Raw genomic sequence first — 576716 nt, 5'->3', positions numbered from 1 at the left:
CAGTCCAGATGTATTCCACACATTAAGAAAGGTGGAAAGAAAGCAAAACGATTACCGGCATGGTTAAAAGGGGAGGTGAAAGAAGCTATTTTAGCCAAAAGATCTTCATTGAGAAATTGGAAGAAGGATCCAACAGAAGAAAATTGGATAATGCATAAGCGTTGGCAAATTAAATGTAAGACATTGATAAGACAGGCTAAGAGAGAATTTGAAAAGAAGTTGGCCATAGAGGCAAAAATTCATAGTAAAAACGTTTTTAAATATATCTGAAGCAGAAAGCCTGTGAGGGAGTCAGTTGGACCGTCAGATGATCAAGGGGTTAAAGGGGCACTTAGAGAAGATAAGGCCATCGTGGAAAGATTAAATGATTTCTTTGCTTCGGTGTTTACTGAAGAGGATTTTGGGGAGGTACCCGTAATGGAGAAGGTTTTCATGGGAAATGCCCTGTCTTGAACTTAGCCCCTTCGGACCCTGTGTCCCTGCTGTTTCCTGGCTCCCTGTTCTGAACACCTTCCTCGGGATGAACCATGCGGAGGCCCGCCTAAGACCAGCCGGCCCCTGTACCCAAGGGCTCAAGCTGCGGGGAACGAGGGCTGGTATTGATAAAGCTCCAGTCGGCCTCCGCTTCCCAGGCTACTCCGCCTCCCGACGGTGGGGCCAAGGGTCCACTTCCGCAACACAGGAAGTACACAGAGACTATTAAAAGGGAAAGGGAAAGCAGAAAAAAAAGAGAGCAGACACACAAAGCACACTGAAACAGTTTCTGAAATAAGCAGTACAGCAACAAGGCAGGCTCAACTCAGCTCTGGGAAAGGTTAGAGGCAGGTCAGGTGGCAAGATTCTCTGCCAGCTGATTAGGCCAGTGCCTTGAAACTTCCCTCTCATGGACTGTCCATGAATTATTTATTCAAGGTTTGTCAAACTCATTCTTAGGTACAAGACAAATGTTTGTGTGTGTTAATGATGGGGGAAGTATGTGATTTACACAGGCTGAGCTTAGCAAACTAAAAAAAAAAAAAGATAAGACGGGCGACCTTCCAGAATACATAAAGAGAGGAAAAACTGGTTCTGCCTGGGTGATCTGGGTCAGGCAAATCCTTACTAACCTTAGTTTTCATGTTATGTGCCTTTCCTCTCCATTCCACCCCCTACTTCAGGAGGAAGACAGGATCTTATTTCATCTGCATTTCTGTTTCTTAAGAAAAAAAACAAACAAGATGGTTCCACCCAGAACTAATGCAGCCTACTTTCCAGGACGCACGAATGTTCACAGTTTACGCATACGTGTGGATCCCAAAAGTGCCCACCTCCCACTAGTCAAATTCCCAATGCCCGTGACATGTCCTCAAAGTTTTATGCAGCTAGGACACCAAACAGAAAAGTTATTAGAGGAAAACACGGACACACATACACATATGACAGTGTCATAAGGCAGGGGGTGCATGAATGATCCTCAAGGGGGTCACACAGCTGGTAGTTCAAGGAATTAAAAATATGACTGTTCTGTCCGGGCCTAGCACCACAGAGACACTGCAAGCTCAGGAGGAAGAGAGTGTAGTGATGCCTTCATGAGCAGGCCACAGTTTAACCAAAGGGCCTTTCAGGAAGCCCTAGAGAAGAGCCACTTTCACTCTGACAGGATTGGGAAAGGACCTGCTTGGACTATGATGGGCCCAGACAGGGGAGGAGTTCCTATGGTATTCCACAACCCAGGAAGAGCTATCGCCCTCAGGACCCCCAGCTCTGAAGGAGCTCCTGCTGTCACTGGGCCTATACCCAGGGAGACAGAATACAGCTGCACCTTCCTGGGGGGAAAGGAAGTGGCGAGGCAGGGGAGGGGACTGGACAGAGAGGAAGGAGATGGAGGGGAAAGCATGATGAGATAGGCAAGGGAGTTAAGGTGGAAGAATAAAGGCAAAAAGTGTTAAAAAAAAAAAATCAATTGAAATTTAGTCGATAATCTGTTTGTTAAATGGGCAAAAACTTTCATTTTCATACGAGTGTGATTTTATAAGTTGTGAACCTCCCTGTCCCAGAGTGTGAGATCCTGGCATGGCGTGGTTGGCACCACCCAACTCGTGGCATGGGCAGACGGACACACTACTGAATAGAACTAACAGGATGACTTTGCCTATACCAGCCTCTTCTCCTGCAGGTTTTGCCCCTGGTGTCCGAGACTGGCAGGACTTAGACAATTGTCCACAGCAGAAAAGAGGTCCGAAAGTCAGAATAGGCAATGGTCGGGTGGCATCGGTATCCAGGCAAATTCGAGGAAGGCACAGCGAATAGGCATAGTTTGTATCGAGGCAAAGATCAGGTAATGACAAATCAATCAGAAGAGGCCAGGGATACAGAGGGCAAAGACGAGGAGGACAGGGACTCAGGACAAGGCAAGGGTTGGCAAAAGACATGCCCGGGGCCAGGGCGAGGAACAGGGACAATCTGAGAGAAGGCAGGAATAGGAGGGTACTAGGGCTGAATTTGAGACGCAAGGCAGGAACAAGCAGGCTGGAACAAAGCAGGAACGAGAAAGTTGCTGTCTTGTTCTAACTCCTAACACCACCACCAACGAAGCACAGGGGCCCTGTTGCTGAGGCGGCATCTAGCTGGACGGCTGGCCTAAACTATCCCGGTGCAGCTAACATCATCAGGGAGTGCTGAATGGAGGAGGTATAGGAATGGGGATGGGCAGGAAGGAATGGGGATGGGCAGGTATAGGAATGGGAATGTGACAATGGCTGCTTCCAGCCATGGGATCCTGTGGGTAAGTGAGGCTGGCCGCGGCACTGACCTTGGTTAGCTGAATGCTACACTTCCATTGTCAAAAAAAAAAAAATTGAAACATTAAAAAAGTTAAACAACACAACCAAAAACCATGACAATATAAAAAAGAAAAGCAAACTAAGAAAAAATAGAAAAATAAAGCAAAAAATTGGAACAATTAGTGAAAATGGTAAAAATACAAAAAAATAAATAAATAAATAAAATTGAGCAGGGCGAGATGGAGTTTTTCCCAGCTCCTAAAACTTTTGGCTGGCATCTGAATGTTTCTGAAAAATGTTCCACCACTGACCATTTGTCAATGGAGTATGGTATGGTTTGTCTATGCTGTGGTATGGTGCATCTGCCTGCCTCTCTCTGCCTGGGTGTGGTGTATCTGTGCCTTTTTCTGAGTCTATGGTATGCCTATGTCTATGTGTGTGAGGTGATGGTCTCTGTGTCTGTCTGGGTATGAGGTATTTCTTTTTGTCTGTGCATGCTTTGGTGTGCTTATACTTGTTCCTTTCAGTAACTTGAAGAGGAACAAAAGGAGAAATTACTAACTTCCTTTCCACTAAGGAAAACAGGCCAATCCCCACAAATGGGTTATGCATCCCTACCAGCAGATGGAGATGGACTAAAAGATGATGTCACAGATATATGGCCCTGCCTGGACATCAGCTTGCCAGTATTCTCTGAAAAAGTCAAATGGTGGACAAACTGATTATATTTGAACATAATTATTAACAATCAACCACTCATGCTTACAACCAATAGGGAAAACTGAGCTCAGATAAAACACACAACAGTTAAAGGGGCTGGTTAAGCCACTTACCTATCCTCCAACAAACAGCATGAAGAGCATTTTGCATCGTTCACACCTAAAGGGTGAACAAAAAGCAAAAATCGGCAGTCGAGGGTGGGTTGGGGATTGGCCTGCCTTCGTTACAGGACAGGAAATGATCAGGTAAGTAGCAATTTCTCCTTCCTCTGCGCTCCTCTGCGCTCAGGCAGTGGGATGTACCAAAGCTACTCCTGAACAGGGTGGGAGGCTGCCCACGGTTCAGTGAATCCCACCCGCGAGAACATGGCATCCTCCTGAGCCCGAACATCCAAGCAGTAATGCCTGAAAAAGGTGTGTAAGGATGACCACATCACCACTCGGCAAATCTCATCAGGAGGCAACAACCGTATCTCTGACCATGATACCGCCTCAGCACTTATGGAATGGGGGCTAATCTGCTTTTGCAAAGGCATGCCGACATCCACATAGGTGGCTGTCATGACTTCCTTAATCCAATGGGCTACAGATGCCCATGTCGCGGGTTCACCTTGTTTACCTCAACCATGGAGCACAAACAACTGATCAGACTTCTGGACAAATTTAGTAAACTCCAAGTACTGCAGCAAATAACACTTGACATTCCACTGCTACCCTCTTCTGAGGGGGAGTTGCACGGAGAGAACATAGATCCATCCAGAGGAATGCAAAGAAATTCTAGAGCACAGCCATCCTGAATCACTTCCAGGACCTACTGGTCTGATGTGATCTGGACCCAACTCTGATAATAGCATCAAGGTATGCGAAAGACGATATTCACTCTCATTTCTGACCCTGTTCAACATGGGCAGGGAAATGGATTCAAATGAAACCCCAAAACCACTTGTGGCAAAAATGATGGCACAGTTCAAAACTGTACCACTCCCGGAGTCATATGCAGAAAAGGCTCATGGCAAGAAAGATCCTGGAACTTGGAAACCCGACATGCTGAACAGATTGCCACATGAAAAAATATCTTCAAAGTACGGTAAGCAAATTTTTATTTATTTATTTATTTAATGTTTTTGTTATACCGAGTTTCATGACAGGCATCACATCAACCCGGTTTACAATTAACAAAGTGTGAAAGCATAACGTAGCGTAATAAACAATATTCTCAATAAGAACCTTGAACTTTTAAATATAGGGAATCAGAAAAAGGATGTAAGAAATACAAGAAATACAAGAAATACAAGAAAAGGCCATGTAGTGGCCGAAAAGTTGGACCCGCCAAGAAATTCAGGTCCAGATTAAGGTCCCACAGAGGGTACCGGCAGTCACAAGGGTAGACAAAGATGCTTAACTGCCTTCAAGAACCAGGACATATCGAGATGGGAAAACAAGGGCCAACCATTGACTCGCCCCCTATAACAAGACGAGGACTGCCACTTGAATCTTAAGCTGTTAATGGCCAAACCTTTACACAATCCTCCCTGTAAAAATTTCAAAATCAATGGAATATCCACTTAAGAGGCTGAGAACCTCATGCCGTACAGCAGGCCTTGAAAATTCGCCAAACACTCACATAGGTTCGAGATGTACAAAATTTCCTGATCCAAAGTAAAGAAGAAATCAATGCAGGTGAATAACCACGCTTCAACAACCTAGCTCTCTCAAGAACCAAACCCTAAGACAAATTCAGCTTGGATCTTCGTAAAGAATGGGCCCCTGCCACAACAGATTCTTCCGAGCAGGCAGCCTGACAGGAACGCCCACTAACAGTCTCTGCAGATCGGCATACCATGGCCTCGGGGCCAATCCAGAGCCACCAAAAGTATGGTGCCGGCCTGGCTTGCAATCTTCTGAATGATTCTGCCTTTCAGAGACCAGGGTGGAAAGGCATACAACAGGGGCCCCGTGGGGAACCACAGCGATAGGCTAGACTCAGAGAGCAGACATTGGAGATGGAAAGCTTTATTGTACTGCTGTAGATAGATGGTACTTGTGCAGGAAGAAATGGCACTGAAGTCCAGCAAAGTGTCAATACGCTCAGACAGTCTCAGATATAGAAGTCTCACTCAGATGTTCAAGGTTGGTAGTGTTCCGCAGAGCGGGATAAGCCAAACCTGGTGGGTGGAAATGGAGAGCTGGATCATAGAGGTACTCACTGAAGGGTAGTGCAGGAATCCTCCTGGTAGATGATGAAGGTGGGACCCGAGGTCCGTGGTGCAGGATACACTGAGCTGGATAGGCCCTCGAGGAGCGAGTACCTGGAAGCGCAGATAATCCTGAATTAAAAGAGAGAGACCCCCGAGGAGAGATTGTCTAAGTTAGTAGAAGAAACCCCAAAGGGTAGTTGGAAGCGAGAGACCCCCGAGGAGCGGGTGCCCAGAGCTTCTTCAGGAGCGAGATACCCCGGAGGGTAGTGAGGAGTCTAAGCGTGCAGCTTAGAAGCAGTCAGAGTAGCTAAACCGGAGTCCTTGTTAACTTGTTCATTAGGAGCTGAGCAGAGGCTTAAATACCGGGAGGTATTGACGTCATGTGGTGGGGACGCCTCCGAGGTTCCCGCCATGACGTGTAGATAAGCATAGGCAATGCTCGCGCGCCCTAGGAGGCCACAGGAAAGAGCATGGTGGACGGGGATGCCCATCCTGAGTTGGAGACGCTGAGGGTTTCAGCACTCGGCACCGGAGGCAGCCATCTTACCCATGGAGGAGGAGAAAAGTAAAAAAGAGGTGAGGCAGAGCAGTAGCAGCCGTCTGCAACTGATGGACGCAACAGTACCCCCTTCAAAGGGCCCCCTCCAGGACCTCTTCCTGGTCAACTGGGTTTTCGTGGGTGTGCAAGATGGAAATGACATACCATGTTCTTATCCATGATGTTGGCCAAAGGTTCCCATGAGTTCTCTTCTGGGCCATAGTACTCCCATGTCTTGCCTTTCTTACGGTCATCCAGGATGTCATCCACGGCATATTTGATATCGTCCTCAGTGTCCAGATTAGTTGGTTCTGGGGTCTTTTTGGAGAACTCGGAGAGCATCAAAGGTTTTAACAGAGAGACATGGAAGGCGTTGTGTATCTTCATTGTTGGAGGTAATTTCAAACTGTACGTCAGGTTTCCCAATCGCCGAAGGATAGCAAAGGGTCCAATGTAGCAAGGTGCAAAATGTGCTGAAGGTAGTTTTAGATGGAGAAACTTGGTACTCAGCCAGATTTTGTCACCAGGCTGAAACTGTGGTGCCTCTCGATGGTGAGCATTGTAGATCTTCTTTGCTGTCTGTCTTGCTCTGAGGAGTAGCTCCGTCATTTGCTTCCAAAGTTGAGATAACTCTGCTGCAGTAGCCTGTGCGGCAGGAGAAGCCAGGCAGGTAGTTGGAAGCGAGAGACCCCCGAGGAGCGGGTGCCCAGAGCTTCTTCAGGAGCGAGATACCCTGGAGGGTAGCAAGGAGTCTAAGCGTGCAGCTTAGAAGCAGTCAGAGTAGCTAAACCGAAGTCCTTGCTAACTCGTTCTTTAAGAGCTGAGCGGAGGCTTAAATATCCGGAGGTATTGACGTCATGCATTGGGGACGCCCCAGGGGTTCCCGCCATGACGTGTAGATAAGCGTAGGCAACGTGCATGCGCACGCCCTAGGAGGCCACGGGAGGGAGCATGGGGGACGGGGACGCCCATGCTGAGTTGGAGACACCGAGGGTTTCGGCACTCTGTACCAGAGGCAGCCATCTTACCCATGGAGGAGGAGAAAGGTAAAAAAGAGGTGAGGCAGAGCAGTCGCAGCCGTCTGCGACTGACGGGCACAACAGGTACGACTAATCCTTTGGAAATGTAAGCTTTTTATGTCTATGTAGCAATTATTATCTACCATTACTTCTTCTATACAATCTGATTTTATTTGTTCTATCCTCCTATTCCTCAAATAAACTTACTTTCTTACTTGGAACCGTGACGTATTGAATCCAAGTTTGTGTGTGGCTCTCTGTGTAGGGGATAAGCTCCTGGGTTCAAGCCCCCAGGTATAATCACAGTAATTGTGTGTGTTTATATGAGATTAGCCCCCCAGATCAAAGTCCCTGTGCATGGTCTGAACCCATAACAGGAGACCACCTTGCGAAAGGCCCAGTGACTTTCTTCCACACTCTTGGTATGAATCATCCAGTCGTCTAGATATGGGTGAACTAGGATGCAGTCCTTGTGCAAGGTTGCCACTACCAACACCATGACCTCGGAGAAGGTCCTAGGCGCAGTGGCCAACCCAAAAGGCAAGGCCTGAAACTGGTAATGATGTCCTAGAATGGCAAACCTTAGGAACCGTTGATGCTCCTGGCAAATGTGAATATGCAGATCCAGAGATGTGAGGTATTCCCCTGATTGTACTGCCATTATTACGGAGCATACAACCTCTATTCTGAAATGAGTGACCCACAAATAATGACTGAATCCTTTGAGAACCAGGATGGGTCGAAAGGACCTCTCTTTCTTGAATACAACAAAATAGATGGAATAGTGGCCCGTATTTTGTTGTGATTCGAGAACACAATGAAGTTTCCACTGCTACCCTCTGGTGAGGGAATTTGCATGGAGAGATCATAAAGGCATCCAGAAGAATGCAAAGAAATTCTAGAGCATAGCCATCTCAAATCACTTCCAGGACCCACCTCTGATAATAGTGAGATAGACAGCTGCCTATTTCCTGCACCAGCAGGTGTTTCCTCAAATCTTCATTGGGAAGATCGGAGGCTCCACTCCCAGAACCCGCATCCTTCCGAGGCCTTCTGGGATGAAAGGACTGACACCTACCGAAGGAAGCTCCCCTATAAGGACGAAAACTCCTGACATCTCAAGAGTGGCCACTTGCCCGAAAAGGCCGTGAAGTCGGCTTCTTTTCTTCCAGAAAACAAGGGACCTGAGCTTTTCCTCATCCGTTTATCATCTTTTCCAATTCATTGCCAAACAAAAGAGAACCCTTGAAGGACAGTTTGATAAGACTGGACTTAGAAATAGTGTCTGCCAGCCAATTATGCAGCCACAACTGATGTCTAGCCACTATTATGGAAGCAACACCTCTGATGGCAATACGAACAAGGTCACAGCCTGCATCAGCTATGAAAGCTGCCCCCAGCTCTGCCATCTGAAACTGTTCCCCCAGACCCCTGAGAGAAGCGCAGAGTAGCTCGAGCTACCAGGGAACAATAATTTGCAATTTGCAAATTAATTGCCATGGCCTCAAAGGCTTGCTTAAGGCTACCTTCAATCCTTCTATCCTGAGCATCCTTTAGAGCTGCCCCTCCTTCAACCGGTTTGGAGATTTGTTTATGGACAGAGCACACCAACGCATCCACCTTTGGGAAATGCAACTGCTCTTTTGCCTGCGGATCCAAGGGATATAAACCTGCCAAAGTGCGTCCTCCTTTAAAATTCGCCCCGACACACTCCATTCAAGGTCAGTCAACTCTTGAATCGCATCCAGGAGAGGAAAGAAACATGAAGTCTTGCATAAGGTAACCAATATGGGATCCATCTTCTGCACTCTCAAAGAATCACTCTCAGCCATTCCAAGGGTCTTCAGAGTCTGAGAAATCAGACCTGGTAACTCCTCTCTGTGAAAGAAATGGAGAAGAGATCTATGTGGCTCTAAATCCGGGGGAATTTCCCCTTCTTCAAGAGGGAAGCAACCCAAATCATAATCAGTGTCATCTTAATCCACATCCCCTCAAACATAGTCAGGCATTTTTGCACCACAGTGTTTGCATATGGTGGCGGGCATAGGACAGCCCCGAGCATGTGACCCTGATTTAGGAGGCAATGCCGTCTCTGCAGGACGCCCCTGCAAAAAGGTCTGTAGCCCCTGGAAAAATTCCACCCAGGAAAAAGAAGATGGATCCATACCAGATCCCACAGGTCCAAACCTTATGTCCTGTGAGTGAGACTCTGCTGAAGATGTCTCTGCCATTGGATCAACCGAAGGAGGAAACACCCTTCTTGTATCGCCTCCAGCACCTTGCCCCTCAGACTGAGAGGAAAGACTAGTGGTGGCAAAATTGGTAGAGGGCAAATCACATCTGGCATCCAGGCAGTGCTGATATAGGCTTACAGAAAGTGCCGGCTGTATCGTCCTTATATGTCATGAAGCACAAATAGCTAATCACTTAGACTTCTTTGACACTGGCACTAGAGCTAGATCTCTCTGGTTGATGTGCACTGCAGTAAGATATGCGCTCAAGACACCTCAGCAGACAGATACGCAGCCAGGTATGCAAATGACATACATACACAATATGCATTCAGCTACATGCTTAACTACATGCACTGTAGGGCGGATTTTCAGAGCCCTGCTCGCCTAAATCCGCCCGGTTTTGGGCGGATTTAGGCGAGCAGGGCCCTGCGCGCCGGTGAGCCTATTTTACATAGGCCTACCGGCGCGCGCAGAGCCCCGGGACTCGCGTAAGTCCCGGGGTTCTCCGAGGGGGGCGTGTTGGGGGCATGTCGGGGGCGGGCCCGGTCGTCGCGGCGTTTAGGGGGCGTGTCGGCAGCGTTTTGGGGGCGGGTACGGGGGCGTGGCTATGGCCCGGGGCGGTCCGGGGCGTGGCCGCGCCCTCCGTACCCGCCCCCAGGTCGCGTCCCGGCGCGCAACAGGCCCGCTGGCGCGCGGGGATTTACTTCTCCCTCCGGGAGGCGTAAATCCCCGGAGAAAGGTAAGGGGGGGGTGTAGACAGGGCCGGGCGGGTGGGTTAGGTAGAGGAAGGGAGGGGAAGGTGAGGGGAGGGCGTTAGAGGATTCCCTCCAAGGCCGCTCCGATTTCGGAGCGGCCTTGGAGGGAACGGGGATAGGCTGCGCGGCTCGGCGCGCGCCGGCTATACAGAATTCATAGCCTTGCGCGCGCCGATCCAGGATTTTAGTGGATACGCGCGGCTCCGCGCATATCTACTAAAATCCAGCATACTTTTGCTGGCGCCTGATGCGCCAGCAAAAGTACGCCTATTCGCGTTTTTTGAAAATCTACCCCAATGTGCGCAATACGCGGTCAGTGACGTGCATGCAATATGTGCTCAGCCAATCTTCAAGCACGCATATTAATAGGCCGCATAAGTACACACACAACAGGAGGAGCGAATCTGGGCACACAAGAAGATGCACAAGTGCCAGCGCCGTCACACACTCAAAAAGGCACAAAGGAACTGCTGAGGCCTACCACGCGACTCAGGAAAAGAAGCCTGGAAGTGAGGCCTAGTCCAAAAGGGCTGCTCAACCCGCCAAGCCTGTGCTGCTTCCACACCTCACTAACTCCTCATAGACGTGAGCAGGAGACGCCAAACACCAATGCTGCTAAGAAGGACAAGGTAATAAGGAAGGACAGCCTCACAAAAACTTCCTCACACTCTTTTTTTATGTTTTTTATCTGAGGTCAGCCCTCCCTGTCTGAAGACAGAAATGGGTCTCTGGCCATGGGCGGAGAGGGCAAAGGCCTTCACCACCAAGCCTCTCTCCTCTCTCTTATATATACATACATAAAATGATGTAATCCAACTGTGGCTCAAGAGATTTGCCCACCCTTGTCATAAGACTTCTCTCTTTTCAGAAAGAAGGCTAAAAAGATCAGCGAAGAAATACGTTTCTATTAGCAGATATTTGTAGAATACAAGAGAAAAAATGCTCCAGGTCAAAATGAAAAATAATGGAGAAGGTTAGTGCTATGCTCTTGGATGGTAAAACAAATGTAGAAAAAGAAGAGCCAGGTATTCCATATTACAATGAACAATAACAGAAAAAGTGTAACTGGCAGGGCATGATCCTTTTAAGTTTATTACGTTAATTCTCTGCCCCTGGCTATTTCAGTTCCCAAGTTCACACGACCTTGTTTTTATTGTAACTTTGCTTCTTCCTCAATGTTAATGTTATAACTCCCTTGTTCCATGTGAACCAATATGATATGATCTGTATCATGAATGTTGGTATAGAAAAGAGTTAAATAAAATAAATGATCTCAAATGAAAAAGGGCATGAGATGATGGAAAGTGAAGATTCTTAATAGATCTAGGCGTCATAGTGGATAACACATTGAAATCATCAGTTCAGTGTGCTGCGGCAGTAAAAAAGCAAACAGAATGTTGGGAATTATTAGAAAGGGAATGGTGAATAACGGAAAATGTCATAATGCCTCTGTATCGCTCCATGATGAGACCGCACCTTGAATACTGTGTACAATTCTGGTCGCCACATCTCAAAAAAGATATAATTGCGATGGAGAAGGTACAGAGAAGGGCTACCAAAATGATAAGGGGAATGGAACAGCTCCCCTATGAGGAAAGACTAAAGAGGTTAGGACTTTTCAGCTTGGAGAAGAGACGGCTGAGGGGGGATATGATAGAGATGTTTAAAATCATGAGAGGTCTAGAACGGGTAGATGTGAATCGGTTATTTACTCTCTTTCGGATAGTAGAAAGACTAGGGGGCACTCCATGAAGTTAGCATGGGGCACATTTAAAACTAATCGGAGAAAGTTCTTTTTTACTCAACGCACAATTAAACTCTGGAATTTGTTGCCAGAGGATGTGGTTATTGCAGTTAGTATAGCTGTGTTTAAAAAAGGATTGGATAAGTTCTTGGAGGAGAAGTCCATTACCTGCTATTAAGTTCACTTAGAGAATAGCCACTGCCATTAGCAATGGTTACATGGAATAGACTTAGTTTTTGGGTACTTGCCAGGCTTATGGCCTGGATTGGCCACTGTTGGAAACAGGATGCTGGGCTTGATGGACCCTTGGTCTGAACCAGTATGGCATTTTCTTATGTTCTTAAGATCTGGCAAAGGAAAATGAGATTTGCTGGTTATGTACTGTTATGTTTTGTAAGGTTTGGGTGGACCCTTGGACACTGTGGCAGCTGACCACGCCCACGGGGAAGGTCCCGTGAGGGGCCACAGGTCAGGTTCAGCTCTGGACACACAAACACAGATTATATCTTTATTTAGACAGTTGTGAAGCCACCAGAGGTGGCGGTAGTGAGTAGAAGATGGAGCCCGGCTGGGCTAGTATTCCTCAGGGCGCTGGAACAGCGGTTCCTCTGGTAGCAGTGCTGTAGTGAAAAGAACTGAGAGAATGAGTACAATAAAACATTCACAGAGTCCCCAGTATGGAGAAGCCCCGAAATAGGGAGAGCTGGCCCTCGAGGAGCGAGTACCAGATCCCTGGGAGCAGAGACTTGTTGGCAAGTACTCACACAGCTGTTCCCAGTAGGAGATGGCACTGGCGCTGGAACAGAGGCAGGCCCTCGAGGAGCGAGTACCTGGTTCCAGGGAAACAGCTCTGAGGAGTAGATGGTAGTTGTACTCACAGATGGTGTCTGTAGCGAATTCTTCCAAGTAGAAGAGGAGATGGACACAGGCAGTGAGTCAGGGAACATGGGCCCTCGAGGAGCGAGTACCGGTTCCTGATAGCACCTGAAAGAAGCAGAGAGGCCCCAGAGGAGCGGGTACCCCGTTAGCAGAGAAGAGTCCAATAGAAGTTGGAGGCAGAGTAGCTGGGTATGGAGAGCGAATCTCATCCTTAGGAAATCCCTTGCTAACTCAACGGCTAGCAATAAACAATAGGCTTAAATATCCAGGCAGCGTGACGTCATTACAGGGGGACGCCCCTGAGGTTCGCGCCATAGAGGAAATAAGAATAAAGGCCGCGTGGCGTGTGTGCCCTAAGGTACCTGAGGAGCATGGCGGGAGGCAGCGCCCAAGCCGGTCCAGGGATGCCAGAGAGGATGGCGGGCAGACGCTGCGGCAGCCAGACGTCCATAAGGAGCAGGAGGAGTCGCAGAAAAAGAAAGGTAGGTGGAGTGAAGCCGTCGGGCGGCGACGGTTGCAACATGTACTCAAAGGCTCTGGGGGGCAAATTAGCTAATCTAGTACTGGAGGACATGACAAGAGAGCAAAAAAGAGAGAGGAAAGCAGAAACCAGTCTCGGGCACCAAAGAGGAAAACCGAACACAGAGAGAACTGGAACAGCATAGGTTTTAGACAACAGTCCACTGGGAAGTGGACTAAGACCACACCAGCCCAGTTTCTACAGGCCACAGAAAAGCTTTCAGACGGTTATTTATTTATTTATTTATTTATTTATTTATTTATTTATATAACAGCTTTTTTTTATACCGTATTCGTGGGTACATCATATCAGTTTACATAGAACTAAATGAAATACAAAAAACAGGGGAGGGGGGAGGGGAGCAGAGGGTGAAAAAGAGGATATGCATAGGAAGAGAAGCATGGAATAAAAGGAAATAGTAATTAACAACTGAGGCGATCAGTAAACTCCATTATACAATGTAACAAGATAAATAACTTAATAAGAACATAAGAACATAAGAAATTGCCATGCTGGGTCAGACCAAGGGTCCATCAAGCCCAGCATCCTGTTTCCAACAAAGGCCAAAACCAGGTCACAAGAACCTGGCAATTACCCAAACACTAAGAAGATCCCATGCTACTGATGCAATTAATAGCAGTGGCTATTCCCTAAGTAAACTTGATTAATAGCCATTAATGGACTTCTCCTCCAAGAACTTATCCAAACCTTTTTTGAACCCAGCTACACTAACTGCACTAACCACATCCTCTGGCAACAAATTCCAGAGCTTTATTGTGCGTTGAGTGAAAAAGAATTTTCTCCGATTAGTCTTAAATGTGCTACTTGCTAACTTCATGGAATGCCCCCTAGTCCTTCTATTATTCGAAAGTGAAAATAACCGAGGGGGATAAAAAGGTACAGGGGAGTGTCTAATAAGTAAGTTCTGAAGGAAAGGATAAGAGTGAGAATTAAGAAGGTAAGAGAAAGATAGAAAAATAAGAAAATATAAGAAAGTAAAAGAAAGATATAATGGGGTTGAATATATCAAGTGAAGTGGTGATGACTTTAAATCGCTACTGATCTGAACTGGTAACTAAGAAGGTGAAAATCCCTGTTGCCTGTGAGAGATCCTAGTCCCCCCAAGGGGGAAAAAGGTGCCTAAGATCCTGTTTTCCAAACTGTGAGATACACGCTGAAACAAATCCCTAAAAGACACACTTTAAAAACAGGCACCATAAATAACTGCTTGACCACGTCAAATACATTTCTTGGACTCAGCTCACAAAGCCATTTTGCATTCTTCAACAATAGGTGCCAATGACAATATTATGTATCAGGCCACAATTAAGGTTTTGATTGCGATTATCACCTACAGTGTTAGAATTTAAATTTCACAATATTTCAGTGGTATAGCAGAAGAAAGCTACTCTGCTTTTTGACCATTTATATGTTTTTGTTCAGTTTATAATTTGTAGGAAATAAGGAGCGCTGGCTGAAGAATGATACAGCAGCCACGTCCCTGTTTGGATGTTGCTTCATTGAAATCCATGGCTTATGCACTGGTTTCTTCTCATATCGATTATTGTAATGCCCTGTGTTTGGGTCTTCCCATGAAAACGCACACGAAAGCTGCAGTTAATACAAAATACAACTTGCATGTACTGTGATGGGGTGTTCCAGAAGAACATCTGCTGATCCATTGTTACGGAGCTTACATTGGTTGCTGGTAATTTTCACGTTACCCATTAAAAAACCTGGAGCTGGCATTTAAGATGCTGAGGGGAGTATGTCCCCCCCATCTGAAGGGGAAGATTAAAGTGGCATAAAGCTGGTAGGAGCCTGTTGTTGTGGGAATGGACCCTTGGACAAAGGTGGAGTTGGCACAACCTACAGGGAGGAGCACTGAAGGTCCCCACCGTCAGCAGATAGAGCTGGCTGGAGCAGAGGCCCAATAGGAGCTTCACCAATACCAGCCCTCGTCCCCCTTAGGTTGAGCCCTCGGGTGCCAGGGTCAGCTGGACTTAGGAGCATGCCTCTGTGGAGATGTAGAACTGTTGCGTAGTGTGCTACAGGCCAGCGCGGAGAGAAGCGGAATCAGCAGGAGCAGAGGTTGTGGCAGGCGGTAGGCAGCAGAGACTGGTGCAAGCCGTGGCAGAGGCAGCGGAGTTCATTCAGTGTCCTGGTTCAGGCAAAAGTCTGGGCAGGCAGAATTCAAGCAAGTCGATGAGCAGGCAGAGGTCAAGCAGCATCAAGGAACAATCCAAATTCAAAGCCAGGAGTCCAGTCCGAAGAGGCAAGGAGAGGAGGAACAGCAGGACTGACAAGATGCTGAAGACAGACAAAGGCATGCAGGCCAAGAAGACAAAAACTCAGAAGAAGACCAGACTTGTGAGGGAACCAGGAAAAGGACACAGGAACTCAGAGATACAGTGGAACAGGAACCAGGAACGCAGAGGCAAACTGCTATTCCACAGAGTCGACCTTTTGCCGAGGCGTCTGAGGGGCACTGAAGGAAGTCTTAAATACAGAACGGCTCTTCACATCATCAGAGGGTGCAGTAGGGAATTTCTGGCCATGGGCCCTTTAAGAAGCAGCAAGTTCAGCGCGCGCGTGTCTAAATCAGCCCAGAGCAGCTGGCGGCGGCATTCCTCAAACCGGTATGTTGGACCTGTACTGACACAGCGGTCTGCCCCATCATCGGGGAATCCCTCCAGTGGCTCCGGGCTGGAGGTAAGAGTGGCTGGTCACGGGTCTGTCTCACGACCAGCAAAATGCAACAGTATCCACTCCTCCAACTGCCTCCTCCCAGAGGGTTTGGGTTTTTTGGGGTGCAAGGCATGAAAATGCTTCAGGAGGTTTTTGTCCAATATATTGGAGGTGCACTCCCAAGTATTCTCCTCCGGGCCATACCCCTCCCATGATATTAGGTATTCCCACATCTTGGCTTGACATCTGACATCCAGGATTTCTTCCACCCAATAGGTAGCACCTTCTTCAGCGGATACCTCTTGGGTCTCAGGCAGTTTCCTGGAGGGACATGTAATGACTAAAAGCTTGAGAAGGGCAACGTGGAATACATTATGGATTTCTAAGGAAGCTGGCAGGCGCAACTGGTAAGTTACTGGGCTCAACTGGTGGGTGATTGGGAAAGGCCAGATGTGATGGGGGGGTGAGGCTCATAGTGGACATCCAGAGTTGAATATGATATGTGCTAAGCCAGATCTTGTCCCCTGGCTTAACCTGTGGTGCAAGTCTATGGTGAGTGTCCGCGGCTTTTTTGGCTCTCTCTGCTGCCTTTTGGAGCATCTCCTCAGTGCGGATCCAGAGTTCCTGGAGCTCCTGAGTGGTCAATTGAGCCTCAGGTGAGGGGATGGTCAATGGAATCGGTAACAAGGGAGACAGCTGTCTTCCTTACACAATTTGAAAATGGATGAACCCAGAGTTGTGGGAAAACTCTGCCCAAGGTAGAAGAGTGACCCAGTTGTCTTGGTGATCATTCACATAGGCTCTAAGGAAGCCTTTGAGTGTCCAATTGGTCCACTCAGACTGGCCATTAGCTTCAGGGTGGTATGCCATCGTAAAATCCAGGGTGATGTTACATTACAGAGGGAGTAACAGTAGTTGGCAGTAAACTGGGTGCCCCGATCAGAAATTATATGTTTGGGAAGCCAGGCAGACGGAAGATGTGGTGAATGTGAAGATTGTGTGTTTGTGAATAGGTGCTATTCTTTGTTAATCAGCACAGCAGTGAGTCACACAGGAAATCTAACTGAAAGGTCACACAGGAAATCTAACTGAAAGGTCACTCAGGAAATCTAACTGAAGTGTACATCTCCTAAGGGATTGTTTTGCACTAATTTACTTTAGAAGCACATTATAAATTAGAAGGAAAGAGCTCAGTAACCCACATTCCAGAGGAAACACTGAGAGGAGAGGATCACCTTGCTGGTGGCTGAAAGGAATCAGTAAGTTTTTGCTTGGGACATTGACATTGACTTTTTTAAAAGTATTGGGGCAAAGTTAACTATTTGGGAATATTATTTAGTGGGTTTGTGTGTTTGTGCCTTTAATAGTCAGAAAGACAGTGAATAAACAAGTTAGACTGTTTGCATTTTTAAATAGTCAGTCAATAAGGTAGCAGTAGGTAGTGTGTTTATTTTTTAAAAGTCTGCAGAACTGAGTGTTCTCCAGACTTTTAAAGAGCTGAGTGTTTTATTTAATAATAACTGAGTGCATTGTATTGAAAAACAAAAAAACCCACAAAAAAAAAAAACCCACAAAAAAGTAGCCAGAAGCTAGAAATAAGCTAGGAGCAGTATATACCAAAGTAAAAAAGTTGAATAGTTCAGCTCAGTTACTCACCTTGGAAAGGTGTTGAGGTAGTGTGATTGGGTTTGAATAGGGACCAACATTTGTTAATCAAGGGAGCTTTGAGTCACTCAGGCTGACTAACTGAAGTTAGACTGAGAGGTATATAGATGAGACCTTCAGGGACATAGTAGTCAAGTCCCAACTTCAGACTGGCAGCCCTGGTGCTGCCTTGGAGGAAGAAGGTCTCATAATGGGAGAGCACCAACCAGGTGTAGCAGGAAAGGATCCTGTAGCAAGGACCTGCTCTCCAGGTGATGCATTGTCCTTTCGCACTGAGGATATCTCCCCAAGGCCTACTGCCCAGGAGGGAAGGGTTAGGTCGGCCGTCATAGTTGGTGATTCGATTATTAGGAATGTAGATAGCTGGGTGGTGGGTGGGCGTGAGGATCGCCTGGTAACATGCCTACCTGGTGCGAAGGTGGCGGACCTCACGCGTCACCTAGATAGGATTTTAGACAGTGCTGGGGAGGAGCCGGCTGTCGTGGTACACGTGGGCACCAACGACATAGGAAAATGTGGGAGGGAGGTTCTGGAAGCCAAATTTAGGCTCTTAGGTAGAAAGATTAGATCCAGAACCTCCAAGGTAGCATTCTCTGAAATGCTCCCTGTTCCACGCGCAGGTCACCAGAGGCAGGCAGAGCTCCGGAGTCTCAATGCGTGGATGAGACGATGGTGCAAGAGGGATTCAGTTTTGTTAGGAACTGGGGAACCTTTTGGGGAAGGGGGAGTCTCTTCCGAAGGGATGGGCTCCACCTTAACCAGGGTGGAACCAGACTGCTGGCGCTAACCTTTAAAAAGGAGATAGAGCAGCTTTTAAACTAGAACAAAGGGGAAAGCCGACAGTCGCTCAGCAACGCATGGTTCGGAGAGAGGTATCTTTAAAGGATACTAATGATGCATTAGAATTAGGGCATCCCGACAGTGAGGTTCCAATAATTAGAAAAGTAGTCCAAGTGCCTGTAACTAAAAACTCACCTGAGCTAAAAAATTCTAACATCCCTATCAATTAAAAAGCAGAATAAAAATACAAACAAAAAACAAACTTTGAAATGTTTGTATGCTAATGCCAGAAGTCTAAGAAGTAAGATGGGAGAATTAGAATGTATAGCAGTAAATGATGACATAGACTTAATTGGCATCTCAGAGACATGGTGGAAAGAGGATAACCAATGGGACAGTGCTATACCGGGGTACAAATTATATCGCAATGACAGAGAGGGGCACTTGGGAGGCGGTGTGGCGCTTTATGTCCGGGATGGCATAGAGTCCAACAGGATAAACATCCTGCATGAGACTAAATACAAAATTGAGTCTTTATGGGTAGAAATCCCTTGTGTGTCAGGGAAGACTACAGTGATAGGGGTATACTACCGTCCACCTGGTCAAGATGGTGAGATGGACAGTGAAATGCTAAGAGAAATTAGGGAAGCTAACCAAATTGGTAGAGCAGTAATAATGGGAGACTTCAATTATCCCAATATAGACTGGGTAAATGTATCATCGGGTCACGCTAGAGAGATAACGTTCCTGGATGGAATAAATGATAGCTTTATGGAGCAATTGGTTCAGGAACCGACGAGAGAGGGAGCAATTTTAGATCTAATTCTCAGTGGAGCACAGGACTTGGTGAGAGAGGTAACGGTGGTGGGGCCGCTTGGCAATAGTGATCATAATATGATCAAATTTGATTTAATGACTGGAAAAGGAACAGTGTGCAAATCCAAGGCTCTCGTGCTAAACTTTCAAAAGGGAAACTTTGATAAAATGAGAAAAATTGTTAGAAAAAAACTGAAAGGAGCAGCTACAAAAGTAAAAAAATGTCCAAGAGGCGTGGTCATTGTTAAAAAATACCATTCTAGAAGCACAGTCCAGATGTATTCCACACATTAAGAAAGGTGGAAAGAAGGCAAAACAATTACCGGCATGGTTAAAAGGGGAGGTGAAAGAAGCTATTTTGGCCAAAAGATCTTCATTCAAAAATTGGAAGAAGGATCCAACAGAAGAAAATAGGATAAAGCATAAACATTGGCAAGTTAAATGTAAGACATTGATAAGACAGGCTAAGAGAGAATTTGAAAAGAAGTTGGCTGTAGAGGCAAAAACTCACAGTAAAAACTTTTTTAAATATATCCGAAGCAGAAAGCCTGTGAGGGAGTCAGTTGGACCGTTAGATGATCGAGGGGTTAAAGGGGCACTTAGAGAAGATAAGGCCATCGTGGAAAGATTAAATGATTTCTTTGCTTCGGTGTTTACTGAAGAGGATGTTGGGGAGGTACCCGTAATGGAGAAGGTTTTCATGGGTAATGATTCAGTTGGACTGAATCAAATCACGGTGAACCTAGAAGATGTGGTAGGCCTGATTGACAAACTGAAGAGTAGTAAATCACCTGGACCAGATGGTATACACCCCAGAGTTCTGAAGGAACTAAAAAATATGAAATTTCAGACCTATTAGTAAAAATTTGCAACTTATCATTAAAATCATCCATTGTACCTGAAGACTGGAGGATAGCAAATGTAACCCCAATATTTAAAAAGGGCTCAAGGGGCGATCCGGGAAACTACAGACCGGTTAGCCTGACTTTAGTGCCAGGAAAAATAATGGAAAGTGTTCTAAACATCAAAATCACAGAACATATAGAAAGACATGGTTTAATGGAACAAAGTCAGCATGGCTTTACTCAGGGCAAGTCTTGCCTCACAAATCTGCTTCACTTTTTTGAAGGAGTTAATAAACATGTGGATAAGGGTGAACCGGTAGATATAGTATACTTGGATTTTCAGAAGGCGTTTGACAAAGTTCCTCATGAGAGGCTTCTAGGAAAAGTAAAAAGTCATGGGATAGGTGGCGATGTCCTTTCGTGGATTGCAAACTGGCTAAAAGACAGGAAACAGAGAGTAGGATTAAATGGGCAATTTTCTCAGTGGAAGGGAGTGGACAGTGGAGTGCCTCAGGGATCTGTATTGGGACCCTTACTGTTCAATATATTTATAAATGATTTGGAAAGAAATACGACGAGTGAGATAATCAAATTTGCAGATGACACAAAATTGTTCAGAGTAGTTAAATCACAAGCAGATTGTGATAAATTGCAAGAAGACCTTGTGAGACTGGAAAATTGGGCATCCAAATGGCAGATGAAATTTAATGTGGATAAGTGTAAGGTGATGCATATAGGGAAAAATAACCCGTGCTATAATTACACAATGTTGGGTTCCATATTAGGTGCTACAACCCAAGAAAGAGATCTAGGTGTCATAGTGGATAACACACTGAAATCGTCGGTGCAGTGTGCTGCGGCAGTCAAAAAAGCAAACAGAATGTTGGGAATTATTAGAAAAGGAATGGTGAATAAAACGGAAAATGTCATAATGCCTCTGTATCGCTCCATGGTGAGACCACACCTTGAATACTGTGTACAATTCTGGTCGCCGCATCTCAAAAAAGATATAATTGCGATGGAGAAGGTACAGAGAAGGGCTACCAAAATGATAAGGGGAATGGAACAACTCCCCTATGAAGAAAGACGAAAAAGGTTAGGACTTTTCAGCTTGGAGAAGAGACGACTGCGGGGGGATATGATAGAGGTGTTTAAAATCATGAGAGGTCTAGAACGGGTAGATGTGAATCGGTTATTTACTCTTCGGATAGTAGAAAGACTAGGGGGCACTCCATGAAGTTAGCATGGGGCACATTTAAAACTAATCGGAGAAAGTTCTTTTTTACTCAACGCACAATTAAACTCTGGAATTTGTTGCCAGCAAATGTGGTTAGTGCAGTTAGTATAGCTGTGTTTAAAAAAGGATTGGATAAGTTCTTGGAGAAGTCCATTACCTGCTATTAAGTTCACTTAGAGAATAGCCACTGCCATTAGCAATGGTTACATGGAATGGACTTAGTTTTTGGGTACTTGCCAGGTTCTTATGGCCTGGATTGGCCACTGTTGGAAACAGGATGCTGGGCTTGATGGACCCTTGGTCTGACCCAGTATGGCATTTTCTTATGTTCTTATGGGCTACCTCCGGCAACTTGGGAAGGCCGGGAAGAGGCGTAAAGTGAGCCATCTTTGACAACCGGTTGACTACGACCCAAATAATTGTGCAGCCATTAGAGAGGGGAAGGTCCAACACATAATTAGTGGACACATGGGTCCAGGATTTTCTGAGGGCTGGCAACGGCTATAACAACCCCCAGAATTGTCCCACTGAGGATTTCTTCTGTGTGCAGGTGGGACAGGAGTCCACTTATGCCCAGACATCCTCTGCATTTGGGGCCACCAGTAGTACTGCTGGAGTAGCATGAGAATTCAGGCCCATCCAGATAGACCTGCAACATGGTTATTGTGGGAGCACTTTAACTCTTTTCTAGGAGTTTGCGTGGAACGGTCATGGTAGAGGCCAGGAGGATCCGAGCTGGATCGATAATGTGCCTGGATGGATCCAGGGTGTCTTCTACCAGGAAGGACTGGAAGAGGGCATCTGCTCGGTCGTTCTTGGTAGCTGGCCGGTACTTCAGTTCAAAGTCAAAGTCAAAACGTGCGAAGAACAGCGACCACTGAGCTTGGAGGGCATTCAGTCGTTGAGCATGATAAAGATGTTCTAAGTTTTTGTAATGGGTGTAAGTAGTGTGGTGTTAAGTGCCTTCAAGCCAATGGCACCAATCCTTAAATTGATAGTTTGATGGCCAACAGTTCTCTGTCTCCAATTCCATAATTGTGTTTCACAGGGGAGAATTTTTGTGAGAAGAAGGAGCAAGGGTGAAGAACCCCTGTATCGGAGTGTTGACTCAGAACTGCTCCTACCCCCAGAGAGGAGGCATTGACTTCAAGAATAAAGGGATGTGCGGGGTCAGGATGATGGACACACAGTTCTTGTAGGAATGCGTTCTTCAACACTTGGAAGGCAGTAACTGCCTCCGAAGGCCAGGCTTTGGTGTTGGCTCCTTTTCAGGTGAACGCTGTGAGTGGGGCTGCAATTTAGGAGTAGTTGGGAAAGAAATGCCGGAAATACTTAGCAATGCCTAAGAATCTTTGCAGGGCACAAAGACCAGAGGGTTGCAGCTAATCTTGGATGCACTTGACCTTATCTGGATCCTTATGGAAGCCCTTGCTGGAGACGATGTACCCAAGGAAAGGAAGACTCTCCTTATCAAAAAGGCATTTCTCCAACTTTGCATATAGTTTATCTCATAGCCTCTGGAGGACTAGGCGAACATCCTGATGGTGGGAAATGAAGTCCTTAGAGAATATGAGAATATCATCGAGGTACATGATGACACAGACGTAAAGGGGGTCTCTAAAGATTTTGTTCATCATTTTCTGAAATACAGCAGGGGCGTTACAAAACCCGAAGGGCATCACCAGATACTCATAGTACCCATCCCGTGTATTGAATGCCGTCTTCCATTCACTCTGTTTGATCCGAATTAGGTTGTAGGCCCCACAAAGGTCCAGCTTTGTAAATGCTCTAGGCCCCTGAAGACGGTCAAAAAGCTGGGAGGTGAGCGGTAAAGGTTATCGGTCCTTTTTCGTTATTGCATTTAGCCCCCTGTAATCAATACATGGACATAAGAAGCCATCTTTCTTGGACAGGAAGAAGAACCCTGCTCTGGTAGAAGAAGTGTAGGGTCTACTGAAATACTGGTCAAGGTTTTCCTTGATGTACTCTGACATAGCTTTAGTCTCCAGGGCTGACAAAGGATATACTCTCTCTCAAGGCAGTTCGGTGTTAGGTAGCAGATCAATGGTGCAGTCATACACCCTGTAGGAAGGCAAGGTCTGAGCCTCCTTCTTGGAGAACATATCAGTATACTTGACATACTGGACAGGCAGCCCTAACAAGGTTGTTGCCAAAGGCAAAGTAGTGTTTCAATGTGTTGCAGGCACAAGTTGTGGCGATGGGAGCTCCAGCTCATCAGCTGTAGCGAACCCCAGTCAAAGTGAGGAGAATGAAGTTGCAGCCAGGGTGGCCCCAGCACAATGGAGTGTACCACCTTGTCAATGACATGGAAGACTATGCTCTCCACGTGTAGGTTACTGGTTGTTGCACTGATGGTGGACCCTTGGCCCGAGGTGGGGTTGACGCTACCTGCAGGGCAAGCCCTACGGGTCTCCACTGTCGGGAGGTGGAACAGGCTAGGAGACGGAGGCTGACTGGAGCTTCACCAATACCAGCCCACGTTCCCCTTAGGTTGAGCCCTTGGGTGCTGGGGCCAGATGGACTTAGGTGGGCCTCCGTGTGACAACTCCCAGTTGATGTAGACAAAGGTACGCCAGAAACCAGCAGAGGTGTAGGAGGGCCGAGGACGGTCTGGACGAGGCAGGGTTCCAGAGACCCGGACGTCAACAGGAACAATGGAAGACAGGGGGCGTCCAGGCAAAGATAGGCTGAAGCCTGAGAGGCCAGGTTCGTAGGATACAAGAGGAAGTCCAAGGCAAGCTGGAGTCAGGGCAGGCGGCAGGTTGCAAAATACCAGGAGCAGGGCTGAGGTCAGAGCCAGGAGATCAGTCCAAGCGTGGTCCAAGTGAAGCAAGGGTCAATACCAGAGAATCAGTCCAAGGGTAGTCCAGGCAAAGCAGGGGTCAGTACCAGAGAATCAGTCCAAGCGTAGTCCAGGTGAAGCAGGGCTCAGTACCAGAAAATCAGTCCAAGCGTAGTCCGGACGAAGCAGGGATCAGTACCAGAGAATCAGTCCAAGCGTAGTCCAAACGAAGCAGGGGTCAATACCAGAGAATCAGTCCAAGGGTATGAGGAGCAGACGAAGGAACAAGCAGAAACAGGAACCAGGAACGAGCAACAAGCACACGAACAAGCGTGGAGACCTGTTGCCAAGGCAGGGAACAAGTGGCTTGGCCCTGCCTTTTATACAGAGGCCCAATGATGTCATCATCCAGGGCCGCAGGCTACTTTCCCGCCATGGTCCCTTTAAGAGTGTGCGAGTTGCGTGCAAGCGCACTTAAGCCAGGGCCCAGAGGAAGCAGGATGGCGGCGTCACTCCGCGGCCCACGTGGGGAGACCCTCCGGGCGCCAGGAGGAACCGCACAGGAGTCGGAAGCGGCAGAGGTGGCTGCAAGTGCTCGGGGACGGAGGTAGCTGCCCACCACCACCAGCAAAGGTAAACTGGAGCTGACAGCTGGATTCCTGGGGTGAGTAGGCCCGGGCATGGGCCTACCACGGCCAGGACGCGTAACACTGGTGTGGAGGCACAAGGGCCCTGTAGCCAAGGTGAACCAGCAGGGGAGAGGATACCTATGAATGGAGGAGATGACAAGGGGCACCTTCCTGGCAATTATGAGAAGCTGCAAGTGGTCCCCCCAGCGCCCAAGTCAACTAGTACCAGGGTGGGAAACTCATAGTTATCATAGAAATAGCCACTGGAAGAGTCAGCTGAGGAGCTGGAGTTGTGAAGCCTAGGATCACCTCCCCAGAAGATCCTAGGCTTGTTAGTTTCCTGGCTTCAAAGGGCAGCGTGCAAGCTGGTGCCTGGTCCCGGAACAGTAAAAGCAGGGATCCAGCTGGGAGTGGCAGAGCCTTTCCCCAAGGGTGAGGCGACCCTGTCTGAATTGCATTGATTCTTCCGATCGTGCCCGGGCTGGGGTTGTGACCGGCGTGGGAGAGAGAGGGCGTGAAAGTGAAGGAGCCAGCACAAATTATCTGCATGGTGGATGAAGCTCCTGGGCCCACTGCTGTAGGCAGCAGTAGATTCTCCCACCAAATCAATAAGAGCATCCAGAGATTCAGGAAGCTCACTGGTGGCTAACTCGTCTTTCACCCGGGATGACAGCCCCTCCATAAAGATGCTACAAAGGCTGGCCTCTCTCCAGTTCAACTCTGTGGCCATGGTCCGAAATTCAATGGCATAGTCCATTAAGAGTCGATTGCCCTGACGAAGGTGTAGAAGGTCCAAACCCACCATGGTCAGCTGGCCAGATTTGTCAAAAACGAGTTTGAAGGCCTTGACAAATTGTTGCAGATCTTGCAGATGTGGATCCCCATGCTCCCATAAGGGAGAGACTCAAGACAAGACTTTCCCATCCAGAAGACAAAGCATGATGGTAGTCTAGATAGAATCATTGGAAAACAGTGCCCCCTGGAGAGAGACGTGCATGAAGCATTGGTTCAAGAACCCACAGCACTGTTTCAGATCTCCAGAGTACCAGGGAGGAACTGGTAGGCGTAACATGGGCAAAGCTGATATGGCTGTGTTATGTTCGCCGGCCGACCGCACTTACCCAGCCAGACCCTGGAGCCAAGCCATCCTCTCTTGCGGCGGCATGGAGATGCCACCTCAATCCTCCTGGACGGCTGGCACACCTCCAAATCCGCCCAGGCAAGATGCGACCTAGGCGCGTGCGCCCCACCTCGGCTCTTGAAGGAACCGCAGTGGGGAAAGTTCCCGCGGTTCCTCCCTGACGTCATCCATCAGGGACTATTTAAACCTAGTCCCTGCTCTTCAGCCTTGCCTTTGCAACAGGTCTCCTGAAGCTGCTGGCTGCGTGATTGCTTCTCGTCCTGGTTCCTGCTCTTCTCCATTCCTGCCCTGCTCCCTTCCTTCTGGATTGTCTCCTGGCCTCAGACCTTGGATTGCCACCGGATTCTGTTGTCTGCTGCTTGCCTCTTACCTTGAATTGTTACCGGACTCTACTGCTCTCTGCCTGCCTCGATCCTTGGATTGTTACTGGACTTGCTGTTCGCCTGCCTCGACCCTTGGATTGTTACTGGACTCTGCTGTTTGCTGCCTGCCTCAACTCTTGGACTGTGTACTGGATCCTGCTGCTGACCGTTGCCCGAACTGATACTGAGATCTGCCTCCCCAACGACAAAAGCCTGGGAAGTCTCCTCTCAGGTAGGCCTTGCTTGTCTCGGCTCAGGGGTCCACTATTGCAATAGCTTGCAGAGGCCATGGACTCTGCAGATCTCTCTGGTCTCCAGGTCATTCCAGAACTTGCACAAAAGATCCAACAGCAGCAACAATTCTTGGAGGCTCTTGCCAGCTCGGTGGAATGACTTAATGTCCATCTGGATGCCTCCATTGCTTCGGTCAGCAATGCGGCTACTGCCCCTCCACTGACCTCCCTGGCAGCCACCACAATTCATCTTCCATCACCTTCCAGATATGCAAGGGATCCTAAGTTGTGCCGGGGATTCTTGAATTTGTGCTTTATGCACTTTTCCTTGCAGCCCTCACAGAGAATCAGTCCAAGCGTAGTCCGGGCGAAGCAGGGGTCAGTACCAGAGAATCAGTCCAAGTGTAGTCTGGGCGAAGCAGGGGTTAGTACCAGAGAATCAGTCCAAGAGTAGTCCAAACGAAGCAGGGGTCAATACCAGAGAATCAGCCCAAGGGTACAAGGAGCAGACAAAGGAACAAGCAGAAACAGGAACCAGGAACAATGACAGGAACCAGGAATGAGCAACGAGCACACGAACAAGCATGGAGACCTGTTGCCAAGGCAGGGAACAAGTTGTATCGACCTTCTTGGGACCCGTAACTCTCGATTTCTTTGTTGGAGTCGTCTATCAATCTTCCCGGCCAGATCAATGAGAGCTTCGAGGGATTTAGGGAGTTCTCGGGCGACCAGCTCATCCTTGATTCGTGAGGATTGTCCTTCCACGGAAATACTTCAGAGACTATCCTTTCCCCACTCACCCCGTCCCCCGTCTGGATCGACAAGCCAGGAGGAGCCGATGCAGCTTGGTTAAAGCCGTCTCTCGTCAGAGGAGCAGCCTACATCACTATATCAGAGACTTGACTCTGTGCTTCCCCGCTCCTCGGGGCAGCCCCTACGTCATCACACCAGACACTCTTTTGCTATGCTATCCCACCCCTCGGAACAGTCCCTGCATCACTCCTTCAGAGATCCTGTCTCTGCACTCCCGGCTCCTCGGGGCCTGCCTAGCGCACCTCTGCCTTGGAGGATCCTTGTCTCGTACATCGTATCTTCAGTCCTGCCTAAGTACTGTGACCCCTCTGAACTGTGCCTCTTTGTCCCGTTCCTTGGGGCGGCTCACAGTATATCTCAGTGCAGGTACCTGCGATCACGTGGCAGTAACACAGAATGTTCTCACTCTACTGAACTACAGTTGTGTCCCCTGCTGCAGTTGACCTCGCTTCCCGACAGTGAGGACCTGTGGGGCCCTGCCTCTCAGGTAGCATCAACCTCCACCTCATGCCAAGGGTCCATGAAACTCACGAATCCTAACAGGCGGGTGCTGAATAGCTCCATGGAGCCCACCAGGAGCTCAAGAAACTGCTGCTGGATCTTCTGTGCCAGGCCAGGAATGGCCTGGAGGCCGACAAGGTCTGCTGGTCCATAGCTTCGGCAATCTGTTGCGGGAGTGGACCCTTGGACCAAGGTGGAATTGGCGCAGTTCACAGGGAGGAACCCTGTAGGTCTCCACCGTCAGCAGGCGGAACTGGCTGGATCGAAGGCCCAACAAGAGCTTCACCAATACCAGCCCTTATTCCCTTTAGGTTGGGCCCTTGGGTACCAGGGCCGGCTGGACTTAGGCGTGGGCCTCTGTGGAGATGTAGATCCATCGCATAGAGTGTTAAAGGCCAGCAAGAAGAGAAGTGAAGTCAGTACATGCAGAAGTCGGGGCAGGCGGAAGGCCGCAGAGACTGATGCAGGCTGTGGTCAAAGGCAGGCGGAGTTTGTTCAGTGTTATGGTTCGGGCAAAGGTCTGGGCAGGTAGAGTTCGTGCAAGTCAATGAGCAGGCAGTGGTCAAAGGCAGGCGGAAGTCAAGCAGCAACAAGGAACAATCTGAAGTCAAAGCCAGGAGTCCAATCCGAAGGGGGGAGAAGAGGAGGAACAGCAGGACTGACAAGATGCTGAAGATAGACAAGGGGAGGCAGACCAAGAAGACAAGAACTCAGAAGACCAGACTTGCAAGGGAACCAGGAACAGCACACAGGAACTCAAAGACACACAGTGGAACAGGAACCAGAAACGCAGAGGCAAATCACTACTCCAAGGGAGTCAATCCTATTGCCATAGCATCTAAGGGGCACCAGAGGGAGCCTTAAATCAGAGCAGCTCCTGACATCAGAGAGCGCTGTGGGGAATTTCCCACTGTAGGCCCTTTAAGAGGCAGCAAATTTGGTGCGTGTGTGCCTAGAAGAGCCCAGAGTAGCTGGCTGTGGTGTTCCTCAAACCAGTGCGTTGGACCTGTACTGACAAAGTGGCCTGCTGCAGTGCTGTGCTTCCGTCTGTGGGATATGCCTCGTCGTCGGGGAATCTTGCCAGTGGTTCAGGGCTGGAGATAAGAGCGGCTGGTCACGGATCCATCCAGCAACCAGCCAAATGCAACATCTGTGTTCAGCTAATAAACATCTTTTGCAGCTCCCAAGGAAGACAATCTTTCCTTCAAAACATCCGCAGAACAGGTCCTTTTCACCCACACTCCCAGTTCTGTGGAATATGTACTGCAGGAGTTGAAGGAAGAAAAGGACTCACTCTAAACAATTGAAAACACGGCTAATGTCATCAAGTGTTTAAAATCAATTTGATAGTAGATGGAGGAGTAGCTTGGAATGAATGAGTATAATAAGTGATTTATATTTTATTTTGAATCTCTCTGTATTTTTAATGTGGTACATCGCTTAGGGAGATTTCATCAATGAAGCGATTAATAAATAAATTTGAAAGAAAGAAAAGAAAGTCATGGGACAGCGTTCAGTTGTCCACGTTTTTACCACGCACGGGGCATGCTCTGTACTTAAATGTTCGAGAAGAACACCAAGGCAGTTTCTCTTTGAAGGTTAATGAGTGTAACGTAGGTGCGCCAAAATCCTTTGTCTGCTTTGCCCTTGCTTTTTTCTGTGGATGGCTGAGTGGGAGGAGGGGGAGGTAAAACGAGCACATATGCATTTTAAAATGGAATATATGCATGTGGTTTGCATCTTCCAACCGAAATTACTCCCTCCCCTTCCCTGGAGCACTTCCTCTTCACCTGGCTATGTACATAGGCCATGGAAACCCACGTGTACTTTTAGCCAGATAGGGAACAGCTGATCTATTTTGGCTTTTTTTTCAACATGCTTCCCAGGTTTCCCATACCACATGCTTGGTATGGGAAACCTGACTGATATCGCTTATCTGGCATGTGCTAAAGCTTTTGATTCCATTCTGCTGGTTTTCAGATTAAGACTTCTGAGGCTTAGGGAGAGGAGTTGCGAGCGGGAATGAAACAGGCTGCAGAGCGGGCACCATAGTGACTCCTTGTTCTAATTGGAATGAGGTGGCCCCGTGGAGTCCTCAGAGGTCTCTGCTTTGGTCACTGATATCTAAAGTTTTTATCAATGATCTGGAGGAAGAAATAAATTGCGGTTCCATTTGTCACACTGTAAATCTGCTGCTTTTGAACAGGGGAGGGGGAAGACCAGGTTGTCGCCTTCTTCTGGATTACAGCATAGAAGGTTAGACGCCACACACCCGCGGGTCTTCTTTCAGGCTGAAAGCTCTCTCACTCTTTTTCTCCTCCCCCCTCCATTCTTTTTCTCTCTCTCAACTTTGTCACCTCTTTTTGCTGTCTCTCAATTCAATTATATTTCTTAGTGTGAAAAGATCACAAGTATCACTAAAACAACCAAAATATTAATGTGCCAGATCCGTATACATCCATGAGGTACCCCACTTGAATTAACAACATTCATGGAAGCAGCTCCTTCTCCTGTCTCTGTGCCCTCGCCCAGCACAGCCCTTGCGTTTCCCTTATTGCTCAACGTCAAAAAATCCAGGCAGTTTTTCCTACAAAAGTTGTGTCATTCTGTTTCTGTACTTCTATCTTACTCTTCCTCTGTTTCATTCCTCTTGCTTGGGATTCTTTGCATTTTCACTTTTACGGCACGCTAACATGTCATGACATGTTGTGTGAGCCCAGCAGAGCCGCAGGGCGGTTATGCGTCCAGGGACCCACGCCTCTGTGTTATGCTTCATCCAGTCCAACACTTAACGTGCAATGCGTGCCTTGGGGGGAGGGGATAAGTTTAACGTGCAGATCCAATCTTCTCAAATGCCTTTCTAATTATTGTACTTCAAATGTTAGAATGTGCCGGGCTCAAGGGCGGGAGTAAAAGAGAAAAAAAAATGTGAGGAAGAAGTATAGAAATAAGGCTGACCAAATAGATCGGTGATCTTCACTATTTTTCAAGCTGTGGCTCAGGCGGGGGGAGGAGTCTTCTCTGGCATAAAAACTGCAATGTGAGAACCAGCACTGTTGCCGGACAAAGGAGGTGGGGATGGTCACCTCCAACTTCTCAGGCACACTTGGAGCAACTCATGTAACCAAATTAAATCTGCCCTCCCACACTTTCTCTCTCCCCATCAGCCCATCTCTGCCCCATTCTCATTCCCCCTCCTTCAGTTTCTCTCCCCCATACACTCTTCCACCAGTTCCTCTCTCCCACCCCATCCTAGCCACTAGCCAGTCTCGATTCTCACTTGCCTCTCCCACCAGTCAGCCTCCACCATTCTGTCCCCACGCCCACCCCTTCCAAGCTCACTCTCCCCCCCCCCCCCCCCCCCCCCAGTTTACTATTTGTTAATTCCTCCCCCCCAAGCTCCCCCTCAGCTTCTCTGGACATTTGCTGCCGACACCTCATCAGGAACAAGTTGGTCTGTTTTCTTCAGGCTTAGCGAGCCACAGGAGCTCCGGCATAATGGCACTATTGTAGGAGTTCAGGCACCATGCAGCTCTACCTCACTGGGAGTTGTGCAGGGCAGGTATGTAGAGAATCCCACTGGATCTCTATTAGTAGGAATATACCAACTATGTAAATGGAAATCTTCCTTGTAGTGTATAACTCCCCCTTGTGGGTTGTTGTAATGGTAGTGTCCTGGTGCTATAAAACTCAGACACCTCATTTTGTGTTGTGGATTTTTGAGATGACCTCTAAGTAGGCAGGTTAGACTTTTGCCTGCTCCTGATTTTGTTTTTCTGTTTGAAGGGGAGTTCCCTTGGGGCCTTCGGGAATAAAGTCTGGGCCAGATGGAAAAAAGGGTAACTCCCCTTCTCTTTTTGAGAAACTGTTTTACTCCTTTTTTTGGGTTTCACTTTGAAGGAAGTTCGGCGTGCAACTCGACTTAACTACTGCTTTCCATCCCCAGGCCAACGGGCAGGCCGAGTGCACTAAGAGGACCTTAAAGGCCTTCCTCCGGTCCTTTGTGGGGGACCTCCAAGATGATTGGGTTTCCTTGTTACCGTGGGCGGAGTTCTCCTATAACCGCCACAAGCACTCCGCGACCAACCTCTCCCCGTTCCAAGTGGTCTATGGGAAGACTCTAAGGCCTCCCCTGCCTTTGCCTTTGACAGTGTCATCCCCAGCAGTTCAACTTATGGCGCGACAGTTGTGCCACCTCTGGAGCACCACCCAAGAGAAACTTCGTTTGACGGCGGCCAAGACTAAGAGATACGCAGACAAGTCGCGGCGACCTGCCCGGCCTTCCTCATGGGGCAGAAAGTATGGTTGAGTACCAAGAATATCCGTCTCTGGACCCCCTCTATGCGTTTAGCCCCCAGGTACATTGGTCCATTTCCGATTGTGGAGCGAGTAGGGGCAGTCTCCTACCGGTTACGTCTGCCGTCCACCCTGAGAATCCACAATGTGTTCCATGTGTCACTGCTTAAGCCTGTGGTGCTCTCCACCTTTCATGGTAAATCTCCGGAACCTACCGCTCCTGAGGCCGAAACCGACTTCACCTATATGGTGAAGGATGTCCTGGACGTGCGGTTCCACCATCGCCGGTGGGAGTACCTCCTCTCGTGGGAGGGGTACGGCCTGGAAGAGAACTCCTAGGAGCTCTCTTCCCACATCCTGGACAAATCCCTCCTTCGTCAGTTCCACTTGGATCATCCAGGTAAACCCGGGGGTACTGTTACGGGACCAGGCTGTGCCCTGGTCCCTCCTCCTACCTCAGGGCCAGCCCGGCCCACGCAGACTCTTCATCAGCCATCCAGGCCCAACATGGCTGCCACCGCGGCTCTCCCTTTGCGAGGAAGACGCCGCCGACCCGACGCACTGGGCCCCGCCCCCCTAGGTGCACGCGGGGGCTTGGCTCTTAAAGGGGCCAGCGCGGGAAATCCTAGGGACGGCCTCCAGATGACATCACATGCTGCAGGGTATTTAAACCCTGCAGCTTGGGTAAGCCTTTGCCTTGCAACGAGGTTCCATAGTTCTTCTGTGTCTTGAGTTGCTGCGTAAGCCTCCGGCTCGCCTCTACTGGTTATTGACTCCTGGCTTCTGATCCTGCTTTGCCCCTGACTTGTCTTCAGCTTCCGCTCTTGGTTTTGGCATTGACATCTGACTCCTGGCTTCCAACCCGGTTCCGTCCCACGACTTAGTCTTCAGCTTCCGTTCCTGGCTTGGTATCGTCTTCTGACCTCTGGCTTCTGATCCGGCTCCGTTCCTCGACTCCGCCTTCTGCTTTCGTCCCTGGCTTTGGTTTGGATCTCCGACTTCTGGCTTCTGACCCAGCTTCGCTCTTGGACTCCGACTTTGGCTTCTTCCATCACCGCAGGTGCTCACTGGCCCAGAGAATTCTCCTAAGTCCCAGCGGCTTGGGCTCTCACGAGCTCCTCATGGGGGAGCCGCGGGATTCCGAGGGTGAAGACTCTTCTTCTACCTGGGCCCAGCCATCCTTCGTCCACCTCTTCGGCAACAGCCCGGATCCTTGGTCGCATAGGGTCCCACCTAAGTCCAAGAGGTCCGGGTCCCTACGGTTCCTCCTGGGGGGACCTCGGACTTCCAGTGGTGAAGCCTCTTCTGAGTCTCTTCCGTGCCACCTCCCGGCTGTGACACTCGCTGTGGGCCTCCACAGCAGACCATCCACTGTCTCAGCCGGCCCAAGGGTCCACGAATGTAACAGCAGATCTGTGGGGTTTTAAGAATTGGGGCTAACTGGGGGTAGTGAAGGCTATTAAATTAGGGGAGGTTGGAGGACCTCTCTAACTGGGCGAACTGGGGACGAACTGGTAAGACTAAGAATGGCATTGGCGCATGCCTCTTTTAAAATCCCCCAACTTACGTGGTAGAAGCAGGATTTGTGTGCACCCACATAAAATTTGGCACACACGTGTGCGCAGTCAGACTATTTTATAATGTGTGCATATGCGCACTTATGTTATAAAATGGCTACGTACCTGTGCGCGGGCCGATGTATGCGCACAAATGTGCATCTGCGTGCCAATTTGAAAGTTACTCTCTTCGTGTCGATGAGTGGTACCACTGCCTTCTGGGCTTTACAATGAAGGCTGAAGCTCTCCAATTCTGGTGAGCAAGAATAATCTTGCACCATGTCGGTATATAAAAATAATAAATAAATAAATCTTGGTTACTGGTTTCTACAGAGGTAAAGAGTTCTCGCCCCCTCCCCTCCCCCGCTGCCCCTTCCGCCTGAAAGACAGACAGAGGAGCCAGTCTTCACACAAGGAGAGACCTAAATCGAAACAAATGACTAAAATATCCATCTCGGCACTCTCTTTTTTTTAGTTTGTATTTTTTTCTTAATTCTAGTAAAGTTGATGCGCTTTAAACATACTACACATAAGGCTGAAAGCCACACTACGGTTACAGCAGCAGCGGTGGCGGGCAGGATTCAATAACAGGCCAGCTTCTTTTCCATGCCCAGTCAGGGCCGTGTTTGACATGCAGGGTGCCAAGTCAGGGCCGCTTCTGACAATGGTTTTAGTGAACACCTGACTACTGGAAGTTGGACTAAGACTACCAATTCATTCCACATAGACTACTAGAAAATAATCTCCAGAAAAGAATGAAGATTTCTTACTGACCAACTAAAATGTATGAGAGTCAGGGAATTTCCAGAACTGACAATGGGAAAAAAAAGTCTTATCACCTCTGACAGAAAAAGCAAGGTAACTCTGCTCTTGGTAACTCCCAGTCAGGTGGAATGAGTCATCCCCATGTGGAAATGTTTCTTAATATTGCCTTACCGCTCTCAAATTTCTCTTTGTTTAGTTCCTTTTTCAGGAGCAGGGTAAGGGTCATAAAACTGAGTTTATGAAGGAGCAGAGTTCTTTGGTTCTGCTCAAATCAGTGCCAGCTTGTGGGTGGAGGAGTAGCCTAGTGGTTAGAGGGGCAGGCTCAGGCTGTAAACAGGAGAATCCAGGGTTCAAGGCCTATTAAAACTCACTCTGATCTTGGCAGGGCCAGTGTAATCATGTTTACTGCCCTGTGTGAACAATTACCAACCAGACAAAAAGCCCAGCTCCTTCCAACAATACAAACTTTAAAAACTAACACCTCCCTCCACCCCCAGATCATTACCCCTTGACTAGTACAAGGGTAGTAGGTGCCCTAGGCAAATCTTTCAGCCCTGCACAATGCACCCTCCAGCCCTCTCCATACATAGTTAAGTTATGCACTTATAACAATATTTTACTATATCAAAGAACAGTATTCTGAGATAAAAATATCACTTACATTATATTATATTTACATGCACTGCTGTGATGCCAACCAGAAATCCCTGCAAAAAAAGACACTTGGAACCCAATGGTATTAGACCTTGTCACACAGCACGAGTTTTTCTATGGCTGGCTGGAGGACAGATTACAGTCTGGACTCCAGTCTTCTCTTGCACGCTTTTATTATATACAATCAAATGGTACATAGAAGCAGTTTACCTCAGCAATGCTTCTTACCAAAAACACATCAACCAAGCAGTATTTAAATGGAGCTGCATTCTCCTCATCTTCCTAGGGCCTCCCTTGCTCTCCGCTAAGCTTATGCTTATTCCTGCTCAGGGGAGACATCCTACACCCAGAATGCCCTGTATTAAGGTGAACTGGGCCCAAGCAGCTGGGACCGGTCTTTTAAGGTGTTCTCAGGGTTTCTACAGTGCACCATGCCACATACCCTTCCACTCAGCTCAATTTTAACCAATTGAGCATCTGCCCCTACCAAGGCTATGGTCCCGTAGGAGGAGTCCGCCATTCTTGCCCTTGGGTCCTGTCTCCACCTGGGACAACCTCTTTCCCATTCTGACCCCCACCTGCCTTAGATACGGAGTTCTAAACCAGGGAATGCCTTGCCCTTTACCTATTAGGGATTCTTTTTATCTAAGGTAGCTTCCTTTTCTACCAAGATACACTTCCCCCAACGTTTTGGGTTTTTATATGTTTGTCATCGATTGGAGAACAGAGGGGTCAGCCCACAGGCAGCAACCATGGAATGGAGAAGTCTGTACTGGACAAGGCGGAGTCCCGGAGACCCGGGCGCCAATAGGAGCAAAGTCAGACAGGGGGCACCCGAGCAAGAACTGGCCGAAGCCTGAGTAGGCCAAGTCCATAAGAACATAAGAACATGCCATACTGTGTCAGACCAAGGGTCCATCAAGCCCAGCATCCTGTTTCCAATAGTGGCCAATCCAGGCCATAAAAACCTGGCAAGTACCCAAAAACTAAGTCTATTCCATGTTACCACTGCTACGGTAGTAATAGCAGTGGCTATTTTCTAAGTCAACTTAATTAATAGCAGATAATGGACTTCTCCTCCATGAACTTATCCAATCCTTTTTTAAACACAGCTACACTGACTTACTAACCACATCCTCTGGCAACAAATTCCAGAGTTTAATTGTGCGTTGAGTGAAAAAGAACTTTCTCCGATTAGCTTTAAATGTGCCACATGCTAACTTCATGGAGTGCACCCTAGTCTTTCTATTATCCGAAAGAGTAAATAACCGATTCACATCTACCCGTTCTAGACCTCTCATGATTTTAAACACCTCTATCATATCCCCCCTCAGCTGTCTCTTCTCCAAGCTGAAAAGTCCTAACCTCTTTAGTCTTTCCTCATAGGGGAGCTGTTCCATTCCCCTTATCATTTTGGTAGCCCTTCTCTGACCCTTCTCCATCACAATTATATCTTTTTTGAGATGCGGCGACCAGAATTGTACACAGTATTCAAGGTGCGGTCTCACCATGGAGCGATACAGAGGCATTATGACTTTTTCTGTTTTATTCACCATTCCCTTTCTAATAATTCCCAATATTCTGTTTGCTTTTTTGACTGCCGCAGCACACTGAACCGATGATTTCAATGTGTTATCCACTATGACGCCTAGATCTCTTTCTTGGGTAGTAGCACCTAATATGGAACCTAACATTGTGTAACTATAGCATGGGTTATTTTTCCCTATATACATCACCTTGCACTTATCCACATTAAATTTCATCTGCCATTTTGATGCCCAATTTTCCAGTCTCACAAGGTCTTCCTGCAATTTATCTCAATCTGCTTGTGATTTATCTACTCTGAACAATTTTGTATCATCTGCAAATTTGATTACCTCACTCGTCGTAGCGAGACGTAGACCGGAGAGATGTTGAAGAACAAGCTGAAGTCAGGGCCTGTGGTAATCAAGAAATGATGGCAAGGCAAGGCTGAGGTCTGGAATAGGAGAGAGTCAATGACGTGGTCAGGCAAAGCAGAGGTCTGGGCTTGGAGAGGATCAGTAGTGTAGTCAGGCAATGCAGAAGCTGTGGCTCAGAGAGGATCAGTAGCGTAGTCAGGCGATGCAGAGGTCAGGTCCAGGAGTCAGTCAGAAGAAGGGCAAGGAATCAGGTACGCAGAAGGGAGAAGGTAATCAGGAACACGGAGAATCACCAGGAAGCAATGAGTAGCAAGAGGACCTGTTGCGAAGGCAACTAACGAAGGCTGAGCCCGGCTTTATATACCGGGCCCCGTGACATCACAGCGGGGAGGGCCGGCAGCCTTAGCATGCCATGGGCCCTTTAAATAATCTAGAAAAGCACATGCGCCTAGGGAACCAGGCCTGCAGAGAGAGTGGTGGCGGCGTCTCTGCTGCGCAGCAAAGCTGCCGGCAGCAGGCAGGGCTGCTGCAAGGAGTGCAGTGCTGGAGGCGCTCCCTGCACATCGTGACGGGACCAGAACCTGTTTCCGGGAAGGTGGCGAAGGGTAAGGAGGGCAGTCATGGGTGCTGTGGCCAGCCAATGTAACAGTCCTCTATACAACCTGTGCATTATGCATCTCTGTCTACTTACAGGCTGCTGTAAAACCTTGTCAGCAGATGTGTGAGAACTGAGGAGGTGTAAGGCAGTTGTGTAGGTTAGAGAAACCCAAAACCCAAGAGCAGAAAGCTAGGAGGCCTGCTGTTGCTTGGGAGCAGGTAGACCTCCCCAGACTGATATTATACAGATCCACATGCCAGGCCAGAACAGGAGAAGCAGCCAGTCTGTGGAGGTCTGCCTGCTCCCAAGCAACAGCAGGCCTCCTAGCTATCTGCTCTTGGGCTGTTGGGTTTCTCTAACCTACTCAACTGCCTTACACCTCCTCAGTTGTCACACATCTGCTGACATGGTGTTAGAGCTTCCTGCAAGTAGAAGACATTTTGTTTAGGGTGGAACCTAAAAAGGGTTTTGTCCAGATTGCCTTTTAGGTAGAGTGAGGACCCAAGTATGGGGCCCAAGTTAAGTCTTGTGATTAGTGTAACTTGCCCTTAATATGGACACCTGCAGCTGCACATTTATGCTCCCTAGTGATAAAACACACCTTGGGCTTTACGTCATTTTCAAATAGCCCTCTGACTTAAGACTTATGTCATGATTGTATTCATTGCCAGAGCCAGAGAGAAGGGCCATTGTTTGTTCAGAGGTGATATATCTTCAAAATGTTACAGGCTAATGGCTTGTAATAGGTGCACTATGATCTTCACATAGCTAGACAACTGATTGGTCCGCAACAGAGTGAAGACAGCTACTGTACCTCTAGGCAAACATTTCTACAGTTATTCCATCGGACTGCATATGGAAGTGAATGCTAGCTAGCTAGTGTCCATCTCACACAAATGCCCATGTACCCAACAGCTAGCTAAGAGTATTCTCTCTGGAGAAGGCAACTGGAGTCAATAGTGAAGCTCCATAATAAGGAGCTTCCTGTTTAGCTCTTGCTGTCTTCCTTGGGAGCATACAATCAGCTTTTGGTTGTATGCCATAGGCCATATGGTCTTGCCTGCCAGAAAAGTACCTACTTGTAATGGCTAATGGCACTCTAGCATGCAAGGTCATGTGGATCCCAAACCTTTGACTTAGTGAACCCTTACAAGAAAAAGTACACAATAAAAACAGACAAGAAGAGAAGAGACAGCTGAGGGGGGATATGATAGAGGTGTTTAAATCTTTCGGATAATAGAAAGACTAGGGGGCACTCCATGAAGTTAGCATGTGGCACATTTAAAACTAATCGGAGAAAGTTCTTTTTCACTCAACACACAATTAAACTCTGGAATTAGTTGCCAGAGGATGTGGTTAGTGCAGTTAGTGTAGCTGTGTTTAAAAAAGGATTGGATAAGTTCTTGGAGGAGAAGTCCATTACCTACTATTAATTAAGTTGACTTAGAGAATAGCCACTGCTATTATTCGCAACAGTAGCATGGGATAGACTTAGTTTTTGGGTACTTGCCAGGTTCTTATGGCCTGGATTGGCCACTGTTGGAAACAGGATGCTGGTCTTGATGGACCCTTGGTTTGACCCAGTATGGAATGTTCTTAAGCAGAAAGTGTTCTTTCAAACCTGTGACCACTTTATTACACATCAAATGTCAACAGACTGAAAGCAAGTCAACATCTTTTGTAATTACATTCTGCAAGGACAAGATATGTAATTGCACATTGTAACTGAAATGAACAGCACATTGAGTGCAGACCTCTACATAAATTGTTACAAATGGGAACATTACATATATAGTATTAACATCTTATCCTTTTGCACAAGCAAAGAACATAGAAAAAGGAACTGGCACCCCAATAGCTAGAGTACAGCTCTAATGTTAGAACTGATAATAGCACAACTATGTGATGTTAACCAAAAGGCATTCAAGTGAAGGCCCTGACAGTCCATTTTAAAGATTGCATGCAAGGGGACAGGTTAAGGGCCAAGACAGCAAAGGTTAAGCAGCAGGACCAGAACTGGAGAGCACAGCATGGAGGCCGAGGACCAGGAGTGAAGAGCGCAGCATGGAGGCAGGAACCCCAGGAGAAAATAACACTGCATGGAGACAGAAGCCCCAGGAGAAGACACAGCAGCATGGAGGAAGCAGCAGGATGAGATGAGTTGAGACACCAGTATGGAGGAAGCAGCAGGATGAGAGGAGATGAAACACTAGCATAAAGGCAGCAGTAGGATGAGACACCAGAATGGAGGCAGCAGTAGGATGAGAAGAGATGAGATGAGACACAAGCATGGAGGCAGCAGCAGGATGAGATGAGATGAGACATCAACATGGAGGCAGCAGCAGGATGGGATGAAATGAGATGAGACATGATGGGAAGAGATAGCAGTTGGACCATGACTGCAGACCATGACTGCAGACTGCATCAAGGAGGCTGGAGTACAAACAGAGCATTGAGGAGGGCATAATTAGTAGACATTTTCATTTCATTTCTTAAAATTATTAATCGCCTGTCACAAAATAGGTCTAGGTGATTTACAATAAAACATACATAAAATAATCTGAAAACATAAAATACAACAAACAGTCATACTGTTAACGACAAAAAAATAAATAACAAGCACAAAATAGAACACATTTACCAGAGGAAGTTCAAATTGTTTTCACCAATAATAATTATCCATCTTCAGTTTAAAGCATACCATAAGCATATTGAAGAAGAAAGCTTTTAAATTGATGCCTAAATTTTTTAACATTATCTTGTATGTGTAAGTCATATGGAAGAGAATTCCATGAGGCAGGAGCAGCTACAGAAAAAAAGTTTCACGAGTTGTGGAAAGATTCGCAAGATGAACAGCAGGGATATCAAGTTGACCAAGTTGTGAAGATCTCAACCCACGAGCAGGTTCACAGATTCTTAAAAAAGCGTTGGTCCAAGGAGGAGACTCAGGACTAAGTAATTTGAAAACTGTTATAGCAATCTTATACCAAATCCTCTCAGAGATAGATAACCACTTTAGATTAAAAAGAATTGGTGTGATATGCTCAAATCGCTTAATGTTAGAGACAAGTCTAGCAGCTGAGTTAATTAATAACTACAAAGGTTGTAGGGTAGATTTAGGTAAACCTAATAACAAGCTGTTACAATAGTCAACATGTAGAAAGATGATAGCTCGCACAACCGTATGAAAATCCGAATCAAAGAGCAAATGATGTAATCCTGATATTAAACGAAGTTTATAGAATCCAGTTTTTGATAATTGCCTTTGTGGTTTAAATTATAACATAGCATCAAGCAAAAGCCAAGACTCTTATATAGTGTCTTTTTGAGGATCAGAATGGGGTCGATGTATCAATAAGAACTCTGTTTTGTTTGTATTAACAGAAAGTTTATTCTGATGTAACCATTGTTTTATTGTAGATAAGCATAATTGAAGATGATCAATTGTACTTTGCCAGGGGGTTTGAATTTTAATGTAAAACTGTATATTGTCGGTGTAAATTTTGAACCCATCTGTAAAACTAGCCAACAATTTGGTGATAGGAGCAAGATATATATTGAATAGCATCGCAGAAAGCGTGGACCCTTGCAGGACACCGGATTTTAGCACTTGAGCAAAAGATAACTGATGATTAAACTTAAATGACTGCGAGCGACCATCCAAGTAATCAATGAACCATGAAAGAACAGCACCAGGAATACTGAATTCACAAAGACGAAAAAGTAAGATATCATGGTTGACCGTGTCAAAGGCTGAAGGTATGTCTAGGGAGACCAAAAGATATTGCTGACCACTATCAAGATCATGTTTAATGGTATCAATGAGAGAAATGAGATGAAGCTCAGTACTCATACAACGACGGAATCCAAACTGATGTGGATCGAGAATTTCATTATTTTCAAGAAAATCCGTAAGCTGTTTTAGCACAACACATTCAATAATTTTAGCTACAAATGGTAATGAAGAGATCGGTCTGTAATTTGCTACATCATTAGCATCCAAATGTGATTTATTTAATAATAGTTTAACCAATCCACAGCAGGACAACACTGGCAGATAGCAGACCATCATCTAGCTGGCACAGGAATTCTGTAGTCAGGATGGACTAAGCAGGCATCTTCCATCTAGTTGGCACAGGAACTCTGCAGTCAGGATGGGCCCAGCAGGCTTCTTCAATCTAACCAGCACAAGCACAGGAACTCTATCCAGAAGCCCGGCTAGGCTTGTTTGACAAGTCTTGTTCTTAAGCGTTACAGGAAACAGTTCTGATCCTTCATGGTCCTTGGCCATGGCATGGATTGCCACTTGGGGTGGCATGTCTTTGGGGTGCCTACCCTTGGATCATCTTTTGAGCTGGGTACTGCTAATGGTGTGGAGTCTTGGGATGCTGGGAAAGGCACAGGTGGAAGCTCTGGCATTTGTTGCAGAATCTGGGTCAGGATGCTGGTGAGGTTATTTATTGAGGTAGCTACTGTGGTGAGAGCTTGTGCGTGGTCTTCAGTCTGGTCCCGCAGGGCCTGGGTCTGCTTATTCACAGCCCTCCTCAGGTGCACTAGCTCTGCCCATATATGGTGGAGGTGGACACCATGGCTCCTTTCCAGCCGGTCCAGCTGTTCGTGCATTGAGGCCTCGGTTGTTGCCAGTGCTGGTGCTAGTGCTGTGCTCATCGTGGCCGGAGCGGAGGTTTGGGCCTCCAGAAGTGGCATGAGGGGGTTGGTGGGCTGCTCCGACTCAGTGCCTACTGCCTTGTGTTGGCTATGTGTTTGTGCTGGAACGAGGTTGCGCTGGTTCAACTGTGTCCCACTGAAGGCTAGGTTCCTCCATAAATGCTGAATTGTTTAAGCTCATATTCAGTGGACTTGCTCATCCAAGGGCTTTCAGGATCTGGTTGTGCTGAGAAGGCTGCTGCTGCTGCTGCTGCTGCTCCTCCTCCTCCTCCTCACTGAACTGTGTCTGTGCATCCATAAGCATGGGAGCACAGAAAAGTGCTGCTGCATGGCTGGTCCCTGGGGCTTCACTGCTGATCCCTGGGGCTTGACGGCTGGGACTGCCAGAGTCCTGCGTGAGGGCTGTGGAAACAAAGAAGAAGACATAAGTACCAAAGCCAAGAGGTTCACACATGCATCATTTGGCATGAAATGAGCACTTTGCATTTCAGTCAATGTGAGCATCTTATGCCAAATGATATGCACAACTGTAGCACCTTTGCCATATACAGGTGAGGTGAACTTACCGGCTCCAGCTTGTGTGGTGTCCAGCTGCTCAGCCTTGCCCTCGAACATATCTGGTCCCAGCCATTGGACCAGGCACTCCTCCATGGGCATGAGCAAAATTGGACAAGGGGCTCCTCCGCCATTGCAGTTAGCCACCTTTGTCTTCAACAGGGCCTTTATGTCCCGGTACCCGTGAACCACCTGCTCCCCACTGCGTTTCATGCTGCTATGCCTTGAGATAGCCTGGGCGATGGTGCACCAGATCTGGCCCTTAGGTGCCTCCGAGGTCTTGGCTGCACACTTGCCGAAGAGCATGGCATAATGTTCCAGAACCCCAGCAATGATCATTTTATTATCCAAAGGGCTGAAGTTCAATGCGCTCAGACAAACGCGCCCTGCTGCCTGACTGCTTGAATAGGGTGCCAATTCCGCTTCCGGAGAGATGTCCTCCCTTTCCTGACTCTCGCTCCCTCGCTCCCTCGCTCTTCTCCCCTCCCTTCCTTTCCCCCTCCTGAACCTGCTCTACCAACTCCCCTCCCTTCTGCCCTCTCAGTCTATCCCTAGCCTGTCATTTTCCCCCCACTGCACTCGCCTGCCTATCCCCTTCCTCCTCCTATCCCTTGCCCCCTCCCTATCTCTACTCCTATCTCTGTCCGCACTCCTACCCCTAGCACTCCTGCCCTTGTCCTCCCTCCTCCTCTCCTCCCCCTCCTTTCCTCTCTTCTTTCCCCCTGCCTCTTATGCTCCATCCTCTCCACTCCTCAACACTACCACACCTCACCACTCCTCCTCTGCCTCACCACCACCCCTCACCCAAACACAAAGAAAGACAGACAAACAGGACAAATTAACAAAAACTTTCACACACAAAGATCAAGACAACAGACAAAGGGAAAGGGAACCAGATGAGAAACGAGCCACAGGACACTTCACTCAGAACTCACTAAATACCTCCAACCAACTACCAACTCACCTACCCCCCTCTCCTCTCTCCAGGAAGCTGGTATATATAAACCAGAAAAACAACACGCCAAGTACAAATCAACATGCGACATGTAAAGCGGAGCTCTGATGTAACATGTGAAGTGCTGACGCAACGCGAAAATTGCCTATGCGATGCGGTGCACAAGCAATTATCCTAACCACCCTTTTTTTTTTTTTTTTTTTTTTATCGCGGGTACTATTTCTGCTACATTTATAGCCTTTTGTTGAATCTAGGCCTTTAGGTTGTAAAGGAGAAAAATTAGAATGTTGTTAATAAATATTTACATTGTTTTCTCTGAAGGCCAAAAAAACAAGGCAGGTTTTGGGAACCCTTATAAGGAGTTGGGATTATGAGGGCTTGGGTTTAGCAAATGTAAAAATGTATAATGTGTCCTGTGTGTTTTGATATTTGTCTGATTGGATATTCAATACTGTTCATTTTACTCTCTTGGATGAGGAAAAACAATTGACAATTCTTCAAGCCCTATAATTTGAATTATATTATTCTGCATCCAAGCTTCCTTGTGAAATTAAATATAGCCCTATAGGTCTTTCATTAAGGAGAATTTAGCAGTTTTTGTGCCAGGTATTTCACTTGAATTAAAGGGAATCTCCACTATGAGGAAATGCTGATTTTTCTCCTGCTATGGATTCTATTTTTCAGAGGTAGGAAGATCTGATTAAATCATTTACCAAGGACAGAAGGAAATATTAAACTGTTTCAAGATATCCAGGTTCAATTTGATCTCTCTAAAGGTAGAATGAAAGCACTAGGTATTCTCACTTGATAAGGAAAATCTGATGGATACCAAAGTGGAGATTATTGAAATTTCTCATCTGCAGAGGGTCTTCATGCACCTGTGATATCTGGATTCCAAAAGCCTTTGGAGCAGAATGAAAACTTTGTGGAACTTATAGATTCTATAAATAAATGGAAATCTGAGTTTTCTTTGCAATTGACACAGAGGTATTTATTAATAGTTATAGGCAGATCCATAAAATTACAGGAAATGTCTTATTCAGAGAAACGTTCTGTCAATTTTGGAAAAAGAAGCATTACTCATCAAGGAGGTCGTTCTTTTAGCACATATTCTACAACCAGATAAATGATCTAAACGTTATCATTTGCTGGGCACTTTGAGCCATTTATTTTGGCGTTCTAATGAGATTCATTCAGTACTTTTGGCAAAAAAATTGCCTGCTTTTTAGCAAATAATGTAGGCTCAGTGGGCAAATAATGTAGGCTCAGTGGATTTTCTTTCTCCAGAAATTGTTTTGTCTGATATTTGTCCTTCAACATTTAAGGGGAACAAATTTATGAAATTATTCTTGAGGAACGCTTTCTTTTCGTTGCCAAGAAATATATTCTTATCCAGGAGTGTGTTCCGTAAGCCTCTTCATTTGTCCTATGGAGGAGTGCTATGCATTCTATGATGGAGATGGAAAAGATGTCAACGAGGAGAAACAATTTCCTTATAAGTAAACTTTATTTGCATATCTGAGAATCTTGCTATCAGTCTTTACCTCCTAGAGCTCAAAGTCTTAATTGTGAACTAATTTAACTTATTTTATGGCATTTCTTGTTTTGCTTAGTGAAATCCTGCTTGCTGGATAAATTTATAATGAATATGATCAGGGAGATGGATGGGATTAGATGGGGTCATGCTGAAACTATTTGATATTGTTCTGTTGTCAGGTTAGGCTATATATTTTAATACTGGTGTGTAGAAGGAGCAACTGTGTGTCAGTGTATGGTTATATGGCTGTTAATAAAAAGATTTAAATATAATTGGAGCTATATCTTGTAGCAAAAAAAAAAAAAAAGATTCTTATGGTGATTTATTCCAAAGACTGCAATTCCCTTGACTAGTTGCATACAGATAATCCTCAGTGCTATAGACTGTTTCTACCATCCATGGTCCATTTCTAGGGAACTGTTAGTGAGGGAGAAAGGGGGAAAAGTGTGATACTTTGAGCCAATTAAGAGGGAGTTTCCCTCCTAAAGTGGCAAGGTTGGCAACTCTGAAATCTAGATCTGTGTGAGGCGTTGCCAGGTCATGGGTGTAACATTTACCAGAACTGATGGCTTTGGATTCCACAGTGCAACAGGCAAATAAAATAAGAACCTGGATTTAGAAAAGCTCCTTCTATCCACCTGGGATCCCAGTGCCTTTCACAGTCTGATACTTCAGAATCAGCCATCTCTGTTGACCAGCTGCCAATGTGTTGGTGGCTGGTATGTACAACTTCTTCTGAAAAAGAGAACATTATAATTATCCACTTAATACTGCAGAGTTCAACTGGTCATATTACCTGTGGAGAAAAATGAGACTGTACTGCAGGATGCAAGGCATCTTATTGGCCCAACATAAGAATTATCCAGACACAATGCTACAAATGAGCTTTCAAGGCTGCACAGAACTGGAGGAGGGGCCAAAGGGTTCAGTATTCCCCAAGTATAAGGCCTGTAAGTCACATGGAGCCCAATGGAGAAAAAAAGCAGAGCCTGTGACTGAAATAACTCGAGAAGGAACAAGAACAATAATCTTAGCTTTAAATGTAAATCAATATATCTATAGTTGCAAATCTATTTCAGGTTTTACAGAACCAGAAATGTAGCAAAGATACTTTTTTTTTTTTTTTTAATTTATACTTTATTTGATTTCTCATACATTTTACAATGAAAAGAAAACAAGCAAAATTGGCTTCTAATACATCAAATTCAAAACTAGGAAAACAATATCTATTCCTCATTTCCCATAACTAAGTCCACTTTATGAGGAGCTTACAGTAAAAAGAAAAAGAATATAAGAAAATAATCATACATTTATGAACATCTCAGGAGAATATACACTTTTCTAACCAGTATACAGTGGGGCGGATTTTCAGAGCCCTGCTCGCGTAAATCCGCCCAAAACCGGGCGGATTTACGCGAGCAGGGCCCTGCGCGCCGGGAAGCCTATTTTACATAGGCCTCCCGGCGCGCGCAGAGCCCCGGGACTCACGTAAGTCCCGGGGTTCTCCGAGGGGGGCGTGTCGGGGGCGTGTCGGGGGGCGGGCCCGGTCGTCGCGGCGTTTCGGGGGCGTGTCGGCAGCGTTTTGGGGGCAGGTCCGGGGGCGTGGCTGCGGTCCGGGGTGGTCCGGGGGCGTGGCCACGCCCTCCGTACCTGCCCCCAGGTCGCGGCCCGGCGCGCAGGAGGCCCGCTGGCGCGCGGGGATTTACGCCTCCCTCCGGGAGGCGTAAATCCCCTGACAAAGGTAAGAGGGGGGTTTAGACAGGGCCGGGCGGGTGGGTTAGGTAGGGGAAGGGAGGGGAAGGTGAGGGGAGGGCAAAGGAAAGTTCCCTCCGAGGCCGCTCCGATTTCGGAGCGGCCTTGGAGGGAACGGGGGTAGGCTGCACGGCTTGGCGCGCGCCGGCTATACAAAATCCATAGCCTTGCGCGCGCCGATCCAGGTTTTTAGCAGATACGCGCGGCTCCGCGCGTATCTACTAAAATCCAGCGTACTTTTGTTTGCGCCTGGAGCGCAAACAAAAGTAGGCTATTCGCGCGCCTTTTAAAATCCGCCCCAATATATCCATATTCACGATTACAACTCCTCAACTACTTTTATCCTTAAGAAAAAGTTCTAGATGGGAAGGATCAAGGAAAACAAACTTGTTTTTGTGTAGTGTTATAATACACTTACACGGGAATTTGAGAAAGAAGGTGGCTCCAATAGCCAACACTTGCTGTCTCATCAAAAGAAATTGTTTCCTTCTCATCTGAGTACTTCTTGATACATCAGGGAAAACCTGAACTATCTTACCACAGAACAAGAAACTTTTATTTTTAAAATATTTTTGCAAGACTAGATTTTTGTCCTGTTCAGCAACAAAGGCAACTATCAAGGTTGCCCTTGTTGGAATATTATCTTCAGAGGCCTCTAAGAATGATGTTAGATTAGGGCTATTATCAACTAACACTAACTATCCCACCTTCTGGGGCTAAACCTTCTCTCCTGGAATTGGGTAAATAATATATCTTAGAAATAAGAATTTCAGATGTAATACTCAATATCTCTTTGACATATTTTTTAAATAGTTCTTGCGGCGATAACAATCTGGTAACAGGAAAATTTAAAAAATGTAAATTTTTCCTCCGCATATCATTTTCTAACCCTTCCAGATTTTTATATATAACCAGAGTATCTTTGATGAAAGTAGTCCCAGTTGTCTGTAAAGCTGTTACCTGAGAGTTCATAGCAGTATTAACGATTTCAATCTGTTCTATTCTTTTCCTGTGGTCGTTCAGTTCCCCTTTTATCTCACTAGAGAAAACAGTAGCTTGGGCCATGGATTGGGATAGCCTCCTTTCCATGTTTGTAATCGCTTTCCAGATGTCTACTAGAGATATATTCTCTGGATCTGGTGCAGCCATTCCCTCCTCCTCACCTTCAATACTGTCTGCAACCTGTTCCAGGGGATCCTTATCTCTATCTTTAGTTGTTACCACCTCACCTGTGTTAGGGGTATCTAAAACATTTACCCCAACACTTCCTGAGGTGCTTATGGATATCTGGTGGTGGGCAGGACTAGCTGAAGCCCCAGACGATAAAGATACATTTTGAGGAGCCTCCACAGAGGTATGACTCACCCTTCGCACCAAGTGTAAGTCCATCGGTCCTCTTTGTTCTTTTGCCACCGGTGTAGATGTTAATACCTTCATTTTCCGCTTCTTCCCCATTTAAATGAAGGATTCTTCCTCCTCAAAATTTTTCTTCAGGGGCGCGCCCCTTTGGCGCGCGGCTTCGGCTGCGCGCCGGCGGCTGCGCGCCGCTGCTCTGCAGTTTAAATGCAGTCAGCTGGCGTCGGGTAGTGATGACGTCGGGTGTGGCGGGAGACAGCTCTCGTAGCTCACCGGCACAGTCCCATTTGCCCTCGCTCCCTTTCAGGTGCGGTTCTCCTCCTCTAAGGCTCCCAAATACTGCTGCTGCTCTGCAGTTTAAATGCAGTCAGCTGGCGTCGGGTAGTGATGACGTCGGGTGGGGCGGGAGACAGCTCTCGTAGCTCACCAGCACAGTCCCGTTTGCCCTCGCTCCCTTTCAGGTGCAGTTCTCCTCCTCTAAGGCTCCCAAATACTGCTGCTGCTCTGCAGTTTAAATGCAGTCAGCTGGCGTCGGGTAGTGATGACGTCGGGTGGGGCGGGAGACAGCTCTCGTAGCTCACCGGCACAGTCCCGTTTGCCCTCGCTCCCTTTCAGGTGCGGTTCTCCTCCTCTAAGGCTCCCAAATACTGCTGCTGCTCTGCAGTTTAAATGCAGTCAGCTGGCGTCGGGTAGTGATGACGTCGGGTGGGGCGGGAGACAGCTCTCGTAGCTCACCGGCACAGTCCCGTTTGCCCTCGCTCCCTTTCAGGTGCGGTTCTCCTCCTCTAAGGCTCCCTGCAAAGATACTTTTTAATCCAAAACTTGCTGTATTTATTTTCACCTTGCTATTATTCCTGTACCATCATTAAATCAAAATTTGTGGATGCCAGAAGAAACTCATTGTCATGGTCTGGCATGCTGGAATCAGGGAGCACCGCTACAGGAGCAATACCGGATTGCAGGACAAATCTGGAGCTGGTCTTCAGCCTAACCATCCCCCTCCCCCACAGGTTGAACCCCTGGGTTCTCGGGGCCAGTAGTACTTTCCTCCTGGCAAATAACATGAAACTTCAGATACTAGCTGGAAGTTGGAGACAAGGCACTGGCATGGAGCTGAATACAGGTACTGGCTGAGAGCTGGAACCAGGTATAGACTGGGCTAGAGACAAAGCTGGACTTGAGGGCAAAGCCTGGGAAAACATACAAGGGACTGAATAGGACAGGGCAGGACAAGGACTGGACTAAATAAGGCTGAGACTGGAGAAGGCCTGGACTAGACAAAACCAAGACTGGACAGGCAACAGAGAACAAGAAAGCCCAACAGCGCACAAGACTGGGCAAGGTAACTCTAGTAGGCCCAAGGCAAGACAGAAGCCCAGTAGGCCACAGAGCAAGGCAAGGAAGCCTGGAAGGCTACAAAGTACGATAGGGAGCCAAGGTTAGGCTACAAAGCAAGGCAAGAAGCCAAGAGACTAGGCTTCTTGCCTAGTCTCTTGACAGGAGAGACTGGGCAGGCCGTAAAGCAAGGTAGAATACTGAAAAAGAAGTGGCCAGGTCAAGGAGCCGAAGTGACTAATGAAGAGGCACTGAAAGAATGGACAGTTTGGGTTAAATAGGGCTGGGGCTGAGGCATCAGGTGATAAGGGAAATGGTAACTTGCGCAGCTGGGAACGAGGCTTGCAGAGGACCCTTGGTGGAGGGGAGGCTGCACAGCAGGCAAAACAATGACACTCATTTTGTAATAAGGGGAAAAAGAGAATCAAATGGATGTAATCAGTGTTTGTGATGTGATGATTTGATACCAGTGTAACAATTGGATCTAAAAATGGTTTCTTTCAGCAGAGTTGGTTAAAGAAGAATTAGTAATGAGCATCCAGCTGAGAATTGCAATTATAACTTTGTTGAAAGACTAGGGAAAATAAAATTTAATAGAAGTGCATTACAATTGGAAGAGAGAGATTTACAGAGCATAGGCAGAAGGTCTTAGCTTTCCTACAGGAAAGCAATTAACTCAGGTCAGAAGCCAAGTAAATAGTTATTGATTAGCATGTTGCTAAGCAACCTTCCCATCCCTCTTGCCTTCAGAGTCTGACGCTCAGGGTAAGGAAATACTTGCTGAGCGAGTGAAAACAATATTCTGCTGTTGCTTCTTCCATCACCCCTTTTTGATAGTAGAATGATTATGGGGACGCTGCTTCTGGAGGAGAGGAGCGAGTTGGGTGACCACAGCTGCTGAGATGCTGGTGAGAGAGATCCTTCCCCTTCCCCTTCTCCATTGGCCCGCTGGCGTCATCTGCCAGGGCCGCGGGAGACCCAAAAAGTGGCGTGCCCCTTAGAGAACTTTTTTCTCGTCATCTTATTATCACAGTGTATGGGGAAGAAGTGGAAAGGAAAGATCCAGCTTTTTATGTCATCAACAGCTGGACCTATGGATCAACATGTGATTCATTCATCTACCCCAACAATTCAGGGCACTTGCAGGGAGGGCGCTTCTTCATCTGGAGCCTCCTTTAGCCTGGGCTATAAGTCACCACCTACCCAGCCTCAAGTTTCAAAAGTGGAGTTGGCATCTGTTCAAGTTGAAGAAGGAAGCCCACTTAATGTCTACTCCTAAGTAGTCTTTTCCTGAGGTACCTAGAGAAATTATTGAGAATCCAATTATAAGACGGCAGGTAGCTGTTAATTTACCTCTGGAACTGATAAACGAGGTAAGAGGGTTAAATAATTCTGGGGGTGAGTTATCTGTGGAACCCATGGATATTAATGTTTCCTTGTTAGACATCTGGAAGGTGGTCTTGAGAACTGAGAAATCACTACTTCATTTAAATGAGTGAATGAATAAATTATCAGAGGATACACATCTGAAACATCAAGAACATGATTTAAGACTGGGTATAGTTGAGGACTTATCTGAGGTGAAATCTATTGTGACTTCAGAACAAGCATTGAAATCAGGTTTTATTAAGGATAGTTTAGATACTACTAATAGCTTGAAAAAGGTTGAAAATATCTATCGAGGGAAAAAATTACATTTTTTTAAGTTTTCTGATGTCATGCCTACTTTCACCTTATGAATTGTTTAAAAAATATTTGAATGAGATTCCCTTGGTTTCTAATATATATCTTCCAAGAAAAAAAATTTATTGTGACAGAAGGTACTTTAGATCAGTTAACTAGTAATGAAGCAGGGATATCTACTTTCTTAGAATCTTCCTTGGATGATACTGCTTTGAGAGCCACTTTACTAATATGTTTTGCCATGAAAGAGATAAGGGTAAGGTATTAGAACATAAGAAATTGCCATACTGAATCAGACCAAGGATCTATCAAGCCCAGCATCCTGTTTCCAACAGTAGCCAATCTAGGCTACAAATACCTGGCAAGTACCCAAACTCTATTTATATGCCATGCTACTTATGCCAGTAATAGCAGTGGCTATTCTTTAAGTCAGCTTGATTAATAGCAGTTAATGGACTTCTCCTCCAAGAATGTATCCAAAACTTTTTTAAACCCAGCTACACTAACTGCACTAACTACATCTTCTGGCAACAAATTCCAGAGTTTAATTGTGCGTTGAGTGAAAAAACATTTTCTCTAAGGGCCGGATTTTAAAAGGGTTACGCGCATAAGGTACGCGTGTAACCCTTTTAAAATCCCCCTGCGCACGCCGAGCCTATTTTGCATAGGCTCGGCGTGCGCAAGCCCCGGGACGCTCGTAAGTCCTGGGGCTTGCAAAAGGGGGCGGTCGGGGGCATGGCCAGGGGGCGTGGTGTTGGATCGGGGGCATGTGGGCGGTCCAGGGGCATGGCCAATTGCCCCGACACAGCAGCCTGTGTCGGGGCCTGCCGTGCCGGCGCACGTAAGTTACTACTGCCCGGAGGCAATAGTAACTTTTCGGATAAAGGTAGGGGGGGGCTAGATAGGGCCGGGGGGGGGGGGGGGGTTAGGTAGGGGAAGGGAGGGGAAGGTGCGGGGGGGTGGAAAGAAAGTTCCCTCCGAGACCGCTCTGATTTCGGAGCGGCCTTGGAGGGAACGGGCAGCACGTGCAGGGCTTGGCGCGCACAAGTTGCACAAATGTGCACCCCCTTGCGCGCGCCGACCCCGAATTTTATAAGATACGCACGGCTACGCGCATATCTTATAAAATCCAGCATACTTTTGTTTGCGCCTGATGTGCGAACAAAAGTACGCGAGCACGCTGTCTTTTAAAATATACCCCTAAATGTGCTACTTGCTAACTTCATAGTGCCCCCTAGTCATTCTAATATCCAAAATAGTAAATAAACAATTCACATTTACCCATCCTAGACCTCTCATGATTTTAAACATCTCTATCATATCCCCCCTCAGCCGTCTCTTCTCCAAGCTGAACAGTACTTTTCTGTTAAACAGTTTTTGTTTTGTGGTCAAGAAATTCTAATTTTTCCTGATATTTCTGCTACTACCCAAGAGAGAAGGAAACAGTTTCTGTTGTTAAATATTGATGGACCCTTGGTATTGTGATGTGGTTGTCACCACCTAGTAGGCGAACTCACTAGGCCCACACTGACAGCTGGCAGACATGCCCTGCTCTGAGACAGGCTGGAGCTTTGCCTATACTAGCCCCCTGCCCCATAGGTTGAGCCTTTGGGTTCTGGCAGCCGGCAGGTCTTAGGTAGGTCCCTAGTGTAGTTGAGAGAACAAGAGTCTAGGCAGATGGCAAATACAGATACCAGAAGGCGGTCTACTGGTCAGGGCAGACAGCAGACAAGGCTGAGTTGGGTCCAAAGAAGAAGGTCAGGCTCAAGCAGCAGTCAAGGAATGGTCAAGGTCCGAGCTGAGGTCAAAATCCAGGAAGGTAAGCCAAGGAAGATAGGACAAAGACAAGAACCAAATAAGGCAAGGAAGGACATGACAAGACTTTGGCAAGGCAGGAGAAACACAGGAACATGGCAGGGATTGGGAACAAGGCAGAACATGGAAACAGAGAAGAGGAACTCAGGAATGAAGCAACAAGCATTGAAGAGCAAAGGCAGATCAAGAGAACTGTTGCTGAGGTGTTGGATGCACCTCAGATTGAGCTTTTTATGTAGTGTCCTAGTTATGTCATCAGAGGGCGCCACGCTTGAGTTCCTGCCACGGGCCCTTTAAGAACCTGATCATCAGGTGAGTGCACGTGCCTACAGGAGGATTAGGGGCACGGCATCTAACAATGTTCCATGCCATGTTGGAGGGACCCTGAAGGATAAGGTCAGAAGCTGGAGGTAGCAGGGGTCCGGCGGTGCTCCTGAGTCAGTGGCGGTACAGGGGTAGGTGAAGCTGGTCATTTTGGCCTGCTGTGACCAGTCAATATAACACTAAGAGAGTTTTATCATTGGAAGCAACATTTTTCCTTAAATATACTTGTCAATATTCGTAATGTTATGCTCAGGGTGTGAATCCTTGGGCCGACGGGAGGATGGTATACCTTCGGAGGTGGATCCGTAGGTTTTCCCATCGGGTGGCGAGGCAGGACAGACCAGCTGACTCTAGTTCATTGAAAACAGCTGTAAGTAGTTCAAGGGGCCTGGCCCCTTTAAATCTAGAGAGGAGGCGTGGCCTCGCACCTAAAGATGGTGGTGGCCATCTTGGATTTCCTCCGCAGAGGAAAGACTGCCGGATGCCGCGAGGGAGGAACAGGGACGGCTCCCCACCCGGCGGCCATCCCGGGGACCCGCGCCGGAGCAACAGGCACAGGCTCAGGGGTTTCTTTAGAAGCTGCCGTGGCGGGTTGCCGCAGTGGGCAAGGTAGGGGGCTGTGGTCGTGGCCGTCCACAGCCGCGGAACACAACAGGTAAATCTTGGTTCTTTTTCAATATAATAAATTTTTCATCTTTCCTGACCCAGATCAACTTGTTAGGTTCTTGAGCAACAAAGTGACAGTTTAATGGTCACTTTGGTGGGCTCTGGCCAGCACCTTGGTTAGCATGTCTATGATTATCATTTCCGATGGGCAGTATTGAAAATGAATAGTGTCTTAGTGCTAAAAGTCTCTCAGCAGCTTATTGGTATGGGGATTCACCTTCTCCATCTGTACTACACGTTTCCATTTCTCATCCTCATATTTCAGCAGTACTTTGATGTGTTCCCAGGAGAAAGGTTCTGGTGTCTTGTAGACTTGTGCCAGATATTACAGCCTACTAGCTGGTATTGTAAAAATATGTTCCCTTTGCTGAAGTATGTTACTCAGCAGAAATAAGGCACATACAATAATATATCTATCTATCTATATATCTATATATATCTATATATATATTCTGGTAAAAGCAATGGTTATAATACTGATTATATACAGCCACCTATGAGAACAGTCCACAAGAGAAAAAGAGAGAAACAAAACAAATCAGAAAGAAAAGTATTTATAAGGGATATGTCTTCTGTGATTGCTCTGCAAGTGATCAAGTGAGCCCTAGTCCCCTGAATGGTCCCCTCCAATCAGGTATGGTGGCTCTAAGGATCCTGCAGAGAAGAGGAAGCAGCCTCTCTCTCTCTCAAGGTTCTTGAGGACTCAGCGCTAGAGAAACTGATCGGTTTAGAGTCTCGTTCATCTGTTCCGTCTTGTATCTCAGTTGGCTTCCTTTTATAATGTGTAAAAAGGATCTTACTGGCACAAGCACAGTTTTATTTTCTTTGTCTTTTGCAATTCAGCTACCACCTGACTCAAGAAATACAGGGGGCCCAGTGGCTACAAGTTAGAAGGCACATATACACATTTGCATCATTGATTACTATCAAGGCTTCCTTATCTTTCAATTATAATGTCTCTTCAGCTTATCTAAGTAAAACAGCTTCACATACTTCAACTAAAACTTCTGAGTACAGCCATATTCAGCACTTCAATGGCCATTATGCTTAAGCAATTGATTAAATGTCTCTCTGCTGTGTATCTAAGCAAAAGCAGTTTTTATATGAAACTGTAATTATTTATTTTACTGTGTGTCTAAGCAAGGCTACTTTATTATGGCTAATTACCATTTTCTTCACTATATGCAAAGCAATGTTATCTCATAAATGCAATTATATTGTTTTCTTTTCATTTAAGCACAACAAATTCATATATATCATTTGACAGCATTCATCTTACGTAGGAGCTAGCTATTCATATGTGTTACATCAAAATGCCTTCACTTCCTCTTTCCCTACATTCTAATACAGGAATGCCTTTCATTGTTCAGCTTGAGCTTCAAAGTTCAGGTTCCGCTTTGAGTTCTGCCTGTTTGATATCATCTAAACTATCTGAAATGTCTTCCGGCTTTGTCTTGTTTGACTGCTGTATAGCTCATCTTGATCCATATCTGTTGTGATACCTGATTGTTCTGCGGCTTTGGCTTGGCCCATGTCTGTTGCAATTGTCATGGGTTTGATCTCTTCAGGGTTTGTTGGTATCATGACGTTTGGTGAATATGTTTTGTCAAAATACATACTGCAGTTTACCATCACATTGTTTGTTCTGGGATTAAGGATCCTATATACCAAGGAGGAGGTGGCTGGTACAGGCAGAAGATCCTGGTGCTAGGCCAGTTCTGGTCCTGTTCAAGCTAATGCCAACTGAATCTAGCCCCACTCCTGCTCCAAGGGTTATAAACAATCAGCAATCCTACCATGACATTCCTACAGGCATACCCTCCATCCCCCAGTTTCAGGCACTTCTTGCTTGGGATATACATGTAGGACTTGCATCCAAATTCTTTCAGGTGACAAATAGAAGGCTTTATACCATGATAATCTCAGTTGCTCTTGTGGTAGCAGGTTCTGCAGATAGTTCACCGTCATCACTCTCTCCCCAGAATTTGTTGTGGTTTGTCATCTAGCAGCATGCTTTTTGCCATTTCCACCAAGGTGCAGTTCTTCCTTTCCATTACTCTGTTCTGTTCACCTGATGTAATGATGATGTAGTTTTATAAAGATTTGTACATTGTATTAGCTGCTCATGGAAAGGGAAAGGAAAGGATAAGCCAGATAGAAAATTTCAAAACATGGTTCAAAACAATTGGTATAAAGGAAATGGATTTGGATACATTAGAAGCTGGGGTCATGTATGGAGCAGTAAAAGATTATACAATAAGGATGACCTATATTTGACAGAGGCAGGGAAGAAGATCCTAAGAAAGATGTTCCAGTTATACATCATTAGGCATTTAAACAATAGGATGGGGGTAGCAGAAGGTGGTCAATGAAATTGGAATATCACCCCCAACCAATGCAGGAAGTGAGAGGAGATGATAAAATCAATCAGCTCAACATTCCACATTTAAGCAAAAGAGTAGAAAAAGTGACTATGAAGAGCAACAAACCATGGAAAGAAAGCTGGAAAGTTATGACCACAAATGCTGATAGCCTGAGCAACAAAATCCCAGATTTGTAGGCCCTAATGGTGGAGGCAAACTTGGATATTACTACTATTATGTAGACTTGGTTCACAGAGTCTTATGATTGGGATATGACCATCCCATGCTATAACTTATTAAGGAAGGACAGAGAGGACAGAAAAGGGAAAAGAGGAGCACTTTATGTCGAAACCAATATCAGCACAACTGAAATACAAGGGACGTGGGGTAGGGAAGAAGCATTATGAGCTATCCTAAAAATAGAAGATGGTTCTTCCATTTACACTGGTATGGTCTAAAGGCCTCCAACCCAAACTGAAGACCTATACTGAGATCTGGTCAAAAATATCCAAAAGGTGCCAGATGTGGACTGGGGTATCCCTATTGCTGAATCCTCAAGAAGTAGAGAGATAGTGGATGCCCTTCAAGGTGCTCTAACAGAAATGGTGATGGAATCCACGAGGGAATGAATGATACTCGACCTAGTACTCATAAATGGGGAAAATGTCTCTAATATCAGAGTAGGTGCTCACTTGAGCACTAGTGATCATTGGAAACTGTGGTTTGATATCTCACCCAGGATGCAGAAAAGTGACACAAAGATCCAAGTTTTGAATTTAAAATATACAGACTGATGAAATGGAGATGTTATGCCTGTCGGTCGCAGATGGCTGCGACCTCTCATGCTCACCTCTTTTTTCCCCGCTCCATCAAGTCTGGGAAGAATGGCGGTCTCTGCCAATCCCCACCGACCTCTCCGGCGTTCCCAGGACAGTGAGGGCGCTGCCGACCGCCATCTTGGACCCAGAATTACTTAGGCGCATGCACAAGGGCCTCCTTTGAACACGTCATGGCGGGAACCACAGGTTGTCCCCTCCCGATGATGTCAACCCGCTAGTGTATTTTTTTTTTATTATTATTTTTATTGAATTTTATGGTTAACAGAACATAGACAAGATACACTATCAAAATGCAAGCAAGCAAAACCAGATAAGCACACAAATTGCATAATTTGCTTAACTCAGGTTGAATTTTAGTATGTTTGAATTTTAGTTTGTTTGTCTCTCCCTCTCCCCCATCCCCTCAGATCTTTAATCCCTCGAGTCCCTGCGAAGTCCTCTGGCTCGTACTCAAGGAATAGTACAGTCCGTGACACACTCCTGCATGGAAACTGGAAGCGTGCCCCAATATTTACTCCAGATAGCATGACACCTGCTAGTGTATTTAATCTGACCAGCAAGGAGTTCCGTCTTGCTGAATCCTCCTCATTCAAGGACTTCCTGTTCCTGACTTGGTCTTGGCATCTAAACGCAATGCCACACGCATGTTATAAAATCCAATGCCTGTGTGCACATACGTGCCCGATTTTTTTTATCGGCATGCGCATGTGCACGCGGGGACCAGTCACGCACATGGAGGGGGAATTTTTTAAAAAGCACGGCGATGTGATCGGCCTGTTCCCAGTTCCCTATACCTCTTCCTACTCTGCCTCCCTTTTCCTCTCTCCACCCCAACCCCTAAAACCCCTTTCCCTTTCTTTTTTTTTAAATTTCGGAACTTACTTCATCTGAATAGATGAAGTAAGTTCCGTGCGACGGCTTCCCTGGGACAGCATCTAATGGTGCTGTCCCGGCCGGCCCTCCCCGCCCACACCCCACCACTGGCCCACCCCTTTTGGATGGTCCGGCACTTCTGCGCATAGCCGGGCTGTTTCTAAAATGCGCTTGGTGCATGCACGGCCTGGCCACAAGCATATCTCCCGGTACTTGCAGAACGGGCCTTTTAAAATTCACCTGAAAGTACTTTTGTGTGCCCTTCAAGAAAGAAGCCATTTCAAAGAAAAGGGTTACAAAGTGATTTGTCAAATAAATTTAGCAAAGAACCATCAAACCCCCCCCCCCCCCCCGAATGACTTACTGGGCTTCTTTGAGTAGGAAACCGCAGATGACCCGGGGAGCTTCAAGCAGGCCCAGAGGAAGGAGGAGTCCTTTAAGTGGGCCCAGGAACATATACAGGGGGAGGATGGAAAGTTAGTCCCTGGAGCACAGCTTACACACCCTGTTCCTCCTATTTTCCTGATGAAAGGCAATTTACTTTACAGAGTCATAAAGGGAAATGTGAAGGGGGGAAGTGATAGAAGAGCTTCTAGTTCCCAGACCATACCATCAGAGGATCATGCAACTGGCTGGCACTCAGCTTCCTTCTATGGAGGAAAAGACCCAGGAAAAGATACTAGCACAGTCCTATTGGCCGGGCATACATAAACAGGTCCCGTTGTATTGCTCCTGCCCTACCTGCCAACTCACAAAGCTTGGTGGCATATGGGCAGCACCTCTCATACCGATGCCCATAACTGAAACACCTTTTGAAAGACTGGGCATGGATCTTGTGGGGCCACTAGAGAGAGATCCTGGGAGAAGGGAGGAGCCCTTCACCAGAGCCTAAGAACTCAGGGCCTAGAAGGGTTAAGCAGGTCCTGGGAAGTAGGAAGGAGCCCAGAGTAAGCCACTTAAATGGGTTTGTTACCAGCATTGCCAGGTAAACAGTTTTGTTTTATGTTTTGCTTATCTTTGTAAATAAATTGTGTACCAGGAAATAGCCAGTGTCTGCCTCCTTTACCTTACTGATTGTTTTCCCCATTCACGGCCAGCCCAAGTTACCACACGTTGAATGAACCACCATATCCCTGATGTTCCTGACTCTTAAAAAATGCATACTGTGGAAGAAGTGCAAATATTTGATGGTATGACAGCACATGCCAATATTTCTTTATAATGTCAAAGACATCCTGTAATCATTGTGGAATATTGTAGGACACATGTCAGCCTGGACTCCTTGGCTGGCTATCAATATGCCAACAGCAAATCCCTATTGACATACAAGGATCATTTGTTTGCAGCCTTAACACAAAACTAAGAATATCCTAGTTCCAAAAACCTATAAGCGAGATGTGGCCTAGGACAAGGGTCCAGAACTATGTTAATTATTACCAAAGCGGATTGTTGGAGGATATTTGTATATAAGGACTCCACATCAAGAGTGACAAAAATTACATTAGTGTCCAGCGTCTGTATGCCTTGCAATGCATGAAACATATGAGAAGAGTCCTGCAAATAGGAGTGTATGGATGTAGCAAACTATTTATTTATTTATTTATTTATTTAAAGAATTTATATACCGGGGTTCCTGTATAGTATACATATCACCCCGGTTTACAAGGAACCAAAACTATCGCTAAGGAACCGTAACTATCGCTTCATTTAGCGGTTTACATTGAACATTTAGCGGTTTACATTGAACATAGTTAATTTGAGAAAACATAAATAAACATAAATAAACATAAAATAGTTAATTTGAGAAAAGGTATATAATATGGTTAACCAGTTAATAACTAAAAGGCAGGTTAATAAGTACATAAGTAAGTAAATAACATTGAACTTGATAGAATCTGGTAACAGGATAAAATATAGTGTTGCATATGCTTAAGTACAGTTTCGTGTTAATTTCTTCAGAGAGATATAAGCTGGGGAAGATACGGAGGATATGAAATGCCTTTTTTCTTGCTCATTAGTTCATTATTATTTCAAAAAGGTATCAACAAAATGGAGCTGTTAACTGAGTTAGCAGGTCTACTGGGAGGGGCATTTAGAGATTTATGAATTTTGGGAACCATACACGTTACTGGTACACTTCGATGATCAACTATCAAAAATTGATTCTTTAGCCATCACAAAGCCTTTTTTGCAACCCTCCATACCAGTCCCTGGATAGTATACTTTAATTAATCTTTAGGATCACAATAAAGCTCTTCACAATAATGAGTATCACTCAACTGTCTCAAAATCTCAAATATATTGTTGACAGTTCTGCATGACAACACCCCCACCCTTATCGGCAGGTTTAACTACAATCTCAACATTCCTAGATAGTTGAATTAGCACTGCTCTGTCTCAGCATCATAAATTACGAAATTCTTTTCATTGCCTCTGTACCAAATTAGACACTTCACACAAAACTAAGTCACGAAAAGCGAGTCCATTGGTTCAGGTGGAACCCAGTTTCCAACTTCTGAGGAGCCAATGTATAAAAATTGTTTTACTGGAGATCAACACCAATATACTATCTGCCACACCTTTTCCACCACTCATTCAGCTGTACAGTAGTTGCCTCAGGATCAGTCCCTAACGGGACTATGAACTGAATATTGTCAGCAACCAAATCAATTTACCCAATAAGTATAAAACAAAATACTAAAAAGGAGACGTGATAAAAATGACCCCTGAGAACCCCACACCACACCTTTTTAAGCCTCTGCAATATTCCATCAAAACCAATCGCTTGCCTTCTGCCAGTTAGATAAGATGATAACCAGTTTCTGAGCATCTGACAATCAACTAGAAGGAGAGAGTGATCCACCAAATCAAGTGCACTTGATAGAACCAAGAGGACAAGCAAAGTTGATTCCCACTTCTGATCTAACAAGGCTAATGTCTCATCCAGCATTAAAACCAAAACTGTCTTAGTACTTAAAGCAGCATAGAAACCTGCCTGGCCTTCATTCCAGTCCCTCCACATTAACAAGAAATTCAGTTAGCTGGATTGTGCATGTTATTTTTATCTATCAATTAGGGGATTGTGTTTTCCCACCACTGGTAGGTGATGGAGATTATTCTCTTCTGCCAACGGGCAACAACCCTATCCCTGTCTCATGCCAAATAGCAAGCCAGGGTTACATGTATTTGTTTGTTTGCTGTTTATTTAAAAAATGTATATACACTCACAATAAGTAAAAACTACAGAAGCAGTGTACAACTAAAACATACATAATACAAGCTACAGAGATATACAATAAAACAAACACCAGCACTGACAATACCTAAAACAACTAGATAAGCTGTCAAAAGGAAACATTAGCAGGCCTTTTATCTAAACAGCCAACTGTGAACCTTTGTGACTCTTCTGATAACAGCCAGATTTTCACTAGTTTTTAAAACTTTAGATAATTTAATTTGGATTGCAGAGCACACAGAAGACTGTTCCACAAACTAGGAGCCATATCCGAAAAGGCTTGATGATAACAGTGTTTCACATTTATTTTCCTGAGGAATTAGCCAGCAAAAAGCCCTAAAAAAAATCAAGACAGACCAGCAACGCCTGCTAATAATGGCATACCATTTATCAGTTAAAGATATCAAGAGGTATTCAGAGTTATGTCCAGACTGAGGAGCCTGTGCAATATGACGCGTGTTAAAATGGACACTTGAGCAACTGTTTTCCTAACGCACACAAGGCCACATCTCCAATGCAATTATTTTAATGAGCTGCTGCATTAAAAAGGATGCACCAGGAAGGAATTATGTGTCCCTAATGCTCAAATGCATCAGGTGCCCAGGAGACGTGGCTGCGTGCCCACAATTGCAATGGGTACTCAATAATAACGTCCGTTTATCTCGCTTCAGATCGTTTTTGCTCAATATACATGCACAATATACACACGCAATAGCAAGGAGCAAAATCGGCCTGGAGCATATATATTGTGCGTCCAGAATTTTTTTTTTTACATCAAAACCTTTATTCTTAAACACTGCAAGCAGTAGATTTAAGTCTTGCAATGATACTAAGAAGAAGGAATCACAGAGGACAGTATCTTTTAATTGCAATGAGCCCTTGACTCGCGGATTGATTTAACACCAGCTCCGGGGATAGAGTTAATTTTGTCATGTTAAAAAGTGTGTGTTGGGTGCCCAGTGATTTACTGCATCCAGGGGTAATAGCTAATAGCCTCCTTTACATAGAATATACACATATGCCTGGGAACTCTCTGGATCTGGCCCGGAGCCTCCGGTATTCTAAAAGAATTACCGGGTCTCCGGGCCAATACCAGAAAACTCCAGATGCTGCAGCAAAAGCAACCTGCCTGTTCCTGGCATGAAGCATCATTGGTCTTGCATGGCTGAAAATGGAGGAACTCGACAGTGATTTCTATCATCTCTGGCCCTTTTTAACTCAATTTCATTTCCTTTTGACACTCACCACCTCCTCCTGCACAGCCTTTACAGTCGTCCATACAATGTTTCCAGCCTCTTGCCTGCCCCATCCTGTTTCCCTTGGCCAATCGACATCGCGATGTCCAGCCCATGCACCAAATGAGGAGTGAGAAGTGAGAAACAGGCAGCATCCGCTTCCGCAGCATAGGAGGAGGAGGAGGAGGAGGAGGAAAGGAGTCAGCCTGAAGTTAGAGTCTGCTGTTGCTAGTGTGTTTTGAAAGGGGGGGGGGGGAGAGAGAATGACTGAGCATGTCTGTGAGAATGAGTGAGTGTGTATTTGTGTAGGAAGAAGAGATCTGAGAGTATGTAGGTGAGTAGGAGAGAGCTGAGTGCAAGTGAGCATGGGTGTGAAAGTGAGTGGGCATGTGTGTATGGAAGAGGGAGAGACGTGAGTGAGTGTGTGACAGTGTTGGTGGGAGAATAGCAGAAGTAAAGGTATAAATGGACATGTGAGAATGTGAGAGAATGAGCGGTGAAAGTAAGTGTGAACATGTAAGAGTGTTTATGAGAGCAAATTTGTGAGCATCCAGTCCCACTGTGCAGTTGCCCTCCTCCCCTCCCCCCTAATCCATAGTAATCTCGGGGTGATTGGAAGTCAAAAGTTCCCAGGTATGAATATACAAGAGATGAGCACTATCGGCCATGCTTTTGTTTGGGCGCGCTAATCTCCCTATTGCATCGGGTGCTAGTCTAGCGCGTCCAACCATGCATAAACCTGTGCGCTAGGCTGAGCACACTTTATTGCATTGGTCCCTGAATGTCTTATCACTGGATTCAAGAAAGGCTGATAACTGAGCTTCCACCACTTTCTCTCTAAATTTAGAAAGGTTAGAGATGACATAATAGTGGTTTCATGTTTTGAGAGTTCTGCGTGGCAAAGGATTCAGAGTTTGTAAGCAAGTTAAGAAAAATATATTCACAATGCCTATTAACATATCTAAAAAATGCCCCATGGTGAGGTAAACTCTTTTTTTTTTTTTTTTTGGCATAAATAATCAGCACTGAAAACTAATCCCACCAGCAGGAGGTCAGGTCTGCTCCTGCTCTCTTCCACCTCTGCCCAGGCATGCAGGCTCACAGCTAGCCAGAGGCGTCTGCCTCGGCCAGCAAAAGGCACAGAAAGCAGGCAGATTTTAGGGAAGAAGAAAGGAGAAAAAAAAACTTATGACGTTTTTCAGGCAAAACCAAAGGGTGTTTTCCTTCTGAAGGAGGAGCTGGCAGCTCAGGCAGTTCCAGCTACCATTTGCATCTCATCAGGCAGTGACCTCAGAAGCCTGCAGGCAGCTACTCACCAGGCACACCCAGCTGGGGCCTCTCAAAATTACAAAAGAGGAGATAAAAAAGAAAAAGGTCGGCAGCCGTGACTCTGTGTTTCCAGACCAGGCCTCAGATTAGCTGTTCAGACCCAAAAGCCTTCTACTGGGTTTCCTCCAGTAAGATGCCTGCTGGTCGGAAATGACTCATTCTTTGCTGCTTCTCATGTGTCTTTCATCAGACCAGCCATTAAGTACTGACACCTGTTTTATTCCCTAAAGTCCTCCCAAAACATCTGTACCTGAGCCATCCGGTCTTAGAGGTAAAAGGCCTGGTATGCCTCCGAGATCCACTCACCTCCTGCTCCAGTTCTTCATTGCAAGGCCTGGGGGCCAGTAGTGGCTCCCATAAACCCTAAGTGGGGCTCCCTGTCGCTCCTCTTAGTAAACACTCTCCCCCACTTTCCCCGAAGGCATGCTGGAGGCACTGCCTTCCAAATAGCTGTTCTGTTTTCTTCGGGCATCCAGCTGTGTGGGTTCTCAAACCCCCTGTGCTAGTCTCCTGAGACTGAGAGGACAGCCCAGGAGTTCAGGCTCTCTGCAGCTCTAACTCACGGAGAACCACATGGTGCGGAAAGATACAGAACAGCTGCTCCAGAGGCAGTGCCTACAGTAAGCCTCCAGAGAAGGAGAGAGGGAAAAAGCGAGCTTGGAGGGAAGAGCAATGAGGGTGGGATGGTAGAGGCTGATTGGTAGGAAAAGTTAGGCGGGTGGGGGGGGGGGGTAAAGACTGGCTGGGATAAGGTTGAGAGAGAGTGTGTGTGTGGGGGGGTGGGGTGGAGAGAGGAGCTTTGAGAAATGGGCTGTGAAGGGGAAGAGAGAGTGGGGGAGTATGGGGGGGGTGGGGAGGCAGAGAGGTGGAGAGGAAAAGTGTGGGAGGGAGATGTGCTGAAGGAGAGAGAGAGAGACTGGGATGGGGGCAGAGACAGGTTGAGGAAAAGAGTGTGGCGGAGCAGACATTTCTTTTAGTTACCCAAGTTGCTGTGAGTGTGCCCGACTAGCCAGGCTGGCCCCATCATTGAAGGGGGGGGGGGGGTCCCCTCTGGACTGGCCGTGTCACTGAAGGGAGAAATCCCTTTTCCCAAGGGCATAAGACAATTTGACCAGCGCCAGTCCTGGCTCTCAAACTGAAGTGTTTGGGGGTTTTTTTGCCAAACTGGCCCCCACTTGAAGAATAGTGAAGATCACTGCTCTAGTTTCTCCAGAAGCCTAGAGATTACTTTATTTCCATGGCCAAATAACAACGTTATTGCAGTGCATCTATCACTAGGACGGGCTGATTCAAACTATACCTGTGCAGTTTCATTTGATGAAAATGTTGATTGAGGAAATTATACTGACCGGCTTGGCTTTTTCTGGCAAATAAAGTTTGAAAAGTGTTATATTTTAAACTGGAAATATAAATGGAAAGATGCTCTAAGAGGCAGAGGAGAATGCAGACATGGGGAGTTGTATAACCGAAGGCTGAGGGCAATTGCACTGGCTGAGTCTATTTGCTGTCAATGTCCTTGATATGTTGATGCAAATGGAAATTTACAATTTGACTAGGTTAGTTTTGCATCACTGCCAAGGCTTGGACTCGCATGTTCTACTAGAAGGTTATTGATGCTTACTACCCCAGTTCTTCAAGGAGAGAAGGAAAAGTGGTTATGGCCAGGTGAAACCCATCTCGCTAGCAACTGCAAAGAGTCTGCTCCTCTTCCCCTCATCCCAGGGCAGAAAGATTGAAGGATGCAGAGTGGTAACACAGTGAAAGCACACACCTGATCCCCATGGCTGCTTGTCCCTCGCCCCTGTGTACTTCCTGCTGTAGCTCTCACGGAGAACCACGTGAAAGGTAGTGAAGAGATGTGGGAGATACATAAAAGAGAAAGGGGGAAGGAGTATAACCTGCAAGGGGGAGAGGGAGATGGGAGGACTCTGAAGGACGGAGGGAACAGGGAGGATCAAGGGAGAGAGAACATAAGAACAACGTAAGAAGTGCCATACTGGGTCCATCGAGCCCGGCATCCTGTCTCCAATAGTGGCCAGTCTGGATTACAAGTACCCTGCAGATCTCCAGTATTTGATCTATTTCTTGTGTATCCCAAGTCTTATGGACTTTTCCTTCAGGGACTTGTCCAATCCTCTTTTGAATCTCACTATCAGGCTGCTGCAATATCATGCGTTCAGACTGGCACACAGCTTAACCTGTGGTTAGATGTGCGTTTTGGAAACGCATCAGTAACCCCATAAGGGGATCAGTGAGTCCAAACTGCATGTAGCTAACAGTGCTCATCACATGTAAATGCCATGTTTATGAGGTTATTGGCTAGCACCCTCAATGTAAAAAAATAACTGTGCGCCTGTTGCACACATTTTAACCCTCATAAATTAATGCCAGCCCCAGAGCTAGCCATAAGTCTTGAGGAGTCCCAAAAGTTGAACAGAAAATTGTAAAAATATAAAAATATTGACAGTGGTTAGATTCAGAAAATGGATGCTCAACTTACAAGCGTCCAGTTTCCTATCCCATGGCTGGGCACAGGTTAGGAAAATGGACCCTTGTAAAATTGAGCATCCTTTTCCCTAACCTGCACACAGTGACTTCTGGATGCCCAATACCGAGGAGGCACTAGGGATGCACAATTTCCGTTAGCGCCTCCTTTTTAATGAAGCAGCTCGTTAGCATATTGCATCAAGCGTGCGGGAGAGGTGGATGGGTACATGTTAGGAAAGCGGGCACTCAGCTACGAGCCCCCATTTTTCGTGCACCCACATTGCATCGGCCTGTATATTAATTGTCTTGATCACGTCCTCCGGCGACAGATTTCATAGCTTGATTGCGTGCTGAGTGAAAAAATACTTCCTACAATTTGTTTTAAATCTGCTGATATTAGTTTCATGGAGTGTGCCCTAGTTCTAGTGTTGTTTGAAAGGGTAAATAACCATTCCCTATTCACCTGTTCCACCCCACTCATGCTTTATAAATCTCAATCATATTAGATCCCCTTTCATTCATCTCTTTTCCAAGATAAAGTGCCCTAATCTTCCTTCACAGGGGAGCTTTTACATCCCCTTTATCATTTTTGTCACCTTTTCTGTACCTTTTCACTGTCCACTGTATCTTCTTTGAGATGGGGGCAACGAGACGTGCACACAGCACTCAAGGTGTGGTCGGATCATGGATCTATTCAAAGCAATATGATATTCTCAGTTTTGTTCTCTGTTCTTTTCAAATAATTCCTTTCTATTTGCCTTTTTGACCACCGCCACACACCGAGGCGAAGGTTTCAAGGTGTTGTCAATAAGAACCTGATCTGGGAGGGGAGTGAGGAGAAATGGGAATAAGGAAAGGAATCTGAATAGGGGAGATATGGGAAGAGAGAAGAGGGAACACGGAGGAAAAAGAGGAAGGAAGAGAGGAAGAAGGAAAATGTTTGGAGCACTGCACAATTTCCCTGTAGTCTCTCTTATCCTGTGCTTGTCACAGGTCAGTGACGTGTAGCGAGTGGTGGGAAAGCCTGATGGCCAGATGGTCAGCCCCTTATATAACCAAGCAGGACACTGCAAGTGCAGATCACTCTTACTAGTTTCATAGTACACAAACCATTCCACTTATGGATGAGTTACTCCAGTTTCCAAGTATGTATATTAGCTAATATGACATCATTCCCCCCCCCCCCCCCCACACACACACACATTTTTTTTAAAGAATGTTTATTGAACCTCAGTTAAATAACAACGAAACAGTTCAGCACAGCAATTAACCAAAACATCAAAATGTGACATTTAACACCTCCCCACATCCCCAATAACATGCTGAAAGGAAAATTCACATTAACTAAATACAGTTAATTCAAAATAAAGTTAATTAAACTAAAATAAACATTCCTCAGAAAAATGTTATCCAGAGGAGCCCTACTCAATCATCCAGGGGAGAAATTCGTTCTTCCTATTCCATTCCAGAAATGGTTCCCAAATTTCGCTAACATTACATTTTTCTTGTGTTGTTATTGAGTTGGCTCTTCCGATGCACATTCCATAAAAAGGAAGCAGCCTGCCATTTTTCTACCTACAGTGTTTATCTGGCATGACACTTTTATCATTTTCCATCAATACGGAGGGGAGGGGAAAAAAAACCAATAGCCAGTTGTATTCTTTTTCAATCTCTCAAGCGAATTGTGGATAAGGTTTATTTATTACTGAACAAAGTACAGTGGTTGCAGTGTCAGCCTACTTTAAATACACAGACATTAGCAAATACGCTGAAGATGAGATCCGGTTGGATACATGTGCTGGTGAGTTAGCTGCAGAACCAACTGTATACTTTAGTGGCTGTGATTTATTTTATTGCACCAATAATCACCAATATGAATACATAAATATTATTGGACATTAATTTGCAAGTCGTTAGTTTCCTTCACCTGAAGAAAGAAAAAAGAATCGTAAAAGCGTGTAAAGGTTTGTTTCGCTGGCCCAAAACAAAGGAATCGCAGGCTCCAAAGTATCCAAACCAATTAAACCGACAGCTTTGATCTCTTCCAGTCCTAGCATGCAAGGAAAATTTCTGCTGTAACAAGCCAGGCTGTACAAAGTAGCGTGTGTAATCGTATTAATGTACGCGCCTCAGGAAGCGCAGCCTGCAGTCAACCGAGGTGGCCGCAACATCCCCTCCCCCCCGATTCCTACAGTGGGCAAGGGGATAAGGCAGAAGTTCAAAGCTGCCAAGAAGAGAATGAAAAGAAATGGAAAGGTCCAGGAAGCAGTTTACTGGTGCGTCATCAACTCTAACACCTGGGCAGCGCTGAGAGACTTTATCTGAGGCCAGAGCCGGGCTCAGCGGCCTCCTCCATCCCCGCCTGGCAAACAAAAGCCGGCAGAGCAGGGAAGGCAAGCTCCGCCCCCTTCCTTCGCCCGCACGAGAGGAGCGGCGGCAGAGACTGAGGAGGTGGGCGTGGCTCCGTCGCCCAGTCAGGGGGCCGGCTTCCCAGGACAGGTGGGTTTTGCTGGAGTGGGCGGGTTCGCGGGGGGGGGGGGGAAGATGCTGGGTCAGTGGGCGGGGCTCGGGGGAATGGGCGGGGAGGTGAGACGCAGGGCCTCGGGTGAGCGACGGGGCTTGCTGGGGGAGTGGGCGGGGCCGCAGGTGAGCGACGGGGCTTGCTGGGGGAGTGGGCGGGGCCGCAGGTGAGCGACGGGGCTTGCTGGGGGAGTGGGCGGGGCCGCAGGTGAGCGACGGGGCTTGCTGGGGGAGTGGGCGGGGCCGTAGGTGAGCGACGGGGCTTGCTGGGGGAGTGGGCGGGGCCGCAGGTGAGCGACGGGGCTTGCTGGGGGAGTGGGCGGGGCCGTAGGTGAGCGACGGGGCTTGCTGGGGGAGTGGGCGGGGCCGCAGGTGAGCTGCGGGGCAGCAGCGGCGGCTCGGAGCGCGCGTGGAGGCAGCAGCATGGCCGAGTCGCAGCTTCGGTGCCTGGACTGGGTCGGAGTGGGCGAGCGGGTGCCGGAGGAGCGGCCTGGCTTTTATTACAGCGAGGAGCAGCGGGACGCGCTGCGGGTGCTGGTCAGCCAGGGCGAGCAGGCATACAAGGAGCGGGTGTGCAAGGAGCCCATGCGGGACTTCCTATCCAGCCGCGAGCTGCAGGGGCTCCGCGCCAGCTGGCAGCAGTACGGCGCCCCCAGTCCCTGGAAAGCCAGGACCAAGGGCGAGCATGCGGACGGGAAGGCGGGGGAAGGCTCGCTGGATTACTGGCCCGAGATGTCCGACACGGAGATTCCGCCCCTGGACTTAGGGTGGCCGGAAAGTGGCTTCTACAGGGGGATGAGCCGGGTCCTGGTGTACACGCACCCGCCGAAGGAGAACGCGCCTCATATCAAAGAGGTCCTACGGGGGATCATCCAAGAAGCCCAAAAGGTAAAGTTGCGCACTGGCCGCCGCTTTTCTAACTTGTAAAATGTAAGATCCTGGGAGGGGGGAGGACCCGCGACCCGATCTGCAGTGCCCCCTGTCACATCAGAACTGAATCGTACAGTTTCGTGACAGGAGTGGTGGAGGTTGGGAACCGAGACCATTTCTTTACCGTAACAGGAGTGTAGGAGGAACTTTCTCTAACGTGCCTGGGATCAGTATTTTGATATGTTTCCGTGTGCCTAAGCTAAGTTCACAAAGCAGGGAGGCTGCTGGTATAGGAGGGGGTAGGGGATCGAGGTTCAAGTTTACTGTGAAGACTGTTTACTGCTGTGGAAGAAGATTGATAAGTAAGAACATAAAATATGTTGTGCTGAGTCAGACCAGCGGTCCATCTATCCTAGATCCCAGCATCCTGTTTTGGGCAGTGGCCAATTCAGATCTCCAGGATGTACCCAGCAGATCCCAAATTGTAGATCTATTCCATTGCAGGCCCCATCAGTGCTCCAGACGTTCAAGCAGTGGATCATGATTAGTGATTTTTTTTTTAATCCTGGGTTTTTATGTAATCTACTCTTCAAGAACTTAAAATAAAGGTCTGATGTCTGCTTTTGAGTTGAATACTAGTCTCTATGTGGGTTCAAAAGCAAAATTGATTTGAGCAGATGATGTAATGGATCTGGCTCAGTGGCTAGGGCTGTATACACCATGTTGGACAGAGAAGACTCCACCAAATGCTTCTTTCCCTGACTGCTCACTAGCTTCCAAACAGACTACAGTAGCAAATCACCTGGACCGGATGGTGTGCATCCTAGGGTACTAAAGGAACTAAAAAATGAAATTTCTGATCTATTAGTTAAACTTGTAACCTATTATTAAAATCATCCATTGTACCTGAAGACTGGAGGGTGGCCAATGTAACTCCAATATTTAAAAAGGGCTCCAGGGGTGATCCGGGTAACCATAGACCAGTGAACCTGACTTCAGTGCCTGCAAAAATAGTGGAAACTATTCTAATGATCAAAATCGTAGAGCATATAGAAAGATATGGTTTAATGGAACACAGTCAACATGGATTTACCCAAGGGAAGTCTTGCCTAAACAAATCTGCTTCATTTTTTTGAAGGGTTAATAAACATGTGGATAAAGGTGAACCGATAGATGTAGTGTATTTGGATTTTCAGAAGGCGTATGACAAAGTCCCTCATGAGAGGCTTCTAAGAAAACTAAAAAGTCATGGGATAGGAGGCGATGTCCTTTTGTGGATTACAAACTGGTTAAAAGACAGGAAACAATAGGATTAAATGGTCAATTTTCTCAGTGGAAAAGGGTAAACAGTGGAGTGCCTCAGGGATCTGTACTTGGGCTGGTGCTTTATATATATGGGCTGGTGCTTTATCTACCTTATAAATGGCCTGTGACCGACGGCCCGCAAATGCGCAGTAGAGACCAGCTCTACCGCGCATGTGCGGGCGAGCACGTCGCTCTGAGGCAGCTTCAGAAAGAAAAAAAAATGGTGGCGTCCAGTGGCAGCAGCGGGCGGCGGCAGCGGGCGGCGACGGCGGTAGCGGCGACGGCGGTAGCGAGGGAGGGAGAAGAGAGATAGAGGGAGGGACGGACTGAGTGGGAGGGAGGGACGGAGAGAGAGAGTGGGAGGGAGGGACTGAGTGGGAGGGAGGGATTGAGTGAGGGGGAGGGACTGAGTGAGAGGGAGGGAGTGGGACTGAGTGAGAGGGAGAGGGGGGACTGAGGGAGGGAGTGGGACTGGGAGAGAGAGGGAGGGAGTGGGACTGAGGGAGAGTGAGTGGGACTGAGTGAGGGAGGGGGGAGGGAGGGATTGAGTGGGAGGGAGGGACTGAGGGAGGGAGTGGGGACTGAGGGAGGGAGTGGGACTGAGGGAGAGGACGGAGGGAGTGGGGACTGAGTGAGAGTGAGTGGGACTGAGTGAGTGAGAGGGAGGGAGAGAGGGGGGAGGGAGTGAGTGAGACTGAGTGGGAGGGAGGGACTGAGTGATAGGAGAGGGAGGGTGGGGAGGAGTGGGTGAGGGAGGGGGTGGTGAAGAGTGAGGGGAGAGAGAAAGAGGGGGAGGTGAGAGACAGAGGGATGTAGCCCGTTTTAACGGGCTTAACGGCTTGTATATATATATATATATATATGATCTGGAAAGGAATACGATGAATGAGGTCATCCAATTTGTGGACAATACAAAATTATTCAGAGTAGTTAAATCACAAGCGGATTGTGATACATTACAGGAGGACCTTGCGAGACTGGAAGATTGGGTATCCAAATGGCAGATGAAATTTAATGTGGACAAGTGCAAGGTGTTGCATATAGGGAAAAATAACCCTTGCTGTAGTTAAACGATGTTAGGTTCCATATTAGGAACTACCACCCAGGAAAAAGATGTAGGCATCATAGTGGATAATACTTTAAAATCATCGGCTCAGTGTGCTGCAGCAGTCAAAAAAGCAAACAGAATGTTAAGAATTATTAGGAAGGGAATGGTTAATAAAACGGAAAATGTCATAATGCCTCTGTATCGCTCCATGGTGAGACCGCACCTTGAATACTGTGTACAATTCTGGTCGCCACATCTCAAAAAAGATATAGTTGTGATGGAGAAGGTACAGAGAAGGGCAACCAAAATGATAAAGGGGATGGAACAGCTCCCCTATGAGGAAAGGCTGAAGAGATTAGGGCTGTTCAGCTTGGAGACGAGACGGCTGAGGGGGGATATGATAGAGGTCTTTAAGATCATGAGAGGTCTTGAACAAGTAGATGTGAATCAGTTATTAACACTTTCGGATAATAGGAGGATTAGGGGGCATTCCATGAAGTTAGCAAGTAGCACATTTAAGACTAATTGGAGAAAATTCTTTTTCACTCAACGCACAATTAAGCTCTGGAATTTGTTGCCAGAGGATGTTGTTGGTGTAGCTGGGTTCAAAAAAGGTTTGGATAAGTTCTTGGAGAAGTCCATTAATGGCTATTAATCAAGTTTACTTACAGGTCTATCCAGTACCGAGCGGTAGGAAGAGCTGCGTTAGTGCCTGCGGCACCCGCGGTTGCCGCACGCACAGTGCAGCTCACCTACCACTCGATCCTGAACACTAATTTTATGTTAATGTAAACCGCGTCCGTGAAGTGTTAGGCCCGCGCAACCCATTTTACTGGATAGCGCGCCTATACAGTATCCTGGGTCCACGGGCCTAACACTTCACGCCACGCTGGTATCTGTCATTTCAAATGTCATTTGAAATGACAGATACCAGGAAGTCGGGACTGCCAGTACCCCCTCCCCTCCTCCCGGAGCAGGGCGCGAAAAGCAGCCTTGCTCCGGGAGGAGGGGAGAATAGACACTGACATCGGCGAAGCAAAAAAAAATAAAACGAAAAAAGCAAAAGCTAAAAGTAAGTTGCTTCGCCGCTGTCAGTGTCTGTTCTCCCCTCCTCCTGGAGCAGGGCGCGAAAAGCAGCCTTGCTCCGGGAGGAGGGGAGAATAGACACTGACAGCGGCGAAGCGAAAAAAATCCAAAAGCAATTTTGGTTTTTTTTTTCCCAAAAGCGACAATTTTGGTTTTTTTCCAAAGGCGACTTACTTTTGGGATCTGTCAAGATCCCAAAAGTAAGTCGCTTTTGGACGCCTGCACAACTTACTTTTTTGCAGCCATCAGCAGGAACACGATTGTAGCTCCTCCCGACGAAGACGAAGATGGCCGCCTGCACGGGGGGAAGCGTGCAATTGGCCGCTGAAGACGTGACGTCACGACGTTTGGCGTCACAGGGTGTGACGCCACGTCTTGAGCGGCCAATTGTACGCTTTCCCCCGTGCAGGCGGCCATCTTCGTCGGGAGGAGCTACGGGAGCCACGATCGTGTTCCTGCTGATGGCTGCAAAAAAGTAAGTTGTGCAGGCGCCGCTTCCCTCCTCCCGGAGCAAGGCTGCTTTTCGCGCCCTGCTCCGGGAGGAGGGAAGAGTGAAGCGGCGAAGCGACTTTTACTTTTGCTTTTGGGTTGTTTTTTTTTTGCTTCGGGAGGAGGGGAGAGGACTGGGGCTGCCCCGGAGACCGGCACCCATGATCGCGGCCGGGGCAGGTGAGCGGGGGCAGGGGGAAAGCTTCCACCTACCCTTACCCCTGCCTCTACCGCAGGGGTCAGGGTAGGCGGTAAGTTAGCAGGTTAAACGCGCGACAAAACAGCAGGGAAAGAGAGCGATAGTCGGGGCGCGGGTTACGGGATGCTAGGGAATAGCTAATTCGCTCGTTTGCATGCAGTATGCATGCCGCGTGCGGAAGGGGTTGGCCGGGGATTTTAGGACGCGGTAGGAGTAGGTTAAAGGGGATTCGGGATCGCAGGAAGGGATAACGCGGCCGGAAAGTGAGTAAAACGCAGCTTAGGAGCAGGGTAAACGTGGCCGCACTTTACAGGATAGACCTGTTAGGGAATAGCCACTGCTATTAATTGCATCAGTAGCATGGGGTCTTCTTAGTGTTTGGGTAATTGCAAGGTTCTTGTGGCCTGGTTTGGCCTCTGTTGGAAACAGTATGCTGGGCTTGATGGACCCTTGGTCTGACCCAGCATGGCAATTTCTTATGTTCTTAACTGATGGTGGCCTTTGATAGTGGGTGAAAAAAAAGATCTCACTCCAAAGGGCATTTTCAAACAAAACTGTTTTACAAAAATCTGGGGATACTAGCAGTCGGGGTCAAAAATCTTAAAAATTAACAGATTTCTCAGGGTACACAGGTTACTTAGAGCAGCAGTAGCAGCAAGAACAACAAAACACATTTCTTCTAAGGATCACTTTCAGAGCAGTCTTTTCTCCCCCTTTAGCATAAAGACCAGCCCTTAATCCACCCTTTTCCAATGAGAGAGTATTCAGTACTGGGAAATCCTCTTACACCTTCTTCCCTGGACACAAGATGAAATCCCATTCTCTTGAACTCCATCATTCCTCCCAGGTGGCTTAATAGCTTTGCCCAGGGGTCCAGTATGATTCTCTTGGATCCAGTGTCCTGCTGCTCACTGGCAGTGGCTGCCAGGAAGGAAAGAGATGCTCCCCACTCTGACATCACTCCAGCATGAATCAGCTCAAGGGTTAAAAAGAAAAGGCTCACTCCAGCTTTAAGCACCCCCTTATAGTGTACCCATCCACACCTCCCCCAGAGGTCCTCTCCCACATCACCACTTCTCCAAGGGCCTATTGCTGGTGACTACGCCTGTCACACTTAGTACTATGAACTCCCTGATCAGAATCGGGGCTTACATTTTTACTACAGTTGTAAACCTGCCCTCAGACAGGGTTGTTTGAGTTGTAAACATAGATTGCAATAATCCGGTCATAGATAATCAAGAAAAAAAAACATGGTAAAGCCTCAGGAATGATTAGTGACTTTTACCCACCTGGTTTCCTGTAACCGGATTATCACAGTCTGGGGTTGCAGTTCAATAAACCCTGCCCATAGGCACGTGCCTGGGTTATGGATGGGGGGGGTCTGTAACTGCGATCATAGTGACATTTCGTTCAATCTGTAGGTACTGGCACATTCCTGCATAGGATCGAGTTAAACTGGTTCCACGTATGAGTTTTGCACTTGCTGGCAAAGGACGGAGAATACTCCAGGTCTTAAGTGAGGCATCCTGTTTCGGTTAGATATTATCTTGAGGAAATGTGTGCTGGTGTCAGGCAAGGGCCTTAAGTATTTGTTTCACCGTGGAGAGAGCTGCTGAGTTAAAAGCAGTCTTCCCCCCATCCCCAGTAATATGAAGGCAAAGTTTTATATGGCACTTCAGCAGAGCCAGTTTCTGAACTGACTCTGACGTGGTAACCCTTTCATTAGAATCTAGGTTGGAGCACTTGTGAGCTGGTGGTGTTTATACCTCTGACTGGAGGTTTAATTTAAAAGCTCTCAAATATTTGCCATCGGTGTTTGTTTTTCTAACACAGTAGTTGTGCATATGCATGCTTGTTCTGTGCTTCTTCCTAGGAGCCACCAGTCATGTCATGTTTTAGAAAAAAAAAGGCCTTAGGGTTGGATTAAGGGCAAAAGTGTCCTGGCTGGCCTCATGCCAGGGTTTGCACAGGTAGGAGGCAAATGCTTTTTGCCTCTGAGCCACAGACAGATTTGGGGAAGAGCGAGCTAGGAGAGTCTGCATGAAGCCTAAATGTAAAACCTTGTGATCCTGCCACTGAGGAACTTGGATCAATCCTCAGAGCTTCATAAGAGAACTCTGGGAACCCCTCAGTGTGCTGTGCAATTCAAGGGTCGAACCATGAAGCAGGCCTGTGACACCTTGACCCAAAGTGAGTTGCTAATATGTGTTGAAGAGATTGAGTTAAGTGACAGGTTTTATACAGGATGTTAAGCCAGGACTCGTGCTATGTGAATAAAGCCTGGACTGTAGTAATATAAGAAGTACACGAAAAGGGCGGAGTAAATAGCACACACATACAATAGCAAATGCAACAAGAACTAATGCGTGGCAAACATAAAGACCTGATCAGTATATCTCAGAAGGACACACTTTTATTGAATCTGCAGTCACACCAGTGGGGTACATAGGTTAACAAATTACAGTTCACAGTTTTGAAACACAGTTTGAAACAGTTCAAAATTGTGAACTGTAATTTAACCTATGTACCCCACTGGTGTGACTGCAGATTCAATAAAAGTTTGTCCTTCTGAGATATATTGATCAGGTCTTTCTTTGCCACGCATTAGTTCTTGTAATATAAGAAGTGCCATACTGGGTCAGACCTAAGGTCCATCAAGCCCAGTATCCTATTTTCAGCAAAGGCCAATCCAGGTCACAAGTACCTGGCAGGATTCTATATAGAAAATAGATCCCATGCTGCTAATGCTCAGAGATAAGCAGTGGCTTTCCTCAAGCCTATCTGGTTACTAAGTTTATGGACTTTTTTTTAAACCTAGTGATACTAACTGCCTTTATCATATTCTCCAGCATTGAATTGTGAGTTGAATGAAAAAAAATACATTCTCCAATATGTTTTAAATGCACTGTTCAGTAATTTTAGGGAGGATCCCCTGGTCCATTTATTTTCTGAATGAGTAAACAATCAATTTGTATTTACCCGTCGCACTCCACTCATGATTTTATCATATCTCCACTCAGCCATCTCTTCTCCAAGCTGGAAAGCCCTCTCCTCTTTAGCTTTTCCTCATAGGGGAGCTGTTCCATTCCCCTAGTTCCACTATATCTTTTTGAGATGTGGCAACCAGACTCACATTCAGTAATCAAGGTGCGATCTCACCATGGAGCAATACAGAGGCATGATGACATTTTCCATTTTATTAACCATTCCCTTCCTAATAATTTCTAACAGTCTGTTCACTTCTTTGAACATAGGATACTCAGAGGAATAATCCCAACCACGGTTCATCCACCCATCCTGCAGTGTAGGGCACCTACCAGTTTCAAACAAACAAAAAAAAAAACCTGATTGATTGTGACTCTGATTTGTGACTTCCAGCTCAGAATTGTTTAATTTTTTTTTTCAACTTTATAAACTGCCTTTCCATAAAATGCTAAAGGCAAGAGGAGAAAATCCAAAAAAACATTGATCATATGGCAAAATCAGTTGTTCAGCCATTGGCCAGACAGGGGCCGAGGATGTCAAGGAGGCAGCTTTCACAACCTCTAGGGGAGAGAATCCCAGCCACTCTTTCACAGCATCTCTTAATGACTGGCTCAAAAAAAAGCACGTCTTTCCAGTCCTTTCATTTCACTTAGCCTCTACTGCTCAATCTCTACCTCTGTTCTTTATAGAAGGGTTTCTCAGGACACACCTTGCCAGTGTTCTGCCTCTGTTTTATGCTGATCTATCTCATACGTGTTGGTTGTGGCTATCCTGAAAACCAGACTGGCTAGGGGTGTCTTAAGGATCGGGTTCAGAACCCTTGCTTTACAGGTAGCTGGATCTGCAGCCCAGGGTAACAAGTAATTTTCTATGACTTTAAGTGAGTGTGTAGAGAGAGAACACAATATCTCCGACAGTGGCCAGTCCAGGTTGTAAGTACCCGACAGATCCCGTAAAGTAAATCCATTTCCTGTTACTCGCTCCAAGGGACAGCAGTAGTTTTTTGTTTTTTTTTTTTTAATCTACCTGGCTAATAATGTGTTATGGACTTTTCCTCCGGGATCACGTCCTCTGGCAACAGATTCCACAGCTTGATAGTGCGCGGAGTGAAAAAGTACTGTCTATGATTTGTTTTAAATCTCTTGATTGTTAATTTCATGGAGTGTCTCCTTGTTTTAGTATTTACTTGTTCCACTCTTGATTTTATAAACTTGTTTTAGTATTTACTTGTTCCACTCTTGATTTTATAAACTTCTATCATGTCCCTTCTCAGCTGTCTCTTTTCTAGGCTGAAGAGTCCCGGCCTGCGCAGCCTCTCATCACAGGGGGAGCCGTTCCATCCCCTTTATCATTTTTGTCATCCTCTTCTGCAGCTTTTCTAGTTCTGCTAAATCTTTTCTTAGATGGGGGGGGGGGGAGCAACCAGAACTTCACATAATACTTTACGATGTGGGTGCCCTATGGCTCAAATCGGTGGTAATATGATTTTTTCCGTTTGACTCCATTCCTTTTCAGTTTTTTCCTTTCATTTTATTTGCTTTTTTTTTTTTTTTTTGATAGCTGCTCCCGCACACTGAGCCAAGGATTTCAACATATTGTCCACAAAGACTCCTAGGTTCTTCCTGGGTGATGACTGATACAGAGCCCAGCATCGTGTACCTGTAGTTGGGATTATTTTTTTCCCTATGTGCATTACTTTGCACTTTTCCCATTTTAAATTTCATCTGTTATTCAGTTGCCCAGTCTCCCACTCTCACAAGATCCTTTTGCAGTTCCTCACAATCTGCTGCTGTTTTTAAAAAATTTGAATAGTTTTTGTGTTATCTGCAAATTTGATCTCCTCACTTATCCTTCCCTTTTCCAGATCATTTATGAATATGTTAAGCAGCACATGGCCCATTCCGATCCCTGTGACCTTTCGCCGTTTGGAAAACTGACCATTTAGTCCTAGCCTTCATTTCCTGGCTTTTCCCTCCGTGAAAGAGCTTTCTTTACAAAAGCATTGAAGACCCACCTCTTTAAAAACGCTTATCCAGCATGAAGTGACAATTTATACTCCCTACGCGATTCCCTTCTGGAGTTCCTTAGCCCCTCTGATGTGCCTGTAAATCTTCTCTGTGGTTCTTAATGCTCCTGTCATCATATGTTCGATTTTATTGACGATGTTTTAACTACTTAACTAATCAATAAAAGTCACTATTTTACATCAAAATAACAGGCATAAAGTATGGCCATGCTATATGATGTTTGCTTTTACTCATATTGTTGATTCCCTGAACAGTTACGTTTGTTAGCTAGTTGCTATATTCTGTGTGTTCTTAGTGTACCCCACTCTGAATGCAAGAAAGGCGAGTAATAAATGATTTTAAATAAATAAATAACCAGTTAACAATTCTCAATAGGACACGGTCTCCTATCCCATGACCTTTGTAATTTCCTGAGGAGTTTCTCATGGGAGACTTTGTCAAAAGCCTTCTGAAAGTCCAAATACACTGTATCAACCAACTCATCTTTAGCTACAGGTTTATTTACACCTTTCAAAACTATAATAGAGAACCTTTAGAGAGTGCATAGCTCAGTGTATATAAATCTGAGTTTCTTAGGGGGAGATTGGATTTTCTGGAAGAAGAGAAGTCTGTAAAGGGGAATTGAGAGAAGTGGCTTCCTTTTTACCATGGATGCTAGTGTGATAAAAGGCATTGATGTCTGATCTCTGACCAAGAATCCCAGGAGGAAGAGTGGACACCTGAACAGTTTCCAGCCAGGAATAATCCTGGGGCTCATGAGTGAGTAATACCTGGCTGGCTTACTCATGAGGGGGTCAAACTGGAAGATTTTCTGTGGCTTTTTTTTTCTTTTCTTTTCTTTTCTTGGAGCTGAGGGAGCTCCAGTTGCTATGGTGCTATCAAGATTTGGGATCTGTGTATCTAAGGCTGGCTGTTAGTATTTCTGCTGATAGGATCCTGTTTGTTTTGTTTATTTATGGTACCCCAGAAAAAGTAAACAAACGTTTGATAAGTTGGAACCATAAAGCCTTTGGTCCTGGGTTTGATGACTCAGAGGCAACTAAAGGAATTTCTGAAGAGGAGGGCAAGACTTCCAACAGGGGGAGGTATGGTTAGATAGTCACAGAGGGGAAAAGTGTTTTCTCTTATCCTGCTACACCAGTCCAGATCAGGGTTAGTGCAAGCATATTTGGTGCCCTGGGTGAACCTTTGGTCAATCTCCCACCCAAAGTTAACTATCAGCAACAGTGGCTCCAGCATAGCACTCTCTTCTTCGATGGTATTGGCTCTGGTACAGCACCTGTCCTAGACATCCTGGCAGGATTTTGCCACCACCAAATCTAGGTGACCACCTAGTTTGCTTAATGGAAGAGCCAGCTTTGATTCAACCTAGAGAGTTATCTCCACCTACTAGCAGATGAATATCAAGGACACGCCCTTTGTCAGCGCCATCATTGCTTGGTATATAGACTGAAGCTGTCCTGGCAGTAGCCAGTAGTCTCCAACAGATGATGGACACGTGCTGAACTGGTGCAGTAGGATTTCTTGGCTTCAAGGTCCCCAGTCTTCATGCCACATCCTTGGTGGAGCTTGCTTTCAGTGCAACAATTTGTGTGTTTCCCTGTAGAGTAAGATCTCAGCTCCTAGGTCAGCAATTTTTGGCGATTGCTCTCCAGGCTTGGATCATAGCTCTGGGTTTGTTGGGGGGTTTGTCTTGATACCAGGATAGGCAAAGGCTTCCTGACTCAGGTGAGAGTCAGTAAATGAGCAGCTCAGATGTGAAACTTATCTCACAGAGGTTCCCCAGGGTGTGGTAGTATCACCAGTTCCTGGGGTCTGTGATGGCCTCTCTGGTTCCATTTCCCTGGAGCTAAGGCTCGCCTGTGGCTTCAAATGTCTTTGTTGTCCTGCTAGTCCCCATAGTCAAAGCACCATCTTCCTCTGTCAGAGATGGCCTGACTTCAGTAGCAGTACCATGATCTATCAAAAGGAATGGACCAGTATCCTCCCAGATCGGTTGACAGCATATCGGGTACAAGCCTGATGTGCTGGGATGCATTCTGTTGCCCCTTGCATAACTCAAAAGGATCTGGTCCAAGGGAAAAGAAGCATGAGGTCTTTAAACAGATCGGAAAACAAGGCTATCAGGCCGGCCTGGTTGCAGCTCCTGCTCTCAGTGGTTGCTTATTGAACGAACAAGGGAATGCCCAGAGATCAGTGATAGCCCAGAAAGCAAGCAGGTTGTTCTGGTGGGCAGAGCAGAACTTACTGCAATTTTTAGCATTTCAAATTGCAAGGGTAACGTGTTTAAATTGACTTCAACAGGAATAAGTTGGTCTCCAGAGTGTGTGATTTCAGACTGGAAGCTTTCATGAACAGAACAGATTATGGGGATCCCCCACAATTGAATTTGATGGCAAATTGCAAGTTTCCAAGGCCAACAGATTATTCAGATACCAGAGGAAAAAAAAAGTTCAGGGATTGCTTGCAGCCTGGTACGCCAGCAATTGACTTTTTTTTTTTTTAATCTTATCAGCCTAACCCTTGAAGTGTGTTAGCTCAGAGAGGCATATTCTTTAGCAGTGACTTTCTGTTGGTGTCTCATTAGACTTGAGACTTCTTTCAAATCTCTGGCCATTTCACCCTGGCAGGTGGACATTACATCCGTTTCGGCCTACCTGCAAAAGGCTTTTTGACAATGACTGAGCTGTTAACTCCCTGTGGGTCCCAGATGCAGCTAACTCATGGCACAGACATCAGATTCAGGAGTTCAGTGTTAAGCATATTTGGCCTCCTCTTGGGGCTCTGGTGCCCCAATGGAATCTGGACCGGGTTCTTAGAAGTCTTGTTTCCTTCTTTCAAGATGCTTAGTCCTACATTCTCAAAGGACATTTCTTGAATATAGTATCCCTAGTGCCCTATGCCAAGAGTTACAGACCTTAATTGCCAGTGATCCCTTCTAGTCTTTCCACAGTTAGTCACTTTTAACCTTCTTATCCAAGATCGTTTTTGCCTTAGTTAAACAGGCATTATCTTTTCTAGTGTCCCATTAAAGGGGACCATGATGGTAAGGATAGTCTCTCCCCTTATTAAAGGTTCTTTGAACCTTCCTCATGTATATAAAAGCTCTCTAATCCTTTTGGCTAACTGATAGGCCTTTATTCACCTACCTCACAGGGAGAGGCAGCTTCAGAATCCTCATTGTCCATGTAAATCAAGCAGATGATCCCCTCAGACTTTGATGAAGGGTCAACAGGTTCCGCAGGTGCTTTGTGCTCATTCTACGAGGGCTCAGGCGTCGTCTCAAGCAGAGTCTACAGCGCCTGCTCCAGCAGACATCTATGAGGCAGCCACTTGGTTTATACATTCTTTCATAGATGCTACTGATTAAATGTGCAAGACAAGGAAGATACTATAAGAACATGCCATACTGGATCAGACCAAGGGTCCATCAAGCCCAGCATCCTGTCTCCAACAGTGGCCAATCCAGGCCACAAGATCCTGGCAAATACCCAAAAACCAAGTCTATCCCATGTCACTGTTGCTAGTAATAGCAGTGGCTATTTTCTAAGTCAACATAATAGCAGGTAATGAATGGACTTCTCCTCCAATAACTTATCCAATCCTTTTTTAAACCCAGCTGCACTAACTGCACTAACCACATCCTCTGGCAACAAATTCCAGAGTTTAATTGTGCGTTGAGTGAAAAAGAATTTTCTCCGATTAGTCTTAAATGAGTTACTTGCTAACTTCATGGAGTGCCCCTTAGTCCTTCTGTTATCCGAAAGAGTAAATAACCGATTCACATTTACCTGTTCTACACCTCTCATGATTTTCAAAACCTCTATCATATCCCCCCTCAGCCGTCTCTTCTCCAAGCTGAACAGCCCTAACCTCTTCAGCCTTTCCTCATAGGGGAGCTGTTCCATCCCTTTTATTAATTTGGTTGCCCAAGGACGGTCTTCTTGAAGCAGTCCTCTCTGGAAGAGGCAACATGAGATGAGCTAGTAAAGGATTGGTATGTGGAATCAGCGAAGGTTGTAAACTATCTAGCTCTACTTAAATCCCGCTCTTTTCAGACCATTAAGTTGAATTTAAAAACCAGGTGTGCACCAAAACACGAGTAAGTTGGGCCGGCATGCACTGGTCAGATTTTAAAAGCCACCCGTATACGTGCATTTTTCCCGGTATGTGCACAAATGAAAAAGTGCAAAACCGGGGCAGGGCGTGGGCATTCCTACATTTATGAATGAAACAAGCGCATAAAACAGTGGGCCCGTGGGCCCACTGTCCAATGAAACGGGAATTTCTTCTTGCCCTCTATCAGCAGATCCACAGGGAAATTTACTGGGAGAATCTCCAATTTTGTCTGGATTAATCTTCAGGCCCGATAGGCTTCCAAATTGTTCTAACTTTGTCATCACCGCTTGCAGCGAGATCATAGGTCTTGATAATGAAAAAATGTCATCAGCATATCGTGAGACCTTATATTGCTGGAGACCGCCTATAATCCCATACACATCTGCTGCCTGCCGTATTACCATTGCCAGAGGTTCCAAACTTATGGCAAACAATAGTGGTGACAGCGAACAACCCTATGCTATGGTTAATCTTTAGACATGCTAGAGGGTCCCTATATAGCTCCCGCACCCAGGTGGAGAAAGTACCCCCCCCCCCCCCCCCCAAGCCCACCTTTTCCAATACTGCAAACAGGGCCAATAAACGCGGTCAAAGGCCTTTTCCGCATCGATGGTCAAAAACATTTCTGGCTCGCCCTTAGTTTTAGCGATATGAATCAGGTTAATCAATTTCCTAATATTATCGACTATCATCCTGCCCGGCATAAACCCCACTTGGTGAACATGAATGAGCCTACATATCGTTCCATGCAATCAGAAAGCCAGGATTTTAGCCAAGATTTTCAGATCGATATTTATGAGCGAGATGGGCCTATAAGAGGTACAACTTGTGGGGGTCCTTCCCCGGCTTGGGCAATATAGTAATACCCGCTATGTTCCCAAATGGTAGGAGTTATTATTTTTATATACTGACATTCATCTTAATTGAGATATCACACCGGTTTACATTCAGGTACTGTAGGTATTTCTCTATCCCCAGAGGGCTTACAATCTAAGTTTTTGTACCTGAGGCAATGGAGGGTAAAGTGACTTGCCCAAGGTCACAAGGAACAACAGCAGGACTTGAACCTTAGTCTCCTGGTTCATAGTCCACTGCTCTAACCACTAGGCTATTCCTCCTCCTTATTAAACATATTCGCCAGCGGCTCCCACAATAAGGTTCTATAATTCTTATAAAAAAGGGGGGGGGGGTAAATCCATCGAGACTGCGGGATTTCCCTGGTTTTAAATCTTTTATGGCACTTTCCACCTCCAATGGAAACCCGTGTGAGGGCTCTCAGGCCATGCACTGACCCCCCTTTTTTTTTTTTCCAAGGAGCTGCAGCCAGTGCCATGACGAGAGCAGTTCCAGATAGAGGCAAGGCAGCGGCCAGGGACTTTGCTAAGTGACTCAAGATCTGGGGTACAAGCCTATAGGTCCTTTCTGTCTCCACCTTGCAAACTTTTCCATAGACCAGGCCTGAACATTTGAGGACTGGGGTGGGGGAGAGGACCTGTCCTCCCATCATTTAAATAAATTATCCTAAATATGCCACTGGCTCTGAACCTGCCTCCTCTCTCTCATCCCCCTGTTGCTTTTATTCTAGCATCCCCAGGATAATGGTAATGAACAATCTACCAGTGGATCAACAGAACAATTAGTGATGTACCCATGAATCGCCATGAAACACCAAGAGAATGATGGAACATAATCTGCAAATGTATGCATTCCATTAATTGTGTTCATGTTTATTATGGGTACATTGCTCATTTTTCCCAGTGTTATGGAAATATGCGTGCATCAATCATTCATACCTTTCACTAACTTCTTCTTAAGATGCTCTCACAGCTGGTTGAGGGACTTGAGCACAGTACAACACACAGCCACTTACATACAGTCTTTGGGTTACAGTATTGTAGACATTTAAAAATTGTGCTGTCTTTAATTTGATGCTGAAAACAATTGACAATGAATCCTCTGAAAAAAGTGGATTACAATATAGTCAATCTCCTATTCTAAAACAGCACTAACTACCTGCACTCCCACAGAAACAACCTTATCTATGAAAAGGCAACATTACAAAATTTTCACTAGGTCCTAAAACACCAATACACTTACTAATATGAAAACAGAACAAGCCAAACTGCTATAGATCTCTACACGAAACTACATGCTAGCTGATTGCCTTACTTCAGTCAAACATGCAGAACACAGAAAAACCCTCATTAAACACAGAATCAAGAGACCATAAAGTACAAAAATGGACTGGAAACTGCAATAAACCAGACTGTGTATGCAGTACAATAACAGAAAAACAGAAATGTCATGATTCCATATAAAACATCAAACAAGGAAATCAAGAAATATGAAAGAACATAATAGTAAAACTATACTCATAAAAGGAATAAACATTTCAAAACTGCTGACAAGAATATTTTATAATTAAAAACTCTTATAACGTTTTTTAAAAATGTCCCTAACACCAATAAAATATTTCAAAATAGCAGACACATCAAATAGCATATAATTAGAACAAATAAGGATTAAAAAATCCACCACTGGGAACTTCTGATTTCCAGTCACCCTGAGATAGTCATGGATTAATGGATAGTAAGTGCACAACTTTCTCTTCTCTTTTTCATACACACACTCCCTTACTCACACATGTTCTTTTTCTCTCCTGTATGCTCTCTCTCTCACACACACACTTTCTCATACTCACACGCGCACGCATACACACACATGCTCTTTCGTATGCTCATGGTCATGCACACACACATGCTCTTTTGACATGCTATCGAGCACACATGCTTTCACGTGCGTACATGCTCTTTCAGGTGCTTTCACACGTACACACACACACACATGCCCTCTCCTCAAAATGTGCAGGATGCAGACAGCAGCAGCCTCAGTCGAGAGAAGCAACCTCATTCCCCTCGTGGTACAACCAATGCAGAAGTCTCTTTTAGCCGTGCAGCCCAGCCCAATGCAGCAGGCTTATATTTGGACCCTGTGAGTGTATGGCCCATAGAGGCACTCTCATTTCCCACAAGCCCAACTGATAGCAGAAGTCTCCATTGGCTGCGCAGGCCCCCTTTGACTGTAGACATCTCTCTCCTGATAGCAGGGACCCAGTGGACCACAAGCACACAATGTAACATAGCAATGATGGACTGTGCAGGCAGGATAAGTTGGAGACTGGGAAAAAAAAATGTAGTGGAGGCTGTGGCAAACACTCTGGATGCTGATCTTTGGACTCTGGGTAAAGGCCGTGTACCTGGTGCTAACAACATCCCTGGCAGCAATGTTGCTCTAGCACCAATGAAAATTTGGCACTTGTTACAGTTGCCTAGGTTGGCTATTCCTAAATCCGAAGATGGGGTAATGGGATTAAATGTGGATCATAATGTCGCCCAATTCATCTAGCTTCAGTTATCACAGCAACCATCTTCAGCTAGAAGCCATGCTGTCGTGCAATGATTGGGTCACCTCCTCTGCCAGGGACTGTGAACATGGCCTCCGCAGCATCCCCAGAACTACGGCTGACCCATAGAGCCACCTTACCAGGGAAACAAACTCGGGACTACCGCACTGAGCAACCATGCCGGTCCTTCCATTCACTTTCTCATGTGATCTCTGGCCAGGAGTAAAACCAGAAAAATCTGCTGCATCTGTTCTTAATGAGTAACGGGACTTAAAGGCTTCTCAATTTCTCAGAATGCAGTTGGGAGAGGTGAACAGACAGTGCCCGGTTATTGAATCTTGAGCGAGGGGCTCAGCAATCATTATTTTGTATAGCAATATTCAACATTTAGTTCTGTTCAATGAGTGATTCTTGATATCAATTAACCATTCAACCTAAGCAAAAGCAGTAGCTGTGAATTTGAATGGTTTCCAACTAATGTCGCGCAAAGAAATATGCATAGACTATTGTCCCTAATTAGTCAAGAGATAAGGATGACAATATAAAGTAAGAAAGCAAATGTTTAATCATAAAATCTCTAAAAGTTTTTTATCCACTGCAAAAATGGAATTCTGGGATCAATTTAATTCTGGATGAGTGTAGTAGGAGGCTGAGCTGGGGGAGGAGAGGGTTAGGAAATTAAAAACATTCTCCCCCTGGTTTTGTTTTTTAAATTAGATCAGGGATAGTAAAATGAAGACAAACCTTCAATGAGCAATTCAAATGGTTGTGGAAACAGGGTGGCAGCAGATCATGTGGAAAACATGTTGGGATCTAGCAGAGCTCGATGAATGGTCTAGAGTCTTGCAGCTAAGATTCAATGGTAAAAAATGCAGAGTAATGCATTTAGGGTGCAAAAACCCAAGGGAGAGATACAGTACTGAAGGTGAAATTCTAACCACAAAGGAAGAGCGGGATCTGGGGGTGACTGATGATGTTAAGGTGGCCAAACCGATGCATGAAGTGACAGCAAAAGCTAGAAAGATGCTTGGCTGCATAGGGAGAGGAAGGGTGAGCAGAGAAAGGGAAGTGATATTGTCTCTGCATAAGTGCCTGGTGAGACCTCATTTGGAATACTGTGTACAATTCTGGAGACCGCACCTTCAAAAGGATATGAATAGGATGGAGTTGGTCCAGAGGGTGGCTACTAAAATGATCAGTGGTCTTTGTTCTAAAGCATATGGGGAGACTTAAAGATCTAAATGTATACCCTAGAGCAGAGCTTTCCAAACTTTTCATGTTGGTGACACACTTTTTAGACAAACATAATTTCACGACACGGTAATTCAGTCTACTAGTAAACCAGAGGTTAAAGGTTAAACGAACGAAACATATTTCGACAATTTATGTATGTTTCCTTAAATATATACATAAATAAAATGTTTCACGACACAACCTATCTCATGAAAACCTTAAATTTATATTAAAAATATATATTCCAAGATTCATGTTATTGTTATAATTTATGAGAAACAATAATAAAACAAATTGTCTGTCCCCCACACACTCATCTCTCTCCTCCCCCCCAGCACATGTCTGGCCCCCACACACTCATATCTCTCCCCCTCAAGCACATGTCTGTCCCCCCAGCACGTTTGCCCCCCACTCACTCATCTCTCTCCCCCCAGCACATGTCTGGCCCCCACACTCATGTACCTCGTCTTTTTGATTGTTGCCAGTTAAGTGCTTCACTCCCTTCCATGATCACCAGACACTGCTGCTTGCAGTCAGTACTCCTCATGGCCAGGCTTCATCAACAGCAGCAGCCAATGCAAGGATGGCTGGGCTCGTTCCACCCACCAAGCCCCCCAAAAAAACGCGATTGACAGCAAAAATCACCCAATAATAAGCAACCCATAAACTGAAAAAAAAAAGTGAATCTCTAGGGGAAAAAAAAGCCCAAACTCGCATCAGAGTTGACCGGGCTTGCGCGACACACCTGCACACTGCAGGCGACACACTAATGTGTCCCGACACACAGTTTGGAAAGCTCTGCCCTAGAGGGAAGGCGAGATGGGGAAATATGATAGACATTTAAATATCTCAAATGTTTCCATGTGCCAAAGGCAAGCCTTTTCCAATGGAAAGGAGGATCTAGAACGAGAGGTCATGGGATAATGGTGAAAGGGGAAAGACTCGGGAGTAATCTTTGGAAATATTTCTTTACAGAGAGGGTGGTGGATACATGGTATGGCCTCCCAATGGAGGTGGTCGAGGCAAAAACAGTGTTTGAATTCAAAAAAGCATGGGATAAACCCAGGGGATCTCTGAGCAGTTGATGGGAATTGTAAAGCTAGATTACCGGTAGTTGAGTGGACGGGCAGAATAAATAAGTCATATGGTCTCTTTCTGCTATCACGTTTTCTGTTTTTATGTAGCATCATCTCACTCCGCACCCTCTGTATGATTTGTTAGAGGCTGAGCCACTAATCAGGAGCTATTAAAACAGCAGCAACTTGGTGGCTCAAACCTCTAAGTTATACAGGAGGCATGGAGAGAGAGAGAGAGACAAATGTCCAGCATTTTCTCACTGCCCAATTAGTTGCTTAACTGAAGCTCCATTTCTGGCGTTCCTGAAAACATGAGAAATAAACATGTTTGAATTCTGTTTGGAGGAAAGGTAGGTATCTATAATGCCAGAGGTGCTCAAAGCGGTCCTTGGGGCCCTCCCCTTCTCCCCCCAGCCAGTCGGGTTTTCAGGATATCTCTAATGAATATGCAAGAGAAATATTTGCATGCACAGGAGGTAGTGCATGCAAATAAATCTCATGCATATTCATTAGAGAGATCCTGAAAATCTGATTGGGTGGAGGGGCCCCAGGAACTGGTTTGAAAACCTTTATTGTAGAATGATGAGCACAACATTTATTTCCTCAGGGTGGAATACTGTGCCATATAGCAATATTTGACACTGCCCTGCTCCACTATAAACACATCGTCATCCCATTTGTTTCTTTCATTTTATCAATAAGACTTCACCTGACATCTCTTCCCTCGACTTCTTTACTAGGTCATCGCCGTGGTCATGGACTACTTCACAGACCGCAATGTGTTCCGTGACATGGTGGATGCTGCGTACAAGCGCAGGGTTCCTGTGTACCTGATCCTGGATGAGGATGGGGTGAAGTATTTCCTGGAGATGTGCCAAGGCATGGAGCTCAACACTTTTATGCTATGGGTAAGATTCAGAGAAATCTCCTTTTGTGGAAGTTTGCATGTCCTGATGCACGTGTGTGCAAAAGAGAATCTTGCCAGCATGTTAAGGACAGAGACAACTGGATATAATTGACTGGTTTTCATCCTTCTTTTTGGGATGCTTCCACACTTCCATGTTGATGAGGTGGCCCAAAGCTGAAAGGTCATGGACTTTTAGCTACAGCTATGAGGGTTTTTGTCTCCTAAAGCAGAAATACTATTATATTTTATTTGAAGATCATTCTGAATTTACTGTGGGGTTTTTTTTTTCCAGTCCAAGAATCACAAGGGGGTCAATTCTTCTAAATTCTGGACTTAGACAGATTTCTAGGAGGAGGATATTTGTTGACTTAGGTGAATAAAATTGGTCACATTCTTTTAAATTAACAATCCCATGGCTTAGGCATATTTCAAACAAAGCAAATCTTTTAAATGAATTTTAGTCTGGCCCCTGCTCAGAATCACATATGTTATATTCATTACAATATGCATGATTGGTGTTAATTTTTAGACATTCATCAACATCTAGAATTGGACACACGAAACACTCAATGCTCAAACCATGGGGTCAGGATGAACTAATGGCAAGAAGCCTAAAATACTTGACCATATGTGTCATTTGCCACTCTGCTTCATTTAAATACACTAAAAAAGCATTTATGCTGCTCCATCAGAATCAGTGTGGAAAATCTGACCATGTTTATTTCTATCAGGAATGAAAGTTAAAATAGAAATTGAAGAGTGCTATGCAGATATTAGTGAAGGCTCACATGTATACAGAAAGTAAAAAAAAAATAAAAAATCATACATTTTGCCTTGTCCTCATTGCTTATCAACAATATCCTCACAGACAGCTCATGTTACTTTTTTCTAATCTGAATCTTTAGTGTCTGTCAAATTACCTCCTAGGATAGGATGCCTTAGAGAGCAACTTAGTACAGAAAGGGTAGGGGGATGGGGAAAATGATGCTCATTTGTTTCACACAGCATAGGCATGCTCACACTTTAACTGTATGATGTCAAACACACAATGGTACTGAAGAGGCAGATTACAAACTGGATCCCCCTCCATCCCAGACCCTGAAGGAAATCCTGTGACCCAAAAAAAAAAGGTTGTATATATTTTGAGTGTTGTAAGTTTCTAGTTTATATATGACTTATGTCAAGAAGTGCTTTATATAACAGAAAATCTATGAATGGTGAACTGTGAGTTGATGATTTGTATGAAGGAGGGTCGGGAATGATATACTTGTTCATTAGCCCAGTGCTCTCAACCTTTTATCCGTCATGGAACATCTGACTGATGATATTCACGTGCATGACATATTGCACACTACATTTAACAGCTATACTAAAAAAAATTGTACATATTATTTTATTGTTGAAAATGATGCAGGAGAAAGATACAATATTCTTTAATTTCAATAACTGTTTATAGAATATTATTACATGTTTTTTTGCTTACTGTATTAGTGAGAAATCTAGGACTGATATGCATTTGCAGCACACAGTTTTTCATTACAGACAAACTCTCATGCATTTCACTGTCAACCTCAGGAAGTTCTGAGTTTTCTGGACTTTATACAGAGCAGAGTTAGAAAATTTCCCCTTTCAACTCGCATATAAAAAATATATTCCAATTCTGGTATCCCCTCAGCAATAGTACTTCAAAATCCCTTTCCTTCCAGCCACTTTGTGAAATAACATGAAAACCTACTAAAAAGATACTTAGAAATGATATAGCAGGCCGGCCATACCATAAGAGTACTAACACCCAAGACTTGAACAGCAACAATCTTACCTATGAAAAAGCAAGACTGCAACTATTGAACACAGTACAACTACTATTGGACAAACAAGACAAGCCAGACTGCTCTAGATTCCTACACAGAATCTACATCCTAGTCAGCAGAATCCCTCACCTCTGTCAGACATGCAGACTGACTCTTAATTTTTGGTCTTTTATTCTGTATTAAATATCAACAAACATACCGAGAAAAACTGAAACTCCAAGAAGCCCGGGGGAGGATACAGCATGCCTGCAACATTTCTAGCTTGGATGGGTGGTGGCAGTGATTGCCAGGGTTGAGGGGAAAAGCAGCAGTAGGAAGCAGTGATGAGGAATTTTAATCCAGCTCCTTATCTGCACTCTCCTCAAGCAGCAAGCAAATACATGTGGCTGTTATAGAAAGCATAAGCTTGCTATGTCAAATTTTTGTGGCACACCTTCCAACCCTTGGTGACACACCGGTTGAGAACTACTGCATTAGCTGATGTGATGAGGAATTTATTGTATGTGGTAGTGCTCTAAGATTCATGTTTGCTAAAGTAGCTTTTCTATATAACAGCATTATGTTTCTTCTGATATTCTTACAGCTCTGGGGATCCATAGTGACATAAATGTGCACTGTGTACTAAAAAGATGAAAGGCATATGCTATATGTGAGAATTATATTATCCTTTTTGAATGTAAAGCATATAATTGCAGCACTGCATAGCCCTTGCAGCATATCAGTATTGTGCCATAACTGGTACGGTCATACAAATTTTATTTAGTTATTTATAAAACATACAGACCGCCAATTACAAATTGAGCTAAGTGGTGTTCAATGAAACATTAAAATCAATTTAGACATTAAACCAACATAAAACAAAAGTCAATAACATTTACATATAGGCTTCCTTAAGGTTTAAATGAACTGAATTCAATCAATCGTATTGCTTACACTGAGAATGCCACTGTAAAAAGATAGGTTTTCAGTTATTTGCAGAAGATTTTTTATACCTTGTAATAGTCTCAAGGAACAGGGAAATGCATTCTATAGCTGAGGACCTATGGATGAAAATGCTCGCCCATGTGCTTCAAAATATCGAATCTTCCTAAAGTCTGCTATTGACAATAGTAGGTCATCTTCCAATTGTATAGATTGATTGGGCATTTTATCTGGGCTTCACAGTGATCCTCTGTAATTTTGGATCATGAAATCTTTTTGTTGAGATCTTCCAGATTTTAAATACTTCCTGGACAACGGCAGCAAAAGCAGGGTGGAAAATATTTAGTAAACTTAGGTGCCAGCTAAAAGTTTTTCTTTTTTTTTTTGCTTTTGGCCTTTTTAAATTTATTTTGCTTCTTTGGGGATTTTTTTTCTTATTTTTCTCTTTGTCATTTTGCTTCTTTTCCTTTATTTTTGTTACCATGGTCCATACCGGCAAGGTTGCTCCCCGCGGCCCGCGTGATTCCCCTGCTGCCACCTCTGATCCCGCGTCGCCAGCAGCGTGTCTGCGCTCCGCACGGGCTCGGCGTTCCCCCAGGACGTCAGCAGCCTACACTGACGCCGGAGGCAGCTCGCGCGCGAAATCGCGCCATGGACACGCCCCCTGACGTCAGACGCCGATCAGCTGCGACCTTGCGCGGGAAGGAGGGAGATTTAAGCAGAACCTTCCTTCCAGCCCGTCGCTTCGGTCAGTGCGTTTTGGTGAGTGTCTTGCTGCTCTTCCTGCCTGTTGCTCTGCTCCTGACCTGGATCGCCGTATCGGATTGCTCTGCCTGCTGCCTGCTGCCTGCCTACTGGATCTGTTTGCCTTGGTTCTTTGTTTGCTGCCTGCCCTGACCTGGACTGCCTTATCGGATTACTCTGCCTGCTGCCTGCCTACCGGATCTGTTTGCCTTGGTTCTTTGTTTGCTGCCTGCCCCGACCTGGACTGCCTTATCGGATTGCTCTGCCTGCTGCCTGCCTACCGGATCTGTTTGCCTTGGTTCTTTGTTTGCTGCCTGCCCTGACCTGGACTGCCTTATCGGATTACTCTGCCTGCTGCCTGCCTACCGGATCTGTTTGCCTTGGTTCTTTGTTTGCTGCCTGCCCCGACCTGGACTGCCTTATCGGATTACTCTGCCTGCTGCCTGCCTACCGGACCTGTTTGCCTTGGTTCTTTGTTTGCTGCCTGCCCTGACCTGGACTGCCTTATCGGATTACTCTGCCCGCGGCCTGCCCTGACCTGGACTGTCTATAGGATACTCTACAGACCGCTTCTCCAGCGTTACCACTCCTCGCTCCCGGAGAGGGTCACCTTCCGTTCCTGAGCGTCCCGGGTACAAGGTAAGCGGCCTCAACCTAGGTTCCACCATCCTGAGTAACAGTTGGCCGAAGCCATGGAACCAGTTGATTTGGCCGCACTTCAGGCAATTCCCGGAATGGCCAATCGCATTCAGCAACAGCAGGGGGTCCTGGATCAAGTCACGGGAGTGATGGATCGTCTGGTTGCTCGAATGGATGCATTAGCCCACACCCCGGCAATCCCCATAACCAATACTACAGCGAGTCCTGCTCCCATCAGGATTCCTCCTCCGCCTCGATTTAATGGAACTGCAACACTATGTAGAGGATTCATCAATCAGTGTCTGATGCACTTCTCGCTACAACCTGCTTCCTTTCTCAATGATAAAACCAAGACTACTTTTATCCTTTCTCTATTGGAGGGACCCGCTCTGGCCTGGGCCTCTCCCCTTTGGGAGAGAGATGATCCTCTTCTCTCTAATCTGGAGCGATTTTTAAAAGAGTTCCGCCTCATTTTTGATGAACCTGGACGTTCGAACTCTGCAGCGAACGATTTACTTCACATCAAACAAGGGTCTCGATCCGTGGGTGAATACGTCGTCCAGTTCCGGACATTGGCCTCTGAACTTGCTTGGGGAGAGGATACTTTGCTGGCAATTTTTCGACAGGGCCTTGCGGAGAACATTAAAGATGAACTCGCTGGCAGAGACCCTCCAGAAACCCTGGAGGGTTTAATCCGTCTATCTATTAGACTGGATTTACGTTTCCAGGAGAGAACACGAGAGCGTGCGGCTTCCCGAAGGACTTTTCGTCTAGCTCCAACCTTTCAGCAGCCCCTTTCCGTTCCATCTGCGGCAGAGCCTTCAGGCGCGACTGAGGAACCCATGCAGATTGACAGGCTTCGCCTGACGCCCGAAGAACGTCACAGAAGGAGAACCAAGAATCTCTGTTTATATTGTGCTGGGGCAGGACATTTCGTCAATAAATGCCCCAATAAAGCGGGAAACTCCCGGACCTAGGATGGGTAGGAGAGGCCTCCCTGGGTCCTACTGTTTCCTCTCCGCAATTACTACTTCCCGTTACTCTTTGGCTTAAGGAGCACGCACATTCTGTCCAGGCATTCATTGACTCGGGAGCGGCCGGTAATTTCATTCAGGAGCGGCTGGTTAAGTTATATCAGATTCCGGTCACACCCTTAGACGTTTCCCTCTCAGTCACTTCTGTCTCCGGACATCCTGTGGGAATGCGGATCTGCTACGTCACCGAACCTATCTTACTATCTACAGGGATATTGCATCAAGAACGCATTCAGCTGTACGTACTACCATCCTCTGTCAATCACATCATCTTAGGCCTACCCTGGTTACGGATTCATCAACCCCGGTTGGACTGGGGGTCTTTGCAACTCACCTCGTGGAGTCCTTTTTGTTTTCAGAACTGTTTAACCGCTTTTCAAAAAACCGCTATCCAGACCACGCAACTCTCCCCCGATATTCCTGCTCCATATCAAGACTTCAAGGATGTTTTCAGTAAACAACAAGCTGAGACTTTACCACCTCACAGACCTTATGATTGCGCGATAGATCTTCTTCCGGACAAGATCCCACCTAGAGGGAGGATTTATGCGCTGTCAGAGCCTGAATCCGAGGCTTTACGACAATACATCAAGGAACACTTAGCTAATGGCTTTATTCGACCATCTACATCTCCTGCAGGTGCAGGGTTCTTTTTTGTCAAAAAGAAGGACGGGTCGTTGCGACCTTGCATCGACTACCGAGGTCTCAACAGCATCACTAGGAAAGCAAATGTTGCTTACCTGATGTAACAGGTGTTCTCACAGGACAGCAGGATGTTAGTCCTCACAAATGGGTGACATCGAGGATGGAGCCCTGTACGGAAAACTTTTCTGTCAAAGTTTCAACAAGCTTTGACTGACACTGGCACACTGGGTGCACTGAGCATGCCCAGCCTGCAATTATCCCTGTGAACCACAGGTGTCTCCCTCAGTCTCGTCTTATAGCTAAAAAGCGCAAGCGAAACTAAAATAAAAGTATACAGACCCAACTCCGCGGGGTGGCGGGCGGGTTTCGTGAGGACTAACATCCTGCTGTCCTGTGAGAACACCTGTTACATCAGGTAAGCAACATTTGCTTTCTCACAGGACAAGCAGGATGGTAGTCCTCACAAATGGGTGAGTACCGAGCTGAGGATGCCCGGGAATGCACCAGATACACCGCAGATGCGCAAAGGCGTAACGACTGAGGTGGAAATGGGAACGGAGGGCATCCGCAACACCATAATGGGTTCGTGGAAGGATGTTGGGTAGTGAATTGAAAAAAGTAAGAGTAGGCGGACTGGCCAAACATGGAGCATGCCGGCTAGTCAAATGTAAGCAATAATAGGCTGCGAAGGTATGGAGAGGACTCCAGGCTGCAACCTGATAAAAAAGTACAAGCAGCAGTAACCAAAGGGAAGCTGTTAAGGCTAAGACGGACACAACAGTATGTGGATACCCACAGTGTTGTAGTGAAATGTCTGCTTGTTGGTAGGAAAGGAAATATAGACCACTTAATCAGAAGGATTAGGTCTGTGTGGCCACTGGAAGTAGCAGCTTGACCCTTGCATGAAGGAAAGAGTCAAGTGGAATTCACATGGAATGCAGTGCAATGTAGATAGAATGTAAGCGCAGCATTACTGTCCAGGAATGTGGAAAACCCAGTCTCTCCCTAGGGCGAGAGAGAGAGGTTAGGAAAAATTAATAGAGTATTTCCTGAGGAAAGGAGATACAACATCTACCTGAAAAGGATAGAAAGTTGAATGCGTAGAACTACTCAGTGGCAGAGGAACGGAGTCAGGTGAGTATGGAAAGAGTGCATAACTCACGGACCCTGCTGGCAGGAATGACATTAAGAGGGAAAGAAGTTCCCTTGCCAAACTGTGGAAGAGAGGAATGGAAAGGCTCAAACGTAGAATGTATGAGACTTATAAGGAGAATATATATGTTCATTCCGTGATTAGAGAAATAGAGGCGGCTTGATCAGTGGATAATCCATGGTAAGCCGACTCAGAGAGGATTACCGAAAACGGGAACCCAACTCCCAAAACGATACACCTCCTAAGAGAAAGGTGTATCTATGTGGAGGATGTCTGGAGAACAGAATCCGAGGGAGTAAGAAAAAATGGTGGAAAAGTAAAAGGGGTAATACCTCTTTTTTTTTTTTTTTTTTTTTAGCGTCAGGAGGTAAAGCCTGCCATATTAAACGGCAAGATTTATGTTTAGAAGGTTTTGTGACGCTACCAGAACCTAAGAACATCAGTAAGTCTATGATTTGGGACTGACTGGTGAGGGAATAAAAGGTTACTGATATGATGGATTGAGAAGTATGGGAAGCATACTGATCTCAGTCAGGGAGTGGGGAAAAGAATACTGAACCCCATCCCAGTTCAACATTAGAAGAATGCTGGCTACGAGAGGCAGCAGAAGAGATATATTGAAGAGGCCTTTGATGGAAGAAAAGGCATCTAAGGGAACGCATAGGAAACATGTGTAGGGAGCAGAACCTGTGCATCGTATGGAATGATGCAGACGCAGAGGAAAGTTTAGTTAAACTCAGCGTTAAAAGATTTGCCCTGTACACATGTAATTGAGACCATTCGAGAGGATAGAACCTACGTGGAGAAGGTCAGATAGAGCGTTCATTAAATCTCTTAGATATGTGGCCCAAGGACGCATGAAGTGAACAAGGGCCAAGGGTAGAGCTGCGCAGCTGTCTAGCAGAGCAGCTAAGAGGTTGTGCGTGCTTATGAGTTGGAAAGCACATTGTCCCTATGCTGTCTGTCTGTATGCACAAAGAATTGTTGCAAAAGCAGTATTGGAAGGCATAAGGGCATAACTCATGGGTGCAACGTCCAGGAAGTTTATGAGAAACTATGCTGGAGTGCAATAGATGCATAATGGGTTGACAGCTTTCAGGAGAAACTTTATAACCCTAAGGAATTGCGAGCATGAGTCGAAGGAGACTAGGTCCTAGTTCGAACTGGGATAAGAATCAGGGACGAAAGCAATGAAACCACTTAGGTCCATTGAGTATAGAATGTCACTGAATATAACCCATAGCAGTTTTGAATTATGAGAAAAATGCATAGTGGGAAGAAACCCCATAGCCCAACCATGAAAAGTTGAAAGGTTGAGGTTATGGAAAATATGCGCAGGGACATATAACAATGTATCAGAATGTCTGTGCGCATGCTGGACAAGAGGGTCTTAAGACTGTGGTGTCCAGAAGTGTTACAGAAGGGATTTATGGCAGTGACAGTAATCCCAGTTAGTAAATGTATAGTGAGTCCTGAAAAAAGTGAGAGCTCCTTGCATGTACTGAAAGTGGTTAGCAGTAGTCTATCCAAGGAAAGTGAATGATGTTACACTCCGCAGAGAAAACAGCATTCACCAACAGTGATGCAAGAGACAGTTCACTTACCGAAGCTGGTGCCGGCGGCAGAGCTTGGGGTTGTAATGTTGACTCACCATAAAGCACATAGAAACATTAAAATAATGTACTTACTGCAGTATGGAGTGATGGTAACCAAAGATACCATTGTACCTGTGACGTCTAAAGAAAGTTGGATTTTCTTAGGTCCAGGATGTGCGGAGAGTAACTATTTTCTGTTAAAAGAAAGAATAGTGCAATTAAAACTCCCCAACCCCCCTCCCTTCTCCCCTCTGCACTTCGTAGCGCCTGGGGGAGTGTACCGGGACTTTGGTACAAGGTGGGGTGGCCGCTCTGATATCTGACCAGATGGGAGACCAGGAGGTGTCCCAATGGAGGATATCATGTAGGCTCCTGCAGGTGTGTGAGCGGTAAGTGGTACCCACATTTCTGTATGCTGTACAAGGAGACACTGAGACCTGTGGCCAGGCCTCAAGGTGGACTTGTACATGGGGCAATGGTTGCTGAATCTCATGTTTAGCAGATCAGCCAATGCAGCTGGACCTTGGTTGGGAGGGAACCAAGAGTCAGAGCATTGGTCGGCACAGGGACTTGTTACTGACAAGAGAAGAAGCCCTGCTGCAATCCCAAGAAGATAAAGGGGTTCTCCTGATATTGTGGCTAACATAGCTAACATAGTGATATGTGACACTAATACAGTTCTAAAAGGCACATGACCCAGAACTTTTCGAACCACGGTCCGAATGGGAGAACACAACTCTATGGGAATGCCGCCGAAGCGGGTACTTACCATCCGACGTGGATCGCCGCAAGACGAGCCGGTGAAGATTGTTGACCCCGACGGTCTCCGGAGTCCTCGAGGGTAAGGCCGGGGACGTAAACGTCCATCTCGCTCTGAAACCCGGTATGGTGGCACAGGTACAGAGGAGACAGGCCAGGCGTGAGTGGCGTTTAGACTGCTAAGTGTAACAGATGGCCATAGTCCCACACCACTTGACGGTGGGGCACGCCAGGAACAGAGGAGCCCTAACGGAACTCATGTTCCCTTCCCTCGTCACAGCGGCTCGATGTGTCGTGACGCCAATGCAGAAGCTGTCGGACCTGGATCCGGAAGTTCTGGATCACCAAGGACTGCCAAAACTGTAGGAACAGTGCTGATGGCAGTGGGTGATGTCGCTCTGCCCGAGCGTTGTCCAGCCTGGAGAAGGATGGCACCGATGTGCTGGATGGCGTCAGCGGCGGACGATCACGATGTCGGCGATGATGGGTGCCACGGTGCTCGGCCCGGTCTTTCCCCAGCGCCGAGATGGAAGCCCTCGTCGTCCTGGAAGGCGATCGATGACGAACTGTCAGCACGCCTGCTCTGCTCCTGACACAATGGAGTGTCTTAAGCTAATACGGGGCTTAAAAAAGAACCCAAAGCGTGGAGCAATGTGAGGAGGCGAGGGTATTATGTGGCGGTGCTATGTCGGTATTGACGATATTGAAGGCAACCTAAGGGGCTTCGAGGATATCATCAAAATGGGTATGAAAAATCGTCGATGACTGGCCAGGAGAATGATGACAGTGACGGGCACTGACAGCAGTGGCATAGGTATCTTTGAAACGATGTGGAATCGAATAATCGAAAAACATTGCCGTTATTGAAAAAGATACCGGCATCGACTGAGTTGAAGTCGAATCAATAGGGCGTCAAGGACACCGAAGGAAAATGGAGGTGTCGAGGGCATCGATGCATGGAGGCGGGCATTTATGCCGTTTGTGGCATGGCCACGGGCATCAACTATAGGGCCACAGACGTTGACGGTATCGATTTGGACAGACTCAGATTTCCAAGTGTACATGGCATCGGTGCCCCAGACACGTGTGTCGGTGGCATCGATATGGACACGTATGGAATCGATGGCATGGATCTCCCAGTCGATGAATTCCATCCCGGCATCAACGCCAGTCCTGGAATCGGCATGGGCATCGATGCCAGCCATAAGGCTGGCATTGGCATCAACGCCCATCCACGGAATCGAGCCGGCATGGATACCCACCGATGGGACCCACCTGGGCATCGAATTTCACCGATGGGAGCAGCCTGGCATCGACTGCCCTCGATGGATGCATTCTAACAAGGATGCCCATGGATGAAACACCTGGGCATCAGTGTCCATCGATGCAAAAGGACCTGGCACCGATGCCATCGACGGACAGCCATCCGGCACCAATGCCATCGACGGACAAGCCATCCGGCACCGATGTCCACCGATGGGGACCATCCGGCACCGATGTCCACCGATGGGGACCATCCGGCATCGATGCCCACCGACGAATCGATGTGGCACCGATGCCCACCGATGGAAAAGGGCTGGACATCGGTGGGGAGGATGGGGCATCGATGGCATCCCCAAAAGGGGGGGTGGCATCGATGAAGTGACCCTGGGATCGTTAAAAAGTGTCTCGGGCAGCGGTGGCGGCGACCCGAGTATGCATGGCAGTGACTAACAGCGTGTGCGTCAATGGCATGCATCCGGGTAGGGACGGCACCGAGGAAGCCCAAGGAAAAAAAAACAGTGCGTAGGAGGAAAAAGCCTGGTAGCACTGAAAAGCAAAAAACATGATAAAGGCATCAGGGCACCGTGGGGGGAGGGGCGCTGATGACATATAAAAGCCCAGGGCGGTTTAGGAGGGTCCCGGTGTAGCGATAGGGTATCGACTGCGTGAGGGTACCAGGGAACGAAGGACTTGAAGCTACAGAAGTCCTAAAGTTAAGGAAAAAATCCCTACCCCACTAGCATAAGCAAGCAGAGTGTCACAGAGATACTCGCAAGCTGTTTAAAGCTAACTGAAAAATGGGGGAAGGGAAGGCTTCAGTCAGTTAACAGCCTTAAGATAGTGACAGGAACCGACCGAAAAATAAGAATTAGTACTCACCGAGCGTCGTAAAAACGTACGCGGAGGGAGACCTGTGCAGGGAAAAGTGTTTTTTGAAGTGAAAAGTTAAGTGTTTCCATGAGGTAATTAGTTAAAAAATCCTCACAGAGCTCCAACCGCTATGCTGACTGCAGAGCGGAAAAAAGAAGACTGAGGGAGACACCTGTGGCTCACAGGGATAATTGCAGGCTGGGCATGCTCAGTGCACCCAGTGTGCCAGTGTCAGTCAAAGCTTGTTGAAACTTTGACAGAAAAGTTTTCCGTACAGGGCTCCATCCTCGATGTCACCCATTTGTGAGGACTACCATCCTGCTTGTCCTGTGAGAAGAATAAGTACCCAATTCCGCTTATTTCTGAATTATTCGATCGCATTAAAGGAGCCCAAATTTTTTCTAAACTGGACTTACGTGGGGCTTACAACCTAATTCGAATTCGCAAAGGGGATGAATGGAAAATGGCGTTTAACACCCATGACGGCCACTACGAATATAGAGTCATGCCGTTTGGGTTGTGCAACGCTCCTGCGGTCTTTCAGGATATGATCAATGACATTTTCCGGGATATGTTGTACTCTCATGTCATTGTCTATTTGGATGACATTCTCATTTTTTCTGATACCTTACAACAGCATCTACTCCATGTTCGACAAGTGCTTCAGCGTCTTCGGGAGAACAAGTTGTTCGCCAAATTAGAGAAATGTGTTTTTCATGTCTCCAAGCTATCGTTTCTTGGATATATTATTTCCAATATATCCTGTCCATGGATCCCGACAAACTGAAGGCTATTCTGGCCTGGCCACAACCTGTGGGACTGAAAGCCTTACAACGTTTCTTGGGTTTTTCCAATTATTATCGGCAGTTTATTCCCAACTTTTCATCATTAGTGGCTCCCCTCACGCTGCTCACCAGGAAGGGTGCCCCGACCCAAAATTGGCCCAAGGAGGCGGTACAGGCTTTCCTTTGCCTCAAACAGGAATTCACCAAGGATTTATGTCTCCGGCGTCCTGACTCCACCAGGCCTTTTATTCTGGAGGTCGATGCTTCCGCTGTGGGAGTTGGGGCGGTCCTTCTTCAAGAAACTAACGATGCTCATCTGGTGACCTGTGAGTTCTTTTCCAAGAAATTTTCCCCTGCTGAAAAGAACTACACCATCGGAGATCGCGAGCTTCTAGCCATTAAATTAGCCCTGGAGGAATGGCAGCATCTGCTGGAAGGCGCTCGACACACTGTTACGATCTACACAGATCATAAAAATTTGGCATATCTGGCTACAGCACAACGTCTGAATCCTCGGCAGGCCCGATGGGCACTTTTTTTTAGCCGATTCGATTTTGTACTCCATTTTCGACCGGCCCACAAGAATGTTCGGGCCGACGCTCTCTCCCGAAGTTTTGATCTGGACGAGACTCCGGACTCTCCTCGTTATATCATCGATCCAGCTCGTATCCAGTTAGCAGCTACTTTTACGGTTCCGTTGGGACGGACTGTTGTCCCTAAACGCTTACGCCTACGTGTCCTTCGCTGGGCCCATGATGCGCGCTTAGCAGGTCATCCTGGTATTTCCCGGACCAAGAACCTCCTCTCCAGACACTATTGGTGGCCACGTTGGGAGTCTGATGTCAAACGCTATGTGGATTCCTGCCCAGTTTGTGCTGCCCAGAAGACTCCTCTTCGAAAACCCTTTGGGTTGTTACAGCCTTTACCCGTTCCCGATTCCCCTTGGACGCATGTTGCCACGGATTTTATTACGGATCTCCCAGCCTCGGAAGGCAATACTGTTATTTGGGTAGTTGTCGACCGTTTCTCCCGCATGGCACATTTCATTCCTCTACCGAGCCTACCCTCTGCGTCCCAGTTAGCCCACCTTTTTCTTCAGCACATCTTCCGTTTTCATGGGTTGCCTGTCAGTATCGTTTCGGACAGGGGAGTGCAGTTTACTGCCTTGTTCTGCACTAACTTATGCAAACTCCTTCAGATCAAGCTTGCCTTCTCCTCAGCTTATCATCCCCAGTCCAATGGCCTCACGGAACGGACGAATCAGTCTTTAAAGACCTTCTTGCGGGCCTACGTCAACCAACGTCAGGATAATTGGGCGTCTCTTCTGGTTTGGGCAGAGATGTGTCATAACAATCTTCAGACTCAAGCCACTGGAAAGTCTCCTTTTTTTGTGGTGTTTGGTAGACATCCTCGTCTTCCATTACCTATCACTGAGTCTTCCAGCTGTCCTGCAGTTAACGCCACCGTGACATCCATGTCCAGCCTTTGGTCGGAGACCCGGGCCTTATTGCTCCGGAACGCGGCCAAGATGAAGACTCAGGCGGATAAGGGACGCTGCATGGCTCCCCCCCTTCGCTGTGGCGATCCAGTCTGGTTGAGTACCCGCAATCTGCGACTACGGTTACCTTCCGCAAAGTTTGCTCCTCGTTTTATTGGACCCTTCTCCATTGACAGGCGGATAAACCCGGTCACCTACAGACTGTGTTTACCACCTTCTTTACGGATCCACAATGCCTTCCATATCTCCTTACTAAAACCTGCCATCATGACTTGGCCGCATAGGAAGCGCAAGTCCAATTCTCACATAGTTCGGAATGATGATCACTTTGAGGTGCAGGAGATTTTGGATTCTAGAAAAGTCAGGGGGCAGCTGCAATATTAAATCTCGTGGAAACACTTTGGTCCTGAGGAAAACACGTGGGAACCTGCGGGCCATGTGCATGCCCCCCGATTACTTCAACGGTTTCACCTTCAGTTCCCTCTCAAGCCCGGACCCAACAGGCGGAGAGGGGGACCTTGCAAGGGGGGTACTGTTACCATGGTCCATACCGGCAAGGTTGCTCCCTGCGGCCGGCGTGATTCCCCTGCTGCCACCTCTGATCCCGCAACGCCAGCAGCGTGTCTGCGCTCCGCACGGTCTCGGCATTCCCCCAGGACGTCAGCAGCCTACACTGACGCCGGAGGCAGCTCTCGCGCGAAATCGCGCCGTGGACACGCCCCCTGACGTCAGACGCCGATCAGCTGCGACTTTGCGCGGGAAGGAGGGAGATTTAAGCAGAGTCTTCCTTCCAGCCCGTCGCTTCGGTCAGTGCGTTTTGGTGAGTGTCTTGCTGCTCTTCCTGCCTGTTGCTCTGCTCCTGACCTGGATCGCCGTATCGGATTGCTCTGCCTGCTGCCTGCCTACCGGATCTGTTTGCCTTGGTTCTTTGTTTGCTGCCTGCCCTGACCTGGACTGCCTTATCGGATTACTCTGCCTGCTGCCTGCCTACCGGATCTGTTTGCCTTGGTTCTTTGTTTGCTGCCTGCCCCGACCTGGACTGCCTTATCGGATTGCTCTGCCTGCTGCCTGCCTACCGGATCTGTTTGCCTTGGTTCTTTGTTTGCTGCCTGCCCTGACCTGGACTGCCTTATCGGATTACTCTGCCTGCTGCCTGCCTACCGGACCTGTTTGCCTTGGTTCTTTGTTTGCTGCCTGCCCTGACCTGGACTGCCTTATCGGATTACTCTGCCCGCGGCCTGCCCTGACCTGGACTGTCTATAGGATACTCTACAGACCGCTTCTCCAGCGTTACCACTCCTCGCTCCCGGAGAGGGTCACCTTCCGTTCCTGAGCGTCCCGGGTACAAGGTAAGCGGCCTCAACCTAGGTTCCACCATCCTGAGTAACAATTTTTGTATTTTGTTTTCCTTTGCTTTCTCCTCCCCTTCTCCTCCTAGGCACTAGTCTTCCCTCTCTCTGCTGCTTCCACTTTTTTTCTCCTTTTCCTCCTTGGTGGATCTCCCTCCTCCCAGCACAACAAGAGGCAAGTTTGAACTGTAGCATCTTGGTCTTGGGCCCCATTGACAGTAACAGTGGTTTCTTGGTGTAGCAGCAACAGATTATCTGGCCAGGAGCCCAAATAGCAGCAGCTTCGGTTTCTGGGCCCAGGCTTGACATCAAGCATCTTCTCTGCCTGGAAAATCCCAGGCATCCTTCTCTGCCTGGAAAATCCCAGGCACCAAATTGTAAGTGCCTCGGATTTTTTTCAAACCGTAAACAAAAGTTTTGAGAAATGCAATACTTCTGGTTACATCCAAAATGGCCAGCTGCCATCGACATGCAGTATAGTGAACACTTGTAAGCTGATGAACCATAAGTCCAGTCCTATAGACCAGCATCGATGAAGTGCCATCTTACCTAGGCTAAATAAGCACTTGTAATGCCAACACAGTGGTGTACTTTCATCCAGTAGGCCTGTCACAGCATTGTAACAACTCTTGCATGCTCCCCTTTCCAATTTTAAGAGCGCCAGCAGGTCCCAGGTAGTTTTGCCTTTGCACAATTGTCTTGCGTAAATGATGGCATGCTGTTTGGCTGTTCTGTCAGTGAATCCATTAATCAAAATACTGAAAAAAATGTAGGTACCTGTGGACTCTACTTCCAGCAGCAGGTGTTCAATCAGTAATAGCATGGTTTTACATTCTTTGCAGTTACACATCAAATCATTTACATATGAAATGTTAACTTTGGGCGTTGGCTTCATTGTCAGTTCCAAGCTTGCAAATGGCTTCTTGTTCACACCAATGACATGTTCAGACTTTTTTGTTTCCAACTTTTTACTAGCAAACTAGTTCCTGACTCCTATTTTGGCATCTTTTCTTGCACTGTTAGAACAGATGGTGCTTTTGACGTGCTAAACTGTTTCTTTGTTTTGTAAGGATCCTGGAAAGTATTGACCCTCTTTGTCACAATTTTTTTTTTTTTATAACTGTTTATTTATTGAGATTTTCAAGGCATACATCAAAGAAACAATAGAAGAAAACTCCTTGACAACTTATACAAAGTATATGATCTCCGTAAGAAAACAAGGAGAAGGAATATATTGAGATGGAAATTAGAAGATCAGCATAGACATGTCAACTGAAATTTCCTCCACCATGCATTCTAAGGCACACAAAATCAGCATTTAAGTATCTTTCACGTATTCATGGTATGGACCCCCAAATACGGACATATTTTGCATGCTCTTTCTTGAGGTCAAAACGCAACAAATCAATATCAACGATATTCCTAATCTGTGACCTCCAGTATTCAATGTTAGGGCTGGTCTTCCAAAATGTGGCCACAGTAAACCTAGCTGTTAAAAACAGCTGACCCACCAGCGCTCTATATTTAACTGGTATCCATGAATTATTCCAGCAGCCCAGTAATCACAAGTCTGGGGTCACTTGAACAGGGACCCCTAGAATATCCACAACTTCCTGAATAACTTGCTTCCAGAAATTTCTAACCACTGGGCAGTGCCCACCACATGTGAATATAGGAACCCATCTGACTGCAACCTCTCCAGCATAGAACCCCAATGTTTGAAGAAAATTTAGAATAAAAAATATGGGTTACGATATGTTCTGTTTTAACAGTTTAACCATCAGCTCAGTCCTTTTAAGCACAAATAGAAATGTAATGCGCTGAATTCCATATAACGCATCCAGGCCCTATAATCAAGCGTTAAGTTTAAATCAGTATTCCACACATCTATTATAAATTGCGGTATTTCTTTCCCATATTTACCGAGAAGAATGCCCTTATATATGAGGGAAATGCCCTTCTCATAGGTATCAGGATCACTTATGAAAGTCTCTAGCCTATCCAGTTCGCGCAGCGCCTTAGTCAAGTCGAGTTTACCCCTAAAAAAGGCTTTAAAGTTTTCCCATCTCAATATGGGTGTGTAGTCCCCTTCAGGGTTATGAAGATCGAATTCTGCTACAGCCTCTTTAATAACCCATGCTATAGTTACACAATGTTAGGTTCCATATTAGGAGCTACCACCCAAGAAAGAGATCTAGGCGTCATAGTGGGTAACACATTGAAATCGGTTCAGTGTGCTGTGGCAGTCAAAAAAAAAAAAAGCAAACAATGTTGGGAATTATTAGAAAGGGAATGGTGAATAAAACAGAAAATGTCATAATGCCTCTGTATCATTCCATGGCGAGACCGCACCTTGAATACTGTGTACAATTTTGGTCGCCGCATCTCAAAAAAGATATAGTTGCGATGGAGAAGGTACAGAGAAGGGCGACCAAAATGATAAAGGGGATGGAACAGCTCCCTTATGAGGAAAGACTAAAGCGGTTAGGACTTTTCAGCTTGGAGAAGAGACAGCTGAGGGGGGATATGATAGAGGTGTTTAAAATCATGAGAGTTCTAGAACAGGTAAATATGAATGGTTATTTAGTCTTTCGGATAATAGAAAGACTAGGGGGCACGCCATGAAGTTAGCATGTGGCACATTTAAAACGAATCGGAGAAAGTTCTTTTTCACTCAACGCACAATTAAACTCTGGAATTTGTTGCCAGAGGATGTGGTTAGTGCAGTTAGTAAGTTAGTATAGCTGTGTTTAAAAAAGGATTGGATAAGTTCTTGGAGGAGAAATCCATTACCTGCTATTAATTAAGTTGACTTAGAAAATAGCCACTGCTATTATTAGCAACAGTAACATGGAATAGACTTAGTGTTTGGGTACTTGCCAGGTTCTTATGGCCTGGATTGGCCACTGTTGGAAACAGGATGATGGACCCTTGGTCTGACCCAGTATGGCATGTTCTTATAAGATCAGGAAAATACTCATCTCCTGGAAGAGAGGTGTTAAGTCTCCAGGTATAGGGCTTAAATGGAGCAGATTCCAAAGTTAAGCAAAACTCACTGGATAATGGTCAGAAATAGTGCAGTACAGTATAGTACAGCTATCCAGTTTAGATAGCAAATTTGGAGTGCATAAAAAGAAGCCTAACATGCTATAGGACCCATGCCTGGGGGAATAAAATGTGTAATCTTTACCCCTAGGATGAAAATGACACCAGGCATCTGTAAGTTGAAATGCAGTGACAAGATCCCGAAATCCTAAATTAGGAGGAGCGTGAGAGCGGGATTGAGGAGTCCTATCAACAAAAGGGTCAGGATTAAGATTCCTGTCCCCACCCACACACAAATGCTCAAACCTAAATGTTGCTATTTTATCACATAATTAAGAACACATTTGCGTTTAAGAGGAGAAGATTTAAAGAAAGACAGCGAACTGTCATAGCTCTATAGAACACACACGCTTTGAGAGAGAATAATTGTGAGTATACAGCTCTCAGGCTGGGATCCCAAAAGCACAGTCTATAGCTAAATATTGCAACTCGTGTAGCTTAAATAACAGGAGAAAAAAGGGAGAAAATAATATTCCAGCTATCAACACTTCTGCAGCTTGCAATATATATAAAACAAAAAGATTGTATGCCATGCCACCCTCCAACTCCATTGGATCAAAAATTCCACATCGACGGCTTCTGCTTTCTCAGGGACTCCGAACACACGAATATTTCCTTGGCATGAGCGATTTTCTAGCTCGTCTATATTTTCGAAAGCTGAGTTATAGCGTCGTTCCAGATGATCGATTTTTTTTTTAGTGCCAGCCACGGGGAGGGCCATTTCTATGTCCATCATTTTCCCATCGTGCTCTTCCAGTTTAGTAGAGTTATTCTGCACTGTCTCCACTAATGGGGCCACTTTGTCCAAAGTGACAGCTAGACGATCATCAAGCTTAGCTGACAACTTTTCAGAAAATTCCTCCAGCCAAGCATGGATAGAGGCCGCCTCATCACAGGCCTCGAGGGGCATGTTAGCCATTTCTCCTTCAGAAGTGGAATCGTTGGCCTGCTCCGGTGAAGCAGCCCCGTGTTTCTTTATAGATTTCTTGATCATTATGGCCCGATTCAGCCAAAAAGACGGCTGCCTCCTCTCCTATGGCATAAACGGAAGACCCTCTTTGTCACTGTTTCATGGATATTCCCTAACATATGAAGCACTTTGAAGGTTTCTGTTTAAAAAAAAAAAAAAAAAAAAATTAACCAAGAGAAAACATAGACACAATCATCCTTAGTCACTTTTCACACAAACTGAACTGCTTCAGGCAGTACAAATTCTGGATCTGGAGGTGTATTAGCACCCTCGCTGTAAATGCATGAACCTGTGGTGCTTTGTAGCCTTTTGCTTTGAGATCTTCTGTATGACTAATAGGGAGCATTTGTCTCCACATGCTGATGGCAGTTCAGCTGAAAGCTGGCTGATGGTTATTCTCAGAAACATAATTAATCTTGACTCAGCACATGGCACTATGTTCTTATGTTCTTATGTTCTGACTGCTGCTGCTGCGCTTAGGGCTGGCGGCAATCTCCTCCCGTTGCTGCACCGACTGCGCCAGCTGCCGTCTCTGGGCCAGGGCTGGCTGTGGCTTGGCTCTTCTTAAGGACCAGGCAGGAAGGCCAAGGACAGCTGGAGCAGTGGCTCTTCCGGATTTGGGCAGGAGGGCAAGGGCAGTAGCAGCAGCGGCTATCATGGGCAGGAAAGTAGTGATCCAGATTACGTTCTTCTGCTGCCTATAGTTTGGAGGCTTCGGTTTCATGGGAATTTGAATTGCAAGCAGGCACTGCAGCTTTAAAACCATGAAACAATTAAAATGCCTCCTTCTTTTTTTAATGGAGGGTTTTTGTTTTTTTTTGTATGATCTGATTTTTCTCTCATCCCTGAGAAGAGATGCTTGTTTAAAAGGAGTTGAACACTCCAGCTGAAGGATGAACCTTCTGTTGGAAGGTTCATCCTTCAGCTGGAGTGTTCAACTCCTTCCCTTTCTCTGCTCACTAAATCAGCAAAACTCTATCTCCTTATGTTTCCTCACACCCCCCCCCCCCCAATCCTGTCTAACCACTCTCCCCCCTACTTTAATGCAAAAAAACCCCCAAACAAATCCAAAACAAAATGTATCCCAACTCTCCCTTTCTCACCAGTTAGACACTTGGACATAGTGATCTCCCGCTTCAGTGGCTGAGTGGAAAATTTCAAATAGGGTTTCAGATGTTAATAAGAAGGTCCCTATCAGTTGTTATCAAAGTGCCGATTGAGACAGGAAAAATGTGATTGCCCTTCTTCCTGCTGGGTCTTCTTCCAAATAAATATGGGCAGAACCTACCCAGGCAGTCTCCTGGGGTAGAGAGGGAAGACAGACTCTTGCTGGAAATAACTTAGCTGAAATAGTTTATAGGTAAACAACTGGAAGTATTAGCTTTTATTTATTACTCTTTAGCAAGTTTTAAAAACAAGTATGCAATAACAATAACACTATCAGGATCAACATTTAACAATTTTCTTGTTATATTTCAATAAATATCTACACATTAAAAAAAAATGAAAATGAATAGAACCTGTTCTGTAGGCCGGTTGGGGGATGCAGGTGTCTCTGATACAAGACATTGCCAGCTGCCCTCCCACCTTCCTTGCGATCCTAAGTCAGGTAAAAGACAACATGTATTCTCCTCAGTGGAAGGGAGTGGGCAGTGGAGTGCCTCAGGGATCTGTATTGGGACCGTTACTTTTCAATATATTTATAAATGATCTGAAAAGAAATACGAGTGAGGTAATCAAATTTGCAGATGATACAAAACTGTTCAGACTAGTTACATCCAAGCAGATTGTGATAAATTGCAGAAAGACCTTGTGAGACTGGAAAATTGGGCATTGAAATGGCAGATAAAATTTAATGTGGATAAGTGCAAGGTGATGCATATAGGGAAAAATAACCCATGCTATAATTACACAATGTTAGGTTCCATATTAGATGCTACCACCCAAGAAAGAGATCTAGGTGTCATAGTGGATAACACATTGAAATCGTCTGTTCAGTGTGCTGCGGCAGTCAAAAAAGCAAACAGAATTTTGGGAATTATTAGAAAGGGAATGGTGAATAAAACGGAAAATGTCATAATGCCTCTGTATCGCTCCATGGTGAGACCGCACCTTAAATACTGTGTACAATTCTGGTCGCCGCATCTCAAAAAAGATATAGTTGCGATGGAGAAGGTACAGAGAAGGGCCACCAAAATGATAAAGGGAATGGAACAGCTCCCCTATGAGGAAAGACTAAAGATTTTAGGACTTTTCAGCTTGGAGAGGAGACGGCTGAGGGGGGATATGATAGAGGTGTTTAAAATCATGAGAGGTCTAGAACGGGTAGATGTGAATCGGTTATTTACTCTTTCGGATAGTAGAAAGACTAGGGGGCACTCCATGAAGTTAGCATGGGGCACATTTAAAACTAATCGGAGAAAGTTCTTTTTTACTCAACACCCAGTTAAACTCTGGAATTTGTTGCCGGAGGATGTGATTAGTGCAGTTAGTATAGCTGTGTTTAAAAAAGGATTGGATAAGTTCTTGGAGGAGAAGTCCATTACTTGCTATTAATTAAGTTGACTTAGAAAATAGCCACTGCTATTTCTAGCAACAGTAACATGTAATAGACTTAGTTTTTGGGTACTTGCCAGGTTCTTATGGCCTGGATTGGCCACTGTTGCAAACAGGATGCTGGGCTTGATGGACCCTTGGTCTGACCCAGTATGGCATGTTCTTATGTCCTCAGAAATAGACTTTTATTTATCAGATTTGGCAGGACATAGCATTTCACAAATCACAGCAATTCCTATCTTTAACATCCTAGCTACTAAGCACCAGTTTTTCTAAAGAAAGGTCTGTATCGTGGGTGGTAACAAAACATTCCATAAACCTTAGCCTGCTTAAGATACTAATATTTATGACTAACTTACTTATCCCTGATTCTAACTTTCAGTCGATTCTTCTGTTCACCTCTGAAGCAGGTTCCGGCTGGAGTGTTGGAGAGCATGGGCAGGGGATAGGCTTGCTTCCTGGCTTGCCTGGCAGAGCGGGCAGGGCTGGTTCTCTCCCTTCGTGATGGCAGAGAGATTTGGTCAGCTTCAGACCCTCCTTTTACTTCCAGGGACACCTCAGCACAGGTTCTCGCTCTCAGGGTTTGCATTCAGGATTTGAGCTCCTCCAGGGGTCCGTGCCTCGCCTCAGTGCTCCCTTTTTGGCTTCCGGGTCACTCTGCCAGGAGGTGGATCTTCTTTCCTGCCTTCTTCTCTCCTCCTTGCCCCCTTGTCTTATTCTTCCCAGCTGATAAATATGCATAACCTCATGCATACCTCGTGGTGGGTGGAGGGTCTCTTGCCGCATTGCAGGTCTTTTTCTCCCTCCCCCATTACTTTGGGAGGTGTCGTGCCATGTTGTCATGCCAAGCTGCATATCAGAGTGTCAGCACTGTCTCAGCCTGCCCGCCCCCCCCCCCCCCCCTTTTCCTTCCAAGGCCAGGAGTCTCTGCTCGAATGTCCCTGACACTTGCTTGGGATCTTAAGTCGTATTGTCTCTTCTATCTGGTTTATTTATTTGCACAGGACTGGCAAACAGGCACATCTGATAAGGCCTCCTATACTGCATTAGAACAAGGCCTCTAATTTCCACTGATGCAAGACAGTTTAAGGTACTCCTAGGGGAATTCTGCACAAAAACAATTAAAATTCTGCTCTCAAAAACTTAAAATTCTGCAAATTTATATTGGTCAAAATAACACAATTTATATGACAGTCTTTAATTACATTTTAATTTAATACAGAAAAAGTTATTACTTAGAGATGCAGAATTTTAAATATTTTGAGCAGAATTTCCTTAAAAATTCACTATAAGAGTGTCCCTTCCACTTATTCTCCTTACTCCTCTGGCCACTTTGCCCTCTCAGGCCCCAACTCCTCCACCTGCCAGTATCTCTTCCCTCCACCTCTAGGCTCAACCCCTTCCACTCTTTCACCAGTCCCAGAGCCCCTCAAACAGGCTCCCTCTGTCCCTCTCTCTCTCACACACACATGCTCCCTCTCTCTAGTACACATACACACACCCTCATACAGGCTCCCTCACTCTCTCGCACACACACTTCCCCTCATACAGGGCCCTCTCTCTTGCATACACACCCATACAAGCTCCCTTTCTCTCTCACACATACATCCTCAGACAGGCTTACCTATGTCTCTCTCTCATGCATCCCTTCACGCAGGCTCTGCCTCACACATACACAATCCCTTCACACAGGCTAGCACCCTCACATACACACGATACCTTTTTCATACACACGAGCTCCCAATCTCTCACACACACAAACACTTCTTCACCATCTCCTCATATAGGCTCCCTCACTCTGGCATCCACACTCAAGCATTCCTCTCCCCCCCCCACTCTCATCTTCCATGCTCTCTCTCTCACCCCCTCCTGCTCACCCCCTGCTCTCTCTCTCACCCGCCCCTCCCCCACACCCCCTCTGCTCTCTCACTCCCCTACCTTCCCTTCTCCCCTCCCCTCTCTCACACCCCTCTCCCTCTCCTCTCTCACACACACATTCAGTCTCACCGGGGCCTTCATCTTCGCTGTGAGTGGAGCACACTCCATTCACGGCACACGATGGCCTTCGCCTTCACTGCGAGCGGAGAATGACATATGGGGGCCTTCATTTTCACCGTGAACAGTGCGCCAGGCCTTCATCTTTGCATGCTCCGTCTCCGTTCACTACATGCCGGGGTCTCCTCTGCCATTTTCTGCACAGGGGGGGGATTCTGTGCAAATTTTGTGTTCCGCAGTAACGCAGAATTCCCCCAGGATTAGTTTAAGGTTCACATGGGTAAAAGACCTTCTCCTGCCATAGCAGAGTCTGGGCCTGTCAGAATTTATCCTGTACATGGCTATAATAATTCATAATTGGTGCAACATTGGTAAACAATATATATTGCCATACAGTTCTTTACCTCAAAAGAATACTTATCAGATACGTTGGTCACTTTTCTCTTTAAAAAAAACAAAACACTTTATTCTCTTTCTGTCTCTTTTATATACTGTAACTCTGTAAGTGTTCTCTTTCTCTCCTTTATAATTAAATCCGGATAGGAAAGTACAATAGTCTCCATCTCTTTTCCTAGGATTCTCTGTGTAAATGTTAGTGATATCGCAGTTTTTCCCTAGTCTAGCTAGACTGTGTTGGTTCTGGGAAGGATAGCAAACTGAAGGGAGTAGGGGAAAAGAGAAAGCAAGGAGAGATAGCGGTTTCCTTTGCTCTGCAGTCAATCTTCGTCGCTTCCACCGATGCTTAATAACATAGCTGGCTGAATGGCCGTTAAGGATCACAGCTTTTGCAACTGGAGGGACCCTGTTATCAAATCCAATTGGGTAGTGTAGTCTCCTGGCTTAAATTTCTGCCTAACTAAGCTTAATTAACAGAAATAGCGTACTCCTAACTACACTGGCACTGACAGTCTCTTCCGTGCGTGTCCTAATTTGAGTTCCCTCAAACTGTTGGCCAGGAGTCTTGTTGGACTGGGCTAGCTTAGTGAATGAAATATAAAAAAAATAATTACATTTCCCTCTCACTGTCTATGCACAGAGGGATTGCTTCAGCGGTTTCTTCCGTGTGTTTTACAGAAATTACACACTATTACTCTCTTTGTACTCACACACTTACTTCAGGTCACTGTTTTCCAGACCAGGTATTTAAATAAAATAAGGCTGAGTCACTTCATAGAAATATATATCCTGGGGTCAGAATATAGGGTTGTCCTCTTTGCTGCAGTACAAGTACAGTGGTGTGCTATTGCACTTGTACCTCTTTTCACACTCACAGTTCTGAGTTTTAAACTCTGAGTATTAGTCCTTACCAGCATTTAATTTGTTCACTGAATATGAAGTGTTGCACTGTATTTTCCTTATTAGCACAACTTTGTGCAGTGGGATTCTGTTACTGCTTAACCTTATAAGTAATATAGGAAAGAAGTTTAAGTCAATTGGCCCTTAAGTCCCATATTAGCTATCAAAAAAATCACTTAAGTTGTCTTTTCCCCTCTTTCATAGAGGATCTGGTTATCATATAGTAGGTGTCATTAATGAATCTTTTTCAGGAAAAAAATTTCTCTCCTGGACTTTAATTTCTCTTGTTGACCCTTCACAATCTCAATTCTCAGGTTCAAACAGTACATGAATCTTCTATCAATGGCTGATAAAAACACAGGTGATTCAGCACAAGATATTCATCTTACAGGATTAACTTGACTCTAGCTTGGTTCTTACTTGGAATATACTGAATTCCCTTACTAAAACACTTTGTATACATTCACACACACACAATACTCATACACTCTCTGGTGTGTGCCTTCTTCGCTGTGCTTTCTAACACTTGTTAAAGTTGCTGAGTAGGCTCTGGTAGAGCTGGGACATACAAACCCTTCTGCTCTGTCTCTCTCGACTGCCACTCCCAGGAGTCTTCCTGCAACAACTGTCCTGTCAGATTAGCATGAAGCACTTGGGTTGCCATGGATACAGTACACTGTCAATTTCCAGCAGCTCCTAGGTTCCATCATGAACTCCTACAGCCCTAATCAACTGATCAACTTTTACTGAGAGCTGAGGATGGGAACCCTGAAACTCTACACTGTGACAGCCACCTTTACCACAAATTTTAGTTTTAAATATTTTTACAAAAAAAAAAAAGTTACCCTCCCCTCTTCTTTATTTTAACCACTGGGTTACCCCTTGCTTATCAGCCAATAGATACCAGGCAATAATGTGCATCTCCTCCTGCACCCCTCCTAGGGTTGCCAACTTTGAATGATGAAAATTCCAAATAGTTGTATGCACTGAGTAAAATTTTCACTGATGACCTACTTCCACACATGACTACTATTCTTATCCCATCCCCATTTTGGAAAATACACATTTTTTAAGGGGAATCAAAAGTATTTTGACATTTATCATATTTTCTAATTAAATGTAAATATATTGATTAAAAAATATTCTTTAGTCTGGATGGTTGTTCTCTTTATTGAACTTCCAAACTGTGCAAATATATAACATCTTCTGAAGAAAATGTTTTACAGAATGTATTTGCAAAAGTCTGCACAGCTTGTATATTTTTACCATTCTGTCTAAAAGAAAACCTCAAAGAGTTTGAATATCCTTTGTGGCAACATTAGGTTCACTATTGTAAAGAGAAAACAGTTTGGCATTACAAAGATACTGTCAATAAAATTTTCTGTGATGTACAATATCTCATATATAGCCGTGTCACACCAAGATGTTAACTAAATATGCAGATATGATAAATTATTTTTGGACCTCTCATACTTTAGGCCTTATTTGTCATGTCTCAATGGCTAAAGAAAATGTTTTCTCTTTTCCTTCATTTAGTGCATATTTTAAGCATTGGTCCTAAACATTTTTTTTTATATATGCAAATGAAGGGCTGAGCCTGCACACATCTTTAACTGGATCAAGCCCTGGGTTAAGAAAACTGTGCTAAAGTCCTTTTGAGACCTAAGACCACTTTAAAAGAACTACAGAAGTCTCTGGCTGAAACTGGGGAAAATGTTTACTGTTCAACAAATTCAATATACTCTCACAAGCATGGCCTGCATGGGATGGTGACGAGAAGAAAGAAAAGCCATATTATGTGCGCGTGGTGTATGCAAACACTTAGATATTTATATATTTTAAATTAAGCCATGATAAATAATGCAATGGAATTTTTTAATATATTCCTTGATGGCATGGTATGTCCTGGGTTACACAGTTTGGTCTTCAGTATTTATCATTTACCTTCAGACTTGAGGCAAATAAATAAATGCACAGCTGTAGGCCCATAACTCCTGGTATAGCTGTTAGGGATGTGCAGCAGGGACGGATTCATCCCATTCGCTATTCGTAGGGACCCAAATCCTTTGCATCCATTCTCGGGGGACCCCATCCGTTCATTAGTTACATATGTATTTGTTTCCCAAAAAAACTCCCATCCCAACCCTTTACATTTAATTAACTACAACCCTCCTGACCCCCCCCCCCCCCAAGACTTGCCAAAAGTCCCTGGTAGTCCAGCAGGGGTCCTGGAGCGATCTCCTGCACTCGGGCTGCCGGTATTCAAAATGGCACCGATAGCCTTTGCCCTCACTATGTCACAGGGGCTACCGGTACCACTGGTTGGCCCCTGTCACATGGTAGGAGCAATGGACAACCGGTGCCATCTTGTGCTCCTACCATGTGCCAGGGGCCAACCAGTGGCACCGGTAGCCCCTGTGACATAGTGAGGGCAAAGGCTATTGGCGCCATTTTGAATACTGGCAGCAGACAGCCCGAGTGCAGGAGATCGCTCCAGGACCCCCCGCTGGACCACCAGGGAGTTTTGGTAAGTCTTGGGAGGGGTCAGGAGGGTGAGGGGTTTATTCGTTAGTGATTCATTGTATTCGTGGGGGTTCGCCATACGTTTCGTGACCCCCACGAATACAATGAATATGGCATATACGTTGCGGATTGCCAATACGTTGCAAACGAATGCACACCCCTAATAGCTGTTTCTACTGAGAACTAACCCATCTGGGTAATCCTCCAGGGCATGATCTAGAGTAGCCACATTCACCATCCTCTTTCCTTCTGAGGTGCATTGTTTCCCTGTTAAGCAACTTGGCTATAATACTGCTGTTGTAAAACATCTTTTAAATTGAAATAATAATTTATTTATTTTTTTTATTAATTATATGTATTTAAATACCCTAGATGGAAGTTTATAATGGCGGTGATGATCTCTCCCCTCCCAAGACCAATCTTTTCCTGATGTCAATGCCAGAAAACGCTGGATTCTAGACCTCAGTACTGTTTTGTTGTTTTTCTTCTTCATGTCTGAGTCTGTGCTGTTTCTCTCTTGTTAGAACATTCGGGTGCGCTACGTGGCGGGCGTGGGCTTCTACATGCCGGACGGGAAGATCCGTGGCAATCTCTCCCACAAGTTCTTGATGGTGGACGGCGACAAGGTGGCCTTTGGTTCCTTCAGGTAGGTGCCGTGCCTTCTCCCTGACACCTTTTAGGGTGTGCTCAACAACCCTTTCCCTCCCTTCCCACCCACTAAACCTGTCATGGCAGCGCAGGGTTTTCTGAAGGTTTCAGGAGAGGCTTGAAGAGGTGTCAGGGAGGCAGCCCGACAACGTTCCTGGCAAACTTCAAGCTCTAAATTATGGAGAAGAACACTTTTTGTTAAAGAGATGTTGTCTCTTTCCAGTGGTGGATAGCACAGTAATTTAGGGCTTCGTACCCTTGGGGAACAGTTTAATTGCCCAGATAATATGCCCATATCAGTCAGCAGCAGAGTTTTAATGTTAACCTGCTGTATGTTCTTTACTTGTAAGATAGAAACATTGATATGTCGTGCGGCAACGCAGCAAAAAATAACCCGCATGCGCTGTTAAACTAGAGCTGGATGGATAAAGGGCAAAAATAAGCAAGTTCAAAATCAGGATGGTTGCCTGTGTGGTAACTTTAGTTTTCTGAGGTTGACACAGAGAAGAAGAAAGCGTGTCTGTGTGTTCTTCCTCCTACCTGGCCATCCAGGCTTTCTGGAACAATCCAATTCTTAACAAAACAATGTATGTAGTATACAGTGTGTGTATGTATATGTGTGTGTGTATATATATATATATATATATATATATATATATATATATGCTTATATCAACAATTATGTTCTCTCTGCATAGAATGTTACGCACTTTTCTCTTTTTTTGCCACGTAACCAAATTTGTTCAATGTACTTTCCTCTACCAGTATTATATGTTCTGTGTAAACCGATACAATGTGCAAACGGTTATCGGTATATAAAAACACCTAAATATTATAAATAAATAAAAATAAACAATCCTTCCCTCCCTTTCACCCTTCCAGTGCCCTGCTCGTGTCTTGATCCATAATTCACTCTCCTCCCTTGAATGCTTCCCCCTCCTCTATGCCTTTTGGGGATGTTTCCTCCCACCTCTCTCCTTGCTTTCTCTTCCCCCCCCCCCCCCTTACTCCCTTCAGTTTGCTCTCCTTTCCCTTTCAGCTTATTTTCTCCCCCCCCCCCCCCCCTCCGCCTTTACCCTTTAATGTGCTTCTCTACTCTTCCTTTGGGGCCCGCATGAGAAGAATGCACTAACAATGTGCGCCATGTTTAGCACAAGTATGAAAAACCCTGCACTACAAATGAATTAGGGCATGAGTGTTATTTAGAAAGCACACAAAGTAAAGCGTGCATATGTCAGGCATAGCGCTCAGGCTAGGACCCTAGCCCCTTGCTAAAGTAGAAAGGTAAATCAGCCTCTGATCCTCTTCTCACACCATCTTAATTCACCTCAAGTCTTAGTCAGAACTGCAAGTCACCTGCACAACCATGGGCCACAAATATGTGAATTAAAAAAAAACCCAAAACCCCACCACTGTCAGAATCCTCATGTCCCAACATTTGGTGTGAACAGGACAGCAATCAAAAGATAGGATAAAAAAAAAATTACTGGATTTCCTGACAAAAAAAAAAAAAAAGAAAGTTCCAGATACTGAGCTGGCAGGAGGAAACATCCTTACCTCTTACTTGTCCAGTATCCAACTTTGATCTGGCACCGCGCATGCAGTGACTGTTGGGATTTGGGGAGGTTGAGGAATTTTTTTGGGTCACAGGGGATTAGGGGGATTGGCGATAAGGAGTCTGACTTTAGTCTTGAATAAACTACTGTCCCGTGATAGAAGCTAAATTTAAGGCATTGAAAGAGAGCTTTAAATCGGGGCCTTTGTACAAATGATGACTCTTGCCTGAAGTGTGCCTGTTTAGCATGTGCCGGTGTATTGATATTTAACACACCAGCATATTAGCCAAAGAGTGCACTTTTTGGAGCAGGTCGCAGGCTGTTGTACATAACTGCATAAAAGCGCACATGAGCGGGGGAGGGGGTGGGCAGGATTTTCATTTTAACACGTGTGCTGTACATAGGCCCTTGTGACTGCTTCCATTGTCAGATGAAGCAAAACAGAGCCTCTTCACAAGTCACTTGGGTGTACATTGTGCTGGGTTTTCCTTCCATTTAAACAAAATAAAGGTCTGTGATGTAAAAGTCTAGGGTTCAAGAGGGGCATTCTAGCCTTGCGTCGGGGCAAGTCACGAAACAGCACTTCTTGGCATGGGCTTGGTCCTGCTTTCATTTAGGTACTGTGCTCGCAGTGCTTAGATGCAATATCAGTGACACTTGACTGGGAGCTCTGCAGTCCTCACTGTTCTGTGATCCCTGGGTCTTCCCCAGGACCACTCAGCAGAAATCTTCTAGCTCAACTCCCAGTTTCCTTCTGTGCTTACTCCTGTTGCCAGCAGCTTCAGTTACAGACAGGCAGGTACAATTCTGTCGCTGCATCTCAAAAAAGTTATAGTTGCGATGGAGAAGGTACAGAGAAGGATGACCAAAATGATAAAGGGGATGGAACAGCTCCCCTATGAGGAAAGACTAAAGAGGTTAGGACTTTTCAGCTTGGAGAAGAGACGGCTGAGGGGGGGGAGGGAGGATATGATAGAGGTCTTTAAGATCATGAGAGGTCTTGAACGAGTAGATGTGACTCTGTTATTTATACTTTCAGATAATAGAAGGACTAGGGGGCATCCATGAAGTTAGCAAGTAGCACATTTAAGAATAATCAAAGAAAATTCTTTTTCACTCAACGCACAATAAAGCTCTGGAATTTGTTGCCAAAGAATGCGTTTAGTGCAGTTAGTGTAGTTGGGTTTAAAAAAGGTTTGGATAAGTTCTTGGAGGAGAAGTCCATTAACTGCTATTAATCAAGTTTACTGCTATTAATCAAGTTTCCATTAATTGCATCAGTAGCATGGGAATCTTCTTGGTGTTTGGGTACTTGCCAGGTTCTTGTGGCCTGGTTTGGCCTCTGTTGGAAACAGGATGCTGGGCTTGATGGACCATAGATCTGACCCAGCATGGCAATTTCTTATGTTCTTATGTTCTCCCAGTTCCCATGCTGCTCTTCCCTCTCCTTCATGCATTTTCTTTCTAAGCAAGAAATGGGTGGAGGAGGAGCAGTTACACAGACCTGGAGTGCACATTCTCTCTCTTAATGCTTGTCCCCTAGGGGAGGGGAAGGACAGCACTTCTTCCTTCTCTCCTCAGCCAAACTGGGGCAGATCCTGGCTCCCTAGTTCCAGAATATCAAGTCTCAATCATTATCAACGTCATTGGCCTGAGAAGTTAATGCTAAATATCAAGCCCTGATGTAACATGTGATGGGTGTGTGTGTGTGTTAAGGGCCAGTGATGCAGACCTATGCTGTGAACCTTCGGGCCAAAGGGTGTTGAAATGTTATAGTGCACTCCATGGAGTGTCACTACAGTTCTGAAGTGTTCTGGGGTCAAAATCCATAGACTTTTTTTTTTCTTTTTAAATGAGAAAAAATAAAACTTTTAATTCTTTGTTAGTGCTTGACTGCCGGTTTAATGTTTGGTTGACCGGAGCACATTGTGAGTGGAGCCACAACTCCTCTGGGGTCAACACCACTGTTCCTGTACGGCGCGAATGTCCGAGGCTATGCAGGCCACAAATAGCATTGCACACTGCATTTTAAATTTGCCAGACCCAGCGCCGGCAGGGGAGAAGTGGGAGCCCATGCTACCACTGCTGTCGCTTCTCGCTGTCAGTGCTGAACCTGCAAGCATGTTCAAACTCACAGACTGACGACACCTTATATGCTGATCTCGCAGTGCACATGTAACCGTCACGCCATTCTGTTACCAGTAAGTGCTGGGTGTTTAGTATCAGTCCTTTAGTTAGAGTAGGATGGTTAATGGGAGGTTTCATTCAAATTCAGACCCTCCTCCTGTGGAGTCTGGAGTCGCTGTCCCACTTGTAATAGTATATAAAACAGCTCCCCAGCTATAGCTTGGGAGGCAGTCCTTTCGATTAGTACGGAGGTGGAATGAGAGGTTAGTTTTTGTTGTTTTACAGGCCCAGCCAGAGGAGCCAAGCAAGCCCTGCTTGGTGGTCCTAGCCAGGGTCGGGAGGGTTTCTGTCCCACCAGTACACAACCTGTTTGCTGGAGTTTCCCTCTGAGTGCATTTTTTTGGGATTTTAACCTTTTTAAGTAGTAGGGGCCTTTCTGGAGCCTGTACTCTGCCTGGGCTCAGGGATTGAGAAGTGGGGATGACCTGTTCTTATCTTCAGTTTTTGAGAAGATTAAGTTTACCACCCAGGGCGAAGTTTTGACTTCCCTTCCTGCCTGACTGGAGTTCAGAAAGTCCTGCTCTAGGGGATCCCTCCTATCAGGGATTCAAATAAATGAGCAAAGGACTGCATAACGACAAAGAAGGTTTGAATCATCCAACTGTGAGCAAAGGCAAAGCCTAACCTTCAAAAGGACACCCATCCGGTGATTCTTCAAAAACTCTGGGGAGAGAGAAAGTTTTCTCTCTCTGTGCAGATAGTAAGTTTATATCCTTGCCAGTTGGAAGGGGTGGTTGTGCCCATGCAAAGGACGCCCTGTCCACCTGGGGACCCTATTTTTCCTTGCCCCGGAGGGTAGAATTTCCCCTGGTCTGGAGCTAGACCAGGGGAAAACAAAACATTACACTGTGCTGCTGCAGACTGAGTAGTGCCATTTCATACATTGTCATCAGTAAAGAATTGCTTTTGGACACTAACTCAGTGACTCCAGTCATCATTTGGCACCCCAGCACCCACAGTAACATTAATTATTACATCACCAAAGGAAGTCAGGAAGAGAGAATTAACCAACCCACACTGGGAACCGAGAGGACCCCTTTCATCCCCAAGCCTATCGAACCTACATCCTGGGAAAGAAGGGAAGTAGTACAGCTAGCATGGGTTCCTGCCCCAAAGAGTACAACAAATAAGTTTATGGCCTCATCCATGCTAGTAATGACAGCAGATAAAGACCAAACGGTCCAACTAGTCTGCTCAGCAGATTTCTTATGGTAGTAGCTGCCATTCCATTCAGGTCTGCTAAGGGTAATAGCTCCCGTTGTGTGCAGGTACTCCCCATGCCTTCTGTTAAGGATATTAACTGCCACTCTGTGCAGGTTATTCCCATGCAGCCCTTTCTTCATTTCCAACATCTTGCATTTAGGGATCTGCAGTGACTATCCCATGCCCTTTTGAATTAATTTACTGTTTTCGTCCTTACCTCCTCCAACGAGAGGTCATTCCAGGTATTAGTCACTCTCTCCATGAAGAAATATTTCCTGATATTGGTTCAATTCATGACCCCTAGTTCTACAGTTTCCTTTCCAACAGAAAATGTTTGATGTTTGTGCATCTCCTCTCCTTCAAGATATACATATTTAGATCCTTCAGCTTCTCCTCATCTCTTCTGAAACGGACCCTACACCAATTTGATCACCTTTCTCTGAACTGCTTCTATCCTGTCTCTATCTTTTTTTAAGATGCAGTCCCCAGAACTGAACACAGTACTCCAGGTGAGGCCTCACCAAGGACTTGTATCAGGGTATTAGCACCTCCTTTTTCTTACTTGTTATCCCCATATCTATGCAATCCAGCATCCTTCTGGCTTTAGCTATCCCCTTGTCACACTGCTTCACTACCTTCAGATCACCAGATTACCCCAAGGTCCCTCTCTTGGTCCATGCATACTAGTCTTTCACCCGTATCACATGCAGCTCTTTTGGCTTACCGCATCCCAAATGCATGACTGCACTTTTTAGCATTGAATCCAAGCTGCCAAATCTTCAACCACTCTTTAAGTTTTCTTAAATCATTTTTCATTCTCTCTACTCCTGCAGGCGTGTCCACTCTGTTGCAGATCTTAGTATCATCCTCAAAAAGACAGACTTTACCTTCTATCCCTTCCTTAATGAAGCTCACAAAGATATTGAACAGAACCGGTCCCAAAACCAGCCCCTGAGATAGTTCACTTAACATCATTCTCTCTTCAGTGTAGGTTCCATTTATTGTGATGAAGTCTCCTGTCCGTCAACCAGTTTGTAAGCCACTATGCTACCTTGGCTCCAACTCCCAAGTTTCTCATTTTTTTTTTCATGATCCTTCTATGCGGGACCATATCAAAAGCTTTGGTGAAATCCAAGTAAATCACATCGCGCGTGCTTCCTTGATCCAGTTCTCTTGTCACTCAATCAAAAAAGTCAATCATTTGTCTGACAGGACCTTCCTTGGTGAATCCATTTTGCCTTGGGTCCAGCAACCCACTGGACTGGAAATAATTCACTATCTTTTCCTTCAGCAGAGTCTCCATCAATTTTCCCACCACAAGGTGAGACTGACCAGCCTATAGTTTCCGGCCTCCTTTCTGCTACCACTCTTGTGAAGCGGGACCACAACCGTTCTTCTCTAGTCCTGCGGCCCCACTCCCATTTCCAGGGATCTATTGAACAAGTCTTTCAGCAGCCTGCCAGCACATCTCTGAGCTCCCTTAGTATCCTGGGATGTACCTCATCCGGCCCCATGGCCTTGTTTATGTTTAGTTTTCCTAGCTCCTCCCATACATTCTCTTCTGTAAATGAACTTGCATCTACCACACTTCTGTCCACGGTCTTGTCAATCAGCAACGGTCCTTCTCCAGGGTGGTCTTTAGTGAACACCGAAATTATATTTCTGCTGTTTCTTTGTCTTTTTCCATACACTGCTCCTTGTCCCCTTTCAATTTTGCTATACCATCTTAGGCCTTCCTCCTTTCTTTGATGTATCTGAAAAATGTTTTGTCACCTCACTTTACCTCTTTGGCAATCCTTTCTTCTGCTTGACCTTTTATTTTCCTGATTTTTCTTTATCTCCCTCAGTTTCACCAGATATTCTTCACTGGCTTCTTTTTTTTGGGGATCCTTTTTACTTCCTGAATGCTGTTCTTTTTGCTTTTATTTTTTTCAGCCACCTCCTTTGAGATCCAGATCGGTTTCTTTTTCCTTTTACATTTGTTTACTTTTGTAACATATAGATTTGTTGCCTTTGTAATACCTCCTTTTAATTTGGCCCACTGTTGTTCCACCTCACCCAATCTTCTAGTTCTTCCTCCAGGTAAGTCCTCATTTTGACAAAGTCAGTATTTTTGAAATTCAAACTCGAGTTTTAGCCAGTCAGGTTTTCAGGTTATCCACAATGAATATGCATAAGATGGAAGCAGTGCATGCAAATCTATTGTGGGCAAATCTATCTGATGCGTATTCTTTGTGGATATCCTGAAAACCTGGCTGGCTAGGTGTGCCCTGAGGTCTGGGTTGAGAAGCACTGTACTAGGCGCACAAGGTGGTTCTGCAGTTCTTCACAATCCACTGCTGTTTTAACGACTCAAAATAATTTTATACCTTTTGCTAATTTGGGCAGATCATTTAGAAATATGCTAAAAAACACAGGTCCCAGTTTTGAACATATTCACAGGGCCAGCATAGATGGGGAGGAATGGTGGCATAGGCTTCATCACTGAGCATGTATGCCCAAGGGAGGTAAGGAGAATGTGGGGAGAGAGGGTATATGTTACAGAGACCTGAGGGAAGAGGAAGGGGCTAGATGCTGGAGGGTGGTGGAAGGAAGCAGGGGAGAGGAGGCTATAGGAGGTGGGTATGAGACAGGTGGATGGATGTGGGGGGGGGATAGAGAACCCCCTGCCCCCTCTGCTCACTAGCAAAAATGATGTGCCCAAAAATAGGGCATATGTGCACATATCCCCAGAAAAAAATTAGAGGAAATATTGACTCAGCACCATTCATACTGAAAGCTGCTTTGTGCCTGTTTAATGCCTGAACAATAGGCTAGTGAGCAAGATGTTGTCAATACGTTATGTTACACTACAGCAATGCACACATTTACGATCCATTCAGATTTATTTACTGCAGAGTTTCTCTGTTTTACAATGCCAGTTGTATCACAGATGATCCAATATTTAGCTGAGTGAGGATTCTCACCTTGCCCTTTTTCTCTCTCTCCCATCCCAGATTAACGTGGAGCTCCTTGCGTATCGACCGGAACATCCTCACCCTAATGTTGGGGCAGAATGCCGAGATGTTTGACATTGAGTTCCGACAGCTCTACGCCGTCTCTGAAGAGGTGAACCTCTACAAAGAACTGAACATCCCAGATACCAGGCCCAGTCCCCGGCCAGGCTTCAGAGGACAGTCCCACGAAGGGCTGCATTACTCCTCCACTGTGGCCCGCAAACTCATCAATCCCAAGTACGCGCTGGTGGTAGGCAGTCTGCCTCGTCCCGGGGAGATGATGCGCTGGGGCTCGCCGAAGCCACAGCAGATGAGCATACAGAACGAGGAAGGAAAAGAAGAGGAGAGCGAGTCTGCAAGGCGGTTGGAGAAGTTTCTAAATGATCTTATCACGGTGAAACAGGAGCTGCCATTCATGACACCACTGCCAGACTTGTCACCACGGCACAGCAGTAAGGGCAAGGGGGCCTCCAAAAACTTTCTGAATTTAAAAATCAGCCCCAAAAAAGACCACAACAAAGATAATGAGGACACTCGGGTGAACCTGGAACGCAAATTTAGCAAGAAATTTGGCAGCGGCTTTTTCAGCCGGAGGAAACGTAACCCCCCTTTGAATGGTGAAGCTATCGTTGAAGGCGGTTTCGTAATGCTGAATAAAAATGACCCAGACCTCATCAGCCTCAGCCAAAGCACGATGAGTGGCCTAGCTTTTCGCAGCACTGAAAACATCTCAGGTGAGGACAGGATGTGGAGCGAGAGAGAATTGTCTGGGAGGTCAGCAGTATGAGATGGTTGATTGGTACTAACTTCCAGCCACTGCAATGGCTGCTGAAGTAGCCTCTTGGTGACAGCAAGAACCAGGGATTGCTGTAAAAGTGATAACTAGTAGTCTGTTACAGAGCTGCAGTCACTATAGAGAGACCATCTCCATCCCGCAGTCCCAACCACAAGAGGTCGTTGCAGCAATTGGCCTAGATACAAGTTTAAAAAAAACCGTAACAAACAAAACCTCTGACACTTCTAGAACATCCAAGGGTCCCATTGTCTTTGTCTATGCCACATCTATTGGTGGAGGTGAGAGAGGCTGAGAAGTTCCACCAGGCAGGTAGGCAGGCGTGCTCTATTTAAAAACACAAACAAAAAAACCCAGACAGACAAAGTTGTTCTTGCCCTTCTAGTTCCAGCCTCAAGTTATTGCCTTCTCTCCTCCACTATAGTGTTGGGGTACAGAGCGACTCTAGAGTTTAGATTCTTGTGAGAAATATTTACAAAATGACAAAGGATCAAAATAGTCACCATGTACATCTCAGAGAGCAATTGGAGCCCTCGCCCAGCTTTTCTGCTAATGGGTTTTAAATTATTCTTAGTTCTTTTCAGGTGTGATAACTTTTTTATTGAACCAGCATAAGAACTGTCCAAAAATGTTGGATAACTAAGGGAATGTTGGGGGTCATAGTGGGAGAGAGAGAGAGCTCTACTTTACTGGCTTATTGTTAGGGCTTCTGATTTTTTGGGCAATTTTAATTTGGCAACCTGCAGAGTCTGAGGGGGCTGTAGGCAGTGCCAACTTCTTTCAGCTGCTGCCATTTGCAGCAACAGCCATCTCCTCCTCCACTCTCTCACCCTTCTCAATTACCTTGTCCATGTTCTTTCATCCATCTTCTTGCCTTTTTCCCTCCCTAATTCTTGCCTACTACCCTCCTTAATCCTGTCTCCGCCCCCCTCCCTCCACCAGGGAATGCAGAGAGCACTAGCAGGTGCAGCGCAGCTGGGGGTAGGCTTAGCATGCACAATGTGCGCTTCTTATCCCAGTGGGTGCCCGTTTCCTCTACTCCCTGTGGTGCTGCTTTTTAAACCAGAAGTGCAATGTGGGGAAGAGGAAGCAGGCAGGCAGGCAGGCACACACCCATGGGGTTATGCATGCTTGCTGTTCCAGTGGTGCGGTGCTACCACACCCACAGTTCCACAAGACACCCACTCCCCACATTGTTTCCAATAGGGAGCAGACGAGCCTGTGAGTCTCTCAGAAGGTTCAGGAGGCATGGGCTGTCTGGTGGAGAATGTAAAAACACTGGGCATTGAAAGCCACTTACTTTATGGAGTCAAGGGGTCTGGTGTTTGGTGAGACAGTCCATTGTTTTGGTTAAAAGTTGGTGCTGGTGGTAGTTTTGTTTGTTTTTGATTTATTTGCTCTACCCTGAAGGAAAAAACCTTACAAAATTCAGTCTTATATCATTTCAGTGGAGTTTTTTATGACATGTCCTGGCATGTCTCTTAAGATACTTTTGAATGAAGCACAATTTTTTTTTATAGTCTCGGCATTATTGTAGCTAAGTGACTTTAGGAAATATCAGACTCCGAGGTCTGAAAGCGAGGCTATGTCTGGTTCCAGCAGCAACTCTTTTGTCTCTTGAGCTAAAGACATATTGGAGTCGACGCTAAAAGTAGCACTGAACACTATATTGCAGAATCTCTTTCACCATGGCAATTTAATGTCTTTAGATACTGTGACAGCATTGCAGCGCTACAGCTGACACAGGGCCTGATTTCATCAAGGTTTGGTCCTATGGAAGCAGAATGGGAGAAAAGCCTTGATGAATCAGGCACTATAGTCTTCCAGGAAGTATTGAGACATTGCACTAGCATCCTAGAAGTTGCAACTGGTTTCTTGTGGGTCGGTTTCACTGTGATCATGATACAGCTGTAAACGTAGATGATGGAGCGGGGAATGGTAGACACCATCATGGTAGCAAATTGTGTCACCGCGCATTGGTGCATGGCGCTATGAAGTTTGTCCTGGTGCCAGCCAGCGTAGCTGATGCTAGCTTTCTTTGCTGCCCCCTCCTATGTTGTTTTTTTTTTTAACACTTATTTTTTGTTTTTCCAGTAACTAACACACAGTGGAACCAGTCTGTCTCAGATTGTCCCTCGCACCATTCTCTTTCTCTGTCACATATAACCACCAATATGACCTCCCTAGCCCTTGCTCCTTCTCCCACAAACTGCTGTAATCCCGCCTTTCCAAGGTTGGTCACCTTCCCATTCCTGGGAGCTATGGGGCAACTCTTCCAGAATGGGGAACACTGTCTCTGTGGATGGGCTGGGGACAGGTTTCCCTGGCAGACCAAACGGGCTGAAGACATTCCCATTCAACTCGATCCATAAACTCCGATGTCCACTCTGCACTTCTGCTCCAAACAAGAAAATATTTATTTCAGAAGTATAAAACAGTTCTAGCAGAATCATCAGGTTTAAATCACAGTTCCCTTTCACAGTCCATTTTCTTAGCAAATGGGTCATTTCTCCAAAAGAATCACAGTCCCTAAAAAAAACAGCTCTTTCCCCAGCTGTTGCACCTGCACACTGGCTACTCCCAGAGTCTAAACGGCACCTGTTCACCTCCCCTGCATCTTCTCTCTTTGGATACTTCCAGAACCTCAGAGTCACCCGTTCAGACTTTTCCACAAGGTCTGTCTTCTTCCTGTATCTCACCCTCCCCTCCCCCAATGTCTCTTCACAATGTCTCTCTCTGTCATAAGACCCTAAGATGGTCCTGATTTTTTTTTTAATCTCCTCTCCTTCACTGAAAACACACCAACTGCTGTACTCTCACTTGTGAAAGCAGTTCCAGAGAATGTGCACCCCTGGTCCATTGGGCCAGGGCCGGTCCTGAGCTCTGTGCTGAAATAACTGGTACCTCTTCCCTTAGGTCTGTCCACAACACATTTCTTTAGTACAACTTCCAACCTTAAAACTTCTCTGTATTCCCACTGCAACACAACTCCTGCTGTACTCTTCCCTGCTCTGGGGAAAGCAGATGGGAGCTTTTTAGCTGACTTCCTTGTACTCTCGCACCAAAAAGCTCATCATTCCCCAAGTGTCACGTCTTTCACATTTGTAATCTTCACCCCAGATTTTTGTATAGCACCTCAGGATGAAGCACTAGATGTCCTTTCTCTAAACTCCAATTTGGCACGGACTCTCCAGGCTCCTCTCCTAGATTCCCTTCCTCAAAAACCAGCCATTCCATGCAGGAAACACGCTCTTTTATACCACTCCACCCAGGTACTGCCAATGGCTAAGCATCACTCTTATCACTCACTCATTGACACACACCTTATGGGGCTGACTCTTGAACAAAATGCTAGAACCTTCTCCATATTAAAGATTAAGGTAAACTTTTAATCTTAAAGCCACCCTCCCAGGGGCAAGGGCTACCACAACTCTTCTCCCCTGGAAGCCACCCACTTCTTGTAACCGCAGGATGAACCCTTGAAACCGAGACACTCCTATTGTAAAATATAGCAATGCATTCTTACATTTTCAGAAGTAAACATATATCCATTAAAAGCATAGCCTTTAAAAATAAAGGACTAGTGCACCATCTAGTGGTACCTGGGCCACACCGCCCTATGCTGTCTCTCTCTCTTTTGGTCTCACTTTTGCTCAGTTTTGGTCCCTGGTCCCTGTTCCCCACCAAAAGTTTTTATGACTCTGAACCCTGCAGAAAAATGACTCACTAACAAATTGATGCGCTAAAAACGTGCGTCCAGATTGGGAACACTTTTAACCCGCGCACAATCATCTCTCCTAGGCGCTTGCTGCAATAGGCAAATGATCTGCCGCACTAAAGAGGAGGCGCGAGGGATAAATTGTGCATCCCTAGCACATCCATGGCATTGGGCGCTCAGGAGAAGTGGCTGTGCGCGGGTCAGGGAAACGGACGCTCAGCCACAAGTTAGGGAAATGAACGCCTGTTTTCCTAACCTGACCGGAAACCGTTGGCCCAAAACCGTAAATTGTCCTAAATGCCCCTTCATGTTTAGGCCTCCATTTAAAACAAAACAGAAGGCAGACTGGTGTAGCACAGGACCAGATCATACATGGGCTAAAATGTCAGGCTTTACTTGTCACGTGGCACCTTTTTAGACTTCCAAAGGTAAAGCCTTAAACTCTTTGCAGAGTTTGATGTAAATCTCTGATGCTTTAAAGGAGATAGATGCCAAGGTCTTTTTCAATTCTTTATTGAAATGGGCTGTAATATTTTAGATATTACAGTCTCCACTTCAATAAAGAATTGAAAAAGACCTTGGCATCTATCTCCTTTGTTGTCCTAACGGCCTTTCTAGATCGCCTACCTTTTTGCTTCTTGGAATCTCTGATACTTCATCCATCACCAGTGTAAGTAATGGTGAATTGCTCCTTTGCATTTACCCCACAACTGCCCTGCGCCATTCTTCCACGCCCCACCTGCTTCTCAGCCACTCTTGATGCTCCCGCCCCTCCTCACCTTTAGAGGCTGCAAAATGTTGACATGTGCTCCATTCCCAAAGCTGCCCTTCTGCATGCCTCCCCCGCCACCCCTGCAGCTTGGTGTAAATTCAAATTTTAGAAAGCAAGCAAAGCGTGGGATGCACATACACACACTAACAGTGAAAAATTTCAGATATGTGGGTAGGGGCCGGGCCTGGGAGTGAGCGTGGGGGGAGTTTCTGTGTGATGTGAGAGAGATGCACTATCCTTTACTAGCTGCTTTGTTTTGGGGGGGGGGGGGGGGGGTTTCCTGGTCTTTGTCTGCATTTCTTGTTCTAGGATGTGTTCTCCCAAAAATTCACTTAATATTTCTGGTTTTAGAACTCATCCCACATATTCTCATTTTCTTTGTGTGCCAAATTTGACTTCCCATCCCTTCTTTATTTTGTTCATGGACAGACAAGGTGCACATTGGTATTTCCAACGTTGCATGTGTTGGAAAGCATAGAAAGACCAGGTTTTTCTTTTTCCTGAAAACCTCTGTAAAATGGCAAATAAAATTATGAATCATCTCTTAGATGGAAACTGCAATGATTTAAAAAAAATAAAAAAAAAAAAAATATATATATATAAATAAATAAATATTATACTGCATTTCCAGCAAGGCCAAAGTCCCTGACAGGAGGAGTTGCTTTACCGGGGTTGTCTTCTCTGGCCCTGGAGGGCCAGAAGAGAGGCCCAGGTTTGCAAGATATCCATCGTGAATCTTTATGATAATACTGCCTACATTTGGTTTTGTGAACCAGGTTAATCTGCATGCTTTGGTTATCCTGCTCTGATATTACTGCAGAGCCATAGTGTCACCACCTCTCTCCTGAAATCCCACTCTCCTCTTCTTCTCTGACAGGTAACCGAAGCCCAACTTCTGTGAAGAGCCTGAAGCCCAAAGGGTCGGAGAAGTGCACGGTGTCGTGAAGAGGGAGGCTGGATCCTCCGTGTGTTGAATGCTGCTGTGAGAGGACTAAAGAGAGCACATACTGCAACTTAACTCAATATTTATTTTTGTGGACTTTTTTTCTGGGTTTGTTTTTTTTTTGTTTTGGCCATTGGAAACTCAGGGAAAATGATTTTATTTTTTAGCACTTTAAAGAGGGGGGAGGGAACAGCTTTTTAAAATCATGTTGCCTTTAAAAATTACAAAAAGTGAACTGTAAATTTAAATTCTCACTCCCTTCTAAACATTTTCCTCCTCCGATGCTTTTTTTTTTTTTAATCATATTTTTATCTTTAGAATAATACATTCTTGCCACTTGTCCCTAGTCCTAGATAGGGGGGGCGAGAGGAGAGACTGCCCTGTGGATGATGTCCTGCTCTGGTTTTCACAGTCTGAAAGTAAAAGTACCAGGTCATCCCGTATGTGGTATTTTGCTATCCGAGACTACTTTGCTGGCCCAGCTCGTTTCTGTTACCCATCTGAATTTAGTAGGCTACTCCAATCCACGAGCCCCCCCTGTAATTAGTGGCAATGTTCTGTGTTTTGGGGTTTTTTTTATTTTGGTTTTTTTTTTAATAGAGTGGAGCCTGGTAGGCTGAGGTATATTTTTAAAGGACTAACTAGTAAAAAAAAAAAAAAAAAAGTAAAGTTGGAGTTGTAAGGACCTGTGCGCTCTCAAAAGCTCATTTAAGACATCCTTTTTCCTTTAAAAGGTGTTGTAACCTTCTACAATCCTGGCTTATCGCTAGAAGTAGTGCAGCCTGACTAGAATTAGACTAGACAGAGAGGGGTGAGGCGGATGCTGCAAAGGAACAGGGACCGGGAGCACCCCCCCCCCCCCCCCCGCCGTGCTGGCTCTTCGTGTGCAGTCAGACCGACCAGGTAACGTGAGAGAGGCCTTGGTTCCAGTCCCCTTTCCTGGGGTACAGGGCTGCATGCGTGATGCGGAAATGTGGGCAGAAGGTGGGACATTGCGGTGCCCTGGTGGTTAGAGCCTTGGGAAATTCTTCTCCTGGGATATAGGAGAGATGACAGCAGGAATGGAAAGCTCACCCCTCGTGCTCCCAGAGCCAAATGTAGATATCTGTACCAGATAATGAAGACTCGTGTGTGTGTCATCAAAAGGTGAAATTATCAGAGCAACTGTTCCTATTAAATATGAATTTCTAAAGAAAATCCGAGCAGAGAATTGCCTGTCCCAGCTGCACAACTTTAAACCAATGTCACAATGCAGAAAGCAATTAGGATATTCTGAGGGGCTAGGAAGCTTCTTGTCAGGTCTTCTAAATTGTGGAAAGCCTACTTTTTATCTCGGTTAGGAAAGCTGGCGCTGAAGAGTGAAACTAACTTTATTCTGTTCTAGATGAGGGGAAGGGCTGGTGTACTTTGCTCACTCTCTCAGTGTAAAGATTATTGTAATGCTGGATACGGGAAAGGCAGTGGTGATTTTCTGCCAGGGCCATCAACCTGGAACCTGTTGGAACTTTGCTTCTTTTCCCCCATTGTAGGTGGAGGCTGCCGCTGTCTCTGACCTTGAATGTTTTTGGCACTGATCTGGAGTCTTTTAAAACTTACTTCTTTTTCCTCATTGCAGCTGGCATGGAAGGGAGAAGGCCATCACTGACCCCCGACTCTGTATCTTTTTTTTTTTTTTAATGAAAAAATTACCACCGGGGAAAGGTTTACCTAATCTTAAGTGACTGTGAGCCAGGAATTATGTTAACATCCTGAAGGGATGAGAACAAGATTCTCCCTAATCCATGTACCCAGTGCATATATAAGAAAATTGAGTACAGCTGGAAAGCGAGGGATTTTTAAAGTGAATAAAATGTGATGCTGTTTGCACCTCCATCCTGGCATGAGGCCGTAATGATTTGAACAGTTGATTTAAGAAATTAATGTTCATCCTTGAATAGGATTTAGCAATCTGTGGTTTAGTAATCTGCTGCCCATCTTTTAGGGAAACGTGAGCTGCTGAAATAACCCTGACTGGCCTTGCATCTAAAGGGCTGATTGCCCTGGGACCCTGCTTAGACTTTCAGGCTGGCCCAGTGGCTGATCAGCAGTGCCCTGCTCTGTTCTTTGCAAGACCCTGCTTTGGTGACAGACCTCTGCTCCCCGGATCAGCTGGGAATGCTGCAGAAATAGCATTCGTGGTCCCCAAGGCGAGGCCGACTCCGTCATTGTGCACTGGCCACCCCTTGTGACTGGGTGAGGTAGGACGACACGTACGCTGAATTCCACAGGGAGCAGCGGCCTGTAGCCCCCCAGCCAAGACCTGTCACTACAATGGCCGGGCTGGAGGTGGGATTATAAAATCGAAGGAAACCCCAGGTAGTTTGGAATGAAAGTTGTTGGTGCCACAGCCCAAAGAGAGGCTGGTTCCAATTGAGCTGGAAATCCAAAAGAGCAGGAGGAAATAGCCAACATTTTCTAGTCTCTCAGTTTTTTCTGTTAACTTCAAACGATGGTTAGGATGGATTTGCTCCTTCTTCTGGGGTGGGTAATAGTCTGCTAGAGAGACCATTTATGTGGGTAAACAGCAGTTTACACAAATGAACTGTTTGAAAACCGCCCTCCCTCGCTCCATGAAACTTAACGAGTAGCAGATTCAAAACAAATCATAGAAAGTACTTTTTCACTCTGTGCACAATCAAGCTGTGGACTCTGTTGCCAGAGGGCGTGATGAAAGGCATTAGCATAATGGGGTTTAAAAGAGGTTTGTACAAGTTCCTGGAGGAAAAGTCCGTAACACATTATTAGCCAGGTAGACTTAAAAAAAAAAAAAAAGCCATTACTATCCCTCATAAGTAACAGGAATTAGATCTATTTTATGGGATCTGTCGGATACTTACATCCTGGATTGGCCCTTGGTCTGACCCAGCATGGCAACTTCTTATGTTCTAATGCGCTTTGTGGAACAAGGCGTGTACTTTATTAACTGCATTTAGAGGAGATGTTCCCAGGTGTATATTTAGGTTGGAGGAGAAAGGTGATGCACAATATAGATTGCACTTTCAAATCTACACTCAAAATAAATCAGGCGCAGACGTCCATGGTGCTTAATAGTAGTAGCAAATCTCAAATTGAAAGTACGTTCTGTTTCAAAATTGGTGCAGAGTCTGCTGCTTTCAAGGACCCAGGGATTTTGTCCCAACGCAGACAGTGGGGAAAAGTCCCCTCAATAAGTACAGCAGCATGGTGAGCGCTCTTTTTTTTTTTTTTTTAATTTGGCCCAATAGTTTTTTCCTGTTCCTTTGATCTTTCACCTGTATCAAAACCAGCTTCTGGGGGAGCTCTGGCATTATGAGTCTACATTTGCAACTACTTAGGGTTTTTCCTTTCATTTTTAACTTTTTACTAAATGTCCCTCCAACGCCGCCTCCTAGCCTGGCCATCACAGGAACAAGTGCCTGGCTGAGAGTTGCAGACCATTGGCATGGACCTGATTTATTCTTTCGTGGTCCTAAATATCCATAACGTAAAATGAAAAGCTGACCTACCCTGTGAAAGGTCAGATCAGGCAATGGGGCTTCTCTCTCTCTCTCTCTCTCTCCTCTTCCCCTTAATTCCCAGACCTAATGCCTTTGGACGCCCAATCCAAGGTCTCATACTCTTCCACAACTTCCCCTAGCCTCCAGAGATCTTTTTCTTTTTTTATATTTGTTTTTATTTAATTTTTTCAAACAAAAGTTAAGTATGTAACACAAAGAATAAAAAAAATTACATTGCTAAATATAATTTGTCTGTTTCTGTACTAACTATCACACGGGGCAATGGAGGCACAGAGGAAAGAAATACGTGTGTGTGCGTGTGTGTGGTAGGGAGATTCAGTAGACGACGTCTTTAATTTTATCACTTACTTAGCATTGCCTGTTCAATAAAAGCAAATGTAGTCCATGTGCCTATATGTAAAAAATCACCTGACCTAAAGATTTCCAAATTATCCCTAACTGAAAAGAAGGTTGTTAATACAAACAAAAAACACACTTTGAAATGTCTGTATGCCAATGCTAGAAGTCTAAGAAGTAAGATGGGAGAGTTAGAGTGTATAGCAGCAAATGATAAGATTGACATAATTGGCATCACATCATTCCTGGTGGAAGGAGGATAACCAATGGGACAGTGCTATATCAGGGTACAAATTATATTGCAATGATAGGGAGGATCAATTTGTTCAGGGTGTGGCACTTTATGTCCGGGAGGGTATAAAGTCCAACAGGATAAAGATCATACAAGAGACTAAATGCTCGGTAGAATCTATATGGGTTGAAATCGCATGTGTGTTGGGTAAGAGTATAGTGATAGGAGTATTCTACCGTCCACTTGGACAAAATAGTCAGACAGATGATGAAATGCTAAGAGAAATCAGGGAAGTGCAATAATAATGGGAGATTTCAATTACCTGAATAGTGACTGGGTAAATGTAACTTCAGGACTTGCCAGAGACATAAGTTCCTGGATATAATAAATGCCTGCTTCATGGAGCAATTGGTTCAGGAACCAATGAGAGAGGGAGCTATTTTAGATTTAATTCTTAGTGGAACGCAGGATTTGGTGAGAGAGGTAATGGTGGTGGGGCCACTTGGCAATAGTGATCATACATAACATGATCAAATTTAAACTAATAACTGGAAGGGGACAATAAGTAAATCTCAGCTCTAACACTACATTTTCAAAAGGGAAACTTTGTTAAAATGAGGAAAATAGGAAAAAAGTGAAAGGTGCAGCTGCAAAGGTTAAAAGTGTTCAACAGGCATGGACATTGTTTAAAAATACAATCCTAGACGCGCAGTCCAGATATATTACATGCATTAAGAAACGTGCATGGAAGGCAAAACGATTACCAGCATGGTTAAAAGGTGAGGTGAAAGAGGCTGTTTTAACCAAAAAAAATCTTTCAAAAATTGGAAGAAGGATCCATCTGAAGAAAATAGGAAAAAGCATAAGCATTGTCAAGTTAAGTGTAAAACATTGATAAGACAGGTGAAGAGAGAATTTGAAATGAAGTTGGCCATAGAGGCAAAAACTCATAATAAAAACGTTTTAAAATATATCCAAAGCAAGAAACCTGTGAGGGAGTTGGTTGTACTGTTAGATGACCAAGGGGTTAAAGGGGCTCTTAGGAAAGATAAGGCCATTGCAGAAAGACTAAATTAATTCTTTGCTTCCTTGTTTACTAGTGAGGATGTTAGGGAGATACCAGTTCTGGAGATGGTTTTCAAGGGTGATGAGTCAGACAAACTGAACCAAATCATTGTGAACCTGGAAGATGTAGCAGGCCAGATTGACAAACTAAAGAGTAGCAAATCACCTGGACCGGATGGTATGCCTCCTAGGGTACTGAAGGAACTCAAAAATTAAATTTCTGACCTATTAGTTAAAATTTGTAACCTATCATTAAAATCATCCATTGTACCTGAAGACTGGAGGGTGGCCAATGTAACCCCAATATATAAAAAGGGCTCCAGGAGCGATCCGGGAAACTGTAGAACAGTGAGCCTGACTTCACTGCCAGGAAAAATAATGGAAACTATTCTAAGATCAAAATCGTAGAGCAAATAGAAAAACATGGTTTAATGGAACGCAGTCAACATGGATTTACCCAAGGGAAGTCTTGCCTAACAAATCTGCTTCATTTTTTTGAAGGGGTTAATAAACGTGGATAAAGGTGAACCGGTAGATGTAGTGTATTTGGATTTTCAGAAGGCATTTGACAAAGTCCCTCATGAAAGGCTTCTAAGAAAACTAAAATGTCATGGGATAGGAGGCGATGTCCTTTCGTGGATTACAAACTGGTTAAAAGACAAGAAACAGAGTAGGATTAAATGGTCAATTTTCTTAATGAAAAAGTGTAAACAGTGGAGTGCCTCAGGGATCTGTACTTGGACTGGTGCTTTTCAATATATTTATAAATGATCTGGAAAGGAATACGACAAATGAGGTTATCAAATTTGCGGGTGATAAAAAATTATTCAGAGTAGTTAAATCACAAGTGGTGTTCTGTCCCCATTAAATGGGTACATATTTGTGTTTATGTAGTGCAGCTCACCTGTGTTTGCCACAGCCCCTTCCTTCCTAGTAATGTGACACCTTATGTAACCCAGCTCAGAAGTCTGAGAGCCCTGCTTTAAAATGGGAGTATGCCTTTAACAAATGCCCCCTTCCTTCAGGTTCCCTCCTGAGTCACTGGGTCCAGGGCTTTCTGCTATTGGTTCACGCCCTTAGCTCAGCCTGAGGAGATTTTCTCCGAACTCAGTTCTATTACGGTGGTTTAGTTCCAGCCAAGCCAGCAGCAGACATACATGCCTGTAACCGGTATCCAAGAACAGCTTTTTACATTCTGCCCACTGCTTCATTAGAAGACTAATCAGACTCAACCCCACGTACTCTTTCCCAGCGTCCCTCGAATCTACACCTTCCTTCCCCTGCCTTCTCCAGCTGCAAGGATCTCTGTCATTGTCACAGAAGTTTGAAGCATCTCTTGTAAGTAGTTATGAATTAGCTTTACAATAAAGATTTCAAACATAAAGATCTTTGTGTGAGGACTGATTAGGTGGAACGTTGGCTGCTTTGAATGAGGGAACTTAGAAGTTTCTGTGAAACAAAACAGTAACAAAGCTGTACAGTGAAAGGCTGTGCAGTTCACAACTGTACAAGTGGATTGTGATACATTACAGGAGGACCTTGCGAGACTGGAAGATTGGGCATCCAAATGGCAGATGAAATTTAATGTGGACAAGCGCAAGGTGTTACATATAGGGAAAAATAACCCTTGCTGTAGTTACACGATGTTAGGTTCCATATTAGGAGCTACCACCCAGGAAAAAGATCTAGGCATCATAGTGGATAATACTTTGAAATCGTTGGCTCAGTGTGCTGCAGCAGTCAAAAAAGCAAACAATGTAAGGAATTATTAGGAAGGGAATGGTTAATAAAATGGAAAATGTCATAATGCCTCTGTATTGCTCCATGGTGAGACCACACTTTGAATGCTGTGTACAATTCTGGTCGCCGCATCTCAAAAAAGATATAGTTGCGATGGAGAAGGTACAGAGAAGTGCAACCAAAATGATAAAGGGGATGAAACAGCTCCCCTATGAGGAAAGGCTGAAGAGGTCAGGGCTGTTCAGTTTGGAGAAGAGACAGCTGAGGGGGGATATGATAGAGGTCATTAAAATCATAAGAGGTCTTGAACTAGTAGATGTGAATTGGTAATTTACACTTTCGTTTAATAGAAGGACTAGGGGGCACTCCTTGAAGTTAGCAGGTAGCACATTTTAAGACTAATCAGAGAAAATTATTTTTCACTCTATGCACAATAAAGTTCTGGAATTTGTTGCCAGAGGATGTGGTTAGTGCAGTTAGTGTAGCTGGGTTCAAAAAAGGTTTGGATAAGTTCTTGGAGGAGAAGTCCATTAACGCTATTAATCAAGTTTACTTAGGGAATAGCAACTGCTATTAATTGCATCAGTAGCATGGGATCTTCTTAGTGTTTGGATAATTGCCAGGTTCTTGTGGCCTGGTTTGGCCACTGTTGTTGGAAACAGAATGCTGGGCTTGATGGACCCTTGGTCTGATCCAGCATGACAGTTTCTTATGTTCTTATGATGTTAAAAAGAAGCCCTATTCATTCAACTGTTCTTATTCTGAGTACATTATTTTTTCATATGAACCTATCAGGACTGGCACTGGGTCAAACTGCTTGATGGCAGTGACAGATTCTAAAAGAATGCAGGCCAAGGCTGAGCCAGAGTAAGCAACTCTGCTCCCAAATGCCCTTTTCCTGATCTGTGCTCCTTCACTGCTGGTTGTTGTTGCTACTGTCGCCATGGTTGAGCTTAGGACCAACCACTGCATCATAAGGAAAGGTCTCTGGGGGTCCCAAGAATAGTGGGATCCAAGATGATGGCAGCATAATATGTAGCTCTTCCTGTTGTCCTGATTTTCTCTTAAATTTGTAAATTACTGTCTTCCTTGAACCAAATTTCAGCCCAAAGCAGTTTTCATCAGACAAAATAATCCAATACATCATTATAATCCAGTACATTAATAAAATACAATAATAAACCACTAAAATAATTAAAAATTCTATTTAGTTTGGGTAAGTGATCATACCTTCCTCTGCAAGACCCATGGATGCTCTAGGGTCCAATGGTGATGGCTCCTGCGTCAACTTCTCGGCTGAGTGGCGTACACTCGCCCCCCCGCTGGTGAAGACTCCTTGCTCAGTGGCAGCTGTGATGATCTACTTGCAATCATAAGAACATAAGAAAATGCCATACTGGGTCAGGCCAAGGGTCCATCAAGCCCAGCATCCTGTTTCCAACAGAGGCCAATCCAGGCCATAAGAACCTGGCAAGTACCCAAAAACTAAATCTGTGTTGACTCATTTACGTGCTGCAGCAGAAGAGCCCTGATACTGAGCCTGGCTCCCTGGAGGCTCTAAACTTGGCAGCAGAGCAATTGCAGCCAGCGATGGAGGAAGTAGTCCTGAGAACAACCGTGGCTGCAGACACTGGGGTGACAGAGCAGCGAGATCCTGTTCAGCTAACAGCAAGTATCTTCTGTTTATGGGCAGAGATACTAAGGGTGGACCATCCCAGAGTGAGACATTTCAGGTGGTATGTCACAGGTATAAATCTCAAATGATGTGAGTGTTGTATTGTTTTGCAAATGAAAGGAGCAACATAAAATGTTTCTTTGGTTTTATTTAAATTGTAATTTATGAACTACAGGGGCTTTTGCAACCTTTATAGATGTGTGGACCCATTATCAAAACTACAAACGTTTGAAGATCCAGCCTGTCCCTACCAGTCTCTCTCCCTTAGCCTCTCCACCACCAGTTTCTGTCTTGCCCAGCCCTTCCAGTCTCTGCTGAACTCCTGGCCCTGCTGCTGAACTTCAGGTCCTAGCCCCCACTGAACTCTTAGCCTGCTGCTGCTCCAGTTCCCGGTTCTGCTTTCGTTTTTTCAGCTGGCAGGGCCTGGGAACCCTGCCAGCATCCTCTGCTTCAGCCTCTGGCTGTTTCTTCAGCTGACGGAGCCTGGGAACCCTACCAGACCTGCTATTACAATTTCCAGCATCCAGTGTTCTGCCTTTTCCCCATCCCTTCCCAGCACCCATCCCCCCCCCCTTAACTCTCCCTCTCCACCAGCATCTGTCCCCTGCCTCTCCCTCTTCCCTATCCTTAGTAGCTGTCCACTGCCACCTCCTCTTCTTTCCCAGCATCTGCTCCCCTCCTCTCCCTCCTCCAGCTCCTGCCCCGTTTTCATCTGTCCCTTAGGTTACCTGAGCAGTCTGAGCTGAACCAAAGCGCCCAGGGCAGGTGCTTCTATTAAGCAACCCGTGTGGTTTCCTAGAATGCCAAAAGGTTGGGAGAGGCAAAATCCTGCCAGTGCAAGGCACAGAGGGATGCTGTGTCAGAGCCAATACATCAAAGAAGGGAGAGCTGTGTTGGAGCCACTGATGCCAGTAAGTGGTAGCACTGGAGCTGCTACCAGTAGGTAAAAGTTGGGGGAAGTGGGTGCATGAATGAAGGCCTGGCTAGGGCACCAGAGCCTCTTGCATCAGCCCTGATGGCTCTCCACTGTTCTGCTTCCTCTCTGCCAGCACCATTAGCATGTTCAAAACTCACACTGCCAGCAGAGAGGAGGCAGAACAGGGAGGCGCAGTTGCACAGGCTCCTGCGGGTCTTCAGCTGGCAGGGCTTGGGAAACTTCGCCCATCCTGCTGCTCTGTCTACTACTGCTCATTTCTTTTTTGTCCGGGGGAGCCCAACATCCACCCACAACTCTGGGCCCGACTCCAAAATGTGAGAATTTCACTGCATGAAACCTCCAATCCCGTGAGACTCATGCATAATGTGTGAGGATTGGCATGTCTGTATTGAGGTTGTGCACTTGCATTTTTTTTTGTTTGTTGTTGTTTCTTTAGGGTTTGTTTCATTTCATTTTGTTTATTTGAAACCAAATAAACCCAAAAAATTATGAAAAAAGAAAAAATGAAAGCAAGTGCATGGGGGACCCTCACTCCCTGTGCCAGAAAAGCAAACCTGCACTAGTGCTGAAAATTATTTAAAAAATAAAGCCCCTCCTGGCCCGGTCGCACCCTTCCTCCGACTGACCCAGACCCATCTTACACCTTCTGAGGGACTTTAGAAATACAAAGTGGGTTAATATGAACAAATCCTAGATATTAAATATTAATGTAGAAGTTCATGTAGCAGAACAAATTAAAGCAAATTTTGGGTTAAAATAGCCGTGTGACTCCCTAAAATATCTGGGGATTCACATTGCTGCGGTTCATCATCAGATGGTACAGGCAAATTACTTACCACTATTGCTTAAACTGTCAACAGGTTTACAGGGTCTGAGCATGGATACTAATATTTCATGGCTAGGAAGGGTTACGGCTGTTAAAATGCCCTGGATGTTTGTTTCAGGCACTCCTTGTAGACATTTCCAGTGCCATGTTGAATAAAATCCAAAGGAAGCCCACTCCCCAGGATTGCCCAAAGAAAGAGGTGCTGGAGCTACCACATATTGAAAGATATTATCAAATAGCCCAACTTAGAGCAATTATTATTTGGGGACCTGCATTAAAACAATAGGCAAGGACGAAGCAGCACTGCTTGAGTGATGTTCATACTTGGGAACTTTTGATTTCCAGTCGCCCTGAGATTAGCAGGGGGGATGGCAGCAGCACAGTGGGACCAGATGCACACGTTTTCTCTCATACATGCACACAGTAACACTCTCACGTGTTCATGCTCACTTTCCATACATGCATGCTCATTCTCTCTCGCACATTCCCACAGGCTCGTTTACAATTTTACTTCTCCCATTCTCCCACATATACACATGCTCACTCACTTCTCTCCCACTCACCCACATACAACCTGAGTTCTTCCTACACAAACTCACTCTCACAGACAGGCTCATCATTCTCTCTGACCCTCCAAACACCAGAACAGCTGCCTCCAACTTCAGCCCTCAGAGCAGCAGCCTCCTCTTCCTTCAGGATGACTGCTTTCATCCTCCTGCACTGTGAAAGCGGATGCTGCCCCTTACTCACGCCAAGTTTGTCTGCCTGGGCAAAAAATTGCAATGTCGATTGGCCAAGGTAAACAGGATGGGGCGGGCAAGTGGTGGGAGACATTGCATGGGATAAAGGCTGCGCAAGAGCAAGTGCAGGAGGGAGGCAGCTGCACTGAATACAGTTTGTATGGAAATAAGACTTTCAGATTTGTGGATGATACAAAATTATTCAGAGTAGTTAAATCACAAGCGGATTGTGATACATTATAGGAGGACCTTGTGAGACTGGAAGATTGGGCATCCAAAAGGCAGATAAAATTTAATGTGGATAAGTGCAAGGTGATGCATATAGGGAAAAATAACCCTTGGTGTAGTTTCACAATGTTAGGTTCCATATTAGGAGCTACCACCCAGGAAACAAATCTAGGCATCATAGTGGATAATACTTTAAAATTGGCGGCTCAGTGTGCTGCGGCAGTCAAAAAAGCAAACAGAATATTAGGAATTATTAGGAAGGGAATGGTTAATAAAATGGAAAATGTCATAATCCCTCTATATTGCTGTATGGTGAAACCGACCTTGAATTCTGTGTACAATTCTGGTCGCCACATCTCAAAAAAGATATAGTTGCGATGGAGAAGGTACAGAGAAGGACAACCAAAATGATAAAGGGGATGGAACAGCTTCCCTATGAGGAAAGGCTGAAGAGATTAGGACTTTTCAGCTTGGAGAAGAGGCGGCTGAGGGGGGATATGATAGAGGTCTTTAAGATCATGAGAGGTCTTGAACGAGTAGATGTGAATCAGTTATTTACACTTTCGAATAATAGAAGGACTAGGGGGCATTCCATGAAGTTAACAAGTAGCACATTTAAGACTAATTGGAGAAAATTATTTTCTTTTTCAGTCAATGCACAATAAAGCTCTGGAATTTGTTGCCAGAGGATGTGGTTAGTGCAGTTAGTGTAGCTGGGTTCAAAAAAGGTTTGGATAAGTTCTTGGAGGAGAAGTCCATTATCTGCTATTAATAAAGTTGATTTAGAAAATAGCCACTGCTATTACTGGCAGCAGTAGCATGGGATCCTCTTAGTGTTTGGGTAATTGCCAGGTTCTTGTGGCCTGGTTTGGCCTCTGTTGGAAACAGGATGCTGGGCTTGATGGACCCTTGGTCTGACCCAGCATGGCAATTTCTTATGTTCAAATAAATAGTGTCAAGAGGAAGATACAAATCTGTCAGTTTCCTCTTTTTTCAGCCTGGCAGGACCAAGGAAGCTCCTTTCTTCTTCCCAGGTCCACGCAGATTGTTTTTGCTGCAGCACCAGGAGTTTTCAGTACTGGTCCGGAGAGCCAGTAATTCCTTTAGAATTCCGGAGACTCCAGGCCAGATCCAGAGAGTTCTCAGGAATGGTGATATTCCTGGGTTCTCAAGCCTAAATGAGTACCTCAGGATATGGTTAACCCCCTTTACTAAGCATAATCAGTAAGTGATCAAATAACATCCTGGGGACAGTATTCACCCTTAATGCCTATTCGATATAATGTGGATTTTTGTCTTGGACTTGAAGTGGGCAGGTTTATCCTATGGGTGAAGGCAGAATTAGTTAGATTAGGCCAATTTAGGATGGCGCAGGGTTGGGTGGACTTTTCATACTTTAAAAGAGAAGTACAACCTGGGGGATGCCAATTATTACGCTTATTTACATGTTCAGCACTATGTAAACCGACTACTGGGGAAACTGTTAGTGGGGGAAGGGTTATCCTCTATTTGAAACATTCTGCAAAGATGGCCTACTCGTTTGAGACTCGATCTACAAATTATACAAGGAATTTAGTGGGTCACCTGGATGGGAAATTAAAACATGAGCAGGACTGTGAGACAAACAGAGTGGGGGTTTTAGATGTTGAAGATTGAGAGATATACAATGGAGAATTGCTAAGACTTCTATTTCAACTCGTATAACAAACTTTAAAGGAGTTTTCAATTTTAGGTGGTATTATACTCTCTCCAGACTAAGTCGTATCTACCCCTCTGTTTCGGATCAATGCTAGAGGGACTGTGGGAAGTGGGAACAATGGGCCATATCTGATGCCCATGTGTAACTGTTATCCCTTTTGGAAAAAAAAACAAGGCAACTTATTCGAGATATGACACAAATTTCATTGGATTAGTTTCCAACTATTTTCTTGCTTAATGCCCCAGTGGACGAGATACTGATGCATATCTATAAGCTAATCACACAAGCTTTATTAGCAGCGAGGCGTGCGCTAGTTGTGAACTGGAAGTGGAAAGATCATTCAACTATGTCCTAGGTCTACAAAAGATTGTGGAGTGTGTACCAGATGGGAAAATTAACTGCTCTTCAAAAAAAAAGTTTCCTCCTTTGTTTTATACTTAGATCATGTCTCAACAATGGGATAAAGATTTTTCTTGGGATGGACTGGCAGTAAAATCTAGGAGGGGAGGGGGAAGAATCAGGGGGAAGACTCTGTATGTGTTTTTGGGTTTGTTTTTTTGCTATGTATTGACTTGGATGTATGTTCTTTTGGAAAAACCTAATAAAAGAAAAAAAAAAAAAAAAAGAAATACAAATGCTGTAAGAACAACCCCCAGAAGCTCCTGCCTTGCTGGCGTCCTTATTCAGAATAATGCTGGGCATCCCTGAGGCTGGTACCATGTTCTTGTACCTCCACACCTCTGTACAACAAAATGGTGCCAACGTCAGGGCCAGCACTGGTTTAAAATACTGGCCCAGCAACCAGCGTGGCAGGATTGTCTGGGAATAGCTCCTACCCCAGTTAGATTTCTAAAGATCCACAGATGGGGGTAAAATGGGTCGCGGGGAGGGTGGGGGAGCCCAAAAGTTAAAGATAACACATCACAAATATGAGCCAAGGCATTGCCTCTGGAACGTGGGGACATTTTTGGAGGCCAGACTACTGCTTCAAGAACCTTTATTTTTTTAAAATTTTTGCAATGCCAGTACTATTTTTATGGCAGGGGTGGGGGTGGGGACAGCTGAGGCTGATGACTGTTTTGGAAAACAAAATGAAAGAAAAATTAATTCAGTTTTGGTCGGTGTCCTTTTGAAAATCAGCGGGGAAAAATTACTCATTTTTCCAGGCAAATATCCTTTTTGAATTTATGATAAACTGATAAATTCCCAGGAAAAATAAAATAAATCCTAGAAATGAAGGTCCCTAAGTATAATATAATCACATGCCCAGTTCAATCTGTTTTTTTTTTTTTTTGTTGTTTGATGTAAATGCCAAATTTCATTAGAAGTGTTCAATAGTGTTTAAAGGTAACTTTTAAACTTCAAATTACTTTGCTCGCATTCAGCATTAACAGAAATATCACAAACTTGAACAGAATCTTGGCAGCTCAGGAATCATCTACTAAAGACTTAGGCCTAGATTTTCTAAGACACCGCAGCGTCGTGAATCGCGCGGTACAGGGGGCCGGGGGACGGGCCAGCTTTCGCACCCAATAGCGCCATCGTAAAAGGAAGTGCTGTTGGGCATGAAATTGGAAGTGAAAAGGCTCCTTACCTTTTCGCCATCCACGCTGTCTTCGCGGTGTCCGCCCCAGTGCTGCCCCGACTCCTCCTGTTCCGGTCTTGACGCCGCCCCTTTTTAGTGATCGCACGCAAAAAGTCCCTTTTCACGTGCGAAAACTTTGAAAAATGACCCCCTTAGTGGTTAAGCTATCTGAAGCAGAGAAGGGATTTACTGGGATTGTCATACAGGCAGATGGAATACAGTGCGCTGGCCACAGCGCTTGGCTCAACGCACAATTGGATGCACGTTTTGGATGCGTGTCCATAACCCCCAATGCAAAACGAGGGTTAGCACGTCCAAAATGTGTGTCCAATCACGTGCATAGGTAATAACGCTTATCACATGTAAATTCATGTTCATGAAGCTATTACCTATTTCCCCCAATGCAAAAAAAAAAAAAAAAATGTGCACCGGACGCACCCATTTTAACCTGTAAAAATGAACGCCTACCCTAGTTTTTCTTGAGAAGCCCAGTAAAATTACAGAAAAGCAGAAAATACAGCTTTTCCTTTTTTCGTTCCTCTGACTTAATATCATGGCAATATTAAGTCGGAGGAACTGAAATAAAGAATTTAAAAAAAAAAAAGATCAGGTTAGGAAAATGGATACTCGTAACATTGAGCGTCCATTTTCCTAACCGGCTGACAGCCACCTCTTCTGGGAGCCCGCAGCCGTGGAGGCTCTAGGGATGCACAATTTCCCCTAGCGCCTCCTTTTTACCATTCTACTCAATTTAAATATTAAATCGGGTGCCTGGGAGAGGTGGATCGGCGTGCATTAAGGGAGCAGGCGCTCAATCATAAGCGCCCATTTAACTCGCACCAATATTGCATCAGCCTATTTATGAATCCCGGGAAAGAATATATTTTTCCGCAGTGACAGGTGGACGTTTTGATGGGCTCGGAGAACACTGTTCCTCCTGTCTTCTAAACAACTATTTATTCATGGTGAGAAGCAAAAATGTATACTTGGGGGGGGGGGGGGGGGGATGCATGATAAAATGCTACAGAAGAGTGATTTGTGAGAACATATTTCTGATTCTACTACTACTTTGAACCTTAACAACAACAACAAAAAAATTACTGTGATTTTAGCCTAGAATATGAATGTGAACACACAATATGTGATTGTAGACCAAAAATTGGCATGGTGATATTGTAAACCATTGTGATCTTCATTTGGAACAATGGTATATAAAATACCTAAATAAATAAAATAATTTGTCACTGAGTTTTCTCTCTCTTGTTCTAGATGAAGCAGTGTTAGTCATTGAATTTGCATTTTCTCTCTACAGGGACTTGGTTCTTAGAACGTTTCTTCCAGCAGACAAGACTCTTAAGGTTAGTTTGTTTCCTCTGCAGGCACGAAGGAAGACGTTTTTTCTTCTTATGCAAATTGAGGTGCAGAAATTGGGGGCTGTTTTTATTGTGCAGTTTTTGGCTAAGTGTAGGGTCATCTATAAAGAGGGGGGTTAGATCTTCTGTGAGCCTTACCAGTTAGCACTCACGAGTTAGATGCTGTTCCTGCTGAGTCAGATACTTCCTCTCCAGATGTTAGGGTAAGGTTGTATCTTCCATGCACTTTTTTGCTCTCTTTTTTCCCTTTCACATTGCCTCATATCTTGAATCTCTCATTTATATTGTGCACTTAATTAGTAGCATAGTTGTTTATTTTATACTCTCCATGTTGGATTGGCTATATTCATGTTAAGTTGCTGTACCTTTTTTTTTTTTTTACTACAGGATTATTTTTTTGTCTAAATGTATTAATGCAATTAATATAAAAGAATAAAGAAAAGATCCTAGGGAAGGGTAGGCTGTGGAGAGGAGAAGGTCTGGGATGGGGGTAGATGGGGACAGAGCTGGTTGGCCATTGAGGGAGAAGAGGGAGAGATGGAGGTGGGCAGGGTGGTGGGTAAATGGCTGGCCATTTTATAAATTTATTTAGAGTTGGCAACCCCAACTCTAACCTCTACAGCCCTGCTCTGACAGCTTTTCAAAACAACACCCAAAACAACAGTGTCCAATGGCCTCTGATGCCTTGCAGATGTAATGACATCATGGGATACAGAGCAATAGAGTTGATGCTGCCGTGGTGAAGACAGGCTTTAAAAAAAAAACCAAAAAAACTTGCATTAAAAAGTAAAACATTCTCAGTAACACTGGTACAAATGCTGGAGGGCAGTAGCCGGACTGCTGGGCTAGATCATAAGCTGAATCTTTTGTTGACTAGCACAGTGGTTCTCAACCTCTTTTCCATCAAAGCAAACATGACAGATGGTACTCATGTGCGTGACACATTGCACACTACATTTAACAGCTATACTAAAAAAAAAAAAAAAAAAAAAAAGCCTACATATTTTATTGTTGAAAATAATGTAGAAGAAAGATAAAAAGCAGAAATTGCTTACCTGTAACAGGTGTTCTCACAGGACAGCAGGATGTTAGTCCTCACATATGGGTGACATCACAGGATGGAGCCCAATCACGGAACACTTTTGTCAAAGTTTCTAGAACTTTGACAGGCACCTACTGGGAATGCCCAGGATGGCACCAACCCTGCAGCCAGCAGGGGTCCCCCTTCAGTCTTGTTTAAAAGCTATAGTAAGTGCCAAAAAATAAAATAAGAAAATGTAACGAACCCAACACCGCGGGGTGGCGGGCGGGTTTCGTGAGGACTAACATCCTGCTGTCCTGTGAGAAAACCTGTTACAGATAAGTAACACTTGCTTTCTCACAGGTCAAGCAGGATGGTAGTCCTCACATATGGGTGAGTACCGAGCTGAGGATGTCCGAGAAATGCACCAAATGTACCCAAGACGTACAACAGGCACAACAACTGGGGTGGAATTTGGTAGAGGGCATCCTGAACCCTAACGGGCAGGCAGAAGGGTGTTGGTACATCAAGTTGCAAAAAGGTTGCGCAAGACAGACTGGCCGAAGACGGAATCTTGGCTTCCAGCCTTGTCTAAACAATAATGGGCTGTAAAGGTATGGAGAAAACTCCAGATAGCAGCCCTACAAATATCAGGAAGCGGCACCAAGTGTAGGTGCGCTACTGAAGTTGCCATGGCCCTGACAGAGTGTGCTTTAACACGGTCCTGAAGTGGAATGCCTGCTTGCTGATAGCAAAAGGATATGCAGTCCACTAACCAGGAGGAGAGAGTCTGCTTACCCACAGGTTGACCCAATCTGGTGGAATGGAAAGAAACAAACAATTGAGTGCTTTTCCTGTGGGCAACTGTACGGTCTAGATAGAATGATAGAGCCCATTTACAGTCAAGGGTATGCAGAGCCTGTTCTCCTGGATTAGAATGGGCCTGGGAAAGAAGGTGGGTAGTATAATGGATTGATTAATGTGAAACTCCGAGACTACCTTAGGCAAAAACTTAGGGTGAGTGCGGAGTACTACCCGGTCGTGCAGGAGTTTAGTGTAAGGCGGATAGGTAACTAGAGCCTGTAACTCACTAACTCTGCGAGCGGATGTTATTGCCAAAAGAAAAATCACTTTCCATGTGAGATAGCGAAGATCACAGGATTGGAGAGACTTGAATGGTGGTTTCATGAGCCAACCCAAAGCCATGTTGAGGTCCTAAGAAGGGGCCGGAGGACGCAGTGCAGGTTTAAGGTGGAGCAAGCCCTTCAGAAAACGAGTTACAAGGGGATGTAATGAAATAGGAACATCGCCAACACCTTTATGGAAGGCAGCTACCGCAATGACATGCAGCCTGATGGAAAAAGTTTTTAGACCTGATTCTGACAAGTGCCAGAGATAGTCTAGAAACCTCATGGTGGAACAAGTAAAAGGATCAAGTGACAGTGAGGAACACCATGACTTAAACCTGTTCCATTTGTAAAAATAAGATTTTCTCGTGGAAAGCTTTCGTGAAGCAATCAAGACACGGGAAACTGGCTCCGAAAGGTTAAATGGTTGAAGAATTAACCTTTCAACATCCAGGCAGTCAGAGTCAAGGCCTGAAGATTGAGGTGGCGTAGGCACCCGTCGTTCTGAGAGATCAGAAGCAGGTCCTTCCCCAGGGGAATGTGCCTGCAATTGCAGAGGTCCTGAAGAATCAGAAACCACACTTGGCGTAGCCAGTGAGGGGCTATCAGGATCATGCTTCCCTTGTCCTGACATAGCTTCACAAGAGTCTTCGAGAGAAGTGGAAGTGGAGGGAATGCATATAGGAGACCGGTTGCCCATGAGAGGGAGAATGCATCTCTTGGTTGTGAGTGTTGGCTGCGAGTGAGAAAACAAAAGTTCTCTACTTTGCGGTTCTGAGGTGACGCAAAGAGGTCTATGTGAGGATAACCCCAACACTGGAATATTGAGTCCACTACTGTGGGGTTGAGAGACCATTCGTGCGGCTGAAAGGTGCGACTCAGCTTGTCTGCCAACAAATTGTCCACTCCCGGCAAGTAGGTGGCCTTGAGGTACATCGAGTGAGAAAGGGCCTCCGCCCATATCTGTGCAGCTTCCTGACACAGGAGGTAGGAGCCCGTTCCTCCTTGTTTGTTGATGTACCACATGGACACCTGGTTGTCTGTCTGAATCAGGATGACCTGGTTGGAAAGGTGATCCTGAAACACCCTGAAAGCATATCTGATTGCTTGTAGCTCCAGGAAATTGATTTGGTGTTTAGCTTCCTCTTGAGACCAGGACCCTTGAGTTTGTAGATTGGCAACGTGTGCTCCCCAGCCGATGTTGTAGGCATCTGTTGTAAGTGTTATTTGAGGATCTGGAGCTTGGAAAGGAAGGCCTTGAGATTGGCCTGATTTTTCCACCAAGCCAGGGATAGGCGAAGTGGGTTAGTGATGTGGACAACGGCTGACAGTGGTTGAGATGATTGAATGCACTGTGACCTTAGAGTCCACTGCATGACTCTCATGGCAAGACGAGCCATGGGAGTGACATACTGAGGATGCCATATGTCCTAGGAGAACTAGGAAGTGACGTGCAGTTGAGCGCTGTCGAGACTGTAGCTGATGGGCGAGAGAAGAGATAGTGAGAGCTCGTTCTCGAGGAAGAAATGCTTTCGCTTTGAAGGTGTCTAAGTCTGCTACTATGAACAACAGGGTTTGTGATGGGACCAAGCTGGACTTTGGACAATTGATGAGAAACCCTAGGGAGATCAGGGTATGCAAGGTGAGACGTAGGGACGTCAGAGCAGCTTGCTGAGTAGGAGCCCTGATCAACCAGGGGAAGACATGGACATCTTGAGTTCTGAGGAATGCTGCTACTACTACGAGGCATTTGGTGAAGACTTGTGCAGATGCCAGGCCGAATGGTAGCACTCGGTATTGGTAGTGCTTTGGGCCTACCAGGAATCGCAGAAATTTGCGATGAGACTGAGTTATTGCGATGTGTGTGTGTAAGCATCCTGAAGGTCTGGAGAGCAGAGCCAGTCTTCCCGTTGCAGAAGGGGAAGGAGGGAACCCAAGGTTACCATCTTGAACTTTTCTCTTTGAAGGTACTTGTTTAAGGCACGAAGGTCTAGTATTGAGCGAACACCACCTAACCTTTTTGGGATGGGAAAGTACCGAGAATAGAATCCAAGGCCCTTTTGGGAGTAGGGCACTGGTTCTATTGCTTTGGACTGGAGGAGGAGGGAGACCTCCTGCTCCAGAGGTGGTGAGTGGTTGAATGTTCCCCACATCGGCCGAGGTGGCGAGTCCGATGGAATGGCAAGAATGTTGAGATGATAACCTTGCGAGATTATGGTAAGTACCCACTGGTCTGAGGTGATTATGTGCCAGATGTTGCTGAAGTGGCACAATCAACCTCCCACAGGTACATATATTAGTGGAGGCTGAATACTGCTCTCTAGGAAAGAGTCAAAATCCAGATGCTGGACCTGGTTGAGAAGTTGTTTGTGGCTTCTGCCTGCGAGGTTGCCTAGACTGGCCTTTCTGGTAAGGCTTAGTAGAGCGACTTTGGACAGAGGAGGATAAGATTTCCTTTGGCGGTAAAAAGACTTTTTGGGATCCTTCCTGAATGTTTGCTTAGCAGGATATTCAGAAGGCAACAAGGAGAGTTGGCGAAGAGTCTCATGGTTATCTTTAAGCTGTGCCACTGCTTGTTGTATCTGTTCACCAAAAAGATTGTCACCAGTACAAGGCAAATCAGGCCCACCTCCTCACAGAAATAACTGTTGCTGATACCCTGGAAGCGGTGTCAAAAATGTCATATGCTGATCTTATTTCATATTTGCCCACTTGTAATCCCTTTTGAGCCAGGGCATGTAATTGCTCTTGAGACTGTTGAGGCAGGGACTCAGCAAAGTCCTGTATTTGTTTAAAGAGGACTCTGTTGTACTGGGTCATATAGAGTTGTTAAGAGGCATTGGGGGATATATGCATTGACCCATGAAAGACATGCTGACCTATGGCATCCAGGAACTTTTGCTCCTTCCCTGGAGGGAAGGAAGAGTGAGGCTTGGATCGTCGGGCTTTCTTTTGTGCTGACTCAAAAACCACTGAATGGTGATCCAATTGGGTTTTTGGAAACCTGGGGTTGACTGGACTAGGTATGTGGTGTCCGCCTTTCGGTTAACTGGTGCCACCGAACCAGGATGTTCCCAATTTCTCTTCAGAAGATACAAGAGGACATCATGGATAGGGATAGAGGAGAATTCTTTAGGAGCATCTAATAATTGCAGAAGCTCCATCATCCTGTGTCTATCATACCGTTCTGTTTGAAGTTGAAAAGGTACCAATTCAGACATTTCCTTCACAAAATTAATGAAGGACACATCCTCTGGAGGAGAATGCTTCCTGCTTTCAGTAGGAGAGGGGGGTGATGGTAAGTCATTGGTATCCTGGGATGAATCATCAACCCATGTGTCATAGGGATCATCTCCAGCACCCCTGGATCCTTAGAGGGATGGAATGTTGGTAACCCTGTAGGTCCTGGTCTAGGCACCAAAGGCATCGGAGGCATCAATGGACGAATCTGTGGCATCGATGGTAGCAAAGACGCTATCGGTGGCATCGATGGCAGAGGCATTGGTAGGACTCCTGATGGAGGAAGTAACCGTGTTTCTCCTTCTGTCGATGAAAGAGGAATCGGAGAGGAGGGCACCGGGCTCATCGGTGCCATCGGATCCAGCAGAAGAAAAGCGGCAAGCAGCGCTTCCATTCTCATCAGTAGCGGTGCTAGTGCTACAGGATGGGCTCGGTAGCTGGTTCAGGAATTGGCCCCAGCATCGGAGGAATCTTGAAGCCTTGCATCGCTTTGCCGATGACCTCCTGAATCATCTAATCCAGTTCCTCTCGGAAACCTGGAGCCACCATGCCGGAGGAGGAGGCAGAGGCATAGCCGGAGGGACCACCGTTGGAGGTGGAATCGCGGCTCCTATCATCGGTCCCGGTGAAGGTTGCCTCGGTGACCCAGAACCAGATAGGGATGGTGCCTTTTCTGGACAGGCTTTCTTCGATGGTGGCTCAGACGGTGGCGACGTCGAGGGCTTGCCTGCGTCGATGGTCTGAGACCTATGGTGTCGATGCTGATGCTTTTCCCGACGATCTTCTCAGTCCTTTTCCTGAGGGGGAACACAGAAAGTCGATGGCCATGGAGTCGTTGATGCTGGTCGGACACCGGTCGGTGCGCGATGCAGGTGCGACATAGACGGTGTCGGCTCGGACGACGTCGATGCTATGGATGGCGTCGGGGTTTTTGACCGAAAGAGAAGTTCCATTTTCTCCATTCTAGCCTTGCGACCTTTAGGTGTCATAAGGGCACATTTAGTGCAAGTAAGGACATCATGCTAGCTGCCTAAACACATTACACAGACCTTGTGAGGGTCGGTAATGGACATTGTGCAAGTGCAGTCAGGGCATCGACGGAACCCTGACACCATGGCCTTTCAAAAAATTTAGCTGCGGTGCGGTCGATGGCCAGTAGGCTGCAAGGACCAAACTCGACGGGAATCGACCGGAACTGGGTATAAAACTTACCGGACTACTGTGGAAGTAAAAATTGAATAGGGGGACCCCTGTGGGGTATTAAATTATGAAGTAATTCCGTGAGGAAAATTCCTGTCAGAAATCTCTATAGAGCTCCTTAACCTGCGTGGCTACTGCTGCGAGGAAAAAAGAAGACTGAAGGGGGACCCCTGCTGGTTGCAGGGTTAGTGCCATCCTGGGCATGCCCAGTAGTTGCCAATCAAAGTTCTAGAAACTGACAAAAGTGTTCCGTAATTGGGCTCCATCCTGTGATGTCACCCATATGTGACATCCATATTTGAGGACTACCATCCTGCTTGTCCTGTGAGAAAAGTACTGCATGGATGAGAAAATACTTGTGTCCATGATAGAAGGAAAACACTTTGCAGATGATGGTGGCAGTAAAAGTGTCTGCATGTAGCACTATAGCATGAGTTGAAAAATTGTGAATGTGGGTAGATATGTTCCACATATCCAGGTTTTATTTCCAGCATCCAGGCTGTGCCCTCCTTTCTACTATTTAACTTATATTTCCATGTGCTGACCCCACCCTCAACTATCTGGTAGCTTTAAGAATGTACACGTTGTTGCCAAATGGATGATTAGCCAAGTACATTATTCTGTTCCATGGTTTGGCTATAGATTCATGTCTCCCAGTTTGTGGGGACTATCTGAGACACATGGTGAATTGTACTAGCTCTACGTCTGGTGAGATGTACTGCGATAGTATGTGCCATGAACCAGTGTACTTTTAATGGTTGTTTGGACTCTCATTAGCATGTCTTCTCTCTTCCATAGGAAAAATCTTCACTTCATTTCTGCTACAAGTTGACGTCACACTTCTTTCATAGTGATCATCCTTTTATTCTGTTCCTTGTACTAGATTTCAAGAGGATGGGACATATATCTAAGTGCTGGACAACATCATCTTCAAATGTATGAATTTTAACATGGCTGTATATGTGAATGAAGGTTAGTGAACAATGGCAAATAAAGAGGCAACACAAGGTACTTTGTTAACAAGAATATTTATATTATATTAACAAAAGGTACCAAAACTATTTACAATATCAACTTTGGCCTACACCATTTAGCAAACTTAGGGGCCAAAGAGACGGGCCACAAGTTGCTGCCAGAGCTGCTGAGGGCCTGTATCTCTCCTCTGAAAGCCTGCACATCCCTGAGGAGGGATCTGTGCTGGCACCTCCATCCCATGTACTTATGGAATCCCCCATCAAAAAAAACCCCCATTATAGTCCCTTGCATACAGTGTTGCACAGACCGAACATGAGATCAAGAGTACACATGTCATTAGAATCTATACACATTCATAAGGTCCTGAGGAAAGAAAATTACAGGAACCTTCAATATGTGCCCAAACTGTCACAGTTTGCACATCCACTGTGAATGAGCATAGGTTTGACCTAATGGTAGTTAAACAAGGAAGCTCATTAGTCAGTACAATGCACACGACAGTTAACCTGCACAGTAACCTGAAGAAACGAGTAAAAGCAGCAGATAAATCTACACACTGCATATATATATATATTTAGCCAAGAGTCATTAGTGATGCACACTAAATGTTTAGCAACTTACAGGTAAAGTCTCATGCTCTTGCTCAATTCCTACTATAAACAACATTGTCATAGGTACTGTAGTGAAGAAGATAAGAGTGATGGGTCTATAATGTGAAATCAGAATGACAAAAAGGAGCCAAATAAAAAAATGTGAGTGAAATAACCTGCCCATGTTATGAGAGTAGCAAACAGGACACATGTATCTCTAGCTATTATATTGTATGAATAGTCCTAGTCTGTATGGGTGCTAGGCAGATATTGCAGTGTAATTACACCTTCCAAAACTAAGTCTTCATATAGCAAAACTTTGTTTTCTGCTAATAGGCATATTGAAACATGTGAATACTTACCCTCCTCTGCTTCCAGCTCATCTCTGATTTGCTGGATTAGGCCAGGCTCCTGCCTCTGAATCTGCCGGAACTTTGCTTTTAATTCTTCCATATTCCGGAGGGTACATGTTTGCCTGGAGGAAACACTGTATTATATGAACTTTATGCTATGGGCAACATTATTTATCAAATTCAACTTTTCTAGTACATCTCTAAATATGACTTCCCCATTCCTATACTCCCACATGCAGCTTCTTTCTCTTCTCTAACAGAACTGGCAAACTATCCACCTCTGCAAACCTCCTCAACAGGAAGCCTTACCAGGTTGTGAAATAAGCAGGACTGCAATCCGCCCAAAGGTACATAGGATAGGTTTTTCAATATGCTATTCAAGTACTTTGGTCAACACTTAGCAGTCAGCAGACCTGACCATAAAACACTTGTGCTGCCAATGTTGATATGCAAGTGGGAGATGAAGTCATGAGAACAGCAGCAGTGCATTGCTACATCTGCCTACCACTGGATGTGCTTTTGTTCATAGAAATTCATGTTGGAAGCCAGGCCATGAGAGAACTGTAATATCACAATGGCTCATTTCCATCTTAGTGTCTTCACATTAATGACACAGCTCCTAACATGGGAGCCACTCACAAACCTTGCACTTAAGGATGGACATACTGGTGATGGGCAAATACTTGAAAACTCTGGAGTATTACCTATGGGGTCCCCCATAGCTCCAACTGTTGCGTGTTTATATGTCTCGTATTTTGAGAATCGGGTGGTATACCCTTCTACATGGTTTGACCGGGTGGTTTGTGGGCGAGATATATAGATGACGTTTTTTTGATTTGGAGAGGATCTGCAGAAGACTTGAGAGTATTTTGGCAAGAGATCAATGAGGGTGATTCCCATTTGAAATTCACTGTTACTATGGATCCATGTTCGGTTTCATTTTTGGATGTGAAAGTTTACTTGTTTCAAAATAAGATTGCTACCACAGTGTACAGGAAACCTACAGACAAAAACACGTTACTGCATTTTCAGAGCTTTCACTCCAGACAGTTGAAGAATAATATCCCTACCGGGCAATTTTTAAGGTACAGATGTTTATGTTCATCTGTTGACGAATTTAAAAGACAAGCACAAGTCTTGAGTGACAAATTTTTAGCTCGTGGGTATGCAAGATCAGTGATTAAAAAAGCCTACAAACGTGCATTATTTTCCAACAGGGATAACTTACTGATTAAGTCACAGAAGGAAGCCCCGTCCAGAATGATTTGTTCCATCCCATATTCTTCTAAGTCATCTCAGATTAAAAATCTAGTGAGAAAATATTGGAATATTTTATCTCCCTTAAAAATCTTTGATGAATGTCCGATTTTTGTGATCAAGAAACGTAGGAGTTTGTGGGACAATTTGAACCAACGGGGTACAAAAGTTGTTGAGGGGTTAACTTATGGTCAACAAATGTGCGGTTCTTGTTCAATTTGCCGTCATGCATTGATTATACAGAGGTTTCAACATTCTAACTTGAAACGTCCTTACACACTTCCAGATTTGTTTACTTGTGATACTGCAGGAGTAGTGTATGCAATTTTATGTCCATGTTCATTAATATATATTGGACAAACTATAAGGTCTGTAAGGACACGTATTATTGAACACAAAAGCAGGATCAGAATGTGCAAGGAGAATGCTCCTTTAGTCAAACATTGGATGGATGAAAAACATGGGGTGGAGCAATTGAAGTTCTTTGTGGTCAAAAAAGTGAGTTTAGAGCTGGGGGTGATCTATCTTTAATTTTAAGACGTGTTGAACAAAGATTTATTTATGAATGGAACACGCGTTCCCCCCATGGACTTAATGGCCCGATTGAATGGACAGCATTCCTCTGATTAAGTCAGTGGATAGCGATTTGGGTTGCACGTTTGAGTGTGTGTTTTCCTGTGGTGGTGTTAATTTGATGGAAGGGGTAGATTGATGTTATTAATGGTTTAATGATATCACCCTATTGCTATATAAAGTGTGGGGATAGTTGGTGTTTTGTCATTACCTGGGGGTTGATCTCGTCAGTTCCGGTTTCTTGACGTGAGTACGTGATCTGTTCGGCGTTTGCTCAGGTATGTGTGTTGATTCTCTTTGGTCATTTTAATCGATAATATTCTTTTTGGTTGCAGTTTCTGTGACTGAAAGTAATGGTTTGAAATACTATTCTTTCAATATGTTTAAATATTCTTTGACGAGATGAAATTTATCGGGAGACCTGAGAATTTAAGGGTTTCAACAGTGTGAATGTATGGGCGTTGTGGAAGGTAAGGCTTAAGGTTTGAATGGGTTATAGATTGTTGGTGTGGTTCTTCAGCAGATATTTTAATTGTATTGTTTGTTGCTTTAAGTGGAATTGTTGGCGAGTACAGTTTTGGCGAGAATTTCCCTGAAGAAGCCTGATGTTTTCGGGTGAAACAAGGATCCCTTGTCGGATGAGTCCATTGGACAGTGCTGATTCTATACTTGGACACTGGATATGGGAAGAATTTATTGAATGCATCTACATTTAAGTGATGATATATATTATAGATCTGGTGTCCTATAACTTTTTGATGGTGTGATTTGCTCAATTTTTGAATTAAATTATTTAGGATATCTGCACAGGATATTGTTTACAATTTAGTGTTTTTTATTGTAATTTTGAATTGTAATTCCATGTACATTCTTGTTTAATGGATGAATATGTAACTGTTTGGGGGCATTATATAATATATTATGTGTTGTTTTAGTGGTTGTGGTTGAATGGTATGGTTGTGAATGAGTGTATGAGCTAGTCAGTATTTATTGTCTAGTTAGGATTTTTATTATGCGGTCTCATTAATAAAAAATGTTTGCACGAATGGATGTGTAATGTGTTCCAAGAATTGTGTGTTCTCTAATGTGAGTGTTACTGTATAGGTATAGAGAACCTATTGAATGATTTCACCTCAGTGAATATTACCTTGGCAGAAAACTTATGGTAGCACCAGCCATCCACATGTCTGCTCCATAAAGGTATCATCAGGGGGTGGCAACTGCCATGCTGTACAAGTTACCCCCATACTTAGTTTCCCAAACTGTTAAAGTCAGGGCCCTTGTTGGTTGCTTTCTGAGTCCAATTCCCTGTTATCGCTTGCAGTTGAAGCAGAGAGCAATGTTGGAGTTACATCACACCTATAAGGCTTATTTTTTTTTAAATTCTTTATTTATGAATTTTCAAAACAAAGTAAAATTCATATATTCTATTTCCAATTATACATTGAAAATTTTTTAGGAAAATAAAGGTTCATAAACTTTTACATACAATAATAATATTATATTATATATATATTATAAGGCTTATTGGCTAAGGGCAGTAGCAGCCATATCAGCAAGTTACCCCTATGCTTATTTGTTTTCCCAGATTGTAAAATTGATGTCTGAAACTAATTTCCCTTTTCCTCCCTGCCATTAAAGCAGAGAGCAATAATGAGGTGCATCAACAGTATGAAGGCTTGTTGGTTAAGGATAGTACCCTCACACCAGCAAATTACACCCCCCCCCCCCTCCCCCTCCCAAAGTGCTCTTTTCCTCATTTCCATCCTCTAGCCTTTAGGGATCCAGAGTGTTTATCCCATGCCCCTTTGAAATCTTTCACCATTTTTCTTTTCACCACCTCCTCCGGAAGGGCATTTCAGGCATCCACCACCCTCTCCCAGAAGAAATATTTCTTCTAACATATACACACAAACTCTCACATGCTCTACCATAAACACCTCTCACTCTCATTCCCCTGCTCCCATTCTCACACACACAAATGCACACCCAGACACACATCCAAGCTTCCATTCTCACCGATAGACAGATACACACTCAGACTCCCAGTCTCACTCACATCCCCATCCCCCCCATTCTCATCCACACACACAGGAGGGGGCCTTTTCATTAGGCAGAGCCAAACTCCTACTTCCGCTGTCGTGGGGATGGGATCCCACGACGGCATTGCTGCTCGGGTGTCAGACAGCCCTGGTTGGGTGGGCCTGAGTTCAAAGTTGGTGGGCCCCCACCCCAGGCTACGCCAGTGCTTTCAGAACCCTTATTTGACCAGGAATTTTCTAAATTACAATGCAGTTTTGGGCATATAAATATGAAGCAGTAATCGGAACAAGCTGTGAAAACCTACCATGCTGTTGTTCCCCGAACTGTTGCACATCTAATTCAACGTCGTTTTAGGTAGTTAAATGGATATTAAATATTCCAAAATATGTTTGCTACTGTTGCATAAAAATTATCTCCAATAGCTTCTATTCGTTATTACTATTTAAAGGAAAAGCGCGACTCATAATAAAATCTACAACTTGTAAGTCATAGTAGTGCGGGTATATTTTTCTTCTCACAAGAAAATGAAAGGCTTGAATGCAGTCATCACATTAAACATCATAAACTCAGTGTAAAAGAAGGATACGTAAGTTTGCATGGAGTGGGAAGCCGCGCTGCCGGTAGGCATACTTGGGTTTATTTTTAACTTGATGAATCGCATTTCTTACATTTGTAAAACAAAGCACTGTACGAAAAATGTAAAACTGAACTAACACTTAAAATCACTTCCTAACCCAGGACCTCAACCTTTCCCCGCGAGCGCCTCTTAAGTAGAGACACTGCACACGCAGTCCCCGCCCCATCTCTTTAATACGAACCGTTTACGTCATTACCTCTGGAAAGGGGCGGTTTAGCTTATGCTGATTTTTTTTTTTTTTTTCCCCCTCTAGGCGCTCATGCGCATAGAGTTCCTCGCTCGTGGACCGCCTCCCAGGCCCAAGCAAGTAAGTGGAGTTAAGACGGTAGTTAGGAGGAGTCGTGTGTTGGAGTATTGGGGATGCTAAGATTGGATAGTGGAAGGCGAAGCCCGCACGAGCTTTGGGTCAGGGTCGCGAGCCAAAGTTCATCACCCAAGGGCCAGGCACCTTCTCTCCACTCCGCGGGTCTGCTGCCGATGTTGGCTCGGAAGCCGGCGCCACAAGTAACGGTTTCGTGGTGCGCGCGCTGGGCGGCGGCTGTTGCTGCGGGCGACGATGGCTTCGGACTCTTGAAGTAGTGGCAGCGGTTCTTCGTCCTCCCCCCCCCCCCCCTGTCTCTGGTGGGGGGGCGTGTGTGCGCGCGAGCGCGCGCTGGGCTGGACTCGCGCTCTCCCGCTGACGCGGCTCCCCAGGTAAGCGCCGCCCCGCGCTGCCCTCTCTGCCGAGGGACCCTACAGTGCCCTCTGGGCACCGAGTGAAGCTGGACCCTGAGCTGGCGTGCTGAGGGAGAGCCTCCTTTTACCAGGGCCTTTTTGCCCGTTCTGTGTCGGGTGGGAGAGGAGGGGGGAAGCCTAGGATATTTTCCCAGTGAGTCCTGGCATCCTGGTACTGATGCTGCGGTGGCTCCGCGCTGTGTTTGTTGCTCGGTAGCTGCTGTGTCCCCACGGGCCTTGCTGAGCGCCTGCGGCTCATCGTCAGGCCAGTGCCTGCTAGTGACTCTTAAGGCCCGATTTTCCCGAGGCTTTCTCTTCTACCCCTTTTAATGTCTTGATGCGGGGAATGCTTAGAGATGCAACCCCTTAATCTATAAGTGTGTTTGCTGTTGTTGTACGGTTTTTCTTCTTCCCTCTTGCACTTTATTTTATCTGAGAGCTAGGCGGTCTTTTTCCTCCCCCCGTCTTCACCCGCCTCACTTAATTCTTTGCATTGAAAATTATAATTTTTTTTTTAACATGTAACCTGTAGCTGGGCAGATCTAAGCCAGTGTCCTTTCATTGCTCTATCTGTATTTAGTTATTGGGCTGCTTTGCTGCAGCCATATCCTTTGCAGGCAGGGAAACTAAATCACTGAAATTAGGGGTGCAGTAGGGCTGAATGTTTTGGTACATCAGGCTGTTATCAGAGAGCTTCAATAACACTTCAACCCTGCAGATGAAAACTGCCTTAACTTTTCCTGTCTAGTTTTCCTTCTTTGATATGACACTTCTCCAGTCACAAATCTCCTCTTAATCTTCTCTGTAGCCCACATATCTAGGTCCTTTCTTTTCTATATCTTCACTGATTTCTTTTTTATGAGTTACTGTGTTCATGCTGTACTAAACTAAATGTCTCTGGATTACATTTTTGTCACTGTAATGACAGTTGTTACAAGCCTTGACATTTTATGTACTTTGTTTTTTGAAGTATAAAAGCTTAATTAGCTAAAGTGTGTCTTGGGTGGGGAATTCTTCCAAAGGAACTTCTATTCTATGCATCATAATAGGTGTTTCTCTGTGAATAGATGAATGAACTACCATAGAAATGTGATGCTGCACTGTCAGTTTATCAAGCCATGCCCCTAAGGTGCGAACATACAGTTTTGGAGTAATAGGCATACCATCCAGCTTTGGTAGTTCTTTCATAGATTTCCCAACCCTCAGAATACATAATGCTTCAGTTATAGATGGATTGAATCAAGCCTGTATCTTTTTCCAACCAGTCACCACCTTAAGACACAAATTAAGGCTTGTCCATACTTCCCCCTGCTCATTTCCAATATGCACTACCAATTGTACATCATCTGTATACATATAACAATTTACATCAAAACCAATCAGATGAAGTAGAGGGGACATGTAGACATTGATCAATAATAGGGAAATCACTGATCTTTGAGGAATACCCAAATACAATGGATAAGAAGGTGATCTATTGGCCTTCCAATAAAATTTGAAAGAGTGATTATCCAAAAATGATATAATCCAGGAGAGTGCAGTATCTGCAACACCCAGACATTTCAGTCGGTGCAACAGCAAAGTATGGCTGACATCTAACATAAGAGAGTCAAACCTTTGTCAGCTTCTAACAGAATATCATTAACTATGCTTAACAAAGCAGTCTCTTGTTCCATGCCCTTTATGAAACCTGACTTACTAGGGATGGAATGCTTTAGTCTTTTTCAAATGATTCCGAATCTGGGAAAAGACTACACTCTCAATCACTTTAGGTAAAGGTAGGTTGGAAATCGGCCGATAATGTCACATCTTCTGGTTCAAGATAGATCATTTATTTAAAACTGAATGAACCAGTGCGGTCTGCCAGATTGCAAATTCAAAACTGACAAGTGAACATAGACAGGACAGAAGACCTAACTTGATGTTCCCAAACCTGTCCTGGAGGACCCCCAGCCAGTCGGGTTTTCAGGATATCGACAATGAATATGCACAAGACAAATCTGCATGCACTGTTGCCAAAACATGCAAATTATATCTCATGTATTTTCATTGTGACTATCCTGAAATTCTGACTTGCTGGGGGATCCCCATGAGAGGTTTGGGAACCTCTGACCTAACTCATCTTTTTATCAGCTTAGCTGAGAGGGGATCAGAATGTTTCCCTTCTAAATCTGATTCCTTCCCTCTCAAAAAGTAAAAAGTCAATGCTTCCTGTGAAATTTCCAAAAATTCCACCAATTTAGTCTCCATTCAACACAACAGCATTCATCCCTCTCTCCTTATCAACTCCTTGCAAAACTCACTTGCTTGTCCTGCTTCACCAGTCAAGAACATGTGGGTTTATTCCCTCATCCATAGCGTGCGCATATGTGTATGTATATATGTGTGTATGTATATATATTATACTACAAACACTAACTAGAGTGGGATAAGAGCACTCTCTCCCTTTTCTAATTGTTTTTTATATACCAATATAAATCTACCACCAGGTAACTTATTTTGCAAAATTTATTAGAAAGGTATAATATCAATAAACTATCATTTACAGAATTCTAAACATTTTGATACAAGAATTCATCAACTTGCGCTTCTTTTAAACTATTTACTGCTATCAAAAGTTAATATTCATAGTAACCCATTATCCAAAAACTTTCTACCCAATAAAAAAACAACCTGTTTATAATCTCATATTCATTCTTACTTCACTCACATCACTTCTAGAAAACCCTTCTCAGATTATCCCATCCCCTATTTATTCAGGGCTCCAATGTGCATGCATAAGTTAAGAACAGCAGGTTCCATGGTTCTGACAGAGCTAGCAGGCTTTTCCCATCCTGTCATTTGGATTCTTAGAAAAGCTGCTTGGGCAGTGGATTTCATGTATATTTGTGTTTCCAGAGTCCTATCCACCCACAGTGTAGGCTGCATTTTTTTTCGTCTTTTACACACAGATTTTGTGTTGGAGACATTAACTTTTCCTAAAATTTTAAAATCTAGGTGTCTGCTTTCTGATATTTGAGTATGGGTACTGTAGAGTAATATGGTTCTTGTTTGTAAATGTTTTACTTTTATGTGAAACAGATTTCTGTGACTGGTCTGAGAAAAGATTGAATATTTGGGTATTTCCCTTCCTTCCAGTCTGTCTTTTTGCCATCATTGATGGAAAAACAGACTTGTGTACATAAAAGAGCTGTGGACAAGATCCTGCCAGATGGGAAAAATGTGCTTTTTAGAATTTGAAGCACTTTATCATCAAAACTTAAAGCATTTGTATAGTAAAGCAAATTTAGTTTATTAAATAGGACAGTGGATTTGCTTACTTATCTCTTCATAATTTTCATGTTTGTTCAGTTAATTACAGGCAATGAGGAAAACTAAACCGTTTTTATTTAACACATCACAAGCATTAATTCTTGTTTATGCAATATAATGTATGTTTTGTAATTTGAGATTTCTTTAAGCATACATATTCTATAAATACTTCCATATAATAATTCCTGAAACTTTTTTCTTGTTCCCTACTCTTATTCTCCCTTAAGTCTTGTGTTTGGGAATAACTTTTTTTTTAATTTTGTGATTTTAAAATGTACACTTTGATAAACTTGTGCAAAGAAAATGGAACAACCAAAGAAAAACAAAAAAGCAATTATACAAACAAAACCAAAACCTCTCCAATTTATTTGGATATAAATTCTTATCATTAAGTCCGCAATTGTTGAGAGAATCTAGTCTCAATTGAGGGAAATTTGGTAGTAATGGCTTTAAAAGATTTGTTTTATCAAATTAACTGCTTTTGGCCCTTGCTCTAGATTAAATTTTGGGCAGTTTCGCTCCTGAAGTTTTGAATCAAACTCACTGAATCATTTTAAATTATTCATTTGCAAGCTTTGTCGTGGCTTTTTAACAAAATAGTTAACATTGTCTGAAGTAATGTAAGAATAAGTGAGTTTCTACTGGCACTATCTGTTGATTGTCTTAGGAAACGTGGTATTGCAATAATAGTAATGCTGGATCTTTCCTTGTTTTGTAGGTCTTGCTAAACCAGGGGTAGGCAACTCTGGTCCTGGAGTGCCACAAACAGGTCTGTTTTTTGGGATATCAGAGAATATTCATGAGGTATATTTACTTGCACTTTTGCCAGTATACAACTGCAGAGAATGTACTTTGTGTAGACCTTGTCAATTCTGTGTTGTTTTTTTTTTTTGTCTTCACAATTCTGGTACCAAAAGAAACGTTTTCACAATGTTGAAAGACAGAATTAACTGTAGAAGTTTAGGAATTTGCTGTCTCCCAAAGAGCTAAAGGTTTTGGGGCCATTGTGATTAGCTAAGTGTTTAAAATTCTATGCTGAAATTCAATGCATGGTTTCTTAATGCACAACCTAACTTTATTTTATTTTTTTTAATGCTCAGTGCAGTCGGCTAATGGCATTCTAATACTTCAGGAGTACAAACCAGAAAATATGCACAAAGCATGTTTTCTATGCATAAAATATTGATTATCCATGTTGGCACTGAAATTCGTGCTTCTACCTGTAAACTAAACACTAGTGCTAGAAATGTTACTTCACCTTAGACCACGAGTAAAATTTCCAGCGCTAAAAAAGTTAAGCCAGCACACTTCTCTGCTTTGGATGGGGAGGGGTGGTAATAGCTAATGCCTTCATTTGTATGGTATTTCTGTGTGAGAACATTAACTCGTAGGCACATTGTTTGGAACAAAACTTGCTGAACTGTCAGAAAAGTTTGCGCACAAGAAATGTGCACGCGACTGTGGGTTAAACCTTGTGCTCTGCTGATCACCTTATTACATCAGACTCTTTGTCGGCTATATTTGGTTAAACACCCTTTAAATGATCAGGTTGTTGAATGTAGGTAATGCCTTAAAATTTATAAACTTGTTCTAGAAATTCTTGTTTTGGAGTTGGAGGGTCTGAAACATGTTTTTTCCCATTGATAGCATGGCTAATTCAGCCCTGCTTTCATGGGAACGTCCTCTGGACATTGCGAGGCGGAGCTTATCAAAACTGTTACAGAGCTTCCCAAGATGGCTATGGAGTATTAGCACCATGAGCGTGGTGCTCTTACATTGCGATTATTCTTGGAAACGTTTCTTGCTATAATGCCCCATTTGGCTAGAAAAAGGCAAGCTCATGAGAGCTTTCCCTGGGGCTCCCCCCGAGATGCCAAGAATCGGCCCGATGGATGCCCACATTCTCCGAGGAGCAGTAATATCGGGAGTGGAGACGCGGCAGCAGGGAACAGAGAGAGAGAGAGAGAGAGGAGTTCAGTTCCCTGCCGGACTCAGAGATCACACTATCCCCAATGCTGAGGGAGGCACCAAGGAATCTAGCAATGCTGCGAGACCCGGATGGGGACCTGGAAGCCCTGCAGGGAGAGCCAGCCAGGGAGCCTATCTTCGGGAGAAAGCAGCGTGGAAGAACAGCCCGGTGGGCATGAAGCGCACCTTGGCAGCCCAGACAGAGGTGAATTGGAGCTGAGTCAACCAGGGAGCACATCCACGCCTCAGCAGATAAGTTTAAAAATGTCTTCTTATTGCCCACAAAGACCGGGACAAATAACTTTAGAATCATTATGGTTGGCTGAGCTTGGAAACTTGATGATAAAACAGACTGAGCCACTTAAATTTAAAATTGATGATCATGAAGCTCGAATTAAATCTTTAGAAAATACAGTGAAAGTTATTAATAGTCAAGAGACTGAGAAGAAAGTATTACTTGATTCTTTGAAATATAAGCAAGAACATATGGTTAAAGAACTTGGTTTTGCTAAATAAAATTGAAGATATGGAGAACTTATTAAAAAATAAGAATCTTCGAATAATCAATTTTCTTAGTCTCTCATATAATACCAAGAGATATGTTTAGCAAATATCTACAGGAAATCTTGAAAGTATTCTCAGATAAAATCCCACCACTCACTCGAGCATTTTATGTTCCTGTGAGAGATGATTTAAGAGAGGTTTCTGGTGAGATTCCTGGTCCTGTGAAGGAACCAGGCAAGGAAAAAAATGGAGCTGTGGGTCTGAATCTTACAGACTTTTTGGAGTTATCAGATCAAGCCCATGCCGAACCAGCCACCTTGATAGTCAGTTTTGCACTGGAGATGGATAAGGAATGGATTTTGAAGTTTAAAATATAACATCGTTCTGAAAAAGTTATGGGGATGCAAGTGAGGATATTTCTAAATCTACGCAGAAAAGAAGGAAGCAATTTTTGATATTAAGGCCACAGATCTTACAGATGAGGGCAGCTTTCACATTAAGATTTCCTTGCAGATGTCTTAAGTTTAGAGAATCTTTTCTCTTTTTCTTGCCATCTCAACTAACACAGTTTTTGCGCGATAACTCTGAAATACAGCGTGCTTGAGCACTCACAACTTAGCTCCAATGCCTTGATAATGTCTGAGTTTGTTCCACCTCATTATTTAGATAGCTCCTGCTGATGCTAAGTTTAAACTTGTATATGATTATGATTAATAATGACCACTTGGATCTCATATTGTGGACTTGAAATTTATACACAGGTTGTTGAACTTTTTTATTTTTCTTCATGAGAATTTATATATGTATGCATTTGATTTATTGTCAAGAGAATTATCTTGATATAATTGTTAAATTAATAAAGATTAAATAAAAAAAACAAACAAACCACTATTACAGAGCTTAGCTCTGTGCAGCTGCGCGTGTGCTCCCATGCAGGAAGGCAGTTTCTCCTCAGTCTGTTCTTTATGCAAACGCATGCGGAGTTCTCTCTCTCCTCAGGGAAGCTTAAAAAAGGAAAGGATTTTTTCCCCTGACGACTAAATTCATAAAGACACCATTGCACAGGTATACCCCAACCCTCGGGTTTTAAGCCCTGCGCGTGTGTAAAAATTATCTCCATAACAGATGGACACTCGGGTTGCTAAATATGCCTGGGACCAAACCACGATCAGGCAACATGTAAACATTGTGGCTGCACGTCGCCTAGGGCCCAACGGCAGCAGGCACAAAAAATTGAAAATTTTAAGGCTCGCAGTCAAGGGCTCGTTCGGAGGCCCATTCTTCACCAGGGCCAGCACCCAAACATGTCCACAAAGCAAAAAGGGAAGTGTCTCTAGTGCCCCATGGCTCTAATAAGCAGCAGGGCAATAATTAAAAATCAAAACATAGCCATTGAGACTCGCCTCGACAGAAGGACCGCAATTCGCATCGTGAGTGCTGGCGTCTCCACAGATATCTTCGCCTGTCAGCACAGACACAAGCAACACCACGCATGCGCCTTTCGATGCAGACATCGACACAGCCTTCTGCGCAACAGGCTTTGAACCGTCGACTGCATACCACGATGCAGTCTTCGACACATGCCCAGAGAAAGGGCTGCGTCAATCGTCAGCAAGATCCAACGCAACGTCTAGACCACAGGTGGCAAACTCTGGTCCTCAAGGGCCACAAACAGGCCAGGTTTTCAGGATATCCACAATGAATATACATGATAGATCTGCATGCTCTGCCTCCAATGTATGCAAAACTATCTCATGCATATTCATTGTGGTTATCCTGAAAACCTGGCCTGTTTGTGGCCCTTGAGGACTGGAATTCACATCCCTGGTCTAGACACCCAAGAGCCCTAGCCAAGGTAAAGATGGAGGTAATATCCCCACTGATCACTCTGTGGTGCCTCAGCCGCAGAAACATGCATCTGGGCACAGAGGCCCATTGTCAACAAAGAGGGCAGATGAGGAGTTCATTGGTGTGTCCTCCTGTTCCGACTCCCAGGCCTCTTCATCTTCATCATCCTTGCAGGTCTACTCAGACCTCTCATCCGTTTCCCGAAGATGTCATACCTCCACACAGCACTAAACCCTTGTATAAGAGGATTAGGGCTCCAGGTGACAAATGCCCTCAACTGCAATGCCCACAGGCACCAAATTCTAATATTCTTCTAGCAGCGATACCACACAAGCGTTGATGCAGTCAGCTACCTAGTCTGCCTCCCTCACTACCAGACATCGCCCAGCAGCCATAACACAGATTTCGGTTGCCCTCACAGGTTTCTTCTCCTCTTTCTAGACAGGCTACTCCTATTCACAACCAAGCCCATTCAGCCCGCATCTCTTTCTGACATTGTCGCGCAGTCATTCTCCCTATTTCTCACAAAAGGGAGCCTCACCAATCCCAAGACAACCACCAGGGGACACAGTGATATCTCACCCTTCCCTCTGCTCTCACCGAAGTTGTCCCCACAACCAGGTCTGCTTTCCTCACCAGGATCGTCCACGGGGTACCCTTCTGACCCTGTAGAAGAACCCAAGGAACCCTATTACCCAGTTAATTGAAAAAGTGGGTACCACCCTGCACATTGAGATCCACGAGCTCCCAGATCGAAGAGCAGAAATTTTGGGCATTCTTAAAGATATTTGAACTTCCAGCGGAACAAAGTGTTCTCCCATCCCACCCCGTGCTGGATTCGGTCTTAGAGAAATCTTGGGAAATGCCATTCGCCATGACACTGGTTTCCCGGAAGACAGACTTGAAGTTCCGCATGAAACAATCGCCATTCTTCGCCGCCCCCCCCCCCCCCCCAACTACCACATGCATCTATAGTGGTCGAGTCAGCTATAAAACATGCAAAAAAGACAAGATTGCACTCCAACACACCACCAGGGAAAGACCATCGCTACCTAGATGAGTTTGTGAGACTGGCAAAAGAACTTCGCTCCACCGATAAACCATTCGTCCGTCAGATATTCACCAGCTTGGGTCATATGGCGGTGGCCATTCACATAGTCCCCCACACCCAACTGCACATGTGTCGACTTCAGTGGGGCCTGAAAAGACAGTGGTCGCAACCAAAATGATAAAGGGGATGGAACAGCTCCCCTGTGAGGAAAGGCTGAAGAGGTTAGGGCTGTTCAGCTTGGAGAAATACGGCTGAGGGGGGATATGATGGAGGTTTTTAAGATCATGAGAGGTCTTGAACGAGTAGATGTGACTCGGTTATTTACACTTTCGAATAATAGGACTAGGGGGCATTCCATGAAGTTAGAAGTAGCACATTTAAGACTAATCGGAAAAAATTCTTTTTCACTCAGTGCTTGAGAGGGGGTGACCAGAACTGTACTCGGTATGAGGTTTCACCATGGTGCTAAAGAGGCAATATATTTTCCCATTTTATTCTCCATTCCTTTTTGGATCATACTTAACATTCTATTTACTTTTGACTGTCATCGCCCACTGAGCAGATGATTGTGTATTGTCCACGAGGACTCCAAGCTCCTTTTCCTGGGTGGTGACTCCCAATACAGAACCCAGCATCGTGTACCTGTAGTTGGGATAATTTTTCGCTATGTGAATCACTTTGCACTTTTCCACATTAAATTTCATCTGCCAATAAGTTGGCCAGTCTCCTAGTCTCACAAAGTCTTTCTGCAATTCCTTGCAATCTGCTGCTGTTTTTAACAATTTTTAATAATTTTGTTTCCCATAGATAAGCAGCTGAATTAGCCATGTTATCCCAGGACAAGCAGGATGCTAGTCCTCACATATGGGTGACATCAGTAATGGAGCCCTATGTACGGAAAACTTCTTTAAAAGTTTCTATGAAACTTTTGAATGGCACCGGAGTGCCTACTGAGCATGCTCAGCCTGCCATGATATTCCCTGCCACAGGGGTCTCCCTTCAGTCTTCTTTTTTCCGCGAAGCTGTTAGCCTCGCGGCTTAATTGGAGTCTGAGGTGAATTTTCATCTCCAAAAAATTTCGGAAAATTTCAGAAAATATTAACTTTACGGCAGGGGTTTTCCCATCTGTTACCGGCGGTAACTTTTTCTTTTCTCGATTCCCGGCTGGGAACGATACAATTCGGGGTTTTCGCCGTCGACGGCCGTCCGGCGCCATGGCCTCCGGGTTTAAAAAGTGCCCGAATTGCACTAGAACAATGTCGATTACCGACCCTCATTTTGAATGTGTTCTTTGCTTAGGCAAAGATCACAACATTCAGACATGTCCATCTTGTGCTGAAATGACCAGTAAGGGTCGGCGACTTAGGGCCGAGAAAATGGAACAGCTTTTTTCAGTTCAGCTGCTTCCAAGACCGTCCACTTCAACACAGTCTTCTCCATCGGCCTCGGTTCGGCAACTGCTGTTGAAGAAAAAACTTCCAGGTGCGGGAGACGCATCCACTCCATCCCCGTCGATTTCATCGAAGGCATCGACTTCAGGAAGCGACAAACAGCCCGAGAAGCATCGCCATCGACATCGACGGCGGGAACCGGGGACCGGAGACACTACCATAGGTATGGCCTCTCCGGTGACCGGAGACACTACCATAGGTACGGCCTCTCCGGCAAAGAAAACCTGGACGGAGACAGAGGCTCCAAGGCCTACTGACGAGCGATCCCTACTGATATCGGTGCCGGGTTCCGAACCTCCTCAGGGCCCTGAGGAGGAATCGGTATCGCCAACACCGCCTCCCTCCACAGCTGCTCTGTTTTCACCAGCTGTGAGAGTGGAACTTGACTCCCTCATACGTCAAGCGGTGCAACAGGCTCTCCGAGAGGCGATTCCACCATCGATGCCCATTCCCGCACCAACGATTCCGGGGTCATCGATGCCGCGGGAACCGGTACCGATTCCAACCCCGGCACATTCACCGATACCGTGTACGCCTCCACCGATTCCTTCCTCGGTGCCACCGATGCCCATACCGGTGCCCTCACCAAGAATGCCGATGCCAGCACCGATTCCTCAGAAGGATGTTCCCCTTCTTCATCCAGTTTTCAATAAACTGGACACACTACTGGGAATCCTAACAAAACAATTACCACAGGATCCACTTCCAGGCCCTTCTGGGGTGCCAAGGCCCCCTAGGCCCCATTCACCTGTAAAGACTTCAGTTCCTTATCCAATGCCACAGGATAAACCGGATGACTCTCATTCTGAATATTCTTCGGATGAAGATTTATTCTCTGAGCCTTCTCCAACTGAGGATCACAGAAAGTCTCCACCTGAAGACCTCTCCTTTACAAATTTCGTTAGGGAAATGGCTGACACCATTCCATTTCCTATACAAACAGAGGTAGATGAGCGACAAAAGACTTTGGAAGTCTTGCAGTTTGTAGACCCTCCAAAGGAGATGTTGGCAATCCCGGTTCATGAAGTCTTACAAGAACTTCAACACAGAATCTGGGAGCATCCAAGTTCTGTCTTACCGGTCAACAAAAGGGCTGAAGCCACTTATCTGGTACAACCAACTCCAGGATTCCAGAGAACACAACTGCCCCACCAATCAGTGGTGGTTGAATCCGCCCAAAAGAAGGCAAAGAGACAAAAGTCCCATGCTTCTGTGCCACCTGGGAAGGAGAGTAGGTTGTTAGACAACCTAGGCAGAAAAGTTTTCCAGGGTTCCATGCTGGTATCAAAAATTGCATCTTACCAGCTGTACATGAACCAGTACCAAAGGAACCTTTGGAAACAGGTTCAGGAACTTTCTCTTGCTCTTCCGGAACAATATCAAGAGTCTTTTCAAACACTTATACATAAAGGCCTTGACTCTGGCAAACATGAAGTCAGAGCAACTTATGATTGTTTCGAAACAGCAGCAAGATTATCAGTATCGGCTATAGCTGCAAGGCGATGGGCATGGCTGAAGGCCTCGGATCTTCGCCCAGAAGTCCAAGAGCATTTGTCCGATCTACCGTGCTTAGGGGATAATCTCTTCGGAGAAAAGATAAAGGAAGCTGTAGCGACCCTTAAGGACCACTCGGAGACGTTAAAACAATTGTCGTCTCAGCCTCAGGAATCTCAGGCCTCTTCTAGAAAGTTTCCAAGAAGAGACACTCGACGGCCTTACTATCGCCAACGTAGATACTACCCCCCAGCAGGTAGACAAAGACCTAGCCGCCCGGCACAACGCCAGCAGCCTAGACAAAGGCAACCGAGGGCTCAACCACCTCCACAAACGACAGCCACTTCTGGTTTCTGAACATCCCCAGAGAGCAGCAGCCACATCAATCCGTTCCCAGAAACACCTGTAGGAGGTCGCATTCAGTACTTCCTCAACAATTGGACCTCCATCACCACCGACCAGTGGGTGTTATCCATCACAACTCACGGTTACAGGCTGGATTTCTTAACTACTCCTATAGAGAATCCACCACTTCACTCTTCCTCAATAAATCAACACTCCATAATTCTTCAAACAGAATTATCCACCCTTCTGAGAGCCAGGGCCATAGAACCAGTTCCTGGACCTCAAAAGGGCAGAGGATTCTACTCTCGATATTTCCTCATTCCAAAGAAAACAGGAGGTCTTCGTCCTATCCTAGACCTCAGGAATCTCAACAAATTTCTCAAAAAAGAAAAATTCAGAATGGTATCCCTAGGCTCCATTCTACCTCTTCTTCAAAGGGGAGATTGGCTCTGCTCTCTGGATCTTCAAGATGCCTACGCTCACATCCCCATTTTTCCTCCTCATCGACAATACCTGCGATTTCGGGTAATGGATCAACACTTTCAATACAGAGTGCTACCATTCGGTCTAGCATCAGCACCAAGAGTATTCACGAAATGCATGGCTGCAGCAGTGGCACACCTACACAAACAAAAAGTGCACGTGTTCCCTTACCTAGACGATTGGCTCATCAAAAGTCAATCAAAAGAAGGAGCTATCGCTTCTCTCAAGCTCACCATCCAAGTGCTTCATTCCTTGGGTTTTCTCATCAACTACCAGAAATCCCATCTGTCGCCAACTCATCTACTACAGTTCATAGGTGCAGAGCTAAACACTACACTAGCAACTGCTTTTCTACCAAGAGACCGTGCTCAGACACTTGTCCTCTTAACTCACAATCTTCGCAACCGATTCAAGGTGACAGCTCACCAGTGCCTCATTCTTCTAGGGCACATGGCTTCCACGGTTCATGTAACTCCCATGGCCAGATTGACCATGCGACTTCTACAATGGACTCTCAAAACACAGAGGATACAAGCCACTCAACCAATGTCCACTCCTATTTACATCACACCAGAGCTCAAAGCTGCACTTCTCTGGTGGACGTCAATGCCCAACCTGCTCAAAGGCCTACCTTTTCAGCAACCACTTCCACAGGTGACGTTGACTACAGATGCATCCACCTTAGGGTGGGGAGCGCATATTGGTCCTCTAAAGACACAGGGCAAGTGGACACGACTCGAAGCCTCTTTTCAAATAAATTTCCTAGAGCTTCGAGCTATACGTTATGCGCTGCATGCATTCAAAGACTGCCTATCACACAAGACTGTTTTAATCCAAACGGACAACACAGTAGCCATGTGGTACATCAACAAACAAGGGGGGACAGGTTCTTACCTTCTTTGTCAAGAAGCAGCACAGATTTGGGACTGGGCCCTGACACATTCCATTCTTCTACGGGCCACCTACCTAGCGGGTATCCACAACACAGTGGCGGATCGCCTCAGTCGTCAGTTCCAACCACACGAATGGTCCTTGGATCCAGCAATAGCATCCAAGATCTTCCAACGCTGGGGACAACCGATGATAGATCTCTTTGCATCCCAGCTCAACTACAAAGTGAACAATTACTGCTCTCTACTCCGACAGCAGAACAGCCTACCAAAGGACGCATTTGCTCGCCCTTGGAACTCAGGCCTGTTATACGCGTATCCTCCGATACCACTCATAACCAAAACATTAGTGAAGCTACAACAGGACAAGGGGACTATGATACTCATAGCCCCATATTGGCCTCGACAAGTATGGTTCCCCACACTGTTAGATCTCTCAGTCAGGGATCCGATTCGCCTGGGAGTAACTCCCAATCTCATAACTCAGGAACAGGGTCAGTTGCGCCATCCCAACCTCCAATCACTGTCCCTGACCGCATGGATGTTGAAAGCTTGATCTTACAACCTCTCAACCTTCCATCCGCTATATCTCAAGTTCTTATAGCTGCACGTAAACCTTCCACTAGAAAGAATTATTCCTATAAGTGGAAACGGTTTACTCTGTGGTGCACTCAGCAGGATTTAGATCCTTTCACTTGCCCCACTACCTCGCTACTAGATTACCTTTACCATCTTTCAGACTCTGGTCTTAAGACATCATCTGTAAGGGTACACTTGAGTGCAATCTCAGCTTACCATAATAAGCTGGACGATGCTCCTATCTCCACACAGCCTCTCGTTAGTAAATTCATGAGAGGCCTAACTCACATTAAACCTCCAGTTCATTCCCCAAGCATACTATGGGACCTGAACGTAGTACTAACCAGACTTATGCGGTCTCCTTTTGAACCCATAAATACTTGCGACCTTAAATACCTAACTTGGAAAACGGTATTTCTCATAGCCATTACATAAGCTAGACGGGTCAGCGAACTACAAGTGCTAGTCACATACGAACCCTTTACAAAGTTCCTACATGACAGAGTAGTCCTCCGGACACACCCAAAATTCCTTCCAAAAGTTGTCACGGAATTCCACTTGAACCAATCCATAGTTTTACCTACATTCTTTCCTAGGCCTCACTCTCACCAGGGAGAAAGAGCCTTACACACTTTGGACTGTAAGCGTGCGTTATCCTTCTATTTAAACCGCACTACAGCCCACAGGAAATCCAATCAGCTGTTTGTATCCTATGATCCAAACAAACCGGGTAAAGCAGTGGGTAAGCATACTCTGTCAAACTGGCTAGCAGATTGCATACAATTTTGTTATGACAAAGCAGGCCTTACTCTTCAAGGGCGAGTAAAAGCACACTCAGTCAGAGCGATGTCGACCTCAGTAGCACACCTTCGCTCTGTACCTATTCTGGACATTTGCAAAGCAGCAACATGGAGTTCTCTTCACACCTTTACAGCTCACTACTGTTTAGACAAAGAGGGAAGACAAGATTCAGCCTATGGACAATCCGTCTTAAAGAACTTGTTTCCAGTTTAATCCCAACTCCTGCTACATCCAACCTGCGGTGATCTTCGGCTGCCTCATTTCATCAACAATACCTCACAGTTGCTTCAGCACAAAATGACTCAGCCTCTAGCTTGCTAATCACCCATATGTGAGGACTAGCATCCTGCTTGTCCTGGGATAAAGCAAAATTGCTTACCTTGTAATAGGTGTTATCCCAGGACAGCAGGATGTAGTCCTCACGAAACCCACCCGCCACCCCACGGAGTTGGGTCCGATACGTTTTATTATTTTATTTTTGGCTAACGCTTATTGCTACAAAACAAGACTGAAGGGAGACCCCTGTGGCAGGGAATATCATGGCAGGCTGAGCATGCTCAGTAGGCACTCCGGTGCCATTCAAAAGTTTCATAGAAACTTTTAAAGAAGTTTTCCGTACATAGGGCTCCATTACTGATGTCACCCATATGTGAGGACTACATCCTGCTGTCCTGGGATAACACCTATTACAAGGTAAGCAATTTTGCTCTGTCTGGGTACGTCCTCTGTGCCACTAGTGGCGCAGCTCTCTAAGATCACCCAAAGGCTCCCTTGTGCCTGTGCTCGAGGCCCCTCAGTCTGTTTGGTTTTTTTTTTCCACGCGACTGATCGCACGCAGAGCTCTTAGCTCTTGTGAGGAAAAGTTGTTGTGAAAACTTAGATAAATCTTTTCAAAACCTCTTAGGAATTCACAAGATTCTTTCATCATGCCACGTCCAGGGTTTAAATTCTGTGACTGGAAAAATGTCTGTAACCAACAGACATCTGAATTGTTACATTTGCCTTGGTCCACACCATGATCAGGCAAATTGTACAGATTGTGGACGGATGTCCCCAAGGGCACAGCGCCAGAGAGCAGCATGGATTGCCCAACTCACAGAAGAGGCTGCGGGCTAATATGCCTCCTCTGACACTTCTGCCAGGTAGGCTCCAGGACCGAAGTCGAAGCCAGAACACATGCCCATAGGAGGGCCACCTCTGCTGACCCTCCAAGTCTAAAACAGAGGATAAAAAATAAAAATCCTTTGGAGCAAGGCGCTGGAGACGCGCCGAACCCGCATCCTGCGTTGGATGCGTTGACGCACCATCGACGCGATGTAGATACTCCGGAGCAGCGTGAACGAGCAGAAACATCGGCACAGCGTCGACCCGCCGACGCATTGAAGCAGCGTGCATATTCTGACGCTTCGGAGAGGCGTCGACACATTGGGGCAATTGCTGGAAAACAATTTAAAAAGCATATCACGGGACATAAACGACCTAGAAGCCCATCCCCACTTTTACTAGTGGAATCAGAGGATTCCTTGTCTCCAGCACGATTCTCAGAGAACTCTTCACACTCATCTGAATTTCTCTCAGGTCTTTCTACAGCTTCTCATCCTCATACTAGTTCCTTATTTCAAGAACCCTTACCGCACGAGGATACTGGACGTTCCAAAGAAACACACAAGGACATCCTCAAGACAGTCTTGCCACCATCAGGTCAAGTTCCAGATGTAAGACTATCTACATCCATTTCAACTGCTGATACACTGACGCAAATCATGTCTATTTTGTCGCAGTTGTTTATCATCAGTTCAGCAGCAAAATCAACTAGCCCCTGCTTCACCAGTCGAGGTGCTTCCATCACCTGCATTTGATCCAGCACCAAAGAAATTGCCCAGTAGACCATCTCCTATACCAGTAGATTCTCCTACTCTACAATCATCACCAGGGTCGTCAACTGGCTACCCATCTGACCCACAAGACTTGCCTCCAGAACCAATTTCACCACCGAAGGATCTCACATACACTCAATTTTTGGAAAAAGTAGGTCAAAGATTGGGAGTGGAGACAAAAAAGATACCTGACCCTAGACAGGAGATGTTCAGTGTCTTAAAAATATTTGACACACCTGCTGAACCTACAGCACTCCCTTCACATCCAGTGCTGGAATCTCTTTTGGAAAAGACTTGGGATTCCCCATATTCCACAACTCCTACTTCAAGAAAAACGGACAAAGTATAGGATGAGATTCTCATTTTTTACAATAACGTACAGTTGCCACACGTGTATGTCATAGTTGAATCAGCTATGCAGAAGGTACGCAAATCTCGCATACACTCAACCCTCTTGGAAAAGACCACAAAAAGTCTAGATGATTTTGGACGTAAAGCGTACCAATCCGGAATCCTTAATACTAAGATACAGAATCATCAATTTTATGTAGTTCAGTATCTTTTCGAGTGCCTTCAATCTTTAAAACCTATGTTACAACAAAGTTCTACAGATGGCACATTACCACCAGAATTCCATGAAATGGAGGAGGGCCTGAGACATCTTGTACAGTCAGTTTATGAAGGATTCGAAACCTCCGCTAAAACAGCTAATGCTATAGCGGCCAGAAGGTTGGCATGGTTACGTGCAAGTGCTATATGTGAAGATGTTCACAATAAGTTAACCAATCTTCCTTGTCGTCCCGAAACCTTATTTGGCGATAAGCTTATGGAAACTGTGGCGAAGTTAAAGGAACAAAAAGTAGCTATACTTTCCTTAACTCAGCATGATTCCTCATCTAAGCGCCAATTCAGTTCATATAAAAGACCCAGCAGTCTGCTCCTCGCCAGTGCACAGCGTCAACCAAAAACTACAGAATCTCAATCCCCTAAAAATCAAGCTTTTAGAGGTAACTCCGTCACCATTACCTGCCCAAATAGTAGGAGGTCGCCTTTCTCAAGGATTGTGGTCACTCCAGGAACGGGCTTATCACATCAATCTCCTGGAATAAGGGGCCATCAAATACGTTCTTTGAGCACAAACTACTATGCCGCGTCGTCATGATCCATACCGACAACCAAGTAACAATGTTCTACATAAACAAGCAAGGAGGGTCTGGTTCATGGAACCTCTGCAAGGAAGCCGTAGATGTTCTGGATTGGTCTCACAGCAGAAAAATTTCCCTACAAGCCACATATATTCTGGGAATCCATTCCAGAGCAGACAAATTGAGCAGAATTTTTCACCCACACGAATGGGAATTGGATCAATCTAGCCGACTGGATATTTTCAATCTGGAATCTTCCCCACATAGACCTCTTTGCAACAGAAAGGTTCCCCTTTTCTGCTCAGTTTACCCCAATGCTCACAGATGAATACAAGACACATTACTACTAGATTGTTCTCAATCTACTTTATGCGTTTCCTCCAATTCCACTGATCTCTCGCACAATACAGAGATGCATTGAAGGCTGCTTTTGGTCAAGGGACCAAAAGGAAGAGGCAAGTGAATACAGAGCAAAACAAGATAAACCCAAAAAGGAGCTGAGACATTGAAACAATAACCTATTTGATAAAAGAGCTCTACAACATGCAGAGAATCTAACCTGAGCAATACCATGAGATGACATTGAGTGGCAGCATAATAACAAACCTTATACATTGTGGAGGCTAAACACACTGATTTAGAAGGGTCTGTTCGGTTTCATCAGATGAAATCACCCATGTGTCATGGCTAATTCATCCTGTTGTCTATGGGGAAATGGTTTATGGTAAGCAAACTTACTTTATTGGTGCAAACCCTGTTAAAAGTACCCATGTAACTTGCACCAATGTAGGTGACTAGATTTCAGATTCCAGTACAGTATGATGGATGAGGGCCTGAGTAGCAACTGTTATTGAACCTCTCCATCTTAAGATGTGTGCCTGTTCCCTCCCCCACAATATATGCATGGTGGAAAAATATTTAGAAGACTTAGGATTCAGCCAAAGAATTTTTAGGAGACAGGAAACTTTTTTTCCTTTTATGTGGCAGTTTTGCTTTTTTTTTCTCAGAGGACAAGCAAGCTGGCAGTCCTTACATGTGGGTGACATCATCAAATGGAGCCTGGCATGTAATTCTTCTAGAAGCTTTTAGCATGCTTTGCTGGGCATGTGCAGCCCTAGCCACCTTCCTGCCTCCCAGGCAGGGCCCTTCAGTCTAATCTTTTCCACAGAGCCTGCAAGTAACAGTTCTTTGCTCTTATCTCTCAACTACTGCAGTAAATGTTTCTGGAGCAGCAGGTACTGTCTTTTCTTGCAGGGCTCTGCAGATTTTTCTCCCTCTAGTACCTTTAGGGAGGTTTTTTTTTCTATTTTCTTCTTTTTTTCTCTGTTTTCCTTTGCTATTCCCTCTCCAGATAATCTTCTTCTCCTAGGACAAGCAGAATGGTAGTCCTCACAGATGGGTGACATCAGATGGAGCCCGGCATGGAAAACTTATGTCAAAGCTTCTAGAAACTTTGACTGACACACTGAGCATGCCCAGCATGCCACGATCCATGGGGTCCCGCTTCAGTCTCGTTTTTTTCGCGAAGCAGTTGCCTTGGAGCTCTCCAAAAGTTTTTCTAAAACTAACCCCGAGGATTTTTACTTCTGTTCTTCTCCACACTGGGTCTCCCTTTGTTATTAATTCCCCCAGTGTTTCGGTAGGTGTTATTCCCTTGTTATTCCCTTGTTCTTTGCGGTTGATTCCCGAGCGTATCACACACCGGTGGCCGCCGGTCATCGACCGCTTGCTGCCTTAATTTTATGGCGTCGCCCAGTTTTCGCAAATGCCTCCAGTGCCCACGGACGATGTCTCTCACGGATCCGCATAAGGTCTGCATCCTCTGCATGGGGGACCTCCCACGACGTCCGCGGGTGCCCCGATTATGCTCAGATGACCCTTAAGGGCTGTTGGTCCCGGATGGACAAGATGGAGCAGCTTTTTGGCGCCTAAAGGTCCATCGACTCAGGCATTGGGAGCCTCGACACCGAAGGCCCACAACCCTTGCGACGCACAGTCACCCTCCATGTCCCGTTTGGTTCCTCCTCATGAAGAGAAGGGCTCGGGGGACTGGCCCTCTCCATCATCGGATCAGTCCAAAGTATCTGGATCGTCAGCCTTGGCGCTGAAGAAAGACTGGGCCGAGCACTGAGAGAAGCACAGACATCAGCAGTCATCCTCGCAAGGCACCGGTACCGAATCCGGAGGAGCACCGGCTCATGTCGAGCCTCCTCTGAAGCAACCCCATGCTGAAGCGGGCTTATTCTCTTCCAAACCCGGGAGTCCCAGGTGTTCCTCACAGAATACAGTGCCGGGGGTGGAGGCTCTGATGACGCCTCAACCTCCTATCCCATCGTCCATGTTATCTTCACTGGACTTCCAGGAGGAGTTAGACCGCAGGGTGCAACAGGTCGTGCTCCGAGCCTTTTGGAGCTTTGAACTGCACCCCCCCCCCCCCCCCCCCGGCGCAGACTCCCATACTGGCGTCGGAACCAGGGCCTGTGCTATTAGTGCCCCTGCTGGAGAGGCTCAACGTCCTCTTGACCATTCTGCCAACACTTCCGGTTCCTGGGGCGCCCTCTGTTCACCGTCTGCCACTGAGGTCTCCTTCCAGAGCAATACCGATCCCCAGTTCCTCCGAGGAAGAGGATCCGGTGCCACGCCCAAAGCCCTCAACGGTGCCTCCATTGTGCCCGTCTGTGTGCCATTGAGAGCTCTAGGGCCTTTGGTCCCCTCTGCACCTTTAGTGTCCCCGGCACCATCTGTGCCCTTACGGCTTCCAGCACAGAGACCACCCGCTGCCAAGGAGCATGGGTGTTAGGCCCCCTCGCCGTCCCCCGGTGGGCATCAGTGAGGAGGAGAGATGCCTTACGATCCTGAGGACTCCGGTAACCTACTGCCCATGCTTTCTCTGCTGGATGAAAGACATCACTCTCTCCCAGAAGACCTCTCCTTCATGGGCTTCATTAGGGCCATGGCAGAAGCCCCATCCCCTTCCAACTCCTCACCAAGGAGAACGCCCGCCACAAAATGCTGGAAGTTCTCCAGTTTGCAGATATACCGAAAGGAGGTGGTAACCATCCCAATCCATGAGATCCTGTTGGGATCTGGGAGCACCCAGGCTCTGTCCCCCTGGTTAATCGGAAGAAGTGATGCCCTTTATCTAGTTCAACAGACCCTGGGCTTTTAGAAGCATCAGCTCCCCCACCAATCTGTGGTCGTAGAATTGGCCTTTAAAAAGACCAAGAGGTCTCACATGCATTCCTCCGCCGCCCCCCCCCCCCCCCCCCCCCCCCCCAGCTGAGAACATAGAGCCCTGGATGCTGTGGGCAGTGCTCACTGCCCACATCACTGCTTACCAATTGTACATGGCCCAGTACAATAGAAACTTGTGGAAACAAGTTCAGGAACTAGCAGAGCATCTGCCTCAGCAGCAGCAGGATGCGATGGTGGCAATATTCCAAAAGGGCCTGGAGACCGGCAAACATAAGGTGAGGTCCACCTATGATTTTGAGACGGTGGCCAGGGTTTCAGCTGTGGGCATTATTGCTTGCCTCATTGCCTGGCTCCAAGCCTCCAACCTCCGCCTGGAGGTCCAGGATAGCTTGGTGATCTATTTATTTATTTTATTTATTTAGCGCTTTTCTATACCGGCATTAAAGATAAGCATCTCATCATGCCAGTTTACATTTAACAGGGGAGGTGAAAAAATAAATAAATTAATTAACAAATTGTAGCAAGTGAAAAGAAAAAACTCTGCAGTTGATCTACCCTGCATCGGAGAGAATCTCTTCTTCGACAAGGTCAGTGACATGGTCGCTCAGCTCAATGACCACCATGAGACCATGCAGCAGCTCTCTGCCAGCACCTCAGACCTGCCATCCTTTGAGCGTAGGTCCCTGTGACAGGGTCCTCTCAATCCTTCTACTGGCAGAGGAGATACCCTTTGTCCCGCACCCAGGCGTCTCGCCAGCAGTGCCCCCCAGGCCCCAGCCTGCACCACAGCATAGTCAAGCTGCAGGTTTTTGACTGGTGGAGAAAGAGTGGAGACCACCTTGAGGTGCCCGCAGATCCCTGCCCATCACTTGGGGGCCTTCTGTGCCTGTTCGCAGACCACTGGCTCCCTATTACCACTGACCGCTGGCTGGGTTCTGGCCATTGTACAACATGGCTACCACTTGAATTTCCAAACAGTTCCGGCGGATTCTCCGCCCTCTCCGGAGCAGGATCTGTCAGAGCATCAGAAAATGCTCGAGCAAGAGCTCTCAGCCTTGTTGCAGGCAGGTGCAGTAGAACTTGTACCCGGCTCTCAGCAGGGCTGGGGATTCTACTTGAGATATTTTCTGATACAAAAGAAAACAGGTGGCCTTTGGTCCATTCTTGACCTCAGAGCCTTAAACAGGTTCTTGCAGCGGGAACTCTACAAAATGGTCTCCCTGGGCACCCTAATTCCTCTCGTTCAAAAAGGGGATAGGCTCTGCTCTCTTGATCTGAAGGACATTTACACCCATATTGCGATATTCGTGTCTCGTAGGAAGTATCTCCACTTCAAAGTGGGCCATAGACGTTTCCAATACCGGATGCTGCCAATCGGCCTTGCCTCAGTCCTGTGGGTCTTTACGAAACGTCTGGCAGTGGTAGGGACACACCTGAACTGCAGTGGGGTGCACGTCTTCCCCTACCTCGACGACTGACTCATCAGGAGCACAACGCAGGAGGGTGCTTTACACTCCCTCTGCATGACAGCCAGAGTGCTATAGTCACTGGGATTCGTGATCAATTTCCCCAAATCCTAACTGAGTCCGTCCAAATGGCTAGCATTCATTGGGGCTTTTCTGGACACAACCCTGGCCAGTGTGTTCCTTCCCTGGGACCGCGCTCAGACCCTGGTGTCACTGGCACATTCCATCCGCCACAGTTAGACATTCTCTGCCAAGGTACTGCTCCGCTTACTGGGCCACATGGCAGCAGCGGTTCATGTCACTCCAATTGCCTGGCTGGCCATGCAAGTAGCACAGGACACTCCGCTCTCAATGGCTCCAAGCTACTCAGGCCATCTTGGCACCAAACCAAGTTCTCACTGCTCCGAGCCTCCTCTCCTGGTGGGAGAGTCTGCCCAATTTGGAAGGACGTCTTCCCTTTCAAATGCCATCCCCCCAAGAGGTGTTAACCACAGATGCCTCCACCTTGGGTTGGGGAGCTCATGTGGGTAGTCTTCATACATAGGGCATGTGGTTGGAACAGGAAGCAAGTTGTCAAATCACCTTCTTGGAGCTGCGTGCAATCTGGTACGCTCTTTTGGCGTTCCAGGCTCACCTGGTCCACAAAGTGGTTCTGATCCAGACCGACAACCAAGTCACAATGTGGTACATAAACAAGCAGGGAGGCACAGGCTCCTTCGAGCTCTGTCAGAAGGTGGTATAGATTTGAGCAGTTTACCTTGCAGGGACAGAGAATATTGTGGCGGACTGCCTCGGTCGGATGTTCCTCCCCCACCGGTGGTCGCTCAACTCAGCAATTGCAGACAGGGTCTTCCGCCTGTGCGGCAGTCCGGACGTGGATCTCTTTGCCTCACCTCGAAATTACAAAGTGACTAAGTTTTGTTGCCTGCACAGGAAGAACGGGGAACCAGCTTCAGATGCCTTTGCCCGGTTTTGAGGCAAGGGCTTACTGTATGTGTATCCTCCACTCCCACTAGTGGGGAAGACTCTCATGAAGCTCCAGCAGGCAGAGGCACCATGACCCTGGTTGCCCCATATTGGATTCGACAAGTCTGGTTCCCGATCCTGTGTGACCTGTCGATTTGGGAGCCCATACGGCTGGGTACCTCCCCTGTCCTGATCACGCAACACCAAGGCAGATTGTGCCATCCGAACCTCAGGGTGCTGAGCCTCACTGCCTGGATGTTGAAAGGGTAGTCTTGCAGTCCCTTGACCTCTCAGATATTGTTGCAGGTACTGTGGCTTCCCAAAAGCCTTCCACCAGGAAGTCTTACCAGTTGAAGTGGAGGAGGTTCTCAGTCTGGTGGGAGGCAAAAGGCCTAGACCCTTTCTCATACCCACACCATGACTATTGGACTACTTGTGGTCCCTCTCGGAGTCTGGGCTACAGACTACCTCGATCCGAGTCTACCTGAGTGTGATCACTGCTTATCACCAGGGGTGCACCCGTTTCTGTGCAGCCCTTGGTGGGCTCGCTTCATGAGGGGTCTCTTAAAATTAAAGCCCCCTCTGCGTCCTCCTGTTGTGTCTTGGGACGTCAGCCTATACGCTCCTGCGAGCTTAAACATCTCACCTAGAAAGTAATTTTCCTGATTGCAGTCACCTCTGCTCGCAGGTCAGTGAGCTTCAGGCGTTAGTTATGTTTCCACCCTATACGAAATTTTCATGACAGGGTGGTTCTGTGCACTCACCCTAAGTTCCTGCCTAAGGTGGTGACTGATTTCCATCTCAATCAGTCCATAGTTTTGCCCACCTTTTTTCTGAGGCCCCATTCTCACCAGGAACGGGCTCTGCATAGCCTGGACAGCAAGCATGCTCTTACCTTTTATCTTGAGTGCATGGCAGCTCACAGGCAGTCCATGCAACTTTGTCTCCTTTGATAAAAACAGATTTGGCGTTGCGGAGGGTAAGCAGACTCTATATCCTTCTGCTACCAGCAAGCGGGCCTTCCGCTTGGAGGCCACGTCAAGGCACACTCAGAGCCATGGCAGCGTTGGTGGCGTGCTTTCATGCGGTCCCTATCACAGAGATCTGCAAGGCTGCGACATGGAGCTCCTTACACACGTTCGCTGCCTATTACTGTTTAGACAAGGGTGGTCGACATGACAGTACCTTTGACCAGTCTGCCCTCCATAATCTGTTCCAAGCCTAAGAACCCAACTCTCCCTACCTAGGGCCCAGGGTCTGGTTCATGCTACCTCCCGTTCTCACCCTTAGCACTTCTGTTTGTGCTTGTTGGCACATGGTTAAGTGCTGTGGGTTCTGTTATTGCCAGGGGCAGCCTGTAGCTTGGTATTCACCCAACTGTGAAGACTACCATCCTGCTTGTCCTAGGAGAAAGCAGAATTGCTTACCTGTAACAGGTGTTCTTTTAGGACAGTTAGTCCTCAGGAAACCTGCCCGCCACCCCGTGGAGTTGGGTTCTCCATTGGTTTGTTTTTATTTTTTCGCTCGTCTTTTTTTTTTTTTTGCTACGATACAAGACTGAAGAGGGACCCGTGCAGATAGTAGCATGCTGGGCATACTCAGTGTGCCAGTCAAAGTTTTCCGTGCGGGGCTCCATCTGATGATGTCACTCATCTGTGAGGACTAACATCCTGCTGTCCTAGGAGAACACCTGTTACAGGTAAGCAACTCTGCTTTTCTCGTCTCTCCTTCCAAATACTCTTCCCCTTTTCCTTCCCTTGTTTCTCTTCCCTCTCCCCCTTGGTCAGTTTTTTCCCCTTGTCCTGCTAACATCAGCCATTGACTCTCCACTACCTGGGCCCTGCCAGTAGACCTTCCAGTGGGCACCAGGGCCTGAGTGTGTGTCTGCATGACCTGGTACTTTTGAATTTTTCCAGCCCTCCATATATATCTTATTTCACAGTCCCCAGAGTTGGATATTACTTTTACTGTCTATTAATCTGACTTCAGAATAAATTCAGTTGTCTATAGTTAAATCTTCTTTCATTCCTTTGTCAACAAACTCAACCAATGCTCATTAAGAGATCTGGTGAATTTATCAGTGGTTCCAGAAAACTGCAGAAGTCGCATTGGATATAGTAGTTATTTCTCCTGCAGAAAAGAAAAGCTCATCTAAATTGAATTATTCCAACATGGCATTCTACAGATTTAAATTGATTTTCTTCCGTTTACACACAGTACTCCATATTGTTTAATAATCAAAATCCCTCAGGGTTAAGGGAATTTATAGTTCACCGTGTAAATTAAACTATCAGCTATTTAGCAATTCAAAACCACATTTTCTTCCATTCTCAGCTATTTCACATCACCTACTGAGGCCAAAACTAGAACTTTCTAAAATATACAGATTCTCTACTAGAGGTATTTTAAAAGTCAGATATAAAGATTATAATTGGGAGAAATTTTGTAAAATAAGTTGGGAAGATGAAGAGATTTTTTAAAGCTGTTCCTTTCTAGAAGCATAGCTATTAAATTATGCACAAGCATCTCTTTTTTTACTACTGTTCTTGTCTTATTATATAATGTGTGATCTCTTGCCTATCGTTTGTTTAATTCTTCGGATTGGAGACACATACCTTTTCTTTTTTTGCATGTAAGACACCTGCTGTGTTGGTTTCCTGTGGTCCATATTTAATTATAGCTAAGGATAAATTGTATTTGATTTATTATTGCTTTAGTTTGAGGAATGTTTTTTGTCAGTCACCTTATCTGTAATAGAATGCTTTGTAATATGAATGAATTCCATTACTGGGTCCTTCCTTTAGCTGCAAACAAATACTGAAGTGCCACATAAAACCGATGCCTAGTAAGATTTGTAAAAGGAAATGGATAAAGCAAATTTCATGCAATTTACCAACGAAATGTTGTTTTAGAAACATTTTTGAATTGACTCACAATTTTGGTTTATTTTTTCTTTTTCTCATTCAGAAAGGCAAATTAATGTCTAGAAGTGTTGCCATAGTAAATCTAGGACAACCTTTGGAAGGTGAAAAAATGGCAACAGAAGTAACTCCTGCAGTGGGTACTTCTATGCCTGTGGGCCCCAACTTTTCCCATATGCCTGATGGTCCCATGCCTCTGGAACAGCCTATGTTTCTCATGACGACAACTGCACAGGCCATTTCTGGTTTTTTTGTATGGACAGCGCTTCTGATCACCTGTCATCAGGTAATGATTAATGTTCAGTCTTATTTCCAGACCTTAGTGTGTGGCAGGAGTTACTTTATCAAAATGTCTTTTCTATGATTTTCATGGTACTGTGGAGCTTAGTTGTATTTGTGGATGTTATTGGGTGGTACTGGAACACACACACTGCTAGATTTATAGCTATATTTATAATAAAAATAACTCTGTGGGCTACTATTTCTTTTGTAAATAGATGAAGAGCATAAAACCTTTAAGTAGTCAGTTATCTGACTTGGCTTTACCTAGGCTAGGTGTCAGGTGGTGTTTTGAGCTGAACCACCCAGCTGGATTTTTCACAGCCTTCATACTCAAGTCCCCTATAGACAACAATTTTAAACAGGCAAATTTTATTTATTTAAAATTTCTATGCCACCACAATTACAGCTCTGAGTGATTTACAAAGATAAAACACTCATAAAATGCCAACACATTTAAAAATAGAAAAAATAAAATAACATGAAGTAGTATAAAATCAAAGCACATCAGGCATCTAGGCTCTTATTTATTTATTTATTTATTTATTGTTTTTGTTATACCGAGTTTCATGACAGGCATCACATCAACCCGGTTTACAATTAACAGAGTGTGTAAAGCATAACATAACTTAAAACAATGTTCTCAATAAGAACCTTGAACTTTAAATACAGTGAATAAATACAGTGAATCAAATAAAGGATGTGAGAAAGTTACAAAAAATCAGGGAAATCAACTTGGAACTGGAAAAGGGGAGAGATTGTACAGATTGTACAGATTGCTCTTGAGACAGATGTGTTCCTATAAGAAACTTTTCACCTAATTAACAGGCCGATACAGTACAGTGCGCTCCAACGGAGCGCACTGTTAACCCTCGATTGGACGCACGTTTGCGACACGCTAGCTTTACCCCTTATTCAGTAAGGGGTAATAGCGCGTCCAAAACGCACGTCCAACCCCCCTGAACCTAATAGCGCCCGCAACATGCAAATGCATGTTGATGGCCCTATTAGGTATTCCCATGCAATTCAGTAAGTAAAATGTGCAGCCAAGGCCCCCCCCCCTTTTGGACCTTGGTGTGAGCTTCTCATCCTATACTCTTTGCAAATTCTGTTTTCTTTTTACTAGTCTGGACTAGTTATGTTGTCTAATTGCTATAGGAGGAAACCAATGAATTGGAGTTCTTTACAAGCTGTTTATGCATGCTTTCCTATCTGGCAGTCTGCACCCACTCTTTTCTAGTTGTGGTCTCCATGTAGGATACTCTTATGTCCCATCCCTTCCCCCTCCCTCAACAGATGCAGAATTTTTAGTACTTGTTAAAGGACTTGATAAGAGGTTGTAAATTGATTATAACCTTATTAGTGTCCCTTGTTGAGACTGAGAGCCTGAGAGAGTTTTTATTATGACCATCATTTAAACCTGATTGCCAGGCTCTCTGGACTGAGTTATCAGGCAACAATGAGTCTTATTTAGAGATCAAAATCTGGTTACTGCTGGGATCTTCAGTACTAAGTTAGGATTTGGTGGGTGGATTGAAGAAAAGCCATAGTTAATCTAAATCACCATAATTCAGTCACTGGGTTTAGCAGATTAGTATGAGATCACAACTGCTACGATCATACACCCAAGAATTGACTTGAACTGTAGTTGGGGTCAGTAGGAAAGCTAGCAGCCACAATCAGGTACATCAGCATATCACTTCCCATAAGCAATCCACACCAACCCCCCTCACACACCTTTTCCCTCCCCCATCTAGTTTATCCCATCTCTCCTGCAGTTACAGTACCTAACTCTACCCTCCTTATCTATACCAAGCATGTCTACAATCTGTTAAAGCACTGGCTTCCACCACTGCTGCTGGTAGGCCATTTGAGGCCTTGGCATCTTCAACTTTGATTCTTGCAAGACAATACTTTAACAACCAGGCTCTCTCCTCTATCTTATTACCATGTTTTATAATCCCCGTTGTCCAAGAAAATGCAGCCTCCCCATGCATACTTTAAGCATGGTCTCTTTATGCAGGTTATCTCAGCCATCTTGGAAGCTCAATACAGTCATACTACTGCTGTTTGAGGTTGTAATTACATTTCTGTGCAAGTTAGTTAGCCCAATGCCTTCTTGACGCCTAATGGTTTTTGGGTTTTTTTGGTGTTTGAAGGAGAGAACAGAGGACTTTGGTTGACGGATCTTCTCCCTGGAGTGTGTTAAGTCTGCTTTAGTGCTCTGGACCTCTCTCTGGAGTCTCTCTTATTCTCCTGCTTTATGAGCTGCTGCTCTTGCTCCAGCTGAGCCAGATCATCCCAGTAACATTTCTTCTGTTGGTTCTGGAACCCAGAGGAATGGACAGTCCCTTGGAGAACCTGATTCTTATCTTTAGCATTCTACAGGTGTTTGTGTAGTGTCATTACTTCTTGTTTAAGAGCTTCTTTCTCCTGCTGGCTCACACGGAGATCTGATTTGGCGTGTGACGTTTGGAGGTTAATGTTCTGTAGTGTTTCATCTGAACTCTGAATCTTTTCTTGTGAGCCCATAAGCTGGTTTTTCAGCATCTGACTCTGCTGCTCCCAGGACTTCTGTTCCTGTTTCATGCTAGCAATCATGCTTTCTAAAAAACCTACTTTAGCAGCCTTATCAACACATCTGTTCAGTTCTTCATTCAGAGCCTCCTTTTCTTTTAGCAGAGTTTCATGGTTACTTATTACGCTGGAAATTTCATCCTGGAGGCCGGACAGTTCAGGATATCTCGACAGCTGTTTTATCTCATCTAGTTCCTGTTTGAGACAATGGTTTTCCTGCTCTAGCATATGCCTTTGTACTTTCACTTTGGACAGTTCTGTCTCCAGAGAAGACACCAGTGCTTTACAGCTCTCCAGCTCTTCTCTAAGCCAGGCTCTCTCACTTTCCCATTCTTCCATCACAGCTCTACCTGCTTCCTTCTCCTTTTGTCGGAGTATGCCTACCAATCTTCGATTGAGATCCTGCACGTCCGTCTGATTTTTGATGTTCTTTTGGCAAAGTTCAGCATTCTCAGAATCAAGCTGCTGATTCCTGGCTTTCAGCTCTGATACCTGTTTCTTTAGCTTTTCAACCATCTTCTGACCTGCTTGTGTTTCCTTTTTAACTGTCTCTAAGCTCTGCCAAATTTCTTCTACTGCTGCTTCATGCAGGTTATTTTTAGTAGTACTGTACTATCCTCTGTGCTTTATCCCACACTGCGGATTCCTACTTTATCCCATAGTGTCTTGGGTGCTTCTGGTTTCTACGAAGGAATAAAACAGAAGATCTTATGGATTTAAATAGATGGTTTGCCATCTGGTGTGAGGACAAAGCCCTAGATTCCTTTTGTGCAAGATAAAAACTGCTTATATGCCTTTTACGTCTTTGAGCCTGTTATAAAATATACACCACGTTGGGTAGGTCTTTGTATATGGTTCTGTGGTATATAAAGCAATACATGAAATGCAACTTAAGACCTAAAACTATCTAAAAAGTAGGGGTTTTCCTACTGATAAACAAGGGCTGTAATCTGTGGTTCTTGACCTCTTTCTCTGTATAGAGCTAGCAGAGGATGATCCACTTTTTGGGAACCATCAAAAATTTTCTTTTAATCATTCACCATCACTATCAAAAATCATACATTTTTTATTAATTATCAAAAATGTTTATCTTGAATTTTTGTCATTTTCATTAAATGTCTATATAGACATTACATTCCAATGCAAGTCCTTGAAGGTTTAGGCAGCAATCTTTGTTGTAAACATTAAACATAGCCCTACAGAGCTGGTGTTTCGCAATAATGCTTCCTCAGGGGCATATGAGAAGTATTGTCACAATAGTATTTGCCTGAAAATGTCAACAAAACATATTCTCAATAAGATGCTATAAATAATAAAAGAAAGAACAAGTACTTGTCTTGGCACTGCAGGCTACCATTTCAAAATGGACTCGGCGTCTCTACTGTCTTCATAGGAAAAGAGGAAACAAGGCTGACGTGAACGTCTCATTAAATACCCAGGCAGTCGTCATGTCAGGCAATGATGTCATTGAAAATGCAAATTATACATAGACAATTCAGATCTATTAGTTAAAATTTGTTACCTATCATTAAACTCATCCATTGTACCTGAAGACTGGAGGGTGGCTAATGTAACCCCAATATTTAAAAAGGGCTCCAGGGGCATCCGGGAAACTACAGACCAGTTAGCCTGACGTCAGCGCCAGGAAAAATAGTGGAAAGTGTTATAAAGATCAAAATCACAGAACATATAGAAAGGCATGGCTTTACCCAAGGCAAGTCTTGCCTCACAAAGCTGCTTCACTTTTTTGAAGGAGTTAATAAACATGTAAATAAAAGTGAACCGGTAGATGTAGTGTATTTTGGATTTTCAGAAGGCATTTGACAAAGTAAAAACTCGTGGGATAGATGGGGGGATGTCCTTTCGTGGATTACAAACTGGTTAAACTGAAAATCAAGGAAGAGCCTGGCAGCTGTGGGACGCCGCGTGGACGAAACGGAGAATCGGATAGACGGCCAAGGTGACGCAATTAACTCCCTCATCGCCCGGCAGGACACTCATCTACCGAAATGCAAGCTCTGCAAGCTAAAGTCGAGGACCTAGAAAAATAGGAGCAGGCGAAACAACTTACGAATCCGAGGTGTCCCAGAGGATCCGGAGTTTGAGGACGTGGCAGGTACGGCAGCCCTGATTTGCAAGGATATTTTGCTTCACGGGGGTACAGATACCTCTGCCCCCGAGGGCCCGCACACCACAGTGCAATTTGAGCGGGCACATCGCGCCCTGGGCCCCCGACAGAGGACAAAAAACCTAGGGACATTGTCCTGTGCTTCACCAGCTTTATGAATGAAGGAACGCATTTATACCCTTTCCCGCCAAATGAAGGATATCCAGTGGCGCAATTTTCACATTGCTATATACCAGGATCTTGCCCCAATCACGCTTCAGAAACGGTTGAGCTCGGGAAGTTACTACAGCTCTACGGGAGAAGGACATCAGATACCGCTGGACCTTCCCCTTCGGACTGGCTTTTCAGATTCAGGGGATAACTCATAGGATTACAAACATCGCGGAGGCGACTGAAGCTTTCCATAAGGCCCAACTGCCCATTACCTTTCAACCCCGCCAACCGACGGATAAGGGACCTACTAGGGACAATGCACCTCGGTGGCAGCGGGCTGGAAAAGGGGGTAAAAGACTCCGCCGCCAACCGGAGGAGGGCCGAGTACAACATGAGGAGCAAGGTTGAAGACCCTAGCACTTTCGTGCTCACTGAACTACTGTGTGGATCTTGAGGGTTCCGCTTCACAGATGTTGGAGGCCCGAAAGGGTACTGGGTCAGGAATTAATCTCCTGAGGTTCTTTCATTGTTGATTTCTGTTGACTTATGTTCGTTATATCATGTTTGCTGTGCTACCATTTATTCCAAGTTTATTTTCTGCCGGGGATAAATGTTGTCCTAGTTTGTCCTGTATAGGATCCTGAGTGCGTGCTCGGGGAGGGGAAGGGGGGAGGGTGTGGTGGATCGGACTCCGTGATTGATGCAGCAGGCTCACGGCGCAGGGGGTCCCATGGAGGTCTCTGGGATCATACAGAATACTGTGGGCCATGGTCAATAATCTGTTCTTTTCTTTTGCGGAGGTGATGGTTACAGTTGCTGGATTTTCACAGAGGGGGAGGACAATCATGTGGCGGCATATTGTGCGGGGGGACTGTGAGTTGTCTGGGGGCGGTTGGAGCGAGGGTTACTTTTCCATGTATTAAATGGCCACTAAATTGATTTCCTTAAATGTTAAGGGTCTAAACACGCCACGGAAGCGTTTATTGCTTAAAAGGGAGATGCAGAGACAAGCCGCGGGGATAGTGTTTGTACAAGAAACTCACGTTCGGAAACATCATGAAAGGCTTCTGGCTTTTCCGCAATACCCGACTGCTTTTTGGGCAGCCAGTACCGCTGGCCTTAGATATGGAGGGGTGGGAATACTGCTATCCTCTTCTTTTGTTCATGAGCTGTTATTGGTTGAACGGGATCCGCAAGGCCGGTTCCTTCTGGTTAAATTTAAAGTAGATAACAGACTCATTACATTGCTAAATGTGTATTTTCCCAATACCCACCAGGAGCCCTTTATCCATCGCTTACATACGTTGTTACTTCAGCATGCGGATGGGGAGTTGATAGTGGGTGGGGACTTTAATCTCGTGCTGGACCCGGCGAAGGACTCCAGTTCCGGTCGCTGTTCTCATTCTGAGGGGAGGCGAGCGTTGCATACCTTTTTGAGTAAGTGGGGCCTTGTGGACATCTGGAGGGTTAGACATGCACACTCCAGGTCATACACATTTTATTCGTGTCCGCACAATTCTTACACGAGGCTTGATTATTTCTTCATATCCTCATCCTTACAACCTCGGGCCCCAACTGCTGACATAGATACCATCACCTGGTCGGACCATGCGCCAGTGTGGATGATGTGTAGAATGGGGGACGCTGGTCGAGGTTTTCGGTCCTGGCGACTGAACGATTGCCTTCTTAAGGACCGGTCCTTCTGCGTTACCGTAGAGGACCAATTGAAAGAATATTTTCGGAACAACCAGTCAGCAGGTATCTCCCCGCTTATCGTATGGGAATGTGCAAAGGCTGTGATAAGGGGAACCTGCCTTGCAAGGGCTGCGTATTGCAACAAAGCACGCGCGGCACAACGAAGGAAGTTATTGGGGGAATTGGCTACCCTCACGCGGCGTCATAGCGCTACGCAGTCCGTGGGGTTATATCAGAAGATTTTAGCAGTCCGGGATCAGCTTCGGGCCCTTGAGGACACTGCTATTAGTCATTATCTGACTAGACTTAAACAGCAACACTTTGAGGGGGGCAACAAAGCGGGGAGATACTTAGCCAGACGCCTTAGGGCAGCGCAAGCTAAAACGGTTGTAGCCAAGGTGTATGATCACGCTGGACAGCTAGCTACCTCGGAGGAAGCCATTCGGCTTGCCTTTACTGACTTCTACTCCCAATTATATACTAAGGATGGGGCTATTTCACCTGACGCTATCCTAGAGTACATCTCAGCTGTGCCCCTACCCCAGCTTACCCCCTCGCAAAAGGAATTTTTAGACAAGCCTATTGAGTCGGGGGAAGTTTTGATTGCTATTAAAAAGCTGAAACCCGGCAAGGCCCCTGGACTGGATGGCTTTACAGGACAGTTTTACCGCAGGTTTGCAACGCTTCTAGTGGAACCCCTAACCCTTGCATTTAATTCCCTATTGGAGGGTTCCTCTTTCACTACCGATGCAAACACTGCGGGTATCACAATCTTGGCAAAACCAGGCCGGGATCCTACCAGATGCGGCTCATACCGGCCGATTTCCTTAATCAACCTTGATCTAAAGATTTTGGCCAGGGTACTGGCAGCACGCTTGAATGGGGTTCTTCCTGGTTTAGTACATGATGATCAGGTGGGCTTCGTACCGGGGCGCTTAGCAGCTGATAATGTCCGCAGGATAGTTGATATCGTTGACATGGTTCACAGATATCATTTACCCTCAGTGCTTTTAGCTTTGGACGCGGAAAAAGCTTTCGACCTGGTCCACTGGGAGTTCTTATTCCAGGCTCTGCGGGCGATGGGGTTTGGGTCCCCTTTTATTTCCCTCTTATGCAAACTTTATGAGAACCCGGCGGCCAGAGTGAAAGTTAATGGTAGCTACGGGACTCCCTTTCCCATTAAGAGGGGAACCCGACAAGGCTGCCCCCTTTCTCCTTTGCTTTTCGCTTTATTCCTAGAACCCTTCGCCATAAGGATTAGGGGGGCAGAGGCGATTCAGGGGGTGCGGGTGGGGACTGACCATTTTAAGATCTCTCTTTTCGCTGATGACATTATGTTCACCCTCACCGACCCAGACCGGTCGCTGGACGGGCTACTTGGCGAACTAAATACGTTTACAGCGGTGTCGGGGATGAAAATCAATTTTGACAAATCAGAGGTCCTTAATCTCACACTGTCTCCTCAGTTAGCTACTGAGCTCCAGCGTCGTTTCCCCTTCAAATGGGCCCCTTCCTCTCTTAAGTATTTAGGGGTTCATATAGGATCGCATAACAAACAGCTTTATGACTTGAACTATCGCCCCCTTGCCAGGGACATAGGCGGTAATCTAGACCAGTGGATGGACAATGCTCATTCCTGGCTGGGAAGGATGGCTATTGTTAAAATGAATATCCTCCCTCGTTTTTTGTACTTTTTCACCACCATACCGATTTTTATTCCCTCCCAGCAACTCAAGCAGTGGCAACAGCTCTTATGCAGTTTCATTTGGCGCAGTCGCCCGCCACGGATTGCGAGGGCCACCTTGTATCAACCCAAGGTTAGGGGGGGTTTGCACCTTCCCAATCTGGAATGGTACTACTGCGCCGCGCAATTGCGTGCACTAGTGGCGATACATGGCACCCATGATAGACCTCAGTGGGTACGACTAGAGCAGGCCATGATAGGTTCTCTCCCTATAGGGGCGTTGCCTTGGCAGCCTCCAGTAAAGTGGCCTAAGACCGTGACTGTCCCGTTTGCACTGCGTACCACGCTGCGGGTGTGGCGCCGGTGGCGTGCCATTCTGGTGGGCACTGAACCCTATTCTTTGATGACACATCTTTTTACACACCTTGTTGATGGGGGACATGACCGCACCAGGTCCCAACAGCTTTGGGAGAAAGCTGGCATATATAGGGTGGGCCATGTGCTACAGCAGGAGGCTCTGATGACCCAGACCCAGTTATGTGATACATATGCCCTTGCCAGCATGGACTTTCTTTTGTATGCTAGAGTTTCCCATTTCGTTCAACTGGGGCTGCGAGAGGGCACCTTGAGGACGACGAATACACTATTTGAAACGTATTGCAAGAATGCCTCGTCCATTAGAGGAGTTATCTCCAAAATGTATGCCCTTATTAGTGGACGTCGGCTAGGGGTACAACGCCACAGAACCCTTTGGGAGGTGGACCTTCCGATCCCACTAGATGACGCAGATTGGGAGAAAATATATTCCATCGCCACTAAATGCTCTCTCTCAGCCGGCCTACAGGAAAATTGTTATAAATTAATATATCGCTGGCACAGAACACCTGAGGCCATCCATAAATTTGTACCTTCGATCCCTGATGTTTGTTGGAGGGGATGTGGTGACAGGGGTACTTATTATCATATATGGTGGGGTTGCCCGAGGGTCCAGGAATGCTGGTCGCAGGTTATTGCCTGGGTGAGTCGGCTTTTACCTGTTACCCCTCAGATTCACCCCTGGCATGCTTTGCTTGGTCTCCCCGTTGATGATACTCTAAAACATACACAGCAATTCCTTTTACAAATCTTTATTGCAACACGGGCAGAGATCGCGTTACATTGGAAGAGGGTTCAGGCTCCCTCTTTGGCTCAAGTACATAAGCGTTTACATTCATATTACAGCTTGGGTCGGCTGACTGCTGTGCTACGGGATCGTCTTGGAGCTTTCCATAAAGTATGGGAACCTTATTGCATTTGGTTACGGAAGCAGGGTGAGGTTCTTTCTCCGCTTGCATCTTAATTAATTGCTCATATACAGGACCCAACCTTTGTGCTCACTTCTGGGTAATGGCTCCCGTATATGTACGGGGATTTTGCTTTACTCTCCACTTACAACGGTATGTGGTCTTTTCTAACCCCTGTCCTGGGTCCGTTCAGCGGTGCCTTTTCACTGAGCACCGCAGGGGTATGCTGTATAATGCCCTCTAGTGTCCTCATTTGCCCTCTTTTGCCTTCTTCTGTTCTCTCCCTCTCTGATAAAGCCCTTGCCGAGGTATCATTGGTTTCCTCACTTCTGGACCACAGAAAAATGACCATGTGGGTGGGTGGGGGGAGGGATAATGGGTTGCTTGGGGTTATTTCTTTTTTCCATACTGTTAAAATGATGGTGACTCTTTATTGTAGTTCGCACGACATGCATAGCTCTTTTGTACTGAAGAAATCTGGAGTTGTCACTGTGACTACTGTACCTGTTATGCATGTTGTACATACTCTGTTTGGTTACCAATAAAAATTGTTTAAACGGAAAAAAGACAGGAAACAGAGTAGGATTAAATGGACAATTTTCTTAGTGGAGGGGTTGGACAATGGATTGCCTCAAGGATCTGTACTGCGACCCGTGCTTTTCAGTATATTTATAAATGATCTGGAAAGGAATACGACGAGTAAGGTAATAAAATTTGCAGATTCAAAATTATTCAGAGTAGTTAAATCACAAGCAGATTGTGATAAATTGCAGGAGCACCTTGTGAGACTGGAAAATTGGGCATCCAAATGGCAGATGAAATTTAATGTGGATAAGTGCAAGGTGATGCATATAGGGAAAAATAACCCATGCTTATAGTTACACGATGTTAGATTCCATGTTAGGAGTTACCACCCAGGAAAGAGATCTAGGCGTCATAGTGGATAATACGTTTAAATCGGCTCAATGTTCTGTGGCAGTCAAAAAAAAAAAAGCAAACAATATTAGGAATTATTTGGGAATGGTGAATAAAATGGAAAATGTCATGATGCCTCTATTGCTCCATGGTGAGACTGCATCTTGAATACTGTGTACATCGCCGCATCTCAAAAAAGATATAGTTTCGATGGAGAAGGTAAGGAGAAGGGTGACCAAAATGATAAAGGGGATGGAACAGCTCCCCTATGAGGAAAGTCTAAAGAGGTTAGGACTGTTCAGCTTGGAGAAGATCTGGCTGAGGGGGGATATAATAGAGGTGTTTAAAATCATGAGAGATCTAGAGTGGGTAAATGTGAATCTGTTATTTACTCTGCCAGATGGATTTCAGAGTTACAAGCTTTGTCTTGCCCAAATCTTTATCTAGTGTTTTCCATGGAATCTGTCTCTGTGGCTGGTGCTATCTGTTTTGCCTAAGATTTTGTTTTTTATATAAATCAAGCAATTTCTCTTCTAACTTGCTCTAATGCAACATGTCATAAGAATAAGAGCCTTGGGTTTTTGGATATCTGTGTATTCTTTTTAGGTACTTGCAAGTCACAGGTAAGGTTGTTTTGACCTGTTTGGGTGGCCTTGGAAAGGTGAGACTGTCTCCAAATCTTCTTTATCCAAATGGATTAAGACCATGTTTGTAGCCTGTCTACTAAAGGGTCAACAGGTTCCGGAGGCCTTTCATGCTCATTCTTGAGGGCTCAGGTTTCCTCTTGGGTGGAGACTACATCTTACTTTGGAGGGTATTTGTAAGATAGCTGCTTGGTCACTTTTACATTCCTTTTCAAAGCACTGTAGATTGGATGTACAAGTCGAAGAGTATGCAGCCTTTGGGGCAGGTGTCCTTAGAGCATCCCTGGATTCTTCTTGCTATTGTTGGTTTAAAACTTTGATATTTTACCATGCGTTTATATTGGTGTAACATGATAAAAAAGAAGAAGAAATTTAGTATTACCTGTTAATGTGCTTTCCTTGATTCCTGCTGCCAGTCCAGGATCCATCCTGGAAACCAGTGGCTCTCCTTGGTTATAAGTATTGGGTCTTTCTCCCTTTGGGTAGAGTCTAATTGTGTCTGCCTCCTGCCCTCTGGTTCACAGTTGAGTTTTGGGGAGGAAACTTTTTATCATGAAAAATTTCTCCTGTTTGAGTTTTTATTTTTAAGGATTTAGTAATGGTTCTTGAGGTAGTATTTTTGTTTCCATTATTTTGACAGTTACTGGCTTTTGCTTGCGCTGTACCACCCTGTGTGCTGGTGATGCCACAGAAAAAGGTGTCCTCTCTGTCTCCATCTGCTAGTAGACAATAACCCATACATCTTGACTGGTGTAGCTGGATTCAAGGAAAGGAAATTAATAGGTAAGACTACATTTCTCCATACTAAGTTCCATTATTATAGGATGGGTGCTATGCACTCACTCCAAGTTCCTGCCTAAAACTGCATTGGATTTTCACCTTAACTGATCACTTACTCTCAAGAGGCCATGTGTTCTAGAAGTGAAACAGTCCTGGATTGCAAAAGAGCTATCACCTATCTGGAGTAGACTAAAGCTCATAGATCTACGCAACTTTTTTTTTTTTTGTTTTGTTTCTTGTAACTTGAACAGACCTGGGATTGTAGTAACCAAAAGAGCATGTAATAGGATAGCAGATTGCATCTCCTTCTGTTATGCTGTGGCAGGCTTTTCTTTAGAAGCTTATGTCAAGGTTCATAATGTTAGAACCATAGCAATGTTAGTGACCCGTTTAGAGATCAGCCTCTGAGAAGATTTGCAAACCTGTGATGTGGAAGTCAGTCCACACATTTACATCCTAGATGTGCACAGATTCCTGAGACAATAGTAGATTTGGTCAGTCTACCATTCAGATTCAAGGAGTAGAATCCAACTCTAATCCCCACTTGGATCCATGTTATGATTTTATCTTGCCTTTTTTGTTTGGAGAGACATGAAATTTTGAAGAGGGTTTTCCTAACAAAAACATTCTTCTAATGGCATCAGTTCCAAAGGACACAGGAACCACACTCGCCGCTGGCATGCCTTCAGTACCAAGGGATTGTTTCTTGATCTCTGAGCCAAAGCACAGGCCCAGGAGCAGGGAACTCATCCTTGTTCAACTGCAAAAAAAGATTCCTTATGGAATGCATACAACTCCAAAAGAAGGGTGACATGGCACTTATTTTACATTCTTCTAAGTGGCTGTAACTGGAGGTGAGCTTTCTCTCCTAAATTGACATAGCCATGACTATCTCTAGGGATCCAAACAGCCAAAGGAATCTTCTCTTTGGCCATCTAGTGACTTTGCCTCTCCTCCTGCAATCTCTCCACTTTTGGCCTCTGTGATCTTTGAAAGAACTGGACATGAGTATCTTTGAGACCTTTCCTCACAAACAATTTTCCCATTTGTTGGCACTTGTTACCTCCCCCCACCCCATTTTTTTTTAATGCAAAACAACCTTTGGCTAGGGGCTCCTATGAATGACTGGTCACAATGTTTGTTCTCTGAGAAAACAATTACCTGTAATGGGTGTTTCCAAAGGACAGCAAATTGATCAATCCTATATATCTCTTCCCTTTCCATGCTGGAATTTTCTACTGTTCAGCTAAAACATAAGACTCTGTAAGGCAGTGGCTGGGTAGAATATTCCATACATCCCTGGAAGAGCTTTTCCAGAACACTGGCAGGTGCCATCTGATGTGTGTGTTTGATCATCCTCCTGTCCTCTTTAGAATATATGTATAGAAGTAGAATATAAATCTAAGTAGAATAGCTTTTCTTTTTTTATTGAATTTTCACAATTACATCAGAAATTACAAAGGCAAATGCATATGCTACGTATATCAGCAATAGGAAAACAAAATAAAAGGAAACAAATCTGCAAATTCATGCCCACCTCAAATGAGGCTTGCTAAAAAGGATAAATAAAACACAAGGAAACAATTATAAAGAAAAAAAACCTACTGAATCCCAAGGCGCACATTCCATTAATAATCTCCCCAAATAATTCCACCCCCTACAAACTGACAGCAAATTTATCAGCAGTGAAAGTCTCAAGATGTGTTGGATCTGTAAAGACATATTGGTTACCTGAGAGGGTGACTATGCATTTGCAAGGAAATTTTAAGAAATAAGATTTACCCAAAGATAACATGTCTTTAATTGCAAAAAAGGCTTTCCTGTGCAACTAGGTCTCACAAGATACATCAGGAAACATCTGAACCCTGTGCCCACAAAAAAGAATTTCTGTTCTTGAAATATTGTATAAGAATAAGCTTTGTCATGTTCTAATACAAATGAGACAATTGGAGTAGCATTAGTAGGATGTTCTCAACTGAGTCTTGAAGGAAGGCAGTTAGAGTAACATTATCTAGGGCAATTAAAGATCTATACTCCCTTCATCTCTGACCTTCCTTTTAAACTCAGAAACACAATACGATCTAGACAGATATAATATCTTGTATTATCTGTGAATTTTCCTTAGTATATTTTCTAAATAACTCTTCAAGTGACAACAGATGAGTTTTAGGAAAATTCGCTATTTAATTTCTCTATCCTGAAATTGTTCTCCAATAATTCTAATTTATTGTGAATCATTAAACAATCTTTCAAATTAATTACATTTGAAGATTGCAGTGTTGCAACTATTTCTGAAATAGATGTCAAATTATTTGTCATATTGATTTCGCCATCCAAATCGATCAGTTAAGGAGTGGTTTGGACAGAAAAATTACACAACTGTTACTGGGGTTACCACTTTCCAAATGTCTTTTAAGGTGACTTTGTTAGGCTCAGAATAGCAATCAGCAGATCGTGAGAGTTCTAAAGCTGATGATTGAATAACAGCTGTTGGAATAAGGACATCAACACCTGTACATACGCCTCCAGACAAGACTATTTCTAGGATAGACATTACTACCATCCTATCATCCGAGGGTATAGGTGGTTCAGAAATAGTTAGAAAGCTTGCATTGTTTAAACCAGTTCCTCCAGAGGGATTAGTCTCTATTCTGCCCCAAAGTAGCTGCTTTGGGCTGGGAGGATGAATGATCTTCCATTAACCCCCAGGGGGAGTGAGAGGTGTAGGAGCTCTGGAACTTAGTGGCTTCACTAGAAGTCTCTGCAAAATCCACAGAAATTGGCATATTCAAATGAGGAAAATGAGTCTAGAGGGCCACTCACCGGAGTTGTGGCAACTGCTGAAAATCCAATTTTCCCCTTCCTCTTCTTTACCATACCAAAAAAAGGTAGGGGGAAAAGTCAGGAGTGTGCTCCTATGGCATGTGGCTGGCTGCCTGATGATAAAGAGCTCTCAAAGGATGAAGCCTGGAGTGTTCACAGCAGTGCCTGATAAAGCTGGGAACCAGAGTGGTAGCAATCCCCCCTATAGAGTAGCTTTTCTAAGCCATAGTCAAAGTTTGGCTGTTTAGGTAGTTATTCCAGGACAAGCAGGATGCTAGTCCTCACATATGGGTGACGTCACTGACGGAGCCCTATCACGGAAAACTTTGTCAGTTTCTAGAAACTTTTGACTGGCACACTAAGCATGCCCAGCATGCCATGATTCCTCGAGCCACAGGGGTCTCCCTTCAGTCTTCGTTTTTCCACGCTGCTTTTAGCATCGCGGAGCAGGAGTCCTGTGTGAATTTTTTCACACAATTCTGTTTAAAAATCAGATTAAAATTTCACTTTTTCTCATTCCCACATCGGGGTCTCTCTTCAACCACTGGCTGGTGAGTAGAACATTTCTTCCAACTCTTTTTGAGTTTACAAAACGTTTAGTCAGATATCCATCGGCCGTCACTGTTATGGCCACATGTTTTAAAAAAATGCCCCAAATGTAATCGAACAATGTCTATTACTGATCACACCTTGAGTGTGTTCTTTGTTTGTTTGGGTCAGTCCCATGATGTCTCATCGAGCCCAAAATGTGCAGCTATGATTGCTAAAGGTCGAAAAGCATGTCAGGAAAAGATGGTACACCTTTTCCACATCCAGCTTTTACCTTCCACATCGATGTTCACCCATTTGTCTTCGGCCGGCACGTCGAAAAGGCTAATGATTAAAAAGCATTGTCTCGAGGGCTCAGGGGACTGATAGTCACCGATTCCCGTCCGCGGCATCAACAAAGTCAGTATCGGTCCTTGAAAAAGCCACGGAGCAATGTTCGAAACATCGGCATTGACATTCAATTCCGGAAGCCTTGCTATTGCCGGAGCAGTCGAGAGCCAAGAGACCTCGTCTAAAGGAGACACAGAGGCCTTCGACACAGAGGTGTTCCCCACCCCTCGGGGTGCCGGACATCGAGCCACCACAGGGCCCTGTGGTAGAGCCGATGGCGCCTCCACCGCCACCACGTATAGCTGCTCTGCTTGCATCAGCTATTACGGAGGAACTGAGCGGGTTCATCCGCCAGGCGGTGCGAGAAGCGCTCCAAGAATATCTACCATCAACACAGATGCTGATACCCTCACCGAAGCAGGCACCATTGTCTATGCCGGTGCCGATGCCGGGGCCATCCCCGAAGACAAAGCAAACACAGATACCGGGACCAATGCCGCCAATCCCGATGCCGTTCCCGATACCAGTACCCACGCCAGGGACTCCGGTGCAGCAGGACATTTCAATTTTTCAACTGCTCATGGATAAACTCTGTCCTCATCGGTGCCATGCCATCACAACCTCTTCCTACTAAGTCTGCAGGGGTAGGAGATATTCTGACCAGTTCCCACTTGAACCTCAACCAGGACCTTCAGGACTATTCAGACCAGTGGTTCCATCAATTCCACCGAGGTCTCCTCCTACTTCTCCTTCCAAACATGTACCATATGACTCCTGGGAGGAGAAAAATACAGATTTTTCATCTGAAAGCTTCATGTCTGAGTCATCTCCTCCTGAAGGAAGGAAAAAGTCCCACCAGAAGGCTTATCCTTCACTATTTTCATAAAAGACATGGCAGACACAGTCCCTTTTAAATTAGTGTCTGAAGAGGATACAAGACAGCAAACATTAGAAGTCCTTCAATTTGTGGATCCACCCAAGGAAGTCCTAGCCATTCCTATCCATGAGGTCCTATTGGAGTTACAACATAGACTGTGGGAACATCCATGTTCCGTTCTGCCAGTCAATAGGAGAATGGACACTGCATATCTCGTACAGCATGTCCCTGATTACCAAAAGGCACAACTACCACACCAGTCAGTAGTGGTCGAGTCGGCTCAGAAAAAATCTAAAAGGGTATGACCTCATTCGTCTACACCACCAGGGAAGGACCATCGTTTCCTAGACTCCCGGAAGGAAAGTATACCAAGCAGCAATGCTGAATTCCAGAATAGCATCTTACCAACTCTACATGACGCAATACCAGAGGAATCTCTGGAAACAAATACAGGAACTCATGGATTCCTTACCTCAACAATATCAAGATGCAGCTCAGGCAATTGTCCATAAAGGACTAGAAGCTGGAAAACATGAGGTCCGTGCTGCTTCCGACAGCTTCGAAACCTCTTCAAGGGTTGCAGCTTCTGGGATCAGTCCATGCCGCTGGACCTGGCTAAAAGCCTCTGACCTCAGGCCTGAGGTACAGGATAAATTGGTGGACTTGCCCTGCGTGGGCGACAACCTGTTTGAGTCAAAGTTGTAGGACGCAGTGGCCCAACTTAAAGAACATACAGAGACACTGTGTCAAGTTATCTGCGGTACCACAAGACTCTTCCTCTTCAGTGTCCCATCGCCAACCAAGGAAAGCCGTACTACAGACCGAGGAGATATTAACCACCGGCATCTAGGGGCAGATCTTCCCGTCCACAGCAGAGATCTCAAGCCAGACAACCTAGAACTACTAGGCCCCAACCACCAGCACAGACAGGACCAGCTGCAGGTTTTTGAGGCAACACCAGAGAGCAAAAGCCATCTCCACAATCCCAATCCAAACATACCAGTAGGAGGTCGAGTCTCTTTCTTCTACAACCATTGGTTTCAGATAACAGACCAATGGGTACTCTCAATAATATCACGAGGTTATCAACTCAATTTCCTATCAATTCCAAAAGACTCTCCTCCAAAGCCTCTTTCGCTAAACGAAAATCACATCTTTCATCTGCGAGCAGAATTATCCACCCTTCTGAGAGCCAGAGCCGTAGAACCGGTACCCCGGCCTCAGCAGGACAGAGGATTCTACTCCCGTTATTTCCTCATTCCAAAGAAAACGGGAGGCCTACATCCCATCCTAGACCTCAGAAATCTCAACAAATTTCTACGGAAAGAAAAATTCAGGATGGTCTCTTTAGGCACAATGCTTCCCCTTCTTCAGACAGGAGACTGGCTTTGTTCTCTGGATCTACAAGACGCTTATGCTCACATTCCCATATTCCCTCCTCAATCGCAAGTATCTGCATTTCCTGGTGGGTCAACAGCATTTCTAATACAGGATACTACCATTCGACTTGCCTCAGCACCCAGAGTATTCACGAAATGCCAAGCAGTGGTAGCAGCACACTTACACAAAGAAAGTGTACACGTTTTCCCATACCTGGACAACTGGCTCATCAGAAGTCAATCTCAACAAGGAGCTCTTGCTTCTCTCAGACGAACAATCACTCTGCTCCACTCGATCGGTTTTCTCATAAATTACCAAAAGTCCCATCTCACCCCGTCTCACCTACTTCAATTCATCGGAGCAGAATTGAACACCATCCTATCAAGAGCTTTCCTACCCAAAGATCGGGCGGAAACGCTCTCCTTATTGGCAAACTCACTACGCTTGCAGAAACAGGCGACAGCTCATCAGTTTCTAACTTTACTAGGTCACATGGCCTCCACAGTTCATGTCACTCCTATGGCCAGATTAGCCATGCAAGTATCCCAGTGGACATTGAGATCACAATGGATATAAGCAATTCAACCACTGTCGTCTCCAGTTCAAATCACCCACCAGCTACGTTCATCTCTCCTTTGGTGGGAAAACAGGAACAACTTGCGCAAAGGCCTTCCTTTTCAACAACCAGTTCCACAGATAACTCTAACTACAGATGCATCCACCTTAGGTTGGGGAGCTCACATAGCCAATCTCCAAACCCAGGGTACTTGGACAAAAACTTAAAGTAACATTTCAAATAAATTTCCTGGAACTTTGAGCTATAAGTTCAAGGACTGCCTTTCACACAAGACTGTTCTGATTCAAACAGACAACACAGTCGCCATGTGGTATCTGAACAAACAGGGGGGTACAGGTTCGTATCTCCTTTGTCAAGAAGCCGCACAAATTTGGGACTGGGCCCTGACACACTCCATGTTTCTCCTGGCCACTTATCTAGCAGGCATTCACAATGTAGTTGCAGATTGCCTCAGTCAGTTCCAACCTCACGAATGGTCCCTGGATCCCTTAGTAGTGACCAGGATATTTCAACGTTGGGGACAACCAATTATAGATCTCTTTGCATCAGACCTGAATCACAAAGTGGACAGGTTCTGCTCTCTAAACAGAAACACCAGCCAGCCAAGGACGCCTTTGCTCGCTCTTGGAACTCAGGTCTTCTATACGCGTATCCCCCGATACTGCTAATAGCCAAAACTCTAGTGAAGCTACAATAAGACAAGGGGTCAATGATACTCTTAGCCCCACATTGGCCTCGACAAATGTGGTTTCCCATACTTCTCGACCTATCAATCAAAGAGCCAATTCGCCTGGGCACAGCACCCACTTTCATAACTCAGGACCAGGGCAGGTTGTGTCACCCTAACCTTCAATCCCTATCTCTGACCGCCTGGATGTTGAAAGCTTGATCTTACAACCACTCAGTCTTTCCGCTAATGTAGCTTCACGTAAACCCTCCACATGGAAGAATTATTCCTCGAAGTGGAAAAGATTCACCTTGTGGTGCACACAAAAAGACATAGACACTTTTTCCTGCTCCATATCCTCTTTACTGGACTATGGCACCTTTCAGACTTTGGTCTCCAGACCTCGTCCGTAAGATTACACTTAAGTGCAATCTCAGTTTACCATCATACAATAGGAGATACATCAGTATCTGTGCAACCTCTTGTCAGTAGATTTATGAGAGGTTTAATTCACCTTAAACCACAATGCGGCCACCAGTCACAGAATGGGACCTTAATTTAGTGCTAACAAGGCTCATGCGTTCTCCTTTTGAACCCATGAATTCCTGCGAGGTTAAATTTCTCACATGGAAGACTATCTTTCTAATAGCCATTACATCTGCTAGAAGGGTTAGTGAGTTACAAGCACTTGTCACATACTCACCCTATGCAAAATTCCTACAGGACAGAGTGGTTCTCCGTACACATCCAAAATTCCTTCCCAAGGTAGTTATGGAATTCCACTTGAACCAATCCATAGTTTTGCCCATATTCTTCCCAAGACCTCACTCTCACCAAGGTGAAAGGGCTTTGCACACCTTGGACTGTAAACGTGCGCTAGCATACTATTTAGACCGCACTGCAGTCCACAGGAAATCCACTCAACTCTGTTTCTTTTGATCCAGTGGGCAAACAAACTCTCTCCAACTGGCTAGCAGATTGTATAGAGTTCTGCTATTAAAAGGCAGGCCTTCCTCTCCAAGGACGAGTAAAGGTGCATTCAGTAAGAGCAATGTCAACCCTAGTAGCACACTATTGTTCAGTGCCAGTTCTTGACATATGTAAAGCTGCAACATGGAATTCTTTTCACACTTTTGCAGCTCATTACTGTTTGGATAAAGAAGGAAGACAAGATTCAGCTTATATACACTTTACAATATATATTAAAGTGTATATATTTTTTTTAGAACCAGTGTACTCACTTTACTGCTACCCAACGTAGCTCACTTCTTATCTGTTTATATACATCACTTGTACCCAAGGTATCTTACTTGCAATCTACCTTGTATCTGTATGTATGCAAGATTTATATGCTCATTGTTTAATTTTTATGTAATCGTCCTTATGCTTACCTTTAGGTAAAGATGGAATATCAGATGTTTAAATATAACTTTTGCTTGATTTTGCATATTTGTTTCAAATGTTTTTAAGATGAAACTACTAAGATTTAGCACAATTTCTTAGATTCCAAATTAACTAATATGCCTTGTATTGAACTTCATAATACATTGCCCAATTGAATCAAAACCATGCTTGTCACAAGCTTGTCATAGAATATCAATAAACTTATTAATGAAATTTGTATCCCTTTTGTGTATATGTTTATTATAATAGAATCTGAGATGATTGATTAATCCTCTAGTAGATTAAGTGAATACTGCATTACTACTTACCTATTGTCCCATTGAACTCAGTTTCATTTCTGGTAATGGACCAGCATGTACCTCTCCAGTGCACTGTGATGGGATATACTTTTCTAATTTTTCACTGTGTAAAAATGACACTTTTTAAATGTGAGATATTTGTATATGTTAGTACCTACAGAAGATGTTTTCAGATGAGTGTCAACCAATAATCTAATTCAGTTTTCTTGCTTCTCCATTTTAGATCTACATGCACTTACGCTGTTACAGCTGTCCCAACGAGCAGCGCTATATTGTCCGTATTTTGTTTATTGTGCCTATCTATGCTTTTGACTCGTGGCTTAGTCTTCTGTTCTTCACCAACGACCAGTACTATGTTTACTTTGACACAGTGCGGGACTGCTATGAGGGTAAGTGCTCTATACTGTTGAACTAGTTATGATTATGAGTGGAAAGGCACCTATTTCTAAGTGGTTATTCCTGTTGCAAGGCATGGATTAAAGGAGGGGGCAGAATAAAATGTATTCAGTCTGTGGAATTTATGGAATAGACTACATAATGTTAGTATATGTACATATATACACTATGTAGAGAAATATATTTGTAAATATGGATAGATGGGAGTATTAGGCTGTTTTTCCATACAGTGGCTGTAAAAAGACTACACTCCATTCTGAAATCTATGTCATTTTCTAAGGAACACTAGAATATATTTTTCAATTGGCAGTGGCATGGTAGGATGTGTGGCTATATAGAACAAACACTGGTTTAGTGCATTTTACTTCCCAGTGTTTGTTCTATATAGCTACACATCCTACCATGCCACTGCCAATTGAAAAATATATTCTAGTGTTCCTTAGAAAATGACATGGATACAATTAAGAAGTGGAAAGTGTATGGACCCTTCCTAATTCAGGCTCTCCTCTGAACTTAATGATCAAGCAAGGAGACGGACCAGTTTTGGCCATGGAATCCTGTAACTTTTGTAGTTGCTATTGGCCTCCATAATCAAAGTGCGCATGTGTCAATATCCTAAGTAGTCTACATATCTGGCCTGTATGGTAGAGTGACAAGAGAGGCATTATTCAAAGCCCACCTTGAATCCTGTTTGAAGTATGCAGGGGAAAACTCGGGATACTGTATTTATTTACAACATCTTGATATTCCGCTCTCATTACCAAACAAATTGTTCGAGGCCATGTGGAATCAAGTTTTGTGGTCTGATGAAACTAAAATAGAAATTTTTCGACCTGAATGCAAAGCATTAAGTTTGACACAAATCCAACACAGTATATCACCCAGAAAACACCATCCCTATTGTAAAGCATGGTTTTGGCAACAATCATGTTATGGGCATGTTAATCATTAGCAAGGACTGGGACACTTGGCAGGATGAAAGGGTCTATGAATGGAGAAAAGTACAGCAATCCTTGAGGAAAACCACTTACCTTCTACAAGAAAGCTGAAACTGGAATGGAATTGCACTTTTCAGCTTGTCAGTGATCCAACATGCGTAGCCAAAGCTACATACTGGAGTGGCTAAAGAACAAAAAAAAGATAAATGTCTTGGAATGTCCCAGTCAGACTCTACTGCAATCCAGTTGAAAATCTGTGGCATGACTTAGATTGCTGTCCATCAGCGTTCCCCAAGGAGCCTTACAGATTGAACAGTTACAAAAAGAAGAATGTGCACATAGATTTGTCAATTTTAGACCAAAGTTGATGGATACCTATCCCAACAGACTCATAGCTGTAATTGCAGCCAAAGATGCTTCCACCAAGTATTGACTCAAAGAATAGAGACTTGTCCAGCTGAACTCATGATTCTTTTTTTTTTTTTTTTGATACATATCTTTTGTCCCCCAGTAAAACATTTTTGGCTCTGAAAGATATTGCGTATGTGTTGAATGGGGAAAAGTATCCTCATTCTTTATCTTGCTTAAACTAATTCAGATATGTAGGCTTATACCACCCTAACAGGTGGATACAGAGGACCACAAAAATTCCCTCCCCCGACCACTGCTATATAGAATAGCACAGCAAGGCATTTAATTGCCAATATTCTGTATCTAGTAAGCAGGATTCCTAGTGCTCAGGTTTAGGCCTGTTTCCTCAGCTGGTGGAACTTTTCACTGTTTTGCTCCTAGGAAAACACTTTGTTTTACAATGGTTGAGGAGAGTCTGGTTCCTAGCGAAACAGTTCTCTTGACTATTTTCCTAGTTGAGCAAGGTTTGGGCCAGGCTCCAAGATCTTGTTTTCTGGGTTGGGCAAGCCCAATTATTTGGCTTCCAGGATCCCTGCAGGGCCTGGTTGAACCTGGGCTAGCTTAGGAGGGATCCTCCTTGTGAGCTTCTCTCTGGGGGTTTGCCCTTACCCTTTCTCTCCCTCTCCCTCCTATTTTTCTTTCCTTGGACGTTAGGTTCTTGATAAAGCTTGGGAGGGAAAAAAAGTGGGAGAGAGCCATGGGCTGGAGGAGGCTGATGGCAGAGGAGGTTAGGTTGAACAGTGGTCGGTGGGGTGATTGCTTGGCTTGAGCAGCATCCTTGTTTTGCCTTGAGGCCTCCTTCCATTGTTTTGGAAGCTTTCTCCGCCTCTTGCCTTGAAGGTCCAGGTAGCGGAAAATCTCTTATTCCAAAGTTCAGATTCAGGGTTCATTAAGATGCAGCCCACCTGGATGACTCGTTTCCTTCATGCGGTGGAATGTATTTTCCTCCTAATAAGGTACTTGTTCCTCAGTGGGAACTTAATCTGGTTCTTAAACTCTACTAGAGGTAGGTCCCCCTGTTTGAAAGGGGGACCTACCTCTAGTAGGTCCCCCTTTCAAACAGATCAAACAAGCTTTCCTAAAAGATCTTGTTGAAGATGGTTTTTGTGGTGGCCTTTTGCTCTGCCTGACATACTTTGGAGTTGAAGATCTTATGTGGCAGCGACCCTTGTCTGTTATTTTCCATGGAATTCATCTCCTTTCAGCAGATACCTTCTTTCTTACCAAACATTGTGTCTACCTTTCATCTAAATCAAAGATTCTTCTTCCAGCATTCTGAGATAAGCAACAGGGAATCTTTTGACCTTTTAGGGTCCTTCCAGGTATTTGTGATTTGTTGGAAACAGGATACTGGGCTTGATGGGCCATTGGTCTGACCCAGTATGGTAAATCTTATGTTATGAGGAATTTCATGGTAAGCGTAGGTAACTAAAAATAGCTAATTATTTTTTAAAAAGTGATAAGCTGTGCTATTTGTTGGGGAGCTCTTAAGTTGTCTTTGTCTTAGATCAGTGGTTCCCAACCCTGACCTGGGGATCCCCCAGCCAGTCAGGTTTTCACGTTATCCACAATGAATATGCATGAAAGAATGTGTGCACTGCCTTCATCACATGCAAATTTTCTCTCATGCATATTCATTGTGGATATCCTGAAAACCCAACTCCATGGGGGTTCCCCAGGACAGGGTTGGGAACCACTGTCCTAGATGGATTAAGAAAACCATTTCCTCTGTCTGTTTACTCCAGGGTTGGCAGCTTCTGAAGACTCTTCCGGCTCGTTACACAAGAGCTCAGGCTTCCTTTCGGGCAGAGAGTACAGCTCTTGCTTTGGAGGACATTTTGTAAGGCAGCCGCTTAGTCTTTTAATATTCCTTCATTAAACATTATATATTGGATGTACAAACTAAAATAGATGTAGTGTTTGGGGCAGCTTTTTTAAGGCAGCCCTGTCTTCCTAGTGTTAGTATGTGCTTGGGTATTTCCCACATATCTGGACAGATCTAGCAGATAAGGTAAATTGGCTTATCTGTTAGATTACTTTTCTTGAATCCTGCTAGACTAATCCAGGACCCTCCTGGGAAGTCAGTGACTGCCTTAGTTCGTTTAAAAAGGGCTCTAGTCGTGAGCCTGATGTCAGTACCGGGAAAATCATAGAAACTATTGTAAAGAACAAAATCACTGCGCACACACATGGTTTAATGGGATACAGCCAACTTGGATTTACCCAAGGAAAGTCTTACCTCGGCATTCTACATTTTATTTTAAAGGGAATAATCATGCATTAATGGTGAGCTAGTGCATATATTATACCTGGATTTTCAGCAGGTATTTGACAGAGACCCTCGTGAAACCCCTGAGAAAATAAAAAAGTCATGGGGTAGGAGGTAATGTCCTATTGTAGAGTAGGACTTGATGGTCCGTTTTCTCAGTGAAGGAAGGTAAATAGTGGAGCACCCCAGGAATCTGTCCTGGGACTGGTGCTTTTAAATATATTTTTATAAATGATCTGGAAAAGGGAACAAGAGGTGATCAGATTGCAGATGAAGTAAAATTATTCCAAGTTTATTTAAAAAAAAAAAGTATATCCCATGCTCATCCATAGTTCCACCATTCAAAACCCACACCTAACCTACTCTTTGTATTTTTTTTAAATTTAAATTTTAATTGAATTTATTTATTTTCATTAAATTTATTAAAATTCCTATGTGAACTCACACCCAAAAACCATTAGTTCCTAACATAATTTTTGTAAAATATGTTGGATGTATGGTAATGCTTCATAAACTACCAAGAGCACTCAACTATTAGTGCCTTGTATGCAATTTTTTGTTTAATCATGAGCACCACCGTCCACCCTGCCCTATTTTTATTTTGCTTTTAATTTCCAAAGATTTCTTCAAATGTGTGTAGGTTTTATATAGTTTTTGCAGATATTAATTTTGTTTTCATTTTTTAGTTCTGTTTATGAAAATTGAGTGTGAAAACCCTATACATCGAACAAAGAATGCCAGGTCGCCAGAATATTAAACTAGAGCACAAAATCCCACTTATCTCAATGTTTGCAGTTCTCAAAGTTTCTCCGTAGCGGCACTTGCCCCAACAAGGCCCCGTTTCGAATGTTCTTCATCAGGGGAAGCCACTCAAACGATGCATATTACGATTACTTGTCAACCGTTCTTTCGTGTCTTCATTAAAGTTTGTACTGAGCTCGCCTCAACGCTGCTCCTCCACGCTCTCCTTTTCAAAAAATGGCGGACCCGCTCTCCCTTGTTCGGCGTCCCGGTTTAAAGGGACTCCATCACGTGACTCTCAACATGGCTGAAATGCGATACCCCTCCCCCCCAAGAAACAAACTAAGGTTCAGAGGAGAGACAATCAATCAATTTGGTCATTTAACCCAATGGGCACTTCAGTTTTTAATGTTCCCACATCATCCCATGCCGACTTCTTTATAATTTGTTCAATGATAGTCCACTTCAAATCCTCAAAATCCAGGACGCACAAATAGACCTATAAAAGTAAGACTAATGGAGCACAGATCCCGTATAAATAACAGAGTGATAACAGCACCATTAGTTAATCATTGTACGGAACATGCTATCATTTTGAGGATTTGAAGTGGACTATCATTGAACAAATTATAAAGAAGTCGGCATGGGATGATGTGGGAACATTGCTGAACCGAAGAGAACAATATCTGGATAGTTTTGCCAAAATCACGTTTGCGAAGATTCAGCAGTATCAATCGTACATCACCCAATACTTATACGAATGCCTTCCGTTGTTAAAGCTGGTGATGATGGCTGCTGACCCAGAGGGCAATCCCCCCCCCCCCCCCCCCACAGTTGCATGCGATTGAGGAAGGACTGTGCTATTTGCTTTGCACGATCTACGAAGCATTCAATACCTCAGCAAGGACTTCTGCAGGAGCCATCACGGCCCGACACTTGGCCCGACTATGGGCGAGTACCATCAGGGAAGATGTTAATGAAAAGCTTGCTGACCTTCCCTACGTTCCTGATAACCTGTTTGGAGATAAGTTACGGAAGACGGTGACTCAATTAAAAGAATAAAATGTTGCGATCCAGTCTCTGACTTCTCCAGGAGAGCAACAACTCAGAAGATTTTATCCAACTCCTCGGATGTTGCAAACGCGTGAGGGTAAAGCCTACCCTCTTTTTCGCCTGCAACCATACCAACCATCCAGGGAGCCGCAGCAATTCCAGAATTGCGACAGACAGCGCAACCCGTGCCAGCAGCGGTCCTCTGAGGACCCAACCAGCTCCAATACTGAAACCTCAAATACACTCCCAGGATCAACAACACCATGAGAAACCCGTGCTCAAGACAGGAAAGATCCATGAAGTACCTTGCAGGAGCGCGCCACCCGTTATTGATTCACCTTCCGGTGGGATCGGGGAGGGATTGATCCCCATGTTGCCCCTCTCCCAGGAGATGAGAGAGAACCTACTCCTTCCAGGGGCAGATGGTCCGCAGCCAGCGTACCTGTGGGCAATACAGTTACTTCCAGTCCAGTGGACATCGCTTTCAGCACAGAATACACTCGCCCACACTGAACCTGCCCCAGGGATCTACCATCACTCAGCTGCTTGCCTGGGCCCTGCCCTGGTTGTGGTAATTGACAAAGACAATAAGCAGGGGGGGGGGAGCTCCAGGGTAAATTCCATGTACAGCAACATCAGGGGACTCAGCAACTTTCACCAGTCAGCTACGTCCACCGCCCTGGGGAAGGCGGACCTGACCAGACCCCTGACACTTGCCCCGAGCAAAGCAAGCAATTAACTGGGCTGCATTATCCTTTACAGCAGTGGTTCCCAAACCTGACCTGGGGGCCCACCAGCTGGTCGGCCTGTCAGGATATCCACAATGAATATGTAAGAGAGATTTGCATGAATTGTCTCCATTGTTTGTAGATTTCTCATACATATTCATTGAGGTATCCTGAAAGTATGGCTGGATGGGAGAGGTCCCCCAAGACAGGCTTGGGAACCACTGCTCTATAGCAGAAATAAGGGGTTTAGGAACCTCTGTCTTCACCTGCTGGTAGGGTGGAATAAATCTTCACATCTATACTGGTCTGCTGGGATTCAAGGAAAGGAAATGAACAGGTAAGATTAAATTTCTCCTTTAAATACATGCAAGTCTGATACACTGACACAACAAAATGTGAAAAATGTTTGAAGTGTAGACTTTCTATAGCCACTGGGTGTATAAAATCATTTTTTTATGTGGAGAAGGATTGTATAAAACATTTGCGATGTCTTTTATTCAAAGAACATATCAGAGTAGACAAATTTTTATTGATGTTGATGTGCTGAACTCAGATATAATTAAACCAGCTGATTGGCTGCTGTTTCAATGATATTTTACATTTGTTTTGTGTAGATAATAGAATTTTAATCAAAATTGTAAACAGGCTTATTTATTTATTTATTTTATTTAGAAGTTTTTATATACCGATGAACGTTGGGAACATCTCATCGGTTCACAATAAACAGAATGCAGCTAAAAGAGCTTTACAGTGAAAAAGAGAACGATATGCATAAAATTACATAAAATTAAAATAAAGCACATGACAATATAATGGTACGATTGATACTAACAGTATAAGTATTTACAAGAATAAAGTCAGAAAGTCATATGAGTTAGAATGAGGTGTTAGGTGTATGCCTGCTTGAAGATGTGGGTTTTCAAGTTTTGTTTAAATTATTTGGAGCAAGATTCTTGCCGTAGGGAGGATGGTAGGTTTTTTGTATGTGGTTGCTGTTTATGTAACACTTTAAAACTTAAATCAGCAAAAGGATTATAGAAATAAAATTTACCTTGAAACAAAAGGCCAAAAACTAATATGCATATATATATATATATATATGGTTAAGTGCTTATTTAGTGGCTACTCAGTGGTTCTTGGCTTGTCTCTTGTATTCATTAAATGGAACATTTCTCATCCAGTAATAGTCTGCATTGATGGGCTCCATTTGTCCCATTTTTCCATTGTTGCAGTATATTGGTAAATTCGCTTGCCATACTCATTGCCCACTTTTCTGCAGTTTTGTGGAATAAAATGCAAAAAAAGATCTGTATGCTCTCTCCAAATCATTGGGCACTGCAAAAGGCATAGATTTCCTTTTCCTGTTCAATCATTGGTGAAGATTTGTTGCATAAGTATTGCAGTATATGTGTGGTCCCCAATTCTTGTCCTGATCTCCAATTTTGCATCCAAAATGCAGGTGGTAGGCTTTTTTTTTAACAGCGGTTATACTGTACTTTTGTGATGCAAAAGTCTCTTCACAAACCTAGCAGAAGTGATCTGCATTGTTCACACAAGTACGAGGCATCTCTGATCCTGTTCAGACAGAAATCAAAATCAAACACTGCAAATGACACTGTATAATTTCTAAAGCTGATCTAGGGCATAGGGCAATTTGCTCAACAAAATGATGTAAACTGAGTTATGATTTGCAACATCTATGACTTCTAGGAATAACATAATGCAATTCATATCATGCATGATGCAATAAGTTTGATTGCATCATTTATTGTTATGCCCAAAAAGCAAGTACTGTCCAAACAGGTCATAGATTTATTCATAGATTCAGTCAAAGATATATATTAGTCACTTATGGTTTAATTTGAGATCCTTTCACTTTACAGTTATCCACCGTAATTCCCAAGTCAAAAGTTGTATATACTGACCAAGTAATGTATCTTAAACTAAAGCCAATCAACAATTTTAAGCATTTTCATTTTCAGTGACCCAGATTTAATATAGTTTGACTATATTCATTTCTGAAGCATTTTGGCTGTAGACCAGTGAAATCTATTCTATACAACCACTAATGTGGATTCTTAACAGCATATTTCTAGAAATTGAACTCTGTTTAAGCTTTTGAAAGGGAGAGTAGATATTTGTCCATGCCTGTAATCAAGACTGTTGGTTGAACGGTGACAGGAAGGCTCATGGTGTTGACACCAGGGAATGGAACTTGCATCCCAGTGATTCATCTTGTTCTCTGTATGTTCTAGTCATAACACCATCATTTGTCTATATACTCTAGTAACAAAAAGTGCCTGGCCTTGCTTGGGTAGTCTGGTCTGTAGGGGCCTGGACCTGGGTGTCTGTGTGCTCCTGTCTGCCTATGTGCATGTCTCTGCCTGTGTCTGTGTGGAAGCCTGATAGGGCTTTGCAGACAGAGCAGATTGTCTTTGCACAGTGATTATCCAGTGTTTGGGTGCCATCTGGTGGCCAAACAGACATGACAATGTGACTGATACGACACAAGCCTTTTATATATAGATAAAAGCGTATAGTTAGAACATGTAGCTTTATTTTATATTAAAAATTGGGCACCTGCTTGAGAACTGTATCTTCAGGTAGAAACTGGAGATGGAGAAGTGCTGTGGAGGGTGTGTGAATCAAAAAAAAAAAAAAAGCAGCAGCACTACTAGTTCCATCCCCCTGCAAAAAAAAAAGAGCTTTAGCTTCTCTGGCTAGACACAGACTTATAAGAAAACCTGACTTGGGCTGTACGTTTCTACTCCTCTGCCATTTTCACTTCATACTCTTCCTTCTTTATTGTACCTTGCTTCAATCTTTGTAGAATGCGAATAATACATTCTTTTAAATAAATTATTGGTACCCTGAGACAGGTGTGTTGAAGGACTCCTCTTGGATAAGCTGGCAGGAAGGTTGTAATGAATGTGGGACTGAGATATGCGCAATCAGTCTGTAGCAATCCCATATTTTTTTAAACTGCAAACCTGTGGAACTAGTGGCAGGCTTGCACTGGAGACCTGTGTGAAATAGCTTATCTACACACACATTTACACCTTCTTGCCGACCCTGTTCAGAAGAGCAGCCCCCTACTCATTTTCTATTTCAAAATACCATTTGCAATTTGTGAGCTTTCCATTAGTATTTGTGTTCAAGTATCTGAGGCAATACATTTTACAAACCATTGCTTGTTTAGATCTTTATCTAGTTAACACTAATACCCAGAATACACAATCTCTTTTATATAAATCTCGGGGCTTTTATGAAGAGGTTCACAATCCACAGGAATTCAAGCCATCGCACAACTGTGCCACCTACTGGTTGGCTAAGAATATGCTTATGCCAAGTTCTGAAGGGAACTGCAGTCTGCCTCAATCTATCTGAGCATATCCGAAGAAGGGAAAAACTGAGTAGCTATTCTTGAAGGTTCATGATGCTGTTCTAATTGAGCTGAAAGCCCAAAAGAACATGAGGAAACTACATACTGGGTAAGACCAAGGGTCCATCAAGCCCAGCATCCTGTGGTGCATCCAGGCCATAAGAACTTGGCAAGTACCCAATAAGTCTATTCCATGCTATTGTTGCTAGTAATAGCAGTGGATATTTTCTAAGTCAACTTAATAGCAGGTAATGGACTTATCCTCCAAGAACTTATCCAATCCTTTTTTATACCCAGCTACACTAACTGCACTAACCACATCCTCTGGCATCAAATTTCAGAGTTAGTGTGTTGAGTGAAAAAGAACTTTCTCCGATTAGTTTTAAATGTGCCACATGCTAACTTCATGGAGTGCGCCCTAGTCTTTCTATTATTCAAAAGAGTAAAAAACCAATTCACATCTACCCGTTCTAGACCTCTCATGATTTTAAACACCTCTATCATATCCCCCTCAGCCGTCTCTTCTCCAAGCTGAAAAGTCCTAACCTCTTTAGTCTTTCCTCATAGGGGAGCTGTTCCATTCCCCTTATCATTTTGGTCGCCCTTCTCTGTACCTTCTCCATCACAACTATATCTTTTTTGAGATGCGGTGACCAGAATTGTACACAGTATTCAAGGTGCAGTCTCACCATGGAGCGATACAGAGGCATTATGACACTTTCCATTTTATTCACCATTCCCTTTCTAATAATTCTCAATGTTCTGTTTGCTTTTTTGACTGCGGCAGCACACTGAACCGATGATTTCAATGTGTTATCCACTATGTCGCCTAGCTCCTTGGAGTTTGTTTTTCTCTGTATGCTTGTTTATAATTTATGGTCTTTTATTCTGTATTAAATAAGTCAGTCTGTATTCTGCATGTTTGACAGAGGTGAGGGATTCTGCTGACTAGGATGTAGATTCTGTGTAGGAATCTAGAGCAGTCTGGCGTGCCTTGTTTGTCCAATAGTAGTTGTACTGTGTTCTATAGTTGCAGTCTTGCTTTTTCATAGGTAAGATTGTTGTTGTTGTTCAAGTCCAGGGCATTAGTACTCTTATTGTATGGCCGGCCTGCTATATCATTTCTAAATATCTTTTTAGCAGGTTTTCATGTTATTTCACAAAGTGGCTGGAAGGAAATGGATTTTGAAGTACTATTACTGAGGGGATACCAGAATTGGAATATATTTTTTACATGGTGAGTTGAAAGGGGAAATTTCCCAACTCTGCTCTGTATAAAGTCCAGAAGAGTCAGAACTTCCTGAGGTTGACAGTGAAATGCATGAGTTTGTCTGTAATAAAAAAAAACCCCCCAAAATAAAACTGTATGCTGCATATGCATATCAGTCCTAGATTTCTCACTAATACAGTAAGCAAAAATTAAGTTTTTGTGAAAAATAACATTTAATATTTTATAAAGTTATTGAAATTAAAGAATATTTTATCTTTCTCCTGCATCATTTTCAACAATAAAATATCTAAGATTTTTTTTAGTATAGCTGTTAAATGTAGTGTGCAAGGTGTCACGCACATGAATATCATCAGTCAGGTGTTCCATGACGGGGAAAAAAGGTTAAGAGCACTGGGCTAATGAACAAGTATATCATTCACGACCCTCCTTCATACAAATCATGAACTCGCAGTCCACCATTCATAGATTTTCTGTTACATAAAGCACTTCTTGACATAAGTCATATAGAAACTAGAAACTTACAACACAAAATATATACAACTTTTTTTTTTTTTTTTTGGACACAGGATTTCCTTCAGGGTCTGGGATGGAGGGCATCTTATAGTGATCCAGTTTGTAATCTGCCTCTTCAGTACCATTGTGTGTTTGACATCATACAGTTAAAGTGTGAGCATGCCTATGCTGTGTGAAACAAATGAGCATCCGTTTCCACATCCCCCTACCCTTTCTGCACTAAGTTGCTCTCTAAGGCATCCTATCCTAGGAGGTATTTGATGGACACTAAAGATTCAGATTAGAAAAAAGTAACATGAGCTGTCTGTGAGGATATTGTTGATAAGCAATGAGGGCAAGGAAAAATGTATGATTTTTTTTTTTTTTTTGCTTTCTGTATACATGTGAGCCTTCCCTAATATCTGCATAGCACTCTTCAATTTCTATTTTAACTTTCATTCCTGATGGAAATAAACATGGTCAGATTTTCCACATTGATTCATATGGAGCAGCATAAATGCTTTTTTAGTGTATTTAAATGAAGCAGAGTGGCAAATGACACATATGGTCGAGTATTTTAAACTTCTTGCCATTAGTTCATCCTGACCCCATGGTTTGAGCATTGAGTGTTTCGTGTGTCCAATTCTAGATGTTGATGAATGTCTAAAAATTAACACCAGTCATGCATATTGTAATGAATATAACATATGTGATTCTGAGCAGGGGCCAGACTAAAATTCATTTAAAAGATTTGCTTTGTTTGAAATATGCCTAAGCCATGGGATTGTTAATTTAAAAAAAAAAAAAAAAAAGTGACCATTTGTATTCACCTAAGTCAACAAATATTCTCCTCCCAGAAATCTGTCTAAGTCTCTAGAATTTAGAAGAATTGACCACCCCCCCTTGTGATTCTTGGACTGGAAAAAAACAAACCACAGTAAATTGAGAATGATCGTCAAAATATGATAGTATTTCTGCTTTGGGAGAAAAAAACCCTCATAGCTGTAGCTAAAAGCCCATGACCTTTCAGCTTTGGACCACTTCATCAACATGGAAGTGTGCAAGCATCCCAAAAAGAAGGATGAAAACCAGTCAATTATATCCAGTTGTCTCTGTTCTTTACATGCTGGCAAGATTCTCTTTTGCAAACACGTGCATCAGGACATGCAAACTTCCACAAAAGGAGATTTCTCTGAATCTTACCCATAGCATAAAAGTGAGTTCCATGCCTTGTAAGTGGTGGCCTGAATGGTGGTTATTACATCATAGAACACACAAACACGATTTGTAAAAGCAAAAACTTGGTTTACTAAATATTATAAGAATATGAGAAATTGGCAAAGAAGCAGTATCACAGCAAACCTTACATGGATCAATAAAAGTAAATAGCATTGTAATAACAGATATAAATAGATTTTGTACAAAGATACCTGCCTCACAAGTCTCCCTTAATTGTGAGTCAATGTATCTGGTGAAATGAGAGATGCAGACCTGGAGAAAAGACTATGGGATGGCTACTGGAACTTTCCCTCTGGCAATTCTAAAGGACCCTGTGATTGCCATTTTCTGTCTGTAATTCAGGTTTTTCAAAGCTAGTTGGTCTAATTAGAACTCACAACTTTGACAAGATTTATGCCCCAGCTGTAGCTCTTTAGGCATCCTGGTACTCCATACACCAGACAATTCAAACACTGAACCTTATCAGACAGAAAAACAGATGTTCCTTGTTCTTAATCTCAACCAGTTAATGAGCAAATTTAAGGGGAAAAAAAAGAGAAAAACAGCAATATCATTTTACTCTAAGCTGCGCAATATATATTGATCCACATTAATTAGTTTGATTTGATTGCTGATTGCTTTGTTCCATTATTTCCCACCTACGTGTACAAAGTCTTCCAATCCACTTTTCTAACTCCCTATATCTTCCGACAACACTGGCCCCCAAAAAGCCTCAAGTTTGTTCCTTGCCACTTCCGCTCTTAACATTTTAAATATCTTGGTAGGTAGAGTATTCTTCAGAAAAGCATTAACTTTGGATTTTCTGTCAATAAGTAGGCTGAATTAACCATTACATGTGGGTGATGTCATCAGGCAACACCAAATGGATTTGTCTCTCCTAGCTAGTAGAACTTTAAGATCTACTGAGTACGAGCCGGTGTTGCTTCACGAGCCTCCTTTCATCATTTTTTGTCCGAGCACAAGCGTGGACATGTACTCATTCTCTTCAGAAATTTTTCTGTAAACTCTTGAATTTGATAATTCTACCATGTTCTTTTTCTAGTTGCCTTGCTGTCTCTGCAGCACTCACAACAGTATTACAAAAAAATATTTTTTTTTTCAAATGCCTTGCCTCTTCAACATTTTGGGCCAGAAGAAAGTCTACAATGAACGGATTAAAAAACTGCATTTGTGGCAAGGTAATGCCCCTCACTGAAGACTCAGTTGTGCTATTGGTGCCTTGGGCAGAAACATGATCAGAAGAATTAAGCCTGTGGATGGATGTTCCTGTGCTCCCAACATACCAGGGTGATTAGGTTGAGGAGCTGCATAAATCTCTCAAGTCACAACAGATCTTTTTTTTTCTGCAGTGCAGTGTCTGCCTTGCTTGGAAAAGTTGAGCAGGAATTCCTCAGACTCCCTCCATCGGCTCAGGCCGAAGCCACAAGGTCAGTTAGAGTAAGCTGCCATGTATAGATATAGTTGCGATGGAGAAGGTACAGAGAAGGGCAACCAAAATGATAAAGGGGATGGAACAGTTCCCCTATGAGGAATGGCTGAAGAGGTTAGGGCTGTTTAGCTTGGAGAAGAGATGGCTGAGGGGGGGATATGATAGAGGTCTTTAAGATCATGAGAGGTCTTGAACGAGTAGATGTGAAACGGTTATTTACACTTTCGGATAATAAAAGGACTAGGGGGCATTCCATGAAGTTAGCAAGTAGCACATTTAAGACTAATCGGAGAAAATTCTTTTTCACTCAATGCACAATAAAACTGGAATTTGTTGCCAGAGGATGTGGTTAATGCAGTTAGTGTAGTTGGGTTCAAAAAAGGTTTGGATAAGTTCTTGGAGGAGAAGTCCATTAACGGCTATTAATCAAGTTTACTTAGGGAATAGCCACTGCTATTAATTGCATCAGTAGCATGGGATCTTCTTGGTGTTTGGGTAATTGCCAGATTCTTGTGGCCTGGTTTGGCCTCTGTTGGAAACAGGATGCTGGGCTTGATGGGACCCTTGGTTTGACCCAGCATTGCAGTTTCTTATGTTCTTATCCAAAAAGAAGCGCCATCAGTTGTTGGAACTATCTGAGCTTGTGTTGAAGGAACATAGGCATTTGAAGCATGGCATTCCTGACACACCATGCATCAAAACACTTGATGTTTGCTGCTTTGGGACACCTAATGCATGGTGCACCGAAGCCTGTGCTTCAATGTACCTTGAGACTTCCACACACTGACCACACCATGCATTTTTGCCAGTGCATGACAACCACCCCCCCAACTCGCACATACACACACAAAATGCACAGTACAAGAATATATGGTACAGTCCCGATAGTCGAAGCTTGTACTAACACAACGTTCCTGCCCTGCACAGACTTCCTTAACACAAATCATTTAAAGATCCATCAAAGCCACATTCTTCCAAGTGTCCAGCCCTGCCAGTCCATCAATGCATTAAACCCAAGACCCAGCTTTATTAGATTGCTTTACCTAGACAACTGTATGCAATCCATCCTAGATCAGCAGCGGAAAGGATTTACCTCTACCCCTTCCAATAACAAGAGCCCTCATTCCGTCCAGATTGATGGCAGAGAGTCTTTGTTTGAAAATGCTGGATCCAGTATGTTCTATAGTTCCACTCACCTCCAATAAACCACCTATTCAAATGCAGGAACCTATCTTTGTCTCAGTGTTTCACCGCACACACCAGGTCAGAGGACAGTTGAGTTGCTTGACCAAATTGCAGTTCTTTACCTCTTTGACCAAGGAGGTAGAAGGAACTCTCCAACCTCTCCTCTCCACGTGTTACTGTGTTGGTTAGTCAGACTGGAGTGTGAATCTTGCCTGTCAGCCTGAACACATCTGAACCCTTAGTTTAGGGTTCTTTATCATCTCATTAGCTTACAGCAGAGTCCAGTTGGTCAAAGACAATTAACCAGTGGATATCCCCTCTGGGAATAGCAATCTGAAGAATCCTTCTGGTTTTCCTTCTTCATCATTAGAATCCTGGGTGAGGGGGCGTGGTTTGGCCACGGAGCGGAATGGCAGCTTGAGAGGAGAGCTGAACACCACGAGTGGAATATAGAAAAATGCCCATCCATCCCCCCCCCGAGCTTATTTCATATCATAAGAGGGAGACTTTCCTTACAATATACATTCATGTTCGCTAAGAAAAAAGGGACAGATTTGGGCAAATATTCATACTTTAAGCTCAGAGACAAATCGGCCAGGCCGGATACCAGAGAGAATCTTGCAATGGCAGCTTCGTCCAAGTCGGGCCTTGAGTTTCCGGAGGAGGAGCAGGACTGTCCGTTATCGGAGGTACCCATGCGACATGAATTTAGACAGTGGTTCAGCGATCTCAGACACGACATGAAAGAAAATAAAAAAGAACTGCTCAACGAGATGGCGGAAATGCACGACGAAATGGGAGAGGCCACAGAGTTGATGACTGTGATATTAGACTAGAATCGCACACAAAATTGGAGAAATTACAATCGCAATGTGACTCTGCGACCAAAGGAGGAGATGAACTACTTATTAAATTGGAAGATTTGGAAAATAGAACTCTGAGATGCAATCTCCGGTTTCGAGGAGTCCCCGACGTTGAGGCCTTCAGCAACAGCCACGAGGTGGTTCGCTCCCTATATAATTTCTTTCTCTCTCAAGGGGAAGGGCACGAAGAGTCAGTTCTTACCCAACCGATTGAGCTGGAACGTGCACACCGCACTTTGGGGCCATGAAAAGGGAACTTACCCCGTGATATTATTGCTTGCTTCCTGCGATATTCGGACAAAGAAAAGGTCCTATCGGCTGCAAGGAAACAACAAACATGGCAGTGGAACGACATGTCTGTTTCTGTTCTCCCTGACCTTTCGCCAGATACCTTGAAGCATCGGCAGACCTACAACCAGATCACCTCCGTGTTGCGAAAAGAAAATCTTCGCTATCTATGGTTGTTCCCGACTGGGATTTCAGTTACCATACAAGGCGTCACATCACAAGCAGCTAACCCGGATGAAACAGCAGCCATCTTGGCATCTGCCGGCCTCTCTCAGGCAAACAACCGCCGCAGAGCACAAAGACCGACCAGATCCTCTGCATTGGCAATGGGTCGAAAAGGGAGGAAGACGACTAAGGAGGCAGGAGACTAATGGCTGCATTGGAGTGCCGGGAGGCACGGGATGATTTGGCATCTGGAGGACATTTGTGAGATCTTAAGTACAGGAATGTTGTTTTTCACCTTAATGTTGACTTGTTCAAAATGCAACTGGGGCTTCTATTTTTCTTTTTAATAGTCGCAAATATCTCAGTTGCTAAGTGGAAGGGTCCGTCTAAATCATAGTGGGGAGGATGGTGAAGAGGGGATAATTATGACGGGGTAATGAGATCACTGGTGTATGGGGTGAGGCTGTTTCACTACCGGGCCCCATGGTGCCCCGCACCTGCTTAAGCAGGAATACCAGGGGAATCTGATGCCAAAGGGAAGGGGTGGGAGGGGGAGGGGTTTCTTGCAAAAAGTGTGTGTTTAGTGGCAATTTAGTCTTTAAAAGGACTCAGATTTATCGCAGAGGGGTTCTCATAGAACAAGATAGGGCATTTTGTGAGGGACATGGTTCTCAGAACGCGGGGATTTTGACCTTGAATGCTCTTTTTCAATCACTGTAACTTATGGCTCTTAAATTTCTATCCCTAAATATCAAGGGGGCTTAATATCCCACGAAAGCGTCATCTCCTGAAGCAAGATCTTCACAATTCCTCAGCAGGGATTATCTGCTTGCAGGAAACTCATTTGAGGAGACGCTATGAGCATTTATTACAGTGGCCAATGTTTGCATATCAATTTTTCTCACCCGCAACCAAAAATCACAAGTATGCTGGTGTCTGCGTTATGTTCAAGCAAAGGGTATGATTATATTATTAAATCTCATTTTGAAGATCCAGAAGGGAGATATTTACTAATCAAGTTTGAGTACCAGGGAGAGCTGTTTTCTCTGTTGAATATCTATGCTCCTAACACTAACCAATTGGGTTTCTTGGTCTCCTTAGATAGTTACTCACCAACAGGCCGATACAGTAAAGCGCGGCTGCAGTTACCCCGTTTCTAACCCGCTGTGTACTCACAATTTTGCCGCGTAAGTCTAACCCGCGATTCACTATCTGTTTTTACCGATCCTTACCGCTTCTTTAACTCGACGCGTATCCCTTTCCGCCCGCGGCATGTATATGTATGTAAATGATCCGATTAGCTATTCCCTCCCATACAGTAAAGTGCGCCCCAACTATCGCCTTTTTAACCTGCTATCTTGCCGCATCTTTAACCTACTAATTTACCGCCTACCCTGACCCTTGTGTTAGTGTGGTGAACTTAGCCGCCCAGTCCCAAACCAACTCAATCCACAGAAAAAAAAATGCTTCTCGCACTTAGCCGCCCAGTCCCAAACCAACCCAATCCAAGCCCAAGCAGAGAGTGACAAAATTTCACAGTCCCAAACTTTCCCCCAGTCCCTGCTCACCTGCCCTGGCCGCGGCCACGCAAGCCCCCAGCAGTAGAAGTAGAAGGGCGGCGAGAGAGATCGGCTTCAGCAGCCCCGCCGGCGAAGGTGAATACGTGCACGCATGTCGGTCCAATATGGGCGCTCAAGGCAGCGAAGGCGCATGCGCACAAGCCGTGACCTCCGACGTCCAGCCGGTCACGGCGTGTGCGCATGTGCCTTCGCTGCCTTGAGCGCCCATATTGGACCTACAGGCGTGCACGTATTCACCTTCGGCGGGGCTGCTGAAGCCGCTCTCTCTCGACGCCCTTCTACTGCTGCTGCTGGGGGCTTGCGAGGCCGCGGCCAGGGCAGGTGAGCGGGGGCTGGGGGAAAGTTTGGGACTGTGAAATTTTGTCACTCTCTGCTTGGGCTTGGATTGGGTTGGTTTGGGACTGGGCGGCTAAGTGCGAGAAGCATTTTTTTTTCTGTGGATTGGTTTGGGACTGGGTGGCTAAATTTCGTCTCTCTGCTGGGGCTTGGGTTGGTTTGGGACTGTGAAATTTCATCTCTCTCTGCTGGGGCTTGGCTTGGATTGGTTTGGTTTGGTTTGGGACTGTGAAATTTCTTCTCTTGTCCGTCCGAAGGAGGGTGCTGCTTTGCGCTCCCTGCCTCCGATCGCCGGCTGCTGGGGCTTGCTGGCACCGGGCGCTCAAGGCAGCGGGGTCTGTAGCAGAACCATCCACTTCCTGGTACCTGTCACTTCAAACGTCATTTGAAATGACATTTGAAATGACAGGTACCAGCGCAAATGGATTGCGCGTCATGGACGCGGCTTGCATTTGCATGCCATTTAAATACAGTATCGAGCGGTAGGTGATCCGAACTGTGCGTGCGGCAAACGCAGGTGCACCGGGCACTAACGCACCTCTTTCTACTGCACCTTACTGTATCGGCCCGCAAGAAAGGATAGGGGACTTTACTAGTCATGGGAGACTTCAGCCTTACTCTTTGCCCACAAGTGGACATTTCGGGAGGCAATACAATGGGAACGGGGAAACCCAGGCAGAAGCTCAAGTCCCTCATGGCCCAGTGGGAGCTGGAAGACGTGTGACGCCAGACACACCCTAATACTAAACATTACACATTCTTTTCACCGCCACACCAGTCTTATTCACGAATTGATTACATTCTGATTGATAAAATCCTGCACAGAAGGGTACAGAGGGCATATATTAATGCTATAACCTGGTCTGACCATGCTTCAGTGGGTCTCGATCTGGGGGAGCTGTCCATGGGGGATGGTTTTTGCCCATGGAAGCTCAATGACTCCCTCCTTGGTGATGAGGCCTTCTGTAAATTATTAGAAGGGGAAATTACATCTTACCTTAATATTATTGAAGGAAACCCTAGGGTTCTGTGGGATTGTTTGAAGGTAGTACTGAGGGGCTCTCTGATCTCCAGAGGCTCACATCTTAAAAAAGAAAAGGAGAAAATAAAAAGATTCTTGTTAAACAAAATAGCTCAACTGTCCAAGATTTACCATAAAACATTGGTCAAGACAGTCTATGTGCAGTTGCAGAGAACGAGGGGAGAGCTACTAATGATGGCTGACGTAGAATTGAGTGCTAAGCTGGCCCTTATAACCCAGGAGAGATTTGAATGGGGCGATAGATCAGGGAGGCTCCTAGCTCACTATTTGAAACAAAAACAAATCCAGTCGCAGATCACTGCGATCTGCAGCTCAGATGGGAGACTCCTCTCTCTCCCCCCCCCCCCCCTGAAATAAGACAAAGATTCCAACAATTTTATGGGGATCTATATAACGATCATACCATTACCAGCACAGCACAAATACAGGCATATCTACAAGATATTGCTCTTCCTTGTCTGACTGAGGAGGAAAGGGAGATCCTGGAGCAAGAAATCTCACAGGACGAAATTGTTGAAGCCATTAGAAACCTCAAGTGTAATAAGGCACCAGGGCTAGATGGGTATACCCCTACCTTCTACAAAAAGTTCTCCTCAATCACACGCCCCTTACAAGAGTTCTTTAATTATTTATGGGACTGGAATCACTTGGGAGAGGGAGCCAATACCGCTGGCATTACTCTGGAATTTGTTGCCAGAGGATGTGGCTAGTGCAGTTAGTATAGCTGTGTTTAAAAAAGGATTGGATAAGTTCTTGGAGGATAAGTTCATTACCTGCTATTAAGTTCACTTAGAGAATAGCCACTGCCATTAGCAATGGTAACATGGAATAGACTTGGTTTTTGGGTACCTGCCGGGTTCTTGTGGCCTGGATTGGCCACTGTTGGAGACAGGATGCTGGGCTTGATGGACCCTTGGTCTGACCCAGTATGGCATTTTCTTATGTTCTTATCATTGGCAAATCGGGCCGTGACTTAACTAATTGCGGGTTGTATAGACCGATATCTTTGATTAATATCGATCTTAAGCTTCTTGCCAAAATTATGGCATCCCGTCTTAACAGGATTTTGGGGCGCCTAGTGCACACAGACCAGGCGGGATTCATCCGCAAGATTGTGGATCTGATATGGTGGGTACAAGACCAGGATATTCCGACTGTTTTACTGTCGGTTGATGCAGAGACGGCCTTCAATATGTTCCATTGGCCATTTCTTTTTCATACATTGTGGAAATTTAATTTTGGCCCGAAGTTTCTAAATGGTTTGTAACAATTTATATACTGACCCTGAGGCCCGAGTGAAAGTAAATGGGACATTTTCGGAGGCCTTCTCCATCTGTCGTGGCACGAGCAAGGGTGTCCACTTTCCCCATTACTGTTCGCCTTATTTTTGGAACCACTGGCCACCAAGGTTCGTAAGAACCCTCATATTGAGGGAATTACTCTGGGAGATACAAACTATAAGATATCTGTTTGCAGACGACGTTCTGTTCTCCTTTACCAACCCGGCTTCTACTCCGGTTGCCACCCTATCAGAACTACAGCACTTTAGTGAGGTATCTGGCTTTAAATTAAATGTGGAAAAATCAGAGATTTTAAATATCTCAGTTCCTGCAGATCAGATTCCCGGTTGAAAGTCGCTGATCCCCTTTCATTGGGCCACCAAGAAAATTAAATATCTGGGGGTTTATATTAGTAAGAATCCCAGTGACCTTTTCCAGTTAAATTATCCACCATTAGATTTTCCAGGATCTAGATCGCTGGTCCGGCCGTTGCCTATCTTGGTTTGGTCGCATAGCCTCCATCAAAATGAATGCTCTCCACCGGCTAGGATATTTATTCCAATCTCTCCCCATTTATATTTCAAATGCTATCCTCAAACAATGGCAATGGAAAATTTTCTCCTACATCTGGAGACGTCTGCCACCATGGATTTCCCAAGCGATAATGTATCGCCCTAAACTGAGAGGTGGGCTGGGTGTTCCCAACATCGGTTGGTACTATGTGGCGGCTCAACTGCGGGCGGTCTTTGGCACCGTAAAAGGGCGAAAAAACCTTGGGGGGGATGTCTAACAGTTTCTAGTGGGCAGAATGCCATTACACACTCTTCTCTGGTTACCCAAGGGGGCGTGGAGCCCCCTATGGCATACACCTCTGCCGGTCCGAACCACGTTAACTATATGGGAGAGGTGGAAATCACATTTTGTTGGAGACAAGAAATATTTCTTTAGCTTCAGTATTGTTGCTAATGCTCTATTACAGGAGGGGGGGTCAGAAGAAATCTTTCCAGAACAGGGAAACCAGAGGTATAGACTGACTGTGGAAAATTTTGGCAGAGGGCAATCTGATTCCCTTCCCTCTATTACGGGAACAATATCAACCTCCCCCGAACAACATCTTTGCATACCTACAGGATCGCCACTTCTTACATACTGAGGGGATTTCTAGGGACTTAGCATTGGGGAAAACCCAATTTGAGCACTGGTGTGGGCGTGCAGATACTTTACCAAAGGGCATTTCTCATTCCTATGATTTTTTGAATAAAGACCCCAGCACTAAACCGGCCTATATGAAAGCTTGGGAGGCGGATATCAGTAGATTAGCTACTGAAGACATATGGGACAGTATCTTTGTGGCTACCAAGAAAGGCTCTCAATTCACTCCACTCGCTGAAAACTATTATAAGGTACTGCTAAGGTGGTACCTCCCTCCTGATCAGATAAATATATTTCTGCCTAAAACCATCAACAGGCCCATCCTATGCCTAGCCAAGTTTTCAATCCCTCCGGACAATCCTTACCCATTTGTTCCAGTAGAGGGCAGAATCCAGACCACCTTGGAAATGTGATCAGACAACCAAGGATCTCTAGGTCTTCAAAATCCTGCAATCTGGATACTATTTGCTTTTTTCCAGGCTACCATCACACCCACATTGAGACTCTCAATCCAGATCTCTCTCTCTGGGTGCAACTTTGCATAGAAGTGTAGTCATGTCAACAGTGAGTGAGAGAGCCAGTTCCTGTGTTCCAAAATGGACAGGGCTTCTACTACCAATATTTCCCTCATCTTCAAGACGTCAGGAGGATTGAAGCCCATTCTGGACTTGAGATACTTGAACAAACATCTGTTCTGAGAGAGATTCAAATTTCCCTCAGCATGATTCTTCTGTAATACAAAAGGACCATTGGATGTATGTCCTAGACCTTAAAGGATGCATATACTCACATAACCATCTATCCTTCCTATTGGTGCCATCTTTGCTTCAAGGCGGATTCTTCCTACTATCAATATAAGGTTATTCCCATGTGGCCTGGCTGCAGCCCTGAGAGTCTATATGAAATGTCTTGCAGTGGGAGTGGCTCATCTTTGTCGACAAGGAACAAATATTCCTGTACCCTGATTGGCTAGTCACAACAAGCTTTCAGGAAGAAGTGCTCCTTTCCCTGCAGAAGACTTTCTACAGCGCTTGGGTTTTCTAATCCACTTTAAAAAGTCTAATCTAGTACCTACTCTAAGGCTCAATTAATTGGGGCTTGGATGGACTTGCTGCAACAGACACATTTCTGCTCTCAGAGCAAGTGAACACATTCACAAGCTACTTTTGTCTCCATGCTCAACATCCAGTGCGCTCCTAATGGTGTTAGGGCATATGGCGGCAGCCATCCATGAGGTCCCACTGACCTGCCTTTATATGTTATCTTCAATGGGATCAGCTAAATCAACCACTATCATCTGTGGTACAGATTTCAAGAGACATGAAGTGAGAGATGTAGTGGTGGCTACACCCTCAAGCTCTCCAGGAAAGAGGCCCCCCTTCACACACTCCCGTAGCAAGTAACATTAGTGATGGTCACCTCCACCAAAGGATGGCATACTCACACAAATTATCTTTGAATCCAGAGCACCTGATCTCTTAAGGAAAGCCACTTCCACATAAATCTACTAGAATTAAAGGCAATAAGATACTGTCAATGTTCACGCATCTCCAGGAAAGAAACATCTTGATTCAAACTGACAATCAAGTTGCTGTGTTTTCCTTCAAACAAGAAAGCACAGGGTCATGGCATTCCTGCCAAAATGTGCTGAAAATTTGGAATTGGGCAGCCAAGAATCATACTGTTCTCCAAGCCACCTATCTTCCAGGGATCTCCAGCATGTTGGCAGATTGCCTCAGCAGAGTATTTTGTCCAAATGAGTGGTCTCTGAAGCAATTGGTAGCAGACAAATTATTCAGCTTATGGGACAAACCATTGGTGGATCTATTCACCATAGAGCAGAACAGAAAACTTAATCAATTTTGCTCAGTTCTATTCAGCAATCAGACTAGTTCAGAATGCTTTCCTGCTCAACTGGGGCCAAGCCTCATGTACACTTTTCTGCTGATAACTGCTGATTGCCCGAAGCTTCTCTAGGATCATGCTCATTTTGAGCCTCACGGCCTAGACAGATATGGTTTGTATAACTTGTACAATTTCCAGCAGGTCTCCCATACATCTGAAGTCAGACCCTCTGTTGTGTGTGTGTTGTTTTTTTTAACTGTAAGTTTAAATGTTCAAGTACATAATATTTGAAAAAGCAAAACAGGTGCCATTGGTTGGCTCCTGTCTCATGGTAGGAGCAATGAATGGCCCACGCCATTTTTTAAGATGGCGCCGGCCGTCCATTGCTCCTACCATGTGACAGTGACCGACCAATGGCACCGGTAGCCTCTGTCACGTAGTAAGGGCAAAGGGCTACCAGCGCCATTTTGATTACAGGCAGCCGAATGCCCGAGAGGCAGAGATCGCTCCCAGGGCCCCCACTGGAACACCAGGGACTTTTGGAAAGTCTTGGGGGGGGGGGGGTTTGTAGTTAATTACATTTTTTTTTATATTCGCTCCATAAGATGCACAGACATTTTCCCCCCACTTTTGAAGAAAAAAAAATGATGTCTTATGGAGCGAAAAATATGGTACATGGATACTGAATAATACAAGTAGACGCTGCCTCAGGACGCATTATCAAAAATGTCTTCCTATGCTCCTGCATGGACAGAGAATGATCGGGCAAAATCCATAATTTTTGTCCTTTAAATAATGCTTGACGATTCCAAAAACAGAGATGAAAGATATTACAAATTTGGAAAAATATGAATGACAAAAAAAAGTAGCTTATAGTAAGAACTTCTGACATCTCAAGAAGTCTAGGGTGGCAGAGGATGCATCCACAACTCCTCCGATTCTAACTCCCCCCTTGGTGGGTCTTCTTTGGAAGAGAACATATTTTATTATTTTGGGAGAAAACTAGCCTCAGGAACTTGCAAAACCTCCATAACATAGGAGATGTAAATCCAGATGAGAAGTAAAGGGTCAGACCTTATGTTTCTAATTCAAGATGAAGGGATGCTTTATCATCCCAATGTCCCAGCCCTCAATCTAACTGCTTGGATGTTGAACGCTTGGTAGTTGCTGATCTTTATTTGTACTGATAAATTGTGGACATATTAGTTTTGTCTAGAAATCCATCAACTAGAAGAAATTATGCTTTCAGATGGAACAGATATTCCAAGTGGTACCAACAGAATGCTTTGGAATAGTCGTTTCTCTTTTCACATTCAGGTCTTGCCACTTCTTCAGTGCGAGTACATCTCAGTGCCGTAGCAGCATACTATGTTCTGGTGGATAATTAGCTGATTTCTGCTCATCTGCTCTCTAGATTAATGGCATGTAAAAGCTCTGTTACAAAAACCACTGGTTCCATGGGACTTGAATGTTGTCCTTTGTCAACTGATAAAGCTGACGCTAATACACAAGTCCATTCATAACCAAAATATGCGGTGGTTCTCCAAACGCTTTACATTCCATAAGGCAAACCGACCTACAAGAACATTAATGATAATAGAGAAAATCATTAACAAGCAACTTACGGAATACCTAGACGAGCATCATTTACTCTTCCCGTCCCAGTATGGATTTTGAAAGCATCATAGCACTGAAACGCTACTCCTCTCCCTATCAGAATCCATTCTAAAAGCCCTGGACACTGGCCACTCCTACATTCTTGCCCTTCTAGATATATCCTCCGCCTTTGACATGGTCAATCACAACACCCTCATCACCCGCCTCACAGAAATTGGCATTGTTGGCACTGCCCTCCGCTGGTTCCAATCATACCTGAGCGATAGGAACTACAGTGTAAAAATCGGTCTGTGTGAATCCAAGCCGAGAAGACTGTCACAAGGAGTACCCCAAGGATCCTCGCTCTCCAACACTCTTCAATATCTATCTTATTTCTCTCTGTCATCTCCTCTTGAAACTGGGTTTCCCACACTTCATCTATGCAGATGATGTGCAGATCCTCATTCCCATAAAGGACTCTCTTCCCAATGCACTGAAAGTCTGGAACGCTGCCCTCACAGAAATAAAAAAAAAACTCCTCACTGACAATTATCTGGCAATTAACACCAGCAAAACAGAGCTACTCATCTCACCTCAAAACGATACCACCTTTAATACTACCCCTCTATCACAATTCTACCCACCCACCTTGCAACAGGTCCACAGCCTTGGCATAATAATAGACAACCATTTTACGTTAAAATTCATCGCTGCCACTTTAAAAATGGATTTTTCAAGCTCCATACACTAAAAAGAATCAAATCACTCCTACACCCTTATGACTTCCGTACAGTTCTGCAAGCCACAGTCCTGTCGAAGATTGACTATTGCAACTCCATCCTTCTAGGCCTACCGAAAAACACTTTACAACCATTACAAATGCTACAAAACGCAGCTGCCCACATACTCATTAACACACACTTCCACGCTCACATTACACCCGCGCTCCGATCCCTACACTGGCTACCTGTAGCATCTAGGATTATATATAAGACCCTTAAGCTAATACACAAGTCCATTCATAACCAAAATATGCGGTGGTTCTCCGAACACTTTACATTCCATAAGGCAAACCGACCTACAAGAACACAGCACCAGGCCAAACTCTGAATACCATCTCCCAAGCTTACCAAACATGTATCCACTAGGGAGCGCTCATTTATCATAGCAGGAACCACTATATGGAATAAAATGCCCACTAATCTGCGCCAGGAGCCCTGCCATAGAAAATTCAAACAAAACCTTAAAACCTGTCTTTTCAAACAAGCATACCCATGACTGACATTGCTCTCGAATTGCTGATAAACATCGCTATTGACCTCCCCATAGTTTCTATTTTCTTCCCCCCCTCCCGAAGTCACCCTTGATCCCCTGCCCCTTTCCAGCTCTTGTCCCATTAGAACAGGTCCACCTTTGTATATTTATCACACGTATTTCAATTGTTCTATTTAATTTTATCTGTAAAACTTGTTGCATGTATTTCAATGACTGTTCAATAATTACTTTATTGTAAAGCTTGGTGCTGCATTATGGTTCTTTGTAAACCGAGGTGATATTCTGAATGTGCCGCGGTATATAAAAATCTCTAAATAAATCAATTTGAACCGCTGGAGTCTGCTTCACTTACTTTCTTGACATGGAAAGTAGTTTTCCTCATCACTGTAACCTCATCTAGGAGAGTTGGCGAACTCCAAGTTCTCATACCATATACCATACATGCAATTCTTTCACAACAGGGTACTCCTCAGTACTCACCCAAAGTTTCTACTGAATGTTCTCAGCTTTCCATATCAATCAATTAATTGTTTTGCCTACCTTTTTTCTGAGACCTCATGCACATGGAGAGAAAACTCTTCATGCCTTGGCCAATTGAAAGAAATGAGTTCAGGCATTTTGCCAAACTTTTCAACTTTTGTCATATGACTTAGTCCAGCTGGTTAGCTGATTACATTCAACACTGCTATACCTTAGCAGGATTGTAAATCATAAACTCTGTAAAAGCTCAAATGAGAGCTATGGCTTTTCCTGTTGCTTATCTTTGAGAAGTGCCTCTCGGATATCTGCAAAGCTGCAATCTTGCCATTCATTCACACGTTTAATGTCCCATTACTGTCTGGACAACCTCTCAGGGTCTAACAGTAAATTTGGATAGGCAGTTTTGAGTGGCCTGTTCTCTCAATAGTCCACTCTTCAAGGTGGAGTCTGAATTGCTTACTCAGTATGTGCTCTGCTGCAACCCTCAGCTTGGGATTCACCACATGTAATGGCTAATTCAGCCTGCTTGTTGAGGGGAAAAAGTAAATTTGTTTACCATAAATGGTGTTTTCCATAGATATTCCAACTCTTGAGAGCCAGATTAGATATCACCAGTCTGTTTGCAGTTTCACATAAATGTTTCTCTTCATGTTACGATTTTTCACTTATTAGTGGTTTATTTTTTTTCTTTTTATAAGCTGAATTTCAGCCATTTCTTGTCACATGAGCTCTGTTGCTCTCTGACTTGTTCTGGTTAATTACTTGGTTTTCAGTGGTTTTTTTTTTTGTTCTTTTGCAGTCAGAAGACCTGGCATATTTTTTCGACCTCATTATGCATCTCTGCATCAACCAAGGTTTTTACAGAATTGCATTGTTTGATTTTGCAGTGTTCATTTTTCTGACTGTCAGAGAAGCATTTGCACTACTGTTGCATGATGTCTATTACAGACCTTCATGACTGATGTATTGCCTCAGGATCAAACCTGTCAGAAAATGCCCTCCAGGTTGTTTAGGCTTCAGAGAGAACAGTTTGAACATGTTTTCAGCCTGGTTTTTAAGTCTGATACTCTGACTGCACTAAAGTCATTGGATTAATGGAAGTAATCTCTTCATTGGTCACCAGGCCACCAATTTGACGTGGCCTGGTGTCAAGGATTTTTCCAGCCTTAACTTACATATCGACTTTGGTTGGCATGTAGCTATTTTGTGATCAGGTTTTTGTCTTGATCAACTCTTAATCAAACTTGAAATTTAGAGAATCTATTTTTCAGTATGGTTACTTGTTTCTTGGTTATGCTTCAATTTCAGTTCCCTTGGCTCTGCAATTCTCTCTTAATGAAGTTATTCAGGATAGGTATGTGGTGTAATTTCTGATCACATTCTTTTTATTTTTTTTATTTAGTAATTTGCTTAGAATTTCCTAGGTTTTTGAACATCTTTTATAACTGGAGTATTTTGGGATATTTGTTTTTGTTTAACATTTGTTAGTGGTGTGTTTGTGTTTATCAAGTTGTGTTGCTTTTAAGCCTAGCTGCATTTACATGACAGTATTTCTTTCAATATTGGCCATTTAATTTCAGTTTTAAATCGTGTACTGTATATATATTAGCTGTCACACATTTAAAATTCAGTAGAGAATATTTGTTCTTTCCCGGGCCATGCCTGCGCACTTTCCCTCCCGGCACAACCCCAGCACGTGCACACTGTCGGGCAGACCTCATCACTGTCCTGTTTTCCTCCTCAAACCTAGTGCAGGCCAGTGAGGTATATCAGGTACTTGCTGTCTGCCAGTCTGCACATGTTTTATCAACAAGTCTCCTTTATCAACTTCTGCGATGCAGGTGGGAGGCTAATGTTGCTGTAGACAGGAGCATACATGTATATCGGTCACCTGGTGCATGCATGCACTTGCTACTGGTCACTGATGGATGCCAAGCATGCTAGAAAGAGATTACATTACATCACATCTTAGGCTTGTAGTACTGCCTTATTTACAAAAAGGTACCCAGGGTGGTTTGCATCATAAAATATACTGCTGATGTGGTTTACAATAAAGAATACAAAGCACAATCTGTAAAGCATTCCAGCATCATCCCTACTTTCTAGAGAGGCACCAGGCTGCATCACGTCTACAATAAAAATAACACATTGTAGAACAGAAGTGGTGGTCAAAACAAAATTGAGGCACTTTATTACAGTGCACTATACAGATAGCATAACAAAAAAAAACTCCAAGAACACTACTACTGGATCCTTGGAGTTATTCTTCATTTAAATATATAAAGTACAATACTTTCCTAATCATGACTGCATAGCAGAGAAAAACTGTTTAAAAATTTAGTGTACACTACAACTTATTGGAGCAAATGATTGATACCAGTGGGCATAGCATGACAGACATCAGAGCCCTGAGTGTCTGATACACCTCCTCTTAGTGTGTTTTTCACACTATCACACTGAGATAAAATGCCTCCGTTTTATTTTGGCTACCCCTTCTGTTCAGTACATTTTCATTTGGAGATTGTAGAATGTTCTGTAGAATTCTTGTAAAACAAAAATAAACTATCTTTCCCACTTAATACAACAAAAACCCTCAGTAAAATAAGGCCTACTCTGCATAGCCAGACTCAAAACAACTGCCCTTAAACTCCCCACCATATCTCACCAAAGCTCTCAAGGATGCTATCAGAGGCTACCCCATTAGGTTTGCCCCTTCTAGAGCAAACCAGCTCCTGGCAGCAGTTTAACTGCCAATGGGAGTGGGGTACGCAGCAGGGAAGAAGCTAATGGGGATGCTGGCAGCATCTAATGCAGGATTAGTGTAGGCATCTGGCCAAGCAGGGGGGAATGGGCTGGATGGAAAAGCTCTACTTAAACACCTGACTGGCTTCCTGTTTTTCCCTACCACCAGCAGTGGCTGAACCAAATAAAGTGTATATATGTGTGTATTAATACATATAGGGGCAGATTTTAAAAAGTTGCGCAAAATCGGCAGCCTGTGAGCGCCGAGCCGCGCAGCCTGCCTCCGTTCCCTCCAAGGCCGCTCCGATTTCGGAGCGGCCTCGGAGGGAACTTTCCTTCGACCTCCCCGCACCTTCCCCTCCCTTCCCCTACCTAACCCCTCCCCTTACCTTTGTCGGCAAAGTTACGCCTGCTGGAAGCAGGCGTAACTTTGTGCGCGTCAGCCCCGCTCCGTCCTCCGGTCCCGGGGGTTGGTCCGGAGGCCTCGACCACGCCCCCGGGCACGCCCCGACACGCCCCCTTACAAAAGCCCCGGGACTTACGCGCGTCCCGGGGCTTTATGCGCGTCGGCGGCCTATGCAAAATAGGCGCGCCGGCGGCCTATGCAAAATAGACGCGCCGGCGCGTGCGGGCCTTTGAAAATCCGCCCCATAGCATTTATTATACATTGTGTAAATTACATATACTAATATTGCATTTTCAAATTCAGAATGATTGACCTGTACCTTTTGTGCTTTTTCCATTAAATTCTATTTTATTAGGTGACCTATCACGTTTTCACACTATCTGAAGAACACTAGTTGCTGGCAAGCCTAACCAGAATGCTCTGAATGTTAGAAATATTTTTGGATTATTTAAAATACTTTATAGATGGTTATAGATTCTTTTGCCTATTTGATTTCCAGACATTTCTCTCTCTCTCTCTCCCCCCCTCCCCCCCATATTGCTGCTGGAGTACTGTTTTCATCTACCTATCAAGTGGACTAATGGTACCTACTTATACTGCTTTATCTGCCATTTGGACACTTGTTTTTTCCCTAGAAGTATTTTTTAAATATAGTACAGTGTCTTTGTGGTGTAATATTACAATATTAAATATCTTTTGTTTGGACAGATTGAGTAGACATTGTACCTTGGGAGTTGAACACAAGATAATTTGCCAAAGGGATAAAGACGTCTGTATTCTTTCATTTCCGTGATGCAAGGTACTAAAATATAGCAACAGATGGTGTACACACAATTGAGAGGCCATCTTTGTTTAGGACCTTCCTCCTGCTCTGTGTTTTTGTCTATGCACTCGCCTGCCAGAGGCCTTGTAGGAAATCTGTGTTTTGTGAAGCCCATCTCTTAGCAACAGTCATTATCCATTCTCTCCAGGGAGTTTAAAAGCATCAGAACATCTGCTGAAAGGTCAGCTGGTACTTTAAAAGTTCATGTGAAAGCAATTGTGAAGTTTATTTTTACCTGTCGAAATGCGTTTCCAGCAAATCTATAATGGGTAAAAATTTCTTCCTCAGTTTTAGAATGAAGAATAGGGAAAAGAAAATCTATGCACATCTCTTGGGTCATTTTTTTATTTGCGTTTTAGTACTTAGCAAAATGAGGTTTATAGTTTAATACTACTTTGGTAGTTTTTCTAGCAAATATTTTTACTATGTGTGAAAGGTACCTGAGAGCATTAGTAGAAACTGGTTGTCTATGCACAGAACAAAGGACTAGGACAATGGCTATGTAGGTTTTCCCATACTGCCCTGCCAGCATGCCCTAATTAATTATGAACAAGCAGGGCTGAATTAACTATGTCATATGGATGAAATGTAGTGGTGCCAGATGGACCCATTTCTCAAAGCTCAGTACGTTTAAGCATGTATGGTGGTTCTTGTGTGAGTGCTACCTCGTGAGCTCCTCAGTCTGTTCACACATGGATGTGACCATTTTTTTTTTAAAGGAAAAAAGTGTCTCTAAAATTGGACAGTATCTGGGGAAAGTCCTAGGAAAAAGATGCTATCAGCAGGTTCAAAGCCCACATCTGTGGGCACTTGGATGTCCATTACAGACTCCCATAGTTTGCTACAAATGCCTATGTCCTGACCATGATATGGCTAACTGCTATAACTTTAGTCATATGTTCCCTAGGGCAGTGCTTCTCAATCCAGTCCTCAGGGCACACCTAGCTAGTCAGATTTTCAGGATATCCATAATAAATATGCATGAAATAGATTTGCATGCACAAGGGCTCTCAACGCATAGTGTTGGGGGTTTTCTCTCTCTATAAAACCAGCTTCCAGATCTACCTCATGCACAAGGTTGAGCAAGGTGTAGAAATGCCAGGAGGCAGCACTGAAGAAAGCATCTAAGCGAGGCCTGTCTCCATTGGAGATGAACAAGGCAAAGCCGCATGACCCCTTGGCGACAAGGCCATCTTTGGCACTAAAGATGATGGGTGGCATCTTCCTTTCTGGCATTGAAAATCCCCATGGTGCTATCTCACTTATTCTACCTGGACCCATACTTCACCAGGGCACTGGTAGCATTGGTATGGATCACAAACTCTAAGGTGCTGTCTGCCTGAAATGCAGACTCTCTCTAAGCCTGATAATTGTGGTACTGGACCCTAGCGCTTCAGAGTGGAAGGCTGCAGTGGAATCCCAGCGTGAGACTAGGTCAGCTTACATGGATCACCTAAGAACTTAACCTCCCCTTAGAGCCAAGTACTTTAGCTCTTTTCCAGCAAGGTGAGGAGGAACCTGTTTAGGTTTCCGAAGAGAACGTCTCCTCCAACTCCAGCCCCGAGAGCACAGGAATCAGTACTCGCTGAGTTGGTGAAGAATTTCTTTGCTGCCTTGACCCTGGAAGACAGGAGTGGATCCTTCCTGCTAGAGAGCACTAAAGAGAGAGGCACCAACCTAAGGCTCTTGCAACAGCCACAAAGTGAAGTCTAGAGCATATGATATACCATACTGGGTCAGACCAAGGGTCCATCAAGCCCATTATCCCAGGACAAGCAGGATGCTAGTCCTCACATATGGGTGATGTCACTGAAGGAGCCCTATCACGGAAAACTCTGTCAAAGTTTCTAGAAACTTTTGACTGGCATACTGAGCATGCCCAGCATGCCATGATCCCTCGAGCTACAGGGGTCTCCCTTCAGTCTTCATTTTTCCGCACTGCAGTTAGCATCGCGGAGCAGAAGCCCTGTGTGAATGTCTTCACACAACTTTTATCTAAAAACAAATTAAAATCCCTCTTCTCATTCCCCACATTGGGATCTCTCTTCAACCACCTTCCGATGAGTAAATTTTTTGTTTCAGACGCGATTCGAGTTTACAAAACTTTTGGTCAGATAGCCATCAACGGCTGTCCTGGTTATCATGGCCACAAATGCCCTAAATGTAATCGAACTATGTCGATTACTGATCCTCACCTTGTGTGTACTATGTTTAGGACAACTCCGTGATGTTTTGTCATGCCCAAAATGTGCGGAATTGACCGCTAAAAGTTGAAAAGCACGCCAGGAGAAGATGGAACACCTTTTCCTCATCCAGCTACTGACTTGTACGTCTACGTCCACCCATTCGTCTCCGGCCGGAGCGTCGAAAAAGCTGATTATTAAAAAAAAAAAAGTCAATTGGAGGGTTCAGGAGACCGGTAGTCACCGGACCCCATCTGTGGCATCGACTAAATCAACGTCCGGGCTTGAAAAAGCCACTGAACATCGTACAAAAACATCGGCATTGACATTCCTTAATTCTGGAGGCCCTGTTATCACCGGAGCAGCCTGGAGCCAAGAGACCTCATCTCCAGGAATCACGAGGCCTCCTACACCAAAGTGTTCCTCACCTCTAGAGGTGACAGACATTGAGCCACCACAGGGCCCCGTGGTAGAGCCGATGACGCCTTCACTGCCACCACTTATAGCTGCTCTGCCTGCATCAGCTATAATGGAGGAACTGAGTGGATTCATCCGCCAGGCAGTGCGAGAAGAGCTTCAGGAATTCTTACCAACGGCACCGATGCTCTCGTCGAAGCCGACACCATTGTTGATGCCGGTGCCATCACTGATGCCGGGGCTATCCCTGAAGACAGGACAAGCACCGATGCTGGGACCAGCACCGATGCCATCACCATTCCCGATGCCGTTCCCAATGCCAGTACCCATACTGGGGACTCCAATACAGCCAGATGCTTCGATTTTTCAACTGCTCATGGAAAAACTCGATGCCCTCATTGGTGCTTTACCATCACAACCTATTCCTACTAAGCCAGCAGGTATAGGAGATACGTTTGGTCTGTCCCTACTCGATGAACCTCAACTAGGACCTTCAGGACTATTCAGACCAGTGGTACCATCAATACCACTGAGGTCTTCTCCTGCTTCTCCCTCCAAACATACACCATATAACTCCTGGGAGGATAAAAACACGGATTCATCGTCAGAAAGTTTTATGTCTGAATCATCTCCTCCTGAGGGAAGAAAAGTCTCCTCCAGAAGACTTAACCTTCACCACTTTTATAAAAGATATGGCAGACACAATCCCTTTTAAATTAGTGTCTGAGGAGGATACAAGGCAGCAAACATTTGAAGTTCTTCAATTTGTGGATCACCCTAAGGAAGTCCTAGCCATTCCTATTCATGAGGTCCTGGTAGATTGTGGGAACACCCATGTTCAGTCCAGCCAGTCAATAGAAGAATGGATACCACATATCTAGTACAGCATATACCTGGTTATCAAAGAGCACAATTACCACACCAATCAGTAGTGGTTGAGTCGGCTCAGAAAAAATCTGAGAGTACGACCTCATTCATCTACACCACCAGGGAAGGATCACAGATTCCTAGGCTCTCTAGGAAGGAAAGTCTTCCAAGGAGCAATGCTTAACTCCAGGATAGCGTCTTACCAACTTTACATGACACAATACCAGAGAAATCTCTGGAAACAAATGCAGCAGCTCACTGATTCCTTACCTCAGCAATACCAGGATGCAGCTAATGCAATTGTCTATAAAGGACAAGAAGCTGGAAAACATGGTTCGTGCTGCATACGACAGCTTTGAAACTTCAAGGGGTTGCAGCTTTGGGGATCAGTGCATGCCAATGGGCCTGGTTGAAAGCCTCTGACCTCAGGCCTGAGGTACAAGATAAATTGGTAGACTTACCTTGCATGGGCGACAACCTTTTTGGATCAAAGGTTCAGGACACAGTAGCCCAACTTAAAGAGCATACAGAGACACTGCATCAGTTATCTGCTGTCCCACAAGACTCTTCTTCAGTGTCACGTCATCAACCAAGAAAAGATACCAGAAAGCCGTACTTCAGGCCAAGAAGGTATTATCCACGGCACCTAGGGGCAGATCTTCCCTACCACAACAAAGATCTCAGCCCAGGCAACCTAGAACTGCTAGGCCTCAACCACTAGCGCAAACAGGACCAGCTGCAGGTTTTTGAGACAACGTCAGAGAATAGCAGCCATCTCCGCAACCCCAACCATACCAGTAGGAGGCAGAGTCTCCTATTACAACCATTGGCTACAGATAACAGACCAATGGGTACTCTCCATAATATCACGGTTATCAACTCAATTTCCTATCAATTCCAAAAGACTCTCCTCCAAAGTCTTTGGATAAACAAAAATCACATCACTCTTCTGCAAGTAGAATTATCCACCCTTCTGAAAGCCAGAGCTGTGGAACCGGTTCCCCGGCCTCAGCAGGTCAGAGGATTCTACTCCCGTTATTTCCTCATTCCAAAGAAAACAGGAGGCCTACATCCCATCCTAGACCTCAGAAATCTCAACAAATTTCTACGGAAAGAGAAATTCAGGATGGTCTCTTTAGGCACCATGCTTCCCCTTCTTCAGACAGGAGACTGGCTTTGTTCTCTGGATCTACAAGACGCTTATGCTCACATTCCCATATTCCCTCCTCATCGCAAGTATCTGCATTTCCTGGTGAATCAACAGCATTTCCAATACAGGGTTCTACCATTCGGACTTGCCTCAGCACCCAGAGTAGTCACAAAATGCCTAGCAGTGGTAGTTGCGCAATTACACAAGGAAAGTGAACATGTCTTCCCCTACCTGGATGACTGGCTCATCAGAAGTCAATCTCAACAAGGAGCTCTTGCTCCACTCGATGGGTTTTCTCATCAATTACCAAAAGTCCCATCTCATCCCGTCTCACCTTCTACAGTTCATCGGAGCAGAGTTGAACACCATACTATCAAGAGCTTTCCTACCCGAAGATCGGGCGGAAACGCTCTCCATATTAGCAAACTCGCTACACTCTCAGAAACAAGCGATAGCTCATCAGTTTCTAACTCTACTAGGTCACATGGCCTCTACAGTTCATGTCGCCCCTATGGCCAGATTAGCCATGAGAATATCCCAATGGACATTGGGATCACAATAGATACAAGCAATTCAACCACTGTCATCGCCAGTTCAAATAACCCACCAGTTACGTTCATCTCTCCTTTGGGTAAACAGGGACAACTTGCGCAAAGGCCTACCCTTCCAACAACCAGTTCCACAGATAACTCTAACTACAGATGCATTCACCTTAGGTTGGGGAGCTCACATAGACAATCTCCAAACCCAGAGTACTTGGACAACACTCGAGGCAACATTTCATATCAGTTTCCTGGAACTTCGAGCTATACGTTTTGCTCTACATGCGTTCAAGGACTGCCTTTCACACAAGACTGTTCTGATTCAAACGGATAACACAGTTGCCATGTGGTACCTGAACAAACAGGGAGGTACTGGCTCGTATCTCCTTTGTCAAGAAGCTGCACAGATTTGGGACTGGGCCCTGACACATTCATGTTTCTCCGGGCCACTTATCTAGTGGGCATTCACAACGTAGTTGCAGATCGCCTCAGTCGTCAGTTCCAGCCTAACGAATGGTCCCTGGATCCCTTAGTAGCGACCAGGATATTTCAACGTTTGGGACAACAAACAGTAGACCTCTATGCATCAGACCTGAATCACAAAGTGGACAGATTCTGCTCTCTGCACAAACAGAAACACCAGTCAGCCAAGGACGCCTTTTCTCGCCCTTGGAACTCAGGTCTTCTATACACGTATCCCCTGATACCGCTAATAGCCAAAACTCTAGTGAAGCTACAAAAGGACAAGGGATTCATGATACACAAAGTCCCATATTGGCCTCGACAAATGTGGTTTCCCATACTTCTTGACCTATCGATCACAGAGCCAATTCGCCTGGGCACAGCACTCACTCTCATAACCCAGGACCAGGGCAGGTTGCGTCATCCCAACCTTCAATCCCTATTTCTGACAGCCTGGATGTTGAAAGCTTGATCTTACAACCACTCGATCTTTCAACTAATATCTCTCAAATGCTTATAGCTTCACGTAAAACTTCCACACGAAAGAACTATTCTACGAAGTGGAAAAGATTCACCTTGTAGTGTACACAAATACCTTGACCCTTTTTCCTGCCCCACAATATCCTTACTAGACTATCTATGGCACCTTTCAAACTCTGGTCTCCAGACCTCGTCTATAAGAGTACACTTAAGTGCAATCTCAGCTTACCATCATACAATAGGAGATGCACCAGTATCCATGCAACCTCTTGTCAGTAGATTTATGAGAGGTTTAATTCACCTTAAACCACCAATACAGCCACCAGTCACAGAATGGAACCTTAATTTAGTGATAACAAGGCTCATGCGTTCTCCTTTTGAACCCATGAATTCCTGCGAGGTTAAATTTCTCACATGGAAGACTATCTTCCTAATAGCCATTACATCTGCTAGAAGGGTTAGTGAGTTACAAGCACTTGTCACATACTCACCCTACACAAAATTCCTTCATGACCGAGTGGTACTCCGTACACATCCAAAATTCCTTCCCAAGGTAGTTACAGAATTCCATTTGAATCAATCCATAGTGAAAGGGCTTTACATACCTTCGACTGTAAACGTGCGCTAGCATACTATTTAGACCGCACTGCAGTCCACAGGAAATCCACTCAACACTTTGTTTCTTTTGATCCAAACAAACTGGGTAATCCAGTGGGCAAACAAACTCTCTCCAACTGGCTAGCAGATTATATAGAGTTCTGCTATGAAAAAGCAGGCCTTCCTCTCCAAGGATGAGTAAAGGCACATTCAGTAAGAGCAATGTCAACCTCAGTAGCACACTATTGTTCAGTGCCAATTCTTGACATATGTAAAGTTGCAACATGGAGTTCTCTTCACACTTTTGCAGCTCATTACTGCTTGGATAAAGAAGAAAGACAAGATTCAGCTTACAGACAATCTGTTTTAAAGAACTTGTTTCCAGTATAATCCCAACTCCTTCTACATCCAACCTGCTGTCATTTTAGGCTGCCTCATTTTCTCCAACAATACTTCAGTGTTGGTTCACTACAAAATGACTCAGCCTATAGCTTGCTAATCGCTCATATGTGAGGGCTAGCATCCTGCTTGTCCTGAGATAAAGCAAAATTGCTTACCTTGTAATAGGTGTTATCCCAGGACAGCAGGATGCAGTCCTCACAAAACCCACCTGCCACCCCGCAGAGTTGCGTCCGATACGTTTTATTATTTTATTTTTGCTAAAGCTTATTGCTACACACGAGACTGAAGGGAGACCCCTGTGGCTCGAGGGATCATGGCATGCTGGGCATGCTCAGTGGGCTCAGAATGCTATTCAAAAGTTTCTAGAAACTTTGACAAAGTTTTCCGTGATAGGGCTCAGTCAGTGACGTCACCAATATGTGAGGACTACATCCTGCTGTCCTGAGATAACACCTATTACAAGGTAAGCGATTTTGCTGTATCCTCTCTCCAACTGTGGTCAATCCAAGTCACAAGTACCTGGCAAGTACCCAACCATTAAATAAATCCCAAGCTACTAAGGCTGGCAGCAATTAGTGGCTATTCCCTATTGATTGATAGCAGTTTATGGACTTCTTCTCCATAAACACACATTCTTCTCCAGGAAGATTTCCAACTCTTAAACCCAGCTTCACTAGCTGCCTTAACCACATCCTCTGGCAACGAATTCCAGAGCTCAATTATGTGTTGAATGAGAGAGAATTTTCTCCAGTTTGTTTTAAATGTAATGTAACTTGCTAATATTATGGCATGCTTCCTAGACCTTGTATTATCCGAAAGGGTAAATAACCATTTCACGCTTACCCATTCAAATCCTTTCATGATTTGTATCATATCCCCTTTCAGCCACCTCTTCTCCAAGCTGAACCGCCCTAAATAGCCTAGGCCTAGATTTTGATGATTCTCAAGTCGAGACCCTGCCACCCTCGAAGGTGGGGAGAGTCCAGTTCTTTGAGTAGAAAAATATCACCAAGGATCATTGGTCCTAAAAATTGTGATGTGGTTTTCGCTTACCCTCTACCCAGCTGCTGTCAATTTTCATTTCACTCCAATCTATTTGTCTTCATCTGGCAGTGGAATCATTCCTTCAGTGGAGGAAGATAAAAATATTTTTTGCCAGGGGTTTTGCTTCTATTGTTTCCTCATCCCCAAGAAAGCTGGAGGGTTGAGATTTATCCTGGATTATCCTAGATTGAATAAAGTGCTGCCTTGGGGAAATGTTTGAAGTCCCTCCTACTGAATCTCCAGTTTATTCAGCCTAGAGATTGGATGTATGCCTTGTGGGGATATGAGGATAGACATCAATAAGATACCGGAGATCAATGATTTAAATACCTCTTATTTATGTTTTCTCTATATGTTACCACTTTGTTTCTTGTAATTATTATGCTTCATATTATAAGTGCAATGTTCTTTGTAAACCGATACGATGTGCAAATGGCTATCGGTATATAAAAGCCTTTAAATAATAAATAATTAAATAAATTAAGTACCTAAGGTTTGTAGTGGAAGGTCCTCCCCTTTGGCTGTCTATAGCCCCCAAGGATGGTTTATCAAGTGCCTGGCAGTAACTGTACACCTTTTTGCTGGAAGTCTGCATTTTCCCCCATCTGCATGATTGGCTGGTGATGGGCCATCCCAGTTGGAGTTTCTGAAGTTTTTGAAAAGACCCTTTGACTCTGTATCTGGGATTCCTAGTCATCTTTAGCAAATCAAACCTCATTCCTGTTTAGAGGATTCAGCTCATAAGATCATCGATAGCCTTGGTTCGAGTACGAGCATTCCTCCCAGTTTGAAGGGCTATGGTGCTAAAGATTCTAGTGAACACCCTGTGTAGCAGGATCGGATTCCTGTAAGATCTGTTTTAGTCATCCTTGGCTGCAGGGCAACGGCGGTACATGTCATACTCATGAAACAGTTGAACATAAGTACAATGAGGCCGCCTTTGGTGGGTCCAGCTTCAGCAATGATTATCCCATTGCATCTTGGTGACCGTCAAAATGAAAGTAGCCATACAGTGGTGATTGTGTTGGTCCTGGGATATGGGCCTCCCTCTCTGAACCCCACCTCATCAGGGGACCCCTTCCACATACACCTTCACAAGAGGGTGAGGGGCTCATACAGTTATGGCTTACACATGATCTTTAGAGGAGGGTCATCCTCAAATCAGCCTCCTAGAGCAGAGCTTCTCAACTACTGTGCTGCGGCACAGTAGTTGTGGTTGTCTCCCTTCCCCCTCTTCCTTCTCCTATGGTTGTGTTGCACTGCAGCAAGGGGTATCCTTAGCACCAGGCACATAAGCCCCATACCCCAAGTCTCAGCAGCTCCTCCTTTTTTTTTTTTTTTTTCCAATCCCAGCTGGGCCCGGTTAAAGAAAGAAGGCTGCTGAGTGGGTCCTGAGGCTGAGGCTGAAGTCAGACGATTGCTGCTTTGGGACTGGCTATGTAGCCTGAGAGAAGGCTGCTGCATCAGGCCCAAACCACGTGGCTCAAAAGAGAAGGCTACTGAATGGGCCTGGGCTGTGCGGCTTAAGAAAGGTTCTCAGTCTGGTCCAGGCTGCTCAGCCAAAGACAAAACATTGCGTTGGGCCTGGCCTACGCAGCCAAAGAGAAAACATTGCTGCGAGGTCGATCCATGCAGTAGAAGAGAGGTGGCTGCAGCAGGGCCAAAGAAGTCTGCTGCTGCTGTCATATGTACATATGGGGCAGGAGTGAGAGTGTGAGCTCGTGAGCAGTTGTGCATGCGAGAGGCTGTGTATGCAGTAGTGTGTGCAAGAATTCTGCTTGTCTGTGTGCATGTCGGTGATGCTTTATCAGTCTAAGGTAGTTTCTGCTGCCTACACATCCAAGGGAGAAAGAGAGCATATGAGAGAGCTTGTGTGTGAGCATTTGTGTGTGCAAGAGAGAGGTTGGGGGCCTGCTTGTGTGTGTGAGAGAGAGGGAGGTTGGGGCCTGCTTGTGTGTGAGAGAGAGAGAGGGAGGTTGGGGGCCTGCTTGTGTGAGAGAGAGAGTGTGTATGGCTGTAAAAGCCTGTGTCACATACAGGTTCTCACAGGCACATGCGCACACAATGTCTGAGGGAGAGAAGGCGAGTGTGTCAGCATAGGCATCTGTATGAGAGAGAGTGAGAGAATGAATGTGTTGTGGAATGTGTGTTAGAGAAGAGTGTGTGCGGCCCTCCTTCCCTCAATCCATGACCATCTCAGGTTGACTAGAAATCAAATGATCCCAGGTATGGAGAGCAGGAGTTCTTAAAATCATTATTTTAATTATTGGGTGGGTGGTTTCTGCTGTTTTTAAATATTTTATTGATTTGAGGAATTAATAAGTTTTTTTGTGCAGAATAAAGAATTCCTGATGTTCACCAGTCCTTCTCGTCTATATATTAAAAATCTTAGACATTCTGGATAAATCTTCTGCCTTGCCAATGCTTGCAGTGATAGTCTTCATAAAGACATGGGAAACTCTATACTTGGGCATTATAGCCGCTTGTAAGCTGGAACTTATGTTCTGGATGAAAGAAATCCATGAGTTGTGGGGTAGTATAACTCACAATTCTGTGGTTGTGGAATCTGCCATGATGAAGGCAAAAAACTCCTTCACTCCAACATTCTTTCAAGAAAAGATCACCATATCTCTTGAGCTTGGCAAAAATTATTTTCCAAGGCATTATGCTTACCATAAGAAACACACATCAATTCTATATGGTTCAGTACATTTGACTGTTAAAAATTTGAAATCCTTCATTTGTTTGGAAACAAGTGAACAGATTTTCCCTACTCCACTCTATAATTTGGAGGAAGCTTATTTGGTGTTTCCTTCGTTGAGTGTATGAATCTTTCGATGCTACAACATGAACATCTGTGTGCAATAGAGAATGTCCTTCGCTTGGCTCTACCCAGCAGTGTTGGGGAAGATTTCCACAAAATGTTAGCTGAACTATGCTGTCTAGGTGACAACGTTTTTGGAGAAAAGTTTTGAAAAACTGTATCTGTTAGGCCTACCGGCCTCGGGACAACTCCTCTCTGCTCCTCCGCTGCTTCTGGCCCTCCGGCTGCGGTGCGGGCGTGCCGCCGGGGCTGCTCCATTCCTGCTGCAGGCAGGGGCGCTGTAGTCTGCCCCACCCCCTAGGTACACGTGCGCATAGCCCGCGCATATTTAAAGGGCCCGCAGCTGGGAGACCCGTTCATATCTGGGTCTGCCCCTATTTATTCCCAGCAGCCACCTCTGCCCGATGACTTGGCAACAGGTCTTCCTTGTGTGCTTCTTGCTTGATCCAGTGTTAGATCCTGCTCCTGCTTCTTGTTCCTGCCTCTGCCTCCCTTTGCCTGACCCGGACCCCAGGTTCCTGTTTTTCCCTTTGGATGGATCTCCCTGGCTTGACCTTCGGACTGGACTGGACCTCACGTTGCCTGATTGCCGCCTGCCACCGGTCACTGGACTGAACCTCACGTTGCCTGATTGCCTCCTGCCTCTGACCACTGGTCTGGATCTTACTTCGCCTGCTTTCCGCACCTTCACCTCCTCTCTCCACAGGGGTCCTCCTAAGTTCAGTCTGTCCCGTCACCCAAAGGCTCAACCCGTGGGAACAGGATTGGTATTGATGAAGCTCCAGCCGGCCTCTGTCTTCCGTCAGCCTCGCCTCGTGTCGTTGGGAACATTTGGCAGGTCTTCCTCCCAGGTAGCGTCAATCCCAACACAGGCCATGGGTCCACATTTCCATCGAGGTCATAACAGTATCCCAGATTAAGGAACAAAATTTGGCTGTTCAATCACTTTCCACCTCTGCTGATCCAAACCCTTTCAACAGGCAGCCTTTCCTAGCCTTCAAAAGCCTTTACTACCTGAGAAGGATGTACAGATCTTAGCATCAATATAGATTACCTCCTCTGCAGATGCATCAACAGTCTCAATCAGCTCAAGTGAGAGAACATCCAAGAGAACATTGCCAGAAGAAGCTATAACAACTGGCAAAACCAGGACAGTTTTTGATCCATTAGAATTCATTAACTAACCATCAGGTGGGGAGCAGAATCCAGGTATTTCAAATGGTCTGGAATCAAATTTCCAAAGATGAAGGGTCTTAAAAATAGTAGAACTGGGCTACAGTCTCAATTTCTCATGCCAATGGTAATGCTGTACCATTGTCCGCCCCCCCCCCTTCACACTTTCCAATTCTGCAGCGTGAAATTCAGCAACTCTTGCTTCAGAATGCAATACAGGAAGTACTTTCTTCCCTTCACAAAAAGAGACTTTACTCCCAATACTTAATTCCAAAGAAGGCCGGGGGGACTACAGTCTATCCTAGATCTTAGATCTCAATATTTCTGCCAAGAGAAATTCAAAATGACTTCTCTGTGCGTGATCCTCTCATTCAGCAGGGCGATTGGATGTGCTCTTTTAACCTCAAAGATGCTTATGCTCACATCTTGATACACATTTCCTTTTGGCGTTTCTTATATTTCAAAGTGGACACGATACTACCAATTCAAAGTACTTCCACTTGAATTTATGGCTGCCTGAAGAATGGAGGGTGGCCAGTGTAACCCAAATATTTAAAAAGGGCTCCAGGGGCAATTCGGGAAACTATAGACCAATGAGTCTGACTTCAGTGCCGGGAAAAATGGTGCAAACTATTCTAAAGATCAAAATCACAGAGCATATAGAAAGACATGGCTTAATGGAATACAGTCAACATGTATTTATCCAAGGGAAGTCTTGCCTTACAAATCAGCTTCATTTTTTTCAAAGGGTTAATAAACGTGGATAATGGTGAACCGGTAGATGTAGTGTATTTGGATTTTCAGACGGCATTTGACAGTCCCTCATGAGAAGCTTCTAAGAAAACTAAAGTGTCATGGGATACGAGGCGATGTCCTTTTGTGGATTACAAACTGGTTAAAAGACAGGAAACCGAGAAGGATTAAATGGTCAATTTTCTCAGTGGAAAAGGGTAAATAGGGATCTGTACTTGGACTGGTACTTTTCAATTTATTTGTAAATGATCTGGAAAGGAATATGACGAGTGAGGTTATCAGATTTGAGATGATACAAAATTATTCAGAGTAGTTAAATCACAAGTGGATTGTGATACATTGCAGGAGGACCTTGTGAGACTGGAGGATTGGGCATCTAAATGGCATATGAAATTTTAATGTGGACAAGTGCAAGGTGTTGCATATAGGGAAAAATAACCCTTGCTGTAGTTACACAATGTTAGGTTCCATAATAGGAGCTACCAGCCAGGAAAAAGATCTAGGTATAATAGTGGATAATACTTTGAAATTGTCGGCTCAGTGTGTTGCAGCAGTCAAAAAAGCAAACAATGTTAGAAATTATTAGGAAGGGAATTAATGAAACGGAAAATGTTATAATGCCTCTTTCGCTCCATGGTGAGACCGCACCTTGAGTTCTATGTACAGTTCTGGTCACTGCATCTCAAAAAAGATGTAGTTGCACTGGAGAAGGTACAGAGAAGGGGGACCAAAATGATAAAGGGGATGGAACAGCTCCCCTATGAGGAAAGGCTGAAGAGGTTAGGGCTGTTCAACTTGGAGAAGAGACAACTGATTGGGGGGGGATATGATAAAGGCCTTTAAAATCATGAGGTGTTGAACAAGTAGATGTGAATCGGTTATTTACACTTTCAGATAATAGAAGGACTAGGGGGTACTCCATGAAGTTAGCAAGTAGCACATTTAAGACTAATTGGAGAAAATTCTTTTTCACTCAACGTACAATTAAGCTCTGGAATTTGTTGCCAGAGGATGTGGTTAGTACAGTTAATGTAGCTGGGTTTAAAAAAGATTTGGATAAGTTCTTGGAGGAGAAGTCCATTAATTGCTATTATTCAATTTGACTTAGGGAATGGCCCCTGCTATTACTCGCATCAGTAGCATGGGATTTTCTTACTGTTTGGGTACTTGCCAGGTTCTTGTAGCCTAGTTTGGCCTCTGTTGGAAACAAGATGCTGGGCTTGATGAACTCTTGGTCTGACCCAGTATGGCAATTTCTTATGTTCTTATGCCTCCCTGAGTCTTCATGAAATGCTTTGTGGTGGTAGTGGTTCATTTGTGCTGTCAAAGGACTTGAATATTCCCTTAACTGGGTGACTGGCTCCTCGTAGCCCCATCAAGAGAGACATTCCAATTGCATCTCCACTCAGCAATATCCCTTCTCCCAACCCTTGTATTCAGGATCATCTTAGAAAAATCAGTTCTAGAGCCTACTCCATGAATTCAGTTCATCGGTGCTGTTATAAATACAAGGCAAGAGCATTCCTTCTTCTGGACAGGATAACAGCACTCTGCAAAGTTGCTGTTGCTCTACTAAAATTAACCTCTACAACAGCCTGCTGCACTATAATCATCTTGGGTCATCTGGCAGTGATGATTCCCTTAGTCCCACTTAAATGCTTGAACATGGATCACCTGCAATGGGGATTAAGAACTCAGTAGAACTAACTCCTTCAACCACTTCATACAAAAATCACCCTCACCCCAGAGATGAGGGAAGAAATAACTTGAGGGTTAAATCCAGTCATACTTCAAGAAGGTGCTCCCCTTTAACCGGTACCATATCAAGTCATGCTAGTCGCACTGGGGAGCCCACTTTTACCACTTAAGGGACTGTCTGCTTGGGAATGACCTTTACAAATCAACTTGCTAGAACTGTGACGCGCAACGCTCTACTGGTGTTCAATCACATATGCCAAGGAAAGCATATATTGATCCAAATGGACAATCAAATAGTGATGTTCTATATCAACAAGCAAAGAGGGGACTGGATCATGGATTCTGTGCCAAGAACCCTGTACATATGGCAGACAAAACAAGGCCATTCTTCAAGACACTTATTTGCCATGTATTGTGAGCATAATGACAGACAAACTCAGCAGAATATTTTGTCCACACGAATGGTCCTGGACTTAAATCATAGCCAATCGTCTCTTCAGGTAGTGGGGCCACCCATGGATCGACCTTTCTGCAATGAGCAGACCTGAAAGCTAAGTCAATTCTGCTGCATTCGACCTGGTTCCATATGCGAAGCTCCATATGCCATCCTAATCCTGTGGAACACAGGCCTTGTACACTCTTCCTTATATGCCTTTTATAGCAAGGACCGTAAAAGTCATGCAATGACAAGCCATGATGATTCTAATCACATTGGCATAACCAAGACAAACTGGTATTCCTATCCAGTTCTCCATAAGACCTCAGATTCATCTGGGAGACTATTCTTCTCTCCTATCCCAAGAGGACGGCTCTTCATCTAGCTCTGCCAGCCCTCAGGGGCGGATTTTAAACCCCCTGCTCGCGTAAATCCGGTCGGATTTACGCGAGCAGGGCCCCGGACTCACGTAAGTCCCGGGGTTTTTGAAAAGGGGTGTGTCGGGGGCGGGGCCTAGACACGGCGTGCCGGGGGCGTGGTCGAGGCCTCCGGACCAGCCCCCGGGTCGGATGACGGCGTGCCAGCAGTCCGCTGGCGCGCGTAGATTTACGTCTGCTTCTAGCAGGCGTAAATCACGAAATAAAGGTAAGGGGGGGGGGTTTAGTTAAGGCAGGGGAGGGGAGGGGAAGGGGAGGGCAGGCGAAAAGAAAGTTCCCTCCGAGGCCGCTCTGAAATCGGAGCGGCCTCGGAGGGAACGGAGGCAGGCTGCACGGCTTGGCGCGCGCAGGCTGCCCAAAATCGGCAGCCTTGCGCGCGCCAATCCAGGATTTTATAAGATACGCGCGGCTATGCGCGTATCTTATAAAATCCAGCGTACTTTTGTTTGCGCCTGGTGCACCAACAAAAGTACGCGATCGCGTATTGTTTAAAGATCTACCTCTCAATCTGATAGCAAGGATGTTGAGCGCACAGTTCTAGCACAATGGTCTCTTCCAGAACCAATTCAACTGAGAGCCAAGATATCTCCTGTCTATCTTAACCATCTTTCCCAATCTAGATTTTCCATCAAATCACTGCGTGTACATCTGCACAATTGCAGTTTATCATGCTTCAGAGAACAGAGTGCCTATTTCCATACATCCTCTGGTCTCAAATTTCAAGCAATGTCTGTTAAAACTGCACCCACTAGTTCAGAAACCACTAGTGCCAAGGGATATCAACATAGTCATCATTTATCTAATGTAACCTCAGTTTGAGACCTTGGAGTCTGCACCTCTGAAATATTTAACCTAGAAGGTTTTCTTTCTAGTAGTGATTATTTCTACTTGAAGATTTGGTGAATTGCAAGTGCTAGGGCATTACCTTCTGTATATGCAATTCTTCCATGATAAAGTGGTACTCTGAATGCATACCAAATTCATGCTGAAAGTGGTTTCTGAATTCTACTTGGATCTCCTGACTACCTTTCCAAAACCTCATACACATGAGGGTAAAAAGACATATGCATAAGTTGGAGTGCAAAAGATCTGTAGCTTACTACAAATGCCATATGCAATCCCACAGAAAAACGTTGCAACTGTTTATTTCGTACAATCTTAACAGACTCTGCATGGTTTTTTATAACAGATCACTTTTCAATTGGTTCATGAATTACGTCCAACACTGCTATGCAGCAGCTGAACTAGACCTTAATAATCCAGTTAGAGTTCAACAGGTACGAGCAACAGTTTTCTCCATTGTGCACCTTGGAGAGGTTCCAATAAAAGACACATGTAAAGTAGCTACGGTGCTTGATCAACAGTGCATGCATTTGCTTCCCACTAGCTGCCTAGAATGCAGTCTTGCACAACTTCATACATAAATAATCTGCTCTCCATGGTGGAGTTTGTGTTGCTTAAAAAAAAATCTACTAGGCTGCAACCCTCAGCTTGGGACTTCCCACAGATCATGGCTAATTCAGCCCTGCTTATGGATGGAAAAAAGCAAGTTTGCTTACTATAAATGTTTTCCATAGATAGGATGAATTAACCATGAGATGCCTCCCTCCTTCATGGACTGCAGACTTCCTTATTCTAGCTTTGAAAGCGGCTGAGGAGACTCTGAAGCAGTGCCCACATGGGAACTCCCGTATATACTCAGTAGATCTTAGAGCTGCATTAACTTGGAGAGACAAGTCCATTGCCACCAGATGTCACCCTCAGGTTATGGCTGCTATCAATGGCAAACAGTTTACGGTAAGCAATCCTGCTTTTATCTTAGATTTATTCACCAGTTATGAACTGTATTGGAAAAAAGGACTTAAAAAATAATCATGCATGCTCTGTTGTGGGCACTGTCCCTACTGCAAGAATAAATATTAAACACTGGCATTTGAAAAGTTGAAGTTCTTTTGAGAAAGGTACCAAGAAAGTCAAAAAGTTGCTGTGGGCAGAGAATGTGTGATGTCAGAGAGAGACGCATGAGGGAAATGTACCAGCAACGTAAGAGAATGAGAGCCATGTTTAACAGCCTAAAAGAAGGTAATGCAAATTTAAAACAATGCTATGTTTACTCCCATAAGGAAACACAATCTCATTCTTTCGGTTTCCACTATCTTGATTTCTTTGTGTAAGATTTGGTTAGCCCATGTTCATTACTGGAGGGCTGCCATGCTCCAGGAGTTCAAGAGTATCATTACCTGCTTTTACAGGGAGTTCAAATCTTTATCTGAATGCTTTAAGCACGCAGAGAGTTCAACGAAAAATCATTATCTGTGTACTCCACGCTCACAGAGAGTTCAGAGAAGGCCCTTCTTAATAATTAACTACTTTTTATCTTTAAAATAAATAATCTTTATTAGTAATAAGCAAGAAAGTGAGAGTAAATGCAACAGGTTTCTTGGGAGCAGCGTAATAGTCTTAATGGTGACATATTACCTAGCCTGCTCAGTTATTACAGGATACATCATTGTCTTATATACATGTCTACTAAAACTAATGATGTCACAATGCGTTTATCTTGGTACACTCCTTCTTTCCCCACTCAGTAGCCAGGCCTTGAAGCGTCAGCAAGTTTCTTACACAAGTTTCTACGCAACCTGCTTCTGCCTGTCATCCAAGGACTGTTGTTCTTGCTCATAATGACAAACATTCTTTCACTTGTGCAAAGCTGTTTCATTAATTTCATCATTTAACTGTTTAAATCCAGAATATTATCACCCACCACTAGGATAGGTAATGCCAGGTACGGGCCATCCGGAGTGAAGAATTAGTAGCACTAATTATTCAAGAGGGGAATGAAGATAACATGGATTAAATAATTAAATAATGAAATTAATGGAACAGTTTTGCACAAGAGAAAAGAATGTGTTTTGTTTTTATGAGCAGGCAAGGCAAACCTTGGGTGGAGAAGCAGCAGCAGTTTGTGTAGAAACTTGCTGACACTTCAAGGCCTAGCTACTGTACGGGGAAAGAAGGGAGTGTACCAAGATAACAGTACTTTGACATCATTAGTTTAGATAAAGGTTGAGTAATTTTCCACTCCAAATAAGGGAGCCATCCCAAAACAGAAGAGAAAAAAAAACGCTGTCATCCATACATGTATATAAGACAATAATGTATCTTGTATTAGGGGGAAGCTAGAGAGCAGAGCAGGCGTTGGTAGTACGTCACTGTTAGACGCACTATGCTGCTTCTAAGAGAAACTAATTATATATTCATTTCTTCCATTTTACTAATAAAAATTATTCATTAAGACAAGTTGTGGATTATTACAGAAGGGCGGGCCTTCTGCCCCAGAGCATAGGCTCCAGAATTGAATTCTCTGTGTGCGTGGAGAACACAGATAATGATTCTATTGAATTCTCTGCAAGGGCAGATAATGATCTGAACTCCCTGACCATCGAAGTGGTCAGGTAAATGAACACTTTATAAGTGAGACTCACGGAGCAATGCCCACATCTAAATGGTGCTACAAGGTCAGCAGAGCTCAGCTTACAATAGCCAGGCCCAGTGCAACCAGGGCTGGTGGCAGCAGGAGAGGCTATGGGGCCAGCAGCGAAGCCTAACCCCAACCGGTGGTCGAAGGAGAGAGGCTGGAGGTCACCACTGTTCAACTTGTTGTGGCCAAAGAAGGAGAGAGGCTAAAAGCCACCTGCACTCAACCTGCCAGTGGCTGAAAACGAGAGACCCATCTTCTGTTTGCTTGCACGCCCTTGCACAGCTTCCGCTCCTCCCCTCCCCAAGCAGGAAGGTCAGTAGGCCATGGCGGAGCTCATCCCACGATGGCCCGAAGACAACAGGAGGCCATGTGTGTCTGTGTGAGAGTATGTGTGTGTGTGTGAATGAGAAGCCTGTATGTATGTGCATGTGTGTCTGTGTGAGACCCTGTGTGCCTGTGAGAGACCATGTGTCATGTACAGACTCTCAAGGCACAAACACACACAATGTATCTTAGAGGGAGCCTGTATATGTTAGAGGGAGTGTGTGAGAATGAATGTTTATTGTGCATGTGTGTGAGAGAGAAGATAAAGACAGCCCCACTTCCCCCCCCCAAATCCACGACAATCTCAGGGTGCCTGGAAATCAGAAGATCACAGGTATGGAGCGAAGGAGATTTTTTTAAAATCCTTATTAGTTTTAATTATTGGGTGTAATTTGATGATTCTGCTCTTTTCAAATTAATTTTTTTGGGGCAATACAACATTTTTTAATTGGAATTTTATTCATCAGAGGTTTTGAAATATTTTATTGTTTGAGAAATTGTGAATATTCTGTTCATTAACTGGTTTGAAATATTTATTTTTATGAATATGATTTTACTAATATTTTATTTCTTGATTTTATTTAATGTATTATGAAGAATGATAATTTTTCTGGTTTTCCATTGTTGCTCTGCATATAGTGGCTAGCTTGTGGGTTCCAGTTCAGTTCTTCTGAGTGATTTTTGGTTTATACTTTCTGATCTCTTTATGTATTTGGTGAGGGTATATCTGTGTTTTGCATATGGTGATGTATTCTGCTAGCATGTAAACTCTGTGTAGGGATCTATAGTAGCTAGGATTCCTAATAAGAGCTTAGTTTTATTGGTGTTCTAGGGCTTGGTGTAGTATGTGCAGTGTTGCCTTTTCATAGATAAGAGTGTTAAGGTTGTTTTGGTATGGGAGGTTTACTGTATTGTAATAGTAATTCTGTTTATTCATGGCTTTCTGAGGGTCAAGCTCACACCCAGCACACATTACAAAAAGTCTAATTCCATAGGAGTTCCAAGTATCTTTTTTGCAGTTTTTCTGGTTGGCACCACAGGAGTGCATGTAAATATATGCATGTTCCCTGTACGTACCAGGATCAGTCCAGACTGTGGGTTGAGCCTCCTTTCCAGAGGGTGGAGACAGACTAAAACTGAAAGGATATCCTATATGAGGACAGAGCCTATCCTGTAACCCTTCAGTATTTGTCTGTCTCCAGCAGCTGTAGGACGTATCCCTTCAGTCTCCTGATCTAGGCTAGTCAGCCTTTTACTCTTCTTCTCGGGATCAAGCAAGTACTTCTTTAGGGATATTATCCCTCTCTAATAAAGTTAGTCAGGCTTTGTCTTGATTTTTCTTCAGGAGACAACTCCGTCTCCTGGCTCTTGCCGGACTCAGGGGGGCTTTGCCCCTTGTGCGCTGCATAGCCTGAGTCCGTGTACGCTTCTAGGTGTGGGGACCGAGTCTGGTAGTCCAGGTCTCGTCTCCCCCCCGGCTGCAAAGAGGGTTCGTAGAACCGACTGCTCCGCTCAGTTTCCAAAAAAAAAAAGAGGATAATTTTCATTTTTTTAAATTCTGAATTAAGTTAAAAGTATTCCCCTACTTTTAACTTACCTGCAGCAGTAGACCAGTATTTTTTATTTTTTTCTTCTGGTCTAAGGCGGCCTTGAACCGGCAGGCAGGAGTCAGCAGGATTCCCCCCTGCTTCACTCCGGGGCCTTCAGGCTGTCAATCAAGTTTGTTTTTTTTCAGCTTTTTTTTCTCAGAGCGGATTTTCTATGACGCGGAAGGCAGCCTGCCTCTCTTGTGGGCAGCCCTCTTCGCGATTTTCGCCAGAGGGCCTCTGCTCAGCTTGCCTGCCAAGTGGGGAAGGTCCCTCCTCGGCAGGGCAAGCAAATTTAGCCCGGGGATCGAGTCCCCTTGGCATGGCCAGGTCGTTCCCGGGTCGGCAAAGCCCGGTAACGGGGGCCATTTTGGATTTTTCAGCAGCTCCGTTTTCGGAGCAGCCTGGGGCTGGGGGGCCGAATGTTTTGGAAATAACCCCTGATTTGGGCCCTGTGGGTCCCCAGGAGGGGGATCCCTGACCCCCTCTCGCCCCCTCCGCCCCCCCCCCTGGAAATCTGGGACCCGTTTTTCACCGGAGTTCATCCTCCTCCTGCATAAATCCTATCTAGCAAGCCTGCAGGAGGAGGAGGAAGGCCCCCCATTGACCCCCCCCTCCTAAAATTCCTCGCGCCATGCCGTTGACTGTTGGACCGGCTGTGGAGCCCCAGGGGCCGGTGCGGGTGGTCCCAGGGGTGCCCCCCCCCCTTGACCCCCAGGTGGACCCAGTGCTTCCGGATCCCGACTTCATCCAAGAGCCAGAGGACACCCTACCCCTGGAGGGGGACGACCCCAGGGTGCTTCGTTTATTCCGCAAGGAGGAGTTGGAGCCCCTCATCCCATTTGTCCTCCAGGAACTGGGGTTGGAGGGGCCCCCCACGGATAACCTGATGGCCTCCTTGCCCAAAGATATGAACCTGGTCCTCGCGGGTTTGAGGGCTCCTGCTTCTGCCTTTCCCTTCCATCCCATGCTCAAGCTGTTGCTTTTAAGGGAGTGGGAAGCCCCCGAGGCGGCACTCCGGGTGGGACGGGCCATGGACAAGCTCTACCCCCTCCCGGAGGAATGTTTGGAATTGCTGAAAAATCCCTCGGTGGACTCATCCGTCTCGGCGGTCACTAAACATACCACGAATCCCGGTAGAGGGTTCGATGGCACTTAAGGACGGGCAGGATCGTAAGCTGGAGGTGCACATGAAGCACATCTTCGAGGTATTGGCTCTCGGAGTCCAGGCGTCTTGCTGCAGCAGCCTCATGCTGCGGGCAGGCCTTGGTTGGGTTCAGCAACTACTCTCCTCCCAGGACCTTCCGCCGTCCGAGGCGGAACAGGCTGAGCGTCTGGAAGTTGTCATCGCTAACAGTGCTGACGCGTTCTACGACCTTGTGCGTATTCAGGCGAAGGCAATGGATTCAGTGGTGTCTGCCCGCAGACTCCTCTGGCTACGCAATTGGTCGGCTGATCAGTCCTCCAAAGCCTGGCTAAGCACGTTGCCCTTCAAAGGTAAGTTGCTCTTTGGTGAGGACCTTGAGAAGCTTATGGACTCCTTGGGGGACAACAAGGTCCATAAGCTTCCGGAGGACCGTCCTAAATCCACCAGGTCCTACACGCCTTCCCGTTCTTGCTTCCGGGGCCAGCGTCATTTTACTCTGCGCGGGCGGGGTGGTTCCTCGAGGGGTTATTCTTCCCGGTCTCAGTCTTGGTCGCAGCCCTTTCGTGGTCGGCGGCCCTTTCGTGAGGGCCAGACCGCACGCTCCACCCCCAAGCCTGCCACACAATGAAGTTCAGCTGACTCGTTCCTCGGTCCCTCCCCTAGGCTGCCACCTCTCCTTCTTTTTTGAGGAATGGGTCAAGATCACGTCGGATCAGTGGGTTCTCGACATCAGAGACAAGTATGCCTTCGAAATTGTCCGCGACCTACCGGATTGCTTTCTCTTTTCCCCATGCGGGCGGTCCAAGAGGGACGCGGTGGAACAAACCCTCACCAGACTCCTGGCTCTGGGCGCAGTGGTCCCAGTCCCAGAGAGGGAGTGTGGCGCCGGCCAGTATTCTATTTACTTCGTCGTTCCCAAGAAGGACAGCTCTTATCGTCCAATCCTGGACCTCAAGAGGGTCAATCGGGCCCTCAACATTTCTCACTTCCACATGGAAACTCTGCGAGCGGTTATCTCGGCGGTCCAGCCCGGAGAGTTCCTCGCTTCTCTCGACCTCGCCGAGGCTTACTTCCATATTCCGATTCACCGCAACTACCAGAAATACCTACGCTTCCATGTTCTCAACCAGGACTTCCAGTTCCGGGCACTTCCTTTTGGACTTGCAACCGCGCCTCGCACCTTCACCAAGGTCATGGTGGTGGTTGCGGCGGCTCTTCGCCGAGAGGGAATCCTTGTTCATCCCTACCTGGACGACTGACTCATCCGGGCCAAGTCGGTGGCCTCGTGTCAATTGGCGGTGGATCGCGTGTTGTCCCTCCTTGCTTCTCTCGGGTGGATAGTGAACTTCTCCAAGAGCAATCTTCAGCCCTCCCAGGAGTTAGAGTTCCTGGGAGCCCACTTCGACACCCGAGCAGGCAAGGTCTTCTTACCACGTGCACGCGCCCTCAAGCTGATCGAGCAAATCCAGAACTTATTGTGCTACCCTCCCCGACGGCTCGAGACTACCTGCAGGTTCTGGGATCCATGGCTTCCACCATCGACCTCGTGCCCTGGGCCTTTGCTCATATGCGTCCGTTACAGAAAGCTTTGCTGTCCCGTTGGCAGCCGGTGTCGGAACAGTTTCATATTGTCCTTCCATTTTTGGACTCTACAGTCGACGACTTGCAGTGGTGGCTGTCACTTCCTCATCTCCTCCAGGGGATGCCCCTCCAAGCGCCACAATGGACGATAGTGACCACAGACGCCAGTCTGTCGGGCTGGGGTGCGGTTTGTCTCTCCCAATCCACCCAGGGAACCTGGTCGCCGAGTCAATCTCGTTGGCATATCAATTGGCTGGAGACCCTAGTGGTGCGCCTGGCCCTCCAGGAGTTTCTCCCCCTGCTCCGTGGCAAAGCAGTAAGAGTTCTGTCCGACAACTCTACCACAGTGGCTTACATCAATCGCCAAGGGGGCACCCGCAGTCCCCTGGTGGCCCTGGAAGCCCACCTTCTCTTCTCTTGGGCGGAACGGCATCTACAGGGCCTGGCGGCTTCCCACATCACGGGCAAGGAAAATATTCAAGCCGACTTCCTCAGCTGTCAAGCTCTTGATCCGGGGGAGTGGGAGCTCTCGGAGGTGGCCATGGATCTGATAGTGGACAGGTGGGGCCCTCCCCACCTAGACCTCATGGCGACCCTGCGCAACTCCAAGGCCAATTGGTTCTTCAGCCGCTGGAGGGAACACGGCTCAGAGGGCGTGGACGCTCTGGCTCTTCCTTGGCCAGCGGATGTCCTGCTGTATGTGTTCCCCCTCGTGGCCCCTGGTGGGAAAAGTCCTCAGAAGAATCGAACTCCACTGGGGACCCGTGGTTCTAGTAGCACCCGAGTGGCCGCGGAGGCTGTGGTTCGCAGATCTCGTCAACCTGGCGACGGACGGACCCCTCCGCCTCGGTCATCTCCCTCACCTACTTCGGCAGAGTCCTTTATTTTTCAACCAGGTCGATATAGCGACGCCCTGCTCTTGTACTTTGGTAACTACTTAGGCTTGTTAACAGATGTCCTTTTCTTAAAGGACGCTAAATCCTTATTTGCCAGTGGGTTGTTTTGGGTTTTTTTGCGCCATTAAAACCCGTATTTTTCTTCTTCTAGGGGAGCCTTCTGGGAGGTCTTTCTCTCTCTGTCCAAGCTCTATGGAAGGCCTGTCTTTGTCCTTCCTATAGTCTGCCCAGGCCTTTCTCTGTAGTCGTTTTTGTTTTCCCCACCCCCCCCTCATCTCGGTCCTATCTGTTTTCTCATGTATCATTGCTGTTCATGAAATCGCCAGTAACTGGTGTACAACACTTTTGTTTCCTGTCTCTTTTGGCAATGAGCAAGTGAAATGGAGTACAATGGTCGAAATGTTGCTGGTGGTCAAGTGGACGGACAGCTCAGTGGAAGAAAACAAATGTTGCCTCATGACAACAGACAGGGAACTATGCAGGAAGAACTGGCAGGCCCCAGTGGTGTCTAACCTCCACAGAAGCATGTACGCGAAGTGCACTTCTCTGCTGGAGTGTCTGCGAGGCTACAGGGCGCTCTTCAAATCCAAGGGTTCTGCATCAACCAGGAAGCAAATCTGGGCACAGATTGCACGAGAGGTCAGTCTCTAGGGCAGAGCTTTCCAAACTTTTCATGTTGGTGACACACTTTTTAGACAAACATAATTTCGGGACACAGTAATTCAGTCTACTAGCAAACCAGAGGTTAAAGGTTAAACGAACAAAATGTATTTCGACAATTTATGTATGTTTCCTTAAATATATACATAATAAAATGTTTCACGACAACCCTATCTTGTGAAAATCTTTCATTTATATTAAAAATATATAATATTCCAAGATTAATGTTATTGTTATAATTTATGAGTAACAATAATAAAACAAAGTTATTGTGTTATTCAATTTACCTCTTTAATGAGATATATGAGCTTGATGGGATGAACACAGATTTGAATATTTGGTGTTAATAAGAAAGTCCAAAGGGTCTTCTGCGTAATTTTAAAAAGCTGGCCAGTTTCACACTATAAAATTATTTGATAGCCTCATTCAACTAATTCTATATGCCTATGAGAGTGAAGACTGGAATTTATAGGAAGGGACAGAATGTCAATATAAATCCTGCACCTCCAGTTCTGTAACTCTGTGCATCCACTGAAATTCCCCCAAACAATGGAGCTTGAATGTTTCCCTTACAGCTCATCATACTAAAAGATGTTTTCAAATTCTGGTGTCACCTCACAGTAACAGCAGCACAAACACCTTCCACTGCCAGGCACATTGTGAATGAAAATAAAACCTCGCAAAAAAAAAAAAAAGACACTCAAAATCTATACTGCAATCCCATCATAACATAACAGTAATAACACCAAGGACTCTAACAACAATAACCCTACCTGTGAAAAAGCAAGGGTAAATATTATACTGGGTTCTAGAATACCAATACACCACCTACTGAGGAAACAAAACAAACCCGATTGCTATAGATCCCTATGCTAGCGAATTTCTCATCATGGTCACACACACAGAGCAGAGACAGACCCTCACCAAATACAGAATACAAAATAAAGGAGCACAAATTAGACAAAAACTGAAATGGAAACCCCAAGAAGCCAGACTCTGTGTATTAATAATGGAAAAACAGAACCATCATTCCTCATAAAACAAATAAAATCAAGAAATATAAAGCATCAGTTATAATAGTAAAACCATACTAATAAAAGAATATTTTAAAACTACTGATAAATAGAATTTCTATTCATTAAAATCATATACATTTTTTTACAATTTCCTAAACACCAATAAAATATTTCAAAACAGCACATATATCAAATAACACCCAATAATTAAAACTAATAAGGATTTTAAAAAGCCCCTGCTGTCCATACGTGGGAGCTCTTGATTTCCAGTCAAGGATTAGGAGGTTATCCTCTCTCTCTCACACATACTCACATTTCCATTCTCTCTCACACATATACTGTCACATACATACATATTCATGCTCTTATACCCACCATAACCTCTCGCTCTCACAGACACTGACACACTCTCAAGCTCTAAGACACTCTCTCTCCCTCCACACACACACCCCCACACAAACTCTTACTCCCCTGGATTTTCTCATACATACTCTGTCTGGCTCCCTCACATACACACAAACACACACACCCAGGCAAGCTCCCAGTCATTCTCACACACTGAAACTGACCCCCAGGCAGGCTTCCATTCAATTTCACACCACTCCCTCAGGCATGCACACATTCATTCTCACACAGACCCCCAGGCAGGCACCAATTCATTCTCACACACGCATATACCACACACAGGCCGGCACCTATTCTCACACATACAAACCCCAGGAAGACACCCATACATTCTCATACACAGACACACCCTCAGGCAGGCACACACTAAAGGCAAACCCCCTCTCTTTCTTTTGCCAGCAACCTCGGAGCCTCTCTCATTCCTCTGCTGCCACTGTCACTGCTGCCGCATGGCTATTGGGGAGGCGCTGATTGCTGCTATTGGCACTGAAGCCCATTCTGCTGCCTCCTCTGTGCAGGACCCGTGGGTTTCCACTTCCTCCATGTTGATCTCGTACATTGTGAAATCAGCATAGAGAAAGTGCTACTCTTGCACATTACCAAAGATTACATGTGCCAATCAGTAAAAAGTAATTTATTTCTTTTTTTTTACCTTTGCTGTCTGATCTTAGTTTTCTAATCCGTTGGTCACAGGCTTTTTTGTTCCACCTCCCCTTTCTTATTTTTTTGCCAATTCCTTTCATATTGTCTTTTTTCTATTTCTTTTCTCTCCATCTATCTTCTTCCCTCAAACATTCAGTCAGGTTCTCATTCTCACATACTTGCTCTCTCTCATACAATCATTCATACAGTCTCTCTCTTGCACATGCTGTCTGACTCTCACACACCCAGGCTCTCTCTCACACCCACATGTTGTCTTGCTCAAGCACAGGCTCTCACTGTCACATGCTCTCTCTCATACAATCATTCATACACAGTCTCTCTCTTGCACATGCTGTCTGACTCTCACACACCCAGGCTCTCTCTCACTCCCACATGCTGTCTTGCTCAAGCACAGACTCTCACTGTCACATGCTCTCTCTCATACAATCATTCATACACACAGGCTCTCACTGTCGCATGCTGTCTCTCTCACACACAGACACACACACACACACACACACAGGCTCTCTCACATGCTGTCTCTGCAAACATTCAGGTCCTCACTCCCACACACAATCGCTCAACTCACCTCACACACGCACACAATCGCTCAACTCACCTCACAGACGCACACAATCGCTCAACTCACCTCACACACGCACACAATCGCTCAACTCACCTCACACACGCACTCTACAGGCCCTCAGCCGCTCTCTTACCTCTGGGCCTCCTCTTCACGGGTCGCTGCAGGATGGGCTCTGCAGCGGCCCTGATCTTCTCGGGCGATCGCGGCGACGACCCTGCTACCGGGCCTCCTCCTCTTCTTACTCGCTGCAACAACGCGGCTCCTCTTCTGGACGCGGCTGACGCTCCTCCCCCTTTCTGCCCGTGCGGCTTCGGCAACATTTTTCTTCCGGGGCCGCATGGGCAGGAAGGAGGAGGAGCACCTGCACGTCTCGACGTGACCTTTTTCTTCTTCGGGCCGTGGTGAGGTGAGCTCCACCACGGCCTTGCCGATCTTCCTGCTGTGTGCCTGTGTCTGCGGCACACAGCACAGCGATATTTTACTGCTCAGCCGCCAGTGGGATGAGCTCCACCGGCGGCTGCATTGGCTCCCACTTGCTGGTGTGTCACGTGCACCGGGCTTGCGCGACACACTGGCACACCTCAGGCGACACACCAAAGTGTCACGACACACACTTTGGAAAGCTCTGCTCTAGGGGGTCAAGATCCAGAATGTCAAGCAAATTCAGCACCACTGGCGTGACACCTGCAGGGAGGTGAAAGAGAAAGCAGGAAAAATTGCGGCATCACGAAAACGGACAGGTGGTGGACCTGCTTGTACTCTGAGATTGACTCCCCTGGAGGAGCTGATCCTCAGAACTCTGTGCCCAGAGGCACTGGATGGAGAGTCTGCACCCGATGGGTGTGACTCGGGTGCACCAGAAGGTACAATTTTCGAACTGACTACCATGTTTGCATTGTTTTTCTTTTTCTGGTGCTTGGGTGATCAGCATAACCAATCATTGACCGTTTTATCCATTGCTGCAGCAGCAAACATGAGCACTCACAATATGGATGAGATTGTGGATGGAGATTCACTCTCCTTCCACGCCTGAATTCATGTTCCCCGACATTACAGATGAGAACCCTCCCACTGAGCGTGAACTGGTCGAGGAGATGCAGCCCGCGGAACATTGGACACTGACATTACGGGAGAACACCCCTCAAACACAGTCGGTGGAAACTACAGGAGCTCCACTAGAGCAGCAGGAAGAAGTGGTTGGCATGCCCATCGTCTGCCTGGATGAGCTGGCCAACAACATGGTGACCGACCTGATTGAACAGCAGCAAGGTCACAACACTGCTGTTGCAGAGAGGTGGACTGGAGTCAATCGGTCCTCCAGCAAATGCAGCAGGAGAATGCAGAATTCCAGAACATGAACTCACTGGTGGGCCAACTGGTTGTGGTCGTGGAGACCTTAACCAAAGCCTTCATGTCATCAAACCCACAGTGACAGTTTAATATTTTTTTCTTTTTGCAATAAAATAGTAGTGTGTGTGTTAAAGGCTGCAATGTCTCATTCCAGTGGTTTTCAAGTTGTCTATTTTATACCTTCCTATGTTTTATTTGACTATGATTAAGCGTTTCCCCAAGCGGGGGAAGCCTGCAAATAAAAACACAGGAGATAATGGCACAACCTCAGAATTTCTTCCCTTTTCTTACTACTTCCCCCAACCCCTAGATATCGCTACCTAGACACCCCTGCCCCTCGCCTGGTATCTTTAACTACCCTCTCCCCAATTCCTACCCGACTGTGGCATTTTCATTGTCCTCATCCTCTCCCCTAACCTCTATCCACTCCATATTATTTTGTCCTTACACATTACAGGAACACCACTGGAGGCTGGTGCTGGTCATAATACTGGAGAGCCAACAGGCAAGCATAAAATTTTGAAATCTTTATTATTTGTTTGAATTATAAAACTATTTACAAATATATATAAAAAAAAATAGGATGGGGGTTGGGATGGAGGACAGGGATTGTGTAGGTTTCCCTGGGGGACGAGGAGGAGCGTCACTGGCGTGGCAGTGAGGGCCACTTGGCCGGGGTTGGGACAGGACCAGCAGCGATTTGAGCTCCTGCTATGGATGACAGAAGCTCCAATCATCTGCTGCTGGCCTTGTACCAGCTCTGCCAAATTGGCCCCACATACACCAGGAGCCCCTTGCATTGTGTCCATCTTGCAGTCCAGCCAACTGAGCAGTGCGAGCACAGCATCCATTCATGCCTCAATTGAAGGCCTTCCTTCCTCACCAGGCACATCCTCAGATGCTGCCTCTTACTCCTGCCAATTGCGGGCCGCAGATGGAGCATCAATGGAGGGCTCCTCATAGTCAATGACGACTACCGCCTCGTCTCTCCAGGACATGGGGCAGGGAAATGGGTGAGGTCTCGGACCATGGTGGTGTTGGGGGTGGCTGAGACTGTAGAGGTTGTTCTTCTTCCAACTCCTTCTCTGAGCTCAAGGTGTCTGAAATAGGAAATAGAACAAAGAGTTGGGGAAAAGGAAGATGGAAGGAAGGTGTGGTGGTCAAGATGCATTGATTTCAAACAACAGATATAAATAAACCTTATTTCTACTCACAACAATAATTTTATTGGGGAAAGAGAAGTCAATGGACTAGCATGCCCAGCAATCGCTGTTTTATCAATTTAAGGGATCGGATAATCTGCTGTAATTCCTAATATACTCACCATCCAGCTGCCCACGTCTGGTGCGGAGGTCCAGGAGCCACTCCTTCTCCTCCCGTCACAGACACCTGGCCCTGTTTTTCAACGCCTCCACCTGGTGGCAGGAATTAAAAATGCAAACATATATACATACAGTAAATAATGCAGAGCCTGCACCTCACACCAATTTACAATTCAAGCTACCAATCTAGGCCTCCCCCATACTCATCTCTCTAGGGTAAGAGGCTTGGGTGTTTAATGTCGCCCTGAATGCCAGCCAGGCAGCAACTGCTTTTTCTTGGTCCTGCCGGTGCCCAGGGCAAAAGAGGTGTGCCTCATCCTCGATAATGAGGCAGGCTAGAAGCCGCACATCGCCCTCAGTAAAATTTGGCAAGTCGCTTCACAGCATGCTGCCAAAAGTTCCGCTCAAAATGGACGTTCGGGGATGGGTGTCATAAGACATGCGCACTAGGAACTGCATGTGAGGAAGAGAAAGGATGTCCAAGTCTAGAGAGTTCGTTAAAGGGGCCGGACGTGGGCATCCAAATGACAAGGTCGGCAGGCCAAGTTTGGCGCTTTTAAGGGACACCCCAGACTTAAGCGTTCATTCATGCAGCCCCTCATGGACGTCAACAACCACGGCGTCCCTTCAAGGCGCCGGACTTGGACCGTCGACATCAGGTTGTTTGGATGCCCAAGTCCGGCGCCTTGAAGGGATACCATGGACATAAGCACCCAAGTTCAGGGCGTCAGTAAGGATGTTAAGGAACTACATTAAACCACAGAAACACTTGGCTGTAGAAAAGTTATTAACTAAAAAGAAATCAGAAAACAAAGATAACATTAGAAAATCCTGGAACAGCCTTCAGTGCCTCTCAGACTCCAATTACAACTCCTGAAATAGAAAACACAAAAGAATGGATTTAGATTGGAAATATCTTAGACAGAGGAGAGGGGTTATTTGTAAGACTTCTATGAACCTACATGAGAAATACTCATCAATTAACTTTCGGTGAACCTCCGAGCCTTGCACTGTTGTCTGCTTCTGCAGCTGGTTGTACAGGTGGATCTGGGGCCAAGTTTTCGGGGACCTCCACTTCCAGCCCAAAGCGCAATGCGAGGTTATGTAGCATGCAGCAGGCCATAACAGTGCATGCAACCTTTTCAGGACTGTACTGTAGGGCACCACCTGACTGGTCCAAGCATCTGAATCGTCCTTTCAGCATGTCAAATATCCGCTTGATGACAGACCTAGTGCTGGTATGTGCCTCGTACCATCTTTGACGCAATGTACGGGACCAGGAGCAGAGTCAGCACCCATAGCTTATAGCCGTAGCCAGCTTCACCTATAAAAGAGGTAATAAATATTGTATCTTTGACACTGACAAAACACCAGGAAACATATGCACCACAATAACTTGTACTTGTGCGTTCCTCCTTGCCACCTGGTTCTCTATCAAGACTTCTGATACCTACTGTTACTTACTGAGCAACTAGCCATCACCATATTTCCCTTTGGGAAAATCTGTTCCAAGCGAGGAACGAGCAAGGATGTAGGAATCATGGCAGCTCTCCGGATACCTCAAAACTACATTCAGGATCAGTTGACTGGCGTCACATACCACCTGCACATTCATCGAATGGAATGTCTTCCAATTGCAGAATGCATTCTCCTGTTTCAAGCTGGGAGTAAGTGCGATATGGGTGCAGTCTGTTGCACCCAAAATATTGGCCATCCCAGCTATGTCAAAGAATCCATGCTGGATCTCCTGCAGTTGCACTGGGTCCACTGGGAAATAAATATACTGTCACATACGTTTCATCATAGCCCTCAAGACTTGTTCAAAGTACCGAAGTGAGGACTGATTCATCCCGCAAACCAGTCCGATTGTATTCTGGAAACTTCCTGTTGCAAAAAAATGCAGCATGCACAGAGGTTTCGCAAGCCCAGGAATCGCATGGTTGCGAGAGGCAATGGGATCAATGTCATTGCGCAGGTCCTCGTACAGGGTCTCAGTTGTTCTAGAGCTGAGACTGTATCCTCGCACTCCTTCAGACTCAGGTAATCCTAGGAGAGTTGTGCATGGCCGAATAACACGCCTGCAGGGTCTCTGGATGACTCCGGGCTGCACCTGGAAACATAATATAAGACATGCCATACTGGGTCAGACCAAGGGTCCATCAGGTGTTTTTCTAACAGACTAACCACATCCTCAGCTTATCACAGCTTATCAAAGCTGTGTGCTGGCGGTATACAAAGGTACACGTTTCAAACAGACCCAGAATTAAAGGGCTCCTGAAAAGGCCCTTGTTAGTTAGACTCCAAATTAATAAGCGTTCAACTGTAACGCATCTGTCACAGACATCCAACTCCAGGGTAGCTTGATGGCCCAGAAATTGGACATGCAATTGACAGGTTTAAATAAAAATTAGAAAGAGGTAGTCATTTGCTAATCTGTGACTGCTCTGCGTGGTCTGCATGGTCCTCCGGTCTTCTGTTGTTGGCAGGGTTATTTGCTATTGCCTGTGTAGTTGCCCTAATTCTTACTCGCAGACGCAAAAAAGTCAACACGACAAGGAAATAGTATCCATTAGGAAAACAAAAAAGCAGGAAACCCTCAAAAACTGGCAGCTACTAACACAATAACGCCAGTATAAAGCAGGTGCAAAATTTTGAAAGCAAAAAAACTCGCTAAAAATGCACAAAATTTCGGTGCACGTTACTGCATCAGGTACTAATACCTAATTGGTGTATTTGAATAAGATTTACATGCTATTGGCGCTATTCCCTGTGCACAGATTTTGCGCACGCATTATAGACACATTAAATCAGATATTGTATTCGTGTTCCCTCTGCACTCGAAAAATGTGCGTTCAACTGCACGCTTTCCGCCACGCTAAGCCGAACGCCCAATATTGCATTGGCCCCTAAGAGATTCAGCTTGTGACAATTTGCTTTTTCTCATGTATCTTATATATTTATTCATCAAAAATACAAAATGGATGATTTATCACAAAAGATTTTTATGAAACCTCTCAAATCTCTTGAAAAGACCCCAAAGCAACCTATTAAAACAAATTGCTCCACTCAATCAGGTCAAATATTTTTTCATCACACAGCACGCATCTCTTATCATCAAATAAACCCCATGAAAGATATCTAATCATACCCTTCTAAAATAATCCATGTATAATATGTCCATGGTCATACTGTCTTAGAATCTTCAGTGTTCAAAGCACAAAATTAACATTCTAAAACATCCAAATCCTATGTTCAGTTATATGTTCATTTTATTGATTGTTGAGCACTTCTACTTAATTTGTAACCATCAAAAGGATCATCTGACATTCATCGAAAGAGCTCATATGATAGGATGAAAAACATTAGACCACTTTCTAAGCAGTTATTTCTCCTTATAGCAGCACTTCACTAGCCCTTGGAATGGATAGGTAATGTTAAAGAACGTATCAGCTCTCAGTCCAAATACTTCAATCAGTGTAATTATGAAAATGTATCCCTCTGTCCAACCATTCGACTTGAAATCATTGTAGTTAATAAATTGCTGCTTCCCGACGCTGCAGCATTTCAGATGTACCCCTGCCTGCATCAGGGGAATTCTTATTCAAAAAAGAAATACAAATCAAAATACATGCATAAAGTACATAGAAAAAAACATTCATCTTCCGAATCACTCACCACTCTCATCAGTTAAAATGTTCCACGAAACATGGCGCTACCACACTTTCTATAATGTCTTCAAAAATAATTTTTAAATACCCACTGTCCCAATGACAGGGTCTGTGTCTCTCTGATGTCATTGCATAAAGCTCTTATTTCTTAAAGTAATTGATTCGAATGCAGACTTGAAAGAGGACTTTCTAATCATTTTATAGAAGAATCACATCAATTGCTTTAAGAAATAAGCGCAGGCAGGGGACTAACAATCTGCTTGAGACAGGTTGAATCGCAAGTCATTTTCCTTTTAAGGAACATAAGTATTTAGATTGCAGACCCCCTGGAGGGGCAGCATTACTAATACACACCAATGGTGTCCAGCTTACTAAATATCAATTTTCTGCAGTGCTTAGAGCGGTCCTAATACAAGTAAGTTGGGACCCATTCATTCAGAATTGGTGCAGCCACCAGTGTAGTCCAAGCAGGTCTTCACATAGAGACTATACAGAAGATAAGTAGATGGAGGTCTTCTACAGTGAATTTGTATGTTAGACCAATGAATAACTATATTCAGTGTTCAATTTCTTTGCAGGTCTGCCCCAGGGGTGAAGGACGGTCCGAATTGTGGGACACTCCTTTTTTTCATTGGGTAGCCATGATGGCCAAAGATCAGCCATATGGGTCTCACTTGGATCTGGCCTCACATGGAGGTCCTTATTTGCTGGATGGGGCAAGGTGGTATGCGCTGGTATCCAATGCAAGTTGGGCATTTGTACCTGGCAAGATGCTATAGTAATACATATGGGTGTCAACAACTTGGATAGATTTTCTTACAGGCAGGTGATCCAGCATATCAGGGCTGATTTTGCTAAATTAGTTTCTGTTTGCGCATTTTTTGTGGTCAGAGATCTTACCGCAGATCAAACGGTGTGACTTGAAACTGTGAAAGACAGACTGTAAAAAAAAAAAAAAAAAAAAAGTAAACAGGTGGAAATTTGGATGCAGAAGTTGGGAGGGGCAGCAGATTAGGCACGAGTGGGCCAATACACAATGTGAGGAATTTTACAGACTGGATAGGATACGTTTATCTGACATACGCCGGGATCTGTTTAGCAACACTTTACTGGAGGTCTTGGAAAGAATTTTTTGCGTGCCTATATTCACAGGCTGCAGCTAGGCTTTTTGGAGGGCATAAGGCAAGCAATACACTGCCTCATGCCTTTGGCAGGGGTACCCAAGCCAGGTTTGGGGGGGGGGGGGTAACCAACTTTTGGATTGGGCAGAGGAATCTATCGGTGAATTCTCATTTGGGGATGGTAGTTTGAATACAGTTTGGGCATGTTATGCCTGGAAGATGGCTCCCTTGCTTGGAAACGTGGCGGGGAACTGGATACAAGAGGCTGTCTTGCTTGGCTACAGTTGGATGGCAGTAAAACAAAGCCTCGGTAATGTGTGTTTAAGAGGTTATTCCAGCTCGAGTACACAGATAGGATTCTATGATTAGTTTAACAAATCTGCAGCCTTTTATATTCACTTATCTTGTTTACTTTGTTTTATTGCCTGGTTTAGTCAAAGGGACTGAGATGGTTAGGGGGGAGAGAAGGGGATATCCCGCTACCAATGTTATTTAATAGACCTCTATCATATCTCCCCTCAGTTGTCTTCTCTAAGCTGAACAGTCCTTAACTCTAACCTTTCCTCATAGGGGAAATCACTTCATCCCCTTTATCATTTTGGTTGCCCTTCTCTGTACCTCTTCTAATTCTGCTATATCTTTTTTGAGATGATGTGACCAGAACTGCATATACTCAAGATGAGTACACATCATGGAGTGATACAGAGGCATTTCCTAGCATGTAGCCAGATGGACTCAGGACCAATGAGTATAGTATACTCCTGATAGCAGATGGGAGACTGAGTCAGATTTCAAAGCTGACGTTAGCCTACATATACCCGTGCAGGAAGCTTAGCTCTTCAGCATTTCTCCATCTCCTAAAACAGATAGGGATACTTCCACACACTAGAATAGTGTTAGCAATTTATAACAAAGAAGAAATAAAATTTACCTCAAGAAGACAAGCCCCGCTCTCCTGTGGTGATACCTAAGGGTCCCTCCCCCAGTCGAGAATTCCTGAGGTGATTTCTGAGATCCCTCAGAGGTAAGCCTCTGTTCGGTAGCCGGCTCCCAACGTGGACTTAGCCCCCAGAGTGGCTGAGAGGCAGCGGGTGCAGAATAGAGCGCGGCGGTGAAAGTAATTCCCTCTCCCCCTGCAGCCGGAGACCGCCCAGCACAAGACTGGGAAATGCCGAGACCAGGTAAGGTAGAAACATCTTCTAAGTCTCCTGTCTCCGAGGCTCGAATAGCCACACAGATCGTCCCTTCCAGCGTGTGTTAAATCGGGTTGAGCAGCTCCGTCTGAGCTAGACCCCTATCCGGTGCGAGGGTCCATCCACTTGGAGACCCTCTGGGGGGGTCCCCATCTTGCCTGCATGCTTGTTGGCGCCATTTCTCCCCCTTGACCCACAGTATTGTCTGCACAACTGAGCCGTGCGCACAGTGGAGCACACATCTGTGCCGTGCGCACAGCGACACACATAACGGTGCCAGACGCATAGCGACCCACACAAAAGGCCCGAACGCACACATACCGCCGGGTGCACAGCGGCGCACACATCTTGCGCGTCCTGCACGCACATCGTCGGCGCACCCGGAGCACACAAGCCTCCCAACGAGCATACCATCGCGCACAGACGAGTTTTGAGTCACTCCACGTGCACAAATCATGGCACCGCCGGCCAAGAAGGCCAAGGGACAAGCCCTCTGCCCAGCCTGCCACCTGAGAGCTGCGCAACCTGAAGTGGGCTCCACCTTATGCCAGCAGTGTGAAGAGGCTCAGGGGGAGCCTAAGCAAGGCCCCCACGGCCAGTAGAGGGATCCGGTTCCACTAATGATAGCACCCTGGATTTCTGTATATCCGAATCGGCGCCTACACAGGAAGGCACCTCGGGGGCCTCCACCATAACCCCGCCTGGATTCAATATGGACCCAGGGACTTTTTCCTGAATGGAATTTTTCAAAGGGCTGCAAACCTTTGTCCAAGCGCAATCGGCACCACCTGCAACACAGCCTCAGTCTCCACCAGAAGCACAAGACCTTCCAAGCACCTCTTGGACCTCTCGAGACGTGCCCCAGCTAGGCAAGAGCCTCCCTACAGGGGATACAGACACCTCGGGGGACGAGACTGACTCCCTTGAGGAAGGGGAAATCCCTCCAGGGATGGAACCATACTGAACCATGCTGCGATTCTTCTCCAAAGACTAGTTACCAGCCCTTGTGTCTTTGACCCTGAAGATGCTTGCCATTCCAGGCACGGGCACCACAGCGGAGCCGAAGACTTAACCCCGTTTTGTTGTCTCTGTCAGGCATCATGCTATTTCCCAATGTTGCAGGCCATCAACAACTGATTGACCTGGAATGGAATGCCCCGGAGGCCAGCTTCAAAGGAGGATGGGCATTAGAAGCCCTATATCCCCTGGAACCCATGGCCAAGGAACTCCTACGGTTTCCAAAAGTGGACGCTATGGTCTGCGCAATTCCCAAGTGCACAACCAATCCCGGTCGAAGGAGGAGTGGCACTCAAGGATGCCAAGGACAGACGTCAGGAAGCCATCCTTAAACAGACCTTTGATGTAGCAGCAATGACCCTGCAAATTACTTCTGCTGTGCCGTAGTAACACGTGCCTGCTTGCTTCTCTCCAGAGACGCAGCCACGTCTGGTGAAACATTAGAACCGGCGATATCCTTCCTCACAGATGTGACCTCAGACCTAGTGCGCACCTCAGCCAGGGGCGTCTCCGCCATAGTGGCAGCCAGAAGACAACTATGGCTCCGAAATTGGTTGGCCGATTCGACCTCCAAAGCGAACCTTACGAGAATGCTTTTTAAAGGATCCCTCTTGTTCAGAAGTGAATTGGAGAAGTTAGCCAACAAATGGGGCGAATCTCCAGTACCTCGTCTACCAGAGGACAGGAACAAAAGAAACCAGCGCTCCTCCCCCTGAAGAACCAAGGGCAGAGGACCCAGCGCTTTAGACCGTACAAGAACACATACTACCAAGCACCTCACGCCGCAGGCAGGTCCCAGTCCTTTCAGAACACACAACAAGAGGGAAGCAGGCTCAGGTACAGGCTCCGGCCGCACCCCACAATGAGAATCAGCAGACCCATCCACAGGAAGAAGTCATGGGGGGGGGGGGGCAGACTTACCCTCTTCTACCAAAGATGGGTCGAGATAACATCAGACAAGTGGGTCTTAACCATCATTCGAGAGGGATACTATCTGGACTTCAACAGCATCCCTTCAGTCAAATTTATGAGATCACCGTGCCACTCCTTCTCCAAGAGGACGGCAGTGATGTAGCAGTAATGACCCTGCAAAACTACTCAGCCTAAAGGCGATAACGCCGGTGCCCACGCACCAACAAAATACTGGTCACTATTCCATCTATTTTTTCGTTCCCAAGAAGGAAGGAACGTTCCGGCCCATCCTGGACCTCAAGACTGTCAATCGTTACCTGAGGGTACCACACTTCTGCATGGAAACACTATGCTCTGTCATAAGGGCAGTACAGCCGGGAGAATTCCTGACTTCACTGGATCTATCTGAAGCCTATCTCCACATTCCGGTCCATCACGACCATCAGCGCTTCCTACGCTTTGCGATACTGGACCATCATTACCAGTTCCAGGCGCTACCCTTCGGACTAGCTACCGCCCCCTCGGACCTTCACCAAAATTATGGTAGTAGTGGTGGCAACGCTGAGGAAAGAAGGAATCCTTGTTCACCCTTACCTGGACGATTGGCTGATCAGGGCAAAATCTCCAGAGGAAAATCACCAGGCGACCACCAGAGTCAAGAATCTGCTGCAGAATCTCGGGTGGGTCGTCAACACAGCAAAGAGCTGCCTGCAGCCCTCCCAATCGCTAGAGTACTTGGGAGTTCGATTCGACACCAATCAAGACAAGGTTGTCTTTCCCCCTCCAAGGAGAAGGAAATTGATGGGTCAGCTACGAAAACTGTTGAACTATGCTCGCCCCAAGGTATGGGACTACCTCCAAGTCCTCGGTCTCATGACATCAACCCTGGAAGTTGTTCTATGAGCAAGGGCCCACATGTACCCACTACAACGATCCTTATTGTCACGATGGAATCCGACATCCTAGAACTACTCCATTCACCTCCAGCTACCAGCAGAGGTTCGGACCCAGCTCCAATGGTGGCTACAGGAAGACCATCTGAGCAAGGGAGTAAAACTATCCCCACCGAACTGGATCTTACTCACCACGGATGCAAGCCTGTGAGGGTGGGGAGCCCACTGTCAGGAACTGACGGCCCAGGGACAATGGGACAAGGAAGAGGCGGGATGGAACATAAACCGGCTGGAAACCCGAGCAGTCAGACTAGACTGTCTACAATTCAGCCACAGACTCCGGGGCGAGTCTGTCAGTCATGTCGTACAACGCCACTACAGTTGCCTACATCAGCCACCAGGGAGGAACCAGAAGCTAACAGGTTTCCCTGGAGATAGACCCCCTCATGGCATGGGTGGAAACAAACCTGCAAGGCATCTCAGCCTCACACATCATGGGAAAAGACAATGTCTCTGCGGACTATCTCAGCAGAGAGAGTCTAGACCCAGGGGAATGGACGCTGTCGACCACAGCCATCCAGTTGATAGTAAACCGCTGGGGAACCCCAGCCATGGATCTACTGGCAACCTGGTCCAACGCCCAAGTTCACAAGTTCTTCAGCCGCAGACGAGAACCGCAATCCCGGGGAATCGATGCCCTCATCCAGACCTGGCCACAGGAAGACCTGCTGTATGCTTTTTCCCCATGGCCACTACTGGGAAGGATCATCTGCAAGATAGAGCACCACAGGGGACTAGTATTTCTAGTGGCCCCGGACTGGCCAAGAAGGCCATGGTACACAGACATGCGAAGACTTCTTGCGGGGAACCCTCTGTGCCTACCTCCACACAGGGACCTTCTCCGGCAAGGACTGATCCTCCACGAAGAGCCGACTCTATTTTCTCTTATGGTCTGGCCCTTGAGAGGACTCGCTTGAAGAAAAGCGGATACTCTAAGGCAGTAATTGACACCTTGCTCCGAGCACGCAAGTTCTCCACATCTCTAGCTTTACATACGAATATGGAGAGTATTTGAAGCCTGGTATGAAGACCGCGAGATCCTTCCGCGGACAGTGAAATTTCTCATGATCCTGGAATTTCTGCAGGACGGCTTGAAGAAGGGGTTGTCCCTCAACTCACTCAAGGTTCAGGTGGCCACGCTGGCCTGCTTCAGAGCCAAAGTGGATGGCACCAGCCTATCAACACATCCAGATGTTTCCCGCTTCCTGAGAGGGGTCAAACAAATCCAACCACCATTAAAGTGGCTGGTGCCCCTATGGAATCTGTCTAGTACTAGACTTCCTAGCAGGAACTTCCTTCAGACCAATACGCGCCCTGTGATTACGTCTCCTGACCTTGAAGACTGCATTCCTAGTGGCAATATGTTCAGCCCGTCGTATCTCCGCGCTTCAAGCGTTATCCTGTCAGGAACTGTTCCTCAGGTTCACACCAGGAGTCATTCAGCTACACACTGTCCCCTCCTTCCTACCGAAGGTGGTTTCTCAATTTCATCTAAACCAAACCATCTCGTTGCCATCTCCAGATGAGCATAAGGTCTTGGAAGACTCACGCCTTCTTCGCCATCTAAACATCAGCAGACTCCTAATCTGATACCTGGAAAGATCAGAATCTGTGCGAAAGACGAACCAACTATTCGTCCTTCACAGCGGGAAGAAACATTGGTCCTGAGTTCATCTAGCTACACGCTAGGAAATGGAGAAATTACTTACCTGATAATTTTGTTTTCCTTGGTGTAGACAGATGGACTCAGCACCCCGCCCACGGCTGCCCCGGAATCCGGGAACCTTGGGTGAAAAACCCCGAGAACAAGAGATGCATGAGTAAGCCAGGTATTACCCCTAGTTCAAGACACCCATAGTTGTCGGCGTTATCCGGTTGAGTGCACTGGCGGTCTCCAGTTGGAAATCAGTTGAACCAGTCCTAGTTAATCAAGTTAACATAAATCTACAATTGCTCTTCGAGGAGAATACTGAAGAGCTAAGCTTCCTGCACGGGTACGTGTAGGCTGATGTCAGCTTTGAAATCTGACTCCGTCTCCCATCTGCTAACAGGAGTACACTATACCCATTGGTCCTGAGTCCATCTATCTACACTAAGGAAAACAAAATTATCAGGTAAATAATTTCTCCATTATGATATTCTCTATTTTATTCTCCATTCCTTTCCTAAAAATTCCTAGCGTTTTACTTGCTTTTTTGGCTGCTGCTGCACATTAAACAAAGGATTTCAGCATACCAACGATGACTCCTAGATCCTTTTCCTTTTCCTAATGTGGAACCTTTCAAGGTGTAGCTATAATTTGGGTTATTCTTCCCTAAGTGCATCACTTTGCACTTGTCCACATTAAATTTCTTTTGCTATTTGCACATCCAATCTCCCAGTTTTGCAAGGTATTCTTGGAAAATTTCAAAATCCTCTTGTGATTTAACAACTTTGAATAAATGTGTCAGCAAATTTGATCATCTCACTTGTTCCCATTTTAAGGTAATTTATAAAAAAAAAAAATATTAAAAAGCAGTGGTCCCAGAACAGATCCCTGGGGCACCTTTCTCCATTGGGAAAATTTACCATTTAGCCCTACTCTGTTTTCTATCTTTTAACTAGTTTTCAGCCCACAATAGGTCACAGCTGTATTCCATAGTTGTGGATCTATGCTGGTACAAGTTATTTTACGAAAACACTGCAACAAAAATCCATATCCCATTGAATTTGACAACTTAAAACCCTGTGAAGAATGCAAGGCCCAGCCTGAAATTACCATTCCAACTTATACAAGTACTCTGTACCTTTGCTCTGCAAACAGCAAAAAACGACTGTTAGTAATTTTAAACTTTCTCTCCAACACGGTAACAAATGGAAGCAAACTGATTTCTCCTCTTACCTCAAATTACCCTAGCTGCACTAATTTGAATAAATTGTAGCTTCTTGATCGCAGCAATTGGCATCCCTATCAACAAAATATTCCATTAATCTAATGCCTCAGGAATTAAACATGAAACCACTGCCTGGAAAGCACAATCATCTAGATAGGGCTTTACTTGCCTTACCATTCCTAATTGCAAGTAAGCACACAGAACCATCTGAGAAACGTATGGTACCAAAGAGAAGCTGGAGTCCATGACTCCATGCTTTTAACACTCTCCAAAATCTCTATAACTGCCATCCAATATAGTCTGTACCATGCAGTTCTCCAAGTCGCCAAACCTTCCTATTTCAAGAATTTCGGTTTAGGCCTTATTCAAAACCAGTTTACTAGCATTCATCCAACAAGAAATCTTGGTCAAAGAGTTACTAATTAGATCAACAGTTGCAGCTATGCTTGAATCAGTAGGCACCAGAAATTGAATGCCATCTGCATAAATATATGCAGTGATATCCTGCTAGGAAGTCTAGTACCATGGCCTTCTTGGCGTGTTGGTCTGAAAAAGATCAGCCATAGGACTTATAGAAAATGTTAAACAAGGATGAAAGGCAGGAGCCCTGAGGAACGCTTGTCTGTAAAACCATTGATTGCAAGTATGTCTGCCACCTGCACCACCTGTCTTTCCTTTCAAAAAGAACGCAATCCAGACTAACACCTGCTCATTCAAACCTGCCTGCTCACATCTTTCCGAGAGAAACTGGTGGCCTACCAGATCAAACTTTCTGGAAAGCTCCAACAGGATAAAAAATATTGATCAATCAGCATCAAGGTAGCAAAAGACATCTGCTAAAGATATCATTACCAAGTCTGTGCCATGTCCAGGTCTAAAACCTGACTGCCTATCTAACAAACCTCCAGAACCTTCCAAAAATTCTCATAAGAACTATTTGCCTTAACTACTGTAACTCTTTATTATAGTTGTACAGTGGCTAATTTGAATTGGATGCAGCTGCTCCAGATTACAGCAGCTAAACTCTTACTAGGAGCAAAATAATCAGAACATGTTACCTTCTTACTAATCGAACTTCATTGTCTTCCTGTTGCTTTTAGGAGTAAATTCAAAACTTGTTTTAAATATCTTACAGGGGAGTTCCATATTTTGCAGATTTTACTTCCATTCCATTCATCAGAGGCATTATGTTCTTCTCAATTGGATTTGAGTATTCCTCCACATTCTAGAATAAGGATGGAAACCCACATGTTTGGAAATGGTTTTATAACTGTTTAGACAGCTGAGCATCAATTTCTCTTTCATAGGTCCTCTGAAATTTCTTTTGATCATAGCATGATGAGTTCCCACTAACTTTTATAGTGGAGATCAAGCTGAAAACCTTTTGGACCTTTATGTAAGACGGGATGCCCAAACGCAGTAATTCAGATTTACTCGCAGGAGGGGGTGTTACCCAGCTATTTAAACATCTTATTCTAATTAACCAATTGTGCCAAAAAAACTTGGGGGGGGGGGGGGGGGCTTGCATAGTATTACACACATTGATCCTGAATTACTTATTTTTCCTACTTTGTACAGTATTATGTTTGAAGAAACATGGAATTTAATTTATACCTTTTTATTGGACAAGGAAAGACTGGTTTCAGTTAAACAAAGGTATTATGATAAGCACTTGCAATTCTCATTATTGCGGCTCACAAACTTTTTTCTTGGTCCTGTTTGTTACAAAAAAAAAAAATCCTATACCTTTAACGGTTTGGCATGTACTATGTTTATGTAAAATATCTAACCATGCAGAATACTGGTCTCACTCTCTCGCTTTTTCTCTTTCTCGCGCGCTTTCTCTCTATATAAATTAAGAGAGTGTGAGTGACTGCTGATCAAACTTAATGGAAGTACCTTCTCTGAACCTTCTTTACCAAAGCTTTTCTCCCATGCTGTCTATGGGAGTCAGATGGCTTAGTAAATAGGCCCCCCTCTTTTGCTATACCATTATTTGGTTGCATCCTCCCCTTTTATCTGGTACCGAGTGTTCTATTGAAATTTTTACCCTGCAATAAAGGCATTGGAAAGATCTATGCAAGAGGAATAAAGTATATTGAATTGTGGATGCTTCAGTTGGGAGAGTGACTTAGAAATATGGCAGTGAAAAGGCTCATGGAATGAGACTGAAGTAGAATTGAACAGCGGTAATTTATATTCACTAATATGAGAGTGGTGAAGTCGTTATCTTGGGATGGATGTATGAGTGGGTATATATGGTGGGGAGTAATTGTTTTGTTTTAATACATTTGATATATGTTTGGGGTCAAATTTTGTGAAACCTGATTATGTGATAGTCATTACCATGTGATTATATATGTTTGTACTATGAGTCTTTGTTATGAAAAGAGATATTGAGACATTTTTAAATTTTCAAATGTGTAATAAAATTGTAAAAAATATATATATTTATATATGTATTAGTATTTTGCTCTCATTTTGTTATATAGTCTGACTGGAGCACCATCCAAATCCTGCTGAACTCATGCTCCCCCCCATGTAACTCATTTCCTCTGTCTAGGAACATTTTCACGGTGGTAAAGGAATACTTCTGCTTTTTGAAATACATGAACAGTTTTTGAATTGGTGAATGTTTTCAAACCATCTTATGACTTTGTCTATTTTCTCTTTCCAGCTTTTGTGATTTACAACTTCTTGAGCCTCTGCTATGAATACCTGGGAGGAGAGAGTACAATCATGTCTGAAATCAGAGGGAAACCCATTGAGTTAGTACCATATTGTTTTTTTTTAATATTCCTCTTTACAGTACAAAGCGGAAACAAACATAACGTTCCATACACAATTCTGCCCTTTGTGCATGAACTGTCTAATGGTCCAGTCAGCTGAATATATCAAGGTGATAAACAACTTGAAAGACAACCCATAAAGATAGAGAAAAAAAAAATCAAAGGTGTTGCCTGTGTATGAATATATAGAGTTGTGCTTGTAAGTTTACATACACATGGTAGAATTTGTAAGATGTATAGCAATTTAAGAAAACATGAGTGACTAGACAAGATACATGTCATTTTTAATATTTCAAATTAAACTATTATGCATCGCAGAATAGCACAATCATTAAACAAACCAAAGCAATAAGGGAAATAAAATGGTCCTGTTCAAAAGTTTGCATATCCTTAGTTATTAATATCATGTATCAATGTCTGTTTGGTCAAAGGGACTGAGATGGTTAGGGATTAGTTGTGAATAAGGCCCTTTATTTTCTCACAGGACAAGCAGAATGGTAGTCCTCACATATGGGTGACATCACAGGATGGAGCCCAATCACGGAACACTTTTGTCAAAGTTTCTAGAACTTTGACTGGCCCCTACTGGGCATGCCCAGCAAGGCACCAACCCTGCAGCCAGCAGGGGTCCCTCTTCAGTCTTCTTTTTTCCGCGCAGCAGTAGCCACGCGGTTAAGGAGCTTTGCAAGGATTCCTGACAGGAATTTTCCTCACGGAATTATTTAAAGTTAAATTGCCCAACAGGGGTCCCTCCGTTAACTTTTTTCAGTCCGCGGTACTCCGGTATGTTTTTACCCGTTTTCCGTCGATTACCGTCTAGTTTGGCCCTTGCGGCCTACTGGCCGACAACTGTACCACGGCTCTATTTTTCTATGGTCGTGGCGTCTGGGTTCAGTCAGTGTCCTGACTATACTTGTACCATTTCCATTACAGACCCGCATAAAGTCTGTGTAATGTGTCTTGGACGAGAGCACAATGTCTTGACCTGCACCAAATGTGCCCTAATGACACCAAAAGGTCGCAAGGCCAGAATGGAGAAGATGGGACTTCTCTTCCGTGCTCAAACCCCGACTCCGTCCATTGCATCGAAGTCATCTGAACCGTCAACGTCGCACCAGCATCATCCACCGACCGGTGACCGCCGGGCGTTGATCACTTCCCAGCCTTCGACACCCTCTTCTTCCCCTCAGGACCGAGGGGATCGTAAGGCGAAACATCGCCATCGGCACCGAAAGTCTCAGACCATTGAGGCATCGAAACCATTGACCTCTCCATCATCCAAGCTGCCGCCAAAGAAACCCCGTCCAGAAAAGGCACCGACCTTTTCGGCGACTGGAGCATCGGGAGCCGCGACTCCGCCTTTAACGGTGGTCCCTCCGGCTATGCCTCTGCCTCCTTCTGTTCCGGAGCTGGGGCTACTTGCTCCAGGTCTCCGAGAAGAACTGGACCAGATGGTTCAGGAGACCATCGACAAGGCGATGCATCGACTCCAGGTTCCCCTAGCACAGATATATGTGCCGATAGTGGAACCGAGCACCGACCCGATTCCAGCAGTATTGGCACCGCTGCTATCGAGAATGGAAGCGCTTATTGCCGCTTTTCTACCGTTGGACCCCGGGTCACCGATGGCTCCGGTGCCCTCCCTGCTGACTTTATCATCGGGAGGAGAAACACCATTCCGCATTCCTCCATCGGGAGTTCTGCCTCAGCCATCGAGATCGATACCAATATCTCCATCTGCGCCATCGAGCCATCCATCGATGCCTGCGCCAGGGCCTTCATTACTTTCATCGGTGCCTCTGGTTATTCCTCAGATGCCTTCAGAGCCTCAACCGGGGACCTTCAGGTATCCAACTACCCTGTCCCTCTACAGTTCCTAGAGCGACAGGTGCTGATCCTTATGATACCTGGTCTGATGATTCTTCACCAGACACCGATGACTTACCCTCACCACGTTCACCCACTGAAAGTAGAAAGCGTTCTCCTCCAGAGGACCTTTCTTTCATAAATTTTGTGAAGGACATGTCTGAATTGGTCCCCTTCCAGTTACTGAAGGAACAGGACGACAGACATCAGATGATGGAGTTGCTTCAGTTCCTGGACGCGCCCAAGGAAATCACCTCCATCCCCTTTCCATCAAGTTCCTCTTGACCTTCTCAAAAAGAACTGGGAGCATCCTGGCTCCATTGCACCAGTCCACAGGAAAACTGACTCTACCTACTTGGTGCAGTCAGCTCCAGGTTTTCAAAAGCCTCAATTGGATCACCAGTCTGTGGTGGTTGAATCTGCGCAAAAGAAAGCAAAAAGGTCCAAAACTTATACTTCCCCTCCCCCGGCAAGGAACAGAAGTTTTTGGATACCATTGTTCGCCGAGTCTTTCAAGGATCAATGCTGATCCTCCGAATTGCTGCTTACCAACTATATATGACCCAATACAATAGTCATTTTTAAGCAACTACAAGACTTGACAACCTCCATGCCTCAGTCACTTCCAGAAAAGTTCCACACCCTACTTAATAAGGGTTTGGAGGCAGGCAAACATGAGATTAGATCATGTTATGATATCTTTGACACTGCAACCAGAGTATCTGCAGCCGCTATTTCAGCAAGACGATGGGCTTGGCTCAAGTCTTCAGACCTTCGTCCAGAAGTGCAAGAGCGGTTGTCCAAACTCCCCTGCATAGGAGACTATCTCTTTGGTGAGCAGATTCAAAAGACAGTAGCTGAACTAAAGGATCATCATGAAACTCTAAGACAGCTCTCTCTGTTTCCTTCAGATTATCCTTCTAAACAGCCTTTCTGGAAGGACTCTAAAAAGTCTTTTTATAGACCAAAGAAGTCCTACCCACCAGCAGCTAGATGCCATCCTCGAGACCATTCCTCAGATCACAGTCTCATCAAACCCGAAAGCAAAAGCCACAGACAGCCCCCCAACCGGGCCCTGCTTCTGGTTTTTGACTCTCGCATAGAGAGCAGCAGCCAGATTCCATTAGCAAATGTCCCAGTGGGAGGCCGCTTGTGCCATTTCAACAACATATGGCAATCAATCACCTCGGACCACTGGGTCCTAGCAATAATTGATCAAGGCTATCATCTCAACTTTCGCTCCATCCTGCCGGATTCCCCATCTCTAATGACGTGGAGAAACATCCGACTATTCTTTGCTCCTGGAACAGGAGGCCTCCCTCCTACTCCTGTCTAGAGCAGTAGAACCAGTACCATCGCCTCAGCAAGGTCTCGGATTCTATTCCCGGTACTTTCTAATCCCCAAAAGATCGGGAGGCGTCCAATTTTGGATCTACGAGCCCTCAACAAGTACCTCCAGAGAGAAAAGTTCAAGATGGTAACCTTGAGCTCCCTGCTTCCTCTTCTTCAAAGAGGAGACTGGCTCTGCTCTCTTGACCTCCAGGACGCATACACTCATATTGTGATAACTCCATCTCATCGCAAATTCCTGAGGTTTCTCGTAGGCCCCACGCACTATCAATACCAAGTGCTTCCATTCGGCCTAGCATCTGCACCACGAGTCTTTACAAAATGCCTCGTCGTGGTTGCCGCCTTCCTCAGGACTCAAGGTGTTCACGTCTACCCCTATCTGGACGACTGATTAATCAGGGCTCCAACTCAGCAGTCCGCTTTGTCATCCCTACATCTCACCTCACACACTCACTTCACTCGGATTTCTCGTCAATTACGACAAATCCTCCTTAGTCCCATCTCAAACCTTATCGTTCACTGGGGCAGACTTGGACACCTTACAGGCAATGGCTTTCCTGCCTCGACAACGAGCCCCCACTCCTCGTGTCTCTGGCACAACAGCTGCAGTCTCAACGCTCGGCGACTGCTCATCGTTCTCTCATTCTTCTAGGACACATGGCGTCCTCAGTTCAGGTCACACCAATGGCCCGCCTGGCCATGAGAGTCATGCAGTGGACTCTAAGGTCGCAATGGACACAGTCCCTTCAGCCCCTGTCGACCATTGTCCATGTCACCGATTCACTCCGTCTGTCTCTCGCCTGGTGGACAAATCGCATCAAACTTCTACAGGGCTTGCCCTTTCAGGCGCCAAACCCTCAAATAACTCTAACCACCGATGCTTTCAACTTCGGGTGGGGAGCCCATGTGGCCGATCTCCAGGCACAAGGTTCCTGGTCTCCAGAGGAAGCCAAACACCAAATAAATTTCCTGGAGCTTCAAGCAATAAGATACCCTCTCAGAGTATTTCAGGATCGTCTCTCAAATCCAAGTCATCCTGATTCAGACGGACAACCAAGTGGCCAAGTGGTACATCAACAAGCAGGGAGGCACAGGCTCCTTCCTTCTGTCAGGAAGCTGCACAGATATGGGCGGAGGCCCTCTCCCACTCAATGTACCTCAGGGCCACCTACTTGCCAGGAGTGGACAACGTGTTGGCAGACAAGCTGAGTCACACCTTCCAACCGCACAAGTGGTCTCTAAACTCCTCAGTAGCGAAGTCCATCTTCCAAAAATAGGGTTATCCTCAAATAGACCTCTTTGTGTCACCCCAGAATCGCAAAGTAGGGGTTCCCTCCACTTCCTCTTCTCTCAAAGACTCTTGTGAAGTTACGTCAGGACAAGGGAACCATGATCCTGATAGCACCTCACTGGCCACGCCAAGTGTGGTTTCTAATACTTCAGGATCTCTCCATCCGTAGGCACATTCCCTTGGGAAAGGACCCGCTTCTGATCACTCAGAACGACGGGTGCCTTCGCCACCCCAATCTTCATGCCCTGTCCCTGACGGCATGGATGTTGAAAGGTTAATCCTTCAACCACTTAACCTTTCTGAACCGGTTTCCCGTATCTTGCTTCACGGAAGCCTTCCACAAGAAAATCGTATTCCTACAAATGGAACAGGTTCACATCATGGTGCTCTACGCAAGCCCTTGATCCTTTTACCTGTCCAATCCCAAAGTTTCTAGACTACCTCTGGCACTTGTCAGAGTTGGGTCTTAAAACTTCTTCCATTAGAATGCATGTCAGTGCGGTAGCCACCTTCCATAAGGGTATTGGGGATGTCCCTATCTCAGTACAAACCCTTGTCACACGATTTCTGAAAGGCTTGCTTCACCTCAAGCCTCCACTGCGTCATCCGGCCCCTTCTTGGGACCTCAACCTGGTTTTGGGTCGGCTCATGAAACCACCATTCGAGCCTCTCCAATCCTGTGAACTTTGCATTCTTGCATGGAAAGTGATTTTCCTTTTGGCAATCACTTCGGCTCGCAGAGTTAGTGAGTTACAGGCCCTAGTTACCTATCCGCCTTACACTAAACTTCTGCAGGACCGGGCGGTACTTCACACTCACCCTAAATTTTTGCCTAAGGTAGTATCAGAATTTCATCTCAATCAATCTTTTATACTACCTACCTTCTTTCCCAGGCCCCATTCCAACCCAGGAGAGCAGGCTCTGCATACCCTTGACTGCAAACGGGCTCAAGCGTTCTACCCAGACCGTACAGCTGCCCACAGAAAAAGCACTCAATTATTTGTATCTTTCCATCCTAAGAAATTGGGGCAGCCTGTGGGTAAGCAGACTCTCTCCTCCTGGCTAGTGGACTGCATATCGTTTTGCTATCAGCAAGCAGGCATTCCTTTTCAAGACCGTGTCAAAGCACACTCAGTGAGGGCCATGGCAACTTCAGAAGCACACCCATGATCGGTGCCGCTTCCTGACATATGCAGGGCTGCCACTTGGAGTGTTCTCCATACTTTTACAGCCCACTATTGCTAGACAAAGCCGGAAGACAAGACTCCATCTTCGGCCAGTCTGTCTTGCGTAACCTATTTACGACGTGACGTACCAACACCCTTCCGCCTGCCCAGTGGGGTTCAGGATGCCCTCTACCAAATTCCGCCCCAGTTGTTGTGCCTGTTGCATGCCTTTGGCTACATTTGGTGCATGTTCAGACATCCTCAGCTCGATACTCACCCATATATGAGGACTACCATCCTGCTTGACCTGTGAGAAAGCAAATGTTGCTTACCTGTAACAGGTGTTCTCACAGGACAGCAAGATGTTAGTCCCCACGAAACCCGCCCACCGCCCCGCGGTGTTGGGTTCATAACGTTTTATTATTTTATTTTTCGGCACTGCCTATAGCTTTCAAATAAGACTGAAGGGGGACCCCTGCTGGCTGCAGGGTTAGTGCTATGCTGGGCATGCCCAGTAGGGGCCAGTCAAAGTTCTGGAAACTGACAATCCTGTGATGTCACCCATATGTGAACACTAACATCCTGCTGACCTGTGAGAACACCTGTTACAGGTAAGCAACATTTTGCTAATCTGTGGAAACAACTCCAAGAGTTATCTGAATCTCTTCCCCAACAGTTCCAGGATTCTTTCAACAATATTATTTATAAATGCCTGGAAGCTGGAAAACATGAAGTTAGAGCAGCATACGACAGCTTTGAAACTTCATCCAGGATGGCTGCTACAGGCATTAGTGCTCGCAGATGGGCCTGGCTGACAGCCTCAGACCTAAGATCAGAAATACAAGATAAGCTTGCTGATCTTCCTTGTACAGGAGATAATCTCTTTGGAGACAAGGTACGTGAGGCAGTCTCACAACTGAAGGAGCACTCGGAAACTCTACGTCAGCTTTCCTCTGTTCCACCAGAATCCCAGCCTTCTGCACGTAGACTTCCCAGGAATGATTTCAAAAACCATATTATAGACCACGGAGATACCATGGGTTGCTGTAGAATAGTAGGTCATCAAGGCCAGCGCAAAGAGCACAAGCCCGACAACCAAGAGCACCTAGAGCTCAGCCTCCACCGCAAACAGGCCCGGCTTCGGGATTTTGAAAGCTCACCAGAGAACAGAAGCCTGTCTGCCAATCCGACCCCAAATTTATCTCTAGATGGTCGGATCACTTTCTTCCATCAAAATTGGTCGCACATCATTACCGACCAATGGGTACTTTCAATCATATCTCAAGGTTACCATCTAGACTTTCTAACTGTGCCAAACGATACTCCACCCACCTTGTATTGGACAGTGAAGAATCACTCCACACTTTTACAAAAAGAATTATCCACCCTTCTGAGAGCCAGGGCCATGGAACCAGTTCCCCGACCTCAGCAGGGCAGAGGATTCTACTCCCGATATTTCCTCATTCCAAAGAAAACAGGAGGCCTACGTCCCATATTAGACCTCTGGAAACTCAACAAATACCTACGAAAGGAAAAATTCGGAATGGTGTCATTGGGCACCATGCTACCTCTACTTCAAAAAGGAGATTGGCTCTGTTCTCTGGATCTTTAAGACTCTTACGCTCACATACCAATATTCCCTCCTCATCGCAAGTATCTGCGATTCCTAGTAGAACGTCAGCATTTCCAGTACCGGGTTCTGCCATTCGGACTTGCCTCAGCACCTCAAGTGTTCACAAAGTGCCTGGCGGTGGCAGCGGCCCAGTTGCACAAGGAAAGTGTACACATTTTTCCCTACCTGGATGACTGGCTCATCAGAAGCCAGACAAGGCAAGGAACTCTCAACTCTCTCAAGCTCACAATATATCTACTCCATTCATTGGGATTTCTAATCAAGTACCAGAAATCCCATTTCATACCGTCTCGCCTGTTGCAATTCATCGGAGCAGAATTAAACAAAGTCAAAAGCTTTCCTTCCAAAACACCATGCACAGACACTCCTCATTAGCAGACTCTCTACGCACATGGACACATGCGACAGCCCATCAATGCCTCACTCTTCTGGGTCACATGGCCTCCACAGTTCATGTCGCTCCTCTGGCCAGATTAGCCATGAGTCACTCAGTGGACCCTGAGAGCGCAGTGGATACAAACCATTCAACCACTGTCCTCTCCAATTCAAATTAACTCAATAGCTGTGTTCCTCGCTCCTCTGGTGGATAAACATAGACAACTTGCTCACAGGCCTACCTTTCCAACAATCAATTCCGCAAGTAACTTTAGCTACAGATGCATCCACCTTGGGATGGGGAGCACACATAGGACATCTTCAAACTCATGGTACTTGGACGAAACTCGAAGCAACATTTCAAATCAATTTCCTAGAGCTTCGAGCTATATGTTATGCGCTACATGCGCTCAAGGACTGCCTTTCCCACTGTCCTGATACAGATATATACAACACAGTAGCCATGTGATACCTGAACAAACAAGGAGGTACGGGCTCAAATCTCCTTTGTCAAGAAGCAGCACAAATTTGGGACTGGGCACAAACACACTCAATGTTTCTCCGGGCCACTTATCTGGCAGGCATTCACAACGTAGTGGCAGACCGCCTCAGTCGTCGGTTCCAACCTCGCAAGTGGTCCCTGGATCCCTTCGTATCGACCTGGATATTTCAATGTTGGGGTCAACCAACAGTGGACCTCTTTGCGTCAGAACTGAATCACAAAGTGGACAATTTTTGCTCCCTGCACAAGCAGAGAAACCAGTTAGCCAAGGACGCCTTTGCTCGCCACTGGAATTCATGCCTTCTATACGCGTATCCCCTGATATCGCTAATAACCAAGACTCTAGTGAAGCTCCAACAGACATGGAGTCCATGATACTCATAGCCCCTTATTGGCCTTGACAAGTATGGATTCCCATACTCCTCGATCTCTCCATCAGGGAACCAATTCACCTGGGCACAGCATCCACTCTCATAACTCAGGATCAGGGCAGGTTGCGCCATCCCAACCGTCAATCCCTATCCCTCACAGCATGGATGTTGAAAGTTTGATCCTGCAACCATTCAATCTTTCAACTAATGTCTCTCAAGTGCTTGTAGCTTCACGCAAACCTTCCACATAAAAAAACTATCGTTTTAAGTGGAAAAGATTTACCATGTGGTGTACACAAGAAGGTATTGACCCTCTCTCCTGCCCCACATCATCTTTATTAGACTATCTGTGGCACCTCTCAGACTCTGGTCTCCAGACTTCGTCCATAAGGGTACACTTAAATGCTATCTCAGCTTACCATAATACTGTAGGGGATGCACCAATATCAGTGCAACCCCTTGTTATTAAGTTTATGAGAGGTTTAATTCACCTTAAACCCCCAAACCGACCACCGGTCAAAGAATGGGACCTTTAATGTAGTGCTAACAAGACTCATGCGTTCTCCCTTTGAACCCATGGATTCCTGCGATATTACATTTCTTACATGGAAGACTATCTTCTTAATAGCCATTACATCTGCTAGAAGGGTTAGTGAGTTGCAAGCACTTGTCACATACTCACCCTATACAAAATTCCTACATGACCAAGTAGTAATTCGTACACATCCAAAATTCCTTCCCAAGATAGTTACGGAATTCCACTTGAATCAGTCCATAGTCTTGCCCACATACTTCCCAAGACCTCACTCTCACCAAGGTGAGCTTTACACACTTTGGACTTTAAACGTGCGCTTGCATAGTACCTAGATCGCACCGCAGTCCATAGGAAGTCCACCCAACTCTTTGTTTCTTTTGATCAAAATAAACCAGGTAAAGCAATGGGAAAACAAACACTCTCCAACTGGTTAGCAGATTGTATAGAGTTCTGCTATGTAAAGACAGGCCTTCCTCTCCAAGGGCGAGTAAAGGTGCTTTCAGTAAGAGCAATGTCAACCTCAGTAGCACACTATCATTCAGTGCCAATAGCTGACATATGTAAAGCTGCAACATGGAGTTCTCTTCACACCTTTTCAGCTCACTACTACCTGGACAAGGAAGGAAGACCAGATTCAGCCTACAGACAATCAGTCTTAAAGAACTTGTTTCCAGTATAATCCCAACTCCTTCCACATCCAACCTGCTATACTTTCAGGCTGCATCATTCTTCCCAACAGTATACCAGTTGTTGTGCCTGTTGCACTAGTTGTACACTGTTTGTCTATGATTCAGCCTGTAGCTTGCTAATCACCCATATGTGAGGACTAGCATCCTGCTTGTCCTGGGATAAAGCAAAATTGCTTACCTTGTAATAGGTGTTATCCCAGGACAACAGGATGTAGTCCTCACGAAACCCACCCGCCACCCCGCGGAGTTGGGTTCGATACGTTTTATTTTATTTTTGGCTAAAGCTTGTTGCTACAAACGAGACTGAAGGGAGACCCCTGTGGCTCAGGGAATTATAGCATGCTGAGCATGCTCAGTGGCCTCAGTATGCTAGTCAAAAGTTTCTAGAAACTTTGACAGAAATTTTTCCGTGATAGGGCTCCGTCAGAGACGTCACCCATATGTGAGGACTACATCCTGCTGTCCTGAGATAACGCCTATTACAAGGTAAGCAATTTTGCTTTATCAAACGGTATGGTTTGATATCGCAAATAGGATACAGAGAGGTCACACACAGACCCGAGGTTTGAATTTCAAAAATACGGACTTTGTCAAAACTGGGACATACCTGGAGGTAGAACTTAGAAGACTGGGAGAAAATAAGAGGTGGAACAGTGGGCCAAAGTAAAAGCAGCATTTACAAAGGCAACAAATCTATATGTGAGAAAAGTAAACAAAAGTGAAAAAAGAAGAAACCGATCTGGTTCTCAAAGGGACGTGGCTGATAAAGTAGACAAAAAGCAATGTTCAAGAAATATAAAAGATCCCAAAAAAAGAAACACAAGGAAGAGTATCTGGTGAAACTGAGGGAGATGAAGAAAGAAATCAAGAAAGCAAAAAGTCAGGTGGTGGAAAGGCTTGCCAAAGAGGTAAAGAGAGGTGACAAAACATTTTTCAGATGGAGAAAGATCCGAAGTGAAATTGAAAGGTGACAAAGATCAATATATGGTGAGAGACTAAGAAATGGCCAAAATATTAAACAAATACTTCAGTTTGGTGTTCACTAAAGATGACCCTGAAGAAGGACCCGTTGCTAGTTGACAAGGTTGTGGATGGGGGTGGAGTAGATGATACTCCGTTTACAGAAGAGAATATATAGGAAGAGCTAGGAAAATTTAAAAGTGGACAAGGCCATGGGGTGGAATGATACACCCCAGGATACTGAGAGAGCTCAGAGATGTGTTGGCAGGTCTACTGAAGGGTTCAATAGATCCCTGTTAACAGGCATGGTGCCGCAAGATTGAAGAAGAGCAGTGATGGTTCCGCTTCACAAGAGTGGGAGTAGAGAGGAGGCTGGAAATTACAGGCCGGTTAGCCTCATCTTGGTGGTGGGAAAATTAATGGAGACTCTGCTGAAGGAAAGGATGGTGAACTATCTACAATTCCGTGGGTTGTTCAAACCGAGGCAGCATGGATTCACCAGGGGAAGGTCCTGTCGGACAAATCTGATTGATTTTTTTGATTATGTGACTAGAGAATTGGATTAGGGAAGAAAGCTGGATGTGATTTACTTGAATTTTAGTAAAGCTTTTGATATGGACCCACATAGATTAATGAACAAAATGAGAAGCTTGGGAGTGGATGCCAAGGTAGTAGCATGGATTGCAAACTGGTTGACGGACAGGAGACAGCATATAATGGTTAATGGAACCTACTCTGAAGAAAGAGCGGTGTTGAGTGGAGTGCCACAAGGATCGGTTTTGGGACTGGTTTTGTTCAGTATCTTTGTGAGCGACCTGACGGAAGGGATAAAAGGTAAAGCTTGTCTTTGTGGATGATACTATTCTGTGATGCATAATAGTTTTAGTTTGAAACACATTAAAAATAACATACGTGTTTTGTCTGATCATTCATGCTTTCTTAAGATACTACACATCTTACAAATTCTGCCAGGGATATGTAAACGTATAAGCACAACTGTGTGTGTGTGGTAGATAGATCAGGCTCCTCAGCTGCAATCAAAGTGGCCCTGAGATGTTTTCATTTGATAAAGGCCTTAAAACAAGAGATTAAGGCAAAATGGATTAAAAATAAAGGGGGGGGGGGGGGGCTTGCTGCTAGAAGAGCCTGTGCATGATGCCCTGATCTTCCACAGGATGGATTGGAAGGTGGGTCATTTGGAGGTGAGAAGAAATAAGGATAGTGGATAAGATAGCTTTGAGAGGTCTCTGTTCCCTTGAAAATTAATGTTCTGGTGCAGGCCCTGTGCTGTGCAGATGTCCTGGTTTTAACGCTCAGGCCTGGCTTTGGCTCCTTTGAGATGCCACTGCCTTCTGCTCCAGGGTCCATCTTATCAGGTAAGTGGATTTTTGAAACCCTGAACAGCAGATAAAGGAAAGAAATGGGATGTCTAATTTTGAAAAGTTTAGATGGTGATAGTATTGCTATAGTAGTTAACTTGGTTTTCACTAGAATATACACCTTAACTTCAGGTTGTAATTTTCTGTCGCATTAACTGATAATTATGCTGGCACTTGATTGGTATTAAGAGTTTTAAATTCAGAACTTAATTTTGTGTTGAATACTAAAGGTGATTCATGTAATAGAATAAGTAATAAAGCTTGCATTTATTTAATTTATGAAAGACTTCAACTTAGATGGTTGGAGGTATACACAATGAAAGATTACTCTTTACTCTCATCCACTTGAAAGTTTCCTTAGACTAGGTCTAATCCTCTGGCATAGGAATATAACTATAGATAATGTAAGTATAGTTAGTTGCAATTCTTCCTTGGTTGGATGAGTCAAGTTTTAATGGTAGAGTAACAGCAAAGATAGAACATAGATTACATTTAAAATGTCCTTGAAATACGGTACGTTGTAAAAGTCATCACATCCTTGTACTTTTTTTTCACATTCTGCTATCTAAAGACTAAATCAAAATGCATTAAAGTAGTTTTTTCACTGATCTACATTTTTAGAAATATTCCAGAAGTAATTAAGAATAAAAAAAAATCTTGATACATGTCTTCATATTCCTTCACTCAATATTTGGTGCAAACCGCTTTTGCAGCAAGAAGTCATGAGTTATTTAGGATAAGCGTCTACTAGCATTGCATAGGGCAAAAACTGCACCATCCTTCTGCTTTCTTGTGAGCAAGAGGGACTTGATGTGTTAATGATCAGAAGGTGTTCTGATCATGCTAACACATCAACACCTTCATCTTTCCCTTTTAACCCATCATTGGAATGTATTTTGTGAATCAATTGTATTGTCTGACAAATGTCTTTTTGCTCTGATTTAATTTTTTTCCCCTAATGAAGGGAGTACCGTTCCTGAAAGCTAGGCAAGAAATGTATTAAGGTAGATCAGTAGAGATCATCTTATAATTTTTTTTTTTTTTTTTGTAAACTTTAACTTCCACATAGGGCCACTTTAACCACTTAAGGGACCCTAGACAAACTTTTCTGGTGGGCCACATTTTATTTTTCCCTATTGACTGCCACCCTCCCTGGTTTAGCACGACCACTCCCTGTTAATGTGTTAGTGTTGTCTGCTGCTGCAGCTTTCCTCCTCTTACGCTGGCTGAAGGGAGGGTAGCCACACACCACCACCTCTTTACAGTCTGTGTGGTCAATGCAAACACCTCTTTACCTTCTGTCAGCTTATTTTTAGCACTAAAGATGTAAATATTGTTTAAAAAGTTAATTGCTTAAACTGAAATGAAAATGGTTAACCATTTAAAAGATATGCATGGAAGAACCTCCTGCAACTATAGAAAGGGGGAACCCCAGTGCGCTTATGCAATCTTGGGTTTGCAATTAGCAGCCCAATGAATGGAGTCATGTAGTATGCCAGGAAAGGGGAATTGTGGCAAAATAGGGGTTATGCATGCCTATTTTTTTTCTTTTAACTTCATTTTTTTAGCACTTCAAAGCAGATTATATTCAGGTATTATAGGTATTTCCCTCTCCCCAGAGAGCTGATTTCCTCTGTGCTGGAGTGCAGGTGGTGATAGACTTTGACCCCCTGTACTGTAGTTCAGTGGTTTGTGATGCTGGCTTGACTCAGAATGACGTACATATACCGGTATCCTTGAGGAAGGTGTAAGACTGAAACATCCTGCAATGCCATTAGTCAGAAAACTATTACTAATCACAAAGTGATTGGTCGGAGAGCTATTTGTAAGTACTTTATGCACTGTTTGACCATTCAAACAGAGAACACGCCATCCTGGGAATGCCAGGCTGGTCTGCAGTGGTTGGCAGAGGCCGCCATTCTCCCAATGGATGATAATGCAGCAAAAAAATGAGGTGAGCATTAGTGGTTGCAGCCGTCTGCGACCGAGCGTAACAAGTACATACAAAGTATGACATTGCGATTTCCAGTTTTCAGTCTGCATACTTCTATTTATGGTCTCTTTATTCTGTATTTAGTGAGGTTCTCTGTTATGCATGTGTGACTGAGGTGAAGTATTCTGCTAGCGTGTAGTTTGTGTAGGGATCTATAGCAGCTTGGTTGGTTCTGTTTTCCTGATAAGTGGTATTTTTGTGTTTTAAGATCTAATATATTTGCAGTGCTGCCTTTTCATAGGTAGGGTCATTACTGTTTGAATGCTTCCAATTAGTGCTGTTTTGAAATGGGAAGTTTATTATATTGTAATTGTATTTTAGTTTGCTTATGGCTTTCTGAAGGCCAAGCCCAGACCCAATATGTGTTACAATAGTCCTAATACCATATGTTCTAAGTGTCTTGGCTTTTATGCAAGGTTTTCAGGTTGACACCACTGCAGTGCTTGTAAATATAATATACATTTTGTGATAAAGTACAGTCTTTTTGAAGTAAGTGTCCTTTTTCATGTAAAATCTTGTATTACACATACATAATCTTGTATTACACATAATTTTAAATTGTGTGTGGTGAGGTCTGTAGTGGAGAGAGACCTGGGTACAAAGCTGTAAGATTTACTTAGGGTGCCTAATAGCCTTGCACTGGCCCTGATTAGAAAAAGATTAAATGTTAGATCACGTGATGTGGTGAGCGAGGACGGACATGTCTGAGCCAGCTCTGGGTGCCACATCCTCTTAATCCAAGACTATCCACCTCTTTCGCCGACTTACGATCACTGACAACTACTTTATCACCCTCTTCATATGTCGATTACCACCTACATGCAAAGATCGCTAGCTCCGATGCCTCCCAAGACAGCAGAAAAAAGAAAAACCCCAGCCAATGGAGGCCAAATTGGTGCCCAGCACAGGTACCGATGGGGAACAAACGCAGTTACTACACCCTGCAATCCTGGAAATCAAAGAAGCGGTAATAGCGTTAATTGATGATAAATTAGCAGGCATTTCTTCTCAAATTTCTTAACTCCGAGCATCTATATCTGAATTCGCTCCCCGATTAGACCAAGTTGAGGGGTGAACATTGGTCTTGGAAGATGACGTTAATGGCCTCACTTGTAAAATTGTAACTGTGTAGAAAATAGTCAGACCCCGAAGAAAAAATTGATGAGCTTGAGAACAGGTCCCGACATTCGAATTCACGCCTTATTGGTGTACCCGAGACGGTAGAGGAACACGAGCTACACGGCCTGCTTTGGGAGTGGATCCCAGACGCTCTGTTCCTACCGGAACTGAAAGGGGCTTGGAAATCGAGAGGGCCCATCGTGTTGGACCGTGTCAAGATAAGGTGAACAAGCCGCGGACTGTTATATTTAAGGTACTGAATTACTTTCATAAGCTGCAATATTGCAGGCAGCTCGAAAAAAAAAACAAAAACAGAGCTCTTACTCGAGGAGTTGCCCGTTCGCTTCGCGCCGGACTATTCTACTAAGGTATCAAGGTAAACTAATAAAAAGACAGATGCTTTTCTCTGTTGTTCCTGGCTAGACTCTGAATTTTACACAAGGGCAAATGGACTCAATATGAAACACCAGAATTGGCTCAGGCCTGGATTAACATGTTTTCTGAAGGCTCAGACACTTGAAGGCTAACTCACTGTTGATGCGCGGTGATAAATAAGGCACTGGGATGTGGCACCCAGACACATCAAAACATGATCTCCATAGTTGACCAGAGAAGTCAACTAGTTATTCAGATGATAGTTGGGGGGATGGGGAGGGTACTTGTGGGGATCTGAGGTATGGAATGTAATCCACAGAATGTAAGGTATCTGGAGAGTACAGGCACCAGCTGCTACTATGGCTTTTGTGCCACCTTGCGAAGCCCCGTTATACCATTGCTATAGTACAGCAGCGGGGACTAGGCTGGGGCCTCCTCTGTGAAGTTCAAAAATATCATGGCTATTGAAACGATTGTGGGACCAGGTGATTCCAGATAAATATAGAATCCTGTCATGGAATATAGATGGTCTGGGCTCATCAGTAAAACGAAAAAAAATCTACCAAGCCCTTAAGTGCTTTAAAGCCAACCTGGTATGCCTCCAAGAAACGCATTTGAATGCTACTGAAAGTGCCAAACTTCGAAGGCAATGGGTGCAGACTTGTTCTTATGCTCCCGCTAAAGGAAAGAAAGGGGAGGGGGGGGGGGGGGGTTGCAATACTGATCAGCAAGGATACTGATTTTGAACTTATTAGAGAAATTCCAGATCCGGATGGTCGTTACCTCGTTGTACAAGGCCATTTGGACGGCAAACCCCTTACTATCTGCAATGTCTACGCTCCCAATGCTCCTGACCCAAACTTTTATAAATCTCTTGTACCCCTCCTACTTACACAAACACAGGGATCCCTACTGGTTCTAGGAGATTTTAAGTGTCCAAGATCCCACGCTGGACAAATCCTGTCTCCCATCTGGCTATAAACAACCCTTGTGCTCTGGAGTTCATTATGTAACTAAACACCTTCAGCCATTGGACATTTGGCGAATACTACACCCAGAGATAAAAGAATATATCCATGTCTCCAGGGGTCATATGACCATGTCGCGAATTGACTATATACTTCCCAAGACCTGTTTCCCAGAATAGGTGGAGCAGTGATTGCCCTATGGAAATTGCAGATCACACCCCCATCTGGATAGACTTTCTTTCTTTCCATGAAAAGACAACCCCCGACCGTGGTGTTTTCCCAGTTACTTATTTATTTTATTTATTTAAGGTTTTTATATACCGGCATTCATGAAATGATCACATCATGCTGGTTTACAAATAAACAGGGGTGCAATAAATACATCAAAAACAGAAATAACGTGTCGAAGAAAGCAGTTACAATTAACAAGGACTATTGAACTGGGATCAGAGGAAATAAAGATAGTTTAGCAGAGACTAAATTATATACAAGGAGAAGAGGTACAGCTGCTGTTGGATATGTTGATGGCGAGGTGCATTAATTTAAGTCCAGGAAAGCTTGCATAAACAGCCGAGTCTTTTTCTAAAGGTTAGGAGGCAAGGCTCCTGTCTGAGATCGGGAGGGATGGAGTTCCATAACAGTGGGCCAGCTGTGGAGAGGGCTCGATCTCTTAAGGTAATGTGACTAGTGGTTTTAGTAGGGGGTACATGGAGGGATCCTCTGTATGCGTCTCTGGTAGGTCTTGTGGAGTTGTGTAAGCGGAGAGGAAATTGTAGGTCAATTGTGGTGTGTTGATGGATGATTTTGTATATCAAGGATATGGATTTGTAGATGATTCTGAAGTGAATTGGTAACCAATGAAGGTCTTTTAGAATTGGGGAAATATGGTCTCTCTTCCTGGTGTTTGTTAGTAAACGGGCTGCTGTGTTTTGTACCATTTGGAGCGGTTTGGTGTAGGAGGAAGGGAGACCAAGTAGGATAGCGTTACAGTAATCTAACTTTGAGAAAATAATTGCTTGGAGGATGGTTCTGAAATCTTGGGCATGGAAGAGAGGTCTTGTCCTTTTTAAAACTTGGAGTTTGTGGAAGCAGTCTTTGGTCGTTCTGTTGACGGAGGCTTTGAAGTTCAGCCTGTTGTCAATTATCACTCCTAAATCTCTCACTTGTGTGGTTGGTGGGTTGGATGAGAAGCTGTGAGATTGCTGTTCTCTGGAGATATGAGTAGTATTTCGGTCTTGGAGGAGTTTAGTACTAGATTTAGGCTATTGAGGAGACGTTTGATTTCTTGGTGGCAGGATTCCCAGTAGTCGAGGTTTTTTTGAGTATGAGCCTTTGATGGGGATCAGGATCTGGATATTGTCTGCGTAGAGAAAGTGTTTTAGGTTGAGGTTGGTGAGGAGTTGGCAAAGTGGTAGAAGGTAGATGTTAAAGAGTGTCGGGGATAGAGAGGAGCCTTGTGGGACTCCTACGGATGAGTCATGGTGTGAAGATTCTTTGTTCTGGATTTTGACCTTGTAACCTCTGTTGCTGAGAAACGATTTGAGCCAAGATAGAGCAGAGCCGGAAACTCCTATGGCAGCTAACTGGTTGATGAGGAAGGAGTGGTTGACGGTATCGAAGGCTGCGGAAAGGTACAGAAGGACCAGCAGAAAAGATTGACCTTTGTCGAGACCCAGGATGAGGAAGTCTGTTAGGGAAGTAAGGAGGGATTCAGTGCCTAGATTTTTACGGAATCCATATTGCGAGGCGGATAGAAGTTTATTATCTTCAATGTAGTCCGATAGTTGGGAGTTCACAAGCCTTTCCATAATCTTAGCAATGAATGGGAGATTGGCTATTGGGCGGAAGTTGTTAGGATCTTTTGGGTCCAAATTTGGTTTTTTTAGGAGTGGTTTGAGAGACGCCAATTTGAGGTCGTCTGGGAAGGAACCGTGGGAGAGAGAACAGTTAATAATGTCCGCCAGTGTTTTGGAGATAGTCTGGGATTGTGAGAAGAAGTTTGGTGGGGATATGGTCCACCAGGTGAGAGGAGGGTTTCATTCTTCTTAGAACAATTTGAATCTCAGAGGAGGAAATGGGTTCGAAAGCTACTTATCCGAAGATACGTGTTTTTCACAAATTTCTGGAACATAAGTGGGACCTGTTTGTCCAGCACAATTCTCAACTTCAAGAGATCCCCACTTTATTCTGGGAAACTAGCAAAGCAGTACTGAGGGGTGATATAGCATATGTCTCTAACTGGAATAAACAGTTGAACAAAGCCATTGTGGATCTGGAAAGGAAACTGCAAGATGCCAAATCTAACCTAGCATACAGCCCCACTCTACATAAAGATCTATACAGGGCATGCTTAAACACTCTGAACACTGCCCTGCATCTCAGAGCACAAAAAGCTCTCTGGATCAGTGAATACTCTTTTTTTTTTCCCCGGTACGGTAACAAATCTGCAAAATTACTTGCCAGACTGGTTACTATCTGGCAATGTAGATCACAAATTAAAGGCCTAAAAAACATCTCTGGAGATCTACTGACTACCAGCCCGGAAATCTGTGAAAGTCTCAGACAGTTTTATGAAACATTATATACAGAGGACCGAATGGGAACTGCATCAGATGAGGAGCAATTTTTTCAAAACCTCACCCTCCCCACGTTAAGTGAAACACAACTTGAACAACTCAACCATCCCATCTTTGCAGTGGAGGTCCAATTTGTAATCCAAACTGGGAAAAAGCACAAAGCACCATGGCCATATGGGTTTCCGGTGGACTATTATAAGATATTATGACACCAGCTTCTTACTCCATTAACCCTCTTTGTTTCAAGATGCATGCCGAAAAATTGTTTCCCCCAACCTTTAATAAGGCTTTTATATCTGTCCTTCCTAAACCAGGCAAGAACCCACAACTGGCTTCATCATATTGGCCCATTTCTCTCCTCAACTATGACCTGAAACTTTTCGCTCATATCTTAGCCCTAAGGCTCAGCACCATACTATCTTCCCTTATTTCTACTCACCAAGCAGGGTTTGTGAAGCATCGAAATGCCGGCTCCCATGTCATTAGGCTTATCAGGACAATAGAAGCTTCAAGGTTTGCTGGCATCCAGACTCTAGCAGTAGGCTTTGACTCCGAGAAAGCCTTTGACCGCGTGTCATGGGAATACATGTTCTCTGTCTTGAAGAGGTTTGGGTTCCATGGTTCCATCATACAATACATTGCCATGCTCTACCACAACCCAATCTCACACATTACTGCCAATGCTTATGTTTCCAGTCCTGTCCCCATCAGAAGAGGAGTCTGACAAGGTTGCCCACTCTCTCCGATCTTATACATTCTGACAGTAGACCCTCTACTACGGAAGATCGAGAGCTCACCGCTGATCCAAGGCTTCTCCAGTAATGGGCACAAGTTTACAGTAGTGGCATTTGCAGATAACGTGCTTGTTTTCCTGGGGAAACCACAAACTGAATTGCCTATAATTCTGGAAATACAGAAAGCTTTTGGAAGATTTGCTGGCCTAAAGATTAACTGTGAAAAATCTGAAGCATTGGATGTATTAGAGACATTACACTCACAATGGTCAGACTCCTTTCCCTTGAAATGGGTCAAGCAAGATTTGAAATACCTAGGCATCCATATCCTGGCAAACCCTGCTCAGCTCTATGAACTTAATATCACACCATTAAAGAAAAAGTTGTTAGATTGCAACTCTGGCGTAACTTACCACTTTCTCTAACTGGGAAACTGTACTTACTTAAAATGATGGAAATATCCAAATGGCTTTACATATTTTCTATGTTCCCTATCTGGCTCACCAAGCAGGACACTGAGGACATCAATAAAGGTATTAGGCAATTCTTATGGGGAGGCAGGAGGTCACAAATTCCTCTGGAAGTGTTAATGAGACCAAAGGAGAGTGGAGGACTCAACTGCCCGAACCTATCGCTTTATAACTTAGCTAGCCTCCTGAGACACATACGGGACTGGTTAAATGACACCACCTACGCCTCGCCACTGGAGGCCTTTAAGAATTGGGTGGGACTTCTTTCCTTAAGTGCGACATTGCATGTGGATGGCGTGCTGCTCCCTGATAAGATTAGGACCAGCCTAGTGTTTAGTCCTATTCGTAAGGCATGGAGAGTGGTGTGTTCTATGCTCCAAATACCACATGCTATGACAACGAACCTTACCATAGGAGGCAACCCTGCTTTCCTACCAGGATTGGAACATGCACTATTTACTAGATGGCAAGATCAAGGGCTAAAATGGATCCACCAACTGATTGCGACCAAAGATGGCATACCACATATTGTCTGCTTCTCGGATTTACAGAAGACATTCTCACTTCCTTCTAAGGACTTCTATAGCTACTTGCAATTGAGGCATTATATAAATCACCTGCAATCCAACAACCCAGAGTTACTGAACTCGCAAAAGATGCATGTTCTCTTGGTGGGAAAGGACTGCCGACGACACAAATGTGCCCATTATTACAGGGAGTTGTTGACGCTCCAAGAAGTCAAGTACTTACAGACCCTCACCAAAAAACGGTCCGACCGTGCAATTTAACCACTGAAGATTTGCAATTGTGCTTCTCGACTATCCACAACCTCACTGAAAGTGTAACACTAAGAGTCAAGCAATTCAAATTCCTGCATCAGGCTTTCTGTGCCCCACAAAGAGGCATACCAAATGGGCCTGTTAGCAGACCCTAGCTGTGCTAGGTGTAATACGTCTCAGGTAGACTTTCTTCATAGTTTTTGGACTTGTCCTACTTTACAAGCCTTCTGGTCAGAATTGGCAACATTCGTATCTCAACTGTGGTCTTACACAATCCCGTTAGACCCTCTCATCTGGCTACTAGGCCTTTATGAAGATAGACTACCAGAAATGTATATCTTCCGGCAATCTTTCCTAGGCAAGGTCACCCTCTGAACGGACCGCTATTTTAGCTCAATGGACATAAGAACATAAAAAAATGCCATACTGGGTCAGACCAAGGGTCCATCAAGCCCAGCATCCTGTTTCCAACAGTGGCCAATCCAGGCCATAAGAACCTGGCAAGTACCCAAAAACTAAGTCTATTCCATGTAACCATTACTAATGGCAGTGGCTATTCTCTAAGTGAACTTAATAGCAGGTAATGGACTTCTCCTCCAAGAACTTATCCAATCCTTTTTTAAACACAGCTATACTAACTGCACTAACCACATTCTCTGGCAACAAATTCCAGAGTTTAATTGTGCGTTGAGTAAAAAAGAACTTTCTCTGATTAGTTTTAAATGTGCCCCATGCTAACTTCATGGAGTGCCCCCTAGTCTTTCTACTATCCGAAAGAGTAAATAACCGATTCACATCTACCCGTTCTAGACCTCTCATGATTTTCAACACCTCTATCATATCCCCCCTCAGTCGTCTCTTCTCCAAGCTGAAAAGTCCTAACCTCTTTAGTCTTTCCTCATAGGGGAGTTGTTCCATTCCCCTTATCATTTTGGTAGCCCTTCTCTGTACCTTCTCCATCGCAATTATATCTTTTTTGAGATGCGGCGACCAGAATTGTACACAGTATTCAAGGTGCGGTCTCACCATGCAGCGATACAGAGGCATTATGACATTTTCCGTTTTATTCACCATTCCTTTTCTAATAATTCCCAACATTCTGTTTGCTTTTTTGACTGCCGCAGCACACTGCACCGACGATTTCAATGTGTTATCCACTATGACACCTAGATCTCTTTCTTGGGTTGTAGCACCTAATATGGAACCCAACATTGTGTAATTATAGCATGGGTTATTTTTCCCTATATGCATCACCTTGCACTTATCCACATTAAATTTCATCTGCCATTTGGATGCCCAATTTTCCAATCTCACAAGGTCTTCCTGCAATTTATCACAATCTGCTTGTGATTTAACTACTCTGAACAATTTTGTGTCATCTGCAAATTTGATTATCTCACTCATCGTATTTCTTTCCAGATCATTTATAAATATATTGAACAGTAAGAGTCCCAATACAGATCCCTGAGGCACTCCACTGTCCACTCCCTTCCACTGAGAAAATTGCCCATTTAATCCTACTCTCTGTTTTCTGTCTTTTAGCCAGTTTGCAATCCACGAAAGGACATCGCCACCTATCCTATGACTTTTTACTTTTCCTAGAAGCCTCTCATGAGGAAATTTGTCAAACGCCTTCTGAAAATCCAAGTATACTATATCTACTGGTTCACCTTTATCCACATGTTTATTAACTCCTTCAAAAAAGTGAAGCAGATTTGTGAGGCAAGACTTGCCCTGGGTAAAGCCATGCTGACTTTGTTCTATTAAACCATGTCTTTCTATATGTTCTGTGATTTTGATGTTTAGAACACTTTCACTATTTTTCCTGGCACTGAAGTCAAGCTAACCGGTCTGTAGTTTCCCGGATCGCCCCTGGAGCCCTTTTTAAATATTGGGGTTACATTTGCTATCCTCCAGTCTTCAGGTACAATGGATGATTTTAATGATAAGTTACAAATTTTTACTAATAGGTCTGAAATTTCATTTTTTAGTTCCTTCAGAACTCTGGGGAGTATACCATCCGGTCCAGGTGATTTACTACTCTTCAGTTTGTCAATCAGGCCTACCACATCTTCTAGGTTCACCGTGATTTGATTCAGTCCATCTGAATCATTACCCATGAAAACCTTCTCCATTACGGGTACCTCCCCAACATCCTCTTCAGTAAACACCGAAGCAAAGAAATCATTTAATCTTTCCGCGATGGCCTTATCTTCTCTAAGTGCCCCTTTAACCCCTCGATCATCTAACGGTCCAACTGACTCCCTCACAGGCTTTCTGCTTCGGATATATTTAAAAATGTTTTTACTGTGAGTTTTTACCTCTACAGCCAACTTCTTTTCAAATTCTCTCTTAGCCTGTCTTATCAATGTCTTACATTTAACTTGCCAATGTTTATGCTTTATCCTATTTTCTTCTGTTGGATCCTTCTTCCAATTTTTGAATGAAGATCTTTTGGCTAAAATAGCTTCTTTCACCTCCCCTTTTAACCATGCCGGTAATCGTTTTGCCTTCTTTCCACCTTTCTTAATGTGTGGTATACATCTGGACTGTGCTTCTAGAATGGTATTTTTTAACAATGACCACACCTCTTTGACATTTTTTATTTTTGTAGCTGCTCCTTTCATTTTTTTTCTAACAATTTTTCTCATTTTATCAAAGTTTCCCTTTTGAAAGTTAGCACGAGAGCCTTGGATTTGCACACTGTTCCTTTTCCAGTCATTAAATCAAATTTGATCATATTATGATCACTATTGCCAAGCGGCCCCACCACCGTTACCTCTCTCACCAAGTCCTGTGCTCCACTGAGAATTAGATCTAAAATTGCTCCCTCTCTCGTCGGTTCCTGAACCAATTGCTCCATAAAGCTATCATTTATTCCATCCAGGAACGTTATCTCTCTAGCGTGACCCGATGATACATTTACCCAGTCTATATTGGGGTAATTGAAGTCTCCCATTATTACTGCACTACCAATTTGGTTAGCTTCCCTAATTTCTCTTAGCATTTCACTGTCCATCTCACCATCTTGACCAGGTGGACGGTAGTATACCCCTATCACTGTAGTCTTCTCTGACACACAAGGGATTTCTACCCATAAAGATTCAATTTTGTATTTAGTCTCATGCAGGATGTTTATCCTGTTGGACTCTATGCCATCCCGGACATAAAGCGCCACACCTCCTCCCGAGTGCTCCTCTCTGTCATTGCGATATAATTTGTACCCCGGTATAGCACTGTCCCATTGGTTATCCTCTTTCCACCATGTCTCTGAGATGCCAGTCCCTACACCGGCACTGTTCCAGATGTGGAAGCACACCATCCACAAGCTGTTGCTTATAGAATACCTTTCGGCTCAACAGCCGTCCCCAAAACGAATCTCACAAGTGTCTTCAATATGGGGAGAGTATCTTCTAACTTTGCCTAAGGACTACGCTAGCGCTTGGTTGGACTGCTATCATGTTCCAAAATGAATGGGCTGAAACCCCCCCGGAGGCTTTACCTGGGACATCTTATCTAACCTGGGACATTTTATGCATATGTGGATTATACCTCATATACCTATTAGTTAGCTTGTTATGCCTGGGTGGGAGGGAGGGGGGAGGGTATGGGTTGTATATTATCATAAACAGAAAACAAACCAAGAAGCTTACTTGTGGCACAGTACCGATGTAATATTGTATCCTGACAAGTGAAAGTTTCATAGGTGCATAAGAATGAGACCTATATCGCTATTATTACTGACACTTTTTAGAATGTGCAATGCTTACTGTGTTCCTAATCTGTTAATTGTGCTTACGGTTTGAATAAAAAATGATGAACAAAAATTAAATGTTAAAACATAAACCAGAATTGGGTCAGCATGGAACTTGTTCACACAGGCCAAAAGAAAAGCTTGGACTAGCCCTGTGCAGCAGTGCTCTGTGGTGATGCCCTGGAGAGGTTCCCATCCCTTCCCAATGAGAAAAGACCCCATGTGGTGGTGAGTGGCAGGGAGGATGTTGGAAGGGAAGGGGTGAGTGTTACGGGTTCAGACTGTGCACACTGGTATCCTGCCCAGGGGCTCTGACCTGGGGGGGCTAATCTCATATAAACACACACAATTACTAGGATTATACCTGGGGACTTGAACCCAGGGGCTTATCCCCTACACAAGTGGCCACTCACAATTACTGGAATTATACCTGGGGGCTTGAACTCAGGAGTTTATCCCCAATACAAAGAGCCACATACAGACTTTGATTCATTACATCACGGTTCCAGGTAAGAAAGTAAGCTTGAGTGGTAGGAGGATAGAACAAATAAAATCAGATCATATAGAAAAAGTAATAGTAGATAATTGCTACATAGATATAAAAATCTTACATTTCCAAGGGATCAGCTGTACCATCACATCCAAGGCGCTCTCTCTCCCCTCTTTCTCGCTGTCTCTCTTTGTACACTACAAACGCTTGTGAAAGCAGCTGTGTTCCCACCCTTTGAGTTCTTATCAGTTTTTAGACACAGCTGTGCAGCCTTCATTCTCTCTCTCAAGCTTTAGTATAAGTTAATTGCTAGTTTTCTCATAAACAGACTCTTGCCTTTTCGTAAAACTTCACCCCCTCGATACCATGAAATCACAATGTTTGATATCGAACATACTCAAATATGCCTTATCTATTGTGCCCCCCCAGCATACTTGAGCTAAATATATCCCCGCTAATTGAATATTTAACAGTAAACCTAAACCCCTCCAAACCAACCATCGTACTTGGAGATTTCAACCTTCACGTGGATACACGTCCATTATCTAATACTTGCCAGACACTAAACGATTTGATGACAGCACAAGGATTCACATTAATCACAGATAAACCCACACATAAAGCAGGACACTCACTTGACCTCACATACATCAACCATAACTTCTTTGAACACATGAACACTAAATATAATCAGATTCCATAGTCAGACCATTTCCTAATTCAGTCCAGTATTAATTGTATAAAGCCAAAGGAAATAGAAAAAATTGAACCATTAGAGTTTAAATACAGTCTACCTTTTAACATCGAAACTTTAAAAAATAAACTAGAAGAGACACTAATATGCTTTGACCACAAAGACTGTGTCACCGCAACTACTGAATGGCTGACTAGCACGAGTAAATTGGCTGATGACATTAACCCCTCAAAAACAATGAAAATACATGAGCCTAAGCAAAAAAACCCATGGTTTAACGAGAGGATAAAGGAAGTCAAAAGAAAATCTGAGAGAAAAAGAAAAAAAATGGAAAAAAGACAAATCAGAGGAAAGCTTAACCAACTTCAGGAAACAACTAGCCTATTATAAAAAAGTAAATTTCGACGCAAAAAAAAAAACAATTCTTTAGCTCAAAAATTGAAAAATTTACAAATAACCCCAGAGCACTATTTAACATAGTAAAAAATCTGACTACTGATAAAACAAAGGCACCCTGTACCCCACAAGAGAATAAATGCAATGAAATAGCACACTATTTCTCTGATAAAATCACCAACCTTAAAGCAAAGATTCTGATATTAACAAAGCAGGAAATTAAGATGCACAAAAGAGATGTGACACCATGGTCCACATTTGACGAGGTGTCCCAGATCGAAGTGGAATCCATGATAAAAAAAAATTTGAACCCCGCACCACATAAAATTGACACCATTCCCATCATGGACATAAAAAAAAACTAGCTGACACAACCTCCTACACTATAGCAAAAATAATTAACCTATCTCTTAGTGAAGTTCTAATGCCAGACTCTCTCAAAGGTGCAATAATTAAACCAATACTGAAGAAAAAAAACAGTGACCCAAACATCTTGAGTAACTATAGATCTGTCTCAAACCTACCCATGCTTGCTAAATTAATAGAAAAAATGATACAAAAGCAACTAGCAGAACATCTAGACAACAGCATACTTTACCCCTCACAACACGCTTCAGAAAACACTATAGTACTGAAACATTACTTATCTCTCTAACAGATAATGTACTATGGGGGTTTGACAGTGGAAAACACTATATTAGAATATTACTAGACCTGTCAGCAGCATTTGTCACAGTAAATCATAACATACTACTAAAAAGGCTAGAAGAAATAGGACTACAAAACAAAACAATTGAATGGTTCCGATCCTACCTAAACAATAGATTTTTTTCAGGTACAGATAAAAAACACAATATCAGACAAAATCAAGCTAAAAACTGGGGTCCCCCAGGGTTCAGCACTTTCGGCGACTCTGTTTAATATTTACATGCTGCCCCTTTGCCCCACCTCTTGGCAGGTCTAGGTATCATACATTACATATGTATGATACCTAGACACTCCGGGTGTGAGCCGCGCAGAGAAGGCAGGAAAACAAAGAGGAATAAGAGAAAAAATCAGAGGAGGGCACCGCGTGGTGAGTGAAACCGCACCCCCCCTCCACCTCAGCCGGCCTATGAGAAGGCGTCTGCGTTTCTTTTAAAATCGGTAGCATTTCCGGCGGCGGCCCTTTTCCTCTGCGAATGCCTCTTGTGCGATCCGTCCTCCTCCTCCTCTCTGCTGGGGCTTGCACTGTAGGCGCAGCCCATTCGGAGCAGAAGCCCGCTCACACTCCGGGTGTGAGCCGCGCAGAGAGGGCAGGAAAACAAAGAGGAATAAGAGAAAACATCAGAGGAGGGCACCGCGTGGTGAGTGAAACCATGCCCCCCCCCCCCTTCCACCTCAGCCGGCCTATGAGAAGGCGTCTGCGTTCCTTTTAAAATTGGCAGCGTTTCCGGCAGCGTCGCGCACCTGAAGGAGCGCGACCTAAGGGGCCTGCCCCTTAATGCGCCCCTTTGTGAGCCCCAGGTCCGGGTTCACTCCCAGAGACGGTCAGACTCGCTCCAGCCCTGCCTTCAGAGTTCCAACTACCTTCATTCCACAGCACTCATCCTTCCAGCCTTCCAGCACTCATCCTTCCAGCCTTCCAGCACTCAGCCTTCCAGCACTCATCCTTCCAGCCTTCCAGCACTCATCCAACCTTCACCCAGCATTCATTTCCTCCTTCATCCAAGAAATTAAGACTTATCTTGCTAACAACCAGCTCCGGTTACATTAGGCCATAATGCCTCTTGGTCTCCCAATACCAATTCTTCATCATAGGACCATTTTCACAGGAAAACCCTTCATGATTTCCCGTCCACACACCTACAAATCACTCATTCCCATCATGATTTCCCCTATTACACAAATTCTAGGCCTAGCTCTATTCTCCCTGATTCTTTTCAATGCCCAATCTCTCACCAAGAAAACGCAAATACTCAATGACCTTTTGCTAGATGCAAATCCAGACTTCTGTGCCATAACAGAAACATGGCTCAAACCAACGGACACTGCACTAATAAATCAACTACCAACACAAACCTACGATTTTTTCTCCATTCCCCGACGGAAAAAAGGGGTGGGGTATTCTCCTAGCATCCAAAAAAGATCTGAGACTCTCACAATACCCAGTTAACACACCTACTAAAATTGAAGCAGGCCTTTTCAAATCAGACAATCTTCAAATCCTTCTTGTCTATGCCCCCCCAGGCCTTCTAGACTCTGACGTCTCACCCATTCTGGCATTAACAGCGTCTCACCTAAATTTGGAGTCCCCAGCTATAATCCTTGGAGATTTTAACTGATATGTAGACGACCCCTGTCTCTCAACCAACTGCGAAACATTCTTAACCGCCATGTCAGCCATGGGATTCAAGCAGATAATCAACAAACCTACCCACAGAGCGGGTCACACCTTGGATCTCATCTTTGTGAACTCAGGCATCTCACACTCAGCACAACCTGTCTGCAAACCATTCCCCTGATCAGACCATGCATTAATCTCTACCACCATCTCGTTAGCACAAACGAGAAACAAACACCTCCCTCAACCACAATTTACTTACAGGAAATCTTGCTCCTCTGATGACCTCCACAAACACCTAGTCCTTGAACTCCCTCTCATAGACGTCTCCTCTCCTAATTTAGCCCTCCACTCCTGGTCCAACATAACAGAAACGGCAGCTAACAAACTCTGTCCACTGGCAACCAAAAAACTCAAACACAACGTGTCCAAAAGACAACCGTGGTTTAACGAAGAACTTCAAAAACTCAAACATTCCCTTCAACAGGAAGAAAGCAAATGGCGTAAAGCACCATCATCGACCTCCCTCTCCGCTTACAAACTCGCCCTCCACCTATACAAGAGCTCTACATTAAAAACAAAAAGGGACTTCTGCGCTCATAAGATCCATCACCTTATTTTAAACTCAAAAGCCCTTTTTGCTTATGTATCCAATTTAACACAAATCAATGCACCTGACATTCCACTTAATCAAGCTCAAGAAAAAGCAGATGAGTTGGCCCTCTTCTTCAGCAATAAAATCTCCAACCTTCTAACACAGCTGACGTCTAATACCTCTTCGCCATCCAGCACATATCTCCATCCCAACAAAGACATTTCTCTCCAATCCTTCGAACCCATCACAACTTCAGAGATCCAAACAGTACTGAAGAAAATGAAACCGTCATCACATCCATCTGACCATATCCCGACCAAACTGCTTCTGCCTAATCCCAGACACCATCTCCAAAGCTCTGGCAGACATTATCAATTGTTCTTTATCCCAAGGAATCTATCCAGATGACCTTAAAAAGGCCTCCATCAAACCACTCTTAAAAAAAACAAACTTAGATCCTAAAGATCCTACCAACTTTCGTCCAATCTCCAACCTCCCTTTCATAGCCAAGGTCATGGAAAAATTAGTTAACACTAAATTATCGGAGTACCTCGAAGACCACAAAATTCTGTTCCCTACTCAACATGGATTCCGAAAATCATTAAGTACCGAATCACTACTCATATCCCTGACAGATTACCTCATCAAGGACCTCGACAAAGGCCATGCCTACTTACTGATCCTCCTGGACCTCTCGGCCGCATTTGATATGGTTGACCACTCCATCCTCCTAAATCAGTTAGCGAACATCTGCATAACAGGTACAGCACTAGCCTGGTTCAAAACATTCCTTGGGAACAGAGGCTACAAGGTCAAAATACATAACAAAGAATCTCAGCGTTATCCTTCCTCTCTAGGAGTTCCGCAGGGCTCCTCCCTCTCACCGACTCTCTTTAACATTTACCTTCTCCCTCTCTGCCAGCTGTTAACCAAACTGAACCTAAAACACTTTTTATATGCCAATGATGTCCAGATCGTCATCCCCCTCAAAGAATCCATCACAATAACTTGCACTGCTCCTTCTCCCGGCATACCAGCTCTTCGACCCTCCTCTGCTGGGGCTCGAACTATCGGCGCAGCCCATTCGGGGCAAGAGCCCGCTCCCCTTACTAGGTGAGCCGTGCAGAGGAGACTAAAACGACAGCTTCCAAAATAAATAATTAAAAAGAAAACTTAAAAAGGAAAACAGAAGGCCAAACGCCGTGAAGGAAATCCGCCGTATCCTCAGACGCCACGCGGTGAGTTAACCGCGCCCCTAGAGAGCCTGCTGGCCTATCAGAAGGCACTTTGAAGCCCTTTAAATTTAAGAGCCTCACGGCGGCGTCGCGCGCCCAAAGGAGCGCGACCTAAGGGGCCTGCCCCTTAGCGCGCCCCTTGGAGAGCCCTTGGGCCCAGGACCCCCACCTCTCTCGCACAGACAACCCTAGTTCCAAGGCTATATTCGCTCGAAACTCAACTAGCATAAACATTCACTCAACCAACCGCTCCTTTTCAGACCTTCAGCAAACGTCCATCAACAGGCGCTCATACGAACTACAAATACTCTGTCTCACTACTAGACTCACTCACATGAGCTCTAGCAACTTTCATTACATCTCCTCTCTCCTTGTCACAGCTCTAAAGGACCTCACAAGTCTAATATTTCCTAATTCAGGAACCATGAGCCCAGAGACCTGACCAAATTCAGCAACAACAGTGCCTTTTACCCCCACCTCTCAACCACAAGCACCTACACCAGACTCTCATCCCACCTCAGCTCTACATTCCATGGACTGTATCTAAACATTTTATATCCCAAGAAGAAAGACTCAAGACTCAAAAAATTTTAGACTCAATTCAGACTCCGAATTAGATCTAAACCTTCTCTAAGATACATTCTTAAGTCATAAGGACTCTGACCATCTCGATTTATTTTACTAATCCACTCGGACCATTCCACACAACTCTAACCTCTAGCCTTTGCACTACTCTTCATCTCAGTACTGCCTCAAAGATGCTCACCTTCACCATTCCCATAATCAAGAAAAATTTAAGAAATCCTTTCATCCTTTCATCCATCAACGCGACAACAAAGGTTAATCCCCATCATGTTATCTCCTATCACACAATTCCTGGGACTCTCACTTTTCACTCTCACACTTTTCAACGCTCAGTCTCTCTCCAAAAAAATGCACATCCTCAACGACTATCTGATAGAAGTTAACCCTGATATCTGTGCCATCACAGAAACTTGGTTAAAACCCACGGACATAGTATTAACAAACCAGCTCCCCACACAAGCTTATGACATCATTTCAGTCCCCAGACCCAAAAAAAAAGGAGGAGGTCTCCTTATTGCAGCAAAAAAAAGCCTAGGCATCACCTTACAACAATCCAATTTTACCTCAAAACTAGAATTTTCACTCTTCAAAGCAGATCATCTACAAATATGCCTCATTTATGCCCCTCCAGGAACATTAGATTCAGACCCCTCTCCTCTGATCGAGCTAATAGCCAAACACATTAACTCAGACAAACCCGCAATAATCTTGGGCGACTTCAACCTACATGTCGACTCTAATCCACAATCCACCAACTGTGAAACAGTCCTCACATCTCTTAACCATATGGGCTTCACTCAAATTGTCAACAGCCCCACCCACAAGGCAGGACATACATTAGACCTCATCTTCGTTAACGACAGCTTCTCTATCTTCTCCAGCCCCAACTGTTCGCTAGTCCCATGGTCCGACCACAGAGTCATCCACACATCCCTGAAGATAAGAAACCGCCCTAAACAAAACCCTACCAAAACCACCATACACTTCAGGAAACCCTGCTCACTGGACTTACTCACGGAACACATCTCCAATGAAATAAACATGCTAGACCTCACAGACGCATCCACAGCCACTACCTCATGGATCAATATTACCAGTAAAATTGCGGATCAAATTTGCCCATCGACCACCAAAGTAACACAACCAACACTTGACAACAGAAAACCCTGGTTTACACCTGAGATCAAATCCTTAAAACAAAAACTAAGACATAAAGAGCATAGCTGGAGGAAAAACCCTACCACCTCATCTTTGGCGAGTTATAAATCCTGTCTTAACACCTACAGAAATATCATCCACAAAACTAAGAAAGATTTTTATGCAAAAAAAATCCACAATTTTGTCTTCGACTCAAAGGCACTTTTTTCATATGTTTCATCTCTTACCAAACCATCACCCTCTCCCATTCCAGACGACCAGGCATTCAACAAAGCTAACGAACTCGCCAAATACTTCAAATCTAAAATCACCAACCTAACTGGTGCGCTTACAACCCACAGCTCCTCTACAATAATGCACCTCACAACCCAGCCTCAACAAAATTGTAGTCTAGAATCCTTCGAACCCACATCAGATCTTGAAATAGAAAACATCCTCAAGAAACTAAAACCTTCCTCCCACCCATCAGATCCTCTACCTACAAACCTGCTCATTTCCATCCCGAATACCATCGCTAAACCATTATCTAAAATCATTAATACCTCTATCTCAAGGAGTGGTTCCCAATCAATTAAAGCTAGCAATCTTCAAACCTCTTCTAAAAAAACCAAACGCCTCCCCTACAGATCCAGCTAACTTCAGACCTATCGCAAATTTACCGATGATAGCCAAACTGATGGAAAAAACAGTCAACAAACAACTCTCAGAATACCTTGAGGATCTCAACATACTATCCTCAGCTCAATACGGCTTCCGCAAAGGTCTCAACACTGAATCCCTTCTCCTCTCACTCACGGACAACATCCTCTTAAACCTAGAAAAAAAACAAGCCTACCTACTGGTCCTTCTTGATTTATCTGCAGCCTTCGACACGGTAAATCACACCATACTCATCGATCAACTAGAAAATATAGGCATCAAAGGGTCTGCACTCAGCTGGTTTAAATCTTTCCTGAGCGACAGGTTTTACAAAGTAAGGATAAATAATACAGAGTCCCACCCGGTACTATCAGACCAGGGAGTCCCTCAAGGCTCCTCTCTATCACCCATTCTATTCAATATCTACCTCCTCCCTCTTTGTCAACTTCTCTCAAACCTGAATCTCACCTATTTCCTCTATGCGGATGACATACAGATCCTCATCCCAATTACAGAGTCCTTACAAAAAACCATCACTATCTGGAATGAATGCATTCAACCCATCAAACAACTACTCTCCAGTCTCAACCTTGTTCTGAACGCTAACAAAACAGAGATGCTCATTATCACCCATGAATCCCCTTCTAACCCAACTAATCTCTCCCTGACCTCTTGTCCTAATATCAACTTCTCACCTGTCGTCCGGAATTTAGGAGCCTGGCTGGACAATCTACTAAATTTAAAAAAATTTATAAACAACACGACCAAGGACTGCTTTTACAAATTGCAAGTCCTAAAAAAACTTAAACCCCTCCTTCACTTCAACGACTTCCGCCTTGTACTTCAAGCAATTGTTCTTACAAAGATTGACTATTGCAACTCTCTCTTACTCTGTCTTCCTCTCAACTCTATCAAACCCCTACAGATGGTCCAGAATGCCGCCGCCAGAATTCTCACTAACTCTAACAAAAGGGAACACATCACACCCATACTCCGTAACCTACATTGGCTTCCCATCAAATATAGGATCCTTTTCAAAATCCTAACCATCATTCATAAATCAATTCACAACATCTCGCCCATCAATTTAAAGACGCAACTTCGACCTCATACCTCCTCACGACCCATCAGAAGCGCATACAAAGGTACACTGTATGCCCCACCCGCAAAAACATCACGAAGGAAACAAGCTCTATCAACTGCTGGACCTCATCATTGGAACACTCTCCCCCCAGACTTAAGACTAGAATCAAGCCATCCGGTCTTCAAAAAAAAGCTAAAAACCTGGCTCTTTAGCCAAGCTTTCACAGACACATAAGCAACTCAACCCTCGCAGTCTGCCCGCAGTCTGCTCTCCATCACCTTCCATCTTCGACCCTTTTCCCCCTTCCACCCCTATATCACGTTATGACGGCCTCATGTTACTCTATGACTTATGTCAACTTAAGACATTAATGTTTAGGCCTTATGTTAATTCATAAAATTATGTCACCTCATTTCCCTATTGTTTATGCCTTATGTTACTCTATGACTTAGATCACTCTATGATAGCTGGATCACTTGTGTTTCCAGATTTCACCACCCAAAAGACTTCGTTACACAATCTGCCTTCGCTTCTTTATTTATCTGTTACATGTTATTGTATTTTTACCTCATTTAAGTAGTTAATTTCAATTCCAATTTTTACTTTATTTTTATATTGTATTTATTGTGTACACTTCAGGGAAATCTAACCAAGTTAAAAATTTAACCAGACTTAGTTCATCTTTATCTAAAACCATCCAGTTTGTCCCTAACCCAGAGAAGTTACCTTATGAAGTTTCCTTGAATCGTTACTATTCATTATGTTATGTAAAGCCTTGTTTAATATGTTTCTTGTAAAGCCTGGGGCACTGTTTCCCGTCCCGCGGCATTATTGTTGTTACCTATAAACCGGACTGATTTGTTTCCCAACAAGAATTTCGGTATATAAAAATTCTAAATAAATAAATAAATAAAATAAATAACTCTAGAATTCTGGGAAAAGTGCCTTCTAGAAATCAACTGCCTCCTCAAGTCTAAACTTAATCCTAAATTCTTCAAAAAACGAACTCCTTCTCATATCCCCGGAAAACAGTAACATCACTACAAATCCACCAGCCAACTTACAAATATCACAAGTAAGAGACCTAGGAGCTATCATTGATAATCGGCTAAACCTGAAATCATTTATTAACCAAACTACCAAGGATTGCTTTCATAAACTTCACGTCTTAAAAAGAATAAAACCACTTTTCCACTCATGACTACAGAACAGTCCTGCAAGCAATAATCTTCTCTAAGTTAGATTATTGCAACTCTATATTATTAGGTCTCCCCTCATCTCACACTAAACCTCTTCAGATGGTTCAAAACACGGCAGCCAGAATATTGACAAACACAAGGAGAAGAGATCACATATCTCCAATCCTCAAAGACCTTCATTGGTTGCCAATTCACTATATAATTATATACAAGTCCATTACCACTATCTACAAAGCTATCCATCAATCAACTTACAAATCCCATTCAAAAAACACACCTCCTCCAGACCCATCAGAGAGTCCTATAGAGAATCGCTACAGGTACCACACTCCAAAACCTCTCATCATATAACCTTCAGAGACAGGGCAATCTCCACAGCAGGACCACCTCCATGGAACTCCATTCCACCAGAACTACGACAGGAACCCTGCCTTCCAACATTCAGGAAAAGACTCAAAACGTTATTTAAGAAAGCCTTTCCAGCCCCCAACTGAACCTTAACTCACCATTAACACTCTCAGACTTTACCATAACACGGTAAACAATAACATTGCAAAATTCCATAACTTAGTAAATACCAAAATTTTGTAAATTTTGTACTTTCTCTTAAATTCCTATCTTCTTTTCTCTGCTCCCAGTTGTGTATTTCCCTGTTTATTGTAACTGCAACGTTTAGTTCAGCACCTGTTAACGTTTTTTATTGTATCTTTTTTGACACCCCTTTGTTAATTGTAAACCGGCATGATGTGATACTTATCGCGAATGCCGGTATAGAAAAACACAAAATAAATAAATATATGCTGATGACATTCAGCTAATTTTACCAGTGGAGGAAACAATTGAAAAAACGTTGAACTTAGCAATGTTGTACCTAGATATAATTATGGTCCAAGAAAACAAACCGGTAATCGATCCAAGGTGGCTGACAGCAATAAACACAGGTAGTTGGATCGATGTAAAACAGGACTTTATTGAATCTTGCCCGACTCTGGCAGAGTTTCGCTCAAAGAGCTGCCTCAGGGGCTTAGGAGCCACTTGAATTGGCTTAGATCACCTCAAAGCTATCACGTAGCAAAGTCGGAAAAGTATTTCACAGCAGGCATTTGGATCGGTTTTCAGATCAAGAACTTTTAAAAGCAAAGCTTTAAAAGTGATGATATTGCATTTCCACTCGCCACTCAGCAATAGTTAGTGCAAAGATCTTTGCCCTAGATATAATTAAACAACTTCTAAGCCAAATGGAACTGGTAATTAATATTGAAAAAACAGAATTCATACACCTTGAACGAAAAACCACTGAATTAATCCAGAAGCCCATCAAACTTAAAAACGATCAGATAGTGGAACTAACTGAAAAAGTCCGAAACCTAGGTGTAATAATTGACAATGAACGCAACCTTAAGCAACACATATCATTGAAAGTTAGAGAAGGCTACGCCAAACTAATGGTCCTTAGAAGGCTACAACCCCTATTAACCCAAGCGCACTTTCGAACTGTTCTGCAAGCACTTGTATTCGCTAGCACAGACTATTGTAACACACTTTTCCTGGGATTACCATATACAACATTAAGACCACTACAAATCTTACAGAACTCTGCAGCCAGAATACTTACTGGAAAAAGCAGAAGGGACCACATCACTCAAACACTCGCCGAATTACACTGGCTGCCAATCGAACAAAGAGTACAATTTAAAACACTTTGCACAATACATAAGCTAATCAATGAAGAAAATATTGATTGGTTAAACACTGCATTACGACTTCATGTCCCCCAGAGAAATCTCAGATCAGCAAATAAATCTCTACTAACCATACCCTCTGTAAAGACAGCCAAACTGACCCAAGTGAGGGAAAGAGCACTATCATTAGCCGGTCCAATATTATGGAACTCAATGCCACCCGAAATAAGATTATTGAGAGATTTAAAACTCTTCAAAAAAAAAGTTTGAAAACATGGCTTTTCAAAAAAGCTTTTCAAAGTGAGAGTGGGAAATAGGTTGTACTAATAAACAAGAAAAGGACCCCTATACACAGACAATCAGAAAAAGTCACCAGAAAACATATATGCATTTTTTATTTTTATCATACTTAAGTATTAATTTAAAGAAGTACAGTATATCACATGTATGGATATTCCATAAATAGAATTACAATCCACATCACATATAGCATATATTATTTGAATCATGTAACTGAACAATTTTGGCACCTACTAGTTAAATTATAATCCATTATGAAATTATTTACGTGCCTATTTGTAAATCGTTGTGATGGTATATCACTAAACGACGGTATAGAAAAGTTTTTAAATAAATAAACATTTCATAGTGTAAGACAGTAAACAGGAGTTCACTCAGAGATTGGCCTGTGGACTTCAAACTAGTTTATGTCTGGGTGAAAACTCTGAATCCATATGGCCTATCCTCTGTATACATCCTCAGCAAAAGTAACAAAAAATGACTCCAACAGTGAGTGAGTGACTGAGAAGAAACGGAAGGAGCCCTACCATGTGTGTGTGCGCGCACCTGAGAGAGGGAAGGAAGTGGAAGAGGGTAGTAAGAAGAGAGAGTAGAAGGGTTTTGTGAGAGGAGAAAGTTTGTGTTCCGTGCTCCCCTCCACCTTTTGTGCACTAATCATGACATTCTCAGGGTGACTGAAAATCAAAAATTTAAAGGTGTTCAAAATGTTTCTGGCAGTAAAAGGTGTTTGTGTGGCTGTTACTAAGGTGACACCAGAATCTGAATTTTCTTTTGTATGGTGAGTTATTGTGGGCTTACCTCTTTGAGAGTCTATCCCTTTTGGGTAACTTAGCATCTCATCCTATCCCTTGCCTTGGGGCTGCTGGCATCAGTTACCTATAAAAAAAAAAAAAAAAAGCTCTGCTCCTTCTCTGGGCTGCCAACACTCTGAATTACCTCCCACAGACTGACAGCATCATCAAAGACTGGCTGAATGTCTCACATGTTAGCATGGCAAAAGAGATGTTTTGGGCCTGGCATTTGATTGTCAGTCTGGGGAGGTAGTTCACATGGCAGCAGCAAATTCCTGTTGCACCACCAAATTCAGCAGTCACTCTATGCCCCTGGCTGTAGATATATGCAAGAGCTATCTACTGGAAACTCACATTTGCTAGCCCTCAGAGCACGAAAATTAAAATATTCTCTCTCTGTCACTGTTGCCACAGGAAACGTAGCCCTCTTCCCCACTAAGAGGTCAATATTTAAAGTCTTTGTCCAGGTAACTTTTAAAATCACCCAGACAAAAAGAGATGTCAAAATTCCTTTGGGATAGGCCTACACTTAAGCTGAAGAGTACTGGTATTCAGCTCTAACTATCATCAGATATGCTCTGCTGAATATCCAGGTAAAGTTACCCAGGTAACTTTCCTGATCACTGGCCTGTTGAATTATAGACCTCATGGCCTCCTGTTTACAGTACTTAAAGATATGGTGGAATTATTTTTGATGAGAAATAGAGCAAACTGCAATTTTAAGATGCTTACGTACAGTATACCCTATTTTAAGCATATGAGTGATCCTAAAACTTGTACTAGCAATTTTCTGCACTGGTGGGGCAGAAGAATTTAGATTTGGGATATAATTATTGGCCTTTCAAAATCTGAGCTCAAGATGAGGTACAGTGTTAGGTACACTAGGTGTTTCCCTGCCCCAGAGGGCTTGCAATTTAAGGGGCTAATTTACAAAGCCGTGTTAGGCTGTTTACTGCTCAGTAAACTGCCTAATGCAGGGATAACATTGAAGTATTTTAAATACTTCATATTAGTTTGTTGCCAGCACTGTGCATATTAAAATGAATTGATTAGCCTACATTCCTGGGGCTGCCATTGTAGTTATTTTGGGGGCCCTTATATTGCTGCAGTAATTTTCCTAGTGGTATTTACTCCTGGGGCAATTCTGCGCAAAAAAATTTAAAATTTTGTGCACAAACAAAATTCAGCAAACTTTACATTGGTCAAAATAGCACATATTACATGAGTCTTTAATTATATTTTAAATTAATACAGAAAAAAGTTATTACTTAGAGATGCAGAATTGTAAATATTTTGAGCAGGTGAAGCACCCCGACTGCAGCAAGTGCGTCGACCGACGCAGGAGCGTCGACCATCATCTGTTCATCGATGCAACCCTGACGCTCCAGTACATCGAAGCACATCATACAACTAAGTCAAGCCATGCTTCGGACTCGAAGCAGGTTCAGCATCCCTCGACACATCGCAATTTAGAGCCAGTGCACCACAAAAAAACATGTGCATTTGACTCCAGCGACTCATAAGGCTTCTCAACCCCCCAAAAAGCATATATCAGGACATAAAAGGAGAAGGGAAGCTTCCCCACTTCTAGTTTTGGAGGATGACCTCGAATCCTCTCCTCCAGGACCCTCTTCCTCGTCAATTCACTCTGAACCAGAGGAATAATTGCCAAAGAAACCGCCTAAATCATCAAAAGATAGACCCAGTCCGGCTGAACACCCTGTACCGACCCCTGGGGAAACACCGCCGACTACATCCACACAACAAGTACTAGCATCTCAGGCAATATCTGAAATTTCCATCATTTTAGCAAATTATTTAGCCTCTTTGGTTAATCCGGAGCAGCCTACTGGTCAACCACCATTAGAGACACCCCAATTGCCTTCAGATAACCCTATTCCGGGCACTGAACCATCTCTCCCTTCTCCCCCACCACCGGCGGTTTCACCACTAACATCCTCTCCTGGATCTTCTACGGGATACCCAGCTGACCCGCCAGAAGACCAGCCAGAGCCAATTTCACCTCCGGAAGATCTCACATACTCTAAATTCCTGGAGATAGTAGGAAACACCCTGGGAATAGAAAACAGAAAATTACCCAATCCCAGATCAGAGGTCCTCAGATTACTGAAGGTTTTCAAGACACCATCAGAACCAATAGCTTTGCCCTCCCATGAGGTACTTGACACCCTCATGAAAAGAGCTTGGGAAACACCTCTTACAGGACAGGTTACTTCCAGAAAATCTGAGCTAAAGTATAGGATGCGAAAATCATCCTGTTATACCCATCTACAACTACTGCATGCATTAGTGGTGGTAGAATCCGCCATGCAAAAGGCGCACAAAACACGACTCCGGGTTGTGATAACAAGCTTATGGACGATTTCAGAAAAAGGGCTTTTCAATCCGGCATGTTAAATGCCCGAATACAACAGCATCAATTTGCAATAACCCATTTCCTAGCGTGTAGCCAGATGGACTCAGAACAAGTGGGTATAGTGTGCTCGTGCTAGCAGTTGGAGACGGATCTGACGTCAGCACGGGTACATATACCCCCACAGGAAGTGAAGCAACTTAGTAATTTCCGTCTCCAAAGCAGTTTGGAGCGCCTGCACACTCGCTGAGCGTGTTTTCCAAATCTACTTTCTACTTTTTACTTTCTACTTTCTAAAATTTCTAAGAAGATTGCCAGAAGACGAGCCCCGCACTCCTGCGGTGATACCCTCGGGTCCCTCCCCCAGTTGAGTTTCCCAAAGTGATTTCCGTGGTCCCTCTGAGGTCTAGGCCTCGGTCTGGTGGCCGAATCGCGGCAGGGATCTAACCCCCGAGTGAGAAGGGCGCGGCTGAGAGGCGCCTCGGTCCTGATCCGTTCGCGGTGAGGACTTAGCCCCGAGCGTGACGAGTTCGGCGGCTTAGAGGCAGCGGGTGCACTTCCTCGAGCGCGGCGGTGAAGGTACTCACCCTCTCCCCCCCGCAGCCGGAGACCGCCCGGGTTGCAGCCGGGAAGCGCCGAAGATCAGGTAAGGCGTACATCTCTTACTTTTGCTGGTCTCCGTGGAGCGAGGATCGGCTCGGAAGGAACTCAACACAATATAGCAATGGATGCCTCCTTTAGGCCTATCCACTGCTAGCGTTCAATAGTAAAAGCTTTTGGTGAAATTGGAGGATCAGGGAACAGTGAAGTATAGTTTCTCCTTCTCCTTTCATTTTCCATAAAGAATTCAATTTCTCTGAATATTCTTCCAACCCTGCTTTCACAAATAGGTTATCTTACTTCATCCAAATATCCCTTTTCTATCACTAACTAGGATGTTGAAAGGAGAATAGTTACTTCATTCAGCTCTTATGATGTACATGATTATAGCCGGTGACTGGATGCACATAAAGAAAGTAATCCAGTGATATTTTTATATGCAAGAAATTGGTTAAAATGTTTGCTAGTAATATGAAGGTCCTTTTTCACAAATGTTTATATATGCTGCATTAATGAAAACCAGAGTTATTGAATGCATAGTTTTAAGCACTGTGCTAATTGCATTCTGAATTTGACTACATTTGTAAATCGATCTATATTATGGTCACTATGATCCGCAAAATGTAACATTCTCATTAAACAGATCTTTTTGATAATGAATGAACTTCAGAGGAAATAGATTTGCCCACTTTGACATCCTCTAGCTTGCCACACATTTTTTTCATCCTCTTCCAAGGGCCATGATTGCCGTCTTCTGACAATGTTGAGATCTCCTTAAACTATTGTTATTGTTAGTATTACCCTATAATTCATTGGATGCTCTGTTATGATCTTTCAGGTCCAGCTGTATGTATGGCACATGCTGTCTTTGGGGAAAAACGTATTCTATTGGATTCTTACGTTTCTGCAAACAGGTATGTTATGGAAATACATACTTAGGAAGTACAAAAAAAAAGGTGACTAGCAGGTATTATACATGGTTTCAAATTAGACTTCATACAAAAAACAATGATGGTAGCACAGGTACAAGATACCATATCTTAGATATGTGAGTAGCAATACTTAAACAGCAGTATTCTACTACATCACTACTACCATTAATTTTGTAGTTCTCAAATGCTTTTTCTCATTTTATTTGTTCTCTTGATTTAATATCAAGAGGCCAGCAGATGTCAACAGCAAGCAACAGTTGCTCTAATTTGAGAAGCTGCAAAATTGGTTAGGAAACAATTCAGATTTCACATCCCTGTATCTAATGGAAGAGAAATAGCCCTGCACACTATAATTAGGGCCCCAGGTTTGCTGTGATGCCATGGCAGTTGCCACAGAAGCTAGCTTTTTGCTGCAGAATTGCAGTAATGAACCCTGTTGGCCCCTCCTATGCTGGTTACCATTGCTCTTTTCCTCTGCAGCCAATGCCTTCATCCAGTCTTTCATAGCATCCCTAAATTCCAGCAGCTACAGATCCAATCCAGTCTTGTTTTCCCTTCTGCCCAGTGTGTAAGCAGAAACATGATGTTGAAAAGGAGAAAGGCAGGGGAGGAGGGGTTACTAGTTTGTTAGGAGAATTAAAAATAAGAATAACAGTGCCAAAATAAAAGAATAATGAAACCAAATATTAAGAAACCTGAAAGTCACTAAAAATATTTTATTATAATTACTACAATCGTAATACTAATCAGTTTATAATGTACTAGGGGCTATGCCCTGCTGGCTTCTCACCAACCCCACCTGTGGGTTCTCTGCTCTGGACGTAGGGGCCGATGCAAAAAAAAAAAAAAGCGCAGAAATCTGGCGCTGAAAAGTTAGCGCCCGCTTAACGTGTACATGGTGCCCGCAAGGGGGGCACCATGCTATATTGTAATTAGGGGGTCACGTTAGCAAGGAGGCGCTAGGGTCACTTGCGTGACCTTAACATCTCCTTGCTAACGCGACCCTGCGGTTACCGACGTTCTGCTGGTTATAAACACAGATGCCGAGCATATCTGCGTCTATCTTCAATGCAGCCAGCTGAGTTCTTTTTTTTTTTTTTAACTTTTAAAAGAAGTACAGAAAAGCAGTTTTTTCTGCTTTTCTATACTTCTTTTCAACGCGCTCAGCTATTGACGCCTGCTCCAGTACCCGTACTGGAAGCGGGTGCTGTTCTCAAACCTTCAATGCTTTGAGTGCAGATTAATGGTGGTTAAAGAGGATTGGTAAGTATAGCTTTGGGAAATCTTTGGACTTAAAAAAAAAGTTTGGAGAAAGGTGAAATAGTGGGATGTATTCTTTATTCTCACAGGACAAGCAGGATGGTGGTCTTCACATATGGGTGACATCACAGGATGGAGCCCAATCACGGAATACTTCTGTCAAATTTTCCAGAACTTTGACTGGCCCTTACTGGGCATGCCCAGCATGGCACTAACCCTGCAGCCAGCAGGGGTCCCCCTTCAGTCGTCTTTTTTCCACAATGCATTAGCCACGCGGTTAAGGAGCTCTGCAGAGATCGTAGAGATAAACATCGCCACCGGCATCAAAAGTCTCGGACCATCGAGGGAGCAAAATCATCGACCTCGCCATTGTCCGAGCTGCCGTTGAAGAAACCCCATCCAGAAAAGGCACCGACCTTTTCGGCGACCGGGTCACCGAGGCAACCCTCACCCAACAGGGTATCAGGAGCCGCGACTCCGCCTTTAACGGTGGTCCCTCCGGCAATGCCTCTGTCTCCTTCTGTTCCGGAGCCGGGGTTGCTTGCTCCAGGTCTCCGAGAAGAACTGGACCAGATGGTTCAGGAGACCATCGACAAGGCAATGTGTTGACTCCAGGTTCCTCCGGCACAGACACTGGGTACCGATTGCGGAACTGACCACTGACCCGATTCCAGCAGCATTGGCACCGCTGCTCTCGAGGATGGAAGCGCTCATGGCCGCTTTTCCACCAATGGCTCCGGTGCCCTCCCCGCTTACTATGTCATCGGGAGGAGAAACACCATTCCGCATCCCTCTATCGGGAGTTCTGCCTCAGCCATCGATGCCGATACGTCCGATGCCACCGATCTACCCATCGGTGCCAATACGTCCGGAGCCATCCATCGATGCCCTCTATACCTGCACCGATGCCTTCATCGGTGCCTCCAGTTATTTCTCAGAGTCCTTCGGAGCCTAGTCGAGGACCTTCAGGGATCCCACCGTCCCATCCTCCTCTAGTCCCTAGAGGAGCAGGTGCTGATCCCTACGATACCTAGAGTGATGATTCTTCACCAGACACCGATGACCTGCCTTCACCACCTTCACCTACTGAAAGCAGAAAGCGTTCTCCTCCAGAGGACCTTTCCTTTATTAATTTTGTAAAGGAGATGTCTGAATTGGTTCCCTTCCAATTACAGATGGAACAGGACAATAGGCATCAAATGATGAAGTTGCTACAATTCCTGGATGCTCCCAAGGAAATAACCTCCATCCCTATCCACCAGGTTCTTCTGGATCTCCTCAAAAAGAACTGGGAACATCCTGGCTCTGTTGCTCCAGTCCACAGGAAAGCTGTTCAGTCAGCTCCAGGCTCTCACCATCCTCAATTGGATCACCAATCTGTGGTTGTAGAATCTGCCCAGAAAAGAGCAAGGAGATCAAAACCTCACACTTCCTTTCCCCCAGGCACGGAACAGAAATTTCTAGATGCCATTGGTCGCTGTGTCTTCCAGGGATCAATGCTCATTTCCAGAATTGCCTCTTATCAGCTCTATATGACCCAATATAATAGGGTCTTATTTAAGCAGATAAAAGAATTGACAGACTCTCTGCCTCAGCAATTTCAAGATCAACTCCAAACCCTAGTAAACAAGGGTTTTGAGGCAGGCAAGCATGAGATCAGATCATCTTACGATATCTTTGACACTGCTACCAGGTTATCTGCAGCTGCTATCTCGGCACAATGATGGACCTGGCTCAAGTCTTCCGACCTTCGCCCTGAAGTTCAAGACAGATTATCCGACCTGCCTTGTGTAGGGGATAATCTGTTTGGCGAGCAGTTTCAACGAACTGTGGCGGAACTCAAGGACCATCATGAGACTCTAAGACAGCTCTCTCTGATACCTTCTGAGTACTCTTCAAAACAGCCCTTCCGGAAGGACTCTAAGAAGTCATTCTTCCGCCCGAAGAAATCCTACCCGCCACCAACTAGAACTCGTTCTACGAGACCGTGTCAAAAAAGCCCAGTCTTGTCATACACGAAAACAAAAACCGCAAGCAGCTCCGCAACCAGGTCCTGCTTCCAGTTTTTGACTCCTGCATAGAGAGCAGCAGCCAGCTTCCATTGCCCCACATACCAGTGGGAGGTCGATTGTGCCATTTCAACAACAGGTGGCACTCTATCACCTCAGACCAGTGGATCCTGGAGATAATTGCTCAGGGTTATCATCTGAACTTTCTCTCCATTCCACCGGACTCCCCACCTCAACCAACTTGGAGAACATCCGATCATTTCATCCTTCTGGAACAGGAGGTCTCCCTCCTCCTCCAGTCCAAGGCAATAGAACCAGTACCCTATTCTCAGCACGGCCTAGGGTTCTATTCCCGGTACTTTCTAATCGCCAAAAAATCAGGAGGTGTTCGTCCAATTCTGGATCCACGTGCCCTCAACAAGTACCTCCAGTGAGAGAAGTTCAAAATAGTATCCTTGGGCTCTCTTCTTCCTCTTCTACAAAGAGGAGACTGGCTCTGCTCTCTAGACCTCCAGGATGCATACACTCATATCATGATAATTCCATCCCATCGCAAATACCTGAGGTTTTTAGTAGGCCCCAAGCACTATCAGTACCGAGTGCTTCCATTCAACCTCGCATCTGCACCACGAGTCTTCACAAAATGCCTCGTAGTTGCAGCCTTCCTCAGGACTCAAGGTGTTCACGTCTATCCCTATCTGGATGATTGGTTAATCAGGGCTCCCACTCAGCAAGCTGCTCTGTCGTCCCTACATTTTACCTTACACACTCTAATTTCGCTCGGATTTCTCGTCAACTACGACAAATTCTACTTAGTCCCATCTCAAACCTTATCGTTCATTGGGGCAGACTTGGACACCTTGCAGGCAAAGGCTTTTCTGCCTCCACAGCAAGCTCTCACTCATTTCTCTTGCACACCAGCTGCAGTCTCAGCACTCCACGACTGCACACCACTTTCTCATCCTCCTGGGACACATGGCATCCTCAGTTCAGGTCACCCCAATGGCCCGCTTGGCCATGAGTGTCATGCAGTGGACTCTAAGGTCACAATGGACTTAATCCATTCAGCCCCTGTCGACCATTGTCCATGTAACCGACTCACTCCGTCAGTCTCTCACCTGGTGGAGAAATCAGGTCAATCTCCTCCAAGGCTTGCCCTTCCAGGCTTCAGACCCTCAAATAACTCTCACCACCGATGCTTCCAACTTCGCCTGGTGAGCCCACGTGGCCGATCTGCAGACACAAGGAGCTTGGTCTCCAGAAGAAGCCAAACACCAAATCAATTTCCTGGAGATTTGAGGAATCAGATATGCTCTTGGGGTATTTCAGGATCGCCTCTCCAATCAAGTCATCCTGATCCAGACAGACAACCAGGTGGCCATGTGGTACATGAACAAACAGGGAGGGACGGGCTCCTTCCTTCTGTGTCAAGAAGCTGCACAGATATGGGCAGAGGCCCTCTCCCACTCGATGTACCTCAGGGCCACCTACTTGCCGGAGTGGACAATGTGTTGGCAGACAAGCTGAGTTGCACCTTTCAACTGCACGATTAATAGCCACTGCTATTAATTGCATCAGTAGCATGGGATCTTCTTAGTGTTTGGGTAATTGCCAGGTTCTTGTGGCCTGGTTTTGGCCTCTGTTGGAAACAGGATGCTGGGCTTGATGGACCCTTGGTCTGACCCAGCATGGCAATTTCTTATGTTCTTAAGCTGAGTCGCACCTTTCAACTGCACGAGTGGTCTCTCAACCCCTCAGTAGCGAACTCGATCTTCCAACAATGGGGTTATCCTCAAATAGACCTCTTTGCGTCACCTCAAAAGTAGACAACTTCTGCTCTCTCACTCACAGCCAACACAATCAGCCAAGAGACGCATTCTCCCTATCATGGGCAACCGGAGTCTAAGACTCTCGTGAAGTTACGTCAGGACAAGGGAACCATGATCCCGATAGCACCTCACTGGCCGCACCAAGTGTGGTTTCCAATACTTCAGGATCTCTCCATTCGCAGGCACATCCCCTTGGGAAAGGACCCACTTCTCATCACTCAAAACGACGGGTGCCTATGCCACCCCAATCTTCAAGCCTTGTCCCTGACGGCATGGATGTTGAAAGGTTAATTCTTCAGCCACTTAACTTTTCTGAACAAATTTCCCGTGTCCTGATTGCTTCACGGAAGCCTTCCACGAGAAAATCTTATTCTTACAAATGGACCAGGTTTACTTCATGGTGCTCTTCTCAGTCCCTTGACCCCTTTACCTGTCCAATCACAAAGTTTCTGGACTATCTCTGACACTTGTCAGTCAGGTCTAAAAACTTCCTCCATCAGGATGCATGTCAGTGCGGTAGCCGCCTTCCATAAAGGTGTCGGGGATGTTCCCATATCAGTACAACCCCTTGTAACACGTTTTTTGAAGGGCTTGCTTCACCTCAAGCCTCCTCTGCGTCCTCTGACCCCTTCTTGGGACCTCAACTTAGTTTTGGGTCGGCTCATGAAACCACCATTCGAGCCTCTTCAATCCTGTGACCTTCGATATCTCACATGGAAAGTGTTTTTCCTTTTGGCAATCACTTCCGCTCGCAGAGTTAGTGAATTACAGGCTCTAGTTATCTATCCATCTTACATTAAACTTTTGAAGGACCAGGGAGTACTCCGCACTCACCCTAAATTCTTGCCTAAGGTAGTTTCGGAGTTTCATCTCAATCGATCCATTATACTACCTTCCTTTTTTCCCAGCCCCATTCCAATCCAGGAGAGCAGGCTCTGCATACCCTTGACTGCAAACGGGCTCTAGCATTCTACCTAGACCGTACAGCTGCCCACACGAAAAGCACTCAATTATTTGTCTCTTTCCATCCTATCAAATTGGGGCAGCCAGTGGGTAAACAGACCCTCTTCTCCTGGTTGGTGGACTGCATATCCTTCTGCTATCTGCAAGCGGGTATTCCACTTCAAGACCGTGTTAAAGCACACTCTGTGAGGGTCATGGCGACTTCAGTAGCACACCTACGCTCTGTACCGTTTCCTGACATTTGCAGGGCTGCAACCTGGAGTTCTCTCCAAACCTTTACAGCCCATTATTGCTTAGATAAAGCCGGAAGGCAAGATTCCATCTTCGGCCAGTCTGTCTTGCGCAACCTATTTACAACGTGATGTACCAACACCTTTCCGCCTGCCCGGTGGGGTTCAGGATGCCCTTGGCCAAATTTCATCCCAGGCCTAGTGCCTTGCACGCCTGCATACATTTGGTGCATACTCGGTCATCCTCAGCTCGGTACTCACCCATATGTGAAGACTGCCATCCTGCTTGTCCTGTGAGAAAGCAAATGTTGCTTACCTGTAACAGGTGTTCTCACAGGACAGCAGGATGTTAGTCCTCACGAAACCCGCCTGCCGCCCCGCGGTGTTGGGTTCGTAACATGTTCTTATTTTATTTTTGGCACTTCCTGTAGCTTTTTAACAAGACTGAGGGGGACCCCTGCTGGCTGCAGGGTTAGTGCCATGCTGGGCATGCCCAGTAGGGGCCAGTCAAAGTTCTGGAAACTTTGACAGAAGTGTTCCGTGATTGAAATCCATCCTGTGATGTCACCCATATGTGAGGACTAACATCCTGCTGTCCTGTGAGATACCTGTTACAGGTAAGCAACATTTGCTGATTTTGTGTGTATCTGAGATAATAAGCAAGCCAGAGGTGGTTAATTCTAGTGTCTCTTTCCCCACCCACTCAACCCTTGTTTTTTAGGCAGGAGACACTTTCTCATTAAAAATCAATCAGGCTCTTATCTAATTCATAATATTGCACCAACCCTTATTGAAAGTTTAATCATCCCCTTGTAGGACACTAGCTGATTAATTAGTAAATTCACCTGTAAATTTAAAGTACTCTAATTCCAACTCCCTTTGTATCCTAAACATAACTAGGAACTCAGCAAAATTAAGATGAAGGCAGCAGTCTAGCAGCAAGAGGGGGGCTTTCCAGTCTTTTGCATTGAGTGTCACATGTATGACTTTTTACCCACCGGTGAGAGATTGTATATGTATATGTGCACTCTGTGCAAAGAGCTCCTGGCTCTCAAGGAACGAGTCCAGTCTCTGGAGGCTAAAGTGGCAGACTTGGAGATGCTGAGGCAGATAGAGAGATACATTGATGAGACTTTCAGAGACATAGTAGCAAAGTCCCAAATCCAGTCTGGCAGCCCCAGTGCTGCCTTGCATCAGAAAGGTTAGAAAACATCACCCTGGTGTAGCAGGAAGTGATCCTGTAGCAAGGACCTGCTCTCCTGGTGATGTATTGTCCTCTCGCACTGAGGACAAGTCTCCCAGGGCTACTTCCCAGGAGGAGAAGGGTTAGGCTGACTATCATAGTTGGTGATTCAATTATTAGAAATATAGGTAGCAGGATGGATGGTGGACATGAGGACCGCCTGGTGCAACAGTGGCAGACCTCATGTGTCACCTAGATAGGATTATAAACAGTGCTGAGAAGGAGCCGGCTGTCGTGGTACAAGTGAGCACCAACGACATAGGAAAATGTCAGAGAGGTGTTCTGGAAGCCAAATTTAGGATTTTAGATAGAAAGTTGAAATCCAGAACCTCCAGGGTGGCATTCTCTGAAATGCTTCCTGTTCCACGTGCAGGTCTCCAGAGGCAGGCAGAGCTCTGGAATTTTAAAACGTGGATGAGACGATAGTGCAGGGAAGAGGAATTCAGTTTCATAAGGAACTGGGGAAACTTTTGGGGAAGGGGGAGACTTCCGAAAGGATGGGCTCCACCTTAACCAGAGTGAAACTAAGCTGCTGGCACTAACTTTTAAAAAGTTGATAGAGCAGCTTTTAAACTAGAACAAAGGGAAGGCAGACAGTCATTCAGCAGTACATGGTGCTGAGGAATGTATTCTTGAAGGATACTAATGAAACAGGAGAGTTAGGGCATCCCAACAGAGGTTCCAATAAAAGAAAATGTAGTCTGTGTCTTTATGTAAAAAATCACATGAGCTAAAGATTTCCAAATTATCCCTATCAATTGAAAAGCAGGTTGTTAATACAAACAAAAAACACACTTTGAAATGTATGTATGCCAATGCCTGAAGTCTAAGAAGTAAGATGGGAGAGCTAGTGTATAGCAGTAAATGATGAAATTGACATAATTGGCATCACAGAGATCTGGTGGAAGGAGGCTAACCAATGGGACAGTGCTATATCAAGGTACAAATTATATCACTGTCAGGTCGATACAGTAAAGCGCGGCCACGGTTGCCCGTTTTTTAACCCGCTTTGGACGCACATTTTGAGAGCGTAACACGGACCTGCGATTCAATATCGGCTTTTACGCGTCCTTAGCGCTTGACAAAAAAGACGCGTATCCATTTCCACCCGCCGCATGTATATATGTTAATGATCGGATTAGCTATTCCCCCCGATACAGTAACGTGCGCCCAAATTATCGCCTTTTTAATCAGCTTATTTACCGCGCCTTTAACCTCAATATTTACCGCCTACCCTGACCCTGGCGTTAGAAGAGGAGGACATGGAATACAAAGGGAAAATCAACCAAACAGAAGAGGAGGACATGGAATACAAAGGGAAAATCAACCAAACAGAAGCACAGACGTCCGTATAGGCAGCGGGGCATTTCAGTCATGGACGTCCAGAAAGAGGCAGGAACGTCCATGAATGTCTATGAACGGAAGCCGCGACCTTGGACGTCCGGCCGGGCGATCAAGGCAGTGGCCATGGACGTTGGAAGGCAGCGGGGCCTCCGATCATGGACGCCCAGAGAGAGGCGGGATGGTCCATGAACGGAAGCCCCGACCTTGGACGTCTGGCTGGGCGCCCGGACGTGGAAGGTTGGGGGTGGCCTCGAACAAGAGGACGTCTGGATGCTCAGGGCAGCGGCCCCGATGTCCATACGGGGTCTGTAGAAAAGAACCATCCACTTACCTGGTGGAATGACATTTGAAATGACAGGTACCAGCGCACCATGGATACTGTATACCGCTCTATACAGTAAAATGGATTGTGAACGCCTACCACTTCATAGGCGCGCTTTAGACGCTCGTTTGCCGCCGCTTGGATTTGCGTCTAATTTGAAAACTGAATCGAGCGGCTTGTGAACCAAAATGTGCGTGAGTCAAACGCGCGGGTACCCGACACTGCCGCACTTTTTTCTTGCGCTTCCGTACTGTATCGGCCTGAATGATAGGGAGTGCCAACTTGGTGGGGGTGTGGCACTTTATGTCTGGGAGGGTATAGAGTCCAACAGGATAAAGTTCATACGAGAGACTAAATGCTCAGTAGAATCTATATGGGTAGAAATCCCTTGTGTGCTGGGCAAGAGTATAGTGATAGGAGTATACTACCGTCCACCTGGACAAAATGGTCAGACAGATGATGAAATGCTAAGAGAAATCAAGGAAGCTAACCAATGTGGCAGTGCAGTAATAATGGGAGATTTCGATTACCCCAATATTGACTAGGTAAATGTAACATCAGGACATGCTAGAGACATAACGTTCCTGGATGTAATAAATGACTGCTTCATGGATCAATTGGTTCAGGAACCAACGAGAGAGGAAGCTATTTTAGATTTAATTCTTAGTGGAATGCAGGATTTGGTGAGAGAAGTAACAGTGGTGGGGCCACTTGGCAATAGTGATCAAAACCTGATCAAATTTAAACTAACTGGAAGGGGGACAATAAATCTACAGCTCTAACACTAAATTTTCAAAAGGGAGACTTTGATAAAATGAGGAAAATAGTTAGAAAAAAAAATGAAAGGTGCAGCTGCAAAGTTTGTGTTCAACAGGCATGGACATTGTTTAAACTGCAATCCTAGACACGCAATCCAGGTGTATTCCATGCATTAAGAAAGGTGGAAGGAAGGCAAAACGATTACCGGAATGGTTAAAAGGTGAGGTGAAAGAGGTTATTTTAGACCAAAAAAAAATCCTTTAAAACTTGGAAGAAGGATCCATCTGAAGAAAATAGAAAAAAAACATAAGCATTGGTCCATTAAGTGTAAAAAACATTGAAAAGACAGGTGAAGAGAGAATTTGAAATGAAGTTGGCTGTAGAAGCAAAAACTCATAATAAAAACTTTTTAAAATATATCCGAAGCAAGAAACCTGTGAGGGGAGTCAGTTGGACTGTTAGATGACCAAGGGGTTAAAGGGGCTCGAAGATAAGGACATTGCAGAAACACTAAATTAATTCTTTGCTTCCATGTTTACTAATGAAGATGTTTGGGAGATACCAGTTCCGGAGATGATTTTCAAGGGTGATGAGTCAGACGAACTGAAGGAAATCACTGTGAACCTGGAAGATGTAGTAGGCCAGATTGGCTACTCTTTAGTTTGTCAATCACCTGGACTGTGGTATTCATCCTAGGGTTCTGAAGGAACTAAAAAATGAAATTTCAGATGTATTAGTTAAAATTTGTAACCTATCATTAAAATCGTCCATTGTACCTGAAGACTGGAGGGTGGCCAATGTAACCTCAATATTTAAAAAGGGCTCCAGGGGCGATCTGGGAAACTATAGACCAGTGAGCCTGACTTCAGTGCCAGGAAAAATAGTGGAAACTATTCTAAAGATGAAAAATCACAGAGCGTATAGAAAGACATGATAGAGGTGTTTAAAATCATGAGAGGTCTAAAATGGGTAGATGTGAATCGGTTATTTACTCTTTCGGATAGTAGAAAGACTAGGGGGCACTCCATGAAGTTAGCATGGGGCACATTTAAAACTAATCTGAGAAAGTTCTTTTTTACTCAACGCACAATTAAACTCTGGAATTTGTTGCCAGAGGATGTGGTTAGTGCAGTTAGTATAGCTGTGTTTAAAAAAGGATTGGATAAGTTCTTGGAGGAGAAGTCCATTACCTGCTATTAAGTTCACTTAGAGAATAGCCACTGCCATTAGCAATGGTAACATGTAATAGACTTAAGTTTTTGGGTACTTGCCAGGTTCTTTTGGCCTGGATTGGCCACTGTTGGAAACAGGATGCTGGGCTTGATGGACCCTTGGTCTGACCCAATATGGCATTTTCTTATGTTCTTATCCTCCAGCCTCGTGAGCTTGAGCGAGTCGGACTGCCCGAAGGGCCGTCCACGCCAACAACAGGCACCTCTGGCTCAGCCCACACCTCAGCCCGCCTTGTGGCGGGCTTTTGACTGGCACAGAGCAGCAGCCTTACCCCAGTTCCTTGGGTCCCGGCCCGACAATTGAGGGCCGCCTAGCCTTGTTTGCAGACCATTGGACCCCCATCACCAACCGATGGGGCTACCGCCTAAATTTTCTCCAGATCCCGCCAGACTCCCCTCCCTCACCGGGGTGGAGTCTCGTGGAGCATGCGGCGACCCTAGAGTTAGAACTCTCGGCCCTGTTGCGATCCAGAGCCGTCAAACCAGTTCCCCACGCCCAACAGGGCCAGGGGTTCTTTTCCAGGTACTTTCTCATTCCAAAAAGAACAGGTGGCCTCCATCCCATCCTCGACCTCTGAGCTTCGAACAGGTCCCTGAGGCAGGTTCAAAATGGTCTCATTGGGCACCTTAATTCCACTTCTTCACCAGGGAAATTGGCTCTTCTCTCTCAATCTGCAAGACATCTACGCGCACATCGCTACATTTCTGCCTCATTGGAAGTTCCTGCACTTTAAGGTAGGCCATAAGCATTTTTAATAGAGTTCTGCCCTTCGGCCTTGCCTCCGCACCTCGAGTCTTCACGTGCATGGCAGTGGTGGGGGCACACCTGCGCCGCAAGGGAGTGTATGTGTTCCCATATCTGGATGACTGGCTCATCAGGAGTTCCTCGAGGGAGGGAGCCCTACGGTCCCTGCGTGTGACGAAGTCCTCCAGTCGCTGGGGTTCCTTATCAATTACCCAAAATCCCAGCTGATGCCATCCCAGTGGCTCAGCTTCATTGGAGCAGAGCTGGACACCACAGTGGACAGAGCATTCCTCCCCACTGATCTGATAACTGCCCTGGCAGGCTTGGCCAGATCCATTCGTCTCCGGCAGACCGCGACTGCTGGACCACATTGCGGTGGTGTGCATGTCACCCCATTGGTCCAACTTGCCATGAGTGACACAGTGGACCCTGAGTTCCCATTGGCACCAAGCCTCTCAGGAACTCTCTGCGTTGGTCCGGATAACTGAGCCACTCCAGCTTTCCCTCGACTGGTGTGCACAAGAAGCCAACCTGAACAAGGGACTACCATTTGAGCCACCTCCGGCTCAGGTGATCCTTACCACAGATGTCTCCACCATCAACTGGGTTGCCCATGTCGACAGCCTCCACACACAAGGGGTGTGGTGGAAGCCCAAGGCGAGATGCTAGATAAATTTCCTAGAACTTTGGGCAATGCGGTATGCCCTCTATGCGTTCCAGGTTTGCCTGTTCCACAAGGTCGTCTTGATAGAGACAGACAACCAAGTGGCCATGTAGGACGCGAACAAACTGGCACAGGCTCCTATTTCCTCTGCCAGGAAGCAGTACAGATTTGGGCCTGGGCCTGTCACAAGCCACGCTCCTGCGTGCAATGTACCTGGCAGGGATGGAGAATGTGGTGGCAGTCCGCCTCAGTCGGACATTCCACCCCCTTGAGTGGTCCCTCAACCCCTCCATGGTGGACAAGATCTTTCACAAGTGGGGTCTACCGGATGAGGATCTCTTTGCGTCCCCCCAGAACCACAAAGTGAGTTGCTTCTATTCCCTCTAAAGGGCGGACAGGGAATGAACCGTGGATGCCTGCGCCCAGTCCTGGAGTGCGGGTCTCCTGTACCATTATCCTCTGATTCCACTCATAGACAAGACTCTCATGAAACTCCAGCAGGATGGGGGCTCCATGATCCTGATAGCCCTATGTTGGCCACGACATGTTTGGTTTCCGATCCTGTGCAACCTGTCGATCCAGCAACCCATATGACTGGGCACCTCTCCTGACATCGGGACAGGCTGCGCCACCCGAACCTCCGGTCGTTGCCCTTATGGCCTGGAGGTTGAAAGGCTAGTGTTACAGTCCCTTGACCTTTCCGACAATGTTTCAAAAGTCCTGGTAGCTTCTCGTAAGCCTTCCACACAAGTCCTACCATTTAAAATGGAAAATATTCTCGGTCTGGTGCGCTGAACAGGGTCTCGACCCTTTCACCTGTCCCATGCCTCGGCTCCTGGACTATCTGTGGCATCTCTGAGTCGGGATTACAGACTATCTCAATCCGGGTCCAGCTGAGTGCCATCAGCGCCTATCACTGCGGAGTGGGTGACACTCCAGTCTCTATGCAGCCCTTAGTGGGGTGCTTCATGAGAGGCTTACTCCAACTGAAGCCTCAGTTGTGTCCTGTTGTGGCCTGGGACCTCAGTGTTATCTTAGCACGGCTCATGCTGTCTCCGTTTGAGCCTCTGCGCTCCTGCGAGTTAAGACGTTTCACCTGGAAGCTCATCTTCCTGGTGGCAATTACTTCCTCTCGCAGGGTCAATGAGCTGGAGGCCCTGCTGACCTATCCTCCTTATACCAGGTTTTTCCACGACAGGGTGGTATTGCGCACTCACCCTAAGTTCCTGCCTAAGGTGTGGTGACTGACTTCCATCTGAATCAGTCCATTGTACTGCCCACCTTCTTCCCGAAGCCATACGCCCACCAAGGTGAGCGGGCTGTGCACACCTTGGACTGCAAGCATGCTCGGTTTTTATCTGGAGCGCACTGCAGCCTATAGGCAGTTCACCCAACTCTTCGTCTCCTTTGACAAAAACAGACTTGGGGTTGCGGTGGGCAAGCAGACTCTGTCCAATTGGTTGACGGACTGAATCGCTTTCTGCTATGAGCAGGTGGGCCTTACACTCGGAGGCTGAATAACAGCGCACTCGGTAAGCCATGGCAGCATCTGTGGCCCACTTCCGTGCAGTCCCTAGTGCTGAAATCTGCAAGGCTGCGATGTGAAGTTTCCTCCACACATTTGCAGCCCACTACTGTCTGGACAAGGATGATCGACAAAATAGCGTGTTCAGCCAGTCTGTCTTCCGTAACCTGTTCCAGGTGTGAAAACCCAACTCTCCCTCCCTAAGACCCAACATGTGGTTCACACTGCCTCCCGTTGTTGCCAACAGCACCCCTGTTGTGCCTGTTACAAGTTATTGGGTGTCTGTTGGCCCAGTGTGTTCCAGGGGCAGCCTGCAGTTTGGTATTCACCCATCTGTGAGGACTACCATCCTGCTTGTCCTAGGAAAATGCAGAGTTGCTTACCTGTAACAGGTGTTCTCCCAGGACAGCAGGATATTAGTCCTCAATGAGACCCACCCATCAACCCATGGAGTTGGGTTCGTCTGCGTTGTTTTTTATTTTATTTTTCGCTTGTTTCTTTATTCTTTGATACAAGACTGAAGGGGGACCCCGCATGGCTGCGGGGAAAGTGGCATGCAAGTATTCCGTGCCGGGCTCCATCTGATGATGTCACCCATCTGTGAGGACTAACATCCTGCTGTCCTGGGAGAACACCAGTTACAGGTAAGCAACTCTGCTTTTCCAAGTTTGCAAGTAGGCATACATTCAAGTGATCCAGGTTGTCCATTCCACCTTTAGTTTTATGTAGTCCATAGCAATTTGTAGTTTTTTCCTCTCCAACTGTTGTCATTCAATAATGCATTATTGATAGCAACATTACTGCTTTAGACTTCTTGGGCACATATGAAACTAAGGTGAAATCCCCATCAAAAGCAAAGGTAGATAAGAATTTCTCTTTTATGAGCAAGCTGCATTTCATTTGTAACATCAGCCTTGTTTCTCCTGATAGTGCCCAATTAGGTCAAATTTTCATATAGCAATTTCTCTGCTACGTCTGTTCTGGTGAAAATTATTACACACAGCATTTCTTTTTTATTTGTACCAGGGAGAAACAAGTTTTTGTACAAAATGGCTTTCTGTTTGTACTGCTATTCTCCAGCTTGCTTGTCCCAGTAGATATCCCCATTCAAGGGGTATGATGCTGCATTCAGGGCCGATGCTAGCTTTTTTGCTGCCCTGTGCAAACTATTACTGTTCTGCTCTGCCTCTCCCAATTCATTCAGCCTCTGTCCCTATACTGGATACTTCAAATAAAGCCCAGCTACCTCCTGCAATCTATATTTTTAAAAATATGACATGCCTGGCCCACCCCAGAATCCATGGATAGGGAAGGGTATTAGGTACCTTAGGCAAACCTTACAGCCTTGTGCACACACCATCGATGCCACACCATTGCCTTTGATTTTTTGTCCCTTTTGTTTTGTCCGTCATGGCCAAGTCTGGTTTTCGGCAATGCCTCCGGTGCCCGTGGACCATGTTAAATCACATATCCACATAGGTGTCCTCTGCCTGGGGGCATCGCATGACATCTGGGGGTGCTGCTTAAGGGGACATAGACTTCAACTCGACAAGATAGAGCAGCTAATTGGGTCGAAGAAGTCCAAGGCATCAGCGGCATTGGCATAGAAGGACCAAGGAGCCGTACCAATAAACAAAGCCATCAACATCGGCAGGACTGTCTATTCTGTTGATGCTGAGGGTGGACAGGGGCGCCGGAGACAGACCATTGTCTATCTCCTCCAGGCCGAGGATGTCATGTTCCTAGTCGGTCTCGGCACCGAGGAAAGACTGGGCCAAGCATCTAGGGAAGCTAAAGAAGCACTGCACCAGTTCCTGTGCAAGTGTCCAGTATAGGGAGGAGGAATAGCCTAGTGGTTAGAACAATGGACTATGAACCAAGAGACCAAGGTTCAAGTCCTGCTGTCGCTCCTTGTGACCTTGGGCAAGTCACTTTACCCTACATTGCCTCAGGTACAAAAACTTAGATTGTAAGCCCTCTGTAGGTAGAGAAATACCTACAGTACCTGAATGTAAACCAGTGTGATATCTCAATTGAGATCGAATGTTGGTATATAAAAAAAAAAAAAAATCTCAGTGTCAGGCATGGGAATGCACCGGCGTTTGCTGCATTGCCCCTGAAGTGACCCAGGAGTGCCAATCCTCCATCGTTGCTGGGGGTCCGCAACTGTTTCCACCAGTCACCAATCCACCTCGAGGGTCCGAAGAAGATCTGGCCACTCCTTGCATCGGCAAAATTCAAGGAGGAGCTGGAGTGCAGAGTTCAGCTAGTGGTGGACCGGGCGCTACAGGGCTTCAGTCCTGTGGCACCGACTGCACTGGACTTGGTGCCACCTGTCCTCCTTCCACTTCTGAAGAAAATCAATGTGCTCAGCTGTGCATTACCGACCCCGCTGGCGCTGGTTCCCATGACAGCATCCTCCCCCTACCGAATTGGTGGTCGTTGCCGGCTCCTCAGAAGAGGAATCTCTGCTGAGGCCAGGAGAGATGCCAAGGCCTGCTGCCGCCTCATCCAGTTCTACCGGTGCCTGCACCTCTGGACAAAGGCCGAGCAACTAGAGACCCATCCCCCTGTGGCTTACAGTGAGGATGAGGAACCCTATGATGCCTCTGAGTCCTCCTCTGAAGGCTCAGAGGGTCTCTCTTCAGAGCAGCGAAGGAAGTCTCCGCCTGAGGACATAAACTTCATAGGTTTTGTAAGAGTAATGGCGAAGCCATCCCATTTCAGTTATTGACTGAGGAGGATACCAGGCACAAAATGCATGAGATCCTCCAGTTCGTGGAGCCTCCTGTGGAGATCATGGTAGTCCCAGTACATCAGATCCTTAAGGAGTTGTTGCTGAGGATATGGGAACACCCCCTCACAGTGCCTCCCAGTAAAAAGGAAGACAGAAGGTTGCCTGATTCGATAAGTGTCAGCTTCCCCACCAGTTGCTAGTGATCAAATCCGCCTTAAGAGGGCCAAGCACTCTTGGACTGATTCATTGGTGCCCCTGGTGAAGGACCAAAAAGTTTTGGACACTCTTGGGGTATAGGTGTTTCAAGGTGCAATGCATATTGCCCATATTGCTGCCTACCAGTTCTACATGAGCCAGTACTCTCAGGACATCCTAAAGCAGGTGGCTGAACACCTGCCTCAACAGCAGCAAGACACTCAGTCACTGGTGCGTAAGGGTCAGGAGTGCAGAAAACGCTAGATCCGTGTGACCTATGATGTTTTCGAGATCACATTGAGAATCTCTGTAGCGGGAATCGGCACCCACACAATGGCATGGCTGAGGCCCTGGATCTCCAACCGGGAACGATTCGCTGGCATGCTGTGTATTGGAGAGAATCTTTTCAGAGAGAGGATGAGGGACACTGTGGCCCGGCTTCGGGACCACCATGAAACCTTCCAACAGTTCTTTGCCAGTACTTGTCCAGAAGGTTGGCAAGACCAGGGCCAAGGAAGTCTGTCTTTTGCTTAAGGAACTAATATCCTCTACCCCCTCGCTCCCGTCAACATTATCAGGGCTCCTGTGGCTGTCCTAGGCAGCAGAGAGTCCCCAAATCCCAACCGGCTTCAGTCAACTCCAGGGATGGGGTTTTGACTGGTTCGTAGGGAGCATATGCCAGTTGCTCATACCTAGGACTGGAACCTCCGGCCGGGGGAAGGCTGCAGCCAGTAGCCCAGAATAACCTCAGACCAGTGGGTTCTGTCCATCATCCATCAAGGTTACCAATTGAATCTATTGGGTGTCCTGCCAAATTACCCTCTGTGTGCATCAGTAGGAACTACTAGCGGAGCTCTCCAGAGCAGTCGAGCCCGTACCACCAGGGCAAAGAGAGCAGGGATTCTACTCTAGGTACATCCTGATTCCAAAGAGAACAAGAGACCTCCATCCCATCCTAGACCTAAGGGCTTCAACAAGTTTCTAATAAAAGAAAAGTTCAAGATGGCTTCTCCTAGGACAAGCAGGATGGTAGTCCTCACAGATGGGTGACATCATCAGATGGATCCCGGCACGGAAAACTTTTGTCAAAGTTTCTAGAAACTTTGACTGTCACACTGAGCATGCCCAGCATGCCACTATCCGTGCGTCCATGCAAGGTCCCCTTTCAGTCTTTTTTTTTTTTTTCCGCAGTACAGTTGCCGCGTGGTGTTTGGAGCTCTAGTTTGTGCTTTTTTTTTTTCCCAGCTTTTAAGCATTTTTTCTCCCATTCTTTGCGGGTCCCCCTTCCTCCGAATGGTGTCCCATCGACACAGTAAGTTATTTTTATCATTCAATCCTTTTCGCGTTCAATTCCTGGCGGCTTACTTCTCGGTGACTGCCGACCATTGACCACTCACCGCTTCGTTTTCATGGCATAGTCCAGTTTTGCCGATGCCCCCAATGGACCACGTCCATCCCGGACTGGCATGAGGTTTGCATCCTTTGCCTGGGGGCATCTCATGGCGTTCAAGGGTATCAGCTGTATGACCAGATGACCACCAAGGCCCATCATGCTTGTCTCAACAAAATGGAGAAGCTTTTTGGCCCCAAAAATTCCACTCTATCTACACCGGCTTCGGAGTCCCTAATGCCCAGGGGCAGAGGGGAACCGCTGAATACGCAGTAACTCTATACACCCCTGGCAGCAACTTAGAAGGATTGGGGAGCCAGTGCTCGGCCTTCACCACTGTCTGTGCTCTCTCGGACATCGGGTTCATTCACTTCCTTGGTGCCGGGGAAGAACCGGACTGAGCACTGTGGGAAACCCCGAAAGCATCATTACCAGTTGCCATCAATGCACGGCTCCTGCTCTAGTGCGGCACCAGGGGCCACTGTGCCACCACCGAAAAGGCCTCGTGGTGAGGAGGCCTCATCCTCCAGCAGACTCGGGAATCCTAGGTGTTCCCCACAGACATCAGTGCTGAGCACTGATCCTCCTTGGGAGGGTCTGATGACACTTCGTCCCCCCTCCATGAGTCCTGTTTTCACCACAGGGTGCAGAGTGTAGTGCTTTGAGCTTTACAGGGCATTGAACTGCCCCCACTCCAGAGCCCATACCATCTTTATTGTCGCCTCTGCTTGAGCTTCTGGATGTCCTGCTCGGCGCCCTTCAGGTGCAGCTGTTGCTCAGGGGACCATCGATTCCCCAACAGTTGCAGATACCCTCCTTGGGTGCATATCCCATTATCGGGTCCGAGGAGGAGGAAGATATGCACTGATCGCTGGCACCATTTGGTGCTTTGGTCCCGAGGCCACAGTTCCCTGAACCTGTGCCCGTGCCCTCGGGTCCCTCTGTGCCCAGACCAAAACGCCTGGACAGGCCTCACCCACGCAGGCTCCAGGGGTCCTAAGTGAGGAGAAGGGCCCGTATGATCCATGGGGGAGATTAATCTACCAAATCTTCTGAAGACTCTGGTGACCTCCTCTCAGAACCTTCTCCACCAGAGGAAAGGTGTCTGTCTTCCCTGGAGAACCTCTCCTTTGCAGGATTTGTGAAGGCCATGGGCAAAGCCATTCCTTTCCAACTCCTAACTGAGGAGAATGCATGACATAAGATGCTGGAAGTTTTCCAGTTTGTCGATGCACCTTCGGTGATAGTGGCTGTTCCTATCCACGACATCTTCAAGGATCTTATCCTTAGGATGTGGGAACACCTGATATCAATTTCTCTGGTGAACAGGAAGGCAGACCCCATCTACCTCATGCAGCAGGCCTTAGGTTTTGAGAAACGCCATCTCCCCTACCAATCTGAGATAGTGGAGTCTGCTCTCAAAAAGGCCAAGCGTCCCTGCACCCATTCATCTGGGCCCCCCCCCCCCCCCCGGGCGAGAACATCGGGAGCTAGATGCTTTAGGTAGGGAAGGTCTTTCAGGTGCATGTGTTCCCCTACCTAAGATGACTGGTTGGTCAAAAGCAAGTCCCGCGAAGCAGCGTTGAGTGCTTTGACTCGTACCATGCAGGTGCTGCACTTTCTGGGGTTTGTCATCAACTGCCCGAAGTCCAACCTCTGCACATCCCCCCAGCTGGACTTCATAGGAGCCAGGCTGGACATGACCCAGATGAGGCCATTTTTGCCCCACAATCAGGCTCTCACCCTGTCCTCACTGGTGGCCTTGGTGGGCAGCAGTCAGTAGGTAACTGCTAGTCTTCTGCTTTGATTGCCTGGCCACATGGCAGCTTCTGTCCATGTCACCCCTTTGGCCCGTCCCTGAATGCGCAGAGCACAATGGACTCTGCGGTCGCAGTGGCAGCAGGCATCCCAGGGCCTCGGAGCTTGTGTCTCCATCACGCAGGCCCTGAGGATTTCCCTGTCCTGGTTGGAGAATCTTTTCAATCTGGAACAGGGGGTTCCTTTCCAACCTGCGTTGCTTCAAGTAGTCCTTACCACCGATGCCTCCCCCCACGGCTGAGGGATGCATGTGGATGGCCTCCATACACAAGGGCACTGGACAGCTCAGGAAGCTTGGTACCAGATAAACTTCCGGGAGCTTCAGGCGATCCACTACACTCTTTGGGCATTTCAGGATCGGCTGTCCCACAAAGCAGTCCTGATTCGAACAGACAGTTGGATAGCAATTTGGTATATCAACAAGCAGGGAGGCACGGGATCGTACCTCCTCTGTCAGGAAGCAGTGCGGATCTGGGCTTGGGCTCTGTCGCAGGGTATATGCCTACGAGCGACTTACCTGGCTGGGGCATTCAGTGTACTGCCGGACCACCACAGCCGCTCTTTCCAGCTGCACAAGTGATCCTTAAATCTGACAGCGGAGTCTGGATTTTCTGCTTTTGGGGAACTCCGGATGTGGATCTCTTCGCCTCTCCCCTACAATTGTAAGGTGAGCAACTTCTGCTCCCTCTTCAGGATGGACAGACGCTCAGCCTCCAATGCTTTTGCCCTCCATTGGGCCGCAGGTCTCCTCTAATCGTATCCTCCCATTCCGCTTCGCAAGAGGACTCTCCTGAAGCTCCAGCAGTATCATGGTCCCCTAGTCCTGCTGGAGCTTCAGGAGAGTCTTCTTGAGATGCGGAATGGCCCAGGCAAGTCTGGTTCCCTCTCCTCCAAGATCTGTCGATAAGGACTCCCATCAGCCTGATAACTCAGGACTGGGGCACGCTACACCATCCCAATCTCTGGGCCTTGGCCTTGACGGCTTGGATATTGAGTGCCTAGTCCTTCAGCCCCTGAATCTGTCAGATAACGTGACCCAGGTGCTGGTGGCAGCCAGAAAACCTTCCACCAGGAAGTCTTACCAATTGAAGTGGAAGAGGTTCTCAGCCTGGTGTGGGGAACATGACTTGGATCCGTTCATTTGCCCAGTGCTGAGATTTCTGGATTACCTGTGGCACCTTTCCGACACTGGTCTCAAACCACCTCGGTCAGAGTCCATTTGAGTGCGGTCAGTGTTTACCATAGTGGGGTAGCTGGCACACCCATCTTGGTTCAGCCCATAGTAGGTCATTTTTTATGCGGGACCTGATTCAGCTAAAGCCCCCTCTGCGGCCCCCTGTTGTCTCCTGGGATCTCAATATTGTCTTGGCACGTCTCATGCGTCCTCCTTTTTAGCCTATGCACTCCTATGAGCTGAAATTCCTCACCTGGAAAGTCTTTTTCCTGATAGCGGTTACTTCAGCCACCCTACACGAAATTCTTTCATGATTGTGTGGTCCTGCGTACGCGACCTAAGTTCCTGCCAAAGGTCGTGACTGATTTTCACATCTATCAGTCCATTGTGTTGCCCACCTTTTTCCTGAGGCTTCATTCCCTCAAAGGAGAACGGGCTCTACATACGTTGGATTGCAAAAGGGCTCTGGCCTTCTATTTAGAACGCTCATTGGGCCACAGGCAGTCCACCCAACTGTTCATATCTTTTAACAAGAACAGTTGCAGAGGGACAAACAGACCTTATCCAACTGGCTAGCAGACTGCATCTCATTCTGCTATACACAATCAGGTCTATATCTCGATGGCAGAATTAAAGCTCACTCTGTGAGGGCTATGGCTGTGTCTGTGGCCCACTTATGGGTGGTCCCCATCATTGAAATCTGCACGCCTGCGACATGGAGTTCCCTTCACATGTTCGCCGCCCATTACTGCTTGGACAAGGATGGTCGTCAAGACTGTAGATTCGGCCAATCTGTCCTAGGCAATCTCTTCCAGACCTAAACCCAACTTTTCCTACCAGAACCCCCCTGGAAGATGAACCTAGGCTGTTTCCCCACTGCCCAACACTACCTCAGTTGTGTTGTACCCGTTGGCACTTTGTTCAGTACCTGTTGGTCTGAGTTGTTGCCAGGAACAGCCTGGAGCTTGTCATTCACCCATCTGTGAGGACTACCATCCTGCTTATCCTAGGAGAAAGCGCAGTTGCTTACCTGTAATAGGTGTTATCCTAGGACAGAAGGATGTTAGTCCTCAGGAAACCCATCCGCCACCCCGCAGAGTTGTTTTCTTTTTAGTTTTGTTGTTTTTTTTGCTCGTATTTTTCTATGTTACGAAACTGAAGGGGGACATTGCATGGATGTGCAGATAGTGGCATACTGGGCATGCTCAGTGTGCCAGTCAAAGCTTCTAGAAACTGACAAAAGTTTTACGTGCCGGGCTCCATCTGATGATGTCCCCCATCTGTGAACACTAACATCCTGCTGTCCTAGGAGAACACCTGTTACAGGTATGCAACTGCGCTTTCCCTGGGCACCCTTTGTCCCACTTTTGTATACAATCATATCACGATCTTCCCTGGTCACAGGAAGCATCTCCGATTTGTCGTCTGAAAACAGCACTTCCAGTACCAAGTGTTGCTGTTTGGGCTTGTCAGTCCCATGGGTCTTCACAAACTGCCTGGCCATGGTGGCGGTGCACCTCCACAGGCTGGGAGTGCATGTTTTCCCGTATCTGGATGATTGACTGGTCAAGAGCATGTCTCAGGCAGGGGATAACAGGTCCATGCACTTGACCATTCGGGTGTTGAAGTCACGAGTGTTCATTCTCAAATACCCAAAATCCTATCTTAGGCCATCTCTTCAATTGGACTTCATAGGAGCCCTGCTAGTCATGGCTGAGCCCAAGGCCTTCCTGCCTTACCAGACAGCCGTCACTTTGATAAACATTGCGGCAGAGATCCAACAGAGCCAGCAGATTTCAGCCTGATATTTGTTGAAGTTGTTGGGCCATTTGGCTGCAACTGTCCATATCACTCTCTTGGCACATTTACACATGCACAGAGCCCAATGGACCCTGAGGTCACAGTGGTGCCAGGCCACTCAGAGCCCTCCAGGATTGCATCCAAGTCACTTCGTCTCTCCAGGACTCATTGTCCTGGTGGTGGGTACTTTCAGATCTGGAACTGGGGATCTCGTTTCGAAGTCCCCCTACCCAAATTGTCCTAACCACGGATGCTTTTACCCTGGGGTGGGGAGCTCATGTAGATGGGCTCAGCACTTGGTCTGTGGTCCGCCCAGGAATGCTCTTGTCAAATCAACTTCCTAGAGCTTCAGGCAATCAGGTATGCACTATGGGCTTTCAGAGATTGGCTGTCCAACAAAGTTGTGCTGATCCATACAGACAACCAAGTAGCTATGTGGTATGTCAACAAACAGGGAGGCACGGGATTGTATCTTCTGTGTCAGGAAGTGATCCAGATCTGGTCGTGGGCCCTGTCCCAAGGGATGGTGCTCATGGCCATGTAACTGGCCAGGACAGAGACCATGGTAGCGGACAGGCTGAGTCAAGCTTCAGACCCCACAAGTGGTTCCTGGACCAGGGGGTAGCGAATCAGATATTTTTCCTCTGTGCGAGCCCAGACATAGATCTGTTCGTGTCCCCCTGCAACAGGAAGGTGCCTCACTTCTGCTCCCTGTTCAGGTCAGATGGCAAACCAGCCTCAGATGCCCTTGCTTGTCATTGGGGCAAGGGTCTTTTGTATGCCTATCCTCAGATTCCCTTAGTGGCAAAGACTCTCTTGAAGCTTCACAATGGCAGGGGACTATGATTCTCATAGCCCCTTGTTGGCTGAGACAGGTCTGATTTCCACTCCTATGGGGGTTGTGCGTCCAGAGACCAATTAGTCTGGGGATTTCCACCAATCTCATCACGCAAGATCAAGGCAGGCTGCGGCATCCCAAATTCCAGGCCCTGTTGTGCACAGCCTGGATGTTGAGAGGTTAATTCTGCGGCTGCATGATCTTTTAGAGGATGTGTCTTGGGTCCTGGTGGCTTCTAGAAAACCTTCCACTAGAAAGTCCTATGGACTGATATGGAGGAGGTTTTTTTGTGTGGTGTGAGCAGAAGACCCTAGATCTGTTTTCCTGCCCCACGCAAAAACTGCTTGACTATATCCTACACCTATAGGAGGTGGCTTAAAGACCAATTCCATTAGAGTTCATCTCAGTGCAGTTGGCGCATACCACCAAGGAGTAGATGGTACATCCATCTCTGCACAGCCTATAGTTGTACTCTTCATGCCGGCCCTGCTTCAATTGAAGCCTTTCCTAAGGCCTCCTACTTTTCTTGGGATCTCAGTGTGGTGTTAGCTCATCTGATGAAAGCTCCTTTTGAGCCATTGTGAACCTATGACCTGAAGTACCTGTTCAGGAAGGTCATATTTTTGGTGGTGCTCACTTCAGCATGCAGGGTCAGCGAGCTCCAGGCCTTTAGTGACTTATCCATATTATACTAAGTTTTATCGTGATAGGGTAGTCTTGCATATGCACCTTAAGTTCCTGCCTAAGGTGGTGATTAATTTCCATCTTAACCTGTCCTGCCAATATTCTTTCTCAGGTCCCATTCATACCAAGGTGAACGAACATTGCACAGTTTGGACTGCAAGTGAACCTTAGCCTTCAATCTGGAGTGGACAGAAGCCCATACAGTCCACCCATTTTATTTCTTTTGACAAGAATAAGTTGGGTTTTGCTGTTGCCAAACAGACCCTATCCAATTGGCTAGTAGATTGCTGCATCTTCTGTTTATGCCCAGGCGGGACTGCATCTTGGGGGTCATGTCAGAGCTATGGCAGAGTTGGTGGCCCACTTGCAAGCAGTTTCCGTGGAGATCTGAGATGTGAAGTTCTCTCCAAACACTCAAATCTCATTATTATCTGGATGGGAATGGCCAACGCGACAGTATGTTTAGCCAGTCTGTCCTTCAAAACCTGTTTGAAGTGTGGAACCCAACTCTCCCGCCTAGGGTCCATTGTTTGGGTTCAAGCTGTCTCCTCCTTTGTTACCAACAGCACCAGTGGTATGCCCGTTGGGTGTCTCGTCTCCTTTTATGTTAGGGTAGCCTGTAGCTAGGGATTCACCCATGTGTGAGAACTACCATCCTGCTTGTCTGAGAAAGCAGAGTTGCTTATCTGTAAGGACAGCAGGATGTTAGTCCTCCCAAAACCCACCTGCCACGCCATGGAGTTGGGTTTCTCCAGGAGTAAACACTAACACAATCATAATTCTATATTACAAGATTGGAGAGGGATCTAGCGTAGATGCATGCTAAAGAACTTGCTGGGCATGCTCGGTATGCCTAGTCAAAGTTCTAGAATATTTGACACAAGTTTCCCACATTGGGGCTCCATCTGATGTCACCCACGTGTGAGGACTAACATCCTGTCCTCTGAGAACACAGGGTAAGCCACTCTGCTTTCTCTCACACAGGCTCCCTCTCTCTCTTGCTCGCACACAGGCAGCCTCACATGCACAATACCTTTCTCTCAAACAGGTTCACAAGCTTTCTTGCCTCTCATGCTGGACTTTCTCTGTCGCTGGGCCTGGTAATCTTCGCCGTAAACAGGATTGGCTCCGCTCTCGGTCATCTAATCTTCTGGGCCTGATCAATTCCGCGAGCGAGATGGGCTCTGCTTATGGCCCACAGGGCCTTTCTCCCAAATTTGCTGCAACAACTGTGAATTCTGCACTGCACTGCACAGTAGCACAGAATTCCTCCAGGAGTAAACACTAACACAATGCATTTTCAGAGCTTTCCATGAAAAAAACATGAAGGTTCCTTTGAGGATGCCTGGCAGTTTCTGTGTCCCCATGCTCACATAGAATAGCTCAGCTCTACCATTAAGCTTATAAGCCTAACTCCAGTAGAAGAGGAGGTTGGCTATGACTATTTCCCTATCTTCAAAAAACACCTGTTACAGGTAATCGTTTATGTAGCTAGACTAGAATAAAAATGTGGAACCTTTCCTGTAGTTCCGTTGCCTTGCAAGAGCAACAGCTAGAACAACTTACTGACTGTTGAGCTTCAAGTAACACTTTCCCTTAACCCTATTCAGTTTTGGTGTCAGTCTGCTTATGAGTCACTGTCACTTTTTCAGCCGCAAAAGAGAGAGTCCCCAGCTTTGCTCCCAGTGCTAACCTTGCATCTAGCAGATAACAGGTTAGGCAAACGGAAGGATCTGTGGCTAACTTCAGCCACACACCACAGCATTACAACAGACTAGTAAATGAAGATAATTCATCTGTTGCTGCTGGAGAAGAGAACAATTTAACAGGGTTAAACAATTTTTTGTATAACTTATAGCAGAAGCTGTACCTATTATATACTGTGCATTAATTCAGAAGTACATATAGCAAGCATTAACACTGCATATTTTAAGCATTTTTTGCTATTGAATGACTTGGTGCTCTTCTGTTATTTCCCTGTAACTCTAGAATAGCTATGTGAGCAAGATGGTAATAAACACCATCATAATTTTAAGAGGAAATTGATCGTTGGCTAAGGTGTCACAAACATCTCGTGTATTATATGAAGTAATTCGATCCTGTTCTCTAAGAAGTAATTTGTGCCACTGTTTTTTCTCTAGAGACAACTAGGTTGACAGTCATACAACTGCATCCCATAACAGTACTCAAAGAAACAATCCACTATTCCAGAGGTTTCTGGAAAGACCTAAATGTCGCTCTTGTGCTTTTGCTAGAGTTCCTGAGCTGCTGCAGCCCAGTGGCTCTTGTTTCTTATGTCAGGAACATCTAACTTTGGTTAGTTTTCCAATGGCTTCTGCATTTGATTTTTACTTAACTCTTTCCAACTCTAAAAGCAACTTCTTCACCCTTTTTATTTTTAGCTTTAGACAAGCTTTTGGCACTTACGTTTTAATTTTTCATCTGATCCAGCACACAAGATTTTCTTTTCTCTGTCCATTGTTGCCATGCTAGTAGTGAATCAGGCAAATTTTTTTTCAATTCTTTCTTTCCAAAAAAAAAAAGTAACTTGTTTGACTTCACTGTCTATTTTCCTCACCATAATGTAGAATTAGAGCAGCAGCAGCCTCAAGTTCTGCCCCAAATACAAAGAAAAGATGTCCATTACAAATTATTACAACTTTTGCTACATGTATCAGGTTGCACTATCTGTGCATGGATGTCATTCCAAGTGGTTTGGGTCTGGAAGGTAAGGCTTTTATCTTACCTTGTGGAGACAAGCTCCACCAGGGAACCATACAGATTGTGCTGAGGCCACAATAATGGGGCCTTCAACCACTTTGGCTCTTTGATTGGAGTATTGGCCCCAAAACTGAGAAGTCTCACATCCCCTACTGCCCCTCGCCACACATTCTCAAGCTGATGCAAAGGTCCTGGAGGTTCAAACATAAAGCCTTAAAGGGCTAGTGTTGAACATAGAGTGGAAACTTTGAAGCACTGGCATGCCATTTTGACTCAAAATATGGAGGTGCAGAAGACACTGGTACATCTAAAACACCTATGTCTGAAGGTGACCTCAGCCTTCAAGTTTGATATCACTGCATCAGCCTCCTAAGATGCAGTCTTCAGCAAAACGTTTGGAGGATATCTGTTCTTATACCTTCTCCAGTAGTCAACTGTACTCTGAGTGAGTGGGACAGGAAGATTAAAGAGGAATTACTCCAGTATATTAAGTGTAATGAGGTCCATGCCCCTTTATACATCAAGCAACCCACCTCAGCATTGTTTCCTTGGTGCTGAGCATGTTGATACAGATTCTTGCTCAGAGCTTATTCTGGTGCTGTCCAGGTTACAGTGGTAAATGTCTTCTGCTGCTTGGTGCCATTTGGCCTCGATGCCCAGGGAAACACACTTAGACCATCTAGGTTTTAGCTGCAGGTTGCAGGGTTGATCAGTTAGGATATCCTGAATAGATGTTCCATTCTGAATCAGTTTGAGGATTCCCATAGCTCTATTCGTTAGAGCTGTTTTGTCTGAAGAGGCATACTCAACTGACCTCCCTTCAGGGCTCTTTCTGTCAGGCAGAGAACAGATCTCCTCCTGAATATCTGTTCTTCCCCATTTATGTTCAAAAGATGGCAAAAGACGTACCTATTGAGTTACAGATGGTGTGAATCCTCTTTTCTGTCTGTTCAAGTACCTGAATGCAGAGAAGGGTGACCAAAATAGGGGGCATGGAACGTCTCCCTTATGAGGAAAGGCTAAAGAAGTTTGGGCTGTTCAGTTTGGAGAAGAGACGACTGAGGGGGTGGGGGTATATGATAGAGGTCTACAAAATCATGAAAGGACTTGAACAAGTTAATGTAAATCAGTTATTAATAGGACTAGGGGGCACTCCATGGTTAGCAAGTAGCTCATTTAAAACAAATTGAAGAAAATTCTTTTTCACTCAGCGCATAGTTAAGCTCTGGTATTCATTGCCAGAGGATGTGGTTACGGCAGTTAGTGTAACTGGGTTTCTCACAGGACAAGCAGGATGGAAGTCCTCACATATGGGTGACATCATCAAGATGGAGTCCAATCACGGAAAAGTCTGTCAAAGTTTCCAGAACTTTGACTGGCCCCTACTGGGCATGCCCACCATGGCACTAACTCTGCAGCCAGCAGGGGTCCCCCTTCAGTCTTCTTTTTTTCCGCGCAGCAGTAGCCTTGCGGTTTAGGAGCTCTGAAGAGATTCCTGACAGGAATTTTCCTCACGGAGTTAATTAAACTTAAATTGCCCCACAGGGGTCCCTCCTCTAACTTTTCTCAGGCCACGGTACTCCAGTAAGTTTTTTGACCGTCTTTTGTCGATTACTGTGGAGTTTGGCCCTCGCGGCCTACTGGTTGTCGACCGTACCGCGGCTCGATTTTTTTCTATGGCCATGGCGTCGGGGTTTCGTCGGTGCCCAGTCTGTACTTGTACCATATCTATCATAGTCCCTCATGGAGTCTGCGTAATGTGTTTAGGCCGTGAGCATGATGTCCTGACTTGCACCAAATGTGCCCTCATGACACCAAAAGGTCGCAAAGCCAGAATGGAGAAAATGGGAGTCCTCTTCCATGCTCACACCCTGACGTAGTCCATTGCATCGACGTCATCGAAACCGGCACCGACAAAGTCGCACCAGCATCGACCACCGTCTGGTAACCGTCCGCCATTGACGTCTTCACGGCTATCGACTCCCGTTTCTCCCCTCAAGATCGAGAGGATCGTAGGGAGAAACGTTGCCATCGGCATCGTAAGTCTCGGACCATTGAGGGAGCGAAATCCTCGACCTCGTCACCGTCCGAGCCACCATTGAAAAAGCCCCCTCTAGAATTGGCACCGACCATTCCTGCGACCGGGACATCGAGGCCACCCTCACCCGATCTGGGTTTGGGAGTCGCGATTCCGCCTGTAAAGGTGGTCCCTCCGACTGTGCCTCAGCCTCCCTCTTCCGTCACGGAGCCGGGGCTGCTTGCTCCAGGTCTCCGGGAAGAACTGGACCAGCTGGTCCAGGAGGCCATCGACAAGGCACGATGCAAAGGCTCCAGGTTCCTCCAGCACCGAGAGTGGAACCGGTCATCGACCCGATGACGGCAGCGCTGGCACCGCTGCTATCCCGGATGGAGGCGCTCATGACCGCCCTTCCACCGGTGATTCCCGGGTCTCCGATGGCTCCGGTACGCTCCCCGTTGACAGCTTCATCGGGAGGAGAAACACCATTCTGCATTCCTCCTTCGGGATTATTGCCTCAGCCATCGATGCCAATTCGTCCCTTGCCACAGATTCATTCATCAGGGGCGATACGCACATCGGCGCCATCGATGCCTTCGATACCGGCACCGATGCCTTCCAGGCCGTCCACGGTTCTCCCAGCGATTCCTTCGATTTTCTCAGAGCCTCAGCCAGGGCCTTTGGGTATCCAACCCCCTTCTTATCCTACAGGTCAGTCTGCTGATCCTTATGACACCTGGGGAGATGATACTTCCACAGACACCAATGACTTACCTTTACCTCCCTCTCCTACTGAAAGTAGAAAGCGTTCTCCTCCAGAGGACCTTTCTTTCATTAATTTTGTGAAGGAAATGTCAGAGTTGGTCCCTTTTCAGCTTCAGATGGAGCAAGATGATAGGCACCAGATGATGGAGCTCCTCCAATTCTTGGATGCCCCTAAAGTGATCACTTCTATTCCCATTCATCAAGTTCTTCTTGACCTCCTCAAAAAGAACTGGGAAAACCCAGGATCCATTGCCCCAGTCCATAGAAAAGCTGACACTACCTATTTAGTACAGACAGCCGAGGGCTGTCTGTACTAAATAGGTAGTGTCAGCTTTCAAACATCTCAGCTCGACCACCATTCAGTTGTGGTGGAATCGGCTCAAAAGAAAGCAAAAAGGACGAAGCCTCACTCATCTACCCCTCCTGTTAAGGAACACAAGTTCCTAGACAATATTGGTCAACGAGTGTTCCAAGGGGCCATGCTCATCTCCAGAATTGCTGCTTACCAGCTGTATATGACCCAATACAATAGGGTCATTTTCAAGCAGATACAGGACTTCTCTGAAACCCTGCCTGACCAATTCCAACAACAGCTTCAAATCCTTGTCAACAAAGGGTTTGAGGCAGGAAAGCATGAGATAAGAACAGCTTACGATATCTTCGACACCTCTACTAGAGTGTCTGCAGCTGCCATTTCGGCAAGACGATGGGCCTGGCTCAAATCTTCTGACTTTCGGCCAGAAGTACAAGACCTACCATGTGTAGGAGACAATCTGTTCGGTGAACAGATCCAGCAAATAGTGGCTGAATTAAAGGACCATCATGAGACCCTTAAACAGCTCTCATCGATACCTTCCGACTTCCCCTCAAGACAGCCCTTTAGGAAGGACTCTAAGAAGTCATTCTTCCATCCAAAGAAGTACTATCCTCCACCAGCAAGGTCCCCTGAACTACGAGGCCTTCCCAAAAACCTCAGCCTCGCCAGGCCTGAAAACAAAAGCTGCAAGCAGCTCCCCAGCCGGGGCCTGCTTCAGGTTTTTGACTTTCACTTGGAGAGCAGCAGCCTGATTCCTCTGCCAAGCATACCAGTGGGAGGTAGATTGCCACATGCCGTGAAAGTGGCACAATCAATCACAACCTACCAATGGGTGCTAGCAATCATTGCTCAGGGTTACCACCTAAACTTTCTTGCTCTTCCACCGGACTCACCACCTCTGCAAGCATAGAGAGTATCTGACCATTCTGTACTTCTGGAACAGGAGGTTTCCCTTCTTCTCCAGTTAAGAGCAATAGAACCCGTCCCACTCTCGCAGCAAGGCCTAGGGTTCTATTCCCGGTACTTTTTGATCCCCAAAAAATCCAGGGGAGTTCATCCAATTCTGGACCTAGGTGCTCTCAACAAGTACCTTCAGCGAGAAAAGTTCAAGATGGTAACCTTGGGCTCGCTTCTACCTCTTCTGCAAAGAGGGGACTGGCTCTGCTCTCTGGACCTTCAGGACGCATACACACACATTGCGATAACTCCAGCTCATCGCAAGTACCTCAGGTTTTTAGTAGGTCCAAAGCACTATCAATACCGCGTGCTTCCGTTTGGCCTAGCATTGGCACCACGAGTCTTTACCAAATGTCTCGTGGTTGTCGCAGCTTTTCTCAGGAAAGAAGGTGTTCACGTCTACCCCTATCTGGACGACTGGTTAATCAGGGCTCCAACCCAGCAAGCCGCTCGGTCGTCCCTCGATTTGACCCTACACTCTCTAGTTTCTCTAGGATTTCTCGTCAATTACGAGAAATCCTATTTAGTCCCATCTCAAACCTTGTCGTTCATTGGGGCAGACTTGGACACCTTGCAGGCAAAAGCCTTTCTACCTCAACGAGTGCTAACCCTCGTGTCTCTTGCTCACCAATTGCAGCCTCAGCATACTGCAACAGCTCGCCAATTCCTCGTCCTTTTAGGACACATGGCGTCCTCAGTCCATGTCACACCTATGGCCCGCCTGGCCATAAGGCTCATGCATTGGACTGAGGTCACAATGGATTCAAGCTGCTCAGCCTCTGTCCACCATTGTCCACATCACCAACTCACTCCGTCTGTCTCTCGCCTGATGGAAAAATCACAACAATCTCCTCCAGGGACTGCCCTTTCAAGTGCCAGATCCTCAACTCATTCTCACCACTGACGCTTCCAACCTCAGGTGGGGAGCCCATGTGGACAATCTACAGACACAAAGGTCTTACGCACATATTGCAATTTTCCCACATCATCGCGAATATCTGCAGTTTGTCGTGGGTCAATGTTACTTCCAGTATATGGTTCTCCCCTTTGGGCTCGCCTCCATGCTCTGGGTATACACAAAGTGCCTGCCAGTTGTCTGAGCCCAGTTGCACCGGAATGGCATACATGTATTCCCATATCTGAACGATTGGCTCATCAAAAGCTCTTCACTCCCTCCACTTGACTTACAACTCCTTCAGCCACTAGGTTTCCTGGTCAACTACCCGAAATCCCACTTGACTCAGTCTCAAAAATGTCATTCATCGGAGCAGACCTGGATACAACTTTGGCTAAGGCGTTCCTTCCCAACGAACGCATAGCCACTCTGGCCAACCTGGCTGCCTCCACCCAACACCAGCGGACGACATCTGCCCATCTGCTCCTCAAGTTCCTAGGGCACGTGGCATCATCTATCCACGTCACCCCAATGGCCCGCCTAGCCATGAGAATTACGCAGTGGACCCTGCGATCTCAGTGGCACCAAGCCTCTCAGAAGCTCTCGGCACGTATCCATATAACCACTCCACTCCGGCTCTTCCTCGCCTGGTGGATGCAGAAATCCAACTTGAGCAAAGGGCTTCCTTTTCAACCCCCGGCTCCTCAAATAAATTTGACCACCGATCCCTCCAACCTAGGCTGGGGTAGTCATGTCAACGGCCTCCACACAAAAGGGATGAGGTCGAGAGCCGAGGCAGTATGTCCTCTATGCATTCCAGGATCCAGACTGACAACCAAGTAGCCTGTGGTACCTGAACAAACAGGGGGGCACAGGCTCTTATCTGCTCTGCCAAGAGGCGGCACAGATTTGGGCCTGGGCCCTATTGCGTTCCATGCTCCTGTGAGCCACCTATCTGGCAGGCACTTAGAATGTAGTGGTAGACCGCCTCAGCCGGACATTCCAGCCCCACGAGTGGTCCCTAAATCCCTGTGTAGCGACCAGGATCTTCCGCCAGTGGGGTCAGCTGGACGTCTATCTCTTTGCATCCTCGCAGAACCACAAGGTGGACCAATTCTGCTCTCTACAGGGGGTCCGAAGGACACCACCCATGGATGCCTTTGCCCTCTCCTGGAGTGTGGGTCTGTTATATGCATTCTTTCCAATTCCGCTAGTAACCAAGACTCTCATGAACTTTGGTGCTGCTGTGTCCAGTATTAGCAAAATTATCCTTTCCAACTGATGACGTGCAGATTTTAATTCCAATCACAGACTCCCTTGAAACAGCATTAAAACTCTGGGAAATTTATCTCTCTGCTATTAAATGACTCCTAGCACAATTAAACCTATCCTTAAATCCAGCTAAAACAGAGTTCCTAATACTCAGACCCAAAGTAAATAACCCCACCACGTTACACATAATGACACACACAAACAAATACACTATTCTTCACGAAATTAGAGATCTGGGTAGTACAAAAAATGAATAAATACTCTTATTAAAGATGGATATTTTAAGTTACACGTTTTAAAAAAATTAAAACCACTCCTGCACTTTCATGATTTTAGAACAGTTTTACAAGCGCTTTTATTTTCAAAAATAGATTATTGTAATGCACTTCTCTTAGGTCTTCCCACTTGCACCACCAGACCTCTCCTCCTCTTACAAAACTCGGCCGCCAGAATCTTAACCAATACTAAATTATTAGAACACAAAGCTCTGGTCCTAAAAGACCTACACTGGCTCTGTCACATACCGTTCTCAATATAAAACTTTATCATTAATCCATAAAACTCTATATAATGATAAGATGGAATGGCACACTGCAGCACTTCACTTCCATGCTCCACAAAGAACTACTAGATCAGCCAGGATTAGAACCTTACCCATTCCCTCACCTAAATCAGTGCATCTCAACTCAGTCAAAGAGCCTTATCAATAGCAGGTCCACAGCTGTGGAACACACTCCCCCAAGAGCTCAGATTGGAGCCTAACACTAAAACATTTAAAAAGGGTATTAAAACCTGGCTCTTTAAACAAGCTTTCACCTAACTGCCTCACAATCGCTGTTCTACTATTCACTTAATCATACTGCAGAATATTTTGAATTATATTTAATGTCATCAGATTTTATAATATTTATTTGGATCTTAATATGTTTATTTGTATTTATAGTTTTATCTTTATTTTAATTAGTTGATTGGTTAATGTGCTTAGTTTTACTCAAATTGTTTATTTTATGTTTTATTTTTAATGTAAACCGATGTGATATACCTTTTGAACATCGGTATATAAAAACAAATAAATAAAATAAATATTCAAACAATGTAATAAAGACCATCTTCCATGGTGTTTTTGAGAGGTGAAGCCCAATTCCTTATGGTTTTGGGTTCTTTGCTGAAAAATAAATAACTAAAGGGCCTCTCTATTCCCCAATAAAAAAAACAAACCTTTGCCCATTAAATTGTTCTTGTTTTCCCCATTTTTTAAAGGCAATCCTTAAGGGTCATATTGAATGCTGAATCTGCTTGTCAAAGCAAAGTTGCTTACCAGTAACAGATGTTCTTTGAAGACAAACCTTTTCTCCTCTTCTTGTGATAGTGGTTCTCTCCCTTATAAATATGTTGATAAATGGAAATTGAGAGACGTGGAGCTGCCGCAGCACAGGAAGCTTCACACATGCATAGAAAAAGCTTCTAGTCTTCCAGAAAGTCCTGGAATTTCATTCAGTGTAGGAACCAGCTTTTGCTGCATCCAGGGCAGATTTTTTGATTTATGTCTATGGCCCTCTTCCCCTTGAGTTACTAAAGGCTGCTATGGCACAGTAGACTGTTTTGGTGGTAGCAGGTCCAGCAAAGCATTCCCCTCCTTCTCTTCCCCCACTCTTTACCCTGCGTTCCCCTCTTTCTCTTCCCCCACTCCATGCCCTGTGGCCCCCTTTTACCCCAACCCATACCTTGCCATATCCCAGATACTATATAGTAGGTGTGCAGCCAGAAAAATTTAATTTCATTTTTCGTTTGCCATTTTTCCATTTATTTCATATATTTTCTTTTTCATTTACATTTTTTTTAGTGGGCACTAAAAAATCAAAATTAAAGGAATAATCATCCCTACTATATAGCATACCTGCCACACCAAAACACCACAAATTCCCAGAATTCATACAGCAGCAATCTTGTATGAAAAGGCAACACTGCCCTAAAATACCAATATACTACCTAGCTGGAAAACAGAATAAGTTGGACCACTACAGATCTCAACATAGAATCTATATGCTAGGATAGGGGTGGACAACTTTTCATGTACCAAGAGTCAGTGAACCAAAATGCACAGTGTCAGTCTCATTTTCACCTCTGGTCCTCAACAGGCATCCCATCCCCCTCGTCTGTACCAATATCCCTATCTGTTCCCCCTATCTATTCCGATCAGTCTCTCTCTCATCCTGATCCCATGTGTGTCTCCACCCTGTACCTACTATTTTCTGTCTATAAGCGAGTGAATGAGCCATGCTGAATGGGTGCAACATCCTCTAGCGGCGCAGATTGGAATTTTCTCCAATAGCAAAGTTTTCCTCTGCTCACGTACGGGAGTTCTAGCTCACGTCCCTAGGTGATCATAAACAGTTTGCCAGTTGTGGGGTTTTTTTCGCGTTGCCCGCAAACATGAATTTTTTTTTCTCCTCAGTTGCACATTCTTATCATTGTCAACAAAGAAAGTCCCGGGCTTCAAATACTGCTCCTGTGAGCACATTATGTCTGCCACAGATGGAGACAATTACTGTTATCTCTGCCTTGGTCCGGACCATGACCAGGCTTCCTGTAGGGACTGTGGCCTCATGTCCCCTTGAGCCCAGAGGCAAAGAGCGGACAAGATCGCAAGGCTTTGGAGAGAAGTGACCTCTTCCCACTCTGATAATTATGCACACTCCCCTTGCCACTCAATTCAATCACTGGGCCTGAAGCCTCACACTCCTCCAGAGACCCAGAAAAGGGCTTCTTTGGAGAACACAGCAACTCAGCAAAAGAAAAAGAAGCACCACAAATCACCTGAAACCAGGCCAAATATTTAAAAAGCCAGCTTTTCAGAAACTCATTCAGCGACAGCAAGACTGTCCACTGCGGCGCATGGCAAGCCCAAGCGTGTCGATTACGAGGTAGTCAACTCATGTCTCTGCATCGGCCCATGTCACCGATGCATCGGCGCATGACATGCCCAGGTCATCTGCATTGTCAAGCCATAAATGCATTGCCACATGAAACACCTGTGCTGTCTCGTGACAAACCAGCATCGTCCAAAGATAAACCTGTGTCAGATAACCATGCATCAGTGCCAGTCCAAGGTGCAAAGCATCGAACAAAACATAAGCACAAGGCAGAAAAGCCAACTGTGCCATGCGAGCTCATTCCACATGACGCAGAATTGCGTCCAACGACACATTCCAGATTCTTAAAACCCCCACAGGAAGATCTTGACCTTCTCGAAGATATAAACCCAAGGTTTCAATACCAGGAGAGACCTACATCTAGAGATAGGCAACACCTCTAGAGAACAAATGTCCCGAGACCTAGAAGTGACAGACATGGAACCCATTCTACAGACCTTCCAAGCCAGATCGCCCTCCATTATCTCCTTGGGATCTTCACACAACAGTCAGTAGTTATATTCAAGTCTATCACGGGAATGCAGAAGAAGACAGGAAATTTCTCATCTCCAGGAACTGCTATATCCCAAACCTTCGAAAATGGTGAAGGAGCCTCTGACCGTCAGACCCCTTCACTGTCCAACTATAAATATTTACAGAGAAGCCGTGCAACCACGTACAGGTCGCCATTTGGTATCCCTGTCTACCACCGCACAGTGTCCGCTCCCAAGATTTCCGGGATGTAGCTACACAGAGATCATGCACCAAATTCCAACTACTCTATCTGGATTTTTTGCCTCTCACCATCCAGAGGTCAGTCCTCTGAGGTTTCGCATCTGACTCAGTGTTGCAAGCCTCATCATGGAGCAGTCTCCCCTCTAATTAGTTCACACACTCCAACACAAATACCGAGAACTTAGGAGCCGCATGACGCCTCCCTGCATCCAGAGTCTCCTCCAGATCAATCTCCTTCTTTATCTCCCACTTCTTCTACTGACCTCCCCACGGATGAACCAGAGGACTCTCAGGAACACACCTCCTTGCCTAAGGATCTCACATATCTAAAATTTGTGTGAAAAAATGGGGACCTTGCTTAACGTAGAAATTCAAAAGATCCCAGACCTCAAGAAAACAGTCTTTGGGCTCTTAAAAGATACTAGATGTCCCTTCGGAACCAACGGCTCTACCGCCTCAATTCTCAAATCACTCCTTAAATCCTGGGAATCTCCTCCTTCAACTTACCAGTGGCCAGAAAGTTTCTTGAAGTACCCCTTACAAATTCTCAATGTTATGGCCCGGTTCACCTCCCACACATATCAGTAGTGGTTGAGTCAGCTATGAGGAAAGCAAAGAAGTCCAAACTCCATGCCATCTCCCCCTGGCAAAGGATAACAAAATAGTGGATGACTTTGCAAAAAGGATCTTTCAAAACTCGATGCTTGCCTCTCACATCCAACAACACCAATTCTATATGGTCCAATACATAAATGAATGTTTGCAGCTACTGAAGCCTTTCATGCACTCGGACACTGGGGAACAGATCGCTCTTCAACCTTTAACTGACCTGAAGGAAGGAATCCGTAATCTCCTCCACTCAGTCTATGAAGCTTTCGAAGCTACCTCCAGAGCCTCGACATCTGCGATAGCGGCTCACAGAACATCTTGGCTTCGAGCAAGCTCCATTAGGGAGGATGAACACGACAAACTGTCAATCTCCCTTGTCTCAGGGACAAGCTCCATGAAACAGTGGCACAAATCAAGGAACAGAATATAGCAGTGCAATCACTCACCTTAACAAGCGACCATTCAGCGTCTGCCAAGCAACCATTTTCGCAGCACAAAAAGCCGTACTATCCAAGGAAATCCTATAGGCATTACTCACAGTACAGACCTACCTCCTACCAACAGATTAGCAACCTCGTACACAACTACCACAAACTGTGCAGAGAGCACACCCATGAGATTATAGGCAACAAAATCCCCCTCAACAAATTTAAGGTCTTAGAATTTGCTAACACATCGAGCATTGGGAAGCATGGTCCAAAATTACTTCCAACGGATGGGTCTTGAATATAATCTGGCAGGGGTACCACTTGCAATTCAAGTCCCTCCCTGTTTGCCTCCGCTGATCAAGCACTTTGACCAACTTCCTCTTTTACAGGAAGAAGCAAACAAATTGCTCAGGCAGAAGGTGATACAGAGCGTTCCACCATCTTGCCACAATATGGGATTTCATTCCCAATACTTTCTCTTCCCCAAGCACACGGGAGACGTGTCCCATTCTACATTTTCGCCCACTCAAGGTGCTCAAAGGGATAAATTCAAAATGACAACTCTAAAAACCATCTTCCCCTTCTTTCAACAGGGGGACTGGATGTGCTCTCTGGATCTCAAGGATGCCTATATGAATATTCCGATTCACAAGTCCTGCTGGCGTTACCTGTGCTTCCAAATAAACAAATCTCACTATCAATCCAAAGTTCTCCCATTTGGTCTCTTGTCTGCCCCACTGCTATTCACAAAGTGTTTAGCAGTGACTGTGGCACACCTTCACAAAAAAAGGCTTATGGATTTTCCCATACCTGGATGATTGGCTAATAGTGTCTCTCAATCCTCAATATCTTCAAACAGACCTGCGAACTATAATGCGCTGCCTTGAAGAATTTGGTTTCCTTGTAAACTATGAGAAATCCATTCATCAGCCAACTCATACTGCAGTTTATAGGAGCAAACAAGCCCATCCAAGCGAGAGCTTTCCTACCCAAGAACAGAGTAGAACGCCTCCCTCTCCGGGCATTACACTTACAGAGCAAATCCAGAGCCACTGTCAGTTTACCTACTGAAGCTTCTAGGCCACATGGAGGCTGCAATTCATATAGTGCCTCTCATCTATCTACGAATGAGACTGTTGCAGTGGGAACTAAAACATCAATGGACTCGGGGATTGCAGCCCCTGTCTGCCAAAGTAGTGATCACATCTTCAATGAAAAAAGACATTCGCTGATGGCTAAGTCCCAAATTGCTAACACAGGGAGCCCCTCTGTGGCCCTGACCCATCAAGTAATTCTTACCACAGATGCTTCCACCATGGGTTGGGGTGCACATCTGTTTCACTATCAAACCCAGGGACTATGGTTCCCCGAAGAATCCCCCTATCAGATCAACCTTCTAGAACTGAGAGCTGTTAGCAAGTTGCTGATGATGTTCAAAGAGTTCTTAGCGGGAAAGACAGTAATGATCCATATGGTGTTGTGTCCATCGGTTCCCGACGCCCTCTCTCCGCCCTCCTCACCTCCTTGGCGCCTCCCTCTTTGCCTGCGGGAAGATTGGCTGCCGCGGCGTTCCTCTGCCGAGGTCCTTCGGCGTCCCCGGACTGGCTCCATGCTGCTAACCGCCATGTTTCCGGATGCCTAGGGGCACGCGCGTGGCGCAGCCCCGACTGAAGTACCGGCGATGGGGCGAACCTCGGGGGTGTCCCCCGAAGATGTCACCCACGACGGATATTTAAGGTCTTAGAATTTGCTAACACATTGAGTTAGCAAGGATAAGGAATGACAACGGATTTGGATTCGTTCTATCTAAGCTACTCTGCCTCCTCGGACTAACCAGGGGTACCCGCTCCTCGGGGGCCTTGCTCTCTCTTACTTTGTAGGTTGCAGTCTGGAACCGGTACTTGCTCCTCAAGGGCCCTTGTTACTGGACTTCTTCGAATTTACTTCTGCCTGGAAGTCAGCACTGCCTACTACATCTGTGAGTTACAATTGCTCTCTCAGAGCCTTCCCTGGAACCATGTACTCGCTCATCGAAGGCCTATACATTCCAGCTCCTGGGCTTCTATGAGACATTGTGTGAGTGTTACCATCAGGTTCAGTACATGTACTCTGCTTACCCTGCCTACTCACTATATTTCAGTTTCTCTACAGCTCAGCCTCCAGGGATCGCTGTTCCAGCTTCTGAGGGACTACAGCCCAGCCGGGCATTCCAGCTCACTACTGCCACCTCTGATGGTTCAGTATACTGTCTAATAAAAGAACTAGTGTGTGTGTCTGTCTCCATACTCTGAGCCTGACCGGTGGTCCCTCTCTGGGTCTTCCCCATGGGTGTGGTCATCTGCTACTGGTCCAAGGATCCACCCACAACTCTCCTAAATACTCCAGATTGCTAACTCCTCATGGAGAACACATCAGATTGCTAACTCCTATCTGATTGCTCCATCAGATAGCTGTTTCATTACATATGGACAATCAAGTCGCAATGTCTTACACAATAACAAGGTGGATCAGGTTCGCTGATACTGTGCAAGAAAGCAACTCTGACTTAGGAAAGGGCAACCAAGTGAACAATATACCTTCAGGCAACGTATCTCCCAGGTGTAGTGAACACACAGGCAGATAAGCTCAGCAGAGTGTTTCATCTATATGAGTGGTTCCTCGATCAAATTGTGGCAGACAGGCTCTTCGGTGAGTGGGGAACGCCTTTCATAGACCTGTTCGTGACTCAGTACAATGCGAAAGTGGAAGCCTTTGCTCTATCCTTCCCTCCCCGAACAGGATAACCCAAGATGCCTTTCGCCTCTCGTGGTCCGAAGGTGGTCTATGTGCTTTCCTGCTGATCCTACTCATAACACACATAGTTCAGAAGTGCATCCACGACAGGGCGGTCATGATTCTTGTGGCCCCAGCATGGCCGAGGCAACCATGGGTACACATATCTAATACAGTTATCAGCACAACCACCCAAACCTCTAGATTGTCAACCAACACTTCTAATGCAAGAAAGGGGAGCCCTTCTACACCCCCTTCTCTTATCTCTCCACCTCACCTCTTGGAGACTGAGTGCCAAGTCTTAACCCTTGGACCTCCCAATAGCGATTCAAGATAGTCTCCTTCAGTCTTGGAAAGCCTCCACTTGTCGTAACTATTCCTTCAAATGGTCCCGTTTTGTACTTTGGTGCCAGGAACAATCTCTTAACACATTTCATTTTTCCCCTAAACTCATACTCAACTACCTATACCACTTGTCTCAAACATGACTCCAAACTTCCTCAGTTAGTTCATCTGAGTGCTATCACAGCATACCATCATCCAGTACAAGGGAAATCCAGTCATTATATACATATATATATATATTGTATACAGTCATTAGTGTCTCGCTTCATGAAGGACTTTTACACATTCGCCCACCGTTACAAAAACCTCCGATCCCATGGGATGTGAACGTTGTTAACTGCCCTCATGTCCAATCCGTTCGAACCCCTGGCTATGGCTGAACTTAAGTTCCTTACTTGGAAGGTACTATTCCTAGTAACAATTGCATCCGCCCAACGAATCAGCAAACTGCAAGCATTGGTACATTCTCCACCTTATCTTCAGTTCTTATGTGAGAAAGTGCTTATTGCAGCCTCATCCTGACTTTAAGCCAGAAGTGATGTCTGCCTTCCATTTAAATGAATCTATTTCTCTCCTGACGTTCTTCCCAAAGCCCCATGCTTCACAAATGGAAAAGACTCTGCATATTACATTACAAGAACGCAGGCTCACCAGATATCTCAGCAACTATTCATCTTCTACAATCCTAACAATCTAGGAGTGGCTGTATCCAAAAGTACCTTAGCCAACTGGTTAACAAACTGCATCCACTACTGCAGTGAAGACACACCATATAAGGGTCACAGCAACCTCACTGGCATATTTATTTATTTAAAGGGGACGTTCCCATTGCAGACAGCAGAGGGGCGTTCCCATTGCAGACAGGGGCGTTCCCATTGCAGACAGCTGCAGAGCTGCAACATGGTCATCAATCCATATCTTCACATCACTGTCTGGATAGACTTTCTAGCCTGCCACCTAGGTGATTGGGTTGCGATTTATAGCTTGAGCATCGCCATGCTTCTCTAAGTAGCAATCCTCAGCATGGGACTCCCCATTCAGCATAGCTCATTCACTCACTTATCGATGGGAAAAAAGCAAGTTTGCTTACCATAAACCGTGTTTTCCGTAGATAGAGTGAATGAGCCATGTGAACCCACCCGCCTCCCTGGCAGACTCTTTAGATTTGAGTAAGTACTATCCATAATCCATTCTTTGTGTACCACTGACTAAAACCGTTGATGACGACTGAGGGACACGCACGGGAAATCGAGCACTTGAGCAGAGCAAAACTCTGCTATTGGAGAAAATTCCAATCCACATGCTGGAGGACGTCACACCCATTCAGCATAGCTCATTCACTCTATCTATGGAAAACACCATTTACAGTAAGCAAACTTGCTTATTTCTACTTTTTCTATCTCTACTCTTTCAATCTACCATCCTGTCCCTGCTAGTCTTTCTCAGTCCTCCTGCCAATGTCTTTCAATTGTTCTACCTTGTCCATATCAATCTCTGCCTCTATTTCCCCTTCACTCTCAATCCCCCCTCCCTACCTTGTACCCACCAGTCTTTCTTGGCAGCACCAGTATAATATCCCCCTAAAGGTCAGTGAAGGCTAGGCAGCCCCAACATAAAACATCCTGCCCCTCCCCTTGTGCTGATTTGTCCCCCCATCTCTCCTCTCACTGCCCAGTACCAGTATCTCCCTTGCCCCCTCTGTCACCTCTGCCCCATCACCTCTCTCCCTGCCTGCTACTACCCCTCTTTCACACCTCCCCTTCCCTTCACCCTGGTACCCTTGCTAGCTTTCTTACACTCTGCCATCACTCCTCCTGGCTTTCACACCCCTCAGCTCCTGTCACTCCTCTGTGTCTGTCAAACCCTTCCCCCTCCCAATCACCATCTTTCTTTAACTTGCCAGTTCTATCATACTTCTGGCTCTTATCTTTCTCCCAGGACAAGCAGGATGGTAGTCCTTGCATATGGGTGACATCATCAGGACAAGAAAGGAGAGTTGGAGTAGGAGGGCAGGAGCCTATTTTACACATGAGACATGTAGATCATGAGCCACAGGTTGGCTACCACTGTGCTAACAGAATATTTTAGCACAGTCACACATACAGAACAGAGAACCTCACCAAATACTGAAAAAGGGATCACAAATTAGAAATATAAATATGCAAATAACTGTCTGTGCCAGTTCACCCCCCACCCCCCCAAATTGCTCTTCCCTGCAGACAGGAAGGGAGGTGGGAATGAGAAGAGGAGGTGATGGATTAGGGAGCAGAAAGTGCTTCGGTTTTCACTTTTCTGCTGTCCACTCTCAGCTCAGCCCTCCTTCCCCCCCCCCCCCCCCCAATTCTGTTCCTTTCATTCTGGCTGGATGGGGGGCAGATTAATCAGGACAGAGCATTGTGTGCGTATGCCCACAGGTAAAGGCAACCAGTTGATGTCCTTTTGAGCTTGACACCTGGGGGAGTCACCCCATCTCAGTCTTGGCCTTACATATGGTCATACATATGACCCACTTGTATGGCTGTTGAATTGCTGTCTTCAGAGAACATCTATTACAGGGCAGCAACTTGCTTTACTGCTCATAAGTGTTACAAAATTGTAGCAACAAGTATAATTTGTCCATGGTCTTGACTTCTTTCTCATTGGATCATATTTATCTGCTATAAAATTTTCTCTTAGGCTACATTGCAGTTCTGCGTAGTGAAGCCCCTTATGGCTACTATTACAGTCATCCTTCAGGCCTTTGGAAAGTACCGTGATGGAGACTTTAAGTAAGTACTTTCTTTATTCTTGGCAATTAACATCTATTCTTTTTTTTTTCATTGCTTGTACTGTAAACAAAAAATCACAAACTATCTTAACTGTTGTGTTTTATCATTTCAGCGTGGCAAGTGGCTATCTGTACATCACTATTGTCTATAACATCTCAGTCAGCTTGGCACTTTATGCTCTCTTCCTTTTCTACTTTGCCACACGAGAACTGCTGAACCCTTACAACCCTGTTCTCAAATTCTTTATGGTGAAATCAGTCATATTCCTCTCATTTTGGCAAGGTGAGCATGTTACGTTGCTATATATTTTGTCTGAATAGATGAATTTCAGCATACAGTCTAAGGGCTATCATGCAAAAGTGGCAAAGTCAAGAAACTGAAGATAAATTTATTTCATGACTGCAGAATGACTTGTTTGTCAAAAGGATACCAGTCTCTAGTGTGTTAGGCTGAATTTAACTCACTAACTGAAAAATGTTTTGGGGTCAAAAATGGAAATCTCTGCTATAATCCTAAGCAGGGACTGGACACTGATGAGGCTATGTATGGGGGAAATTTGATCTACAGTTAGATATTATGCTTTGCTATTTTAATTAGATAAACATGAGTTCTGCAATCTATCACTCTGACTGTAATAAAACATTCCCTCAGGGCAAGCAGGGTAAGATAGCCAAACGTGGGTAATATCAATGGTGTCGAAATCTGATGTTTCTGGAAAACTTGGGTAAAGCTTAAAAAACTTTCTGGTCGTGCGTAGGTATTCTTGCTCTGCTGTTGTCATACAGGATTCTCCTTGATTTCTTTTCATCTGTGGCACACACTGGAGGCAGTTTGGCAAATGTTTTTCTCTATAGCAGTCTGGGTCACAGTGGGGTTCCTCCCCACCACACACCTCCCTCTGTCCTGTAGAACTCCTAGTCAGATTTATTGCATTTTGGAACCTTACATCATATAACTACAGTATGGGTTATTTTTCCCTATATGCATCACCTTGCACTTATTCACATTAAATTTCATCTGCCATTTGGATGCCCAATTTTTCAGTCTCACAGGGTCCTTCAGCAATTTATCACAATTTGCTTGTGATTTATCCACTCTGAATAATTTTGTGTCATCTGCAAATTTGATTGCCTCACTCGTATTCCTTTCCAGATCATTTATAAATATGTTGAAAAGCATGGGTTCTAGTATTGATCCTTGAGGTGCTCCGCTGTATACCGTTTTCTACTGAGAAAATCGTCATTTACTCCTACTGTTTCCTGTCTTTTAACCAGTTTGTAATCCATGAAAGGACATCACCACCTATCCCATGACTTTTTAGTTTTCTTAGAAGCCTCTCATTTGTCAAATGCCTTCTGAAAATCCAAATACACTACATCCACGGTTCACCTATATCTACATGTTTATTAACCCCTTCAAAAAAGTGAAGCAGATTTGTGAAGCAAGACTTGCCTTCGGTAAAGCCATGCTGACTTTGTTCCATTAAACCATGTCTCTCTATATGTTCTTTGATTTTGATCTTTAGAACACTTTCCACTATTTTTCCTGGCACTGAAGTCAGGCTATAACTGGTCTGTAGTTTCCCAGATCACCCCTGGAGCCCTTTTTAAATATTGGGGTTACATTAGCCAGTCTTCAGGTACAATGGATGATTTTAATGATATATTACAAATTTTAACTAATAGATCTGAAATTTCATTTTTGAGTTCCTTCAGAACCCTGGGGTGTATACTATCTGGTCCAGGTGATTTACTACTCTTCAATCAGGCCTATCACATCTTCTAGGTTCACCATGATTTGGTTCAGTTCATCTGAATCATTACTAATGAAAACCTTCTCCGGAACGGGTATCTCCCCAACATCCTTTTCAGTAAACACTATGATGTCCCTGGATATTAAGCAATGAAGACTCATATAATGGTTATCTTTGGTGAAAAAGTGAAGTCTGCATTAGCTTTGGTACTAAAGGTTGTGGAAGCCATGCTGACTGCTGGCAGACCATTGGGATTAAGGCAGTCATTGATCCTTCTTGGAGTCAGGATCCAGAAAGAAGCAACGTAACCTTCCCCTTAATGCTGGAGAACAGTTCCTCTGCATTGAATGAGATCAAAGATCATTGATGCCAAGCATTGGGCAGAAGAATCTGCATTGATACTCATTGGCACTTGAGAGAACAAAGTGAGAGCGATTTCTCTCTACATTCTCAAGAAAGAAATAAGCTGTGACAATCTCCAGAGGTCAAGACCAAGGCCAATCAGTACTTCCCCTCTAGCTAACCAGGAACATCTGTCCTTGCCTTCTGAGACCCCTCTGGATTTAGTCTTTCAAGGAGGAGCTGCATAGGAAGATCCATGAAGTCTAGACTTAACACTGAGCCAATTGGCAACAATTTATACCAGTGAAACCGGTTGTTATCTAGCAATATGGTACCGATGCTGGTGCCTTGAGACCAGAGCACTGACATCAAAGCTGTCTGCACAAAACTTGTCAGGCAGCATCAGAGGGAAATCTGACCAACTATTAGACACTGATTTGATCTTGGGATCCCTTTGAGGGCATGGTGATATGGTCGATGCTCTTTGAATTCAACTCATGTAATAGTTTGAGTTTTAAAGCTGAGGAATTTGTGATCAGACTTATAGGTCTGATTCTGTTGAGAAATTATGTACAGGTTTCTCTTCAGAGTTCTCTTCTGCAGGCAAGGAGTAGGTCTCCTCTGGAGGACCTCTTCTGCACCCATTTTGTGCAAGAAGTAGATCCTTTAATTTGGAGATCCCTTTAATTTGGAGATCAAGGAGCAACCTAAGGCACCATTACTAGGCTTCCTCAGATACCTCTGTGCCCCTAACTTGCTGGTGGTAGTACCACTTTCACCAACTATGTCAGGAAATTCAGATTAGAATCTGTGAAACTCCACTCCATTCTTGCAGTTGGTAAGAAGGTAGACACAAAATATGTTTGAAAAGCTTCTGGATTTGACAAAGTCCAGTTACCACACCAATATTTGCTTGTCAAATATGCCTTGACAAAGCCAAAGGGACTAAGGCTTTACTCCTTGATATGCCTCTGGGAGGAAATCTGGGTATGGAACTTTACAGGAAGATCATCTTTCAAAATGCCATGCTTAGCTACCTATCACACATTCTGTACTGAACTGAGCAAAGATGTTTTCTGAGTTTCTCCCTCCAGAAAAATAAGGGTAACTTGTTAATCTGAACACTCAAAAGAAGCATGGAAAGCACTAGTTGACCTATGATTTTGTGATGGCATTGAGAGCCTCTGCCATGGCTGTGAGCCTGGGGGAAGATGGGCAGGACATGCCCTGCAGGGGACAAAATCTGTTTAGAGATCGTTAGAGAAGCAGTGACTATTAAGAAAAAAACCCAAATCACTGTTTCATGCTTTCTCCCACTTTTCACCAAAAAGAGGCATCCAGGGTGCATCATTGAGGAGACTTGTTTTGTTTTTACCTCTGAAGAATAAAGCATCTGATACCCTGTATCCATTGGATGAATAGGAATGTCAGAATCAGGACATTCAACTGCCATGAGGACATAATTATCAAAACTCCTACAAACAAATCTTCACAATCACTGATAGAAGTATAAATGAAGTGGAGATATTAAGCCATTCTAATTAACAACTATGCCAGCATGAGGTCTCAGTGTTGTCAAAAGGACTAATATTCTGCCCTGCCACTAAACAGGATACAATTCAGTTTTATTTTGACATGGAGGAATTCTTCAGAAAACTGCATCTAAAGGTACATTTTCACAAAATAAAGAGAACTTCCAACATTTAATTACAGATTCAAAAAAGAGAGAACCTATTTTACCTCTCCAAGTGGAGACAACTATAAACTAGACAACTACACAGAAAACTTTAAACATAAATGTATTGCCATTGGCATTCAGTGTCTAACTTGAACCCCTAGATGGTCAGTTAAATCTCTACCCCAGCTGCAGATGATAAACTCAGTTCTTGGTTACAAAAAACATTGAGTGAAGAACAGTTCAACACTCACAGTAGATAAAGTCCCAAGAGTAGCCGAACAAGTTAATGAAACAGTTACAGCTGTAATAAGTTTCTCTGAAAACAGACAGTAGCTGTGGGTTAATAGTACATAAGAGGTGCCTATCCGATCCCAAAGAGGATGAGTACAAGCTGTTAGCCTGTCAAGAGCCTACTTCCAACTGAAAGTCTCTGCAGGAAATTGTCCCAGAGATTCCTTGGGTGAAGGGACCAGTAGGAAGAGGACAAAAGCATAGGGGGAGATAGAGCAAAAAGAATTGATCTAATAGGAAGTAGAGAAACATTCAGACAATCAGGGCAGGGAACTTAAACCCTGTAGAAAATCTAAGCTGTGCAATTTCACAAGATGAGAGTGGTAGCATAATATAGAAATGTACATTCACTGGAGAGGCAGAACACTCCCTGCTTGGTGGTATAGATACTACTATAAAACATTATATAATCAAAGAACTGTCAAAAATATGCAATACTCTATAATGTCCAATTATTTTCATGAGACATAAGGAACACTGTCTCGGTGACTGATCTGATGAAGGTCTTCACTGTTATAAACCTTTCCATTGCTGCTGGGAGAGGTTTTCACAGTGAGTTCCATTGGCCATCTATTTTATTAAGCTCATCCATCTTTCAGTAGTATAAGGTCACTTTATCCCAGGACAAGCAGGATGCTAGTCCTCACATGTGGGTGACGTCATTGATGGAGCCCTATTGCGGAAAACTTTCTGTCAAAGTTTCTAGTAACTTTTGACTGGCACACTGAGCCCACTGAGCATGCCCAGCATGCCATGATATTCTCAGCCACAGGGGTCTCCCTTCAGTATTAGTTTTTCCGCGCTGCTTTTGGCATTGCGGAGCAGGAGCCTGTTTGAGTTTTCTCACACAATTCTGACTAAAATCAGAATGAAAAAGTTAATAATTCTCTCCCATATCGGGGTCTCCCTCATTACCACTGGCCGGTGAGTAAAATATTTTCATTCAACTCATTTGAGTATAAAATTTTTTCTTTACAATACACATCGACGGCATCATGGCCATGGGATTCAAAAAGTGTTCCAAATGTAATCGGACCATGTCGATTACGGACCCACACCTCGAGTGTGTACTTTGCTGGGGCCAATCTCATGATGTAACATCTTGCCCAAAATGTGCTGAAATGACCGCTAAAGGTCGGAAGGCGCGACAAGAAAAGATGGAACACTTGTTCCATCTTCAACTTTTACCTTCCCCATCGACGTCCACTCAGTCATCTCCGTCCGGAGTTTCGAAACGACTGATACTTAAAAAAAAAAAAAACGTTGTCCGGTAGGTTCAGGGGATCGTTTGTCAGCGACCCCATCCGTGGCATCGACGAAGTCAGCGTCGGAGCATCGATCGAAACATCGACATCCATCGACACTGGAATCTCTGCTATCCCCGGAGAAGTCGACAGCCAAGCGGCCTCGCCTCAGGAAACACCAAGGCCTTCGACACCGAGGCGTTCACAGTCTATCGAGGTGCCAGCCATTGAACCTCCACAGGGCCCTGTGGTAGGATTGATAACGCCGCCATCGCCACCACGTGTAGCTGCTCTGCCTGCACCAGCTATCACAGAGGAATTGAGCGGATTTATCCGCCAAGCGGTGCTACAAGCACTTCAAGAACATCGACCATCGATGCCGATGCCCTCGCTGACACCATTGTCTATGCCGGTACGTGTTCCAACGCCGGGACCATCTCCAAGGACACCGATGCCACTACCTGGGGCTCCAGGTCAACCAGAATTGGCTTTATTTCATATGTTAATGGATAGAATCGACACCCTCGTCGGTGCTATTGCACCGAAGTCTATCCCAACTAAACCTATTGGGGATGTTCCTGGACAGAGACCTGTTGATGATCCTCAGCCAGGGCCTTCAGGACTCTTTCAGCCACTAATTCCATCTCTTCCACCGGGATCTTCTCCCACTTCTCCTTCCAGGGAAGCACCATACGACTCATGGGAAGACAAGCATACTGATTCTTCGTCGGAAAGCTTCATGTCTGACCCTTCTCCTCCGGAAGGCAGGAAGAAATCTCCACCAGAGGACTTGTCCTTCACCAATTTCATAAAGGACATGGCAGACACAATACCATTCAACTTAGTGTCTGAGGAAGACACAAGACAGCAGACTTTAGAAGTCTTACAGTTCGTGGATCCCCCAAAAGAGGTCCTAGCCATTCCTGTCCATGAGGTACTTCTGGAGTTGCAACATAAACTCTGGGAACATCCATGCTCGGTTCCACCTATTAATAAAAGAGTGGACACCATCTATCTTGTCCAACATGCTCCTGGTTACCAGAAGTCACAGTTACCGCATCAATCTGTTGTGGTTGAGTCGGCTCAAAAGAAGTCGAAAAGTGTACAACCTCACTCCCCCACTCCACCTGGAAAAGACCATAGATTCCTGGACTCTTTGGGGCGAAAGGTATTCCAAGGAGCTATGCTCAACTCAAAGATAGCATCCTATCAACTTTATATGACGCAATACCAAAGGAATCTATGGAAGCAGATGCAGGAACTTTCCAACTCCCCTACCTCAGCAGTACCAGAAAGCAGCTCAGGCTATAATACACAAAGGACTTGAAGCTGGAAAGCACGAAGTCCGGGCCGCCTACGACAACTTTGAAACAGCTTCAAGAGAGGCAGCCTCAGGGATCCGTGCACGGCGCTGGGCATGGTTAAAAGCCTCTGACCTTAGGCCTGAGGTACAAGAGAAGCTAGTGGATCTGCCCTGCGTAGGTGACAACCTCTTTGGGTCGAAGGTTCAAGATGCAGTGACCCAATTGAAGGAACACACAGAGATATTGTGCCAACTGTCAGTTCCGCAAGACTCTTCATCATCATTGTCTCACAGTCCTCCAAGGAAAGACACTAGAAAACCTTTCTACAGGCAGAGACGATATTATCCACCAGCATCCAGGGGTAGATCTTCTCGTCCACAGCAGAGATCTCAGCCTAGAGCCGCTAGGCCTCAAGCACCACCACAGATGGGACCGGCTGCAGGTTTTTGAGGCCACCACAGAGACCAAAGTCATCTCTATAATCCAAAACCGAACCTGCCAGTAGGAGGCCGTTTCCTCCTTCTACAACCATTGGTTACAGATAACAACAGACCAATGGGTACTCTCAATGATATCTCGAGGTTACCAACTCAATTTCCTCTCAACTCCAAGAGACTCTCCTCCAAAACCTCTTTCGCTAAACAAAAATCACATAATTCATCTACAAGCAGAATTATCCACCCTTCTGAGAGCCAGAGCCGTAGAACCGGTGCCCCGGACTCAGCAGGGCAGAGGATTCTACTCCCGTTATTTCCTCATTCCAAAGAAAACCGGAGGTCTACGTCCCATCCTAGTCCTCAGAAATCTCAACAAATTTCTAAAGAAAGAAAAGTTCAGGATGGTTTTTCTAGGCACCATGCTTCCCCTTCTTCAAACAGGAGATTGGCTTTGTTCTCTGGATCTACAAGACGCTTAAGCTCGCATTCCAATATTCCCTCCTTATCGCAAGTATCTGCGCTTCCTGGTTGTTCAACAACATTTCCAGTACAGGGTACTGCCATTCGGACTTGCCTCAGCTCCCAGAGTGTTCATGAAATGCCTGGCAGTAGTAGCAGCACACTTACACAAGTGTACACATTTTCCCCTATCTGGATGACTGGCTCATCAGAAGTCAGTCTCAACGAGGAGCTCTGGCTTCTCTCAGTCGAACAATTGCTCTGCTTCACTGGATGGGGGTTCTCATCAATTACCAAAAGTCCCATCTCATTCCGTCTCACCTGCTTCAATTCATCGGAGCAGAATTGAACACCATCCTTTCAAGAGCTTTCCTACCTGAGGATCAGGCAGAAACACTCTCCCTATTAGCAAACTCGCTACACTCGCAGAAACAAGCGACAGCTCATCAGTTTCTCCCTTTACTAGGCCACATGGCCTCCACGGTTTATGTCACAAGACTAGCCATGAGAATAACCCAATGGACTTTAAGATCACAATGGATCCAAGCCATTCAACCAATGTCTTCTCCAATTCAAGTAACCCACCAACTACGTTCTTCTCTCCTTTGGTGGATCAACAAAGACAACTTGCGCAAGGGCCTATCCTTCCAGCAACCAGTCCCACAAATAACTTTAACAACAGATGCATCCACCTTAGGCTGGGGAGCTTGCATAGCCAATCTCCAAACCCAGGATACTTGGACAAAACTCAAAGCAACATTTCAAATCAATTTCCTGGAACTTCAAGCTATACGTTATGCTCTGCATGTGTTCAAGGACTGCCTTTCACACAAGACTGTTCTGATTCAAACGGACAATACAGTAGCCATGTGGTACCTGAACAAACAGGGAGGTATGGGCTTGCATCTCCTTTGTCAAGAAGCTGCACAAATTTGGGACTGGGCCCTGACACATTCCATATTTCTCCGGGCCACCTATCTAGCAGGCATCCACAACGTAGTAGCAGATCGCCTCAGTCGTCAGTTCCAACCACACGAGTGGTCCCTGGATCCCTTAGTAGCGACCAGGATATTCCAACGTTGGGGACAACCAACAATAGACCTCTTTGCATCACACCTGAATCACAAAGTGGACAGGTTCTGTGCTCTGCACAGCCAGAAACTCCAGCCAGCCAAGGACGCCTTTGCTCGCCCTTGGAACTCAGACCTTCTGTACGCATATCTTCCGATACCGCTCATAACCAAAACTCTAGTGAAGCTACAACAAGACAAAGGGTCCATGATACTCATAGCCCCATATTGGCCTCAATAACTCTGGCTTCCCATACTTCTAGACCTCTTGATCAGAGAACCAATTCGCCTGAGTGTAGCTCCCACTCTCATAACTCAGGATCAGGGTTGGTTGCGCCATCCCAACCTTCAATCCCTCTCCCTGACAGCATGGATGTTGAAAGCTTGATCTTACAACTACTCAATCTTTCAACCAATGTCTCTCAAGTGCTTATAGCTTCACGTAAACCTTCCACGCGAAAGAATTATTCTTCAAAATGGAAAAGGTTCACTTTGTGGTGCATGCAAAAGAACATCAACCTTTTCTCCTGCCCCACACCTTCTCTACTAGACTATTTATGCCATCTTTCAGACTCTGGTCTCCAGACCTCATCTGTAAGAGTACATTTAAGTGCAATCTCAGCTTACCATAACAAGATGGGAGATGCACCAATATCCATACAACCTCTTGTCAGCAGGTTTATGAGAGGTTTAACTCATCTTAAACCACCAATTCAACCACCTGTCACAGAATGGGACCTGAATTTCATCTTAACAAGGCTCATGCGTTCTCCTTTTGAACCCATGACTTCCTGTGATCCTAAATTTCTCACATGGAAGACTATCTTCCTAATAGCCATTACATTGGCTAGAAGGGTTAGTGAGTTACAAGCACTTGTCACGTACTCACCCTATACAAAATTTCTACATGACAGAGTGGTTCTCCGTACACATGCAAAATTCCTTCCCACAGTAGTTATGGAATTCTACTTGAACCAATCCATAGTTTTGCCCACATTCTTTCCAAGACCTCATTCTTACCAAGAGGAACGGGCCTTATATACCTTGGACTGTAAAAGTGCGCTAGCATATTACTTAGACCGCACTGCAGTCCACAGGAAATCCACCCAACTCTTTGTATCTTTTGATCCAAACAAACCGGGTAATCCAGTGGGCAAACACACTTTCTCCATCTGGCTAGCAGGTTGTATAGAGTTCTGTATGAAAAAGCAGGCCTTCCTCTCCAAGGGCTAGTAAAGTAAGAGCAGTGTTAATCTCAGTAGCACACTATCGCTCAGTGCCAATTTTTGACATATGTAAAGCAGCAACATGGAGTTCTCTTCACACCTTTGCAGCTCATTACTGTTTGGACAAAGAAGGACGACAAGATTCAGCCTACGGACAATCTGTCATAAAGAACTTGTTTCCAGTATAATCCCAACTCCTTCTACATACAACCTGCTGTGATTTTTGGCTGCCTCATTTTTACCAACAATACTGCAATGTTGCTTCACTACAAATGACTCAGCCTATAGCTTGCTAATCACCCACATTTGAGGACTAGCATCCTGCTTCTCCTGGGATAAAGCAAAATTGCTTACCTTGTAATAGGTGTTATCCCAGGACAGCAGGATGTAGTCCTCACGAAACCCACCCGCCACCCTGCAGAGTTGGGTTCGATACGTTTTATTTTATTTTTTGCTAAAGCTTATTGCTACATACAAGACTGAAGGGAGACCCCTGTGGCTGAGAATATCATGGCATGCTGGCCATGCTCAGTGGGCTCAGTGTGCCAGTCAAAAGTTTCTAGAAACTTTGACAAAGTTTTTCGCAATAGGGCTCCATTAATGACGTCACCCACATGTGAGGACTACATCCTGCTGTCCTGGGATAACACCTATTACAAGGTAAGCAATTTTGCTTTCCTGGACATCTGGTTTACTAGATTACCATTTGCAAATGCTCTGCAGAATTGAGTTATTCACACCTCCAGCAGCTCCAGAAGGTGTTGACAAGACTTTGACACCAAATATCTCTACAAGAGACAATGGAGACGTGCAAAGCAGTGGCGTAGCCAGAATTGATTTTTTGGGTGGGCACAAGGTTAACATGGGTGGGCACAAGGCATGCAGGTCTACTAGTTGTTTTCTTACTGATAAATAATGCCATATACTGCACCCTAGAATGGCTTTCTAAGTAGTTTGCAACAGCCATTATGTGTCATGTATGAAACTTTAAAATAATTTACTTCAATTATTTCAAGTATAGAAAACAATCAAATCCAATCATATAATAAAACAAAAATTAATGTATTCTTTCATGAACCATCTTTGCAGAAACCCAGAAATCTTCATAAATACAATAAAATATAATTAATCATCAGAACAGGTGCAGCGCAGAGCTAGGGCAATTCACATTACAAGTAACATGAAAAAAAAAATTCAAATTCTGGTGTAATCTCATTAAAAAATAACCCTCCACTGCTATTTTGTGAAGTAACAAACTCTTGCAAAGAAAGAGGCATCTGGAAACTTGCCAAACAATCACAGCACTGACTCTCAGGATTCAAACAGCAACCTTATGAAAAAGCAGCAATGCAAATACTACACCAGGCCCTAGAACATTAATACATCACCTACGGGAATAACAGAACAGGCTGGACTACTACTACAGAGAAACTATATGCTAGAAATACTCATTTCTGTCACAAACAGGCAAAACTGAGACCGACCCTTACCTAATATAGAAATAAGAGACTATAAATTAGAAACAGAAACATGTAGATAAAGCCAAAATAGAAAGCCTGAGAAACTAAAATGTCTGAACAGTGGAATACTTAAGAAAGAGCAAAATACAAAAATATAAGAATGCACATTCCCAAAGATGACATATTTAAATTGCTATATGCCAAAAAGACTCTCTACAAAAATTACATGCAGTGATAACAGCGAAATATAAATCTCTCAAAAAACTGCTGTAGCATCACAATTTTCACCCAGCTGGGTGGAAGAAACGCTGGGTGGAAGAAACGCAACATCGGCAGACGCCGCCATCCCATGCCGTCCCTAGCACCATCTATTTCGGCCCCCGACGAAGGCACGAGCCGAAACACGGATCCAGTGTCGGGCTTTTTCTATGCTAGCCTCATCTGAAAAACATGGCGTTTCTTCACTTAAGTTCATGTCAATGTGACTTACTATATCTTTACCACCAATAAGTGACAATTTTTATTCTCACGGAAGCATAAAAAACACGGAAGCATAAAAAAATATATAGAGCTGTGACCTATGATTATAAACGTGGGCAAATACAATTTATGCTAACTTAGCATTACTAATTATGCCGGTTTATGAGGTCTGGTATTTCAAAAAAAATTTCTCTCACTTGAGGTGACTCAGAATTCTTGTTGTTAAAATTGTGATGCTACAGCAGTTTTTTGAGAGATATTTAAATTGCTAATCTCTCTCTCTCTCTCTCTCTCTCTCTCTCTCTCTCTCTCTCTCTCTCTCTCTCTCTCTCTCTCTCTCTCTCTCTCTCTCCTCTCTCTCTCTCTCTATCTATATATATATATATATATATATATATATATATATATATATATATATATATATATATATATATATATATATATATATATATATATATATATATATAATTTTTTTTTTTTTTTTTTTTTTTACCTTTGTTGTCTGATCTTTGTATTTTTCTAATCAGTTGGTCCTGGTCTCTCTTTCCCATTTTTTCCCTTGTCGCTCATTTCCTAATTCCTCTTCAGTGTCTTTTCTTCTACTGTCTTCTTCCCTTCCACACACACACACATATATACATAAATGCTTTCTCTCACAGACTCCCTCACACACTCAGGCTCTCACTCTCATATGCTCTCCCCCCCCAAGCTCACATTCTCTGCAGACACACATACAAGCTCTCACTTTCTCACCCCTCCCCAGGCTTATATTCTTATGCACACACAGACACACATCCAGGCACCCATTCTCATCCACACACACAAACCCATTCTCCCATTCTCACCCATATATATACACATTCAAGCTTCCATCCTCACCCACACACACAAACCCAGGCTCCCATTCTCACCCATATATATACACATTCAAGCTTCCATCCTCACCCATATATACACACATTCAAGCTTCCAACCTCACCCACATATTCAAGCTTCCATTCTCACCCACACACACAAACCCAGGCTCCCATTCTCACCCATATATATACACATTCAAGCTTCCATCCTCACCCATATATACACACATTCAAGCTTCCAACCTCACCCACATATTCAAGCTTCCATTATCACCCACACACATTCAAGACTCCATTCTCACTCCCATACACACCCAGGGTCCGATTTTCACCCACACACACACAACAAGGCTCCCATTCTCATCCTCACATACACATTCAAGCCTGTGCACAGTTTCTGCTTCCTCCCCCCAGAGCAGGAAGATCAGCTGGCCTCTCCTGCTGCCACTGGCCTCCTGCTATCTTCGGGCCGTATGGCCGACCGATCTTCCTGTTTGTGGGGGGGGGAGGAGAGCGGAAGCACCGCGCACAGTTTCCGCTTCCTCCCCCCAGAGCAGGAAGATCAGCTGGCCTCTCCTGCTATCTTCGAGCCATACGGCCGACCGATCTTCCTGCTGGGGGGGGGGAGCGGAAGCTGTGCGCAGCGCTTCCGCTCTTCTCCCCCCCCCCCCAAACAGGAAGATCGGTCAGCCGTACGCAGGAGGCCAGTGGCAGCAGGAGAGGCCAGCTGATCTTCCTGCTCTGGGAGGAGGAAGCGGAAACTGTGCGCGGCGCTTCCGCTCTCCTCCCCCCCCCCCCCCCCCAAACAGGAAGATCAGTCGGCCATATGGTTGTAGGACCGCTTCCCCACGTGTGCCGTGATGGCGTGCCAAGCATGGGTTCTCCTCTTCACTGTCGCGGGGATGGGATCCCGCGACAGCCTTGCAGTTCTGGTGTCAGTTGGGTGGGCCTGGGTCTAAATTGGGTGGGCAGCTGCCCACCCAGGCCCACCCGTGGCTTCGCCACTGGTGCAAAGTCCCTAAGTGGGGCTAGACTTATACCAGTTTTTTGGGTGAGGAGCGTGGTGGAGGTCACCATAACTGATGCCTTAGGTTCATTTGAAACTGACTGAAGTTCTTGCATTGATGATAGAGACCTCAAGCCACAAGCATCCTTAAGACTTCATGGGTCCCCTGCAATAGTTCAGCTCCGACACCCCAGTAGGGGGCTACATAAATCTTTGGCTCTTAAAGCATGCTTTTGCTTACAATCAGCATCTGTGGCTGAGAGTGAAGCTTCATTTGCATGTTTACTGAGCACCATATTTACAGAAGTGTCTTTTGTGTTGTGACAATAGTAAGCACTGACAGGATCAAATTACAGCTCTGAACAGCCCAGCTCTGATCTTAGACTACTGAGGTAATCACTGTTGTGAGGGTGGAGCTAGGATGTGAACTTTTGCTCCCTGGCTGGTAATGGACTTGTACAGCTAAAAGATTTGCGAGATGGAAGCAATAAACCACAGTCTACTCAAATTGGTAAAGGCATCTTCTAAATTTACTTTCTGAAAGGTCTCTGCTGTATCCTCTGATACCTCCCTCAAATTTTCAATGTCTTTTCACTGTTCTGCCCTTGGCACTCGATGTCCAGTTTAAACCCCTCAGTCAGTTAAACTCAGTTCTTGGTTATCAAAATCATTTATTTGAATGAAGAACATTTCAACATTCATAGTAGATGAGATGATCTCAAGAGTAGCTGAACAGGTTGAGACTGATATACAGCTGGCCCTATTCTCTCGAATAGTTCACCCAATTCCTTATGGGTATGGAAGATATGTTTTGTAAACATTTAATGGCCCTCCCGTTTCAAGAGGTATTTGGTCACTTATAAACTGCTCTTTACAATACAAAATGTTTCTAGCAATTGTTGCATCCCTCGGTCTCAGACGGCTTCGACCCTGTGCCTCTCCTTTTTCTCTGCTCTCCCCGCTAGCCTTGGGAAGATGGTCACCGCCGCGTCTGCAAGCCGCTCTCTCCGGCGTCCCCGGAATGGCTAAGGCGTTGCCTCCCACCATGTTTCTCCCAAGGGCCTCCTAGTGTGCGCGCGCGCGCTACCCACGTCTTTATTCCAGCTATGGCGCGAACCTTGGGGGCGTCCCCCTCAAGTGACGTCACGCCATCCGGGTATTTAGCCTGTACTTGTTTGCTAGCTCATTGAGTTAGCAAGGATTGGATTCGTCCAATCTAAGCTACTCTGCCGCTTCCGTGCTGCTGTTGGAAGCGCTCTCTCTCTGCCCTTCGGGGTATTCTCCAACCTGGGTACCCGCTCCTCGGGGGCCCTCTGCTTTATTTCAGATGCCTTACTGGTATCAGGTACTCTTTCCTCGAGGGCCTGCTCTCCCTGCCTCGGTGCCTGTAACCATCCTCTTCAGCCTGGTGGAATCGCCAAACCTTACAGCTACCATCTAGTGAGTAACCTATTCTCAGTCTGTCTCATCTACAGCATTGCTGTGCTGGGAGACCTACACCGGAATCTCCCTATACCAACTTGGTGAGACGGGTTCCCTCTTCTGAGGGCCCCGGGACTGCTACTTCTGAATCACCTCACTACGGCCACCTCTGGTGGTATACATCAGCTGTACAAGAAAAGATCTAACTCTGTGTTTGTGTGTCCTGAGTCTAGCCCAGTACTGTGGCTCCCCACGAGGCTCCTCCCCATGGGCATGGTCATCTGCCATAGTACCCGAGAATCCACCCAAACACCGTTAAACCATAACAGCAATTAGATATTTTAATGTATGATTGTTTTGAATTCTGTTATCTTGATGTTGAAGGTTCTAAGTTTTATTTCATTTTACTGTCTTTCAGAATGTAATTTTATTTTCTTTCCATTTATGTAATTTGTCTAGCATGGGTAAATCTATTATAGGCAGAAGATAAAAGCCAGTGCTCCTGAGTTATGATTGATTCAACAAAATCAGTTTGAAAGAGCTGGCTAAGAATTTGCCAGGAATGTTCCATCTTGACTGGCAAGGTAGCAGATCAGACTTGTAGTCAAGATCCTGTCACAGGCCTGCACAGCATTCTGTGGACAGTCTACACCAAACTTCCCTGGGAACAGAATAATCACAGTAAAGCTTGATTAGGTAGTGTTAGTTGTGTAATTCTGTTTCCTTTTCCCAATTTAATGTCTACAAGTTACAGGTTTTCAAGCTCAGTTTTCTTTCTGTTTTGCATATAGGGAAAAATAACCCTTGCTGTAGTTACACGATGTTAGGTTCCATATTAGGAGCTACCACCCAGGAAAAAGATCTAGGCATCATAGTGAATACTTTAAAATCGTCGGCTCAGTGTGCTGCAGCAGTCAAAAAAGCAAACAGAATGTTAGGAATTATTAGGAAGGGAATGCTGAATAAAACTGTAAATGTCATAATGCCTCTATATCGCTCCATGGTGAGACAGCACCTTGAATACTGTGTACTATTCTGGTCACCACATCTCAAAAAAGATATAGTTGCGATGGAGAAGGTATAGAGAAGGGCAACCAAAATGATAAAGGGGATGGAACAGCTCCCCTATGAGGAAAGGCTGAAGAAGTTAGGGCTATTAGGCTTGGAGAAGAAACGGCTGAGGGGGGGGATATGATAGAGGTCTTTAAGATCATGAGAGGTCTTGAACGAGTAGATGTGAATTGGTTATTTACACTTTCGGATAATAGAAGGACTTGGGGGGCATTCCATGAAGTTAGGAAGTAGCACATTTAAGACTAATTGGAGAAAATTATTTTTCTCTCAACGCACAATTAAGCTCTGGAATTTGTTGCCATAGGATGTGGTTAGTGCAGTTAGTGTAGCTGGGTTCAAAAAAGGTTTGGATAAGTTCTTGGAGGAGAAGTCCATTACCTGCTAGGGAATAGCCACTGCTATTAATTGCATCAGTAGCATTGGATCTTCTTGGTGTTTGGGTAATTGCCAGGTTCTTGTGGCCTGGTTTGGCCTCTGTTGGAAACAGGATGCTGGGCTTGATGGACCCTTGGTCTGACCCAGTTCTTATGGTTTTAACATGACGTGCCAACACCCTTCCGCCTGCCCGTTAGGGTTCAAGATGCCCTTGGCCAAATTTTTATCCCAGCCCTAGTGCCTTGCACACCTAGGTACATTTGGTGCATTTCTCGGACATCCTCAGCTCGGTACTCACCCATATGTGAGGACTACCATCCTGCTTGTTCTGTGAGAAAGCAAATGTTGCTTACCTGTAACAGGTGTTCTCACAGGACAGCAGGATGTTAGTCCTCACGAAACCCGCCCTGCGGTGTTGGGTTCGTAACGTTTTCTTATTTTATTTTCGGCACTACCTGTAGCTTTTAAACAAGATTGAAGAGGGACCCCTGCTGGTTGCAGGGTTAGTGCCATGCTGGGCATGCCCAGTAGGGGCCAGTCAAAGTTCTGGAAACTTTGACAAAAGTGTTCCATGATTGGGCTCCATCCTGTGATGCCACCCATATGTGAGGACTAACTTCCTGCTGTCCTGTGAGAACACCTGTTACAGGTAAGCAACATTTTGCTTTCCCAGCTGACTTGAGGAGCCAGGTCTTCCATATGACACTTTAAAAGCTCTCTATAATGGTCCAGTTAGATAATCACTTGATAGGATCCTCTATCTTGTTTAGGGAGGCTCTCAAAGGATAACATCTAGTGCCATCTCATGGGATGATATTCATGAAATAACATTTATAAATGAATGTATTTTTTATCAACAGGAATGCTACTAGCCATTCTAGAAAAGTGTGGTGCCATCCCAAAAATCAACTCTGCAGATGTGTCTGTTGGGGAAGGGACAGTAGCAGCAGGTTATCAGAACTTCATAATCTGCGTGGAGATGTTCTTTGCTGCCCTTGCCCTGCGCCATGCCTTCACATACAAGGTTTATGTGGACAAAAGATTGGATGCCCACGGTGAGTTTGTTGTGTAGTTAATCTTGACATATCTCTAACTGTCCTTGCATAATTGTCGTGGAATAAAGGATTATATATTCTGTAAGCTATCATGTTACACTAAATATAAATAATAAACCTAAAAAATATTATATGGCTTTGTATGAGGACCTAAAAAAAAATAAGCGGAGGCTTTGCATTACGGGCATCCAAAACTGTAATTCTTCCCTCTATAAGGACCTGCTACCTACAGATCAAAAAAAAAAAAAAGTGTGGCCACTACTACATAAGAAACCACCTTGAATCCAGGTGAACCTGAAAACTACTGCCCAGTGTCAAATATCCCATTTCTAAAGAAGCTGGTAGAACAAACAGTATGAACTCTCAACTAAGTGACTGGCTGGCAGAGAAAAAATGGCTGGACCCATATCAATCAGAATTTAGACAAAGCCATAGAATAGAGTCCGTCCTTGTTGCCTTATTAAATGATCTTCTGAAATACTGTAATACAGGGCTTCCCAAACTGTGGGTCAGGACTCCAAATGAGGTAACAAAGCCTCCAGTTGGGGTCATAAATGCCTCAAAGGGCAGTGCCCTTTGGTGAGGAGGTATTGGGGCCATTGCAGGGCTTGTGAGTTTGCACTAGCCCACAGATCTTGTGCTGACTTTAATTACTAATGCTGCAGCTGCTTGCAGATCACGATCAGGTTTTGGACCAGCCATTGGGGAAGGGTGGGCCGAGTGTGCACAGGCCTGTGGAGATTGCAACTGCTTCTCTCTCCTTACCTACCACTGAATCTACCCAAGTAAAAAAATGCTACCCCTGTCATGAACCTGCTCTCTTCCCACCAGTTTTTATCCACCTTTGGCCTGGGGCTGAAAGCAAAATGTTGCTGCTGACCCTAGCCAAGGGGATGTTTGGAGGGAAGGATCAAATGCAGGAAGGGTTGGATCAGTGGGAGGGGAATTGACTGTACAAGGTGAGGGGCGGGATTGACAAGCTCCTGGGGGTGAAAGAGGAGCTGGGAGTGAGAGGGTAAGAACTGGGGGGGTGGGGGGGCATGTCCATACCAGCCGCTTGAGCATATGCTTCTCTCTTGTGCTCTCTTGGACCTGGCGGGGTTTTCCCGTTTTACCACCTTAATTGATCGCTATTAATTATCGCAACTGGGTTCTCAAGAGTGCTAATATGCTCTTAGATTACCTAATTTCTCTGGGAGCAGATGGCGAGCTGTACCAAGCGTGCAGGACCTGAGAAGTTTGGTGGCAGAGATAACAAAATGGCGGCGGAAAGCCCAAATGCGGATGGCCTTTCAGAGATGGCGTTTAAAGAACTTACTCAGGCATCTCTGCCACCCTCACTGATCATTTACAAAGAATCAATCCTCTTTGATGAAATCCGAGATAAAACTGAAACCTAAGCGACTGCGCTCTCAGCAGTGCAGCATAAAATAGAGTACGAGGAGAGAATGTTGGCCTTAGATTCCGGTGCAATCGAGCCGGTCCATTGAGGGCAAGCTAGAGGACCTCGAAAACCATAGCAGAAAAAAAAATCTGTGCATTGTTGGGGGTCCCAGAGGCTGTCCACGGGGAAGAACTGACTAGACTCTGAGAAAAACATCCCGGAGCAACTGCAGCTTGATATGCATACTTTCCCCATACTCATTGAATGTGTGCGCCACATCTTGGCTGGGGACCTGGACCAAAAACGGCCCTGGCAAGTGATTGTCCGAATTTTAAACTATATGGATAAAGCCAAGATCTTACAGGCTTACCGGGCAAATAAATCTGGCTATTAATGAGGCAAAACTCCTGCTTTTCACCGACTTCTACAAGGTTCCAGCAGCACAGAGAGAATTCTCACCATATTGCACTCAATTATAACAGCGAGGGATTAAGTTCTCCTTTCAGTACCCTGCACGCTTAAAAATATTTCACCATGGAACACCCAGGCTGCTCTCTTCAGTCCAGAAAGCTAAAGAGTTCATGGACCAGCTCCAGGAGTGATGTGGCTAATAGAGGCCATGTTTTTGGTCTCTACCCCATCGAATTTCAGTAATGCTCATGGTTTTTTCGAGCATATTTCCACTTTTAGATCAGCGCTCAGATTGTATGGGTTCAGAGATTTTCAGATCCTGCATGTTGCTCAGCCCTATTTCTTTTTACCTCATTCCTAGTACATTCTGAGGTCCGTGACTACCTGTGCATCTTATGTCTCCTGGATCACTTTGGACTGGCATATGGTTTTTGCAGCACATTTTTGAGATCTCTTTGAGATCTCCTCTCATTTTTGATTTTCTCCTCCCTTCCCAGTTTTTTTCTCCTTTTTTGCTCTCTTGCATGCCCATTGAAATGCTGGGCAGGGGTGGCAGGGGACCCTGCCGGATCCGGGAGACCTCTACCGAGCATGGGTGTCCTTTTCCAGTGGGGGAGGAAGTGTCCACTCCTTCACTGGTGCAGCTGGAGAGCCCCCCTCGGGCCGGGATGTGAGAGTTTGGGGTGTATATATGATGGGGTCTAATCTGGGTGGGGAGTGGTTTTGTGTATATGTTGGCCTACTCAAGTTCAGCGACAGTTTTTTCTGTGTATGTGTGCTCAGATGAGGGGGGAGCGGATCTATGCTGGGGGATCCCTCCTCCTACGCTGTGCAGCTTACTGTCTTGGATTTATGCCACTGCTGATTTTCATGTCTAACCTTGTGTTTTCTTCTCTTAACATTGAGGACTCCACTCCTTAACGATTTGTGTAAATGTGGAGTCCATGTGGCATTCCTCCAGGAAATCCATCTGGATGACGATGAACACAAGAAGCTACAAGGCGAATGGGTTGGGCACTGTTTTTTCTCCTCCTTCTCATCACGACAGAGTGGGGTGGCAATACCGATTCACAAGTTGATTTCATTCCAGAAAGAAAAATGCTATTCTGATCCTAATGGTCGATTTGTTATTGTGGTGGGGTAACTTCAAGGGATAAAGATGATTCTGGTTAACCTATATGCCCCCAATATTTACTCTCATAGCTTTTTCTCAAATCTCCTTGCTAAACTCTTGGCCTGGGACAGCTATACTATAATCCTGGGAGTTGATTTCAATGTGGTAGACACTCTTTGGATTGCAAACTGGCTAAAACGCCCAAGAAAAACCAAGCTGATCTGGGGGTGGGCTTCCTGTCCCAGGAACTACGCCTAATTGATGCGTGGCGTACATTGCATCTGGAGGACCGGGAATTCCTCTTCTGTTCCCGTGTGCTCAATGCATACTCTCGTCTGGGCTATATTCTCATCTCTGAAATTCTTTATAACAAGCTAGTAGCTAGTGAGATTCATGATGTCCCATTCTCAGACCATGCCATGGTTCTTGTCACACTTGAGCTGGTCCTGCTTCCCCTGGGTCAGGTTCGCTGGTCTATGCCCCTCCACCTCTATCCTGACAAGTGCTTTGCTGTTTGTTTGCAGGATAAGTGGAAAGAATGTTAATTTTAACTTGACACCCAGAATTGAACCCATTCTTTTCTGGAGTGTGGCTAAGGCCGGTATGAGGGGGGTCATATTTTAGCATTACCACACTTGCATCAAATGTGACAGGAGCTCTATCCTAGCCCTGACTAAAAACAATTATGGCACGAGGAGGAAGTGACATCACCGATGGTGGCAGCAGCCTAATTACGAAGCTCCTCAACCTCCCGGCGAATCTATCAGCATCAAAGCTTCCATTCCTTAATTATACATTCTTTTTCTGGCTATCTGGGCAGTATAAGACTAGATTATGGCTGCAAAGCGAAAATCACTTGATTTTAGCCACTTCTCCTGCCGAAAAACTGAGTCATCTGATGACTAGGATGGCGGTGAGGATAGGCCCAGAGAGGCTGAACCAGGCCTAGACCCTATAGAGACAACATCTCCAGTGGCCACAGAGCTGCCAACTAGAGAGGAGTTTAGAGACGGGTTCTGCGAACAACGTAAAGACATTAAAAATATCAAACGAGCTGCTGCAAAGTATGGCAGAAATTAAAGAGGAAATATCCTCCTTTGGCCACCGCATAGATGAGCTTGATACACGGCTGGACTGCCAAGAAGACCCGAACAAGAACGTGCAAGAAATATGTGCTTCTTTGCAACATAATAATGCCTTTCTAAAAGAAAAACTTGCGGACCTGGAAAATAGGAGTTGCTGAAATAACTTGCGTTTCCGAGGTATCCAGGAAACGCCGGAGAACGCAAATTGTGTTGAGACCGTGAGGAGGCTTGGACACTTCATTCTAGGTGCCCACAACACTGAGGCTGCGAACGATATACCCAAAAACGATAGAGCACACCAAGCACTTGGGCCGATTATCAACAACCACCCTTTTGTTTTCTCAACTACATCACAAAAAAGAAAAAATTGCGACTGCTTCCAGACAGCAACAAGTATGGACATAGGAAAACCAAAAAATTTCCATCTTCGCAGACCTCTCCAGAGCAACCCTACAGAGCCGCTTCGAACTCAAGGAAATCACTGCCTATCTCTGCAAGGAAAATATAAAATATTGCTGGCTACACCCTTTCGGCCTCTTATTCATCTGTGACAGGACCTCTTCTAAAATCCACACTGCTGCTGAAGCGATTGCCATCTTAAAACCATGAGGCTTCGCCCCTGCCACGCAACCTGCGCCATTGAATGAAAGTTGACTCCCTAGAAACACACACCCGACATGGCAGCGAGTTGGCAAAAGAAATAGCTGCCTTTGGAGAGAAAATGGAGACCTAGACCTGCTTAGCTGACTTGAGCAAAACAGCTTTATTCAAACAGGAAGGTTTATTCTCTTATGCTGCATACCATCTTCCACTGCGTGAATCACAGCGAAGAAAGCTAAATATGGTACATTTTGAAAAACTGGTTTCACGATCTTTATCGCACCCATTATTGAATTATAGAACTATGCAAAAATAGAACTGGTTAGGCTAGTAACACTGTGATAGCATTTCTACCACTTAAATCTTGTTGTATTGATTCACCAGGTGGGTTGGGGAAACTTCCTTTGGGTGTGGCCACGCTTCCTCCCCAGAGATGAGGCATGGTCTATATGGAGGTCTAAGCAGATCCATGGGGAGAACGGGGGGGAGGGGGGATTAGCTCTCAATGTCTGTTTAAAGATAAACACAATGTGTTGTGGTGGTGTAGTATGTAATATCTGTTCTCAGGGGAGGGACGAGGGATTCGAGAATAACTTGGCTGTGCTAACACTGAAACTAAGCATGAGGATATTAACTCAGTCTTTAAAATGGTTAACTTTCAAGTATTCTCTATAAATGTGAAAGGGCTCAATTCCCCTTCTAAGCGTCACTTGCTATATAAGGAACTTGCACACAACAAGGTGGATATAGCCCTAGTACAAGAGACCCATCTTAAGGCACGTTTTGAACATCTTTTGAAGCATCCCCATTTTCCTCGCACCTATTTTACCCCTTCTGACAAAGAATCTAAATATTCTGGAGTTTGTATCTTATTTTCCCTGAACTTCATATTTGACCTTAAAGGTATAACCAAAGATCCAAAGGGAAGGTACTTAATTCAACAGTTACTAGTTAATGGAGTCCCATACACCCTAGTCAATCTGCATGCCCCTAACCAGGGTCAAGGGAGCTTCCTCCTGGAACTTCACAGAGTGCTATCTTCTACCACTATGGATAATTTGTTAATTGGGGAGGACTTTAATATAGCACGAGTACCTGCCCTAGATACATCCACTGGAGTATCCGCCCTGTCCCCCGTCTCAAAGGGCCCAGTTGGGCATTTTTATGGAAGACTGGAATTTGATATTTGGAGATCCTTTTTTCCATCTCCACACTCCTACACATTCTACTCACCCGTACACAACAACTATTCAAGAATTGATTACTTTTTGATAAGAGATTTTGCACTAATGTGCGCAAAGTTGGGGTAGAAGCAATTGTATGGACAGACCATGCCCCTGTGTGGTTTGATGCAACATTTGCAAATTCATACCCAGGACTTAAATTTTGCCACCTCAATGACTTTTTGCTCTTAGATCCTGAATTTAGTAGGACACTTCAAAAAGATATCCAATCCTTTTTATTTCCTTAAATGATACTGGAGAACTCCATCCCACAGTAATATGGGACAATTTCAAAGCCTATATATGTGGGCTGTTTATTTCCAGAGCAGCCTATGTTAAGAAATTTAAGGCAAGGAAATGCGAAGAGCTAAGGTGCTCCATACAGTCCCTTGCTCACCAGCATGCATTGAAAGGGACTCCCGGTACCCTGACTCAGTTGACTAAGGCTAGGGAGGAATTGAAATGGTAAGAAGTGTCCAATTTAGCTCACTCATTGAACTTAGTGAGGTAGGAACACTATGAATCAGGTAATAAAGCAGGGAAACTATTGGCACGAAAGCTGAAGCAAATAATGTCCCAAAATGTAGTGCTTAAAATCAAAGATGAGAAAGGAGACATGCTGTTCAATCCAGCTGAAATTAGAAGCAGATTTCTGAAATTCTATGAGAACCTATATAGCTCGGATACCAATATCTCCCTTGAAGCTATCTCAGAATTTCTGAAGGATATTAATCTCCCATCACTTTCGCAGGAAACCCAAGATGAACTAGACCGGGAAATTACCACGTCTGAGATATTGTCAGCTGTCAAGGGCTTACAGCTAGGAAAGGTCCCGGGCCCAGATGGGCTAACAATTCGCTTTTATAAGCAGCTTGCCCCCTATATAGTGGTACCCTTGCAGAAAATGTACAATTTTCTAATAACAGGGGAATCCTTAATGCCAAAGTCCAATTTGGTGGGCATTACGATTATTGCCAAACCCAGCAGAGACCCCACACTATGCAGGTCCTATAGCCCCATATTGCTAATTAATGTGGATCTCAAAATATTAGCTAAAATACTAGCTGCCCGGCTTAATGCCCACATAGCTAAGCTAATACACCAAGATCAAGTGGGATTTTCCCAGGCTGGATGGTTGGCCATAATGTCTGAAAGCTTATGGACATTATGCAGTGGGTACATAATGAACAGAGTCCAACTCTATTTCTCTCTATAGACATGGAAAAGGCCTTTGACCTTGTGCATTGGCCCTACCGTTTTTGGGTCTTGGAGGGCATGGGTTTTGGAGCAGGTTTTAGAACCTGGATAGACAAACTCTTGACTGCTCCGTAGCCTGTGTGAGAGTCAGTGGGGGGGTATTCTAATGACTTTGTAGTGGGCCGGGATACTAGGCAAGAATGCCCTCTATCACCACTACTCTTTGCCATATTTCTTGAACCCCTTGCAATTAAAATTAGGAATAATGATATTTCAGGCATCCAAGCGGGAAATAGGTCACTCAAATTGTCCCTATTTACAGATATTATATCCACAGTGAATAACCCGCACGTATCACTGCTTACTATTGAAACAGAACTGGATAAGTTTAGCAGAGTGTCTGGATTTAAGGTTAATTGGGAGAAATCTGAGATATTAAACGTGTCGTGTGACTCTAAAATGGTAGACTCGCTGAAATCCCACCACCCATTCTGGTGGACTAAACCAAAGCTAAAATACTTGGGGATTTATCTAGGGCAACATCCATCCTCCTTGTACTATTTAAATCCCCCCCCCCTGTTGACCAGCATCTGGAGGGAGCTAGAAAAGTGGGGGAACGATTGACTATATCCTGGCTGGGCAGAATCGCATTAATTAAAATGAATGTTCTCCCGCGCCTCCTTTCTCTTTCAAACTCTACCTTTTCGCATACCCAATCTCTTGTTGAAAAGGTGGCAACTTAAAATCTTTAGCTTTATATGGAATAGGCGACCCCCAAGGAAGTCTGTGGAATTTCCAATATCCCCATCTTTGCAGCAAAATTGGGTGGCCCCTTCCCATTAACTTGGGCTGGGTCCTCCTTCCGGTACTTGGACATTCAGGATGCGAGATTTGTCGAGGAACTCTACGAACTAAATATAGGCTCATCCCTACGTAATACTAAGGCCCTATTGCAGAAGTGGAAAGCCCTCCCTCTCTCCATTCTGGGCCATTGTGCTTTTGGTCAAGATGACTATCTTTTCAAAACTTTTATACTCATTACAAATGCTGCCATTATGGCTCAAATCTTCAACTATACGAGCTTATCAGTATATGGTGGGGTCGTTCATAAGGCACAATCGTGTGCAAGAGTGAACCTTGATGTACTCAAGGCTAACCTGGGAACGAGGTGGGATCGCCCTCCCTGACATATGTATTTATAATGTAGCATGTCTTCTCTGTTACGTACAAGAGTGGGTGTCTCACCGACCAAAATTTGATCTGGAGGGCTTGATGGCTGACTGGACTGTACCCTACTCCCTGATTAACTTGATCCATCTCAGCTCCAATAGACTGTTATCTCTGAAAATCTTGCGGTTCTAGCTTACTACCTTGCATAAAGCCTGGATGTGGTGGAGGGGATTGATGTGTTGGAGTGCAACGGTCTCACCTTTTCTACAATTTGTTGGTAATCAGGATTTTTTGCCAGGCTTGGGACCCTCGATTTTTCAGGAGTGGGCGGTCAGAGGGATTCACAGTCTGGCTCATTTGGCCGACTCTGAGTCTACGTTTCTCTTCTCATTTGATCAACTGCGGAAAGAGTGGGATATTCCGAAACATAACGTTTTTGCTTACCCACAGGCCCGCCATTATTGCCTCGCTACCTACCAAAATGATGTATCATTCAGTTCTCTAACAGCTTTTTGGAGACCTCACCATGTTTAACAAAATTGCTATTTGGGGGAGGCAGCTTCTTTCTGATTAATCTGCCCCGCATCTGACTTGTCTTGCTGCAAAATGGAGTGTAGATCTGGGTACTGAGATCTCGCCGCATTTAATGACCTGTGCCTTTAAGCTGACACACTGGCACTACTTAGCTGCTTCTATGAGAGAAATCCAGTTCAAACTATTACACAGAACTTACATCCAGGGCTTGGGGGTGTTTTGACGACTGTGTGATTCAGATACATGTTTAGAATGCAAAGCCACCCTGGGAGACATTTGTCACATGTTCGCTGGCTGCTCTAAATTACAGCCTTTTTGGCATCAAGTCACGTCTCACCTAGACAAGCTGCTGGGTTGTAATATCCCTTGGTCCGGGGAATCTCTATACTTATGCTTTTGGGATAAGCGGTGTTCAATTCCATAGGGGGCAGGAAATTTCTTGTGATGGCAATCCTACTTGCTAAAAAGGCCTTTTTGGCAAATTGGAAATCTGAGGAGGCACTTTCTTTTGCTCAGTGGAAAAAACATCGCATACAGCATGGCTAGAATCATTTCAGAGAAGGGACTTGGCATCTCATAAGGTTCTTCATTTCCTAAAAGGTTATTTTCTCTGTTGGGATAAAGTCCTCCATGATTGTACATGGTGTCCATATTGCTCAGCTAACTACATTGCCTAACCAATTTTTTTTTATGTAAGGTGTGTGCTCTCCTCTGTAGGCGAGTGAATGTGAGAGTATGCATGGGAGTGTCTGAGGTGTGACTGTTTGTTCATTGTAGGGGGTTGTATGTGCTTGGGTTTTGGGGCTAATTTGAAAAGTTGGGTCATTGTAGTTGTATTATAAGTCAATGACTGTCTTTCCTTCGCTGTTCAATGGATGCTTTTGTCTGTGTTTTCAATGACCCAATAAAGATGAATTTAAAAAAAAACCAATGGGTGAGGATGTGAGAGAAGAGTTGGAGGTGAGAAAATGAGGAAGGGGCTGATAGATGATCAATGGGGGGGTTATAAAAATGTATTAGAGGTGACAGGCTGGAGAGGGTGGGCTGGGAAGATGAGCTGAAGGATGTAAGAGGAGGATCAATTGGAGGGGCAGTGTTTAAGACAGGAAGTCCTTTGGAGGGGGATGAAGGTTGAAAGAAAGGGTTAGGGTTGAGAGGAGATCAGTGGGAGAATGAGTGGAGAGATTGTTAGAGGTGAACCACACCTCTGCTAATTAGGTTTGGTTGACCTCTGGGATCATGTGAATTTTTTAAAGTGCTAAAATGGGATCACATTGGCTAAAAGTTTGGGAAGCCAAGCAGCAGTTCTAGAGCTATTGGATATCTCAGTAGCCTTTGACACTGTAGATCAGAACATAATTATCATGACTTATAGGGGCTGGCCTAAGTAGCAAGGTCCTAATCTGCTTCAACTCCTTTCGGTATGATGGGCAAGAATTTACATTTCGCTGATACTTTATCAGCACTCTGGATCTTGAACTGTGGAGTCCCCCAGAGCTCCATGCTATTACAAGTTTTTCAATATATATCTGACCACTAGCACAACTGATCCAACTCATACTATCAATAGACCCAGACCCATCAACAGGTATAAATAATCTGTTTGTTTCTATTTGTCATCCAAAAATGGACTATAAATGACAAATTTCATCTGAATCCCACCTAAACTGAGATTCTCTGGATACAAAACATACATGAACAAGTCCCTGATCTGAAAATCCTTTTTGGAACCTATGCACTTCCACTAAAAACAGATAAAGCCTCACTTCTGTCATTTCCAAATGCATAACCTACGAAGTGCAACCACTCATTGAGAAGAAAAACCTCCTTGCTGCTGTTCATGCCACAGTAATCACCCAGCTGCATTGCTACAAAAGTATGTATGTGATGTGACCGTGACTTCAAGGATTATCCATCTGTGTCCAAAGTTCACTTTCATAATGTCTGTTGTGGTCTGCATTTTGAACAATCTGCCTCAAGGAGAGAAAGCAGTATGATATCTTAGTTAACTGTGGCAAATATCTGCATTGATTTCATGTTGAAATAACGATATGAAGATATATCACATACATATTTTTTGAGGTCCCCATACAAAGTACCATAGTGGTTTATTTTGAGTAACAAGATGACTTAGAGAATATTTTTTTTCTTCCACCACATTTTTTCTTGCAACAGGGCGTTTGTGATGTTCATAGTTGGATCCTTCAGTTTGATACTTGCATGATTGTGCAAGTAACAGACAGGGAAGCAGGAAGGGAGAGCGATCGTATTATTACATAAGGGATTTCTGTACCTACACTTCTACCAAAATGAATTAAATTTATTTTTATTTAGATTTTTTATATTCTGCTTTTTGCAAGCTTTTGGCACTTCAAAGCAGATTACATTCAGGTACTGTAGGTATTTCTCTGTCCCGAGAGGGTTTACAGTCTGTTTATACCTGAGGCAATGGATGGTAAAGTGACTTGCCCAATGCTACAAGAAACGAGAGTTGAACTTGAACTCTGGTCTTCCTGGTTCATAACCCACTGCTCTAATCATGAGGCTACTCCTCCACTGGGCAGGCTTGATGGACCACTTTGGTCTTTATCTGCCATCACTTTGTCGCATAAATTGAAGAATATTAAAATCTTACTCTTGCACATACCTTCAGAATTTCTTGTATGGGCTAATTCAGACCTTGAATGAAATCCCCTTTTCTTTGAGCACTGACTGAGAAATTAATATGTTGTCATACTACCAGTGATCACTGGCATACACTACAGAAGTCATCTTAATTCATTGCCTCTGGTTTTCTAGCATTAGCTTAAAGCTGCACAAAAAAATTACCTTCTGTTGAATATACCTATATTTTGTTATATTAATACTGAGGGATTTTTGAGTGAAAAAGCAGACACTGGTGTAGGAGTTTGCTTAGGATCGAACATACTTAATGCAAAGTACAAGTTAGTGCTAAGAAATAATCCCAAGTAAATTCAACTCATAGTTCAGGATGTTTCACAGCTACAGTGAAAATGTATCTAAAGGCTTTTATCCACGTCATTGGGCTAAGATTTCAACATTTGTCCATTTAGAACATTTGTCCAGCAGTCTTTTGTGATTTCAAACACTCTACATAATAGCTTTAGAAGGATAGAAAAGAAAAAAAATGTTCAGTAGTTTATAGAACTAAAATGAACTATTCATCTTCATTGTTTAGAAAAGAACAATACTAAATGTACAAAATTCAAAACAAAATTGTGTGGTGTTTTTTAGTTGCTGCCCCTTTCAAATTTACATAGGAAGATTCCACAAGAATTATGTAAACCAGCGCTTCTCAACCGGTGTGTCGCGTCTCCCGGTGTCCCACTACCCCGTTTTACTTTCCTTTTGCCTTTTTCCAGCCCCCGCGGGGCAATTGGAAGCCTCCTTTTTTCCTACCCCACTGCCCAATGGGAAGCCTCCTTCATTCTGCCTGCCCTCGCGCAGGCCAATCGGAAGCCTCCTCCCTACCAGTGGGAGTAGGAAGAAGGGAGGAAGCCTTTGATTGGCCGGTGAGGCAGGCATCAGAATGCCCCGGGGTGGGAGGGCATCAGAATGCCCGGGGTGGGAGGAATAGAAGTTTTTGAACTCCGACAAAGCAAGACCGCGCGGTGAAGAGGAAACCCGACCCCCGACGAAGCAAAGCTGCCATGGGAGTCCATTCCCATGGCGGCGAAGAGGAAACCCCGACCGATGCCACCTCGGGAGCCCATTCCCGTGGTGGCGAAAAAAGAAGGCCCACCGGAGTAAAGCCACGGCGGAACTGGAGCCCATCCCTGCGGTGAAGGAAGAAGTTTTTGGTGAGAGCTGGTGCGTCTGTGTGTGAATGAGTGCCTGGCTGAGAGCTGGTGCGTCTGTGTGTGAATGAGTGCCTGGCTGAGAGCTGGTGCGTCTGTGTGTGAATGAGTGCCTGGCTGAGAGCTGGTGCGTCTGTGTGTGAATGAGTGCTTGGCTGAGAGCTGGTGCTTCTGTGTGTGAATGGGTGCCTGGCTGAGAGCTGGTGCTTCTGTGTGTGAATGGGTGCCTGGCTGAGAGCTGGTGGGTGTGGGTGTGAATGGATGCCTGGGTGAGAGCGTGTGGGTGTGAATGGATGCATGGATGAGAGCTGGTGTGAATGGAAGTCTGGGTGAGAGCTTGTGGGTGTGAATGGAAGTCTGGGTGAGAGCTTGTGGGTGTGAATGGAAGTCTGGGTGAGAGCGTGTGTCTGTGGGTGTGAATGGAAGCCTGGGTAAGAGCTGGTGTGAATGGGTGCGAGAGCATTTGTGTGTGATTGAGAGCTTGTATATAAGAGACCATGAGTGTGATTGAGAGAGAGACTGGTCAGGGTGGTGATGTGTTTCTGTGTGAGAGAGAGACTGGTCAGGAAGATAACTAAGTGTGAGAGAGAGACCGAGACTGGTAGTGGGGTCTAATTATTTTGGGGAGGGGAGGGGGGGTGACTGGTTGTGGGCGCTAAGGAAGAGGACTGTGAGGACAGGTTCAGCAGCCCTTGCTGCTTCTGGTGAGTGCTATTGGCCTGGAAGGGAAAGGAGTAGGAGAGTTGCTGGAGAGGGTAAGTAAAGGTGGCTTTTTAAGGTTATTTTTCTTGATTGACTACCATTTTAATTATTGGGTATTATGCGATGTCTGCTGTTTTGAAATATTTATTGATATTTGGACATGTTTTAATAATTTTTGAGAGTTTTTAATTGTTGGATATTATTCTGTTCAGCAGCTGTTTTGTAACATTTTTAGTATAGCTTTACAATTATTTCTGTTTGAGGCTCTTTAGCAGCTTGGCTTATTCTGATTTCCCAATAGGAAATGTATTAGTGTTTAGGGCCTGGTTTAATAGTTGTATTTCTTAGATAGGGTTGTTACTGTTTGAGTGTGTTCCATAATACAGGTGTAACTTTGTGCGGGTTAGTTTGTGTGCATTATTGCAAATCCTGACAGTCTATTAGGTGCTATATTTCTCTTTCCGTTTCTCCAGGTTCTCACTGCATGCAGAGTGGCTTTTTTTGGTTTTCCATTCCAGTTTCTGTCTCCATATTTATAATTTGTGGTTTTTCTGTACTTGGTGAAGGTCAGTTCTGGGTGTGTGACCGAGGTGAGGTATATTACTAGCATGTAGGCATTTGTATCAATCCTATTTGTTGTGTTTTCTCAATAGGATATGCATTAGTGGTAAATTACTGTCTTTTCATAAGGAAGGCTATTGTGCCTGGTAGTAAAAGGAGTTTGTTTTGCTTTTACTGAGATGTCATCAGAACCAGAATATCTTTTTTTGTATGGCGAGTTGTACAGGGTAATGCCCTAGATCTGCTCGGTACTCATTGCTGGGAGTTGAGGAGACTCCTGTGGATGCAGAGTGCATGTTTACATTTAGCCCCGTGATGGGAACCATCTGTCAGGTGTGTCCCGGCCAAAAAAAGGTTGAGAACCACTGATGTAGACTGAGGTAAATTCCCTTTCATGTAGTTCTGTGTGGCTAGTTTGAAACAGTGTACCCACCTTGATGCCTTATTTAGGTTTATTCACCTTAGTGGCAAATGTTTGTTTTTCATGTTTGTAGTCCTTTAAATTGGGCCCTGGGAGCCTTTATTTGGTAGGAATGTTGAAAATCACATAATATATACAAGGATCAGATTAGTTCCTGTTTTATGATGGCATTTTTGACATTGTAGCCTCTTTTCCAGGTGAGCTCTGCTGTTCTCCATGCAAATTTTAAACAAGGAAGATAGAATTTTAAAAGACATAAAGGTTATTTTAGCAGGATGGAAATTGCTATAGCCAGATATTTCAGTAGTGGTAGACCTGCTTTTGGAGCCGGGTTGACAGTTCAAATCCCTGGATGCTTGTGAAATTATTTGAAACTGCAAAAACTGATCAAATAGTCTAAATTATACTAACCTTCTCAGATATCTGTTAAGAAAATACATCAGGACATGTTGTCTAACAAAGTCTTGGAAAGTGTTGAGGATTAGATTTTGGTTTAGAAAATGGAGAAAATTACTAGGGGTAAGCTCTAAGACTTGTTCTTTACTAACAGGGTGCAGTTGGTTGATAATCTGAAGGTAGAAGGCAACCTCAGTAAAAGTGATCATTATCCTGTTTCCCCGAAAATAAGACCTAGTAGAGGTTTTGTTGAATTGCTAAATATAAGACCTCCCCCGAAAGTAAGACCTAGCAAAGTTTTTATTTGAGAGCATGCCCGTCGCACAGAACACCAGAGCATGCAGCTGTGATTTTTTTACCCTGCAGGGTAGTTGTCATCACAAACCAGCATAACCAGACAACTATTCAGAATATAATAAATGTTCATTTTTTTGTTCAACAATATATGAGAATTCTTCTTCATGGAAAAATAAGACATCCCCTGAAAATAAGGCCTAGTGCATCTTTGGTAGCAAAAATTAATATAAGACACTGTCTTATTTTCGGGGAAACACGGTAAATGATAGTTATAAGGAAGAAACTGAAAAATAAATTCAAGAAAGCTGACTTTGGGCCAGCCTGGTGGCATAGTGAAAAGTGATTTCTGAGCCCAGCTCCTGCACATGCTAGCAGGAGATGAGCTTATTACAGAGACTGTGTTCAGTGCCATTGGGGTTTAGTCCCAGCCATTGTACAACCCTGACACCTATGAGCATGATTCATGCCACACATATACCAAGTTACATAGGAAGCTGTAATCTGAGGAATGTCACGGTGATGGCTGGATTGTACGGGGAGGGTGAGAGAATAGAATTTGGGGGTGGGAAACTAATTCTAGTTAGCTGTCATTGTGCTGCAGCCCTAGTTGGTGCAGGTTTTGGTTGAACTGTAAGGCTAAAGGAACAGAAGGAAGCTGCTGAGCAAAAAAGAAAATAAGGAAAAAAGCTTTCCCCCCCCCAAGGACAAGCAGGATGATGGCAGCCCTCACATATGGGTAACGTGATCAGACTGAGCCCAGTGCAGAACTTCGATTTCAAGGATTCTAGCACTTGTGGCATGCTCTACTGAGCATGTGCATCTGTAATCACTTTCCTGTCTCCAGAATGGATCTCTCTTTTTTGTTGTTTTTTGTTTTGCAGAGCCTGTAAGACATGGTTCTTTGCTGTCTCCCTTACAGCTACTTCAGTGAAAGTTTTAGAGCTGCAAAAACTGTTTTTCTGGCAAAGCTCTACGAGCTTTTTCCTTTATCCCTTTTGTTTGTTAGGTTTTTTTTCCTTTTTCATCTCTCTGCTGGAGATATGGTGGGCCTAGAGCATCATGGCAGAGGTTTCTTCTTTCATTAATAAATCTGCAGCTTGTTTGTGATGTCCTTTCCTTCAGTTTGTCTGGAGTTTTTGCCTTTCTGCAGTCCCTTTGTGGTCCGGGTAGGCCTCTAGCTTAGGGACTTGTCTGAGTTCCCATCCAGGCAGGAGTTCCATGAAATTTCATCTGATCACTGGGCATTGATTGTGGCCCAGACAGAGAAGGAATTCAGGACTGGAACATTCTCGTGAGGAGGAGAACTCATCCTCCCCACACTCTGGGAACTAGTCTCCATGGGCCCAAATTAATCTTCACCTCTGGTGCCCTGGATGACACAAACTGCTTGTCAGCTTGCTCTGTCAGAGCAGTCTCTTTGGAAGAGAAGATGAGCTTTGGCAATCAGCTCTGCTGCTTCACTTTTGGTGCCATGCCTGACATCGGTCACCTGTGCTCATCCATCCATGTGTCAGGTGCTGGGCTTGGAGCCCAGGAGCAATAGAGCCACTCAGTGTCTAAGCCATCGACAAGCAGTCTAACACAAACACTCCAGATACCATCATGCGCCGTGATCCAAGTATTGCAAGTGCCATCAAGGCCACCAAGCATCATGGATACCAAATGCCATTGAGCACCATGCGCATAGTCAAGTGCCACTGACAAATGCCACAGGAACTGTCAAGTGCCACAGGCAACATAGGGTGCAATAAGCACCGTCTGGCTCCATGAATGCTACTAATGCCATAGGGCGTCATTAAGGCAGTGGAGTGCCACAGGTGGTGTTGAAACCATCAGCACTATTGGTGCCATGGGCAATGGCAGGCATCAACACCACTTAGCACTGTGGGCTTTGGATGCTGCCAAGGCCAGCACTGTGGAATGCCGGGGGTTCCGTAGACATCAGTGTCGCCATTGATGCCATGGGTGTCATAAGCATCATTGATGATGTGGAGAGCACTATTTCCACTATTGAACACAGTAGGTACCATAAGGGGTGTCAACAGTGTCAAGCACAGTCAGTGCGTCTGTTGCCTTACAACAATGTTGGAATGCATAGGCTAAGTTTGCCAGTGTAGAGGGCCAGCAAGTACTGCTGGTTGCCATTAGATGCCATCAACAGGTAGTGGATGATGCCCAGTGGTGCTATCTGCACGTGCCTGGCACCAAGGAGCGGTGAGCAGCACTGAACACAGTGGTTAGCTCTTTTGCAGCTCTTTTGTAAAAGCAGCATAGTTGCCAGTTCAAGCCATGGTATGGAGCATGCCATCGCATGGGCTGCAATACCAACACAGAACCAGGGCTGATGCTACGACATCTGGCACATATGTGCCATTGACGGCAAGGTAGAGCACCATTGCCTGAGTGCAAGGCACTGCAGTAACAGTGCTGAGGTTAAGCACAGAAGTGCCATAGTCACTTGGTGCTCTCTGCTGTGTTATCTTTTGTCGGGAGACATCATGAGCTGGTGCACCGCAGTCGCCAGTGCATCGAAATGTCTGGCCCTTCAGGTACTAATGAGTTCCTATTTATTTCAGGGCCATCTGTATGGGTTGGGAACTGGAACTGTAGCATTGAGGCTTGGCCTTCCTTTAGTTCCCCTCCTCCATAGGGAGGGGACAGTTTTTCACAGGCCCCCCTCCCACATTGGCTTACACTCTGGATCCCCTTCACTTGGAATCTTCCTGGGCTCATACCATCATAAGTTCTTTGCTGTTGCAGGGGTTTTGCCTCTTGATGAGACAGCCTTCGATTGGCCATGGGTTGGAGCAGCTCCTTGCAGGTCTCCTTTGAGGAGCTGGGAGGAGGGAGCAGCAAGGGTCAGCAAAACCACTTTCATAGCCATTGCTGTGGCTGGTTGCTGTTCTGCCAGTAGTATTCAACTGTTCAGCCACCAGTGACTTGTTCTGTTACCAGTAGAATACTGTGATGAAGGGGTGTTCCTCTCTCTCTCCATAAGTCAGCAATTGTTTCCCACTCTCGTACAGAGAGTAAGTGATACCAGAATCAGGGCTTTGTTGCTCAAACCCTGATGGTGCCATTGTGTTGATCACAGGTGTGGGACAGGGATCTGGTTGCATATATACTGTTGACCTGGTTAAAGTTGAGATCTTCATCCCCCTCAGTATGTAGAGGGTATGGCTATTGGCTTCCAAAAGGCAATCTTAGTAGGGTCCCTCTTGGTGCCTTGTTTTCTGCTCAGGGAAAGAGTTGTTTTCACTTTCCCTTCCCTTAGTAGCTTTACTTCTGAATGGCTTCTTTCTTCCTTGACTGATCTCTGTATCCCACTGGATTCAGGGACCTGTCAGGGAGGAGAACTCATGCACCACTGTGCAGCTGGGATTCCTCATGGCATGCAGGGCTGTCACAAGCTCTGGCATCTCACAGTACTGGTATTAGATAAACTCTTGTAGGAATCTGCTCCCCAGCAGCAGATACGGATTTCTCCTGCATGCGGGGAGTGCCTTTTTTGACACCTGCTGGGCAAAACACAAATGTTTCACTTTGCGCCCAATCCTGTCTGTGTCGTGCTTCAGTGGTACTCTAACCACAGAGTGGATTTTTCCATCCCTTCTGCATCGTAACAGTATCTATATATTCAGCTACAAAAACCATACTTTCCAGATATGAGTTATGCAGAGGTTCTCTGAAACATCTCTCTATCCATGGCTGCATGTATCCTAGGGTTGGGAATCTTGTATAAGAGGCCCTGTACCCAAATTGCACTTGCTTAGGGATTATCTCATCTTTCAGTGGAAGGTAATGTGTAACCCTGACAGAATGAGCATTCATTGACTGACTGACTGACAAGGCAATCTTTGTCCATGCAGATGTCTTTCTATCTCGTTTATTCACATGGTTATTCTGTTGGAATAAAAGATATCTTTATTAGTAGGTCTTGAAGCCTTGTGCCAAGAGGGTGAGCAGTTTATTCTGCTGGTCAGACTGAACCTGATCTGGGATCCTTGGGGTTCCTGGGTCAGAAGAGAAGTCCAGTTGTCCACAGGTGCTGGTTCTTTTAGCATTCCTGTTTTTGTCTCAGCAGAGGGGCTTCCAGACTTCTTCCTCAGGATGTTCTCACTCTTGACTAGAATCTAGGGTTAGTACTAAGTTTAATTTGACTCTGTTTATGTTGCCATTTGTCTCCTGAGAGGATGTTGCACCTATGGGGCTGTGTCACTTGGTCAAAGTTTCATGTCTGGATGTTCATCAAGGGGTCGGTACGGTTGGGGTATTGTCCTAAGTCAATCTATGCACCATGGCGGCAGTTTCTTTGGCCCTGCAGGGCTGGGGTCTGCCACCATGTATTCCCTTGCTTTTTCTGACTTCCAGTTGGAATGTTGAGGGAGAAGTCGTGGAGTGAAAGAGAGTGGTCTTAATGTATGGCTTGCAGGAAAGGTACACAAGCCTTTCTCTGCTTTTGGCCAGAACTTGGTTGAAATGCCTTTGGCTTTTTCTTGGGTCGATTGGTTGACCAATACACTTACCTTTCACCTGTGCTTATCCTGCCTGGTGGAAGTATATGTTTGTCATACGAGTGGTTAGATTGGGTGAGCTTCAGGTGAAAACTCAACACTGCGTTCCTACTGGGGGTAGCTCTTTCATGCTTCGGCATTCTTGTTTCCACTCCATCTGACCTGGCAGGTTAGGTCTTTTGTCGTAGTCATTCGACAGGTGGAGTCTGCCACAGACCCTGATGCTTTTTTCCATTTCTTTGAAACAAGTAATTGTGTTCTCTCTCCCTTTTGTTCCTAACAGCCAAACATCTGGCATAGCTATGTGTAAGCAAACTGTTCTTGATCTTCCAATGCTAGTGATTTACAGTTTTCTATCTGGAAGGCTCTCTTTAGCCCCAAATTGCCTATTCGACTGTCTTTCCCAACAACACAGAAACCTATACAGTCTTGATGCAAGAGCTCTTTCTCTTGGGTGGAGATTTGTGCCCTTTCTTGTACCCGAGAGAACCTAGGCCTAGTGGGGAATGTCGAGGTTCGCTGTGTGGGAGCTCTGATGTGTTAGTTTGTGTGCAACGAAGTGGGCTTCTCGCCATGAGTTCACATCACATCCCTGCCTTGGGCGGGGACTATTGCCATGCAACATTTTTTTTGTCACTCCATCTGTCCTCCTTTCCTTCCTAGAGTCCATTTGAGTCTGGCTGCCTTTATATTAAAAAAAAAAAAAATAAAATAAATAAAAATTCATGGTAGGAAAGAGTGATTTATACTGCCAACCACTCAGGTGGTGCCTTTAGCACCAAGGGGTTTTTCCCTCTATTTTTTGGGCAGCATCTAGCTTTCATATTCACCCATCTGTGAGGGCTGCCATCCTACTTGTCCAATGGACAGCAGGATCTCAGTCCTCAAGATTCTCTTCCGCCTCCCCTGGGAGTTGGTTTCTCTGTCTTAGCTTTATCATGGACTGAGGGGCTCAGCCTGGGAGGCAAGGAGGTGACTACAGCTGCACATGCTCAGTAGAACAAGCTGAAAACTCTAGAAATTTCAAAGTTCTGTACTGGGCTCTGCCAAATGTGAAAAGATCAAACTGAACCAAGGTGTCTAACAAAATAGAACAGACGAGTCACACCTTAATAATAGAGACATCAGCATTAGCTAAATTGCTCTGTCGGGTGATATCACTTATATGAGGACTGACATCTGCTATCCATCAGAGAACAGCTGTTACAGTTAAGCAATACTGCTGTTTAGCAAACTTAAGGAATTGGTATGATTTCATGAGAAGCAAGTTTACTGGAAGGAGTTTGGAAGAACTGTCTCTTTCTAAATGAGACTATACAAAGAGTACAAGAAAGAAATATCCATATGTACAAGAAGGCCAGAAAGTGTAATACAGTTAGCTAAACAGGTAACTTTTTCAGTGACCTGAAATTCAAATAGGAATCTCACAATTAGAAATCAAGCCAAATTTCAAAGGAGAGTATAAAGGAATAGTGCCAGCCTGAAGGAACAAATTCAAGAAAGTCAAGATACAATATGAGATACAATTAGCAAAGAACTCAGCGTAATAGAAAAACATTCGAGAAATATTTGAGAAATAGGACAGAGGAAATTTCAGGACATGTACAGAATAAGAAAAGAAAGATGACATGGCTGAGAAGGCTCAAGCATGTAATGTTTTTACTTCAGTCTTTATAAATTACATATCTGATTATAGTCTACTGTTAATTGCTCAACAACAATAATGTGAGGTAGGAGCTCAGTTTAAATAGAAAATTTCATTAGAGTATTTAGATAAATTTGATTTCAAATTGATAGGCCTTAATGGCGTATTAGAATACTTGAGAACAGGGAAAGGTGTCACCGCCATTGGCAGCGGTTAGAACTCATGAAGAATAGGTGAGATTCCAAAGGATTTGAAAAACACAAATGCAGTGTCTATCTTTAAAAGGCCTCGTGGATAAAGCGGAAGCAATATATGCTATATCTTGATTTCAGTTAAGCATTTGTCTGTCTCAAGGTGATTCTAATAAACTAAGAAAATATGGTTAGAGTGGTTGCACAGCTGTTCAGAACAAATGTGCTGGTTAGTAATGGCTAAGTTTCAACTTGGGACAAAATATCTAGTGACGTTCGGGGGGGGGGGGGGGGGGGGCAATTGTAGGGTTAGTACTTTTCAGTATCACTGTTGACAATTTTGATGATAGATTTGATTATATTTTTGTCCTCCTTTCTTGACCAAGTAATAGACTGAGCATGAACAGGTAAATGACTTGGGGCCATACTTGCCCTGACAAAAAATTCACATGTTGACATGCATACCTGCAACCTATCATGCAGTAAATTCCAACTTGGAACATGTGTGGGTGGGATGAGAGGATATCTTCTCAAGCTGAATCACTGATATTCCTGGTGCTGTGTTGTATATGTAAATAAATAACTTGCTATTCCAGTATTTCTTTATCTATCATCTGTCTCTTTATCTCTTGTATTTCTTTCTTGCTTTTGCCACTGGTTTTTGATTCTGCTGCAGTTCCATCTTACGACCCTTACGGTAGGTACAGCTCTATCTATATTTCTGCATTTATTCTGACTAGTCTTCTGTGACTGCTCTATTTTCCCTTCTTGTCCATTTTCTCTTCATGAATGTTTTGTACCAACATCACCATTGCATGGCATGCTTCCTACCTAGTCTGTTGATCCTTTGAAGGAGGGATGCCCAGTTTAAACTGCCTTTTTGCAACCTGTTCCTTGCCCAAAGCAAGCAAGCTGTTTTCACTCTGCTTTTTCTGTTTTGTAACTTGATAAACTCCAGGTTGTGACGCCACTGCATAAACAAGTAGATGTGATAGTTGTGGTTATGCATTTTGCAGTTTACTTGTGCAGCACAACAATTAAAATAGACTTTGCAATCCCCTGAGGTCAATTTTCAAAGAGTTTAGGTGCCTAACTTTGGGAATTAAGCTCTTAAATTGGCCCTTTTGAAAATTTACTAGGGCTGGGTGTCTAAATTTAAGGTCCTAAAAAGTGATGGAGTTAGGATGGGGAAACAGGAGCTTAGCATTGATTTCCAGCACTAAGCACCTAACTTAAGATTCTAAATAGAAATATAGAAACATAAAAATGACGGCAGAAGAAGACCAAATGGCCCATCCAGTCTGCCCAGCAAGCTTTCACACTTTATTTTTTCTCTCATACTTATCTGTTACTCTTGGCTCTTAGTAACCTTTTCTATTCTATTTCCCTTCCACCCCCCCCCCCCCCCCCCCCTCCCCGCCATTAATGTAGAGAGCAGTGTTGGAACTGCATCTAAGTGAAATAGCTTAATTAGTTAGGGGTATTAACCTCCGCAATAAGCAAGCTACACCCATGCTTATCTGTTTATCCAGACTATGTAATTTAATCTGTAAATCTGGGCAAATGGTTGAAAGTAGGGGACTTAAATTGAGCAGCTCATCTTTTTTTGAATACCGGCCTCCCTATTTTTTTCTGTAAAATATGGGCAGTGCAGATTATAAACAAATGAGATGAAGAATGCAGAAGCAATATATCAGTAAAGGAAAACATTGCTTTTCCAATAAGGGAGAGCCTTCCAACTAAGGATTCATAATGTACTAACAATGTATAGCATTTTTACTTAAATTTCCATTAACTCACCAGTATTGGTACCTTTTCCCTTTCCTTACATATATATTTATGGAATAATGCCATTACAGCATTCCTAGCCTTATCTTGCCTAATGCATTCATCTGATTTCCTATTAAGTGATGGTGAGCTGGGCTTATCCATGACATGCAATGTTTTGGTGCAGACCAGAACTGTTTTTATTTTGATGTTTACATAGTGTCCTAAATCAGGGTGCTATACAAAAAATTAGACAGCTACAGAAAGTCCTTGTTCAAAAGCACTTATAATATAAATGGGTATCTGAGGCAGTGAGTGAGGGTGAATTCTCAGATGACAAGCAGGATAGTAGTCCTCATTCATGGGTGAAATCGGATGGAGTTGCGGTCCAGAACTTTGTCAAAAATCTAGAACTTTCAATCATGCCCTACTGAACATGTACAGCTGTAGCTATCACCCTGTCCCTTAGGCAGAGTTCCTCAGTCTTTTTTTCCACGGAGCCTGTGGTTGCGGTATTCAGCTTTATTCTCTCCTCACAGTTTTTGTAAGTGATTTTTTTCTAGACCTGCAGCTTATGGTAGGTTTCTTTTCTTTTTCCTCCTCTTCTTTCCACTGTCTGCCAGCCGCATGGTAAGCCTTAGTTGCTGTGCAGCCTGGCAGTCTAATACTATCCCTTATTAAATACTGCACCTGCAGTTTGAAATGTGTCTTCTCCTTGCTCTGTCTGTTTTTTGTACCTTTGTCAGGTGCTGGCAGGATTGACAGAATGAAGTCTGTGGGTGATCTGTATAGGCTGCTGAGCCAGGGGACTCACCTGAGTTCTACCCAGGCAGGAGTTCGTCATTTCACCGATCGATCGGCATCAATGGAGGTTGAGACAGTGAAGAGATCGGAGGACTACACTGTTCCTGTGTAGCTCATCCTCCCCACATTCAAAGGAACTAGACTCCACGGGCAGGAGCCCTGGATGATGTAGCTTCCCCTTGTTTGCCTGCAATGGCAGTGCAGTCTGCTTGTGAGAGAGGGTGAGCAGGAGCCTGGGCAAGCACCTTCGATGCCATGCCCATGTCAGGACTGCGTTGGAGACCAGGACTGTCATTGAGCACCATGGTCACCTTGACACCATCAAGATGCCGGGGCGCCCTCAATGCTATTGAGGTGCATGACTGCCCTTGATGCCATAAGGGTCTTCTGTGCCGTAGGCATTTGTGGACTCGATCCACTGGAGTCATCGAGCGCCTTGGGCCTCGATGTGGCAGATTAGTGGCATAGACCTCTAGTGTCGGGGACCAGGACTGCCTTCGAGCACCATGGTTCCCCTCGACGCTATCGTAGCTGCCAACATCCTCGATCCCATTGAGGTGCATAGTCTCTATGCCGTGGCTGCCCTTGATGCCTCGTTACCATTGACACTCTCAATGCCATCTGCCATGGAACTATTGGTCATGTTAACCTGTGATGCCATTCGTTGCGCTCTACGATGTCAAGCACTATCAATGATGCATTAGGATCACTTGAGATCCCTAGTTGTCCTCAAGGCCATTCACCGCTGAGGCTTGAGAGCCCTTGAGTGCCACTGAAGCCTTCGGGCGACAGGGGTTTCAGCCTTGGACAGACTTGGTGCTGTTTAGTGCCAGGATCGCCATCTACTCGAGACACCCTGGAGTGCCGAGGCATGCAGGCGGCAGTGTTCCTGTGCCCTAGAGGCTCCTTTGCGGTATCCAGACAGGGCACTAAGGGCATTGGGCTGTCCCATTATTGGCCTACGGCTATGGGTATCATGGATGCTGATGATCTTGGGGGGCCTGAGCCACTGGGATCAGGGGAGCATCAGGCCTCACCTGGCTTTGCACCATTGGTGCTAATGAGCGCTAGTGAGCCTATCAGCCATAGCTGCTGGCGAAGGACGTCATCGAGCTCGCAGCATCGACGCCCTCAGAAGAATAGGTCAGCTGAGGGGAACAGTCGACACCAGCAATCATCTGTTCCTTTGAGCACTGATGAGGCCTGTCGGGGCTGCAGAGCTTCTGCCTGCAGGTGCCCCGGCATCCTCGGTACTGCCGGTCCATTGATGCTTTCGGACATCGGGGTTTCTATCGGTGCCGCCGGGCTGTCGATGTCAGCGGGCACCTGTGGCACCAGGGATGGTACTGTATACTGTTGAAATGATCACATGTTCAAGCACCATCGAAGGCCTGGGTGCAGCATCATTTAGTGTCTTTGATTCGATCCATTGTTGGAGAACGCTATGGGCCCTATGGGCGCCCTCACAATGGTGGGCACCAGTGGACATAGTCATATGCTGCAGGACACAACTGCAGAGCACCAAGGGGCACTGTCGGTTGCCATGGACTTTCTGCTGCTGTTCCATGAGGGAAACAGTGGTGAGCCATTGCTGACGCAATTTCATGGGCTGCGTCCAGCCTCTTAGAACATTATCAGGTACTGAGGAGTACCATGGGGGCAACACCATAGAATGCCACCCACTACCATGCTATAATCAGAGCCTTAGTGGTACTGAAGAGCCTTCATCACACTGTTCCTATCCACTCCATTAGGAGTTAGTGCAACTATGGAGCGCAGCATGCACGGTTGGGTACGGTAGGGCATCTACTCCATGCGCATCAGCGCTGGCAAGCCGCTTTCTCCCTGTCTGTGCAGTACACAGCCATGCCAGTGTTCTGCCATCAACACATCAAAATATCAGCCTCCTCGTCTATTTGTAACTGTCAAGGGAAAGCACCATCACACACACTCATTGCTTTTTGATAGCACACTGCCATCGACTCTTAACAGATGATGCTCTGTCCTTGCTGTGCTGTGGTATTTTACCCAAAAGAGTGGGTTTGTAGGTGTGCTGCCATCCATAGGATGGGATACTGTATAAATACTAGTCAGCATGCTTTTACAGCATAGGGCCCTATTCTTCCATGTGCGCTGCAGCCACAGGGCTGACTTAAGACTGCATTCCTGGTGGGAGTGGATACCAGGAGGGAAGCATCAGGAGTCCTCTTCCTCAGAAGAGGAATGTCTTTTGACTCCTCCCATGTTAGAAATCCCCTTTGTGGGGAAGTCCCGGGGGGCCCTGTCCCTTGCAGGTTTATTACGAAACTGGAGCCTCGATTATTTTGAATCTATGCATCTCCTTGTAGGCCAGGACTGGGGGACAGCAGTGGCAGTCATTGGACCGTTTTTGCTGAGGTCCCTCTGTTGATTACCGTGGTGGCCTACCTCATCTGAGGGTGGCTGCAAGTGGCAGATTGGTTGCTTCTGAATTTCAGCGATCAGTGACACTAAATTAACTCTCACCTGGAGAGTTAATGGTTTTTCAGGATCATGAGGCCCCAATTCCCATTGCTTTTCTGTCCCTTCAGGGAGGGGAGATACGACTGGGTTTCCAGGGTGACCCTTATGGATCCCACTCTGGACACTTAGTTGTTCACCCCTACAGGGGGTGCCCCTTGTTCTATGTTTCCTGGAGAATGAATGTCTCTACTTTTGACTGGCAGTTGCTTTCAGTTCCTTGGGGGATCCAAGAGCCAGTTGGGCATTAATGCTCTCCTTAGGTCATCCTAAGGCATAGTAGGTCTGATACGCAAGGGAGCCATTCCAGATTCAGTCTCCCCATCGTACTAGGAGTCTCCTCTTCGGGGTAGTGAAGATTAGGGGTTTCTCGTGACTGGAAATCACCTTTGATACCTGCTGAGCTTAATGGACATTTTTTATGGAGTATCACTATTACCAGTCATTCTCGCCTGCAGGACCCTACCTCACTGAGAAGGGTTCTAGTCCATCTAATTGGCAAGTATGCCTTTCAGCCTATCGCCATATTATCCATGGCTGAGGGATTTGGGGGACAAGGATCCCACAACAGAGGTCCTACTCCTTGGTTGCAGTGGCTTGCAAGCTATATGTCCCTATGTTACGGTAACCCTGTCTCCAGACAGGGGAGTCCTGGTTCATGCAATGGTTGTTCCATTTACTGGACTGCATGCTTCCTTGGGAGAAGTATATGTAATCATGGCAGAGGATTAATACCTAAGCCAGGTTCGTGGGCAGTCTGTTCCGAGATCACACTGACCCTGCCCTGGTACCTTTAGGGTTTTCAGACCAGTGAAGAAATCCTGTTTGACAGGTTTGCACTTGCGGCACCTCTGTTTCCTATCTCTTTGTAGAGTGTTTCTGGATTTCTTTCCTGGGGGATTCGCCCTCAGTTTCAGTTGTTCCAAGCAGGCTGAGGGCTCTATCTCGGTGAGTAACTCCCTACACTAATCGCCAGTGAATTATTTGCTTGGAGTTGAGATATACAATTTAGTACTTGTTCTTACCCCTGCAGTCCAGTGGTCTGCCGTCTTGTTTTTCACTCCTTCCAATTTCCATTTGGAATGTCAAGGGGAGGGGAAGAAAACCTAGAGTTTTTGTGGTATATCTTAGTATATACCTGCAGAGAAAGATACACCACTATTTCTCTTTATTTTCACCAAGTTCTGGCCAGTACTGCCTTTAGCTTTTCTCACTTCACTAGATTGTCCAAAGTGCTTTCCAGCTTATCTGAACTATTGTGTAGACAGGATGGATAGCCCTGCCCTTGACAGGGTGCAGTGTGAGTGAGCTTCAGGCCTAACTTATCTCCCTGCTTGGGGGTTTTCGTTAGCAATCTCTTTCAAACTCTGAAACTCTTGATGCTGTCTTGCATGGTCAGCTATGTCTGGTACACAGACTCTGCCATTGTTGCCGATTATTCTTCCAAGCGTTGCTTGGGTTTTTCTGTCCAATGTGCCTATCAGCCAAACATGAGCACACTTCTACAGATGCATTCTGTCCTGCAGATGCCAGTGGACCACTGTTTTCTTTCTGGAGAACTCTCAGGGATCCAGTTGAGTTTTTGGTTGTCTTGTAACACCAAAGGAAACTATGCTGTCTTCATCCAAGAGTCCTTCTCTTGTTTACATCTCTAGACTTTTTCCTGTATCCAGGAGGTTCTAGACCTACTGTTGATGTCAGGGTTTACTGATCTGAAACCCTGCTTGTAATGTTTTCCGTGAATTGGAGTATGTCTTTCTGGCACTCGAATCACTCCCCTGCCTTAGGCACCTCTGCTACACATCAGGGTTTTGTATGTGTCTGTTCTATGGTTTTCTTCTTGTAGAACCCAACTTTTTTCCCGCTTAGACTCCTTTGTGTGTATGTGTTCTAACTTGGCAATAGAAAAACTACAGGGAATTTCTTGTCTCTTATTTTAGAGGCCTCAACAATTCGCCTGATCATAGTAAGTGGTCAGAAGGAGGAAAGATTAAACTAAATTGATTAGAATGTTTATTCCTTTAAAACATTTACCTCTGGGGAGCTGAACTGAAACTATCAAGTCATTCTGTTACATTTCTGACAGTCTTTACACAGATGCATCTCCATCTGCTGGCACTAGCTGACCAACACCAGTCTTAAGAGTTTTCATGATGCTTTCTTCATCTCAGGATCCAATTTCTTAGTTTCGCCCCCAGTCTGCGATGGACTGCTGGCATGCAGAAACAAGATCCTCATGCTGCTGGCTTATCGACCAGTGGTTCCCAGTGTGATCGTGTGGCAAGTTTGTCAGAGGGACTGTATTATAGCTTGAAAAGGGCCACAGGCTTGCAGTTAGTCATTCCTTGGTCACTGGGTGGGAACACTGGAAGGCCACGGACTGATGATCTGAGCCTGAAATAAGCAGTGGGATACCTAGGGGAAGGAAGGTGTGTATCTTGTGCCAGGCTGAACTTTACTAGTTGTAGGGATGAGTAACAACCTACATTTCCTAGCGTGTAGCAGATGGACTCAAAACAAATGGGGTATAGTGTGCTCGTGCTAGCAGTTGGAGACGGATCTGACGTCAGCACAGGTACATATACCCCCACAGGAAGTGTAGCAAATCAGTAATTTCCGTCTCCAAAGCAGTTTGGAGCTACCTCACGCTCGCTGAGCGTGTTTCCAAATTCTAACGACTAAATTCATAGAAGAAACCTGCTGAAGACGAGCCCCGCACTCCTGTGGTGATACCAGGCGGTCACTCACCCAGTTGAGTTTCCCGAGCTGACTTCCGTGGTCCCTCTGAGGTAAGAGCCTCGGTCCGGTGGCCGGTTCGCAGCAGGGACTCAGCCCCCGAGTGAGAAGGGCTCGGGCGCGGCTTGGCTCCCGAGCGAGACAAGTTCGGGCGCGGCCTAGAGGCAGCCTCGGTCCCGGCGTGGACTCGGCCCCCGAGCAAGACGAGTTCGGGTGCGGCCTAGAGGCAGCGGGTGCACTTCCTTAAGCGCGGCGGTGAAGGAACTCACCCTCTCCCCCCGCAGCCAGAGACCGCCCGGGTCGCAGCCGGGAAGCGCTGAAGACCAGGTAAGGCGTACATCTGTACTTGGTCTCCGAGGAAGTGTGGACTAACTGGGCCTGCCTGCGAGGCAGCCCGCCTAGGAGGTCGCCATTTTGCCTGCCTACTCATCTTCGCCAACTAAGCGCACGCAATAGGCGCACATTGCTAAGCGCACACGATAGGTGCACGTTGCTAGGCGCACATTGCTAGGCGCACGTTAGCACACGTTGTTAGCGCACGCAATAGGCGCACGTTGTTCGCGCACGCTACTAGGATACGCGCACATTTATAGGACGCCCGTTATAGGCGCACGTCTATAGGACGCCCGTTATAGGCGCACGTCTATAGGACGCCCGTTCTAGGCGCATGTTGTTAAGCGCACGTGTTAGGCGCACATCGTTGGGCGACACCGAATTTCAGGCGAATGGAGCATAAGAGAGCCCATGCGTCCGCATGAAAGCTCTAAGCCTCTGCTCAGCATGCAACCTCAGAGCCATACAGAGCGAGGAAGCAGACTCCCTATGTCCCCAATGTGAGGAGGCCATGGGAGTTCCAGGACAGGACCGGTCCCAGCCCAGCGGTTCCTCAGGGAACACACCGGACTTAGCAGGCCGCGGCAAGCAGCCAGGGAACCCGAGAGACCTGATGCCCCTAAGGCCAGATCCGGCTTCGCTTTCTTGGGTGGAATTATTCAAGAGGATTCACACTTTTGTCCAGATGCAGTCTGCTCCTCGTATGGGTCTTTCTGTCCCGGTTGATCCGGCCCCTGGACTCTCGAGACCTAGGCGCGGCCACTCGCCACCTGACAGCCCCGATTATGGGGATTCGGATTGCTCCGAGGAACATGAGGAGCCCCCCGAGGAGGGTGAACTTCCCTCGGAGATAGAACCATATCGGACCATGAGACGCTTCTTTCGGAAAGAAGATCTTCCAGGCCCTGTCTCACAATGCTTATCAGAGCTGGCCATTCCGGGCCAGGACGCCCCAGGGGACCCTAAAATGAACCCCCTGCTAGAGGGCCTGCGCCAAACGGCTCACCATTTTCCCCTCCTACAAGCAGCACAGCAGCTAATCGATCTGGAATGGAAGGCACCGGAGGCCTCATTCAAAGGGGGTCGGGCCTTGTCAGACATGTACCCTCTGGATCCGGCGTCCAAGGAGCTGCTGGCGTGCCCCAAGGTAGACGCCATAGTTAACGCAATTGTGAAGCACACTACCATTCCGGTGGAGGGGGGAGCGGCCCTCAAGGATACGCATGACCGACGCATGGACACCATTCTGAAACAAGCCTTTGAGGTAGCAGCCATGTCCCTACGAATCGCGACTTGCTGCACCGTGGTGACGCGTTCCTGTTTATCACAAGCGAGAAACAACACCCCGGGAGAAGAAATGGAATCAGATCTCGCGTTTCTCACTGACGCAGCCTCCGACCTCGTCCGTACGGCAGCCAAGGGAGTGTCCTCCTCATTGGCAGCCAGGAGACAGCTTTGGCTACGCAATTGGGCGGCCGACTCGTCCTCCAAGACACGACTCACAAGAATGCCCTTTAAGGGTTCCCTACTGTTCGGCAGCGATCTCGAGAACTGGGCTACTAAATGGGGTGCCTCTCCATTACCCCGTCTACCAGAAGACAGGTCGAGGAGGAGCCAGCGTTCTTTTTCTAGACCATCCAGAGGTAGAAACTCTCAGCGCTTCAACCCCTACAGGACTCGCTATCAAGCACCTCGTTCTCAGGCCAGGAACCTTTCGGACTAAGCACAACAAGAAGAGAACCGGCTCGGGTTCTGGCCCCGGCCATAACCCACAATGACAATCAGCCAACCCATCCGAGGGTAGCAGCCATAGGGGGCAGGCTAACCCTCTTCTACCGCAGGTGGGTCGAGATCACTTCGGACCAGTGGGTTCTCGCCGTCATCCGAGAAGGATATTACCTGGATTTTCTTCGGCTTCCGCTGAACAAGTTTGTGGAATCTCCTTGCTCACCGCTCAAGAAAGCGGCACTAGAAGTGACCTTACAGAGGCTCCTGGCCCTAAGAGCCATAATCCCAGTACCTGCAGGAGAGAGAAATTCTGGGCATTATTCCATCTATTTCATAGTACCCAAGAAGGAGGGCACTTTCAGGCCCGTCCTGGACCTCAAGTCAGTCAATCGACACCTACGGGTCCCCAGCTTTAGCATGGAAACTCGGCGGTCTGTCAAGAATTCAGTACAGCCAGGGGAGTTTCTCACCTCCCTAGATCTGTCGGAAGCCTACTTGCATATCCCAATCCATCGGGATCACCAGCACTATTTATGCTTCAAAGTCCTGAATCAGCACTTCCAGTTCCGAGCTTTACCCTTCGGGTTAGCCACCGCGCTGCGGATCTTTACCAAGGTCATAGTAGTAGTGGCGGCAGCACTCAGGAAGGAAGGAATTCTCGTCCATCCCTACCTGGACGATTGGCTGATCAGGGCAAAGTCACCGGAGAAGAGTCACCGGGCAACCAACAGAGTTATAGCTCTTCTGGAAAGCCTAGGATGGGTAGTCAACATAAAGAAGAGTTCCCTACAGCCGTCCCAGTCGCTGGAATACCTAGGGGTCCAATTCGACACCCAAGACGACAAGGTCAGCCTGACCTCCAAGAGAAAGTCAAAACTCCGGAATCATCTGCAGGTCCTGCTGAGCGCCAGCCGGCCCACAGCTCGGGATTACCTACAAGTCCTCGGCCTCATGGCATCCACTCTGGAAGTGGTGCCATGGGCGCGGGCTCATATGAGACCTTTGCAACGTGCCCTTCTATCTCGATGGAGTCCACGATCACAGAACTACACCATACACCTACCTCTGCCGGCCAGAGTGCGGAATCAGCTACGGTGGTGGTTACAGCCCGGCCACATGAGCCGGGGGTCAAGAATGTCCTCCCCAACCTGGATTCTGCTCACCACAGATGCCAGCCTGAACGGATGGGGAGCACACTGCGAGGAACTCACCGCCCAAGGGCGGTGAACCAGAGAAGAGTCAAGGTGGAACATCAACCGACTAGAGGCATGGGCAGTCAGGCTTACGTACCTGTGATTTGCTCACAGACTTCGCGACAGAGTGGTCAGAGTGATGTCAGACAACGCCACCACGGTGGCATACATCAATCGACAGGGCGGAACCAGAAGCCAACAAGTGTCCCTAAAAATAACTCCCATGATGATTTGGGCAGAAGCAAATCTTCAGGACTTCTCCGCCATCCACATTGCCAGGAAGGACAACACGACGGCAGACTTCCTCAGCAGAGAAAGCCTAAACCTGGGGGAGTGGCAGCTGTCTCCCACAGTTTTTCAGATAATTGTGGATCGATGGGGGACGCCAGCCATGGACCTATTAGCGGACAGGTCCAACGCTCAAGTTCCCAGATATTTCAGCCGCAGGCGGGATCCTCAAGCCCAGGGGATCGATGCCCTGGTACAACCGTGGCCTCAGGGGATCCTGCTATACGCCTTTCCTCCGTGGCCCCTGCTGGGCGCCATTGTACACAGGATTCAGCGACAGAGAGGCCTAGTTCTTCTAGTGGCCCCGGACTGGCCAAGAAGACGCTGGTACGCAGACATGAGAAGACTACTGGCAGGGACTCCTCTCCGCCTGCCTCCGCACAGGGACCTGCTGCAGCAAGGTCCCATCCTCCACGAGGATCCAGCTCCATTCTCTCTTACGGTCTGGCCATTGAGAGGGCTAGACTGAAGAAAAGAGGATACTCGGAGCCGGTAATAGATACACTCCTCCGAGCACGCAAGTTCTCCACATCACTTACATATATAAGGATCTGGAGAGTTTTTGAAGCCTGGTGCGACTCTCACAGCACCAATTCACATACCGCTAATATCCCTCTCATTTTGGACTTCCTACAAGATGGACTTCAGAAGGGTCTGTCCCTCAGCTCCATCAAGGTTCAGGTAGCAGCGCTGTCTTGCTACGGTCCCAGGAGTGACGGCAACTCCATTGTCAAACACCCAGACGTTTCACGCTTCCTGAAAGGAGTCAAACACATTCGCCCTCCACTGAAGTGGCCAGTGCCCTTGTGGAACCTCAACCTAGTATTGAAATTTCTAGCGGGATCCGCCTTCAGGCCCCTTCGAGGCCTGTCTCTCCGTTTGTTAACCTTGAAGATGGTGTTCTTACTGGCTGTGTGTTCAGCACGCCGCATCTCAGAGCTACAAGCACTGTCCTGCCATGATCCGTTTCTCAGAATCACTCCAGAAGCTATCCATCTTCGCACGGTTCCTTCCTTCTTACCCAAAGTAGTCTCACACTTTCACCTCAACCAAACCATATCCTTGCCTACCACGGAAGGTTTGAAGAAGTCTGAAGAAGGTCGAAGGCTACGCCATCTCGACATCGGCAGACTGCTGTCCAGATACCTGGAAATGTCAGAAGCAGTACGAAAGACGGACCACCTGTTCGTCCTGCACAGCGGGAAGAAGCAAGGGGAAGCAGCCTCACGGCCAACCATCGCCCGCTGGATTAAAGAAATTATCAAGGCAGCCTACGTAGAGGCAGGAAAACCACTGCATCTACAGGTCAAGGCTCATTCTACCAGAGCGCAAGCGGCCTCTTGGGCAGAAACTAAGATGCTTTCGCCTGCAGAGATATGTAAAGCGGCGACGTGGTCCTCCCTCCATACCTTCTCCAGATTCTACCGTCTGGACGTCCAGGCCAGGGAGGACACAGCATTTGCGAGGGCAATCCTACACGGTCCTCGGGCAGCCTCCCGCCCAGTCCGGGAGTAGCTTTTGTACATCCCATTTGTTTTGAGTCCATCTGCTACACGCTAGGAAATGTTGAGATTACTTACCTGATAATCTTCTTTTCCTTAGTGTATGCAGATGGACTCAGCATCCCGCCCGGCTGCCGGTATACATGGGGATTCGCCGACTCACGGTAAGACATGTTTTCTTATATAGGGCATCCACCCTGCCGGGTGTCAACGCCTTCCGGCTGAGTACACTGGCGGTCTCCAGCTACCATCAATTGGTCAGGGTAATCCTGTTCATTTAAACGATCGGTCAGTCACACATATATCCATAAAAGCTTTTGCAAGGAAGATTACTGATTTGCTACACTTCCTGTGGGGGTACATGTACCCGTGCTGACGTCAGATCCGTCTCCAACTGCTAGCACGAGCACACTATGCCCCATTTGTTTTGAGTCCATCTGCATACACTAAGGAAAAGGAGATTATCAGGTAAGTAATCTCGACATTTTATTTTAAGAGAACATCTTTTTATTCCTCCCTGAAGAAGAAATCTGAACAAAAAGAGGATTAGGGGTCATTTCTACCTGGATTGCCGTTCCACAATGTGTTCAAGGCACTACTGAGATAGATTGAGTACAGTGAATCTCATTAGTTCTGGGTCAGTAAATGTTTTCCTGTTGATAAGCAGGCTGAATTAGCCATGCTGTCTGGGATGTCCTTGGGGCGGCTCAGGGGCGGAGCTTCTTTCAAAGAATACAAAGCTTTGTCTCTTTGTGGCTGTTCCCACACAATTACTTCTTCTCAGTTTTTTCTTTCCATGCAACCCATCAGATGCGTGAAAGCACTTCTCACTCCTCCAAAAATTTTTTGCTTCACCTAGAGTGAACCCCAACAGCACTTCTTGGTGCTACCATGGCGCCCAAAACACCGGGCTTCAAATACTGCCAATGTGGCATCTCAAAAAAGGTATAGCTGTGATGGAGAAGGTACAGAGAAGGGCGACTAAAATGATAAAGGGAATGGAACAGCTCCCCTATGAGGAAAGACTAAAGAGGTTAAGACTTTTCAGCTTGGAGAAGAGATGGCTGAGGGGGGGATATGATAGAGGTGTTTAAAATCGTGAGAGGTCTAGAACGGGTTAATGTGAATCAGTTATTTACTCTTTCGGATAATAGACTAGGGGGCACTCCATGAAGTTAGCATGTGGCACATTTAAAGCTAATTGGAGAAAGTTCTTTTTCACTCAACGCACAATTAAACTCTGGAATTTGTTGCCAGAGGATGTGTTTAGTGCAGTTAGTGTAGCTGTGTTTAAAAAAGGATTGGATAAGTTCTTGGAGGAGAAGTCCATTACCTGCTATTAATTAAGTTGACTTAGAAAATAGCCACTGCTATTACTAGCAACAGTAGCATGGGATAGACTTAGTTTTTTGGGTACTTGCCAGGTTCTTATGGCCTGGATTGGCCACTGTTGGAAACAGGATGCTGGGCTTGATGGACCCTTGGTCTGACCCAGTATGGCATGTTTTTATTTCCATAACAGATGGACATAATTACTGCTACTCGTGCTTGGGGTCTGTCCATGATTATTCAACTTGCTGAGATTATAGGAAGATATTACCCAGGGCCCAGAGGCAATGTTCAGTGAAAATTGCCAGGCCAAGGGAAGCGATGGCACATCACAGGTTCCTACGCCCCAGCATCAGAGCATCATTCATCGCACTCATCCCTGGGGCCTAAGACTCACCGCGTCATTCAGGAGAAAAGGGTAAAGGTGGGCTCGCTGTCCTCTTTGGATGGGGAAAGTTCCCAGAGCGCTCGATGTTCCCCAGATCACAAAAAAGACACACAGAGTGGTGGGTCTGTTGACAGAAAAGGTGTCATCCTCCAAAAAGGAGTGTCGAAAATCGAGAGACGCCACAGCACCTGACACAGACTACAAAAAACCTGCGTCACATCAGTCAAACCACGCAATCAAAGCACAACGCAGGACACACAGCAGCGTCGCACCAGGCGCACATCATGCAGCCGATGCATGACGCACCCGATGCACCATGCCACTCGAAGCAGGTGCCTCCGCAAAAGGATCGTGATGTCTCCATGATGCTTAAACAGCGCTAGTCACACGCCACAGAGGAGCAGCATTAATCTACGGCGCATTCGATATGGCCCAAACAAACACAGACTTCGGTGAAGCTGCAGGATGTTCAGACTACCTCTCAGCAGCACATTCACAAGTTTTCTCAGAAACACTCCTCAAAGCCCTTGAGAGGACAAGAACGGATCCACAAACCATGTTCTGCCCTGAAGATCTCTTGGGTTCCGATGCTTCGGAGGTTGAAGAGGTGGAGCCACATTGTGGCGGATCCTCTGTATTATCTCAGAGGTTCTATTCAGATATAATCCTCTGTTAAGGAGGAAGCGACAGTCTACCCAGTTGCTTCCTTCCTCAGCATCCTCAGCCATAGCTGACTCAAGGAATGGGGTTAAGAGTTTTAAGGACAGCTCCTTGTTTTCCTGAAGTGAATTCAGCATTTCATTTGAACCAGGAGGTGGTGATATCTAGTTAATGCTCAGAACCCAATTATCTGTTGGAGAACAGTTTACACTGTCAGATTGTTAAGAGGTGTTTAAAATTTTATTTGGAAAGTAAAAATCTTTCCAGAAATCGGAGCAGATTGGTTGTTTTGTTTGGGGCAAACATGGTTAAGCCAATTTATAAGATCTGTTGCCAGATGAATAAAAAGTTTACAAGTTTGTGAGAACGTAAGAGCTGTGATAGCTACTCAGTCAGTATGTGTTTGCACATATCTTTACAAAACAGTGTGTTGACAGATGGGCACTGGCAGATGCAGTTTTCAAAAGAAGATTTCTGCAAGCTGTATAACTCGCCTAACCAGGGCACTCATATTACAGACTGGAAGAGACTTAATGAAAAAGGAATTTCTTACTTGCTAATTCTTTTTTTGTTACCACCCTGTCAGTCTCTAGCAAACCTGCCCTAGTAAAGTAACAGTTTGAGGGGGAGTGGACTTTGGTATGAAGATAACTTGCATGTTTACGCATATTCTCTAACCTGTCTCCATTTATTTTATGCGTTCTTATATGACGTATAGAACACCTTATAGTTACTTCACATCATCTGTCTCATAGGCAAAACTATGGCACTTAGTCTTATGCTTTGGAGGATTTAGGCACTGTCTTGGCAGAGTTCCCACTCCTGTTTTTGATGGCTGTCTGCTTTCAGTCCGGTGCATGAATGTTTGACTGGCAGGATCATGAAAGAGATGCACTTTTTTCAGTAAATGGAAAGAAACTCCATTGGAGAGAGGGCACCTCACACTACTGGAAACATAAGTAGACACCTCTGACGACACAGTAAATGTGAGTGGACAGCAACAGGACAGAAACTTTCTGCTCAATAGGGACAGATGGACGTGAGTGGTCACAATACAGTGATACAAGAATGCCACTCCTACACAAATGTACTTTTAAGTGGGTGTGCCCATCTGATACTTTGTTTTCTCTCAGTATTCTTGTGCCAACAGTATTGTTGGGGAAGCACTCAGAGGAAAGAACAGCAGCAGAAGAGATCATAAGAGGGAGGAGACGACATGGGAACTCTTCTTTAGAAAACTGGTGTTGGTCTGCCAAGCCAGGAAGTGGCACTGCATGGTCCATACTGGTAAGACAGCTCAGAGAATTAGCAGGTAAAAAACTTTTCATACAGGCAACACATTTCTGTCATAGGCTATTTTTGGTCTCTAAAGGACAGATTTGAAATTAGTGATGGATCACATTTTAAGTGATTCTCAGCTATAGACTTGTCTTCCTGCTTTGAAAGAACATTCCTAACGTGGAAAATGTACACATTTAAACAGTTGCCCAGCTTGGAAAATGTTGATCATAGTGTTCCTTTCTGTTCTAGTTGGGATGAGAGAATTAATATCTAAATATCTCATTTTAAATATGGTCTGATATCGGACTCTTTAATTATAAGTCTAATTTAGTGCTTGTTCAAAGTACAGTAGCTTGATTTATTTTTCACTGTCTGTATCCCCTATAAAGCTACAATAAACTAGAGTACCTTCCTATCTCTCCCACCCTTAGAGGGCATCTGTCGGCTACTTAGGACGTCATCTGTAGCTTTTGTTCTATACCACTTCCTATACCTGCCTGCCAAGTTTGTTCTCCTTTGCTGGTGACAGATTTTTCTTTTACTGTTTGTAGAACTTGATGTAAAGCTAGAGAAAATATAAACAAGACACCCAGTCCTGTAATTTTTCTATGAGGAAAATGTAAGGTGGTAATCCTAGGGTACAGCAATTTTCACAGTAAAGCCTAAACTGCTGTAGGCTTTTTTGTACTCAAGTGGTTTTTCATGTTTCCTGATTTATCTTAAATATTTCACTTTATAGAAATCTGTTGCCAAATCTTTTGTTGCAAAACAAATTTGGATTTTCCAGATCTGCAACAGTTGTTGACCAGTTAACAAGGCATTTGTACCAGTTCATCCAGTCATGGCATATACCTATTTCTAAACAGTACCATCCAATGAAAAAATTGGAACAGATAATGCCCTTGCTTATAAATAGTGTTTTTGCTTATAAATGTATGCAGAAAGAAAGGTCATTGTGACACCCACCCCACCGCCTGCCTCTCTTCCAGCTCCCTGTCTTTTTGTGTGCAAAAAGAAATATCATTGCTTTCTGCATCCCCTCCCCTTTCAACTACCTGTCATTTGATACCTTAACACTTATCAAAACTATTTTCTTTACTAATTCCACTAAAGTTTCGTGCGCAAGTGTCTATTGTACAATGACATAATTCTAATTATATAGTAAGTTTTGTTAAATAACATGTCCAGTGAATTTGGTTTTCTTCTCTTGACAAAGCTATTTCTATGTGCTGATCCAAACGAAAGTGGAACTATGCAACCAGTTTTGTAGTTGCTTGATTCTACATTTAACTACCAGTGCTCCCTTAGGTTCTGCTGGTTAAGTTACATGCTAACTGCCCCATGTTTCCCCTGCAGGTCGCTGTGCTCCTATGAAAAGTATCTCCAGCAGCTTGAAAGAAACCATGAATCCCCATGACATTGTCCAGGATGCTATCCACAACTTCTCTCCAGCTTACCAGCAATACACCCAGCAGTCCACACTAGAACATGGTACACCTTGGCGCAATGGTCACATCATCTCTCGCACACACAGCTGTTCCAGCACCCGCGATAATGAGAAGACTCTATTACTTAGCTCAGATGACGAGTTCTAAAACAGAGCAGTGGGAAGAAGACAGCTTGGGAGTGCAATTCTAACCTTTATTCTGTTTAATTTATTGAAAAGAAACAGACTGAAAATAGCATCAGTGTCGTACTGCTTCCCTTGGTGGCATTCAGCAGCATCCATTTTTTGTTCATATAGTTTATGTGGAAGAGAAGAAGATTCCCCCCCCCCCCCCCACCCCCATAATGATTTTTACACTAAATGAACGTCTTGTTTTTTTGTTTCCTAAATATACTTTACTGAAGAGGTACCAACTTTGCTGGGAGAGAAAACTAGTGGATTTTATTTTTCACGCAAACAAGTTATGAGAACGGTCCAGTCATATATTGTCACATAGCAAGCTGTGTGAAATGTGATTGATTGCAAACTTTTTAAAGTGGTAAATTCAACATTTCAGGGATATGTCTTGGCCAAATGTTTTTTGCTGAATGAACTATATTTTTTTTTTTTGTGTGTCTCCGTGCTTCTTTCTCCCATTAGATTGTCAGTGAGAGCTTTTAGTTGCCCTTCTGTGACCCTTAAGAGAATTCTCTATGCTCATTTTCCCTGCTTTCATCAGTTCCTTATAGGCAAGCTTCTGTTTTCTTAATATCCAATCGGTGTAGTATTTATAGAGAGCTGCCTTTTACTCCATCTGTAACTAAGTAGTAATGGAAAACTATATCAACAGTGCTACACAGCCAAATTCTATATTTTGCATTATGTAGATCATATGACATGGAGAGTCGACACTGACATTTTATTTAGATTTCAACCTATTTACTGTTTTACTAATCAATCATTTTGCTTGTCAACCAAATTACTTTTTGTCAATATGATTGGTTAAGTACTGTTACTGCAGTGTGTTTTCAATCAAGTCAATTGTTTCTATTCTTTATTAGTTATTTTACTTTAGAGAGAAGAATACAGCCAGAGTAAAAGGCAATTCTTTTTTATTATGCTTTTTTTCCTCTGTGTTTTACCTCTCACTTTGCTATGCTAGGAGCTAGGCATATTGCTCTTTATCAAAACAGATGATGGGAAGCCTAATATGCTGACACTCATGTTTATAGCATTTTACTTTGGGTCCTGAAGCATTTTGGCTCCTGAGAGGAAAAAATGAAATGGTGAATTTTTTCTTACTTTAATGCCCTCTTCTTTCCTAATGGTATCGTGGCTTTTGATCGGTTTGCTATCTATTTCATTGAAACAAATTACACAGTAGGCAGGCACTTTCAGATTGGAGCTGCTACCCTGGGAAAGTAGGATGCAGATACTGCTTTAAGAGGCCATTTTCTCTTTGGCATAGAATATAATTGTAAAAAATTTAAACTGCTTTTTTATAAAATAATATCCTGTAGCCATAGATGGTGCCATTAGATATAGACTCTATCCAAGCTCTTTCTGTTTGGGAGAAAATATTACACTCATAATTCATTTTCAATGGTACAACCCTAACAACACAGTAAAATAGTTATATAGATGCTGATACAGGCATTTGGGTGCCAATATTGTTTGCTGTCTGTTATCAGAATTATTCTTATCTTGAAAGAATGTGCAAGACTAACATAAGAGGATCTTTCACATGTCAGTTAATCATTCTACAGGATCATTATCACTAGATACTCTTTGTGAGAGGAAAGCAAGAGCAAGGATTTTGAGAGAATTTCTGGATCTTCCAGTCACCAGCTAGCAGAACTGTATGTCTGTTTTACTTGGGCAAGGAAATACTATCATGTTCCCTTTTGAAAAAAAAGAAAAAAACAGGCCTGCCATTGCTGTAGAATTATGCATTTTTGTAACTTTAAGATTTTTAATGAAAGTAAATATATCTCCTTTCTTAGAGCTTTGTTCTCAGTTGCTGTATTATATTTTCTTTCCTGGTTCATTATTGGACAATTTTACCCTAATATCTTTACCTGAGAGGAGGTGGCCCTTGAGTATCAGATTACAAAGTTTGGAAGGAGGAGGAAACTGTCCTACAGACTGGTTATGCACCTAAGTTTGGTCTCTTTTTTAACTGATAATGCCTCTTTATTATTTTGTCTGTCAGTAAGCATTACCATAGTTGAATTATGTAGAAGTTTATAACTTTAAAAAAAAATCCACAATATTTACTGAAAGATTTGGCAGAATTTACCCATAATGAGCAGGTTATATCCCACATGGGGATATTGTGCTCTGTCGATTCATGATTTTTTTTTTTAATATATATATGCCCTTTATAGCTACTGTTTTCCTTATCCATGCCAGAACAGTCCAGATGAGTATTCTGTCCCTACAGTTGGAGACGGAGGACAAAAAGCTCAAAGCTGCCTTCACTTTCTTTGTAGGAGGTCTGGTGCAATCTTCATCTCTTCAGTATTTGTCTCCAGCAGATGGTACACCATGGAGGGCAGACCCTTGTGCATTTCATTCAATTCGCATATCTATCAGGGTGATATTAATAGTGATTCAAGGCTACTTTCCTTCTCTAGGGAGATTAGAAGGAGCTTTTTGTAGTTTTCTCCTGCAGGGAATAGATTTGGAGTCTCCTTCATGGTTATTTCATACCATACAGGTTGGGAGGGAAGTTATGATCTAGGGCAGCTGAAGCAGGGACAGGAATCCTAGTGGAAAACCAGTGGGTCCAAGTCTGGGCTGAGGGCCAGAGCCAGTCCTCAGTTCTAAAATCCTTGCCTCTAGCTCGGAAGAAGGCAGCTCGGATGACAGCTATCAATATAAAGCCAGTACCTGATGTGAATAAGCTGAGGGAATCTAGTAGCCCTCAGGGTCACTGGTAAGTGAGTCAATTTTGGTCTGGGATGGAGTTCCCCTGCAGGACCTAGCAGCAGCTTACATGGCTGACACAATCATATAGGCAAATGTTTTGAGCAGACATTCTTGAGATCCTGAGGTATAAGGACTTGCAGAAACAGCTTGTGCCCTACTAGCTGTCAGGAGGGGTACCTCCATGATGGGATTTCAGATCAGCTTGACGTAGCTCCAAGACGGGCAAGCTTTTTGGCCAAAGTAAGGAAAGCAGGAGCCCACAAAGTTTGGATAGATGGTTTGGATGTTCCCTGGACAGAGTTCTGAAGGGTACAAACAGGAATGCTCCTTCACCTTTTCCTCAAGTCAGGGGATTCTTCCCTAGAAATCTCCTTACATTTGCTTTTACAGCCTTGTCTCTTCAGAAAAACAGGTTACATTGTAAAGATATTTAGTGGCATGAAAGCAGACCACATAGCAGACCTGGGTTAGACGTTTGAGCCTCTGAGCTAAGTTTACAGAGGAGAGATTTTCCTTTGAGGGATCTATTCTTTCAATTTTATCCTTCTGCCAGAGGAGATTGGAATGAAGGCATAACCCACACTTCTTGTGGAGAGCAGAGACTTGCTCTGGCTTGCTACAAGGGACACGGTCAGGGAAGCTCCCTTTGCTGCCTTCTCAGATCGGATACTTCTGGGAAGTAAAACACACATGTCCTCCACTGCAGGAGGTTGCCTTAACTCTGAGCTTAGTATTGAAAGGATCTAGCCTCCTTTCCTCTCAAACCTGTAAAGTAGCATCTCTTTAAGTCCTGGGGTTGAAGTTGGTCTCCTTAGTGACCTATGACAATCTAACAGGAAAGGGTATCTCTGCGCCCAGTACTCTCCTGAGGGTAGTATTTCACTTCTTTCGGAATCAGGCTTTCTCACTTATTGTGAAAAAGTCAGGCGATAGGCCAGAGCAGAGACTGCCATTCTTAAGTCCGATATAGGTCATCTTTGAGATGTTTTTAGGTAAACAGTTCTTTCTCATGTTCAGATCTTTGGTCTATTGATGTGTTCTGTTAAAGCACAGTAATTTAAGGAGAAATCAAGGAGATGAGCACTTTGGCCCGCTCCAGGAAGAGTTTGCCTACAAGAACTCCTTTACCCTTGCTGAATGGGTTCTGGGTCCTGCAGTCAGAATCACTTTCCAGAAGATAATGGCAGGGCAGCACCCTTGCCTCCATGCATCCCTGCTCCAAGTATCTCAGGGTGGGTGTGCAGGCCAGGAAAGGCTATAACTTGGGATGCAGGATTCCTGAGAACTATTATTTTCCTCCTGTTTGGTCTGGGTGGAACTGGAGTATGTTTCACTCATCTAGACTGGTCTAGCATGGACGATAAGGTGAAATTTAAACTTACCTGTTAATTTCCTTTCCTTTATTCCTGCCAGACCAGACTAGAACCCACCTAGGGAAGCTAACCACAAGTAAGTACATTGATGCCCAGTCTGAAGATAATTGGTCTAATCATGCCGTTGGAATAAGGATTATTTTATTTCTGGGTTAATGCCCATGGAGTGAAGTTTCATGGCTGCATCAGGTTTTGATTGTGGTGGTGTTTTGGAAAACAAAACAAAATAATTGCCTTTGGTTGTCTTAGTTTTGACATAGGATACTGAATTGCTGAAGCCTGAACCAGACCCCTATAGAGGAAGCAGTCTGCTTTGGGCTTTTTTTTTCCTCTCTCCATCTGTTGGCAGGGGTGACAATAACCCATATGTGTCTGGACTGGTCATTAGGACTAAAGGAAAGGAAATTAACAGATTAAGTTTAAATTTCACTTTATCATTTCCTCTCACATATTTCCCCTTAAGCTTTATACTGCAGATTTGGCAAGTTTGTTTCGGGGAAAGGGGTTAAATGGAGATCCTATTACCTTTTCAATGGAATGGACTTATTCATGAAGTTTTGCTTTGTAGATTTTTAGTGCAAGACACAAAATACTTAACTAATTTCTCTAGCCTACCAACATTCCATGCTTTATAGTAGTGGTTCCCAACCTGGGGGTCCACAAGACCATCCTAGGGGGGGTCCTCCAGAAAGCATGTAAGAAAGTTTTTAGCTAGGAAGAAAGAGTGGGCTGCTGCTACCTGTTAGCTCAGCTGCTGCCGTAGAACAGGAGATTGAGTGTGAGACCTATTATGGCTCCAGAAACTTCATCCCACATTGCTGCATATCAGGAGCTGGAAGAACAGAGAGGGGCCATTCACACCCACTAGAAGCCTCAAACTGCAATGCTGAATGTTCAGTGAAGGTAAAAAAGAGAGGCTGAATGTAGCTGTCTGTCTTTGCAGCCTGTGCTGCGCGCTGAGGAAAACTGGGTTATCACAGTGGTGAGAAACATTTCCCACTACTGCCATGGGCTCTGCCACTGGCCTGACAGAGAGGAGAGTGAGTAGAATGGCTCAAAGGAAGAAAGGAGGAAATGGGATTGGAGTTGACAATATAAGGAGAAAGACAGAAATGGAGGATAAAGAAGGGGGAACAGGAATCCATGATTGACCTGGTTAAGGGGAATGAGCGTGGATGGCAGCCTATTAAGGGAGAGGAGAGAGGGCCCCCAGGAATTATGCTGGACAGATATATAGAGAGAGGGAGGGATAGAATACCACCATGATCCAGGAGGGAAGAAGGGAAAAGAGTACTAGGGATCAAGGAGAGAGAGAATGAGACAATAGCCAGGTTTGGATATGATTTTAAACACAGACATGGAGATCTCATAAGCCTTCTTCCCTATGGTCATACCAAGTTGCCAACCAGGAACGTTTTTGAACTTGCTGCCTTTTCCCCATTGCAGCTGGTTTGGAAGGTGGAATGGCTTCAACCTTCAATTATGAGGGCAATTTTAAAATGGCTTTGGAAATTCTCCTCCCTAGAAATTCACTTTAGATCAGAGCTTTATACATTATGAATGATTCTGGAGTGCATATCTATTTTGTTATGGCATGAAAAAAATGAAAAGTGTGGGAGATTTGTGAAACTTTGTGAAGCTGAAAAGGAGTCAGTAATCCCTGAAAGGTTGGGAACCCCTGCTTTATAGTACAAGTGTAATTTATCTTACTAAAAGACCATGTAGAGCCTTTTTAATGCCTAGCAGTTTCTTCCAGCTCCTTTGGGCTTCCAACTCAATCAGAACCCACCCAATCTAGGGCTAAAGCACCATGTGCCTTCATTCACAACTACCTGAGTTTTTCCCCCAAGTTGTAAATCCCTAACCTACCTAGCCCAGCCATTGTAGTGACAGTACTGAACCTAGACCACAGACATTGGCTCCTTCTGTATCCAGTATGGGGTGGGTGTGTGTGGAGGAGGAGGTCGCTGATGGCGCTAAGAAGCAGTTATTAAAAATGTTGACTATATCTTTGGGAACAAGATGGTGACAGTTCCACAGCATTTACATGTTAACACTACTGAGTAACCTGCTGGCTATATTAGCAAGCTGCTAACAGAGTTACTTCATTAAGCTAATGAGATTACAACTTCTCTGAATTTCTTAGCAATGGCCAGCAGTTAAGTTTGGTGTTTTATTGTCCCTGTCAATGTTGAAAGAAACCGGTAAAATGCTGGCTGTATTATCACAGGTAAGATATTGCCAGTGCTATTTGATTAAGCCACTGAAATTGTAACTTTTCAGTTTTCTAGCAATGGCCAGCAGATAATGTTTGTCAGGTTAGATATGCTACTGGTGAAAGAAATACAAGCATTCTTTTTTGGTTCTTCAGTGACAGATAGGTTTGGCATTTTGTATAACACTGTCAATGCAGGTATAACACTAGCAGTAGTATACTATTGGTGTTCTAGAATTACTTATTTCTTCATGTCAGCAGATACAGTTTGGCATTTCTATCATTTTGCTGTATCCCCCTGATGAAGCTGTACCAGATGTGAAACAGAAGCTGCCGCTTTTAGAGGTTTTATTTTTCTCTCCAGATATTTTAGCTGGACTTTTAGGTTTTCATTTAAACATTTGTCAGCTAATAGAAGTCCTTTAAACTGAATGTGTTCTTCCACAAAGGCATACAAAAGGTCAGCTAACTTGTGCCTTATTTTTTTCATCTTATTATTAGCTGAATATATAATTAAACCTGGTTTGGTTTTTAATGGGGACAGTGAGTATTTGCTTTTTGATGTATGGTTTGTTTGTTTTTTGGTTTGTTTTTTTTAACAAATATAGTGTTCACATACATTTTGGGCAAGAGTAATATAACAGCTAACCATGCATGCCACACTTACTAGTGTTTTGATTTTACACCAGTAGTTACAATAATTGCATGTATAGCAGTGTCGCAGAATGATATAATTGTAAGATGGCTACTGCAGTAGCAATATGAACTAGCTTTGTCATCTTGTTCCCAAAGATGTAGCCAACATTTTTTATTATATGTATTTTCTTAAAAAAAAAAATATTGATTATCATGTTTACATTATTTGGAGGTTCTCTATTTTCTGGTGTTTATATAGAGAGGTATATTACCATGTATACAATTCATACATGTATATAACCTGAGTCTGAGAAATGACTGGGATTCCCTCTCAAAACCCAGGGCTGGGGAATTAATCTTGGATCCTCTTACATGGCATACCACGCTGACAAATAGCTGCCCCTTTATTAGAGAGTTTGTTTTTTGTTTTGGTTTTTTTTTTTTTTGACCCAATAATTCCTCCCCTCTCTTTTTTTTTTCTAGCTCAGTCACAACCTGCTGGAATTCTATCACTGAGCCTTCATTCGCAACTACCTGGGAATTTTTCCCCTATTTTTTTTTTTTTTAATAGTCCGTCTCCTGCTGTTCCTAAAGACCCTGAGGTTGGGACTCCTGCATCATGGCTCTTTAAGAACTCTGTATCATGGGCTGTAAATCTGGTCATCAGGTTTTGCTTTACTGATGACCATAACCTCCACAGCATCCCCCGCCCTAGTCAACCCATGGACCTGATCTGGGAATTGAGCAGCACTACTACTGCGTCATCAAGCCCGACCTATTAAACAATTTAATTACATAGGTATAAAGTATTTTACCATTGTAAATAAGCTTTCTGAAAATTACCCACCCTCAATGTGGCTAAAAGTCCATGCATTTCACAATTCGTGAATGTTTATCTGCATTGAGAGGAGGCGTACCCAGATGTATGATTTAGGTTGGAGAGTATATTATTTACATTCATTGCATTTTCAAATCTATATCTCAAGGAAAATTCTGCTTGCAGAAAAAGCAAGTGCAAGTGATTAGACATATTCTGTATTTACAGCAGTTTTCAAAGTAAAAGTTCTTTTGAAATTTCTGTTTGAAAACTGATGCAAAGACCATGGGTAAAAATAATACCCAGACTTTACACTAATGCAGGCAGTTTAAAAATTGACCTCTGAATGTATGGAAAGGTAAAATATAATTGATGAGAGAACTGTAATTAGTTTATAAACCTGTGCAAACTAATATTTACAGAAGTTTGGTTTTAATCTAGGATAACTGTAGATTGTATGTGTAGGCATACAGTTGCATAAACTTTCAAGAATTATTATTTTACCGTCATTTGGGTTAGAACTTTGAACCTTCCTTTCAATTTGAATACTGGAATGCAAGTAGACAGTTGATTTAGCCAGCCAGATGTGATTGAGAGCTTTCTGCTTTCATAGTGGTCGATGTCACAAAAAGTACACTTGATAGTACTTAGCTAAATGAAAACTGCATTAGCAGTTCAATTCTATTTAGGGACCTTTGTGTGGCACCTCTTCAATGATACTCAAGCTTGAGGCATATATTTTTACAAAACACAAAATAAAATTGAATTAAATACTTAAATATTTTGATTCAAAGAAGATAATAGAAAATGGCTCTTTGGAGTCGACCTGGTGGCTCAGTGACAAGTGCAGTGGATCTGGGTTAAATTCTCTGGCCTAGTTTCTGCTCCTTAAACCAATCACACGAGCCGATAAAGTACAGTGCGCTCTGGAGCTCCGACGGAGCGCACTGTTAGCCGGCATTTGGACGCGCTAGCTTTACCCCTTATTCAGTAAGGGGTAATAGCGCATCCAAAACGTGCGTCCAGCCCCCCCCTCGAACCTAATAGCGCCCGCAACATGCAAATGCATGTTGATGGCCCTATTAGGTATTCCCGCGCAATTCAGAAAGCAAAATGTGCAGCCAAGCCGCACATTTTGCTTTCAGAAATTAGCGCCTACCTTTGGGTAGGCGCTAATTTCTCCGGGCACCGGGAAAGTGCACAGAAAACCAGTAAAAACTGCTTTTTTGTGCACTCTCCAACTTAATATCATGGCGATATTGTCGGTGGTCCCGAAAGTTTTAAAAAGTAAAAAAAAAATAATAATTTTAAATGGGCCTGCGGCTGGAGTCCGGTATCCGAACCCGTGGCTGTCAGCGGGCTCGAGAACCGACGCCGGCAAAATTGAGCGGCAGCTGACAGCTTCTGTCAAAAAAGAGGCGCTAGGGATGCGGTAGTGTCTCTAGCGCCTCTTTTTACCGCCGGGCCTAATTTTAATAAATTAAAATACTGAATCGCGCGCACAGGAGAGTGGCCTGTGCGCGCGCCCGTGTTTTTACTGTATCTGCTCGACAGTTGGGAATGTTACATGGTGGTAGTGATCACAACCCCTGAGAAAAATGTCTCAACTGTTGCTCAGTGGTGATGCAGTGAAGCTGATATTCAGCACAATTTAACTGGATAAATTCACTTACCTGGCTAAGTGACTGATAGTTTCGATATTCAGCTATTTTCAGTGACTGCCACTTAGCCAGATAACTTTGTATCAAGCTAAAACGTTATCCAGATAAGTGAGGGGTGAAACAGGGAGTTTCTGGGCAGATAGGTTAACTGAATAAATAGTTCCTGCTATTCAGCTGATCTAAAATTAGCTATATAAACTTATCTGGCTAACTGTTAGATAGCAAAGCATATTCAGTGGTGAGTCTGCAGCTGAATATCTTTGCAAAATTAGCTAGATATGTTTATCCAGCTAACTTGCTCAGCTGAATAGCAGCTGAATATGGACCCCCCTAGTACAGGGGTAGCCAAGTCTGGTCCTCGAGCCACAAATATTTTGGATTTCAGGATAACCACAATTAATATGCATGAGAGAATTGCATAGAGGCAGTGAGTGCATGCAAATCTTTTATTTATTGTATTTATAGTCCACCTTTCAGCCACTTCAAAGCGGATTACATTCAGGTGCTATAGTTTTTTTTTTTCCCTGTCCCCAGAGGGTTCACAATCTGAGTTTGTTCCTGAGGCAATGGAGGGTGAAGTGACTTGCCCAACATCATAAGGAACGGCAGAGGCATCTGAAACTGGCTTCTCAATCATATTTATTGTGGATATTCTGAAAACTTGGTTTGTTTGTGGCTCTTTAGAACTGGAGTCGGCTACCCTGTCATAGTGGTTAAACTTAAGATTCACATTAGCAGGCTTCAGAGGGAGCTGTGGCATCTGCCAAAGGACAGTCACTACAATGGCTGGGCAGAATAAAGAGAGGGATATAGAACAGGAAAATCCCCAGGTAGTTTTGGATGACAGCTCATGATGCCAGATCTAATTAAACTGTAAGCTCCAAAAGAAAAGAAAACTGTGCAGGGGGGGTCAAATGCGAATCTCCATATATTTCTGTGTGTACATGCCTTTTTGCCATTGTGTGTGTGTATATATAATTGTGCGTATGTATGGATAACTGTCCTTATTTTCAGGGAAAAAAACATTTTGGAATAGGAAGGTAAATATAAGGCATTTTTTTATGAATGTTAGAAAATAGCTGAAATTTTATAAAGAGTTGTCTTTATTAGCTTTGCCTCAGTTTTTTCTGCCTTCTCCTCCTTTGAACTTCAACTCAACTGAAACTTACCCAGTTGGGACAGTAACACCAGAAGCCACTTATCTCACCCAGCCATTCCCAGCCATTGCAGCGCCAAACCTCAGGCTGAGTGGCATGAGCCTGGTACATGTGATATTCAGCCAGCCATCCATGTTCTTGAATGACGACGGAGGCACCTTCCTATGCCTCTTCAGCTTCCCCAACCTCTGCTAATCCAAGGAGTAAGAGTGAGAAACAAATTATTTATTTTACCTAAATGCTGATTGATTATCTATTTTGGAAACTGGCATAAAATATTTTTAGTGATATGGAATTCTTCTAGATAAGCAAAATGGCCCTTAATCTGTACTTTCTCAGAAGTATAATCACAAAAATATTTTAATTAAATGGATCCCTTTTAAAAAGCAACTTATTTTATTTTCTTAGTACTTTGTAACTTTTTCATACTCAAGGTAACATGTTACAACTCTTGTCAAACTATCTGAATAACTGAAGAGGTTGTAAGATATTTTTGATATGACTACAAAGGTTTTGTTAGTCCTATTGTAGTGTCTAATATAAAAGATCATACTTTAAAATTATATGTATATTTTAAATATTTCTATTCCACCAAATTCAGAATTAATGTCCTAGGCTGATTACAAAATCATAACAAAGAACATAAAGTACATAAAATAAGACTTAAATGACACCATGAAAAATATAATACTTTAAATCAAAACAGATAAAATCTCATATTTGCATTTCAAAATACTGTAATTATGCAGTAGGAAGAAAAACTTACTCAAATAACATTTTTCACCTTTTTCTGAAAGTAAAAGATTATTCTCTCCCCTGGCAGTTAATGGGAATGAATTCCAGCTCAAAGGACCAATGCCAGAGAAATCAGTTATATGTTATCTGCAAGAGACAGTTACTGAAAGAAGGAAGAACCAGAACTAATTTATCAGATGATCAAAGTGTCAGGGTAGGAGTATAGGCTTATAGGCTTCTCATTGCTGTGAAAATCAACACAAGTTAAATGTCACCCAAAAGGCAAAAAGTAGCCAATGGAGATCAATTTAGGAGGAATATAATTTGTATGACCACAGCCAGTTACCAAACAAGCTGCTGAGTTCTGAATCATTTGCGAAACTCATAGTTTGTTCTTAGGAAGGCCAAGATAAATGGAGTTGCAATAATCCAACACATTTATGGCCATAGCCTGTACAATGGTTCAAAAGTCAGACTAAGTATTTAAGATGTCTAATTATAGAAAGGGGTGGCCAACTCTGGTTATCGAGAGCCGCAAACTGGCCAGATTTTCAGGATAGCCATAATAAATATGCATGAAATCTATTTGCATATAATGGAGGCAGTTCATGCAAATAAAATCATGCATATTCATTGTGGCTATCCTGAAAATCTGACCTGTTTGTGGCTTTTGAAGACCAAAATTGGCCATCCCTATTATAGGAGGTCTATTTTAACACAAATTTTTTCTGAGAATTAAATGTGAGGAAAGCATCAATAATGCCGACATAAGACAGCTGAATTGAATTAAACTGTAGACTGTAAGATCTAGGAATTATAGGGTTACAACTTATCCAACGTACTTCATTTTTTTGAGATTGAAGTCTAATTTGTTCTGAAACAGCTAACAATTGCTTGAATGCATTTAGACAGTAAAACCAAGGTGGTCTGAAGAGGACCCAACTGGTAAATGTACCTCTATTATAAATTTTGCAATTAATTCCAAAGGATGTAATGAGCTCCTCCATCAGTTATAGATATTGAATAATGCTGCAGATATAGCTGAGACCTATGAGACACCAGACTGTTTTACCTGAGAAGGTTGGCTGTCCAACCTAATCTGTTGGAAGCAACCAGACAAAAATGATCAAAACCAGCTTAATATATCACCTCACATACCAGTAGATGCTAGTTAATTAAGCAACATATCATTGGCAAAGGATGTCAAAAGCCCTGGAAATGTCAAGAAACAGAAGGTCCACAGAACCATCTTATCTAGCACAGAGTAAGAAGTCAAGCAATGACATCAAAAGAGCTTTGGGGCAGTGTTCTCTAAAACTACACTGGTGAACACTGAGAATGTCCTAAACATCAATCAAAAATTAGACCTGAATCTCAAAAAATTGAAGTACTTTAGGTAAGTCGTAACCTTATACTACCCAGATCTTACAGTCCATAGTTCAATTCACATGTCCAGTACTTTGACCTACACCTCAGTGATTTTTCCTAATAACTGAAGGTTAAGTGATAAATTAATTTGCATTAGCATGGAGCTTTAAATCTGTTAATTAAATGGACCTTCATGCTATTTGTATAAGTTAGTCAATTTGACTTAATATTTTGAGTCACATATAATCATGGATTTTAAATTACTTCCCTTTTACTTTTGCATTCAGAAGCTCAGAAAACCCAACATATCATGTTTTGCCATGTTGCAGCTTCAGGGGCGCATAGGTCAAACTGTCAGTCTTTTTCCAATTATCTGAAGAACCCAGAGATGGAAGAAAGCTTTAATTCCCATATTTTTAAAATAGAATTACCTCCAATATCCTTCACTTCTTTCTACAGAGAATGTATCTTTTTGTCTTGAGAGTCCTTTAAGCTGCCATTTTTAAATCACCAACTGAATCCCCAAGCATATACCTTCACATAGGCTAATGTCAGTATACATGCAAATGAGTAAAAATTGTACTCTCAAACATAACTTATTAAATATGAAAAAATGGTTATTTTATTAAAATACATGCCGCTTGATTTCTGAGTTTAACCCTCCAGAGTGTGAGTACATGCAATAAACCACTTTTGTTCTCTTCGCCCCAATATTTTCACCCTATTCCCTCCCCATCAGTCTGCATGTATGTGGTCCACTTTGTCCTCAGATCAATTTTCCAATTGTATAAAATCTGGAACTAATGGAATTTCCTGTCTAGATGTATTTAAACAGAGTTTATGTTATATTAGTCTAGTCCAGCGCTTCTCAACCGGTGTGTCGCGACACACTAGTGTGTCGCCAAACACCGCCAGGTGTGTCGCGTCTCCCGGTGTCCCACTACCCCGTTCTACTTTCCTTTTGCCTTTTTCCAGCACACGCGGGCCAATTGGAAGCCTTCGTTCTTCCTACCCCCATTACACAATGGGAAGCCTCCTTCATTCTGCCTGCCCCCGCGCAGGCCAACCGTAAGCCTCCTCCCTACCAGTGGGAGTAGGAAGAAGGGAGGAAGCCTTTGATTGGCCGGTGAGGCAGGCAGGGAGGAATTTTGAACTCTGACGAAGCAAGATCGCGCAATGAAGAGGAAACCCGACCCCCGACGAAGCAAAGTCGCCATGGGAGCCCATTCCCATGGCGGCGAAGAGGAGAACTGACCCCGACAAAGCAAGGCCGCCACAGCCTGTGGCGGCGAAGAGGAAACCCGACCGAGGCCACCACGGGAGCCCATTCCCGTGGTGGCGAAAAAAGAAGGCCCGCCGGAGTAAAGCCGCGGCGGAACTGGAGCCCATCCCTGCAGCGAAGGAAGAAGAAGTTTTTGGTGAGAGCGGGTGCGTCTGTGCGTGGATGAGTGCCTGGGTGAGAGCGGGTGCGTCTGTGTGTGTGAATGAGTGCCTGGGTGAGAGCGGGTGCGTCTGTGCGTGGATGAGTGCCTGGGTGAGAGCGGGTGCGTCTGTGTGTGTGAATGAGTGCCTGGGTGAGAGCCGGTGCGTCTGTGTGTGAATGAGTGCCTGGCTGAAAGCTGGTGTGAATGGGTGCCTGGGTGAGAGGTGGTGTGTGTGGGTGTGAATGGGTGCCTGGGTGAGAGGTGGTGTGTGTGGGTGTGAATGGGTGCCTGGGTGAGAGCTGGTGTGTCTGTGTGTGAATGGGTGCCTGGTTGAGAACTGATGTGTCTGTGTGTGAATGGGTGCCTGGGTGAGAGCTGGTGTGTCTGTGTATGAATGAGTGCCTGGTTGAGAACTGGTGTGAATGGAAGCCTGGGTGAGAACTGGTGTAAATGGGAGCCTGGGTGAGAACTGGTGTGAATGGGTGCCTGGGTGAGAACTGGTGTGAATGGGTGCCTGGGTGAGAACTGGTGTGAATGGGTGCCTGGGTGAGAACTGGTGTCTCTGTGTGTGAATGGGTGCCTGAGTGAGAGCTGGTGTGTCTGTGTGTGAATGGGTGCCTGGTTGAGAGCTGGTGTGAATGGAAGCCTGGGTGAGAACTGGTGTGAATGGGTGCCTGGGTGAGAGCTGGTGTGTCTGTGTGTGAATGAGTGCCTGGGTGAGAGCTGGGGTGTCTGTGTGTGAATGAGTGCCTGGGTGAGAGCTGGGGTGTCTGTGTGTGAATGAGAGCCTGGGTGAGAGCTGGTGTGTGTGGGTGTGAATGGGTGCTTGGGTGAGAGGTGGTGTGTGTGGGTGTGAATGGGTGCTTGGGTGAGAGCTGGTGTGTGTGGGTGTGAATGGAAGCCTGGGTGAGAGCTGGTGTGGGTGTGAGAGCATTTGTGTGTGATTGAGAGCTTGTATATAAGAGACCATGAGTGATTGAGAGAGAGACTGGTCAGGGAGGTGAGAGAGACCGAGACTGTTCGTGGGGTCTAATTGGAGTTATGTGTGTGAGTGACTGGTTGTGGGCGCTAAGGAAGAGGACTGTGAGGACAGAGCTTCAGCAGCCCTTGCTGCTTCCTGTGAGTGCTATTGGCCTGGAAGGGAAAGGAGTAGGAGAGTTGCTGGAGAGGGTAAGAAAAGGTGGCTTTTTAAATTTATTTTTCTTGATTGCCATTTTAATTATTGGGTATTATGCGATGTCTGCTGTTTTGAAATATTTTATTGATATTTGGACATGTTTTAATAATTTTTATGAGTTTTTAATTGTTGGATATTCTGTTCAGCAGCTGTTTTGTAACATTTTTAGTAAAGCTTTACAATTATTTCTGTGTGGGGCGCTATAGCAGCTTGGCTTATTCTGTTTTCCCAATAGGAAATGTATTAGTGTTTAGGGCCTGGTTTAATAGTTGTATTCCTTAGATAGGGTTGTTACTGTTTGTGTGTTCCATAATACAGGTGTATCTTTGTGCGGGTTAGTTTGTGTGCATTATTGCAGATCCTGGGACTATGTTAGGTGCTATATTTCTCTTTCCATTTCTCTAGGTTTGCACTGCATGCAGAGTGGCTTTTTTGGTTTTCCATTCCAGTTTCTGTCTCCATATTTATAATGTGTGGTCTTTCTGTACTTGGTGAAGGTCAGTTCTGGGTGTGTGACAGAGGTGAGATATTTTACTAGCATGTAGGCTTTTGTATCAATCCTATTTGTTGTGTTTTCTCAATAGGATATGCATTAGTGGTAAATTACTGTCTTTTCATAAGAAGGGCTATTGTGCCTGGTAGTAAAGGGAGTTTGTTTTGCTTTTACTGAGATGTCATCAGAACCAGAATATCTTTTTTTGTATGGCGAGTTGTACAGGGTAATGCCCTAGATCTGCTCTGCACTCATTGCGGGGGGTTGAGGGGATTCCTGTGGATGCAGAGTGCATGTTTACATTTAGCCCCGTGACGGTCACATGCTCAGTGTGTCACGCATGTGAGAACCATCTGTCAGGTGTGTCCCGGCCAAAAAAAGGTTGAGAACCACTGGTCTAGTCCATATTTTATAAATTGCATGGGCATATAATAGGATAAACCACAAAAATGACTTTACAATTCATCATATTGGATAGTGATAGTCTGACCCAAAGAAGCCATCTAGATCATTCCTCAATTTCAGTGAACATATAAAACAACTTGATGCATAATCCTCTTCAACCAACAGTGACATGATTAAGAGAAGACCGAATTATTCTTTTTGATGATCCTGCCTCTTGAAAAGACAAGTAGGCAAATTACCTAAGTTCAGGTGACTACTTAAAATCGACCAGTCTTTCTTAATGCTGGCATAAATCTGAGCAGACAAGGTGGAGTGTTTCAGAACACACCTGCCAATTCGATTCCTCTCTACGAGCCTGTCATCAATAAATCCCAATTAGCATGCAGGCCTCAACGATATGCATGTTTTACACATGTGAATGGATATGACTCTCTCCAAGAACTGTTGAGCCATATACTGTCTGACATTTAAAGTCCTCAATATCTGAACAGAAATGTCTTAATCTCAAATTGCCCCACTGGGAGATTCATTTTCAAATAAATAGGATGAAAACTATTAGCCATAAATTCCTTTCATTTGCCTTTCTGTATAACTTGTTATAAACAGATCCTGATCTTTTCTAATTTTTTATCCAAATAGATTTCAGAATGAAAATTCAAAGTGAACCACAGTGAGGTATCCTGATGATTTAACCATTGATGAAACTCATGTAAGGATGATTTTGGGTCCTGCCATAAGGTGAAAATATCTATTTCTCTTCCAACAAAAAATATACTCCCACCATTTACTTGCATATACATTTTTCCTCAAAAAAAAAAAAAAAAAGTGAAAAAGTTTGCCATATCCTGGGCGATAGCCATCCCCATGACCATACCTTGTATTTATAAAAAAAATATTCATCCTAAAAAGCAAAATTATTCTTATTTAATACCAAACACTTCAAAGTAGGCAGTCATTTAGTTTGAGGACATTGAGAAAGAACTCGCTTTATGGCCTCCAAAGCCTGGTCTTGTGGGATGACGGTAAAACAGCTCAATGTCTAGCATGACCAGAATAATATCAGAATTTACTTGCATTAGATCCAATATCTTGAGCATATGTATGCTATCTTTGACATAAGATTTTGCCTGTGGAACATATCTTAAAATATGATCCAAAAAGATGGAAATTGGTTCTAAAATGGACCCCTTCGCTGAAACAATTGGTCACCCAGGAGGGGAATTCAATGATTCGTGTACTTTAGCTATCAAATACAATATAGGCTTTTTTGTTCCCTAATTAAAATGTTTTTCTCTTTTTCTTTAATACTCTTTATTTAACGGACAATGCACACCATGAATTCAATACAGACAATGTCAGCTGAACAGCCAATAACTCATCTGCCCAAATATTATGGGCAATACTAGACATGTAATACTGTAAAACATCTTTTTCACTTTAATTGCTACTCTCATTCCCTTCTCTACCCTTAGATCCTAAACTCATTGCTTCAAATATTCCCAATATTTTTTCCTAATTTTATTATACTTATCCAATTTTCCTCATATCGAATATGTGATCTTTTCTATTAAAGCAATTTCAGTCAATTGTGCCTGCCATTGATATGCTAGGTGCCTCCTTCCAACCCAATGCAGTAGTATGCCGTGCTGCATGAATCAATGCGCTGTCCAAACCATTCACATTTACCTCCACACCTTGCCAGTAGCCCAATAGCTGCAGACCCGGTGGTGTTTAAACTTGTTTTACTAATCAGCCGAACCTCCTGCTCCACATCTCCCCAGAAGGCCAGTACATAGGGGCATGTCCACCAAACATATAAGTATGTACCATCTAGCCCACAACCTCGCCAACAGCGGGAAGGCTTAGAGAGAAAAGGCAATAAAGAAAGTCAGGTAATGATATACTCTATGTAACAATTTAACTATAAGGTCAAGCCTTTTGGCACACATTACTAACCACTTTAACTTCCATCTGTATTTGCTCTGTAGGTTCCCCGGTGAATAATGTAGCTATCTTTGCACCTCAGCAATATGTTCTCTGCTATGCACCACAATCCCACCATCCTTGTAGTGGGTTTTATTATATCATTCCTTGCTCTAAGTTGTTTGGCGGTCATTTCATTCTGCATGATGTTAAAGTATTGTTTACTCAGATTCTGCTACAGACGCTCCACATCCTTCAGGACCATCTGCTGAATCGTATAGATGAATGGATCCATAGGTCCAGGAGGGCACCAATTGGAATTAGCTTTAACTAAAGATAAATCCAAAATAAGATGGACACCTGACAAAAAAGCTTTGCATGGTAACTGACGAATGAATCTATGAAAATCTTATCAAAACAGAATAAAGCTTTATGTACTTGAGTAGGGGCAAATGATAGACCCTTATTGAAAACATTTTCTTGAGTGGTTTTTAAAATGTTTATAACTGCTGACTGATTCATAAGCTGTAGACCCTATTTACATCCTTGAATTAGAAGATGGATTATCATGGGTCTCGCTCACAGTCTTATTGAAAATATCTGTAGCGATGCTCATGTTCAAGTGTGCATCCACTCGGTACTGTAATTCTGATTAACTCTAATCAACCTCGTTCATGCTTCCCCTTCAGGTCTGCCGACCAAAAAAAAAAAAAGTTTCCAGAGACACTTCCTCTTTGCTAACCCACTACCACCTGAGGGGCAATATTGTAAACAAATTGACAAATCCTCATGACCAGTCTTCACATTCTTGGATCAAAAGGAAATGAATAATGAGATATGAGAGAAATTTATAAATTAAAATTACTCTTCTGCTGTGTCATAACTACAACCAAGAGAGCAGAGTTGATGCAGAATCAAAAAAATTGGAATCTAAACACTGATTTAGTAATACATAGGAAATTTAAATTTAAATCAAGCAGCAAATTAAAAATGATGGATCTTGACACCTGAGGAGGAAATTGCATCAATTGGGCTAACACACAGGGGCATCTTAAAACTGCTTGTTCTCAGGAATGGGATGTAGTGACCTCGCCAGCAGTACCAGGTATTTCAGAACTAGTGCACATGGCCATGTAAGTAAACAACAATCCCGTGACCATTACTGAGGCCACCGGAGGCAGCACTGAGGGAGCTCACCCCTTAGGAACGAGGAGAGAGAGTAGGAAGTCGCCGGCGCTGTGTTGGCAGCCCACCCACCATTTGCCTACCACCACCTCCAGTGCAGCAGCAATGCCAAAGAGGGCACAAGGCTTACCTGGCCATCAACATGATCCAGTAACGATCACCAAGGACACTCTAGAGGCAGCACTGACGGAGCTCCCCCCCCCCCCCCCCCCCCTTAGGAGCGAGAAGGAAGTTGCTGGTGCCATGTCTGCAACCTGCCTACCACCACCTCCACTTCAGTGCAGTGGTGACATCGTAGAAGGAGCATGACAAAGGAACCTGCCCCTTTGTGCGTCCCTTCATGAGCGCCTGGAGTGCAAGCCCGAAGTACTTATACCACTATATACTAGCCTCCTGGCCGATGTGACTACACTAATGGATCAAATATGCTTTATTGAACCCATACTTGAACGGGATCTATATGGAGAGCTAAGAAGGAAAGCACTAAAAAAAAAAAAAGGGAACACAAAGCTGATCTTCCCCACAATAAGCAAAAACTCTTCACTCTTTCTGCTTCGTTCACTCTGCTCCTATTGAATGTTCAATCTATATATAAAAAAAAAAAGTCCCTCTAACAATCTGATAGAGGACTTAAATCCCTCTATTTGTTGCATAACTGAAAGCTGAAAGACAAAGATAATATGCTATTAAACCAAATATTGAATGGATACCTATGATTTATTTCACTTTCCAAGACCCAAGCAAAAACTGAGGGATTATTAATTTAAAAAAAAAACCTCCAAGCTAGTACCATACAAGGTAGAGATTAACCTGCCATATGAGGTTGCAATTCTAAAATCTCCTCAAACATAGGATTAGTCTACTGTCCCACAGGCATACTACAAAAAGACTGCTCACCAATGATTGGATTATTCACTAAGGTGTTTCCTTTACCAGAATCTACATTAATTGTAGGAAACTTTTACCTCAATGTAGTCAAAACACTGAGGACCTTAGACGGAGAAATGTTTTTAGAAGCAATGGAAGCCCTGGGATGGTCACAATATGTCTCGAAAGCCACTCATAGAGCGGGCTGCATTCTAGACCTAATATTTGCTAATGCCAGCAATTGCCTAATCAATACTTCGCACATGATATTGCCCTGGTCTGAATACCGTTTTAAAAAGGCAGAAATAGCCTTCACCAACCAAATCCATAATAGTCTAGATAATAAGCCTTCTTTTACCTTCAGGAAAAAAATAGTTGGAAATACTTGCTGAAGCAATAGAAAATGTCCATAAACTAAATCAAACCAATTCCACATCAGCATTTGATTCCTGGGGTAAGATAGTCAATGATATAGCTGAAAACCTTAGTCCTGTCGTGACGAAAACTATTAACCTGGTTAGGAATAACTCCAAACAGAAGAAGCCCTCGTACAATGATGAATTAAGAAGCACTAAACAGAGCCTGAGAAAACTAAAGAAACAATGGTGGAAATGCTCATCAGCTGAATCCCTAGGAAAATATAAATCTTTCCTTACAAAATACCGTACACTAACCAATAAAGCAAAAAAGATTACTATGCTAAACAGATACATATTTAATTCTAAATTGCTTTTTGATGTTAAACATTTAATTAAAGACTCAAAATCTTCCAACTCAAACTACAACTTCTCGAAGGCCACTTGCAATGAATATGCCACCGCATATTCGGCTGAGGGGGGGGGATATGATATAGGTGTTTAAAATCATGAGCGGTCTAGAACGGGTAGATGTGAATCGGTTACTTAGTCTTTCAGATAATAGAAAAACTAGGGGGCACTCCATGAAGTTAGCATGTGGCACATTTAAAACTAATCGGAGAAAGTTCTTCTTCACTCAACGCACAATTAAATTCTGGACTTTGTTGCCAGAGGACGTGGTTAGTTCAGTTAATATAGCTGTGTTTAAAAAAGAAATTGGATAAGTTCTTGGAGGAGAAGTCCATTACCTGCCTTTAATTAAGTTGACTTAGAAAATAGCCACTGCTATTACTAGCAACGGTAACATGAAACAGACTTAGTTTTTGGGTACTTGCCAGGTTCTTATGGCCTGGATTGGCCACTGTTGGAAACAGGATGCTGGGCTTGATGGACCCTTGGTCTGACCCAGTATGGCATGTTCCTAGGGAATTGTGTTTTCAACTTAACATATCTGTTCTATGTCAAAAGCACCTGAAGATTCAAATGGCATGATTAAGTAGTCCACGTTCGATAGAGTATCAAAACTGGAAATAAACACATTACTAAAATTAATCCTGCCATTCACTCACGTGACCCAGTTCCTTGAAACAAGTACATGGGGTCATCACTCAGAAAATCACATTAATTAACTTGTCTCTCTCAGAAGCAACTGTTCCAAGTGTGTTAAAACAAGTTGTGATAAAGCTGATCATAAGTCTGGTAGAACTGACAATTGAGACAACTATTGTCCAATATCCAACCTGTTTTTTTTCACAATAATTTTGAGAAAGTAGTGTTATCCCAGCTTGTAAATCACCTGGAAGACATTACTCTCATTAATGGACTCTGTTTACGAGGGCTTGAAGCAGATGAATCTTACTGTCTTATGCTAATTGACTTAACAGCCGCCTTTGATACTGTGGACCATAACCTGTTATGCCATCAGATGAGTAGCATTGGGATTGATGGCAGGGTTCTCAGATGGTTCTCTTCATTTCTGTCTAACAGAATATTCAAAGTAAAACTGGGCAGCCATATATCTGACACTTTTCAGTGTGATATAGGTGTCCTTCAAGGCTCTGCCTCCTCAGCAACACTATTCAATATTTATATGCTCCCGCCATGTAAATTGACAAATCTAGGAATAACTTTCTTCTTGTATGCTGACGACATAGTTTTACATTCCACTCTCTAGATCAAAAGAAAATACAGCTTCGATACTTTTTACCTATATGAAAGCAATACAAGAACTTTTGCAACTTTAACATTAAATCCTAAAAAGACTGAAATCATTTGGATGAGTAGAAACTCATAGATAGTTAAACCACCTGCCCTAGACCTACATAATTTTCAAATTAATCCCTCAAATCAATTTTCCATACTCTTTTGTCTTATGTAACCATTCATTGTTTTTGTTGAGTTATGACTATGAATGCCATGTTGTAGACCATTGTGATCTATACATGAAATGACAGTATATAAATACACAACTAAATTAAGTGAACCCCTCACATACAATAAAACAAGATCTAGACAAAATGGAGGCGAGGTCTATAAACTATTAATCAAGTTGACTTTGGGAATAGCCACTACTATTGGTGGCATGGGATCTATTTAATGATTGGGTATTTGCCAGGTACTTGTAGCCTGCATTGGCCACTGTTGGAAATGGGATGCTGGGCTTGATGGACCCTTGGTCTGACCCAGTATGACAACTTCTTATGATGTTAACACAAGACTGAACTCATAGTGAATAATAAGCCAAAATTACTTGGTGAAATGCGGACTGCCTCTTTCTAGAGTAATCCTGGCAGAACTTAAATACATTATTATTATATATACACGCAATATTATATTCCATTATTTGACGATGATCAATATAACCTCCCCACATGAAACAATCCATAAATCCTGCCATTCTCCTGAGAGCAAACGCATATCAATATCGTAAGTTCTGGAAACTATTACACACAATAGATCTTACCAGTTTAATTACAGAACTGAGCCATGCTGCATGAGTATATGGACATGGCAACTGCTGCACATGTGCAGAGGGATCCTCAAAATATTCCCAGAAAGCTCTGGAAACATGTTCTATTTGCCGTTGGATGACTTAAAGTCATGTGTGACTGGTGAATTGCTGGCTTGAAAGGACCTGTAAGGAAGCAACATCGCTTTCCTCTTACCCATCCGTGAATAAAGCAAAAAAAAAAAAAGCAGGATCCAAGCACTAGCACCATCAAAACTGCTTGGAATCAAAGCTTCTGCAGATTTACCACCATCTTGGTTAGCTATATCTGGTGCCACAACACCACTGAAGCTGAAAGCTAAATTTGTAACAGCGCTGATAGCTGGAAGCTTGATTTGTAAAAAATAACACTCAAAAGCAACATAATACTCAGATCAATGGATGGCTGTTGAGTTGCATAAAAAAAAAATAACAGGTGGAACACAATTTGTATTGCTTGTAAAAATTCCATTATGATCTATAGGGCCTCCCTTTGTAGAATGCTGATACATAAGGCTTCAGTATCTACATTGATATATCATTAAAATCCAAAGCTTCTTGATCATCTCTGATGAATTTACTGTGTAAGATTATATCTGAAATAAATGATTTAAAAGAGGGAAAGAGCAGAGCAGGAGCCACAATATTGAGCTCACTGCAGGAATCACCAGAGCATCTATGGGTTTTTGGGGCCCTCAAAGCTGGTTGGAGAGGTTGGAAGAACTTCCACTATTGATCTCGGCAGTTGTTTCAGCTGGAAGGAGAGTAGAAATTTCTGAAGAAACTGGAATATACTTACAGAAGCCTCTAAAAACTGTTACTTCCTTTCAGTTTGTTCTGGTGTATCCTATTTATTTCTTACATTTATAACCCGTTAGAGCCAAAAATAAGATTCATGGTGGTTCACAAGCAAAACTAAAATACAGGTTGACACAATAATTCCACCTGTACAATACTATCTTGAGACTAAATAGGAGGCTATTAAAAATCTTAGTAAATTTCTCCCAGGTTAAATACAGAATATGATCACTAAGGTGCAAGATGTCATAAAGTACAAATTCAAAAGTCAGATTATTGGCTATTAAAACCTATTTAGGTATATAAATATATCTATATATAAATATATGATAAAATGGCAAAAGTTCAGAATATTGAAACTTCCATTATTAGAGTGCTATGTTTCGGAAAAAGGTTGAGGCCTTAAAGCATGAGGTAAGGTGGTATCATTTATGCCTTATCAACTGTCCAAGGCTTTCCTTAATTTCGGGAATAGATATGTTGAGAAATATCTAATTTGAAGTTCTGAAGGTTCTATCTTGATTTGATTCCACCGGTTTCAAGGGTATATTTACCATCTTTTAAAAAAGAGAGTCAAATGAACAAACATAATTTTTCCCAGAATAAGGACTTGTTAGATCAAACTGGTTTACTGGAAAAATCAGATTATAAAATTGTTCCAGCTACCTTATTAGTTTGTCTGAAATGTGACCAAGACTGATGCATATATTTAATAATTGTAATGTTTTCTTTCTCATTTGTAAAGTAAGGATGTTTCCTGATATAGCCAAGAACATCCAAAGGAAGAAAAGGTAGTTTCTTTTATTAAGACCAGGGGTACTACAGATTGAGGCCACCTTCTTTCCTTGTAAATTCATTGTAAAATAGTATTTTAAACATATTTTCTAGGTGTCTCAACTGACCACCATTTTGAGTGATAAAAAGATGGCAAAAACCCCTTTTGCCGAATGAATCATCTTTTGTATTACCACTAAAATCTTGAGACCTGCTAGTTAATACTAGATGTTTTGGGGATAACCTGCAACACTTTAATTTTCTTCTTTTTTATATTTAGAATTTCTTATCCATTTGGATTCCTACACAAATATCGTGGACTTGGATAGAGTAGGATATTGTCCTGCTGGCTTTTCTTTGTTGCTTTTGTTTTCTCTGACCTATGCTTAATTTCTGTTTGTGTGTTACTTGGAATTGTAGTTTGAAAATGTTATATATAAAATTAAAAACTAAGCATTGATTCAATGGTCATCAAGATTTGAGGTATCCACAAAGACTTATTACAGCCAAAGAAAAATCCTTAAAATTTACAGCCAAAGAAAATATCCTTAAAATGAAATTACTTTTGGGGAAAATCTAATTGTTTTATACATGTCAGCTTGAGAGAAGAAAGAGTTGTATAACATTGTAACAAAAGTCTATCCTTTCTGTGATCTATTGATCTGGCTCTGGAAGCTGCTCTTTATTTATTGATTACTGCTGATCCTTGAGTCATCTCAAAAAAAAAAATATAGCAAACTTGAAAATATACAGAGGAGGACAACAAAAATGATGAAGTGATGGATTGACTCGCTTTTGAAAAAGGGCTGAACAAGGGATATGACAGAGGTTTATAAAATTGAGTGAGATGGAACAAATAAATGGGGAACAGCTATTTACCCTTTCAGATAGGACTAGGAGACGCTCAAATTTAACTGGTAGCAGATTCAAAACAAATTGGAGAGAGTATTTATTTTTCACTCGCTAGTCCAGGGAGTAGGAGCTGGGCCTGGCAATCAAACCAAGGTCTTCTGTGTACCGCTAGCTCAGGGTTAAGAGGAAATTGTCAAAACATAGTTCCATGTGGGGTGTTTTGACACATGGTGTGTTAAGAATATAGTTTTAAGGCTAAAACATTTTAAAGTGTCTTTTGGATTTGACAGTTGAGCACAGATCTGTTGATGGTGATTTTTGTGCAGTATGAGAGCCCTTTAATATTTTTTGAGTATTGTTGCTTTTTGTATGTTGCATATTTACGATAACATGGACATGTACCAATTAGACTTATTACATCTCACAAACCTGAAAGAGAACATCTGGCATAGGTAGTAGATCTTGCTAATGAGGGCTTGTTTGTGATTACAGAGTATAACAGAAATGTTAATTGCATTATTTTGACTGTCAAATTTTATTTAAACCATTTCATTATCAAGATTCAATGATCTTCCAGTTTCATTATCAAAATTCAATGAGCTTCCACTGTTAGATGATGCCTTTTGGATCTTGTTGATTGGCTGACAGATTCCATTTTATAATTTACAATAGCAGATAAAACTTGTGCAATATTATAAAGCTGTCTGGGACGGGTTAGTTGTCTCCTAATAACTTGTTTAAAATTGGATTTTATAGGACTATGCTGGCTGTATATTTTCAAGTAGTATAACATTTGCATTTCTCTGCAAGAGAGAAGGGGTTTAAAGGTTGACCACCTTCTACTTTAAGAATATTAGGTGTTAATGACCCCTATGGAAATAGCATCTGTTATAAATCGGTCTTTTCTCAATTAAGTATATGTATATATTTAAGTTCATTTTTATTTTTAATTGTTGCTTATTTCACTGATGTTACAATGGTGGGAAACTGACTTTTAATGTCATTGCCGAAATGCAGCATCATATGCAGAATCTAGTGATGTTCGTGCAGAAGTTATAAGTGGGTAATTTTAAAAGCCAAGTCTCACTATCTCAGTACTACATTCAAAGTTTAAAGGCTTTAGGGGGGGTAAACAAATGCTGCTTCCATAATCAGAACCTCCCTAAGGTAAGTGATTAGTGTTCATTTACAGTAACATGAAAAAGTGTGGGAATCCTAGACACCCAATTCCTGCACAGCTGTAACCTTCTAGACAAATTCACATTATTTAAATGTGCATACTTAAATTGATGAGCGATAAAATATTTATTAAACCAGTTAAATGCAGAACTGGTCTATTTTATCATCATAAGTTCATTATATTCATATTAATGATTTTATGTTGCTTGACTTTTTACCTTTTCCAGCGTTTTGTAATAGATATTTCCCCATTTAATTAAACCAGGGGCTCCCTTCAGTGTGTCCTGCTATGCAATATATATAGATAGATTTTGTAGGAACAGAAATCATTTTGCAAACAGAATATTTATTGCTGTGGATTTTAAAAACTGAAGTATATTTTTTTTACATGGCTTTGAGCCATGACTAACATATTTAAAAATACATTTGGTTAACCCCTTCCCCATCAAATTAGTTGGGAAGAGAGAGAATATTTTTATAATGCTACCATATATTAAGGCCTATGCATAAAGTTAGGCATGTTGAGGTGGTGAAGCACGTAGATCTTAAGGGGCAGAAGGCGCAGTTGTGCACAAAAGCCGGAACTCCTGCTAGCAAAGATGTTAATATAAGAGCAAACTTGCTTTCTAGCACATGGCCAGTTAGGGGTTCACTGTTTACCTTTATGCATCTGTCAAAGGAGGGAAGAGGTAGAAAAAAAATATGGCATTCATATTCCAAACAATCTTTTACTTATCCTTTACCAACAGTATTTCTATGGATTTTTACACTTGGCCAATGTCTCACGCTTTATAATATACATTCCATATAAGTTGCCTTGCAAATATCAGCATTATCTGTGTTATACTTGGGGATAGTGTAACATGGAAAAGATAAGCGTGCAAAAAAAAATCTGATTGACATTGGACCTTGGATAATTTTTAGAAACTGCCCTTAAACCACAATTTTCAATGTTAATGATAAAAGAGAATTAGGAAGAGCTTTACATGTCACTTACTTTGAGCCCCACAAACAACTGAAAGGCATAGCATTTTATTCCTTTGCCATTCCCATCCCTCCCTTTCATAACTTAAACCTTTTCACATGGAATCAAATAAGATTAAAAGCAGCTTGTGTATGTAGGGTCTGTCATCTTACATCTCCACAGTGTACTCTTTAGGTGCACATAATTGCATTCTCTCCTCCCTTTTCTTAGAATCATGGTTGAGTAGAACTTGTCCTGGTAAATTCTGCTTTCTCATGATTCCAGTTCATTTCCAGTGGTGGGATAGGAGATGAGATGAGTTAGAGCCTTGGAAGGAGAGGTTGTTGTCTCTCTGGACAGCAAGTTTGATTATGGTGATTGTTTATGCACTGCCTCATTAAGTTCAAAGGGGGTGGAAGGGAAGTACATTATTGGTGATATTTGTTTTTTTAAAAGGAAGGCCTTTAGGATGTGTACCTACATCTTATATAGTTATTAGTGACGTGCAGGGGAAAAATTTGGATTTGTTTTCGGGAAGCATTTTCCCGCAAATTTCATTTTGTGGATTGTTTTTGTTTGGGTTTTTTTTTTTTTTCTCACGAATGAAACAAAAAAACCAGAATGGCCAAAAAATGAAAATGAAGCCTCCAAAGGCCTCCCGTCTGCCTGCCCGGAAAAATGCCGGGGCTAAGATACCCACTTACCCGATCCGATGGCAATCCGCCAGTGAGACCTAGGCCCAAGCCGAAGCCTTGTGTAAGCCAAGGGAGCAGTATGTTGCTGTGATCGTGGCCCCTAGTTTGGGCCTAGCAAGGCCTCTGCTTCAGGCTTAGGCTTAGACCGAGGCGCTGGTGTCATGCTTGGGTGTAGGCCATGGCCCTAGCTTTGGGCATTGGCCTAGCTTTAGGCCCGATCCATTCTTTTCACATAAATGCAACGAATAAGGTTAGTTTCAATCAGGAAACCCCTAATTCATTTTGGGGTCCCCCCGAATGAAACAAAATGCCTTTGTTATGTTTTTGAAATGCGTTTGAAACAAACGCACATACCTAATAATTACCAGCTCTTGTTTGCTTATTTTTGCTAGTTTTAAATATTTGTTAGTCATGGCTCAAACAATGACTTATAGTAATTTGTTTTATATAGCATCTTGTATCTAAGCAAGACTTCAAAGTACTGTACATTCCTAGCAGTCTCAATATTGTGGTTATTACCCAATTCCAGTTTGGTGAATATGGATATGAAAGTTGCCCAAGATCACATGGGAAGTCTGTGAAAGATCTGTCATTAAGTTCAGAGATCAGTTCTCTGTTCCTTGGCCTGGGGCTTGGTTGCTATGGAATCAGCACTCACAGCTTCTAGGGGGAGGGAGTCCCAGGTTTTTACAACTGACATCTAGTAGCCAGACCTAGGGCTCACAATTGCATGGTTAGAGAGGGATCCTGGTGGGTGACCCTAGGTCAAGGTTTGTCACTGAAATGGCTAGTCTAAGTGAGTTGGGAGGGGAGTATAAAATATGGGTAGATGGCTCATGGTGTCATAGCCCAGGAGAGGCTGGTTCCAAGTGAGTTGAAAACCTCAAGAGACAGGAAGAAACAATCAGGCCAAAAATAGGAGTTTTGATACTGTCACATTCAGATCACACTACCCTCGCTTGTGATTTATGGAAGTCCAGCTGTATGCTGTTCTGCATGTGACAGCATCTGCCAGCTGTCCTACAAATCAAGAAATACCATTTTTTGGTTCGAGCTGTTTTTATCCTAAGGTTTTTTTCCTACCTTGTTTACAGATTTTCTTTTGGGATATGCATGACTAGTTCTGATGGTTCTTTGTATCTGTATAACTGCATATTTCCTTTGCCAGTAGAAATACTTATGTTTGTGAGGTACTTTCCATATCTAATTAGTTTCCTCAGCTTCTACCTTGGAGAGAGAATTTTGTTAGCGCTTAGAAGAAAAAGTCATGCATAGTTCTTTTTGGGAGGGACACGGGTAGAGAAGGGTTTTCTTTTGTTGTGATTTTTTTGTTTGTTTTTTTAAAGTAGGTCTGTCCCCTTATTGTGGTGGGTTTTTTTTTTTCTTGTTTTCATTGTCTGTGACCTATTTCACCATTCCCCATACTCTTTTTTTTTTTTTTTTTTTTTTTTTTTTTTTTTTTCAGTTTACTTTTGACTGTAGTTGTTGAATAAGTCTTGTGGATTGTATGTTATTATTTGGTTCTATTTATTACCTTCCATCCAAATAGGATATTAACATGCTTTACAATATAGCTCTTGAGAAACATACATGCAACAATCTCTGGTGAATGGTCTAGCAGCACATTTCTACCACTCTGACTACTGCCTCTAAGGGTATTTCTGGTTTGATGGGGGAGACTCTATATTGTATGTGTCTTGTTTTGAGAGTCCTTCATTTATTGCCTACATTCATACTTGAGACTTTCAAAATTAACATCTGCCACTGAGAGCTATGGAATGTTATTAGGCAATAGGCTGCTTTGAATTATGTGACCATGTGCAGTCCACTACACATCTCTGAACTTTAGTTTTAACCGTGCAGCATAACCAATTGTTTACCTACTATTATTGAGTTACTAATATGTAAATACTGAAATAATTGTATGATAATGAACAGAAGACAGATGCACCTAGTTTTGTACTAAACAGTCCCAGTTTTTCTCTTGTTTTATTTTCTCTTCAGTGTGTGAACTTTCATGATCTCGGAGATAATGCTTCTATTTTGGTCTTTGTGACGTTACAATGTGCTAAGAAAAAAATTTGAAAAATTAGCTAAATAAAAAAATCAATTATTTTTTAATGCTCAGTTTGTTGGTATTTATTTCTGTGGCAGTTGGATAATATATATGAGCCAGGAACCTTGGCCTGTTCATTTATGACTGAATTCCTACTTCTAATCCCTTGTTTAGTATGCAATGCCAATAAATAACCATTAAACTACAAAGTGTAAAAATAAATGTAATATTGCTCTTAAAATCTTAAGTGGGGATTCATTGGCTTTCTAACTATCAAGCTTCCTTAGGGTTTCTGTAGTTGCCCAAAAGTATTTTCTATTGATTAAAAACCATGCTTCTCCGAGGACAAACAGGATTGTTATCCTCACACATGGGTGACATGGATGGAGCCCTGGTCCAGAACTTTAACCTCAAAGATTCTAGAACTTTCAAACATGCCTTACTTAGCACATGCAGCTATAGTTATCACCACACTGCCCTCTAGGCAGAGTCCCTCAGTTTGTTTGTTTTTTGTTTTTTTTTGCAGAGCCATGTGTGTCAAGGTATTCAGCTTTGCTCTCTGTTTTTGTAAGTTATTTTTTCTAGAGCTGCAGCTGTTTTCTTTTTTCTTTTCCTTTTTTCCTCTTCTTTTCACTGTCTGCCAGCTGCATGGAGGCCTTAGTCTCTGTGCAGCCTGGCAGAGTCTAATGCTATCTCTTATTAAATAAATACTGCACCTGCAGTTTGATATGTGTCCTTTCCTTGCTCTGTCTTTTTTGTACCTTTGTCAGGTGCTGGCAGGACTGACAGAATGAGCTTGGGGACTCACTTTGAGTTCTACCTGGGCAGGAGTGCCATGTCGTTTCACCAGTCGATTGGAGGTTCAAACAGTGAAGAGATCTAGGACCACACCGTTACTGTTGGGGGGAGAACATAAGAACATGCCATACTGGGTCAGACATGCCATACTGGGTCAGGCCTGGAATGGCCACTGTTTCCAACAGTGGCCATTCCAGGCCATAAGAACCTGGCAAGTACCCAAAAACTAAGTCTATCCCATGCTACTGTTGCTAATAATAGCAGTGGCTATTCTCTACAGGCTGATACAGTACAGTGCGCTCCGGTGGAGCGCACTGTTAATCCGCGATTGGATGCGCATTTTGGACGCGCTAGCTTTACTCCTTATTCAGTAAGGGGTAATAGTGCGTCCAAAACGCGCGTCCAACCCCCTGAACCTAATAGCACCCGCAACATGAAAATGCATGTTGATGGCCCTATTAGGTATTCCCACACGATACAGTAAGTAAAATGTGCAGCAAAGCCGCACATTTTACTTTAAGAAATTAGCGCCTACCCAAAAGTAGGCGCTAATTTCTGCTGGCACCGGGAAAGTGCACAGAAAAGCAGTAAAAACTGCTTTTCTGTGCACCCTCCGAATTAATATCATGGCGATATTAAGTTGGAGGTCCCGAAAGTTTTAAAAAAAAAAAAAGAAAAAAAAATTTTGAAATAGGCCCACGGCTCGTGGGTTGAAAATCGGATGCTCAATTTTGCTGGCGTCCGGTTTCTGAACCCATGGTTGTCAGCGGGCTCGAGAACAGACGCCGGCAAAATTGAGCGTCAGCTGTCAAACCCGCTGATAGCCGCCGCTCCTGTCTGAAAAGAGGCGCTAGGGACGCGCTAGTGTCCCTAGCACCTCTTTGTACCACCGGGCCTAATTTAAATAAATTAGATTACTGTATTGTGTGCACAGGAGAGCGGGCGCTCGCCCGCGATTTTACTGTATCGGCCCGCTAGTCAACTTAATAGCAGGTAATTGTCTTCTCCTCCAAGAACTTATCCAATCCTTTTTTAAACACAGCTACACTAACTACACTAACCACATCCTCTGGCCACAAATTCCAGAGTTTAATTGTACGTTGAGTAAAAAAGAACTTTCTCCGATTTTAAATGTGCTAACTTCAAGGAGTGCTCCCTAGTCTGGAGCCTTTTTTAAATATGGCTCATCCTCCCCACATTCAAAGGAACTAGTCTCCACAGGCAGGAGCCCTGGGAGACACAGCCTCTCATGCTTGCCTGCGATGGCAGAGCAGTCTCCTTGTGAGAGAGGGTGAGCAGGAGCCTGGGCAAGCAACTGGTTGCTGCAACTTGAGTGCCATGCCCAGTAACAGTTGCCTCTGCACATCTGTGACAAGTGCACTGAACTGAAACAATGTCAGGACTGCATCGAGGACCAGGACTGCCATTGAACACAATGGTCACCCTTGACCCTGTTGAGGTGCCAGGGTGCTCTCAATGCCATTGAGGTGCATGACTGCCCTCAATGCTGTAAGGGCCTTCTGTGCCGTAGGCATCTGTGGATCAATGCACTGGAGTCATCAAGCGCCTTGGGCCTCAATGTGGCAAAGTATTGGCAACAACCTCTGATGTCAGAGACCAGGACTACCATTAAGCGCCATGGTCCCTTGCACACCATTGGAGCTGCCCTCGATGCCTCAGGGCCATCGACACCCTCAATCCCATAGAGGTGTGGGGCCTCGATGCCACGCCGCCATGGAGGCCACTGGCTAGCGATGACATTCGTTGCTGCTCTCAACGTTTTGAGCACCATCAACAAGGCACTAGAATTGCCTTTGAATGCCCTAGTCACCCTCGAAGCCATCAGCTTCCGGGGTCTGAGAGTCCTCAAGTGCTATTGAACTATTCAGACAGGGCTTTTGGCTTGGACAGACCTGATGCTGTCAAGTGCTGGGGTCACCATCTACTCAAGGCATCCTGGACCGTCGAGACATCCAGGTGCAGTATCCCAGTGCCCTTGAGATCCCTTTGCAGTAACCAGATGGGGCACCAAGGGGCATCGGGCTGTCCCATCACTAGCCTGCGGCTATCAGTCACTATGGATGCTGATGATCTCGGGGGCTCTGAGCCGCTAGGATCGGGGAGCATCAGAGGCTCCACCTAGCTTCATGCACCATTGTTGCTAATGAGTGCTAGCAGGGCTATCATTAGCCATACCAACTAGCAAGAGATGCCATCGAGCTTGCAGCATCAACGCTCTCTGATGTATAGATATGCTGATGGGAACCATCTGGTGCCGGCAGTCATTGGTTCCCTCGGGCACTGATGAGGCATGTTGGGGCTGTAGAACCTCTGTAGGTGCTCCTAGCATCATCGGTACCACCAGTTCATCGATGCCTTTGGGCACCAGGTCCTCTATCAGTGCCGCCAGGCTGTTGACATCCGCAGGCGCCTGAGGCGCCGGGGATGGCGCTATATACCATCAAACTGATCAAATCATGGTCAAGTGCCATCAAAGCTCTGGGTGCAGCATTTGGTGCCGTTGATGTAACCCATCATCGGGGAGCATGAGAGCGCTATAGGTCCTATGGGCGTCATCACCATGGTGGGCACCAGTAGACGCAGTCAGATGCTGCAGGACACAACCACAGAGCACCAGGGGCACCCTTGGTCGCTGTGTAATTCACTGCTGCTGTTTCATGAGGGAAACGGTGGTGAGCCATTCCAGACACAATTTCAAGGGCTGTGTCCAGCCTCTTGGAGCGGTGTACCATGGGGGCAACGCCATAGAATGCCACCCACCATCATGCCATAATCGGAGCCCCAGTGGTTCTGGGGAGTCATCACACTGTTCCTATCCACTCCATTGGGAGTTAGTGTACAGTGGAGCACATGTGCATTGGGTATGGCAGGACATTAACTCCAGGTGCTGGCAGGCGGCATTCTCTGTCTGTGCAGTACACAGCTATGCCAGTGTACTGCCATTGTCGCATCAAGGTATCAGCTGCCACCTCTGTTCTGCAACTGACGAGGTAGGCACCATCACACACTCCAATTACTTTTGGCAGCACACTTCCACCAAATAGGTGGATTCTGCCCATAAGCATGGCGAGTGGGCTCATAGGTGTGGTAACTGGTTAAAAGACAGGAAATAGAAAGGTAGGATTAAATGGTCGATTTTCCAAATAGAGAAAAGTTTTAGACAATAAACAAAATTGTAGCTAAAATAAAATTAAAACAACAAAACAACAAAACTTAATAGCATAATAAAACTACAAAAAGCTACCTGAAATAATAAAGCCTTCAGCTTTATATCAATTTACTTTTATATCTTTTTGGATAGTAGAAAGACTAGGAGGCACTCCATGAAGTTAGCATGGGGCACATTTAAAACTAATCGGAGAAAGTTCTTTTTTACTCAACGCACAATTAAACTCTGGAATTTGTTGCCAGAGGATGTGGTTAGTGCAGTTAGTATAGCTGTGTTTAAAAAAGGATTGGATAAGTTCTTGGAGGTGAAGTCCATTACCTGCTATTAAGTTCACTTAGAGAATAGCCACTGCCATTAGCAATGGTAACATGGAATAGACTTAGTTTTTGGGTACTTGCCAGGTTCTTATGGCCTGGATTGGCCACTGTTGGAAACAGGATGCTGGGCTTGATGAACCCTTGGTCTGACCCAGTATGGCATTTTCTTATGTTCTTATATCAATTTACAGATAAGAAATTATTCAAAGTTGTTAAAACAGCAGTGGATTGTGAGGAACTACAGAAGAACCTTGAGACTAGGGGACTCTTACGTCCAGCACTGTCCGACTAACTTAGCCGGATAGCGGAACTGTGCCCCGGAATGCTCCCCACATTGCCCCCGGGTTAGCTGGATGATTTTTTAACCAGATAAAAAGTCATTTGGCTAAGGCGGAACAGCTCAGAGGGTGGCTTTTGAATGGCTGATGAAATTTAATGTGGAAAAATGCATGTAGGGGAAAAATAATTCCATCTACAGGTACATAATGCTGGGTTGTATATTGGGAGTCACCATCCAGAAAAAGGACGTTGGAGTTCTTGAAATTCTCAGCTCAGTGTGTGGTGGTTTTCAAAAAAGCAAATAGAATATTAGGAATGATCTGAAAAAGAACAGAGAATAAAACAGAAAATATATTGCTTCTGTATCAAGCCATGGTGCAACCATACCTTGAGTATTGTGTGCAGTTCTGGTTGCCCCATCTCTTAAAAAAAAAAAAAAAATAGAACTAGAAAAGGTGCAGAGCAAGAGACAAAAATTAAAAGGGAATGGAACAGCTCTCCCCTTTGAGAGGGCACATGGGTCTCTTCAGCTTTGAAAAGACATCTGAGGAAGGACATGAGAAACTTATAAAATCATGAATGGAATGGAACAGGTAAATAAAGGATGGCTATTTACTCTTTTAAATAATAAATCATGGGAATATTCCTTGAAACCAACCACCAGCAGATTTAAAACAAATCGTAGAAAGTACTTTTTTTTTTTTTTTTTTTTTTTTAAACTTAACACACAATAAAACTATAGAATCTGTTGCCAGGAGGACAAGTCATGGCAACTAGCATAGTGGGGTTTAAAAGAGGTTTGGACAGGTTCTTGGAGGAAAAGTCCACACAACATTATTAGCCAGGTAGACTAAAAAACAAACAAACAACTTTTGCTGTCCCATGGAGCTAGTTACAGGAAAAATAGGTCTACTTCATGGGATCTGCTGGGTACTTGTGACCTGGACTGGCCATTTTCTGAGATGGGATGATGAACTTGATAGAACTTGGTCTGACCCAGCATGGTATTTCTTATACTTTACATCTTTCTAATAGTTATAGACCCATTTCTAATCTTTCTACTTTAAGGAAGTGTTGTTGGAAAACATTTATTTGCAGCTTGATGAATGTTTAACTTCACATAGTATTTTGCATAGTTTGCAGTGTGGGTTTCTGAGGAAAAAAAAAGTACAGAAACAGTGGCTTTGTTACTGATTTTATATTGTGGAATTTTGATAGTGAGTTGTTATTGCAGTTTTTCTAGATGTAACCGCAGCATTTGACACTCATATAATCTTATTACATTAACTGCATATCATTGGGATACATGGTATTTTTCTATGTATTTATATTCTGGTTTTTGGCACTTCAAAACAGATTCAGGTACTGTAGGAATTTTTTTTTATCCCCAAAGGGTTTACACTCTAAGGGCCTCATTTACTAAGCATTTTTTCCCTAAGACATAGAATGGGGAAAAAACCACCTTAGTAACTCAGGCCCTAAGTTTGTACCTTGCCCAAGGTCACAAGCAGCAGCAGTGGAATTTGAACCCTGGTTTCCCTGGTTCATAGCCTGCTACTTTAACCACTAGGCGGCTGCTCCTTGGAGGAGCAAGGTCATCTGGTCAGAGTATTACCTTTATGTGGCAGGAAGTGATCTTGTTGCAAGGATCTGCTCTGCAGGTAATGCATTATCCTCTGACACCAAGAATGAGTCTCCAAGAGCTAATATCCAGGAGGGAAGAGTTAAGTCGGCCATCATAGGCCAATGTATTAGGCATGTAGGTAGATGAGTGGCTGGTGGATGTGAGGATCGCTTGGTAATTTGGCTGCCTGGTGTGAAAGTGGTGGACGACATGCTTCACCTAGATAGGATTTGGACCACACTAGGAGGGATCAGGCTGTAATGGTACATGTGGGCCCTAAAGATATAGGAAAAGGTGAGGAGGAAGCTGTAGAAGCCAAATTTAGGCTCTTAGGTAGAAAGTTGAAATCCAGAACCTCCAGGGTTGCATTCTCTGAAATGCTCCCTGTTCTACACACAGGACCCCAGAGGCAGGCAGAGTTCCAGAGTCTCAATGCGAGGATGAGACTATGGTGCAGGGAAGAGGGCACTGGTTTTGTTAGGAACTGTGCAACATTTTGGGAAAGGGGGAGCCTATTCTAAAAGGATGAGCTCCATCTTAAACACGGTGAAACCAGGTTGCTGGCACTAACCTTTTAAAAAGGAGATAGAGCAGCTTTTAAACTAGAACAGAAGAGAAAGCAGGCAGTCGCTTAGCAATGCATGGTTTGGACAGAGAGGTATCTTTTGAAGGATACTAAAGAATCAGTGGAGTTAGAGCATCCTGATAGAGAGATTCCATTAAAAAAAAAAGCAAAAATAGCCCATGTACCTATAAGTAAAGAAAATGAGTTAGATTCCAAATTACCCATGTCAACTGATAAGCAGGTTGTTAATATTAATAAAAAGCATACTCTGAAATGTCTGTATGCTAATACTAGAAGTCTAAAAAGTAAGATTGGGAGAGTTAAAATGAATAGCGCTGAATGAAGAAGTATACATAATTTGTACCTCAGAGAACTTTTGAAAGGATAACCAGTGGGACAGTGCTATAGCAGGATACAAACTATATTGCAATGATAGCAAAGATCAACTTGGTGATGATGGGGGGGGAGGAGTGCACTTTGTTAGGGATAACATTTATTTTATTTTATTTATTTTAAGTTTTTCTATACCGGCATTTGCAATAGATATCGCATCATGTCGGTTTACAATTAACAAGTAGATAGGTAACAAAAAAGGTAAGAAACATTTATCTTAATAATAATAATAATCGTTGTAGTAATAATAATAATAAAACATTAAACAAGAGAAGGTTAAGGTATGCAGTTACAATAAAACAAGGGAGTGATACAACTTGGAGCATAGAAAAGAAGCTGGGGATTAAATAGAGAGAACATAAATGCCAGTCAATGTGCTTAAAGCATTAATGAATTGTCCTTGTGAGGTAGGGATATTAATTATGCGGTAGGGATATTAATTACCGTGAATGAGGCAATGTCTGGGCGCCTAGTTAATAATGGGATAGATTCAGTTTAGTTCAGGAAAGGCTTTCATGAATAGCCACGTTTTGAGTCTTTTCCTGAATGTGGGCAGGCAGGGTTCCAGTCGCAAATCTGGTGGGATTGAGTTCCACAGTGTTGGTCCTGCAGTGGAGAAAGCCCTGTCTCTGGTGGTTATGTGCCTCATGGATTTGGAGTGTGGTACTTGTAGTGTTTCTCTATAGGACTCTCGGATTGGTCTGTTGGATGTAAATTTTTTGAGAGGAATTTGAAGGTTGAGTTGAGAGTGTTGATGTATAGCTTTGAAAATAGTGGTTATGGACTTATAAATGATTCTGTAGTGAATTGGCAGCCAGTGCAGGTCTTTGAGGATTGGTGATATGTGGTCTCTTCTCCGTGTGTTAGTTAATATTCTCGCAGCCGTGTTTTGAACCATCTGAAGGGGTTTCGTGTGAGATGAAGGGAGACCTAATAGCAAAGAGTTACAGTAATCTAGTTTAGAAAATACTATTGATTGCAGAATAGTTCTGTAGACATGAAAGTGGAAGAGAGGTCTTATTCTTTTTAAGACTTGGAGTTTATAGAAGCAGTCCTTAGTAGTCTGATTTATGAATGCTTTTAGGTTTAACCTGTTATCAATGATAGCTCCCAGGTTTCTTACTTGAGGAGTTTGTAAATTGGGTGGAGGATTTGAGTCGGTGTTACTGTTTTCAGAAGAAATTAGGAGGAGTTCGCTTTTTGAAGAGTTTAGTATTAGATTAAGGTTGGAGAGGAGTCCATCAATTTTTTTCAGACAAGTTTCCCAGAATTCTAGGGTTTTGCTGTAGGATTCTTTGACGGGGATGACTATCTGGACGTCATCTGCATAAAGAAAGTGTTTAAGGTTTAAATTAGTTAGCAGTTGGCAAAGAGGGAGCAAGTAGATATTAAAGAGTGTTGGTGAAAGGGAGGAGCCCTGTGGAACTCCCGTAGATGAAGGGTAGTGTTGAGATTCTTTGTTGTGAATTTTGACTTTGTATTTTCTGTTCCCTAAGAACGATTTGAACCACGATAGTGCTGTTCGTGTTATTCCGATGTTTGCTAATTGAGTTAGTAGGGAGGAATGGTTAACCGTATCAAAGGCAGCTGAGAGGTCCAGGAGGATCAGTAAATAAGTGTGACCTTTATCCAGGCCCATGATGAGGTAGTCGGTCAGGGAAATTAGCAGTGATTCAGTATTTAAAGCTTTTCTGAAGCCATATTGGGATGGGAACAGAATGTTATGTTCCTCGAGGTAGTCTGAGAGTCTGGAGTTGACTAATTTTTCCGTTACCTTAGCTATGAATGGGAGATTGGATATAGGACGGAAATTGGTGGGATCATTAGGATTTAAGTTGGGTTTTTTCAAGAGCGGTTTGATGGATGCAATCTTCAGGTCGTCAGGGTAGATTCCTTGTGCTAGGGAGCAGTTAATAATGTCTGTCAGAGCATTGGAGATTGTGTCTGGTATTAGCAGGAGAAGTTTGGAAGGGATGTGGTCTAATGGGTGAGATGAAGGTTTCATTTTCTTTAATGTAGAAAGTAACATAAGAGTCCAACAGGATTAAGATCCTGCAGGAAACTAAATGCACAGTAGAATCTTTATAGGTGGAAATTCCTTGTGTGATGGGGAAGCGTATCATGTTGGGGGGGAGGCGGGTTATACTACTGTCTGCTTGGCCAAAATGAACAAATAGATGAAATTAGGGATGCTAACACAGTAATGGGAGATTTCAATTATCCCAATATAACATCAGGACATGCCAGAGAGATTAAAATTTTAGATTAAATAAATGACTGCTTCATGGAGCAACTGGTCAAGGAACAGACATGAGGGGGAGCCATTTTAGACCTAATTCTTGTGGTATGTAGATTTGGTATGAAAGGTAACTATGGTGGGGCTGCTCAGTAAGAGTAATCATAATGCAATCAGATTTGACTTAATGACTGGAAGGCTGATATTAAGTAAATCTACAGCTCAAGCATTAAACTTTCAAAAGGGAGACTATGATAAAATGAGGAAAATTGAAAAAAAAAATGAAAGATGCAGCTGCAAAAGTTATTAGGTGTGGATATTGTTTAAAAATAGCATTTTGGAAGCCCAGATCAGATGCATTCCATGCATTAAAAAAGGTGAAAGTAAGGAAAAACGACTGTAGGCATGGTTAAAAGGTGAGGAAAGAGGCTATTTTAGTGAAAAGACTTCTTTAAAAAATTGGAAAATGGATCCATCTGAATAAAATAGGAATAAGCATTGGCAACTTAGATGTAAAATATTGATAAGGCAAGCTAAGAGAATTTGAAAATAAGCTGGCCACAGAGGCAAAAACTCACAATGGGAAATATTTTTATCAATATAAATAGGAATCATGCCTGCACACATCTTTTTCTAAAGCACAATGGAATACGTTTTGGAAAAATACATGCAATATTTCTATTTGTACCCCATGTATTGCCACCCAGTAGAGGATTTTATACCAGTTTTACCTCACTCCTGCTGTTTAAATAAATTTTGGCTGGATACTCCCATAACTGTCCGGATGGACATTTAAACATATTTGAAGAAAGTGTGAGGAGACTGAGATACAGGAGATTAGTAGTAACGTAAATTAACAAATTTATGGAGGCTGAGCAGAGGTGAGGACTTGCCTGGAAGCAGGAGAAATATCTGCCCCTGAAGTGGTATTTGTGCTTGCTTTCGGAGCCTGCCCGCGACCAGAGAAGGGACCAGAGCCCCGCCCCCCGACGCTCGTGACGTTAGCGGAAGGAACACCGGCGCCCATAAAATCGGCGCTGGAGCGGCGCACCACCGCCGCCGGCGCACCACCAAAGCCGCGCGCCCTAAGGGGCGCGCCGGCTTGTACCGGCTTAGTCCGGAGAAGGACAGGAGGAAGGGGACCCCTCCTCACGGATTATGCCAGCTCGCCATAGGGAGTGACGGACTTAAACAGTACTTGTCAGGGCGTATCGTCGTGAGTTCCTGATTCCAGTTTCTACTATACATTATTTATATTATTAAAATGCCTCATAAAAGGAAAGGCAAAGTTCGAGTCTATCCACCAGACCCGAGCCTAGCTATCGGGCAACGATTGATTTCAGATTTCGCCCTGCAACCACAAGAACCAAGGGCTTCAGTCCCCGTTGGTGAACAGGCGGGAGGAGAGCTTTATTCACCTGGGGAACTTTCACTGAGCCCCCCCGAATGTAGAACACCACTGAGAACTTTGCCTCAAAAAACCGACCAAGGAGTTGTGCTGCTTGCTGAAAATACCATCAGCCAGAGCCTACTGGGTGGCCCAGACGTCGGTCAAATGAGTGGAGAGGAGGGAGCCTCTTCCAATCCCCAAAGACTGGAATTATCAAGAGGGGAAGGAAGGAGTAGATGTATATCCCCCAAGACACCAACTGAAGCTGATGAAAGCTTCACTTATGGGGTAAGGAACCCTCCTCAGCAATTGAATAAACCTGCAGTGATAACCCTAGAGAACATCTGGGAACTTGTAGCAGGAATGTCCCTTAAACTAGATATCCAGACCCAAAAGCTGGACGAGATAGCGGCTAAGGTCAGGGTCCTCGAAACGGACACAAAAACTAAATTTACTGAACAAGGTAACTCTATTAAAAGATAAATGAAGAAATAGAAAGCCTGCAGAATGCAAACGCTGTAATAGTCTCAGAAAAAATATCATCCTTGAGAAGGCTTGAGTCTATTGAAAATTATATGAGACATTTAAATTTGCGTTTACTTAATTTTCCCGTTATTGCTGGGGAAATACCTCTTTTGTCCTTTAAGAAATATGCAATCGAGGCATTAAAAATTCCAAATGACATGATACCACCAATAAAAAAAACTTTTCTTCTTGCCAAAAAGAACTAGTACACCCTTAACATTACCTCTACAGTCAGATTTTCAGAATCTGACAGACTATCTGGAAAATTCTAATGTTGAAATATTGGATAGGGCGGTCCTGTTCGTTACTTTTTTTGACGAAATGGCGGTATCATTGATAATGAAGAGCTACTTTAAGAATATGAATGTTTCCTATTTAGGTGGTCAAATTCGAGTGTACCCTGACCTAGCAAAACCTACGCAGCAGCGTAGGAAAGAGTTCCTATTAATGAGAACCGAGGTCCTAGCATTAGGGGGTAGTTTTAAGTTAAGATACCCCTGTAAATGCATAATTCAACTGGCCAGGAATACCTATGTTTTCTTTGTACCTGATCAGCTGAGGGCCTTTATTTCTGGGAGGAGGCCTCCTGAAGCAACATAAGGGTATAGAATAGATTATAAATTGTGGTTAAAGTACCTTTCTTAAAATGCTTGCAGTATTATAATATCTCCTCGTGGATTACCTATTCTACCAAAGATGGGTCGAGATAACAGCGGACATGTGGGTTCTAACCATCATTCGAGAGGGATATTATCTGGACTTCCACAACATCCCTCCAGACAAGTTCATGAAATCTCCTTGCCATGCACCCTCCAAGAGGATGGCAGTGGAAACCACACTGGCCAAATTGCTTGCCCTAAAGGCCATAACGCCGGTGCCCACACAACAACAAAATACTGGGCACTATTCCATCTATTTTAATGTCCCCAAGAAAGAGGGAGCGTTCCGGCCCATCCTGGACCTCAAGTCTGTCAACCGCTACCTGAGGGTACCACACTTCCGCATGGAAACCCTGCGCTCGGTCATAAGGGCGATACAGCCGGGAGAATTCCTTACATCCTTGGACCTGTCAGAAGCATACCTGCACATCCTGGTCCATCACGAGCATCAGAGCTTCCTGCGCTTTGCGATCCTGGATCACCACCACCAGTTCCGAGTGCTGCCATTTGGGCTCACTACAGCCCCTCGGACATTCACCAAAATTATGGTGGTAGTAGCGGTGACACTAAGGAAAGAGGGAATCCTTGTACACCCATATCTGGACGATTGGCTGATCAGGGCAAAGTCTCCAGAGGAAAGCCATCAGGCGACCCCCAGAGTCAAGGCTCTACTGGAGAACCTCGGGTGGGTTGTCAACACAAACAAGAGCTGCCTACAGCAATCCCAATCTCTAGAATATCTGGGAGTCCGGTTCAACACCAGACAAGACAAGGTCATTCTTCCCCCTACGAGGAGAAGAAAACTGACGAACCAATTGCGAAACCTGCTAACAAGTTTTCGCCCCAAAGTATGGGACTACCTCCAAGTCCTTGGCCTCATGACATCAACCCTGGAAGTGGTCCCATGGGCAAGAGCGCACATGCGACCGCTAAAGCGCTCCCTACTGTCACGGTGGAAACAGATGTCCCAGGACTACTACATTCGCCTGCAGCTCCGGGAGGAGGTGAGGAACCAACTCCAATGGTGGCTACAAGAAGACCATCTGAGCAAGGGAGTAAGGCTATCCCCACCGACCTGGATCTTGCTCACCACGGACGCGAGCCTACAAGGGTGGGGAGCCCACTGCCAGGAACTGATGGCCCAGGGGCAATGGGACAAGGAAGAGTCGGGCTGGAACATCAACCGACTGGAAGCTCGGGCGATCAGACTAGCCTGCATATGGTTCAGTCACAGACTCCGGGGCAAATCTGTCAGTCATGTCAGACAACGCCACGACAGTTGCCTACATCAACCACCAGGGAGGAACCAGAAGCCAAAAGGTGTCCCTGGAAATAGATCCCCTACTGGCATGGGCGGAAGCAAACCTACAAGGGACCTCAGCGCCCACATCGCGGGAAAAGACAATGTCACTGCGGACTACCTCAGCAGAGAAAGTCTAGACCCAGGGGAATGGAAGCTGTCGACCACAGCCTTCCAGTTGATAGTAAACTGCTGGGGAACCCCAACCATGGATCTCCTGGCAACCCGGTCCAATGCCCAAGTTCCCAAATTCTTCAGTCGCAGACAAGAACCACAATCCCAAGGGATCCGATGCCCTCAACCAGACTTGGCCACAGGAAGACCTGCTATACGCCTTCCCCTGTGGCCACTACTGGGTGGGATCATCCACAAGATAGAGCACCACAGGGGGCTAGTACTTCTAGTGGCCCCAGATTGGCCAAGAAGGCTGAGGTACGCAGACATGCGAAGACTCGTGACAGGGAGCCCTCTTCCTCTTCCTCCACACAGGAATCTGCTCCAGCAAGGCTCGATCCTCCACGAAGACCCAACTCTATTCTTTCTTATGGTCTGGCCATTGAGAGGACACGCCTGAAGAAGTGGATACTCAAGGGCGGTGATTGACACCTTGCTCCGAGCACGCAAGTTCTCCACATCACTGACCTACATACAAATATGGAGAATATTCGAAGTTTGGTGTGAAGACCATGACATTCTTCCACGGACAGTCAAAATTCCCACGATCCTGGAATTTCTGCAGGACGGATTACAGAAGGGGGTTGTCTCTCAATTCCATCAAGGTTCGGAGCCAAAGTGGAAGGTACAAGCCTAGTATCTCATCCGGACGTCTCCTGCTTCCTGAGAGGGGTCAAGCAGATTTGACCACCCCTAAAGTGGCCGGTACCCCTATGGAACATCAATCTAATACTAGACTTCCTAGCAGGAGCCTCCTTCAGACCTATCTGAGGTCTGCATCTACGACTCCTAACCTTGAAGACGGCATTCCTAGTGACAATATGTTTGGCTCGTCACAACTCCGAACTTCAAGCACTATCCTGCCGAGAACTGTTCCTCAGGTTCACACCGGGATCCATACAGCTATGCACGGTCCCCTCCTTCCTCCCAAAAGTGGTTTCTCGCTTCCATCTAAACCAAATCATCTTGCTGCCATCTCCAGATGAGCATAAGGACTTGGAAGAATCTCGCCGCCTTCACCATCTTAACGTCGGCAGACTCCTAGTCCGATACCTAGAAAGCTCGGAATCCGTACCAAAGACGGACCACCTATTCGTCCTTCACAGCAGGAAGAAACAAGGGGAAGCGGCCTCGCGGGCAACCATAGCCCGCTGGATCAAAGAAGTAATCAAGGCGGCCTACATAGAGGCAGGCAAGCCTCCACCTCTACAAGTCAAGGCCCATTTCACTAGAGCCAGGCAGTGTCCTGGGCGGAAACCAAGATGCTGTCACCCACCGAGATCTGTCGGGCGGCGACATGGTCCTCCATTCACACCTCCTCTAGGTTCTACTGACTGATTGTTGAGGCTCGGGAGGACATAGCATTCGCAAGGGCAGTACTAAGTGGGCCACGGGCAGCCTCCCACCCGGTTCGGGAGTAGCTATTGTACATCCCATTGGTCCTGAGTCCATCTGCTACACGCTAGGAAATGGAGAAATTACTTACCTGATAATTTTGTTTACCTTAGTGTAGACAGATGGGCTCAGCATCCTGCCTACGGCTGCTGCCAAACACGGAACCTCGGGTGACAATCCCCAAGAGTGAGATAAGTACGGGTAAGCCATGCTTTACTCTAGTTAAAGACACCCATAGTTAACGGATGTCGGCGTTTCTGGGTTGAGTGCACTGGCGGTCTCCAGCTTTAGCCCACATCAACAAGTTCAAGTTAATCACATTAATCAAGTTATTCAAGTTAATCAAAGTTAACCAAGTTAATCAAATTATCCAGACACACATATATCCACAATTGCTTTTCGAAGAGGATACTGAAGAGCAAAGCTTCCTGCAGGGGTATATGTACTGCTGGTGACGTCAGATTGAAATCTGACTCCATCTCCAACTGCTATCAGGAGCACACTATACCCATTGGTCCCGAGTCCATCTGTCTACACTAAGGAAAACGAAATTATCAAGTAAATAATTTCTCCATTGAAAAATTATTTTCTTTAGAAGATAAAACATTTTTTGATATTACACCTAAGTTTAATAAAATTTCAATATGGGTTATTACTTTAAAACAAGAATTACAATTAGCTAATTTAAATAAATTAACTTTTTATGGGGAAGGGATTTAAGAATAGTAGTTACTGAAAAATTATTTTGGCATTTTCTTTGATCTATAAGTATTTAATGATAGCTAATTTAAGAGAAATTCAGTTTAAAATTATTCATAGAAGCTATATTACTAGAACGGGCTTTCATATGAAATTGTGGAATTTGTTTAAAATGTAAAATACAAAATGGTACTTTTTGTATTATGTTTACAGGATGTTCTAAATTACAAATTTATTGGAGTAAAGTACAATGTTTATTAGAAAAAATTTTAAATACCAACATAGAATGGTCAGGTAAATTATTATATTTACACTTATTTGAAAAAATAAGTACAATGTCCAGTGGAGAAAAACAATTTTTGTGTTTATCACTTTTATTGGCTAAAAAATATATTATTATCGTGGAAGGAAGAAGAAGCACCATTATATGAAACATGGATCAGATTAATGCATCAAACAGCATTATATGAGATTGAAAGAAGAAAAGATATTCAAAATCCTCATCAAAAATTAAAACTTAAAAAATATTTACAATTATGGAAAGATATTATATTATATATTACTTAAAAATATTTAAAGGAGAATGTTTAAAATAGTAAATTACATTGATATTATTTGTTTAAAATCAACTCTTTATTATAAATATAGGGAAAATTAGTTGGGATTAGTAGCTGGGGAAATTAATTGTTATTTTTATTTAATTTTTATGTTATGAAAAATTTCAATAAAAAATATTAACACCCCCCCCCCCCCAAAAAAATGCCTATTTGGTATCAGTAACTTCAGTAAGGGTATGGTGCGATTGCATCTAAGAGTATTGTGTGCAGTTCTGGTTGCCATAGCTCAAAAAAGATATAGCAGAATTGGAAAAGGTACAGAGAAGGGTGACCAAAATAAAGGTGATAGAATGATTCCCCTATGTGGAAAGGCTAAAGAGATTAGGACTCTTCAGCTTGGAGAAGACAGCTGAGGGGGAGGGGGGATATGATAGAGGTCTATAAAATGAGTGGGGTGAATACAAATCAGTTTATTCTTTAAAAATAAAATAGACCAAAAGACACTTCATGAAGTTGCTAAGTAGCACATTTAAAACAAACCAGAGAAAATACTTTTTCACTCAATGCAGAATTAAGCTCTGGAATTCAATTGTCTTAGGATGTGGTAAAGGCAGTCAATGTAGCTGGGTTTAAAAAAGATTTGGACAAGTTCCTGGAGAAAAAGTTCTTAAACCATTATTAACCAAGTAAACTAGAGGAAAGCCATTGCTTATCCTTGGGCATAAACAATATGGAATATCTCCTCTATTGGGATCCTACCAGGTATTTGTGACCTGGATTGGCCACTGTTGGAAACAGATGCTGGGCTTGATGAACCTTTGTTCTGATCCAGTATGACAGTTCTTATGTTCTTGGGCAGTAGGATTACTCTAAGCATTCTCTTGTAGGAAAAAATGTTTAGTATTTTTCCAAGGATAAAGTTGAGTTGAGGACAATGTAATCATTTTGTTCCAAAAGAGATATCATGTTTTTATTAGTGAGCACTGTATGCTGCCACCTTTGTCAAAATCTAGTATCATTTAAAGAATAAAAATCAAATACATTAGAGAGTATTACAAATATTTAACAAAATGGAACATTTTAGTTTTTCTGATAAATCTGTGTTCAAAGGGGAAAAAAAGCTTAGTGGTTTCTAAAGCTGCTGTTTTAAGGTAGTGGAGTCGAGCACTAAACTGGGCATACTTAAATGCTAGGATTGTTGGTTTCCAAAGGTTATTACAACTCATTTCAATATGTTCACTGGCAATTTTGTGGATGGATAAGGGTATCTATTTCCTCAGAGGAAATCTGTAGGGTAGTTGGGCTTCCAAACATAGCCTTTTGTTAAGCATTATAGGCTAGACTTGGAAGCATTGAGAGGTGCTGCCTTTGGGTCAGATTCAGTAAGGCTTTTCTCCCATTCTGTGTTTATGGGAAAAACCCTTAGGGCCGGATTTTAAAAGGGTTACATGCATAAGTTATGCGCGTAACCCTCTTAAAAGGCCCCTGCGTGCGCTGAGCCTATTTTGCATAGGCTCTGCGGCGCGTGCAAGCCCCGGGACGCGCGTATGTCCCGGGGCTTTGCAAAGGGGGCGTGTCGGGTGGGCGGCGCAAATTTTGGGGCGGGGCGGGAGGCGTGTTGGGGGCGTGATGCTGGCCCGGGGGCGTGGTCGAGGCCTCCGGACCAGCCCCCGGGTTGGGTATTGACGCGCCAGCAGCCCGCTGGAGCGCGCAGATTTACACCTGCCAACAAAGGTGGGGGGGAGGGTTAGGGAGGGGAAGGGAGGCGAAAGGAAAGTTCCCTCCGAGGCCACTCCGATTTCGGAGCGGCCTAGGAGGGAACAGGCAGCGCGCGCCGGGCTCAGCGTGCGCAGGTTGCACAAATGTGCACCCCCTTACGCGTGCCGACCCCGGATTTTATAAGATACGCGCATATCTTATAAAATCCAGTGTACTTTTGTTCGCGCGCGCTGTTTTTTAAAATGTACCCCTTACTGAATCAGGTACTTCGGGAGAAGAGTTTTTTGGGTTTTTTGTTAGTGTGGTTGAAGGCACTAGTAATTAATCTTCCCTGTGCATAACAGAACCATGGGATGTGTCTCATGAACTAGACAAAAAAAAGACAAAGGCCAAAATAGAAAGAGAAGATGTATTTAATAGGTGACGTTTTTACAATAGAATGGATATTAGTGTTTTAATTTGTTCTGAGTGTGGGTTAGGTGGTAATTTCTTTTCTTTTTTTTTTTTTCAAACTAGACATATATTGAAGCTGGGCAGGGGAGCTGCAGTGGCTATTTATAAGAAGACACTTCCCCTGCCTTTGACATTTTGATTCTGACCTCATCTGGTTGGGAAGGAGTTCTCATGATTTGAATTGGTCTGAGGGAGCTATGAGAAACCTACTTGCCAGGTAGGAAAACTTGCCCTTATTGTACTTAAAACAAAGAATGATGACAAAACTAGATAGCAACAATTACAGTGCATAAAAAATTCTTTATTAAACCCTTTTAAAACCTGCATTTTTTGAACTACTGGTATCCATTTGTTTTGCTGGAGCACAAAAGAGCTAAGAAAATTGGTTAATGTTTTCAATATCAACTTCAATGGCTTTTTTTTTTTTTTTAATATATCTTTATTGAATTTCAGTATATACTGTTTTCACAATCCAACATCTAACCTGACCCCACAAGGGAAGATGAACAATCCAACAAACCACCCCTAACAACAACAGTGGCAATAATAATAGCTTTTTTTTTTTTTAAACTTACTATTAAACATCACAGCAGGATTACAAAAAAATGTTATCTACATTACAAAATCAATCAAAATATGTGTAAATTTAACAAAGAACAGAATCAAGGTGCTTCTCTAAACCAAAAAAGAGCAACAGTGATGCATCCTTTAGTAATATACCTTTAATACTCTCCCCAAATTTCCCTCCCTATCACCTTCCCCTAGTCATCTTCCACCATCCCACCAGCCCATAACTTTAAACATAACCCCCCACCCCCAATCATGAAAATACATTTCTCCCATATATAAAACTAGCCGTTAAGCCCGTAACAACGGGCAACATTTAAAAAAAAAATTTCGGTCCATTTCCTTCCCAGATGCTCCCTCTCACCTCCCCCCTCTAGTCTCCCTCCCCTCACCTCACTGTCTCCTCCCTCTATTCTCCCTCCCTCTCACCTTCCCCCCTCCGCTCACCCTGTCCTCCCACCCCCCTCCGCTCACCCTCTCCTCCCTCACTCTCTCCCACTCCCTCCCCCTCACTCTTTCCTCCGCTCACTCTCTCCCCCTCACTCTCTCCTCCCCTCAGCTCTGCTCACTCTCTCCTCCCTCCCCCTCTTTCAATCCCCTCCCCTTTCAGCTCATCCATAACCGGCAGACGTGGGGTGTCCCTCCCTCGCGCGCGTCGCCGCCGCTGCTCCCGCTCCCACTCCTGCTTGTCGCCGCCGGTACTGCTCCTCCCGCTCTTGCTCCTCGCTGCCGCCGTTCCTGCTCGTCGTCGTCGCCGCCGCTCCTGCTCCTGGACCCAGCGCCATTTTTTTTTTTTTTTTGGACACACTGTTTTTGGACACGCTGACCGACGTGTTCGCATGCGCGGTAGAGCTGCTCTCTACTGCACATTTGCGGCACGTCGGTCAGGGCTCCCTTATCTAGTAGATATGCCTTGTTCTTGGACGTTCTAATAATTTTTTTTAGCCTGTTCCCATTTCTTTTGTACCAATGGGAACTTCTCCCTGCATTTAGGTGAAAGTAATTCCATCTCCATCCATCAACTTAACTCCTCCAATCAGTTGGCAATGGATGGAGGGAGTACCACACTGTCGCAAGATTACTCTTCTCCCCACTGCAATGATATTTTTAAAAACATTTCATTTCTTTCCCCAACCATTCAACTACTCTGGCTCATAAAGTACAAATCTTGGATCTTCAAGAATGTCTAGTCCAACTTACTCTGTATGTAACTTTTAATTACTGAACAAGAGAACAGCACATGTCATATCCCCTTTACTACCACACTTTCTCCAACATTCATCTGATCTCTATTTATCAATAGCTTTTAAACTAGTTTGCGTAAAATAAGTGCTCAGCAAATCTGGTATTGCTGCTCCACTAGTTCCAATGATCTGGAGTATTTCTAAATACCTTCTAGTACCTGGTCCCAATAATCCTGTGGTATTTGCAGGCCTAATACTTTATCCCAGGCTTCCCATAGTCCTAGTGATTTTTAAGTCCTTAGCCCACTGTATCATTTTTTATATTTTCCTAATTCACCCCCTTTATTCTAAAAAAAAAAATAATAATAATTTTATCTAGCATTTTGAAGCCCTGGATAAATTTGTCCCAACCAGTGCTCATGGCTACAAGCTGAAAAAAAGCAAATAAGTTTGAACTTGCAGAATCCTTTTATCTTAAAATCTGACCATTTACAAAAAGTTCCTTTTATTAATTAAAGAGCTGGGAAAAAGTTCTCCACTTGGTCTGTTCTATCATATTTTTTTTTACATTCTGATCCCAAAGCTTGCACATCTCATGGCAACCCAATATGGGCGATACTTCTAGGATATACCTACCCATCCCCTTTTTCCAGAAAAGCCCAACATATATTCGTAGCTATAGGAGAACCAAAGGGGTTTTTGTTTGACAAATCCTCATGGATACCAACCCCTACTATTTTCTAATCCTCTCTTCTTGATTTCTATCCAGTGTTGACTGAGAGAAGGGATTCTCTGCTAGACAAAAGATTGAATAGCGATGCCAAACAGTATTCATAGAAATTAGGTAAGTTTTTACCCCCATCTATTTTTGGTCTCTGTAAAGTTTTTTAAAATTAATTCTTGGGGCTTTATTGGGCCCCAGCAAATCTATTAGCCGCTTATTTAAGGATCAGAAAAAAGGCAGCAAAGTTTAATGGCATCATAAGAAACAAAGATAAAGGTCTGGGCAATCAGTTCATTCTGATGGCAATAGCTTCACCCAACCAGCAAACATGCAACCTTTTCCATTTATAGATATCCTTGCTTAAGCGTTTTAAAAGGGGGGGGGGGCATAATTCAGCTGATATAATTCCAAGTTTGCAGAAATTCTTATCCCTAAATATTTCATACTCTTGTTATATTCCATTTAAATGAGCATGAAATGCTTCTCTACAGGTAATCAACCTTTTCTTTACATAGTGGAATAATTTCAGATTTATTAACAAATTACACAGTGACATAGTAAATGACGGCAGATAAAGACCAAACATCCGTCCAATCTGCCCAGCAAGTTGCTTTTGAAAGTAACTGCCACTCTGTGGAGGTTACTCCGATGTAGGGATCCAGCAGTCTCAACTGCATATCCTTCCTAGCAGCCCCCTGGGAGAGGACTCCAGAGGTCACAACAAGCAATCCAGGCTTCAAACTCCACAGCCCCAGCATCTAGAGGCCCCATACCCCTTGCAGCAGAAGAGGACTGGAAGGCTCATCTGCTAACCATTCCCGGAAGCCCCTGGGAGAGGACTCCAGAGGTGACCACGAATGATCCAGGCTTCGAACGCCACAGCCCCTCTCTGCAGTGCCTTCTCCCATATCGATTTCTTTAGTTCCACTTTTCCTGTTCCCTTCCATGGAGGTTAAATCACAGCAAGAGATCATGTTCTTACAAGCTCCTGAGTCCTTGTTCAGTGCCAGGGAACCAGATCTTCTCTCCACTTTTCTCCCACCACTCTTACTCACATTAGGACACTGAGGTTCCACATGAGTAAGATTTCAAGGATCCATTTATCTCACCCGAAGATCCATTGCAGCTATTCAGAAACATTTGTGCATCCTCGGGCAAGTAAAATACACACTAGTCACCATTTATCTTTACAAATAGCTTTGCAGGGCAAAACAAATATGTTAGAGTTTTTTTTTATCGTGCATCAATTTCTTTACTTCTGCATAAACCACTCTTTTTTACACTTTCAAAGCTATAATCTGGGAACATCAAAATGCAGGAGTTCTTATATTTCAAATGCTCCAACAATTTTGCTCTCCATTAAACCTACTCTTTGGTTTGGTAATGTGAAATCTTATTAGAAATGCACGAGCTTTACTGCCTCTCTGCCTTGGCTCTCCCGGTGATCTATAAATTCGATCCATGATAAAACTCCAGGACAAAATCAGTGGGCCTCAGCAGTTCGGTCAGAAGTTACCTCATAAAGACAAAGCTATTGTCAGTTCCTACATCTTCAGGAATCCCCAGAATTCTTTCATTGTTTCAGGGTGATCTGTCTTCTAAATCTACTACTTTGCCTTGCAACACTGCGATTTTTTTTTTTTTTTTTTTTATGAAGCTCTGACAGTGCGTTAGCTACTCCAGTTTCCCCAGTCCTCCAAATCAGACACTCTCCATTCCAATTCCTCCACCCTCGAGGCTAATTTTTATAATGTATCGTTCATCTTTGCCATCAAGTCTATAATTATTTGTAGATCCTTATTAATGTCCTTTCTTATCTCCTGTATTTCTTGTAGGATCCAGTCATTCTGCAAAGCAGAATCTCCTGCCACCTGTTTGCAGCCACATGTTCAGCACATGAGGAGGACTGCTCACCTACCTATCCCAGCTTCCTGTAATAATCTGTTCGGTTTAATACAAATTCCTAGGTCTTCTAGTCCCCCAGCTTTTCTGCACTCTTTATGCATTGCTTTAGAAAAGTAGAGGTCCATGGGCTGCCCCGATTACTGGAATTATTGCTGAGGCTGCAACCAGAGCTCTAGCAACAAGTTTCCAACCTTATCAGCGCTCTAGTGCCCCCAGTGGCTGCTTTATTTTTTTTTAAACTGGCATTAAATTTTGCAGTTAAACGTATTAGCTGATGTAAGAACTTACCCCAACTCCATGCTCAGATGTGTAACATTCATTATGTGCACTTTGAAGTTCAATTCACCCAAGATCCTATTGGCCTCTGAAAAGCGAATCTCGGTGGAGGGACTGGGGGGAACACAAAGTAACTGCCAATAAAGCAGATGTTAGCAAAACGAAATATTCAGAAGGACGAAAGAAGGAACCACCATGGATGCTCCATTAATGCCCTCTGCTCGGCTGCAGCTATCCATTTACTCAAAGGTGGAGAGAAGGCAAAAAACGAGAATTTAAGAGAGCATGAGAGATCCTTGGTTGTGGGAAAATGAGGGTAAAGCCGTAGATCAAATAAAGTTTACAGTATTGCAACAAAAATAGGAAAATAGGCAGAGCGAGAACCCTTTATCATTATTTATCATATTTTCTAGTTTTACATTTATTGCAGAATTTTGAATACATGAATTTTCTAGACCTCTTTGCTTAAGTGTCTTCACCCCCCCCCCCCCCCCCAGCCCCCCATGTTATGCTCATAGCTGTTCTCCTTGTCTGTAGCTGTTGATCTTGACTCTTGCTAAAAATGTTGCCCTTTAAATCTGAGTTGCATTTGGAGCATGGCATGCTTATCTTGCCGTGTCTCCAGTACTTGTATGTGTTCTTCCTTAGAAGCTTTACAGCCTGTTCAGGTGTTCATAAGACAGGTCAATTGTAACTTGTTGATTGGCTCCAGTTTTGGGAATTCTTTTTCAGACGTTTACATCTTCAGCTTTCCTGATGCATTGCATTACCCTCTACTCGTCATTTTTCTTGTCACACTGAGGTGCCATAGTAGCTTTACTTATTCCAACAAGTATAGGATTTCTTTAATTTATTTTAATATGCTTATATTCTGCAAGCTCCATGAGCCATGTCCAATGTGGTTTACAATTTTACATACATAAAAGGCAGATAAAACACACAAAAATATTAAGACAGGAATAGACCTACCTTAGATTCCTGGATCAAGCCTTTCACTCTCCACTGATGTTGCAGAGGCATCCCAGAGCCCTGGCTTATGGTCTCCAGCTGAGGACTGTCATGACAGCCGATACAGTACCCACGCGTACAAAAAAGTGCGGCAGTGTTGGGCGTCCGCGCGTTTGACGCTCGCACATTTTGGTTCTCAATCTGCTCGATTCAGTATTCAAATTAGACGCAAATCCAAGTGGTGCCAAAGGAGCGCCTATGAAGCGCTAGGCGTTCGCAATCGATTTTACTGTATAGAGCGGTATACAGCACCTATATAGTATCCAGGGTGCGCTGGCGCCATACCTGTCATTTCAAATGTCATTTTCAGCAGGTAAGTGGATGGTTCTTTTCAACAGACCCTGCATGGACACCGGGGCCGCTGCCCTGAGCATCCGGACGTCCTTGATCGGAGGCCCCCTACCTTGCACATCCAGGCGCTCAAGGCAGTGGCCATGGACGTTGTAAGGCAGCGGGGCCTCCGCTCATGGACGTCTGGAAAGAGGCAGGAACGTCGGCCCCTACCTTCCACGTCCGGGCGCATGTGAAGGCCTGGAAAGGCGCCCAAGGCAGCCCTGACGTCCGGAAATAGCTGCCTTCCAATGTCCATGGCTGCTGCCTTGAGCGCCTTGAGGCCCCTACCTTGCCCAGACGTGCAAGGTAGGGGCCTCCGATCATGGATGTTCCCGCCTCTTTCCGGATGTCCATGATCGGAGGCCCCGCTGCCTTACAATGTCCATGGCCGCTGCCTTGAGCACCCAGACGTGCAAGGTAGGAGCCTCTGATCATGGCGCTCAAGGCAGCGGCCATGGATGTCTTTATTTCATGTTCTGCATGTGCTCCTATTCTGTTTTGTAGATTTTTCCCTTTGTATTCAATCTTTATTGTATGCTCTGCATGTGCTCCTCTTCTGTTTTGTAGATTTTCCCTTTGTATTCAATCTGTATTGTATGCTCTGCATGTGCTCCATTAAACAATAAATTTTAAATAAAAAATTTTTTCCATAAACTGATGTTTCTTTTTTATGTGCCATGCCACTCCCGACAACACACAGAAGTTTCATGCAATAAATTGTTGAAATCAAACTCGCACCAATTTTAAATTCAAAAAAAAGATATTTTTAAACTATTTACAAATTTTTTTTTGAAAATAAAATAAAATAATTTTTTTGGGAGGGTATGGGGAAGGAAAGGAGAGGGACCATACCATGGGGGAAGAGGAGGATCATCGTCATTGACGTTGATCAGACAGTGCCCGTCCTGCAGGAGCCCGCGCCATAATGAGTAGGGACTGAGCTCCTGCAATTGTGCGCAGGAGCTCAATTATCTCCCTCTGGCCATGGCGCAGGTCATGCAGGATGGTCACCGCCTGCACTGCCATTCCCTCCTCTATCTCCAGGCTGCGGATCAACTGTGCCTGGAGGACCAGCACAGCATCCAGGCGCCCCTCAAGGGCTAAGAGCCCTTCCCCAGCTGGGTCGTCGGCCTCTGGCCGTCGACCCACCTCTGGAAGCCCAGGAGAGACAGGGTTCACAACGTCAATGACTATGTCCTCCTCGTCTCCCATGGCAGGGGGGCAGGAGGGGGGGGGGCTCAATAGCTGGGGGCACAATAATGGGGAGGGTCTCAATAACTGGTGGGGGTGCCATGTTGGGTGGCGGTGCATCTTCCCCTTCTTCCTCTGCCGATGTGTCTGAAAAGAGAAAAAGCGAAAGCATTACTGCTGTCACACATGCAAACATCCAGAATGGTGGGAAGTAGAACTTATCGACATTTTAAATAGGACCCTAACCTCAAGCATTACAGCGAGCATGACATTTAACAATGCTAATGTGTGATCGGCGTGCCACACAGCATTAAACATCCACATACTTTTACTATGCTGATGCTATTAAAGGCTAACCTTGCTGTTCTGGAGGAGCTGATCTGGCGGTCGATGACCCCTCCATGGTGATCTCTGAAAAAAAAAATAGCAAAAGTGTCACAGATGCGCATGCAAAGATCCAGAATTGCACAAATACAACAGAAATAGGAAACACAAGTTGATATTAAACTTTTACTTAGCTTATGAGGCAAAAAACAATTCAAACAAGTCAAGTGTAAATTTTTTTTTTATCACCCACAGCGATACTAAACAATCCCAAAATAAAATAAAATGTTATTTAACTTGGATTTTTCCCTGAGAGCTAGAAGTATGAGCTGTGTCATTGTTACAAGCAACATTTGCCAACCACAACATAGGCCAATGAACTTACCTCCCTCGGGTATGAAGCCTAGGCGTTGTATCGGGCCCTGAGCACCCGCCATGCCTCGTCGGCCCTGTCCTGGTCCCACGGACGCCCAGGGCTGAAGTACAGGTTCTGCTCGTCGGCCACTATCATTGTGGCCAAGAGCCGGACATCCCCGTCAGCAAAGTTGGGAAGCCTCCCACGCGGCATCCTTGCCCTTGCTGTAAAGCATAAACAAAATGGCCGTCCAGGCGTGCCGTTCCACGTGCAAGCGTCCTGCCACCTGCTCCCGGCATCTGTACAGGTGATGGACCCGCAGAGCCGCAGGGATACCTAATTGTGGATGCCAGAAAATGGCCTGGTGCAGCGCCTTCACCCGACGTCCATACAGGTGTCCATGTCCACGATGGACCCACGGAGCCTCAGGGACGCATAATTGTAGACGCCCAGACAGAAAATGCTACCATTAGATATTAAAAAATGCTACCCTTAGATATAAAAAAAAACAACACATATACATACCTCCTCGCAGAGGAGTTCTTAAAAGCGGGAACATCCATGTTCGCCTACCAACTTTTTTGGGTGCTCAAGGCAGCGGCCCCTCCGCCGCAGGTCATGTATGTTGGAAGGTTACATGGCTGGTGAACATGGACGTTCCCACCTTTTCCTGGCCACCGTCCATGGGCTGGACATCCATGGTCACAGGCCCGGCTAGCTTCCAACGTCTATGGGCTCTTGAGCCCCTGGAAAGTCGGGTACCCTAGAATTAGGCATCCCTTTGGTTCCGCCATGTCCATACTGCTACCAACTTTTCTGGGCACTCAAGGCTCAAGCCTAGAATTAGGTGTCCCTTTGGTTCCGCCATGTCCGTACTGCTACCAACTTTTCTGGGCACTCAAGGCTCAAGCCTAGAATTAGGTGTCCCTTTGGTTCCGCCATGTCCGTACTGCTACCAACTTTTCTGGGCACTCAAGGCTCAAGCCTAGAATTAGGTGTCCCTTTGGTTCCGCCATGTCCGTACTGCTACCAACTTTTCTGGGTGCTCAAGGCAGCAGCCCCTCTGCCGCAGGCCATGGACATTGGAAAGGTTACATGGCCAGTGAACATGGACGTTCCCGCCTTTTTCTCGTGGATGTCCATGGCCTGGACATCCATGGTCGCAGGCTCACCTAGCTTCCAACGTCCATAGGCTCTTGAGCGGCCGGAAAGTTGGGTAACTGTACCGACATGTCATTACAATTGAACTGGAGTTGTCATTTCGAAAATGTAACGAATTCCAAGGTTTTCATCTATCTGCAAAATTGTCCCATGTTTCCCCTTTGTGACATCATCGCTGCGTTATAATCCTACCTTGGATGTGTATATCAGTCGCATCTCCGAGTGAAAAAGTCCCTTTATATTTGGTTTTGGCCTAGGACAGACCGGGTATAACTGTTCCATTGGATATCTATCGGGAGCTTGGCAATGCTTTCAGCAGGTAGGCATACCAATGCATGCTTCTTTCTTTCCAACAGGTACCGCATGGACCCCAGGAGCCATGGATGCTGAGGCCACACTAGCTACCTTCGAATGTTCAACCTTTTCGGGTGCTCAAGGCAGCGTATCTTCCAACCTCCGTGGCCTATTGATCGTCCAGAAAGGTTGGTAGCTTTTTTTTTTTTTTTTTTGTTATCTATTTATTATCACTTCTTAATTGTTAACATTATTATTTATATTTCCCTGTTATTTGGATTAACCATGTTCATTGTAAGCCTCTAACTTGAAGCGATATTTACTGTTCATTGTAAACCGGGGTGATATGTATATTATACAGGAACCTCCGGTATATAAATCCGTTAAATAAAATAAATAAATAAATCATGTACGTACAGCTACCAACTGTTCTGGGCGCTCAAGGCAGCGGCCCCTCCGCCGCAGGTCATGGACGTTGGAAGGTTACATGGCCGGCGAACATGCACTTTCTTGCCACCGTCCATGGCCTGGACCCCATCCATGGTCGCAGGTCTGTTTTTCATTTTCTTGATTTCAATATATGTTGCCCTCTTCTTTCAGGGTAATTCTGTTTTTGATGTTCATGATTTTCACTGTGACTCTTTGCTGTATATGTGCCCCTCTTCTTTCAGGGTCATTTCTGTTTTTCAATTTCATGATTTTGACTCTTTGCTGTATATGTGCCACTCTTCTTTCAGGGTTTTGACTCTTCGCTGCATGCTCTCCATGTGCCCCTGTTCCTTTGTGGTCATTCTTTTCTTAATTTTCTCTACATTCATTAAACCCTTTCCTCCTTGTTTTTTTCTCCTATTCAGACAATGATGCCAGGAAAACATTGCATTGCACGGGTAGAGGCGGAGTCCAAAGATCGGCAACCACTGGAAGGCACTTCAAGCTTTTGCTTGAAGCTGTCCATGGGCCTCTCTAGTTTCTGGGTCACTATATTTCATTTATACAGCTTTTGTCAATTTCTGTCATGCTGTCTCTCCATTCATTAATCACCATTCTTTTTTTTTTACCATTCAGGTATTAATATGCCTGGAAAACGTACAATTGTGGAAGTCGAGGAACAGTCCATTGATCATCAACAATAGGAAGGCAGTACTTCTAGCCAGCCATCCAAAAAGCGAACCCGTAATGCTCGCTTCACAGATGAAGAAAAGGAGTTACTGTGCTGTGCTGTCTCTGACAAATATAAAGTTCTATTCCAGTCCAAGGTTTCGTGCTCCACGAAGAAACGGATTTGGGAAAAGATCGCACAAGATGTGAGCTCCCTTTCGGTCACGCCCAGGGACGTTAAACAGGTACAGCACTGGTGGTGCGACACCAGAAAAGAGGTGAAAGAAGGTCTCAAAAATTGATGCATCGGCAAAGAGGACTGCAAAATGGCGCCGGTGACCTTTAGCCCCTACCATGTGACAGGGGCTGATGGCCACCGGCGCCATTTTGCTTAGTGGCAGCCGAGGCCCCGGGAGTGGCAGATTGCTCCCGGGCCCTCTGCTGGACCTCCAGGGGGGGCGTCGGAAGGGTGGCACTGGGGGGGAGGCAGGGAGAGTCGGGGGCTGGCTGCCTGCCACGGCGCCCCTTGTCTCGGCGGCTGGTCTCCAGCTGCACCGATCTTCCTTTCTTTGGCCACGTGATCAGCTAGACCGGCTGCGCCAATCTTCTTTCTGTGTGTATGTGAGATGTGGTGTGTATGTGGTGAGTGTGTGAGAAAGGAATAGTGCTTCTCTGTGTGTGTGTGTGTGTGTGTGTGTGTGTGTGTGTGTGTGTATGTATGTGAGAAAGGAATCTGCCAGTTAAAAAAATGAAGTGTGATAATACATATACCTCAACTTTTGTGCTGATTTTGTTGAAAATTTGGATGAAAGATGAAATTACTGAATTTTAAGAATCCCTCTGCTAGAAAATAAAATTTAACAAAGTGGTTAGAGACAAATACTAAAGTAAAAAAAAATTAAAGTATTTAAAATGTTCATCTCAGCAAAATCACAAATTTAAGATACTGATTACAGGTGGGGTGTTTTTTTTTTTTAAGCATAATATAAGCATGAAGACTAGAATAGTTTCAATCTGAAACAGTTTTGCTTTTTTTATTTTTTTTTATTTTTTTAAGCCTTTAGAAAATGTATATTTTTAAATGACCAAGACTGGAGTCTTCCCATTTAAAAGGGAAGTTGACTAAGGATGTCTTTCTGTTCCATATCTCCCACATGAATAATGATAGTTTGAAGAAAGACACTTGCTTTATTGCCTGAAAGTGAAAAACAAGAGAAGCTGTACGGTGTAGGTGGCTGTCCCTTGGGAGGACAGAACCTGAAGGAAGGGTGTCATTTCGCCTTCTGATAGGAATGTGGTTTTCTTATTTAATGGTTGGGAGCATCACTTTCACTTTTAGTAAAGGTGAAAAATGCTGTAAGTCTGAAAGCAAGGTGCTTCTGTGAGTGTAATGTGTATGTGAGTCAGTGAGAGTGCTTGTGTGTGTCAGTGTGTGTGTGCGAGATAGATGGAGCATGGTTTTGGATGGCTTGTGGCTGTGAGAGAGGGCATGTGTGTGATTGAGCCTGTAAGTGAGATAGAACGTGTGTGATTGAGAGCTTGTGTGTAAGTGAAATAAAGAGAGCATGTGTGTGATTGAAAGCCTGTGTGTAAGTAAGAGAGAGCAAGAGCATTGTGTGACTGAGAGACTGGCCAGAGAGGTGACTGGTATGTGTGTGTGTGAGAGAGAGAGAGAGAGACTGGTTGGGGAGATGATTGATGTGTGAGAGACAGAAACTGGTCCTGAGGGTGTGACTTGTGTGTGTGTGTGTGTGTGTGAGAGAGAGAGAGAGAGAGAGAGAAGAGACTGGTTGTGGTCCCTAAGGAAGAGGAATGTGAGGACAGCTTCAGCAGCTACTGCTGCTTCTGGTATGGCCTGCAAGGGAAAGGAGGAGGAGAACTGCTGGAGAGGGTAAGTAAAGGTGGCTTTTTAAGTTCATTTTTCTTGATTGACTACCATTTTAATTATTGGGTAGTATGTGATGTGTATGCTGTTTGAAATATTTTATTGGTGTTTGGTAAAGCTTTCAAAATTTGCATTAATCTTTAATTATTGGGTATTCTATTCATCAGCTGTTTTGAAATTATTTTATTTGTATGGTTTTATAATTATGATTAATGATTTATATATCTTTATATTATTGATTTGTTTCACAAGGAATGGTGAAATTTTTGTTTTTCCATTGTTACACTGTATAGAGTCTAGCGTGATGCATTTTACAGTTCAGTTTTTGTCTGCACGTTTCTGTTTATACTTTATGTGGCTTTATTCTGTATTTGATGAGGGTCTGTCTCTGCTCTGTATGTGTGACCACGATGAGAGATTCTGCTTGCATATAGTGTCTGTATAGGGATCATTAGCAATCGGGTTTGTTTTGTTTCCTCAGTAGGTGGTGTATTGGTATTATAGGACCCAGTGTAATATTTACCCTTGCTTTTTCACAGGTAGGGTTATTGTTGTTTGAATCCTTGGTGTTATTACTGTTATGTTACGATGGGATTGTAGTATAGATTTTGAGTGTCTTTTTTGCGGGGTTTTGTGTTAGTTCACAATGTGCCTGGCAGTGGAAGGTGTTTGTGCTGCTGTTACTGTGAGGTGACACCAGAATTTGAAAATATCTTTTAGTATGAAGAGCTGTAAGGGAAACATCCAAGCTCCATTGTTTGGGGGAATTTCAGTGGATGCACAGTTACAGAACTGGAGGTGCAGGATTTATATTGACATTCTATCCCTTCCTATATATTCCTGACTTCACTCTCATAGCCATATAGTCATAAACCTCCCCCTCCTCATGTCTTCCCGATTCCCCTGGGCCCACCACGCCACGCCCTCTGTTCCCCGCCATCTCATAACAACATATATTAGATGTCTTAATTTATGTATCGCTGTTCATCACTGCTTATACTGCTTCATCATACCAGTCAATTGTTATTTGCTTCTAGACGACATCATTCTTGTCAACTGTTAATTGTTTATAGACATGTTTATTTTATTCTATTTATTATTTTTAATTTTAACTGTTAGTTATAACAGTTACAGTGATGTACTTGAATCACTTACTTATAATTACTTACTGATAATTTATCTACTTCCACCTGTTATCTAATGTTTTTTAAATGTTTTTAAGGTTTTTATGTTTTTGACGACCTGTTCTATGTAACGCCACAACTGCGATTGTTATGTTCATTGTAAACCGATATGATTTGATATTTTTATCAAGAATGCCGGTATATAAAAATTCTAAATAAATAAATAAATATATAGAATTAGTTGAATGAGGCTATCAAATAATTTTATAGTGTGAAACTGGCCAGCTTTTTAAAATTACCCAGAAGAGCCTTTGGACTTTTTTATTAACACTTTTTTTTTAATAACCAATTTTAAAGCAGAATCCATGCTATAGAGGTGGGTGTGATGAAGAAATGTCATTTTGGCTCCCCCCCCCCCCCCCCCCTAACGACACCACTGATTTTCTGTGACCTTAAGCATTAGTACAAGAAGGATTAAGGGGACAATGCTGGAGAGGCACACAAATGCATTAGCCCCCGGGCGCTGGAGACCCTAGGTGCACCACTGGGTGCGAGCCATATGGGGCCGCAAGCGGTGGCAAAGAGGAGTGGAGATTTGGCGGGCCGCAAGCAGTGCCCAACCTGCTCGTGACCGGAAAACCACACAGTTAGCGGGCGTGATCGAGAATGAGGTAGGAATCGGGGCCGAGACCGGGGGGGGGGGGGGGGTGGGGGCGCAACGGGGGGGGGGGGGGGCACAAGGGAGAAGGCTCGCCTAGGGCGCCAAATCCCCTTGCACCGGCCCTGATTGAAAGGATTAATATCTCAAATTTAGCAGAGCTATGTACTACAATTAAAGCGCCACATCAGTATGGGACCCTGGAGACAGGAGTGCCACAAGACACAAGAAGATCAGTATGGAGAAATTAATGTATAACAGTTAAGAACTTACAAGAGAAATAAGTTTTGATGATCCTTCGTCAGACATCATGCCCCCATGCAGTGTTGTCCGCTTCAGCTGCCAGTTCCACAGGCGGATCTGGTGGCAAGTTTTCTGCTACCTCTGTATCCACACCAAATCTCAGACAAATGTTGTGTAGCATGCAGCAGGCAACAATTATGCTCACCACCTTTTCTGCACTGTACTACAGGGCTCCCCCAGAGCGATCCAGACATCGGAAACGTCCCTTCAGAACTCCAAACGTCCGCTCGATCACGTTTCTGGTGCTGCCATGAGCCTCATTATAGCGGTTTTTGGCCGCAGTACGTGGGGACTGGAGTGGAGTTAGCACCCAGGGTTTACAGCCATAGCCGCCATCACCTATAGGCGGAATAATCTGGAATGCATCAAAAACAACTTCACAGCGCTTAACATCATAAACATAATTGTATACCTAACATCCCTAACATCCCAGACTTGCATACACATGACAGAATCACAGGCAGTAGCCATTGTCACTTACCAAGTAGCCAGCCTTCACCGTATTTCCCCTCAGGGAAATGGGTCCCCAGAGATGAATGTGCCAGAATATAGGTGTCATGGCAGCTCTGGAAATGCTTGCGATTCCAGAACGAACTCTCTTCCTCTGACCTGGGGGTTAACGCAATATGGGTGCAGTCGATAGCACCCAACACGTTCGGCATCCCTGCAATACCCATGAACCCACTGCGGATCTGTTGCAGCTCCGCTGGATCCATAGGATAGACTATGTACTTCCTCATCCGCTTCATCATGGCCTTCAAGACCTGTGCCAGATGCCGTGAAATGGAGGCCTGTGTCATACCTGCAATGACACTCACGGGGTTTTGAAAACTTCCGGTACCAAAATAATTTAAGGCACCAAGAAGTTTCGTCAACCCTGGCACAGCATGGTGGCGATTGGCCAGGGGGTCAAGGTCGAAGCGCAGGTCTTCATAGAGGAACAGGATTGCCCGTGAGCTCAGCCAGTAGGTTCGGACAATATCTCGCTCACACATGCCAAAGAGAGTTGTCCGTGTGCGAATGATATGTCCTGGTCTGCCGACGGCCCAGTCCTGTGCCTGCATACAAAACAACAGAGGCAAACACAAGAAAATCCAATTAATAGCAGATCAGGACATATAAATAGTTTCACAGTACATACATGGATATGATACACTGTGGATTTTCTGGTGTACATAGTTTAAAGTTTGTATTCTCAGATGAGCAATGCGTTCTCATTTAAGCTTTTACTACAATCAGTAGCCTCAGGGATGCCTAATTCTAGATGCTGGAGGAATGCGTTCGTAGAGGCGTCCATGTCTCCACTGGACATGCAGAACCTCAGGACGCCTAGACGCCGGAGGAAGGCCTGGCGCGGCTTCCTTCTCTCTGGTGTCCATAGAGGCATCCATGTCTCCGCTGGACCCGCGGAACCTCAGGACGCCTAGATGCCAGAGGAAGGCCTAGCGCGGCTTCCTTCTCTCCAGCATCCGTAGAGGCGCCCATGTCTCCGCTGGAGCCTCAGAGACGCCCAGAGATGGATAGTACCGTTGAATACTCACAAAAAAGAACACATACCTCCTCCGGTCTTGCTGCTGGGTTCTCCTGTTGGCTGGGTTCTCCTTGCTGCTGGGTTCTCCTATTGGGTTATCCAATCAGCCGTCTAGAATTCGCTTGCCGAGCATTTCTTATTCTGCTTCTCAACCGAATGAAAAAGATCGCCAAAGCAAATTTATACATGTTGTCCATGACGCTGTCCGGTCCGAAGCTGACTGAACACCACACTAACGCCGGGGTCAGGGTAGGTGGTAAATATAGAAGTTAAAGACGCGTAAATATGCTGGTTAAAGACGCGATACTTTGGGTGCGCGTTACTGTATCGAGGGGAATAGCTAATCCGATCATTAACATACCATATACATGCGGTGGGCGCAAATGGCTACGTGTCTTTTGGCACGCGCTAAGGACGCGTAAAAGCAGATACTGAATTGCATGTCCGGATTACGTGCTTAAAACGTGTGTCTAATGCGGGTTAAAAAACGAGCAACCGCGGCCGCGTTTTACTGTATTGGCCTGAATGTCTGGGCTAGGTGATTTGGAAGGGGGCTGTAAATAAAGGGAAAATTCCTAAGAAGTTGTGAATGAAGGTTCATGGCACTCTGATCCCAGCCATGGTTCCAATTGAAGGTGGAAGCCCAAAGGAGTAGAAGGAAGCCACGTCAGTGCTTTTTTCATATGCAAGCATGCAAAGAATCTACAATGAAGTGCAGTTCTAAACTGTCCATTATCCATTTAATGTCAAATTTACTTTTACTCCTGTTCGGCTGGCTGCTTGTGGTCTTATGCTTCATTTTGCCCAAAAGAAGGCTAGGAGCGTGCAGCCACCCATAACGTGGATTGGCATAAGAGCACAATAGTAAGGAACATGTGCAGTCTGCCGCAAATTCTTTTCCTTTTTACAGCTTCTTCCAAAAACTGCGATTCTAAAGAGCTTGAGGCTGAAGGTGTAAAGAACTGGCACCCCTACTGTGAAGCAGAGCTAAGTTTAGTTTCCACCCTTGGATTTTATTCCTAAGGAATGGAAGGGTTGAACCTCAGGTATGGTAAAGTGTATTGTGAGAGAGACTTCTATGGAAACACTTGCTGTGGAGGAGAGATCAGGATAGCTGGGAATGTGAAAGGCAATAAATCAGGTCATTGACCTTCATGAAACTTTGATCAGTTTTTAGACCCCCTCGCTTTCAGATTTATTACTTGAATCTGCGATATACAATTTGGGGCCTTTCTTCAAGGATTTAAGCAAAGCCAGATCCAGCTGTTGGAATGTCATAGACTAGATGAGGTGAAGAGTTTGGCAAAATATTTTGGGACCACATAGCCTCTGAGCCCTGAGCCATTTGCTGGAGAAGTTAGCATATTCAGAACCTGCTTGCCAGCACTGCATTTCTTAAAAGCGAAAAACTGCTGCTGTGGGAAGGAAAAGGTGGAGGTGAGATCCTACTGTAAGATCTGCTTCTAAAAATACCTTAAGTATGTAGTGTCATTAGCAGATAATTGCTTCCTGATAAGGTTAGTTGCAGTGAGAGGCTCTGGGGTGTGTTGAGTCAGAGATAAACCACACCCTTAGCAATGAAAGGCCTGCTGAACAGCCAGGCAGCCAATTTTCCTGGCTTGGGCTGTGTGGCTTCTTAAGCCAGACTTTCAACCTGGTTGTAGTTCTGGCCTGCCAGACTACATCGAATTCAGTGAAATAGTTCAAACCAGGTAGCTTTTAAATATATACACACAGACACATTTTTAAGCTCCCTGATTTTGGTTGAGGACGAGGGGAGACAAGACAAAGGTAATGTTTCTCGACAAGACTGTTGCATAATTTCTTCAGGAGCTGTGCAAGGTTTGACATCTGATTTCACAGGGGATGTGGGAACCATAGTGAATGAAAATGATACTGATCTGATTCACCAGAAACTTCACTTGTTAAGGAAAGTATGGGATTGAGAGACAGGACTCCTTCCTCTTCTGAAGTTTTGGGGAAAACCCACTATCAGAATGAACTGGAATTGAAAATAGCGTGGTGGTAACTATGGGTAGATCATGACAACAGCAAACCTCAAGGTTATGGAGGTGTAGGATTCTTTCCTTCCTAGAATGCTGAATATTCTACTTTGCTGTCTTGAGAGAGTCAGAACTCAGTGATGGTGAAAACTGGCAATAGTACAAGGATGCATGGATCAAAGAAATCCTTTTCTCCCAAGGTTCAGAGTTTGCCTATATGCAGATTTGGTGTTAGTGTTCCTCTTATTTATAGTCCCAGGCACGCGTCCTTTACTCTTTCTGCTGCCACCTCCCTTGGAATGTGAAGAATGCTGATGAAGAATTCCTCTCCTGAAAGACCTTCTGACCTATAGGTAAACATTTCTAGAATTCCAGATCAGAGCACTTATCTGTCCAGCCACCCACTGCCCTGATCCTCACTAAAGGTCTCGCTTTGCCTTTACTTTTGCTGTGCACAAAACTCTATGACTTCACTCTGTAGTTTTGTCATTGGATCAATGTTTACAATTTCTCTTTTATCTCTCACATTCCTTCCTTTTCACATATACACACACATGGGCCACACACGGCATATCTGAGCAATACATGCCCTTGTTGGGCTAGAGGGTGCCATTCCTTTGACCAGCAATGATTGCCACAGCAGCTGTAGCCATTTCTCCCCCACCCCCTTCCCCCTGGGGGAGTGAGTGCAGTACTTCTGCAGTATACTCGGGCCAGCTGCCCAACCCATGACAGCCCTGTAGAACAGCACCCTCGAAACTGTATTATTTAGTTCCTTATCAGAGTACAGCAGCATTCTTTGTTCACTTGCTGTTTCTTTAAGGAAACAGCCGTGGTGGACCACAGGTTGCTTCGCTAAAGCCTGGCGCCCACTCAGTTTTTCCAGCCAGAAACGTCAATGGAGCAATAAGATGTCCACTTATAAATTAGACTTTCTGAAACTAGACAAAATGACGTATACAGGAAAGTATGATGCAGCTTTTTTTCCCCAAAATGTTTTGTTATCCATAAACCCACTTGCAGTGGAGCATCCTGGAAGGTAGAAAACGGCACACGGATTGGCTTCACTTCAAAGGGGATTATGGATAATAACTTTTAAGAAACTTCAGTCACCCATTTCTAAAACTGGCATTCTGTCTGTTTTCAAAATGGCATAACTTAGACCCTGCTGCCTTATGGTCCCACATTTTAAACATGTGATAATATGGAGAATGGGTTGATCACCTGATGGATCTATCCTGTTCGCCCCATCACATGCCAAGCAGTAGTTGAAAAAAATATACTTGGCTCCATGCTGTTATCATAGGGAAGTGTCTTTTATGTCCATGTCTAGCATAAGTGGTTGCTACAAAACCCATTTTAGACCAGCATAAGTAAATGTGCAGTCAGCCTGTTCCAATGAAGGTGGCATAATAAACCCTATTGTCAATGATTGCTCGCTTAAGATTCAAGTCAGCCTCCCCTTGAACTGATCCCTACCTGCCCTCACCTGTGCTTGGACTCTGACCTTGCCAGACCACTGCCAGCCCTGACCCTGGCCTGCCACCTACCACACCAAGAAAGTCCTGCCAGAACCTGCAGGCTCAACCCAAGAGGGGGAAGTGCCTGAGCACCTTGCCTGCTCTGCCATGAAGCCCTGTACTATTGCTGTACCGAGAGTCCTCAGACCCAGCTGACCAGTCCATGACACACTTGTTCATTATCCACCATACATGCAGTTCTTCCACAAGAGTGGTGCTCCACACTCACCCAAAGTTTCTCCTACAAATGCTCTTTGCTTTCCATTGTACTGCCTGCCATCGTTCTGTGACCGCCTGTACATAAAAGAGTGAGAAGACCATTCATACCTTAGATTGTAAAAGGGCTTTGCCCTACTACATGAAGAGAATTCTACCACTTTGCTAGGCTTCACAGCTCTGTTTTGTGCGACCCTAACAGACATGACATAGGCGGTCACCAAGCGTATGTTGTCCAACTGTATAGCAGCATGAATTCAACGCTGCTGTACTTTAGCAGGTCTGCAAATTACAGGCTCTGACAAAGCTCATTAGGTGAGACTTACGGCCTCTTCAGCTGTCCATTTGTGAGATGTGCCTCTCGAAGACATCTGCAAAGCTGCAAACAAGCTCATTTAGTCACCCTCTGTCCAATTACTGTCTGGACAATCTCTCTCGAGACAGGCAGCTTTGTGTAACCTGTTCTAGCAGTAGTCCGCTTTCTTCGGTGGAGTCCGGGAGGGGTTACTCAGTAAATACTTCACTGCAGCTCTCAGCTTAAGACTCCCCACTTGTCAGGGCTAATTAAGCCTGCTTTATTGATGGAAAAAAGCAAGTTTGCTTACTGTAAACTGTTTTCTGTAGATAGCAGGATGCATTAGCCCTGCTAAATACCCACCTGCCTTCCTGGAGAGTTCACTACCTGACTAGATTTAGCTCTTTTATCAACTGAGGCAGCTCACGTAGTTAACACCAGTGTGAGAATTCCCAAACATACTCGATAGAGCTTAAAGCTCTACCAGCTAGGAGGAGTCCATTTGGTTGCCGCAGGCTGACATCACCCACGTATCACGGCTAATTAATCATATCTATGGAAAACATCATTTACAGTAAGCAAACTTGCTTTTCTTCTCCAGGCCCATCCTCTGTCTTTACATTTTCCCTTTTTTCCTTCTTCCCTATCACCTTTTTCTCTTGCTACTTATGCTTCTCCCTAACACTGCCCCTCTGTACTCCCATCCCCTTCTCTGTACCCTTTCTTAACTTTCCTTCCGGTCACTCTTCCTGTAACCTACCCCCTCCAAATTCGAGGGGGGGTGGGGGGTGGGAGGAACGAACACCTGCTTTACCCTTCCACCAAATCTCCTCTTCCTCCCATCTAAAACTACTCTGCCCAACTTTCCTCCCTCATGGACTTGTTTTAATTGTAGCAAGGGTTGCTATCAGGCCTGATTACAGCAGCAGCTTGTAAAGGTGCATGGGCCAGGGAATAAATCAGCATTTTCACTGCAATGGCCCCATCCTCTCCTAGCTTCCAAAAAGTAGGCAGAGTCTGGAAGCAGAGCACACACTCACTCGGTCTATACCTTGCATGCCTTCACAATATGCTGCAATTGAGCCTCTGATATTTTTAAGGAAATATTTCTTTACAGAAAGGATGATGGATACATGGAACAGATTCCCTGTGAAGGTGGTGGAGATGAGGACAGCATCAGAATTAAAGAGAGCATGAGACAAGCAGAGGGTCTCTGAGGGAGAGGGACTATAAAGCTGAGCAGATGTGCATAGGCAGACTTGATGGGCTATATGGTTTTTGTCTGTCATGTTTAATGTTTCTGACTGACCAGTTTTGACAAGGAAAGGTCCATGGGGCAGCAGAGAGGGAGGGGAAGAGTGCCAGTGTGGAAGCTAGTGGTTGGTAGAAAGCTGGCACTTAAATTGACCATTTTAAAGATCATGCCAGCCATCGAACCTCCCAAATACTGGTTGGTTGGCAACCCTATTCCAAATTTAAGATTTCAGTGCTGGATCCTTGTAGCAGAGCCGGCACCTGCTGGCTTATAGTATTCCCTGATTCCTTCTCCTCTTCAATAAACGGAATGCTAGTACAGTGGATTTTAGTCACTGATGGGAGAAAAGCGTGGGAACCACTCAGGCCAGCAGCACGCATGCCATACCTAGACTGTTGTACAGACCTTCCATAAACATTGTGCAGCAGTCCAGGGATTAAGATCAAAAGGGGGGGGGGAGGCACTGGAACTAAGAAACACGTTGTCTAGTTAGTACTTTAGCTGTAAGGACAAAGAAACTAAAGCAGCATTTCAAATGGAATAAAAGTGGTCGAGTTCATTGCATAGATGCCAGCATTCATACCTTAGGCTGAAATGTCAAAAGGATTTACGCACATAAAGCCTGGTTTTATGGGCGGAAATGGGATATTGAAAATTGCCTTCGGGCGTGTGTGTGCGTACGTATAAAAGTAAATGCACTAGAAAGGCATTCTGGGAGGGTGAGGGGGGCAGAGTTGGGACGAAGAAACCATTTATACGCATAGGGGTAGATTTTCAAAGGGATACGCACGTACCCCCCAAAAACCTGCCCCAAGCTCCCCCTGCCCACGCCGAGCCTATGTTGAATAGGCTCGGCGGCGCACGCAAGCCCCTGGATGTGCATAAGTCCCGGGGCTTTCCGGGGGGGAGGGGCGTGTTGCAGTGGTGAGTCATCTGGGGCGGGGCCGTGGTTCCAGCCCAGGGGTGTTTTAGGGGCGTGGCCGAGGCCTCCGAACCTGCTCCCGGGCCGGGGAATCGTGCGTCAGCGGCTAGAGGCAGGCGTAACTTTTCAAACAAAGGTAGGGGGGGGATTTAGATAGGGCTGGGGGGGGGGGGGGGTGGTGGAAGGAAAGTTCCCTCCGAGGCCGCTCCAATTTCAGAGCGGCCTCGGAGGGAATGGAGGCAGGCTGCCGATTTTGCGCAGCCTTGCGCGCGCCGACCCCGGATTTTAAAAGATACGCGCGTATCTATTAAAATCCGGCGTACTCTTGTTTGTGGCAGTCGCGCGAACAAAAGTACGCGCGGGTGTACTTCTTTAAAAATCTGCCCCATAGTGTACATAGGCCGTGCTAGGTTCTACCCAAACCTGCTGATTTCCAAAGTGGACTTGTGCGCATGAGCCTGCTTTGAATGTTTTTGCTAAACTCTACCTGTACTTTGTACACTCAGTCTTTAGCCTGCCATGAGCTGTTATAAAATTATTCTCATAATGTAGCACGGGGGGGAGGGGAGGGGGGAGGAGTCATTTTGAATGTAGCTTATTGTTCTCAATATGACGACTCTTCCACCATCCCATGGGGCTGATGGGAGGACACTCAGGCGATACCTACCCGTTGGTGGGTTATTTTTTTTTCTTGTACAGAAACATAGCCTTGCGAAATATACATTAGTGGTGTAAATCTCTTGTCCTGTAGTTCATACGGAAATAACATTTTAAAGGGAAGAGGAGAAATATTTCTGCTTTCTAAATGCCCTATTTTTGCCCTTCCAGTGGGATCCTGCATTCTTCGTATGCTTTCTCTATTGAATGCTGAGCTTGGGGGGCGGAGGGAAAGAGTGCTAGGGAATGAACAACTTTGAATAACCCTGTTCTGGTATAGATGGAATTATTTTACTGACATTTGAAGTTTGAATTTTGTAGATGTTGTTGAAATTCAATAAAATCGATTTAAACATTAAATGCTGAGCTTACTGCCTGCCCCCCACACTGCTTTTCCTTACTGTCTGTTCCTCTCCTCCGCAGTTTAGATTTCTCTGACATCAGCTGCTCGGCAAACAGCTGCAGCTGGGACACTATTTTCCATTTAGATGCAGATCAGCACTCAGAGGAATTAAGAAACAAAAGCATTCACAGTAACTGGTGTCATGAGAGATGTTGTAATATGCCGCAGTTAAACAACAAAAAAAAAAAAAAAAAAAAAAAAAAAAACCTAATCAATGAAGAATTGAATTAAGAAAAAAAAACCCCCTATATTCCATTACAAGCTATCATATTCTCCAGAACAAAAGTAGTAGGGTTATTTAAAATGTGCCCTTTCTTTCCACCTTGAAAGACAAGTATACTTATCATCCCAAACAAGCCTGTGTCATACAGTGACATAGTAAATGACTGTAAGAAAAAAAAATTGGCCTATCCAATCTGTCCCATGACAATTCTTTCATTTTGGGTAGATGAACATATAAATTCCTGTACTTTACCCAGCACCAGCTCCTCCCTCCTCAAAATCTATTCCTTGAACTTTCAATCAATCCGTTTCCTACCCATTGGTCTCAAGGGTGTCCAGAACCTTTTGAGGTACTGGCCTCTACCACCTCCACTATGAGGCCACTTCAGACCTTGTCATCTTCCTCCGAGTTTCGCAGTCCTCTTGCCTCTGGGCATCCTGTTTGTTCCACACTGCTTTGCATTCCGATACCATTTTTGTCTTCACCACCACCTCCCGGAGAGCATTCTAGGCATCCACCACCCTTACCATGACGGACTATTTCCTGATGATGATGAGCTAAAGTCTACCCTCTTGTAGATTCATCATATGAACTCTAATTCTACAACTTTCTATTAAAAAGGATTGCAGTTTAGTGTTTGCAATTACATAGCTGTTGTGTTTACTGTACATTATTCCTAATAAAGAAATGATACACAAACGGCAAACTTTTTTTTGTATTACCACTTGTCAGGTATTTAAAATGTCTTTCATATTGCTCCCATCTTTCCTCTCCTCTCTAGCGTATACGTACTTAGGTCTTTTAGCCTCATCTTATATGGCTTTTGGTACAGACCCCACGGCATTTTGGTTGTATTTCTTATTCTAGGTAAGATCTTACCATCCACCCATACAGAGTCGTCATCACCTCCATTTTTCTTTCTGCTGGTTTTGCCTCTCCTTATATACCCTAGCATCCCTCTGGCTTTGGCCACTACCTTGAGATCGGAAAGCACTGTCACTTTGAGGTCTCTCTTCTGCTCAGTAAAAAATCGGTTTTAAATACACCCCTCTCCACCATCATGTATTGCTCCTTTGGATTTCTGCACTTTTTTTTTTTTTTTTGCAGCTGACCACTCCTCAGGCTTTTTGTAACTCACTTCTCATTCTCTCTACTCCCACACAGACGTCCACTCTGTTGCAAATCTTAGTGTCCTCTGCAATAAGAAAAACATTTCCTTCGAAAGCCTCCATAATATCACTCAGAAAGATATTGACCAGAACTGATCCCACAAGACCCTCCACCACTTGCCTTTCTCTCCTCAGAGAAATTTCCTTTACGATTACTCTTGTCTATCCTAGTTTCCAATCCAGTCCACCTCCCCGCTGCTCATTTTATTCATGAGTCTCTTCTGTGGGCTAGTGCTACAAGCTTTGTCAAAATCCAAGTAAACTACATTAGTACCTGACCTTGATCTAATTCTCTAGTCACCCAACTGAAAAAAAAAATCATTACTTCTATATTCAGAAAACCAGATTAAAATTGTAATTGGAAGGAAACATTTTGAAAAGAAGCCAGTATTTTTTCTTGCAAAATGATATTGGGAACATTTGTTAAGCGTTAAAAGATTCAGCAGCTCTAAGACAAAGGTAATTTCTTTTTAAAAACTGCATGCAAAGTATGCGGACACAAGAATGCCTATGGACTTTGCACTTGCTTTATCTGCAGCCTCTGCAATAATGGCAAAACATTGTGCATACATTATGAAAATCCACGTGTCCAGGTTTCTTTTCAAACCTAAACACTCCCCCAGAAAAGTCTCTCTTTAATGTGATTAAACAAATGCACACACCCTGTGGCAACCTGATCTCAGGTGCCTATAATTGTCTAGGGTAATCCAGTCTGATGTCACCCAGCCAATCCTTGTGAAAATTTGCGACAGAGGAAATATTTAGTTTACAAAGTTTTTTGTGTTTTTTTAAATTTCATTTGTTACCATAGTAAACATTCATTATGGAATTTTATAGATCAAAAGGTTAATCTTCCTATCTTGCGGGCGGATACAGTAAAGTCCGCGGGAAAGTGGGCGAATGCCCGCTCTCCCGGCGCGTGCACAGGCCACTCTCCTGTGCGTGCGATTCTGTATTTAAATGAGGCCCGGCGGTAAAATCAGGCAAAAGGAGGCGCTATGGACCCTAGTGCGTCCCTAGTGCCTCCTTTTGGCCCGGAGTGGCGGCTGTCAGCGGGTTTTTACTGCTTTTCTGTGCACTTTCCCGGTGCCCGAAGAAATTAGCGCCTACCTTTGGGTAGGCGCTAATTTCTGAAAGCAAAATGTGCGGCTTGGCTGCACATTTTGTTTTCTGAATCGCGCGGGAATACCTAATAGGGCCATCAACATGCATTTGCTTGTTGCGGGCGCTATTAAGTTCGGGCAATTGGACGCGCGTTTTCGGCCCCTTACTGAATAAGGGATAACGCTAGCGCGTCAAACACACGTCCAATGGCAGGTTAACAGTGCGCTCCGTTGGAGCGCACTGTTACAGTACACCGATACAGTACAGTGCGCTCCGTTGGAGCGCACTGTACTGTATCGGCCCGAAAGTGAGCTGCTCACTTCAGGGTCCTGCTTCTTGCCCCTCCTGCACAAGGCCTGGTCTCAAGCTTCAGTTTGTAATAACACCACACCTGACTCCTGATTTACGGAGGTTACTGTCTCATAGGTATATCTGGAAAGAAATCTTAGTAAAACAGGATCATAATAATTCCCCCTCTAAGGGGAAAAAAAATATCCCAAACAACTGTCTTAAAAAAACAAAAGGCAAAAAAACCCCTTCCAGTTTACATGAAAAAGTTACTTTTATTTGAACAGTATACAAAATACAGACATCTAGAGAGGGACTAGGGATGATGGCATTTACTAGAATTTGAAAATAAATAATTTTGCCATATATGAAAGCAAGTAATAAAGGAGATTTTTGCATTTATATAAATATATACATATACACACAAAATTGTACTTGTGTGTGTACTAGCATAATGTTACTAGAACACAGTATAATCCTCCAAGGTGAAGATAGAAAATAATTTATATTCGTATAATAAATAACTTTAAGAGCAACAGGATGACAGTGAAATACCCAGGAGGATGTAGGTGCCAAAGGGAGGACGGAATGCACTGGGTTATGAAACAAGTGTCAACGTGTCTTTGTAGGGAGCAAGGTAAAAATAAGTTTCTCCTATTTTAACAATTTTTCCACGAGGGAAGTGTCTTTCGGGGGTGGGGGGGGGGATAGGATGGTGGAAGAATGGAAACTAAAGATATTTCCTCTTTAGAAATGGGGCAGCTACTGCTGTACACACTCTTGTTTTCCACTCTGCTGCATGCTAGATAGCCTGCCTTCATGCAATCCACTCCATACGCACAGCTCTGCTATGCTATGCCAATGTTCTTGTCTAAAAGCTGACAAGTGTGCAAGATACAGAGCTCATATTAAGCAATTAATTGGACTCTAAGAAAAAAAAGTTATGCAGGAGCCTGTGGCATCTCCCGTGCCTCCTTTGTATCTAATCAGAGCTCAAGCTTCCAAGCAACTGGAGCTTTGGCAGCTGATGAGAAACAGAAGAGACACTGCAGCCCACCAAAGTCACTGCTTGACCTGAGTGCCTTTTTTTTTGGAAGTAACTTTCTTGTTTTGTTTTTTTTTTTTGAAAGTGGGTGAAGTACAATCACAATATGATTGAGGATATTTTTTCATGATTTTAATAATCCCCCTTCTCTAGCTTTTTGAGGAGGAAGCTAGGAATGTGCGTTAGAGGAGCTATTTAAAGCCAAAGACATGATCATGGAGCTACTATCATGGGAACTGCATTAAGAGAGCTCTTCCTTTCCTGAGCTGGCCTGGGTTAAACTAATTGCATTTTACCACCAGCCTGGAGGGGTGGACAAAAGGGGCCACTTTCTCCAAGAGGCCACAAGCCTTCGGAGAAGTTAATCACAGTCACTTGACCATCTTTCCAACAGTAAATATAAATCCTCCACAGCACCTAATGTCAGTCTGTCCTTCATCCTGTTCTTGCTGCCATTCTCAATGACCTGCAGCTGAGCTCACTGTCTACCCAGTTGCCCTAACTTATTCCGTCACGGCTGACCTTGCTCTTCTGTGGCAACTCACATCTGTATCTGTCTAACACAGATCTGGTTTTCCACCACCTTTGCTGCTGGCAACTTCAGCCACCTTATCACTCCCACACCAAAGAAGCAATTCATTTTCTCTTGACCTCCTTCCTTCCAACTTCATATTGTGACTCTATTGTTTTTGAGTTTCAAGTCTATAGAAAATGCTATTGCCTGCTACCTTTTGGAAGCCTGCCTGCTATTTGATTGTTTCTCTATCATATCCTCCTCTTACTCTAGGAATTTTTTGTGTGTGTAAATAAATATTTCTCTACCTTGGGCCCAAGAATATTAAGGTGACAGGAAATGGGACCCACTTTTCCCCCGTGTTCATAAACTGAGCAATGACACAGTAAAAAATTAGAGGCAGGTTTATAGCACTGATTTCATTTGACCTTTCATGATCTTCTCTTTTTCTGTCGTTGCCACCTCGCTGCTTCTTTCCCATGCATTTGCCTTGGTCCATCCACTTTCTCTCATCCTCTTGTGGTTATTCTTCCCATTATACCTGTGTTGCTCTCACAATCCCTGCTGCTTCTTTATGCCCTCTTTCCTCCTTTTCCGACACTCTACCATTCTCTTGCCTCTCTGGTACTCATCCTAATGATAAATCACATTTCTACCTACCCCAGACCTTTTCCTACCTTCTCAAACACTAGCTTACTTCTCAAAGACCCTTGGTTCACTGCATTCCCTGTCACAGACTAAGGAAGGAGCCAATCTTACATTCAGTGGTTGCCAGAAGTCCTCCAGTTGAAATAATCTTTTAAGTAGAATAAGGGACAGAGCAACAGTAATTTACAAAGAACCAATGGTACAGAACACTTATAGCCCCAATGCTCTGCTGTACATATCCATCCATGACCCCCCTCCTCTCTCCTGCCAAGGAAAGATGAAACAAAATGCCGACTCTTTGGAATAAAGAAAAAGCATCTGATTTTGTTCCTTAGGTTTAGTTTAAAAAAAAAAAAAAAAAGTAGTTCCATGGCCATTTGAGTTGATTTCACAAAGTGAAATCCAGTGTTGGTGCCTCCTCTGCTATACTGACCCCCCAACTCAACCCAGAAGGGTTTATTTTACAGTCACCCTTTCACAAAGTTGCCAGCCGTGACGTGTAAAGGAAAGAGATGACGCAATCCTAGTTTCTTCCATGGAGGAGGAGGATATTCACCCGGAGCTTGGCCTCTCCCACTCGAATATATTGCATCCTGTCTCGCTGTGAGGAGGACAAGTCCCTGCTTTTGGATTCATGTCTGCCACTGAATGGGAGGCTGCAGTGCATTCTGGGAAATGAACATCATGAGACCAAAAAAGGGTATTTGATTGGCCAGGTTTATATAAGATAAACTGAAGACTAGGAATAGGTGGCTTGGTTGGAAGGGACGCTGCCTGTGGATTTGACAATGGTGATGACGCTGGTGGTAGCCACCTTGGCAGGTGTGATAGGGCTGTGAGCAACCGTGCGTGCAAAGTTCTGCAGTGCCTCATATTTGGCACGAAGCGCATCAAGCTCTAGCTTCATAGTGGAGTTCTCTCGGGCCAGTTTCTCCACCTCCTGCTCCAGATCTATCTTCTGCTTCTCCAGTTCCTCTTTCTGGGAGACCCGTTTAACCCGGCAGCTGGCAGCATAGCCCCGGTTCTTCAGGGTCCGCCGGCGTTGCTTCAGCCGCACAACCTCTTCTTTGGAGAGCCCACGAAGGTGATGGTTGAGCTCGCGGACTGTCATGTTCATCAACTCCTCATCAGACAGGACGGGTGTGTTCTCCCCCATCTCTTGCTTCACCTGTCCAAGCAAAGAGAGGGTCTTTATAAAAGCAGGGCACTTGAGACAGACTCAGAAAGAGGGGAGGAGGGGAAGAAAACTGACATTTAGTAATAAAAAGGAAATTAAAGCATGAGGTATGGAGGAGCGAGGAAACGCTTGCCTTGAAATGGTTCTGGCAGGATGCTCTCTCACCTTTAAGGCTTTAGCTGATATCCCATCCATGGACACTTCCTCCTATGTAATTGGCCTCTGACTCTGCAAATAAGAATATGGAAGAAGTTAAGAACATTTATTTTGTCAAAATAATTTATAATCTAATTTTAATTTTTTTGGTCTGTGAAATCTAAGAGCATTCCCTGGAAAGTCTGAATGAGTTGCAGGTGCTAATTGCCCCTTTACATAGGTGTTACCAGCAGATAAGAACCTCTTGCCCCCTTACCCTTTTTTTGTTCACTATCACCACAGACCACCTTCAATCTCCAGTTCTCTCCTTCCCCTTAAAACCTATCTTCTCCCCCCCCCCCCCCTCTTATCTGGTCCAAAGCTTGCTTGAATTCTGTCAGTTGTTACCATCTATGCTATTAGGGGGAGATTCTAGACATCCACTATCCTCTCATTTCCTCTGACCTCCCTCTTAAATATATTGACCCCTTGTCTTCAAGTTCCTTTTTCTAGCTGGAGTAGAAGTCTCTAAACTGGAGCTACTCATTAGAGAGACCTGGCAATGATATTTTTAAATGTTCCTTTCCCCTTGGAAACCACTGTGTAAAAATGATATGAATTGCTTTAAATTTGTATATTGTTATGAATGCCAGATAAAAAAAAAAAGTACAGCATCTACTAAATCCTAAAAAAGTATTTCTATTCTGCTCCTGTGAAAAATTGTTAGGCTCCTTAAGGGTGCCCACATTAATACTTCCCCACTATACTCTGCTTTCTAGTTAAAAGGCTAAGCAGTTTAACATGATTTCTAAGGTTCACATGGTACTTTGTTTTTAAACACACAATCAAGAAAGAAAACTAATAGATCTGTTGTGCAAGACTTCTCAGGGCGGTTCAGTGCTCCAGTGAGAGAGAGAGACGAGAGATCTTCCCCTATGGGCACAATTTGAGCATGTGCCAGATCTGAGATTGAGAGAAATCTTTCTAAAATATGACAATTCAAACTGTGCCTGTTTTATACATATGCATAAAAATAATCCTCCCATATAGGGACAAGAACACTAAACCCATCTGCAAACACCTGCAAGGGCAAGAAATACATACTTTAGAAGTCTATTAATTTTACCAGTTCTTAACATCCTTCTTTCTTTTTTCTCCCCTTGTCTTTCTATACAAACTCCTCCAGCTTTTGGTCTTATCCTCTCTTCCCGGCCTTTGCCACTCCCTTCCCACTATCTCATATACACACACACAAATAGACACTAGACATCCTGCCTCCAGAAATGAAAAGGACAAACTTCCTGTACTTGAGGAAATGAGAGGGCGGGGTTGGAATCTGTGACATCATTTTAGAATTGACTGAAGGAAGGAGATAAAAAAAAAAAAAAGGCTTAAGTGTTTGACCCAAAAATGGACAAGAAAGCCAAGCAGTGTGCTCTAGGGAAGGAGAAAAGGTTAGGGTGGGGGAAAGAGAAACTGTGTGCACCTTTCTATCTGTTTCAGTGTTAGTGCACGTGATTGATTCAAGAAGATTTCCCACACTGTCTAAACTACGAATTACACCTTCCTTTCCCACTAATAGCACTTAACTGTACCACCGCCACTCCTCAACAGCAACACTATTAGGGAGTCACATGGGAGATTAGCTTCCTCATGCCATTTCATTTCTTTGCTCAAGGTGCCAGCATCCACTCATCCTACACCAGCCATAACACAATCGCTGGTTAGGGGAAGCATGCACAGCGTGACTAGCATCTGTTGTCATCTGCCAGCTCAAGCACCCTGTTTCACGCTATCTGGTGTCATTTAAGGAGTCTGTGAGCCACAGATGACCTCACCATTGTCTTCCTGCTACCCCAGAGACAGCAGGCTGTCGTCTGCTCCATCCTTCCGGTGACGTCACAGGACGCAGAAGGAAGAGCTGGAGCGTGCAAGGCACAACACACTACAGTTATGCGCAAGCCTGAAAGCAAGTTTGGGAGTAACACTAGAGGAGATGCTCAGTTTGGACTGGAAGTCATATTCCTGTCAATTTCTGGAAGGATTATATTATATTAATATACATTTTTTTGGCCAATATGTGCCATACTTCAGACATGCAGAGGTCCATATTCAAACGCATTTAGCTGCCTAACTCAAAAGTTAGCCGGCTTAATGAATATTTTGGGCACTATTCTGGCTAAATTATAGCCGCCTAACTTAACCAATTAACTCAGATATTCACAGTTAGCTGGATGACTTAGCCAGTTAAATCTGATCGGGCCAAAAGGCTAGCTGCCTAACTTTAGGATAGCTGGCTATATTTAAGTGTGGCTTCATTATTGACCATACCTCCAAAGTTAGCTGGTCAGTTTATTTGGCTAACTTTGCTATCTGGATTATCTGAATTTGGACCTCACAGTGAATCCCAGTAATTACTGGACAAGACCTCTATGGAGGACTGAGTAAGTGTTTTAATAATCAGACTCTGCCCTATTGTGACCTCATAACATTGTCCGTCACTAGAGATCGGTGAGCACATTGCAGGAACGCTTACTACTTTTATTACTGAATGCTAGACCTGTGGGAAAAAAACTGTAGTGATATTTGACCTATGTCTAAAATATAAGCCTGGTCACTATCATTTACAATGAATTTTTAGTAAGTGCATATAAATCACAAATATGTCAAGGTTTTGTATTGGATATATTTATTAAACAATGGTACACACAAGGATCCTGACACGGCCCACAACGTCTAAGGGGACCACAACGTCTAAGAGTCTGTGAATGAAGGGCTTCAGTGCGAGGAAATGTAGATGGATCGTATGCAGTTGAGAAGAATGTCGGGCTTGCGGGCCAGTGAATCTGAGAAAGTTTAAGGATGGTACACGAAACTGTCGTGGAAATTGCTTGCTTAGGCCTAGCTGCGGGTTGGGCGAACCCACCCGAGGATCTAAGTCAGTCAGAGTTGTGCCCTTAGAGGCATCAACCGGGACCTTTAACACAAGAAGTATATATTAAAGTTTGAAGGCATAAACGCTCATTGTAGACTTTTTTTTTAGTTATACTTCTTGTGCTAAAGGTCCCGGTTGATGCCTCTAAGTGCACAACTCTGACTGACTTAATTTCTCGGGTGGGTTTGCCCAACCCGCAGCTAAGGCCAAGCAGCAATTCCCACGACAGTTTCGTGTAATATCCTTAAAACTTTCTCAGATTCACTGGCCCGCAAGCCCGACATTCTTCTCAACTGCATACGATCCATCTACATTTTCTCGCACTGAAGCCCTTCATTCACAGACTCTTAGAAGTTGTGGTGCCTCTGACGCGAAAAACGGCCGTGTCGGGGTCCTTGTGTGTACCATTGTTTTATAAATATATATCCAATACAAAACCTTGTGACCTATGTGATTGTATGCACTTACTAAAAATTCATTGTAAATGATATTGACCAGTAAATAGTTTGCCACACATTTTCTCACAGGACAAGCAGGATGGAGTCCTCACATATGGGTGACATCACAGGATTGAGCCCAATCATGGAAAACTTCTGTCAAAGTTTCCAGAACTTTGACTGGCCCCTACTGAGCATGCCCAGCATGGCACTAACCCTGCAGCCAGCAGGGGTCTCCCTTCAGTCTTCTTTTTTCCATGCAGCAGTAGCCTCACGGTAAAGGAGCTCTGCAGAGATTCCTGACAGGAATTTTCCTCACAGAATTACTACAAGTTAATTTGCTCCACAGGGGTCCCTCTAACTTTTTTCAGACCGCAGTACTCCGGTAAGTTTTTACCCGTTTTCCATCTATTACCGTCGAGTTTGGCCCTCGCGGCCTACTGGCTGTCGACCGTACCGCGGCTCGATTTTTTTCCATGGCTTCGAGGTTCCATTGGTGCCCGGACTGTACTCGCACCATGTCCATCACAGACCCCCATGAAGTCTGTGTTATGTGTCTAGGACGCAAGCACGATGTCATAACCTGCACCAAATGTGCCCTAATGACACCAAAAGGTCGCAAGGCCAGAATGGCGAAGATGGAACTTCTCTTCCGTACTCAAACCCCAATTCCGTCCATTGTATGACATCGTCAGAGCCGGCACTGTCAACTTCACGCCAGCATAGACCACCGGCCGGTGACCGCCCGGCATCGACACCCTCTACTCCCCCTCAAGACAGAGGGGGTTGTAGGGAGAAACATCGCCATCGGCACCGAAAGACTCTTACCATCAAGGGAGCAAAATCATCGACCTCGCCATCGTCCGAGCCGCCATCAAAGAAACCCCATCCAGAAAAGGCACTGACCATTTCTGCGACCGGGTCATGGAGGCAACCCTCACCCGACAGGGGATCAGGAGCAGCGACTCCGCCCTTTAACGGTGGTCCCTTCGGCTATGCCTCTGCCTCCTTCTTCTGTTCCGGAGCCGGGGCTGCTTGCTCCAGGTCTCGGAGAAGAACTGGACTGGATGGTTCAGGAGGCCATCGACAAAGCGATGCAACGGCTCCCGGTTCCTCCGGCACCGACACTGGTACCGATTGCGGAACAGTCCACCGACCCGATTCCGGCAGCGTTGGCACCGCTACTCTCCAGGATGGAAGCACTCATTGCTGCTCTTCCACAGATGGATCCTGGGTCTCCGATGGTGCCGGTGCCCTCCCCACTTACATTGTAATCGGGAGGAGAAACACCGTTCCGCATCCCTCCATCGGGAGTTCTGACTCAGCCATCGATGCCGATACGTCCCTCACCACCGATCCAACCATCGGTGCAGATACGTCTGGCGCCACCGAGCCATCCATCGATGCCCTCTATGCCTGCGCCAGTGCCTCCAATAATTCCTTCGGAGTCTAGACCAGGACCTTCAGGTATTCCACCACCCTGTCCCCCTCTAGTTCCTAGAGGGACAGGTACTGATCCCTACGACACCTGGACAGATGATTCTTCTCCAGACACCGATGATTTACATTCACCACCTGAAAGTAGGAAGTGTTCTCCTCCAGAGGACCTCACTATAAATTTTGTGAAGGAAATGTCTGAATTGGTCCCTTTCCAATTGCAGACTGAATAGGATGATCGGCACCAGATGATGGAGTTGCTCCAATGCCCCCAAGGTAATAACTTCCATTCCTATCCACCAGGTTCTTCTGGATCTCCTCAAGAAGAACTGGGAACATCCTGGCTCCATTCCTCCAGTCCATAGGAAAGCTGACACTACCTATTTGGTGCAGTCAGCTCCAGGTTTTCAGAAATCACAATTGGATCACCACTCTGTAGTGGTAGAATCTGCACCGAAAAGAGCAAAGAGGTCAAAGCCTCACTCTTCTGTTCCCCCTGGCAAGAAACAGAAGTTCCTATATGCCATAGGTCGCCGAGTCTTCCAAGGGTCAATGCTCATCTCCTGGATTGCCACCTATCAGCTCTATATGACCAAATATAACAGGATCATTTTTAAGCAGATACAAGACTTGTCTGACTCCCTGCCTCAGCAATTTCAAGAACAGCTGCAAACCCTAGTAAACAAGGGTTTTGAGGCAGGCAAGCATGAGATCAGAACATCTTATGACATCTTTGATACTTCTACTAGAGTATCTGCAGCTGCTATTTCGGCAAGAAGGTGGGCCTGGCTCAAGGCTTCTGACCTTCGCCCTGAAGTACAAGACAGGTTATCTGACCTGCCTTGTGTCGGAGATAATCTGTTTGGCGAACAGATTCAACGGATGGTGGCGGAACTTAAGGACCATCAGGAGACCCTAAGACAGCTCTCGCTGATGCCTTCCGACTATTCTTTGAAACAGCCCTTCAGGAAGGACTCTAAAAAGTAATTCTTCCGCCCAAAGAAATCCTATCCGCCACCAGCCAGATCTCGTACCACGAGACCTTTTCAAAAAGCACAGTCTCGTCAAACACGTAAACAAAAGCCACAAGCAGCTCCTCAACAAGGGCATGCTTCAGGTTTTTGACTTACACCTAGAGAGCAGCAGCCAGATTCCACTACCTCACATACCAGTAGGAGGTCGATTGTGCCACTTCCACAACATATGGCACTCAATCACCTCAGACCAATGGGTACTGGCAATAATTGCTCAGGGTTACCATCTGAACTTTCTCTCCATGCCTCAAAACTCCCCACCTCTACCGATGAGGAGAACATCCGATCAGTCCATTCTTTTGGATCAAGAGGTCTCCCTCCTTCTCCAGTCCAAAGCAATAAAACCCATACCATACTCTCAGCATGGCCTAGGGTTCTATACCCGATTCTTTCTAATCCCCAAAAAATCAGGAGGCGGTCGTCCTATTCTGGACTTATGGGCCCTCAACAAGTACCTACAGCGAGAAAAGTTCAAGATGGTAACCTTGGGCTCGCTTCTCCCTCTTCTACAAAGAGGAGGCTGGCTCTGCTCTCTAGACCTCCAGGACACATACACTCATATTGCGATAACTCCTTCTCATCACAAATACCTGAGGTTTCCAGTAGGCCCCAAGCACTATCAATATCGAATGCTTCCATTCGGCCTAGCGTCTGCCACAAGTCTTCACAAAAGGCCTTGTAGTAGTTGCAGCTTTCCTCAGAACCCAAGGTGTTCACGTCTACCCCTACCTAGACCAGCAGTTCTCAACCGGTGTGTCGCGACACACCAGTGTGTCGCCAAGCACCGGCTGGTGTGTCGCGTGCTCCCGGTCTCTCCCGCTGCTCTTTCTTCCCTGCTGCCATTGCCGCCGGGCTATCAGCACGTTCAAGCCCAGTGGGAACGGCAGCAGTGCTAGAAGAAGCAGTGGCTGGCCTTTTCTTCTTCCTGCGCCTGCCCCCCCCCCCCCCCCCCCGTGACCCGGAACAGGAAGTGATACGCGGTGCGCGGGAAGAAAAAAAGAGCCGTGCCACGTGATAAAGTAGCAGCGGCCGCTGCAGCATCGGCCCCCGATCAATTGAAGCAGCTGGTAATCGGGAAAGGAGACAGCAGCATGAGCCTCCAGCGGCCGATGGGATTCTTCCTTCTTGGCCTGCGGGGGCTGCTGCAGCTACCATTTGTGCTTGGGGGGGGGGGGGGAGAGAGGAAGTGAGTGAGAGAGAGAGAGAGAAGCAGCCAGCCAGTGTGTAAGTGAGAGAATGTATTTGATCGAGAGCATGTGTGTGATTGAGAGAAACTGGTCAGAGAGCTGATGTATGTGTATATGTGAGAGACAATGAAAGTGATTGCTCAAGGAGATGACTGATGTGTATGTGAGAGTGTGAGACAGTCAGGGATGTGACTTGTGTGTGTGTGTGTGTGTGTGTGTGTGTGTGTGTGTGAGAGAGAAAAAGCATGGAAGTGAGAAATCTGGGTATGTGAAAGAAAGCATGGGAGTGAGAAGCCTGTATATCTGAAAGAGAACATGGGAGTGGGAAGCCTGTGTGTGTGTATGCATGAGAGAGATCAGGTGACTGGTGTTTGTGTATGTGTGTGAGAGAAACAAAGAGATTATGGGAATGAGAAGCCTGTGCATGTGGAGAGAACAAGCATGGGAGTGAGAGACTGGTGAGTGTGTGTGAGAAAGAGAAAGTGATTATGAGAGTGAGAAGCCCATATATGTAAGTGGAACACGGGAGTGGGAAGCCTGGGTGTGTGTATGGCATGAGAGAAACTGTTCAGGAAGGTGACTGGTGTGTTTGTCAAAGACTGTTTGGGAGATGATTGGTGTGTGAGAGACAGAAACTGGTCATGGGGGCATGACTGGTATGGTGGGTGTGTGAGAGAGACATGGGCCCTAAGGAAGAGGACCATGAGTATAGAGCTTAGCCACTACTGCTGCTTCTGGTGTGTGCTACAGCCTGCATGGAAGAGAGGAGTAGGAGAGCTGCTGGAGGGGGTAAGTAAAGGTGGCTTTTTAAGTTTATTTTTCTTGATTGACTGCCATTTTAATTATTTAATATTATGTGATGTCTGCTTTTTTTGAAATATTTTATTGGTGTTTGGAGAATGTTTAATAGTTTTTATGTGTTTTTAATTGTTGGATATTATTCTGTTCATAGCTGTTTTGAAACATTTATTCTGCTTATTAGTATAGTTTTACAATTATTTCTGTGTGGGGATCTATAGCTGCTTGCTAGTTCTGTTTTCCTAATAAGAGGTGTATTGGTTTTTAGGACCTGATTTAATATTTGTAGTGTTGCCTTTTCATAGATAGGGTTGCTCCTGTTTGAGTGTATTCCAAAATACAGGTGTAACTGTGTGCGGATTAGTTTATGTGCATTACTACAGATCCTGGGAGTATGTTAGGTCGGTTCTGTGTCTGTTACCGAGATATTTTACTAGCATGTAAGCGTTTGTATCAGTCTTATTTGTTGTGTTTTCTCAAAAGGACATACATTGGTGGTAAACTGCTGTCTTTTCATAAGTAGGGCTATTGAGTCTGGAAGTAGGAGTTTGAGTTGCTGTTACTGAGATGACACCAGAACATCTTTTTTTGTAGGGTGAGTTGTATGGGGAATGTCATAATTCTGCTTTACATCCATTATTGTGGGTCAGGGGGGTTCCCGTGGATGCAAACTGTACTTTTACATCTAGCCCCGTGACGATCATGGGTCAGTGTGTCACGCATGTGAGAACCATCTGTCAGGTGTGTCCCGACAGAAAAAAGGTTGAGAACCACTGACCTAGACGACTGGTTAGTCAGGGCTCCCACTCAGCAAGCTGCTCTGTCCTCCCTCAATCTAACCTTACACACAATTTCATTAGGATTTCTCGTCAACTATAACAAATCCTATTTAGTCCCATCTCAAACCCTGTCATTCATTGGGGCAGACTTGGACACCTTGCAGGCAAAGGCTTTCCTGCCTCGACAGTAAGCACTAATTCTCGTGCCTCTTGCTCATCAGCTGCAGTCTCAGCACTCTGCGACTGCACGCCAATTTCTCATCCTCCTGGTACACATGGCGTCCTCAGTCCACGTCGCACCAATGGCCTGCTTGGCCATGAGACTCATGCACTGGACTCTAAGTTCACAATGGACTCAATCCATTCAGCGTCTGTTAACCGTTGGCCACGTCGCCGACTCACTCAGTCTGTCTCTAGCCTGGTGGAAAAATCAGACCAATCTCCTCCAGGGCTTGTCTTTCCAGGCTCCAGGCCCTCAAATCACGCTCACCACCGATGCTTCCAACCTTGGCTGGGGAGCCCATGTGGCCAATCTGCAAACACGAGGATCTTGGTCTCCAGAGGAAGCCAAACACCAAATAAACTTCCTGGAGCTTGGAGCAATCAGATATGCTCTCAGGGCTTTCCAGGATTGCCTCTCAAATCAAGCCATCCTGATTCAGACAGACAACAAGGTGGCCATAAGAACACAAGAAAATGCCATACTGGGTCAGACCAAGGGTCCATCAAGCCCAGCATCCTGTTTCCAACAGTGGTCAATCCAGGCCAAAAGAACCTGGCAAATACCCAAAAACTAAGTCTATTCCATGTTACCATTGCTAATGGCAGTGGCTATTCTCTAAGCGAACTTAATAGCGGGTAATGGACTTCTCCTCCAAGAACTTATCCAATCCTTTTTTAAACACAGCTATACTAACTGCACTAACCACATCCTCTGGCAACAAATTCCAGAGAGTTTAATTGTGCGTTGAGTAAAAAAGAACTTTCTCCGATTAGTTTTAAATGTGCCCCATGCTAACTTCATGGAGTGCACCCTAGTCTTTCTACTATCCGAAAGAGTAAATAACCGATTCACATCTACCCGTTCTAGACCTCTCATGATTTTAAACACCTCTATCATATCCCCCCTCAGTCGTCTCTTCTCCAAGCTGAAAAGTCCTAACCTCTTTAGTCTTTCCTCATAGGGGAGCTGTTACATTCCCCTTATCATTTTGGTGGCCCTTCTCTGTACCTTCTCCATCGCAATTATATCTTTTTTGAGATGCGGCGACCAGAATTGTACACAGTATTCAAGGTGCGGTCTCACCATGGAGCGATACAGAGGCATTATGACATTTTCCGTTTTATTCACCATTACCTTTCTAATAATTCCCAACATTCTGTTTGCTTTTTTGACTGCCGCAGCACACTGAACCGACGATTTCAATGTGTTATCCACTATGACGCCTAGATCTCTTTCTTGGGTTGTAGCACCTAATATGGAACCCAACATTGTGTAATTATAGCATGGGTTATTTCTCCCTATATGCATCACCTTGCACTTATCCACATTAAATTTCATCTGCCATTTGGATGCCCAATTTTCCAGTCTCCCAAGGTCTTTCTGCAATTTATCACAATCTGCTTGTGATTTAACTACTCTGAACAATTTTGTGTCATCTGCAAATTTGATTATCTCACTCGTCGTATTTCTTTCCAGATCATTTATAAATATATTGAAAAGTAAAGGTCCCAATACAGATCCCTGAGGCACTCCACTGTCCACTCCCTTCCACTGAGAAAATTGTCCATTTAATCCTACCCTCTGTTTCCTGTCTTTTAGCCAGTTTGCAATCCACGAAAGGACATCGCCACCTATCCCATGACTTTTTACTTTTCCTAGAAGCCTCTCATTTATTTATTTATTGCTTTTATATACCGATGTTCCTGTACTAGTACATATCACGTCGGTTTGACAAAGTTCCTCTCATGAGGAACTTTGTCAAATGCCTTCTGAAAATCCAAGTATACTATATCTACCGGTTCACCTTTATCCACATGTTTATTTACTCCTTTGGTACATAAACAAACAAACAGGGAGGCACAGGCTCCTTCCTTCTGTGTCAGGAATCTGCGCAGATTTGGGCAGAAGCTCTCTCCCATTAGTTGTACCTCATGGCCACCTACTTGCCGGGAGTGGACAATGTGTTGGCAGACTAGCTGAGTTGCGTCTTTCAACCGCACAAGTGGTCTCTCAACCCCTCGGTAGCAGACTCCATCTTCCAGCAATGGAGATATCCTCGGATAGACCTCTTTGCGTCGCCTCAATACCGCAAAGTAGAGAACTTCTGCTCTCTCATTCGCAGCAAACGCTCTCAACCCAGAGACGCATTCTCCCTCTCATGGGCAACTGGTCTGCTCTATGCATTCCCTCTACTTCCTCTTCTCTAAGACTCTCATGAAGTTACGCCAGGACAAGTGAACCATGATCCTGATAGCACCTCACTGGCCACGCCAAGTGTGGTTTCCAATAATTCAGGATCTCTCCATTTGCAGGCACATTCCCTTAGGAAAGGACCCACTTCTGATCACTCAAAACGACTGGTGCCTACGCGATCCCAATCTTCACGCCTTGTCCCCGACGGCATGGATGTTGAAAGGTTAATCCTTCAGCCACTTAACCTTTCTGAACCAGTTTCCAGTGTCTTGATTGCTTCATGGAAGCCTTTCATGAGAAAATCTTACTCATGGAAAAGAGTCAAGTCATGGTGCTCTTCTCAGTCCCTTTACTCCTTTTCCTGTCCAATCCCAAAGTTTCTGGACTATCTCTGGCATCTATCAGTCAGGTCTTAAGACTTCTTCCATAAGAATGCATGTCAGTGTGGTAGCCGCCTTCCATAAAGGTGTCGGCGATGTCCCTATATCGGGACAACCCCTTGTAACATGCTTTTTGAAGGGCTTGCTCCACATCAAGCCTCCACTACGTCCTCCAGCCCCTTCCTGGGACCTTAATCTGGTTTTGGGTCGGCTCATGAAACCACCATTCGAGCCTCTTCACTCTTGTGATCTTAGATATCTCACATGGAAAGTGATTTTCCTTTTGGCTATCACTTCAGCTCGCAGAATTAGTGAATTACAGGCCTTAGTTACCTATCCTCCTTACACTAAACGTCTGCAGGATCAAGCGGTTCTCCGTACTCACCCTAAATTCTTACCTAAGGTAGTTTCAGATTGTCATCTCAATCAATCCATCATACTACCTATCTTTTTCCCAGGCCCCATACCAATCCAGGAGAACAGGCTCTGCATACCCTTGACTGTAAACGGGCTCTAGCGTTCTACCTAGACCTTACAGCTGTCCACAGGGAAAGCACTCAATTGTTTGTTTCTTTCCACCCTAACAAGTTAGGGAAGCCTGTGGGTAAGCAGACTCTCTCCTCCTGGTTGGCGGACTGCATATCTTTTTGCTATCAGCAAGCGGGCATTCCATTTCAAGACCATGTTAAAGCACACTCTGTGAGGGCCATGGCGACTTCAGTAGCACACCTGCGATCGTTGGCACTTCCTGACATTTGCAGGGCTGCAACCTGGAGTTCTCTCCACACCTTTGCAGCCCAATATTGCTTGGACAAAGCCGGAAGACAAGATTCCATCTTCGGCCAGTCTGCCTTCGTAACCTATTTCCAACGTGACGTACCAACACCCTTCCACCTGCCCGGTGGGGTTCAGGAAGCCCTCTACCAAATTCCACTCCAGTTGTTGTGCCTGTTGCACGCCTTTAGGTACATTTGGTGCGTGTTCGGACATCCTCAGCTTGGTACTCACCCATATGTGAGGACTACGATCCTGCTTGTTCTGTGAGAAAGCAAATGTTGCTTACCTGTAACAGGTGTTCTCACAGGACAGCAGGATGTTAGTCTTCACAAAACCCGCCCGCCGCCCTGCGGTGTAGGGTTCGTAACGTTTATTTTATTTTTCGGCACTGCCTGTAGCTTTTAAATAAGACTGAAGGGGGACCCCTGCTGGCTGCAGGGTTAGTGCGATGCTGGGCATGCCCAGTAGGGGCCAGTCAAAATTCTGGAAAATTTGACAGAAGTTTTCTGTGATTGGGCTCCATCCTGTGATATCACCCATATGTCAGGACTAACATCCTGCTGTCCTGTGAGAACACCTGTTACAGGTAAGCAACATTTGCTATTTCTTTGTTGTATATCCAATTTATGTGTGTGCTGTTTACACTGCCTATTTTGCGTAAAATAAGCCTGACATTTGTTTTACTGAAACATGGTTATTTGAATGTGACCAAGTGGTTCTGCAGATATCAGCCACACTCAGCTGATACATGATATGGTGGAGTGTTAATTGCTTTAAAAAAAAAAAAAAGTTTTCAGCCGAAACTGGTTGATCTACATTTGCACCTTGCCTATGAATTTCTACTTCTAATATCTGCTCTGTGAAGCATCTGTTTGTTATATTCCTCCAGGTCTTCTAAATTACAATTTTTCACCTACTATTGAAGCATTAGTTTCAACCCAATGTTAGTTTAAGCTCTCGACCCTTTTGTTGGGTGATTTTAATATTTTTGTTAATAAAGTTGCATAGTCTGCCGTTGTCATGATTTCTTAATGGCCATGTCAGGGTTAGAACAGATTGTTACTAGGCCCCCTCATGGTGGGGGGGCAAACACTTTTTTTTTTTTTAAGACATAGTGGATCTCCAAGTCTAGAATACCAAAAAGTATTATGGTCTGTTCATCAATTACTTAGTTTGAATTGTCCCATAAAAATGTCAAATTGCCATAATAGTTTTCCTTATTCTTGACGAGGCCACACCGAATATAGTCAACTGAAGGCCTTGGTATTATCTCAACTCACTGATTCATCACAGAATAATGTTACTGCACTTGTGCATCACTGGTTTACATCTGTATCCTCTGCTGCTAACCAACTTTCTCCAGAAAGACTGGTTAGACCACAATGTATACAATTTGTCCTGTGGTTTCGCATTGAAGTTAGATTTAAAAAAAAATAAAAAAAATTTTTACAAAAAAAACAAAGGCAATAGCAAAAAACAAACTCCTCACTGGACAAATAATTAAATAATTTTAATAATTAAACTGCACTGAAAATGCAAAGAAATCTTAAGAAAATTCAAGCAGCAAGTTTCTCACTAATAATTTAGACTTCCAGCATGAGGTATTCCATCCAGTAACTCAACTACAGTTGTGAAACGTTTGCTAAATTGTTTTTTCAGAAAGTACAATTAATATGCACAATTTTTCCATAAACTGTTCAAGCTCTAAATTATAATGATGAAATCATTGCTAGGACTTTGAATATGCCTCTAAGCCTGAAATATTGGAAATAATTGTGTGAATTCTTGTATGTTAAATACGTGCCACACTACTATCCTTAAAATATTGTGCAAAGACTACTGAATTATTTTCCATCATGAATTCATCATTAGAGGGCTTTCTTCCAATACAGTTAAAGCAAATGTGACTCCAATTCTAAAAGACAAAGTTAGACCAAAAGAATCCATTAAGTTATAGTCCGATATACTAATCATTTCTCAAATTGAAAAGGCTGCTTTAAAACCAGTGCAACACTTTAGATTATCATGACATTTTGGATCCTTTCCAATTCGGTTTTTGACCACAGAGCACTGAGACCCTTTTGTTAGCTACTTTTGGCTTGTTCAGACGTGGCTTTGAGATGTCCACTGACTATAATTTTAGTGGTGATGAACATCTCAGCTGCGATTGATACAATAAGCTGTCAGCTACTATCATCAGGACTCAGAGATATCGGCATTAACTGGATCTCACAATAGTTCAAATCTTTTCTTACTGATCGCCGTATTTCAGTAAGAGTTGGGCAGCAGATTTCCTAATGGCATCTTATTACTACTGGTGTACCTCAGGGTTTGGCGCTTTCAGCTCTTTTGTTAAACATTTATTGGTGTCCAGTCTGTAGCCTACTTGCTAATGTAGGTGAGGGCTATAGACTATACATACGCAGATGATGTTCAGTTTTTTTGTGCCGGTCATATCCTCAATCTCTAATGTACTCTGTCATGTTGGTATCTGCTTGAAATCTGTTCATGAATGGATGCATGTTTTGCTGATGTTAACTGCAAGTTTATTAAGCTTGATAATCCTTAGAGTTCCCTCAAAAGACCATTTACATTTGAATACTGGTCCCTAAATATTTCTTCAGTAGTAAAAAAAAAATATATATATATATACATATATATATATATTAGGAGTGCAGCTAAAATGTGATTTGTCTTTAAGAACATAAGAAATTGTCATGCTGGGTTAGACCAAGGGTCCATCAAGCTCAGCATCTAATTTCCAACAGAGGCCAAACCAGGCCACAAGAACCTGGCAAGTACCCAAACACCAAGAAGATCCCATACTACTGATACAATTAATAGCAGTGGTTATTCCCTAAGTAAACTTGATTAATAGCTGTTAATGGACTTCTCCTTCAAGAACTTATCCAAACCTTTTTTGAACCCAGCCATACTAACGGCACTAACCACATCCTCTGGCAACAAATTCCAGAGCTTAATTGTGCATTGAGTGTAAAGTAATTTTCTCCGATTAGTCTTAAATGTGCTACTAGTTAACTTCATGGAATGCCCCCTAGTCCTTCTATTATCCAAAAGTGTAAATAACCGATTCACATCTACTCGTTCAAGACCTCTCATGATTTTAAAGACCTCTATCATATCCCCCCCTCAGCCGTCTCTTCTCCAAGAAGAACAGCCCTAACCTCTTCAGCCTTTCCTCATATGGGAGCTGTTCCATTCCCTTTATCATTTTGGTTGCCCTTCTCTGTACCTTCTCCATAGCAACTATATCTTTTTTTGAGATGCGGCAACCAGAATTGTACACCGTATTCAAGATGCGGTCTCACCATGGAGCGATACAGAGGCATTATGACTTTTCGTTTTATTAACCATTCCCTTCCTAATAATTCCTAACATTCTGTTTGCTTTTTTGACTGCTGCAGTACACTGAGCCGACAACTTTAAAGTATTATCCACTATGATGCCTAGATCTTTTTCCTGGGTGGTAGTTCCAAATATGGAACCTAACATCGTGTAACTACAGCAAGGGTTATTTTTTCCTATGTGCAACACCTTGCACTTGTCCACATTAAATTTCATCTGCCATTTGGATGCCCAATCTTCCAGTCTCGCAAGGTCCTCCTGTAATGTATCACAATCTGCTTGTGATTTAACTACTCTGAATAATTTGTATCATCCACAAATTTGATAACCTCACTCGTTGTATTCCTTTCCAGATCATTTATAAATATATTGAAAAGCACCGGTCCAAGTACAGATCCCTGAGTCACTTCACTGTTTACCCTTTTCCACTGAGAAAATTGACCATTTAATCCTACTCTCTGTTTCCTGTCTTAACCAGTTTACAATCCACGAAAGGACATCGCCTCCTATCCCATGACTTTTTAGTTTTCGTAGAAGCCTCTCATGAGGGACTTTGTCAAACGCCTTCTGAAAATCCAAATACACTACATCTACCGGTTCACCTTTATCCACATGATTATTTACCCCTTCAAAAAAATGAAGCAGATTTGTTAGGCAAGACTTCCCTTGGGTAAATCCATATTGACTGAGTTCCATTAAATTATGTCTTTCTATATGCTCTACGATTTTTATCTTTAGAATAGTTTCCACTATTTTTCCTGGCACTGAAGGCAGGCTCACTGGTCTATAGTGACCTGGATTGCCCCTGGAGCTCTTTTTAAATATTAGGGTTACATTGGCCACCCTCCAGTCTTCAGGTACAATGGATGATTTCAACGATAGGTTACAAATTTTAACTAATAGATCAGAAATTTCATTTTTGAGTTCCTTTAGTACCCTAGGATGCATACCATCCGGTCCAGGTGATTTGCTACTCTTTAGTTTGTCAATCTGGCCTACTACATCTTCCCGGTTCACAGTGATTTGGTTTAGCTCATCTGACTCATCACCCTTGAAAACCATCTCCAGAACTGGTATCTCCCCAACATCCTCATTAGTAAACACGGAAGAAAAGAATTCATTTAGTCTTTCTGCAATGGCCTTATCTTCCCTAAGAACCCCTTTCACCCTCTGTCATCTAATGGTCCTACCGACTCCCTCACAGGTTTCTTGCCGCAGATATATTTTTAAAAGTTTTTATTATGAGTTTTGCCTCTATGGCAAACTTCATTTCAAATTCTCACTTCACCTGTCTCTGTTTTACACTTAACTGGACAATGCTTATGTTTTATCCTATTTTTTTTTCAGATGGATCCTTCCAATTTTTGAAGGATTTTTTTTGGCTAAAATAGCCTCTTTCACCTCACCTTTTAACCATGACTATAATCGTTTTGCCTTCCTTCCACCTTTCTTAATGCGTGGAATACATCTGGACTGCGCCTCTAGGATTGTATTTTTAAACAATGTCCATGCCTGTTGAACACTTAACCTTTGCAGCTGCACCTTTCAGTCTTTTTTCTATTTTCCTCATTTTATCACAGTTTCCCTTTTGAAAGTTTAGTGTTAGAGCTGTAGATTTACTTATTGTCCCCCTTCTAGTTATTAGTTTAAATTTGATCATGTAAGAACATAAGAAAATGCCATACTGGGTCAGACCAAGGGTCCATCAAGCCCAGCATCCTGTTTCCAACAGTGGCCAATCCAGGCCATAAGAACCTGGCAAGTACCCAAAAACTAAGTCTATTCCATGTTACCATTGCTAATGGCAGTGGCTATTCTCTAAGTGAACTTAATAGCAGGTAATGGACTTCTCCTCCAAGAACTTATCCAATCCTTTTTTAAACACAGCTACACTAACTGCACTAACCACATCCTCTGGCAACAAATTCCAGAGTTTAATTGTGCGTTGAGTAAAAAAGAACTTTCTCCGATTAGTTTTAAATGTGCCCCATGCTAACTTCATGGAGTGCCCCCTAGTCTTTCTACTATCCGAAAGAGTAAATAACAGATTCACATCTACCTGTTATGATCACTATTGCCAAGTGCCCCACCACAGTTACCTCTCTCACCAAATCCTACGTTCCACTAAGAATTAAATCTAAAATAGCTCCCTCTCTTGTTGGTTCCTGAACCAATTGCTCCATGAAGCAGGCATTTATTACATCCAGGAACTTTGTCTCTAGCAAGTCCTGATGTTACATTTACCCAGTCAATATTGGGGTAATTGAAATTTCCCATTATTATTGCACTGCTGAATTGGTTAGCTTCCCTGATTTCTCTTAGCATTTCATCATCTGTCTGACCATTTTGTCCAAGTGGATGGTAGTATAGTTCTATCACTAGACACACAAGGGATTTCTATCCATATAGATTCTACTGAGCATTTAGTCTCTTATATGATCTTTATCCTGTTGGACTCTATACCTCCCGGACATAAAGTGCCACACCCCCACCAAGTTGATCCTCCCTATCATTGCAATATAATTTGTACCCTGATGATTCCGGTGTGCTGGGGGCAAGATGGCATCCTGTCTGAGACACGGATCAGAGCTACTCCTTACCTTGTTCAAACAAGTTGCTTATTGAGCCACGATGCCGCCAAAACGAAAGGGGAAGGTGAGGGTGTTCCCCCTCTATTCCCACTCAACTTTCTGAGCAAGCTCTGATAACCACCTTCCTGTGTAGGGAGCTGGAAATTTCGGGGAGGTGTTTCTCGCTGCGAGTGTGCCTGAGGGAGAGGAAACGTCGCCTGGGACTGAGGTTTCCCTCAGGCCCCCCGACGTTCCACTGCCAGCAGACAGAGGAACGCTGACCCCGGATGCCCTGCAGGAGTTGCAGCCTGATGAGGTCAGCGGCACGAGATTGCAGGAGGCTTTGTCACCGGGGACAGCTCAACCAGGAAGCAGAGGAGAAACAGCAGGGGGAGCTGCTTTAACTTCCGCCGTTTCAACACTACCAGCGTCCTCTGGAGTTAACCCCTCAACATCGGGTGAGCGTCCTGAGGTTCCAGTAAAGCCGGCAGTCATAACCCTGGACTCCCTGTGAGAGCTAACAGCTGGACTTTCGGTGGCTGTAAAGGACTGCAACAGTAAGTTGGACTCGTTTAACTTACAAATGAATCAGAAAATGCTCTATCTTTGGTCCAGATATCTGTAGCTAAAGCAGAGTTGGATATTCTACAAATTAAGAACTTTAATGTGGCAACTATAAAAGATAGAGCGGCACTGTCTCGTAGTTTGGAAATGATTGAGAATTGGAACAATCGCCTGAATTTGAGGTTAATAAACTTTCCACGAATAATGGGAGAGCTGCCCATAGTTACCTTTAAAAGATACCCGAGACTCTTCAACTGACTTAATCGCAATTTCCTCTGATTAATAAGGTTTATTTTTGCCTGCTAGAAATGCTCAAAATCATGTAAGTGATTCAGCAGCTCCACCAATTGATTTTCAAAATGTGACTGCTTTCTTGGAATCTTCTGCCATAGAAATAACTGAATGCTCGACTTTGATGGTAATATTAATATAAGAACAAGATAAGTAAATTAATGTCTTCTTATTTTAAACATTTAAATTCCTTATTCCATGGCAGTAAGGTCCGAATGTTTCCTGATATTTCTAAGATTACTCAGGAGAAACGTAAGGGATTTTTGACTATGAGAGAGGAGGTAATATCTTTGGGGGCCACTTTTATGTTACGATATCCCTGTAAGTGCATCATAAAGAAAGAGAGTGATTCCTATATTTTCTTTTCTCCGGAACAGTTGAGAACTTACTCGGATTCATTTTTTTCTGTTCAGGTAGCACCCTAGGGACCCAGGTTAATAAGGTGGAACAGCTTCGTTATCAGGATAAGCTTTTTTTTTTTTAAATATTTTCCTGAGTATTCCCTTAAATATCAGCCTCAGTGACCATATTATATTGAGAAACGGTTTAACCCATTAGAATGATTTCTGTCTAGAAATAAATGTTTGTAAAGTTTGTTTCTAATGAGGTATAACATGTTCCCTGTAAGTACTGTAAGTATTGGAAATGTCATAAATAAAGAATTAAAAAAAAATTGTACCCTGATATAGCACCGTCCCATTGGTTATCCTCCTTCCACCAAGTCTCTGTGATGCCAATTATGTCTCTCTCATCATTCACTGCTATACACTCTAACTCTCCCATCTTACTTCTTAGACTTCTGGCATTGGCATACAGACATTTCAAAGTGTGTTTATTTGTATTAACAACCTTCTTTTCAGTTAATATGGATATTTTGGAATTCTTTAGCTCAGGTGATTCTTTACTTACAGGCACATTGGCTACTTTTGCTTTTATTGGAACCTCTCTGTTGAGATGCCCTAACTCTCCTGTTTCATTAGTATCCTTCAAGGATACATTCCTCTGAGCCATGCCCTGCTGAATGACTGTCGGCTTTTCCCCTTGTTCTAGTTTAAAAGCTGCTCTCTCTCTCCTTTTTGAAAGTTAGTGCCCGCAGCTTGGTTTGTCTCTGGTTGAGGTGGAGCCCATCCTTTCGGAAAAGTCTCCCCCTTCCCCAAAAGTTTCCCCAGTTCCTTACAAAACTGAATCCTTCTTCCCTGCACCATCGTCTCCATCCATGCATTGAAACTCTGGAGCTCTGCCTGCCTCTAGGGATCTGCACGTGGCACAGGAAGCATTTCAGAGAATGCCACCCTGGAGGTTTGAAAGGGCAAATAAAATCAGTTGCAACGAGTGCATTCAAACCAGTCTGTGTCCACTTAAAAACCTTATCTGATGAAATTTTTGTACCATTTTGCAATCACTAATCATCTCCAAACTAGATTACTGTAATTCTTGCTGTTTTTGAGGCTTCATATGTATGCATCAAGATATCTCCAAGTGGTTCAACATGCAGCTGCAAGTTTTGACCACATTACCCCTGTATTGCGTGCAGTACACTGGCTCCCTATACAGTCGCGGATAAGATTTAAAATAGTGACATTAAGAGACAACCCCCCTTTGCATTAATACACTAAAACAAAATAAAAAAAACAAACAATGTGCTCCTTATAGTCTAGCTCAGTGATGGCTAACCTATGACATGCCGAGACTTTTTGCCGACATGCGCAGCGTTTTGTGGACTATCGGGAATTTTTTTTTTTTATCGGCTGCGCCGACCCTTTAAAACTAGTTTTTTATTATCCCCCCAATGCCCCCGGGCGCAGATCGGGGGCATTGGGGGCAAGGCCAAGAAAAAGATTGCGTTTAAACGCGCTGATGCTCCTCCTCCTTCCTGCCTGTGCGTCCCCGGAAGTAAACGTTGCCGGAGCCGCGTGGGCAGGAAGGAGGTGAAGCATCGGTGCATGCAGAAGAGGAGCAGCGCTTACGTTTACGGGCCACCGCGAATCTTAAGTCGCAGCGGCCCGAGAAGAAGAAGAAGAGGCCTGATAGCAGGGCCACCGCAGAGCCCATCCTGCGGCGACCCGCGAAGAGGAGGCCCAAAGGTGTGAGAGAGGCCGAGGGTCTGTAGAGGGTGTGTGTGTGTGTGCATGTGTGTGTATATGAGATGAGTTGAGAGATTGTGTGTGAGAGTGAGGACCTGAATGTTTGCAGAGACAGCATGTGAGAGCCTCTGTGTGTGTGAGAGACAGCATGTGACAGTGAGAGCCTGTGCTTGAGCAAGACGCATGTGGGAGTGAGAGACACTGTATGAATGATTGTATGAGACACAGCATGTGACAGTGAGAGCCTGTGTGTGTGTGTGTGAGAGAGAGAAATGCATGTGAGAATGAGAACCTGTGTGTTTGAGGGAAGAAGATGGAGAGAAAAGAAACAGAAAAAAAGACAATATAAAAAGAATTGGCAAAAAAAATAAGAAAGGGAAGGTGGGAAAAAAAAAAGCCTGTGATCAACCAATTAGAAAATGAAGATCAGACAGCAAAGGTAAAAAACAAAATAAATTACTTTTTAGTGATTGGCACATGTAATCTTTGGGAATGTGCAAGAATAGCACTTTCTCTATGCGGATCTCACAATGGACGAGATCCGCATGGAGAAAGTGGAAGCCCACGGGGCCTGCACAGAGGAGGCAGCAGAATGGGCTTCAGTGCCAGTAGCAGCAATCGGCGCCTCCCCAATAGCCATGCGGCAGCAGTGACAGTGGCAGCAGAGGAATTAGAGAGGTTCTGAGGTTGCTGGCAAAAGAGAGGGGGGTCTGCCTTTAGTGTGTGCATGTGAATGAATGGGACTCTGCATGGGGGTGTAGGTGTATGAATGCATGGGAGCCTGCCTGGGGGTGTGTGAGAATGAATTTGTGCCTGCCTGGAGGATGGAGCAGGAGTGGTGTGAGCCTGCCTGGGTGTGTGTGTTTGTGTATATGTGAGGGAGCCAGTAAGTGTGAGAACATGAGTGTGTATGAGAAAATCCAGGGGAGTAAGAGTTTGTGTGTGTGTGTGGGGGGGGGGGGGGGTGGAGGGGGAGAGAGTGTTTTAATTGAAGATTTAGCCAATGAAATTCAGCAACAAAAAAGTCACTAAGCAGGTAGGGTAAAGAATTATTTGTTTTTGCTTTATTAATAAATACAGAACATATATTAAAATTATAACTTTGTTATTAATATTAGAGCTACAAATATCACAAAATTATGGATTTTTCTAGAAGTGACACACCACCCAAGTTATGCTTTGTTTTTTTATGAATTTTGACACACTGAACGCAAAAGGTTGGCCATCACTGGTCTAACTTGTTAGAGGTGCCAGCAGCCCTCAAGCCCACTTAGATGAGATCAGAGAGCCAACATTCTATGTGGCTAGCCCAACACTGTGGATTAGTTTACCTGATAAAATTCATCTAACTCCATACTATTCCACTTTTAAAAAGCAGGTGAAGGCTTTTTACTTTAAGCAGTTTGGCAATAATCTGTTTGAGTAAGCAAAACTGTAAGCTTATGTCTTAATGTTACTGTAATTTATACTACTAGTTTTAATTTAGCTATCAGAGTTGCATGCACAATTTATGTATTTTTACTTTTCATTTTTATTACGCTGTGTATGACTGTTTATGGCTTTAACTGAATGTTTTTTTTTGTAACTCGCCGAGAACATGGGATTGTGCAGGTTAAAATTTCATTACAATCATGTCTGAGCAGGTCCTAATTTGAAACATTAAGGCAAACGGTTTTTTTATTGTTAGATTAAGTGCATGCACCAGCCAAATCTTCCAACAATGCTGTCATGTTAATGGGGTGTGTGAGGTAAGACATGCTATCTTTAGACTTGGCACTGCTCTCAGTTTAGAAATGGATTTCCCCATCCATAAAAGGGAACTTGCATGCATTAAGCATCACAAATTCTTTGATCTGGATGAGGGACTGGCAACATAACTATTAAAATGACTTACTGCTTTATAGTAAAACAAATAAAAACCTCATGATAGATACTAAAGGGGTATTGGACATAAAGAGTGACAAACCCAGGGAGAGACTCCTAACTCTACAATGACTATTCTCCACCTGTTAAAACCACTGCAAGTTTTAACAACCCTGTTCCTTTCTCCCACATTCTTCTCTGTGCTCAGCAGGGGTAAGAAGCAGCAAGCAATGCTGCAACCTGACCGCGAAGAGACTCCAAGAACAATGGCATCCCCACACACACCCTATTTTATTTAATTAAAATATTTATAAGCTACCTATGACAACTGGAGGTGGTGTACAAAATACACACAATCAGCCTAAAACTAAAACTAAAACCTAACAAAATAAGAATAAAAAAAACAAAAACAAAAAAGTATAATATGAACCTAATCCTAGAAGTTATGGCTAGGCTCATCAAGCAAGAAGGCTAGTTGGAACATAAGTTTTAAGCAATTTCTTAAATGTCTTTGTGCAACTAGTCAAAGTCTCCTGCAATGAATTAAAAAAAAAAAAAGTCTTCCACAGAGAAGGCCCTGTTACATGTCTAAGTTGAGTACAGCGAAGTGAGGGGAATGTCCAACATCCCCCTCTGCTGACCTCAGTGCACGTGAAGCATTATAAATCCAAAGCATTAAATTCATCCAGGGTAATGCATCATGATTGGTGCCATAGAGATGTTAAATAAGGCAGCCAGAAGGGCTGAGCCCTGGGGACACCAGTTGCTACCGTTTGCCTCTTGGAGTGACTAGAGCCAATGGTAATTGTGTGTGTTCACTGTAAAGTAAAAAGTTAAGCCAGTCAAGAACCATTCCAGAAATACCACATTCCCGAAGCCTGTATAGCAAAATTTGATGGTTAATGGTGTCAAAAGCAGCAGTAATTTAAGTAGAACCACAATGAACCCTTGGCTGCTATCAAATCCTCTTCTCAAGACATTAAGGCTTGAAAGTAAATAGAGCTTCAGTATTTGAGTGCTTTCGAAAACCAAACTGGTATTGATCTAGAATTTGATTTTACTAGATAAACTCAAATTGTTTCAAAACAGCAGTCTCTATGACTTTTGAGAGGAATGGCAGAGAGGAAATTGGCCACTACGTCATCATACCTGAGGAGTCAAGCTCTGATTTCTTAAGCAAGGGGCAAAAAGATGCACATTTTAATACTTGTAAATTTCTCTGACAGAAGGGAAGTTACAATAGTAGTCAAGGTTGGAGAAATTCTCCTTCACCCCCTTCATTACCAAATAAGACAGGGGTTGTGACGACACCTAAAAAGATCCCATTTTATATGAAAATGAAGGCAGAATCCATTTAGTGCAAGCAGCCATAATACTGAGAGTAGCAAACAGAGTGGAAGAGGCCAAGGTCAGGCATTTACATCAAGCCATCAACTAAGTTGTTAACTTTCCTGTATCTCTGTGTGTACTTAAGTTATTGCAAACCTTTCTGTAGCCAGGGCCTGTAAATGTGAATCTTTTATTTACTCTTTCGGATAACAGGACTAGGGGACCACTCCATGAAGTTAGCAGGTAGCACATTTAAAATTAAATTGGAGAAAGTTCTTTTTCACTCAACGCACAATTAAATTCTGAAATTTGTTGCCAGGGGATGAGGTTAGTGCTGTTAGTGTAGCTGGGTTTAAAAAAGGTTTGGATAAGTTCTTGGAGGAGAAGTCCATTACCTGCTATTAATAAAGTTGATTTAGAAAATAGCCACTGCTATTACTGGCAGCAGTAGCATGGGATAGACTTAGTTTTTGGGTACTTGCCAGGTTCTTATAGGCTGGATTGGTCACCGTTGGAGACAGGATGCTGGGCTTGATGGACCCTTGGTCTGACCCAGTATGGCATGTTCTTATGTTCTATTTAGATGGGCAAGTACAAGGAAAGTGATACTATGGCGTGTCAAACAACTCTGCACGCAGGTAGCACAGAATCTGCAGAGAAGGAGGGGAATAAACCGGTTATTTAGCAGGCACAGCCCAAAAGAGCTGGTATTCAGAATTGCAGAAGGACAGAAAATAGCTTTCATCTTGGCACAGGCCTTTGGTGTTCTGTGTTTCTACGCTCGCTATTGTTCAGGTTGCTTGTTCACTTGGGCCCTTTTTATTTCAGTTTCATTCTTACATGCGACAGCTGGCTTTACCGAGAAGTTGTATATTCAAGGAACAGGTCATTGCTTTAGCTGGTCTTAGTTCTGATGCAGGAAGTAAAACACAAATTCTTGACTGCTATTTTCAGCCTGACTGCCTGCTGGATCATGATGACAAAGCTGATTAATATGCCACCAGGAAGAAGGGCTTCTGTTTTCTGAAGAATTTTGTCTGTTTAAATGCCGCTTGGTGATCTGGGGGCTAAACCACAAGCAATGGATTCATCCCCAGTGTGTCTCCTGCCTGGGCTCTACCCTTTTGACTTCATCTCTGCAAAACCCTGGCTAATCAACACCGGCATTTATATACCGAATGCAGGATAGGCAGTTGAGTGCTGAAGAACTAAATAGGCACACCTTAAAACAAAATCCTCCTTTTCCTTCCTAAGGACCAGGCACAAGAAAACCATCACATCCATGATTTTAGGGCTTCTCCTCAAATTTGGTCTAAAAATGTTATTTATACGTGCATGCACCCTTTGTTGCAGTTTTGCTCCATTTTGTGTGTGTGTGTGTGTGTATTGTTGCTTTTTCTTCCCCTGGGTTCTCACTGGACCCAAACAAATAATGGAGGGAAGAGGAGCCCTCCCCTTTATCCTTCCTCAGCTGAGGAAGGCAGTAGCAGGCAAGCCCAGCTGCAAAGCAAAGATGCTCTGCAAGCACCTGGCTAAAATAAAAGCTCCCAGGCGGAGTGCTTTCCAGGTGTTCCTAGAAGCCCCACTCACTAGGCAGTTGAACTGCTTTTTACCACACACTGGTTGCCCTCTGACCCATTAAAAAACCGTTTTAGAACCCTCACCAGCAAAGCCTTGTGCAGAGGAGGGGGGGGGGGAAGGGACATTACAGGGCAACAGCTGGAGGAAGCTGCGATGGGGCTCGGGATCATTAACACAACAACTTGGGGAAGAACTCTTTTAGTGAATAAGACCATAAATCCTTGAGACAGCTGTAATTATAACTGAAAGGAAGGGCGAGTTATTGTTAATCATTAAGCCAATAAATTAAAAAAAAACAAACGAAGACTTCCAAAGGAGGAAGTTTAAGAGGAAGTTAAATCTCGATAAACTAGTAGTTAATTCCTCTTTTTTTTTTCTTTTTAAACAGTAAAAGCTGCATTTGCATTATTTAAAAAAAAACAAAAAAAAAAAACCCCAACACACCCCGCACCCTCCCGAGCAGTTGGCATATTGCAGAAGCAGCAGCTACGTGAAGGTTAGAGTGCAAAATTAGTTTCTGGCTCTTTGCATCCCAAAACAGTTTAGCAGGAATTGACCCATTAATCCAGCACGCTTTTGCCATACCTAAAGGTAACATACATAGATCACTTAAGTAATAACAGCAGATAAAGTCCATGATAGCAACTGCCACTCCATGCAGGTTACCCCCATGCCTTCTGTTAAGGGTTGCAACTACATCATAGGAAGGCATCAAATGACCTGAAACTACGTACCCTCTGATGCTCAGCAAAATGACCATTTTGGACACCTGTCTTTTTTTTTTTGGCCCGATAGTTCATCCTTTTTCTTCAAGCTCAACCAGAGTCATGAGCCTTCATTCACAGCTACCCAGGCATTTTCTCCTATTTTAATAAATTGGCCTTCCCACCGTTCCCAGTCTGGTCACTGCAGGTAAGGTTCCTGAGGCCAGGAGTTATGCACAACGGCATTTTTCAGAACCCCAGATCATGGGCTCCAAACTGTCTCCCTTATTGATGACCTTTGCCCCCCCCCCCCCCCCCCAATGAATGCTGTTTCCACAGTCAATTCAGGGTGCGTATGGCCCGATCCAGGAATCAAACCGGGCGCTTTCTGCATAGCAGCACAGCCACTGAGCCACGAGGTCTGCACTCAGTGTCTTTTTTTTTAATTTTTTTTTTTCAACTAACCAAAAGATTTTAGTGTTTGATTGTGCAGGCTGTTTAGTTTTCTAAAACATGACAGGAAATTGCAGCTGGTATTGTCACTTCTCGTCCATGTGGGTTTTGTCCTTTTTGTGACCTGGAAAAAAAATGACTTGAGTACAGTGTAATAGGGGCTCTAAAACAGAAATGGACCCTTGCAGAAATTCTGGCGTGAGTGCACTTGCCTCTCTACCTTTGGGGGTTGAGGGATGCATCATTATGGCAAAGGTTTATTAAGAGAATGTTGTATCTCTTTAAGTGGTGGTGTGGGGGAGAGTGGACAGGTACAACATAAAGAGGTAGCCAAGCGCAAGATAGGAGTGGCTCCTCCTCTTCCTTGAAGTCACTGCTGGAGTACAGCAAGGCCGACGGCGCCGGGAGATCCATAATGGACTCCTGGAACCCCCGCTACACTGCAGTTAGTCATTTTTTTTCCAGGTCTTGAAAAGGACAGAAGACCCGTGTGGAAAACTAAGTGTGACAATTCCAGCTGCAATTTCCTTGACCCAGGGAAGGTGTAAGATGATTTGTGAGAACGCAATGCTCTCTCTCTTGAAAAAGAATGGACTAAGGGCTAGTTCCTATGCAGAAGAGGGAGAAAAGCTGCAAGGGTGTTTTGTTGGTGCTGCTACTAATACTGTAGTAACTTATATGACCCTGAGAAAATCTGTGATTTTTTTTTTTTTTTGTTTTCCTCTGGCTGCGGATATCCTTAGCCTGTAAAATAAACAGTTTTGTTTAATGATACCCTTCGGAACGAGAGCCTCCCTTTTTCATAAGGTGTGGATTCGACAGAGGCTGCTCTTGGCTGTGTAAGATGCTGGGAAGTAGTCAGAGGAGGTCATAGAGAGGAGAGAGGTAATTAGAGCTTTATCCGTCCAGCATGGTATATGCAGCCCTAAGCCTGGCCCACTACAGCAGTGGCTTGACCATGCTTTGCTTTTGAACGCACATAGACTAGTGCTCAGCTCACAAATAGGCATCAGAGTCTCTCTCATTTTATGTGCCCTGACAAGGGGTTGCAATTACAACAAGTCACATACTGCCTACAGCTCCGAGCCATAAGGGGGCAGGCTGGCTTGTGCTTGGTTTGGCCCCACTGCAACGACAGGCCTTGCACCTGTGCCACTTTCTGTAAGAAATGCAGGACTGCAAGCCCATAGCTGTGACTTTGTTCACTGTTCTGCCAAAGAGATGTGTAATTTGTGCTTCTCTGCCTCTCTTTTTAGCTTAGTTGCAAGGTCTGAGCTATAAACTAAGGACGGTCCCATCTTGGCCTTTTAGATGAGAAAGAGAACCTGTACAGTGGGGGGGAGGGAGAGAAAGGGAAGTGTTTTAATACCGTGCTGCCCAACCTCGGTGCCGACAGGATTACGTTTAAAACTATTGCCACAAGTGGGAAAATTGAAATCTACCACTAGAAATAAAAAGGCCCATGGATGGCAATGGAGTAAAAAGCAGGACTAGCTCTCCTTGTGTCACTCATCACATGGCATCACCCGGTAATTCTATCATAAAAATTACTCAAACCCTGAAATCCATTCTGTACTAGGGGTCAGGTCTGTCACCATATCCCGGCCTCAACAGATCGCTGGAATGTGACAGTGAAGCTGACACCGCTGTAAATATGTCATGTAATCGTAACATTAACCTACACGAGGCCCCTGAAGTCCACCCTGCTGCCTCATGTAGGCCCTAGAAACTGCGATACAGCAGTGTCTTGGGGGGGGGGGGGGGGGGGGGGGGGAGCTAGCTAGCAGCCACGGCATGGCACACTGGAACCCTTAAAACTGTGTTTTCGATAGGCACAGGAGGCATTTTACCGCCTTCCAACATGCATTCTAAAAATAAGCAGTCTATCCAGACATTTGTGTCACAGCCTTCCAAGCTTTATCATTGTGTAAACAGAGTGCCTTATGCAGTCCAAACTGTTCCTTCAACAATGCATGTCTGCAGTTGCAAATACCAGTGGGATTATTTACTTTTTAAATAAAAGCAAAATATATTTAAAAAAATAATAATAAAGTAATGCTTACACAGCTGTGTGGTTCACTACACTTCACTTATGAGAGTTTGTGACTGGGTTCCCAAAGCCACATGCATTCTGCTTGATTTGAGCAACTGAGCCAGAGACACCAGCTATGTTGTGAATCTTCACACTGCCAATATTTGTAAAGGATTTATGTAAATTAAATTGCAGCTTCCAGCTCTGCCTATTTTCTGGGTCCCTTCGTACCTAGTTTGATGGAGTTGAGGGTAGTCAGTAACTCGAAGATCAATGAGTGCTGAAAGTACCAGGAACAGATTTCCTCTAGGGCAAATAAACTCTATTCACCTGCTGCTGGTTTGCTTACCCTTCTAACTCCCAGCTGCTTTATCAACATGCTTAAAAGTTCAAAATGCATGAGGTTTGTCCTTCACTGAACAGCATGCACACACCCCACACATTCACATCTTTTAGACCCATGGGGTCATTTATATCCATCGTGGGAAAGTATATTAAAGCAGCATCTCAAACAATGTTGGAATGCACAGTTGCTAGATGCTACACTTTTATTAAAAAAACTTAAATCCTGTTATTTCCAGAAGGTATTTAGTTTATTTTGATTAATCACATTTCTTAAATACACAAAAAAACCGGGTTAAAAACAGAAATAAAACAAACATTCAAAATAAAAACATGAACAACCTCTTTAAAAAAAACAAAACAAAAAACAAAGAACTGTTCAAATGAAAAAATGATTATATAACTAAGATATGAGAGAAAACAGCCACCAATGATTATCTTCTCTACTATACAGAAAAGGGAGATAAAGGCTAACCAGAGTAAACTTGTGAGAGAGGTTTACAAGAACTTCCTAAATCTGACATTTTTTTTTCTAAGCACAGAGCTGATCGAAGTGCGTTCCAGAGACTGGGTGCAAGACAGAAGAAGCTTGTTTCATGAGTGCACTCAAGTCTAATGACCTTTGATGAAGGTCCTGTTATTAGGAATGAAGACTGCAGTCATGCTGATAAAGGATGAGACACAATAGAGTCTGGGGAATGCCCCACTGGAGAGCCTTAAAAATTAGCCTACGAAGTGATAAAAACTCCACTGGCTCACTGTAACATTCAAGTAGCATGATCAGTTTTCTTTTTACCAAAAATTAACCTAGCCGATGTATTCTGAACAAGGAGTCTTAACATAGTTGGATGAAAGACCATGCAACAAATCGTTACAATAGCCTTAGGTAATGAAGATGAGCGAATAAATTAAAGTTTTAGCATGTGTCTAGAAAAAACTGTCAACTGATGAAGCTAAGAAATATGCATGCTGGAAGAGACTGGAAACATGCGAAATAAAGCTTACGGAGGAGTTTAGTTGCTCTCCTAACGTGGAATGGGTGAGTTGGCCATCATAAGTAAAGGAAGATCAAGGGGATTATTGTTTCTAACTACCCACACAGCCTCAGATTTTTCAGGGTTAACTTTTAGCTTTGAAGATCTAAGCCAGGCAGATATCACCGTAAGAAACTTGTTGAATTTTTCAAGAGCTGTTTTCCCCCCAATGTTGAGGCTTGCAACAACCTAAATGTCAATGGCACAGATAGCTGCTAAAGCCAAGATGTTGTCTCAAGGTTCCTAATAGTGAAAGATACAGATTAGGGTTGAAGAGAGAGAGACAAACCATGAGGGACAACCACAGACTATGTGATGAGACTCTGAGGTCGAAGAATTCCAATGTACTCGATTGTTCCTAGAAAACAAGACCTATTTGAACCAATTAAGGTGGGATATCACAAATCCCGATATCATATAAGCAGTTTAGAAGTAGCCAATGATCAACAATCTCGAATACAGTACTCATATCAAGAAATACGATTAACACAGCATAGCCCCATTCAAATTAGGAGTAATAAAAAAAAAAAAAAGCTGTTTCGATACCCGGATTGTTTGGGATGGATGACAATAGTTTTATCAAGAAGAGTTGAAAGCTGAGTTTTTTTATGACCTGTTCTACAGTTTTAGATAAAGTTGGTAAATTAGAGATTGGCCTATAGTTTTCTGGTAAATCCGGGTGTGGATGAAGCTTATTTTTAATACCAGACAACTGTTAGTAACTTTGTTTGTCTGGCAACATACCTAAACAGTCAATGTGGAAAGCAGGCTCAGATTAGGATTTTTGAGTAGTTTGAAGGGTAATGAAGCAGATACTGAAGATATGTTCATTTGCCTAAGTATAATTTTAAAGCTGGGGGGGGGGGTGGGGTGGGGAGTGGGGAATGTTGAAAGCAGAAAATTTGCTGATAGCAGCCTCTGTGTTGTACAAAGACAAAAGGTATTGCTAAAGCAGAGACTATTGATGACAGAAGAATGTATGGTGAACTCAGCTTGAATGTTTTTGTACTTTAGTTTCGAAAGCCTGGGCGAGGTCTGCTATGGTAAGCATTTTAGTAGGAACGTGGGCATTGTTATTCCCCAGAAAACAGAGAGAAGAAAGAAAAAAAAAAAAAAGCAGCATGGGTCTATTTTCAGAATAGCTTTGAAGTTTCTTGAAATAAGTTTTTAGCACACTTCATTTATTGTAAATAACAAACAACTGGTTTTGAGATGTTAATTGTTTGAAGATATTGTTCTGTGCCAGCTTCTTTCAAGGCAACATACCGTATTTGCTTTTTAAGGAGTTGCTAGGCCCAAATGGTACTATAGCTGGTCGTTTGCATTTTGAAATGTTCATAAGCTTGGGCAAAGTCTGCAATTCCAGTCAGAGATCTTATCACGTGACAAAATTTAGTAAATTCTGGTGGAGACGCAAGGGCAGATGCTAACCTCTCGAGATCTTTGGTGTTCCCAACTGGGATCTGGATTTTGGAGGAGATGGTTAATGGAATTTGACAACCTAGAGAAGCATTTCATAGCATGATCTGTTGAAACTGACTGAGAAAAAATGTATGGCACATTGGAAGGACAACTTATCTAATGAAAAGATCATGTCGAGGCTATGGCCCTTTTTATGAGTCAGCCTTTGAATCCACTAGGATGGTGAAAGATCAGAAATTGCTGAAAAGGATCTGGACTGTAGGCTGTTTCCATAGTGCTGCATTCCTGATGGCTTCTGTCTCTCACATTGGGGGAAATTCTCAAGTCACACAAGTTATTTTTGTAGTGACCACCTTCCTGGCTAGTGTGTTCTTCCTGTATTGGTGTTGCAATTTTACAGGTCGATACTGTAAGACCGCGGGAGAGCGGACGAACGCCCGCTCTCCCGGCGCGCACACCAGCCCTTCGCCGGTGCGGGCGATTCAGTATTTAAATGAGGTGACGCGGGAAAAACGGGGAAAAGGAGGCGCTAGGGACACTAGCGCGTCCCTAGCGCCTCCTTTTTGTCAGGAGCAGCGGCTGTCAGCGGGTTTGACAGCCGACGCTCAATTTTGCCGGCGTCGGTTCTCGAGCCCGCTGACAGCCACGGGCTCGGAAACCGGACGCCGGCAAAATTGAGCGTCCGGTTTTCGGCCCGACAGCCGCGGGCCGAATTCAAATTTTTATTATTTTTTTTACTTTTTTTTACTTTTGGGGACCTCCGACTTAATATCGCTATGATATTAAGTCGGAGGGTGCACAGAAAAGCAGTTTTTACTGCTTTTCTGTGCACTTTCCTGGCGCCGGAAGAAATTAGCGCCGACCTTTGGGTCGGCGCTAATTTCTTAGAGTAAAATGTGCGGCTTGGCTGCACATTTTACTTACTGGATCCCGCGTGCATACCTAATAGGGCCATCAACATGCATTTGCATGTTGAGGGCGCTATTAGGTGCAGCGGGTGGGCCGCGTGTTTTTCTCCCCTTACTGAATTAAGGGGTAAGGGAAAACACGCGTCCAGAGCAGGCTGACAGTGCGCTCCGACGGAGCACACTTTACTGTATCGACCTGTTAGTTAGCAGCAGTTCCCAAATCGGCCCTCTGGGGACCCCCCCCCCCTCAACCAGCCAGTCAGATTTTCAGGATATCCATAATGAATAGGCATGAGCTAGTTGCAGACACTCCAGAAGAGATACAGTTGGAGAGGGGGTTTATAGATGATTGCATTGCACAGAGGTAGCAATGCACATGTGTTGAAGGCATCCTCCTTCACCCCCCCAACTGCAAAACACAAGACAGCAACCCCTTCCAGGGCTAAGGGGTATACAGATTAAACCATATTCCAAAGGTGTTAAGGGAGGGGTAGAATTCTTCAGATGGATGAAATTATGACACAGTAAAACTGTACAACAAAACTAAAGTCCTAAGAGCGAGGGGGAAAAAAGAAAATCAGTGGGTATATTATGATCTCTTTGCTAGAAAGGATTTTCTACAAGAATACAGTGAGTATTTTTGACTCATCTAGGGTGCCAAGTGTAAATCTCATTTTGGATGATTTATTCTTCTCCCTTGGGCCCTCTATTTTGGCGTTTATGCCATCTCCACGCTTTCTATCAGTCAATCCAATATCATTATCTGGTAAGCGAGAAGTTAAAAGAAAAAACAGTTCCCAGACAACAGAAAAACTACTCTTTCATAGTGTTCCTTCTACTCCTACTGAGTGCAAAATTTGATTCTTTTATTTATATATTTGGTTCTCTGTTTTTATGTAAGTTCAGTGTGCTATTTCCTTTTGCATGCAATGTTTTAAAGTTCTACTTGGAAGGAAACTTGCTAGTATTCGGAGCCATTTTAAAAATCGCCCACATCCGTAAAAATTGCCACTTAGGTGCAGGGCCGGGCCCTGCGCGCACCGCGTGCATTTTTAAAACGGCCCGGCCGCACGCGTAAATGCCAATACACGCACAATGGCCGGGGGAGCAGTAAGTAGCAAAACAAAAATGTAAGTTTCTGGGACGGATTAAGTGGGTGGGGAGGAGAGAGGGAGTAATCTACTAAAATCCCCCCCCCCCCCGTGCGCCACCTGCACGTGCGCGCCCAGCCCACAGATTTTATAACATGCGTGCGCGCGCCTTTTAAAAACCTACCCCATTTTGTACAACCGACTTCTGGCAATGAAATTATTTCTTCAATTTGCAGCCAGGGCCGCTGGAAGCACTAGGCGAATGAGGCAGCTGAATGTCATCTTTTCTTTCCTGCCCCTGTGGCCCAGAGGAGGAAGGGGGGTAGCCTGTGGGCTCGCAGGGGCAGAAAGGTCGCCGCAGTAACCCCTTCTACTCCATGACAATTTCAGGGGCTCTGGAAATCAAAAGTTCCCAAGTATGAAGAGCAGGTAGGGTTTGTTTTGGGTTTTTTTTCTGTATTAGTTTTAATTATTGGGTGTTATTTGATGTGTCTGCTGTTTTTGAAACATTTTATTGGCATTTGGCAAATTTTGAGTTTTTAAATTATTGATGTTATTCTATTTGTCAGCAGTTTTGAATATTTTTTTTAGTATGGTTTTACTACTGATTTATATATTCTGAGAAATGGTAACATTTCTGTTTTTCCCATTGGTGCACTGCATATAGAGTCCAGCTTTCTGCGTTTCCAATTCACATTTCTGCTTATACTTTATGGTCTCTCTATTCTGTGTTTGGTGAGAGTCTATGTTCTACATGTGTGACCAAAGTGAGGTATTCTGCTAGGGCGGATGCAGGAATCTATAGAAGCCTGGCTTGTTCCATTTTCCTAATAGGAAGTGTATTGGTGTTTTAGGGCCTAGTGTAATATTTGTAGTGTTGCCTTTTCATAGATGGGCTGTTACTGTTTGAGTGCTAGGAATTAATGCTGTTTGGGTATGGAAGGTTTACTATATTGTAATTGAAATTCAATTTACTCATTTGCTGAGGGCCAAGCTCACACACAACATGCATTATAAAGCTAAATGCCAAATGGGCTCCAAGAATCTTTTTTGCAAGGTTTTCTGGTTGGTACCAAAGCAGTGTATGTAAATATATACATATTGAAAGTGATTTTACCTCAAGACTGTAATTTGAATGCCCATGTAAAATGTTTTTTTTATAAATGCATGATTTTAGTGTGTGGGAAGGACGCGACCAGGTGGATGGGAGCACCAGGCTATAAGTTTCATCCAGGGCACCTATTATCCTTGTACTGGCCCTATATGTAGTGCTGTAAATATTATAAAATGTTGCATAGCCCATCTTTACATGGATTTGAAGATTTCTTTCAAATCCATGTAATGCACATTAACTGGAGTTTTTCAGCCCTTGGAAAGGTGGATAATATTGAAATTAAATTAGATATTCTGAACAGAATTGGGTTCTATGTACCTCTGTCTTTCAATCTACGTAATTAGTTTTAAATTAACTTTTACTTCTCTGCTCTATTAGACATCACTTTGAAAAAAAAAAAACATCAGACACTCTGGTTCCATGCATGCGAGCCTGCTTTACTCACTTTTCTCCATAGCGCCCCCTGTTCCTCTGGGTGACAGTGGAGTGTGCTGTGCAGCCTGGCTTTAGATTGTGTGACATCACCAGGAAGGTGCCAGGCACTATGATAACATCATGAGCCGCAAAAGGAACAGGACTGCACTCAGCCCTCTGTTTTCTGTAAACACTAACGGGGAAAGGTGGGTCTAATTAAAAGTGTGCAGATATGCCCTAAAAGTCACTGCAGAGCCAAAATCTTTCAGCTACTAAAATGTCTTGGCAGGCTTTGGAAACACTATAGTTGTGAAATCATGTGCACTAGACAGACAGGAGGAGGGGCAATTTTTAAAACTATTTACTTTAGGACAAAACTTGCACGGGCTTTGTACCAATTTTCAAACGTTAAGGTATGTGTGTGTACCTTCGCTCTGAAACTTGCCACGTGTCGTGTCATGTACATCTGCGGGTAGTTCTGCTGGAAGATGTATGCATATAGATTTGAAACGGCTGCCTCTGACTTTATGCTTTCGGTTGCACTTCAACTTATTTTGCTCCACTGGAAGGACAGTTCTGTTTTGGATATCAACATGTGATGGATCACTGTGTGCCTGTATTCTAAATATGAGTTGGCTGCTTTGGAGAAGTGTTGCTTTGGTCTCACACACAGGAAAAGGTGGGATGTGATTCTTTTTCAAGTGTCAGCTGACTGTGTGTCCCTGGTAATCTCATGTCCTTAGTTTATTCCTTGAAGTATAGTGTTGATGGATGTTTTTTGGGTTTTGTTGTATTTTTTTTTTTTTGTGTGTATGCATCTAGTAAACGATTTGAACTTGCTGCCTATGTGCGGTCTACTCCTAACCCCATCTAAGCATGCCCAGAGGTCACTGCCCCTTAAACCGGCTAAAAGTCTCTACAATTTTCAGACAGCCAATTAATGCAGGTAAAACATCAGCATAACAATCACATTAGAAATTTTCCTCTGCAAGTGTAGCACTTGCCCTGTTAATTGAAAATGTCACTGTAAAACAGAATTGGGCAAATGATGGCCCACAAGCCAGAACCAAACTCGCCTTCTGGTCTGCGGTGTGCACCTGCCAACCCCAGCACCGCTTCCTTGCCAGCCCTGCAAAGAGCAAATCTTACTTTAATTTTAAAATTACTGTGGCCTTGAATTCCAGGTTCACCACTGTCCTATAATAAGACAGCGACGGGGCGGATCCAGAAAATTTGGCCCTCTATGCTATAGTGAATGTTCTAGCTGCGCACATCCTCCCTTTGAGAGTGCAGTAGTCAGATTTTGCCAAAAGGTGGGAGTTCAGAGACCCCTGTAAAAGTTTTTAGGTGTTCTTTACAGAGGAAGAACGCTTTTGTGTGCCTGACTGTGTTTGTCTGGGTCAGATATCATATGCACTTCTCTGAAAAGTAGCATGTGTAAAGTTAAAAAAAAAACCCCACAAACGTAAACAAAACAGGTAGAGCCAGGACAGGATTGGGGGGTGGGGGGGGGGGGGGAAGGTTGAGATCCCAGGCCCTGACAGCCAGAGAAGGAAAAAATAAAGTCAAAAGGAATCTGGAAAAGTGGGTGGAGAAAAAAAAAAAAGATAGCACTGAGGAGAAAGACGGGGCTTCTGGGGTTAGGGACTGGCTGGGGGGAGCCAGGGAAGAAATGTACTTCTTACGTACGTTTGGCATATGTACCACTCAAACTTTATTTTTTTTGGGAGGGGGGAGGGGATGGGGAAGGATGCCGGAGTGCATTTCATCTCTGGAAGGTACTGGAGGTAAAAGACCAAATTTGGAAAGGTTATGTACTCAAGGGAGAGCACATCTTTCCAATCTTGTTCAGTCTGAAGCTTGTCCTGGAAGAGAGGAAGCAGGTTCTAGTTCTTCAGCACAGTGAATCTCAACTAAAAAGGTACGTGTAACCTCTGGGGGTTCACAGGCCATTGCCACACGGGAGCATGAACTACGAGAAGGAACCCCCTGCCACAGGCTGTGGTAACCTGACGTGGCAGATCTTGGGCTTTTTGTCAGCCGCCACGCTCGGAGCTGGAGAAGTAAAATGAAGATGGGCAGCATCACTGTGCCGCACAAGGGAAGCAGGAAAGGCAGCTGACTGTAGAACTGCAGACAGACAGCAGGCCTGTGGGACCCAGTGAAAGCACTGTCCTCCTCATCTCCACAGCTGTCTCCCTGCCAGGAAGCGAAGCATACACGGAGGCAGGTGGAAGAGGAAGCACAGCACTTTCGCTGTCCCCTGCGGTGCCTCTCATCTCGCAGCATCTCCAGCCTGTCTCTGCTCCTGCACTTGAGCTAAACTGCTTTGCTACTGCTCTCCAGACCAAGACTCAGGAGATGGACTTCTGAGAGGTGAGGAGAACAAAGAGTGAAGAATGGGAGCTGGGATGCTGGAGAGAGATGAAGAAAAGGAATGAGGAAGGCTGGTTGATGGGGGCTGGGGGGAGGAATTAATCCAGAGCAATGAAAGAGTAGGGGAAGAGGTGTACAGAGAGAAAGAGGGAGGACTGGAAAGGAAGAGGTATGTAGAAAGATAAAAAGGATGATAGGCTGGGCACAGGGTAAGGGAAAGTATCATGGAAAGGAAGATATCGGGCCAGGGAATGCAGGAGGGCCGACAGCCAGCAAGGGATCACTAGAGGAAAAGAAAGAAGTGGCGAGAGAAAAAGAGGTTAAATAAAGGAGTTCTGAGAGACAGGCGAGGGTGAGATGAAGAATGGAAACAAGTATAGAAGGAAAGAGAAAATGGAAAGGAGAACCCGGAAACAAAATGAGAAGACAGACAAGAAGAAATCCGAAAAGAGATAAAGGGAGAAGGAAAATCCTTAAACGAGAGGAATAAAAAAAGAAAAAAAAAATAAATACCATTTGTTATATATTTTGAATTTTTGCAAGCCAGGGACTATGAGACATGTCAAACGCTTGAAAGAGGGTACAATAGCCATGAGAGGATGAGAACCACTGCACTAAATAGCAAAGATAATGAATAAGTGCTGGGAGAAGAAGAGTAGTCTGTGACTTCATCACTGCTGCAGAGGCAGGAATCTACCACAGGAGGAAGTCCTGGGAGCCATGGCCAGAGACTAAGGGAATGTTTGTGCTGCAACTTACAGAAACTACCAACATGCAGGTCGATAAGGAAAAATGCGGGAGAGCGGGCGCACAGGCAAGTGTCCTGTGTGCGCGATACAGTAAATAAAATTATGCTAATTAGGGCCCGCAGTAAAAGGAGGCGCTAGGGACACTAGCGCGTCCCTAGCGCCTCCTTTTTGACAGGAGCGGCGGCTGTCAGTGGGTTTGACAGCCGACGCTCAATTTTGCCGGCGTTGGTTCTTGAGCCCGCTGACAGCCACGGGTTCGGAAACAGAACGCCAGCAAAATTGAGTGTCCGGTTTTCAACCCGCGAGCGGATTTTTAATTTTTAATTTTTTAATTTTTAATTTTTTTTTTCACTTTTGGGACGTCTGACTTAATATCGCCATGATATTAAGTCAGAGGGTGCACAGAAAAGCAGTTTTTACTGCTTTTCTGTGCACTTTCCCGGTGCCCGGAGAAATTAACGCCTACCTTTGGGTAGGCGCTAATTTCTGAAAGCAAAATGTGCGGCTTGGCTGCACATTGGGGTAGATTTTCAGAGCCCTGCTCGCCTAAATCCGCCCAAAACCGGGCGGATTTAGGCGAGCAGGGCCCTGCGCGCCGGGAAGCCTATTTTACATAGGCCTCCCGGCGCGCGCAGAGCCCCGGGACTCGCGTAAGTCCCGGGGTTCTCGGAGGGGGGCGTGTCGGGGGCGTGTCGGGGGGCGGGCCCGGTCGTCGCGGCGTTCCGGGGGCGTGTCGGCAGCGTTTTGGGGGCGGGTACGGGGCGTGGCTACGGCCCGGGGGCGTGGCCGCGCCCTCCGTACCCGCCCCCAGGTCGCGGCCCGGCGCGCAGCAGGCCCGCTGGCGCGCGGGGATTTACGTCTCCCTCCGGGAGGCGTAAATCCCCCGACAAAGGTAAGGGGGGGGTGTAGACAGGGCCGGGCGGGTGGGTTAGGTAGGGGAAGGGAGGGGAAGGTGAGGGGAGGGCAAAGGAAAGTTCCCTCCAAGGCCGCTCCGATTTCGGAGCGGCCTTGGAGGGAACGGGGGGAGGTAGCGCGGCTCGGCGCGCGCAGGCTATACAAAATCGATAGCCTTGCGCGCGCCGATCCAGGATTTTAGTGGATACGCGCGGCTCCGCGCGTATCTACTAAAATCCAGCGTACTTTTGTTTGCGCCTGGAGCGCAAACAAAAGTAGGCTGTTCGCGCTCGTCTGAAAATCTACCCCATTATACTTACTGAATCACGCGGGAATAACTAATAGGGCCATGGACATGCATTTGCACGTTGTGGGCGCTATTAGTTTCGGGGGGTTGAACGCATGTTTTTGACGCACTATTACCCCTTACTGAATAAGGGGTAAAGCTAGCACGTCAAACGCGCGTCCAACCGCGGGTTAACAGTGTGCTCCGCCACAGCGCACTGTACTGTATCGGCCTGATGGTGTGTTAAACTAGGAAAAGTAACAGCCCTAGCCAAATATTTGTGTAGATCCAGATTACACAAATTACACAAATTACAGATTACACAGATTACAAAAAAAAAGCCTACACTAAGATATCAACCTATAACCCGTAGAAATCTAACTCCGGTAATGATCTCACCAGTCACACAATTACTTGGTTTGGCTCTATTCACCTTATCACTCTTCAATGCCCAATCAATCACAAAAAAAACCCACATCCTTAATGACCACCTGCTAGATACTAAACCAGACATCTGTGCCATCACAGAGACCTGGTTAAAATCCTCAGACACAGTCCTAATAAATCAATTGCCTACACAAACATATGATGTCTTCTCCTTACCCAGAAAGAAAAAGAAAGGAGGAGGTCTCCTTATAGCTGCAAAAAAACTTTTTAACCTCAAGCAACAACCTATCTATACTATACCCAAACTTGAGGTAGGCTTATTCAAATCGAAGTCACTTCAAATCCTACTCACCTACGCGCCTCCTGGACTTTTAGATCAAGATGCCTCTCCCATGATAGAGGTTATAGCCAAATACCTAAAACTAGACTCTCCTGCCATAATCATTGGAGATTTTAACCTCCACATTGATGCTAGTCCTCGATCGACCAACTGTGATGCTTTCCTATCAGCACTTTCGGACATGGGCTTCAAACAGCACATTAACCAACCAACACATAAAGCGGGTCACACTCTTGATCTTATCTTCACAAATTCTAATCTTTCCCCACTCTCACCCCCCTTATGCCTACCAGTCCCATGGTCAGATCATTTTATGATCAACTCCACCTTCAGGTCATTGACAGGATTGACCACACCTCGTCAGCCTACAACTCTATACTACAGGAAAACTTGTTCTTCAGAAGATCTTGGCAAATCCCTGATCAGAAATCTCCCAAACTTGGATCTTTCAAATCCCAATTCAGCTATCACCTCATGGCAAAACATCACTGAAATGATAGCTAACGAACTATGCCCAATGTCAAAAAAAATTATAAACCCCTCCCATAAAAATAAGCAACCGTGGTTCTCTAATGAACTCCGCACTCAGAAGCAAAATCTAAGACGGAAAGAAAAAGAATGGAGGAAGAACTCTAATCCCCTCACTCTTTCCATATACAAAACTACTCTCCACCAGTACAGATCAGCAATACTTCGAACAAAAAGAGATTTCTATGCTCACCGCATCCACGATATGCTGTATGATGCGAGGGCCCTCTTCTCCTATGTTTCGGAACTGACCAAAACAGCTCTTCCTAACATCCCTGACGATACAGCTCAATCAAAGGCCAATGACCTGGCCTTATTCTTTCAAAATAAAATCACCAATACCCTGGCCAGATTACCTGTCAACACAAATCCTACTCTTCCGGACACAGTTCTCCTACCAAACTCAGACATAAGATTGGATTCCTTTGATTCAACCCACACCTTAGAGGTAGAATCGCTGATAAAAAGAATGAAACCTTCGACCCACCCACTGGACCAAATACCCTCCAAGTTACTGATCCTCATCCCAGAATACATATCCAAATATCTAGCTGATATCATCAATTGTTCCCTTACACAAGGAACATTCCCGGACGCACTCAAATTGGCCACGCTCAAACCCATACTCAAAAAATCCAACCTGGACCCGGAAGACCTCAACAATTACCGTCCCATATCAAATCTCCCATTTGTATCTAAGATCATGGAGAAAATTGTAAATAAGCAACTTTCAAATTACCTAGAAGACCACAATATACTTCACACGTCACAATATGGTTTCCGAAAAGAACACAATACGGAAACCCTCCTCACCTCCCTCCTGGATCAACTATATATTGGTTTTGATAAAGGACAGTCATTTCTCTTAGCCCTCCTCGACATCTCTGCGGCTTTTGATACGGTAAATCACAACATCCTCCTAAACCGACTCTCAGACATAGGAATTACAGGCTCAGCCCTCAGATGGTTCGAATCTTTCCTCAGTAATAGAGGCTATAAGGTAAAAATTAAAAACATGGAATCACCTCATACTAATGCTCCTTTTGGCGTCCCCCAGGGCTCCTCCCTATCACCCACCCTGTTTAATATCTACATTCTCCCCCTCTGCCACCTACTTTCAAACCTCAAACTCAAATTTTATATTTACGCAGATGACCTTCAAATTTTAATCCCTATATCCAAATCATTGGACTCAACACTCAAGTTATGGAACGCTCATCTACAAACTATAAACCACTACTTATCCAGCCTCAACCTTGTGCTCAACACTTCTAAAACCGAACTCTTACTAATTACTCCAGAAGGTAGTCCCATACTTCTCCAATCACAAAATATTCCACATATATCACACGCCAGAGATCTTGGAGTCTTAATCGACAGTCACCTTAACCTAAAGCATTTTATAAAACACACTACTAAGGAGTGCTTTTACAAGTTACAAGTACTCAAAAAACTCAAACCGCTCCTATTCCACTACGATTTCAGATCCGTCCTCCAAGCCATTCTGTTCTCTAAGATCGACTATTGCAACTCCATCCTGCATGGTCTTCCAGCCTCTACCATTAAACCGCTCCAGCTGCTACAAAATGCAGCGGCAAGGATTTTGACAAATACCAATCGGAGAGAGCATATTTCTCCTATTCTAAAAGATCTCCACTGGCTCCCAGTAAACTTCCGGATCCTCCATAAATCTCTCACAATCATTCATAAAAATATCCACCATCAAACCCCGCTTGATCTGTCTCATCCTCTCAGACTGCACTCGACAGCCAGGCCTTTAAGGGATGCTTACAAGGGATCTTTACATGTTCCTACAATCAAATTAGTGCACCACGCAAACATCAGAGACCGGTCATTCTCTACAGCAGGCCCTTCCATGTGGAACGCCATGCCTCCGGACCTCAGACTGGAGACTTGTCTAACAACTTTTAAAAAGAAACTAAAGACATGGCTGTTCAGCCAAGCCTTCCCCACCACAAACTCCATTGCCTGATCTAGAATTGTTCACCACACATCTCTGTAAACAAAACTTTTCCAAATTTTTCATGCCTAATATCCATTAAAGAGAGGTTGGCTCCTAGCCCCCTCCACTGTATATAGTATTTATTCTATTTTATTGCACTTTATATATTTATTGCTCCGTTCACCCCTTCTTTATTTTCCTACTCCAAGTTAAGGCTTCCTTGTTATAATGTAACTGTATGCTCTGTATCTCTTGTTGATTGGTTAATTGTATATTCTACTTAGTTCATTGTAAACCGAATTGATTTGATTTGTATCAAGAAATTCGGTATATAAAAGCCTTAATAAATAAATAAATAAATAAATAAATAAATTATAGATTTCCTATTACAAGATTGTTAGTGTGTGTGTGTGTGTATATATATATATATATATATATATATATATATATATATATATATATATATATATATATATATAAACAAAATTCAATAATTTAATATTTTTGTTTTAATTACCGTATTTTTTGCTCCATAAGACGCACCTAGGATTCAGAGGGGGAAAATAAAAAAAAAAAAAAAAGTGTACTAAACCAGCTCTGTTCCCGGCCGTCTGTGCGTCTTATGGAGCAAATTAGGGATGTGCACACAAATTTCTTTTGTCCCCGTTTCGTTTTCGGGTCTGGGGAGGGCTATTTTGGTCCACTTCCCGGATCAGGAAACTTTTATCGTTCTTTTTGTCTGGAAAAAAATAAAACCCACCCCAACCCTTAATTACATTTAAACTACAACCCCCCCACCCTCCTGACCCCCCCCCCCCAAGACTTGCCAAAAGTCCCTGGTGGTCCAGCGGGGGTCCGGGAGCGATCTCCTGCTCTTGGGCCGTTGGCTGCCAGTAATCAAAATGGTGCCGGTGGTCCTTTGCCCTTACTATGTCACAGGGGTGCTCCTACCATGTGACAGAGGCCGACTAATGGCACCGGTAGCCCCTGTGACATAGTAAGGGCAAAGGGCCACCGGCATCATTTTAATTACTGTCAGCCAACGGCCCAAGAGCAGGAGATCGCTCCAGGGACTTTTGGCAAGTCTTGGGGGAGGTCAGGAGGGTGGGGGGTTGTATTATTATTTATTTATTTTTTATATTCGTTCCATAAGACGCACAGACATTTTCCCCCTACTTTTGGGGGAAAAAAAGTGCATCTTATAGAGCAAAAAAATATGGTACTTTTTTTGGGAACTGCTTTAATGGTATGAAAATAAATCAAGTCAAGTTGATGGAGTTTACTACAAACTAGGTTGGTTGACAGGAGACCACATGTAATGGTAAATGGAACCTGCTCTGAAGAGAGTCTGGTGTTAAGTGGCGTGCCACAGGGATCAGTTTTGGGACTGGTTCTGCTCAGTATCTTTGTGAGCAATATAGAGGGGATAGAAGGTAACATTTGCCTTTTTATGGATGATACTAAGATCTGCAACAGAGTTGACACACCTAAAGGAGTAGAGAGAATGAGATGTGATTTAAGAAAGCTGGAAGAGTGGTCAAAGGTTTGACAGCTGGGATTCAACACCAAGAAATGCAGTCATGCATCTGGAGTGCAGTAATCCAAAAGAGCTATATGTGATAGTGTCTCACGATCCAAAGGCAGTGAAGCAATGCAACAAAGCGGTAGCTAAAGCCAAAAGGCTGCTGGACTGCATAGACAGAAGAATAACCAGAAGGAAAAGGGAAGTGATACTGATAATGCCCTTGTACAGGTCCTTGGTGAGGCCTACATGGGAATAACCTTCACAGTTACTACCATTAGCCACTTGATGGGCCGACTAGATGGACCACTTGGTCTTTATCTGATGTCATTGCTACTGTATGTTATGCTATAAATAATAAGTTGCCATAAAGCAATAGGCAGCTGGAACTTCCTTCCATTTGGGTTAGTCCCCATGTAAATTTTATATGCTCTTACTCAAGGGTAGTATCCCTGTAAGCTGAGAAGCTTGTGAAAGCAACAGCTGTGCAGAAGTTAGTATCCTAATGAGAGGGACGAAGAAAGAGAGGACTGTACCAGCTTCTAGAAATACTCTGCCTATGCTGAATTGCAGCTATACATCTCACTATCTTATTGCAGGCAATGTAGAGAGACTAAATATTTTCCTTGCCACTTTTCATCGCACAAAAGGCCATTTCTGGGAACCACATCTCTTGTGTGCAAGCACAGTGAAGTAGTCTACTAAGGAGCATGTGATTAACTGGAGGACTCTGGAGGTTGTCAACTCCTCCCCATTATGAAAAGGGCCCCAGTATTTGTTTTAGTGTAAGGAGGAGGCAAGGGATTACACAAGAAATAGTTAAGGCTGTGTGATAAAATGTGTGACCTTTACAAGTAGGGGTGCCCCAGGAACAGCTATTTATAGAATGAAAAAGTAGTGCTCACTCTAGGGATAGGAATGTTATTAAACCATGTTTAACATTCAGCAGATTTCCCTAGGAGCAGCCATGTTAGCAAGTGCTATCATCTACATCATGCGCAAGAGCCAGTTGGTATTTGATGCCACAAACTACATGATCCAGTCTGATCCCTCTCTCAGCAAAGCTCTTGGTGACCCTGTCTTGAACATGGGCTACGCCCAGGAGATCAAAGGAATTGCAGGAGGTGCAGATTAGATTAGAGTTCGCCAATCCCAATTTAGCTGCAAAATATTAAATGTTTTTTTATCTGCCTGCAAACATTTGAAACCTTGCATGGTCCAGGGCGTTCAGCTTTAACTAAAACTTACAGCTGCAGCCCGTGGTGTTTGCCAGCACAGGATGACAGCAAGCAGCAGAGAAATTCTAGGAACCAAAAGCCAGTCTTGCTTGCAACTGGTTTGCATTAGATAGTAAGCAAGAGAAGAAAACTACTTTTAAGATAATGGCCCAATTGCATTACATTAATATTTAAATAACTAGCTCGTTAACACAACAGCTTTGTTTCTTGTGCAACATTATAAAAAAAAAAAAAAAAGTCAAAGGGAAACTTCTGAAAAACGCTTCTCTCATAAATAAAAATACATACAATAAATGCTTCCAAAATAATTTGCTTAAAAGGTTTGGGGAGCCAAACCTAAACTAAGGGCCACATGGGACATTTCAAATCACTAAGGGGGCCAGGAGGGAGAATCCCCTTTGGAATTTTTATGGGATGGGGTGAGGAGGGGGTGAGATAAAGCACATCCCTTTGAAATCTGACCCTTTCAGCAATTTCAAATGCTGCAGGAGACTAGGTAGAATTCCTCCAGAGCTATGGAAGATAGGATGAAAGTTAAAAAAAAAGATTAGCAATTCCACTCTGCCACCGTTCCTCCCCACCATGGGGGAAGGTAAATGGTATGGGTGGGGTTTGTATTATTTATTTTGACCATTTACATGCTGCCTATGCCTACAGCTCTAAGTGGCTCACAATCAGAACATACAGAATAAAAAAAACAAATGCACAAATAAATAGACAAAAACCAATTTGCTCAGTCCTGGTGGAAAAGAAACTCAAAGATATAACTATTCTGACCGAACACTGGCAGGGGAGAGAGAAAAAGTCTTAAATAGTTTCCTTAAAAGGTCTTTGTGCAAAGGATAAGATGCAAACCTTCTGGTGGTTAATTCCATAAAATAGATGCAGCAATTGAGAAGGCCTTCCGTTGAGTCTCAGCTAAGTGTGCACATCATCTAACAGCCCTTTCTGATTCAATCGTAAAGCACACCTAGGATTACAGACAAGCAGCAGAGTATTCATGAAGGGAAAAGGAATCCTCTCTAAGCATTCTGTGAACAAACCTAGCAGTCTTAAACTTGATCCACCCACTCTACTGACAGCCAGTACAAAGCCCTTCAGCACAGGAGTGATATCTGTTCGTATGTCTTGCTCTGAAATTAAAACAAATCAGCAATTTTGAAGAATCTGGAGGGACCTGAAAAGTTTCCCCAGCTGCAGTACCTGTAGAGTACAGCAGCTGGGAATAAAGGGCCTTGCTATTCTGGCAGTTTTTTTTTACTTTTGAATAATAATTCCTATTGTAGTTTTGGTTCTTTTTTTTTTTTTTTCTTTCATGGTTCTGGGTGGGCTTTTAAAGTTTGGGAAAGCAGTTTATAAACTTTAATAAATACCTGTTATATTATTGGGAGTTTTATCTTTTTTTTTTTTTTAACCTGCATCTTTGTCTTGCAGCCGAGTGCCTATGCTGGCTTCCATTCTTCTCCCTCCCTTACTTCCCTTCCTTTGTAAATTGGTAATAGTACTGCTGTGTTAATATAAGGTTGCTGTTTGTGCTTGCAGTATATACCTATTGAATTATTGGGAATCGCTTTTTACCTGCATTTCTGTCTTGCTACCTTACCTTTGCCTCAACCCTCCTCATGCACTACACTGTTTACAGATTGCTAATGGGACAGTCTTCATTTTTTATTTTTATTTTTTTAGGTTTATCCAAGTAGAGAATGTTGTTCCTCGTCTCATCTACTTTTGACAATTTAAATCACTCCATCTCAGCCTTTATCTATTTTGCCTTCTCTTGAGTAGATTGTAAGCTTCAAGAAGTAGGGATAGGTGTTTCTGTACAGTGCTATATACATCTTATAGTGGTGTGAAAGGCTTGAGGTTGGTCATGAAGAAAAGGGGTATCCTATGCTAAATGTAGGTGTAACATTTCTGCATGGGAGTAACCTGCATGGAGCAGCAGTTGCTTTTAATAGAATGCATGGGGGTTAACTTGTACAGCACAGTAGTTACTACCATAAGCCACATGCTGGGCAGACTGGATGGGCCATTTGGTCTTTATCTGCTGTTATTGCTAAGCTAAGAGGTAGATTTTTAAAGCAGCGCGTGCACTTCCCGGTGCGCACACGTGCCGGCACACATATACATTTACACATATAAAATTGTTGGGCTGTGGGCACATGTGTGCCGGAGTTCGTAATCCGCGTGTGTAAGGGGGTAGACATATGCAAGTTGTGTGGCGACACCTTCCCCAATTCCCTCCCCAACTCCTAAATCCTAGCTTTATTTTTTTTTCTTGTTTTCCCAACTTACTTCAGGGCCTGACCTGAAGTAAGTTGTGCACGGCCTGCCCCCTGACCCACCCAGAAAACACCCCCAGGCCTACCCCTTCAGAGGCCCGGCAGTTCTGCTTGTAACAGAGGTTACGCGCGTGGCCAGGCCCCTTTGAAAATGCGTGCAGCGCGCATAACCCCCATTATTTTTTTTTTATTTTTTTTTAACTCTACCTTTAAGTGAATTGCAGTCATCTAATCCAGCTAAAATTAAAGCATAAACATTTTCAAGTTAGTTGTAAAACATTGATAATTTGAAATGAAGTTGGCCTTCGAGGCAAAAACTAATAATAAAAAAAACCTTAAATATATCTGAAACAGGAAACCTGTCAGGAAGTTGACTGGACCATTAGATGATAGAGAAGTAAAAGCCTCATCTTCCCTAAAAAGTCCCTATCGCAGAAAGGCTACATTAATTCTTTGCTTCCATGTTTACTAATGAGGATGTTAGGGAGATACCTGTTCCAGATATGGTTTTCAAGAGTGAAAATTTAGATGAACTGAACCAGGAAGATGTAGTAGGCAATATTGACAAATTAAAGAGTAGCAAATCTCCTGGACCAGATGGTATACACCCCAACATGCTGAAAGTAATCAAAACTGAAATTTCAGATTTATTAGTAAAAATGTTTAGCCTATCATTAAAATAATCCATTGTACCTGAGCACTGGAGGATGACCAATGTAACCCTGATATTTAAAAAGGGCTCCAGCATGCAAACTATAGACCAGTGAGCCTCACTTCAGTGCCAGGAAAAATAGTTGAAACTATTCTAAAGAACAAAATCACAGAACATATAGATAGGACATGGGTAAATCCATGTTGGCTGTGTTCCATTAAATGAAGGGAAGTCTTGCCTCACAAACCTGCTACATTTTTTTTTGAAGGAGTTAAACAAGTGGATGAAGGTGAACCAGTAAATGTAGTGTATTTGGATTTTCAGAAGGCGTTTGACAAAGTCCGTCATGAGAGGCTTCTAAGAAAACTAAAAGTCATGGGATAGGAGGAAATGTCCTTTTTTGGCTTGCAAACTGGTTAAATGACAGGAAACAGTAGGATTAAATGGTCAGTTTTCTCAGTGGAAAAAGCTAAACAGTGGAGTGCCATAGGGATCTGTACTTGGACTGGTGCTTTTCAATATATTTATTTAAGGTTTTTCTATACCGAATTTCTTGATGCAGATCAAATCAACTCGGTTTACATCGAACAATAGTTTTAACATTAACATAGCCAATAAACATATTACAAGAGGCAGGAGGTGGCAGAGTCAAAAGTTACATTATAACAAGGGCGAGCAACTGGGGATTAGGAAAAAGAAGGGGTAAAACAAGAGTATACAACAATCGGAGATTTAATACATATATTTATATTTATAAATATATTTATAAATATTTATATATTTATATTTATACATATATTTATAAATATATTTATAAATGATCTGGAAGGAGAAACAACGAGTGAGGTGATCAGATTTACAGATGACATAATTATTCAGAATAGTTAAATCACTAGCAGATTGTGATAAATTGCTGTGATAAATTGCAGGTGGACCTCACAAGACTGGAAGATTGTGTCCAAATGGCACATGAAATTTAAATGTGGACAAGTGCAAGGTGATGCATAAAGGGAAAAAATAACCCTTGCTGTAGTTACACGATGTTAGGTTCCATAATAGGAGTTATCACCTAGGAAAAAGATCTGGGTGTCATTGTGGATAATACATTGAAATTGTCGGCTTAGTGTGCTGTGGTAGTCAAAAAAGTAAATGTTAGGAATTATTAGGAAGGGAATGATGAATAAAACAGAGAATGTAATAACTGCTCTCTCTCCATGGTGAGACTGCACCTAGAGTACTGTGTGCAATTCTTGTTGCCACATCTCAAGGAGATATAGTTGCATTGGAAAAAGGTACAAAGACGAGCGACCAAAATGATAAAGGGGATGGAATGGCTCCCTTTGAAGAAAAGCTAAAGAGGTTAAGGCTGTTCAGCTTGGAAAAGAGCCAGCTGAGGGGGGAGATATGATAGAGATGTATAAAATCATGAGAGGACTTGGGGGCACTCCATGAAGTTAGTAAGTAGCACATTTAAAACAAAAGAAAAAAATCTTTCACTTAATGCGCAAGTAAGCTATGGCATTCATTGCCAGAGGATGTGGTTAGGGCAGTTAGTGCAGCTGGGTTTAAAAAAGGTTTGGATAAATTCCTGAACAAGTCCATTAACTGCTATTGATCAAGATAAATTAGGGAATAGCCACTGCTATTACTGGCATTAGCAGCATGGGATCTATGTAATGTTTGGGTATTTGCCAGTTAACCTGGCTTGGCCACTGTTGGAAACAGGATGCTGAGCTTGATGGACCCTTGGTCTGACCCAGTATGGCAATTTCTTATGTTCACATAATCACAGACCAAAATTTAGAGCTGCGCAACAGAGGTTTCAATGGCAGTATAAGGCTTATTTGGAAAAAAAAAAATCTTTAACAATTGCCTTAATATGCAAATTATTAAACGGAGTTAACATGAAGTACCATTGGGCTCTCAAGATTCTCAAAGCAAAAAAACTGGGACTAGAACTGTATTTAACTTTTACAGGACCATCCCTTCAGTTTTCTTCAGATTCGGTGCCGGGATGTTGTTATGCATCATCCATTGCTTAACAGCCAAAAGACAGAAACTGAATCAAAAGGTGGCAGATTAAGTTGCTAGAACAGGGATGAAAAACTGGATACCATCTGCCTATATTCTATATCCAGCACAGAGCCCAGCTCAAAGTCCAAGATGGGTGCCTTACAGACAGCAGAAAGGACAGAGTCCTGTGGGACTGCTGTAGTCAGCAAATGCCATGCAAAGTTGTTAGAGCCCTGGTCTCTGAAAAATGACTGGAACTAATTAAATTAAAAACCACTCCTGAAATGCCCCATTCCATCAACCAATAAAGCACCTGTGCTCACACCCTTATTCTCTGTTCCTCCCCTTTCCTCTACCCCTTACTTTCTACTCACTCCTCTTTAGCTCCCCCATTCATGCTCTCCTCCTCCCACTCCCTTCCTCAGGCTTTCCTTCCTTGGCTCACCCTAACCCTTCCTCCCTCACTTGATCTTCAGCTGAAACAGCCAAACCTGCATATTAGCAATTCAATTAAAAAATGCCAGTCGGCCAGCTTCTGGCCAGCTACTGATGAGGCATACAGCCTGCATCAGAAGCTCCATTTAGTGGAGCAGGGGTTGATCATTTCCTCTTCTGCTGGCGAGATCTGAAAAACCAGTTTAGTACAGAGCTACATTATGGTTCTGCTCGACTTTTCTCTTCTGCTTTCACACCTGGCAGAAAGTGGAATATCAGAAACTGTTTCAGTGGTTTGCTTCCTAAATATCTGATCATGTGCAGTAAGTGAACACTGCATCAGCACCCTCTAGGTGGCATAACATAGCAACCAGGGTACCTCAGGGGTCAGCTTGGTCCACAGTGCTATTTATTTATTTATTTATTTATTTATTTATTTATTTAGGGTTTTTATATACCGACATTCTCGATATACATATCAAATCAGGTCGGTTTCCATATAACAAAACTGTCGCCGGTAAGGTGTTACATTAAACAATAGACAAAGTATTGAACAGAGAACGTGCAGCGTAACATTTACATAATGAGTCTCTATATGACTCATTATGTAAACTTTGGGCAAGTCACTTTACCCTCCATTGCCTCAGGTACAAGCTTAGATTGTAAGCCCTCTGGGGATAGGGAAATACCTTACAGTACCTGAATGTAATCCACTTTGAAGTGCTGAAAAAAAAAAAAGTGCAAAAAGCAGAATATAAATCTAAATAATAAAAAAAAAAAAAAAAGCCTAGGTGCTAATTACAAAATTATATGCTGACAATATTCAGTTTTTCGAACTCACATACTCCACCTGGTTCATAACAAGTGAGTTACTAGCTATCTGTTTCATGACAGTTTAGCCTTAAATATTGACAAGACATTATTTTGAGTAGATTCCCTTCTAGTGATATCCCATCATGCTTCATTTTTGAGGGCCTTACTATTCCTATGAAAGCCCAAGTGTGTCAATTTCTTGCCTTGATAACATTTTATGATCTGTCATCTTCTCTGAAGTCTCTCCAAACCCTGCATGCACCTATATGCTGATGCAGTATCTGGATAATCCTTTTACTGACTGTCTTCCTTTCAGAAGTACATGACATACTTTTTCTGAAATCAGCACAGACATGTTGCTCACATTAAAACTTCTGGCAACTCCATAGTATGTAAAAAAAAGTCCTTGAATTGCTAGTCAAGCAACTTCTACCTACTCGATTGGATCTTAGCTAATAATTCCATATGTATGTAGTACTAGACTATCTTTGTTCCACTTGACAGTATTTATCTCAGACTTAAGGTTCAGTTTTTTCTATTTGCCTGTTTCAAAATATTGCCAGATGCTTTCAATAATATGACTTGTTTGTGAAATGTTTAATGTCTGGACAATTATATACATGGTACCTTGACCATTTTTCTTCAGGCAATTTTTAATTCCTGTTATATCATGTGAATCAGATTCTATAACTGTCCAAAGTTCCTTTGTTTTTAGAACCATCATAATCTTAAACTTTCAGGCTGGATAGTTACTGGAATTCAGCTTTTCAGATTTGTAGCATTTTCAGACATTTTTTAGTTACACTTAGTTTATCTACAGGTTGCTGGTTCTAGCAAACTCTCTGCAAATTTGCTTACCTGGCTTCTTTTACTATTTTTTTTCTTGTTTAGGAGCTTATTTCACTCTGCTCTGGCTGTGGGCTCTCTTCTTTTTCACTGCCTGGACTCATAACCCATTTTTTTTCTTAGAAATGTGGCACAACTAAATTTAGATACAAAAATGCCTTCTAAAAAGGGGAAGAAAACAGCCCAGGAAAGTTTCCTTTTTGCAAGTAATCTTTTTTTTATCTTAAAAAAAAAAAGTAAGGAGCCATAAGCAACCAACGGCTCAACGCACACAGAAATGTGAAGCAAGTAAATACACATAGAGCAGTATGGACACCAGACCAGCACAGTGTCATGAAGCACACTTTCAATATAAAAGATTATGATCAGGGGCTTGGAGGGAAACAGAAAAAGGGGAAGAATCTGCACGAGTTGAGTGCTAAGAGGGGCAAAGGGTGAACAACCGTGAGGTGGAGGTTGGGAAAGGTGATAGGGAGTTGGAATGGAGAGAGAAGGTAAGAAGCGATAGAAAGGGGCGAGGAAAAAAGACATAACATGAAAACTATGCAGGAGGAAAGATGAAGAAAAAAAAGGAGAGCGATATAGAAGGAAAGGAGGAGCATTATGAAAAGTCAAGAGAAAGCAAACACTAGGAGAAACAACCAGAAGACAGACAGCAAGGCAGAAGGGAACCCCCCCCCCCCCCCAAAACTTTCCAACAACTTAACTCATAAAAATCTATTTTTAAAAAACTTATATAAAAAATTAATTGTACAACCATCTATGTACTGATTGTGATAAAAGTGTGTCTGCCTATAGTCAGCAGTACAAACTTTGGCTGTTTGTGCTATGTGCTCAGTGGCATTAGTGTAGCTGGCCTGAAGAGTAGGGGAAAGAGGGAGCATGGGGAGAAGAACAAGAACCAAGAGACAACACAGATCAGGAGAGAGGGAACAATGCAAGTAAAAATGGTCAGCATAGAAACCAAAGGGCAGAAAATGCGCCGAGAGAGAGAGAGGAACATCTTGTTTGCTCTTGAGAGTTGGGGGGTGGAGGAGATTTTGGGCAACCAGTGAAAATAAATAGAGGGGTGGGGGCCCAAGAGGTGACTGTGGTCAGGAACAGTGTTGGGATGGACTGTATGCGGTTTGGGACAGCCCTTGGAGTGATTCGGGATTGCCATGGTCTGGAACAGGTCATTAGTGAATCCCAAGAGCATCGTCCTTCATTTGGAGTGCAAGTTATGAACTTTTTATGGAGCATGTCTACAAGTTCTGTCTGTAAGAGATCTGAGAGCGAAGATAAGAATGTGCCAGGAGAACCAAAAGCAAGTCCTCCAAGCACAGCCTCTGCCAAGAAACAGCTTCCTTTTATTCTAAAAACTGCAGTGCCAATAACCAAGTCTATGTCTCCTACCCTTCAGTGCAGTCTACAAATGTAATCCACGCTTCCTATGAGCTTTTCTATTTGGAGTTCTCTCTCGTCTTGCAGAATTTACATTAGAGGTAAAGCAGAAACTACCTGGAGTCTATGTACAGCCATCATAAATCGATCTGCATTAATGTGGTCTGGTGTGATATTCATAAGACAGACTTTATTAAGATGGTGTGCCCAAATTCACAGTTTATATTCCTGGGAACTACCCACATGGAGCTTGTCCACATTTACTGTTTGATATCCCAGTCTTCCACCCATTGGTAGATCCAGTGCCAGGAGAATTGGATGTGAAGAGAGTATTTACAAGATGGAGGCAAAACCATAATCTCATATGGAAAGTATTAATATATGCTCGATGAGTCTTCTACAAAATAGATACAACCGGTCCCTTGAACCTGGAAGCTGCTTGGCTGTATGAAAAAGATATTCAGCTGTTTAAAAAGCAAAGTAGTGGACAGTATAAGACGATGCAACAGTCATTTATTCGATCAGCCTACAATATCCCTTTGCAATTAGTTTTTCTCCATGGAATCCAGTCTGTGCACGAAGAAGCGAAGGAGAAGATGTAGAGTAAAAAAAAAATATATATCAGCATGGCAAAGGTCTTCATGTGTGTGAGCTCTCCTGGGTGGAGCCAGGCTCCATGCAGCCTTTCCATAAAGATGAGAAACCCCTGCAGACCTAGCTTCAAGCACTGGTGCACAAACACTTTCTGATCAATTTAAAAGTGGCAAACAGGAGAAATGAACTACAAGAAACCTTCCTCAATGACTTCTGGATTTGTACAGATAATCATGGCAGACTGTACAAAATGAATAATGTAAACTGACTTTAGCAGGCTCTTTACCCCTTTTTAAAGTTTTATTCCTGCTGGTCAATATGCATTAACATATTAAGACGCTGAATTCTTTGGGAACATGTCTTGGCTTATGGAGCAGCCCTAGCTGTCAGGAAAAGGCTTAGAGAAGTCTAGTCTTAAACAGTCATGAAAGCATGGATAGGGAAACTTTTTTTTTTTTTTTTTTTTTTTTAAACGGGGGTCACATTACTAGTGCTCATTGGAATCAGGGAGAGGATAATACCAAGTATACCTCATGGCACAGTAATAGAAACATAGAAATGATGGCAGAAGACGACCAAATGGCCCATCCAGTCTGCCCAGCAAGCTTTCACACTTATTTTTCTCATACTTATCTGTTACTCTTGGCCCTTATTGGTAATTTTTTTGTTTCCAATTTCCTTCCCCTCTGCCATTGATGCAGAGAGCAGTGCTGGAGCCACAGCAAAGTACAGTATCTAACTTACGCGTCCAAATTGTGCATACAAAGAGGGTTAGAAACAGGGTAACCGCAGCCGCGCTTTACTGTATCGGCCTGTTAATTGGTTCGGGGTAGTAACCACCGCAATAAGCAAGCTACTCCCTCTTATTTGTTTACCCAGCCTATGCAATTCAGTCCTTGTTGGTTGTTGTCTGAATATAAACCCTCTTTTCTTCATTCCCCCTGCCATTGAAGCAGTGAGCTGCGCTGGATATGTATTCCAAGTGAAATATCAGGCTTATTTGGTTTGGGGTAGTAACCGCCACAACAAGCAAGCTACTCCCCCGCTTATTTTTGAATGCAAATCCTTTTTTCCACATTTTCTCTTGCCATTGAAGTCAGAGGACCAAAGCAGAAATCGTACCAATAAAAATAATTTAAAAAATAGCTAAACAAATAGAATAACCTCAAATAGTTAAACTCAATTTTCCAAATACCCAATAAAATATTTCAAAACAGACATACACAATAATTAAAAGCTAATAAGGATTTCTGAAAAATCTCCTACTCTCTATACCTGTGAACTTTGGATTTCCAGATGCCCTGAAACTGTCATGGATTATTTATTTATTTGTTTGTTTGACTTATATTCCACCTTTCAGCCACTTCAAAGTGTTTTACATTCAGGTATCGTATTAGCAGGTGGACAAGAAAAAGGGGGGGTGGAATTCTTGTACACACTTGGGTGCTCTCTCACCCACACACTCTTACTTTTCTCCCCCTTAAAGAAGAAGCAGTTTCAGTCTTCAGTATCCGCAGCTGACAAGGCAACCCAGCTATAGCCTTGTGCTCCTTCCCACGGGGCAAGCCATGCCCCGCCACTCTTCTTCAAAATTAAGACCCGATCAGCCAAGCCCTTCCGATTCAGGTAAGCAGACGCCGCTCCTCCTCTTAAGACCCCACTGCTGATTCCGGAGGAGACATGCTGCTCTCCCTGCATTATGGCTGGCCACTCAGCTCAATGTCAAAGGCCTGTGATATCAGGAAATTGTTGCAATTGTTTCAAGGTGCTGGTGGGCCGGAGATAATGGGGCAAATGGAGAATTAGGAGGGAGGGGAAAAAAAAGCCTGTCATCAAGCCAGGTTTGGCCCTCAGGCCATAGTTTGCCCACCCCTATTCTAGAAACCTGTCTGGTCTTGTAGGGTGGGGAAGCAATTATCAAAACGTTTAGAAGAGATTCTCAGACAGCAATAGAGATTTTTTAAAGAAGCAGTGGGCTATCACTTGAAGACATCAGTTAAATGATGATAATTTGGCCTATAGATAGAGGAAGTACGATCTGCACAGCTTTTACCTATTGTGTGCCATGTCACAATGGATGTTACAGGCCTCAGGGTTTATTTTTCTGTTTGTAACTTTGGAGCTGATGTAATAAGCAGGTAGAATTCTGACAGTGAAGGGACCATTTAGCAGTCTGTGAAGAAGTGAATCAATTGATATCACAGCACTTGATATTTATTCACTCCTTCACAGACTGCTGATTGGTCCCTTCACTGTCAGAGATGTCCAATCTGCTCTCAGAAGGCTGGCCTTCAAGCACTAGGAAAGGGGATTGCTCCTTTCACAGACCTCACCTGCTAGAAAAGAAAGGAACAGCTCAGCCGAAGGAGTTTGCTCTGGCTGGGGCTACTGGTGAGGTGGGGGGGAGTTTTCGGAGTTAGTTTCATCAAACAAGGAAGGACCCAAGACCAAACTTTTAAGGTGCCTGAGGGGAGGGTTTGTACATTGAGAGGAAGAGAGAGGAAGCTTGCCGGCTCAGCCACAGTACCTGGTAGGCCGGGAACATTTTTTTTTTGGGGGGGGGGGGGGGGGGGAGTTGCATAGATTGGCATACAAATAGGCCAGGGGAAAAAAATCATGTTCTTTCAGTTTAGAGCGCTTTGCTTGCACCTGCTCTATTTGCATTATCATTACCTTCCTGCATCCCACGGGGGAACATGTTAAATTAAACCCGTGCTAAATTCTAACTCCGATTTTAGCGCAGGTTTTATTACTACAACGGCCCCTTTGTTTCTAAGCCATGGGATCTGCATGCTTGCAGTGGATCCCAAGACTCTCTTCTTCGCTGCTACTACTAGGAAATCTTTCATGGAGCCCCTCATTAAAATGGTGTCCAAATGCCATATCTACCAATTATGTACAACCACTTCTGTCAAATTTGCTGTGAAGTGTCATGATTAGAAACAGAAGGGATTCCTATAGTGACACAGTGGCTAATTGCAACAAACCGTGATAATTATCCAAAAGATTTAATATGCCACTTTTCAGGTATTTCAAACCAGATTACATTCAAGGTTCTATAGGTGTTTCATAAAATAGTGAGCGAGCTTACATCATCTGTTCTGGTGGCAGCAGGTGGGACACACTGGTTTCTATGTTGAAGGCTACCACTTCTTTTGATGGAAAAATATCCTTCAGCAGATCTGTTTTGGTCTAGCAGTATGGATGCTACGTCATTAGATCTACAGTCTGGCAATTCTGTTAGTGTACTGCGGGCTACTGGTTTAGAAGTTGCTAGTGACAAGTGTCCAGCTTCTAGTTCATGCCTTGTTCGTAAAAGCAACCCAAGAGGGTTAGGCCCCTTTCGGAGAGTGACCGGAATACAGATGGATATGATTTTGGCCTTTACTAGACCTACTACATGTCAGCTAGACCCAATCCCCTAAAAAAAAACAAACAAACAAACAAACTTTGAAACTGGTGGATGTAGAATGGTAGTCTTCAGTAGTTTGACGAAATCTAAAAAAGGATTAGATCTTAGGACTCTTATTCATTATTGGCCAGTTTCAAATCTTCCATGTTTGAGCAAAATGAGTGAGAGAACATGAAATCAAGTTCTAGCTGAAACAAACATTACATTTATGTTGGTCAGAATACCACCATGGTCATGGCTCAAAAACAGCTTTATTAGCTCTGGTCGATAGTTTAACTGCAAGAAGACAGGGGTAGACACTAATTGTTGATCATGTTGACTCTGGCTGTAGTTTTTGATGCTCTCAGACATATGTGATGACTGGAATACCCAAGACATAATATTGAAACAGTCCTTAAATGGTTTAAGGAAATAAACTTTATTCTCCCCTACCATTTTTTTTAATTAATTAAAAAAAAAGTGTATAAAATCAAGATATTCACCATTGCAACTGAAGCAGGTGGGCTAAAAATTGTTAATAAAATGTAATTTCAAGAAAACATCTGAGAAACAGGTATTCAAAAACATCAAATGCATTCACTAAAATAAGATATTAAATAAATCCTTTTAATGTCTCTAGCCTACCAACTAACTCAATCAGATACAGTTTGCCTTTGGAATCAGCAAAATCCATCCATTGTTACAAGAGATTGGCCCAGGGGTCAGTCCTCTCCCTGATAACATCTATTTATACCCCCCTAGCAAACTTGATTCAAGGATTTGGTCTGATTAGTCAGCTCTCTGAGGATGATATTCAGATTCTAACCCATTTGGACAATGATCAGGAAGGCATAAATTGAATTTGTGCCTGGCAGCAGTAGCTGATTGGCTTGTTGAGCTAAAATAAGTTGGGTTGTTTCTTTTTTTTTTTTTTTTTTTTTAAGCACAGTCAAATTCTAGGTTTTGTGGATTAGTTAGCAATAGAAACCATTTACCATTCTACTTTCTGTTGCTGGGGTGAACATCCTTTTAAAGAATGCAGTTATACTGCACTTCCAACTTATGTCTGGCCAGATGGACAGTAGTAAGGGGGTCCTTTATGTTTTAGGTAGATCTGCCAGGTTCAGCCTTTTGCAGCTCATAAAAAAAGTTTACAACAGGTATCCATTCATTAGTAACTAAACTGTTGGAATACTGCAAATCCCTGGATCAGGGGCTACTAAATCATCCATTATGGAGACAGAGAAATTACTATTTACCTGATAATTTCCTTTCCTTTAATGAGGACAGGTGGTTCATGTACCTCTACCAGCAGATGGAGACTGAACAAAGTTGACGCCATGGTATATATACCCCTGCACTGACGACAGTCCATCAGTATTCTCTGCAAAACCCAACTGTGGATAAACTAACAAAACTTGATTATTAACAGATAACCATTCCAGCACTTAGCCAACAGGAAAACACTGAGCTCAGACAAAGTGTAATAATACTTGTCTAGGGACTGGAGTAATACCAGTAACCCCTGGAACAAGCAGCCATGCCAAGAGGACAATAGCACCGCCATCTGGCAGCCAAGGGTGGGAAGATGGGTCTACCTATCCTATTTAAAAAAAAAAAAAAAAGGGTAATGATCAGGTAAGTAGTAATTTCTCCTCTCTGAACATACGGACAGGTGGATCCAGAATTGCTGGGATGTACCAAAGCTACTCCTGAACAGGATGGGAGGCTGCCCACGGTGCAATCAACATCGCATGTGAAAAGGTTGTGTCCTATCGGGCATGCACATTCATGCGGTAATGCCCGGAAAAAAGTGTGTAAAGAAGACCACATTGCAGCTCGACAAATGTCAATGGGAGACATTCTAATCTCCACCCAAGACACTGCCTGAGCCCTAGTGGAATGAGTCCTAACTTGACCAGGCAACGGCTGCTCTGCATCCACATACGTGGCCATGACTACCTCCTTAATTCAGTGGGCCGACTCACGCTGTTTACTTCTACCACGAAGAACAAACAGGTGATCCATTTTCCCCGAGAGCTTTGGAAGCCGCCAAATACCACAAGATATGCCTCTTGACATCCAAGGGTCGTAACAGGCGTCTGTTAAACTGGCCAGAGATGGCAGGGAAATTGACTGACTGAAGTGAAAATCAGAGACCACTTTTGGCAAAAAAGGAACAGTGTGCAGCTGTATCACCCCCAGAGTCACCTGTAGAAGGGCTCCCAGCAAATCAAGGTCTGCAGTTCAGATACTCTATGCGCAGAACAAATTCCCACCAGAAACTGTTTTCAAGGTCAGTAACCTCAATGAGAGGCTATGCATCGGTTGAAAGGTGGGGGCCTGCCAAAAAATCCAAAACTAGATTGACTCCATAAAAGGCACCGGTAACCACAAGGGAGGATGAAGATGCTTCACTCCTTGTAAGAAATGGGCCACATCTGGATGAGTCAACAAGGGTCCACCATCCACCTGACCTCAAAATAGGCAAGAGCCACCACCTGTACCTTTAATAAATTAAGGGCCAACTTTTTACTCAATCCATCCTGCAAAAATTCCAAAATGAACAGGATCTTAACCGCACAAGGAAGAACCCCTCGATCTTCACACCAAGCTTCAAACCCTTGCCACACCCGCACATAGGTTAAGGAAGTGGAGAACTTTCTCACTTGTAGCAAGGTGGCAATCAACACAATACAAAATCTATGCCTCAGCAACCGAGCCTTTTCAAGGACCATATGGTAAGACAAAATCAAGTCCAATTTTCATGATGAACAAGCCCCTGCCACAGCAAATCCTTGTGAACCAGAAACCAGAGGGAAGAGTCCACAAGCAGCCTTCGCAATTCTACATACCACGGTCTCCTGGGACCCTCTGGGGCCACCAGAAACACTATTCTTGACTGACTCTCAATCATTCAAATCATTCTGCCCAACATGGGCCGGGGGGGGGGGGGAGGAGGACAGCAGCTTCCCTCTGGCCCCTCCTGCACAAGGGCATCAATTCCCAAGGACTTTTGATCTCTCCTGGGACTGAAGAAGCAGCGAGGAACCTTTGCATTGTAAGAAGTCGCCAGAAGGTCCAGAAAACGGAAGGCCCTAGCCATCCACTATGAGCTGAACACCTCATTTGACAATTTCCATTTTCCTGGATCCAGACTGACCGCCGAGGTAGATGGCCCTTACATTGTCTCTTCCTGCAGTGTGCGAGGCTAAGATCTCCTGAACATGCACTTTTGCCTATTCCATAAGTTGGGCTATTCCCTGCTGAATGATGTAAGCCACAGTCGTTGCATTGTCCGACATTAGCCAGGCTGCTTGACCCTGCAAGTGGTCATCCAATCGCAAGCATGCCAACCAGACTGCCCAGGCTTCCAGCTGCTTGATGCTCCAGAGACACTTCTGTACTCCAGCACCCTTGTGCTGTCAACTCATGAAAGTGAGCTCTCCAAAACTGGAGGCTCACAGCTATCATGAGTACTAGCCAGACTGGTGATGTTAAGGAAACAGCCTTTTAGATAATCTGCTTGTAACTACTACTGTAGTTGTATGCAGGTTTCCATCGGAAGGAGAAGCAGAATTGAATAGTCTTGAGAGAGTGTGGGCTCCAACGAGCCAGCAGAGTGCACTGAAGGGGGGTGCATAAGCACCCTTGTCCACAGCACCACCTCCAGGGTTGTCTCCAATCAGAGTACCTGTACATAAGACTACACTGTCAGACGTAGAGTGTACAGCCTTCTGGCAGAAACACCATGCCCTGCTTCTTGTCTAAGCAAAACAGCAAGATACTCTAAGGACTGGGCTGGCCAAAGATTGCTCTCGACAAGGTTCATCACACAACCTAGCACAACAAGAAAATCACCTTGCGCGATATTGAAGACTTTCTTCTAGACTCTTGGCCCGAATCAGCCAATCATCATCTAAGTATGGGTGAACCAGAATCCCATCCTTTCTCAACACTGCCGCTACCACCACCACCACCACCTTTGGAAAGGTTCTGGGCGCAGTGGCCAAACCAAAAGGCAGTGCTCAAAACAGATAATGTCATCCAAAAACTGTGAAACGAAGAAATTGTTGATGCTCAAGCCAGATGGGCATATGAAGGTATGCCTCTTAAAAGTCCAGAGCCATCAGAACTCTTCCGACTCAACTGCCATTATCACTGAGTGTAAGGCTTCTATGCAAAAACGAGTCACCCACAAATGACTGTTGACCTCCTTGAGATCTAGGATGGGGCGAAAAGAGACCTCCTTCTTGGGCACAACACAATACATGGAATATTGGTCCGCGTTTTCTTGTGATGTAGCACGGGAACTACAGCCCTCAGGCTGAGAAGCCTTGACAATGTACACTCCACTGCCTGTCTCTTCTGCAGAGAGTTGCAGGTAGATACCATGAAAATATCCCGGTAAACACTGCAAAGCTCCAGGGCATAGCCATCTCTTATCACTTCCACAACCCACTGGTGCGACGTGATTTCTAGCCACCTCAGATAAAGAGAGAGGCAACTCCCTATCTCCTGCTCCACGGGGGGGGGTCAGCAGACCTTCATTGGGAGACTCGGTGGACTCCACAACCTGAGCCTGCGCCCCATCTGGGCTGCCTGGGACGAAATGACTGAGGCCAACCCAAAGGTCGCACCCTCTGAAAAGTCTCTCCTCTGTAGGGTCGAAAAAGTTTGAAACCCCTAGTATGACTTCTCATGTTGGAGAAACACGGCACCTGTTTCTTCTTCTGGTAATAGATGGTGGGACTCACACCACTTATTGGCTTTTTTTTTTTCAGCTCGCTCCCAAACAAGAGTGAACCTTCAAAGGGCAATTTTGTAAGGTTAGACTTCAAAATTGCATCGGCTGACCGACTTCTAAGCCATAGATGACGGCTGGCTGCCATTTCCAAAGCCAGCCTTCTAGCCAACGTGTGGAACAAATCACAGCTCGCATCTGCCAAAAAGGCGGCTGCTGGTTTCATCATTGTCCTGGAATTCATCGACCTCCTGAGAGAGGAGGGAACAAGAAGTTATCTGTAAGTTCATTGCCATTGCTTCAAAGGCCTGCGTAAAGATAGCCTCCGTTCTTATCCTGTGCATCCTTCAAGGCTGCTCTCTCTTCTACGAGAAAAATCATCCTCTCAACGGCACACACAAGCACATCCACTTATGGAAAACACATTGCTCTCTCGCAGCTGGCTTCAGGCGTACAGCCTTTCCAAGGCTCGTCCCCCTTAAATTAGCTTTTGGGGTGCCCCATTCAAGATCAATCAATTCTTGAATGGTTTCCATAATAAGGAAGAAACATGAGGCTTTACGCAAAGAAACCAAAATGGGATCTTTCTTTGGCTCAGTCATGGATTCAGCCCCCCAGTACTCCCAGCATCTACAATGTCTGGAAGATCAGAGCTGGTAGCTCATCTCTATGAAAGAAACACAATATCGTTTTATATGGCTCCAAACCCGGAGGAATTTCCCCATCCTCCAGGGCGTAAGGATTGCGATCTAGGTCCCTATCAGGACGATCCACAGCAACTCTAGGCTTACTCAATCACTTACCCGCATTACCAGGCATGTGGGAATCCACAGCCTGTGATCTGAACCACTAATATAGGAATGAACATTGGATTGGTGCGCCGAGCAAGGAGATCAGAGGGGAGAGCCCTACTTAACTCCCCTTCTACTTTTTTTTTTTTTCTACAGCTAAGTCCATGCTGGTGGAAAACCAGCTACCGGACCAAGGCATTCATCTGAGGGAGGGATCCAAGATATCACCTCAAGAATTCTCGACTGAGGGAGGGACTATAAGGTATTATGACAGGAGAGTGAGGCAAATAATTTTCCTTCTTTTCTCCTTTAAAATTTTTAATTAATCCCCAGTAGGGATCTGCTGGAGATGGAGAATACTGTTTGGGGGCTGATGTCACTGCAGGGGTATATATACTGTGATGTCAGCTTTGCTCTGTCTCCATCTGCTGGTAGAGGTCCATAACCCATTGGTTCTGGATCCACCTGTCCATATACTAAGAAATGCAACTCCAACACAATACTGTGGCAAGGATTCTGGCAAGCGTGACAAAATGGGACTAATTTCCCCCAATATTATGATCTCTATTGGCTTCCAGTCTGCCGTAGAATCAAGTTCAATATTCCCGCCCTCGTCTACGACTGTCCAAGAACAGATCAACTTATTTGGTTGATTTGCTGAAGATATATGAGCAGCTAGAGTAGCACGATTATCTCCCTGACCACTTCTCACAAGCCCATAAGACTCCAATTTTTTTTTTTTATTTTCCTCAAGAATTTAAATTTGCCTTCTGTTTTTCTTGGTTATCATAAATACCATCAGTGGGGAGGAGTGTGGGGTCTTGTTTTTTTTTTGTTCCCCCCTAAGTTTGCTGCCAGTGGGTTGGCTATTTTAAACATTGATAAAGTCCCAGGGAAAATAAACTAAAAAACAAAAACTGAAGTCCCTACAACCCCCTCACTATCAGTTGCTAAACTGGGATCCAGTAGGTGTTCAGCCTTTTCATGCATAGCTCCAGCATTGTGGCCCTCCATTCTGCTGGACCTATGCTTGATCTAATATTACTCAAGCTTTCACAAAAACAAAAATTTAAAAAAAAAATTAAAAAAAATCTAGCAGCTTCGCTCTATGACCAGGAGTTTAGTTAACCTGTAGTCACTGGACACCTGTTGTCATGACTAGGGCGCCGCTTGGTTTATATTGGAAATCTGGGGCATCAATTTGGGGTTATTTAACAAAAAGAGTAGATGAACGTAATAGAATTGTTGGTTTATATAATGTGTCTGATTAACAAAAAAAGAGTGAGCACCCCGCAACCTAAAAAAAAAAAAAAAAGCCTCCAGTAAAATCATGTTGGCACTTAAAAAAAATAAATAAATACAACACTAAGGTGGGGGCGCAGAGTTTTCGAGCTACCTAAAATGCTATACATTCATAGGCCTATTGTCCTCACTAGATTCTCAGATATGGTCCTATTTTTCCATATAGGAAAGTTAATTTCTTTATTAAGGCAACTTCATGTGTTTGTGAAAGCCAATGTGATATGAGGGGGTGGAATCAGCCTCCCACTGAGTCGCTATTGTGAACCTTGCTGCATGCATTAAAATGTTCACACTGTCTATGCTGATACATCACCCTGCCAACCAAACAGACACAGAGCGCAGCTGACTGGCTTCACTGCAGCCCAAGGATAATGCTAATGCTGATTTTAGCCTAGCCCAAAAAGCTGTAATAAAAGGGGCAAGATCCCTGCTCCTGCCATCGCCTCTGACAGAATCTAGATGATGTAAGGGAAACCTGGCAAAAAAAAAAAAAAAAGGAGGCGGGGAAGCAAATCTATGTCTTACATACGAGTTTATACAGCATCTCTACCTTACAGCTACATATGGAAATTGCATGCTGAGATTTCCAGATTAGTTTTTAATCCTAGGATGTTAGGGACAAACCCAATCCCCATTCCACTGTTCTCCCTCTGCAACGGATGGCTTGCACCATTCGGTTATCAGCGTGAGAGCTTTATCCAAAGGGGAGACCTTGATACTTTTTTCTACCTCGGGGGGTCCCACCCATTCACCCCCCACCCCCTTGGACTGGGCAGCCTGGATTTTATCAAATTTTGAGAGATTCATCCCTCAAACCAAAATTGCTTTTCAGAGATTTAAATATTTACCCCTTAACAACCCACCGATCTGATAATTTGGGAGGCATGTGTTGTCGTTCAGAAGAGCAATTGGTGAATGAGGGCTACCTATGATGCACAGGCACTTACAGAGGGCTCTTTATGTATGTGCTAAATGGGGGTTGTGCCGAAGGGCTCAACATAACTGAGGAGTGAAGCAATCATAAGAACATAAGAAATTGCCATGCTGGGTCAGACCAAGGGTCCATCAAGCCCAGCATCCTGTTTCCAACAGTGGCCAAAACCAGGCCACAAGAACCTGGCAATTACCCAAACACTAAGAAGAACCCATGCTACTGATGCAATTAATAGCAGTGGCTATTCCCTAAGTAAAATTGATTAATAGCCATTAATGGACTTCTCCTCCAACAATGTATCCAAACCTTTTTTGAACCCAGCTACACTAACTGCACTAACCACATCCTCTGGCAACAAATTCCATAGCTTTATTGTGCGTTGAGTGAAAAAGAATGTTCTCCGATTAGTCTTAAATGTGCTACTTGCTAACTTCATGGAATGCCCCCTAGTCCTTCTATTATTCGAAAGTGAAAATAACCGAGTCACATCTACTCGTTCAAGACCTCTCATGATCTTAAAGACCTCTATCATATCCCCCCTCAGCTGTCTCTTCTTCCAAACTGAAAAGCCCTAACCTCTTCAGCCTTTCCTCATAGGGGAGCTGTTCCATCCCCTTTATCATTTTGGTTGCCCTTCTCTGTACCTTCTCCATCGCAATTATATCTTTTTTGAGATGCGGCGACCAGAATTGTACACAGTATTCAAGGTGTGGTCTCACCATGGAGCGATATAGAGGCATTATGACATTTTCCGTTCTATTAACCATTCATAATGTGTCTTCTCCAGCAGCTCCTGATTTGAGTGATAACTATAGCAGCCCCAGTTCCCCAAGTTAACCACACTTTCAGACAGGCCACTCTAGATGCTCAGTAGCAGCCCTGCAAATTAGAAAGAGCCATACCCCTGCCAACTTGGTTTGCCATAGAATACTTAATTTAACCCAAGGTACCTTTCTGTGCTAGGTTAATCTGGACCCCATGCCATTAAGGTTGGCAAAGTTATTCTGCTTTTAATGCACCGTAAGTTAACGTAAGTAAAGTGATTGATTTGTGCTTTTATTGTTTTATAAGGTTTAGAGTTTTGAGGTAGCTTTTGTTTAAGGAGAAAGGTTATTTATGGGTTTATGCTGTACTTTTCTATACTTTGCTAGGAGTTGTTGCCTTATGTTCTTATGGTGGGAGTCATCCTGGTTTTTAAAGGTAGGTTATTACATGCAATGAAATACACGTTCTAACAATGGTAGAACCAAACTAGGCAGTACTGGAACATATGCTGCCTTTAACCTTTCAGATACAGCTGTAGTCAAACTCATGCACTACACCATCTTGGCTGTGGCTCAAACAAAACAGTGTCACGTCCTACCACAATTATAATGGACAACGTTAGTGAGGGAAATAACCACAGCACCGGGCTGCCATCTTTACCAAAAATCCCTTATGACAAGAAAAGAAAACTAAACCGGCAATTTACACGGAAGATAGGAAAACAACTCCAAGTTACACGTGCCAGGCCATCAGACGTTCCAAAAAAAAAAAAAAAAATCCACTTAAGTACGTTAAGGTAAAAAAAAAAGGACCATACTTCCTCTTTTATACTTCAGAGTCTTATGTGCTGACTCATAGTAGTTCGTTGTTTTTACCACTAGTCCTAGGGCTCCCGAACCCCGCACAGTGGGAGCAAGCGAAACTACTGCGATCAACTCCTGTACAGCCATGGGCACTGTTGAAATTGAGAATAAGCTACTTGATTTCCTCTTACCTCAATCTACCTGCACAGTTTCCATGATTTTACAGTAAGGCACCGTAATAGTGGTGAACAGGTCCCAAACGTACAAGCTGACAAATGGCTGAAAAGTAACTTCCTGTTGGTGTCTCTGATGTTAGGATCACAGTCATTTGACATCGCCTCCAGCCGCCCAACGTTAAAAGAAACAATAAGTCATTTAGTTGACGCTACCATTCCTCCACTATAATATCTTACGAAAGCAAAAAAACGAAGTCCATTTTTTGCTTGTTTGTGACTGGACACGAGGTGATCACGCCCCTCTCTTTTTGATAGTATAAGTCAGTCAGAAGTCGACGCAGAATAAAAAAAAAAAGTAGTAGGGAAATAAAGTCAATAAAAAACAAAACTGGGCTGACCCTGAATATAACAATCCATAATGCTAAGGACTTATCACCCACACCAATCTTTTGCTGTCTGACTCAGAACCAGAAACTGTTTTTAGTCCAACTTTCCATTTTCTACGACATCCATCAATTCGACAGCGAAACGAGGCCCTCGCCCCCTTCAGCCCATCCACCTGCGCTCTGCAGCCCCCTGCCCGGAGGAATTTACAGCGTGATAGCCCTCCACATGCCTCGCGCGGAGCCCCGCGTGACGTCACTGGCAGCTCAACTCAGCAGAAAGCGCTCGCTCTCTACCAGGACATTTTTAGCTGTATTTGCAAACCAGACTCTACCCCCCACCCCCGTCAAGTCTGTGCGGGCTACCACTGACCCGACTTCATTACCATTTTCTAGCCACAGAAAACAGAAGCACTGATCAGAAAAAAAACAAAAAAAACAAAAAGCAGCGACAGCGCTGACACAACACAACACAAGCTGTCTTCCCCCACCCCGCCCCTACCACCCTTTTGCTTCTCCTGCTCAGGGCATTTTTTGTTGTCATGTTTACATTTTTCAGCGTTTCGGAACTGCATCATGTCGTCCCCCCCCCCCCCCCCAGGCGGCTCCTGAAATCACACACAGACGGCTCCCATAGAAACCTCAGAGGCCGGGGCAAGAATCTGCGTCCTCTGCCCCTTCACAGCGCACCCCACCAACGTCCACTGAATTTGGAGTTGCTCCCGCCGCTAGATCGGGCTCTCCCACTCTTGTTTTCCGAATCGGGGGTAAGGGGGAGTTGGCGGCAGATTGGGTTTTTGGTTTGGATTTTTTTTTTTTTTTTTACACTGAAGCAAACACGCTTCCGAATTGCAACACGCCGAAACTTTCTCAAGCTGCGAGGGGAGCGCCCGAGCCGCTGAATCCCCCTTTCTTGTCTGAGGAGTGGGGAAACGCTTACCTACTGATCGGGACTCTCTCCCGTCCTGGGGGCTCCCTCCGATTCCCGCGAGCTAAAACCGCGGCTGCTTCTTCTCCTCCCGCTCCCCGGCGAGGCTTGTTTAGGAGCTGCCGAGTTGTAAGAGGCGCGTTTCCCGGAATTACTCACTCAGAGATTCCTTTCATTCATAAAAACACAGTCATGCGCTTACGTCACCCCCTCTCCGCCCCAGGGAGCAAAGGGGAGGGGACGGGTCGCTTGATGTACGTAGGGACGTTGACGTAAGGGGGTGGAGAGGATTTAACAGGGCTGACGTTTTTTTATTTTATAATTTTTTTTAACTTTTTTATTCAAACATCATGCAAGTATGAAATCCACGTTGTACAAAAAGATGAAAAACAGTATAGTGATTCATTGTCATACCAAAGGGTCAACATTAAGCAAGTCAGGATACTAAGCAAGTATTCCAAATACTTATACACTAGAGTACTCGTGGGGGATTTCTGTGCAAAAGAAATAAACATGTTGCATATATTTTTAAATTTTACAAACTTTATTTTCCGGATACCACAATGTAATTGCTGCATTTAAGTAATAATTTATAAGGCAATATAGAACAAAATTATTACTCAAATTGTAACCGTCTCTAAAAGTCAGTAAGGAGGCCCAGACAACTGATCTGTAAAGATAGACTTTTATTGCCAGCAAGATGCAGCTAAGACAAAGGGCTTAGTACAACTGCATGCCACGCCCCCTTAGGAGCAAACTTTTATACACCTTACAGTTCTTATCTTTCACACATGCGTTCTAATTTCTGCTGAACAAACAATTTACAAACTGCTGAACAAGCATTTGCTAGCGTGGTCCCCTAGTAGGTGTAGCTTATAATCAGACTATTGTTTCGTCATTTAATTGATGTGTTAGACATTTTATAGCGGCATTCGTATTAATACAA

General features: G+C 44.5%; 4 protein-coding genes and 1 pseudogene across 11 annotated transcripts; 3 read left to right on the top strand and 2 right to left on the bottom strand.

Moving 5' to 3' along the window:
- Window positions 1-41902: 41902 nt before the first annotated feature.
- On the bottom strand, window positions 41903-43213 carry LOC115083313 (myb-related transcription factor, partner of profilin-like). The gene is made up of 3 exons (XM_029587118.1): window positions 42886-43213; window positions 42596-42721; window positions 41903-42462 (listed from the first exon to the last, which is right to left on the bottom strand). Exons 1-3 carry the CDS (start codon window positions 43211-43213, stop codon window positions 41903-41905), a joined length of 1014 nt encoding a protein of 337 aa, XP_029442978.1.
- Window positions 43214-69556: 26343 nt separating this feature from the next.
- FAM83F (family with sequence similarity 83 member F) lies at window positions 69557-135074 on the top strand. Its single transcript, XM_029590163.1, has 5 exons — window positions 69557-70066; window positions 89759-89926; window positions 117961-118082; window positions 126027-126760; window positions 132187-135074. The coding sequence occupies exons 1-5, from the start codon at window positions 69602-69604 to the stop codon at window positions 132252-132254; spliced, it is 1557 nt and encodes a 518-aa protein (XP_029446023.1). The 5' UTR covers window positions 69557-69601; the 3' UTR covers window positions 132255-135074.
- A 26425-nt stretch (window positions 135075-161499) lies between these two features.
- On the top strand, window positions 161500-430617 carry TMEM184B (transmembrane protein 184B). Of its 7 annotated transcripts, none has more exons than XM_029590165.1 (11): window positions 161500-161547; window positions 165985-166070; window positions 188297-188536; window positions 209518-209683; window positions 285537-285627; window positions 327517-327592; window positions 371792-371883; window positions 371996-372165; window positions 389222-389416; window positions 411356-411376; window positions 428544-430617. In XM_029590165.1, exons 3-11 carry the CDS (start codon window positions 188309-188311, stop codon window positions 428780-428782), a joined length of 1278 nt encoding a protein of 425 aa, XP_029446025.1. In that variant the 5' UTR covers window positions 161500-161547; window positions 165985-166070; window positions 188297-188308; the 3' UTR covers window positions 428783-430617. The 7 variants fall into 7 exon arrangements, with proteins under 7 accessions (XP_029446025.1, XP_029446030.1, XP_029446028.1 ...); XM_029590168.1 differs by having other exon boundaries at window positions 161518-161547; window positions 165985-166035; XM_029590167.1 differs by lacking the exon at window positions 161500-161547 and adding an exon at window positions 161559-161933 and having other exon boundaries at window positions 165985-166035.
- Window positions 430618-503646: 73029 nt separating this feature from the next.
- Window positions 503647-575984, bottom strand: MAFF (MAF bZIP transcription factor F). 2 transcript variants are annotated; one of them, XM_029590161.1, is made up of 3 exons: window positions 575783-575984; window positions 506941-507003; window positions 503647-506766 (listed from the first exon to the last, which is right to left on the bottom strand). In XM_029590161.1, the coding sequence occupies exons 2-3, from the start codon at window positions 506968-506970 to the stop codon at window positions 506338-506340; spliced, it is 459 nt and encodes a 152-aa protein (XP_029446021.1). In that variant the 5' UTR covers window positions 506971-507003; window positions 575783-575984; the 3' UTR covers window positions 503647-506337. The 2 variants fall into 2 exon arrangements, with proteins under 2 accessions (XP_029446021.1, XP_029446022.1); XM_029590162.1 differs by lacking the exon at window positions 575783-575984 and adding an exon at window positions 574475-575151.
- On the top strand, window positions 560799-561677 carry LOC115084831 (annotated as a pseudogene).
- Window positions 575985-576716: the final 732 nt, after the last annotated feature.

Source organism: Rhinatrema bivittatum, chromosome 2 (genome assembly GCF_901001135.1).
Source record: "Rhinatrema bivittatum chromosome 2, aRhiBiv1.1, whole genome shotgun sequence".
NCBI classification, from domain to species: Eukaryota; Metazoa; Chordata; class Amphibia; order Gymnophiona; family Rhinatrematidae; genus Rhinatrema; species Rhinatrema bivittatum.
This window is presented reverse-complemented; position numbering and strand designations above follow the sequence as displayed.

Excerpts from the sequence above, each read along its gene's own strand:
- LOC115083313 (XM_029587118.1), bottom strand. The coding sequence starts at position 43,213 with ATGATCATTGCTGGGGTTCTGGAACATTATGCCATGCTCTTCGGCAAG. Across the intron at positions 42,722-42,885 it reads CACCACACAAGCTGGAGCCG|CCCTCACGCAGGACTCTGGC; the intron begins GTAAGTTCACCT and ends TTGTTTCCACAG. Across the intron at positions 42,463-42,595 it reads GGATGCACAGACACAGTTCA|CCTTCAGTGGGACACAGTTG; the intron begins GTGAGGAGGAGG and ends GGAGGAACCTAG.
- FAM83F (XM_029590163.1), top strand. The coding sequence starts at position 69,602 with ATGGCCGAGTCGCAGCTTCGGTGCCTGGACTGGGTCGGAGTGGGCGAG. Across the intron at positions 70,067-89,758 it reads TCATCCAAGAAGCCCAAAAG|GTCATCGCCGTGGTCATGGA; the intron begins GTAAAGTTGCGC and ends CTTCTTTACTAG. Across the intron at positions 89,927-117,960 it reads TCAACACTTTTATGCTATGG|AACATTCGGGTGCGCTACGT; the intron begins GTAAGATTCAGA and ends CTCTCTTGTTAG.
- TMEM184B (XM_029590165.1), top strand. The coding sequence starts at position 188,309 with ATGTCTAGAAGTGTTGCCATAGTAAATCTAGGACAACCTTTGGAAGGT. Across the intron at positions 188,537-209,517 it reads TTCTGATCACCTGTCATCAG|ATCTACATGCACTTACGCTG; the intron begins GTAATGATTAAT and ends TCTCCATTTTAG. Across the intron at positions 389,417-411,355 it reads CAAAAGATTGGATGCCCACG|TTCCATCTTACGACCCTTAC; the intron begins GTGAGTTTGTTG and ends ATTCTGCTGCAG.
- MAFF (XM_029590161.1), bottom strand. The coding sequence starts at position 506,970 with ATGGATGGGATATCAGCTAAAGCCTTAAAG. Across the intron at positions 506,767-506,940 it reads TATCAGCTAAAGCCTTAAAG|GTGAAGCAAGAGATGGGGGA; the intron begins GTGAGAGAGCAT and ends TTGCTTGGACAG.